The following is a 576,716-nucleotide window of genomic DNA, read 5'->3' as shown; positions in this document are numbered from 1 at the left end:
GACATGACCATATGCAAATCAGTCTGACCCTGTGCCTCATGGGAACAGTCCAGCCTGAACTGCCAAGCCATGTCTTCCCTGGACCAAAATCAAGCTTCCTAGGACCGGTTTCTGGCATTTCAGCCGTCTTCAGGCAGGCTTGCTTGAATCCAGTGGCAAAGTGAGCAAGGGACTCATGTCTGAGCATACCCTGCCAACTTATGGCGAACAAAGCAAAAACCAAAGGAAATGATGGACGGAGTGTTGAACATTGCAAGCACTCACCCCCAGTCAACTGATCTGGGTTTAATCCATCACCGTTCTTCAGCCCACTCTGCCACCCCAGTTCAGACATGGCCATATGCAAATCAGTCTAACCCTGTGCCTCATGGGAACAGTCCAGCCTGAACTGCCAAGCCATGTCTTCCCTGGACCAGAATCAAGCTTCCTAGGACCGGTTTCTGGCATTTCAGCCGTCTTCAGCCAGGCTTGTTTGAATCCAGTGGCAAAGTGAGCAAGGGACTCACGTCTGAGCATACCTTGCCAACTTATGGCAAACGAAGCAAAAACCAAAGGAAATGATGGACGGAGTGTTGAACATTGCAAGCACTCACCCCTAGTCAACTGATCTGGGTTTAATCCATCACCGTTCTTTAACCCACTCTGCCACCCCAGTTCAGACATGGCCATATGCAAATCAGTCAGACCCTGTGCCTCATGGGAACAGTCCAGCTTGAACTGCTAAGCCATGTCTTCCCTGGACCAGAATCAAGCTTCCTAGGACCGGTTTCTGGCATTTCAGCCGTCTTCAGCCAGGCTTGCTTGAATCCAGTGGCAAAGTGAGCAAGGGACTCACGTCTGAGCATACCCTGCCAACTTATGGCGAACAAAGCAAAAACCAAAGGAAATGATGGACGGAGTGTTGAACATTGCAAGCACTCACCCCCAGTCAACTGATCAGGGTTTAATCCATCACCGTTCTTTAGCCCACTCTGCCACCCCAGTTCAGACATGGCCATATGCAAATCAGTCTGACCCTGTGCCTTATGGGAACAGTCCAGCCTGAACTGCCAAGCCATGTCTTCCCTGGACCAGAATCAAGCTTCCTAGGACCGGTTTCTGGCATTTCAGCCGTCTTCAGCCAGGCTTGCTTGAATCAAGTGGCAAAGTGAGCAAGGGACTCACGTCTGAGCATACCCTGCCAACTTATGGCGAACAAAGCAAAAACCAAAGGAAATGATGGACGGAGTGTTGAACATTGCAAGCACTCACCCCCAGTCAACTGATCTGGGTTTAATCCATCACCGTTCCTTAGCCCACTCTGCCACCCCAGTTCAGACATGGCCATATGCAAATCAGTCTGACCCTGTGCCTCATGGGAACAGTCCAGCCTGAACTGCCAAGCCATGTTTTCCCTGGACCAGAATCAAGCTTCCTAGGACCGGTTTCTGGCATTTCAGCCGCCTTCAGCCAGGCTTGCTTGAATCCAGTGGCAAAGTGAGCAAGGGACTCACGTCTGAGCATACCCTGCCAACTTATGGCGAACAAAGCAAAAACCTAAGGAAATGATGGACGGAGTGTTGAACATTGCAAGCACTCACCCCCAGTCAACTGATTTGGGTTTAATCCATCACCGTTCTTTAGCCCACTCTGCCACCCCCGGTTCAGACATGTCCATATGCGAATCAGTCTGACCCTGTGCCTCATGGGAACAGTCCAGCCTGAACTGCCAAGCCATGTCTTCCCTGGACCAGAATCAAGCTTCCTAGGACCGGTTTCTGGCATTTCAGCCGTTTTCAGCCAGGCTTGCTTGAATCTAGTGGCAAAGTGAGCAAGGGACTCACGTCTGAGCATACCCTGCCAACTTATGGCGAACAAAGCAAAAACCAAAGGAAATGATGGACGGAGTGTTGAACATTGCAAGCACTCACCCCCAGTAGACTGATATGGTTTTAATCCATCACCGTTCTTTAGCCCACTCTGCCACCCCAGTTCAGACATGGCCATATGCAAATCAATCTGACCCTGTGCCTCATGGGAACAGTCCAGCCTGAACTGCCAAGCCATGTTTTCCCCGGACCAGAATCAATCTTCCTAGGACCAGTTTCTGGCATTTCAGCCGTCTTCAGCCAGGCTTGCTTGAATCCAGTGGCAAAGTGAGCAAGGGACTCACGTCTGAGCATACCCTGCCAACTTATGGCGAACAAAGCAAAAACCAAAGGAAATGATGGACGGAGTGTTGATAATTGCAAGCACTCACCCCCAGTCAACTGATCTGGGTTTAATCCATCACCGTTCTTTAGCCCACTCTGCCACCCCAGTTCAGACATAGCCATATGCAAATCAGTCTGACCCTGTGCCTCATGGGAACAGTCCAGCCTGAACTGCCAAGCCATGTCTTCCCTGGACCAAAATCAAGCTTCCTAGGACCGGTTTCTGGCATTTCAGCCGTCTTCAGGCAGGCTTGCTTGAATCCAGTGGCAAAGTGAGCAAGGGACTCACGTCTGAGCATACCCTGCCAACTTATGGCGAACAAAGCAAAAACCAAAGGAAATGATGGACGGAGTGTTGAACATTGCAAGCACTCACCCCCAGTCAACTGATCTGGGTTTAATCCATCACCGTTCTTCAGCCCACTCTGCCACCCCACTTCAGACATGGCCATATGCAAATCAGTCTAACCCTGTGCCTCGTGGGAACAGTCCAGCCTGAACTGCCAAGCCATGTCTTCCCTGGACCAGAATCAAGCTTCCTAGGACCGGTTTCTGGCATTTCAGCCGTCTTCAGCCAGGCTTGTTTGAATCCAGTGGCAAAGTGAGCAAGGGACTCACGTCTGAGCATACCTTGCCAACTTTTGGCAAACGAAGCAAAAACCAAAGGAAATGATGGACGGAGTGTTGAACATTGCAATCACTCACCCCCAGTCAACTGATCTGGGTTTAATCCATCACAGTTCTTTAACCCACTCTGCCACCCCAGTTCAGACATGGCCATATGCAAATCAGTCAGACCCTGTGCCTCATGGGAACAGTCCAGCTTGAACAGCTAAGCCATGTCTTCCCTGGACCAGAATCAAGCTTCCTAGGACCGGTTTCTGGCATTTCAGCCGTCTTCAGCCAGGCTTGCTTGAATCCAGTGGCAAAGTGAGCAAGGGACTCACGTCTGAGCATACCCTGCCAACTTATGGCGAACAAAGCAAAAACCAAAGGAAATGATGGACGGAGTGTTGAACATTGCAAGCACTCACCCCCAGTCAACTGATCAGGGTTTAATCCATCACCGTTCTTTAGCCCACTCTGCCACCCCAGTTCAGACATGGCCATATGCAAATCAGTCTGACCCTGTGCCTCATGGGAACAGTCCAGCCTGAACTGCCAAGCCATATCTTCCCTGGACCAGAATCAAGCTTCCCAGAACCGGTTTCTGGCATTTCAGCCGTCTTCAGCCAGGCTTGCTTGAATCCAGTGGCAAAGTGAGCAAGGGACTCACGTCTGAGCATACCCTGCCAACTTATGGCGAGCAAAGCAAAAACCAAAGGAAATGATGGACGGAGTGTTGAACATTGCAAGCACTCACCCCCAGTCAACTGATCTGGGTTTAATCCATCACCGTTCTTTAGCCCACTCTGCCACCCCAGTTCAGACATGGCCATATGCAAATCAGTCTGACCCTGTGCCTCATGGGAACAGTCCAGCCTGAACTGCCAAGCCATGTCTTCCCTGGACCAGAATCAAGCTTCCTAGAACCGGTTTCTGGCATTTCAGCCGTCTTCAGCCAGGCTTGCTTGAATCCAGTGGCAAAGTGAGCAAGGGACTAACGTCTGAGCATACCCTGCCAACTTATGGCGAACAAAGCAAAAACCAATGGAAATGATGGACGGAGTGTTGAACATTGCAAGCACTCACCCCCAGTCAACTGATCTGGGTTTAATCCATCACCGTTCTTTAGCCCACTCTGCCACCCCAGTTCAGACATGGCCATATGCAAATCAGTCTGACCCTGTGCCTCATGGGAACAGTCCAGCCTGAACTGCCAAGCCATGTCTTCCCTGGACCAGAATCAAGCTTCCTAGGACCGGTTTCTGGCATTTCAGCCGTCTTCAGCCAGGCTTGCTTAAATCCAGTGGCAAAGTGAGCAAGGGACTCACGTCTGAGCATACCCTGCCAACTTATGGCGAACAAAGCAAAAACCAAAGGAAATGATGGACGGAGTGTTGAACATTGCAAGCACTCACCCCCAGTCAACAGATCTGGGTTTAATCCATCACCGTTCTTTAGCCCACTCTGCCACCCCAGTTCAGACATGGCCATATGCAAATCAGTCTGACCCTGTGCCTCATGGGAACAGTCCAGCCTGAACTGCCAAGCCATGTCTTCCCTGGACCAGAATCAAGCTTCCTAGGACCGGTTTCTGGCATTTCAGCCGTCTTCAGCCAGGCTTGCTTGAATCCAGTGGCAAAGTGAGCAAGGGACTCACGTCTGAGCATACCCTGCCAACTTATGGCGAACAAAGCAAAAACCAAAGGAAATGATGGACGGAGTGTTGAACATTGCAAGCACTCACCCCCAGTCAACTGATCTGGGTTTAATCCATCACCGTTCTTTAGCCCACTCTGCCACCCCAGTTCAGACATGGCCATATGCAAATCAGTCTGACCCTGTGCCTCATGGGAACAGTCCAGCCTGAACTGCCAAGCCATGTCTTCCCTGGACCAGAATCAAGCTTCCTAGGACCAGATTCTGGCATTTCAGCCGTCTTCAGCCAGGCTTGCTTGAATCCAGTGGCAAAGTGAGCAAGGGACTCACGTCCGAGCATACCCTGCCAACTTATGGCGAACAAAGCAAAAACCAAAGGAAATGATGGACGGAGTGTTGAACATTGCAAGCACTCACCCCCAGTCAACTGATCTGGGTTTAATCCATCACCGTACTTTAGCCCACTCTGCCACCCCAGTTCAGACATGGCCATATGCAAATCAGTCTGACCCTGTGCCTCATGGGAACAGTCCAGCCTGAACTGCCAAGCCATGTCTTCCCTGGACCAGAATCAAGCTTCCTAGGACCGGTTTTTGGCATTTCAGCCGTCTTCAGCCAGGCTTGCTTGAATCCAGTGGCAAAGTGAGCAAGGGACTCACGTCTGAGCATACCCTGCCAACTTATGGCGAACAAAGCAAAAACCAAAGGAAATGATGGACGGAGTGTTGAACATTGCAAGCACTCACCCCCAGTCAACTGATCTGGGTTTAATCCATCACCGTTCTTTAGCCCACTCTGCCACCCCAGTTCAGACATGGCCATATGCAAATCAGTCTGACCCTGTGCCTCTTGGGAACAGTCCAGCCTGAACTGCCAAGCCATGTTTTCCCTGGACCAGAATCAAGCTTCCTAGGACCGGTTTCTGGCATTTCAACCGTCTTCAGCCAGGCTTGCTTGAATCCAGTGGCAAAGTGAGCAAGGGACTCACGTCTGAGCATACCCTGCCAACTTATGGCGAACAAAGCAAAAACCAAAGGAAATGATGGACGGAGTGTTGAACATCGCAAGCACTCACCCCCAGTCAACTGATCTGGATTTAATCCATCACCGTTCTTTAGCCCACTCTGCCACCCCAGTTCAGACATGGCCATATGCAAATCAGTCTGACCCTGTGCCTCATGGGAACAGTCCAGCCTGAACTGCGAAGCCATGTCTTCCCTGGACCAGAATCATGCTTCCTAGGACCGGTTTCTAGCATTTCAGCCGTTTTCAGCCAGGCTTGCTTGAATCCAGTGGCAAAGTGAGCAAGGGACTCACGTCTGAGCATACCCTGCCAACTTATGGCGAACAAAGCAAAAACCAAAGGAAATGATGGACGAAGTGTTGAACATTGCAAGCACTCACCCCCAGTCAACTGATCTGGGTTTAATCCATCACCGTTCTTTAGCCCACTCTGCCACCCCCGGTTCAGACATGTCCATATGCGAATCAGTCTGACCCTGTGCCTCATAGGAACAGTCCAGCCTGAACTGCCAAGCCATGTCTTCCCTGGACCAGAATCAAGCTTCCTAGGACCAGTTTCTGGAATTTCAGCCGTCTTCAGCCAGGCTTGCTTGAATCAAGTGGCAAAGTGAGCAAGGGACTCACGTCTGAGCATACCCTGCCAACTTATGGCGAACAAAGCAAAAACCAAAGGAAATGATGGACGGAGTGTTGAACATTGCAAGCACTCACCCCCAGTCAACTGATCTGGGTTTAATCCATCACCGTTCTTTAGTCCACTCTGCCACCCCAGTTCAGACATGGCCATATGCAAATCAGTCTGACCCTGTGCCTCATGGGAACAGTCCAGCCTGAACTGCCAAGCCATGTTTTCCCTGGACCAGAATCAAGCTTCCTAGGACCGGTTTCTGGCATTTCAGCCGCCTTCAGCCAGGCTTGCTTGAATCCAGTGGCAAAGTGAGCAAGGGACTCACGTCTGAGCATACCCTGCCAACTTATGGCGAACAAAGCAAAAACCTAAGGAAATGATGGACGGAGTGTTGAACATTGCAAGCACTCACCCCCAGTCAACTGATCTGGGTTTAATCCATCACCGTTCTTTAGCCCACTCTGCCACCCCCGGTTCAGACATGTCCATCTGCGAATCAGTCTGACCCTGTGCCTCATGGGAACAGTCCAGCCTGAACTGCCAAGCCATGTCTTCCCTGGACCAGAATCAAGCTTCCTAGGACCGGTTTCTGGCATTTCAGCCGTTTTCAGCCAGGCTTGCTTGAATCCAGTGGCAAAGTGAGCAAGGGACTCACGTCTGAGCATACCCTGCCAACTTATGGCGAACAAAGCAAAAACCAAAGGAAATGATGGACGGAGTGTTGATAATTGCAAGCACTCACCCCCAGTCAACTGATCTGGGTTTAATCCATCACCGTTCTTTAACCCACTCTGCCACCCCAGTTCAGACATGGCCATATGCAAATCAGTCTGACCCTGTGCCTCATGGGAACAGTCCAGCCTGAACTGCCAAGCCATGTCTTCCCTGGACCAAAATCAAGCTTCCTAGGACCGGTTTCTGGCATTTCAGCTGTCTTCAGGCAGGCTTGCTTGAATCCAGTGGCAAAGTGAGCAAGGGACTCATGTCTGAGCATACCCTGCCAACTTATGGCGAACAAAGCAAAAACCAAAGGAAATGATGGACGGAGTGTTGAACATTGCAAGCACTCACCCCCAGTCAACTGATCTGGGTTTAATCCATCACCGTTCTTCAGCCCACTCTGCCACCCCAGTTCAGACATGGCCATATGCAAATCAGTCTAACCCTGTGCCTCATGGGAACAGTCCAGCCTGAACTGCCAAGCCATGTCTTCCCTGGACCAGAATCAAGCTTCCTAGGACCGGTTTCTGGCATTTCAGCCGTCTTCAGCCAGGCTTGTTTGAATCCAGTGGCAAAGTGAGCAAGGGACTCACGTCTGAGCATACCTTGCCAACTTATGGCAAACGAAGCAAAAACCAAAGGAAATGATGGACGGAGTGTTGAACATTGCAAGCACTCACCCCTAGTCAACTGATCTGGGTTTACTCCATCACCGTTCTTTAACCCACTCTGCCACCCCAGTTCAGACATGGCCATATGCAAATCAGTCAGACCCTGTGCCTCATGGGAACAGTCCAGCTTGAACTGCTAAGCCATGTCTTCCCTGGACCAGAATCAAGCTTCCTAGGACCGGTTTCTGGCATTTCAGCCGTCTTCAGCCAGGCTTGCTTGAATCCAGTGGCAAAGTGAGCAAGGGACTCACGTCTGAGCATACCCTGCCAACTTATGGCGAACAAAGCAAAAACCAAAGGAAATGATGGACGGAGTGTTGAACATTGCAAGCACTCACCCCCAGTCAACTGATCAGGGTTTAATCCATCACCGTTCTTTAGCCCACTCTGCCACCCCAGTTCAGACATGGCCATATGCAAATCAGTCTGACCCTGTGCCTCATGGGAACAGTCCAGCCTGAACTGCCAAGCCATGTCTTCCCTGGACCAGAATCAAGCTTCCTAGGACCGGTTTCTGGCATTTCAGCCGTCTTCAGCCAGGCTTGCTTGAATCAAGTGGCAAAGTGAGCAAGGGACTCACGTCTGAGCATACCCTGCCAACTTATGGCGAACAAAGCAAAAACCAAAGGAAATGATGGACGGAGTGTTGAACATTGCAAGCACTCACCCCCAGTCAACTGATCTGGGTTTAATCCATCACCGTTCTTTAGCCCACTCTGCCACCCCAGTTCAGACATGGCCATATGCAAATCAGTCTGACCCTGTGCCTCATGGGAACAGTCCAGCCTGAACTGCCAAGCCATGTTTTCCCTGGACCAGAATCAAGCTTCCTAGGACCGGTTTCTGGCATTTCAGCCGCCTTCAGCCAGGCTTGCTTGAATCCAGTGGCAAAGTGAGTAAGGGACTCACGTCTGAGCATACCCTGCCAACTTATGGCGAACAAAGCAAAATCCTAAGGAAATGATGGACGGAGTGTTGAACATTGCAAGCACTCACCCCCAGTCAACTGATTTGGGTTTAATCCATCACCGTTCTTTAGCCCACTCTGCCACCCCCGGTTCAGACATGTCCATATGCGAATCAGTCTGACCCTGTGCCTCATGGGAACAGTCCAGCCTGAACTGCCAAGCCATGTCTTCCCTGGACCAGAATCAAGCTTCCTAGGACCGGTTTCTGGCATTTCAGCCGTTTTCAGCCAGGCTTGCTTGAATCCAGTGGCAAAGTGAGCAAGGGACTCACGTCTGAGCATACCCTGCCAATTTATGGCGAACAAAGCAAAAACCAAAGGAAATGATGGACGGAGTGTTGAACATTGCAAGCACTCACCCCCAGTCAACTGATATGGGTTTAATCCATCACCGTTCTTTAGCCCACTCTGCCACCCCAGTTCAGACATGGCCATATGCAAATCAATCTGACCCTGTGCCTCATGGGAACAGTCCAGCCTGAACTGCCAAGCCATGTTTTCCCCGGACCAGAATCAATCTTCCTAGGACCAGTTTCTGTCATTTCAGCCGTCTTCAGCCAGGCTTGCTTGAATCCAGTGGCAAAGTGAGCAAGGGACTCACGTCTGAGCATACCCTGCCAACTTATGGCGAACAAAGCAAAAACCAAAGGAAATGATGGACGGAGTGTTGAACATTGCAAGCACTCACCCCCAGTCAACTGATCTGGGTTTAATCCATCACCGTTCTTTAACCCACTCTGCCACCCCAGTTCAGACATGGCCATATGCAAATCAGTCAGACCCTGTGCCTCATGGGAACAGTCCAGCTTGAACAGCTAAGCCATGTCTTCCCTGGACCAGAATCAACCTTCCTAGGACCGGTTTCTGGCATTTCAGCCGTCTTCAGCCAGGCTTGCTTGAATCCAGTGGCAAAGTGAGCAAGGGACTCACATCTGAGCATACCCTGCCAACTTATGGCGAACAAAGCAAAAACCAAAAGAAATGATGGACAGAGTGTTGAACATTGCAAGCACTCACCCCCAGTCAACTGATCAGGGTTTAATCCATCACCGTTCTTTAGCCCACTCTGCCACCCCAGTTCAGACATGGCCATATGCAAATCAGTCTGACCCTGTGCCTCATGGGAACAGTCCAGCCTGAACTGCCAAGCCATATCTTCCCTGGACCAGAATCAAGCTTCCCAGAACCGGTTTCTGGCATTTCAGCCGTCTTCAGCCAGGCTTGCTTGAATCCAGTGGCAAAGTGAGCAAGGGACTCACGTCTGAGCATACCCTGCCAACTTATGGCGAGCAAAGCAAAAACCAAAGGAAATGATGGACGGTGTGTTGAACATTGCAAGCACTCACCCCCAGTCAACTGATCTGGGTTTAATCCATCACCGTTCTTTAGCCCACTCTGCCACCCCAGTTCAGACATGGCCATATGCAAATCAGTCTGACCCTGTGCCTCATGGGAACAGTCCAGCCTGAACTGCCAAGCCATGTCTTCCCTGGACCAGAATCAAGCTTCCTAGAACCGGTTTCTGGCATTTCAGCCGTCTTCAGCCAGGCTTGCTTGAATCCAGTGGCAAAGTGAGCAAGGGACTAACGTCTGAGCATACCCTGCCAACTTATGGCGAACAAAGCAAAAACCAATGGAAATGATGGACGGAGTGTTGAACATTGCAAGCACTCACCCCCAGTCAACTGATCTGGGTTTAATCCATCACCGTTCTTTAGCCCACTCTGCCACCCCAGTTCAGACATGGCCATATGCAAATCAGTCTGACCCTGTGCCTCATGGGAACAGTCCAGCCTGAACTGCCAAGCCATGTCTTCCCTGGACCAGAATCAAGCTTCCTAGGACCGGTTTCTGGCATTTCAGCCGTCTTCAGCCAGGCTTGCTTGAATCCAGTGGCAAAGTGAGCAAGGGACTCACGTCTGAGCATACCCTGCCAACTTATGGCGAACAAAGCAAAAACCAAAGGAAATGATGGACGGAGTGTTGAACATTGCAAGCACTCACCCCCAGTCAACAGATCTGGGTTTAATCCATCACCGTTCTTTAGCCCACTCTGCCACCCCAGTTCAGACATGGCCATATGCAAATCAGTCTGACCCTGTGCCTCATGGGAACAGTCCAGCCTGAACTGCCAAGCCATGTCTTCCCTGGACCAGAATCAAGCTTCCTAGGACTGGTTTCTGGCATTTCAGCCGTCTTCAGCCAGGCTTGCTTGAATCCAGTGGCAAAGTGAGCAAGGGACTCACGTCTGAGCATACCCTGCCAACTTATGGCGAACAAAGCAAAAACCAAAGGAAATGATGGACGGAGTGTTGAACATTGCAAGCACTCACCCCCAGTCAACTGATCTGGGTTTAATCCATCACCGTTCTTTAGCCCACTCTGCCACCCCAGTTCAGACATGGCCATATGCAAATCAGTCTGACCCTGTGCCTCATGGGAACAGTCCAGCCTGAACTGCCAAGCCATGTCTTCCCTGGACCAGAATCAAGCTTCCTAGGACCAGATTCTGGCATTTCAGCCGTCTTCAGCCAGGCTTGCTTGAATCCAGTGGCAAAGTGAGCAAGGGACTCACGTCCGAGCATACCCTGCCAACTTATGGCGAACAAAGCAAAAACCAAAGGAAATGATGGACGGAGTGTTGAACATTGCAAGCACTCACCCCCAGTCAACTGATCTGGGTTTAATCCATCACCGTACTTTAGCCCACTCTGCCACCCCAGTTCAGACATGGCCATATGCAAATCAGTCTGACCCTGTGCCTCATGGGAACAGTCCAGCCTGAACTGCCAAGCCATGTCTTCCCTGGACCAGAATCAAGCTTCCTAGGACCGGTTTCTGGCATTTCAGCCGTCTTCAGCCAGGCTTGCTTGAATCCAGTGGCAAAGTGAGCAAGGGACTCACGTCTGAGCATACCCTGCCAACTTATGGCGAACAAAGCAAAAACCAAAGGAAATGATGGACGGAGTGTTGAACATTGCAAGCACTCACCCCCAGTCAACTGATCTGGGTTTAATCCATCACCGTTCTTTAGCCCACTCTGCCACCCCAGTTCAGACATGGCCATATGCAAATCAGTCTGACCCTGTGCCTCTTGGGAACAGTCCAGCCTGAACTGCCAAGCCATGTTTTCCCTGGACCAGAATCAAGCTTCCCAGGACCGGTTTCTGGCATTTCAGCCGTCTTCAGCCAGGCTTGCTTGAATCCAGTGGCAAAGTGAGCAAGGGACTCACGTCTGAGCATACCCTGCCAACTTATGGCGAACAAAGCAAAAACCAAAGGAAATGATGGACGGAGTGTTGAACATCGCAAGCACTCACCCCCAGTCAACTGATCTGGATTTAATCCATCACCGTTCTTTAGCCCACTCTGCCACCCCAGTTCAGACATGGCCATATGCAAATCAGTCTGACCCTGTGCCTCATGGGAACAGTCCAGCCTGAACTGCGAAGCCATGTCTTCCCTGGACCAGAATCATGCTTCCTAGGACCGGTTTCTGGCATTTCAGCCGTTTTCAGCCAGGCTTGCTTGAATCCAGTGGCAAAGTGAGCAAGGGACTCACGTCTGAGCATACCCTGCCAACTTATGGCGAACAAAGCAAAAACCAAAGGAAATGATGGACGGAGTGTTGAACATTGCAAGCACTCACCCCCAGTCAACTGATCTGGGTTTAATCCATCACCGTTCTTTAGCCCACTCTGCCACCCCCGGTTCAGACATGTCCATATGCGAATCAGTCTGACCCTGTGCCTCATGGGAACAGTCCAGCCTGAACTGCCAAGCCATGTCTTCCGTGGACCAGAATCAAGCTTCCTAGGACCGGTTTCTGGCATTTCAGCCGTTTTCAGCCAGGCTTGCTTGAATCCAGTGGCAAAGTGAGCAAGGGACTCACGTCTGAGCATACCCTGCCAACTTATGGCGAACAAAGCAAAAACCAAAGGAAATGATGGACGGAGTGTTGATAATTGCAAGCACTCACCCCCAGTCAACTGATCTGGGTTTAATCCATCACCGTTCTTTAGCCCACTCTGCCACCCCAGTTCAGACATGGCCATATGCAAATCAGTCTGACCCTGTGCCTCATGGGAACAGTCCAGCCTGAACTGCCAAGCCATGTCTTCCCTGGACCAGAATCAAGCTTCCTAGGACCAGATTCTGGCATTTCAGCCGTCTTCAGCCAGGCTTGCTTGAATCCAGTGGCAAAGTGAGCAAGGGACTCACGTCCGAGCATACCCTGCCAACTTATGGCGAACAAAGCAAAAACCAAAGGAAATGATGGACGGAGTGTTGAACATTGCAAGCACTCACCCCCAGTCAACTGATCTGGGTTTAATCCATCACCGTACGTTAGCCCACTCTGCCACCCCAGTTCAGACATGGCCATATGCAAATCAGTCTGACCCTGTGCCTCATGGGAACAGTCCAGCCTGAACTGCCAAGCCATGTCTTCCCTGGACCAGAATCAAGCTTCCTAGGACCGGTTTCTGGCATTTCAGCCGTCTTCAGCCAGGCTTGCTTGAATCCAGTGGCAAAGTGAGCAAGGGACTCACGTCTGAGCATACCCTGCCAACTTATGGCGAACAAAGCAAAAACCAAAGGAAATGATGGACGGAGTGTTGAACATTGCAAGCACTCACCCCCAGTCAACTGATCTGGGTTTAATCCATCACCGTTCTTTAGCCCACTCTGCCACCCCAGTTCAGACATGGCCATATGCAAATCAGTCTGACCCTGTGCCTCTTGGGAACAGTCCAGCCTGAACTGCCAAGCCATGTTTTCCCTGGACCAGAATCAAGCTTCCCAGGACCGGTTTCTGGCATTTCAGCCGTCTTCAGCCAGGCTTGCTTGAATCCAGTGGCAAAGTGAGCAAGGGACTCACGTCTGAGCATACCCTGCCAACTTATGGCGAACAAAGCAAAAACCAAAGGAAATGATGGACGGAGTGTTGAACATCGCAAGCACTCACCCCCAGTCAACTGATCTGGATTTAATCCATCACCGTTCTTTAGCCCACTCTGCCACCCCAGTTCAGACATGGCCATATGCAAATCAGTCTGACCCTGTGCCTCATGGGAACAGTCCAGCCTGAACTGCGAAGCCATGTCTTCCCTGGACCAGAATCATGCTTCCTAGGACCGGTTTCTGGCATTTCAGCCGTTTTCAGCCAGGCTTGCTTGAATCCAGTGGCAAAGTGAGCAAGGGACTCACGTCTGAGCATACCCTGCCAACTTATGGCGAACAAAGCAAAAACCAAAGGAAATGATGGACGGAGTGTTGAACATTGCAAGCACTCACCCCCAGTCAACTGATCTGGGTTTAATCCATCACCGTTCTTTAGCCCACTCTGCCACCCCCGGTTCAGACATGTCCATATGCGAATCAGTCTGACCCTGTGCCTCATGGGAACAGTCCAGCCTGAACTGCCAAGCCATGTCTTCCGTGGACCAGAATCAAGCTTCCTAGGACCGGTTTCTGGCATTTCAGCCGTTTTCAGCCAGGCTTGCTTGAATCCAGTGGCAAAGTGAGCAAGGGACTCACGTCTGAGCACACCCTGCCAACTTATGGCGAACAAAGCAAAAACCAAAGGAAATGATGGACGGAGTGTTGATAATTGCAAGCACTCACCCCCAGTCAACTGATCTGGGTTTAATCCATCACCGTTCTTTAGCCCACTCTGCCACCCCAGTTCAGACATGGCCATATGCAAATCAGTCTGACCTTGTGCCTCATGGGAACAGTCCAGCCTGAACTGCCAAGCCATGTCTTCCCTGGACCAGAATCAAGCTTCCTAGGACCGGTTTCTGGCATTTCAGCCGTCTTCAGCCAGGCTTGCTTGAATCAAGTGGCAAAGTGAGCAAGGGACTCACGTCTGAGCATACCCTGCCAACTTATGGCGAACAAAGCAAAAACCAAAGGAAATGATGGACGGAGTGTTGAACATTGCAAGCACTCACTGTGAGAAAGTGGCTCTGTATATACTGTTCCCTAATAGGTACAGGGTGGACAGAGTCCACAGTCCCCCAGAGGCTGATAGAGGTCAAAGTTAGGTATGACCTTACTCTCAAAAGTGGTAGCTTGGTCGAGCAGTAAGGCAGTACCAGAGGACAGTGTAAAGCATTTATTGTACACACTCAGTCAGCAAATGGTTTCACACACCCAATAACTGAACTCTAGGCCAATGGTTTGTATATATAAAATATATGCTTGTTTTATTTTTAGAACCACAAAGGGGGTAAAAATATACTTTCTCAGAATGAGAGGTTGAATATAAATACTTTTGTTTGAAGCAATAAATTTGTGTAAACAGTCACAGTTGGATGCAATAAACAATCCTATTTCCTAAACAATGCATTGAGCTCAATGGTAAATTCAGGTTATTTGTAATAAATTACTTTTCAGATTACTTTTGGAATTCCAGGTCTGGCTCCTAGAACCAGCCTGGGGTCAGTATTCAGAATCAAGTGATGAAAGTCGACTTAATAACTGTAATGATTTTTAAATAATATTTAGCTATTTCAAAAGTTAGCAGTTAGAAAATATTTCACAGAAAACATTCAATGGATCTCTATGGCAAGAAATTCAAATTGCAGGTAGAGTACTTTATCGTTACTTTAGTAATCCAGGACTGGGTGCCTAGACCCAGGACTGGGGTCCTTATCAAAAGCAGGTAAGTAATTTCGTTTGCAGAAATGGTACGATTTTAAAAGAATATTTCAAATTTGCAAAAGTAGACACTTAGAAGAAATTTCACAGAAAAGCAGACAATGGTTTCCTATGGGAGAAAAATGAGTTAGAGGTAAGTATAGTTGTGAACACTTTTCAGAGTCAGGGCTGGGCACCAAGATCCAGCACTGGGAGCTCACCTAGGAGCAGGTGAGTAAATTCGTTTTTGTCACTTGGCTGATTTTTTGTGAATTTTTGCAGTTTTGAAAAGTTCACACTTAGAAGATTTTTGAAGAAAAAGCCAGTCAATGTTACCCTATGAGGAAAATGAAGTTAGCGGTTTAAGGGTAAGTACTCGACTGGTAGTGTTGAAATTCCGGGCATGGACTCAGGGGTCCCCCAGTGTCAGGTAGGTACAGTTGGTTCACCCTCAGCGGTTTCAGGACGGCCGGGTGCAGAGAGAGTTGGGCCCAATGTTATCCTATGAGGGATAGGGGGGCCTTGGTTGGTGGCTGCTGTCTGGCAAGCCACGCGGCTGTGGGAGCTGGGCTCCTGGTCACTTACTCAGGGCAAGTGGGGAAGTAGGTTAGTGTAGAGAGGGCACTGCCAGGGCCACTCGGGCGGCTGGGTGCAGGGTGCTTTTGAGCCTTAGGGCGCTCAATGGAAATCAATGGGAATGTTCCGGTTTGGAAAGAGGCTGCAGGCTCGGGGACGAGGATGTTTCAGGTGCCACCACCACTTCGAGAGGTAAGTTGGGTAGTTGTAGGTTAGGTGGGTACCCCGGGATTGGGCACAGGGGGTCGCAGGGCGCCGGGTGCAGGGGTGCCTTTTGACGTCGGGAATCTTACCCTCTGGTTGATCGCGGCTGGGGTGGCACTTGGTTCTGAGGCTGCAGGCTTCTTCCGGGATGTCGAGGGGGGTCCTTGGGTGCCGGACTCTGGGTCACAGTCGCCGTGGGGTCGTCCTCTGGGTCTTTGTCCACTCCGGCACTGGCCAGGCTTGGCTGGTGCAGAGTGTGTTGGGTCCGCGGTCCCGGGCTGGTGCCAGGGATAGCAAATAGGTTTCTTGAGTAGAGCCTCTACTCGTGGGAGTCCCAGGGGCTTAGAGCTAAAAGGTAGCCAGGTCCTCCGGGGTTGGTGAGGTTGCTGGCCACGTGGGATGCCGCGCTGGTGCAGGTTCGAGAGTCGACAGGCCGGTAGGGCTGGGGCCAAAGCAGTTGGTGTCTTCTTCTCTTTTTAGCAGCTGCAGGGCAGGTCTTTGTTCTTCTTGCTCTTCTTGTCGTTTTCTATCTGGAATCTAAGGAAGGAAGGTTCAGGGTGCCCCTAAATACTAGATTTAGGGGCGTTACAGGTAGGTGAAGGCCAGGGACCAATGGGTCCTTGTCCTGGGGTGGGTACACCCCCTATCCTGCCTCTCTCCTGTGGGAGGGGGGCAGTAGCCTAATCCTGATAGGGTAGGGCCTCCCATCTTCAAGATGGCGAGAGCCCGGCGATGTGCTTCACCTCGCCTCCCCCACCTGAGGGGTGGGGTGGGCAGGCTGGCACATCCCCTGTCCTTGTATGGGGTTTCCGGCCAAGCTTACCGCCAGAGTGGGGGCTTGCAGTGGCCTGGGGAAACTCCAAATGGCGGCATGCCTTTGAAGCTTCCCTTTGCTCATCCTGGGGGAGGAGATTTCTCACCTCACCCAGGATGTGCATTGTTGCAGGCCCGGGAGAGCAGGGGCTCTCCCACCCAGGGGTCCAGCAACGTGTCTGCTGTGTGGCAGCCTGGGCAGCCTCAGAGCAGACGTGGATTGTAAGTTAGCTGTAAGGGGGCATCTTCTAAGATGCCCTCTGGGGTGCTTAGTACATTAAATCCTACACTGGCATCAGTGTGGGTTCAATGTGCTGAGAAGTTTGATACCAAACTTCCCAGGCTTCAGTGTTGCCAATATGGTGCTGTGGAGCTCGTGTTTGACAAGCTCCCAGCACCATGTATTCTTAAATGACAGCACTGCACTTACAGTGCCCAGGAATGGACCCGGGTACTGTAGGGGCACAGGGCTCCTGCTCCTGTGCCCACACCATAGGCGTAATGCACCCAGCTAGAGGGGTGGCTGACATATGCCTTGGCAGTGTAGGTGATGGGCATGGTACACAGTGATGTGTGCCATGTCGACTCTTTGTTTTGTCCTGCACCCAGACACTCAGCCTGCAAGGGCAGTGTGTGTGTAAGGGTACAGGGCCTCTGAGGGTGGCACAATGAGTGCTGCAGCCCTTAGAGGCCTTCCCTGGTCACAAGGCCCTGGGTACCTAGGGTACCATTTACTAGGGGCTGACATGTGGCTAGGGTTTGCCAATTTCGAGTTTGTGTGGTTTAAGGAAGGAACATAGGCCCTGGGCACCTGATTGGCAGGAACCCAGGGTACACTCAATCGAAGTACATTCAGCAATTTAGCAAAAAGTGGGGGCATACCATGCAAGAAAGATGGCACTTTCTCACACAACCCCCCCCCCAAACGAAAGGAGATGAGACTAACCTTGTCCTATGGAGTCTTCATTGTCTAAGTGGAAGAACCTGGAAAGTCCATCTGCATTGGCATGGGCAGTCCCTGGTCTGTGTTCCACTTCAAAGTCCATTCCCTGTAGGGAGATGGACCACCTCAATAGTTTTGGATTTTCCCCTTTCATCTGCATTAGCCATCTGAGAGGTCTGTGGTCAGTTTGAACTAGGAAGTGAGTGCCAAACAAGTATGGCCTCAGCTTCTTCAGGGACCAAACCACAGCAAAGGCCTCCCTCTCAATGGCACTCCAACGCTGCTCTCTAGGGAGTAGTCTTCTGCTTATAAAAGCAACAGGTTGGTCTTGGCCTTCATCATTGGTCTGGGATAGGACCGCTCCTATCCCTAGCTCAGAGGCATCAGTCTGCACTATGAACTGCTTGGCATAATCTGGAGCTTTTAGAATTGGTGCTGAGCACATTGCTTCTTTTAGGGTGTCAAAAGCCTTTTGACAACTAACTGTCCAGTTAACTTTCTTGGGCATTTTCTTGGAGGTGAGTTCTGTGAGGGGGGTCACAATGGACCCATACCCCTTCACAAACCTCCTGTAGTACCCAGTCAAGCCAAGGAATGCCCTGACTTGGGTCTGGGTTGTTGGAGCTATCCAGTCCATGATGGCCTGGATTTTGGGTTGTAAGGGCTGTACCTGGCCTCCACCTACAAGGTGGCCCAAGTACACCACAGTGCCCTGCCCTATCTGGCATTTGGACGCCTTGATAGTGAGACCTGCACTCTGCAGAGCCTCTAAAACCTTCCCAAGGTGGATCAGGTGATCCTGCCAGGTGGAGCTAAAGACAGCAATATCATCAAGATAAGCTGCACTAAAGGACTCCAACCCAGCCAGGACATGGTTCACCAACCTCTGGAAGGTGGCAGGGGCATTCTTTAACCCAAAGGGCATCACAGTAAACTGATAATGCCCATCAGGGGTGGAGAATGCTGTTTTTTCTTTTGCTCCTGGGGCCATGCCAATCTGCCAGTACCCTGCAGTTAAGTCAAAGGTACTGAGAAATTTGGCAGCCCCCAATTTGTCTATCAGTTCATCTGCTCTTGGGATAGGGTGAGCATCTGTCTTGGTGACAGAGTTGAGCCCTCTATAGTCCACACAGAACCTCATCTCTCTCTTTTCACCCTGTTGATGAGGTTTGGGGACCAGAACCACTGGGCTAGCCCAGGGGCTCTCTGAAGGCTCAATGACCCCTAACTCCAGCATCTTGCTGACCTCAGCTTTGATGCTTTCCTTGACTTGATCTGACTGTCGATAGATTTTGTTCTTGACAGGTGCACTGTCACCAGTGTCCACATCATGGGTACACCAGCTTGTCAGACCAGGGGTCAGGGAAAAGAGGCTAGCATATTGTTGCAAGACTTGCTTGCAGTCAGTCTGCTGTTGGGCAGAGAGGGTGTCTGAGAAAATCACACCATCTACTGACCCATCTTTTGGGCTGTAGGATAGGAGGTCAGGGAGTGGCTCACTCTCTGCTTCCTGTTCTTCATCAGTCACCATCAGCATGGTGATGTCAGCCCTATCATTGTAGAGTTTAAGGCGGTTCACATGGATGACCCTTTTGGGTGTCCTGCTAGTGCCCAGGTCAACTAGATAGGTGACCTCACTCTTTCTCTCTAGGATAGGGTAAGGGCCACTCCATTTGTCTTGGAGAGCCCTTGGTGCCACTGGCTCCAAAACCCACACCTGTTGCCCTGGTTGAAATTCAACCAGTGCAGCTTTTTGGTCATACCAGTGCTTCTGGAGCTCCTGGCTGGCCTCAAGGTTCTTGGATGCCTTTTCCATATACTCAGCCATTCTGGACCTTAGGCCAAGCACATAGTCCACTATGTCCTGTTTGGGTTCCTGAAGAGGCCTCTCCCAGCCCTCTTTTACAAGACACAGTGGTCCCCTTACAGGATGACCAAACAGAAGTTCAAAGGGTGAGAAACCTACTCCCTTCTGTGGCACTTCCCTGTAAGCGAAAAGCAAGCATGGTAACAGGACATCCCACCTCCTTTTGAGTTTCTCAGGGAGTCCCATGATCATACCTTTCAATGTCTTGTTGAACCTCTCAACAAGGCCATTGGTTTGTGGGTGGTAGGGTGTAGTAAACTTGTACTGCACTCCACACTCTTTCCACATGTGTGTTAGGTAAGCAGACATGAAGTTGGAACCTCTGTCTGAAACCACCTCCTTAGGAAAACCCACCCTGGTGAAGACACCCAGGAGGGCCTTGGCTACTGCAGGAGCTGTAGTAGTCCTAAGTGGAATTGCTTCAGGGTACCTAGTAGCATGATCCACTACTACTAGAATGAATTTGTTCCCTGAGGCTGTGGGAGGTTCAAGTGGACCCACAATGTCCACACCTACCCTTTCAAAGGGGACCCCCACCACTGGTAGTGGAATGAGGGGGGCCTTTGGGTGGCCACCTGTCTTGCCACTGGCCTGACAGGTAACACAGGAGCTGACAAACTCCTTCACCTTTTGGTGCATCTGGGGCCAGTAAAAGTGACTCACTAACCTTTCCCAAGTTTTGGATTGCCCCAGATGTCCAGCTAGGGGGATGTCATGAGCCAAAGTTAGGAGGAACTCCCTGTACTTCTGTGGCACTACCACCCTCCTGGTGGCTCCAGGAGTGGGGTCTCTTGCCTCAGCATACAGTAATCCCTCTTCCCAATAAGCTCTGTGGGTACCACTGACATCTCCCCTGGCCTCTGAAGCAGCTTGTTGTCTCAGGCTTTCAAGAGTGGGACAGTCTCGCTGGCCCTGGCACAGCTCTTCCCTAGAGGGTCCCCCTGGGCCCAAGAGTTCAACCTGGTAAGGGTCAAGCTCCATGGACTCAGTTCCCTCAGGGGTATCTACATCCTCTCCAGGGGGAGAGGTGTTCTGAGTGTTTGGCTGTACAGAAGCTGGTCCCCCAGTCTCCTTGCCCTTCCTCTTGGTTGGTTGGGCCATTATTCCAGGCTCCAAACCTACTTTTTCACCCTTCTTCTTGCTCTGTGCTCTGGTTTGCACACACACCAATTCAGGGATGCCCAGCATGGCTGCATGGGCCTTTAACTCAACTTCAGCCCAGGCTGAGGTTTCCAGATCATTTCCAAGCAGGCATGCAGCTGGCAACTTTGGAGAGACCACTACCTGTTTCAGGCCAGTAACCCCCCCCAGCCTAATGTTACCATGGCCATGGGATGACTAGTGGTGACACTGTCAGCGTTGGTGACTGGGTAAGACTTCCCAATCAAGTATTGCTCAGGGGAAACCAGTGTGTCTTTCACCATAGTGACACTGGCACCTGTATCCCTCAGAGCTTCTACCCTAGTTCCATTTACCCAGGGGTACTGTAAGTATTTCTTTAAGTTGGGGGGCCACACAGCCACAGTGGCAAACTCCACTTCTCCCAAGGAGACTAAACTTGCTTCAGTGTGTTCCCAGATTTGCTCAGGGTACACCTCTGATCCCATTTGTATACTTGCTGCCCCAGGAGTGGCTGTACTGGGTGCCTTAGGGGCTTTGTTTTGGGGGCAAGATACAGTTAGGTGTCCCTGCTTCTTACAGGTATTACACCAGGCCTTTAAGGGATCAAAGTTCTTCCCCCTATATGGTTGGGGCACATAGGGAGTAGTTTGGGTCCCACCCACCTGAACAGGTTTTTGGGGCCCTTTGGAAGACTCAGACTTTTTATCTTGGGGATTCTCACCACCTTTCCCCTGGGGAGGTTTTGTGACCACCTTCTTTTGGTCACCCCCAGTGGTTGTCTTGGTCACCCTAGTCTTGACCCAGTGGTCTGCCTTCTTTCCCAATTCTGGGGGAGAAATTAGACCTAGGTCTACCAAATGCTGATGCAACTTTTCATTTGTGCAGTTACTCAAAATATGTTCCTTCATGAATAAATTGTACAATCCAGTAAAATCCTGCACACCATGTCCAGCTAACCAACCATCCAGTGTCTTCACTGAGAAATCTACAAAATCAATCCAGGACTGGGTCTGGGTTTTGTGAGCCCCCCTGAATCTAATTCTATACTCCTCAGTGGTGAATCCAAATCCCTCAATCAGAGCTTTCTTCATGAGGTCATAGGATCCTGCTTCTGGCCCAGAGAGAGTCAGAAGCCTGTCCCTGCAGTTACCAGAGAACAGTTCCCACAGGAGTGCCCCCCAGAGAGGTTTCTTTACTTTCCTGATATCACAAGCCCTCTCAAAGGCTGTGAACCATTTGGTGATATCATCACCTTCCTCAAATTTAGGGACAATCCCTTTGGGGATTTTAAGGTCAGAAGTTTCCTCCCTATCCTTGTTTTTATTATTGCTGCCACCATTGATGGGTGCTAAACCCATCTCTCTCCTTTCCTTTTCTAGAGCCAGGAGCCTGGACTCTAGATCTATTCTTTTGGCCAGCCTCACAAGGCTGTCCTCTTCACTGGGGGGTCCCCCAGTGCTGTCTCTGGGACCAGAGCCACCTGTGTGGTCTCTAGGTGCCCAGATGCTCTGTCTTGAGTTGGAGGGTATGGGTGCCATCTCCTCCCTAGGGAATAGTATGGGGAGGTTGCTGTCCTCCTCCCCTGTTTCCCTTTCCTCATCTGACTGGCCATCACCATGTTCAGATGGGTGGTCTTGAGCATACTCAGCCAGGAGCTCCTGGAGCCCTTGTTTGGTTGGATGCTGACCCATTTGTAAATTTTTGAGTTTACATAAGGACCTCAATTCCTTGAAAGACAAGTGTAAGTAAGGTGTGAGGTCGAGCTCCTCCACCAGGTCCATGTTATTATTATCACTAATAGCTGGGTTTGTTTGAGACATTCTAACCTGACAGTTCTAACCCTCTACCCTGACTATAGTGACTTTTATTTTTCTAAAATTCTAATGGGACTTAAGCAAGGCCCTAGCAAGACTTTTAGTAATTTTGGAAAAACCAATCAGAATTCTAAAGGCAATTTTTAAGAGTTCTGTCGTGTGATCAGATGGTAACCAAGTAGTCCAACAAATGCAAGTTTGTATCCCACCGCTGATCCACCAATGTGAGAAAGTGGCTCTGTATATACTGTTCCCTAATAGGTACAGGGTGTACAGAGTCCACAGTCCCCCAGAGGCTGATAGAGGTCAAAGTTAGGTATGACCTTACTCTCAAAAGTGGTAGCTTGGTCGAGCAGTAAGGCAGTACCAGAGGACAGTGTAAAACATTTATTGTACACACTCAGTCAGCAAATGGTTTCACACACCCAATAACTGAACTCTAGGCCAATGGTTTGTATATATAAAATATATGCTTGTTTTATTTTTAGAACCACAAAGGGGGTAAAAATATACTTTCTCAGAATGAGAGGTTGAATATAAATACTTTTGTTTGAAGCAATAAATTTGTGTAAACAGTCACAGTTGGTTGCAATAAACAATCCTATTTCCTAAACAATGCATTGAGCTCAATGGTAAATTCAGGTTATTTGTAATAAATTACTTTTCAGATTACTTTTGGAATTCCAGGTCTGGCTCCTAGAACCAGCCTGGGGTCAGTATTCAGAATCAAGTGATGAAAGTCGACTTAATAACTGTAATGATTTTTAAATAATATTTAGCTATTTCAAAAGTTAGCAGTTAGAAAATATTTCACAGAAAACATTCAATGGATCTCTATAGCAAGAAATTCAAATTGCAGGTAGAGTACTTTATCGTTACTTTAGTAATCCAGGACTGGGTGCCTAGACCCAGGACTGGGGTCCTTATCAAAAGCAGGTAAGTAATTTCGTTTGCAGAAATGGTACGATTTTAAAAGAATATTTCAAATTTGCAAAAGTAGACACTTAGAAGAAATTTCACAGAAAAGCAGACAATGGTTTCCTATGGGAGAAAAATGAGTTAAAGGTAAGTATAGTTGTGAACACTTTTCAGAGTCAGGGCTGGGCACCAAGATCCAGCACTGGGAGCTCACCTAGGAGCAGGTGAGTAAATTCGTTTTTGTCACTTGGCTGATTTTTTGTGAATTTTTGCAGTTTTGAAAAGTTCACACTTAGAAGATTTTTGAAGAAAAAGCCAGTCAATGTTACCCTATGAGGAAAATGAAGTTAGCGGTTTAAGGGTAAGTACTCGACTGGTAGTGTTGAAATTCCGGGCATGGACTCAGGGGTCCCCCAGTGTCAGGTAGGTACAGTTGGTTCACCCTCAGCGGTTTCAGGACGGCCGGGTGCAGAGAGAGTTGGGCCCAATGTTATCCTATGAGGGATAGGGGGGCCTTGGTTGGTGGCTGCTGTCTGGCAAGCCACGCGGCTGTGGGAGCTGGGCTCCTGGTCACTTACTCAGGGCAAGTGGGGAAGTAGGTTAGTGTAGAGAGGGCACTGCCAGGGCCACTCGGGCGGCTGGGTGCAGGGTGCTTTTGAGCCTTAGGGCGCTCAATGGAAATCAATGGGAATGTTCCGGTTTGGAAAGAGGCTGCAGGCTCGGGGACGAGGATGTTTCAGGTGCCACCACCACTTCGAGAGGTAAGTTGGGTAGTTGTAGGTTAGGTGGGTACCCCGGGATTGGGCACAGGGGGTCGCAGGGCGCCGGGTGCAGGGGTGCCTTTTGACGTCGGGAATCTTACCCTCTGGTTGATCGCGGCTGGGGTGGCACTTGGTTCTGAGGCTGCAGGCTTCTTCCGGGATGTCGAGGGGGGTCCTTGGGTGCCGGACTCTGGGTCACAGTCGCCGTGGGGTCGTCCTCTGGGTCTTTGTCCACTCCGGCACTGGCCAGGCTTGGCTGGTGCAGAGTGTGTTGGGTCCGCGGTCCCGGGCTGGTGCCAGGGATAGCAAATAGGTTTCTTGAGTAGAGCCTCTACTCGTGGGAGTCCCAGGGGCTTAGAGCTAAAAGGTAGCCAGGTCCTCCGGGGTTGGTGAGGTTGCTGGCCACGTGGGATGCCGCGCTGGTGCAGGTTCGAGAGTCGACAGGCCGGTAGGGCTGGGGCCAAAGCAGTTGGTGTCTTCTTCTCTTTTTAGCAGCTGCAGGGCAGGTCTTTGTTCTTCTTGCTCTTCTTGTCGTTTTCTATCTGGAATCTAAGGAAGGAAGGTTCAGGGTGCCCCTAAATACTAGATTTAGGGGCGTTACAGGTAGGTGAAGGCCAGGGACCAATGGGTCCTTGTCCTGGGGTGGGTACACCCCCTATCCTGCCTCTCTCCTGTGGGAGGGGGGCAGTAGCCTAATCCTGATAGGGTAGGGCCTCCCATCTTCAAGATGGCGAGAGCCCGGCGATGTGCTTCACCTCGCCTCCCCCACCTGAGGGGTGGGGTGGGCAGGCTGGCACATCCCCTGTCCTTGTATGGGGTTTCCGGCCAAGCTTACCGCCAGAGTGGGGGGTTGCAGTGGCCTGGGGAAACTCCAAATGGCGGCATGCCTTTGAAGCTTCCCTTTGCTCATCCTGGGGGAGGAGATTTCTCACCTCACCCAGGATGTGCATTGTTGCAGGCCCGGGAGAGCAGGGGCTCTCCCACCCAGGGGTCCAGCAACGTGTCTGCTGTGTGGCAGCCTGGGCAGCCTCAGAGCAGACGTGGATTGTAAGTTAGCTGTAAGGGGGCATCTTCTAAGATGCCCTCTGGGGTGCTTAGTACATTAAATCCTACACTGGCATCAGTGTGGGTTCAATGTGCTGAGAAGTTTGATACCAAACTTCTCAGGCTTCAGTGTTGCCAATATGGTGCTGTGGAGCTCGTGTTTGACAAGCTCCCAGCACCATGTATTCTTAAATGACAGCACTGCACTTACAGTGCCCAGGAATGGACCCGGGTACTGTAGGGGCACAGGGCTCCTGCTCCTGTGCCCACACCATAGGCGTAATGCACCCAGCTAGAGGGGTGGCTGACATATGCCTTGGCAGTGTAGGTGATGGGCATGGTACACAGTGATGTGTGCCATGTCGACTCTTTGTTTTGTCCTGCACCCAGACACTCAGCCTGCAAGGGCAGTGTGTGTGTAAGGGTACAGGGCCTCTGAGGGTGGCACAATGAGTGCTGCAGCCCTTAGAGGCCTTCCCTGGTCACAAGGCCCTGGGTACCTAGGGTACCATTTACTAGGGGCTGACATGTGGCTAGGGTTTGCCAATTTCGAGTTTGTGTGGTTTAAGGAAGGAACATAGGCCCTGGGCACCTGATTGGCAGGAACCCAGGGTACACTCAATCGAAGTACATTCAGCAATTTAGCAAAAAGTGGGGGCATACCATGCAAGAAAGATGGCACTTTCTCACACTCACCCCCAGTCAACTGATCTGGGTTTAATCCATCACCGTTCTTTAGCCCACTCTGCCACCCCAGTTCAGACATGGCCATATGCAAATCAGTCTGACCCTGTGCCTCATGGGAACAGTCCAGCCTGAACTGCCAAGCCATGTTTTCCCTGGACCAGAATCAAGCTTCCTAGGACCGGTTTCTGGCATTTCAGCCGTTTTCAGCGAGGCTTGCTTGAAACCAGTGGCAAAGTGAGCAAGGGACTCACGTCTGAGCATACCCTGCCAACTTATGGCGAACAAAGCAAAAACCAAAGGAAATGATGGACGGAGTGTTGAACATTGCAAGCACTCACCCCCAGTCAACTGATATGGGTTTAATCCATCACCGTTCTTTAGCCCACTCTGCCACTCCAGTTCAGACATGGCCATATGCAAATCAATCTGACCCTGTGCCTCATGGGAACAGTCCAGCCTGAACTGCCAAGCCATGTTTTCCCCGGACCAGAATCAATCTTCCTAGGACCAGTTTCTGGCATTTCAGCCGTCTTCAGCCAGGCTTGCTTGAATCCAGTGGCAAAGTGAGCAAGGGACTCACGTCTGAGCATACCCTGCCAACTTATGGCGAACAAAGCAAAAACCAAAGGAAATGATGGACGGAGTGTTGAACATTGCAAGCACACACCCCCAGTCAACTGATCTGGGTTTAATCCATCACCGTTCTTTAGCCCACTCTGCCACCCCAGTTCAGACATGGCCATATGCAAATCAGTCTGATCCTGTGCCTCATGGGAAAAGTCCAGCTTGAACTGCCAAGCCATGTCTTCCCTGGACCAGAATCAAGCTTCCTAGGACCGGTTTCTGGCATTTCAGCCGTCTTCAGCCAGGCTTGCTTGAATCCAGTGGCAAAGTGAGCAAGGGACTCACGTCTGAGCATACCCTGCCAACTTGTGGCGAACAAAGCAAAAACCAAAGGAAATGATGGATGAAGTGTTGAACATTGCAAGCACTCACCCCGAGTCAACAGATCTGGGTTTAATCCATCACCGTTCTTTAGCCCACTCTGCCACCCCAGTTCAGACATGGCCATATGCAAATCAGTCTGACCCTGTGCCTCATGGGAACAGTCCAACCTGAACTGCCAAGCCATGTCTTCCCTGGACCAGAATCAAGCTTCCTAGGACCGGTTTCTGGCATTTAAGCCGTCTTCAGCCAGGCTTGCTTGAATCCAGTGGCAAAGTGAGCAAGGGACTCACGTCTGAGCATACCCTGCCAACTTATGGCGAACAAAGCAACAACCAAAGGAAATGATGGACGGAGTGTTGAACATTGCAAGCACTCACCCCCAGTCAACTGATCTGGGTTTAATCCATCACCGTTCTTTAGCCCACTCTGCCACCCCAGTTCAGACATGGCCATATGCAAATCAGTCTGACCCTGTGCCTCATGGGAACAGTCCAGCCTGAACTGCCAAGCCATCTCTTCCCTGGACCAGAATCAAGCTTCCTAGGACCGGTTTCTGGCATTTCAGCCGTCTTCAGCCAGGCTTGCTTAAATCCAGTGGCAAAGTGAGCAAGGGACTCACGTCTGAGCTTACCCTGCCAACTTATGGCGAACAAAGCAAAAACCAAAGGAAATGATGGACGGAGTGTTGAACATTGCAAGCACTCACCCCCAGTCAACAGATCTGGGTTTAATCCATCACCGTTCTTTAGCCCACTCTGCCACCCCAGTTCAGACATGGCCATATGCAAATCAGTCTGAGCCTGTGCCTCATGGGAACAGTCCAGCCTGAACTGCCAAGCCATGTCTTCCCTGGACCAGAATCAAGCTTCCTAGGACCGGTTTCTGGCATTTCAGCCGTCTTCAGCCAGGCTTGCTTGAATCCAGTGGCAAAGTGAGCAAGGGACTCACGTCTGAGCATACCCTGCCAACTTATTGCGAACAAAGCAAAAACCAAAGGAAATGATGGACGGAGTGTTGAACATTGCAAGCACTCACCCCCAGTCAACTGATCTGGGTTTAATCCATCACCGTTCTTTAGCCCACTCTGCCACCCCAGTTCAGACATGGCCATATGCAAATCAGTCTGACCCTGTGCCTCATGGGAACAGTCCAGCCTGAACTGCCAAGCCATGTCTTCCCTGGACCAGAATCAAGCTTCCTAGGACCGGTTTCTGGCATTTCAGCCATCTTCAGCCAGGCTTGCTTGAATCCAGTGGCAAAGTGAGCAAGGGACTCACGTCTGAGCATACCCTGCCAACTTATGGCGAACAAAGCAAAAACCAAAGGAAATGATGGACGGAGTGTTGAACATTGCAAGCACTCACCCCCAGTCAACTGATCTGGGTTTAATCCATCACCGTTCTTTAGCCCACTCTGCCACCCCAGTTCAGACATGGCCATATGCAAATCAGTCTGACCCTGTGCCTCATGGGAACAGTCCAGCCTGAATTGCCAAGCCATGTCTTCCCTGGACCAGAATCAAGCTTCCTAGGACCGGTTTCTGGCATTTCAGCCATCTTCAGCCAGGCTTGCTTGAATCCAGTGGCAAAGTGAGCAAGGGACTCACGTCCGAGCATACCCTGCCAACTTATGGCGAACAAAGCAAAAACCAAAGGACATGATGGACGGAGTGTTGAACATTGCAAGCACTCACCCCCAGTCAACTGATCTGGGTTTAATCCATCACCGTACTTTAGCCCACTCTGCCACCCCAGTTCAGACATGGCCATATGCAAATCAGTCTGACCCTGTGCCTCATGGGAACAGTCCAGCCTGAACTGCCAAGCCATGTCTTCCCTGGACCAGAATCAAGCTTCCTAGGACCGGTTTCTGGCATTTCAGCCGTCTTCAGCCAGGCTTGCTTGAATCCAGTGGCAAAGTGAGCAAGGGACTCACGTCTGAGCATACCCTGCCAACTTATGGCGAACAATGCAAAAAGCAAAGGAAATGATGGACGGAGTGTTGAACATTGCAAACACTCACCCCCAGTCAACTGATCTGGGTTTAATCCATCACCGTTCTTTAGCCCACTCTGCCACCCCAGTTCAGACATGGCCATATGCAAATCAGTCTGACCCTGTGCCTCATGGGAACAGTCCAGCCTGAACTGCCAAGCCATGTCTTCCCTGGACCAGAATCAAGCTTCCTAGGACCGGTTTCTGGCATTTCAGCCGTCTTCAGCCAGGCTTGCTTGAATCCAGTGGCAAAGTGAGCAAGGGACTCACGTCTGAGCATACCCTGCCAACTTATGGCGAACAAAGCAAAAACCAAAGGAAATGATGGACGGAGTGTTGAACATTGCCAGCACTCACCCCCAGTCAACTGATCTGGGTTTAATCCATCACCGTTCTTTAGCCCACTCTGCCACCCCAGTTCAGACATGGCCATATGCAAATCAGTCTGACCCTGTGCCTCATGGGAACAGTCCAGCCTGAACTGCCAAGCCATGTCTTCCCTGGAGCAGAATCAAGCTTCCTAGGACCGGTTTCTGGCATTTCAGACGTCTTCAGCCAGGCTTGCTTGAATCCAGTGGCAAAGTGAGCAAGGGACTCACGTCTGAGCATACCCTGCCAACTTATGGCGAACAAAGCAAAAACCAAAGGAAATGATGGACGGAGTGTTGAACATTGCAACAAGCACTCAACCCCAGTCAACTGATCTGGGTTTAATCCATCACCGTTCTTTAGCCCACTCTGCCACCCCAGTTCAGACATGGCCATATGCAAATCAGTCTGACCCTGTGCCTCATGGGAACAGTCCAGCCTGAATTGCCAAGCCATGTCTTCCCTGGACCAGAATCAAGCTTCCTAGGACCGGTTTCTGGCATTTCAGCCGTCTTCAGCCAGGCTTGCTTGAATCCAGTGGCAAAGTGAGCAAGGGACTCACGTCTGAGCATACCCTGCCAACTTATGGCGAACAAAGCAAAAACCAAAGGAAATGATGGACGGAGTGTTGAACATTGCAAGCACTCATCCCCAGTCAACTGATCTGGGTTCAATCCATCACCGTTCTTTAGCCCACTCTGCCACCCCAGTTCAGACATGGCCATATGCAAATCAGTCTGACCCTGTGCCTCATGGGAACAGTCCAGCCTGAACTGCCAAGCCATGTGTTCCCTGGACCAGAATCAAGCTTCCTAGGACCGGTTTCTGGCATTTCAGCCGTCTTCAGCCAGGCTTGCTTGAATCCAGTGGCAAAGTGAGCAAGGGACTCACGTCTGAGCATACCCTGCCAACTTATGGCGAACAAAGCAAAAACCAAAGGAAATGATGGACGGAGTGTTGAACATTGCAAGCACTCACCCCCAGTCAACTGATCTGGGTTCAATCCATCACCGTTCTTTAGCCCACTCTGCCACCCCAGTTCAGACATGGCCATATGCAAATCAGTCTGACCCTGTGCCTCATGGGAACAGTCCAGCCTGAACTGCCAATCCATGTCTTCCCTGGACCAGAATCAAGCTTCCTAGGACCGGTTGCTGGCATTTCAGCCGTCTTCAGCCAGGCTTGCTTGAATCCAGTGGCAAAGTGAGCAAGGGACTCACGTCTGAGCATACCCTGCCAACTTATGGCGAACAAAGCAAAAACCAAAGGAAATGATGGACGGAGTGTTGAACATTGCAAGCACTCACCCCCAGTCAACTGATCTGGGTTTAATCCATCACCGTTCTTTAGCCCACTCTGCCACCCCAGTTCAGACATGGCCATATGCAAATCAGTCTGACCCTGTGCATCATGGGAACAGTCCAGCCTGAACTGCCAAGCCATGTCTTCCCTGGACCAGAATCAAGCTTCCTAGGACCGGTTTCTGGCATTTCAGCTGTCTTCAGCCAGGCTTGTTTGAATCCAGTGGCAAAGTGAGCAAGGGACTCACGTCTGAGCATACCCTGCCAACTTATGGCGAACAAAGCAAAACCAAAGGAAATGATGGACGGAGTGTTGAACATTGCAAGCACTCACCCCCAGTCAACTGATCTGGGTTTAATCCATCACCGTTCTTCAGCCCACTCTGCCACCCCAGTTCAGACATGGCCATATGCAAATCAGTCTGAGCCTGAGCCTCATGGGAACAGTCCAGCCTGAAATGCCAAGCCATGTCTTCCCTGGACCAGAATCAAGCTTCCTAGGACCGGTTTCTGGCATTTCAGCTGTCTTCAGCCAGGCTTGCTTGAATCCAGTGACAAAGTGAGCAAGGGACTCACATCTGAGCATACCCTGCCAACTTATGGCGAACAAAGCAAACACCAAAGGAAATGATGCACGGAGTGTTGAACATTGCAAGCACTCACCCCCAGTCAACTGATCTGGGTTTAATCCATCACCGTTCTTTAACCCACTCTGCCACCCCAGTTCAGACATGGCCATATGCTAATCAGTCTGACCCTGTGCCTCATGGGAACAGTCCAGCCTGAACTGCCAAGCCATGTCTTCCCTGGACCAGAATCAAGCTTCCTAGGACCGTTTTTTGGCATTTCAGCCGTCTTCAGCCAGGCTTGCTTGAATCCAGTGGCAAAGTGAGCAAGGGACTCACGTCTGAGCATACCCTGCCAACTTATGGCAAACAAAGCAAAAACCAAAGGAAATGATGGACGGAGTGTTGAACATTGCAAGCACTCAGCCCCAGTCAACTGATCTTGGTTAAATCCATCACCGTTCTTTAGCCCACTCTGCCACCCCAGTTCAGACATGGCCATATGCAAATCGGTCTGACCCTGTGCCTCATGGGAACAGTCCAGCCTGAACTGCCAAGCCATGTCTTCCCTGGACCAGAATCAAGCTTCCTAGGACCGGTTTCTGGCATTTCAGCCGTCTTCAGCCAGGCTTGCTTGAATCCAGTGGCAAAGTGAGCAAGGGACTCACGTCTGAGCATACCCTGCCAACTTATGGCGAACAAAGCAAACACCAAAGGAAATGATAGACGGAGTGTTGAACATTGCAAGCACTCACCCCCAGTCAACTGATCTGGGTTTAATCCATCACCGTTCTTTAACCCACTCTGCCACCCCAGTTCAGACATGGCCATATGCTAATCGGTCTGACCCTGTGCCTCATGGGAACCGTCCAGCCTGAACTGCCAAGCCATGTCTTCCCTGGACCAGAATCAAGCTTCCTAGGACCGGTTTCTGGCATTTCAGCCGTCTTCAGCCAGGCTTGCTTGAATCCAGTGGCAAAGTGAGCAAGGGACTCACGTCTGAGCATACCCTGCCAACTTATGGCGAACAAAGCAAAAACCAAAGGAAATGATGGACGGAGTGTTGAACATTGCAAGCACTCACCCCCAGTCAACTGATCAAGGTTTAATCCATCACCGTTCTTTAGCCCACTCTGCCACCCCAGTTCAGACATGGCCATATGCAAATCAGTCTGACCCTGTGCCTCATGGGAACAGTCCAGCCTGAACTGCCCAGCCATGTCTTCCCTGGACCAGAATCAAGCTTTCTAGGACCGGTTTCTAGCATTTCAGCCGGCTTCAACCAGGCTTGCTTGAATCCAGTGGCAAAGTGAGCAAGGGACTCACGTCTGAGCATACCCTGCCAACTTATGGCGAACAAAGCAAAAACCAAAGGAAATGATGGACGGAGCGTTGAACATTGCAAGCACTCAGCCCCAGTCAACTGATCGGGGTTAAATCCATCACCGTTCTTTAGCCCACTCTGCCACCCCAGTTCAGACATGGCCATATGCAAATCAGTCTGACCCTGTGCCTCATGGGAACAGTCCAGCCTGAACTGCCAAGCCATGTCTTCCCTGGACCAGAATCAAGCTTCCTAGGACCGGTTTCTGGCATTTCAGCCGTCTTCAGCCAGGCTTGCTTGAATCCAGTGGCAAAGTGAGCAAGGGACTCACGTCTGAGCATACCCTGCCAACTTATGGCGAACAAAGCAAAAACCAAAGGAAATGATGGACGGAGTGTTGAACATTGCAAGCACTCACCCCCAGTCAACAGATCTGGGTTTAATCCATCACCGTTCTTTAGCCCACTCTGCCACCCCAGTTCAGACATGGCCATATGCAAATCAGTGTGACCATGTGCCTCATGGGAACAGTCCAGCCTGAACTGCCAAGCCATGTCTTCCCTGGACCAGAATCAAGCTTCCTAGGACCGGTTTCTGGCATTTCAGCCGTCTTCAGCCAGGCTTGCTTGAATCCAGTGGCAAAGTGAGCAAGGGACTCACGTCCGAGCATACCCTGCCAACTTATGGCGAACAATGCAAAAACCAAAGGAAATGACGGACGGAGTGTTGAACATTGCAAACACTCACCCCCAGTCAACTGATCTGGGTTTAATCCATCACCATTCTTTAGCCCACTCTGCCACCCCAGTTCAGACATGGCCATATGCAAATCAGTCTGACCCTGTGCTTCATGGGAACAATCCAGCCTGAACTGCCAAGCCATGTCTTCCCTGGACCAGAATCAAGCTTCCTAGGACCGGTTTCTGGCATGTCAGCCATCTACAGCCAGGCTTGCTTGAATCCAGTGGCAAAGTGAGCAAGGGACTCACGTCTGAGCATACCCTGCCAACTTATGGCGAACAAAGCAAAAACCAAAGGAAATGATGGACGGAGAGTTGAACATTGCAAGCACTCACCCCCAGTCAACTGATCTGGGTTCAATCCATCACCGTTCTTTAGCCCACTCTGCCACCCCAGTTCAGACATGGCCATATGCAAATCAGTCTGACCCTGTGCCTCATGGGAACAGTCCAGCCTGAACTGCCAAGCCATGTTTTCCCTGGACCAGAATCAAGCTTCCCAGAACCGGTTTCTGGCATTTCAGCCGTCTTCAGCCAGGCTTGCTTGAATCCAGTGGCAAAGTGAGCAAGGGACTCACGTCTGAGCATACCCTGCCAACTTATGGCGAGCAAAGCAAAAACCAAAGGAAATGATGGACGGTGTGTTGAACATTGCAAGCACTCACCCCCAGTCAACTGATCTGGGTTTAATCCATCACCGTTCTTTAGCCCACTCTGCCACCCCAGTTCAGACATGGCCATATGCAAATCAGTCTGACCCTGTGCCTCATGGGAACAGTCCAGCCTGAACTGCCAAGCCATGTCTTCCCTGGACCAGAATCAAGCTTCCTAGGACCGGTTTCTGGCATTTCAGCCGTCTTCAGCCAGGCTTGCTTGAATCCAGTGGCAAAGTGAGCAAGGGACTCACGTCTGAGCATACCCTGCCAACTTATGGCGAACAAAGCAAAAACCAAAGGAAATGATGGACGGAGTGTTGAACATTGCAAGCACTCACCCCCAGTCAACTGATCTGGGTTTAATCCATCACCGTTCTTCAGCCCACTCTGCCACCCCAGTTCAGACATGGCCATATGCAAATCAGTCTAACCCTGTGCCTCATGGGAACAGTCCAGCCTGAACTGCCAAGCCATGTCTTCCCTGGACCAGAATCAAGCTTCCTAGGACCGGTTTCTGGCATTTCAGCCGTCTTCAGCCAGGCTTGTTTGAATCCAGTGGCAAAGTGAGCAAGGGACTCACGTCTGAGCATACCCTGCCAACTTATGGCAAACGAAGCAAAAACCAAAGGAAATGATGGACGGAGTGTTGAACATTGCAAGCACTCACCCCCAGTCAACTGATCTGGGTTTAATCCATCACCGTTCTTTAACCCACTCTGCCACCCCAGTTCAGACATGGCCATATGCAAATCAGTCAGACCCTGTGCCTCATGGGAACAGTCCAGCTTGAACTGCTAAGCCATGTCTTCCCTGGACCAGAATCAAGCTTCCTAGGACCGGTTTCTGGCATTTCAGCCGTCTTCAGCCAGGCTTGCTTGAATCCAGTGGCAAAGTGAGCAAGGGACTCACGTCTGAGCATACCCTGCCAACTTATGGCGAACAAAGCAAAAACCAAAGGAAATGATGGACGGAGTGTTGAACATTACAAGCACTCACCCCCAGTAAACTGATCAGGGTTTAATCCATCACCGTTCTTTAGCCCACTCTGCCACCCCAGTTCAGACATGGCCATATGCAAATCAGTCTGACCCTGTGCCTCATGGGAACAGTCCAGCCTGAACTGCCAAGCCATATCTTCCCTGGACCAGAATCAAGCTTCCCTGAACCGGTTTCTGGCATTTCAGCCGTCTTCAGCCAGGCTTGCTTGAATCCAGTGGCAAAGTGAGCAAGGGACTCACGTCTGAGCATACCCTGCCAACTTATGGCGAGCAAAGCAAAAACCAAAGGAAATGATGGACGGTGTGTTGAACATTGCAAGCACTCACCCCCAGTCAACTGATCTGGGTTTAATCCATCACCGTTCTTTAGCCCACTCTGCCACCCCAGTTCAGACATGGCCATATGCAAATCAGTCAGACCCTGTGCCTCATGGGAACAGTCCAGCCTGAACTGCCAAGCCATGTCTTCCCTGGACCAGAATCAAGCTTCCTAGGACCGGTTTCTGGCATTTCAGCCGTCTTCAGCCTGGCTTGCTTGAATCCAGTGGCAAAGTGAGCAAGGGACTAACGTCTGAGCATACCCTGCCAATTTATGACGAACAAAGCAAAAACCAATGGAAATGATGGACGGATTGTTGAACATTGCAAGCACTCACCCCCAGTCAACTGATCTGGGTTTAATCCATCACCGTTCTTTAGCCCACTCTGCCACCCCAGTTCAGACATGGCCATATGCAAATCAGTCTGACCCTGTGCCTCATGGGAACAGTCCAGCCTGAACTGCCAAGCCATGTCTTCCCTGGACCAGAATCAAGCTTCCTAGGACCGGTTTCTGGCATTTCAGCCGTCTTCAGCCAGGCTTGCTTGAATCCAGTGGCAAAGTGAGCAAGGGACTCACGTCTGAGCATACCCTGCCAACTTATGCGAACAAAGCAAAAACCAAAGTAAATGATGGACGGAGTGTTGAACATTGCAAGCACTCACCCCCAGTCAACAGATCTGGGTTTAATCCATCACCGTTCTTTAGCCCACTCTGCCACCCCAGATCAGACATGGCCATATGCAAATCAGTCTGACCCTGTGCCTCATGGGAACAGTCCAGCCTGAACTGCCAAGCCATGTCTTCCCTGGACCAGAATCAAGCTTCCTAGGACCGGTTTCTGGCATTTCAGCCGTCTTCAGCCAGGCTTGCTTGAATCCAGTGGCAAAGTGAGCAAGGGACTCACGTCTGAGCATACCCTGCCAACTTATGGCGAACAAAGCAAAAACCAAAGGAAATGATGGACGGAGTGTTGAACATTGCAAGCACTCACCCCCAGTCAACAGATCTGGGTTTAATCCATCACCGTCGTTTAGCCCACTCTGCCACCCCAGTTCAGACATGGCCATATGCAAATCAGTCTGACCATGTGCCTCATGGGAACAGTCCAGCCTGAACTGCCAAGCCATGTCTTCCCTGGGCCAGAATCAAGCTTCCTAGGACCGGTTTCTGGCCTTTCAGCCGTCTTCAGCCAGGCTTGCTTGAATCCAGTGGCAAAGTGAGCAAGGGACTCACGTCTGAGCATACCCTGCCAACTTATGGCGAACAAAGCAAAAACCAAAGGAAATGATGGACGGAGTGTTGAACATTGCAAGCACTCACCCCCAGTCAACAGATCTGGGTTTAATCCATCACCGTTCTTTAGCCCACTCTGCCACCCCAGTTCAGACATGACCATATGCAAATCAGTCTGACCCTGTGCCTCATGGGAACAGTCCAGCCTGAACTGCCAAGCCATGTCTTCCCTGGACCAGAATCAAGCTTCCTAGGACCGGTTTCTGGCATTTCAGCCGTCTTCAGCCAGGCTTGCTTGAATCCAGTGGCAAAGTGAGCAAGGGACTCACGTCCGAGCATACCCTGCCAACTTATGGCGAACAATGCAAAAACCAAAGGAAATGACGGACGGAGTGTTGAACATTGCAAACACTCACCCCCAGTCAACTGATCTGGGTTTAATCCATCACCGTTCTTTAGCCCACTCTGCCACCCCAGTTCAGACATGGCCATATGCAAATCAGTCTGACCCTGTGCCTCATGGGAACAATCCAGCCTGAACTGCCAAGCCATGTCTTCCCTGGACCAGAATCAAGCTTCCTAGGACCGGTTTCTGGCATGTCAGCCATCTTCAGCCAGGCTTGCTTGAATCCAGTGGCAAAGTGAGCAAGGGACTCACGTCTGAGCATACCCTGCCAACTTATGGCGAACAAAGCAAAAACCAAAGGAAATGATGGACGGAGTGTTGAACATTGCAAGCACTCACCCCCAGTCAACTGATCTGGGTTCAATCCATCACCGTTCTTTAGCCCACTCTGCCACCCCAGTTCAGACATGGCCATATGCAAATCAGTCTGACCCTGTGCCTCATGGGAACAGTCCAGCCTGAACTGCCAAGCCATGTTTTCCCTGGACCAGAATCAAGCTTCCTAGGACCGGTTTCTGGCATTTCAGCCGTCTTCAGCCAGGCTTGCTTGAATCCAGTGGCAAAGTGAGCAAGGGACTCACGTCTGAGCATACCCTGCCAACTTATGGCAAACAAAGCAAAAACCAAAGGAAATGATGGACGGAGTGTTGATAATTGCAAGCACTCACCCCCAGTCAACTGATCTGGGTTTAATCCATCACCGTTCTTTAGCCCACTCTGCCACCCCAGTTCAGACATGGCCATATGCAAATCAGTCTGACCCTGTGCCTCATGGGAACAGTCCAGCCTGAACTGCCAAGCCATGTCTTCCCTGGACCAAAATCAAGCTTCCTAGGACCGGTTTCTGGCATTTCAGCCGTCTTCAGGCAGGCTTGCTTGAATCCAGTGGCAAAGTGAGCAAGGGACTCACGTCTGAGCATACCCTGCCAACTTATGGCGAACAAAGCAAAAACCAAAGGAAATGATGGACAGAGTGTTGAACATTGCAAGCACTCACCCCCAGTCAACTGATCTGGGTTTAATCCATCACCGTTCTTCAGCCCACTCTGCCACCCCAGTTCAGACATGGCCATATGCAAATCAGTCTAACCCTGTGCCTCATGGGAACAGTCCAGCCTGAACTGCCAAGCCATGTCTTCCCTGGACCAGAATCAAGCTTCCTAGGACCGGTTTCTGGCATTTCAGCCGTCTTCAGCCAGGCTTGTTTGAATCCAGTGGCAAAGTGAGCAAGGGACTCACGTCTGAGCATACCCTGCCAACTTATGGCAAACGAAGCAAAAACCAAAGGAAATGATGGACGGAGTGTTGAACATTGCAAGCACTCACCCCCAGTCAACTGATCTGGGTTTAATCCATCACCGTTCTTTAACCCACTCTGCCACCCCAGTTCAGACATGGCCATATGCAAATCAGTCAGACCCTGTGCCTCATGGGAACAGTCCAGCTTGAACTGCTAAGCCATGTCTTCCCTGGACCAGAATCAAGCTTCCTAGGACCGGTTTCTGGCATTTCAGCCGTCTTCAGCCAGGCTTGCTTGAATCCAGTGGCAAAGTGAGCAAGGGACTCACGTCTGAGCATACCCTGCCAACTTATGGCGAACAAAGCAAAAACCAAAGGAAATGATGGACGGAGTGTTGAACATTGCAAGCACTCAACCCCAGTCAACTGATCAGGGTTTAATCCATCACCGTTCTTTAGCCCACTCTGCCACTCCAGTTCAGACATGGCCATATGCAAATCAGTCTGACCCTGTGCCTCATGGGAACAGTCCAGCCTGAACTGCCAAGCCATATCTTCCCTGGACCAGAATCAAGCTTCCCAGAACCGGTTTCTGGCATTTCAGCCGTCTTCAGCCAGGCTTGCTTGAATCCAGTGGCAAAGTGAGCAAGGGACTCACGTCTGAGCATACCCTGCCAACTTATGGCGAGCAAAGCAAAAACCAAAGGAAATGATGGACGGTGTGTTGAACATTGCAAGCACTCACCCCCAGTCAACTGATCTGGGTTTAATCCATCACCGTTCTTTAGCCCACTGAGGAAATATGAATTTTGTGATCAGTTATGTCCCCTATCGTAGACCCCAACGGCTCCATGTACATGCTACACGTACATGTATGTTCCCTCTTGCTCCAGTTTTGAAGACGCAAATATATGTGCGTCCACCGTCAACATGTCCTCTTTCAGATCCACTATGAATGGGTCAGATATTCCATTCCTAAGTATGAAAGGCCAACGGCTTTATATGGTTCATTCATGCCATTTTACAGTCCAGGCGAGTAGGCCCTGATTCTGCCATTAAGCCTTTTCCTGCCTTCTGCCTCTGAAAGCTCCAGTCTGAGCTCGCATCTGTATCCATGAACTTTGTCCTACTCCCTGCGCGGCTAACGGTGCCTGACGCCAGCCTGTTGCCTGCCAAAAACTGTATTTCACCTTCGAAATTATCTGCTCCGCTCCGCATCCAATGCATTCCTGTCTAGTAGTTTAAGTAAACATTCTTCCAGCTATCAAGCAAAGGGCCCGGCTTCTCTGTCTTTATGCAAGTAATTCATAGCCCTGTTACCATGGAATATTCCTACCCCCTCGCATCTAGTATAGACACTTAGACGCTTGTACACGCACTAGTCAGTATAGTCAGTATAGAATAAGATTCTATCCTAAGAGACCTCTCTTTTTGGATAACACAGTTCTTTAAACATAGGATATTAGATATGATTTGGGATTAGGTTGACATAACCCCAGACTTTTGTCTCCACATGTAGAGCTAAATGTCAAGTCCCTTTCTCCCTCTAGTTGCACGTCAATCACACGTCATGCAGCTGCGCACGCATCTCTGCCAAATATTTCTGCTGACATTACAGGATTCTCTTATGGATCCACCCACGTATGACCTCATGTATGATGACGTTGTCTAGTTACGCCTATTCTAGTTACGCATGCATAGTTTATTTTTTCTTATCAGTTGATACGCCTACTGCATTTGTTTCATTGTAATGTATTTTCTATAAAACTGCTTACCTGTCAATAATATATGTCCCTTCCTTCCTGAACTTTCGTGGTGATGGAATAGAAGGCCCACAATTCGAATTGTGTTCCTTTGTATAGGAATAAAGCCTTTTTAAACCCTCTAATACCACGGATTCTGCCTCTCATTTTACTGAGTTATTTTTAATAGACTTTACCGCATAAAAAATAGTACCGGTAACGAAATATTTACCACATAAATTGGCGCCCGAATAGGGACACTTTCTCATCTCACGCGCCGGCGGTGCGTTGCAGGCCCGGTCTCCTGCCACAGCTGAACGGACAACAAAAACGCGTACCCGCAGGATTTTCTGTATCTCCCTCCGGCCAAGCGGGGACGACTGAGGCTGCGATCAACACCCAGACGAGGCGGTGAGAAGTGCGAAGTATCCCGACCAGAGCCTAGCTGAGAGAGCAAGATCCGAGGTATCCAGAGACCCGCCAGGTTCCGAAGTTCCGAAGCCAGTCCGGTCCAGTCCAGTTTCAGTTCCGTTCCGAGGCCTTCCGTTCCGAGCTACCCGGTGAGTACCATTACCGGGGAGGCATTTAACGTGCACATAGTCTGTGCCGGTCAAGACGGGTTTGGGTACACAAATCCGGTCTGCACTGTTTTAGCAGTGTATCTGTACTGTTTAGCAGTATATATAGTATGTTGTGCATATAAATAAATATAAATAAGTATTATCTGGTATCAGTATAATGTCAGTAACTAGTTTTCTATTAGTTATCATTGTTCGTAAAACTGTTAAGTGTTAAATGTTTTAAATACGTTCTATATACTGTGGTGCGAATGACTGTTCATTATTGTGTTTTTGTAAAGTGTGTTCTAGTAATAAGGTCTAAAAATGCCACTCTTTTCAAAACTAAGACAGATCAAAACTAGAAAAGGTGTACTCGAAGAAGCCGTTCCTATCCCACCTAGGGACACTCCAGGGTACTTTATGTATCATAAGCATGGCCTAGATGCCGTATTATTTCTTGATTTATGGGTGGACTACACCAAAGAATTACCAGAGAGTCAGAGATGGCCCGCAGCGGGGACCTGGGATGCAGATTGCATCATGAGAGTAGAAGAAGAATTATGGAAAAAGAAAGCCAGACAGTCGCAGAAAGATGCCATTGAATTATGGCGTAAAGAATCCTATAGACGCACGGAAAAAGCACTCAGACAGGAAGATAAGAGTAAGGAGAATTCAAATAAAGTCCGAGAAAATTTATTACTTGAGGAAGGTACCCGAGTAAAATCAGAACAAGTAGACAGACAAAGAAACGCTCTTATGAATGGTATGTATCCACTTCTGGCCGAAGGGTTACCTAAGGCTACTCCGGAAATACCAAAAGACTTGCCACCTCCATTGTTTCCGATAAAAACACATCCCAAGGGGCATCCTAGAACCGCAGAAGATGTTTTCCTTTCCTCCTATTTAGATGACGCAGCTCCCGAGTATGCTAATACCGCACCACATAGACCGCTTGTCGATGATGCTCATCGCCAAGATTCTCCGTCTGTACCTCCACAACAACAAGCTCTGACACGCATTCCGACAAACACATCTGTTTCTACAGTTTTTCCCGCAACGACGGTTGCTGTCTCACCCTCAACAAATCCTTTCACGTCCAGCACCCCAGACGGTGCTATAGGAGGTACAACGGACATTTTCTCTACGCCACCCAGAGGAGATAAATTTTCCCTTAGAGAATTAGCACACCAACGTACGCCCAAACTAGCAACTCCCGACATGCTCAAGGAACTTCTAGTAGATTGTAGATATGATCCTGTGCCCGGTAAACGGGACGAAATGCTGCTGTCGTCATTACGTATTCGACGAGCTGCAATATATTTAACGAAGCTACCAGGAATGGCTACACATTTAGAAAATATATATCACTTTGTCCAGTCAGGACGAGGTCCTGAAAGTATTAGCAGAGCCATGGAGTACCAGAAAGTGGAGGTACAGGGACAACTGTTACGTTTTCTCATAAACTGTCTAATCAGAAATCAAGACCGACCAGGGGTAAATCCGGAAGAAATGCAAAAACTTGTCACTTGGGGTAAGAATATATCAGAAGGGAGACATGATAAACTGTTATGTATAATAGCTATGTACCGAAAGATCCGCAAGGAAGTAGAAAGAATACACGAAGAAAGATTAGAGGTAGACCCCACTGACCTAAACAGAGAGGAGGAGGAGCAAGAATCAGACCAAGTAGATACAATAGCTTATGTAGGTAGAGGAAGATCCCATAATAATACCAGAGGTTTTAACGACCCAATACGTCCAATACGTCCAGAATGTAATAGACATCTTCCAAACCCCATGCTAAATACGAAATCTCCTGAACACTTATTCCAAGCCGCTGATAAATTACTCAGAGATCGAAGGGGATACCACGTGCTCGATTCCATGGACGAACAAGAATTAGCCAGGTCAGCAGTACAATGGGCAGACAGTCCCGGCGAATACAATGATGATGTACTTGCACACACATTTCTGAATCTAGACCCATATGAACAGCGTTTAGCTAGTATATACATGATTCAACACCTCCTTATATTATATAAAAACCAACACTCCGATCCAGGACCCTTACCTGACATATTGACAGAACTGCTCACGAATATATGGAGAGGGTCAGGTACTGATTTGATTAAGGAAATTCTAGAATCTCGAAATCAATATTTAAATTTCGTATGCCCAGAACACGTTCCAGTTCCCATCATGGGAAGAAAAATGTATCACATAGATAGACAGAATCCGTTACGCGAAGTGCACCCAATTAGAGGTGCCGATGACAATTTTACACGCGTGTTTGTATACACGCCTATAACTAAACTAGAATTATTAGAAATGAAGAAAGTAGTACCCAGCCATGACAAGGACCCAGCAGGTTTCCACCGTGAGATAAAAGACATGTTACTCATGGGAGAGTATACCTACCCCGATATTATGAAAATATTAAAAGTCCTATTACCCGCCGGTGTTTATGAGAAACTCAAAGAAAAGGAATGGGAGGTGGGAGACCAAAAGATAGATTGGACAGCATTAGAAAATGAAGAAAAGGCCCGAGCTGCAGGAGCAGGGCTTGGGGATAAGACTACAGCATTAGCAGGATTACTAATACAGGTACTGCCACGTTTATTAACTACGAAAAAGGAAGACTGGGGTGCAATCTCAGCCTGTAAACAAAAACCAGATGAAGACACTAGTGATTTCTATTCCCGATTTGAAAAATGTTTTAGTATAAATAGTGGCATAAAAGCCAGTAGTGAGTCATATCCACATCTGTTTGTGACAAAATTAGTTGAAAATTCTCTGCTACAAGTCAAGAATAGAGTATTGAAATTCGAAAGCACCTGGCAAGGTAATACCCCATCACAGATGCTACAGATGTTACAATATCACCACAATAGAATTAGAGAAGAACAAGAACACGAACAAAGACGTATGAAAGATACAAAGATGAAAATGCTTGTTGCACAGTCAGTTACAGCCGATAATCATCAAAAGGGTGATTCCGCAGGTCCTGCGAAAGGGACATGCAACTATTGTAAACAACCAGGTCATTATATACACGATTGTCCAGTCCTGAAACATAATATTGCCACAGGTAGAACACATGAGAGACCACGTCCACCTAGACAGGATCAGAATCAACAGCAACTGCCTCAGCAGGCACAACTTAGGTTGGCTCCGCAACAAATAGCTCCGCAACAGGCAGCTCCGCAACAGATCGTAGCATCACCACAAGCGCAGCCTGTTGCTGCAACACAAGCAACAACACAACAGATGTATCAGTACGCACAAACAGATTATCCCGATTATCAACGATACTCATGAGATAGCCTAGAGAGGGAAGTTGGCTTACCCCTTATAGAGGTTCCTGTAGACCAAGAGGGACCTTATGTACATAGTGAACTATTAGGGGAAGACAGAAAATTTTTACTTGATACAGGGGCAAGCAGAACAACTATAAGACGCAGTGAAGTTCCAGGGGCACCCCTCTCAGGCTCACAAAATATTTCCCTTGGATTCTCAGGAAAACCTATAATTAATGACGTAACACAACCTCTTCCACTTACAGTCGGTCCATTAACACGTACTACAGATTTATTGCTTACTAAATCATGTCCAGAAAACTTGTTAGGTATAAAAACATTGAAAGCTCTAGGAGCCATAATATGTTGTTCTCCGGAAGGAGTGCGACTATTTTTACGTGACTTTAAAGGTCACTACGTATCCAGAGACATGGATCACCGACTGCAGAATTTACCTACACATTTATGGGCACAAGGCCCCACTGATGTTGGTTGCATGAACATTACACCATATCGAGTTACACTAAAGGCAGGAGTGGTACTACCACGAATGCGACAATACAAGTTACCACCAGATGCTGTAGTGGCTTTACTGCAAATCATTGACGAACTCATTACACAAGGAGTGGTTGTCGAAACTGACTCCAATGTATGTAATTCCCCGATAATTCCGATTCTTAAAAGAACGGATCCAAAAGCACCACCAGTATATCGATTGGTTATTGATCTGCGCGAATTAAATAAATGCATTGTACCACAATACCCTGTGGTCCCAGATATCTCCTCATTACTCACAGCTATTGACTCAGAAGCAACGTTTTTCACTGTAATCGATCTCAAGAATGCTTTCTTTAGTGTCCCAATTGATCCAGAAAGTCAATACTTATTTGGTTTTAGTTTAAATGGACGAAGTTTTAAATTCACACGCGCACCTCAAGGATTTACAGAAAGCCCCAGCATCTATAGCCAAGCACTGAAACGAGAACTTGACAGTATCCACATGCCAGTTAACACTGCCTTGCTTCAATATGTCGATGATCTGCTGATCACCGCCCGAAGCGAACATGAATGTGAAACAGCGTCACTGACGGTTTTGAAATTTCTGGCTGACAAGGGGCACAAGGTGTCCCCTTCCAAGCTGCAATTCTGTGTCCAGCGAGTTGTTTATCTTGGGCACTCGCTGTCCAAGGAGGGAAGGCAGCTTACACCCGATCGCATTCAGTTAATTGCTAACATGCCACCACCCAAGACACAAAAGGAGGTGCGTGCTTTTATAGGCCTCACTTCGTACTGTAGGCAGTGGATCCCTCAATATGCATTCCTAGCAAAACCACTCATCCAGTTGACAACACAGGAGGCAGCCACATCGACTGTCCTCCCTTGGACTCCAGAACATACACATGCCTTTGAAAGCTTAAAGAAAGCTTTATGTCAAGCACCTGTCCTAGCAACACCATGTTACAGTAAACAGTTTACACTCTTTGTTACAGAACGCGAAGGTACTGCTTTGTCAGTACTCACTCAGGAACAAGCAGGATCACACAAACCATGTGCTTATTTCTCTAGTACATTAGATCCAGTAGCGCAGGCACTTCCAGCGTGCCTAAAATCAGTGGCAGCAACAGCTTTAGCAATCCGACAAAGCGATGCCATAGTGTTAGGACATCAATTGACAGTACAAGTACCACATGCAGTAGAGGTTCTCCTGAACCGCACACAAACACAACACTTGACTATAGCAAGACTCACCGGTTACGAATTGACATTGTTTCAGCCACACATAGAAATCAGACGTTGTAATACGTTAAATCCTGCCACACTGTTACCAGTAGGCGGAACAGATCCATTGGCACATGATTGTGTCGAAGTCATTACTATCACGACGAAACCCAGACAAGACTTGACAGACATCCCTTTGACAGATCCAGACTTGACATTATATGTAGACGGGTCATGTATGAGAACAAGTACAGGAGAGTTGGTGGCCGCTTACGCAGTCACAACAGACACTGAAGTCATTGAAACAAATTGTATTAACACTTTGTCAGCTCAAGCAGCAGAGCTCACCGCTCTGACACAAGCCTGTATTCAAGCCACAAATAAAAAAGTCAACATATACACAGATTCACGTTATGCATTCGGAGTCGTCCATGACTTCGGCGTACTGTGGCGAGAGAGAGGTTATTTAACTTCTCACGGTGCCCACATCCAACACGGACCCCTCATTCAAGCCCTATTAGACGCGATTCATCTACCTACTGCAATATCGATTATGAAATGCAAAGCCCATACAAAGGTTACCGATATTATTTCTCAGGGTAATGACCTAGCTGACAGAACAGCTAAACAGACTGCTCAGAATCAGACTCACACAACTGACATGACAAAGACAATAGTCCTGACACCAACACATTGCATGACAGTTAAGGATCCCGCCCTTGATGTAATTGACATACAGACACATGCTACACCAGAAGAAATAAAGAAATGGACTGAATTAGGAGGGATCCAAACAGATCAAGGATGGATGACGAAGGAAAAATCTATATGGTTTCTTCCCGACTCAATGGTCCAAGTCATCATTAACACTATACATAGTCCAGCGCACCTAGGAGAAAAAGCTATGCTAGACAGCATTCAACACATTTGGTTCAACAAACATTTACGAGCCGCAGCTAAACAAAAAGTTCGTACCTGTATGATATGTTGTCAGTTTAATCCAGGTAAAAGCATCCCCGTAGAACAGGGTGGATTTCAAACTCCCGATCACCCTTTTGAAGTCCTCCAGATGGATTATATCCAGATGGAACGATGTCGAGGATTCAAATATGTTCTCGTAGTTGTCTGTGCTCTTTCCCGTTGGACAGAAGCATACCCGGTTTCAGATTACACTGCCCCGACTACTGCCAAACAGTTAGTTCGAGAATTCTTCCCACGGTACGGTTTACCACGTGTTGTCTACTCAGATAACGGCCAGCCGTTCTCATCCGAACTAATGAAACACGTTTCCCTTCTATTAGGATATCAATGGAAATTTCACTGTGTCCGACATCCCGAGGCAGCAGGTCTCGTGGAACGTCATAATCAAACTCTGAAAATCAGATTGTCCAAAATATGTAGAGAGAAAGGAGTCGATTGGATAATAGCCTTACCAGTTGCGCTCTTTTACATGAGAATGGTAGCACATTCTCGAACAGGGCTATCCCCGTATGAGGTGATCTTCGGTAGACCACCAAATATGTGGGGGACGCCTATACCTCGTAAAATAACTGACGTTGACTGTAATATGCTGACAGATTACCTGGCTTCCTTGATGTCTGCACTACAATCTTGTCGTTCACAGGTATCCGCAGCTTTTCCCGACAATACTGAGGCGAAGCCCCATGACGTGGTTCCCGGTGACCTGGTGCTGGTCAGGAACTTTGACCGGAAGACCCAACTGGATCCTAGGTGGAAGTCACCGAAGTTAGTTTTGCTCACCACAAGGACAGCCGTGAAAATCGAAGGAAGAAAAGGGTGGTTGCACTCGAGTCATATCAAGAAATTTTATGGACTACCATCCAATGTAGAGACTCAACCCTGTATTCCCTCTCAGACAGACTCAAAGCTCCCCTTTGTTGAGCAATCGAACTCAGAATTATATAAACTAAAATTGAGGTCCAGTAAGTCAGACAATTTGATTGTTTAAGTCCTCTCCAAGGTGAATCGGTTGAATTTGTCTCTGACATGTATCCTCTGGACCGGAATAGAGAAAGAAATAATCAAATGCTGCTCAAGAAGCATGCGTATTGTAAATCATTTCGTAGTCATTGTACAGTAACATTAATAATTTTGTTTTTTCTAAGTCTTTTGATCATCATTGTCAGCATCCTATTGCATATGTATTACCCTATTCCTAAGCATGCTTATAATATAACTGCAGAACATTCTTTTAGTGAATTACCTCCACATGAATTGTCCTATAGATTTGCGCTGCGCAATAACACTTTCATTAGTATGCTACATCATTCTCATCAAACCAGCAATGCCACAAATTGTTGGATATGTGGCCGACTCCCTCCCTATCAGAACTATAAGGGAGTTTTGCCCCTCTTTCCCTATCCGTTCACACACAATGGCTCCTGTGGAGCATGGTTTAGTTTGATCAATTCCCTAGATTCAAATTCCGCAGTTTATCAAGACAACTGGGTATGGGGAAACCTGAACTTAGTTTTGCTTAAAGTCTGCTACCCTAACAAGGAGGGACTTCCCAAAAGAACAGGAACTGATCTAGAAAATGAAGTATATGGATTAGGTAATTTTACGCTTAACCTCATGATCCTGAACGTTGAATCTGAAGCTACACCAATCTTGCCCGCCATGTCAGTATTCCCAGTAAAAGGGGAACTATGTATAAGAAAGAATGGCTCCATACACATGGGCCATAGTAAATGCACCACTGTAATAAAATTCAGTGATCAAGGCAAGTCTACATTTAGAGCTTCTCGTCATTCCTACTTTATATGTGGCCAGACCGCATATATACGCCTACCTTTAGATTGGGATGGTACCTGTTTCATAGCATTCCTCCTACCACCTGTTTTCCTAGCTCCTCCTGATTATCACAGAAATACCCATTTAGTACACAATAGACAGCAGAGAGATCTCCCAATTGTTGATTACACTGAAACAACATGGGAAAAATACACAGATTTCAATAAAGGTTTCTTTCCCTATATAGGTACAGTCACTAATAGTAAGCTGATACGTAGATTAACCAGAACCCTTGAAGCAGTAGTGAACGAAACTATTTCCGCCTTAGGCAATTTAACAGAAGAGCAGTCTGCTATGCGGATTGTTGTGCTTCAAAATCGTCTTGTCCTTGACGTCATCCTAGCTGATAGGGGCGGAGCTTGTAGGGTCATCGGATCAAGTTGTTGTATTTTCATACCAGAAAATTCGCCGTCAGTATATAAAGCTATAACCCGCCTTCATAAGATTGTAAGCCAGATACACCAGAGTCCAGGCACCTGGACTTGGTCCGATTGGTTCTGGGGCGTGTTGTCAGCCTGGGGATGGAGAATGCTCTCCTTCCTAGGTATTGGCTTTCTCATACTATTCAGTTGCTGCTTATGTTTACAATGTGGGCCAGCGATTTGTGGTCTGTGTGCCACCTCGTGTATCCCACATTCAAGTTTTCGTTCGAGATCCCGGAAGAAGAAAGAAGAACAAATGATGCTATATGAACAGATCGATGGATTGATGAAGATCGATATCTCCTAAGGGTCCGAAGGGGACAAGGAGGGAATGAGGAAATATGAATTTTGTGATCAGTTATGTCCCCTATCGTAGACCCCAACGGCTCCATGTACATGCTACACGTACATGTATGTTCCCTCTTGCTCCAGTTTTGAAGACGCAAATATATGTGCGTCCACCGTCAACATGTCCTCTTTCAGATCCACTATGAATGGGTCAGATATTCCATTCCTAAGTATGAAAGGCCAACGGCTTTATATGGTTCATTCATGCCATTTTACAGTCCAGGCGAGTAGGCCCTGATTCTGCCATTAAGCCTTTTCCTGCCTTCTGCCTCTGAAAGCTCCAGTCTGAGCTCGCATCTGTATCCATGAACTTTGTCCTACTCCCTGCGCGGCTAACGGTGCCTGACGCCAGCCTGTTGCCTGCCAAAAACTGTATTTCACCTTCGAAATTATCTGCTCCGCTCCGCATCCAATGCATTCCTGTCTAGTAGTTTAAGTAAACATTCTTCCAGCTATCAAGCAAAGGGCCCGGCTTCTCTGTCTTTATGCAAGTAATTCATAGCCCTGTTACCATGGAATATTCCTACCCCCTCGCATCTAGTATAGACACTTAGACGCTTGTACACGCACTAGTCAGTATAGTCAGTATAGAATAAGATTCTATCCTAAGAGACCTCTCTTTTTGGATAACACAGTTCTTTAAACATAGGATATTAGATATGATTTGGGATTAGGTTGACATAACCCCAGACTTTTGTCTCCACATGTAGAGCTAAATGTCAAGTCCCTTTCTCCCTCTAGTTGCACGTCAATCACACGTCATGCAGCTGCGCACGCATCTCTGCCAAATATTTCTGCTGACATTACAGGATTCTCTTATGGATCCACCCACGTATGACCTCATGTATGATGACGTTTTCTAGTTACGCCTATTCTAGTTACGCATGCATAGTTTATTTTTTCTTATCAGTTGATACGCCTACTGCATTTGTTTCATTGTAATGTATTTTCTATAAAACTGCTTACCTGTCAATAATATATGTCCCTTCCTTCCTGAACTTTCGTGGTGATGGAATAGAAGGCCCACAATTCGAATTGTGTTCCTTTGTATAGGAATAAAGCCTTTTTAAACCCTCTAATACCACGGATTCTGCCTCTCATTTTACTGAGTTATTTTTAATAGACTTTACCGCATAAAAAATAGTACCGGTAACGAAATATTTACCACACCACTCTGCCACCCCAGTTCAGACATGGCCATATGCAAATCAGTCTGACCCTGTGCCTCATGGGAACAGTCCAGCCTGAACTGCCAAGCCATGTCTTCCCTGGACCAGAATCAAGCTTCCTAGGACCGGTTTCTGGCATTTCAGCCGTCTTCAGGCAGGCTTGCTTGAATCCAGTGGCAAAGTGAGCAAGGGACTCACGTCTGAGCATACCCTGCCAACTTATGGCGAACAAAGCAAAAACCAAAGGAAATGATGGACGGAGTGTTGAACATTGCAAGAACTCACCCCCAGTCAACTGATCTGGGTTTAATCCATCACCGTTCTTCAGCCCACTCTGCCACCCCAGTTCAGACATGGCCATATGCAAATCAGTCTAACCCTGTGCCTCATGGGAACAGTCCAGCCTGAACTGCCAAGCCATGTCTTCCCTGGACCAGAATCAAGCTTCTTAGGACCGGTTTCTGGCATTTCAGCCGTCTTCAGCCAGGCTTGCTTGAATCCAGTGGCAAAGTGAGCAAGGGACTCACGTCTGAGCATACCCTGCCAACTTATGGCGAACAAAGCAAAAACCAAAGGAAATGATGGACGGAGTGTTGAACATTGCAAGCACTCACCCCCAGTCAACTGATCTGGGTTCAATCCATCACCGTTCTTTAGCCCACTCTGCCACCCCAGTTCAGACATGGCCATATGCAAATCAGTCTGACCCTGTGCCTCATGGGAACAGTCCAGCCTGAACTGCCAAGCCATGTCTTCCCTGGACCAGAATCAAGCTTCCTAGGACCGGTTTCTGGCATTTCAGCCGTCTTCAGCCAGGCTTGCTTGAATCCAGTGGCAAAGTGAGCAAGGGACTCACGTCTGAGCATACCCTGCCAAATTATGGCAAACAAAGCAAAAACCAAAGGAAATGATGGACGGAGTGTTGAACATTGCAAGCACTCACCCCCAGTCAACTGATCTGGGTTCAATCCATCACCGTTCTTTAGCCCACTCTGCCACCCCAGTTCAGACATGGCCATATGCAAATCAGTCTGACCCTGTGCCTCATGGGAACAGTCCAGCCTGAACTGCCAAGCCATGTCTTCCCTGGACCAGAATCAAGCTTCCTAGGACCGGTTTCTGGCATTTCAGCCATCTTCAGCCAGGCTTGTTTGAATCCAGTGGCAAAGTGAGCAAGGGACTCACGTCTGAGCATACCCTGCCAACTTATGGCGAACAAAGCAAAAACCAAAGGAAATGATGGACGGAGTGTTGAACATTGCAAGCACTCACCCCCAGTCAACTGATCTGGGTTTAATCCATCACCGTTCTTCAGCCCACTCTGCCACCCCAGTTCAGACATGGCCATATGCAAATCAGTCTGACCCTGTGCCTCATGGGAACAGTCCAGCCTGACCTGCCAAGCCATGTCTTCCCTGGACCAGAATCAAGCTTCCTAGGACCGGTTTCTGGCATTTCAGCTGTCTTCAGCCAGGCTTGCTTGAATCCAGTGGCAAAGTGAGCAAGGGACTCACATCTGAGCATACCCTGCCAACTTATGGCGAACAAAGCAAACACCAAAGGAAATGATGCACGGAGTGTTGAACATTGCAAGCACTCACCCCCAGTCAACTGATCTGGGTTTAATCTATCACCGTTCTTTAACCCACTCTGTCACCCCAGTTCAGACATGGCCATATGCTAATCAGTCTGACCCTGTGCCTCATGGGAACAGTCCAGCCTGAACTGCCAAGCCATGTCTTCCCTGGACCAGAATCAAGCTTCCTAGGACCGTTTTTTGGCATTTCAGCCGTCTTCAGCCAGGCTTGCTTGAATCCAGTGGCAAAGTGAGCAAGGGACTCACGTCTGAGCATACCCTGCCAACTTATGGCGAACAAAGCAAAAACCAAAGGAAATGATGGACGGAGTGTTGAACATTGCAAGCACTCAGCCCCAGTCAACTGATCTGGGTTAAATCCATCACCGTTCTTTAGCCCACTCTGCCACCCCAGTTCAGACATGGCCATATGCAAATCAGTCTGACCCTGTGCCTCATGGGAACAGTCCAGCCTGAACTGCCAAGCCATGTCTTCCCTGGACCAGAATCAAGCTTCCTAGGACCGGTTTCTGGCATTTCAGCCGTCTTCAGCCAGGCTTGCTTGAATCCAGTGGCAAAGTGAGCAAGGGACTCACGTCTGAGCATACCCTGCCAACTTATGGCGAACAAAGCAAACACCAAAGGAAATGATGGACGGAGTGTTGAACATTGCAAGCACTCACCCCCAGTCAACTGATCTGGGTTTAATCCATCACCGTTCTTTAACCCACTCTGCCACCCCAGTTCAGACATGGCCATATGCTAATCAGTCTGACCCTGTGCCTCATGGGAACAGTCCAGCCTGAACTGCCAAGCCATGTCTTCCCTGGACCAGAATCAAGCTTCCTAGGACCGGTTTCTGGCATTTCAGCCGTCTTCAGCCAGGCTTGCTTGAATCCAGTGGCAAAGTGAGCAAGGGACTCACGTCTGAGCATACCCTGCCAACTTATGGCGAACAAAGCAAAAACCAAAGGAAATGATGGACGGAGTGTTGAACATTGCAAGCACTCACCCCCAGTCAACTGATCAAGGTTTAATCCATCACCGTTCTTTAGCCCACTGTGCCACCCCAGTTCAGACATGGCCATATGCAAATCAGTCTGACCCTGTGCCTCATGGGAACAGTCCAGCCTGAACTGCCAAGCCATGTCTTCCCTGGACCAGAATCAAGCTTCCTAGGAACGGTTTCTAGCATTTCAGCCGGCTTCAACCAGGCTTGCTTGAATCCAGTGGCAAAGTGAGCAAGGGACTCACGTCTGAGCATACCCTGCCAACTTATGGCGAACAAAGCAAAAACCAAAGGAAATGATGGACGGAGTGTTGAACATTGCAAGTACTCAGCCCCAGTCAACTGATCTGGGTTAAATCCATCACCGTTCTTTAGCCCACTCTGCCACCCCAGTTCAGACATGGCCATATGCAAATCAGTCTGACCCTGTGCCTCATGGGAACAGTCGAGCCTGAACTGCCAAGCCATGTCTTCACTGGACCAGAATCAAGCTTCCTAGGACCGGTTTCTGGCATTTCAGCCGTCTTCAGCCAGGCTTGCTTGAATCCAGTGGCAAAGTGAGCAAGGGACTCACGTCTGAGCATACCCTGCCAACTTATGGCGAACAAAGCAAAAACCAAAGGAAATGATGGACGGAGTGTTGAACATTGCAAGCACTCACCCCCAGTCAACAGATCTGGGTTTAATCCATCACCGTTCTTTAGCCCACTCTGCCACCCCAGTTCAGACATGGCCATATGCAAATCAGTCTGACCATGTGCCTCATGGGAACAGTCCAGCCTGAACTGCCAAGCCATGTCTTCCCTGGGCCAGAATCAAGCTTCCTAGGACCGGTTTCTGGCATTTCAGCCGTCTTCAGCCAGGCTTGCTTGAATCCAGTGGCAAAGTGAGCAAGGGACTCACGTCTGAGCATACCCTGCCAACTTATGGCGAACAAAGCAAAAACCAAAGGAAATGATGGACGGAGTGTTGAACATTGCAAGCACTCACCCCCAGTCAACAGATCTGGGTTTAATCCATCACCGTTCTTTAGCCCACTCTGCCACCCCAGTTCAGACATGACCATCTGCAAATCAGTCTGACCCTGTGCCTCATGGGAACAGTCCAGCCTGAACTGCCAAGCCATGTCTTCCCTGGACCAGAATCAAGCTTCCTAGGACCGGTTTCTGGCATTTCAGCCGTCTTCAGCCAGGCTTGCTTGAATCCAGTGGCAAAGTGAGCAAGGGACTCACGTCCGAGCGAACCCTGCCAACTTATGGCGAACAATGCAAAAACCAAAGGAAATGACGGACGGAGTGTTGAACATTGCAAACACTCACCCCCAGTCAACTGATCTGGGTTTAATCCATCACCGTTCTTTAGCCCACTCTGCCACCCCAGTTCAGACATGGCCATATGCAAATCAGTCTGACCCTGTGCTTCATGGGAACAATCCAGCCTGAACTGCCAAGCCATGTCTTCCCTGGGCCAGAATCAAGCTTCCTAGGACCGGTTTCTGGCATGTCAGCCATTTTCAGCCAGGCTTGCTTGAATCCAGTGGCAAAGTGAGCAAGGGACTCACGTCTGAGCATACCCTGCCAACTTATGGCGAACAAAGCAAAAACCAAAGGAAATGATGGACGGAGTGTTGAACATTGCAAGCACTCACCCCCAGTCAACTGATCTGGGTTCAATCCATCACCGTTCTTTAGCCCACTCTGCCACCCCAGTTCAGACATGGCCATATGCAAATCAGTCTGACCCTGTGCCTCATGGGAACAGTCCAGCCTGAACTGCCAAGCCATGTTTTCCCTGGACCAGAATCAAGCTTCCTAGGACCGGTTTCTGGCATTTCAGCCGTCTTCAGCCAGGCTTGCTTGAATCCAGTGGCAAAGTGAGCAAGGGACTCACGTCTGAGCATACCCTGCCAACTTATGGCAAACAAAGCAAAAACCAAAGGAAATGATGGACGGAGTGTTGATAATTGCAAGCACTCACCCCCAGTCAACTGATCTGGGTTTAATCCATCACCGTTCTTTAGCCCACTCTGCCACCCCAGTTCAGACATGGCCATATGCAAATCAGTCTGACCCTGTGCCTCATGGGAACAGTCCAGCCTGAACTGCCAAGCCATGTCTTCCCTGGACCAAAATCAAGCTTCCTAGGACCGGTTTCTGGCATTTCAGCCGTCTTCAGGCAGGCTTGCTTGAATCCAGTGGCAAAGTGAGCAAGGGACTCACGTCTGAGCATACCCTGCCAACTTATGGCGAACAAAGCAAAAACCAAAGGAAATGATGGACGGAGTGTTGAACATTGCAAGCACTCACCCCCAGTCAACTGATCTGGGTTTAATCCATCACCGTTCTTCAGCCCACTCTGCCACCCCAGTTCAGACATGGCCATATGCAAATCAGTCTAACCCTGTGCCTCATGGGAACAGTCCAGCCTGAACTGCCAAGCCATGTCTTCCCTGGACCAGAATCAAGCTTCCTAGGACCGGTTTCTGGCATTTCAGCCGTCTTCAGCCAGGCTTGTTTGAATCCAGTGGCAAAGTGAGCAAGGGACTCACGTCTGAGCATACCCTGCCAACTTATGGCAAACGAAGCAAAAACCAAAGGAAATGATGGACGGAGTGTTGAACATTGCAAGCACTCACCCCCAGTCAACTGATCTGGGTTTAATCCATCACTGTTCTTTAACCCACTCTGCCACCTCAGTTCAGACATGGCCATATGCAAATCAGTCAGACCCTGTGCCTCATGGGAACAGTCCAGCTTGAACTGCTAAGCCATGTCTTCCCTGGACCAGAATCAAGCTTCCTAGGACCGGTTTCTGGCATTTCAGCCGTCTTCAGCCAGGCTTGCTTGAATCCAGTGGCAAAGTGAGCAAGGGACTCACGTCTGAGCATACCCTGCCAACTTATGGCGAACAAAGCAAAAACCAAAGGAAATGATGGACAGAAGTGTTGAACATTGCAAGCACTCACCCCCAGTCAACTGATCTGGGTTTAATCCATCACCGTTCTTTAGCCCACTCTGCCACCCCAGTTCAGACATGGCCATATGCAAATCAGTCTGACCCTGTGCCTCATGGGAACAGTCCAGCCTGAACTGCCAAGCCATGTCTTCCCTGGACCAGAATCAAGCTTCCTAGGACCGGTTTCTGGCATTTCAGCCGTCTTCAGCCAGGCTTGCTTGAATCCAGTGGCAAAGTGAGCAAGGGACTCACGTCTGAGCATACCCTGCCAACTTATGGCGAACAAAGCAAAAACCAAAGGAAATGATGGACGGAGTGTTGAACATTGCAAGCACTCACCCCCAGTCAACAGATCTGGGTTCAATCCATCACCGTTCTTTAGCCCACTCTGCCACCCCAGTTCAGACATGACCATATGCAAATCAGTCTGACCCTGTGCCTCATGGGAACAGTCCAGCCTGAACTGCCAAGCCATGTCTTCCCTGGACCAGAATCAAGCTTCCTAGGACCGGTTTCTGGCATGTCAGCCATCTTCAGCCAGGCTTGCTTGAATCCAGTGGCAAAGTGAGCAAGGGACTCACGTCTGAGCATACCCTGCCAACTTATGGCGAACAAAGCAAAAACCAAAGGAAATGATGGACGGAGTGTTGAACATTGCAAGCACTCACCCCCAGTCAACAGATCTGGGTTCAATCCATCACCGTTCTTTAGCCCACTCTGCCACCCCAGTTCAGACATGACCATATGCAAATCAGTCTGACCCTGTGCCTCATGGGAACAGTCCAGCCTGAACTGCCAAGCCATGTCTTCCCTGGGCCAGAATCAAGCTTCCTAGGACCGGTTTCTGGCATTTCAGCCGTCTTCAGCCAGGCTTGCTTGAATCCAGTGGCAAAGTGAGCAAGGGACTCACGTCTGAGCATACCCTGCCAACTTATGGCGAACAAAGCAAAAACCAAAGGAAATGATGGACGGAGTGTTGAACATTGCAAGCACTCACCCCCAGTCAACAGATCTGGGTTCAATCCATCACCGTTCTTTAGCCCACTCTGCCACCCCAGTTCAGACATGACCATATGCAAATCAGTCTGACCCTGTGCCTCATGGGAACAGTCCAGCCTGAACTGCCAAGCCATGTCTTCCCTGGACCAGAATCAAGCTTCCTAGGACCGGTTTCTGGCATGTCAGCCATCTTCAGCCAGGCTTGCTTGAATCCAGTGGCAAAGTGAGCAAGGGACTCACGTCTGAGCATACCCTGCCAACTTATGGCGAACAAAGCAAAAACCAAAGGAAATGATGGACGGAGTGTTGAACATTGCAAGCACTCAGCCCCAGTCAACTGATCTGGGTTAAATCCATCACCGTTCTTTAGCCCACTCTGCCATCCCAGTTCAGACATGGCCATATGCAAATCAGTCTGACCCTGTGCCTCATGGGAACAGTCCAGCCTGAACTGCCAAGCCATGTTTTCCCTGGACCAGAATCAAGCTTCCTAGGACCGGTTTCTGGCATTTCAGCCGTCTTCAGCCAGGCTTGCTTGAATCCAGTGGCAAAGTGAGCAAGGGACTCACGTCTGAGCATACCCTGCCAACTTATGGCAAACAAAGCAAAAACCAAAGGAAATGATGGACGGAGTGTTGATAATTGCAAGCACTCACCCCCAGTCAACTGATCTGGGTTTAATCCATCACCCTTCTTTAGCCCACTCTGCCACCCCAGTTCAGACATGGCCATATGCAAATCAGTCTGACCCTGTGCCTCATGGGAACAGTCCAGCCTGAACTGCCAATCCATGTCTTCCCTGGACCAAAATCAAGCTTCCTAGGACCGGTTTCTGGCATTTCAGCCGTCTTCAGGCAGGCTTGCTTGAATCCAGTGGCAAAGTGAGCAAGGGACTCACGTCTGAGCATACCCTGCCAACTTATGGCGAACAAAGCAAAAACCAAAGGAAATGATGGACGGAGTGTTGAACATTGCAAGCACTCACCCCCAGTCAACTGATCTGGGTTTAATCCATCACCGTTCTTCAGCCCACTCTGCCACCCCAGTTCAGACATGGCCATATGCAAATCAGTCTAACCCTGTGCCTCATGGGAACAGTCCAGCCTGAACTGCCAAGCCATGTCTTCCCTGGACCAGAATCAAGCTTCCTAGGACCGGTTTCTGGCATTTCAGCCGTCTTCAGCCAGGCTTGTTTGAATCCAGTGGCAAAGTGAGCAAGGGACTCACGTCTGAGCATACCCTGCCAACTTATGGCAAACGAAGCAAAAACCAAAGGAAATGATGGACGGAGTGTTGAACATTGCAAGCACTCACCCCCAGTCAACTGATCTGGGTTTCATCCATCACCGTTCTTTAACCCACTCTGCCACCCCAGTTCAGACATGGCCATATGCAAATCAGTCAGACCCTGTGCCTCATGGGAACAGTCCAGCTTGAACTGCTAAGCCATGTCTTCCCTGGACCAGAATCAAGCTTCCTAGGACCGGTTTCTGGCATTTCAGCCGTCTTCAGCCAGGCTTGCTTGAATCCAGTGGCAAAGTGAGCAAGGGACTCACGTCTGAGCATACCCTGCCAACTTATGGCGAGCAAAGCAAAAACCAAAGGAAATGATGGACGGTGTGTTGAACATTGCAAGCACTCACCCCCAGTCAACTGATCTGGGTTTAATCCATCACCGTTCTTTAGCCCACTCTGCCACCCCAGTTCAGACATGGCCATATGCAAATCAGTCTGACCCTGTGCCTCATGGGAACAGTCCAGCCTGAACTGCCAAGCCATGTCTTCCCTGGACCAGAATCAAGCTTCCTAGGACCGGTTTCTGGCATTTCAGCCGTCTTCAGCCAGGCTTGCTTGAATCCAGTGGCAAAGTGAGCAAGGGACTAACGTCTGAGCATACCCTGCCAACTTATGGCGAACAAAGCAAAAACCAATGGAAATGATGGACGGAGTGTTGAACATTGCAAGCACTCACCCCCAGTCAACTGATCTGGGTTTAATCCATCACCGTTCTTTAGCCCACTCTGCCACCCCAGTTCAGACATGGCCATATGCAAATCAGTCTGACCCTGTGCCTCATGGGAACAGTCCAGCCTGAACTGCCAAGCCATGTCTTCCCTGGACCAGACTCAAGCTTCCTAGGACCGGTTTCTGGCATTTCAGCCGTCTTCAGCCAGGCTTGCTTGAATCCAGTGGCAAAGTGAGCAAGGGACTCACGTCTGAGCATACCCTGCCAACTTATGGCGAACAAAGCAAAAACCAAAGGAAATGATGGACGGAGTGTTGAACATTGCAAGCACTCACCCCCAGTCAACAGATCTGGGTTTAATCCATCACCGTTCTTTAGCCCACTCTGCCACCCCAGTTCAGACATGGCCATATGCAAATCAGTCTGACCCTGTGCCTCATGGGAACAGTCCAGCCTGAACTGCCAAGCCATGTCTTCCCTGGACCAGAATCAAGCTTCCTAGGACCGGTTTCTGGCATTTCAGCCGTCTTCAGCCAGGCTTGCTTGAATCCAGTGGCAAAGTGAGCAAGGGACTCACGTCTGAGCATACCCTGCCAACTTATGGCGAACAAAGCAAAAACCAAAGGAAATGATGGACGGAGTGTTGAACATTGCAAGCACTCAGCCCCAGTCAACTGATCTGGGTTAAATCCATCACCGTTCTTTAGCCCACTCTGCCACCCCAGTTCAGACATGGCCATATGCAAATCAGTCTGACCCTGTGCCTCATGGGAACAGTCCAGCCTGAACTGCCAAGCCATGTCTTCCCTGGACCAGAATCAAGCTTCCTAGGACCGGTTTCTGGCATTTCAGCCGTCTTCAGCCAGGCTTGCTTGAATCCAGTGGCAAAGTGAGCAAGGGACTCACGTCTGAGCATACCCTGCCAACTTATGGCGAACAAAGCAAAAACCAAAGGAAATGATGGACGGACTGTTGAACATTGCAAGCACTCACCCCCAGTCAACTGATCTGGGTTTAATCCATCACCGTTCTTTAGCCCACTCTGCCACCCCAGTTCAGACATGACCATATGCAAATCAGTCTGACCCTGTGCCTCATGGGAACAGTCCAGCCTGAACTGCCAAGCCATGTCTTCCCTGGACCAGAATCAAGCTTCCTAGGACCGGTTTCTGGCATTTCAGCCGTCTTCAGCCAGGCTTGCTTGAATCCAGTGGCAAAGTGAGCAAGGGACTCACGTCCGAGCATACCCTGCCAACTTATGGCGAACAATGCAAAAACCAAAGGAAATGACGGACGGAGTGTTGAACATTGCAAACACTCACCCCCAGTCAACTGATCTGGGTTTAATCCATCACCGTTCTTTAGCCCACTCTGCCACCCCAGTTCAGACATGGCCATATGCAAATCAGTCTGACCCTGTGCCTCATGGGAACAATCCAGCCTGAACTGCCAAGCCATGTCTTCCCTGGACCAGAATCAAGCTTCCTAGGACCGGTTTCTGGCATGTCAGCCATCTTCAGCCAGGCTTGCTTGAATCCAGTGGCAAAGTGAGCAAGGGACTCACATCTGAGCATACCCTGCCAACTTATGGCGAACAAAGCAAAAACCAAAGGAAATGATGGACGGAGTGTTGAACATTGCAAGCACTCACCCCCAGTCAACTGATCTGGGTTCAATCCATCACCGTTCTTTAGCCCACTCTGCCACCCCAGTTCAAACATGGCCATATGCAAATCAGTCTGACCCTGTGCCTCATGGGAACAGTCCAGCCTGAACTGCCAAGCCATGTTTTCCCTGGACCAGAATCAAGCTTCCTAGGACCGGTTTCTGGCATTTCAGCCGTCTTCAGCCAGGCTTGCTTGAATCCAGTGGCAAAGTGAGCAAGGGACTCACGTCTGAGCATACCCTGCCAACTTATGGCGAACAAAGCAAAAACCAAAGGAAATGATGGACGGAGTGTTGAACATTGCAAGCACTCACCCCCAGTCAACAGATCTGGGTTTAATCCATCACCGTTCTTTAGCCCACTCTGCCACCCCAGTTCAGACATGGCCATATGCAAATCAGTCTGACCCTGTGCCTCATGGGAACAGTCCAGCCTGAACTGCCAAGCCATGTCTTCCCTGGACCAGAATCAAGCTTCCTAGGACCGGTTTCTGGCATTTCAGCCGTCTTCAGCCAGGCTTGCTTGAATCCAGTGGCAAAGTGAGCAAGGGACTCACGTCTGAGCATACCCTGCCAACTTATGGCGAACAAAGCAAAAACCAAAGGAAATGATGGACGGAGTGTTGAACATTGCAAGCACTCAGCCCCAGTCAACTGATCTGGGTTAAATCCATCACCGTTCTTTAGCCCACTCTGCCACCCCAGTTCAGACATGGCCATATGCAAATCAGTCTGACCCTGTGCCTCATGGGAACAGTCCAGCCTGAACTGCCAAGCCATGTCTTCCCTGGACCAGAATCAAGCTTCCTAGGACCGGTTTCTAGCATTTCAGCCGTCTTCAGCCAGGCTTGCTTGAATCCAGTGGCAAAGTGAGCAAGGGACTCACGTCTGAGCATACCCTGCCAACTTATGGCGAACAAAGCAAAAACCAAAGGAAATGATGGACGGAGTGTTGAACATTGCAAGCACTCACCCCCAGTCAACTGATCTGTGTTTAATCCATCACCGTTCTTTAGCCCACTCTGCCACCCCAGTTCAGACATGACCATATGCAAATCAGTCTGACCCTGTGCCTCATGGGAACAGTCCAGCCTGAACTGCCAAGCCATGTCTTCCCTGGACCAGAATCAAGCTTCCTAGGACCGGTTTCTGGCATTTCAGCCGTCTTCAGCCAGGCTTGCTTGAATCCAGTGGCAAAGTGAGCAAGGGACTCACGTCCGAGCATACCCTGCCAACTTATGGCGAACAATGCAAAAACCAAAGGAAATGACGGACGGAGTGTTGAACATTGCAAACACTCACCCCCAGTCAACTGATCTGGGTTTAATCCATCACCGTTCTTTAGCCCACTCTGCCACCCCAGTTCAGACATGGCCATATGCAAATCAGTCTGACCCTGTGCCTCATGGGAACAATCCAGCCTGAACTGCCAAGCCATGTCTTCCCTGGACCAGAATCAAGCTTCCTAGGACCGGTTTCTGGCATGTCAGCCATCTTCAGCCAGGCTTGCTTGAATCCAGTGGCAAAGTGAGCAAGGGACTCACATCTGAGCATACCCTGCCAACTTATGGCGAACAAAGCAAAAACCAAAGGAAATGATGGACGGAGTGTTGAACATTGCAAGCACTCACCCCCAGTCAACTGGTCTGGGTTCAATCCATCACCGTTCTTTAGCCCACTCTGCCACCCCAGTTCAAACATGGCCATATGCAAATCAGTCTGACCTTGTGCCTCATGGGAACAGTCCAGCCTGAACTGCCAAGCCATGTTTTCCATGGACCAGAATCAAGCTTCCTAGGACCGGTTTCTGGCATTTCAGCCGTCTTCAGCCAGGCTTGCTTGAATCCAGTGGCAAAGTGAGCAAGGGACTCACGTCTGAGCATACCCTGCCAACTTATGGCAAACAAAGCAAAAACCAAAGGAAATGATGGACGGAGTGTTGATAATTGCAAGCACTCACCCCCAGTCAACTGATCTGGGTTTAATCCATCACCGTTCTTTAGCCCACTCTGCCACCCCAGTTCAGACATGGCCATATGCAAATCAGTCTGACCCTGTGCCTCATGGGAACAGTCCAGCCTGAACTGCCAAGCCATGTCTTCCCTGGACCAAAATCAAGCTTCCTAGGACCGGTTTCTGGCATTTCAGCTGTCTTCAGGCAGGCTTGCTTGAATCCAGTGGCAAAGTGAGCAAGGGACTCACGTCTGAGCATACCCTGTCAACTTATGGCGAACAAAGCAAAAACCAAAGGAAATGATGGACGGAGTGTTGAACATTGCAAGCACTCACCCCCAGTCAACTGATCTGGGTTTAATCCATCACCGTTCTTCAGCCCACTCTGCCACCCCAGTTCAGACATGGCCATATGCAAATCAGTCTAACCCTGTGCCTCATGGGAACAGTCCAGCCTGAACTGCCAAGCCATGTCTTCCCTGGACCAGAATCAAGCTTCCTAGGACCGGTTTCTGGCATTTCAGCCGTCTTCAGCCAGGCTTGTTTGAATCCAGTGGCAAAGTGAGCAAGGGACTCACGTCTGAGCATACCCTGCCAACTTATGGCGAACAAAGCAAAAACCAAAGGAAATGATGGACGGAGTGTTGAACATTGCAAGCACTCATCCCCAGTCAACTGATCTGGGTTCAATCCATCACCGTTCTTTAGCCCACTCTGCCATCCCAGTTCAGACATGGCCATATGCAAATCAGTCTGACCCTGTGCCTCATGGGAACAGTCCAGCCTGAACTGCCAAGCCATGTTTTCCCTGGACCAGAATCAAGCTTCCTAGGACCGGTTTCTGGCATTTCAGCCGTCTTCAGCCAGGCTTGCTTGAATCCAGTGGCAAAGTGAGCAAGGGACTCACGTCTGAGCATACCCTGCCAACTTATGGCAAACAAAGCAAAAACCAAAGGAAATGATGGACGGAGTGTTGATAATTGCAAGCACTCACCCCCAGTCAACTGATCTGGGTTTAATCCATCACCGTTCTTTAGCCCACTCTGCCACCCCAGTTCAGACATGGCCATATGCAAATCAGTCTGACCCTGTGCCTCATGGGAACAGTCCAGCCTGAACTGCCAATCCATGTCTTCCCTGGACCAAAATCAAGCTTCCTAGGACCGGTTTCTGGCATTTCAGCCGTCTTCAGGCAGGCTTGCTTGAATCCAGTGGCAAAGTGAGCAAGGGACTCACGTCTGAGCATACCCTGCCAACTTATGGCGAACAAAGCAAAAACCAAAGGAAATGATGGACGGAGTGTTGAACATTGCAAGCACTCACCCCCAGTCAACTGATCTGGGTTTAATCCATCACCGTTCTTCAGCCCACTCTGCCACCCCAGTTCAGACATGGCCATATGCAAATCAGTCTAACCCTGTGCCTCATGGGAACAGTCCAGCCTGAACTGCCAAGCCATGTCTTCCCTGGACCAGAATCAAGCTTCCTAGGACCGGTTTCGGGCATTTCAGCCGTCTTCAGCCAGGCTTGTTTGAATCCAGTGGCAAAGTGAGCAAGGGACTCACGTCTGAGCATACCCTGCCAACTTATGGCAAACGAAGCAAAAACCAAAGGAAATGATGGACGGAGTGTTGAACATTGCAAGCACTCACCCCCAGTCAACTGATCTGGGTTTAATCCATCACCGTTCTTTAACCCACTCTGCCACCCCAGTTCAGACATGGCCATATGCAAATCAGTCAGACCCTGTGCCTCATGGGAACAGTCCAGCTTGAACTGCTAAGCCATGTCTTCCCTGGACCAGAATCAAGCTTCCTAGGACCGGTTTCTGGCATTTCAGCCGTCTTCAGCCAGGCTTGCTTGAATCCAGTGGCAAAGTGAGCAAGGGACTCACGTCTGAGCATACCCTGCCAACTTATGGCGAACAAAGCAAAAACCAAAGGAAATGATGGACGGAGTGTTGAACATTGCAAGCACTCACCCCCAGTCAACTGATCAGGGTTTAATCCATCACCGTTCTTTAGCCCACTCTGCCACCCCAGTTCAGACATGGCCATATGCAAATCAGTCTGACCCTGTGCCTCATGGGAACAGTCCAGCCTGAACTGCCAAGCCATATCTTCCCTGGACCAGAATCAAGCTTCCCAGAACCGGTTGCTGGCATTTCAGCCGTCTTCAGCCAGGCTTGCTTGAATCCAGTGGCAAAGTGAGCAAGGGACTCACGTCTGAGCATACCCTGCCAACTTATGGCGAGCAAAGCAAAAACCAAAGGAAATGATGGACGGTGTGTTGAACATTGCAAGCACTCACCCCCAGTCAACTGATCTGGGTTTAATCCATCACCGTTCTTTAGCCCACTCTGCCACCCCAGTTCAGACATGGCCATATGCAAATCAGTCTGACCCTGTGCCTCATGGGAACAGTCCAGCCTGAACTGCCAAGCCATGTCTTCCCTGGACCAGAATCAAGCTTCCTAGGACCGGTTTCTGGCATTTCAGCCGTCTTCAGCCAGGCTTGCTTGAATCCAGTGGCAAAGTGAGCAAGGCACTAACGTCTGAGCATACCCTGCCAACTTATGGCGAACAAAGCAAAAACCAATGGAAATGATGGACGAAGTGTTGAACATTGCAAGCACTCACCCCCAGTCAACTGATCTGGGTTTAATCCATCACCGTTCTTTAGCCCACTCTGCCACCCCAGTTCAGACATGGCCATATGCAAATCAGTCTGACCCTGTGCCTCATGGGAACAGGCCAGCCTGAACTGCCAAGCCATGTCTTCCCTGGACCAGAATCAAGCTTCCTAGGACCGGTTTCTGGCATTTCAGCCGTCTTCAGCCAGGCTTGCTTGAATCCAGTGGCAAAGTGAGCAAGGGACTAACGTCTGAGCATACCCTGCCAACTTATGGCGAACAAAGCAAAAACCAATGGAAATGATGGACGGAGTGTTGAACATTGCAAGCACTCACCCCCAGTCAACTGATCTGGGTTTAATCCATCACCGTTCTTTAGCCCACTCTGCCACCCCAGTTCAGACATGGCCATATGCAAATCAGTCTGACCCTGTGCCTCATGGGAACAGTCCAGCCTGAACTGCCAAGCCATGTCTTCCCTGGACCAGACTCAAGCTTCCTAGGACCGGTTTCTGGCATTTCAGCCGTCTTCAGCCAGGCTTGCTTGAATCCAGTGGCAAAGTGAGCAAGGGACTCACGTCTGAGCATACCCTGCCAACTTATGGCGAACAAAGCAAAAACCAAAGGAAATGATGGACGGAGTGTTGAACATTGCAAGCACTCACCCCCAGTCAACAGATCTGGGTTTAATCCATCACCGTTCTTTAGCCCACTCTGCCACCCCAGTTCAGACATGGCCATATGCAAATCAGTCTGACCCTGTGCCTCATGGGAACAGTCCAGCCTGAACTGCCAAGCCATGTCTTCCCTGGACCAGAATCAAGCTTCCTAGGACCGGTTTCTGGCATTTCAGCCGTCTTCAGCCAGGCTTGCTTGAATCCAGTGGCAAAGTGAGCAAGGGACTCACGTCTGAGCATACCCTGCCAACTTATGGCGAACAAAGCAAAAACCAAAGGAAATGATGGACGGAGTGTTGAACATTGCAAGCACTCAGCCCCAGTCAACTGATCTGGGTTAAATCCATCACCGTTCTTTAGCCCACTCTGCCACCCCAGTTCAGACATGGCCATATGCAAATCAGTCTGACCCTGTGCCTCATGGGAACAGTCCAGCCTGAACTGCCAAGCCATGTCTTCCCTGGACCAGAATCAAGCTTCCTAGGACCGGTTTCTGGCATTTCAGCCGTCTTCAGCCAGGCTTGCTTGAATCCAGTGGCAAAGTGAGCAAGGGACTCACGTCTGAGCATACCCTGCCAACTTATGGCGAACAAAGCAAAAACCAAAGGAAATGATGGACGGAGTGTTGAACATTGCAAGCACTCACCCCCAGTCAACTGATCTGGGTTTAATCCATCACCGTTCTTTAGCCCACTCTGCCACCCCAGTTCAGACATGACCATATGCAAATCAGTCTGACCCTGTGCCTCATGGGAACAGTCCAGCCTGAACTGCCAAGCCATGTCTTCCCTGGACCAGAATCAAGCTTCCTAGGACCGGTTTCTGGCATTTCAGCCGTCTTCAGCCAGGCTTGCTTGAATCCAGTGGCAAAGTGAGCAAGGGACTCACGTCCGAGCATACCCTGCCAACTTATGGCGAACAATGCAAAAACCAAAGGAAATGACGGACGGAGTGTTGAACATTGCAAACACTCACCCCCAGTCAACTGATCTGGGTTTAATCCATCACCGTTCTTTAGCCCACTCTGCCACCCCAGTTCAGACATGGCCATATGCAAATCAGTCTGACCCTGTGCCTCATGGGAACAATCCAGCCTGAACTGCCAAGCCATGTCTTCCCTGGACCAGAATCAAGCTTCCTAGGACCGGTTTCTGGCATGTCAGCCATCTTCAGCCAGGCTTGCTTGAATCCAGTGGCAAAGTGAGCAAGGGACTCACATCTGAGCATACCCTGCCAACTTATGGCGAACAAAGCAAAAACCAAAGGAAATGATGGACGGAGTGTTGAACATTGCAAGCACTCACCCCAGTCAACTGATCTGGGTTCAATCCATCACCGTTCTTTAGCCCACTCTGCCACCCCAGTTCAAACATGGCCATATGCAAATCAGTCTGACCCTGTGCCTCATGGGAACAGTCCAGCCTGAACTGCCAAGCCATGTTTTCCCTGGACCAGAATCAAGCTTCCTAGGACCGGTTTCTGGCATTTCAGCCGTCTTCAGCCAGGCTTGCTTGAATCCAGTGGCAAAGTGAGCAAGGGACTCACGTCTGAGCATACCCTGCCAACTTATGGCGAACAAAGCAAAAACCAAAGGAAATGATGGACGGAGTGTTGAACATTGCAAGCACTCACCCCCAGTCAACAGATCTGGGTTTAATCCATCACCGTTCTTTAGCCCACTCTGCCACCCCAGTTCAGACATGGCCATATGCAAATCAGTCTGACCCTGTGCCTCATGAGAACAGTCCAGCCTGAACTGCCAAGCCATGTCTTCCCTGGACCAGAATCAAGCTTCCTAGGACCGGTTTCTGGCATTTCAGCCGTCTTCAGCCAGGCTTGCTTGAATCCAGTGGCAAAGTGAGCAAGGGACTCACGTCCGAGCATACCCTGCCAACTTATGGCGAACAATGCAAAAACCAAAGGAAATGACGGACGGAGTGTTGAACATTGCAAACACTCACCCCCAGTCAACTGATCTGGGTTTAATCCATCACCGTTCTTTAGCCCACTCTGCCACCCCAGTTCAGACATGGCCATATGCAAATCAGTCTGACCCTGTGCCTCATGGGAACAATCCAGACTGAACTGCCAAGCCATGTCTTCCCTGGACTAGAATCAAGCTTCCTAGGACCGGTTTCTGGCATGTCAGCCATCTTCAGCCAGGCTTGCTTGAATCCAGTGGCAAAGTGAGCAAGGGACTCACATCTGAGCATACCCTGCCAACTTATGGCGAACAAAGCAAAAACCAAAGGAAATGATGGACGGAGTGTTGAACATTGCAAGCACTCACCCCCAGTCAACTGATCTGGGTTCAATCCATCACCGTTCTTTAGCCCACTCTGCCACCCCAGTTCAAACATGGCCATATGCAAATCAGTCTGACCCTGTGCCTCATGGGAACAGTCCAGCCTGAACTGCCAAGCCATGTTTTCCCTGGACCAGAATCAAGCTTCCTAGGACCGGTTTCTGGCATTTCAGCCGTCTTCAGCCAGGCTTGCTTGAATCCAGTGGCAAAGTGAGCAAGGGACTCACGTCTGAGCATACCCTGCCAACTTATGGCAAACAAAGCAAAAACCAAAGGAAATGATGGACGGAGTGTTGATAATTGCAAGCACTCACCCCCAGTCAACTGATCTGGGTTTAATCCATCACCGTTCTTTAGCCCACTCTGCCACCCCAGTTCAGACATGGCCATATGCAAATCAGTCTGACCCTGTGCCTCATGGGAACAGTCCAGCCTGAACTGCCAAGCCATGTCTTCCCTGGACCAAAATCAAGCTTCCTAGGACCGGTTTCTGGCATTTCAGCTGTCTTCAGGCAGGCTTGCTTGAATCCAGTGGCAAAGTGAGCAAGGGACTCACGTCTGAGCATACCCTGTCAACTTATGGCGAACAAAGCAAAAACCAAAGGAAATGATGGACGGAGTGTTGAACATTGCAAGCACTCACCCCCAGTCAACTGATCTGGGTTTAATCCATCACCGTTCTTCAGCCCACTCTGCCACCCCAGTTCAGACATGGCCATATGCAAATCAGTCTAACCCTGTGCCTCATGGGAACAGTCCAGCCTGAACTGCCAAGCCATGTCTTCCCTGGACCAGAATCAAGCTTCCTAGGACCGGTTTCTGGCATTTCAGCCGTCTTCAGCCAGGCTTGTTTGAATCCAGTGGCAAAGTGAGCAAGGGACTCACGTCTGAGCATACCCTGCCAACTTATGGCGAACAAAGCAAAAACCAAAGGAAATGATGGACGGAGTGTTGAACATTGCAAGCACTCATCCCCAGTCAACTGATCTGGGTTCAATCCATCACCGTTCTTTAGCCCACTCTGCCATCCCAGTTCAGACATGGCCATATGCAAATCAGTCTGACCCTGTGCCTCATGGGAACAGTCCAGCCTGAACTGCCAAGCCATGTTTTCCCTGGACCAGAATCAAGCTTCCTAGGACCGGTTTCTGGCATTTCAGCCGTCTTCAGCCAGGCTTGCTTGAATCCAGTGGCAAAGTGAGCAAGGGACTCACGTCTGAGCATACCCTGCCAACTTATGGCAAACAAAGCAAAAACCAAAAGAAATGATGGACGGAGTGTTGATAATTGCAAGCACTCACCCCCAGTCAACTGATCTGGGTTTAATCCATCACCGTTCTTTAGCCCACTCTGCCACCCCAGTTCAGACATGGCCATATGCAAATCAGTCTGACCCTGTGCCTCATGGGAACAGTCCAGCCTGAACTGCCAATCCATGTCTTCCCTGGACCAAAATCAAGCTTCCTAGGACCGGTTTCTGGCATTTCAGCCGTCTTCAGGCAGGCTTGCTTGAATCCAGTGGCAAAGTGAGCAAGGGACTCACGTCTGAGCATACCCTGCCAACTTATGGCGAACAAAGCAAAAACCAAAGGAAATGAAGGACGGAGTGTTGAACATTGCAAGCACTCACCCCCAGTCAACTGATCTGGGTTTAATCCATCACCGTTCTTCAGCCCACTCTGCCACCCCAGTTCAGACATGGCCATATGCAAATCAGTCTAACCCTGTGCCTCATGGGAACAGTCCAGCCTGAACTGCCAAGCCATGTCTTCCCTGGACCAGAATCAAGCTTCCTAGGACCGGTTTCTGGCATTTCAGCCGTCTTCAGCCAGGCTTGTTTGAATCCAGTGGCAAAGTGAGCAAGGGACTCACGTCTGAGCATACCCTGCCAACTTATGGCAAACGAAGCAAAAACCAAAGGAAATGATGGACGGAGTGTTGAACATTGCAAGCACTCACCCCCAGTCAACTGATCTGGGTTTAATCCATCACCGTTCTTTAACCCACTCTGCCACCCCAGTTCAGACATGGCCATATGCAAATCAGTCAGACCCTGTGCCTCATGGGAACAGTCCAGCTTGAACTGCTAAGCCATGTCTTCCCTGGACCAGAATCAAGCTTCCTAGGACCGGTTTCTGGCATTTCAGCCGTCTTCAGCCAGGCTTGCTTGAATCCAGTGGCAAAGTGAGCAAGGGACTCACGTCTGAGCATACCCTGCCAACTTATGGCGAACAAAGCAAAAACCAAAGGAAATGATGGACGGAGTGTTGAACATTGCAAGCACTCACCCCCAGTCAACTGATCAGGGTTTAATCCATCACCGTTCTTTAGCCCACTCTGCCACCCCAGTTCAGACATGGCCATATGCAAATCAGTCTGACCCTGTGCCTCATGGGAACAGTCCAGCCTGAACTGCCAAGCCATATCTTCCCTGGACCAGAATCAAGCTTCCCAGAACCGGTTGCTGGCATTTCAGCCGTCTTCAGCCAGGCTTGCTTGAATCCAGTGGCAAAGTGAGCAAGGGACTCACGTCTGAGCATACCCTGCCAACTTATGGCGAGCAAAGCAAAAACCAAAGGAAATGATGGACGGTGTGTTGAACATTGCAAGCACTCACCCCCAGTCAACTGATCTGGGTTTAATCCATCACCGTTCTTTAGCCCACTCTGCCACCCCAGTTCAGACATGGCCATATGCAAATCAGTCTGACCCTGTGCCTCATGGGAACAGTCCAGCCTGAACTGCCAAGCCATGTCTTCCCTGGACCAGAATCAAGCTTCCTAGGACCGGTTTCTGGCATTTCAGCCGTCTTCAGCCAGGCTTGCTTGAATCCAGTGGCAAAGTGAGCAAGGGACTAACGTCTGAGCATACCCTGCCAACTTATGGCGAACAAAGCAAAAACCAATGGAAATGATGGACGAAGTGTTGAACATTGCAAGCACTCACCCCCAGTCAACTGATCTGGGTTTAATCCATCACCGTTCTTTAGCCCACTCTGCCACCCCAGTTCAGACATGGCCATATGCAAATCAGTCTGACCCTGTGCCTCATGGGAACAGTCCAGCCTGAACTGCCAAGCCATGTCTTCCCTGGACCAGAATCAAGCTTCCTAGGACCGGTTTCTGGCATTTCAGCCGTCTTCAGCCAGGCTTGCTTGAATCCAGTGGCAAAGTGAGCAAGGGACTCACGTCTGAGCATACCCTGTGTTGGAAACAGCCCACTCCCACTCCGCAGGGTGGTGGTGTACTCCCCGAACACACTGTGGTAGCTTGGCTCGAGTGGTCAGGAAACAGGCACCGTGCTAAGCATACAATATACCCATACAATAACCATGCGTGCATCCGTTCCAAAAACGACTCTACACCGTAAAAATTATGAAAATATCTTTCTTTATCTTTTTTTCTTAGTTGCTGATTGGGAAAATAAATAAGTCAATCACAATATACAAATTTTAAATAGTGCAGGTCAAATAAATACTGTCTGGAGATTCAATAAATAGGGGTGATCATAAATATAAAGGACATAAATAACAGTGCAGGTAATACAGGCAATTAAATATTCTGAGGCAATAAATACTGTCACCAATAAATATTGTACACCAACAAGCCCTGTGGACCAATAAATATAGTGAAGCAATAAATATGTAAAAACTCAATAAATACAGTGCCCCCAATAAATAATTAAAAGTATACAGCAACACTCATGTAATCAGATCACTTTTCAATTCTTAAGGGCTGATTTGGCCCAGGCACAGTTTGTAGGGTTGTGGAAGGCTTGAGGGGTTCTACTCCCTGGCTGGGACAAGGCTGAGGCCTAAACTGAGGTAGATCAAGGGGGGAATACCAGTGCCCTGGCTTTCTCTCTCCACACAACCTCTCTAGGTTAGTCCCAATTCACCCCTGGCACAGTCAGGTGGGTTCCAGCACCTCCCTAGCCCCTTAGAGCAGTCTCTCAGGTCTCCACAGGGCCTTAGGCGCCCCCTACTCCACTTACTGCCCTTTTTCTGATGCTCCGACGCCGCTGGAGTCGTGTCGATGCCGTGAGGCGGTTCCGGTTCGATCTCGGCGGCCTCGGCACAATGTCAGTTCTTTGACGACGCCGGTAGGCGGTTCCGGTCCGATGTCGGCGGCCTCGGGCAGTCTCTACTCGATGTCGACTTCGGGCGGCTCCGGTCCGATGGCGCTCTCGGCTTCGATGACGTCGGCCGGCCTGGCCTCGATGTCGACTTCCGGCGACTCCGGGGTGCGATCCTCACCCCCGACCTCCGGTGCTCCTCCTCTCAGGTTCCGGGCGACTCCGGAGTGCGATCCTCACTCCCGACCTCCGGTACACTTCACCTCGGTCTCCGACGACTCCGGAGGGCGGACTTCACTCCTCCGATGACGCCGCTCACTCGACCTCGGTTAACTTCCTCCTCGACCTCTGGTATTCCTCACGACCTCCGTCGGCGCCCTCTCACGACCTCAGGCGGCTCCGGGTACGACGTCTGCTTCTTCAGTCAGCGCCGCTTCTCCACCTCGGGCTCCAGGTCTCAGGCTACTCGACGCCGGACTCCAGGGAAACCAGTTTCCAGGTCAGGATCTTGCTGCTTTCTGCTTCTAAGGCCTGTTCCTGCTGTCCAGGTCCTTAGGATGAGTTTTTCTGGCTTCTTCCCACACAGGGCTACAGGCTGGGATCCATCAGTAGGGACTAGTATCAAGGGTGGGTTTATGGACCCCACTCCAGGCACAAGTTTCCACCCCTGCTGCTTCTCTCCTTCCTCCTTCACTGTTGTGCTGCTCTCTCTTCACCAGTCAGGTGCCAACTGCCAGCTCCAACTGCCAACTCTCTGTCTTAGCTTCCCAACATTCTAAACCGCCTCCAACGGTCACAGAGTTCTGGAATGTTCTGGAAGGTGCTGGTAGGTTCCAGTGGATGCTGGTGATGTCACAGGTGGCCACCATTTTGTGCTTCAGGCCTCCAGACAGAAGTTTCAGGGGTAGCTAAAATGGCTCCCTGAATCTGCAGCAACACGAAAAAGTCTGGTGGTTCCCAAAAAGGAAAAATTCAAACAGGGTTTGAGGCAAAAGTGGGACAAAATAAATAATGATGAGGAGGGACCACCCAAAGGGCTGACAGGTCTAACACCCTGCCAACTTATGGCGAACAAAGCAAAAACCAAAGGAAATGATGGACGGAGTGTTGAACACTGCAAGCACTCACCCCCAGTCAACAGATCTGGGTTTAATCCATCACCGTTCTTTAGCCCACTCTGCCACCCCAGTTCAGACATGGCCATATGCAAATCAGTCTGACCCTGTGCCTCATGGGAACAGTCCAGCCTGAACTGCCAAGCCGTGTCTTCCCTGGACCAGAATCAAGCTTCCTAGGACCGGTTTCTGGCATTTCAGCCGTCTTCAGCCAGGCTTGCTTGAATCCAGTGGCAAAGTGAGCAAGGGACTCACGTCTGAGCATACCCTGCCAACTTATGGCGAACAAAGCAAAAACCAAAGGAAATGATGGACGGAGTGTTGAACATTGCAAGCACTCAGCCCCAGTCAACTGATCTGGGTTAAATCCATCACCGTTCTTTAGCCCACTCTGCCACCCCAGTTCAGACATGGCCATATGCAAATCAGTCTGACCCTGTGCTTCATGGGAACAGTCCAGCCTGAACTGCCAAGCCATGTCTTCCCTGGACCAGAATCAAGCTTCCTAGGACCGGTTTCTGGCATTTCAGCCGTCTTCAGCCAGGCTTGCTTGAATCCAGTGGCAAAGTGAGCAAGGGACTCACGTCTGAGCATACCCTGCCAACTTATGGCGAACAAAGCAAAAACCAAAGGAAATGATGGACGGAGTGTTGAACATTGCAAGCACTCACCCCCAGTCAACAGATCTGGGTTTAATCCATCACCGTTCTTTAGCCCACTCTGCCACCCCAGTTCAGACATGACCATATGCAAATCAGTCTGACCCTGTGCCTCATGGGAACAGTCCAGCCTGAACTGCCAAGCCATGTCTTCCCTGGACCAGAATCAAGCTTCCTAGGACCGGTTTCTGGCATTTCAGCCGTCTTCAGCCAGGCTTGCTTGAATCCAGTGGCAAAGTGAGCAAGGGACTCACGTCCGAGCATACCCTGCCAACTTATGGCGAACAATGCAAAAACCAAAGGAAATGACGGACGGAGTGTTGAACATTGCAAACACTCACCCCCAGTCAACTGATCTGGGTTTAATCCATCACCGTTCTTTAGCCCACTCTGCCACCCCAGTTCAGACATGGCCATATGCAAATCAGTCTGACCCTGTGCCTCATGGGAACAATCCAGCCTGAACTGCCAAGCCATGTCTTCCCTGGACCAGAATCAAGCTTCCTAGGACCGGTTTCTGGCATGTCAGCCATCTTCAGCCAGGCTTGCTTGAATCCAGTGGCAAAGTGAGCAAGGGACTCACATCTGAGCATACCCTGCCAACTTATGGCGAACAAAGCAAAAACCAAAGGAAATGATGGACGGAGTGTTGAACATTGCAAGCACTCACCCCCAGTCAACTGATCTGGGTTCAATCCATCACCGTTCTTTAGCCCACTCTGCCACCCCAGTTCAAACATGGCCATATGCAAATCAGTCTGACCCTGTGCCTCATGGGAACAGTCCAGCCTGAACTGCCAAGCCATGTTTTCCCTGGACCAGAATCAAGCTTCCTAGGACCGGTTTCTGGCATTTCAGCCGTCTTCAGCCAGGCTTGCTTGAATCCAGTGGCAAAGTGAGCAAGGGACTCACGTCTGAGCATACCCTGCCAACTTATGGCAAACAAAGCAAAAACCAAAGGAAATGATGGACGGAGTGTTGATAATTGCAAGCACTCACCCCCAGTCAACTGATCTGGGTTTAATCCATCACCGTTCTTTAGCCCACTCTGCCACCCCAGTTCAGACATGGCCATATGCAAATCAGTCTGACCCTGTGCCTCATGGGAACAGTCCAGCCTGAACTGCCAAGCCATGTCTTCCCTGGACCAAAATCAAGCTTCCTAGGACCGGTTTCTGGCATTTCAGCCGTCTTCAGGCAGGCTTGCTTGAATCCAGTGGCAAAGTGAGCAAGGGACTCACGTCTGAGCATACCCTGCCAACTTATGGCGAACAAAGCAAAAACCAAAGGAAATGATGGACGGAGTGTTGAACATTGCAAGCACTCACCCCCAGTCAACTGATCTGGGTGTAATCCATCACCGTTCTTCAGCCCACTCTGCCACCCCAGTTCAGACATGGCCATATGCAAATCAGTCTAACCCTGTGCCTCATGGGAACAGTCCAGCCTGAACTGCCAAGCCATGTCTTCCCTGGACCAGAATCAAGCTTCCTAGGACCGGTTTCTGGCATTTCAGCCGTCTTCAGCCAGGCTTGTTTGAATCCAGTGGCAAAGTGAGCAAGGGACTCACGTCTGAGCATACCCTGCCAACTTATGGCAAACGAAGCAAAAACCAAAGGAAATGATGGACGGAGTGTTGAACATTGCAAGCACTCACCCCCAGTCAACTGATCTGGGTTTAATCCATCACCGTTCTTTAACCCACTCTGCCACCCCAGTTCAGACATGGCCATATGCAAATCAGTCAGACCCTGTGCCTCATGGGAAAAGTCCAGCTTGAACTGCTAAGCCATGTCTTCCCTGGACCAGAATCAAGCTTCCTAGGACCGGTTTCTGGCATGTCAGCCATCTTCAGCCAGGCTTGCTTGAATCCAGTGGCAAAGTGAGCAAGGGACTCACATCTGAGCATACCCTGCCAACTTATGGCGAACAAAGCAAAAACCAAAGGAAATGATGGACGGAGTGTTGAACATTGCAAGCACTCACCCCCAGTCAACTGATCTGGGTTCAATCCATCACCGTTCTTTAGCCCACTCTGCCACCCCAGTTCAAACATGGCCATATGCAAATCAGTCTGACCCTGTGCCTCATGGGAACAGTCCAGCCTGAACTGCCAAGCCATGTTTTCCCTGGACCAGAATCAAGCTTCCTAGGACCGGTTTCTGGCATTTCAGCCGTCTTCAGCCAGGCTTGCTTGAATCCAGTGGCAAAGTGAGCAAGGGACTCACGTCTGAGCATACCCTGCCAACTTATGGCAAACAAAGCAAAAACCAAAGGAAATGATGGACGGAGTGTTGATAATTGCAAGCACTCACCCCCAGTCAACTGATCTGGGTTTAATCCATCACCGTTCTTTAGCCCACTCTGCCACCCCAGTTCAGACATGGCCATATGCAAATCAGTCTGACCCTGTGCCTCATGGGAACAGTCCAGCCTGAACTGCCAAGCCATGTCTTCCCTGGACCAAAATCAAGCTTCCTAGGACCGGTTTCTGGCATTTCAGCCGTCTTCAGGCAGGCTTGCTTGAATCCAGTGGCAAAGTGAGCAAGGGACTCACGTCTGAGCATACCCTGCCAACTTATGGCGAACAAAGCAAAAACCAAAGGAAATGATGGACGGAGTGTTGAACATTGCAAGCACTCACCCCCAGTCAACTGATCTGGGTGTAATCCATCACCGTTCTTCAGCCCACTCTGCCACCCCAGTTCAGACATGGCCATATGCAAATCAGTCTAACCCTGTGCCTCATGGGAACAGTCCAGCCTGAACTGCCAAGCCATGTCTTCCCTGGACCAGAATCAAGCTTCCTAGGACCGGTTTCTGGCATTTCAGCCGTCTTCAGCCAGGCTTGTTTGAATCCAGTGGCAAAGTGAGCAAGGGACTCACGTCTGAGCATACCCTGCCAACTTATGGCAAACGAAGCAAAAACCAAAGGAAATGATGGACGGAGTGTTGAACATTGCAAGCACTCACCCCCAGTCAACTGATCTGGGTTTAATCCATCACCGTTCTTTAACCCACTCTGCCACCCCAGTTCAGACATGGCCATATGCAAATCAGTCAGACCCTGTGCCTCATGGGAACAGTCCAGCTTGAACTGCTAAGCCATGTCTTCCCTGGACCAGAATCAAGCTTCCTAGGACCGGTTTCTGGCATTTCAGACGTCTTCAGCCAGGCTTGCTTGAATCCAGTGGCAAAGTGAGCAAGGGACTCACGTCTGAGCATACCCTGCCAACTTATGGCGAACAAAGCAAAAACCAAAGGAAATGATGGACGGAGTGTTGAACATTGCAAGCACTCAACCCCAGTCCACTGATCTGGGTTTAATCCATCACCGTTCTTTAGCCCACTCTGCCACCCCAGTTCAGACATGGCCATATGCAAATCAGTCTGACCCTGTGCCTCATGGGAACAGTCCAGCCTGAACTGCCAAGCCATGTCTTTCCTGGACCAGAATCAAGCTTCCTAGGACCGGTTTCTGGCATTTCAGCCGTCTTCAGGCAGGCTTGCTTGAATCCAGTGGCAAAGTGAGCAAGGGACTCACGTCTGAGCATACCCTGCCAACATATGGCGAACAAAGCAAAAACCAAAGGAAATGATGGACGGAGTGTTGAACATTGCAAGCACTCACCCCCAGTCAACTGATCTGGGTTTAATCCATCACCGTTCTTCAGCCCACTCTGCCACCCCAGTTCAGACATGGCCATATGCAAATCAGTCTAACCCTGTGCCTCATGGGAACAGTCCAGCCTGAACTGCCAAGCCATGTCTTCCCTGGACCAGAATCAAGCTTCCTAGGACCGGTTTCTGGCATTTCAGCCGTCTTCAGCCAGGCTTGTTTGAATCCAGTGGCAAAGTGAGCAAGGGACTCACGTCTGAGCATACCCTGCCAACTTATGGCAAACGAAGCAAAAACCAAAGGAAATGATGGACGGAGTGTTGAACATTGCAAGCACTCAGCCCCAGTCAACTGATCTGGGTTAAATCCATCACCGTTCTTTAGCCCACTCTGCCACCCCAGTTCAGACATGGCCATATGCAAATCAGTCTGACCCTGTGCCTCATGGGAACAGTCCAGCCTGAACTGCCATGTCTTCCCTGGACCAGAATCAAGCTTCCTAGGACCGGTTTCTGGCATTTCAGCCGTCTTCAGCCAGGCTTGGTTGAATCCAGTGGCAAAGTGAGCAAGGGACTCACGTCTGAGCATACCCTGCCAACTTATGGCGAACAAAGCAAAAACCAAAGGAAATGATGGACGGAGTGTTGAACATTGCAAGCACTCACCCCCAGTCAACAGATCTGGGTTTAATCCATCACCGTTCTTTAGCCCACTCTGCCACCCCAGTTCAGACATGGCCATATGCAAATCAGTCTGACCATGTGCCTCATGGGAACAATCCAGCCTGAACTGCCAAGCCATGTCTTCCCTGGGCCAGAATCAAGCTTCCTAGGACCGGTTTCTGGCATTTCAGCCGTCTTCAGCCAGGCTTGCTTGAATCCAGTGGCAAAGTGAGCAAGGGACTCACGTCTGAGCATACCCTGCCAACTTATGGCGAACAAAGCAAAAACCAAAGGAAATGATGGACGGAGTGTTGAACATTGCAAGCACTCACCCCCAGTCAACAGATCTGGGTTTAATCCATCACCGTTCTTTAGCCCACTCTGCCACCCCAGTTCAGACATGACCATATGCAAATCAGTCTGACCCAGTGCCTCATGGGAACAGTCCAGCCTGAACTGCCAAGCCATGTCTTCCCTGGACCAGAATCAAGCTTCCTAGGACCGGTTTCTGGCATTTCAGCCGTCTTCAGCCAGGCTTGCTTGAATCCAGTGGCAAAGTGAGCAAGGGACTCACGTCCGAGCATACCCTGCCAACTTATGGCGAACAATGCAAAAACCAAAGGAAATGATGGACGGAGTGTTGAACATTGCAAGCACTCATCCCCAGTCAACTGATCTGGGTTTAATCCATCACCGTTCTTCAGCCCACTCTGCCACCCCAGTTCAGACATGGCCATATGCAAATCAGTCTAACCCTGTTCCTCATGAGAACAGTCCAGCCTGAACTGCCAAGCCATGTCTTCCCTGGACCAGAATCAAGCTTCCTAGGACCGGTTTCTGGCATTTCAGCCGTCTTCAGCCAGGCTTGCTTGAATCCAGTGGCAAAGTGAGCAAGGGACTCACGTCTGAGCATACCCTGCCAACTTATGGCGAACAAAGCAAAAACCAAAGGAAATGATGGACGGAGTGTTGAACATTGCAAGCACTCACCGCCAGTCAACTGATCTGGGTTTAATCCATCACCGTTCTTTAGCCCACTCTGCCACCCCAGTTCAGACATGGCCATATGCAAATCAGTCTGACCCTGTGCCTCATGGGAACAGTCCAGCCTGAACTGCCAAGCCATGTCTTCCCTGGACCAGAATCAAGCTTCCTAGGACCGGTTTCTGGCATTTCAGCCGTCTTCAGCCAGGCTTGCTTGAATCCAGTGGCAAAGTGAGCAAGGGACTCACATCTGAGCATACCCTGCCAACTTATGGCGAACAAAGCAAAAACCAAAGGAAATGATGGACGAAATGATGGACGGAGTGTTGAACATTGCAAGCACTCACCCCCAGTCAACAGATCAGGGTTTAATCCATCACCGTTCTTTAGCCCACTCTGCCACCCCAGTTCAGACATGGCCATATGCAAATCAGTCTGACCCTGTGCCTCATGGGAACAGTCCAGCCTGAACTGCCAAGCCATGTCTTCCCTGGACCAGAATCAAGCTTCCTAGGACCGGTTTCTGGCATTTCAGCCGTCTTCAGCCAGGCTTGCTTGAATCCAGTGGCAAAGTGAGCAAGGGACTCACGTCTGAGCATACCCTGCCAACTTATGGCGAACAAAGCAAAAACCAAAGGAAATGATGGACGGAGTGTTGAACATTGCAAGCACTCACCCCCAGTCAACAGATCAGGGTTTAATCCATCACCGTTCTTTAGCCCACTCTGCCACCCCAGTTCAGACATGGCCATATGCAAATCAGTCTGACCCTGTGCCTCATGGGAACAGTCCAGCCTGAACTGCCAAGCCATGTCTTCCCTGGACCAGAATCAAGCTTCCTAGGACCGGTTTCTGGCATTTCAGCCGTCTTCAGCCAGGCTTGTTTGAATCCAGTGGCAAAGTGAGCAAGGGACTCACGTCTGAGCATACCCTGCCAACTTATGGCAAACGAAGCAAAAACCAAAGGAAATGATGGACGGAGTGTTGAACATTGCAAGCACTCACCCCCAGTCAACTGATCTGGGTTTAATCCATCACCGTTCTTTAACCCACTCTGCCACCCCAGTTCAGACATGGCCATATGCAAATCAGTCAGACCCTGTGCCTCATGGGAACAGTCCAGCTTGAACTGCTAAGCCATGTCTTCCCTGGACCAGAATCAAGCTTCCTAGGACCGGTTTCTGGCATTTCAGCCGTCTTCAGCCAGGCTTGCTTGATTCCAGTGGCAAAGTGAGCAAGGGACTCACATCTGAGCATACCCTGCCAACTTATGGCGAACAAAGCAAAAACCAAAGGAAATGATGGACGAAATGATGGACGGAGTGTTGAACATTGCAAGCACTCACCCCCAGTCAACAGATCAGGGTTTAATCCATCACCGTTCTTTAGCCCACTCTGCCACCCCAGTTCAGACATGGCCATATGCAAATCAGTCTGACCCTGTGCCTCATGGGAACAGTCCAGCCTGAACTGCCAAGCCATGTCTTCCCTGGACCAGAATCAAGCTTCCTAGGACCGGTTTCTGGCATTTCAGCCGTCTTCAGCCAGGCTTGCTTGAATCCAGTGGCAAAGTGAGCAAGGGACTCACGTCTGAGCATACCCTGCCAACTTATGGCGAACAAAGCAAAAACCAAAGGAAATGATGGACGGAGTGTTGAACATTGCAAGCACTCAACCCCAGTCAACTGATCTGGGTTTAATCCATCACCGTTCTTTAGCCCACTCTACCACCCCAGTTCAGACATGGCCATATGCAAATCAGTCTGACCCTGTGCCTCATGGGAACAGTCCAGCCTGAACTGCCAAGCCATGTCTTCCCTGGACCAGAATCAAGCTTCCTAGGACCGGTTTCTGGCATTTCAGCCGTCTTCAGGCAGGCTTGCTTGAATCCAGTGGCAAAGTGAGCAAGGGACTCACGTCTGAGCATACCCTGCCAACTTATGGCGAACAAAGCAAAAACCAAAGGAAATGATGGACGGAGTGTTGAACATTGCAAGCACTCACCCCCAGTCAACTGATCTGGGTTTAATCCATCACCGTTCTTCAGCCCACTCTGCCACCCCAGTTCAGACATGGCCATATGCAAATCAGTCTAACCCTGTGCCTCATGGGAACAGTCCAGCCTGAACTGCCAAGCCATGTCTTCCCTGGACCAGAATCAAGCTTCCTAGGACCGGTTTCTGGCATTTCAGCCGTCTTCAGCCAGGCTTGTTTGAATCCAGTGGCAAAGTGAGCAAGGGACTCACGTCTGAGCATACCCTGCCAACTTATGGCAAACGAAGCAAAAACCAAAGGAAATGATGGACGGAGTGTTGAACATTGCAAGCACTCAGCCCCAGTCAACTGATCTGGGTTAAATCCATCACCGTTCTTTAGCCCACTCTGCCACCCCAGTTGAGACATGGCCATATGCAAATCAGTCTGACCCTGTGCCTCATGGGAACAGTCCAGCCTGAACTGCCATGCCATGTCTTCCCTGGACCAGAATCAAGCTTCCTAGGACCGGTTTCTGGCATTTCAGCCGTCTTCAGCCAGGCTTGCTTGAATCCAGTGGCAAAGTGAGCAAGGGACTCACGTCTGAGCATACCCTGCCAACTTATGGCGAACAAAGCAAAAACCAAAGGAAATGATGGACGGAGTGTTGAACATTGCAAGCACTCACCCCCAGTCAACAGATCTGGGTTTAATCCATCACCGTTCTTTAGCCCACTCTGCCACCCCAGTTCAGACATGGCCATATGCAAATCAGTCTGACCATGTGCCTCATGGGAACAATCCAGCCTGAACTGCCAAGCCATGTCTTCCCTGGGCCAGAATCAAGCTTCCTAGGACCGGTTTCTGGCATTTCAGCCGTCTTCAGCCAGGCTTGCTTGAATCCAGTGGCAAAGTGAGCAAGGGACTCACGTCTGAGCATACCCTGCCAACTTATGGCGAACAAAGCAAAAACCAAAGGAAATGATGGACGGAGTGTTGAACATTGCAAGCACTCACCCCCAGTCAACAGATCTGGGTTTAATCCATCACCGTTCTTTAGCCCACTCTGCCACCCCAGTTCAGACATGACCATATGCAAATCAGTCTGACCCTGTGCCTCATGGGAACAGTCCAGCCTGAACTGCCAAGCCATGTCTTCCCTGGACCAGAATCAAGCTTCCTAGGACCGGTTTCTGGCATTTCAGCCGTCTTCAGCCAGGCTTGCTTGAATCCAGTGGCAAAGTGAGCAAGGGACTCACGTCCGAGCATACCCTGCCAACTTATGGCGAACAATGCAAAAACCAAAGGAAATGATGGACGGAGTGTTGAACATTGCAAGCACTCATCCCCAGTCAACTGATCTGGGTTTAATCCATCACCGTTCTTCAGCCCACTCTGCCACCCCAGTTCAGACATGGCCATATGCAAATCAGTCTAACCCTGTGCCTCATGGGAACAGTCCAGCCTGAACTGCCAAGCCATGTCTTCCCTGGACCAGAATCAAGCTTCCTAGGACCGGTTTCTGGCATTTCAGCCGTCTTCAGCCAGGCTTGCTTGAATCCAGTGGCAAAGTGAGCAAGGGACTCACGTCTGAGCATACCCTGCCAACTTATGGCGAACAAAGCAAAAACCAAAGGAAATGATGGACGGAGTGTTGAACATTGCAAGCACTCACCGCCAGTCAACTGATCTGGGTTTAATCCATCACCGTTCTTTAGCCCACTCTGCCACCCCAGTTCAGACATGGCCATATGCAAATCAGTCTGACCCTGTGCCTCATGGGAACAGTCCAGCCTGAACTGCCAAGCCATGTCTTCCCTGGACCAGAATCAAGCTTCCTAGGACCGGTTTCTGGCATTTCAGCCGTCTTCAGCCAGGCTTGCTTGAATCCAGTGGCAAAGTGAGCAAGGGACTCACATCTGAGCATACCCTGCCAACTTATGGCGATCAAAGCAAAAACCAAAGGAAATGATGGACGGAGTGTTGAACATTGCAAGCACTCACCCCCAGTCAACAGATCAGGGTTTAATCCATCACCGTTCTTTAGCCCACTCTGCCACCCCAGTTCAGACATGGCCATATGCAAATCAGTCTGACCCTGTGCCTCATGGGAACAGTCCAGCCTGAACTGCCAAGCCATGTCTTCCCTGGACCAGAATCAAGCTTCCTAGGACCGGTTTCTGGCATTTCAGCCGTCTTCAGCCAGGCTTGCTTGAATCCAGTGGCAAAGTGAGCAAGGGACTCACGTCTGAGCATACCCTGCCAACTTATGGCAAACAAAGCAAAAACCAAAGGAAATGATGGACAGAGTGTTGAACATTGCAAGCACTCACCCCCAGTCAACTGATCCAGGTTTAATCCATCACCGTTCTTTAGCCCACTCTGCCACCCCAGTTCAGACATGGCCATATGCAAATCAGTCTGACCCTGTGCCTCATGGGAACAGTCCAGCCTGAACTGCCAAGCCATGTCTTCCCTGGACCAGAATCAAGCTTCCTAGGACCGGTTTCTGGCATTTCAGCTGTCTTCAGCCAGGCTTGCTTGAATCCAGTGGCAAAGTGAGCAAGGGACTCACGTCTGAGCATACCCTGCCAACTTATGGCGAACAAAGCAAAAACCAAAGGAAATGATGGACTGAGTGTTCAACATTGCAAGCACTCACCCCCAGTCAACTGATCTGGGTTTAATCCATCACCGTTCTTTAGCCCACTCTGCCCCCCCAGTTCAGACATGGCCATATGCAAATCAGTCTGACCCTGTGCCTCATGGGAACAGTCCAGCCTGAACTGCCAAGCCATGTCTTCCCTGGACCAGAATCAAGCTTCCTAGGACCAGATTCTGGCATTTCAGCCGTCTTCAGCCAGGCTTGCTTGAATCCAGTGGCAAAGTGAGCAAGGGACTCACGTCCGAGCATACTCTGCCAACTTATGGCGAACAAAGCAAAAACCAAAGGAAATGATGGACGGAGTGTTGAACATTGCAAGCACTCACCCCGAGTCAACTGATCTGGGTTTAATCCATCACCGTACTTTAGCCCACTCTGCCACCCCAGTTCAGACATGGCCATATGCAAATCAGTCTGACCCTGTGCCTCATGGGAACAGTCCAGCCTGAACTGCCAAGCCATGTCTTCCCTGGACCAGAATCAAGCTTCCTAGGACCGGTTTCTGGCATTTCAGCCGTCTTCAGCCAGGCTTGCTTGAATCCAGTGGCAAAGTGAGCAAGGGACTCACGTCTGAGCATACCCTGCCAACTTATGGCGAACAAAGCAAAAACCAAAGGAAATGATGGACGGAGTGTTGAACATTGCAAGCACTCACCCCCAGTCAACTGATCTGGGTTTAATCCATCACCGTTCTTTAGCCCACTCTGCCACCCCAGTTCAGACATGGCCATATGCAAATCAGTCTGACCCTGTGCCTCTTGGGAACAGTCCAGCCTGAACTGCCAAGCCATGTTTTCCCTGGACCAGAATCAAGCTTCCTAGGACCGGTTTCTGGCATTTCAGCCGTCTTCAGCCAGGCTTGCTTGAATCCAGTGGCAAAGTGAGCAAGGGACTCACGTCTGAGCATACCCTGCCAACTTATGGCGAACAAAGCAAAAACCAAAGGAAATGATGGACGGAGTGTTGAACATCGCAAGCACTCACCCCCAGTCAACTGATCTGGATTTAATCCATCACCGTTCTTTAGCCCACTCTGCCACCCCAGTTCAGACATGGCCATATGCAAATCAGTCTGACCCTGTGCCTCATGGGAACAGTCCAGCCTGAACTGCGAAGCCATGTCTTCCCTGGACCAGAATCATGCTTCCTAGGACCGGTTTCTGGCATTTCAGCCGTTTTCAGCCAGGCTTGCTTGAATCCAGTGACAAAGTGAGCAAGGGACTCACGTCTGAGCATACCCTGCCAACTTATGGCGAACAAAGCAAAAACCAAAGGAAATGATGGATGGAGTGTTGAACATTGCAAGCACTCACCCCCAGTCAACTGATCTGGGTTTAATCCATCACCGTTCTTTAGCCCACTCTGCCACCCCCGGTTCAGACATGTCCATATGCGAATCAGTCTGACCCTGTGCCTCATGGGAACAGTCCAGCCTGAACTGCCAAGCCATGTCTTCCGGGGACCAGAATCAAGCTTCCTAGGACCGGTTTCTGGCATTTCAGCCGTTTTCAGCCAGGCTTGCTTGAATCCAGTGGCAAAGTGAGCAAGGGACTCACGTCTGAGCATACCCTGCCAACTTATGGCGAACAAAGCAAAAACCAAAGGAAATGATGGACGGAGTGTTGAACATTGCAAGCACTCACCCCCAGTCAACTGATCTGGGTTTAATCCATCACCGTTCTTTAGCCCACTCTGCCACCCCAGTTCAGACATGGCCATATGCAAATCAATCTGACCCTGTGCCTCATGGGAACAGTCCAGCCTGAACTGCCAAGCCATGTTTTCCCCGGACCAGAATCAAGCTTCCTAGGACCAGTTTCTGGCATTTCAGCCGTCTTCAGCCAGGCTTGCTTGAATCCAGTGGCAAAGTGAGCAAGGGACTCACGTCTGAGCATACCCTGCCAACTTATGGCGAACAAAGCAAAAACCAAAGGAAATGATGGACGGAGTGTTGAACATTGCAAGCACTCACCCCCAGTCAACTGATCTGGGTTTAATCCATCACCGTTCTTTAGCCCACTCTGCCACCCCAGTTCAGACATGGCCATATGCAAATCAGTCTGACCCTGTGCCTCATGGGAACAGTCCAGCTTGAACTGCCAAGCCATGTCTTCCCTGGACCAGAATCAAGCTTCCTAGGACCGGTTTCTGGCATTTCAGCTGTCTTCAGCCAGGCTTGCTTGAATCCAGTGGCAAAGTGAGCAAGGGACTCACGTCTGAGCATACCCTGCCAACTTATGGCGAACAAAGCAAAAACCAAAGGAAATGATGGACGGAGTGTTGAACATTGCAAACACTCACCCCCAGTCAACTGATCTGGGTTTAATCCATCACCGTTCTTCAGCCCACTCTGCCACCCCAGTTCAGACATGGCCATATGCAAATCAGTCTGACCCTGTGCCTCATGGAACCAGTCCAGCCTGAACTGCCAAGACATGTCTTCCCTGGACCAGAATCAAGCTTCCTAGGACCGTTTTTTGGCATTTCAGCCAACTTCAGCCAGGCTTGCTTGAATCCAGTGGCAAAGTGAGCAAGGGACTCACGTCTGAGCATACCCTGCCAACTTATGGCGAACAAAGCAAAAACCAAAGGAAATGATGGACGGAGTGTTGAACATTGCAAGCACTCAGCCCCAGTCAACTGATCTGGGTTAAATCCATCACCGTTCTTTAGCCCACTCTGCCACCCCAGTTCAGACATGGCCATATGCATATCAGTCTGACCCTGTGCCTCATGGGAACAGTCCAGCCTGAACTGCCAAGCCATGTCTTCCCTGGACCAGAATCAAGCTTCCTAGGACCGGTTTCTGGCATTTCAGCCATCTTCAGCCAGGCTTGCTTGAATCCAGTGGCAAAGTGAGCAAGGGACTCACGTCTGACCATACCCTGCCAACTTATGGCGAACAAAGCAAACACCAAAGGAAATGATGGACGGAGTGTTGAACATTGCAAGCACTCACCCCCAGTCAACTGATCTGGGTTTAATCCATCACCGTTCTTTAACCCACTCTGCCACCCCAGTTCAGACATGGCCATATGCTAATCAGTCTGACCCTGTGCCTCATGGGAACAGTCCAGCCTGAACTGCCAAGCCATGTCTTCCCTGGACCAGAATCAAGCTTCCTAGGACCGGTTTCTGGCATTTCAGCCGTCTTCAGCCAGGCTTGCTTGAATCCAGTGGCAAAGTGAGCAAGGGACTCACGTCTGAGCATACCCTGCCAACTTATGGCAAACAAAGCAAAAACCAAAGGAAATGATGGACGGAGTGTTGAACATTGCAAGCACTCACCCCCAGTCAACTGATCAAGGTTTAATCCATCACCGTTCTTTAGCCCACTCTGCCACCCCAGTTCAGACATGGCCATATGCAAATCAGTCTGACCCTGTGCCTCATGGGAACAGTCCAGCCTGAACTGCCAAGCCATGTCTTCCCTGGACCAGAATCAAGCTTCCTAGGACCGGTTTCTAGCATTTCAGCCGGCTTCAACCAGGCTTGCTTGAATCCAGTGGCAAAGTGAGCAAGGGACTCACGTCTGAGCATACCCTGCCAACTTATGGCGAACAAAGCAAAAACCAAAGGAAATGATGGACGGAGTGTTGAACATTGCAAGCACTCAGCCCCAGTCAACTGATCTGGGTTAAATCCATCACCGTTCTTTAGCCCACTCTGCCACCCCAGTTCAGACATGGCCATATGCAAATCAGTCTGACCCTGTGCCTCATGGGAACAGTCCAGCCTGAACTGCCAAGCCATGTCTTCCCTGGACCAGAATCAAGCTTCCTAGGACCGGTTTCTGGCATTTCAGCCGTCTTCAGCCAGGCTTGCTTGAATCCAGTGGCAAAGTGAGCAAGGGACTCACGTCTGAGCATACCCTGCCAACTTATGGCGAACAAAGCAAAAACCAAAGGAAATGATGGACGGAGTGTTGAACATTGCAAGCACTCACCCCCAGTCAACAGATCTGGGTTTAATCCATCACCGTTCTTTAGCCCACTCTGCCACCCCAGTTCAGACATGGCCATATGCAAATCAGTCTGACCATGTGCCTCATGGGAACAGTCCAGCCTGAACTGCCAAGCCATGTCTTCCCAGGGCCAGAATCAAGCTTCCTAGGACCGGTTTCTGGCATTTCAGCCGTCTTCAGCCAGGCTTGCTTGAATCCAGTGGCAAAGTGAGCAAGGGACTCACGTCCGAGCATACCCTGCCAACTTATGGCGAACAAAGCAAAAACCAAAGGAAATGATGGACGGAGTGTTGAACATTGCAAGCACTCAGCCCCAGTCAACTGATCTGGGTTAAATCCATCACCGTTCTTTAGCCCACTCTGCCACCCCAGTTCAGACATGGCCATATGCAAATCAGTCTGACCCTGTGCCTCATGGGAACAGTCCAGCCTGAACTGCCAAGCCATGTCTTCCCTGGACCAGAATCAAGCTTCCTAGGACCGGTTTCTGGCATTTCAGCCATCTTCAGCCAGGCTTGCTTGAATCCAGTGGCAAAGTGAGCAAGGGACTCACGTCTGACCATACCCTGCCAACTTATGGCGAACAAAGCAAACACCAAAGGAAATGATGGACGGAGTGTTGAACATTGCAAGCACTCACCCCCAGTCAACTGATCTGGGTTTAATCCATCACCGTTCTTTAACCCACTCTGCCACCCCAGTTCAGACATGGCCATATGCTAATCAGTCTGACCCTGTGCCTCATGGGAACAGTCCAGCCTGAACTGCCAAGCCATGTCTTCCCTGGACCAGAATCAAGCTTCCTAGGACCGGTTTCTGGCATTTCAGCCGTCTTCAGCCAGGCTTGCTTGAATCCAGTGGCAAAGTGAGCAAGGGACTCGCGTCTGAGCATACCCTGCCAACTTATGGCGAACAAAGCAAAAACCAAAGGAAATGATGGACGGAGTGTTGAACATTGCAAGCACTCACCCCCAGTCAACAGATCTGGGTTTAATCCATCACCGTTCTTTAGCCCACTCTGCCACCCCAGTTCAGACATGGCCATATGCAAATCAGTCTGACCATGTGCCTCATGGGAACAGTCCAGCCTGAACTGCCAAGCCATGTCTTCCCAGGGCCAGAATCAAGCTTCCTAGGACCGGTTTCTGGCATTTTAGCCGTCTTCAGCCAGGCTTGCTTGAATCCAGTGGCAAAGTGAGCAAGGGACTCACGTCTGAGCATACCCTGCCAACTTATGGCGAACAAAGCAAAAACCAAAGGAAATGATGGACGGAGTGTTGAACATTGCAAGCACTCAGCCCCAGTCAACTGATCTGGGTTAAATCCATCACCGTTCTTTAGCCCACTCTGCCACCCCAGTTCAGACATGGCCATATGCAAATCAGTCTGACCCTGTGCCTCATGGGAACAGTCCAGCCTGAACTGCCAAGCCATGTCTTCCCTGGACCAGAATCAAGCTTCCTAGGACCGGTTTCTGGCATTTCAGCCATCTTCAGCCAGGCTTGCTTGAATCCAGTGGCAAAGTGAGCAAGGGACTCACGTCTGACCATACCCTGCCAACTTATGGCGAACAAAGCAAACACCAAAGGAAATGATGGACGGAGTGTTGAACATTGCAAGCACTCACCCCCAGTCAACTGATCTGGGTTTAATCCATCACCGTTCTTTAACCCACTCTGCCACCCCAGTTCAGACATGGCCATATGCTAATCAGTCTGACCCTGTGCCTCATGGGAACAGTCCAGCCTGAACTGCCAAGCCATGTCTTCCCTGGACCAGAATCAAGCTTCCTAGGACCGGTTTCTGACATTTCAGCCGTCTTCAGCCAGGCTTGCTTGAATCCAGTGGCAAAGTGAGCAAGGGACTCGCGTCTGAGCATACCCTGCCAACTTATGGCGAACAAAGCAAAAACCAAAGGAAATGATGGACGGAGTGTTGAACATTGCAAGCACTCACCCCCAGTCAACTGATCAAGGTTTAATCCATCACCGTTCTTTAGCCCACTCTGCCACCCCAGTTCAGACATGGCCATATGCAAATCAGTCTGACCCTGTGCCTCATGGGAACAGTCCAGCCTGAACTTCCAAGCCATGTCTTCCCTGGACCAGAATCAAGCTTCCTAGGACCGGTTTCTAGCATTTCAGCCGGCTTCAACCAGGCTTGCTTGAATCCAGTGGCAAAGTGAGCAAGGGACTCACGTCTGAGCATACCCTGCCAACTTTTGGCGAACAAAGCAAAAACCAAAGGAAATGATGGACGGAGTGTTGAACATTGCAAGCACTCAGCCCCAGTCAACTGATCTGGGTTAAATCCATCACCGTTCTTTAGCCCACTCTGCCACCCCAGTTCAGACATGGCCATATGCAAATCAGTCTGACCCTGTGCCTCATGGGAACAGTCCAGCCTGAACTGCCAAGCCATGTCTTCCCTGGACCAGAATCAAGCTTCCTAGGACCGGTTTCTGGCATTTCAGCCGTCTTCAGCCAGGCTTGCTTGAATCCAGTGGCAAAGTGAGCAAGGGACTCACGTCTGAGCATACCCTGCCAACTTATGGCGAACAAAGCAAAAACCAAAGGAAATGATGGACGGAGTGTTGAACATTGCAAGCACTCACCCCCAGTCAACAGATCTGGGTTTAATCCATCACCGTTCTTTAGCCCACTCTGCCACCCCAGTTCAGACATGGCCATATGCAAATCAGTCTGACCATGTGCCTCATGGGAACAGTCCAGCCTGAACTGCCAAGCCATGTCTTCCCTGGGCCAGAATCAAGCTTCCTAGGACCGGTTTCTGGCATTTCAGCCGTCTTCAGCCAGGCTTGCTTGAATCCAGTGGCAAAGTGAGCAAGGGACTCACGTCTGAGCATACCCTGCCAACTTATGGCGAACAAAGCAAAAACCAAAGGAAATGATGGACGGAGTGTTGAACATTGCAAGCACTCACCCCCAGTCAACAGATCTGGGTTTAATCCATCACCGTTCTTTAGCCCACTCTGCCACCCCAGTTCAGACATGACCATATGCAAATCAGTCTGACCCTGTGCCTCATGGGAACAGTCCAGTATGAACTGCCAAGCCATGTCTTCCCTGGACCAGAATCAAGCTTCCTAGGACCGGTTTCTGGCATTTCAGCCGTCTTCAGCCAGGCTTGCTTGAATCCAGTGGCAAAGTGAGCAAGGGACTCACGTCCGAGCATACCCTGCCAACTTATGGCGAACAATGCAAAAACCAAAGGAAATGACGGACGGAGTGTTGAACATTGCAAACACTCACCCCCAGTCAACTGATCTGGGTTTAATCCATCACCGTTCTTTAGCCCACTCTGCCACCCCAGTTCAGACATGGCCATATGCAAATCAGTCTGACCCTGTGCTTCATGGGAACAATCCAGCCTGAACTGCCAAGCCATGTCTTCCCTGGACCAGAATCAAGCTTCCTAGGACCGGTTTCTGGCATGTCAGCCATCTTCAGCCAGGCTTGCTTGAATCCAGTGGCAAAGTGAGCAAGGGACTCACGTCTGAGCATACCCTGCCAACTTATGGCGAACAAAGCAAAAACCAAAGGAAATGATGGACGGAGTGTTGAACATTGCAAGCACTCACCCCCAGTCAACTGATCTGGGTTCAATCCATCACCTTTCTTTAGCCCACTCTGCCACCCCAGTTCAGACATGGCCATATGCAAATCAGTCTGACCCTGTGCCTCATGGGAACAGTCCAGCCTGAACTGCCAAGCCATGTTTTCCCTGGACCAGAATCAAGCTTCCTAGGACCGGTTTCTGGCATTTCAGCCGTCTTCAGCCAGGCTTGCTTGAATCCAGTGGCAAAGTGAGCAAGGGACTCACGTCTGAGCATACCCTGCCAACTTATGGCAAACAAAGCAACAACCAAAGGAAATGATGGACGGAGTGTTGATAATTGCAAGCACTCACCCCCAGTCAACTGATCTGGGTTTAATCCATCACCGTTCTTTAGCCCACTCTGCCACCCCAGTTCAGACATGGCCATATGCAAATCAGTCTGACCCTGTGCCTCATGGGAACAGTCCAGCCTGAACTGCCAAGCCATGTCTTCCCTGGACCAAAATCAAGCTTCCTAGGACCGGTTTCTGGCATTTCAGCCGTCTTCAGGCAGGCTTGCTTGAATCCAGTGGCAAAGTGAGCAAGGGACTCACGTCTGAGCATACCCTGCCAACTTATGGCGAACAAAGCAAAAACCAAAGGAAATGATGGACGGAGTGTTGAACATTGCAAGCACTCACCCCCAGTCAACTGATCTGGGTTTAATCCATCACCGTTCTTCAGCCCACTCTGCCACCCCAGTTCAGACATGGCCATATGCAAATCAGTCTAACCCTGTGCCTCATGGGAACAGTCCAGCCTGAACTGCCAAGCCATGTCTTCCCTGGACCAGAATCAAGCTTCCTAGGACCGGTTTCTGGCATTTCAGCCGTCTTCAGCCAGGCTTGTTTGAATCCAGTGGCAAAGTGAGCAAGGGACTCACGTCTGAGCATACCCTGCCAACTTATGGCAAACGAAGCAAAAACCAAAGGAAATGATGGACTGAGTGTTGAACATTGCAAGCACTCACCCCCAGTCAACTGATCTGGGTTTAATCCATCACCGTTCTTTAACCCACTCTGCCACCCCAGTTCAGACATGGTCATATGCAAATCAGTCAGACCCTGTGCCTCATGGGAACAGTCCAGCTTGAACTGCTAAGCCATGTCTTCCCTGGACCAGAATCAAGCTTCCTAGGACCGGTTTCTGGCATTTCAGCTTTCTTCAGCCAGGCTTGCTTGAATCCAGTGGCAAAGTGAGCAAGGGACTCATGTCTGAGCATACCCTGCCAACTTATGGCGAACAAAGCAAAAACCAAAGGAAATTATGGACGGAGTGTTGAACATTGCAAGCACTCACCCCCAGTCAACTGATCAGGGTTTAATCCATCACCGTTCTTTAGCCCACTCTGCCACCCCAGTTCAGACATGGCCATATGCAAATCAGTCTGACCCTGTGCCTCATGGGAACAGTCCAGCCTGAACTGCCAAGCCATATCTTCCCTGGACCAGAATCAAGCTTCCCAGAACCGGTTTCTGGCATTTCAACCGTCTTCAGCCAGGCTTGCTTGAATCCAGTGGCAAAGTGAGCAAGGGACTCACGTCTGAGCATACCCTGCCAACTTATGGCGAGCAAAGCAAAAACCAAAGGAAATGATGGACGGTGTGTTGAACATTGCAAGCACTCACCCCCAGTCAACTGATCTGGGTTTAATCCATCACTGTTCTTTAGCCCACTCTGCCACCCCAGTTCAGACATGGCCATATGCAAATCAGTCTGACCCTGTGCCTCATGGGAACAGTCCAGCCTGAACTGCCAAGCCATGTCTTCCCTGGACCAGAATCAAGCTTCCTAGGACCGGTTTCTGGCATTTCAGCCGTCTTCAGCCAGGCTTGCTTGAATCCAGTGGCAAAGTGAGCAAGGGACTAACGTCTGAGCATACCCTGCCAACTTATGGCGAACAAAGCAAAAACCAATGGAAATGATGGACGGAGTGTTGAACATTGCAAGCACTCACCCCCAGTCAACTGATCTGGGTTTAATCCATCACAGTTCTTTAGCCCACTCTGCCACCCCAGTTCAGACATGGCCATATGCAAATCAGTCTGACCCTGTGCCTCATGGGAACAGTCCAGCCTGAACTGCCAAGCCATGTCTTCCCTGGACCAGAATCAAGCTTCCTAGGACCGGTTTCTGGCATTTCAGCCGTCTTCAGCCAGGCTTGCTTGAATCCAGTGGCAAAGTGAGCGAGGGACTTACGTCTGAGCATACCCTGCCAACTTATGGCGAACAAAGCAAAAACCAAAGGAAATGATGGACGGAGTGTTGAACATTGCAAGCACTCACCCCCAGTCAACAGATCTGAGTTTAATCCATCACCGTTCTTTAGCCCACTCTGCCACCTCAGTTCAGACATGACCATATGCAAATCAGTCTGACCCTGTGCCTCATGGGAACAGTCCAGCCTGAACTGCCAAGCCATGTCTTCCCTGGACCAGAATCAAGCTTCCTAGGACCGGTTTCTGGCATTTCAGCCGTCTTCAGCCAGGCTTGCTTGAATCCAGTGGCAAAGTGAGCAAGGGACTCACGTCTGAGCATACCCTGCCAACTTATGGCGAACAAAGCAAAAACCAAAGGAAATGATGGACGGAGTGTTGAACATTGCAAGCACTCAGCCCCAGTCAACTGATCTGGGTTAAATACATCACCGTTCTTTAGCCCACTCTGCCACCCCAGTTCAGACATGGCCATATGCAAATCAGTCTGACCCTGTGCCTCATGGGAACAGTCCAGCCTGAACTGCCAAGCCATGTCTTCCCTGGACCAGAATCAAGCTTCCTAGGACCGGTTTCTGGCATTTCAGCCGTCTTCAGCCAGGCTTGCTTGAATCCAGTGGCAAAGTGAGCAAGGGACTCACGTCTGAGCATACCCTGCCAACTTATGGCGAACAAAGCAAAAACCAAAGGAAATGATGGACGGAGTGTTGAACATTGCAAGCACTCACCCCCAGTCAACAGATCTGGGTTTAATCCATCACCGTTCTTTAGCCCACTCTGCCACCCCAGTTCAGACATGGCCATATGCAAATCAGTCTGACCATGTGCCTCATGGGAACAGTCCAGCCTGAACTGCCAAGCCATGTCTTCCCTGGGCCAGAATCAAGCTTCCTAGGACCGGTTTCTGGCATTTCAGCCGTCTTCAGCCAGGCTTGCTTGAATCCAGTGGCAAAGTGAGCAAGGGACTCACGTCTGAGCATACCCTGCCAACTTATGGCGAACAAAGCAAAAACCAAAGGAAATGATGGACGGAGTGTTGAACATTGCAAGCACTCACCCCCAGTCAACAGATCTGGGTTTAATCCATCACCGTTCTTTAGCCCACTCTGCCACCCCAGTTCAGACATGACCATATGCAAATCAGTCTGACCCTGTGCCTCGTGGGAACAGTCCAGCCTGAACTGCCAAGCCATGTCTTCCCTGGACCAGAATCAAGCTTCCTAGGACCGGTTTCTGGCATTTCAGCCGTCTTCAGCCAGGCTTGCTTGAATCCAGTGGCAAAGTGAGCAAGGGACTCACGTCTGAGCATACCCTGCCAACTTATGGCGAACAATGCAAAAACCAAAGGAAATGACGGACGGAGTGTTGAACATTGCAAACACTCACCCCCAGTCAACTGATCTGGGTTTAATCCATCACCGTTCTTTAGCCCACTCTGCCACCCCAGTTCAGACATGGCCATATGCAAATCAGTCTGACCCTCTTCCTCATGGGAACAATCCAGCCTGAACTGCCAAGCAATGTCTTCCCTGGACCAGAATCAAGCTTCCTAGGACCGGTTTCTGGCATGTCAGCCATCTTCAGCCAGGCTTGCTTGAATCCAGTGGCAAAGTGAGCAAGGGACTCACGTCTGAGCAAGCCCTGCCAACTTATGGCGAACAAAGCAAAAACCAAAGGAAATGATGGACGGAGTGTTGAACATTGCAAGCACTCACCCCCAGTCAACTGATCTGGGTTCAATCCATCACCGTTCTTTAGCCCACTCTGCCACCCCAGTTCAGACATGGCCATATGCAAATCAGTCTGACCCTGTCCCTCATGGGAACAGTCCAGCCTGAACTGCCAAGCCATGTTTTCCCTGGACCAGAATCAAGCTTCCTAGGACCGGTTTCTGGCATTTCAGCCGTCTTCAGCCAGGCTTACTTGAATCCAGTGGCAAAGTGAGCAAGGGACTCACGTCTGAGTATACCCTGCCAACTTATAGCAAACAAAGCAAAAACCAAAGGAAATGATGGACGGAGTGTTGATAATTGCAAGCACTCACCCCCAGTCAACTGATCTGGGTTTAATCCATCACCGTTCTTTAGCCCACTCTGCCACCCCAGTTCAGACATGGCCATATGCAAATCAGTCTGACCCTGTGCCTCATGGGAACAGTCCAGCCTGAACTGCCAAGCCATGTCTTCCCTGGACCAAAATCAAGCTTCCTAGGACCGGTTTCTGGCATTTCAGCCGTCTTCAGGCAGGCTTGCTTGAAACCAGTGGCAAAGTGAGCAAGGGACTCACGTCTGAGCATACCCTGCCAACTTATGGCGAAGAAAGCAAAAACCAATGGAAATGATGGACGGAGTGTTGAACATTGCAAGCACTCAGCCCCAGTCAACTGATCTGGGTTTAATCCATCACCGTTCTTTAGCCCACTCTGCCACCCCAGTTCAGACATGGCCATATGCAAATCAGTCTGACCCTGTGCCTCATGGGAACAGTCCAGCCTGAACTGCCAAGCCATGTCTTCCCTGGACCAGAATCAAGCTTCCTAGGACCGGTTTCTGGCATTTCAGCCGTCTTCAGCCAGGCTTGCTTGAATCCAGTGGCAAAGTGAGCAAGGGACTCACGTCTGAGCATACCCTGCCAACTTATGGCGAACAAAGCAAAAACCAAAGGAAATGATGGACGGAGTGTTGAACATTGCAAGCACTCACCCCCAGTCAACAGATCTGGGTTTAATCCATCACCGTTCTTTAGCCCACTCTGCCACCCCAGTTCAGACATGGCCATATGCAAATCAGTCTGACCCTGTGCCTCATGGGAACAGTCCAGCCTGAACTGCCAAGCCATGTCTTCCCTGGACCAGAATCAAGCTTCCTAGGACCGGTTTCTGGCATTTCAGCCGTCTTCAGCCAGGCTTGCTTGAATCCAGTGGCAAAGTGAGCAAGGGACTAACGTCTGAGCATACCCTGCCAACTTATGGCGAACAAAGCAAAAACCAATGGAAATGATGGACGGAGTGTTGAACATTGCAAGCACTCAGCCCCAGTCAACTGATCTGGGTTTAATCCATCACCGTTCTTTAGCCCACTCTGCCACCCCAGTTCAGACATGGCCATATGCAAATCAGTCTGACCCTGTGCCTCATGGGAACAGTCCAGCCTGAACTGCCAAGCCATGTCTTCCCTGGACCAGAATCAAGCTTCCTAGGACCGGTTTCTGGCATTTCAGCCGTCTTCAGCCAGGCTTGCTTGAATCCAGTGGCAAAGTGAGCAAGGGACTCACGTCTGAGCATACCCTGCCAACTTATGGCGAACAAAGCAAAAACCAAAGGAAATGATGGACGGAGTGTTGAACATTGCAAGCACTCACCCCCAGTCAACAGATCTGGGTTTAATCCATCACCGTTCTTTAGCCCACTCTGCCACCCCAGTTCAGACATGGCCATATGCAAATCAGTCTGACCCTGTGCCTCATGGGAACAGTCCAGCCTGAACTGCCAAGCCATGTCTTCCCTGGACCAGAATCAAGCTTCCTAGGACCGGTTTCTGGCATTCCAGCCGTCTTCAGCCAGGCTTGCTTGAATCCAGTGGCAAAGTGAGCAAGGGACTCACGTCTGAGCATACCCTGCCAACTTATGGCGAACAAAGCAAAAACCAAAGGAAATGATGGACGGAGTGTTGAACATTGCAAGCACTCACCCCCAGTCAACTGATCCGGGTTTAATCCATCACCGTTCTTTAGCCCACTCTGCCACCCCAGTTCAGACATGGCCATATGCAAATCAGTCTGACCCTGTGCCTCATGGGAACAGTCCAGCCTGAACTGCCAAGCCATGTCTTCCCTGGACCAGAATCAAGCTTCCTAGGACCGGTTTCTGGCATTTCAGCCGTCTTCAGCCAGGCTTGCTTGAATCCAGTGGCAAAGTGAGCAAGGGACTCACGTCTGAGCATACCCTGCCAACTTATGGCGAACAAAGCAAAAACCAAAGGAAATGATGGACGGAGTGTTGAACATTGCAAGCACTCACCGCCAGTCAACTGATCTGGGTTTAATCCATCACCGTTCTTTAGCCCACTCTGCCACCCCAGTTCAGACATGGCCATATGCAAATCAGTCTGACCCTGTGCCTCATGGGAACAGTCCAGCCTGAACTGCCAAGCCATGTCTTCCCTGGACCAGAATCAAGCTTCCTAGGACCGGTTTCTGGCATTTTAGCCGTCTTCAGCCAGGCTTGCTTGAATCCAGTGGCAAAGTGAGCAAGGGACTCACATCTGAGCATACCCTGCCAACTTATGGCGAACAAAGCAAAAACCAAAGGAAATGATGGACGGAGTGTTGAACATTGCAAGCACTCACCCCCAGTCAACAGATCTGGGTTTAATCCATCACCGTTCTTTAGCCCACTCTGCCACCCCAGTTCAGACATGGCCATATGCAAATCAGTCTGACCCTGTGCCTCATGGGAACAGTCCAGCCTGAACTGCCAAGCCATGTCTTCCCTGGACCAGAATCAAGCTTCCTAGGACCGGTTTCTGGCATTTCAGCCGTCTTCAGCCAGGCTTGCTTGAATCCAGTGGCAAAGTGAGCAAGGGACTCACGTCTGAGCATACCCTGCCAACTTATGGCGAACAAAGCAAAAACCAAAGGAAATGATGGACAGAGTGTTGAACATTGCAAGCACTCACCCCCAGTCAACTGATCCAGGTTTAATCCATCACCGTTCTTTAGCCCACTCTGCCACCCCAGTTCAGACATGGCCATATGCAAATCAGTCTGACCCTGTGCCTCATGGGAACAGTCCAGCCTGAACTGCCAAGCCATGTCTTCCCTGGACCAGAATCAAGCTTCCTAGGACCGGTTTCTGGCATTTCAGCCGTCTTCAGCCAGGCTTGCTTGAATCCAGTGGCAAAGTGAGCAAGGGACTCACGTCTGAGCATACCCTGCCAACTTATGGCGAACAAAGCAAAAACCAAAGGAAATGATGGACGGAGTGTTGAACATTGCAAGCACTCACCCCCAGTCAACTGATCTGGGTTTAATCCATCACCGTTCTTTAGCCCACTCTGCCCCCCCAGTTCAGACATGGCCATATGCAAATCAGTCTGACCCTGTGCCTCATGGGAACAGTCCAGCCTGAACTGCCAAGCCATGTCGTCCCTGGACCAGAATCAAGCTTCCTAGGACCAGATTCTGGCATTTCAGCCGTCTTCAGCCAGGCTTGCTTGAATCCAGTGGCAAAGTGAGCAAGGGACTCACGTCCGAGCATACCCTGCCAACTTATGGCGAACAAAGTAAAAACCAAAGGAAATGATGGACGGAGTGTTGAACATTGCAAGCACTCACCCCGAGTCAACTGATCTGGGTTTAATCCATCACCGTACTTTAGCCCACTCTGCCACCCCAGTTCAGACATGGCCATATGCAAATCAGTCTGACCCTGTGCCTCATGGGAACAGTCCAGCCTGAACTGCCAAGCCGTGTCTTCCCTGGACCAGAATCAAGCTTCCTAGGACCGGTTTCTGGCATTTCAGCCGTCTTCAGCCAGGCTTGCTTGAATCCAGTGGCAAAGTGAGCAAGGGACTCACGTCTGAGCATACCCTGCCAACTTATGGCGAACAAAGCAAAAACCAAAGGAAATGATGGACGGAGTGTTGAACATTGCAAGCACTCACCCCCAGTCAACTGATCTGGGTTTAATCCATCACCGTTCTTTAGCCCACTCTGCCACCCCAGTTCAGACATGGCCATATGCAAATCAGTCTGACCCTGTGCCTCATGGGAACAGTCCAGCCTGAACTGCGAAGCCATGTCTTCCCTGGACCAGAATCATGCTTCCTAGGACCGGTTTCTGGCATTTCAGCCGTTTTCAGCCAGGCTTGCTTGAATCCAGTGGCAAAGTGAGCAAGGGACTCACGTCTGAGCATACCCTGCCAAGTTATGGCGAACAAAGCAAAAACCAAAGGAAATGATGGACGGAGTGTTGAACATTGCAAGCACTCACCCCCAGTCAACTGATCTGGGTTTAATCCATCACCGTTCTTTAGCCCACTCTGCCACCCCAGTTCAGACATGGCCATATGCAAATCAGTCTGACCCTGTGCCTCATGGGAACAGTCCAGCTTGAACTGCCAAGCCATGTCTTCCCTGGACCAGAATCAAGCTTCCTAGGACCGGTTTCTGGCATTTCAGCCGTCTTCAGCCAGGCTTGCTTGAATCCAGTGGCAAAGTGAGCAAGGGACTCACGTCTGAGCATACCCTGCCAACTTATGGCGAACAAAGCAAAAACCAAAGGAAATGATGGATGGAGTGTTGAACATTGCAAGCACTCACCCCCAGTCAACTGATCTGGGTTTAATCCATCACCGTTCTTTAGCCCACTCTGCCACCCCAGTTCAGACATGGCCATATGTAAATCAGTCTGACCCTGTGCCTCATGGGAACAGTCCAGCCTGAACTGCCAAGCCATGTCTTCCCTGGACCAGAATCAAGCTTCCTAGGACCGGTTTCTGGCATTTCAGCCGTCTTCAGCCAGGCTTGCTTGAATCCAGTGGCAAAGTGAGCAAGGGACTCACGTCTGAGCATACCCTGCCAACTTATGGCGAACAAAGCAAAAACCAAAGGAAATGATGGACGGAGTGTTGAACATTGCAAGCACTCACCCCCAGTCAACTGATCTGGGTTTAATCCATCACCGTTCTTTATCCCACTCTGCCACCCCAGTTCAGACATGGCCATATGCAAATCAGTCTGACCCTGTGCCTCATGGGAACAGTCCAGCCTGAACTGCCAAGCCATGTCTTCCCTGGACCAGAATCAAGCTTCCTAGGACCGGTTTCTGGCATTTCAGCCGTCTTCAGCCAGGCTTGCTTAAATCCAGTGGCAAAGTGAGCAAGGGACTCACGTCTGAGCATACCCTGCCAACTTATGGCGAACAAAGCAAAAACCAAAGGAAATGATGGACGGAGTGTTGAACATTGCAAGCACTCACCCCCAGTCAACAGATCTGGGTTTAATCCATCACCGTTCTTTAGCCCACTCTGCCACCCCAGTTCAGACATGGCCATATGCAAATCAGTCTGACCCTGTGCCTCATGGGAACAGTCCAGCCTAAACTGCCAAGCCATGTCTTCCCTGGACCAGAATCAAGCTTCCTAGGACCGGTTTCTGGCGTTTCAGCCGTCTTCAGCCAGGCTTGCTTGAATCCAGTGGCAAAGTGAGCAAGGGACTCACGTCTGAGCATACCCTGCCAACTTATGGCGAACAAAGCAAAAACCAAAGGAAATGATGGACGGAGTGTTGAACATTGCAAGCACTCACCCCCAGTCAACTGATCTGGGTTTAATCCATCACCGTTCTTTAGCCCACTCTGCCACCCCAGTTCAGACATGGCCATATGCAAATCAGTCTGACCCTGTGCCTCATGGGAACAGTCCAGCCTGAACTGCCAAGCCATGTCTTCCCTGGACCAAAATCAAGCTTCCTAGGACCGGTTTCTGGCATTTCAGCCATCTTCAGCCAGGCTTGCTTGAATCCAGTGGCAAAGTGAGCAAGGGACTCACGTCCGAGCATACCCTGCCAACTTATGGCGAACAAAGCAAAAACCAAAGGACATGATGGACGGAGTGTTGAACATTGCAAGCACTCACCCCCAGTCAACTGATCTGGGTTTAATCCATCACCGTACTTTAGCCCACTCTGCCACCGCAGTTCAGACATGGCCATATGCAAATCAGTCTGACCCTGTGCCTCATGGGAACAGTCCAGCCTGAACTGCCAAGCCATGTCTTCCCTGGACCAAAATCAAGCTTCCTAGGACCGGTTTCTGGCATTTCAGCCGTCTTCAGGCAGGCTTGCTTGAATCCAGTGGCAAAGTGAGCAAGGGACTCACGTCTGAGCATACCCTGCCAACTTATGGCGAACAAAGCAAAAACCAAAGGAAATGATGGACGGAGTGTAGAACATTGCAAGAACTCACCCCCAGTCAACTGATCTGGGTTTAATCCATCACCGTTCTTCAGCCCACTCTGCACCCCAGTTCAGACATGGCCATATGCAAATCAGTCTAACCCTGTGCCTCATGGGAACAGTCCAGCCTGAACTGCCAAGCCATGTCTTCCCTGGACCAGAATCAAGCTTCCTAGGACCGGTTTCTGGCATTTCAGCCGTCTTCAGCCAGGCTTGTTTGAATCCAGTGGCAAAGTGAGCAAGGGACTCACGTCTGAGCATACCCTGCCAACTTATGGCAAACGAAGCAAAAACCAAAGGAAATGATGGACGGAGTGTTGAACATTGCAAGCACTCACCCCCAGTCAACTGATCTGGGTTTAATCCATCACCGTTCTTTAACCCACTCTGCCACCCCAGTTCAGACATGGCCATATGCAAATCAGTCAGACCCTGTGCCTCATGGGAACAGTCCAGCTTGAACTGCTAAGCCATGTCTTCCCTGGACCAGAATCAAGCTTCCTAGGACCGGTTTCTGGCATTTCAGCCGTCTTCAGCCAGGCTTGCTTGAATCCAGTGGCAAAGTGAGCAAGGGACTCACGTCTGAGCATACCCTGCCAACTTATGGCGAACAAAGCAAAAACCAAAGGAAATTATGGACGGAGTGTTGAACATTGCAAGCACTCACCCCCAGTCAACTGATCACGGTTTAATCCATCACCGTTCTTTAGCCCACTCTGCCACCCCAGTTCAGACATGGCCATATGCAAATCAGTCTGACCCTGTGCCTCATGGGAACAGTCCAGCCTGAACTGCCAAGCCATATCTTCCCTGGACCAGAATCAAGCTTCCCAGAACCGGTTTCTGGCATTTCAGCCGTCTTCAGCCAGGCTTGCTTGAATCCAGTGGCAAAGTGAGCAAGGGACTCACGTCTGAGCATACCCTGCCAACTTATGGTGAGCAAAGCAAAAACCAAAGGAAATGATGGACGGTGTGTTGAACATTGCAAGCACTCACCCCCAGTCAACTGATCTGGGTTTAATCCATCACTGTTCTTTAGCCCACTCTGCCACCCCAGTTCAGACATGGCCATATGCAAATCAGTCTGACCCTGTGCCTCATGGGAACAGTCCAGCCTGAACTGCCAAGCCATGTCTTCCCTGGACCAGAATCAAGCTTCCTAGGACCGGTTTCTGGCATTTCAGCCGTCTTCAGCCAGGCTTGCTTGAATCCAGTGGCAAAGTGAGCAAGGGACTAACGTCTGAGCATACCCTGCCAACTTATGGCGAACAAAGCAAAAACCAATGGAAATGATGGACGGAGTGTTGAACATTGCAAGCACTGACCCCCAGTCAACTGATCTGGGTTTAATCCATCACAGTTCTTTAGCCCACTCTGCCACCCCAGTTCAGACATGGCCATATGCAAATCAGTCTGACCCTGTGCCTCATGGGAACAGTCCAGCCTGAACTGCCAAGCCATGTCTTCCCTGGACCAGAATCAAGCTTCCTAGGACCGGTTTCTGGCATTTCAGCCGTCTTCAGCCAGGCTTGCTTGAATCCAGTGGCAAAGTGAGCAAGGGACTCACGTCCGAGCATACCCTGCCAACTTATGGCGAACAAAGCAAAAACCAAAGGAAATGATGGACGGAGTGTTGAACATTGCAAGCACTCACCCCCAGTCAACAGATCTGAGTTTAATCCATCACCGTTCTTTAGCCCTCTCTGCCACCCCAGTTCAGACATGACCATGTGCAAATCAGTCTGACCCTGTGCCTCATGGGAACAGTCCAGCCTGAACTGCCAAGCCATGTCTTCCCTGGACCAGAATCAAGCTTCCTAGGACCGGTTTCTGGCATTTCAGCCGTCTTCAGCCAGGCTTGCTTGAATCCAGTGGCAAAGTGAGCAAGGGACTCACGTCTGAGCATACCCTGCCAACTTATGGCGAACAAAGCAAAAACCAAAGGAAATGATGGACGGAGTGTTGAACATTGCAAGCACTCAGCCCCAGTCAACTGATCTGGGTTAAATACATCACCGTTCTTTAGCCCACTCTGCCACCCCAGTTCAGACATGGCCATATGCAAATCAGTCTGACCCTGTGCCTCATGGGAACAGTCCAGCCTGAACTGCCAAGCCATGTCTTCCCTGGACCAGAATCAAGCTTCCTAGGACCGGTTTCTGGCATTTCAGCCGTCTTCAGCCAGGCTTGCTTGAATCCAGTGGCAAAGTGAGCAAGGGACTCACGTCTGAGCATACCCTGCCAACTTATGGCGAACAAAGCAAAAACCAAAGGAAATGATGGACGGAGTGTTGAACATTGCAAGCACTCACCCCCAGTCAACAGATCTGGGTTTAATCCATCACCGTTCTTTAGCCCACTCTGCCACCCCAGTTCAGACATGGCCATATGCAAATCAGTCTGACCATGTGCCTCATGGGAACAGTCCAGCCTGAACTGCCAAGCCATGTCTTCCCTGGGCCAGAATCAAGCTTCCTAGGACCGGTTTCTGGCATTTCAGCCGTCTTCAGCCAGGCTTGCTTGAATCCAGTGGCAAAGTGAGCAAGGGACTCACGTCTGAGCATACCCTGCCAACTTATGGCGAACAAAGCAAAAACCAAAGGAAATGATGGACGGAGTGTTGAACATTGCAAGCACTCACCCCCAGTCAACAGATCTGGGTTTAATGCATCACCGTTCTTTAGCCCACTCTGCCACCCCAGTTCAGACATGACCATATGCAAATCAGTCTGACCCTGTGCCTCGTGGGAACAGTCCAGCCTGAACTGCCAAGCCATATCTTCCCTGGACCAGAATCAAGCTTCCTAGGACCGGTTTCTGGCATTTCAGCCGTCTTCAGCCAGGCTTGCTTGAATCCAGTGGCAAAGTGAGCAAGGGACTCACGTCTGAGCATACCCTGCCAACTTATGGCGAACAATGCAAAAACCAAAGGAAATGACGGACGGAGTGTTGAACATTGCAAACACTCACCCCCAGTCAACTGATCTGGGTTTAATCCATCACCGTTCTTTAGCCCACTCTGCCACCCCAGTTCAGACATGGCCATATGCAAATCAGTCTGACCCTGTTCCTCATGGGAACAATCCAGCCTGAACTGCCAAGCCATGTCTTTCCTGGACCAGAATCAAGCTTCCTGGGACCGGTTTCTGGCATGTCAGCCATCTTCAGCCAGGCTTGCTTGAATCCAGTGCCAAAGTGAGCAAGGGACTCACGTCTGAGCATACCCTGCCAAATTATGGCGAACAAAGCAAAAACCAAAGGAAATGATGGACGGAGTGTTGAACATTGCAAGCACTCACCCCCAGTCAACTGATCTGGGTTCAATCCATCACCGTTCTTTAGCCCACTCTGCCACCCCAGTTCAGACATGGCCATATGCAAATCAGTCTGACCCTGTCCCTCATGGGAACAGTCCAGCCTGAACTGCCAAGCCATATTTTCCCTGGACCAGAATCAAGCTTCCTAGGACCGGTTTCTGGCATTTCAGCCGTCTTCAGCCAGGCTTGCTTGAATCCAGTGGCAAAGTGAGCAAGGGACTCACGTCTGAGCATACCCTGCCAACTTATGGCAAACAAGGCAAAAACCAAAGGAAATGATGGACGGAGTGTTGATAATTGCAAGCACTCACCCCCAGTCAACTGATCTGGGTTTAATCCATCACCGTTCTTTAGCCCACTCTGCCACCCCAGTTCAGACATGGCCATATGCAAATCAGTCTGACCCTGTGCCTCATGGGAACAGTCCAGCCTGAACTGCCAAGCCATGTCTTCCCTGGACCAAAATCAAGCTTCCTAGGAGCGGTTTCTGGCATTTCAGCCGTCTTCAGGCAGGCTTGCTTGAAACCAGTGGCAAAGTGAGCAAGGGACTCACGTCTGAGCATACCCTGCCAACTTTTGGCGAACAAAGCAAAAACCAAAGGAAATGATGGACGAAGTGTTGAACATTGCAAGCACTCACCCCCAGTCAACTGATCTGGGTTTAATCCATCACCGTTCTTCAGCCCACTCTGCCACCCCAGTTCAGACATGGCCATATGCAAATCAGTCTAACCCTGTGCCTCATGGGAACAGTCCAGCCTGAACTGCCAAGCCATGTCTTCCCTGGACCAGAATCAAGCTTCCTAGGACCGGTTTCTGGCATTTCAGCCGTCTTCAGCCAGGCTTGTTTGAATCCAGTGGCAAAGTGAGCAAGGGACTCACGTCTGAGCATACCCTGCCAACTTATGGCAAACGAAGCAAAAACCAAAGGAAATGATGGACGGAGTGTTGAACATTGCAAGCACTCACCCCCAGTCAACTGATCTGGGTTTAATCCATCACCGTTCTTTAACCCACTCTGCAACCCCAGTTCAGACATGGCCATATGCAAATCAGTCAGACCCTGTGCCTCATGGGAACAGTCCAGCTTGAACTGCTAAGCCATGTCTTCCCTGGACCAGAATCAAGCTTCCTAGGACCGGTTTCTGGCATTTCAGCCTTCTTCAGCCAGGCTTGCTTGAATCCAGTGGCAAAGTGAGCAAGGGACTCACGTCTGAGCATACCCTGCCAACTTATGGCGAACAAGGCAAAAACCAAAGGAAATGATGGACGGAGTGTTGAACATTGCAAGCACTCACCCCCAGTCAACTGATCAGGGTTTAATCAATCACCGTTCTTTAGCCCACTCTGCCACCCCAGTTCAGACATGGCCATATGCAAATCAGTCTGACCCTGTGCCTCATGGGAACAGTCCAGCCTGAACTGCCAAGCCATATCTTCCCTGGACCAGAATCAAGCTTCCCAGAACCGGTTTCTGGCATTTCAGCCGTCTTCAGCCAGGCTTGCTTGAATCCAGTGGCAAAGTGAGCAAGGGACTCACGTCTGAGCATACCCTGCCAACTTATGGCGAGCAAAGCAAAAACCAAAGGAAATGATGGACGGTGTGTTGAACATTGCAAGCACTCTCCCCCAGTCAACTGATCTGGGTTTAATCCATCACCGTTCTTTAGCCCACTCTGCCACCCCAGTTCAGACATGGCCATATGCAAATCAGTCTGACCCTGTGCCTCATGGGAACAGTCCAGCCTGAACTGCCAAGCCATGTCTTCCCTGGACCAGAATCAAGCTTCCTAGGACCGGTTTCTGGCATTTCAGCCGTCTTCAGCCAGGCTTGCTTGAATCCAGTGGCAAAGTGAGCAAGGGACTAACGTCTGAGCATACCCTGCCAACTTATGGCGAACAAAGCAAAAACCAATGGAAATGATGGACGGAGTGTTGAACATTGCAAGCACTCACCCCCAGTCAACTGATCTGGGTTTAATCCATCACCGTTCTTTAGCCCACTCTGCCACCCCAGTTCAGACATGGCCATATGCAAATCAGTCTGACCCTGTGCCTCATGGGAACAGTCCAGCCTGAACTGCCAAGCCATGTCTTCCCTGGACCAGAATCAAGCTTCCTAGGACCGGTTTCTGGCATTTCAGCCGTCTTCAGCCAGGCTTGCTTGAATCCAGTGGCAAAGTGAGCAAGGGACTCACGTCTGAGCATACCCTGCCAACTTATGGCGAACAAAGCAAAAACCAAAGGAAATGATGGACGGAGTGTTGAACATTGCAAGCACTCACCCCCAGTCAACAGATCTGGGTTTAATCCATCACCGTTCTTTAGCCCACTCTGCCACCCCAGTTCAGACATGGCCATATGCAAATCAGTCTGACCCTGTGCCTCATGGGAACAGTCCAGCCTGAACTGCCAAGCCATGTCTTCCCTGGACCAGAATCAAGCTTCCTAGGACCGGTTTCTGGCATTTCACCCGTCTTCAGCCAGGCTTGCTTGAATCCAGTGGCAAAGTGAGCAAGGGACTCACGTCTGAGCATACCCTGCCAACTTATGGCGAACAAAGCAAAAACCAAAGGAAATGATGGACGGAGTGTTGAACATTGCAAGCACTCACCCCCAGTCAACTGATCCGGGTTTAATCCATCACCGTTCTTTAGCCCACTCTGCCACCCCAGTTCAGACATGGCCATATGCAAATCAGTCTGACCCTGTGCCTCATGGGAACAGTCCAGCCTGAACTGCCAAGCCATGTCTTCCCTGGACCAGAATCAAGCTTCCTAGGACCGGTTTCTGGCATTTCAGCCGTCTTCAGCCAGGCTTGCTTGAATCCAGTGGCAAAGTGAGCAAGGGACTCACGTCTGAGCATACCCTGCCAACTTATGGCGAACAAAGCAAAAACCAAAGGAAATGATGGACGGAGTGTTGAACATTGCAAGCACTCACCGCCAGTCAACTGATCTGGGTTTAATCCATCACCGTTCTTTAGCCCACTCTGCCACCCCAGTTCAGACATGGCCATATGCAAATCAGTCTGACCCTGTGCCTCATGGGAACAGTCCAGCCTGAACTGCCAAGCCATGTCTTCCCTGGACCAGAATCAAGCTTCCTAGGACCGGTTTCTGGCATTTTAGCCGTCTTCAGCCAGGCTTGCTTGAATCCAGTGGCAAAGTGAGCAAGGGACTCACATCTGAGCATACCCTGCCAACTTATGGCGAACAAAGCAAAAACCAAAGGAAATGATGGACGGAGTGTTGAACATTGCAAGCACTCACCCCCAGTCAACAGATCTGGGTTTAATCCATCACCGTTCTTTAGCCCACTCTGCCACCCCAGTTCAGACATGGCCATATGCAAATCAGTCTGACCCTGTGCCTCATGGGAACAGTCCAGCCTGAACTGCCAAGCCATGTCTTCCCTGGACCAGAATCAAGCTTCCTAGGACCGGTTTCTGGCATTTCAGCCGTCTTCAGCCAGGCTTGCTTGAATCCAGTGGCAAAGTGAGCAAGGGACTCACGTCTGAGCATACCCTGCCAACTTATGGCGAACAAAGCAAAAACCAAAGGAAATGATGGACAGAGTGTTGAACATTGCAAGCACTCACCCCCAGTCAACTGATCCAGGTTTAATCCATCACCGTTCTTTAGCCCACTCTGCCACCCCAGTTCAGACATGGCCATATGCAAATCAGTCTGACCCTGTGCCTCATGGGAACAGTCCAGCCTGAACTGCCAAGCCATGTCTTCCCTGGACCAGAACCAAGCTTCCTAGGACCGGTTTCTGGCATTTCAGCCGTCTTCAGCCAGGCTTGCTTGAATCCAGTGGCAAAGTGAGCAAGGGACTCACGTCTGAGCATACCCTGCCAACTTATGGCGAACAAAGCAAAAACCAAAGGAAATGATGGACGGAGTGTTGAACATTGCAAGCACTCACCCCCAGTCAACTGATCTGGGTTTAATCCATCACCGTTCTTTAGCCCACTCTGCCCCCCCAGTTCAGACATGGCCATATGCAAATCAGTCTGACCCTGTGCCTCATGGGAACAGTCCAGCCTGAACTGCCAAGCCATGTCTTCCCTGGACCAGAATCAAGCTTCCTAGGATCAGATTCTGGCATTTCAGCCGTCTTCAGCCAGGCTTGCTTGAATCCAGTGGCAAAGTGAGCAAGGGACTCACGTCCGAGCATACCCTGCCAACTTAAGGCGAACAAAGTAAAAACCAAAGGAAATGATGGACGGAGTGTTGAACATTGCAAGCACTCACCCCGAGTCAACTGATCTGGGTTTAATCCATCACCGTACTTTAGCCCACTCTGCCACCCCAGTTCAGACATGGCCATATGCAAATCAGTCTGACCCTGTGCCTCATGGGAACAGTCCAGCCTGAACTGCCAAGCCGTGTCTTCCCTGGACCAGAATCAAGCTTCCTAGGACCGGTTTCTGGCATTTCAGCCGTCTTCAGCCAGGCTTGCTTGAATCCAGTGGCAAAGTGAGCAAGGGACTCACGTCTGAGCATACCCTGCCAACTTATGGCCAACAAAGCAAAAACCAAAGGAAATGATGGACGGAGTGTTGAACATTGCAAGCACTCACCCCCAGTCAACTGATCTGGGTTTAATCCATCACCGTTCTTTAGCCCACTCTGCCACCCCAGTTCAGACATGGCCATATGCAAATCAGTCTGACCCTGTGCCTCTTGGGAACAGTCCAGCCTGAACTGCCAAGCCATGTTTTCCCTGGACCAGAATCAAGCTTCCTAGGACCGGTTTCTGGCATTTCAGCCGTCTTCAGCCAGGCTTGCTTGAATCCAGTGGCAAAGTGAGCAAGGGACTCACGTCTGAGCATACCCTGCCAACCTATGGCGAACAAAGCAAAAACCAAAGGAAATGATGGACGGAGTGTTGAACATCGCAAGCACTCACCCCCAGTCAACTGATCTGGATTTAATCCATCACCGTTCTTTAGCCCACTCTGCTACCCCAGTTCAGACATGGCCATATGCAAATCAGTCTGACCCTGTGCCTCATGGGAACAGTCCAGCCTGAACTGCGAAGCCATGTCTTCCCTGGACCAGAATCATGCTTCCTAGGACCGGTTTCTGGCATTTCAGCCGTTTTCAGCCAGGCTTGCTTGAATCCAGTGGCAAATTGAGCAAGGCACTCACGTCTGAGCATACCCTGCCAACTTATGGCGAACAAAGCAAAAACCAAAGGAAATGATGGACGGAGTGTTGAACATTGCAAGCACTCAGCCCCAGTCAACTGATCTGGGTTAAATCCATCACCGTTCTTTAGCCCACTCTGCCACCCCAGTTCAGACATGGCCATATGCAAATCAGTCTGACCCTGTGCCTCATAGGAACAGTCCAGCCTGAACTGCCAAGCCATGTCTTCCCTGGACCAGAATCAAGCTTCCTAGGACCGGTTTCTGGCATTTCAGCCGTCTTCAGCCAGGCTTGCTTGAATCCAGTGGCAAAGTGAGCAAGGGACTCACGTCTGAGCATACCCTGCCAACTTATGGCGAACAAAGCAAAAACCAAAGGAAATGATGGACGGAGTGTTGAACATTGCAAACACTCACCCCCAGTCAACTGATCTGGGTTTAATCCATCACCGTTCTTTAGCCCACTCTGTCACCCCCGGTTCAGTCATGTCCATATGCGAATCAGTCTGACCCTGTGCCTCATGGGAACAGTCCAGCCTGAACTGCCAAGCCATGTCTTCCGTGGACCAGAATCAAGCTTCCTAGGACCGGTTTCTGGCATTTCAGCCGTTTTCAGCCAGGCTTGCTTGAATCCAGTGGCAAAGTGAGCAAGGGACTCACGTCTGAGCATACCCTGCCAACTTATGGCGAACAAAGCAAAAACCAAAGGAAATGATGGACGGAGTGTTGAACATTGCAAGCACTCACCCCCAGTCAACTGATCTGGGTTTAATCCATCACCGTTCTTTAGCCCACTCTGCCACCCCAGTTCAGACATGGCCATATGCAAATCAATCTGACCCTGTGCCTCATGGGAACAGTCCAGCCTGAACTGCCAAGCCATGTTTTCCCCGGACCAGAATCAAGCTTCCTAGGACCAGTTTCTGGCATTTCAGCCGTCTTCAGCCAGGCTTGCTTGAATCCAGTGGCAAAGTGAGCAAGGGACTCACGTGTGAGCATACCCTGCCAACTTATGGCGAACAAAGCAAAAACCAAAGGAAATTATGGCCGGAGTGTTGAACATTGCAAGCACTCACCCCCAGTCAACTGATCTGGGTTTAATCCATCACCGTTCTTTAGCCCACTCTGCCACCCCAGTTCAGACATGGCCATATGCAAATCAGTCTGACCCTGTGCCTCATGGGAACAGTCCAGCTTGAACTGCCAAGCCATGTCTTCCCTGGACCAGAATCAAGCTTCCTAGGACCGGTTTCTGGCATTTCAGCCGTCTTCAGCCAGGCTTGCTTGAATCCAGTGGCAAAGTGAGCAAGGGACTCACGTCTGAGCATACCCTGCCAACTTATGGCGAACAAAGCAAAAACCAAAGGAAATGATGGATGGAGTGTTGAACATTGCAAGCACTCACCCCCAGTCAACTGATCTGGGTTTAATCCATCACCGTTCTTTAGCCCACTCTGCCACCCCAGTTCAGACATGGCCATATGCAAATCAGTCTGACCCTGTGCCTCATGGGAACAGTCCAGCCTGAACTGCCAAGCCATGTCTTCCCTGGACCAGAATCAAGCTTCCTAGGACCGGTTTCTGGCATTTCAGCTGTCTTCAGCCAGGCTTGCTTGAATCCAGTGGCAAAGTGAGCAAGGGACTCACGTCTGAGCATACCCTGCCAACTTATGGCGAACAAAGCAAAAAACCAAAGGAAATGATGGACGGAGTGTTGAACATTGCAAGCACTCACCCCCAGTCAACAGATCTGGGTTTAATCCATCACCGTTCTTTAGCCCACTCTGCCACCCCAGTTCAGACATGGCCATATGCAAATCAGTCTGACCCTGTGCCTCATGGGAACAGTCCAGCCTGAACTGCCAAGCCATGTCTTCCCTGGACCAGAATCAAGCTTCCTAGGACCGGTTTCTGGCATTTCAGCCGTCTTCAGCCAGGCTTGCTTAAATCCAGTGGCAAAGTGAGCAAGGGACTCACGTCTGAGCATACCCAGCCAACTTATGGCGAACAAAGCAAAAACCAAAGGAAATGATGGACGGAGTGTTGAACATTGCAAGCACTCACCCCCAATCAACAGATCTGGGTTTAATCCATCACCGTTCTTTAACCCACTCTGCCACCCCAGTTCAGACATGGCCATATGTAAATCAGTCTGACCCTGTGCCTCATGGGAACAGTCCAGCCTGAACTGCCAAGCCATGTCTTCCCTGGACCAGAATCAAGCTTCCTATGACCGGTTTCTGGCATTTCAGCCGTCTTCAGCCAGGCTTGCTTGAATCCAGTGGCAAAGTGAGCAAGGGACTCACGTCTGAGCATACCCTGCCAACTTATAGCGAACAAAGCAAAAACCAAAGGAAATGATGGACGGAGTGTTGAACATTGCAAGCACTCACCCCCAGTCAACTGATCTGGGTTTAATCCATCACCGTTCTTTAGCCCACTCTGCCACCCCAGTTCAGACATGGCCATATGCAAATCAGTCTGACCCTGTGCCTCATGGGAACAGTCCAGCCTGAACTGCCAAGCCATGTCTTCCCTGGACCAGAATCAAGCTTCCTAGGACCGGTTTCTGGCATTTCAGCCGTCTTCAGCCAGGCTTGCTTAAATCCAGTGGCAAAGTGAGCAAGGGACTCACGTCTGAGCATACCCTGCCAACTTATGGCGAACAAAGCAAAAACCAAAGGAAATGATGGACGGAGTGTTGAACATTGCAAGCACTCACCCCCAGTCAACTGATCTGGGTTTAATCCATCACCGTACTTTAGCCCACTCTGCCACCCCAGTTCAGACATGGCCATATGCAAATCAGTCTGACCCTGTGCCTCATGGGAACAGTCCAGCCTGAACTGCCAAGCCATGTCTTCCCTGGACCAAAATCAAGCTTCCTAGGACCGGTTTCTGGCATTTCAGCCGTCTTCAGGCAGGCTTGCTTGAATCCAGTGGCAAAGTGAGCAAGGGACTCACGTCTGAGCATACCCTGCCAACTTATGGCGAACAAAGCAAAAACCAAAGGAAATGATGGACGGAGTGTAGAACATTGCAAGAACTCACCCCCAGTCAACTGATCTGGGTTTAATCCATCACCGTTCTTCAGCCCACTCTGCACCCCAGTTCAGACATGGCCATATGCAAATCAGTCTAACCCTGTGCCTCATGGGAACAGTCCAGCCTGAACTGCCAAGCCATGTCTTCCCTGGACCAGAATCAAGCTTCCTAGGACCGGTTTCTGGCATTTCAGCCGTCTTCAGCCAGGCTTGTTTGAATCCAGTGGCAAAGTGAGCAAGGGACTCACGTCTGAGCATACCCTGCCAACTTATGGCAAACAAAGCAAAAACCAAAGGAAATGATGGACGGAGTGTTGAACATTGCAAGCACTCACCCCCAGTCAACTGATCTGGGTTTAATCCATCACCGTTCTTTAACCCACTCTGCCACCCCAGTTCAGACATGGCCATATGCAAATCAGTCAGACCCTGTGCCTCATGGGAACAGTCCAGCTTGAACTGCTAAGCCATGTCTTCCCTGGACCAGAATCAAGCTTCCTAGGACCGGTTTCTGGCATTTCAGCCGTCTTCAGCCAGGCTTGCTTGAATCCAGTGGCAAAGTGAGCAAGGGACTCACGTCTGAGCATACCCTGCCAACTTATGGCGAACAAAGCAAAAACCAAAGGAAATTATGGACGGAGTGTTGAACATTGCAAGCACTCACCCCCAGTCAACTGATCACGGTTTAATCCATCACCGTTCTTTAGCCCACTCTGCCACCCCAGTTCAGACATGGCCATATGCAAATCAGTCTGACCCTGTGCCTCATGGGAACAGTCCAGCCTGAACTGCCAAGCCATATCTTCCCTGGACCAGAATCAAGCTTCCCAGAACCGGTTTCTGGCATTTCAGCCGTCTTCAGCCAGGCTTGCTTGAATCCAGTGGCAAAGTGAGCAAGGGACTCACGTCTGAGCATACCCTGCCAACTTATGGTGAGCAAAGCAAAAACCAAAGGAAATGATGGACGGTGTGTTGAACATTGCAAGCACTCACCCCCAGTCAACTGATCTGGGTTTAATCCATCACTGTTCTTTAGCCCACTCTGCCACCCCAGTTCAGACATGGCCATATGCAAATCAGTCTGACCCTGTGCCTCATGGGAACAGTCCAGCCTGAACTGCCAAGCCATGTCTTCCCTGGACCAGAATCAAGCTTCCTAGGACCGGTTTCTGGCATTTCAGCCGTCTTCAGCCAGGCTTGCTTGAATCCAGTGGCAAAGTGAGCAAGGGACTAACGTCTGAGCATACCCTGCCAACTTATGGCGAACAAAGCAAAAACCAATGGAAATGATGGACGGAGTGTTGAACATTGCAAGCACTGACCCCCAGTCAACTGATCTGGGTTTAATCCATCACAGTTCTTTAGCCCACTCTGCCACCCCAGTTCAGACATGGCCATATGCAAATCAGTCTGACCCTGTGCCTCATGGGAACAGTCCAGCCTGAACTGCCAAGCCATGTCTTCCCTGGACCAGAATCAAGCTTCCTAGGACCGGTTTCTGGCATTTCAGCCGTCTTCAGCCAGGCTTGCTTGAATCCAGTGGCAAAGTGAGCAAGGGACTCACGTCCGAGCATACCCTGCCAACTTATGGCGAACAAAGCAAAAACCAAAGGAAATGATGGACGGAGTGTTGAACATTGCAAGCACTCACCCCCAGTCAACAGATCTGAGTTTAATCCATCACCGTTCTTTAGCCCTCTCTGCCACCCCAGTTCAGACATGACCATGTGCAAATCAGTCTGACCCTGTGCCTCATGGGAACAGTCCAGCCTGAACTGCCAAGCCATGTCTTCCCTGGACCAGAATCAAGCTTCCTAGGACCGGTTTCTGGCATTTCAGCCGTCTTCAGCCAGGCTTGCTTGAATCCAGTGGCAAAGTGAGCAAGGGACTCACGTCTGAGCATACCCTGCCAACTTATGGCGAACAAAGCAAAAACCAAAGGAAATGATGGACGGAGTGTTGAACATTGCAAGCACTCAGCCCCAGTCAACTGATCTGGGTTAAATACATCACCGTTCTTTAGCCCACTCTGCCACCCCAGTTCAGACATGGCCATATGCAAATCAGTCTGACCCTGTGCCTCATGGGAACAGTCCAGCCTGAACTGCCAAGCCATGTCTTCCCTGGACCAGAATCAAGCTTCCTAGGACCGGTTTCTGGCATTTCAGCCGTCTTCAGCCAGGCTTGCTTGAATCCAGTGGCAAAGTGAGCAAGGGACTCACGTCTGAGCATACCCTGCCAACTTATGGCGAACAAAGCAAAAACCAAAGGAAATGATGGACGGAGTGTTGAACATTGCAAGCACTCACCCCCAGTCAACAGATCTGGGTTTAATCCATCACCGTTCTTTAGCCCACTCTGCCACCCCAGTTCAGACATGGCCATATGCAAATCAGTCTGACCATGTGCCTCATGGGAACAGTCCAGCCTGAACTGCCAAGCCATGTCTTCCCTGGGCCAGAATCAAGCTTCCTAGGACCGGTTTCTGGCATTTCAGCCGTCTTCAGCCAGGCTTGCTTGAATCCAGTGGCAAAGTGAGCAAGGGACTCACGTCTGAGCATACCCTGCCAACTTATGGCGAACAAAGCAAAAACCAAAGGAAATGATGGACGGAGTGTTGAACATTGCAAGCACTCACCCCCAGTCAACAGATCTGGGTTTAATGCATCACCGTTCTTTAGCCCACTCTGCCACCCCAGTTCAGACATGACCATATGCAAATCAGTCTGACCCTGTGCCTCGTGGGAACAGTCCAGCCTGAACTGCCAAGCCATATCTTCCCTGGACCAGAATCAAGCTTCCTAGGACCGGTTTCTGGCATTTCAGCCGTCTTCAGCCAGGCTTGCTTGAATCCAGTGGCAAAGTGAGCAAGGGACTCACGTCTGAGCATACCCTGCCAACTTATGGCGAACAATGCAAAAACCAAAGGAAATGACGGGCGGAGTGTTGAACATTGCAAACACTCACCCCCAGTCAACTGATCTGGGTTTAATCCATCACCGTTCTTTAGCCCACTCTGCCACCCCAGTTCAGACATGGCCATATGCAAATCAGTCTGACCCTGTTCCTCATGGGAACAATCCAGCCTGAACTGCCAAGCCATGTCTTTCCTGGACCAGAATCAAGCTTCCTGGGACCGGTTTCTGGCATGTCAGCCATCTTCAGCCAGGCTTGCTTGAATCCAGTGCCAAAGTGAGCAAGGGACTCACGTCTGAGCATACCCTGCCAAATTATGGCGAACAAAGCAAAAACCAAAGGAAATGATGGACGGAGTGTTGAACATTGCAAGCACTCACCCCCAGTCAACTGATCTGGGTTCAATCCATCACCGTTCTTTAGCCCACTCTGCCACCCCAGTTCAGACATGGCCATATGCAAATCAGTCTGACCCTGTCCCTCATGGGAACAGTCCAGCCTGAACTGCCAAGCCATATTTTCCCTGGACCAGAATCAAGCTTCCTAGGACCGGTTTCTGGCATTTCAGCCGTCTTCAGCCAGGCTTGCTTGAATCCAGTGGCAAAGTGAGCAAGGGACTCACGTCTGAGCATACCCTGCCAACTTATGGCAAACAAGGCAAAAACCAAAGGAAATGATGGACGGAGTGTTGATAATTGCAAGCACTCACCCCCAGTCAACTGATCTGGGTTTAATCCATCACCGTTCTTTAGCCCACTCTGCCACCCCAGTTCAGACATGGCCATATGCAAATCAGTCTGACCCTGTGCCTCATGGGAACAGTCCAGCCTGAACTGCCAAGCCATGTCTTCCCTGGACCAAAATCAAGCTTCCTAGGAGCGGTTTCTGGCATTTCAGCCGTCTTCAGGCAGGCTTGCTTGAAACCAGTGGCAAAGTGAGCAAGGGACTCACGTCTGAGCATACCCTGCCAACTTTTGGCGAACAAAGCAAAAACCAAAGGAAATGATGGACGAAGTGTTGAACATTGCAAGCACTCACCCCCAGTCAACTGATCTGGGTTTAATCCATCACCGTTCTTCAGCCCACTCTGCCACCCCAGTTCAGACATGGCCATATGCAAATCAGTCTAACCCTGTGCCTCATGGGAACAGTCCAGCCTGAACTGCCAAGCCATGTCTTCCCTGGACCAGAATCAAGCTTCCTAGGACCGGTTTCTGGCATTTCAGCCGTCTTCAGCCAGGCTTGTTTGAATCCAGTGGCAAAGTGAGCAAGGGACTCACGTCTGAGCATACCCTGCCAACTTATGGCAAACGAAGCAAAAACCAAAGGAAATGATGGACGGAGTGTTGAACATTGCAAGCACTCACCCCCAGTCAACTGATCTGGGTTTAATCCATCACCGTTCTTTAACCCACTCTGCAACCCCAGTTCAGACATGGCCATATGCAAATCAGTCAGACCCTGTGCCTCATGGGAACAGTCCAGCTTGAACTGCTAAGCCATGTCTTCCCTGGACCAGAATCAAGCTTCCTAGGACCGGTTTCTGGCATTTCAGCCTTCTTCAGCCAGGCTTGCTTGAATCCAGTGGCAAAGTGAGCAAGGGACTCACGTCTGAGCATACCCTGCCAACTTATGGCGAACAAGGCAAAAACCAAAGGAAATGATGGACGGAGTGTTGAACATTGCAAGCACTCACCCCCAGTCAACTGATCAGGGTTTAATCAATCACCGTTCTTTAGCCCACTCTGCCACCCCAGTTCAGACATGGCCATATGCAAATCAGTCTGACCCTGTGCCTCATGGGAACAGTCCAGCCTGAACTGCCAAGCCATATCTTCCCTGGACCAGAATCAAGCTTCCCAGAACCGGTTTCTGGCATTTCAGCCGTCTTCAGCCAGGCTTGCTTGAATCCAGTGGCAAAGTGAGCAAGGGACTCACGTCTGAGCATACCCTGCCAACTTATGGCGAGCAAAGCAAAAACCAAAGGAAATGATGGACGGTGTGTTGAACATTGCAAGCACTCTCCCCCAGTCAACTGATCTGGGTTTAATCCATCACCGTTCTTTAGCCCACTCTGCCACCCCAGTTCAGACATGGCCATATGCAAATCAGTCTGACCCTGTGCCTCATGGGAACAGTCCAGCCTGAACTGCCAAGCCATGTCTTCCCTGGACCAGAATCAAGCTTCCTAGGACCGGTTTCTGGCATTTCAGCCGTCTTCAGCCAGGCTTGCTTGAATCCAGTGGCAAAGTGAGCAAGGGACTAACGTCTGAGCATACCCTGCCAACTTATGGCGAACAAAGCAAAAACCAATGGAAATGATGGACGGAGTGTTGAACATTGCAAGCACTCACCCCCAGTCAACTGATCTGGGTTTAATCCATCACCGTTCTTTAGCCCACTCTGCCACCCCAGTTCAGACATGGCCATATGCAAATCAGTCTGACCCTGTGCCTCATGGGAACAGTCCAGCCTGAACTGCCAAGCCATGTCTTCCCTGGACCAGAATCAAGCTTCCTAGGACCGGTTTCTGGCATTTCAGCCGTCTTCAGCCAGGCTTGCTTGAATCCAGTGGCAAAGTGAGCAAGGGACTCACGTCTGAGCATACCCTGCCAACTTATGGCGAACAAAGCAAAAACCAAAGGAAATGATGGACGGAGTGTTGAACATTGCAAGCACTCACCCCCAGTCAACAGATCTGGGTTTAATCCATCACCGTTCTTTAGCCCACTCTGCCACCCCAGTTCAGACATGGCCATATGCAAATCAGTCTGACCCTGTGCCTCATGGGAACAGTCCAGCCTGAACTGCCAAGCCATGTCTTCCCTGGACCAGAATCAAGCTTCCTAGGACCGGTTTCTGGCATTTCAGCCGTCTTCAGCCAGGCTTGCTTGAATCCAGTGGCAAAGTGAGCAAGGGACTCACGTCTGAGCATACCCTGCCAACTTATGGCGAACAAAGCAAAAACCAAAGGAAATGATGGACGGAGTGTTGAACATTGCAAGCACTCACCCCCAGTCAACTGATCCGGGTTTAATCCATCACCGTTCTTTAGCCCACTCTGCCACCCCAGTTCAGACATGGCCATATGCAAATCAGTCTGACCCTGTGCCTCATGGGAACAGTCCAGCCTGAACTGCCAAGCCATGTCTTCCCTGGACCAGAATCAAGCTTCCTAGGACCGGTTTCTGGCATTTCAGCCGTCTTCAGCCAGGCTTGCTTGAATCCAGTGGCAAAGTGAGCAAGGGACTCACGTCTGAGCATACCCTGCCAACTTATGGCGAACAAAGCAAAAACCAAAGGAAATGATGGACGGAGTGTTGAACATTGCAAGCACTCACCGCCAGTCAACTGATCTGGGTTTAATCCATCACCGTTCTTTAGCCCACTCTGCCACCCCAGTTCAGACATGGCCATATGCAAATCAGTCTGACCCTGTGCCTCATGGGAACAGTCCAGCCTGAACTGCCAAGCCATGTCTTCCCTGGACCAGAATCAAGCTTCCTAGGACCGGTTTCTGGCATTTTAGCCGTCTTCAGCCAGGCTTGCTTGAATCCAGTGGCAAAGTGAGCAAGGGACTCACATCTGAGCATACCCTGCCAACTTATGGCGAACAAAGCAAAAACCAAAGGAAATGATGGACGGAGTGTTGAACATTGCAAGCACTCACCCCCAGTCAACAGATCTGGGTTTAATCCATCACCGTTCTTTAGCCCACTCTGCCACCCCAGTTCAGACATGGCCATATGCAAATCAGTCTGACCCTGTGCCTCATGGGAACAGTCCAGCCTGAACTGCCAAGCCATGTCTTCCCTGGACCAGAATCAAGCTTCCTAGGACCGGTTTCTGGCATTTCAGCCGTCTTCAGCCAGGCTTGCTTGAATCCAGTGGCAAAGTGAGCAAGGGACTCACGTCTGAGCATACCCTGCCAACTTATGGCGAACAAAGCAAAAACCAAAGGAAATGATGGACAGAGTGTTGAACATTGCAAGCACTCACCCCCAGTCAACTGATCCAGGTTTAATCCATCACCGTTCTTTAGCCCACTCTGCCACCCCAGTTCAGACATGGCCATATGCAAATCAGTCTGACCCTGTGCCTCATGGGAACAGTCCAGCCTGAACTGCCAAGCCATGTCTTCCCTGGACCAGAACCAAGCTTCCTAGGACCGGTTTCTGGCATTTCAGCCGTCTTCAGCCAGGCTTGCTTGAATCCAGTGGCAAAGTGAGCAAGGGACTCACGTCTGAGCATACCCTGCCAACTTATGGCGAACAAAGCAAAAACCAAAGGAAATGATGGACGGAGTGTTGAACATTGCAAGCACTCACCCCCAGTCAACTGATCTGGGTTTAATCCATCACCGTTCTTTAGCCCACTCTGCCCCCCCAGTTCAGACATGGCCATATGCAAATCAGTCTGACCCTGTGCCTCATGGGAACAGTCCAGCCTGAACTGCCAAGCCATGTCTTCCCTGGACCAGAATCAAGCTTCCTAGGATCAGATTCTGGCATTTCAGCCGTCTTCAGCCAGGCTTGCTTGAATCCAGTGGCAAAGTGAGCAAGGGACTCACGTCCGAGCATACCCTGCCAACTTAAGGCGAACAAAGTAAAAACCAAAGGAAATGATGGACGGAGTGTTGAACATTGCAAGCACTCACCCCGAGTCAACTGATCTGGGTTTAATCCATCACCGTACTTTAGCCCACTCTGCCACCCCAGTTCAGACATGGCCATATGCAAATCAGTCTGACCCTGTGCCTCATGGGAACAGTCCAGCCTGAACTGCCAAGCCGTGTCTTCCCTGGACCAGAATCAAGCTTCCTAGGACCGGTTTCTGGCATTTCAGCCGTCTTCAGCCAGGCTTGCTTGAATCCAGTGGCAAAGTGAGCAAGGGACTCACGTCTGAGCATACCCTGCCAACTTATGGCCAACAAAGCAAAAACCAAAGGAAATGATGGACGGAGTGTTGAACATTGCAAGCACTCACCCCCAGTCAACTGATCTGGGTTTAATCCATCACCGTTCTTTAGCCCACTCTGCCACCCCAGTTCAGACATGGCCATATGCAAATCAGTCTGACCCTGTGCCTCTTGGGAACAGTCCAGCCTGAACTGCCAAGCCATGTTTTCCCTGGACCAGAATCAAGCTTCCTAGGACCGGTTTCTGGCATTTCAGCCGTCTTCAGCCAGGCTTGCTTGAATCCAGTGGCAAAGTGAGCAAGGGACTCACGTCTGAGCATACCCTGCCAACCTATGGCGAACAAAGCAAAAACCAAAGGAAATGATGGACGGAGTGTTGAACATCGCAAGCACTCACCCCCAGTCAACTGATCTGGATTTAATCCATCACCGTTCTTTAGCCCACTCTGCTACCCCAGTTCAGACATGGCCATATGCAAATCAGTCTGACCCTGTGCCTCATGGGAACAGTCCAGCCTGAACTGCGAAGCCATGTCTTCCCTGGACCAGAATCATGCTTCCTAGGACCGGTTTCTGGCATTTCAGCCGTTTTCAGCCAGGCTTGCTTGAATCCAGTGGCAAAGTGAGCAAGGGACTCACGTCTGAGCATACCCTGCCAACTTATGGCGAACAAAGCAAAAACCAAAGGAAATGATGGACGGAGTGTTGAACATTGCAAACACTCACCCCCAGTCAACTGATCTGGGTTTAATCCATCACCGTTCTTTAGCCCACTCTGCCACCCCCGGTTCAGTCATGTCCATATGCGAATCAGTCTGACCCTGTGCCTCATGGGAACAGTCCAGCCTGAACTGCCAAGCCATGTCTTCCGTGGACCAGAATCAAGCTTCCTAGGACCGGTTTCTGGCATTTCAGCCGTTTTCAGCCAGGCTTGCTTGAATCCAGTGGCAAAGTGAGCAAGGGACTCACGTCTGAGCATACCCTGCCAACTTATGGCGAACAAAGCAAAAACCAAAGGAAATGATGGACGGAGTGTTGAACATTGCAAGCACTCACCCCCAGTCAACTGATCTGGGTTTAATCCATCACCGTTCTTTAGCCCACTCTGCCACCCCAGTTCAGACATGGCCATATGCAAATCAATCTGACCCTGTGCCTCATGGGAACAGTCCAGCCTGAACTGCCAAGCCATGTTTTCCCCGGACCAGAATCAAGCTTCCTAGGACCAGTTTCTGGCATTTCAGCCGTCTTCAGCCAGGCTTGCTTGAATCCAGTGGCAAAGTGAGCAAGGGACTCACGTCTGAGCATACCCTGCCAACTTATGGCGAACAAAGCAAAAACCAAAGGAAATTATGGACGGAGTGTTGAACATTGCAAGCACTCACCCCCAGTCAACTGATCTGGGTTTAATCCATCACCGTTCTTTAGCCCACTCTGCCACCCCAGTTCAGACATGGCCATATGCAAATCAGTCTGACCCTGTGCCTCATGGGAACAGTCCAGCTTGAACTGCCAAGCCATGTCTTCCCTGGACCAGAATCAAGCTTCCTAGGACCGGTTTCTGGCATTTCAGCCGTCTTCAGCCAGGCTTGCTTGAATCCAGTGGCAAAGTGAGCAAGGGACTCACGTCTGAGCATACCCTGCCAACTTATGGCGAACAAAGCAAAAACCAAAGGAAATGATGGATGGAGTGTTGAACATTGCAAGCACTCACCCCCAGTCAACTGATCTGGGTTTAATCCATCACCGTTCTTTAGCCCACTCTGCCACCCCAGTTCAGACATGGCCATATGCAAATCAGTCTGACCCTGTGCCTCATGGGAACAGTCCAGCCTGAACTGCCAAGCCATGTCTTCCCTGGACCAGAATCAAGCTTCCTAGGACCGGTTTCTGGCATTTCAGCTGTCTTCAGCCAGGCTTGCTTGAATCCAGTGGCAAAGTGAGCAAGGGACTCACGTCTGAGCATACCCTGCCAACTTATGGCGAACAAAGCAAAAAACCAAAGGAAATGATGGACGGAGTGTTGAACATTGCAAGCACTCACCCCCAGTCAACAGATCTGGGTTTAATCCATCACCGTTCTTTAGCCCACTCTGCCACCCCAGTTCAGACATGGCCATATGCAAATCAGTCTGACCCTGTGCCTCATGGGAACAGTCCAGCCTGAACTGCCAAGCCATGTCTTCCCTGGACCAGAATCAAGCTTCCTAGGACCGGTTTCTGGCATTTCAGCCGTCTTCAGCCAGGCTTGCTTAAATCCAGTGGCAAAGTGAGCAAGGGACTCACGTCTGAGCATACCCAGCCAACTTATGGCGAACAAAGCAAAAACCAAAGGAAATGATGGACGGAGTGTTGAACATTGCAAGCACTCACCCCCAATCAACAGATCTGGGTTTAATCCATCACCGTTCTTTAGCCCACTCTGCCACCCCAGTTCAGACATGGCCATATGTAAATCAGTCTGACCCTGTGCCTCATGGGAACAGTCCAGCCTGAACTGCCAAGCCATGTCTTCCCTGGACCAGAATCAAGCTTCCTATGACCGGTTTCTGGCATTTCAGCCGTCTTCAGCCAGGCTTGCTTGAATCCAGTGGCAAAGTGAGCAAGGGACTCACGTCTGAGCATACCCTGCCAACTTATGGCGAACAAAGCAAAAACCAAAGGAAATGATGGACGGAGTGTTGAACATTGCAAGCACTCACCCCCAGTCAACTGATCTGGGTTTAATCCATCACCGTTCTTTAGCCCACTCTGCCACCCCAGTTCAGACATGGCCATATGCAAATCAGTCTGACCCTGTGCCTCATGGGAACAGTCCAGCCTGAACTGCCAAGCCATGTCTTCCCTGGACCAGAATCAAGCTTCCTAGGACCGGTTTCTGGCATTTCAGCCGTCTTCAGCCAGGCTTGCTTAAATCCAGTGGCAAAGTGAGCAAGGGACTCACATCTGAGCATACCCTGCCAACTTATGGCGAACAAAGCAAAAACCAAAGGAAATGATGGACGGAGTGTTGAACATTGCAAGCACTCACCCCCAGTCAACAGATCTGGGTTTAATCCATCACCGTTCTTTAGCCCACTCTGCCACCCCAGTTCAGACATGGCCATATGCAAATCAGTCTGACCCTGTGCCTCATGGGAACAGTCCAGCCTGAACTGCCAAGCCATGTCTTCCCTGGACCAGAATCAAGCTTCCTAGGACCGGTTTCTGGCGTTTCAGCCGTCTTCAGCCAGGCTTGCTTGAATCCAGTGGCAAAGTGAGCAAGGGACTCACGTCTGAGCATACCCTGCCAACTTATGGCGAACAAAGCAAAAACCAAAGGAAATGATGGACGGAGTGTTGAACATTGCAAGCACTCACCCCCAGTCAACTGATCTGGGTTTAATCCATCACCGTTCTTTAGCCCACTCTGCCACCCCAGTTCAGACATGGCCATATGCAAATCAGTCTGACCCTGTGCCTCATGGGAACAGTCCAGCCTGAACTGCCAAGCCATGTCTTCCCTGGACCAGAATCAAGCTTCCTATGACCGGTTTCTGGCATTTCAGCCGTCTTCAGCCAGGCTTGCTTGAATCCAGTGGCAAAGTGAGCAAGGGACTCACGTCTGAGCATACCCTGCCAACTTATGGCGAACAAAGCAAAAACCAAAGGAAATGATGGACGGAGTGTTGAACATTGCAAGCACTCACCCCCAGTCAACTGATCTGGGTTTAATCCATCACCGTTCTTTAGCCCACTCTGCCACCCCAGTTCAGACATGGCCATATGCAAATCAGTCTGACCCTGTGCCTCATGGGAACAGTCCAGCCTGAACTGCCAAGCCATGTCTTCCCTGGACCAGAATCAAGCTTCCTAGGACCGGTTTCTGGCATTTCAGCCGTCTTCAGCCAGGCTTGCTTAAATCCAGTGGCAAAGTGAGCAAGGGACTCACATCTGAGCATACCCTGCCAACTTATGGCGAACAAAGCAAAAACCAAAGGAAATGATGGACGGAGTGTTGAACATTGCAAGCACTCACCCCCAGTCAACAGATCTGGGTTTAATCCATCACCGTTCTTTAGCCCACTCTGCCACCCCAGTTCAGACATGGCCATATGCAAATCAGTCTGACCCTGTGCCTCATGGGAACAGTCCAGCCTGAACTGCCAAGCCATGTCTTCCCTGGACCAGAATCAAGCTTCCTAGGACCGGTTTCTGGCGTTTCAGCCGTCTTCAGCCAGGCTTGCTTGAATCCAGTGGCAAAGTGAGCAAGGGACTCACGTCTGAGCATACCCTGCCAACTTATGGCGAACAAAGCAAAAACCAAAGGAAATGATGGACGGAGTGTTGAACATTGCAAGCACTCACCCCCAGTCAACTGATCTGGGTTTAATCCATCACCGTTCTTTAGCCCACTCTGCCACCCCAGTTCAGACATGGCCATATGCAAATCAGTCTGACCCTGTGCCTCATGGGAACAGTCCAGCCTGAACTGCCAAGCCATGTCTTCCCTGGACCAGAATCAAGCTTCCTAGGACCGGTTTCTGGCATTTCAGCCGTCTTCAGCCAGGCTTGCTTGAATCCAGTGGCAAAGTGAGCAAGGGACTCACGTCTGAGCATACCCTGCCAACTTATGGCGAACAAAGCAAAAACCAAAGGAAATGATGGACGGAGTGTTGAACATTGCAAGCACTCACCCCCAGTCAACTGATCTGGGTTTAATCCATCACCGTTCTTTAGCCCACTCTGCCACCCCAGTTCAGACATGGCCATATGCAAATCAGTCTGACCCTGTGCCTCATGGGAACAGTCCAGCCTGAACTGCCTAGCCATGTCTTCCCTGGACCAGAATCAAGCTTCCTAGGACCGGTTTCTGGCATTTCAGCCATCTTCAGCCAGGCTTGCTTGAATCCAGTGGCAAAGTGAGCAAGGGACTCACGTCTGAGCATACCCTGCCAACTTATGGCGAACAAAGCAAAAACCAAAGGACATGATGGACAGAGTGTTGAACATTGCAAGCACTCACCCCCAGTCAACTGATCTGGGTTTAATCCATCACCGTACTTTAGCCCACTCTGCCACCCCAGTTCAGACATGGCCATATGCAAATCAGTCTGACCCTGTGCCTCATGGGAACAGTCCAGCCTGAACTGCCAAGCCATGTCTTCCCTGGACCAGAATCAAGCTTCCTAGGACCGGTTTCTGGCATTTCAGCCGTTTTCAGCCAGGCTTGCTTGAATCCAGTGGCAAAGTGAGCAAGGGACTCACGTCTGAGCATACCCTGCCAACTTATGGCGAACAATGCAAAAAGCAAAGGAAATGATGGACGGAGTGTTGAACATTGCAAACACTCACCCCCAGTCAACTGATCTGGGTTTAATCCATCACCGTTCTTTAGCCCACTCTGCCACCCCAGTTCAGACATGGCCATATGCAAATCAGTCTGACCCTGTGCCTCATGGGAACAGTCCAGCCTGAACTGCCAAGCCATGTCTTCCCTGGACCAGAATCAAGCTTCCTAGGACCGGTTTCTGGCATTTCAGCCGTCTTCAGCCAGGCTTGCTTGAATCCAGTGGCAAAGTGAGCAAGGGACTCACGTCTGAGCATACCCTGCCAACTTATGGCGAACAAAGCAAAAACCAAAGGAAATGATGGACGGAGTGTTGAACATTGCAACAAGCACTCAAACCCAGTCAACTGATCTGGGTTTAATCCATCACCGTTCTTTAGCCCACTCTGCCACCCCAGTTCAGACATGGCCATATGCAAATCAGTCTGACCCTGTGCCTCATGGGAACAGTCCAGCCTGAACTGCCAAGCCATGTCTTCCCTGGACCAGAATCAAGCTTCCTAGGACCGGTTTCTGGCATTTCAGCCGTCTTCAGCCAGGCTTGTTTGAATCCAGTGGCAAAGTGAGCAAGGGACTCACGTCTGAGCATACCCTGCCAACTTATGGCGAACAAAGCAAAAACCAAAGGAAATGATGGACGGAGTGTTGAACATTGCAAGCACTCACCCCCAGTCAACTGATCTGGGTTTAATCCATCACCGTTCTTCAGCCCACTCTGCCACCCCAGTTCAGACATGGCCATATGCAAATCAGTCTGACCCTGTGCCTCATGGGAACAGTCCAGCCTGAACTGCCAAGCCATGTCTTCCCTGGACCAGAATCAAGCTTCCTAGGACCGGTTTCTGGCATTTCAGCTGTCTTCAGCCAGGCTTGCTTGAATCCAGTGGTAAAGTGAGCAAGGGACTCACGTCTGAGCATACCCTGCCAACTTATGGTGAACAAAGCAAACACCAAAGGAAATGATGGACGGAGTGTTGAACATTGCAAGCACTCACCCCCAGTCAACTGATCTGGGTTTAATCCATCACCGTTCTTTAACCCACTCTGCCACCCCAGTTCAGACATGGCCATATGCTAATTAGTCTGACCCTGTGCCTCATGGGAACAGTCCAGCCTGAACTGCCAAGCCATGTCTTCCCTGGACCAGAATCAAGCTTCCTAGGACCGTTTTTTGGCATTTCAGCCGTCTTCAGCCAGGCTTGCTTGAATCCAGTGGCAAAGTGAGCAAGGGACTCACGTCTGAGCATACCCTGCCAACTTATGGCGAACAAAGCAAAAACCAAAGGAAATGATGGACGGAGTGTTGAACATTGCAAGCACTCACCCCCAGTCAACAGATCTGGGTTTAATCCATCACCGTTCTTTAGCCCACTCTGCCACCCCAGTTCAGACATGGCCATATGCAAATCAGTCTGACCCTGTGCCTCATGGGAACAGTCCAGCCTGAACTGCCAAGCCATGTCTTCCCTGGACCAGAATCAAGCTTCCTAGGACCTGTTTCTGGCATTTCAGCCGTCTTCAGCCAGGCTTGCTTGAATCCAGTGGCAAAGTGAGCAAGGGACTCACGTCTGAGCATACCCTGCCAACTTATGGCCAACAAAGCAAAAACCAAAGGAAATGATGGACGGAGTGTTGAACATTGCAAGCACTCACCCCCAGTCAACTGATCTGGGTTTAATCCATCACCGTTCTTTAGGCCACTCTGCCACCCCAGTTCAGACATGGCCATATGCAAATCAGTCTGACCCTGTGCCTCATGGGAACAGTCCAGCCTGAACTGCCAAGCCATGTCTTCCCTGGACCAGAATCAAGCTTCCTAGGACCGGTTTCTGGCATTTCAGCCATCTTCAGCCAGGCTTGCTTGAATCCAGTGGCAAAGTGAGCAAGGGACTCACGTCCGAGCATACCCTGCCAACTTATGGCGAACAAAGCAAAAACCAAAGGACATGATGGACGGAGTGTTGAACATTGCAAGCACTCACCCCAGTCAACTGATCTGGGTTTAATCCATCACCGTACTTTAGCCCACTCTGCCACCCCAGTTCAGACATGGCCATATGCAAATCAGTCTGACCCTGTGCCTCATGGGAACAGTCCAGCCTGAACTGCCAAGCCATGTCTTCCCTGGACCAGAATCAAGCTTCCTAGGACCGGTTTCTGGCATTTCAGCCGTCTTCAGCCAGGCTTGCTTGAATCCAGTGGCAAAGTGAGCAAGGGACTCACGTCTGAGCATACCCTGCCAACTTTTGGCGAACAATGCAAAAAGCAAAGGAAATGATGGACGGAGTGTTGAACATTGCAAACACTCAACCCCAGTCAACTGATCTGGGTTTAATCCATAACCGTTCTTTAGCCCACTCTGCCACCCCAGTTCAGACATGGCCATATGCAAATCAGTCTGACCCTGTGCCTCATGGGAACAGTCCAGCCTGAACTGCCAAGCCATGTCTTCCCTGGACCAGAATCAAGCTTCCTAGGACCGGTTTCTGGCATTTCAGCCGTCTTCAGCCAAGCTTGCTTGAATCCAGTGGCAAAGTGAGCAAGGGACTAACGTCTGAGCATACCCTGCCAACTTATGGCGAACAAAGCAAAAACCAAAGGAAATGATGGACGGAGTGTTGAACATTGCAAGCACTCACCCCCAGTCAACTGATCTGGGTTTAATCCATCACCGTTCTTTAGCCCACTCTGCCACCCCAGTTCAGACATGGCCATATGCAAATCAGTCTGACCCTGTGCCTCATGGGAACAGTCCAGCCTGAACTGCCAAGCCATGTCTTCCCTGGACCAGAATCAAGCTTCCTAGGACCGGTTTCTGGCATTTCAGCCGTCTTCAGCCAGGCTTGCTTGAATCCAGTGGCAAAGTGAGCAAGGGACTCACGTCTGAGCATACCCTGCCAACTTATGGCGAACAAAGCAAAAACCAAAGGAAATGATGGACGGAGTGTTGAACATTGCAACAAGCACTCACCCCCAGTCAACTGATCTGGGTTTAATCCATCACCGTTCTTTAGCCCACTCTGCCACCCCAGTTCAGACATGGCCATATGCAAATCAGTCTGACCCTGTGCCTCATGGGAACAGTCCAGCCTGAACTGCCAAGCCATGTCTTCCCTGGACCAGAATCAAGCTTCCTAGGACCGGTTTCTGGCATTTCAGCCGTCTTCAGCCAGGCTTGCTTGAATCCAGTGGCAAAGTGAGCAAGGGACTCACGTCTGAGCATACCCTGCCAACTTATGGCGTACAAAGCAAAAACCAAAGGAAATGATGGACGGAGTGTTGAACATTGCAAGCACTCACCCCCAGTCAACTGATCTGGGTTCAATCCATCACCGTTCTTTAGCCCACTCTGCCACCCCAGTTCAGACATGGCCATATGCAAATCAGTCTGACCCTGTGCCTCATGGGAACAGTCCAGCCTGAACTGCCAAGCCATGTCTTCCCTGGACCAGAATCAAGCTTCCTAGGACCGGTTTCTGGCATTTCAGCCGTCTTCAGCCAGGCTTGCTTGAATCCAGGGGCAAAGTGAGCAAGGGACTCACGTCTGAGCATACCCTGCCAACTTATGGCGAACAAAGCAAAAACCAAAGGAAATGATGGACGGAGTGTTGAACATTGCAAGCACTCACCCCCAGTCAACTGATCTGGGTTTAATCCATCACCGTTCTTTAGCCCACTCTGCCACCCCAGTTCAGACATGGCCATATGCAAATCAGTCTGACCCTGTGCCTCATGGGAACAGTCCAGTCTGAACTGCCAAGGCATGTCTTCCCTGGACCAGAATCAAGCTTCCTAGGACCGGTTTCTGGCATTTCAGCCGTCTTCAGCCAGGCTTGTTTGAATCCAGTGGCAAAGTGAGCAAGGGACTCACGTCTGAGCATACCCTGCCAACTTATGGCGAACAAAGCAAAAACCAAAGGAAATGATGGACGGAGTGTTGAACATTGCAAGCACTCACCCCCAGTCAACTGATCTGGGTTTAATCCATCACCGTTCTAGAGCCCACTCTGCCACCCCAGTTCAGACATGGCCATATGCAAATCAGTCTGAATCTGTGCCTCATGGGAACAGTCCAGCCTGAACTGCCAAGCCATGTCTTCCCTGGACCAGAATCAAGCTTCCTAGGACCGTTTTTTGGCATTTCAGCCTTCTTCAGCCAGGCTTGCTTGAATCCAGTGGCAAAGTGAGCAAGGGACTCACGTCTGAGCATACCCTGCCAACTTATGGCGAACAAAGCAAAAACCAAAGGAAATGATGGACGGAGTGTTGAACATTGCAAGCACTCAACCCCAGTCAACTGATCAGGGTTTAATCCATCACCGTTCTTTAGCCCACTCTGCCACCCCAGTTCAGACATGGCCATATGCAAATCAGTCTGACCCTGTGCCTCATGGGAACAGTCCAGCCTGAACTGCCAAGCCATGTCTTCCCTGGACCAGAATCAAGCTTCCTAGGACCGGTTTCTGGCATTTCAGCCGTCTTCAGCCAGGCTTGCTTGAATCCAGTGGCAAAGTGAGCAAGGGACTCACGTCTGAGCATACCCTGCCAACTTATGGCGAACAAAGCAAAAACCAAAGGAAATGATGGACGGAGTGTTGAACATTGCAAGCACTCACCCCCAGTCAACTGATCTGGGTTTAATCCATCACCGTTCTTTAGCCCACTCTGCCACCCCAGTTCAGACATGGCCATATGCAAATCAGTCTGACCCTGTGCCTAATGGGAACAGTCCAGCCTGAACTGCCAAGCCATGTCTTCCCTGGACCAAAATCAAGCTTCCTAGGACCGGTTTCTGGCATTTCAGCCGTCTTCAGCCAGGCTTGCTTGAATCCAGTGGCAAAGTGAGCAAGGGACTCACGTCTGAGCATACCCTGCCAACTTATGGCGAACAAAGCAAAAACCAAAGGAAATGATGGACGGAGTGTTGAACATTGCAAGAACTCACCCCCAGTCAACTGATCTGGGTTTAATCCATCACCGTCCTTTAGCCCACTCTGCCACCCCAGTTCAGACATGGCCATATGCAAATCAGTCTGACCCTGTGCCTCATGGGAACAGTCCAGCCTGAACTGCCAAGCCATGTCTTCCCTGGACCAGAATCAAGCTTCCTAGGACCGGTTTCTGGCATTTCAGCCGTCTTCAGCCAGGCTTGCTTGAATCCAGTGGCAAAGTGAGCAAGGGACTCACGTCTGAGCATACCCTGCCAACTTATGGCGAACAAAGCAAAAACCAAAGGAAATGATGGACGGAGTGTTGAACATTGCAAGCACTCACCCCCAGTCAACTGATCTGGGTTTAATCCATCACCGTTCTTTAGCCCACTCTGCCATCCCAGTTCAGACATGGCTATATGCAAATCAGTCTGACCCTGTGCCTCATGGGAACAGTCCAGCCTGAACTGCCAAGCCATGTCTTCCCTGGACCAGAATCAAGCTTCCTAGGACCGGTTTCTGGCATTTCAGCCGTCTTCAGCCAGGCTTGCTTGAATCCAGTGGCAAAGTGAGCAAGGGACTCACGTCTGAGCATACCCTGCCAACTTATGGCGAACAAAGCAAAAACCAAAGGAAATGATGGACGGAGTGTTGAACATTGCAACAAGCACTCACCCCCATTCAACTGATCTGGGTTTAATCCATCACCGTTCTTTAGCCCACTCTGCCACCCCAGTTCAGACATGGCCATATGCAAATCAGTCTGACCCTGTGCCTCATGGGAACAGTCCAGCCTGAACTGCCAAACCATGTCTTCCCTGGACCAGAATCAAGCTTCCTAGGACCGGTTTCTGGCATTTCAGCCGTCTTCAGCCAGGCTTGCTTGAATCCAGTGGCAAAGTGAGCAAGGGACTCACGTCTGAGCATACCCTGCCAACTTATGGCGTACAAAGCAAAAACCAAAGGAAATGATGGACGGAGTGTTGAACATTGCAAGCACTCACCCCCAGTCAACTGATCTGGGTTCAATCCATCACCGTTCTTTAGCCCACTCTGCCACCCCAGTTCAGACATGGCCATATGCAAATCAGTCTGACCCTGTGCCTCATGGGAACAGTCCAGCCTGAACTGCCAAGCCATGTCTTCCCTGGACCAGAATCAAGCTTCCTAGGACCGGTTTCTGGCATTTCAGCCGTCTTCAGCCAGGCTTGCTTGAATCCAGGGGCAAAGTGAGCAAGGGACTCACGTCTGAGCATACCCTGCCAACTTATGGCGAACAAAGCAAAAACCAAAGGAAATGATGGACGGAGTGTTGAACATTGCAAGCACTCACCCCCAGTCAACTGATCTGGGTTTAATCCATCACCGTTCTTTAGCCCACTCTGCCACCCCAGTTCAGACATGGCCATATGCAAATCAGTCTGACCCTGTGCCTCATGGGAACAGTCCAGCCTGAACTGCCAAGGCATGTCTTCCCTGGACCAGAATCAAGCTTCCTAGGACCGGTTTCTGGCATTTCAGCCGTCTTCAGCCAGGCTTGTTTGAATCCAGTGGCAAAGTGAGCAAGGGACTCACGTCTGAGCATACCCTGCCAACTTATGGCGAACAAAGCAAAAACCAAAGGAAATGATGGACGGAGTGTTGAACATTGCAAGCACTCACCCCCAGTCAACTGATCTGGGTTTAATCCATCACCGTTCTAGAGCCCACTCTCCAACCCCAGTTCAGACATGGCCATATGCAAATCAGTCTGACCCTGTGCCTCATGGGAACAGTCCAGCCTGAACTGCCAAGCCATGTCTTCCCTGGACCAGAATCAAGCTTCCTAGGACCGTTTTTTGGCATTTCAGCCTTCTTCAGCCAGGCTTGCTTGAATCCAGTGGCAAAGTGAGCAAGGGACTCACGTCTGAGCATACCCTGCCAACTTATGGCGAACAAAGCAAAAACCAAAGGAAATGATGGACGGAGTGTTGAACATTGCAAGCACTCAACCCCAGTCAACTGATCAGGGTTTAATCCATCACCGTTCTTTAGCCCACTCTGCCACCCCAGTTCAGACATGGCCATATGCAAATCAGTCTGACCCTGTGCCTCATGGGAACAGTCCAGCCTGAACTGCCAAGCCATGTCTTCCCTGGACCAGAATCAAGCTTCCTAGGACCGGTTTCTGGCATTTCAGCCGTCTTCAGCCAGGCTTGCTTGAATCCAGTGGCAAAGTGAGCAAGGGACTCACGTCTGAGCATACCCTGCCAACTTATGGCGAACAAAGCAAAAACCAAAGGAAATGATGGACGGAGTGTTGAACATTGCAAGCACACACCCCCAGTCAACTGATCTGGATTGAATCCATCACCAATCTTTAGCCCACTCTGCCACCCCAGTTCAGACATGGCCATATGCTAATCAGTCTGACCCTGTGCCTCATGGGAACAGTCCAGCCTGAACTGCCAGGGCATGTCTTCCCTGGACCAGAATCAAGCTTCCTAGGACCGGTTTCTGGCATTTCAGCCGTCTTCAGCCAGGCTTGCTTGAATCCAGTGGCAAATTGAGCAAGGCACTCACGTCTGAGCATTCCCTGCCAACTTATGGCGAACAAAGCAAAAACCAAAGGAAATGATGGACGGAGTGTTGAACATTGCAAGCACTCAGACCCAGTCAACTGATCTGGGTTAAATCCATCACCGTTCTTTAGCCCACTCTGTCACCCCAGTTCAGACATGGCCATATGCAAATCAGTCTGACCCTGTGCCTCATGGGAACAGTCCAGCCTGAACTGCCAAGCCATGTCTTCCCTGGACCAGAATCAAGCTTCCTAGGACCGGTTTCTGGCATTTCAACCGTCTTCAGCCAGGCTTGCTTGAATCCAGTGGCAAAGTGAGCAAGGGACTCACGTCTGAGCATACCCTGCCAATTTTGGCGAACAAAGCAAAAACCAAAGGAAATGATGGACGGAGTGTTGAACATTGCAAGCACTCACCCCCAGTCAACAGATCTGGGTTTAATCCATCACCGTTCTTTAGCCCACTCTGCCACCCCAGTTCAGACATGGCCATATGCAAATCAGTCTGACCCTGTGCCTCATGGGAACAGTCCAGCCTGAACTGCCAAGCCATGTCTTCCCTGGACCAGAATCAAGCTTCCTAGGACCGGTTTCTGGCATTTCAGCCGTCTTCAGCCAGGCTTGCTTGAATCCAGTGGCAAATTGAGCAAGGGACTCCCGTCTGAGCATACCCTGCCAACTTATGGCGAACAAAGCAAAAACCAAAGGAAATGATGGACGGAGTGTTGAACATTGCAAGCACTCACCGCCAGTCAACAGATCTGGGTTTAATCCATCACCGTTCTTTAGCCCACTCTGCCACCCCAGTTCAGACATGACCATATGCAAATCAGTCTGACCCTGTGCCTCATGGGAACAATCCAGCCTGAACTGCCAAGCCATGTCTTCCCTGGACCAGAATCAAGCTTCCTAGGACCGGTTTCTGGCATGTAAGCCATCTTCAGCCAGGCTTGCTTGAATCCAGTGGCAAAGTGAGCAAGGGACTCACGTCTGAGCATACCCTGCCAACTTATGGCGAACAAAGCAAAAACCTAAGGAAATGATGGACGGAGTGTTGAACATTGCAAGCACTCACCCCCAGTCAACTGATCTGGGTTCAATCCATCACCGTTCTTTAGCCCACTCTGCCACCCCAGTTCAGACATGGCCATATGCAAATCAGTCTGACCCTGTGCCTCATGGGAACAGTCCAGCCTGAACTGCCAAGCCATGTCTTCCCTGGACCAGAATCAAGCTTCCTAGGACCGGTTTCTGGCATTTCAGCCTGGCTTGCTTGAATCCAGTGGCAAAGTGAGCAAGGGACTCACGTCTGAGCATACCTTGCCAACTTATGGCAAACAAAGCACAAACCAAAGGAAATTATGGACGGAGTGTTGAACATTGCAAGCACTCACCCCCAGTCAACTGATCTGGGTTTAATCCATCACCGTTCTTTAGCCCACTCTGCCACCCCAGTTCAGACATGGCCATATGCAAATCAGTCTGACCCTGTGCCTCATGGGAACAGTCCAGCCTGAACTGCCAAACCATGTCTTCCCTGGACCAGAATCAAGCTTCCTAGGACCGGTTTCTGGCATTTCAGCCGTCTTCAGCCAGGCTTGCTTGAATCCAGTGTTAAAGTGAGCAAGGGACTCACGTCTGAGCATACCCTGCCAACTTATGGCGAACAAAGCAAAAACCAAAGGAAATGATGGACGGAGTGTTGAACATTGCAAGCACTCACCCCCAGTCAACTGATCTGGGTTTAATCCATCACCGTTCTTTAGCCCACTCTGCCACCCCAGTTCAGACATGGCCATATGCAAATCAGTCTGACCCTGTGCCTCATGGGAACAGTCCAGCCTGAACTGCCAAGCCATGTCTTCCCTGGACCAGAATCAAGCTTCCTAGGACCGGTTTCTGGCATTTCAGCCGTCTTCAGCCAGGCTTGCTTGAATCCAGTGGCAAAGTGAGCAAGGGACTCACGTCTGAGCATACCCTGCCAACTTATGGCGAACAAAGCAAAAACCAAAGGAAATGATGGACGGAGTGTTGAACATTGCAACAAGCACTCACCCCCAGTCAACTGATCTGGGTTTAATCCATCACCGTTCTTTAGCCCACTCTGCCACCCCAGTTCAGACATGGCCATATGCAAATCAGTCTGACCCTGTGCCTCATGGGAACAGTCCAGCCTGAACTGCCAAGCCATGTCTTCCCTGGACCAGAATCAAGCTTCCTAGGACCGGTTTCTGGCATTTCAGCCGTCTTCAGCCAGGCTTGCTTGAATCCAGTGGCAAAGTGAGCAAGGGACTCACGTCTGAGCATACCCTGCCAACTTATGGCGAACAAAGCAAAAACCAAAGGACATGATGGACAGAGTGTTGAACATTGCAAGCACTCACCCCCAGTCAACTGATCTGGGTTTAATCCATCACCGTACTTTAGCCCACTCTGCCACCCCAGTTCAGACATGGCCATATGCAAATCAGTCTGACCCTGTGCCTCATGGGAACAGTCCAGCCTGAACTGCCAAGCCATGTCTTCCCTGGACCAGAATCAAGCTTCCTAGGACCGGTTTCTGGCATTTCAGCCGTTTTCAGCCAGGCTTGCTTGAATCCAGTGGCAAAGTGAGCAAGGGACTCACGTCTGAGCATACCCTGCCAACTTATGGCGAACAATGCAAAAAGCAAAGGAAATGATGGACGGAGTGTTGAACATTGCAAACACTCACCCCCAGTCAACTGATCTGGGTTTAATCCATCACCGTTCTTTAGCCCACTCTGCCACCCCAGTTCAGACATGGCCATATGCAAATCAGTCTGACCCTGTGCCTCATGGGAACAGTCCAGCCTGAACTGCCAAGCCATGTCTTCCCTGGACCAGAATCAAGCTTCCTAGGACCGGTTTCTGGCATTTCAGCCGTCTTCAGCCAGGCTTGCTTGAATCCAGTGGCAAAGTGAGCAAGGGACTCACGTCTGAGCATACCCTGCCAACTTATGGCGAACAAAGCAAAAACCAAAGGAAATGATGGACGGAGTGTTGAACATTGCAACAAGCACTCAAACCCAGTCAACTGATCTGGGTTTAATCCATCACCGTTCTTTAGCCCACTCTGCCACCCCAGTTCAGACATGGCCATATGCAAATCAGTCTGACCCTGTGCCTCATGGGAACAGTCCAGCCTGAACTGCCAAGCCATGTCTTCCCTGGACCAGAATCAAGCTTCCTAGGACCGGTTTCTGGCATTTCAGCCGTCTTCAGCCAGGCTTGTTTGAATCCAGTGGCAAAGTGAGCAAGGGACTCAGAGTCTGAGCATACCCTGCCAACTTATGGCGAACAAAGCAAAAACCAAAGGAAATGATGGACGGAGTGTTGAACATTGCAAGCACTCACCCCCAGTCAACTGATCTGGGTTTAATCCATCACCGTTCTTCAGCCCACTCTGCCACCCCAGTTCAGACATGGCCATATGCAAATCAGTCTGACCCTGTGCCTCATGGGAACAGTCCAGCCTGAACTGCCAAGCCATGTCTTCCCTGGACCAGAATCAAGCTTCCTAGGACCGGTTTCTGGCATTTCAGCTGTCTTCAGCCAGGCTTGCTTGAATCCAGTGGTAAAGTGAGCAAGGGACTCACGTCTGAGCATACCCTGCCAACTTATGGTGAACAAAGCAAACACCAAAGGAAATGATGGACGGAGTGTTGAACATTGCAAGCACTCACCCCCAGTCAACTGATCTGGGTTTAATCCATCACCGTTCTTTAACCCACTCTGCCACCCCAGTTCAGACATGGCCATATGCTAATTAGTCTGACCCTGTGCCTCATGGGAACAGTCCAGCCTGAACTGCCAAGCCATGTCTTCCCTGGACCAGAATCAAGCTTCCTAGGACCGTTTTTTGGCATTTCAGCCGTCTTCAGCCAGGCTTGCTTGAATCCAGTGGCAAAGTGAGCAAGGGACTCACGTCTGAGCATACCCTGCCAACTTATGGCGAACAAAGCAAAAACCAAAGGAAATGATGGACGGAGTGTTGAACATTGCAAGCACTCACCCCCAGTCAACAGATCTGGGTTTAATCCATCACCGTTCTTTAGCCCACTCTGCCACCCCAGTTCAGACATGGCCATATGCAAATCAGTCTGACCCTGTGCCTCATGGGAACAGTCCAGCCTGAACTGCCAAGCCATGTCTTCCCTGGACCAGAATCAAGCTTCCTAGGACCTGTTTCTGGCATTTCAGCCGTCTTCAGCCAGGCTTGCTTGAATCCAGTGGCAAAGTGAGCAAGGGACTCACGTCTGAGCATACCCTGCCAACTTATGGCCAACAAAGCAAAAACCAAAGGAAATGATGGACGGAGTGTTGAACATTGCAAGCACTCACCCCCAGTCAACTGATCTGGGTTTAATCCATCACCGTTCTTTAGGCCACTCTGCCACCCCAGTTCAGACATGGCCATATGCAAATCAGTCTGACCCTGTGCCTCATGGGAACAGTCCAGCCTGAACTGCCAAGCCATGTCTTCCCTGGACCAGAATCAAGCTTCCTAGGACCGGTTTCTGGCATTTCAGCCATCTTCAGCCAGGCTTGCTTGAATCCAGTGGCAAAGTGAGCAAGGGACTCACGTCCGAGCATACCCTGCCAACTTATGGCGAACAAAGCAAAAACCAAAGGACATGATGGACGGAGTGTTGAACATTGCAAGCACTCACCCCAGTCAACTGATCTGGGTTTAATCCATCACCGTACTTTAGCCCACTCTGCCACCCCAGTTCAGACATGGCCATATGCAAATCAGTCTGACCCTGTGCCTCATGGGAGCAGTCCAGCCTGAACTGCCAAGCCATGTCTTCCCTGGACCAGAATCAAGCTTCCTAGGACCGGTTTCTGGCATTTCAGCCGTCTTCAGCCAGGCTTGCTTGAATCCAGTGGCAAAGTGAGCAAGGGACTCACGTCTGAGCATACCCTGCCAACTTATGGCGAACAATGCAAAAAGCAAAGGAAATGATGGACGGAGTGTTGAACATTGCAAACACTCAACCCCAGTCAACTGATCTGGGTTTAATCCATAACCGTTCTTTAGCCCACTCTGCCACCCCAGTTCAGACATGGCCATATGCAAATCAGTCTGACCCTGTGCCTCATGGGAACAGTCCAGCCTGAACTGCCAAGCCATGTCTTCCCTGGACCAGAATCAAGCTTCCTAGGACCGGTTTCTGGCATTTCAGCCGTCTTCAGCCAAGCTTGCTTGAATCCAGTGGCAAAGTGAGCAAGGGACTAACGTCTGAGCATACCCTGCCAACTTATGGCGAACAAAGCAAAAACCAAAGGAAATGATGGACGGAGTGTTGAACATTGCAAGCACTCACCCCCAGTCAACTGATCTGGGTTTAATCCATCACCGTTCTTTAGCCCACTCTGCCACCCCAGTTCAGACATGGCCATATGCAAATCAGTCTGACCCTGTGCCTCATGGGAACAGTCCAGCCTGAACTGCCAAGCCATGTCTTCCCTGGACCAGAATCAAGCTTCCTAGGACCGGTTTCTGGCATTTCAGCCGTCTTCAGCCAGGCTTGCTTGAATCCAGTGGCAAAGTGAGCAAGGGACTCACGTCTGAGCATACCCTGCCAACTTATGGCGAACAAAGCAAAAACCAAAGGAAATGATGGACGGAGTGTTGAACATTGCAACAAGCACTCACCCCCAGTCAACTGATCTGGGTTTAATCCATCACCGTTCTTTAGCCCACTCTGCCACCCCAGTTCAGACATGGCCATATGCAAATCAGTCTGACCCTGTGCCTCATGGGAACAGTCCAGCCTGAACTGCCAAGCCATGTCTTCCCTGGACCAGAATCAAGCTTCCTAGGACCGGTTTCTGGCATTTCAGCCGTCTTCAGCCAGGCTTGCTTGAATCCAGTGGCAAAGTGAGCAAGGGACTCACGTCTGAGCATACCCTGCCAACTTATGGCGTACAAAGCAAAAACCAAAGGAAATGATGGACGGAGTGTTGAACATTGCAAGCACTCACCCCCAGTCAACTGATCTGGGTTCAATCCATCACCGTTCTTTAGCCCACTCTGCCACCCCAGTTCAGACATGGCCATATGCAAATCAGTCTGACCCTGTGCCTCATGGGAACAGTCCAGCCTGAACTGCCAAGCCATGTCTTCCCTGGACCAGAATCAAGCTTCCTAGGACCGGTTTCTGGCATTTCAGCCGTCTTCAGCCAGGCTTGCTTGAATCCAGGGGCAAAGTGAGCAAGGGACTCACGTCTGAGCATACCCTGCCAACTTATGGCGAACAAAGCAAAAACCAAAGGAAATGATGGACGGAGTGTTGAACATTGCAAGCACTCACCCCCAGTCAACTGATCTGGGTTTAATCCATCACCGTTCTTTAGCCCACTCTGCCACCCCAGTTCAGACATGGCCATATGCAAATCAGTCTGACCCTGTGCCTCATGGGAACAGTCCAGTCTGAACTGCCAAGGCATGTCTTCCCTGGACCAGAATCAAGCTTCCTAGGACCGGTTTCTGGCATTTCAGCCGTCTTCAGCCAGGCTTGTTTGAATCCAGTGGCAAAGTGAGCAAGGGACTCACGTCTGAGCATACCCTGCCAACTTATGGCGAACAAAGCAAAAACCAAAGGAAATGATGGACGGAGTGTTGAACATTGCAAGCACTCACCCCCAGTCAACTGATCTGGGTTTAATCCATCACCGTTCTAGAGCCCACTCTGCCACCCCAGTTCAGACATGGCCATATGCAAATCAGTCTGAATCTGTGCCTCATGGGAACAGTCCAGCCTGAACTGCCAAGCCATGTCTTCCCTGGACCAGAATCAAGCTTCCTAGGACCGTTTTTTGGCATTTCAGCCTTCTTCAGCCAGGCTTGCTTGAATCCAGTGGCAAAGTGAGCAAGGGACTCACGTCTGAGCATACCCTGCCAACTTATGGCGAACAAAGCAAAAACCAAAGGAAATGATGGACGGAGTGTTGAACATTGCAAGCACTCAACCCCAGTCAACTGATCAGGGTTTAATCCATCACCGTTCTTTAGCCCACTCTGCCACCCCAGTTCAGACATGGCCATATGCAAATCAGTCTGACCCTGTGCCTCATGGGAACAGTCCAGCCTGAACTGCCAAGCCATGTCTTCCCTGGACCAGAATCAAGCTTCCTAGGACCGGTTTCTGGCATTTCAGCCGTCTTCAGCCAGGCTTGCTTGAATCCAGTGGCAAAGTGAGCAAGGGACTCACGTCTGAGCATACCCTGCCAACTTATGGCGAACAAAGCAAAAACCAAAGGAAATGATGGACGGAGTGTTGAACATTGCAAGCACTCACCCCCAGTCAACTGATCTGGGTTTAATCCATCACCGTTCTTTAGCCCACTCTGCCACCCCAGTTCAGACATGGCCATATGCAAATCAGTCTGACCCTGTGCCTAATGGGAACAGTCCAGCCTGAACTGCCAAGCCATGTCTTCCCTGGACCAAAATCAAGCTTCCTAGGACCGGTTTCTGGCATTTCAGCCGTCTTCAGCCAGGCTTGCTTGAATCCAGTGGCAAAGTGAGCAAGGGACTCACGTCTGAGCATACCCTGCCAACTTATGGCGAACAAAGCAAAAACCAAAGGAAATGATGGACGGAGTGTTGAACATTGCAAGAACTCACCCCCAGTCAACTGATCTGGGTTTAATCCATCACCGTCCTTTAGCCCACTCTGCCACCCCAGTTCAGACATGGCCATATGCAAATCAGTCTGACCCTGTGCCTCATGGGAACAGTCCAGCCTGAACTGCCAAGCCATGTCTTCCCTGGACCAGAATCAAGCTTCCTAGGACCGGTTTCTGGCATTTCAGCCGTCTTCAGCCAGGCTTGCTTGAATCCAGTGGCAAAGTGAGCAAGGGACTCACGTCTGAGCATACCCTGCCAACTTATGGCGAACAAAGCAAAAACCAAAGGAAATGATGGACGGAGTGTTGAACATTGCAAGCACTCACCCCCAGTCAACTGATCTGGGTTTAATCCATCACCGTTCTTTAGCCCACTCTGCCATCCCAGTTCAGACATGGCTATATGCAAATCAGTCTGACCCTGTGCCTCATGGGAACAGTCCAGCCTGAACTGCCAAGCCATGTCTTCCCTGGACCAGAATCAAGCTTCCTAGGACCGGTTTCTGGCATTTCAGCCGTCTTCAGCCAGGCTTGCTTGAATCCAGTGGCAAAGTGAGCAAGGGACTCACGTCTGAGCATACCCTGCCAACTTATGGCGAACAAAGCAAAAACCAAAGGAAATGATGGACGGAGTGTTGAACATTGCAACAAGCACTCACCCCCATTCAACTGATCTGGGTTTAATCCATCACCGTTCTTTAGCCCACTCTGCCACCCCAGTTCAGACATGGCCATATGCAAATCAGTCTGACCCTGTGCCTCATGGGAACAGTCCAGCCTGAACTGCCAAACCATGTCTTCCCTGGACCAGAATCAAGCTTCCTAGGACCGGTTTCTGGCATTTCAGCCGTCTTCAGCCAGGCTTGCTTGAATCCAGTGGCAAAGTGAGCAAGGGACTCACGTCTGAGCATACCCTGCCAACTTATGGCGTACAAAGCAAAAACCAAAGGAAATGATGGACGGAGTGTTGAACATTGCAAGCACTCACCCCCAGTCAACTGATCTGGGTTCAATCCATCACCGTTCTTTAGCCCACTCTGCCACCCCAGTTCAGACATGGCCATATGCAAATCAGTCTGACCCTGTGCCTCATGGGAACAGTCCAGCCTGAACTGCCAAGCCATGTCTTCCCTGGACCAGAATCAAGCTTCCTAGGACCGGTTTCTGGCATTTCAGCCGTCTTCAGCCAGGCTTGCTTGAATCCAGGGGCAAAGTGAGCAAGGGACTCACGTCTGAGCATACCCTGCCAACTTATGGCGAACAAAGCAAAAACCAAAGGAAATGATGGACGGAGTGTTGAACATTGCAAGCACTCACCCCCAGTCAACTGATCTGGGTTTAATCCATCACCGTTCTTTAGCCCACTCTGCCACCCCAGTTCAGACATGGCCATATGCAAATCAGTCTGACCCTGTGCCTCATGGGAACAGTCCAGCCTGAACTGCCAAGGCATGTCTTCCCTGGACCAGAATCAAGCTTCCTAGGACCGGTTTCTGGCATTTCAGCCGTCTTCAGCCAGGCTTGTTTGAATCCAGTGGCAAAGTGAGCAAGGGACTCACGTCTGAGCATACCCTGCCAACTTATGGCGAACAAAGCAAAAACCAAAGGAAATGATGGACGGAGTGTTGAACATTGCAAGCACTCACCCCCAGTCAACTGATCTGGGTTTAATCCATCACCGTTCTAGAGCCCACTCTCCAACCCCAGTTCAGACATGGCCATATGCAAATCAGTCTGACCCTGTGCCTCATGGGAACAGTCCAGCCTGAACTGCCAAGCCATGTCTTCCCTGGACCAGAATCAAGCTTCCTAGGACCGTTTTTTGGCATTTCAGCCTTCTTCAGCCAGGCTTGCTTGAATCCAGTGGCAAAGTGAGCAAGGGACTCACGTCTGAGCATACCCTGCCAACTTATGGCGAACAAAGCAAAAACCAAAGGAAATGATGGACGGAGTGTTGAACATTGCAAGCACTCAACCCCAGTCAACTGATCAGGGTTTAATCCATCACCGTTCTTTAGCCCACTCTGCCACCCCAGTTCAGACATGGCCATATGCAAATCAGTCTGACCCTGTGCCTCATGGGAACAGTCCAGCCTGAACTGCCAAGCCATGTCTTCCCTGGACCAGAATCAAGCTTCCTAGGACCGGTTTCTGGCATTTCAGCCGTCTTCAGCCAGGCTTGCTTGAATCCAGTGGCAAAGTGAGCAAGGGACTCACGTCTGAGCATACCCTGCCAACTTATGGCGAACAAAGCAAAAACCAAAGGAAATGATGGACGGAGTGTTGAACATTGCAAGCACACACCCCCAGTCAACTGATCTGGATTGAATCCATCACCAATCTTTAGCCCACTCTGCCACCCCAGTTCAGACATGGCCATATGCTAATCAGTCTGACCCTGTGCCTCATGGGAACAGTCCAGCCTGAACTGCCAAGGCATGTCTTCCCTGGACCAGAATCAAGCTTCCTAGGACCGGTTTCTGGCATTTCAGCCGTCTTCAGCCAGGCTTGCTTGAATCCAGTGGCAAATTGAGCAAGGCACTCACGTCTGAGCATTCCCTGCCAACTTATGGCGAACAAAGCAAAAACCAAAGGAAATGATGGACGGAGTGTTGAACATTGCAAGCACTCAGACCCAGTCAACTGATCTGGGTTAAATCCATCACCGTTCTTTAGCCCACTCTGTCACCCCAGTTCAGACATGGCCATATGCAAATCAGTCTGACCCTGTGCCTCATGGGAACAGTCCAGCCTGAACTGCCAAGCCATGTCTTCCCTGGACCAGAATCAAGCTTCCTAGGACCGGTTTCTGGCATTTCAACCGTCTTCAGCCAGGCTTGCTTGAATCCAGTGGCAAAGTGAGCAAGGGACTCACGTCTGAGCATACCCTGCCAATTTTGGCGAACAAAGCAAAAACCAAAGGAAATGATGGACGGAGTGTTGAACATTGCAAGCACTCACCCCCAGTCAACAGATCTGGGTTTAATCCATCACCGTTCTTTAGCCCACTCTGCCACCCCAGTTCAGACATGGCCATATGCAAATCAGTCTGACCCTGTGCCTCATGGGAACAGTCCAGCCTGAACTGCCAAGCCATGTCTTCCCTGGACCAGAATCAAGCTTCCTAGGACCGGTTTCTGGCATTTCAGCCGTCTTCAGCCAGGCTTGCTTGAATCCAGTGGCAAAGTGAGCAAGGGACTCCCGTCTGAGCATACCCTGCCAACTTATGGCGAACAAAGCAAAAACCAAAGGAAATGATGGACGGAGTGTTGAACATTGCAAGCACTCACCGCCAGTCAACAGATCTGGGTTTAATCCATCACCGTTCTTTAGCCCACTCTGCCACCCCAGTTCAGACATGACCATATGCAAATCAGTCTGACCCTGTGCCTCATGGGAACAATCCAGCCTGAACTGCCAAGCCATGTCTTCCCTGGACCAGAATCAAGCTTCCTAGGACCGGTTTCTGGCATGTAAGCCATCTTCAGCCAGGCTTGCTTGAATCCAGTGGCAAAGTGAGCAAGGGACTCACGTCTGAGCATACCCTGCCAACTTATGGCGAACAAAGCAAAAACCTAAGGAAATGATGGACGGAGTGTTGAACATTGCAAGCACTCACCCCCAGTCAACTGATCTGGGTTCAATCCATCACCGTTCTTTAGCCCACTCTGCCACCCCAGTTCAGACATGGCCATATGCAAATCAGTCTGACCCTGTGCCTCATGGGAACAGTCCAGCCTGAACTGCCAAGCCATGTCTTCCCTGGACCAGAATCAAGCTTCCTAGGACCGGTTTCTGGCATTTCAGCCTGGCTTGCTTGAATCCAGTGGCAAAGTGAGCAAGGGACTCACGTCTGAGCATACCCTGCCAACTTATGGCAAACAAAGCACAAACCAAAGGAAATTATGGACGGAGTGTTGAACATTGCAAGCACTCACCCCCAGTCAACTGATCTGGGTTTAATCCATCACCGTTCTTTAGCCCACTCTGCCACCCCAGTTCAGACATGGCCATATGCAAATCAGTCTGACCCTGTGCCTCATGGGAACAGTCCAGCCTGAACTGCCAAACCATGTCTTCCCTGGACAAGAATCAAGCTTCCTAGGACCGGTTTCTGGCATTTCAGCCGTCTTCAGCCAGGCTTGCTTGAATCCAGTGTTAAAGTGAGCAAGGGACTCACGTCTGAGCATACCCTGCCAACTTATGGCGAACAAAGCAAAAACCAAAGGAAATGATGGACGGAGTGTTGAACATTGCAAGCACTCACCCCCAGTCAACTGATCTGGGTTTAATCCATCACCGTTCTTTAGCCCACTCTGCCACCCCAGTTCAGACATGGCCATATGCAAATCAGTCTGACCCTGTGCCTCATGGGAACAGTCCAGCCTGAACTGCCAAGCCATGTCTTCCCTGGACCAGAATCAAGCTTCCTAGGACCGGTTTCTGGCATTTCAGCCGTCTTCAGCCAGGCTTGCTTGAATCCAGTGGCAAAGTGAGCAAGGGACTCACGTCTGAGCATACCCTGCCAACTTATGGCGAACAAAGCAAAAACCAAAGGAAATGATGGACGGAGTGTTGAACATTGCAACAAGCACTCACCCCCAGTCAACTGATCTGGGTTTAATCCATCACCGTTCTTTAGCCCACTCTGCCACCCCAGTTCAGACATGGCCATATGCAAATCAGTCTGACCCTGTGCCTCATGGGAACAGTCCAGCCTGAACTGCCAAGCCATGTCTTCCCTGGACCAGAATCAAGCTTCCTAGGACCGGTTTCTGGCATTTCAGCCGTCTTCAGCCAGGCTTGCTTGAATCCAGTGGCAAAGTGAGCAAGGGACTCACGTCTGAGCATACCCTGCCAACTTATGGCGTACAAAGCAAAAACCAAAGGAAATGATGGACGGAGTGTTGAACATTGCAAGCACTCACCCCCAGTCAACTGATCTGGGTTCAATCCATCACCGTTCTTTAGCCCACTCTGCCACCCCAGTTCAGACATGGCCATATGCAAATCAGTCTGACCCTGTGCCTCATGGGAACAGTCCAGCCTGAACTGCCAAGCCATGTCTTCCCTGGACCAGAATCAAGCTTCCTAGGACCGGTTTCTGGCATTTCAGCCGTCTTCAGCCAGGCTTGCTTGAATCCAGGGGCAAAGTGAGCAAGGGACTCACGTCTGAGCATACCCTGCCAACTTATGGCGAACAAAGCAAAAACCAAAGGAAATGATGGACGGAGTGTTGAACATTGCAAGCACTCACCCCCAGTCAACTGATCTGGGTTTAATCCATCACCGTTCTTTAGCCCACTCTGCCACCCCAGTTCAGACATGGCCATATGCAAATCAGTCTGACCCTGTGCCTCATGGGAACAGTCCAGTCTGAACTGCCAAGGCATGTCTTCCCTGGACCAGAATCAAGCTTCCTAGGACCGGTTTCTGGCATTTCAGCCGTCTTCAGCCAGGCTTGTTTGAATCCAGTGGCAAAGTGAGCAAGGGACTCACGTCTGAGCATACCCTGCCAACTTATGGCGAACAAAGCAAAAACCAAAGGAAATGATGGACGGAGTGTTGAACATTGCAAGCACTCACCCCCAGTCAACTGATCTGGGTTTAATCCATCACCGTTCTAGAGCCCACTCTGCCACCCCAGTTCAGACATGGCCATATGCAAATCAGTCTGAATCTGTGCCTCATGGGAACAGTCCAGCCTGAACTGCCAAGCCATGTCTTCCCTGGACCAGAATCAAGCTTCCTAGGACCGTTTTTTGGCATTTCAGCCTTCTTCAGCCAGGCTTGCTTGAATCCAGTGGCAAAGTGAGCAAGGGACTCACGTCTGAGCATACCCTGCCAACTTATGGCGAACAAAGCAAAAACCAAAGGAAATGATGGACGGAGTGTTGAACATTGCAAGCACTCAACCCCAGTCAACTGATCAGGGTTTAATCCATCACCGTTCTTTAGCCCACTCTGCCACCCCAGTTCAGACATGGCCATATGCAAATCAGTCTGACCCTGTGCCTCATGGGAACAGTCCAGCCTGAACTGCCAAGCCATGTCTTCCCTGGACCAGAATCAAGCTTCCTAGGACCGGTTTCTGGCATTTCAGCCGTCTTCAGCCAGGCTTGCTTGAATCCAGTGGCAAAGTGAGCAAGGGACTCACGTCTGAGCATACCCTGCCAACTTATGGCGAACAAAGCAAAAACCAAAGGAAATGATGGACGGAGTGTTGAACATTGCAAGCACTCACCCCCAGTCAACTGATCTGGGTTTAATCCATCACCGTTCTTTAGCCCACTCTGCCACCCCAGTTCAGACATGGCCATATGCAAATCAGTCTGACCCTGTGCCTAATGGGAACAGTCCAGCCTGAACTGCCAAGCCATGTCTTCCCTGGACCAAAATCAAGCTTCCTAGGACCGGTTTCTGGCATTTCAGCCGTCTTCAGCCAGGCTTGCTTGAATCCAGTGGCAAAGTGAGCAAGGGACTCACGTCTGAGCATACCCTGCCAACTTATGGCGAACAAAGCAAAAACCAAAGGAAATGATGGACGGAGTGTTGAACATTGCAAGAACTCACCCCCAGTCAACTGATCTGGGTTTAATCCATCACCGTCCTTTAGCCCACTCTGCCACCCCAGTTCAGACATGGCCATATGCAAATCAGTCTAACCCTGTGCCTCATGGGAACAGTCCAGCCTGAACTGCCAAGCCATGTCTTCCCTGGACCAGAATCAAGCTTCCTAGGACCGGTTTCTGGCATTTCAGCCGTCTTCAGCCAGGCTTGCTTGAATCCAGTGGCAAAGTGAGCAAGGGACTCACGTCTGAGCATACCCTGCCAACTTATGGCGAACAAAGCAAAAACAAAAGGAAATGATGGACGGAGTGTTGAACATTGCAAGCACTCACCCCCAGTCAACTGATCTGGGTTTAATCCATCACCGTTCTTTAGCCCACTCTGCCATCCCAGTTCAGACATGGCTATATGCAAATCAGTCTGACCCTGTGCCTCATGGGAACAGTCCAGCCTGAACTGCCAAGCCATGTCTTCCCTGGACCAGAATCAAGCTTCCTAGGACCGGTTTCTGGCATTTCAGCCGTCTTCAGCCAGGCTTGCTTGAATCCAGTGGCAAAGTGAGCAAGGGACTCACGTCTGAGCATACCCTGCCAACTTATGGCGAACAAAGCAAAAACCAAAGGAAATGATGGACGGAGTGTTGAACATTGCAACAAGCACTCACCCCCATTCAACTGATCTGGGTTTAATCCATCACCGTTCTTTAGCCCACTCTGCCACCCCAGTTCAGACATGGCCATATGCAAATCAGTCTGACCCTGTGCCTCATGGGAACAGTCCAGCCTGAACTGCCAAACCATGTCTTCCCTGGACCAGAATCAAGCTTCCTAGGACCGGTTTCTGGCATTTCAGCCGTCTTCAGCCAGGCTTGCTTGAATCCAGTGGCAAAGTGAGCAAGGGACTCACGTCTGAGCATACCCTGCCAACTTATGGCGTACAAAGCAAAAACCAAAGGAAATGATGGACGGAGTGTTGAACATTGCAAGCACTCACCCCCAGTCAACTGATCTGGGTTCAATCCATCACCGTTCTTTAGCCCACTCTGCCACCCCAGTTCAGACATGGCCATATGCAAATCAGTCTGACCCTGTGCCTCATGGGAACAGTCCAGCCTGAACTGCCAAGCCATGTCTTCCCTGGACCAGAATCAAGCTTCCTAGGACCGGTTTCTGGCATTTCAGCCGTCTTCAGCCAGGCTTGCTTGAATCCAGGGGCAAAGTGAGCAAGGGACTCACGTCTGAGCATACCCTGCCAACTTATGGCGAACAAAGCAAAAACCAAAGGAAATGATGGACGGAGTGTTGAACATTGCAAGCACTCACCCCCAGTCAACTGATCTGGGTTTAATCCATCACCGTTCTTTAGCCCACTCTGCCACCCCAGTTCAGACATGGCCATATGCAAATCAGTCTGACCCTGTGCCTCATGGGAACAGTCCAGCCTGAACTGCCAAGGCATGTCTTCCCTGGACCAGAATCAAGCTTCCTAGGACCGGTTTCTGGCATTTCAGCCGTCTTCAGCCAGGCTTGTTTGAATCCAGTGGCAAAGTGAGCAAGGGACTCACGTCTGAGCATACCCTGCCAACTTATGGCGAACAAAGCAAAAACCAAAGGAAATGATGGACGGAGTGTTGAACATTGCAAGCACTCACCCCCAGTCAACTGATCTGGGTTTAATCCATCACCGTTCTAGAGCCCACTCTCCAACCCCAGTTCAGACATGGCCATATGCAAATCAGTCTGACCCTGTGCCTCATGGGAACAGTCCAGCCTGAACTGCCAAGCCATGTCTTCCCTGGACCAGAATCAAGCTTCCTAGGACCGTTTTTTGGCATTTCAGCCTTCTTCAGCCAGGCTTGCTTGAATCCAGTGGCAAAGTGAGCAAGGGACTCACGTCTGAGCATACCCTGCCAACTTATGGCGAACAAAGCAAAAACCAAAGGAAATGATGGACGGAGTGTTGAACATTGCAAGCACTCAACCCCAGTCAACTGATCAGGGTTTAATCCATCACCGTTCTTTAGCCCACTCTGCCACCCCAGTTCAGACATGGCCATATGCAAATCAGTCTGACCCTGTGCCTCATGGGAACAGTCCAGCCTGAACTGCCAAGCCATGTCTTCCCTGGACCAGAATCAAGCTTCCTAGGACCGGTTTCTGGCATTTCAGCCGTCTTCAGCCAGGCTTGCTTGAATCCAGTGGCAAAGTGAGCAAGGGACTCACGTCTGAGCATACCCTGCCAACTTATGGCGAACAAAGCAAAAACCAAAGGAAATGATGGACGGAGTGTTGAACATTGCAAGCACACACCCCCAGTCAACTGATCTGGATTGAATCCATCACCAATCTTTAGCCCACTCTGCCACCCCAGTTCAGACATGGCCATATGCTAATCAGTCTGACCCTGTGCCTCATGGGAACAGTCCAGCCTGAACTGCCAAGGCATGTCTTCCCTGGACCAGAATCAAGCTTCCTAGGACCGGTTTCTGGCATTTCAGCCGTCTTCAGCCAGGCTTGCTTGAATCCAGTGGCAAATTGAGCAAGGCACTCACGTCTGAGCATTCCCTGCCAACTTATGGCGAACAAAGCAAAAACCAAAGGAAATGATGGACGGAGTGTTGAACATTGCAAGCACTCAGACCCAGTCAACTGATCTGGGTTAAATCCATCACCGTTCTTTAGCCCACTCTGTCACCCCAGTTCAGACATGGCCATATGCAAATCAGTCTGACCCTGTGCCTCATGGGAACAGTCCAGCCTGAACTGCCAAGCCATGTCTTCCCTGGACCAGATTCAAGCTTCCTAGGACCGGTTTCTGGCATTTCAACCGTCTTCAGCCAGGCTTGCTTGAATCCAGTGGCAAAGTGAGCAAGGGACTCACGTCTGAGCATACCCTGCCAATTTTGGCGAACAAAGCAAAAACCAAAGGAAATGATGGACGGAGTGTTGAACATTGCAAGCACTCACCCCCAGTCAACAGATCTGGGTTTAATCCATCACCGTTCTTTAGCCCACTCTGCCACCCCAGTTCAGACATGGCCATATGCAAATCAGTCTGACCCTGTGCCTCATGGGAACAGTCCAGCCTGAACTGCCAAGCCATGTCTTCCCTGGACCAGAATCAAGCTTCCTAGGACCGGTTTCTGGCATTTCAGCCGTCTTCAGCCAGGCTTGCTTGAATCCAGTGGCAAAGTGAGCAAGGGACTCCCGTCTGAGCATACCCTGCCAACTTATGGCGAACAAAGCAAAAACCAAAGGAAATGATGGACGGAGTGTTGAACATTGCAAGCACTCACCGCCAGTCAACAGATCTGGGTTTAATCCATCACCGTTCTTTAGCCCACTCTGCCACCACAGTTCAGACATGACCATATGCAAATCAGTCTGACCCTGTGCCTCATGGGAACAATCCAGCCTGAACTGCCAAGCCATGTCTTCCCTGGACCAGAATCAAGCTTCCTAGGACCGGTTTCTGGCATGTAAGCCATCTTCAGCCAGGCTTGCTTGAATCCAGTGGCAAAGTGAGCAAGGGACTCACGTCTGAGCATACCCTGCCAACTTATGGCGAACAAAGCAAAAACCTAAGGAAATGATGGACGGAGTGTTGAACATTGCAAGCACTCACCCCCAGTCAACTGATCTGGGTTCAATCCATCACCGTTCTTTAGCCCACTCTGCCACCCCAGTTCAGACATGGCCATATGCAAATCAGTCTGACCCTGTGCCTCATGGGAACAGTCCAGCCTGAACTGCCAAGCCATGTCTTCCCTGGACCAGAATCAAGCTTCCTAGGACCGGTTTCTGGCATTTCAGCCGTCTTCAGCCTGGCTTGCTTGAATCCAGTGGCAAAGTGAGCAAGGGACTCACGTCTGAGCATACCCTGCCAACTTATGGCAAACAAAGCACAAACCAAAGGAAATTATGGACGGAGTGTTGAACATTGCAAGCACTCACCCCCAGTCAACTGATCTGGGTTTAATCCATCACCGTTCTTTAGCCCACTCTGCCACCCCAGTTCAGACATGGCCATATGCAAATCAGTCTGACCCTGTGCCTCATGGGAACAGTCCAGCCTGAACTGCCAAGCCATGTCTTCCCTGGACCAAAATCAAGCTTCCTAGGACTGGTTTCTGGCATTTCAGCCGTCTTCAGACAGGCTTGCTTGAATCCTGTGGCAAAGTGAGCAAGGGACTCACGTCTGAGCATACCCTGCCAACTTATGGCGAACAAAGCAAAAACCAAAGGAAATGATGGACGGAGTGTTGAACATTGCAAGCACTCACCCCCAGTCAACTGATCTGGGTTTAATCCATCACCGTTCTTCAGCCCACTCTGCCACCCCAGTTCAGAGATGGCCATATGCAAATCAGTCTGACCCTGTGCCTCATGGGAACAGTCCAGCCTGAACTGCCAAGCCATGTCTTCCCTGGACCAGAATCAAGCTTCCTAGGACCGGTTTCTGGCATTTCAGCCATCTTCAGCCAGGCTTGCTTGAATCCAGTGGCAAAGTGAGCAAGGGACTCACGTCCGAGCATACCCTGCCAACTTATGGCGAACAAAGCAAAAACCAAAGGACATGATGGACGGAGTGTTGAACATTGCAAGCACTCACCCCCAGTCAACTGATCTGGGTTTAATCCATCACCGTACTTTAGCCCACTCTGCCACCCCAGTTCAGACATGGCCATATGCAAATCAGTCTGACCCTGTGCCTCATGGGAACAGTCCAGCCTGAACTGCCAAGCCATGTCTTCCCTGGACCAGAATCAAGCTTCCTGGGACCGGTTTCTGGCATTTCAGCCGTCTTCAGCCAGGCTTGCTTGAATCCAGTGGCAAATTGAGCAAGGCACTCACGTCTGAGCATACCCTGCCAACTTATGGCGAACAAAGCAAAAACCAAAGGAAATGATGGACGGAGTGTTGAACATTGCAAGCACTCAGCCCCAGTCAACTGATCTGGGTTAAATCCATCACCGTTCTTTAGCCCACTCTGCCACCCCAGTTCAGACATGGCCATATGCAAATCAGTCTGACCCTGTGCCTCATGGGAACAGTCCAGCCTGAACTGCCAAGCCATGTCTTCCCTGGAGCAGAATCAAGCTTCCTAGGACCGGTTTCTGGCATTTCAGCCGTCTTCAGCCAGGCTTGCTTGAATCCAGTGGCAAAGTGAGCAAGGGACTCACGTCTGAGCATACCCTGCCAACTTATGGCGAACAAAGCAAAAACCAAAGGAAATGATGGACGGAGTGTTGAACATTGCAAGCACTCACCCCCAGTCAACAGATCTGGGTTTAATCCATCACTGTTCTTTAGCCCACTCTGCCACCCCAGTTCAGACATGGCCATATGCAAATCAGTCTGACCCTGTGCCTCATGGAACCAGTCCAGCCTGAACTGCCAAGCCATGTCTTCCCTGGACCAGAATCAAGCTTCCTAGGACCGGTTTCTGGCATTTCAGCCGTCTTCAGCCAGGCTTGCTTGAATCCAGTGGCAAAGTGAGCAAGGGACTCACGTCTGAGCATACCCTGCCAACTTATGGCGAACAAAGCAAAAACCAAAGGAAATGATGGACGGAGTGTTGAACATTGCAAACACTCACCCCCAGTCAACAGATCTGGGTTTAATCCATCACGCCCACTCTGCCACCCCAGTTCAGACATGACCATATGCAAATCAGTCTGACCCTGTGCCTCATGGGAACAGTCCAGCCTGAACTGCCAAGCCATGTCTTCCCTGGACCAGAATCAAGCTTCCTAGGACCGGTTTCTGGCATTTCAGCCGTCTTCAGCCAGGCTTGATTGAATCCAGTGGCAAAGTGAGCAAGGGACTCACGTCCGAGCATACCCTGCCAAATTATGGCAAACAAAGCACAAACCAAAGGAAATGATGGACGGAGTGTTGAACATTGCAAGCACTCACCCCCAGTCAACTGATCTGGGTTTAATCCATCACCGTTCTTTAGCCCACTCTGCCACCCCAGTTCAGACATGGCCATATGCAAATCAGTCTGACCCTGTGCCTCATGGGAACAGTCCAGCCTGAACTGCCAAGCCATGTCTTCCCTGGACCAAAATCAAGCTTCCTAGGACTGGTTTCTGGCATTTCAGCCATCTTCAGACAGGGTTGCTTGAATCCAGTGGCAAAGTGAGCAAGGGACTCACATCTGAGCATACCCTGCCAACTTATGGCGAACAAAGCAAAAACCAAAGGAAATGATGGACGGAGTGTTGAACATTGCAAGCACTCGCCCCCAGTCAACTGATCTGGGTTTAATCCATCACCGTTCTTCAGCCCACTCTGCCACCCCAGTTCAGAGATGGCCATATGCAAATCAGTCTGACCCTGTGCCTCATGGGAACAGTCCAGCCTGAACTGCCAAGCCATGTCTTCCCTGGACCAGAATCAAGCTTCCTAGGACCGGTTTCTGGCATTTCAACCGTCTTCAGCCAGGCTTGCTTGAATCCAGTGGCAAAGTGAGCAAGGGACTCACGTCTGAGCATACCCTGCCAACTTATGGCGAACAAAGCAAAAACCAAAGGAAATGATGGACGGAGTGTTGAACATTGCAAGCACTCACCCCCAGTCAACTGATCTGGGTTTAATCCATCACCGTTCTTTAGCCCACTCTGCCACCCCAGTTCAGACATGGCCATATGCAAATCAGTCTGACCCTGTGCCTCATGGGAACAGTCCAGCCTGAACTGCCAAGCCATGTCTTCCCTGGACCAAAATCAAGCTTCCTAGGACTGGTTTCTGGCATTTCAGCCGTCTTCAGACAGGCTTGCTTGAATCCTGTGGCAAAGTGAGTAAGGGACTCACGTCTGAGCATACCCTGCCAACTTATGGCGAACAAAGCAAAAACCAAAGGAAATGATGGACGGAGTGTTGAACATTGCAAGCACTCACCCCCAGTCAACTGATCTGGGTTTAATCCATCACCGTTCTTCAGCCCACTCTGCCACCCCAGTTCAGAGATGGCCATATGCAAATCAGTCTGACCCTGTGCCTCATGGGAACAGTCCAGCCTGAACTGCCAAGCCATGTCTTCCCTGGACCAGAATCAAGCTTCCTAGGACCGGTTTCTGGCATTTCAGCCATCTTCAGCCAGGCTTGCTTGAATCCAGCGGCAAAGTGAGCAAGGGACTCACGTCCGAGCATACCCTGCCAACTTATGGCGAACAAAGCAAAAACCAAAGGACATGATGGACGGAGTGTTGAACATTGCAAGCACTCACCCCCAGTCAACTGATCTGGGTTTAATCCATCACCGTACTTTAGCCCACTCTGCCACCCCAGTTCAGACATGGCCATATGCAAATCAGTCTGACCCTGTGCCTCATGGGAACAGTCCAGCCTGAACTGCCAAGCCATGTCTTCCCTGGACCAGAATCAAGCTTCCTAGGACCGGTTTCTGGCATTTCAGCCGTCTTCAGCCAGGCTTGCTTGAATCCAGTGGCAAATTGAGCAAGGCACTCACGTCTGAGCATACCCTGCCAACTTATGGCGAACAAAGCAAAAACCAAAGGAAATGATGGACGGAGTGTTGAACATTGCAAGCACTCAGCCCCAGTCAACTGATCTGGGTTAAATCCATCACAGTTCTTTAGCCCACTCTGCCACCCCAGTTCAGACATGGCCATATGCAAATCAGTCTGACCCTGTGCCTCATAGGAACAGTCCAGCCTGAACTGCCAAGCCATGTCTTCCCTGGACCAGAATCAAGCTTCCTAGGACCGGTTTCTGGCATTTCAGCCGTCTTCAGCCAGGCTTGCTTGAATCCAGTGGCAAAGTGAGCAAGGGACTCACGTCTGAGCATACCCTGCCAACTTATGGCGAACAAAGCAAAAACCAAAGGAAATGATGGACGGAGTGTTGAACATTGCAAGCACTCACCCCCAGTCAACAGATCTGGGTTTAATCCATCACCGTTCTTTAGCCCACTCTGCCACCCCAGTTCAGACATGGCCATATGCAAATCAGTCTGACCCTGTGCCTCATGGAACCAGTCCAGCCTGAACTGCCAAGCCATGTCTTCCCTGGACCAGAATCAAGCTTCCTAGGACCGGTTTCTGGCATTTCAGCCGTCTTCAGCTAGGCTTGCTTGAATCCAGTGGCAAAGTGAGCAAGGGACTCACGTCTGAGCATACCCTGCCAACTTTTGGCGAACAAAGCAAAAACCAAAGGAAATGATGGATGGAGTGTTGAACATTGCAAGCACTCACCCCCAGTCAACAGATCTGGGTTTAATCCATCACCGTTCTTTAGCCCACTCTGCCACCCCAGTTCAGACATGGCCATATGCAAATCAGTCTGACCCTGTGCCTCATGGGAACAGTCCAGCCTGAACTGCCAAGCCATGTCTTCCCTGGACCAGAATCAAGCTTCCTAGGACCGGTTTCTGGCATTTCAGCCGTCTTCAGCCAGGCTTGCTTGAATCCAGTGGCAAAGTGAGCAAGGGACTCACGTCTGAGCATACCCTGCCAACTTATGGCGAACAAAGCAAAAACCAAAGGAAATGATGGACGGAGTGTTGAACATTGCAAACACTCACCCCCAGTCAACAGATCTGGGTTTAATCCATCACGCCCACTCTGCCACCCCAGTTCAGACATGACCATATGCAAATCAGTCTGACCCTGTGCCTCATGGGAACAGTCCAGCCTGAACTGCCAAGCCATGTCTTCCCTGGACCAGAATCAAGCTTCCTAGGACCGGTTTCTGGCATTTCAGCCGTCTTCAGCCAGGCTTGCTTGAATCCAGTGGCAAAGTGAGCAAGGGACTCACGTCCGAGCATACCCTGCCAACTTATGGCGAACAATGCAAAAACCAAAGGAAATGACGGACGGAGTGTTGAACATTGCAAACACTCACCCCCAGTCAACTGATCTGGGTTTAATCCATCACCGTTCTTTAGCCCACTCTGCCACCCCAGTTCAGACATGGCCATATGCAAATCAGTCTGACCCTATGCCTCATGGGAACAATCCAGCCTGAACTGCCAAGCCATGTCTTCCCTGGACCAGAATCAAGCTTCCTAGGACCGGTTTCTGGCATGTCAGCCATCTTCAGCCAGGCTTGCTTGAATCCAGTGGCAAAGTGAGCAAGGGACTCACGTCTGAGCATACCCTGCCAACTTATGGCGAACAAAGCAAAAACCTAAGGAAATGATGGACGGAGTGTTGAACATTGCAAGCACTCACCCCCAGTCAACTGATCTGGGTTCAATCCATCACCGTTCTTTAGCCCACTCTGCCACCCCAGTTCAGACATGGCCACATGCAAATCAGTCTGACCCTGTGCCTCATGGGAACAGTCCAGCCTGAACTGCCAAGCCATGTCTTCCCTGGACCAGAATCAAGCTTCCTAGGACCGGTTTCTGGCATTTCAGCCGTCTTCAGCCAGGCTTGCTTGAATCCAGTGGCAAAGTGAGCAAGGGACTCACGTCTGAGCATACCCTGCCAAATTATGGCAAACAAAGCACAAACCAAAGGAAATGATGGACGGAGTGTTGAACATTGCAAGCTCTCACCCCCAGTCAACTGATCTGGGTTTAATCCATCACCGTTCTTTAGCCCACTCTGCCACCCCAGTTCAGACATGGCCATATGCAAATCAGTTTGACCCTGTGCCTCATGGGAACAGTCCAGCCTGAACTGCCAAGCCATGTCTTCCCTGGACCAAAATCAAGCTTCCTAGGACTGGTTTCTGGCATTTCAGCCATCTTCAGACAGGGTTGCTTGAATCCAGTGGCAAAGTGAGCAAGGGACTCACGTCTGAGCATACCCTGCCAACTTATGGCGAACAAAGCAAAAACCAAAGGAAATGATGGACGGAGTGTTGAACATTGCAAGCACTCGCCCCCAGTCAACTGATCTGGGTTTAATCCATCACCGTTCTTCAGCCCACTCTGCCACCCCAGTTCAGAGATGGCCATATGCAAATCAGTCTGACCCTATGCCTCATGGGAACAGTCCAGCCTGAACTGCCAAGCCATGTCTTCCCTGGACCAGAATCAAGCTTCCTAGGACCGGTTTCTGGCATTTCAGCCGTCTTCAGCCAGGCTTGCTTGAATCCAGTGGCAAAGTGAGCAAGGGACTCACGTCTGAGCATACCCTGCCAACTTATGGCGAACAAAGCAAAAACCAAAGGAAATGATGGACGGAGTGTTGAACATTGCAAGCACTCACCCTCAGTCAACAGATCTGGGTTTAATCCATCACCGTTCTTTAGCCCACTCTGCCACCCTAGTTCAGACATGGCCATATGCAAATGAGTCTGACCCTGTGCCTCATGGGAACAGTCCAGCCTGAACTGCCAAGCCATGTCTTCCCTGGACCAGAATCTAGCTTCCTACGACCGGTTTCTGGCATTTCAGCCGTCTTCAGCCAGGCTTGCTTGAATCCAGTGGCAAAGTGAGCAAGGGACTCACGTCTGAGCATACCCTGCCAACTTATGGCGAACAAAGCAAAAACCAAAGGAAATGATGGACGGAGTGTTGAACATTGCAAGCACTCACCCCCAGTCAACTGATCTGGGTTTAATCCATCACCGTTCTTTAGCCCACTCTGCCACCCCAGTTCAGACATGGCCATATGCAAATCAGTCTGACCCTGTGCCTCATGGGAACAGTCCAGCCTGAACTGCCAAGCCATGTCTTCCCTGGACCAGAATCAAGCTTCCTAGGACCGGTTTCTGGCATTTCAGCCGTCTTCAGCCAGGCTTGCTTGAATCCAGTAGCAAAGTGAGCAAGGGACTCACGTCCGAGCATACCCTGCCAACTTTTGGCGAACAAAGCAAAAACCAAAGGAAATGATGGACGGAGTGTTGAACATTGCAAGCACTCACCCCCAGTCAACAGATCTGGGTTTAATCCATCACCGTTCTTTAGCCCACTCTGCCACCCCAGTTCAGACATGGCCATATGCAAATCAGTCTGACCCTGTGCCTCATGGGAACAGTCCAGCCTGAACTGCCAAGCCATGTCTTCCCTGGACCAGAATCAAGCTTCCTAGGACCGGTTTCTGGCATTTCAGCCGTCTTCAGCCAGGCTTGCTTGAATCCAGTGGCAAAGTGAGCAAGGGACTCACGTCTGAGCATACCCTGCCAACTTATGGCGAACAAAGCAAAAACCAAAGGAAATGATGGACGGAGTGTTGAACATTGCAAACACTCACCCCCAGTCAACAGATCTGGGTTTAATCCATCACGCCCACTCTGCCACCCCAGTTCAGACATGACCATATGCAAATCAGTCTGACCCTGTGCCTCATGGGAACAGTCCAGCCTGAACTGCCAAGCCATGTCTTCTCTGGACCAGAATCAAGCTTCCTAGGACCGGTTTCTGGCATTTCAGCCGTCTTCAGCCAGGCTTGCTTGAATCCAGTGGCAAAGTGAGCAAGGGACTCACGTCCGAGCATACCCTGCCAACTTATGGCGAACAATGCAAAAACCAAAGGAAATGATGGACGGAGTGTTGAACATTGCAAACACTCACCCCCAGTCAACTGATCTGGGTTTAATCCATCACCGTTCTTTAGCCCACTCTGCCACCCCAGTTCAGACATGGCCATATGCAAATCAGTCTGACCCTATGCCTCATGGGAACAATCCAGCCTGAACTGCCAAGCCATGTCTTCCCTGGACCAGAATCAAGCTTCCTAGGACCGGTTTCTGGCATGTCAGCCATCTTCAGCCAGGCTTGCTTGAATCCAGTGGCAAAGTGAGCAAGGGACTCACGTCTGAGCATACCCTGCCAACTTATGGCGAACAAAGCAAAAACCTAAGGAAATGATGGACGGAGTGTTGAACATTGCAAGCACTCACCCCCAGTCAACTGATCTGGGTTCAATCCATCACCGTTCTTTAGCCCACTCTGCCACCCCAGTTCAGACATGGCCATATGCAAATCAGTCTGACCCTGTGCCTCATGGGAACAGTCCAGCCTGAACTGCCAAGCCATGTCTTCCCTGGACCAGAATCAAGCTTCCTAGGACCGGTTTCTGGCATTTCAGCCGTCTTCAGCCAGGCTTGCTTGAATCCAGTGGCAAAGTGAGCAAGGGACTCACGTCTGAGCATACCCTGCCAAATTATGGCAAACAAAGCACAAACCAAAGGAAATGATGGACGGAGTGTTGAACATTGCAAGCACTCACCCCCAGTCAACTGATCTGGGTTTAATCCATCACCGTTCTTTAGCCCACTCTGCCACCCCAGTTCAGACATGGCCATATGCAAATCAGTCTGACCCTGTGCCTCATGGGAACAGTCCAGCCTGAACTGCCAAGCCATGTCTTCCCTGGACCAAAATCAAGCTTCCTAGGACTGGTTTCTGGCATTTCAGCCATCTTCAGACAGGGTTGCTTGAATCCAGTGGCAAAGTGAGCAAGGGACTCACGTCTGAGCATACCCTGCCAACTTATGGCGAACAAAGCAAAAACCAAAGGAAATGATGGACGGAGTGTTGAACATTGCAAGCACTCGCCCCCAGTCAACTGATCTGGGTTTAATCCATCACCGTTCTTCAGCCCACTCTGCCACCCCAGTTCTGAGATGGCCATATGCAAATCAGTCTGACCCTGTGCCTCATGGGAACAGTCCAGCCTGAACTGCCAAGCCATGTCTTCCCTGGACCAGAATCAAGCTTCCTAGGACCGGTTTCTGGCATTTCAGCCGTCTTCAGCCAGGCTTGCTTGAATCCAGTGGCAAAGTGAGCAAGGGACTCACGTCTGAGCATACCCTGCCAACTTATGGCGAACAAAGCAAAAACCAAAGGAAATGATGGACGGAGTGTTGAACATTGCAAGCACTCACCCCCAGTCAACTGATCTGGGTTTAATCCATCACCGTTCTTTAGCCCACTCTGCCACCCCAGTTCAGACATGGCCATATGCAAATCAGTCTGACCCTGTGCCTCATGGGAACAGTCCAGCCTGAACTGCCAAGCCATGTCTTCCCTGGACCAAAATCAAGCTTCCTAGGACTGGTTTCTGGCATTTCAGCCGTCTTCAGACAGGCTTGCTTGAATCCTGTGGCAAAGTGAGTAAGGGACTCACGTCTGAGCATACCCTGCCAACTTATGGCGAACAAAGCAAAAACCAAAGGAAATGATGGACGGAGTGTTGAACATTGCAAGCACTCACCCCCAGTCAACTGATCTGGGTTTAATCCATCACCGTTCTTCAGCCCACTCTGCCACCCCAGTTCAGAGATGGCCATATGCAAATCAGTCTGACCCTGTGCCTCATGGGAACAGTCCAGCCTGAACTGCCAAGCCATGTCTTCCCTGGACCAGAATCAAGCTTCCTAGGACCGGTTTCTGGCATTTCAGCCGTCTTCAGCCAGGCTTGCTTGAATCCAGCGGCAAAGTGAGCAAGGGACTCACGTCCGAGCATACCCTGCCAACTTATGGCGAACAAAGCAAAAACCAAAGGACATGATGGACGGAGTGTTGAACATTGCAAGCACTCACCCCCAGTCAACTGATCTGGGTTTAATCCATCACCGTACTTTAGCCCACTCTGCCAACCCAGTTCAGACATGGCCATATGCAAATCAGTCTGACCCTGTGCCTCATGGGAACAGTCCAGCCTGAACTGCCAAGCCATGTCTTCCCTGGACCAGAATCAAGCTTCCTAGGACCGGTTTCTGGCATTTCAGCCGTCTTCAGCCAGGCTTGCTTGAATCCAGTGGCAAATTGAGCAAGGCACTCACGTCTGAGCATACCCTGCCAACTTATGGCGAACAAAGCAAAAACCAAAGGAAATGATGGACGGAGTGTTGAACATTGCAAGCACTCAGCCCCAGTCAACTGATCTGGGTTAAATCCATCACCGTTCTTTAGCCCACTCTGCCACCCCAGTTCAGACATGGCCATATGCAAATCAGTCTGACCCTGTGCCTCATGGGAACAGTCCAGCCTGAACTGCCAAGCCATGTCTTCCCTGGACCAGAATCAAGCTTCCTAGGACCGGTTTCTGGCATTTCAGCCGTCTTCAGCCAGGCTTGCTTGAATCCAGTGGCAAAGTGAGCAAGGGACTCACGTCTGAGCATACCCTGCCAACTTATGGCGAACAAAGCAAAAACCAAAGGAAATGATGGACGGAGTGTTGAACATTGCAAGCACTCACCCCCAGTCAACAGATCTGGGTTTAATCCATCACTGTTCTTTAGCCCACTCTGCCACCCCAGTTCAGACATGGCCATATGCAAATCAGTCTGACCCTGTGCCTCATGGAACCAGTCCAGCCTGAACTGCCAAGCCATGTCTTCCCTGGACCAGAATCAAGCTTCCTAGGACCGGTTTCTGGCATTTCAGCCGTCTTCAGCTAGGCTTGCTTGAATCCAGTGGCAAAGTGAGCAAGGGACTCACGTCTGAGCATACCCTGCCAACTTTTGGCGAACAAAGCAAAAACCAAAGGAAATGATGGACGGAGTGTTGAACATTGCAAGCACTCACCCCCAGTCAACAGATCTGGGTTTAGTCCATCACCGTTCTTTAGCCCACTCTGCCACCCCAGTTCAGACATGGCCATATGCAAATCAGTCTGACCCTGTGCCTCATGGGAACAGTCCAGCCTGAACTGCCAAGCCATGTCTTCCCTGGACCAGAATCAAGCTTCCTAGGACCGGTTTCTGGCATTTCAGCCGTCTTCAGCCAGGCTTGCTTGAATCCAGTGGCAAAGTGAGCAAGGGACTCACGTCTGAGCATACCCTGCCAACTTATGGCGAACAAAGCAAAAACCAAAGGAAATGATGGACGGAGTGTTGAACATTGCAAACACTCACCCCCAGTCAACAGATCTGGGTTTAATCCATCACGCCCACTCTGCCACCCCAGTTCAGACATGACCATATGCAAATCAGTCTGACCCTGTGCCTCATGGGAACAGTCCAGCCTGAACTGCCAAGCCATGTCTTCTCTGGACCAGAATCAAGCTTCCTAGGACCGGTTTCTGGCATTTCAGCCGTCTTCAGCCAGGCTTGCTTGAATCCAGTGGCAAAGTGAGCAAGGGACTCACGTCCGAGCATACCCTGCCAACTTATGGCGAACAATGCAAAAACCAAAGGAAATGACGGACGGAGTGTTGAACATTGCAAACACTCACCCCCAGTCAACTGATCTGGGTTTAATCCATCACCGTTCTTTAGCCCACTCTGCCACCCCAGTTCAGACATGGCCATATGCAAATCAGTCTGACCCTATGCCTCATGGGAACAATCCAGCCTGAACTGCCAAGCCATGTCTTCCCTGGACCAGAATCAAGCTTCCTAGGACCGGTTTCTGGCATGTCAGCCATCTTCAGCCAGGCTTGCTTGAATCCAGTGGCAAAGTGAGCAAGGGACTCACGTCTGAGCATACCCTGCCAACTTATGGCGAACAAAGCAAAAACCTAAGGAAATGATGGACGGAGTGTTGAACATTGCAAGCACTCACCCCCAGTCAACTGATCTGGGTTCAATCCATCACCGTTCTTTAGCCCACTCTGCCACCCCAGTTCAGACATGGCCATATGCAAATCAGTCTGACCCTGTGCCTCATGGGAACAGTCCAGCCTGAACTGCCAAGCCATGTCTTCCCTGGACCAGAATCAAGCTTCCTAGGACCGGTTTCTGGCATTTCAGCCGTCTTCAGCCAGGCTTGCTTGAATCCAGTGGCAAAGTGAGCAAGGGACTCACGTCTGAGCATACCCTGCCAAATTATGGCAAACAAAGCACAAACCAAAGGAAATGATGGACGGAGTGTTGAACATTGCAAGCACTCACCCCCAGTCAACTGATCTGGGTTTAATCCATCACCGTTCTTTAGCCCACTCTGCCACCCCAGTTCAGACATGGCCATATGCAAATCAGTCTGACCCTGTGCCTCATGGGAACAGTCCAGCCTGAACTGCCAAGCCATGTCTTCCCTGGACCAAAATCAAGCTTCCTAGGACTGGTTTCTGGCATTTCAGCCATCTTCAGACAGGGTTGCTTGAATCCAGTGGCAAAGTGAGCAAGGGACTCACGTCTGAGCATACCCTGCCAACTTATGGCGAACAAAGCAAAAACCAAAGGAAATGATGGACGGAGTGTTGAACATTGCAAGCACTCGCCCCCAGTCAACTGATCTGGGTTTAATCCATCACCGTTCTTCAGCCCACTCTGCCACCCCAGTTCAGAGATGGCCATATGCAAATCAGTCTGACCCTGTGCCTCATGGGAACAGTCCAGCCTGAACTGCCAAGCCATGTCTTCCCTGGACCAGAATCAAGCTTCCTAGGACCGGTTTCTGGCATTTCAGCCGTCTTCAGCCAGGCTTGCTTGAATCCAGTGGCAAAGTGAGCAAGGGACTCACGTCTGAGCATACCATGCCAACTTATGGCGAACAAAGCAAAAACCAAAGGAAATGATGGACGGAGTGTTGAACATTGCAAGCACTCACCCCCAGTCAACTGATCTGGGTTTAATCCATCACCGTTCTTTAGCCCACTCTGCCACCCCAGTTCAGACATGGCCATATGCAAATCAGTCTGACCCTGTGCCTCATGGGAACAGTCCAGCCTGAACTGCCAAGCCATGTCTTCCCTGGACCAAAATCAAGCTTCCTAGGACTGGTTTCTGGCATTTCAGCCGTCTTCAGACAGGCTTGCTTGAATCCTGTGGCAAAGTGAGTAAGGGACTCACGTCTGAGCATACCCTGCCAACTTATGGCGAACAAAGCAAAAACCAAAGGAAATGATGGACGGAGTGTTGAACATTGCAAGCACTCACCCCCAGTCAACTGATCTGGGTTTAATCCATCACCGTTCTTCAGCCCACTCTGCCACCCCAGTTCAGAGATGGCCATATGCAAATCAGTCTGACCCTGTGCCTCATGGGAACAGTCCAGCCTGAACTGCCAAGCCATGTCTTCCCTGGACCAGAATCAAGCTTCCTAGGACCGGTTTCTGGCATTTCAGCCATCTTCAGCCAGGCTTGCTTGAATCCAGCGGCAAAGTGAGCAAGGGACTCACGTCCGAGCATACCCTGCCAACTTATGGCGAACAAAGCAAAAACCAAAGGACATGATGGACGGAGTGTTGAACATTGCAAGCACTCACCCCCAGTCAACTGATCTGGGTTTAATCCATCACCGTACTTTAGCCCACTCTGCCACCCCAGTTCAGACATGGCCATATGCAAATCAGTCTGACCCTGTGCCTCATGGGAACAGTCCAGCCTGAACTGCCAAGCCATGTCTTCCCTGGACCAGAATCAAGCTTCCTAGGACCGGTTTCTGGCATTTCAGCCGTCTTCAGCCAGGCTTGCTTGAATCCAGTGGCAAATTGAGCAAGGCACTCACGTCTGAGCATACCCTGCCAACTTATGGCGAACAAAGCAAAAACCAAAGGAAATGATGGACGGAGTGTTGAACATTGCAAGCACTCAGCCCCAGTCAACTGATCTGGGTTAAATCCATCACCGTTCTTTAGTCCACTCTGCCACCCCAGTTCAGACATGGCCATATGCAAATCAGTCTGACCCTGTGCCTCATAGGAACAGTCCAGCCTGAACTGCCAAGCCATGTCTTCCCTGGACCAGAATCAAGCTTCCTAGGACCGGTTTCTGGCATTTCAGCCGTCTTCAGCCAGGCTTGCTTGAATCCAGTGGCAAAGTGAGCAAGGGACTCACGTCTGAGCATACCCTGCCAACTTATGGCGAACAAAGCAAAAACCAAAGGAAATGATGGACGGAGTGTTGAACATTGCAAGCACTCACCCCCAGTCAACAGATCTGGGTTTAATCCATCACCGTTCTTTAGCCCACTCTGCCACCCCAGTTCAGACATGGCCATATGCAAATCAGTCTGACCCTGTGCCTCATGGAACCAGTCCAGCCTGAACTGCCAAGCCATGTCTTCCCTGGACCAGAATCAAGCTTCCTAGGACCGGTTTCTGGCATTTCAGCCGTCTTCAGCTAGGCTTGCTTGAATCCAGTGGCAAAGTGAGCAAGGGACTCACGTCTGAGCATACCCTGCCAACTTTTGGCGAACAAAGCAAAAACCAAAGGAAATGATGGATGGAGTGTTGAACATTGCAAGCACTCACCCCCAGTCAACAGATCTGGGTTTAATCCATCACCGTTCTTTAGCCCACTCTGCCACCCCAGTTCAGACATGGCCATATGCAAATCAGTCTGACCCTGTGCCTCATGGGAACAGTCCAGCCTGAACTGCCAAGCCATGTCTTCCCTGGACCAGAATCAAGCTTCCTAGGACCGGTTTCTGGCATTTCAGCCGTCTTCAGCCAGGCTTGCTTGAATCCAGTGGCAAAGTGAGCAAGGGACTCACGTCTGAGCATACCCTGCCAACTTATGGCGAACAAAGCAAAAACCAAAGGAAATGATGGACGGAGTGTTGAACATTGCAAACACTCACCCCCAGTCAACAGATCTGGGTTTAATCCATCACGCCCACTCTGCCACCCCAGTTCAGACATGACCATATGCAAATCAGTCTGACCCTGTGCCTCATGGGAACAGTCCAGCCTGAACTGCCAAGCCATGTCTTCCCTGGACCAGAATCAAGCTTCCTAGGACCGGTTTCTGGCATTTCAGCCGTCTTCAGCCAGGCTTGCTTGAATCCAGTGGCAAAGTGAGCAAGGGACTCACGTCCGAGCATACCCTGCCAACTTATGGCGAACAATGCAAAAACCAAAGGAAATGACGGACGGAGTGTTGAACATTGCAAACACTCACCCCCAGTCAACTGATCTGGGTTTAATCCATCACCGTTCTTTAGCCCACTCTGCCACCCCAGTTCAGACAAGGCCATATGCAAATCAGTCTGACCCTATGCCTCATGGGAACAATCCAGCCTGAACTGCCAAGCCATGTCTTCCCTGGACCAGAATCAAGCTTCCTAGGACCGGTTTCTGGCATGTCAGCCATCTTCAGCCAGGCTTGCTTGAATCCAGTGGCAAAGTGAGCAAGGGACTCACGTCTGAGCATACCCTGCCAACTTATGGCGAACAAAGCAAAAACCTAAGGAAATGATGGACGGAGTGTTGAACATTGCAAGCACTCACCCCCAGTCAACTGATCTGGGTTCAATCCATCACCGTTCTTTAGCCCACTCTGCCACCCCAGTTCAGACATGGCCACATGCAAATCAGTCTGACCCTGTGCCTCATGGGAACAGTCCAGCCTGAACTGCCAAGCCATGTCTTCCCTGGACCAGAATCAAGCTTCCTAGGACCGGTTTCTGGCATTTCAGCCGTCTTCAGCCAGGCTTGCTTGAATCCAGAGGCAAAGTGAGCAAGGGACTCACGTCTGAGCATACCCTGCCAAATTATGGCAAACAAAGCACAAACCAAAGGAAATGATGGACGGAGTGTTGAACATTGCAAGCTCTCACCCCCAGTCAACTGATCTGGGTTTAATCCATCACCGTTCTTTAGCCCACTCTGCCACCCCAGTTCAGACATGGCCATATGCAAATCAGTTTGACCCTGTGCCTCATGGGAACAGTCCAGCCTGAACTGCCAAGCCATGTCTTCCCTGGACCAAAATCAAGCTTCCTAGGACTGGTTTCTGGCATTTCAGCCATCTTCAGACAGGGTTGCTTGAATCCAGTGGCAAAGTGAGCAAGGGACTCACGTCTGAGCATACCCTGCAAACTTATGGCGAACAAAGCAAAAACCAAAGGAAATGATGGACGGAGTGTTGAACATTGCAAGCACTCGCCCCCAGTCAACTGATCTGGGTTTAATCCATCACCGTTCTTCAGCCCACTCTGCCACCCCAGTTCAGAGATGGCCATATGCAAATCAGTCTGACCCTATGCCTCATGGGAACAGTCCAGCCTGAACTGCCAAGCCATGTCTTCCCTGGACCAGAATCAAGCTTCCTAGGACCGGTTTCTGGCATTTCAGCCGTCTTCAGCCAGGCTTGCTTGAATCCAGTGGCAAAGTGAGCAAGGGACTCACGTCTGAGCATACCCTGCCAACTTATGGCGAACAAAGCAAAAACCAAAGGAAATGATGGACGGAGTGTTGAACATTGCAAGCACTCACCCTCAGTCAACAGATCTGGGTTTAATCCATCACCGTTCTTTAGCCCACTCTGCCACCCTAGTTCAGACATGGCCATATGCAAATGAGTCTGACCCTGTGCCTCATGGGAACAGTCCAGCCTGAACTGCCAAGCCATGTCTTCCCTGGACCAGAATCTAGCTTCCTACGACCGGTTTCTGGCATTTCAGCCGTCTTCAGCCAGGCTTGCTTGAATCCAGTGGCAAAGTGAGCAAGGGACTCACGTCTGAGCATACCCTGCCAACTTATGGCGAACAAAGCAAAAACCAAAGGAAATGATGGACGGAGTGTTGAACATTGCAAGCACTCACCCCCAGTCAACTGATCTGGGTTTAATCCATCACCGTTCTTTAGCCCACTCTGCCACCCCAGTTCAGACATGGCCATATGCAAATCAGTCTGACCCTGTGCCTCATGGGAACAGTCCAGCCTGAACTGCCAAGCCATGTCTTCCCTGGACCAGAATCAAGCTTCCTAGGACCGGTTTCTGGCATTTCAGCCGTCTTCAGCCAGGCTTGCTTGAATCCAGTGGCAAAGTGAGCAAGGGACTCACGTCCGAGCATACCCTGCCAACTTTTGGCGAACAAAGCAAAAACCAAAGGAAATGATGGACGGAGTGTTGAACATTGCAAGCACTCACCCCCAGTCAACAGATCTGGGTTTAATCCATCACCGTTCTTTAGCCCACTCTGCCACCCCAGTTCAGACATGGCCATATGCAAATCAGTCTGACCCTGTGCCTCATGGGAACAGTCCAGCCTGAACTGCCAAGCCATGTCTTCCCTGGTCCAGAATCAAGCTTCCTAGGACCGGTTTCTGGCATTTCAGCCGTCTTCAGCCAGGCTTGCTTGAATCCAGTGGCAAAGTGAGCAAGGGACTCACGTCTGAGCATACCCTGCCAACTTATGGCGAACAAAGCAAAAACCAAAGGAAATGATGGACGGAGTGTTGAACATTGCAAACACTCACCCCCAGTCAACAGATCTGGGTTTAATCCATCACGCCCACTCTGCCACCCCAGTTCAGACATGACCATATGCAAATCAGTCTGACCCTGTGCCTCATGGGAACAGTCCAGCCTGAACTGCCAAGCCATGTCTTCTCTGGACCAGAATCAAGCTTCCTAGGATCGGTTTCTGGCATTTCAGCCGTCTTCAGCCAGGCTTGCTTGAATCCAGTGGCAAAGTGAGCAAGGGACTCACGTCCGAGCATACCCTGCCAACTTATGGCGAACAATGCAAAAACCAAAGGAAATGACGGACGGAGTGTTGAACATTGCAAACACTCACCCCCAGTCAACTGATCTGGGTTTAATCCATCACCGTTCTTTAGCCCACTCTGCCACCCCAGTTCAGACATGGCCATATGCAAATCAGTCTGACCCTATGCCTCATGGGAACAATCCAGCCTGAACTGCCAAGCCATGTCTTCCCTGGACCAGAATCAAGCTTCCTAGGACCGGTTTCTGGCATGTCAGCCATCTTCAGCCAGGCTTGCTTGAATCCAGTGGCAAAGTGAGCAAGGGACTCACGTCTGAGCATACCCTGCCAACTTATGGCGAACAAAGCAAAAACCTAAGGAAATGATGGACGGAGTGTTGAACATTGCAAGCACTCACCCCCAGTCAACTGATCTGGGTTCAATCCATCACCGTTCTTTAGCCCACTCTGCCACCCCAGTTCAGACATGGCCATATGCAAATCAGTCTGACCCTGTGCCTCATGGGAACAGTCCAGCCTGAACTGCCAAGCCATGTCTTCCCTGGACTAGAATCAAGCTTCCTAGGACCGGTTTCTGGCATTTCAGCCGTCTTCAGCCAGGCTTGCTTGAATCCAGTGGCAAAGTGAGCAAGGGACTCACGTCTGAGCATACCCTGCCAAATTATGGCAAACAAAGCACAAACCAAAGGAAATGATGGACGGAGTGTTGAACATTGCAAGCACTCACCCCCAGTCAACTGATCTGGGTTTAATCCATCACCGTTCTTTAGCCCACTCTGCCACCCCAGTTCAGAGATGGCCATATGCAAATCAGTCTGACCCTATGCCTCATGGGAACAGTCCAGCCTGAACTGCCAAGCCATGTCTTCCCTGGACCAGAATCAAGCTTCCTAGGACCGGTTTCTGGCATTTCAGCCGTCTTCAGCCAGGCTTGCTTGAATCCAGTGGCAAAGTGAGCAAGGGACTCACGTCTGAGCATACCCTGCCAACTTATGGCGAACAAAGCAAAAACCAAAGGAAATGATGGACGGAGTGTTGAACATTGCAAGCACTCACCCTCAGTCAACAGATCTGGGTTTAATCCATCACCGTTCTTTAGCCCACTCTGCCACCCTAGTTCAGACATGGCCATATGCAAATGAGTCTGACCCTGTGCCTCATGGGAACAGTCCAGCCTGAACTGCCAAGCCATGTCTTCCCTGGACCAGAATCTAGCTTCCTACGACCGGTTTCTGGCATTTCAGCCGTCTTCAGCCAGGCTTGCTTGAATCCAGTGGCAAAGTGAGCAAGGGACTCACGTCTGAGCATACCCTGCCAACTTATGGCGAACAAAGCAAAAACCAAAGGAAATGATGGACGGAGTGTTGAACATTGCAAGCACTCACCCCCAGTCAACTGATCTGGGTTTAATCCATCACCGTTCTTTAGCCCACTCTGCCACCCCAGTTCAGACATGGCCATATGCAAATCAGTCTGACCCTGTGCCTCATGGGAACAGTCCAGCCTGAACTGCCAAGCCATGTCTTCCCTGGACCAGAATCAAGCTTCCTAGGACCGGTTTCTGGCATTTCAGCCGTCTTCAGCCAGGCTTGCTTGAATCCAGTGGCAAAGTGAGCAAGGGACTCACGTCCGAGCATACCCTGCCAACTTTTGGCGAACAAAGCAAAAACCAAAGGAAATGATGGACGGAGTGTTGAACATTGCAAGCACTCACCCCCAGTCAACAGATCTGGGTTTAATCCATCACCGTTCTTTAGCCCACTCTGCCACCCCAGTTCAGACATGGCCATATGCAAATCAGTCTGACCCTGTGCCTCATGGGAACAGTCCAGCCTGAACTGCCAAGCCATGTCTTCCCTGGTCCAGAATCAAGCTTCCTAGGACCGGTTTCTGGCATTTCAGCCGTCTTCAGCCAGGCTTGCTTGAATCCAGTGGCAAAGTGAGCAAGGGACTCACGTCTGAGCATACCCTGCCAACTTATGGCGAACAAAGCAAAAACCAAAGGAAATGATGGACGGAGTGTTGAACATTGCAAACACTCACCCCCAGTCAACAGATCTGGGTTTAATCCATCACGCCCACTCTGCCACCCCAGTTCAGACATGACCATATGCAAATCAGTCTGACCCTGTGCCTCATGGGAACAGTCCAGCCTGAACTGCCAAGCCATGTCTTCTCTGGACCAGAATCAAGCTTCCTAGGATCGGTTTCTGGCATTTCAGCCGTCTTCAGCCAGGCTTGCTTGAATCCAGTGGCAAAGTGAGCAAGGGACTCACGTCCGAGCATACCCTGCCAACTTATGGCGAACAATGCAAAAACCAAAGGAAATGACGGACGGAGTGTTGAACATTGCAAACACTCACCCCCAGTCAACTGATCTGGGTTTAATCCATCACCGTTCTTTAGCCCACTCTGCCACCCCAGTTCAGACATGGCCATATGCAAATCAGTCTGACCCTATGCCTCATGGGAACAATCCAGCCTGAACTGCCAAGCCATGTCTTCCCTGGACCAGAATCAAGCTTCCTAGGACCGGTTTCTGGCATGTCAGCCATCTTCAGCCAGGCTTGCTTGAATCCAGTGGCAAAGTGAGCAAGGGACTCACGTCTGAGCATACCCTGCCAACTTATGGCGAACAAAGCAAAAACCTAAGGAAATGATGGACGGAGTGTTGAACATTGCAAGCACTCACCCCCAGTCAACTGATCTGGGTTCAATCCATCACCGTTCTTTAGCCCACTCTGCCACCCCAGTTCAGACATGGCCATATGCAAATCAGTCTGACCCTGTGCCTCATGGGAACAGTCCAGCCTGAACTGCCAAGCCATGTCTTCCCTGGACTAGAATCAAGCTTCCTAGGACCGGTTTCTGGCATTTCAGCCGTCTTCAGCCAGGCTTGCTTGAATCCAGTGGCAAAGTGAGCAAGGGACTCACGTCTGAGCATACCCTGCCAAATTATGGCAAACAAAGCACAAACCAAAGGAAATGATGGACGGAGTGTTGAACATTGCAAGCACTCACCCCCAGTCAACTGATCTGGGTTTAATCCATCACCGTTCTTTAGCCCACTCTGCCACCCCAGTTCAGACATGGCCATATGCAAATCAGTCTGACCCTGTGCCTCATGGGAACAGTCCAGCCTGAACTGCCAAGCCATGTCTTCCCTGGACCAAAATCAAGCTTCCTAGGACTGGTTTCTGGCATTTCAGCCATCTTCAGACAGGGTTGCTTGAATCCAGTGGCAAAGTGAGCAAGGGACTCACGTCTGAGCATACCCTGCCAACTTATGGCGAACAAAGCAAAAACCAAAGGAAATGATGGACGGAGTGTTGAACATTGCAAGCACTCGCCCCCAGTCAACTGATCTGGGTTTAATCCATCACCGTTCTTCAGCCCACTCTGCCACCCCAGTTCAGAGATGGCCATATGCAAATCAGTCTGACCCTGTGCCTCATGGGAACAGTCCTTTACAACAAACAAATAATGGATGGAATGCTGACAATGCAGACATTCTCCCCCAGTCAAGAGATCTGGGTTAAATCCATCGTTCTTTTGCCCACTACGCCACCCCAGTTCAGACATGGCCATATGCAAATCAGTCTTGACCCTGTTCCTCATGGGAACAGTCCAGCCCGAACTGCCAAGCCATGTCTTCCCTGGACCGGAATCAAGCATCCTAGGACCGGTTTCTGGCTATCAGCCGTCATCAGCCAGGATAGCTTGACTCCAGTGGCGTAGTGAGCACGGGACCCACGTCTGGGCATACCCATCCCACTTAGGGCGAAAAGCGTTACAACAAACAAATAATGGATGGAATGCTGACAATGCAGACATTCTCCCCCAGTCAAGAGATCTGGGTTAAATCCATCGTTCTTTTGCCCACTACGCCACCCCAGTTCAGACATGGCCATATGCAAATCAGTCTTGACCCTGTTCCTCATGGGAACAGTCCAGCCCGAACTGCCAAGCCATGTCTTCCCTGGACCGGAATCAAGCATCCTAGGACCGGTTTCTGGCTATCAGCCGTCATCAGCCAGGATAGCTTGACTCCAGTGGCGTAGTGAGCACGGGACCCACGTCTGGGCATACCCATCCCACTTAGGGCGAAAAGCGTTACAACAAACAAATAATGGATGGAATGCTGACAATGCAGACATTCTCCCCCAGTCAAGAGATCTGGGTTAAATCCATCGTTCTTTTGCCCACTACGCCACCCCAGTTCAGACATGGCCATATGCAAATCAGTCTTGACCCTGTTCCTCATGGGAACAGTCCAGCCCGAACTGCCAAGCCATGTCTTCCCTGGACCGGAATCAAGCATCCTAGGACCGGTTTCTGGCTATCAGCCGTCATCAGCCAGGATAGCTTGACTCCAGTGGCGTAGTGAGCACGGGACCCACGTCTGGGCATACCCATCCCACTTAGGGCGAAAAGCGTTACAACAAACAAATAATGGATGGAATGCTGACAATGCAGACATTCTCCCCCAGTCAAGAGATCTGGGTTAAATCCATCGTTCTTTTGCCCACTACGCCACCCCAGTTCAGACATGGCCATATGCAAATCAGTCTTGACCCTGTTCCTCATGGGAACAGTCCAGCCCGAACTGCCAAGCCATGTCTTCCCTGGACCGGAATCAAGCATCCTAGGACCGGTTTCTGGCTATCAGCCGTCATCAGCCAGGATAGCTTGACTCCAGTGGCGTAGTGAGCACGGGACCCACGTCTGGGCATACCCATCCCACTTAGGGCGAAAAGCGTTACAACAAACAAATAATGGATGGAATGCTGACAATGCAGACATTCTCCCCCAGTCAAGAGATCTGGGTTAAATCCATCGTTCTTTTGCCCACTACGCCACCCCAGTTCAGACATGGCCATATGCAAATCAGTCTTGACCCTGTTCCTCATGGGAACAGTCCAGCCCGAACTGCCAAGCCATGTCTTCCCTGGACCGGAATCAAGCATCCTAGGACCGGTTTCTGGCTATCAGCCGTCATCAGCCAGGATAGCTTGACTCCAGTGGCGTAGTGAGCACGGGACCCACGTCTGGGCATACCCATCCCACTTAGGGCGAAAAGCGTTACAACAAACAAATAATGGATGGAATGCTGACAATGCAGACATTCTCCCCCAGTCAAGAGATCTGGGTTAAATCCATCGTTCTTTTGCCCACTACGCCACCCCAGTTCAGACATGGCCATATGCAAATCAGTCTTGACCCTGTTCCTCATGGGAACAGTCCAGCCCGAACTGCCAAGCCATGTCTTCCCTGGACCGGAATCAAGCATCCTAGGACCGGTTTCTGGCTATCAGCCGTCATCAGCCAGGATAGCTTGACTCCAGTGGCGTAGTGAGCACGGGACCCACGTCTGGGCATACCCATCCCACTTAGGGCGAAAAGCGTTACAACAAACAAATAATGGATGGAATGCTGACAATGCAGACATTCTCCCCCAGTCAAGAGATCTGGGTTAAATCCATCGTTCTTTTGCCCACTACGCCACCCCAGTTCAGACATGGCCATATGCAAATCAGTCTTGACCCTGTTCCTCATGGGAACAGTCCAGCCCGAACTGCCAAGCCATGTCTTCCCTGGACCGGAATCAAGCATCCTAGGACCGGTTTCTGGCTATCAGCCGTCATCAGCCAGGATAGCTTGACTCCAGTGGCGTAGTGAGCACGGGACCCACGTCTGGGCATACCCATCCCACTTAGGGCGAAAAGCGTTACAACAAACAAATAATGGATGGAATGCTGACAATGCAGACATTCTCCCCCAGTCAAGAGATCTGGGTTAAATCCATCGTTCTTTTGCCCACTACGCCACCCCAGTTCAGACATGGCCATATGCAAATCAGTCTTGACCCTGTTCCTCATGGGAACAGTCCAGCCCGAACTGCCAAGCCATGTCTTCCCTGGACCGGAATCAAGCATCCTAGGACCGGTTTCTGGCTATCAGCCGTCATCAGCCAGGATAGCTTGACTCCAGTGGCGTAGTGAGCACGGGACCCACGTCTGGGCATACCCATCCCACTTAGGGCGAAAAGCGTTACAACAAACAAATAATGGATGGAATGCTGACAATGCAGACATTCTCCCCCAGTCAAGAGATCTGGGTTAAATCCATCGTTCTTTTGCCCACTACGCCACCCCAGTTCAGACATGGCCATATGCAAATCAGTCTTGACCCTGTTCCTCATGGGAACAGTCCAGCCTGAACTGCCAAGCCATGTCTTCCCTGGACCAGAATCAAGCTTCCTAGGACCGGTTTCTGGCATTTCAGCCGTCTTCAGCCAGGCTTGCTTGAATCCAGTGGCAAAGTGAGCAAGGGACTCACGTCTGAGCATACCCTGCCAACTTATGGCGAACAAAGCAAAAACCAAAGGAAATGATGGACGGAGTGTTGAACATTGCAAGCACTCACCCCCAGTCAACTGATCTGGGTTTAATCCATCACCGTTCTTTAGCCCACTCTGCCACCCCAGTTCAGACATGGCCATATGCAAATCAGTCTGACCCTGTGCCTCATGGGAACAGTCCAGCCTGAACTGCCAAGCCATGTCTTCCCTGGACCAAAATCAAGCTTCCTAGGACTGGTTTCTGGCATTTCAGCCGTCTTCAGACAGGCTTGCTTGAATCCTGTGGCAAAGTGAGTAAGGGACTCACGTCTGAGCATACCCTGCCAACTTATAGCGAACAAAGCAAAAACCAAAGGAAATGATGGACGGAGTGTTGAACATTGCAAGCACTCACCCCCAGTCAACTGATCTGGGTTTAATCCATCACCGTTCTTCAGCCCACTCTGCCACCCCAGTTCAGAGATGGCCATATGCAAATCAGTCTGACCCTGTGCCTCATGGGAACAGTCCAGCCTGAACTGCCAAGCCATGTCTTCCCTGGACCAGAATCAAGCTTCCTAGGACCGGTTTCTGGCATTTCAGCCATCTTCAGCCAGGCTTGCTTGAATCCAGCGGCAAAGTGAGCAAGGGACTCACGTCCGAGCATACCCTGCCAACTTATGGCGAACAAAGCAAAAACCAAAGGACATGATGGACGGAGTGTTGAACATTGCAAGCACTCACCCCCAGTCAACTGATCTGGGTTTAATCCATCACTGTACTTTAGCCCACTCTGCCACCCCAGTTCAGACATGGCCATATGCAAATCAGTCTGACCCTGTGCCTCATGGGAACAGTCCAGCCTGAACTGCCAAGCCATGTCTTCCCTGGACCAGAATCAAGCTTCCTAGGACCGGTTTCTGGCATTTCAGCCGTCTTCAGCCAGGCTTGCTTGAATCCAGTGGCAAATTGAGCAAGGCACTCACGTCTGAGCATACCCTGCCAACTTATGGCGAACAAAGCAAAAACCAAAGGAAATGATGGACGGAGTGTTGAACATTGCAAGCACTCAGCCCCAGTCAACTGATCTGGGTTAAATCCATCACCGTTCTTTAGCCCACTCTGCCACCCCAGTTCAGACATGGCCATATGCAAATCAGTCTGACCCTGTGCCTCATGGGAACAGTCCAGCCTGAACTGCCAAGCCATGTCTTCCCTGGACCAGAATCAAGCTTCCTAGGACCGGTTTCTGGCATTTCAGCCGTCTTCAGCCAGGCTTGCTTGAATCCAGTGGCAAAGTGAGCAAGGGACTCACGTCTGAGCATACCCTGCCAACTTATGGCGAACAAAGCAAAAACCAAAGGAAATGATGGACGGAGTGTTGAACATTGCAAGCACTCACCCCCAGTCAACAGATCTGGGTTTAATCCATCACCGTTCTTTAGCCCACTCTGCCACCCCAGTTCAGACATGGCCATATGCAAATCAGTCTGACCCTGTGCCTCATGGAACCAGTCCAGCCTGAACTGCCAAGCCATGTCTTCCCTGGACCAGAATCAAGCTTCCTAGGACCGGTTTCTGGCATTTCAGCCGTCTTCAGCTAGGCTTGCTTGAATCCAGTGGCAAAGTGAGCAAGGGACTCACGTCTGAGCATACCCTGCCAACTTTTGGCGAACAAAGCAAAAACCAAAGGAAATGATGGACGGAGTGTTGAACATTGCAAGCACTCACCCCCAGTCAACAGATCTGGGTTTAGTCCATCACCGTTCTTTAGCCCACTCTGCCACCCCAGTTCAGACATGGCCATATGCAAATCAGTCTGACCCTGTGCCTCATGGGAACAGTCCAGCCTGAACTGCCAAGCCATGTCTTCCCTGGACCAGAATCAAGCTTCCTAGGACCGGTTTCTGGCATTTCAGCCGTCTTCAGCCAGGCTTGCTTGAATCCAGTGGCAAAGTGAGCAAGGGACTCACGTCTGAGCATACCCTGCCAACTTATGGCGAACAAAGCAAAAACCAAAGGAAATGATGGACGGAGTGTTGAACATTGCAAACACTCACCCCCAGTCAACAGATCTGGGTTTAATCCATCACGCCCACTCTGCCACCCCAGTTCAGACATGACCATATGCAAATCAGTCTGACCCTGTGTCTCATGGGAACAGTCCAGCCTGAACTGCCAAGCCATGTCTTCCCTGGACCAGAATCAAGCTTCCTAGGACCGGTTTCTGGCATTTCAGCCGTCTTCAGCCAGGCTTGCTTGAATCCAGTGGCAAAGTGAGCAAGGGACTCACGTCCGAGCATACCCTGCCAACTTATGGCGAACAATGCAAAAACCAAAGGAAATGACGGACGGAGTGTTGAACATTGCAAACACTCACCCCCAGTCAACTGATCTGGGTTTGATCCATCACCGTTCTTTAGCCCACTCTGCCACCCCAGTTCAGACATGGCCATATGCAAATCAGTCTGACCCTATGCCTCATGGGAACAATCCAGCCTGAACTGCCAAGCCATGTCTTCCCTGGACCAGAATCAAGCTTCCTAGGACCGGTTTCTGGCATGTCAGCCATCTTCAGCCAGGCTTGCTTGAATCCAGTGGCAAAGTGAGCAAGGGACTCACGTCTGAGCATACCCTGCCAACTTATGGCGAACAAAGCAAAAACCTAAGGAAATGATGGACGGAGTGTTGAACATTGCAAGCACTCACCCCCAGTCAACTGATCTGGGTTCAATCCATCACCGTTCTTTAGCCCACTCTGCCACCCCAGTTCAGACATGGCCACATGCAAATCAGTCTGACCCTGTGCCTCATGGGAACAGTCCAGCCTGAACTGCCAAGCCATGTCTTCCCTGGACCAGAATCAAGCTTCCTAGGACCGGTTTCTGGCATTTCAGCCGTCTTCAGCCAGGCTTGCTTGAATCCAGTGGCAAAGTGAGCAAGGGACTCACGTCTGAGCATACCCTGCCAAATTATGGCAAACAAAGCACAAACCAAAGGAAATGATGGACGGAGTGTTGAACATTGCAAGCTCTCACCCCCAGTCAACTGATCTGGGTTTAATCCATCACCGTTCTTTAGCCCACTCTGCCACCCCAGTTCAGACATGGCCATATGCAAATCAGTTTGACCCTGTGCCTCATGGGAACAGTCCAGCCTGAACTGCCAAGCCATGTCTTCCCTGGACCAAAATCAAGCTTCCTAGGACTGGTTTCTGGCATTTCAGCCATCTTCAGACAGGGTTGCTTGAATCCAGTGGCAAAGTGAGCAAGGGACTCACGTCTGAGCATACCCTGCCAACTTATGGCGAACAAAGCAAAAACCAAAGGAAATGATGGACGGAGTGTTGAACATTGCAAGCACTCGCCCCCAGTCAACTGATCTGGGTTTAATCCATCACCGTTCTTCAGCCCACTCTGCCACCCCAGTTCAGAGATGGCCATATGCAAATCAGTCTGACCCTATGCCTCATGGGAACAGTCCAGCCTGAACTGCCAAGCCATGTCTTCCCTGGACCAGAATCAAGCTTCCTAGGACCGGTTTCTGGCATTTCAGCCGTCTTCAGCCAGGCTTGCTTGAATCCAGTGGCAAAGTGAGCAAGGGACTCACGTCTGAGCATACCCTGCCAACTTATGGCGAACAAAGCAAAAACCAAAGGAAATGATGGACGGAGTGTTGAACATTGCAAGCACTCACCCTCAGTCAACAGATCTGGGTTTAATCCATCACCGTTCTTTAGCCCACTCTGCCACCCTAGTTCAGACATGGCCATATGCAAATGAGTCTGACCCTGTGCCTCATGGGAACAGTCCAGCCTGAACTGCCAAGCCATGTCTTCCCTGGACCAGAATCTAGCTTCCTACGACCGGTTTCTGGCATTTCAGCCGTCTTCAGCCAGGCTTGCTTGAATCCAGTGGCAAAGTGAGCAAGGGACTCACGTCTGAGCATACCCTGCCAACTTATGGCGAACAAAGCAAAAACCAAAGGAAATGATGGACGGAGTGTTGAACATTGCAAGCACTCACCCCCAGTCAACTGATCTGGGTTTAATCCATCACCGTTCTTTAGCCCACTCTGCCACCCCAGTTCAGACATGGCCATATGCAAATCAGTCTGACCCTGTGCCTCATGGGAACAGTCCAGCCTGAACTGCCAAGCCATGTCTTCCCTGGACCAGAATCAAGCTTCCTAGGACCGGTTTCTGGCATTTCAGCCGTCTTCAGCCAGGCTTGCTTGAATCCAGTGGCAAAGTGAGCAAGGGACTCACGTCCGAGCATACCCTGCCAACTTATGGCGAACAAAGCAAAAACCAAAGGAAATGATGGACGGAGTGTTGAACATTGCAAGCACTCACCCCCAGTCAACTGATCTGGGTTTAATCCATCACCGTACTTTAGCCCACTCTGCCACCCCAGTTCAGACATGGTCATATGCAAATCAGTCTGACCCTGTGCCTCATGGGAACAGTCCAGCCTGAACTGCCAAGCCATGTCTTCCCTGGACCAGAATCAAGCTTCCTAGGACCGGTTTCTGGCATTTCAGCCGTCTTCAGCCAGGCTTGCTTGAATCCAGTGGCAAAGTGAGCAAGGGACTCACGTCTGAGCATACCCTGCCAACTTTTGGCAAACAAAGCAAAAACCAAAGGAAATGATGGACGGAGTGTTGAACATTGCAAGCACTCACCCCCAGTCAACTGATCTGGGTTTAATCCATCACCGTTCTTTAGCCCACTCTGCCACCCCAGTTCAGACATGGCCATATGCAAATCAGTCTGACCCTGTGCCTCATGGGAACAGTCCAGCCTGAACTGCCAAGCCATGTCTTCCCTGGACCAGAATCAAGCTTCCTAGGACCGGTTTCTGGCATTTCAGCCGTCTTCAGCCAGGCTTGCTTGAATCCAGTGGCAAAGTGAGCAAGGGACTCACGTCTGAGCATACCCTGCCAACTTTTGGCGAACAAAGCAAAAACCAAAGGAAATGATGGATGGAGTGTTGAACATTGCAAGCACTCACCCCCAGTCAACAGATCTGGGTTTAATCCATCACCATTCTTTAGCCCACTCTGCCACCCCAGTTCAGACATGGCCATATGCAAATCAGTCTGACCCTGTGCCTCATGGGAACAGTCCAGCCTGAACTGCCAAGCCATGTCTTCCCTGGACCAGAATCAAGCTTCCTAGGACCGGTTTCTGGCATTTCAGCTGTCTTCAGCCAGGCTTGCTTGAATCCAGTGGCAAAGTGAGCAAGGGACTCACGTCTGAGCATACCCTGCCAACTTATGGCGAACAAAGCAAAAACCAAAGGAAATGATGGACGGAGTGTTGAACATTGCAAGCACTCACCCCCAGTCAACAGATCTGGGTTTAATCCATCACCGTTCTTTAGCCCACTCTGCCACCCCAGTTCAGACATGACCATATGCAAATCAGTCTGACCCTGTGCCTCATGGGAACAATCCAGCCTGAACTGCCAAGCCATGTCTTCCCTGGACCAGAATCAAGCTTCCTAGGACTGGTTTCTGGCATGTCAGCCATCTTCAGCCAGGCTTGCTTGAATCCAGTGGCAAAGTGAGCAAAGGGACTCACGTCTGAGCATACCCTGCCAACTTATGGCAAACAAAGCACAAACCAAAGGAAATGATGGACGGAGTGTTGAACATTGCAAGCACTCACCCCCAGTCAACTGATCTGGGTTTAATCCATCATCGTTCTTTAGCCCACTCTGCCACCCCAGTTCAGACATGGCCATATGCAAATCAGTCTGACCCTGTGCCTCATGGGAACAGTCCAGCCTGAACTGCCAAGCCATGTCTTCCCTGGACCAAAATCAAGCTTCCTAGGACTGGTTTCTGGCATTTCAGCCGTCTTCAGGCAGGCTTGCTTGAATCCAGTGGCAAAGTGAGCAAGGGACTCACGTCTGAGCATACCCTGCCAACTTATGGCGAACAAAGCAAAAACCAAAGGAAATGATGGACGGAGTGTTGAACATTGCAAGCACTCACCCCCAGTCAACTGATCTGGGTTTAATCCATCACCGTTCTTCAGCCCACTCTGCCACCCCAGTTCAGAGATGGCCATATGCAAATCAGTCTGACCCTGTGCCTCATGGGAACAGTCCAGCCTGAACTGCCAAGCCATGTCTTCCCTGGACCAGAATCAAGCTTCCTAGGACCGGTTTCTGGCATTTCAGCCGTCTTCAGCCAGGCTTGCTTGAATCCAGTGGCAAAGTGAGCAAGGGACTCACGTCTGAGCATACCCTGCCAACTTATGGCGAACAAAGCAAAAACCAAAGGAAATGATGGACGGAGTGTTGAACATTGCAAGCACTCACCCCCATTCAACAGATCTGGGTTTAATCCATCACCGTTCTTTAGCCCACTCTGCCACCCTAGTTCAGACATGGCCATATGCAAATGAGTCTGACCCTGTGCCTCATGGGAACAGTCCAGCCTGAACTGCCAAGCCATGTCTTCCCTGGACCAGAATCTAGCTTCCTACGACCGGTTTCTGGCATTTCAGCCGTCTTCAGCCAGGCTTGCTTGAATCCAGTGGCAAAGTGAGCAAGGGACTCACGTCTGAGCATACCCTGCCAACTTATGGCGAACAAAGCAAAAACCAAAGGAAATGATGGACGGAGTGTTGAACATTGCAAGCACTCACCCCCAGTCAACTGATCTGGGTTTAATCCATCACCGTTCTTTAGCCCACTCTGCCACCCCAGTTCAGACATGGCCATATGCAAATCAGTCTGACCCTGTGCCTCATGGGAACAGTCCAGCCTGAACTGCCAAGCCATGTCTTCCCTGGACCAGAATCAAGCTTCCTAGGACCGGTTTCTGGCATTTTAGCCGTCTTCAGCCAGGCTTGCTTGAATCCAGTGGCAAAGTGAGCAAGGGACTCACGTCCGAGCATACCCTGCCAACTTATGGCGAACAAAGCAAAAACCAAAGGAAATGATGGACGGAGTGTTGAACATTGCAAGCACTCACCCCCAGTCAACTGATCTGGGTTTAATCCATCACCGTACTTTAGCCCACTCTGCCACCCCAGTTCAGACATGGTCATATGCAAATCAGTCTGACCCTGTGCCTCATGGGAACAGTCCAGCCTGAACTGCCAAGCCATGTCTTCCCTGGACCAGAATCAAGCTTCCTAGGACCGGTTTCTGGCATTTCAGCCGTCTTCAGCCAGGCTTGCTTGAATCCAGTGGCAAAGTGAGCAAGGGACTCACGTCTGAGCATACCCTGCCAACTTTTGGCGAACAAAGCAAAAACCAAAGGAAATGATGGACGGAGTGTTGAACATTGCAAGCACTCACCCCCAGTCAACTGATCTGGGTTTAATCCATCACCGTTCTTTAGCCCACTCTGCCACCCCAGTTCAGACATGGCCATATGCAAATCAGTCTGACCCTGTGCCTCATGGGAACAGTCCAGCCTGAACTGCCAAGCCATGTCTTCCCTGGACCAGAATCAAGCTTCCTAGGACCGGTTTCTGGCATTTCAGCCGTCTTCAGCCAGGCTTGCTTGAATCCAGTGGCAAAGTGAGCAAGGGACTCACGTCTGAGCATACCCTGCCAACTTTTGGCGAACAAAGCAAAAACCAAAGGAAATGATGGACGGAGTGTTGAACATTGCAAGCACTCACCCCCAGTCAACAGATCTGGGTTTAATCCATCACCGTTCTTTAGCCCACTCTGCCACCCCAGTTCAGACATGGCCATATGCAAATCAGTCTGACCCTGTGCCTCATGGGAACAGTCCAGCCTGAACTGCCAAGCCATGTCTTCCCTGGACCAGAATCAAGCTTCCTAGGACCGGTTTCTGGCATTTCAGCTGTCTTCAGCCAGGCTTGCTTGAATCCAGTGGCAAAGTGAGCAAGGGACTCACGTCTGAGCATACCCTGCCAACTTATGGCGAACAAAGCAAAAACCAAAGGAAATAATGGACGGAGTGTTGAACATTGCAAGCACTCACCCCCAGTCAACAGATCTGGGTTTAATCCATCACCGTTCTTTAGCCCACTCTGCCACCCCAGTTCAGACATGACCATATGCAAATCAGTCTGACCCTGTGCCTCATGGGAACAATCCAGCCTGAACTGCCAAGCCATGTCTTCCCTGGACCAGAATCAAGCTTCCTAGGACTGGTTTCTGGCATGTCAGCCATCTTCAGCCAGGCTTGCTTGAATCCAGTGGCAAAGTGAGCAAGGGACTCACGTCTGAGCATACCCTGCCAACTTATGGCGAACAAAGCAAAAACCAAAGGAAATGATGGACGGAGTGTTGAACATTGCAAGCACTCACCCCCAGTCAACAGATCTGGGTTTAATCCATCACCGTTCTTTAGCCCACTCTGCCACCCCAGTTCAGACATGACCATATGCAAATCAGTCTGACCCTGTGCCTCATGGGAACAGTCCAGCCTGAACTGCCAAGCCATGTCTTCCCTGGACCAAAATCAAGCTTCCTAGGACTGGTTTCTGGCATTTCAGCCGTCTTCAGGCAGGCTTGCTTGAATCCAGTGGCAAAGTGAGCAAGGGACTCACGTCTGAGCATACCCTGCCAACTTATGGCGAACAAAGCAAAAACCAAAGGAAATGATGGACGGAGTGTTGAACATTGCAAGCACTCACCCCCAGTCAACTGATCTGGGTTTAATCCATCACGCCCACTCTGCCACCCCAGTTCAGACATGACCATATGCAAATCAGTCTGACCCTGTGCCTCATGGGAACAGTCCAGCCTGAACTGCCAAGCCATGTCTTCCCTGGACCAGAATCAAGCTTCCTAGGACCGGTTTCTGGCATTTCAGCCATCTTCAGCCAGGCTTGCTTGAATCCAGTGGCAAAGTGAGCAAGGGACTCACGTCCGAGCATACCCTGCCAACTTATGGCGAACAAAGCAAAAACCAAAGGACATGATGGACGGAGTGTTGAACATTGCAAGCACTCACCCCCAGTCAACTGATCTGGGTTTAATCCATCACCGTACTTTAGCCCACTCTGCCACCCCAGTTCAGACATGGCCATATGCAAATCAGTCTGACCCTGTGCCTCATGGGAACAGTCCAGCCTGAACTGCCAAGCCATGTCTTCCCTGGACCAGAATCAAGCTTCCTAGGACCGGTTTCTGGCATTTCAGCCGTCTTCAGCCAGGCTTGCTTGAATCCAGTGGCAAATTGAGCAAGGCACTCACGTCTGAGCATACCCTGCCAACTTATGGCGAACAAAGCAAAAACCAAAGGAAATGATGGACGGAGTGTTGAACATTGCAAGCACTCAGCCCCAGTCAACTGATCTGGGTTAAATCCATCACCGTTCTTTAGCCCACTCTGCCACCCCAGTTCAGACATGGCCATATGCAAATCAGTCTGACCCTGTGCCTCATGGGAACAGTCCAGCCTGAACTGCCAAGCCATGTCTTCCCTGGACCAGAATCAAGCTTCCTAGGACCGGTTTCTGGCATTTCAGCCGTCTTCAGCCAGGCTTGCTTGAATCCAGTGGCAAAGTGAGCAAGGGACTCACGTCTGAGCATACCCTGCCAACTTATGGCGAACAAAGCAAAAACCAAAGGAAATGATGGACGGAGTGTTGAACATTGCAAGCACTCACCCCCAGTCAACAGATCTGGGTTTAATCCATCACCGTTCTTTAGCCCACTCTGCCACCCCAGTTCAGACATGGCCATATGCAAATCAGTCTGACCCTGTGCCTCATGGAACCAGTCCAGCCTGAACTGCCAAGCCATGTCTTCCCTGGACCAGAATCAAGCTTCCTAGGACCGGTTTCTGGCATTTCAGCCGTCTTCAGCTAGGCTTGCTTGAATCCAGTGGCAAAGTGAGCAAGGGACTCACGTCTGAGCATACCCTGCCAACTTTTGGCGAACAAAGCAAAAACCAAAGGAAATGATGGACGGAGTGTTGAACATTGCAAGCACTCACCCCCAGTCAACAGATCTGGGTTTAATCCATCACCGTTCTTTAGCCCACTCTGCCACCCCAGTTCAGACATGGCCATATGCAAATAAGTCTGACCCTGTGCCTCATGGGAACAGTCCAGCCTGAACTGCCAAGCCATGTCTTCCCTGGACCAGAATCAAGCTTCCTAGGACCGGTTTCTGGCATTTCAGCCGTCTTCAGCCAGGCTTGCTTGAATCCAGTGGCAAAGTGAGCAAGGGACTCACGTCTGAGCATACCCTGCCAACTTATGGCGAACAAAGCAAAAACCAAAGGAAATGATGGACGGAGTGTTGAACATTGCAAACACTCACCCCCAGTCAACAGATCTGGGTTTAATCCATCACGCCCACTCTACCACCCCAGTTCAGACATGACCATATGCAAATCAGTCTGACCCTGTGCCTCATGGGAACAGTCCAGCCTGAACTGCCAAGCCATGTCTTCCCTGGACCAGAATCAAGCTTCCTAGGACCGGTTTCTGGCATTTCAGCCGTCTTCAGCCAGGCTTGCTTGAATCCAGTGGCAAAGTGAGCAAGGGACTCACGTCCGAGCATACCCTGCCAACTTATGGCGAACAATGCAAAAACCAAAGGAAATGACGGACGGAGTGTTGAACATTGCAAACACTCACCCCCAGTCAACTGATCTGGGTTCAATCCATCACCGTTCTTTAGCCCACTCTGCCACCCCAGTTCAGACATGGCCATATGCAAATCAGTCTGACCCTGTGCCTCATGGGAACAGTCCAGCCTGAACTGCCAAGCCATGTCTTCCCTGGACCAGAATCAAGCTTCCTAGGACCGGTTTCTGGCATTTCAGCCGTCTTCAGCCAGGCTTGCTTGAATCCAGTGGCAAAGTGAGCAAGGGACTCACGTCTGAGCATACCCTGCCAAATTATGGCAAACAAAGCACAAACCAAAGGAAATGATGGACGGAGTGTTGAACATTGCAAGCACTCACCCCCAGTCAACTGATCTGGGTTTAATCCATCACCGTTCTTTAGCCCACTCTGCCACCCCAGTTCAGACATGGCCATATGCAAATCAGTCTGACCCTGTGCCTCATGGGAACAGTCCAGCCTGAACTGCCAAGCCATGTCTTCCCTGGACCAAAATCAAGCTTCCTAGGACTGGTTTCTGGCATTTAAGCCATCTTCAGACAGGGTTGCTTGAATCCAGTGGCAAAGTGAGCAAGGGACTCACGTCTGAGCATACCCTGCCAACTTATGGCGAACAAAGCAAAAACCAAAGGAAATGATGGACGGAGTGTTGAACATTGCAAGCACTCGCCCCCAGTCAACTGATCTGGGTTTAATCCATCACCGTTCTTCAGCCCACTCTGCCACCCCAGTTCAGAGATGGCCATATGCAAATCAGTCTGACCCTATGCCTCATGGGAACAGTCCAGCCTGAACTGCCAAGCCATGTCTTCCCTGGACCAGAATCAAGCTTCCTAGGACCGGTTTCTGGCATTTCAGCCGTCTTCAGCCAGGCTTGCTTGAATCCAGTGGCAAAGTGAGCAAGGGACTCACGTCTGAGCATACCCTGCCAACTTATGGCGAACAAAGCAAAAACCAAAGGAAATGATGGACGGAGTGTTGAACATTGCAAGCACTCACCCTCAGTCAACAGATCTGGGTTTAATCCATCACCGTTCTTTAGCCCACTCTGCCACCCTAGTTCAGACATGGCCATATGCAAATGAGTCTGACCCTGTGCCTCATGGGAACAGTCCAGCCTGAACTGCCAAGCCATGTCTTCCCTGGACCAGAATCTAGCTTCCTACGACCGGTTTCTGGCATTTCAGCCGTCTTCAGCCAGGCTTGCTTGAATCCAGTGGCAAAGTGAGCAAGGGACTCACGTCTGAGCATACCCTGCCAACTTATGGCGAACAAAGCAAAAACCAAAGGAAATGATGGACGGAGTGTTGAACATTGCAAGCACTCACCCCCAGTCAACTGATCTGGGTTTAATCCATCACCGTTCTTTAGCCCACTCTGCCACCCCAGTTCAGACATGGCCATATGCAAATCAGTCTGACCCTGTGCCTCATGGGAACAGTCCAGCCTGAACTGCCAAGCCATGTCTTCCCTGGACCAGAATCAAGCTTCCTAGGACCGGTTTCTGGCATTTCAGCCGTCTTCAGCCAGGCTTGCTTGAATCCAGTGGCAAAGTGAGCAAGGGACTCACGTCCGAGCATACCCTGCCAACTTATGGCGAACAAAGCAAAAACCAAAGGAAATGATGGACGGAGTGTTGAACATTGCAAGCACTCACCCCCAGTCAACTGATCTGGGTTTAATCCATCACCGTACTTTAGCCCACTCTGCCACCCCAGTTCAGACATGGTCATATGCAAATCAGTCTGACCCTGTGTCTCATGGGAACAGTCCAGCCTGAACTGCCAAGCCATGTCTTCCCTGGACCAGAATCAAGCTTCCTAGGACCGGTTTCTGGCATTTCAGCCGTCTTCAGCCAGGCTTGCTTGAATCCAGTGGCAAAGTGAGCAAGGGACTCACGTCTGAGCATACCCTGCCAACTTTTGGCGAACAAAGCAAAAACCAAAGGAAATGATGGACGGAGTGTTGAACATTGCAAGCACTCACCCCCAGTCAACTGATCTGGGTTTAATCCATCACCGTTCTTTAGCCCACTCTGCCACCCCAGTTCAGACATGGCCATATGCAAATCAGTCTGACCCTGTGCCTCATGGGAACAGTCCAGCCTGAACTGCCAAGCCATGTCTTCCCTGGACCAGAATCAAGCTTCCTAGGACCGGTTTCTGGCATTTCAGCCGTCTTCAGCCAGGCTTGCTTGAATCCAGTGGCAAAGTGAGCAAGGGACTCACGTCTGAGCATACCCTGCCAACTTTTGGCGAACAAAGCAAAAACCAAAGGAAATGATGGACGGAGTGTTGAACATTGCAAGCACTCACCCCCAGTCAACAGATCTGGGTTTAATCCATCACCATTCTTTAGCCCACTCTGCCACCCCAGTTCAGACATGGCCATATGCAAATCAGTCTGACCCTGTGCCTCATGGGAACAGTCCAGCCTGAACTGCCAAGCCATGTCTTCCCTGGACCAGAATCAAGCTTCCTAGGACCGGTTTCTGGCATTTCAGCTGTCTTCAGCCAGGCTTGCTTGAATCCAGTGGCAAAGTGAGCAAGGGACTCACGTCTGAGCATACCCTGCCAACTTATGGCGAACAAAGCAAAAACCAAAGGAAATGATGGACGGAGTGTTGAACATTGCAAGCACTCACCCCCAGTCAACAGATCTGGGTTTAATCCATCACCGTTCTTTAGCCCACTCTGCCACCCCAGTTCAGACATGACCATATGCAAATCAGTCTGACCCTGTGCATCATGGGAACAATCCAGCCTGAACTGCCAAGCCATGTCTTCCCTGGATCAGAATCAAGCTTCCTAGGACTGGTTTCTGGCATGTCAGCCATCTTCAGCCAGGCTTGCTTGAATCCAGTGGCAAAGTGAGCAAGGGACTCACGTCTGAGCATACCCTGCCAACTTATGGCAAACAAAGCACAAACCAAAGGAAATGATGGACGGAGTGTTGAACATTGCAAGCACTCACCCCAGTCAACTGATCTGGGTTTAATCCATCATCGTTCTTTAGCCCACTCTGCCACCCCAGTTCAGACATGGCCATATGCAAATCAGTCTGACCCTGTGCCTCATGGGAACAGTCCAGCCTGAACTGCCAAGCCATGTCTTCCCTGTACCAAAATCAAGCTTCCTAGGACTGGTTTCTGGCATTTCAGCCGTCTTCAGGCAGGCTTGCTTGAATCCAGTGGCAAAGTGAGCAAGGGACTCACGTCTGAGCATACCCTGCCAACTTATGGCGAACAAAGCAAAAACCAAAGGAAATGATGGACGGAGTGTTGAACATTGCAAGCACTCACCCCCAGTCAACTGATCTGGGTTTAATCCATCACCGTTCTTCAGCCCACTCTGCCACCCCAGTTCAGAGATGGCCATATGCAAATCAGTCTGACCCTGTGCCTCATGGGAACAGTCCAGCCTGAACTGCCAAGCCATGTCTTCCCTGGACCAGAATCAAGCTTCCTAGGACCGGTTTCTGGCATTTCAGCCGTCTTCAGCCAGGCTTGCTTGAATCCAGTGGCAAAGTGAGCAAGGGACTCACGTCTGAGCATACCCTGCCAACTTATGGCGAACAAAGCAAAAACCAAAGGAAATGATGGACGGAGTGTTGAACATTGCAAGCACTCACCCCCAGTCAACAGATCTGGGTTTAATCCATCACCGTTCTTTAGCCCACTCTGCCACCCTAGTTCAGACATGGCCATATGCAAATGAGTCTGACCCTGTGCCTCATGGAAACAGTCCAGCCTGAACTGCCAAGCCATGTCTTCCCTGGACCAGAATCTAGCTTCCTACGACCGGTTTCTGGCATTTCAGCCGTCTTCAGCCAGGCTTGCTTGAATCTTGTGGCAAAGTGAGCAAGGGACTCACGTCTGAGCATACCCTGCCAACTTATGGCGAACAAAGCAAAAACCAAAGGAAATGATGGACGGAGTGTTGAACATTGCAAGCACTCACCCCCAGTCAACTGATCTGGGTTTAATCCATCACCGTTCTTTAGCCCACTCTGCCACCCCAGTTCAGACATGGTCATATGCAAATCAGTCTAACCCTGTGCCTCATGGGAACAGTCCAGCCTGAACTGCCAAGCCATGTCTTCCCTGGACCAGAATCAAGCTTCCTAGGACCGGTTTCTGGCATTTCAGCCGTCTTCAGCCAGGCTTGCTTGAATCCAGTGGCAAAGTGAGCAAGGGACTCACGTCTGAGCATACCCTGCCAACTTTTGGCGAACAAAGCAAAAACCAAAGGAAATGATGGACGGAGTGTTGAACATTGCAAGCACTCACCCCCAGTCAACTGATCTGGGTTTAATCCATCACCGTTCTTTAGCCCACTCTGCCACCCCAGTTCAGACATGGCCATATGCAAATCAGTCTGACCCTGTGCCTCATGGGAACAGTCCAGCCTGAACTGCCAAGCCATGTCTTCCCTGGACCAGAATCAAGCTTCCTAGGACCGGTTTCTGGCATTTCAGCCGTCTTCAGCCAGGCTTGCTTGAATCCAGTGGCAAAGTGAGCAAGGGACTCACGTCTGAGCATACCCTGCCAACTTTTGGCGAACAAAGCAAAAACCAAAGGAAATGATGGACGGAGTGTTGAACATTGCAAGCACTCACCCCCAGTCAACAGATCTGGGTTTAATCCACCACCGTTCTTTAGCCCACTCTTCCACCCCAGTTCAGACATGGCCATATGCAAATCAGTCTGACCCTGTGCCTCATGGGAACAGTCCAGCCTGAACTGCCAAGCCATGTCTTCCCTGGACCAGAATCAAGCTTCCTAGGACCGGTTTCTGGCATTTCAGCTGTCTTCAGCCAGGCTTGCTTGAATCCAGTGGCAAAGTGAGCAAGGGACTCACGTCTGAGCATACCCTGCCAACTTATGGCGAACAAAGCAAAAACCAAAGGAAATGATGGACGGAGTGTTGAACATTGCAAGCACTCACCCCCAGTCAACAGATCTGGGTTTAATCCATCACCGTTCTTTAGCCCACTCTGCCACACCAGTTCAGACATGACCATATGCAAATCAGTCTGACCCTGTGCCTCATGGGAACAATCCAGCCTGAACTGCCAAGCCATGTCTTCCCTGGACCAGAATCAAGCTTCCTAGGACTGGTTTCTGGCATGTCAGCCATCTTCAGCCAGGCTTGCTTGAATCCAGTGGCAAAGTGAGCAAGGGACTCACATCTGAGCATACCCTGCCAACTTATGGCAAACAAAGCACAAACCAAAGGAAATGATGGACGGAGTGTTGAACATTGCAAGCACTCACCCCCAGTCAACTGATCTGGGTTTAATCCATCACCGTTCTTTAGCCCACTCTGCCACCCCAGTTCAGACATGGCCATATGCAAATCAGTCTGACCCTGTGCCTCATGGGAACAGTCCAGCCTGAACTGCCAAGCCATGTCTTCCCTGGACCAAAATCAAGCTTCCTAGGACTGGTTTCTGGCATTTCAGCCGTCTTCAGGCAGGCTTGCTTAAATCCAGTGGCAAAGTGAGCAAGGGACTCACGTCTGAGCATACCCTGCCAACTTATGGCGAACAAAGCAAAAACCAAAGGAAATGATGGACGGAGTGTTGAACATTGCAAGCACTCACCCCCAGTCAACCGATCTGGGTTTAATCCATCACCGTTCTTCAGCCCACTCTGCCACCCCAGTTCAGAGATGGCCATATGCAAATCAGTCTGACCCTGTGCCTCATGGGAACAGTCCAGCCTGAACTGCCAAGCCATGTCTTCCCTGGACCAGAATCAAGCTTCCTAGGACCGGTTTCTGGCATTTCAGCCGTCTTCAGCCAGGCTTGCTTGAATCCAGTGGCAAAGTGAGCAAGGGACTCACGTCTGAGCATACCCTGCCAACTTATGGCGAACAAAGCAAAAACCAAAGGAAATGATGGACGGAGTGTTGAACATTGCAAGCACTCACCCCCAGTCAACAGATCTGGGTTTAATCCATCACCGTTCTTTAGCCCACTCTGCCACCCTAGTTCAGACATGGCCATATGCAAATGAGTCTGACCCTGTGCCTCATGGGAACAGTCCAGCCTGAACTGCCAAGCCATGTCTTCCCTGGACCAGAATCAAGCTTCCTAGGACCGGTTTCTGGCATTTCAGCCGTCTTCAGCCAGGCTTGCTTGAATCCAGTGGCAAAGTGAGCAAGGGACTCACGTCTGAGCATACCCTGCCAACTTATGGCGAACAAAGCAAAAACCAAAGGAAATGATGGACGGAGTGTTGAACATTGCAAGCACTCACCCCCAGTCAACTGATCTGGGTTTAATCCATCACCGTTCTTTAGCCCACTCTGCCACCCCAGTTCAGACATGGCCATATGCAAATCAGTCTGACCCTGTGCCTCATGGGAACAGTCCAGCCTGAACTGCCAAGCCATGTCTTCCCTGGACCAGAATCAAGCTTCCTAGGACCGGTTTCTGGCATTTCAGCCGTCTTCAGCCAGGCTTGCTTGAATCCAGTGGCAAAGTGAGCAAGGGACTCACGTCCGAGCATACCCTGCCAACTTATGGCGAACAAAGCAAAAACCAAACGAAATGATGGACGGAGTGTTGAACATTGCAAGCACTCACCCCCAATCAACTGATCTGGGTTTAATCCATCACCGTACTTTAGCCCACTCTGCCACCCCAGTTCAGACATGGTCATATGCAAATCAGTCTGACCCTGTGCCTCATGGGAACAGTCCAGCCTGAACTGCCAAGCCATGTCTTCCCTAGACCAGAATCAAGCTTCCTAGGACCGGTTTCTGGCATTTCAGCCGTCTTCAGCCAGGCTTGCTTGAATCCAGTGGCAAAGTGAGCAAGGGACTCACGTCTGAGCATACCCTGCCAACTTTTGGCGAACAAAGCAAAAACCAAAGGAAATGATGGACGGAGTGTTGAACATTGCAAGCACTCACCCCCAGTCAACAGATCTGGGTTTAATCCATCACCGTTCTTTAGCCCACTCTGCCACCCCAGTTCAGACATGGCCATATGCAAATCAGTCTGACCCTGTGCCTCATGGGAACAGTCCAGCCTGAACTGCCAAGCCATGTCTTCCCTGGACCAGAATCAAGCTTCCTAGGACCGGTTTCTGGCATTTCAGCTGTCTTCAGCCAGGCTTGCTTGAATCCAGTGGCAAAGTGAGCAAGGGACTCACGTCTGAGCATACCCTGCCAACTTATGGCGAACAAAGCAAAAACCAAAGGAAATGATGGACGGAGTGTTGAACATTGCAAGCACTCACCCCCAGTCAACAGATCTGGGTTTAATCCATCACCGTTCTTTAGCCCACTCTGCCACCCCAGTTCAGACATGACCATATGCAAATCAGTCTGACCCTGTGCCTCATGGGAACAATCCAGCCTGAACTGCCAAGCCATGTCTTCCCTGGACCAGAATCAAGCTTCCTAGGACTGGTTTCTGGCATGTCAGCCATCTTCAGCCAGGCTTGCTTGAATCCAGTGGCAAAGTGAGCAAGGGACTCACGTCTGAGCATACCCTGCCAACTTATGGCAAACAAAGCACAAACCAAAGGAAATGATGGACGGAGTGTTGAACATTGCAAGCACTCACCCCCAGTCAACTGATCTGGGTTTAATCCATCACCGTTCTTTAGCCCACTCTGCCACCCCAGTTCAGACATGGCCATATGCAAATCAGTCTGACCCTGTGCCTCATGGGAACAGTCCAGCCTGAACTGCCAAGCCATGTCTTCCCTGGACCAAAATCAAGCTTCCTAGGACTGGTTTCTGGCATTTCAGCCGTCTTCAGGCAGGCTTGCTTGAATCCAGTGGCAAAGTGAGCAAGGGACTCACGTCTGAGCATACCCTGCCAACTTATGGCGAACAAAGCAAAAACCAAAGGAAATGATGGACGGAGTGTTGAACATTGCAAGCACTCACCCCCAGTCAACTGATCTGGGTTTAATCCATCACCGTTCTTCAGCCCACTCTGCCACCCCAGTTCAGAGATGGCCATATGCAAATCAGTCTGACCCTGTGCCTCATGGGGACAGTCCAGCCTGAACTGCCAAGCCATGTCTTCCCTGGACCAGAATCAAGCTTCCTAGGACCGGTTTCTGGCATTTCAGCCGTCTTCAGCCAGGCTTGCTTGAATCCAGTGGCAAAGTGAGCAAGGGACTCACGTCTGAGCATACCCTGCCAACTTATGGCGAACAAAGCAAAAACCAAAGGAAATGATGGACGGAGTGTTGAACATTGCAAGCACTCACCCCCAGTCAACAGATCTGGGTTTAATCCATCACCGTTCTTTAGCCCACTCTGCCACCCTAGTTCAGACATGGCCATATGCAAATGAGTCTGACCCTGTGCCTCATGGGAACAGTCCAGCCTGAACTGCCAAGCCATGTCTTCCCTGGACCAGAATCTAGCTTCCTACGACCGGTTTCTGGCATTTCAGCCGTCTTCAGCCAGGCTTGCTTGAATCCAGTGGCAAAGTGAGCAAGGGACTCACGTCTGAGCATACCCTGCCAACTTATGGCGAACAAAGCAAAAACCAAACGAAATGATGGACGGAGTGTTGAACATTGCAAGCACTCACCCCCAGTCAACTGATCTGGGTTTAATCCATCACCGTTCTTTAGCCCACTCTGCCACCCCAGTTCAGACATGGCCATATGCAAATCAGTCTGACCCTGTGCCTCATGGGAACAGTCCAGCCTGAACTGCCAAGCCATGTCTTCCCTGGACCAGAATCAAGCTTCCTAGGACCGGTTTCTGGCATTTCAGCCGTCTTCAGCCAGGCTTGCTTGAATCCAGTGGCAAAGTGAGCAAGGGACTCACGTCCGAGCATACCCTGCCAACTTTTGGCGAACAAAGCAAAAACCAAAGGAAATGATGGACGGAGTGTTGAACATTGCAAGCACTCACCCCCAGTCAACTGATCTGGGTTTAATCCATCACCGTACTTTAGCCCACTCTGCCACCCCAGTTCAGACATGGCCATATGCAAATCAGTCTGACCCTGTGCCTCATGGGAACAGTCCAGCCTGAACTGCCAAGCCATGTCTTCCCTGGACCAGAATCAAGCTTCCTAGGACCGGTTTCTGGCATTTCAGCCGTCTTCAGCCAGGCTTGCTTGAATCCATTGGCAAAGTGAGCAAGGGACTCACGTCTGAGCATACCCTGCCAACTTATGGCGAACAAAGCAAAAACCAAAGGAAATGATGGACGGAGTGTTGAACATTGCAAGCACTCACCCCCAGTCAACTGATCTGGGTTTAATCCATCACCGTTCTTTAGCCCACTCTGCCACCCCAGTTCAGACATGGCCATATGCAAATCAGTCTGACCCTGTGCCTCATGGGAACAGTCCAGCCTGAACTGCCAAGCCATGTCTTCCCTGGACCAGAATCAAGATTCCTAGGACCGGTTTCTGGCATTTCAGCCGTCTTCAGCCAGGCTTGCTTGAATCCAGTGGCAAAGTGAGCAAGGGACTCACGTCTGAGCATACCCTGCCAACGTATGGCGAACAAAGCAAAAACCAAAGGAAATGATGGACGGAGTGTTGAACATTGCAAGCACTCACCCCCAGTCAACTGATCTGGATTTAATCCATCACCGTTCTTTAGCCCACTCTGCCACCCCAGTTCAGACATGGCCATATGCAAATCAGTCTGACCCTCTGCCTCATGGGAACAGTCCAGCCTGAACTACGAAGCCATGTCTTCCCTGGACCAGAATCAAGCTTCCTAGGACCAGTTTCTGGCATTTCAGCCGTCTTCAGCCAGGCTTGCTTGAATCCAGTGGCAAAGTGAGCAAGGGACTCACGTCTGAGCATACCCTGCCAACTTATGGCGAACAAAGCAAAAACCAAAGGAAATGATGGACGGAGTGTTGAACATTGCAAGCACTCACCCCCAGTCAACTGATCTGGGTTTAATCCATCACCGTTCTTTAGCCCACTCTGCCACCCCAGTTCAGACATGGCCATATGCAAATCAGTCTGACCCTATGCCTCATGGGAACAGTCCAGCCTGAACTGCCAAGCCATGTCTTCCCTGGACCAGAATCAAGCTTCCTAGGACCGGTTTCTGGCATTTCAGCCGTCTTCAGCCAGGCTTGCTTGAATCCAGTGGCAAAGTGAGCAAGGGACTCACGTCCGAGCATACCCTGCCAACTTATGGCGAACAAAGCAAAAACCAAAGGAAATGATGGACGGAGTGTTGAACATTGCAAGCACTCACCCCCAATCAACTGATCTGGGTTTAATCCATCACCGTACTTTAGCCCACTCTGCCACCCCAGTTCAGACATGGTCATATGCAAATCAGTCTGACCCTGTGCCTCATGGGAACAGTCCAGCCTGAACTGCCAAGCCATGTCTTCCCTGGACCAGAATCAAGCTTCCTAGGACCGGTTTCTGGCATTTCAGCCGTCTTCAGCCAGGCTTGCTTGAATCCAGTGGCAAAGTGAGCAAGGGACTCACGTCTGAGCATACCCTGCCAACATTTGGCGAACAAAGCAAAAACCAAAGGAAATGATGGACGGAGTGTTGAACATTGCAAGCACTCACCCCCAGTCAACAGATCTGGGTTTAATCCATCACCGTTCTTTAGCCCACTCTGCCACCCCAGTTCAGACATGGCCATATGCAAATCAGTCTGACCCTGTGCCTCATGGGAACAGTCCAGCCTGAACTGCCAAGCCATGTCTTCCCTGGACCAGAATCAAGCTTCCTAGGACCGGTTTCTGGCATTTCAGCTGTCTTCAGCCAGGCTTGCTTGAATCCAGTGGCAAAGTGAGCAAGGGACTCACGTCTGAGCATACCCTGCCAACTTATGGCGAACAAAGCAAAAACCAAAGGAAATGATGGACGGAGTGTTGAACATTGCAAGCACTCACCCCCAGTCAACAGATCTGGGTTTAATCCATCACCGTTCTTTAGCCCACTCTGCCACCCCAGTTCAGACATGACCATATGCAAATCAGTCTGACCCTGTGCCTCATGGGAACAATCCAGCCTGAACTGCCAAGCCATGTCTTCCCTGGACCAGAATCAAGCTTCCTAGGACTGGTTTCTGGCATGTCAGCCATCTTCAGCCAGGCTTGCTTGAATCCAGTGGCAAAGTGAGCAAGGGACTCACGTCTGAGCATACCCTGCCAACTTATGGCAAACAAAGCACAAACCAAAGGAAATGATGGACGGAGTGTTGAACATTGCAAGCACTCACCCCCAGTCAACTGATCTGGGTTTAATCCATCACCGTTCTTTAGCCCACTCTGCCACCCCAGTTCAGACATGGCCATATGCAAATCAGTCTGACCCTGTGCCTCATGGGAACAGTCCAGCCTGAACTGCCAAGCCATGTCTTCCCTGGACCAAAATCAAGCTTCCTAGGACTGGTTTCTGGCATTTCAGCCGTCTTCAGGCAGGCTTGCTTGAATCCAGTGGCAAAGTGAGCAAGGGACTCACGTCTGAGCATACCCTGCCAACTTATGGCGAACAAAGCAAAAACCAAAGGAAATGATGGACGGAGTGTTGAACATTGCAAGCACTCACCCCCAGTCAACTGATCTGGGTTTAATCCATCACCGTTCTTCAGCCCACTCTGCCACCCCAGTTCAGAGATGGCCATATGCAAATCAGTCTGACCCTGTGCCTCATGGGAACAGTCCAGCCTGAACTGCCAAGCCATGTCTTCCCTGGACCAGAATCAAGCTTCCTAGGACCGGTTTCTGGCATTTCAGCCGTCTTCAGCCAGGCTTGCTTGAATCCAGTGGCAAAGTGAGCAAGGGACTCACGTCTGAGCATACCCTGCCAACTTATGGCGAACAAAGCAAAAACCAAAGGAAATGATGGACGGAGTGTTGAACATTGCAAGCACTCACCCCCAGTCAACAGATCTGGGTTTAATCCATCACCGTTCTTTAGCCCACTCTGCCACCCTAGTTCAGACATGGCCATATGCAAATGAGTCTGACCCTGTGCCTCATGGGAACAGTCCAGCCTGAACTGCCAAGCCATGTCTTCCCTGGACCAGAATCTAGCTTCCTACGACCGGTTTCTGGCATTTCAGCCGTCTTCAGCCAGGCTTGCTTGAATCCAGTGGCAAAGTGAGCAAGGGACTCACGTCTGAGCATACCCTGCCAACTTATGGCGAACAAAGCAAAAACCAAAGGAAATGATGGACGGAGTGTAGAACATTGCAAGCACTCACCCCCAGTCAACTGATCTGGGTTTAATCCATCACCGTTCTTTAGCCCACTCTGCCACCCCAGTTCAGACATGGCCATATGCAAATCAGTCTGACCCTGTGCCTCATGGGAACAGTCCAGCCTGAACTGCCAAGCCATGTCTTCCCTGGACCAGAATCAAGCTTCCTAGGACCGGTTTCTGGCATTTCAGCCGTCTTCAGCCAGGCTTGCTTGAATCCAGTGGCAAAGTGAGCAAGGGACTCACGTCCGAGCATACCCTGCCAACTTTTGGCGAACAAAGCAAAAACCAAAGGAAATGATGGACGGAGTGTTGAACATTGCAAGCACTCACCCCCAGTCAACTGATCTGGGTTTAATCCATCACCGTACTTTAGCCCACTCTGCCACCCCAGTTCAGACATGGCCATATGCAAATCAGTCTGACCCTGTGCCTCATGGGAACAGTCCAGCCTGAACTGCCAAGCCATGTCTTCCCTGGACCAGAATCAAGCTTCCTAGGACCGGTTTCTGGCATTTCAGCCGTCTTCAGCCAGGCTTGCTTGAATCCAGTGGCAAAGTGAGCAAGGGACTCACGTCTGAGCATACCCTGCCAACTTATGGCGAACAAAGAAAAACCAAAGGAAATGATGGACGGAGTGTTGAACATTGCAAGCACTCACCCCCAGTCAACTGATCTGGGTTTAATCCATCACCGTTCTTTAGCCCACTCTGCCACCCCAGTTCAGACATGGCCATATGCAAATCAGTCTGACCCTGTGCCTCATGGGAACAGTCCAGCCTGAACTGCCAAGCCATGTCTTCCCTGGACCAGAATCAAGATTCCTAGGACCGGTTTCTGGCATTTCAGCCGTCTTCAGCCAGGCTTGCTTGAATCCAGTGGCAAAGTGAGCAAGGGACTCACGTCTGAGCATACCCTGCCAACGTATGGCGAACAAAGCAAAAACCAAAGGAAATGATGGACGGAGTGTTGAACATTGCAAGCACTCACCCCCAGTCAACTGATCTGAATTTAATCCATCACCGTTCTTTAGCCCACTCTGCCACCCCAGTTCAGACATGGCCATATGCAAATCAGTCTGACCCTCTGCCTCATGGGAACAGTCCAGCCTGAACTACGAAGCCATGTCTTCCCTGGACCAGAATCAAGCTTCCTAGGACCGGTTTCTGGCATTTCAGCCGTCTTCAGCCAGGCTTGCTTGAATCCAGTTGCAAAGTGAGCAAGGGACTCACGTCTGAGCATACCCTGCCAACTTATGGCGAACAAAGCAAAAACCAAAGGAAATGATGGACGGAGTGTTGAACATTGCAAGCACTCACCCCCAGTCAACTGATCTGGGTTTAATCCATCACCGTTCTTTAGCCCACTCTGCCACCCCAGTTCAGACATGGCCATATGCAAATCAGTCTGACCCTGTGCCTCATGGGAACAGTCCAGCCTGAACTGCCAAGCCATGTCTTCCCTGGACCAGAATCAAGCTTCCTAGGACCGGTTTCTGGCATTTCAGCCGTCTTCAGCCAGGCTTGCTTGAATCCAGTGGCAAAGTGAGCAAGGGACTCACGTCCGAGCATACCCTGCCAACTTATGGCGAACAAAGCAAAAACCAAAGGAAATGATGGACGGAGTGTTGAACATTGCAAGCACTCACCCCCAATCAACTGATCTGGGTTTAATCCATCACCGTACTTTAGCCCACTCTGCCACCCCAGTTCAGACATGGTCATATGCAAATCAGTCTGACCCTGTGCCTCATGGGAACAGTCCAGCCTGAACTGCCAAGCCATGTCTTCCCTGGACCAGAATCAAGCTTCATAGGACCGGTTTCTGGCATTTCAGCCGTCTTCAGCCAGGCTTGCTTGAATCCAGTGGCAAAGTGAGCAAGGGACTCACGTCTGAGCATACCCTGCCAACTTTTGGCGAACAAAGCAAAAACCAAAGGAAATGATGGACGGAGTGTTGAACATTGCAAGCACTCACCCCCAGTCAACAGATCTGGGTTTAATCCATCACCGTTCTTTAGCCCACTCTGCCACCCCAGTTCAGACATGGCCATATGCAAATCAGTCTGACCCTGTGCCTCATGGGAACAGTCCAGCCTGAACTGCCAAGCCATGTCTTCCCTGGACCAGAATCAAGCTTCCTAGGACCGGTTTCTGGCATTTCAGCTGTCTTCAGCCAGGCTTGCTTGAATCCAGTGGCAAAGTGAGCAAGGGACTCACGTCTGAGCATACCCTGCCAACTTATGGCGAACAAAGCAAAAACCAAAGGAAATGATGGACGGAGTGTTGAACATTGCAAGCACTCACCCCCAGTCAACAGATCTGGGTTTAATCCATCACCGTTCTTTAGCCCACTCTGCCACCCCAGTTCAGACATGACCATATGCAAATCAGTCTGACCCTGTGCCTCATGGGAACAATCCAGCCTGAACTGCCAAGCCATGTCTTCCCTGGACCAGAATCAAGCTTCCTAGGACTGGTTTCTGGCATGTCAGCCATCTTCAGCCAGGCTTGCTTGAATCCAGTGGCAAAGTGAGCAAGGGACTCACGTCTGAGCATACCCTGCCAACTTATGGCAAACAAAGCACAAACCAAAGGAAATGATGGACGGAGTGTTGAACATTGCAAGCACTCAACCCCAGTCAACTGATCTGGGTTTAATCCATCACCGTTCTTTAGCCCACTCTGCCACCCCAGTTCAGACATGGCCATATGCAAATCAGTCTGACCCTGTGCCTCATGGGAACAGTCCAGCCTGAACTGCCAAGCCATGTCTTCCCTGGACCAAAATCAAGCTTCCTAGGACTGGTTTCTGGCATTTCAGCCGTCTTCAGGCAGGCTTGCTTGAATCCAGTGGCAAAGTGAGCAAGGGACTCACGTCTGAGCATACCCTGCCAACTTATGGCGAACAAAGCAAAAACCAAAGGAAATGATGGACGGAGTGTTGAACATTGCAAGCACTCATCCCCAGTCAACTGATCTGGGTTTAATCCATCACCGTTCTTCAGCCCACTCTGCCACCCCAGTTCAGAGATGGCCATATGCAAATCAGTCTGACCCTGTGCCTCATGGGAACAGTCCAGCCTGAACTGCCAAGCCATGTCTTCCCTGGACCAGAATCAAGCTTCCTAGGACCGGTTTCTGGCATTTCAGCCGTCTTCAGCCAGGCTTGCTTGAATCCAGTGGCAAAGTGAGCAAGGGACTCACGTCTGAGCATACCCTGCCAACTTATGGCGAACAAAGCAAAAACCAAAGGAAATGATGGACGGAGTGTTGAACATTGCAAGCACTCACCCCCAGTCAACAGATCTGGGTTTAATCCATCACCGTTCTTTAGCCCACTCTGCCACCCCAGTTCAGACATGACCATATGCAAATCAGTCTGACCCTGTGCCTCATGGGAAGAATCCAGCCTGAACTGCCAAGCCATGTCTTCCCTGGACCAGAATCTAGCTTCCTAGGACTGGTTTCTGGCATGTCAGCCATCTTCAGCCAGGCTTGCTTGAATCCAGTGGCAAAGTGAGCAAGGGACTCACGTCTGAGCATACCCTGCCAACTTATGGCAAACAAAGCACAAACCAAAGGAAATGATGGACGGAGTGTTGAACATTGCAAGCACTCACCCCCAGTCAACTGATCTGGGTTTAATCCATCACCGTTCTTTAGCCCACTCTGCCACCCCAGTTCAGACATGGCCATATGCAAATCAGTCTGACCCTCTGCCTCATGGGAACAGTCCAGCCTGAACTACGAAGCCATGTCTTCCCTGGACCAAAATCAAGCTTCCTAGGACTGGTTTCTGGCATTTCAGCCGTCTTCAGGCAGGCTTGCTTGAATCCAGTGGCAAAGTGAGCAAGGGACTCACGTCTGAGCATACCCTGCCAACTTATGGCGAACAAAGCAAAAACCAAAGGAAATGATGGACGGAGTGTTGAACATTGCAAGCACTCACCCCCAGTCAACTGATCTGGGTTTAATCCATCACCGTTCTTCAGCCCACTCTGCCACCCCAGTTCAGAGATGGCCATATGCAAATCAGTCTGACCCTGTGCCTCATGGGAACAGTCCAGCCTGAACTGCCAAGCCATGTCTTCCCTGGACCAGAATCAAGCTTCCTAGGACCGGTTTCTGGCATTTCAGCCGTCTTCAGCCAGGCTTGCTTGAATCCAGTGGCAAAGTGAGCAAGGGACTCACGTCTGAGCATACCCTGCCAACTTATGGCGAACAAAGCAAAAACCAAAGGAAATGATGGACGGAGTGTTGAACATTGCAAGCACTCACCCCCAGTCAACAGATCTGGGTTTAATCCATCACCGTTCTTTAGCCCACTCTGCCACCCTAGTTCAGACATGGCCATATGCAAATGAGTCTGACCCTGTGCCTCATGGGAACAGTCCAGCCTGAACTGCCAAGCCATGTCTTCCCTGGACCAGAATCTAGCTTCCTACGACCGGTTTCTGGCATTTCAGCCGTCTTCAGCCAGGCTTGCTTGAATCCAGTGGCAAAGTGAGCAAGGGACTCACGTCTGAGCATACCCTGCCAACTTATGGCGAACAAAGCAAAAACCAAAGGAAATGATGGACGGAGTGTAGAACATTGCAAGCACTCACCCCCAGTCAACTGATCTGGGTTTAATCCATCACCGTTCTTTAGCCCACTCTGCCACCCCAGTTCAGACATGGCCATATGCAAATCAGTCTGACCCTGTGCCTCATGGGAACAGTCCAGCCTGAACTGCCAAGCCATGTCTTCCCTGGACCAGAATCAAGCTTCCTAGGACCGGTTTCTGGCATTTCAGCCGTCTTCAGCCAGGCTTGCTTGAATCCAGTGGCAAAGTGAGCAAGGGACTCACGTCCGAGCATACCCTGCCAACTTTTGGCGAACAAAGCAAAAACCAAAGGAAATGATGGACGGAGTGTTGAACATTGCAAGCACTCACCCCCAGTCAACTGATCTGGGTTTAATCCATCACCGTACTTTAGCCCACTCTGCCACCCCAGTTCAGACATGGCCATATGCAAATCAGTCTGACCCTGTGCCTCATGGGAACAGTCCAGCCTGAACTGCCAAGCCATGTCTTCCCTGGACCAGAATCAAGCTTCCTAGGACCGGTTTCTGGCATTTCAGCCGTCTTCAGCCAGGCTTGCTTGAATCCAGTGGCAAAGTGAGCAAGGGACTCACGTCTGAGCATACCCTGCCAACTTATGGCGAACAAAGCAAAAACCAAAGGAAATGATGGACGGAGTGTTGAACATTGCAAGCACTCACCCCCAGTCAACTGATCTGGGTTTAATCCATCACCGTTCTTTAGCCCACTCTGCCACCCCAGTTCAGACATGGCCATATGCAAATCAGTCTGACCCTGTGCCTCATGGGAACAGTCCAGCCTGAACTGCCAAGCCATGTCTTCCCTGGACCAGAATCAAGATTCCTAGGACCGGTTTCTGGCATTTCAGCCGTCTTCAGCCAGGCTTGCTTGAATCCAGTGGCAAAGTGAGCAAGGGACTCACGTCTGAGCATACCCTGCCAACGTATGGCGAACAAAGCAAAAACCAAAGGAAATGATGGACGGAGTGTTGAACATTGCAAGCACTCACCCCCAGTCAACTGATCTGGATTTAATCCATCACCGTTCTTTAGCCCACTCTGCCACCCCAGTTCAGACATGGCCATATGCAAATCAGTCTGACCCTCTGCCTCATGGGAACAGTCCAGCCTGAACTACGAAGCCATGTCTTCCCTGGACCAGAATCAAGCTTCCTAGGACCGGTTTCTGGCATTTCAGCCGTCTTCAGCCAGGCTTGCTTGAATCCAGTTGCAAAGTGAGCAAGGGACTCACGTCTGAGCATACCCTGCCAACTTATGGCGAACAAAGCAAAAACCAAAGGAAATGATGGACGGAGTGTTGAACATTGCAAGCATTCACCCCCAGTCAACTGATCTGGGTTTAATCCATCACCGTTCTTTAGCCCACTCTGCCACCCCAGTTCAGACATGGCCATATGCAAATCAGTCTGACCCTGTGCCTCATGGGAACAGTCCAGCCTGAACTGCCAAGCCATGTCTTCCCTGGACCAGAATCAAGCTTCCTAGGACCGGTTTCTGGCATTTCAGCCGTCTTCAGCCAGGCTTGCTTGAATCCAGTGGCAAAGTGAGCAAGGGACTCACGTCCGAGCATACCCTGCCAACTTATGGCGAACAAAGCAAAAACCAAAGGAAATGATGGACGGAGTGTTGAACATTGCAAGCACTCACCCCCAATCAACTGATCTGGGTTTAATCCATCACCGTACTTTAGCCCACTCTGCCACCCCAGTTCAGACATGGTCATATGCAAATCAGTCCGACCCTGTGCCTCATGGGAACAGTCCAGCCTGAACTGCCAAGCCATGTCTTCCCTGGACCAGAATCAAGCTTCCTAGGACCGGTTTCTGGCATTTCAGCCGTCTTCAGCCAGGCTTGCTTGAATCCAGTGGCAAAGTGAGCAAGGGACTCACGTCTGAGCATACCCTGCCAACTTTTGGCGAACAAAGCAAAAACCAAAGGAAATGATGGACGGAGTGTTGAACATTGCAAGCACTCACCCCCAGTCAACAGATCTGGGTTTAATCCATCACCGTTCTTTAGCCCACTCTGCCACCCCAGTTCAGACATGGCCATATGCAAATCAGTCTGACCCTGTGCCTCATGGGAACAGTCCAGCCTGAACTGCCAAGCCATGTCTTCCCTGGACCAGAATCAAGCTTCCTAGGACCGGTTTCTGGCATTTCAGCTGTCTTCAGCCAGGCTTGCTTGAATCCAGTGGCAAAGTGAGCAAGGGACTCACGTCTGAGCATACCCTGCCAACTTATGGCGAACAAAGCAAAAACCAAAGGAAATGATGGACGGAGTGTTGAACATTGCAAGCACTCACCCCCAGTCAACAGATCTGGGTTTAATCCATCACCGTTCTTTAGCCCACTCTGCCACCCCAGTTCAGACATGACCATATGCAAATCAGTCTGACCCTGTGCCTCATGGGAACAATCCAGCCTGAACTGCCAAGCCATGTCTTCCCTGGACCAGAATCAAGCTTCCTAGGACTGGTTTCTGGCATGTCAGCCATCTTCAGCCAGGCTTGCTTGAATCCAGTGGCAAAGTGAGCAAGGGACTCACGTCTGAGCATACCCTGCCAACTTATGGCAAACAAAGCACAAACCAAAGGAAATGATGGACGGAGTGTTGAACATTGCAAGCACTCACCCCCAGTCAACTGATCTGGGTTTAATCCATCACCGTTCTTTAGCCCACTATGCCACCCCAGTTCAAACATGGCCATATGCAAATCAGTCTGACCCTGTGCCTCATGGGAACAGTCCAGCCTGAACTGCCAAGCCATGTCTTCCCTGGACCAGAATCAAGCTTCCTAGGACCGGTTTCTGGCATTTCAGCCGTCTTCAGCCAGGCTTGCTTGAATCCAGAGGCAAAGTGAGCAAGGGACTCACGTCTGAGCATACCCTGCCAAATTATGGCAAACAAAGCACAAACCAAAGGAAATGATGGACGGAGTGTTGAACATTGCAAGCTCTCACCCCCAGTCAACTGATCTGGGTTTAATCCATCACCGTTCTTTAGCCCACTCTGCCACCCCAGTTCAGACATGGCCATATGCAAATCAGTTTGACCCTGTGCCTCATGGGAACAGTCCAGCCTGAACTGCCAAGCCATGTCTTCCCTGGACCAGAATCAAGCTTCCTAGGACCGGTTTCTGGCATTTCAGCCGTCTTCAGCCAGGCTTGCTTGAATCCAGTGGCAAAGTGAGCAAGGGACTCACGTCTGAGCATACCCTGCCAACTTATGGCGAACAAAGCAAAAACCAAAGGAAATGATGGACGGAGTGTTGAACATTGCAAGCACTCACCCCCAGTCAACAGATCTGGGTTTAATCCATCACCGTTCTTCAGCCCACTCTGCCACCCCAGTTCAGACATGGCCATATGCAAAGAAAGTCTGACCCTGTGCCTCATGGGAACAGTCCAGCCTGAACTGCCAAGGCATGTCTTCCCTGGACCAGAATCAAGCTTCCTAGGACCGGTTTCTGGCATTTCAGCCGTCTTCAGCCAGGCTTGCTTGAATCCAGTGGCAAATTGAGCAAGGCACTCACGTCTGAGCATACCCTGCCAACTTATGACGAACAAAGCAAAAACCAAAGGAAATGATGGACGGAGTGTTGAACATTGCAAGCACTCAGCCCCAGTCAACTGATCTGGGTTAAATCCATCACCGTTCTTTAGCCCACTCTGCCACCCCAGTTCAGACATGGCCATATGCAAATCAGTCTGACCCTGTGCCTCATGGGAACAGTCCAGCCTGAACTGCCAAGCCATGTCTTCCCTGGACCAGAATCAAGCTTCCTAGGACCGGTTTCTGGCATTTCAGCCGTCTTCAGCCAGGCTTGCTTGAATCCAGTGGCAAAGTGAGCAAGGGACTCACGTCTGAGCATACCCTGCCAACTTATGGCGAACAAAGCAAAAACCAAAGGAAATGATGGACGGAGTGTTGAACATTGCAAGCACTCACCCCCAGTCAACAGATCTGGGTTTAATCCATCACCGTTCTTTAGCCCACTCTGCCACCCCAGTTCAGACATGGCCATATGCAAATCAGTCTGACCCTGTGCCTCATGGAACCAGTCCAGCCTGAACTGCCAAGCCATGTCTTCCCTGGACCAGAATCAAGCTTCCTAGGACCGGTTTCTGGCATTTCAGCCGTCTTCAGCCAGGCTTGCTTGAATCCAGTGGCAAAGTGAGCAAGGGACTCACGTCTGAGCATACCCTGCCAACTTTTGGCGAACAAAGCAAAAACCAAAGGAAATGATGGACGGAGTGTTGAACATTGCAAGCACTCACCCCCAGTCAACAGATCTGGGTTTAATCCATCACCGTTCTTTAGCCCACTCTGCCACCCCAGTTCAGACATGGCCATATGCAAATCAGTCTGACCCTGTGCCTCATGGGAACAGTCCAGCCTGAACTGCCAAGCCATGTCTTCCCTGGACCAGAATAAAGCTTCCTAGGACCGGTTTCTGGCATTTCAGCCGTCTTCAGCCAGGCTTGCTTGAATCCAGTGGCAAAGTGAGCAAGGGACTCACGTCTGAGCATACCCTGCCAACTTATGGCGAACAAAGCAAAAACCAAAGGAAATGATGGACGGAGTGTTGAACATTGCAAGCACTCACCCCCAGTCAACAGATCTGGGTTTAATCCATCACCGTTCTTTAGCCCACTCTGCCACCCCAGTTCAGACATGACCATATGCAAATCAGTCTGACCCTGTGCCTCATGGGAACAGTCCAGCCTGAACTGCCAAGCCATGTCTTCCCTGAACCAGAATCAAGCTTCCTAGGACCGGTTTCTGGCATTTCAGCCGTCTTCAGCCAGGCTTGCTTGAATCCAGTGGCAAAGTGAGCAAGGGACTCACGTCCGAGCATACCCTGCCAACTTATGGCGAACAATGCAAAAACCAAAGGAAATGACGGACGGAGTGTTGAACATTGCAAACACTCACCCCCAGTCAACTGATCTGGGTTTAATCCATCACCGTTCTTTAGCCCACTCTGCCACCCCAGTTCAGACATGGCCATATGCAAATCAGTCTGACCCTATGCCTCATGGGAACAATCCAGCCTGAACTGCCAAGCCATGTCTTCCCTGGACCAGAATCAAGCTTCCTAGGACCGGTTTCTGGCATGTCAGCCATCTTCAGCCATCTTCAGCCAGGCTTGCTTGAATCCAGTGGCAAAGTGAGCAAGGGACTCACGTCTGAGCATACCCTGCCAACTTATGGCGAACAAAGCAAAAACCTAAGGAAATGATGGACGGAGTGTTGAACATTGCAAGCACTCACCCCCAGTCAACTGATCTGGGTTCAATCCATCACCGTTCTTTAGCCCACTCTGCCACCCCAGTTCAGACATGGCCATATGCAAATCAGTCTGACCCTGTGCCTTATGGGAACAGTCCAGCCTGAACTGCCAAGCCATGTCTTCCCTGGACCAGAATCAAGCTTCCTAGGACCGGTTTCTGGCATTTCAGCCGTCTTCAGCCAGGCTTGCTTGAATCCAGTGGCAAAGTGAGCAAGGGACTCACGTCTGAGCATACCCTGCCAAATTATGGCAAACAAAGCACAAACCAAAGGAAATGATGGACGGAGTGTTGAACATTGCAAGCACTCACCCCCAGTCAACTGATCTGGGTTTAATCTATCACCGTTCTTTAGCCCACTCTGCCACCCCAGTTCAGACATGGCCATATGCAAATCAGTCTGACCCTGTGCCTCATGGGAACAGTCCAGCCTGAACTGCCAAGCCATGTCTTCCCTGGACCAAAATCAAGCTTCCTAGGACTGGTTTCTGGCATTTCAGCCGTCTTCAGACAGGGTTGCTTGAATCCAGTGGCAAAGTGAGCAAGGGACTCACGTCTGAGCATACCCTGCCAACTTATGGCGTACAAAGCAAAAACCAAAGGAAATGATGGACGGAGTGTTGAACATTGCAAGCACTCACCCCCAGTCAACTGATCTGGATTTAATCCATCACCGTTCTTTAGCCCACTCTGCCACCCCAGTTCAGACATGGCCATATGCAAATCAGTCTGACCCTGTGCCTCATGGGAACAGTCCAGCCTGAACTACGAAGCCATGTCTTCCCTGGACCAGAATCAAGCTTCCTAGGACCGGTTTCTGGCATTTCAGCCGTCTTCAGCCAGGCTTGCTTGAATCCAGTTGCAAAGTGAGCAAGGGACTCACGTCTGAGCATACCCTGCCAACTTATGGCGAACAAAGCAAAAACCAAAGGAAATGATGGACGGAGTGTTGAACATTGCAAGCACTCACCCCCAGTCAACTGATCTGGGTTTAATCCATCACCGTTCTTTAGCCCACTCTGCCACCCCAGTTCAGACATGGCCATATGCAAATCAGTCTGACCCTGTGCCTCATGGGAACAGTCCAGCCTGAACTGCCAAGCCATGTCTTCCCTGGACCAGAATCAAGCTTCCTAGGACCGGTTTCTGGCATTTCAGCCGTCTTCAGCCAGGCTTGCTTGAATCCAGTGGCAAAGTGAGCAAGGGACTCACGTCCGAGCATACCCTGCCAACTTATGGCGAACAAAGCAAAAACCAAAGGAAATGATGGACGGAGTGTTGAACATTGCAAGCACTCACCCCCAATCAACTGATCTGGGTTTAATCCATCACCGTACTTTAGCCCACTCTGCCACCCCAGTTCAGACATGGTCATATGCAAATCAGTCTGACCCTGTGCCTCATGGGAACAGTCCAGCCTGAACTGCCAAGCCATGTCTTCCCTGGACCAGAATCAAGCTTCCTAGGACCGGTTTCTGGCATTTCAGCCGTCTTCAGCCAGGCTTGCTTGAATCCAGTGGCAAAGTGAGCAAGGGACTCACGTCTGAGCATACCCTGCCAACTTTTGGCGAACAAAGCAAAAACCAAAGGAAATGATGGACGGAGTGTTGAACATTGCAAGCACTCACCCCCAGTCAACAGATCTGGGTTTAATCCATCACCGTTCTTTAGCCCACTCTGCCACCCCAGTTCAGACATGGCCATATGCAAATCAGTCTGACCCTGTGCCTCATGGGAACAGTCCAGCCTGAACTGCCAAGCCATGTCTTCCCTGGACCAGAATCAAGCTTCCTAGGACCGGTTTCTGGCATTTCAGCTGTCTTCAGCCAGGCTTGCTTGAATCCAGTGGCAAAGTGAGCAAGGGACTCACGTCTGAGCATACCCTGCCAACTTATGGCGAACAAAGCAAAAACCAAAGGAAATGATGGACGGAGTGTTGAACATTGCAAGCACTCACCCCCAGTCAACAGATCTGGGTTTAATCCATCACCGTTCTTTAGCCCACTCTGCCACCCCAGTTCAGACATGACCATATGCAAATCAGTCTGACCCTGTGCCTCATGGGAACAATCCAGCCTGAACTGCCAAGCCATGTCTTCCCTGGACCAGAATCAAGCTTCCTAGGACTGGTTTCTGGCATGTCAGCCATCTTCAGCCAGGCTTGCTTGAATCCAGTGGCAAAGTGAGCAAGGGACTCACGTCTGAGCATACCCTGCCAACTTATGGCAAACAAAGCACAAACCAAAGGAAATGATGGACGGAGTGTTGAACATTGCAAGCACTCACCCCCAGTCAACTGATCTGGGTTTAATCCATCACCGTTCTTTAGCCCACTCTGCCACCCCAGTTCAGACATGGCCATATGCAAATCAGTCTGACCCTGTGCCTCATGGGAACAGTCCAGCCTGAACTGCCAAGCCATGTCTTCCCTGGACCAAAATCAAGCTTCCTAGGACTGGTTTCTGGCATTTCAGCCGTCTTCAGGCAGGCTTGCTTGAATCCAGTGGCAAAGTGAGCAAGGGACTCACGTCTGAGCATACCCTGCCAACTTATGGCGAACAAAGCAAAAACCAAAGGAAATGATGGACGGAGTGTTGAACATTGCAAGCACTCATCCCCAGTCAACTGATCTGGGTTTAATCCATCACCGTTCTTCAGCCCACTCTGCCACCCCAGTTCAGAGATGGCCATATGCAAATCAGTCTGACCCTGTGCCTCATGGGAACAGTCCAGCCTGAACTGCCAAGCCATGTCTTCCCTGGACCAGAATCAAGCTTCCTAGGACCGGTTTCTGGCATTTCAGCCGTCTTCAGCCAGGCTTGCTTGAATCCAGTGGCAAAGTGAGCAAGGGACTCACGTCTGAGCATACCCTGCCAACTTATGGCGAACAAAGCAAAAACCAAAGGAAATGATGGACGGAGTGTTGAACATTGCAAGCACTCACCCCCAGTCAACAGCTCTGGGTTTAATCCATCACCGTTCTTTAGCCCACTCTGCCACCCCAGTTCAGACATGACCATATGCAAATCAGTCTGACCCTGTGCCTCATGGGAAGAATCCAGCCTGAACTGCCAAGCCATGTCTTCCCTGGACCAGAATCTAGCTTCCTAGGACTGGTTTCTGGCATGTCAGCCATCTTCAGCCAGGCTTGCTTGAATCCAGTGGCAAAGTGAGCAAGGGACTCACGTCTGAGCATACCCTGCCAACTTATGGCAAACAAAGCACAAACCAAAGGAAATGATGGACGGAGTGTTGAACATTGCAAGCACTCACCCCCAGTCAACTGATCTGGGTTTAATCCATCACCGTTCTTTAGCCCACTCTGCCACCCCAGTTCAGACATGGCCATATGCAAATCAGTCTGACCCTCTGCCTCATGGGAACAGTCCAGCCTGAACTGCGAAGCCATGTCTTCCCTGGACCAAAATCAAGCTTCCTAGGACTGGTTTCTGGCATTTCAGCCGTCTTCAGGCAGGCTTGCTTGAATCCAGTGGCAAAGTGAGCAAGGGACTCACGTCTGAGCATACCCTGCCAACTTATGGCGAACAAAGCAAAAACCAAAGGAAATGATGGACGGAGTGTTGAACATTGCAAGCACTCACCCCCAGTCAACTGATCTGGGTTTAATCCATCACCGTTCTTCAGCCCACTCTGCCACCCCAGTTCAGAGATGGCCATATGCAAATCAGTCTGACCCTGTGCCTCATGAGAACAGTCCAGCCTGAACTGCCAAGCCATGTCTTCCCTGGACCAGAATCAAGCTTCCTAGGACCGGTTTCTGGCATTTCAGCCGTCTTCAGCCAGGCTTGCTTGAATCCAGTGGCAAAGTGAGCAAGGGACTCACGTCTGAGCATACCCTGCCAACTTATGGCGAACAAAGCAAAAACCAAAGGAAATGATGGACGGAGTGTTGAACATTGCAAGCACTCACCCCCAGTCAACAGATCTGGGTTTAATCCATCACCGTTCTTTAGCCCACTCTGCCACCCTAGTTCAGACATGGCCATATGCAAATGAGTCTGACCCTGTGCCTCATGGGAACAGTCCAGCCTGAACTGCCAAGCCATGTCTTCCCTGGACCAGAATCTAGCTTCCTACGACCGGTTTCTGGCATTTCAGCCGTCTTCAGCCAGGCTTGCTTGAATCCAGTGGCAAAGTGAGCAAGGGACTCACGTCTGAGCATACCCTGCCAACTTATGGCGAACAAAGCAAAAACCAAAGGAAATGATGGACGGAGTGTAGAACATTGCAAGCACTCACCCCCAGTCAACTGATCTGGGTTTAATCCATCACCGTTCTTTAGCCCACTCTGCCACCCCAGTTCAGACATGGCCATATGCAAATCAGTCTGACCCTGTGCCTCATGGGAACAGTCCAGCCTGAACTGCCAAGCCATGTCTTCCCTGGACCAGAATCAAGCTTCCTAGGACCGGTTTCTGGCATTTCAGCCGTCTTCAGCCAGGCTTGCTTGAATCCAGTGGCAAAGTGAGCAAGGGACTCACGTCCGAGCATACCCTGCCAACTTTTGGCGAACAAAGCAAAAACCAAAGGAAATGATGGACGGAGTGTTGAACATTGCAAGCACTCACCCCCAGTCAACTGATCTGGGTTTAATCCATCACCGTACTTTAGCCCACTCAGCCACCCCAGTTCAGACATGGCCATATGCAAATCAGTCTGACCCTGTGCCTCATGGGAACAGTCCAGCCTGAACTGCCAAGCCATGTCTTCCCTGGACCAGAATCAAGCTTCCTAGGACCGGTTTCTGGCATTTCAGCCGTCTTCAGCCAGGCTTGCTTGAATCCAGTGGCAAAGTGAGCAAGGGACTCACGTCTGAGCATACCCTGCCAACTTATGGCGAACAAAGCAAAAACCAAAGGAAATGATGGACGGAGTGTTGAACATTGCAAGCACTCACCCCCAGTCAACTGATCTGGGTTTAATCCATCACCGTTCTTTAGCCCACTCTGCCACCCCAGTTCAGACATGGCCATATGCAAATCAGTCTGACCCTGTGCCTCATGGGAACAGTCCAGCCTGAACTGCCAAGCCATGTCTTCCCTGGACCAGAATCAAGATTCCTAGGACCGGTTTCTGGCATTTCAGCCGTCTTCAGCCAGGCTTGCTTGAATCCAGTGGCAAAGTGAGCAAGGGACTCACGTCTGAGCATACCCTGCCAACGTATGGCGAACAAAGCAAAAACCAAAGGAAATGATGGACGGAGTGTTGAACATTGCAAGCACTCACCCCCAGTCAACTGATCTGGATTTAATCCATCACCGTTCTTTAGCCCACTCTGCCACCCCAGTTCAGACATGGCCATATGCAAATCAGTCTGACCCTCTGCCTCATGGGAACAGTCCAGCCTGAACTACGAAGCCATGTCTTCCCTGGACCAGAATCAAGCTTCCTAGGACCGGTTTCTGGCATTTCAGCCGTCTTCAGCCAGGCTTGCTTGAATCCAGTTGCAAAGTGAGCAAGGGACTCACGTCTGAGCATACCCTGCCAACTTATGGCGAACAAAGCAAAAACCAAAGGAAATGATGGACGGAGTGTTGAACATTGCAAGCATTCACCCCCAGTCAACTGATCTGGGTTTAATCCATCACCGTTCTTTAGCCCACTCTGCCACCCCAGTTCAGACATGGCCATATGCAAATCAGTCTGACCCTGTGCCTCATGGGAACAGTCCAGCCTGAACTGCCAAGCCATGTCTTCCCTGGACCAGAATCAAGCTTCCTAGGACCGGTTTCTGGCATTTCAGCCGTCTTCAGCCAGGCTTGCTTGAATCCAGTGGCAAAGTGAGCAAGGGACTCACGTCCGAGCATACCCTGCCAACTTATGGCGAACAAAGCAAAAACCAAAGGAAATGATGGACGGAGTGTTGAACATTGCAAGCACTCACCCCCAATCAACTGATCTGGGTTTAATCCATCACCGTACTTTAGCCCACTCTGCCACCCCAGTTCAGACATGGTCATATGCAAATCAGTCTGACCCTGTGCCTCATGGGAACAGTCCAGCCTGAACTGCCAAGCCATGTCTTCCCTGGACCAGAATCAAGCTTCCTAGGACCGGTTTCTGGCATTTCAGCCGTCTTCAGCCAGGCTTGCTTGAATCCAGTGGCAAAGTGAGCAAGGGACTCACGTCTGAGCATACCCTGCCAACTTTTGGCGAACAAAGCAAAAACCAAAGGAAATGATGGACGGAGTGTTGAACATTGCAAGCACTCACCCCCAGTCAACAGATCTGGGTTTAATCCATCACCGTTCTTTAGCCCACTCTGCCACCCCAGTTCAGACATGGCCATATGCAAATCAGTCTGACCCTGTGCCTCATGGGAACAGTCCAGCCTGAACTGCCAAGCCATGTCTTCCCTGGACCAGAATCAAGCTTCCTAGGACCGGTTTCTGGCATTTCAGCTGTCTTCAGCCAGGCTTGCTTGAATCCAGTGGCAAAGTGAGCAAGGGACTCACGTCTGAGCATACCCTGCCAACTTATGGCGAACAAAGCAAAAACCAAAGGAAATGATGGACGGAGTGTTGAACATTGCAAGCACTCACCCCCAGTCAACAGATCTGGGTTTAATCCATCACCGTTCTTTAGCCCACTCTGCCACCCCAGTTCAGACATGACCATATGCAAATCAGTCTGACCCTGTGCCTCATGGGAACAATCCAGCCTGAACTGCCAAGCCATGTCTTCCCTGGACCAGAATCAAGCTTCCTAGGACTGGTTTCTGGCATGTCAGCCATCTTCAGCCAGGCTTGCTTGAATCCAGTGGCAAAGTGAGCAAGGGACTCACGTCTGAGCATACCCTGCCAACTTATGGCAAACAAAGCACAAACCAAAGGAAATGATGGACGGAGTGTTGAACATTGCAAGCACTCACCCCCAGTCAACTGATCTGGGTTTAATCCATCACCGTTCTTTAGCCCACTCTGCCACCCCAGTTCAAACATGGCCATATGCAAATCAGTCTGACCCTGTGCCTCATGGGAACAGTCCAGCCTGAACTGCCAAGCCATGTCTTCCCTGGACCAAAATCAAGCTTCCTAGGACTGGTTTCTGGCATTTCAGCCGTCTTCAGGCAGGCTTGCTTGAATCCAGTGGCAAAGTGAGCAAGGGACTCACGTCTGAGCATACCCTGCCAACTTATGGCGAACAAAGCAAAAACCAAAGGAAATGATGGACGGAGTGTTGAACATTGCAAGCACTCATCCCCAGTCAACTGATCTGGGTTTAATCCATCACCGTTCTTCAGCCCACTCTGCCACCCCAGTTCAGAGATGGCCATATGCAAATCAGTCTGACCCTGTGCCTCATGGGAACAGTCCAGCCTGAACTGCCAAGCCATGTCTTCCCTGGACCAGAATCAAGCTTCCTAGGACCGGTTTCTGGCATTTCAGCCGTCTTCAGCCAGGCTTGCTTGAATCCAGTGGCAAAGTGAGCAAGGGACTCACGTCTGAGCATACCCTGCCAACTTATGGCGAACAAAGCAAAAACCAAAGGAAATGATGGACGGAGTGTTGAACATTGCAAGCACTCACCCCCAGTCAACAGATCTGGGTTTAATCCATCACCGTTCTTTAGCCCACTCTGCCACCCTAGTTCAGACATGGCCATATGCAAATGAGTCTGACCCTGTGCCTCATGGGAACAGTCCAGCCTGAACTGCCAAGCCATGTCTTCCCTGGACCAGAATCTAGCTTCCTACGACCGGTTTCTGGCATTTCAGCCGTCTTCAGCCAGGCTTGCTTGAATCCAGTGGCAAAGTGAGCAAGGGACTCACGTCTGAGCATACCCTGCCAACGTATGGCGAACAAAGCAAAAACCAAAGGAAATGATGGACGGAGTGTTGAACATTGCAAGCACTCACCCCCAGTCAACTGATCTGGATTTAATCCATCGCCGTTCTTTAGCCCACTCTGCCACCCCAGTTCAGACATGGCCATATGCAAATCAGTCTGACCCTCTGCCTCATGGGAACAGTCCAGCCTGAACTGCGAAGCCATGTCTTCCCTGGACCAGAATCAAGCTTCCTAGGACCGGTTTCTGGCATTTCAGCCGTCTTCAGACAGGCTTGCTTGAATCCAGTGGCAAAGTGAGCAAGGGACTCACGTCTGAGCATACCCTGCCAACTTATGGCGAACAAAGCAAAAACCAAAGGAAATGATGGACGGAGTGTTGAACATTGCAAGCACTCACCCCCAGTCAACTGATCTGGGTTTAATCCATCACCGTTCTTTAGCCCACTCTGCCACCCCAGTTCAGACATGGCCATATGCAAATCAGTCTGACCCTGTGCCTCATGGGAACAGTCCAGCCTGAACTGCCAAGCCATGTCTTCCCTGGACCAGAATCAAGCTTCCTAGGACCAGTTTCTGGCATTTCAGCCGTCTTCAGCCAGGCTTGTTTGAATCCAGTGGCAAAGTGAGCAAGGGACTCACGTCTGAGCATACCCTGCCAACTTATGGCGAACAAAGCAAAAACCAAAGGAAATGATGGACGGAGTGTTGAACATTGCAAGCACTCACCCCCAGTCAACTGATCTGGGTTTAATCCATCACCGTTCTTCAGCCCACTCTGCCACCCCAGTTCAGACATGGCCATATGCAAAGAAAGTCTGACCCTGTGCCTCATGGGAACAGTCCAGCCTGAACTGCCAAGGCATGTCTTCCCTGGACCAGAATCAAGCTTCCTAGGACCGGTTTCTGGCATTTCAGCCGTCTTCAGCCAGGCTTGCTTGAATCCAGTGGCAAATTGAGCAAGGCACTCACGTCTGAGCATACCCTGCCAACTTATGACGAACAAAGCAAAAACCAAAGGAAATGATGGACGGAGTGTTGAACATTGCAAGCACTCAGCCCCAGTCAACTGATCTGGGTTAAATCCATCACCGTTCTTTAGCCCACTCTGCCACCCCAGTTCAGACATGGCCATATGCAAATCAGTCTGACCCTGTGCCTCATGGGAACAGTCCAGCCTGAACTGCCAAGCCATGTCTTCCCTGGACCAGAATCAAGCTTCCTAGGACCGGTTTCTGGCATTTCAGCCGTCTTCAGCCAGGCTTGCTTGAATCCAGTGGCAAAGTGAGCAAGGGACTCACGTCTGAGCATACCCTGCCAACTTATGGCGAACAAAGCAAAAACCAAAGGAAATGATGGACGGAGTGTTGAACATTGCAAGCACTCACCCCCAGTCAACAGATCTGGGTTTAATCCATCACCGTTCTTTAGCCCACTCTGCCACCCCAGTTCAGACATGGCCATATGCAAATCAGTCTGACCCTGTGCCTCATGGAACCAGTCCAGCCTGAACTGCCAAGCCATGTCTTCCCTGGACCAGAATCAAGCTTCCTAGGACCGGTTTCTGGCATTTCAGCCGTCTTCAGCCAGGCTTGCTTGAATCCAGTGGCAAAGTGAGCAAGGGACTCACGTCTGAGCATACCCTGCCAACTTTTGGCGAACAAAGCAAAAACCAAAGGAAATGATGGACGGAGTGTTGAACATTGCAAGCACTCACCCCCAGTCAACAGATCTGGGTTTAATCCATCACCGTTCTTTAGCCCACTCTGCCACCCCAGTTCAGACATGGCCATATGCAAATCAGTCTGACCCTGTGCCTCATGGGAACAGTCCAGCCTGAACTGCCAAGCCATGTCTTCCCTGGACCAGAATAAAGCTTCCTAGGACCGGTTTCTGGCATTTCAGCCGTCTTCAGCCAGGCTTGCTTGAATCCAGTGGCAAAGTGAGCAAGGGACTCACGTCTGAGCATACCCTGCCAACTTATGGCGAACAAAGCAAAAACCAAAGGAAATGATGGACGGAGTGTTGAACATTGCAAGCACTCACCCCCAGTCAACAGATCTGGGTTTAATCCATCACCGTTCTTTAGCCCACTCTGCCACCCCAGTTCAGACATGACCATATGCAAATCAGTCTGACCCTGTGCCTCATGGGAACAGTCCAGCCTGAACTGCCAAGCCATGTCTTCCCTGGACCAGAATCAAGCTTCCTAGGACCGGTTTCTGGCATTTCAGCCGTCTTCAGCCAGGCTTGCTTGAATCCAGTGGCAAAGTGAGCAAGGGACTCACGTCCGAGCATACCCTGCCAACTTATGGCGAACAATGCAAAAACCAAAGGAAATGACGGACGGAGTGTTGAACATTGCAAACACTCACCCCCAGTCAACTGATCTGGGTTTAATCCATCACCGTTCTTTAGCCCACTCTGCCACCCCAGTTCAGACATGGCCATATGCAAATCAGTCTGACCCTATGCCTCATGGGAACAATCCAGCCTGAACTGCCAAGCCATGTCTTCCCTGGACCAGAATCAAGCTTCCTAGGACCGGTTTCTGGCATGTCAGCCATCTTCAGCCATCTTCAGCCAGGCTTGCTTGAATCCAGTGGCAAAGTGAGCAAGGGACTCACGTCTGAGCATACCCTGCCAACTTATGGCGAACAAAGCAAAAACCTAAGGAAATGATGGACGGAGTGTTGAACATTGCAAGCACTCACCCCCAGTCAACTGATCTGGGTTCAATCCATCACCGTTCTTTAGCCCACTCTGCCACCCCAGTTCAGACATGGCCATATGCAAATCAGTCTGACCCTGTGCCTTATGGGAACAGTCCAGCCTGAACTGCCAAGCCATGTCTTCCCTGGACCAGAATCAAGCTTCCTAGGACCGGTTTCTGGCATTTCAGCCGTCTTCAGCCAGGCTTGCTTGAATCCAGTGGCAAAGTGAGCAAGGGACTCACGTCTGAGCATACCCTGCCAAATTATGGCAAACAAAGCACAAACCAAAGGAAATGATGGACGGAGTGTTGAACATTGCAAGCACTCACCCCCAGTCAACTGATCTGGGTTTAATCTATCACCGTTCTTTAGCCCACTCTGCCACCCCAGTTCAGACATGGCCATATGCAAATCAGTCTGACCCTGTGCCTCATGGGAACAGTCCAGCCTGAACTGCCAAGCCATGTCTTCCCTGGACCAAAATCAAGCTTCCTAGGACTGGTTTCTGGCATTTCAGCCGTCTTCAGACAGGGTTGCTTGAATCCAGTGGCAAAGTGAGCAAGGGACTCACGTCTGAGCATACCCTGCCAACTTATGGCGTACAAAGCAAAAACCAAAGAAAATGATGGACGGAGTGTTGAACATTGCAAGCACTCACCCCCAGTCAACTGATCTGGGTTTAATCCATCACCGTTCTTTAGCCCACTCTGCCACCCCAGTTCAGACATGGCCATATGCAAATCAGTCTGACCCTGTGCCTCATGGGAACAGTCCAGCCTGAACTGCCAAGCCATGTCTTCCCTGGACCAGAATCAAGCTTCCTAGGACCGGTTTCTGGCATTTCAGCCGTCTTCAGCCAGGCTTGCTTGAATCCAGTGGCAAAGTGAGCAAGGGACTCACGTCCGAGCATACCCTGCCAACTTTTGGCGAACAAAGCAAAAACCAAAGGAAATGATGGACGGAGTGTTGAACATTGCAAGCACTCACCCCCAGTCAACTGATCTGGGTTTAATCCATCACCGTACTTTAGCCCACTCTGCCACCCCAGTTCAGACATGGCCATATGCAAATCAGTCTGACCCTGTGCCTCATGGGAACAGTCCAGCCTGAACTGCCAAGCCATGTCTTCCCTGAACCAGAATCAAGCTTCCTAGGACCGGTTTCTGGCATTTCAGCCGTCTTCAGCCAGGCTTGCTTGAATCCAGTGGCAAAGTGAGCAAGGGACTCACGTCTGAGCATACCCTGCCAACTTATGGCGAACAAAGCAAAAACCAAAGGAAATGATGGACGGAGTGTTGAACATTGCAAGCACTCACCCCCAGTCAACTGATCTGGGTTTAATCCATCACCGTTCTTTAGCCCACTCTGCCACCCCAGTTCAGACATGGCCATATGCAAATCAGTCTGACCCTGTGCCTCATGGGAACAGTCCAGCCTGAACTGCCAAGCCATGTCTTCCCTGCACCAGAATCAAGCTTCCTAGGACCGGTTTCTGGCATTTCAGCCGTCTTCAGCCAGGCTTGCTTGAATCCAGTGGCAAAGTGAGCAAGGGACTCACGTCTGAGCATACCCTGCCAACTTATGGCGAACAAAGCAAAAACCAAAGGAAATGATGGACGGAGTGTTGAACATTGCAAGCACTCACCCCCAGTCAACTGATCTGGATTTAATCCATCGCCGTTCTTTAGCCCACTCTGCCACCCCAGTTCAGACATGGCCATATGCAAATCAGTCTGACCCTCTGCCTCATGGGAACAGTCCAGCCTGAACTGCGAAGCCATGTCTTCCCTGGACCAGAATCAAGCTTCCTAGGACCGGTTTCTGGCATTTCAGCCGTCTTCAGACAGGCTTGCTTGAATCCAGTGGCAAAGTGAGCAAGGGACTCACGTCTGAGCATACCCTGCCAACTTATGGCGAACAAAGCAAAAACCAAAGGAAATGATGGACGGAGTGTTGAACATTGCAAGCACTCACCCCCAGTCAACTGATCTGGGTTTAATCCATCACCGTTCTTTAGCCCACTCTGCCACCCCAGTTCAGACATGGCCATATGCAAATCAGTCTGACCCTGTGCCTCATGGGAACAGTCAAGCCTGAACTGCCAAGCCATGTCTTCCCTGGACCAGAATCAAGCTTCCTAGGACCGGTTTCTGGCATTTCAGCCGTCTTCAGCCAGGCTTGTTTGAATCCAGTGGCAAAGTGAGCAAGGGACTCACGTCTGAGCATACCCTGCCAACTTATGGCGAACAAAGCAAAAACCAAAGGAAATGATGGACGGAGTGTTGAACATTGCAAGCACTCACCCCCAGTCAACTGATCTGGGTTTAATCCATCACCGTTCTTCAGCCCACTCTGCCACCCCAGTTCAGACATGGCCATATGCAAAGAAAGTCTGACCCTGTGCCTCATGGGAACAGTCCAGCCTGAACTGCCAAGGCATGTCTTCCCTGGACCTGAATCAAGCTTCCTAGGACCGGTTTCTGGCATTTCAGCCGTCTTCAGCCAGGCTTGCTTGAATCCAGTGGCAAATTGAGCAAGGCACTCACGTCTGAGCATACCCTGCCAACTTATGACGAACAAAGCAAAAACCAAAGGAAATGATGGACAGAGTGTTGAACATTGCAAGCACTCAGCCCCAGTCAACTGATCTGGGTTAAATCCATCACCGTTCTTTAGCCCACTCTGCCACCCCAGTTCAGACATGGCCATAAGCAAATCAGTCTGACCCTGTGCCTCATGGAAACAGTCCAGCCTGAACTGCCAAGCCATGTCTTCCCTGGACCAGAATCAAGCTTCCTAGGACCGGTTTCTGGCATTTCAGCCGTCTTCAGCCAGGCTTGCTTGAATCCAGTGGCAAAGTGAGCAAGGGACTCACGTCTGAGCATACCCTGCCAACTTATGGCGAACAAAGCAAAAACCAAAGGAAATGATGGACGGAGTGTTGAACATTGCAAGCACTCACCCCCAGTCAACAGATCTGGGTTTAATCCATCACCGTTCTTTAGCCCACTCTGCCACCCCAGTTCAGACATGGCCATATGCAAATCAGTCTGACCCTGTGCCTCATGGAACCAGTCCAGCCTGAACTGCCAAGCCATGTCTTCCCTGGACCAGAATCAAGCTTCCTAGGACCGGTTTCTGGCATTTCAGCCGTCTTCAGCCAGGCTTGCTTGAATCCAGTGGCAAAGTGAGCAAGGGACTCACGTCTGAGCATACCCTGCCAACTTATGGCGAACAAAGCAAAAACCAAAGGAAATGATGGACGGAGTGTTGAACATTGCAAGCACTCACCCCCAGTCAACAGATCTGGGTTTAATCCATCACCGTTCTTTAGCCCACTCTGCCACCCCAGTTCAGACATGACCATATGCAAATCAGTCTGACCCTGTGCCTCATGGGAACAGTCCAGCCTGAACTGCCAAGCCATGTCTTCCCTGGACCAGAATCAAGCTTCCTAGGACCGGTTTCTGGCATTTCAGCCGTCTTCAGCCAGGCTTACTTGAATCCAGTGGCAAAGTGAGCAAGGGACTCACGTCCGAGCATACCCTGCCAACTTATGGCGAACAATGCAAAAACCAAAGGAAATGACGGACGGAGTGTTGAACATTGCAAACACTCACCCCCAGTCAACTGATCTGGGTTTAATCCATCACCGTTCTTTAGCCCACTCTGCCACCCCAGTTCAGACATGGCCATATGCAAATCAGTCTGACCCTATGCCTCATGGGAACAATCCAGCCTGAACTGCCAAGCCATGTATTCCCTGGACCAGAATCAAGCTTCCTAGGACCGGTTTCTGGCATGTCAGCCATCTTCAGCCATCTTCAGCCAGGCTTGCTTGAATCCAGTGGCAAAGTGAGCAAGGGACTCACGTCTGAGCATACCCTGCCAACTTATGGCGAACAAAGCAAAAACCTAAGGAAATGATGGACGGAGTGTTGAACATTGCAAGCACTCACCCCCAGTCAACTGATCTGGGTTCAATCCATCACCGTTCTTTAGCCCACTCTGCCACCCCAGTTCAGACATGGCCATATGCAAATCAGTCTGACCCTGTGCCTCATGGGAACAGTCCAGCCTGAACTGCCAAGCCATGTCTTCCCTGGACCAGAATCAAGCTTCCTAGGACCGGTTTCTGGCATTTCAGCCGTCTTCAGCCAGGCTTGCTTGAATCCAGTGGCAAAGTGAGCAAGGGACTTACGTCTGAGCATACCCTGCCAAATTATGGCAAACAAAGCACAAACCAAAGGAAATGATGGACGGAGTGTTGAACATTGCAAGCACTCACCCCCAGTCAACTGATCTGGGTTTAATCTATCACCGTTCTTTAGCCCACTCTGCCACCCCAGTTCAGAGATGGCCATATGCAAATCAGTCTGACCCTGTGCCTCATGGGAACAGACCAGCCTGAACTGCCAAGCCATGTCTTCCCTGGACCAAAATCAAGCTTCCTAGGACTGGTTTCTGGCATTTCAGCCGTCTTCAGACAGGGTTGCTTGAATCCAGTGGCAAAGTGAGCAAGGGACTCACGTCTGAGCATACCCTGCCAACTTATGGCGTACAAAGCAAAAACCAAAGGAAATGATGGACGGAGTGTTGAACATTGCAAGCACTCACCCCCAGTCAACTGATCTGGGTTTAATCCATCACCATTCTTTAGCCCACTCTGCCACCCCAGTTCAGACATGGCCATATGCAAATCAGTCTGACCCTGTGCCTCATGGGAACAGTCCAGCCTGAACTGCCAAGCCATGTCTTCCCTGGACCAGAATCAAGCTTCCTAGGACCGGTTTCTGGCATTTCAGCCGTCTTCAGCCAGGCTTGCTTGAATCCAGTGGCAAAGTGAGCAAGGGACTCACGTCCGAGCATACCCTGCCAACTTTTGGCGAACAAAGCAAAAACCAAAGGAAATGATGGACGGAGTGTTGAACATTGCAAGCACTCACCCCCAGTCAACTGATCTGGGTTTAATCCATCACCGTACTTTAGCCCACTCTGCCACCCCAGTTCAGACATGGCCATATGCAAATCAGTCTGACCCTGTGCCTCATGGGAAAGTCCAGCCTGAACTGCCAAGCCATGTCTTCCCTGGACCAGAATCAAGCTTCCTAGGACCGGTTTCTGGCATTTCAGCCGTCTTCAGCCAGGCTTGCTTGAATCCAGTGGCAAAGTGAGCAAGGGACTCACGTCTGAGCATACCCTGCCAACTTATGGCGAACAAAGCAAAAACCAAAGGAAATGATGGACGGAGTGTTGAACATTGCAAGCACTCACCCCCAGTCAACTGATCTGGGTTTAATCCATCACCGTTCTTTAGCCCACTCTGCCACCCCAGTTCAGACATGGCCATATGCAAATCAGTCTGACCCTGTGCCTCATGGGAACAGTCCAGCCTGAACTGCCAAGCCATGTCTTCCCTGGACCAGAATCAAGATTCCTAGGACCGGTTTCTGGCATTTCAGCCGTCTTCAGCCAGGCTTGCTTGAATCCAGTGGCAAAGTGAGCAAGGGACTCACGTCTGAGCATACCCTGCCAACGTATGGCGAACAAAGCAAAAACCAAAGGAAATGATGGACGGAGTGTTGAACATTGCAAGCACTCACCCCCAGTCAACTGATCTGGATTTAATCCATCGCCGTTCTTTAGCCCACTCTGCCACCCCAGTTCAGACATGGCCATATGCAAATCAGTCTGACCCTCTGCCTCATGGGAACAGTCCAGCCTGAACTGCGAAGCCATGTCTTCCCTGGACCAGAATCAAGCTTCCTAGGACCGGTTTCTGGCATTTCAGCCGTCTTCAGACAGGCTTGCTTGAATCCAGTGGCAAAGTGAGCAAGGGACTCACGTCTGAGCATACCCTGCCAACTTATGGCGAACAAAGCAAAAACCAAAGGAAATGATGGACGGAGTGTTGAACATTGCAAGCACTCACCCCCAGTCAACTGATCTGGGTTTAATCCATCACCGTTCTTTAGCCCACTCTGCCACCCCAGTTCAGACATGGCCATATGCAAATCAGTCTGACTCTGTGCCTCATGGGAACAGTCCAGCCTGAACTGCCAAGCCATGTCTTCCCTGGACCAGAATCAAGCTTCCTAGGACCGGTTTCTGGCATTTCAGCCGTCTTCAGCCAGGCTTGTTTGAATCCAGTGGCAAAGTGAGCAAGGGACTCACGTCTGAGCATACCCTGCCAACTTATGGCGAACAAAGCAAAAACCAAAGGAAATGATGGACGGAGTGTTGAACATTGCAAGCACTCACCCCCAGTCAACTGATCTGGGTTTAATCCATCACCGTTCTTCAGCCCACTCTGCCACCCCAGTTCAGACATGACCATATGCAAAGAAAGTCTGACCCTGTGCCTCATGGGAACAGTCCAGCCTGAACTGCCAAGGCATGTCTTCCCTGGACCAGAATCAAGCTTCCTAGGACCGGTTTCTGGCATTTCAGCCGTCTTCAGCCAGGCTTGCTTGAATCCAGTGGCAAATTGAGCAAGGCACTCACGTCTGAGCATACCCTGCCAACTTATGACGAACAAAGCAAAAACCAAAGGAAATGATGGACGGAGTGTTGAACATTGCAAGCACTCAGCCCCAGTCAACTGATCTGGGTTAAATCCATCACCGTTCTTTAGCCCACTCTGCCACCCCAGTTCAGACATGGCCATATGCAAATCAGTCTGACCCTGTGCCTCATGGGAACAGTCCAGCCTGAACTGCCAAGCCATGTCTTCCCTGGACCAGAATCAAGCTTCCTAGGACCGGTTTCTGGCATTTCAGCCATCTTCAGCCAGGCTTGCTTGAATCCAGTGGCAAAGTGAGCAAGGGACTCACGTCTGAGCATACCCTGCCAACTTATGGCAAACAAAGCACAAACCAAAGGAAATGATGGACGGAGTGTTGAACATTGCAAGCACTCACCCCCAGTCAACTGATCTGGGTTTAATCCATCACCGTTCTTTAGCCCACTCTGCCACCCCAGTTCAGACATGGCCATATGCAAATCAGTCTGACCCTGTGCCTCATAGGAACAGTCCAGCCTGAACTGCCAAGCCATGTCTTCCCTGGACCAAAATCAAGCTTCCTAGGACTGGTTTCTGGCATTTCAGCCATCTTCAGGCAGGCTTGCTTGAATCCAGTGGCAAAGTGAGCAAGGGACTCACGTCTGAGCATACCCTGCCAACTTATGGCGAACAAAGCAAAAACCAAAGGAAATGATGGACGGAGTGTTGAACATTGCAAGCACTCATCCCCAGTCAACTGATCTGGGTTTAATCCATCACCGTTCTTTAGCCCACTCTGCCACCCTAGTTCAGACATGGCCATATGCAAATGAGTCTGACCCTGTGCCTCATGGGAACAGTCCAGCCTGAACTGCCAAGCCATGTCTTCCCTGGACCAGAATCTAGCTTCCTACGACCGGTTTCTGGCATTTCAGCCGTCTTCAGCCAGGCTTGCTTGAATCCAGTGGCAAAGTGAGCAAGGGACTCACGTCTGAGCATACCCTGCCAACGTATGGCGAACAAAGCAAAAACCAAAGGAAATGATGGACGGAGTGTTGAACATTGCAAGCACTCACCCCCAGTCAACTGATCTGGATTTAATCCATCGCCGTTCTTTAGCCCACTCTGCCACCCCAGTTCAGACATGGCCATATGCAAATCAGTCTGACCCTCTGCCTCATGGGAACAGTCCAGCCTGAACTGCGAAGCCATGTCTTCCCTGGACCAGAATCAAGCTTCCTAGGACCGGTTTCTGGCATTTCAGCCGTCTTCAGACAGGCTTGCTTGAATCCAGTGGCAAAGTGAGCAAGGGACTCACGTCTGAGCATACCCTGCCAACTTATGGCGAACAAAGCAAAAACCAAAGGAAATGATGGACGGAGTGTTGAACATTGCAAGCACTCACCCCCAGTCAACTGATCTGGGTTTAATCCATCACCGTTCTTTAGCCCACTCTGCCACCCCAGTTCAGACATGGCCATATGCAAATCAGTCTGACCCTGTGCCTCATGGGAACAGTCCAGCCTGAACTGCCAAGCCATGTCTTCCCTGGACCAGAATCAAGCTTCCTAGGACCAGTTTCTGGCATTTCAGCCGTCTTCAGCCAGGCTTGTTTGAATCCAGTGGCAAAGTGAGCAAGGGACTCACGTCTGAGCATACCCTGCCAACTTATGGCGAACAAAGCAAAAACCAAAGGAAATGATGGACGGAGTGTTGAACATTGCAAGCACTCACCCCCAGTCAACTGATCTGGGTTTAATCCATCACCGTTCTTCAGCCCACTCTGCCACCCCAGTTCAGACATGGCCATATGCAAAGAAAGTCTGACCCTGTGCCTCATGGGAACAGTCCAGCCTGAACTGCCAAGGCATGTCTTCCCTGGACCAGAATCAAGCTTCCTAGGACCGGTTTCTGGCATTTCAGCCGTCTTCAGCCAGGCTTGCTTGAATCCAGTGGCAAATTGAGCAAGGCACTCACGTCTGAGCATACCCTGCCAACTTATGACGAACAAAGCAAAAACCAAAGGAAATGATGGACGGAGTGTTGAACATTGCAAGCACTCAGCCCCAGTCAACTGATCTGGGTTAAATCCATCACCGTTCTTTAGCCCACTCTGCCACCCCAGTTCAGACATGGCCATATGCAAATCAGTCTGACCCTGTGCCTCATGGGAACAGTCCAGCCTGAACTGCCAAGCCATGTCTTCCCTGGACCAGAATCAAGCTTCCTAGGACCGGTTTCTGGCATTTCAGCCGTCTTCAGCCAGGCTTGCTTGAATCCAGTGGCAAAGTGAGCAAGGGACTCACGTCTGAGCATACCCTGCCAACTTATGGCGAACAAAACAAAAACCAAAGGAAATGATGGACGGAGTGTTGAACATTGCAAGCACTCACCCCCAGTCAACAGATCTGGGTTTAATCCATCACCGTTCTTTAGCCCACTCTGCCACCCCAGTTCAGACATGGCCATATGCAAATCAGTCTGACCCTGTGCCTCATGGAACCAGTCCAGCCTGAACTGCCAAGCCATGTCTTCCCTGGACCAGAATCAAGCTTCCTAGGACCGGTTTCTGGCATTTCAGCCGTCTTCAGCCAGGCTTGCTTGAATCCAGTGGCAAAGTGAGCAAGGGACTCACGTCTGAGCATAGCCTGCCAACTTTTGGCGAACAAAGCAAAAACCAAAGGAAATGATGGACGGAGTGTTGAACATTGCAAGCACTCACCCCCAGTCAACAGATCTGGGTTTAATCCATCACCGTTCTTTAGCCCACTCTGCCACCCCAGTTCAGACATGGCCATATGCAAATCAGTCTGACCCTGTGCCTCATGGGAACAGTCCAGCCTGAACTGCCAAGCCATGTCTTCCCTGGACCAGAATAAAGCTTCCTAGGACCGGTTTCTGGCATTTCAGCCGTCTTCAGCCAGGCTTGCTTGAATCCAGTGGCAAAGTGAGCAAGGGACTCACGTCTGAGCATACCCTGCCAACTTATGGCGAACAAAGCAAAAACCAAAGGAAATGATGGACGGAGTGTTGAACATTGCAAGCACTCACCCCCAGTCAACAGATCTGGGTTTAATCCATCACCGTTCTTTAGCCCACTCTGCCACCCCAGTTCAGACATGACCATATGCAAATCAGTCTGACCCTGTGCCTCATGGGAACAGTCCAGCCTGAACTGCCAAGCCATGTCTTCCCTGGACCAGAATCAAGCTTCCTAGGACCGGTTTCTGGCATTTCAGCCGTCTTCAGCCAGGCTTGCTTGAATCCAGTGGCAAAGTGAGCAAGGGACTCACGTCCGAGCATACCCTGCCAACTTATGGCGAACAATGCAAAAACCAAAGGAAATGACGGACGGAGTGTTGAACATTGCAAACACTCACCCCCAGTCAACTGATCTGGGTTTAATCCATCACCGTTCTTTAGCCCACTCTGCCACCCCAGTTCAGACATGGCCATATGCAAATCAGTCTGACCCTATGCCTCATGGGAACAATCCAGCCTGAACTGCCAAGCCATGTCTTCCCTGGACCAGAATCAAGCTTCCTAGGACCGGTTTCTGGCATGTCAGCCATCTTCAGCCATCTTCAGCCAGGCTTGCTTGAATCCAGTGGCAAAGTGAGCAAGGGACTCACGTCTGAGCATACCCTGCCAACTTATGGCGAACAAAGCAAAAACCTAAGGAAATGATGGACGGAGTGTTGAACATTGCAAGCACTCACCCCCAGTCAACTGATCTGGGTTCAATCCATCACCGTTCTTTAGCCCACTCTGCCACCCCAGTTCAGACATGGCCATATGCAAATCAGTCTGACCCTGTGCCTCATGGGAACAGTCCAGCCTGAACTGCCAAGCCATGTCTTCCCTGGACCAGAATCAAGCTTCCTAGGACCGGTTTCTGGCATTTCAGCCGTCTTCAGCCAGGCTTGCTTGAATCCAGTGGCAAAGTGAGCAAGGGACTCACGTCTGAGCATACCCTGCCAAATTATGGCAAACAAAGCACAAACCAAAGGAAATGATGGACGGAGTGTTGAACATTGCAAGCACTCACCCCCAGTCAACTGATCTGGGTTTAATCTATCACCGTTCTTTAGCCCACTCTGCCACCCCAGTTCAGACATGGCCATATGCAAATCAGTCTGACCCTGTGCCTCATGGGAACAGTCCAGCCTGAACTGCCAAGCCATGTCTTCCCTGGACCAAAATCAAGCTTCCTAGGACTGGTTTCTGGCATTTCAGCCGTCTTCAGACAGGGTTGCTTGAATCCAGTGGCAAAGTGAGCAAGGGACTCACGTCTGAGCATACCCTGCCAACTTATGGCGTACAAAGCAAAAACCAAAGAAAATGATGGACGGAGTGTTGAACATTGCAAGCACTCACCCCCAGTCAACTGATCTGGGTTTAATCCATCACCGTTCTTTAGCCCACTCTGCCACCCCAGTTCAGACATGGCCATATGCAAATCAGTCTGACCCTGTGCCTCATGGGAACAGTCCAGCCTGAACTGCCAAGCCATGTCTTCCCTGGACCAGAATCAAGCTTCCTAGGACCGGTTTCTGGCATTTCAGCCGTCTTCAGCCAGGCTTGCTTGAATCCAGTGGCAAAGTGAGCAAGGGACTCACGTCCGAGCATACCCTGCCAACTTTTGGCGAACAAAGCAAAAACCAAAGGAAATGATGGACGGAGTGTTGAACATTGCAAGCACTCACCCCCAGTCAACTGATCTGGGTTTAATCCATCACCGTACTTTAGCCCACTCTGCCACCCCAGTTCAGACATGGCCATATGCAAATCAGTCTGACCCTGTGCCTCATGGGAACAGTCCAGCCTGAACTGCCAAGCCATGTCTTCCCTGAACCAGAATCAAGCTTCCTAGGACCGGTTTCTGGCATTTCAGCCGTCTTCAGCCAGGCTTGCTTGAATCCAGTGGCAAAGTGAGCAAGGGACTCACGTCTGAGCATACCCTGCCAACTTATGGCGAACAAAGCAAAAACCAAAGGAAATGATGGACGGAGTGTTGAACATTGCAAGCACTCACCCCCAGTCAACTGATCTGGGTTTAATCCATCACCGTTCTTTAGCCCACTCTGCCACCCCAGTTCAGACATGGCCATATGCAAATCAGTCTGACCCTGTGCCTCATGGGAACAGTCCAGCCTGAACTGCCAAGCCATGTCTTCCCTGGACCAGAATCAAGATTCCTAGGACCGGTTTCTGGCATTTCAGCCGTCTTCAGCCAGGCTTGCTTGAATCCAGTGGCAAAGTGAGCAAGGGACTCACGTCTGAGCATACCCTGCCAACGTATGGCGAACAAAGCAAAAACCAAAGGAAATGATGGACGGAGTGTTGAACATTGCAAGCACTCACCCCCAGTCAACTGATCTGGATTTAATCCATCGCCGTTCTTTAGCCCACTCTGCCACCCCAGTTCAGACATGGCCATATGCAAATCAGTCTGACCCTCTGCCTCATGGGAACAGTCCAGCCTGAACTGCGAAGCCATGTCTTCCCTGGACCAGAATCAAGCTTCCTAGGACCGGTTTCTGGCATTTCAGCCGTCTTCAGACAGGCTTGCTTGAATCCAGTGGCAAAGTGAGCAAGGGACTCACGTCTGAGCATACCCTGCCAACTTATGGCGAACAAAGCAAAAACCAAAGGAAATGATGGACGGAGTGTTGAACATTGCAAGCACTCACCCCCAGTCAACTGATCTGGGTTTAATCCATCACCGTTCTTTAGCCCACTCTGCCACCCCAGTTCAGACATGGCCATATGCAAATCAGTCTGACCCTGTGCCTCATGGGAACAGTCCAGCCTGAACTGCCAAGCCATGTCTTCCCTGGACCAGAATCAAGCTTCCTAGGACCGGTTTCTGGCATTTCAGCCGTCTTCAGCCAGGCTTGTTTGAATCCAGTGGCAAAGTGAGCAAGGGACTCACGTCTGAGCATACCCTGCCAACTTATGGCGAACAAAGCAAAAACCAAAGGAAATGATGGACGGAGTGTTGAACATTGCAAGCACTCACCCCCAGTCAACTGATCTGGGTTTAATCCATCACCGTTCTTCAGCCCACTCTGCCACCCCAGTTCAGACATGGCCATATGCAAAGAAAGTCTGACCCTGTGCCTCATGGGAACAGTCCAGCCTGAACTGCCAAGGCATGTCTTCCCTGGACCAGAATCAAGCTTCCTAGGACCGGTTTCTGGCATTTCAGCCGTCTTCAGCCAGGCTTGCTTGAATCCAGTGGCAAATTGAGCAAGGCACTCACGTCTGAGCATACCCTGCCAACTTATGACGAACAAAGCAAAAACCAAAGGAAATGATGGACAGAGTGTTGAACATTGCAAGCACTCAGCCCCAGTCAACTGATCTGGGTTAAATCCATCACCGTTCTTTAGCCCACTCTGCCACCCCAGTTCAGACATGGCCATAAGCAAATCAGTCTGACCCTGTGCCTCATGGAAACAGTCCAGCCTGAACTGCCAAGCCATGTCTTCCCTGGACCAGAATCAAGCTTCCTAGGACCGGTTTCTGGCATTTCAGCCGTCTTCAGCCAGGCTTGCTTGAATCCAGTGGCAAAGTGAGCAAGGGACTCACGTCTGAGCATACCCTGCCAACTTATGGCGAACAAAGCAAAAACCAAAGGAAATGATGGACGGAGTGTTGAACATTGCAAGCACTCACCCCCAGTCAACAGACCTGGGTTTAATCCATCACCGTTCTTTAGCCCACTCTGCCACCCCAGTTCAGACATGGCCATATGCAAATCAGTCTGACCCTGTGCCTCATGGAACCAGTCCAGCCTGAACTGCCAAGCCATGTCTTCCCTGGACCAGAATCAAGTTTCCTAGGACCGGTTTCTGGCATTTCAGCCGTCTTCAGCCAGGCTTGCTTGAATCCAGTGGCAAAGTGAGCAAGGGACTCACGTCTGAGCATACCCTGCCAACTTTTGGCGAACAAAGCAAAAACCAAAGGAAATGATGGACGGAGTGTTGAACATTGCAAGCACTCACCCCCAGTCAACAGATCTGGGTTTAATCCATCACCGTTCTTTAGCCCACTCTGCCACCCCAGTTCAGACATGGCCATATGCAAATCAGTCTGACCCTGTGCCTCATGGGAACAGTCCAGCCTGAACTGCCAAGCCATGTCTTCCCTGGACCAGAATCAAGCTTCCTAGGACCGGTTTCTGGCATTTCAGCCGTCTTCAGCCAGGCTTGCTTGAATCCAGTGGCAAAGTGAGCAAGGGACTCACGTCTGAGCATACCCTGCCAACTTATGGCGAACAAAGCAAAAACCAAAGGAAATGATGGACGGAGTGTTGAACATTGCAAGCACTCACCCCCAGTCAACAGATCTGGGTTTAATCCATCACCGTTCTTTAGCCCACTCTGCCACCCCAGTTCAGACATGACCATATGCAAATCAGTCTGACCCTGTGCCTCATGGGAACAGTCCAGCCTGAACTGCCAAGCCATGTCTTCCCTGGACCAGAATCAAGCTTCCTAGGACCGGTTTCTGGCATTTCAGCCGTCTTCAGCCAGGCTTGCTTGAATCCAGTGGCAAAGTGAGCAAGGGACTCACGTCCGAGCATACCCTGCCAACTTATGGCGAACAATGCAAAAACCAAAGGAAATGACGGACGGAGTGTTGAACATTGCAAACACTCACCCCCAGTCAACTGATCTGGGTTTAATCCATCACCGTTCTTTAGCCCACTCTGCCACCCCAGTTCAGACATGGCCATATTCAAATCAGTCTGACCCTATGCCTCATGGGAACAATCCAGCCTGAACTGCCAAGCCATGTATTCCCTGGACCAGAATCAAGCTTCCTAGGACCGGTTTCTGGCATGTCAGCCATCTTCAGCCATCTTCAGCCAGGCTTGCTTGAATCCAGTGGCAAAGTGAGCAAGGGACTCACGTCTGAGCATACCCTGCCAACTTATGGCGAACAAAGCAAAAACCTAAGGAAATGATGGACGGAGTGTTGAACATTGCAAGCACTCACCCCCAGTCAACTGATCTGGGTTTAATCCTTCACCGTTCTTTAGCCCACTCTGCCACCCCAGTTCAGAGATGGCCATATGCAAATCAGTCTGACCCTGTGCCTCATGGGAACAGTCCAGCCTGAACTGCCAAGCCATGTCTTCCCTGGACCAAAATCAATTTTCCTAGGACTGGTTTCTGGCATTTCAGCCGTCTTCAGACAGGGTTGCTTGAATCCAGTGGCAAAGTGAGCAAGGGACTCACGTCTGAGCATACCCTGCCAACTTATGGCGTACAAAGCAAAAACCAAAGGAAATGATGGACGGAGTGTTGAACATTGCAAGCACTCACCCCCAGTCAACTGATCTGGGTTTAATCCATCACCGTTCTTTAGCCCACTCTGCCACCCCAGTTCAGACATGGCCATATGCAAATCAGTCTGACCCTGTGCCTCATGGGAACAGTCCAGCCTGAACTGCCAAGCCATGTCTTCCCTGGACCAGAATCAAGCTTCCTAGGACCGGTTTCTGGCATTTCAGCCGTCTTCAGCCAGGCTTGCTTGAATCCAGTGGCAAAGTGAGCAAGGGACTCACGTCCGAGCATACCCTGCCAACTTTTGGCGAACAAAGCAAAAACCAAAGGAAATGATGGACGGAGTGTTGAACATTGCAAGCACTCACCCCCAGTCAACTGATCTGGGTTTAATCCATCACCGTACTTTAGCCCACTCTGCCACCCCAGTTCAGACATGGCCATATGCAAATCAGTCTGACCCTGTGCCTCATGGGAACAGTCCAGCCTGAACTGCCAAGCCATGTCTTCCCTGGACCAGAATCAAGCTTCCTAGGACCGGTTTCTGGCATTTCAGCCGTCTTCAGCCAGGCTTGCTTGAATCCAGTGGCAAAGTGAGCAAGGGACTCACGTCTGAGCATACCCTGCCAACTTATGGCGAACAAAGCAAAAACCAAAGGAAATGATGGACGGAGTGTTGAACATTGCAAGCACTCACCCCCAGTCAACTGATCTGGGTTTAATCCATCACCGTTCTTTAGCCCACTCTGCCACCCCAGTTCAGACATGGCCATATGCAAATCAGTCTGACCCTGTGCCTCATGGGAACAGTCCAAACTGAACTGCCAAGCCATGTCTTCCCTGGACCAGAATCAAGATTCCTAGGACCGGTTTCTGGCATTTCAGCCGTCTTCAGCCAGGCTTGCTTGAATCCAGTGGCAAAGTGAGCAAGGGACTCACGTCTGAGCATACCCTGCCAACGTATGGCGAACAAAGCAAAAACCAAAGGAAATGATGGACGGAGTGTTGAACATTGCAAGCACTCACCCCCAGTCAACTGATCTGGATTTAATCCATCGCCGTTCTTTAGCCCACTCTGCCACCCCAGTTCAGACATGGCCATATGCAAATCAGTCTGACCCTCTGCCTCATGGGAACAGTCCAGCCTGAACTGCGAAGCCATGTCTTCCCTGGACCAGAATCAAGCTTCCTAGGACCGGTTTCTGGCATTTCAGCCGTCTTCAGACAGGCTTGCTTGAATCCAGTGGCAAAGTGAGCAAGGGACTCACGTCTGAGCATACCCTGCCAACTTATGGCGAACAAAGCAAAAACCAAAGGAAATGATGGACGGAGTGTTGAACATTGCAAGCACTCACCCCCAGTCAACTGATCTGGGTTTAATCCATCACCGTTCTTTAGCCCACTCTGCCACCCCAGTTCAGACATGGCCATATGCAAATCAGTCTGACACTGTGCCTCATGGGAACAGTCCAGCCTGAACTGCCAAGCCATGTCTTCCCTGGACCAGAATCAAGCTTCCTAGGACCGGTTTCTGGCATTTCAGCCGTCTTCAGCCAGGCTTGTTTGAATCCAGTGGCAAAGTGAGCAAGGGACTCACGTCTGAGCATACCCTGCCAACTTATGGCGAACAAAGCAAAAACCAAAGGAAATGATGGACGGAGTGTTGAACATTGCAAGCACTCACCCCCAGTCAACTGATCTGGGTTTAATCCATCACCGTTCTTCAGCCCACTCTGCCACCCCAGTTCAGACATGGCCATATGCAAAGAAAGTCTGACCCTGTGCCTCATGGGAACAGTCCAGCCTGAACTGCCAAGGCATGTCTTCCCTGGACCAGAATCAAGCTTCCTAGGACCGGTTTCTGGCATTTCAGCCGTTTTCAGCCAGGCTTGCTTGAATCCAGTGGCAAATTGAGCAAGGCACTCACGTCTGAGCATACCCTGCCAACTTATGACGAACAAAGCAAAAACCAAAGGAAATGATGGACGGAGTGTTGAACATTGCAAGCACTCAGCCCCAGTCAACTGATCTGGGTTAAATCCATCACCGTTCTTTAGCCCACTCTGCCACCCCAGTTCAGACATGGCCATATGCAAATCAGTCTGACCCTGTGCCTCATGGGAACAGTCCAGCCTGAACTGCCAAGCCATGTCTTCCCTGGACCAGAATCAAGCTTCCTAGGACCGGTTTCTGGCATTTCAGCCGTCTTCAGCCAGGCTTGCTTGAATCCAGTGGCAAAGTGAGCAAGGGACTCACGTCTGAGCATACCCTGCCAACTTATGGCGAACAAAGCAAAAACCAAAGGAAATGATGGACGGAGTGTTGAACATTGCAAGCACTCACCCCCAGTCAACAGATCTGGGTTTAATCCATCACCGTTCTTTAGCCCACTCTGCCACCCCAGTTCAGACATGGCCATATGCAAATCAGTCTGACCCTGTGCCTCATGGAACCAGTCCAGCCTGAACTGCCAAGCCATGTCTTCCCTGGACCAGAATCAAGTTTCCTAGGACCGGTTTCTGGCATTTCAGCCGTCTTCAGCCAGGCTTGCTTGAATCCAGTGGCAAAGTGAGCAAGGGACTCACGTCTGAGCATACCCTGCCAACTTTTGGCGAACAAAGCAAAAACCAAAGGAAATGATTGACGGAGTGTTGAACATTGCAAGCACTCACCCCCAGTCAACAGATCTGGGTTTAATCCATCACCGTTCTTTAGCCCACTCTGCCACCCCAGTTCAGACATGGCCATATGCAAATCAGTCTGACCCTGTGCCTCATGGGAACAGTCCAGCCTGAACCGCCAAGCCATGTCTTCCCTGGACCAGAATCAAGCTTCCTAGGACCGGTTTCTGGCATTTCAGCCGTCTTCAGCCAGGCTTGCTTGAATCCAGTGGCAAAGTGAGCAAGGGACTCACGTCTGAGCATACCCTGCCAACTTATGGCGAACAAAGCAAAAACCAAAGGAAATGATGGACGGAGTGTTGAACATTGCAAGCACTCACCCCCAGTCAACTGATCTGGGTTTAATCCATCACCGTTCTTTAGCCCACTCTGCCACCCCAGTTCAGACATGGCCATATGCAAATCAGTCTGACCCTGTGCCTCATGGGAACAGTCCAGCCTGAACTGCCAAGCCATATCTTCCCTGGACCAGAATCAAGCTTCCTAGGACCGGTTTCTGGCATTTCAGCCGTCTTCAGCCAGGCTTGCTTGAATCCAGTGGCAAAGTGAGCAAGGGACTCACGTCCGAGCATACCCTGCCAACTTTTGGCGAACAAAGCAAAAACCAAAGGAAATGATGGACGGAGTGTTGAACATTGCAAGCACTCACCCCCAGTCAACTGATCTGGGTTTAATCCATCACCGTACTTTAGCCCACTCTGCAACCCCAGTTCAGACATGGCCATATGCAAATCAGTCTGACCCTGTGCCTCATGGGAACAGTCCAGCCTGAACTGCCAAGCCATGTCTTCCCTGGACCAGAATCAAGCTTCCTAGGACCGGTTTCTGGCATTTCAGCCGTCTTCAGCCAGGCTTGCTTGAATCCAGTGGCAAAGTGAGCAAGGGACTCACGTCTGAGCATACCCTGCCAACTTATGGCGAACAAAGCAAAAACCAAAAGAAATGATGGACGGAGTGTTGAACATTGCAAGCACTCACCCCCAGTCAACTGATCTGGGTTTAATCCATCACCGTTCTTTAGCCCACTCTGCCACCCCAGTTCAGACATGGCCATATGCAAATCAGTCTGACCCTGTGCCTCATGGGAACAGTCCAGCCTGAACTGCCAAGCCATGTCTTCCCTGGACCAGAATCAAGATTCCTAGGACCGGTTTCTGACATTTCAGCCATCTTCAGCCAGGCTTGCTTGAATCCAGTGGCAAAGTGAGCAAGGGACTCACGTCTGAGCATACCCTGCCAACGTATGGCGAACAAAGCAAAAACCAAAGGAAATGATGGACGGAGTGTTGAACATTGCAAGCACTCACCCCCAGTCAACTGATCTGGATTTAATCCATCACCGTTCTTTAGCCCACTCTGCCACCCCAGTTCAGACATGGCCATATGCAAATCAGTCTGACCCTCTGCCTCATGGGAACAGTCCAGCCTGAACTACGAAGCCATGTCTTCCCTGGACCAGAATCAAGCTTCCTAGGACCGGTTTCTGGCATTTCAGCCGTCTTCAGCCAGGCTTGCTTGAATCCAGTGGCAAAGTGAGCAAGGGACTCACGTCTGAGCATACCCTGCCAACTTATGGCGAACAAAGCAAAAACCAAAGGAAATGATGGACGGAGTGTTGAACATTGCAAGCACTCACCCCCAGTCAACTGATCTGGGTTTAATCCATCACCGTTCTTTAGCCCACTCTGCCACCCCAGTTCAGACATGGCCATAAGCAAATCAGTCTGACCCTGTGCCTCATGGGAACAGTCCAGCCTGAACTGCCAAGCCATGTCTTCCCTGGACCAGAATCAAGCTTCCTAGGACCGGTTTCTGGCATTTTAGCCGTCTTCAGCCAGGCTTGCTTGAATCCAGTGGCAAAGTGAGCAAGGGACTCACATCTGAGCATACCCTGCCAACTTATGGCGAACAAAGCAAAAACCAAAGGAAATGATGGACGGAGTGTTGAACATTGCAAGCACTCACCCCCAGTCAACAGATCTGGGTTTAATCCATCACCGTTCTTTAGCCCACTCTGCCACCCCAGTTCAGACATGGCCATATGCAAATCAGTCTGACCCTGTGCCTCATGGAACCAGTCCAGCCTGAACTGCCAAGCCATGTCTTCCCTGGACCAGAATCAAGTTTCCTAGGACCGGTTTCTGGCATTTCAGCCGTCTTCAGCCAGGCTTGCTTGAATCCAGTGGCAAAGTGAGCAAGGGACTCACGTCTGAGCATACCCTGCCAACTTTTGGCGAACAAAGCAAAAACCAAAGGAAATGATTGACGGAGTGTTGAACATTGCAAGCACTCACCCCCAGTCAACAGATCTGGGTTTAATCCATCACCGTTCTTTAGCCCACTCTGCCACCCCAGTTCAGACATGGCCATATGCAAATCAGTCTGACCCTGTGCCTCATGGGAACAGTCCAGCCTGAACCGCCAAGCCATGTCTTCCCTGGACCAGAATCAAGCTTCCTAGGACCGGTTTCTGGCATTTCAGCCGTCTTCAGCCAGGCTTGCTTGAATCCAGTGGCAAAGTGAGCAAGGGACTCACGTCTGAGCATACCCTGCCAACTTATGGCGAACAAAGTAAAAACCAAAGGAAATGATGGACGGAGTGTTGAACATTGCAAGCACTCACCCCCAGTCAACTGATCTGGGTTTAATCCATCACCGTTCTTTAGCCCACTCTGCCACCCCAGTTCAGACATGGCCATATGCAAATCAGTCTGACCCTGTGCCTCATGGGAACAGTCCAGCCTGAACTGCCAAGCCATGTCTTCCCTGGACCAGAATCAAGCTTCCTAGGACTGGTTTCTGGCATTTCAGCCGTCTTCAGCCAGGCTTGCTTGAATCCAGTGGCAAAGTGAGCAAGGGACTCACGTCTGAGCATACCCTGCCAACTTTTGGCGAACAAAGCAAAAACCAAAGGAAATGATGGACGGAGTGTTGAACATTGCAAGCACTCACCCCCAGTCAACAGATCTGGGTTTAATCCTTCACCGTTCTTTAGCCCACTCTGCCACCCCAGTTCAGACATGGTCATATGCAAATCAGTCTGACCCTGTGCCTCATGGGAACAGTCCAGCCTGAACTGCCAAGCCATGTCTTCCCTGGACCAGAATCAAGCTTCCTAGGACCGGTTTCTGGCATTTCAGCTGTCTTCAGCCAGGCTTGCTTGAATCCAGTGGCAAAGTGAGCAAGGGACTCACGTCTGAGCATACCCTGCCAACTTATGGCGAACAAAGCAAAAACCAAAGGAAATGATGGACGGAGTGTTGAACATTGCAAGCACTCGCCCCCAGTCAACTGATCTGGGTTTAATCCATCACCGTTCTTCAGCCCACTCTGCCACCCCAGTTCAGAGATGGCCATATGCAAATCAGTCTGACCCTGTGCCTCATGGGAACAGTCCAGCCTGAACTGCCAAGCCATGTCTTCCCTGGACCAGAATCAAGCTTCCTAGGACCGGTTTCTGGCATTTCAGCCGTCTTCAGCCAGGCTTGCTTGAATCCAGTGGCAAAGTGAGCAAGGGACTCACGTCTGAGCATACCCTGCCAACTTATGGCGAACAAAGCAAAAACCAAAGGAAATGATGGACGGAGTGTTGAACATTGCAAGCACTCACCCCCAGTCAACTGATCTGGGTTTAATCCATCACCGTTCTTTAGCCCACTCTGCCACCCCAGTTCAGACATGGCCATATGCAAATCAGTCTGACCCTGTGCCTCATGGGAACAGTCCAGCCTGAACTGCCAAGCCATGTCTTCCCTGGACCTGAATCAAGCTTCCTAGGACTGGTTTCTGGCATTTCAGCCGTCTTCAGCCAGGCTTGCTTGAATCCAGTGGCAAAGTGAGCAAGGGACTCACGTCTGAGCATACCCTGCCAACTTTTGGCGAACAAAGCAAAAACCAAAGGAAATGATGGACGGAGTGTTGAACATTGCAAGCACTCACCCCCAGTCAACAGATCTGGGTTTAATCCATCACCGTTCTTTAGCCCACTCTGCCACCCCAGTTCAGACATGGCCATATGCAAATCAGTCTGACCCTGTGCCTCATGGGAACAGTCCAGCCTGAACTGCCAAGCCATGTCTTCCCTGGACCAGAATCAAGCTTCCTAGGACCGGTTTCTGGCATTTCAGCTGTCTTCAGCCAGGCTTGCTTGAATCCAGTGGCAAAGTGAGCAAGGGACTCACGTCTGAGCATACCCTGCCAACTTATGGCGAACAAAGCAAAAACCAAAGGAAATGATGGACGGAGTGTTGAACATTGCAAGCACTCACCCCCAGTCAACAGATCTGGGTTTAATCCATCACCGTTCTTTAGCCCACTCTGCCACCCCAGTTCAGACATGACCATATGCAAATCAGTCTGACCCTGTGCCTCATGGGAACAGTCCAGCCTGAACTGCCAAGCCATGTCTTCCCTGGACCAGAATCAAGCTTCCTAGGACCGGTTTCTGGCATTTCAGCCGTCTTCAGCCAGGCTTGCTTGAATCCAGTGGCAAAGTGAGCAAGGGACTCACGTCCGAGCATACCCTGCCAACTTATGGCGAACAATGCAAAAACCAAAGGAAATGACGGACGGAGTGTTGAACATTGCAAACACTCACCCCCAGTCAACTGATCTGGGTTTAATCCATCACCGTTCTTTAGCCCACTCTGCCACCCCAGTTCAGACATGGCCATATGCAAATCAGTCTGACCCTGTGCCTCATGGGAACAATCCAGCCTGAACTGCCAAGCCATGTCTTCCCTGGACCAGAATCAAGCTTCCTAGGACCGGTTTCTGGCATGTCAGCCCTCTTCAGCCAGGCTTGCTTGAATCCAGTGGCAAAGTGAGCAAGGGACTCACGTCTGAGCTTACCCTGCCAACTTATGGCGAACAAAGCGAAAACCAAAGGAAATGATGGACGGAGTGTTGAACATTGCAAGCACTCACCCCCAGTCAACTGATCTGGGTTCAATCCATCACCGTTCTTTAGCCCACTCTGCCACCCCAGTTCAGACATGGCCATATGCAAATCAGTCTGACCCTGTGCCTCATGGGAACAGTCCAGCCTGAACTGCCAAGCCATGTCTTCCCTGGACCAGAATCAAGCTTCCTAGGACCGGTTTCTGGCATTTCAGCCTTCTTCAGCCAGGCTTGCTTGAATCCAGTGGCAAAGTGAGCAAGGGACTCACGTCTGAGCATACCCTGCCAACTTATGGCAAACAAAGCACAAACCAAAGGAAATGATGGACGGAGTGTTGAACATTGCAAGCACTCACCCCCAGCCAACTGATCTGCGTTTAATCCATCACCGTTCTTTAGCCCACTCTGCCACCCCAGTTCAGACATGGCCATATGCAAATCAGTCTGACCCTGTGCCTCATGGGAACAGTCCAGCCTGAACTGCCAAGCCATGTCTTCCCTGGACCAAAATCAAGCTTCCTAGGACTGGTTTCTGGCATTTCAGCCGTCTTCAGGCAGGCTTGCTTGAATCCAGTGGCAAAGTGAGCAAGGGACTCACGTCCGAGCATACCCTGCCAACTTATGGCGAACAATGCAAAAACCAAAGGAACATTGCAAGCACTCACCCCCAGTCAACTGATCTGGGTTTAATCCATCACCGTTCTTCAGGCCACTCTGCCACCCCAGTTCAGAGATGGCCATATGCAAATCAGTCTGACCCTGTGCCTCATGGGAACAGTCCAGCCTGAACTGCCAAGCCATGTCTTCCCTGGACCAGAATCAAGCTTCCTAGGACCGGTTTCTGGCATTTCAGCCGTCTTCAGCCAGGCTTGCTTGAATCCAGTGGCAAAGTGAGCAAGGGACTCACGTCTGAGCATACCCTGCCAACTTATGGCGAACAAAGCAAAAACCAAAGGAAATGATGGACGGAGTGTTGAACATTGCAAGCACTCACCCCCAGTCAACAGATCTGGGTTTAATCCATCACCGTTCTTTAGCCCACTCTGCCACCCTAGTTCAGACATGGCCATATGCAAATGAGTCTGACCCTGTGCCTCATGGGAACAGTCCAGCCTGAACTGCCAAGCCATGTCTTCCCTGGACCAGAATCTAGCTTCCTACGACCGGTTTCTGGCATTTCAGCAGTCTTCAGCCAGGCTTGCTTGAATCCAGTGGCAAAGTGAGCAAGGGACTCACGTCTGAGCATACCCTGCCAACTTATGGCGAACAAAGCAAAAACCAAAGGAAATGATGGACAGAGTGTTGAACATTGCAAGCACTCACCCCCAGTCAACTGATCTGGGTTTAATCCATCACCGTTCTTTAGCCCACTCTGCCACCCCAGTTCAGACATGGCCATATGCAAATCAGTCTGACCCTGTGCCTCATGGGAACAGTCCAGCCTGAACTGCCAAGCCATATCTTCCCTGGACCAGAATCAAGCTTCCTAGGACCGGTTTCTGGCATTTCAGCCGTCTTCAGCCAGGCTTGCTTGAATCCAGTGGCAAAGTGAGCAAGGGACTCACGTCCGAGCATACCCTGCCAACTTTTGGCGAACAAAGCAAAAACCAAAGGAAATGATGGACGGAGTGTTGAACATTGCAAGCACTCACCCCCAGTCAACTGATCTGGGTTTAATCCATCACCGTACTTTAGCCCACTCTGCCACCCCAGTTCAGACATGGCCATATGCAAATCAGTCTGACCCTGTGCCTCATGGGAACAGTCCAGCCTGAACTGCCAAGCCATGTCTTCCCTGGACCAGAATCAAGCTTCCTAGGACCGGTTTCTGGCATTTCAGCCGTCTTCAGCCAGGCTTGCTTGAATCCAGTGGCAAAGTGAGCAAGGGACTCACGTCTGAGCATACCCTGCCAACTTATGGCGAACAAAGCAAAAACCAAAAGAAATGATGGACGGAGTGTTGAACATTGCAAGCACTCACCCCCAGTCAACTGATCTGGGTTTAATCCATCACCGTTCTTTAGCCCACTCTGCCACCCCAGTTCAGACATGGCCATATGCAAATCAGTCTGACCCTGTGCCTCATGGGAACAGTCCAGCCTGAACTGCCAAGCCATGTCTTCCCTGGACCAGAATCAAGATTCCTAGGACCGGTTTCTGACATTTCAGCCATCTTCAGCCAGGCTTGCTTGAATCCAGTGGCAAAGTGAGCAAGGGACTCACGTCTGAGCATACCCTCCCAACGTATGGCGAACAAAGCAAAAACCAAAGGAAATGATGGACGGAGTGTTGAACATTGCAAGCACTCACCCCCAGTCAACTGATCTGGATTTAATCCATCACCGTTCTTTAGCCCACTCTGCCACCCCAGTTCAGACATGGCCATATGCAAATCAGTCTGACCCTCTGCCTCATGGGAACAGTCCAGCCTGAACTACGAAGCCATGTCTTCCCTGGACCAGAATCAAGCTTCCTAGGACCGGTTTCTGGCATTTCAGCCGTCTTCAGCCAGGCTTGCTTGAATCCAGTGGCAAAAAGAGCAAGGGACTCACGTCTGAGCATACCCTGCCAACTTATGGCGAACAAAGCAAAAACCAAAGGAAATGATGGACGGAGTGTTGAACATTGCAAGCACTCACCCCCAGTCAACTGATCTGGGTTTAATCCATCACCGTTCTTTAGCCCACTCTGCCACCCCAGTTCAGACATGGCCATAAGCAAATCAGTCTGACCCTGTGCCTCATGGGAACAGTCCAGCCTGAACTGCCAAGCCATGTCTTCCCTGGACCAGAATCAAGCTTCCTAGGACCGGTTTCTGGCATTTTAGCCGTCTTCAGCCAGGCTTGCTTGAATCCAGTGGCAAAGTGAGCAAGGGACTCACATCTGAGCATACCCTGCCAACTTATGGCGAACAAAGCAAAAACCAAAGGAAATGATGGACGGAGTGTTGAACATTGCAAGCACTCACCCCCAGTCAACAGATCTGGGTTTAATCCATCACCGTTCTTTAGCCCACTCTGCCACCCCAGTTCAGACATGGCCATATGCAAATCAGTCTGACCCTGTGCCTCATGGAACCAGTCCAGCCTGAACTGCCAAGCCATGTCTTCCCTGGACCAGAATCAAGTTTCCTAGGACCGGTTTCTGGCATTTCAGCCGTCTTCAGCCAGGCTTGCTTGAATCCAGTGGCAAAGTGAGCAAGGGACTCACGTCTGAGCATACCCTGCCAACTTTTGGCGAACAAAGCAAAAACCAAAGGAAATGATTGACGGAGTGTTGAACATTGCAAGCACTCACCCCCAGTCAACAGATCTGGGTTTAATCCATCACCGTTCTTTAGCCCACTCTGCCACCCCAGTTCAGACATGGCCATATGCAAATCAGTCTGACCCTGTGCCTCATGGGAACAGTCCAGCCTGAACCGCCAAGCCATGTCTTCCCTAGACCAGAATCAAGCTTCCTAGGACCGGTTTCTGGCATTTCAGCCGTCTTCAGCCAGGCTTGCTTGAATCCAGTGGCAAAGTGAGCAAGGGACTCACGTCTGAGCATACCCTGCCAACTTATGGCGAACAAAGCAAAAACCTAAGGAAATGATGGACGGAGTGTTGAACATTGCAAGCACTCACCCCCAGTCAACTGATCTGGGTTCAATCCATCACCGTTCTTTAGCCCACTCTGCCACCCCAGTTCAGACATGGCCATATGCAAATCAGTCTGACCCTGTGCCTCATGGGAACAGTCCAGCCTGAACTGCCAAGCCATGTCTTCCCTGGACCAGAATCAAGCTTCCTAGGACCGGTTTCTGGCATTTCAGCCGTCTTCAGCCAGGCTTGCTTGAATCCAGTGGCAAAGTGAGCAAGGGACTCACGTCTGAGCATACCCTGCCAAATTATGGCAAACAAAGCACAAACCAAAGGAAATGATGGACGGAGTGTTGAACATTGCAAGCACTCACCCCCAGTCAACTGATCTGGGTTTAATCCATCACCGTTCTTTAGCCCACTCTGCCACCCCAGTTCAGACATGGCCATATGCAAATCAGTCTGACCCTGTGCCTCATGGGAACAGTCCAGCCTGAACTGCCAAGCCATGTCTTCCCTGGACCAGAATCAAGCTTCCTAGGACTGGTTTCTGGCATTTCAGCCGTCTTCAGCCAGGCTTGCTTGAATCCAGTGGCAAAGTGAGCAAGGGACTCACGTCTGAGCATACCCTGCCAACTTTTGGCGAACAAAGCAAAAACCAAAGGAAATGATGGACGGAGTGTTGAACATTGCAAGCACTCACCCCCAGTCAACAGATCTGGGTTTAATCCTTCACCGTTCTTTAGCCCACTCTGCCACCCCAGTTCAGACATGGTCATATGCAAATCAGTCTGACCCTGTGCCTCATGGGAACAGTCCAGCCTGAACTGCCAAGCCATGTCTTCCCTGGACCAGAATCAAGCTTCCTAGGACCGGTTTCTGGCATTTCAGCTGTCTTCAGCCAGGCTTGCTTGAATCCAGTGGCAAAGTGAGCAAGGGACTCACGTCTGAGCATACCCTGCCAACTTATGGCGAACAAAGCAAAAACCAAAGGAAATGATGGACGGAGTGTTGAACATTGCAAGCACTCGCCCCCAGTCAACTGATCTGGGTTTAATCCATCACCGTTCTTCAGCCCACTCTGCCACCCCAGTTCAGAGATGGCCATATGCAAATCAGTCTGACCCTGTGCCTCATGGGAACAGTCCAGCCTGAACTGCCAAGCCATGTCTTCCCTGGACCAGAATCAAGCTTCCTAGGACCGGTTTCTGGCATTTCAGCCGTCTTCAGCCAGGCTTGCTTGAATCCAGTGGCAAAGTGAGCAAGGGACTCACGTCTGAGCATACCCTGCCAACTTATGGCGAACAAAGCAAAAACCAAAGGAAATGATGGACGGAGTGTTGAACATTGCAAGCACTCACCCCCAGTCAACTGATCTGGGTTTAATCCATCACCGTTCTTTAGCCCACTCTGCCACCCCAGTTCAGACATGGCCATATGCAAATCAGTCTGACCCTGTGCCTCATGGGAACAGTCCAGCCTGAACTGCCAAGCCATGTCTTCCCTGGACCTGAATCAAGCTTCCTAGGACTGGTTTCTGGCATTTCAGCCGTCTTCAGCCAGGCTTGCTTGAATCCAGTGGCAAAGTGAGCAAGGGACTCACGTCCGAGCATACCCTGCCAACTTATGGCGAACAATGCAAAAACCAAAGGAAATGACGGACGGAGTGTTGAACATTGCAAACACTCACCCCCAGTCAACTGATCTGGGTTTAATCCATCACCGTACTTTAGCCCACTCTGCCACCCTAGTTCAGACATGGCCATATGCAAATGAGTCTGACCCTGTGCCTCATGGGAACAGTCCAGCCTGAACTGCCAAGCCATGTCTTCCCTGGACCAGAATCTAGCTTCCTACGACCGGTTTCTGGCATTTCAGCCGTCTTCAGCCAGGCTTGCTTGAATCCAGTGGCAAAGTGAGCAAGGGACTCACGTCTGAGCATACCCTGCCAACTTATGGCGAACAAAGCAAAAACCAAAGGAAATGATGGACGGAGTGTTGAACATTGCAAGCACTCACCCCCAGTCAACTGATCTGGGTTTAATCCATCACCGTTCTTTAGCCCACTCTGCCACCCCAGTTCAGACATGGCCATATGCAAATCAGTCTGACCCTGTGCCTCATGGGAACAGTCCAGCCTGAACTGCCAAGCCATATCTTCCCTGGACCAGAATCAAGCTTCCTAGGACCGGTTTCTGGCATTTCAGCCGTCTTCAGCCAGGCTTGCTTGAATCCAGTGGCAAAGTGAGCAAGGGACTCACGTCCGAGCATACCCTGCCAACTTTTGGCGAACAAAGCAAAAACCAAAGGAAATGATGGACGGAGTGTTGAACATTGCAAGCACTCACCCCCAGTCAACTGATCTGGGTTTAATCCATCACCGTACTTTAGCCCACTCTGCCACCCCAGTTCAGACATGGCCATATGCAAATCAGTCTGACCCTGTGCCTCATGGGAACAGTCCAGCCTGAACTGCCAAGCCATGTCTTCCCTGGACCAGAATCAAGCTTCCTAGGACCGGTTTCTGGCATGTCAGCCCTCTTCAGCCAGGCTTGCTTGAATCCAGTGGCAAAGTGAGCAAGGGACTCACGTCTGAGCTTACCCTGCCAACTTATGGCGAACAAAGCGAAAACCAAAGGAAATGATGGACGGAGTGTTGAACATTGCAAGCACTCACCCCCAGTCAACTGATCTGGGTTCAATCCATCACCGTTCTTTAGCCCACTCTGCCACCCCAGTTCAGACATGGCCATATGCAAATCAGTCTGACCCTGTGCCTCATGGGAACAGTCCAGCCTGAACTGCCAAGCCATGTCTTCCCTGGACCAGAATCAAGCTTCCTAGGACCGGTTTCTGGCATTTCAGCCTTCTTCAGCCAGGCTTGCTTGAATCCAGTGGCAAAGTGAGCAAGGGACTCACGTCTGAGCATACCCTGCCAACTTATGGCAAACAAAGCACAAACCAAAGGAAATGATGGACGGAGTGTTGAACATTGCAAGCACTCACCCCCAGCCAACTGATCTGCGTTTAATCCATCACCGTTCTTTAGCCCACTCTGCCACCCCAGTTCAGACATGGCCATATGCAAATCAGTCTGACCCTGTGCCTCATGGGAACAGTCCAGCCTGAACTGCCAAGCCATGTCTTCCCTGGACCAAAATCAAGCTTCCTAGGACTGGTTTCTGGCATTTCAGCCGTCTTCAGGCAGGCTTGCTTGAATCCAGTGGCAAAGTGAGCAAGGGACTCACGTCCGAGCATACCCTGCCAACTTATGGCGAACAATGCAAAAACCAAAGGAACATTGCAAGCACTCACCCCCAGTCAACTGATCTGGGTTTAATCCATCACCGTTCTTCAGGCCACTCTGCCACCCCAGTTCAGAGATGGCCATATGCAAATCAGTCTGACCCTGTGCCTCATGGGAACAGTCCAGCCTGAACTGCCAAGCCATGTCTTCCCTGGACCAGAATCAAGCTTCCTAGGACCGGTTTCTGGCATTTCAGCCGTCTTCAGCCAGGCTTGCTTGAATCCAGTGGCAAAGTGAGCAAGGGACTCACGTCTGAGCATACCCTGCCAACTTATGGCGAACAAAGCAAAAACCAAAGGAAATGATGGACGGAGTGTTGAACATTGCAAGCACTCACCCCCAGTCAACAGATCTGGGTTTAATCCATCACCGTTCTTTAGCCCACTCTGCCACCCTAGTTCAGACATGGCCATATGCAAATGAGTCTGACCCTGTGCCTCATGGGAACAGTCCAGCCTGAACTGCCAAGCCATGTCTTCCCTGGACCAGAATCTAGCTTCCTACGACCGGTTTCTGGCATTTCAGCAGTCTTCAGCCAGGCTTGCTTGAATCCAGTGGCAAAGTGAGCAAGGGACTCACGTCTGAGCATACCCTGCCAACTTATGGCGAACAAAGCAAAAACCAAAGGAAATGATGGACAGAGTGTTGAACATTGCAAGCACTCACCCCCAGTCAACTGATCTGGGTTTAATCCATCACCGTTCTTTAGCCCACTCTGCCACCCCAGTTCAGACATGGCCATATGCAAATCAGTCTGACCCTGTGCCTCATGGGAACAGTCCAGCCTGAACTGCCAAGCCATATCTTCCCTGGACCAGAATCAAGCTTCCTAGGACCGGTTTCTGGCATTTCAGCCGTCTTCAGCCAGGCTTGCTTGAATCCAGTGGCAAAGTGAGCAAGGGACTCACGTCCGAGCATACCCTGCCAACTTTTGGCGAACAAAGCAAAAACCAAAGGAAATGATGGACGGAGTGTTGAACATTGCAAGCACTCACCCCCAGTCAACTGATCTGGGTTTAATCCATCACCGTACTTTAGCCCACTCTGCCACCCCAGTTCAGACATGGCCATATGCAAATCAGTCTGACCCTGTGCCTCATGGGAACAGTCCAGCCTGAACTGCCAAGCCATGTCTTCCCTGGACCAGAATCAAGCTTCCTAGGACCGGTTTCTGGCATTTCAGCCGTCTTCAGCCAGGCTTGCTTGAATCCAGTGGCAAAGTGAGCAAGGGACTCACGTCTGAGCATACCCTGCCAACTTATGGCGAACAAAGCAAAAACCAAAAGAAATGATGGACGGAGTGTTGAACATTGCAAGCACTCACCCCCAGTCAACTGATCTGGGTTTAATCCATCACCGTTCTTTAGCCCACTCTGCCACCCCAGTTCAGACATGGCCATATGCAAATCAGTCTGACCCTGTGCCTCATGGGAACAGTCCAGCCTGAACTGCCAAGCCATGTCTTCCCTGGACCAGAATCAAGATTCCTAGGACCGGTTTCTGACATTTCAGCCATCTTCAGCCAGGCTTGCTTGAATCCAGTGGCAAAGTGAGCAAGGGACTCACGTCTGAGCATACCCTCCCAACGTATGGCGAACAAAGCAAAAACCAAAGGAAATGATGGACGGAGTGTTGAACATTGCAAGCACTCACCCCCAGTCAACTGATCTGGATTTAATCCATCACCGTTCTTTAGCCCACTCTGCCACCCCAGTTCAGACATGGCCATATGCAAATCAGTCTGACCCTCTGCCTCATGGGAACAGTCCAGCCTGAACTACGAAGCCATGTCTTCCCTGGACCAGAATCAAGCTTCCTAGGACCGGTTTCTGGCATTTCAGCCGTCTTCAGCCAGGCTTGCTTGAATCCAGTGGCAAAAAGAGCAAGGGACTCACGTCTGAGCATACCCTGCCAACTTATGGCGAACAAAGCAAAAACCAAAGGAAATGATGGACGGAGTGTTGAACATTGCAAGCACTCACCCCCAGTCAACTGATCTGGGTTTAATCCATCACCGTTCTTTAGCCCACTCTGCCACCCCAGTTCAGACATGGCCATAAGCAAATCAGTCTGACCCTGTGCCTCATGGGAACAGTCCAGCCTGAACTGCCAAGCCATGTCTTCCCTGGACCAGAATCAAGCTTCCTAGGACCGGTTTCTGGCATTTTAGCCGTCTTCAGCCAGGCTTGCTTGAATCCAGTGGCAAAGTGAGCAAGGGACTCACATCTGAGCATACCCTGCCAACTTATGGCGAACAAAGCAAAAACCAAAGGAAATGATGGACGGAGTGTTGAACATTGCAAGCACTCACCCCCAGTCAACAGATCTGGGTTTAATCCATCACCGTTCTTTAGCCCACTCTGCCACCCCAGTTCAGACATGGCCATATGCAAATCAGTCTGACCCTGTGCCTCATGGAACCAGTCCAGCCTGAACTGCCAAGCCATGTCTTCCCTGGACCAGAATCAAGTTTCCTAGGACCGGTTTCTGGCATTTCAGCCGTCTTCAGCCAGGCTTGCTTGAATCCAGTGGCAAAGTGAGCAAGGGACTCACGTCTGAGCATACCCTGCCAACTTTTGGCGAACAAAGCAAAAACCAAAGGAAATGATTGACGGAGTGTTGAACATTGCAAGCACTCACCCCCAGTCAACAGATCTGGGTTTAATCCATCACCGTTCTTTAGCCCACTCTGCCACCCCAGTTCAGACATGGCCATATGCAAATCAGTCTGACCCTGTGCCTCATGGGAACAGTCCAGCCTGAACCGCCAAGCCATGTCTTCCCTAGACCAGAATCAAGCTTCCTAGGACCGGTTTCTGGCATTTCAGCCGTCTTCAGCCAGGCTTGCTTGAATCCAGTGGCAAAGTGAGCAAGGGACTCACGTCTGAGCATACCCTGCCAACTTATGGCGAACAAAGCAAAAACCTAAGGAAATGATGGACGGAGTGTTGAACATTGCAAGCACTCACCCCCAGTCAACTGATCTGGGTTCAATCCATCACCGTTCTTTAGCCCACTCTGCCACCCCAGTTCAGACATGGCCATATGCAAATCAGTCTGACCCTGTGCCTCATGGGAACAGTCCAGCCTGAACTGCCAAGCCATGTCTTCCCTGGACCAGAATCAAGCTTCCTAGGACCGGTTTCTGGCATTTCAGCCGTCTTCAGCCAGGCTTGCTTGAATCCAGTGGCAAAGTGAGCAAGGGACTCACGTCTGAGCATACCCTGCCAAATTATGGCAAACAAAGCACAAACCAAAGGAAATGATGGACGGAGTGTTGAACATTGCAAGCACTCACCCCCAGTCAACTGATCTGGGTTTAATCCATCACCGTTCTTTAGCCCACTCTGCCACCCCAGTTCAGACATGGCCATATGCAAATCAGTCTGACCCTGTGCCTCATGGGAACAGTCCAGCCTGAACTGCCAAGCCATGTCTTCCCTGGACCAGAATCAAGCTTCCTAGGACTGGTTTCTGGCATTTCAGCCGTCTTCAGCCAGGCTTGCTTGAATCCAGTGGCAAAGTGAGCAAGGGACTCACGTCTGAGCATACCCTGCCAACTTTTGGCGAACAAAGCAAAAACCAAAGGAAATGATGGACGGAGTGTTGAACATTGCAAGCACTCACCCCCAGTCAACAGATCTGGGTTTAATCCTTCACCGTTCTTTAGCCCACTCTGCCACCCCAGTTCAGACATGGTCATATGCAAATCAGTCTGACCCTGTGCCTCATGGGAACAGTCCAGCCTGAACTGCCAAGCCATGTCTTCCCTGGACCAGAATCAAGCTTCCTAGGACCGGTTTCTGGCATTTCAGCTGTCTTCAGCCAGGCTTGCTTGAATCCAGTGGCAAAGTGAGCAAGGGACTCACGTCTGAGCATACCCTGCCAACTTATGGCGAACAAAGCAAAAACCAAAGGAAATGATGGACGGAGTGTTGAACATTGCAAGCACTCGCCCCCAGTCAACTGATCTGGGTTTAATCCATCACCGTTCTTCAGCCCACTCTGCCACCCCAGTTCAGAGATGGCCATATGCAAATCAGTCTGACCCTGTGCCTCATGGGAACAGTCCAGCCTGAACTGCCAAGCCATGTCTTCCCTGGACCAGAATCAAGCTTCCTAGGACCGGTTTCTGGCATTTCAGCCGTCTTCAGCCAGGCTTGCTTGAATCCAGTGGCAAAGTGAGCAAGGGACTCACGTCTGAGCATACCCTGCCAACTTATGGCGAACAAAGCAAAAACCAAAGGAAATGATGGACGGAGTGTTGAACATTGCAAGCACTCACCCCCAGTCAACTGATCTGGGTTTAATCCATCACCGTTCTTTAGCCCACTCTGCCACCCCAGTTCAGACATGGCCATATGCAAATCAGTCTGACCCTGTGCCTCATGGGAACAGTCCAGCCTGAACTGCCAAGCCATGTCTTCCCTGGACCTGAATCAAGCTTCCTAGGACTGGTTTCTGGCATTTCAGCCGTCTTCAGCCAGGCTTGCTTGAATCCAGTGGCAAAGTGAGCAAGGGACTCACGTCTGAGCATACCCTGCCAACTTTTGGCGAACAAAGCAAAAACCAAAGGAAATGATGGACGGAGTGTTGAACATTGCAAGCACTCACCCCCAGTCAACAGATCTGGGTTTAATCCATCACCGTTCTTTAGCCCACTCTGCCACCCCAGTTCAGACAAGCCAAATATGCAAATCAGTCTGACCCTGTGCCTCATGGGAACAGTCCAGCCTGAACTGCCAAGCCATGTCTTCCCTGGACCAGAATCAAGCTTCCTAGGACCGGTTTCTGGCATTTCAGCTGTCTTCAGCCAGGCTTGCTTGAATCCAGTGGCAAAGTGAGCAAGGGACTCACGTCTGAGCATACCCTGCCAACTTATGGCGAACAAAGCAAAAACCAAAGGAAATGATGGACGGAGTGTTGAACATTGCAAGCACTCACCCCCAGTCAACAGATCTGGGTTTAATCCATCACCGTTCTTTAGCCCACTCTGCCACCCCAGTTCAGACATGACCATATGCAAATCAGTCTGACCCTGTGCCTCATGGGAACAGTCCAGCCTGAACTGCCAAGCCATGTCTTCCCTGGACCAGAATCAAGCTTCCTAGGACCGGTTTCTGGCATTTCAGCCGTTTTCAGCCAGGCTTGCTTGAATCCAGTGGCAAAGTGAGCAAGGGACTCACGTCCGAGCATACCCTGCCAACTTATGGCGAACAATGCAAAAACCAAAGGAAATGACGGACGGAGTGTTGAACATTGCAAACACTCACCCCCAGTCAACTGATCTGGGTTTAATCCATCACCGTTCTTTAGCCCACTCTGCCACCCCAGTTCAGACATGGCCATATGCAAATCAGTCTGACCCTGTGCCTCATGGGAACAATCCAGCCTGAACTGCCAAGCCATGTCTTCCCTGGACCAGAATCAAGCTTCCTAGGACCGGTTTCTGGCATGTCAGCCATCTTCAGCCAGGCTTGCTTGAATCCAGTGGCAAAGTGAGCAAGGGACTCACGTCTGAGCTTACCCTGCCAACTTATGGCGAACAAAGCAAAAACCAAAGGAAATGATGGACAGAGTGTTGAACATTGCAAGCACTCACCCCCAGTCAACTGATCTGGGTTCAATCCATCACCGTTCTTTAGCCCACTCTGCCACCCCAGTTCAGACATGGCCATATGCAAATCAGTCTGACCCTGTGCCTCATGGGAACAGTCCAGCCTGAACTGCCAAGCCATGTCTTCCCTGGACCAGAATCAAGCTTCCTAGGACCGGTTTCTGGCATTTCAGCCTTCTTCAGCCAGGCTTGCTTGAATCCAGTGGCAAAGTGAGCAAGGGACTCACGTCTGAGCATACCCTGCCAACTTATGGCAAACAAAGCACAAACCAAAGGAAATGATGGACGGAGTGTTGAACATTGCAAGCACTCACCCCCAGCCAACTGATCTGGGTTTAATCCATCACCGTTCTTTAGCCCACTCTGCCACCCCAGTTCAGACATGGCCATATGCAAATCAGTCTGACCCTGTGCCTCATGGGAACAGTCCAGCCTGAACTGCCAAGCCATGTCTTCCCTGGACCAAAATCAAGCTTCCTAGGACTGGTTTCTGGCATTTCAGCCGTCTTCAGGCAGGCTTGCTTGAATCCAGTGGCAAAGTGAGCAAGGGACTCACGTCCGAGCATACCCTGCCAACTTATGGCGAACAATGCAAAAACCAAAGGAACATTGCAAGCACTCACCCCCAGTCAACTGATCTGGGTTTAATCCATCACCGTTCTTCAGGCCACTCTGCCACCCCAGTTCAGAGATGGCCATATGCAAATCAGTCTGACCCTGTGCCTCATGGGAACAGTCCAGCCTGAACTGCCAAGCCATGTCTTCCCTGGACCAGAATCAAGCTTCCTAGGACCGGTTTCTGGCATTTCAGCCGTCTTCAGCCAGGCTTGCTTGAATCCAGTGGCAAAGTGAGCAAGGGACTCACGTCTGAGCATACCCTGCCAACTTATGGCGAACAAAGCAAAAACCAAAGGAAATGATGGACGGAGTGTTGAACATTGCAAGCACTCACCCCCAGTCAACAGATCTGGGTTTAATCCATCACCGTTCTTTAGCCCACTCTGCCACCCTAGTTCAGACATGGCCATATGCAAATGAGTCTGACCCTGTGCCTCATGGGAACAGTCCAGCCTGAACTGCCAAGCCATGTCTTCCCTGGACCAGAATCTAGCTTCCTACGACCGGTTTCTGGCATTTCAGCCGTCTTCAGCCAGGCTTGCTTGAATCCAGTGGCAAAGTGAGCAAGGGACTCACGTCTGAGCATACCCTGCCAACTTATGGCGAACAAAGCAAAAACCAAAGGAAATGATGGACGGAGTGTTGAACATTGCAAGCACTCACCCCCAGTCAACTGATCTGGGTTTAATCCATCACCGTTCTTTAGCCCACTCTGCCACCCCAGTTCAGACATGGCCATATGCAAATCAGTCTGACCCTGTGCCTCATGGGAACAGTCCAGCCTGAACTGCCAAGCCATGTCTTCCCTGGACCAGAATCAAGCTTCCTAGGACCGGTTTCTGGCATTTCGGCCGTCTTCAGCCAGGCTTGCTTGAATCCAGTGGCAAAGTGAGCAAGGGACTCACGTCCGAGCATACCCTGCCAACTTTTGGCGAACAAAGCAAAAACCAAAGGAAATGATGGACGGAGTGTTGAACATTGCAAGCACTCACCCCCAGTCAACTGATCTGGGTTTAATCCATCACCGTACTTTAGCCCACTCTGCCACCCCAGTTCAGACATGGCCATATGCAAATCAGTCTGACCCTGTGCCTCATGGGAACAGTCCAGCCTGAACTGCCAAGCCATGTCTTCCCTGGACCAGAATCAAGCTTCCTAGGACCGGTTTCTGGCATTTCAGCCGTCTTCAGCCAGGCTTGCTTGAATCCAGTGGCAAAGTGAGCAAGGGACTCACGTCTGAGCATACCCTGCCAACTTATGGCGAACAAAGCAAAAACCAAAAGAAATGATGGACGGAGTGTTGAACATTGCAAGCACTCACCCCCAGTCAACTGATCTGGGTTTAATCCATCACCGTTCTTTAGCCCACTCTGCCACCCCAGTTCAGACATGGCCATATGCAAATCAGTCTGACCCTGTGCCTCATGGGAACAGTCCAGCCTGAACTGCCAAGCCATGTCTTCCCTGGACCAGAATCAAGATTCCTAGGACCGGTTTCTGACATTTCAGCCATCTTCAGCCAGGCTTGCTTGAATCCAGTGGCAAAGTGAGCAAGGGACTCACGTCTGAGCATACCCTGCCAACGTATGGCGAACAAAGCAAAAACCAAAGGAAATGATGGACGGAGTGTTGAACATTGCAAGCACTCACCCCCAGTCAACTGATCTGGATTTAATCCATCACCGTTCTTTAGCCCACTCTGCCACCCCAGTTCAGACATGGCCATATGCAAATCAGTCTGACCCTCTGCCTCATGGGAACAGTCCAGCCTGAACTGCCAAGCCATGTCTTCCCTGGACCAGAATCAAGCTTCCTAGGACCGGTTTCTGGCATTTCAGCCGTCTTCAGCCAGGCTTGTTTGAATCCAGTGGCAAAGTGAGCAAGGGACTCACGTCTGAGCATACCCTGCCAACTTATGGCGAACAAAGCAAAAACCAAAGGAAATGATGGACGGAGTGTTGAACATTGCAAGCACTCACCCCCAGTCAACTGATCTGGGTTTAATCCATCACCGATCTTCAGCCCACTCTGCCACCCCAGTTCAGACATGGCCATATGCAAAGAAAGTCTGACCCTGTGCCTCATGGGAACAGTCCAGCCTGAACTGCCAAGGCATGTCTTCCCTGGACCAGAATCAAGCTTCCTAGGACCGGTTTCTGGCATTTCAGCCGTCTTCAGCCAGGCTTGCTTGAATCCAGTGGCAAATTGAGCAAGGCACTAACGTCTGAGCATACCCTGCCAACTTATGACGAACAAAGCAAAAACCAAAGGAAATGATGGACGGAGTGTTGAACATTGCAAGCACTCAGCCCCAGTCAACTGATCTGGGTTAAATCCATCACCGTTCTTTAGCCCACTCTGCCACCCCAGTTCAGACATGGCCATATGCAAATCAGTCTGACCCTGTGCCTCATGGGAACAGTCCAGCCTGAACTGCCAAGCCATGTCTTCCCTGGACCAGAATCAAGCTTCCTAGGACCGGTTTCTGGCATTTCAGCCGTCTTCAGCCAGGCTTGCTTGAATCCAGTGGCAAAGTGAGCAAGGGACTCACGTCTGAGCATACCCTGCCAACTTATGGCGAACAAAGCAAAAACCAAAGGAAATGATGGACGGAGTGTTGAACATTGCAAGCACTCACCCCCAGTCAACAGATCTGGGTTTAATCCATCACCGTTCTTTAGCCCACTCTGCCACCCCAGTTCAGACATGGCCATATGCAAATCAGTCTGACCCTGTGCCTCATGGAACCAGTCAAGCCTGAACTGCCAAGCCATGTCTTCCCTGGACCAGAATCAAGCTTCCTAGGACCGGTTTCTGGCATTTCAGCCGTCTTCAGCCAGGCTTGCTTGAATCCAGTGGCAAAGTGAGCAAGGGACTCACGTCTGAGCATACCCTGCCAACTTTTGGCGAACAAAGCAAAAACCAAAGGAAATGATGGACGGAGTGTTGAACATTGCAAGCACTCACCCCCAGTCAACAGATCTGGGTTTAATCCATCACCGTTCTTTAGCCCACTCTGCCACCCCAGTTCAGACATGGCCATATGCAAATCAGTCTGACCCTGTGCCTCATGGGAACAGTCCAGCCTGAACTGCCAAGCCATGTCTTCCCTGGACCAGAATCAAGCTTCCTAGGACCGGTTTCTGGCATTTCAGCCGTCTTCAGCCAGGCTTGCTTGAATCCAGTGGCAAAGTGAGCAAGGGACTCACGTCTGAGCATACCCTGCCAACTTATGGCGAACAAAGCAAAAACCAAAGGAAATGATGGACGGAGTGTTGAACATTGCAAGCACTCACCCCCAGTCAACAGATCTGGGTTTAATCCATCACCGTTCTTTAGCCCACTCTGCCACCCCAGTTCAGACATGACCATATGCAAATCAGTCTGACCCTGTGCCTCATGGGAACAGTCCAGCCTGAACTGCCAAGCCTTTTCTTCCCTGGACCAGAATCAAGCTTCCTAGGACCGGTTTCTGGCATTTCAGCCGTCTTCAGCCAGGCTTGCTTGAATCCAGTGGCAAAGTGAGCAAGGGACTCACGTCCGAGCATACCCTGCCAACTTATGGCGAACAATGCAAAAACCAAAGGAAATGACGGACGGAGTGTTGAACATTGCAAACACTCACCCCCAGTCAACTGATCTGGGTTTAATCCATCACCGTTCTTTAGCCCACTCTGCCACCCCAGTTCAGACATGGCCATATGCAAATCAGTCTGACCCTATGCCTCATGGGAACAATCCAGCCTGAACTGCCAAGCCATGTCTTCCCTGGACCAGAATCAAGCTTCCTAGGACCGGTTTCTGGCATGTCAGCCATCTTCAGCCATCTTCAGCCAGGCTTGCTTGAATCCAGTGGCAAAGTGAGCAAGGGACTCACGTCTGAGCATACCCTGCCAACTTATGGCGAACAAAGCAAAAACCTAAGGAAATGATGGACGGAGTGTTGAACATTGCAAGCACTCACCCCCAGTCAACTGATCTGGGTTCAATCCATCACCGTTCTTTAGCCCACTCTGCCACCCCAGTTCAGACATGGCCATATGCAAATCAGTCTGACCCTGTGCCTCATGGGAACAGTCCAGCCTGAACTGCCAAGCCATGTCTTCCCTGGACCAGAATCAAGCTTCCTAGGACCGGTTTCTGGCATTTCAGCCGTCTTCAGCCAGGCTTGCTTGAATCCAGTGGCAAAGTGAGCAAGGGACTCACGTCTGAGCATACCCTGCCAACTTATGGCGAACAAAGCAAAAACCAAAGGAAATGATGGACGGAGTGTTGAACATTGCAAGCACTCACCCCCAGTCAACTGATCTGGGTTTAATCCATCACCGTTCTTTAGCCCACTCTGCCACCCCAGTTCAGACATGGCCATATGCAAATCAGTCTGACCCTGTGCCTCATGGGAACAGTCCAGCCTGAACTGCCAAGCCATGTCTTCCCTGGACCAGAATCAAGATTCCTAGGACCGGTTTCTGGCATTTCAGCCGTCTTCAGCCAGGCTTGCTTGAATCCAGTGGCAAAGTGAGCAAGGGACTCACGTCTGAGCATACCCTGCCAACGTATGGCGAACAAAGCAAAAACCAAAGGAAATGATGGACGGAGTGTTGAACATTGCAAGCACTCACCCCCAGTCAACTGATCTGGATTTAATCCATCACCGTTCTTTAGCCCACTCTGCCACCCCAGTTCAGACATGGCCATATGCAAATCAGTCTGACCCTCTGCCTCATGGGAACAGTCCAGCCTGAACTGCGAAGCCATGTCTTCCCTGGACCAGAATCAAGCTTCCTAGGACCGGTTTCTGGCATTTCAGCCGTCTTCAGACAGGCTTGCTTGAATCCAGTGGCAAAGTGAGCAAGGGACTCACGTCTGAGCATACCCTGCCAACTTATGGCGAACAAAGCAAAAACCAAAGGAAATGATGGACGGAGTGTTGAACATTGCAAGCACTCACCCCCAGTCAACTGATCTGGGTTTAATCCATCACCGTTCTTTAGCCCACTCTGCCACCCCAGATCAGACATGGCCATATGCAAATCAGTCTGACCCTGTGCCTCATGGGAACAGTCCAGCCTGAACTGCCAAGCCATGTCTTCCCTGGACCAGAATCAAGCTTCCTAGGACCGGTTTCTGGCATTTCAGCCGTCTTCAGCCAGGCTTGTTTGAATCCAGTGGCAAAGTGAGCAAGGGACTCACGTCTGAGCATACCCTGCCAACTTATGGCGAACAAAGCAAAAACCAAAGGAAATGATGGACGGAGTGTTGAACATTGCAAGCACTCACCCCCAGTCAACTGATCTGGGTTTAATCCATCACCGTTCTTCAGCCCACTCTGCCACCCCAGTTCAGACATGGCCATATGCAAAGAAAGTCTGACCCTGTGCCTCATGGGAACAGTCCAGCCTGAACTGCCAAGGCATGTCTTCCCTGGACCAGAATCAAGCTTCCTAGGACCGGTTTCTGGCATTTCAGCCGTCTTCAGCCAGGCTTGCTTGAATCCAGTGGCAAATTGAGCAAGGCACTCACGTCTGAGCATACCCTGCCAACTTATGACGAACAAAGCAAAAACCAAAGGAAATGATGGACGGAGTGTTGAACATTGCAAGCACTCAGCCCCAGTCAACTGATCTGGGTTAAATCCATCACCGTTCTTTAGCCCACTCTGCCACCCCAGTTCAGACATGGCCATATGCAAATCAGTCTGACCCTGTGCCTCATGGGAACAGTCCAGCCTGAACTGCCAAGCCATGTCTTCCCTGGACCAGAATCAAGCTTCCTAGGACCGGTTTCTGGCATTTCAGCCGTCTTCAGCCAGGCTTGCTTGAATCCAGTGGCAAAGTGAGCAAGGGACTCACGTCTGAGCATACCCTGCCAACTTATGGCGAACAAAGCAAAAACCAAAGGAAATGATGGACGGAGTGTTGAACATTGCAAGCACTCACCCCCAGTCAACTGATCTGGGTTTAATCCATCACCGTTCTTTAGCCCACTCTGCCACCCCAGTTCAGACATGACCATATGCAAATCAGTCTGACCCTGTGCCTCATGGGAACAGTCCAGCCTGAACTGCCAAGCCATGTCTTCCCTGGACCAGAATCAAGCTTCCTAGGACCGGTTTCTGGCATTTCAGCCGTCTTCAGCCAGGCTTGCTTGAATCCAGTGGCAAAGTGAGCAAGGGACTCACGTCCGAGCATACCCTGCCAACTTATGGCGAACAATGCAAAAACCAAAGGAAATGACGGACGGAGTGTTGAACATTGCAAACACTCACCCCCAGTCAACTGATCTGGGTTTAATCCATCACCGTTCTTTAGCCCACTCTGCCACCCCAGTTCAGACATGGCCATATGCAAATCAGTCTGACCCTATGCCTCATGGGAACAATCCAGCCTGAACTGCCAAGCCATGTCTTCCCTGGACCAGAATCAAGCTTCCTAGGACCGGTTTCTGGCATGTCAGCCATTTTCAGCCAGGCTTGCTTGAATCCAGTGGCAAAGTGGGCAAGGGACTCACGTCTGAGCATACCCTGCCAACTTATGGCGAACAAAGCAAAAACCTAAGGAAATGATGGACGGAGTGTTGAACATTGCAAGCACTCACCCCCAGTCAACTGATCTGGGTTCAATCCATCACCGTTCTTTAGCCCACTCTGCCACCCCAGTTCAGACATGGCCATATGCAAATCAGTCTGACCCTGTGCCTCATGGGAACAGTACAGCCTGAACTGCCAAGCCATGTCTTCCCTGGACCAGAATCAAGCTTCCTAGGACTGGTTTCTGGCATTTCAGCCGTCTTCAGCCAGGCTTGCTTGAATCCAGTGGCAAAGTGAGCAAGGGACTCACGTCTGAGCATACCCTGCCAAATTATGGCAAACAAAGCACAAACCAAAGGAAATGATGGACGGAGTGTTGAACATTGCAAGCACTCACCCCCAGTCAACTGATCTGGGTTTAATCCATCACCGTTCTTTAGCCCACTCTGCCACCCCAGTTCAGACATGGCCATATGCAAATCAGTCTGACCCTGTGCCTCATGGGAACAGTCCAGCCTGAACTGCCAAGCCATGTCTTCCCTGGACCAGAATCAAGCTTCCTAGGACTGGTTTCTGGCATTTCAGCCGTCTTCAGCCAGGCTTGCTTGAATCCAGTGGCAAAGTGAGCAAGGGACTCACGTCTGAGCATACCCTGCCAACTTATGGCGAACAAAGCAAAAACCAAAGGAAATGATGGACGGAGTGTTGAACATTGCAAGCACTCAGCCCCAGTCAACTGATCTGGGTTAAATCCATCACCGTTCTTTAGCCCACTCTGCCACCCCAGTTCAGACATGGCCATATGCAAATCAGTCTGACCCTGTGCCTCATGGGAACAGTCCAGCCTGAACTGCCAAGCCATGTCTTCCCTGGACCAGAATCAAGCTTCCTAGGACCGGTTTCTGGCATTTCAGCCGTCTTCAGCCAGGCTTGCTTGAATGCAGTGGCAAAGTGAGCAAGGGACTCACGTCTGAGCATACCCTGCCAACTTATGGCGAACAAAACAAAAACCAAAGGAAATGATGGACGGAGTGTTGAACATTGCAAGCACTCACCCCCAGTCAACTGATCTGGGTTTAATCCATCACCGTTCTTTAGCCCACTCTGCCACCCCAGTTCAGACATGACCATATGCAAATCAGTCTGACCCTGTGCCTCATGGGAACAGTCCAGCCTGAACTGCCAAGCCATGTCTTCCCTGGACCAGAATCAAGCTTCCTAGGACCGGTTTCTGGCATTTCAGCCGTCTTCAGCCAGGCTTGCTTGAATCCAGTGGCAAAGTGAGCAAGGGACTCACGTCTGAGCATACCCTGCCAAATTATGGCAAACAAAGCACAAACCAAAGGAAATGATGGACGGAGTGTTGAACATTGCAAGCACTCACCCCCAGTCAACTGATCTGGGTTTAATCCATCACCGTTCTTTAGCCCACTCTGCCACCCCAGTTCAGACATGGCCATATGCAAATCAGTCTGACCCTGTGCCTCATGGGAACAGTCCAGCCTGAACTGCCAAGCCATGTCTTTCCTGGACCAGAATCAAGCTTCCTAGGACTGGTTTCTGGCATTTCAGCCGTCTTCAGCCAGGCTTGCTTGAATCCAGTGGCAAAGTGAGCAAGGGACTCACGTCTGAGCATACCCTGCCAACTTTTGGCGAACAAAGCAAAAACCAAAGGAAATGATGGACGGAGTGTTGAACATTGCAAGCACTCACCCCCAGTCAACAGATCTGGGTTTAATCCATCACCATTCTTTAACCCACTCTGCCACCCCAGTTCAGACATGGCCATATGCAAATCAGTCTGACCCTGTGCCTCATGGGAACAGTCCAGCCTGAACTGCCAAGCCATGTCTTCCCTGGACCAGAATCAAGCTTCCTAGGACCGGTTTCTGGCATTTCAACTGTCTTCAGCCAGGCTTGCTTGAATCCAGTGGCAAAGTGAGCAAGGGACTCACGTCTGAGCATACCCTGCCAACTTATGGCGAACAAAGCAAAAACCAAAGGAAATGATGGACGGAGTGTTAAACATTGCAAGCACTCGCCCCCAGTCAACTGATCTGGGTTTAATCCATCACCGTTCTTCAGCCCACTCTGCCACCCCAGTTCAGAGATGGCCGTATGCAAATCAGTCTGACCCTGTGCCTCATGGGAACAGTCCAGCCTGAACTGCCAAGCCATGTCTTCCCTGGACCAGAATCAAGCTTCCTAGGACCGGTTTCTGGCATTTCAGCCGTCTTCAGCCAGGCTTGCTTGAATCCAGTGGCAAAGTGAGCAAGGGACTCACGTCTGAGCATACCCTGCCAACTTATGGCGAACAAAGCAAAAACCAAAGGAAATGATGGACGGAGTGTTGAACATTGCAAGCACTCACCCCCAGTCAACTGATCTGGGTTTAATCCATCACCGTTCTTTAGCCCACTCTGCCACCCCAGTTCAGACATGGCCATATGCAAATCAGTCTGACCCTGTGCCTCATGGGAACAGTCCAGCCTGAACTGCCAAGCCATGTCTTCCCTGGACCTGAATCAAGCTTCCTAGGACCGGTTTCTGGCATTTCAGCCGTCTTCAGCCAGGCTTGCTTGAATCCAGTGGCAAAGTGAGCAAGGGACTCACGTCTGAGCATACCCTGCCAACTTTTGGCGAACAAAGCAAAAACCAAAGGAAATGATGGACGGAGTGTTGAACATTGCAAGCACTCACCCCCAGTCAACAGATCTGGGTTTAATCCATCACCGTTCTTTAGCCCACTCTGCCACCCCAGTTCAGACATGGCCATATGCAAATCAGTCTGACCCTGTGCCTCATGGGAACAGTCCAGCCTGAACTGCCAAGCCATGTCTTCCCTGGACCAGAATCAAGCTTCCTAGGACCGGTTTCTGGCATTTCAGCTGTCTTCAGCCAGGCTTGCTTGAATCCAGTGGCAAAGTGAGCAAGGGACTCACGTCTGAGCATACCCTGCCAACTTATGGGGAACAAAGCAAAAACCAAAGGAAATGATGGACGGAGTGTTGAACATTGCAAGCACTCACCCCCAGTCAACAGATCTGGGTTTAATCCATCACCGTTCTTTAGCCCACTCTGCCACCCCAGTTCAGACATGACTATATGCAAATCAGTCTGACCCTGTGCCTCATGGGAACAGTCCAGCCTGATCTGCCAAGCCATGTCTTCCCTGGACCAGAATCAAGCTTCCTAGGACCGGTTTCTGGCATTTCAGCCGTCTTCAGCCAGGCTTGCTTGAATCCAGTGGCAAAGTGAGCAAGGGACTCACGTCCGAGCATACCCTGCCAACTTATGGCGAACAATGCAAAAACCAAAGGAAATGACGGACGGAGTGTTGAACATTGCAAACACTCGCCCCCAGTCAACTGATCTGGGTTTAATCCATCACCGTTCTTTAGCCCACTCTGCCACCCCAGTTCAGACATGGCCATATGCAAATCAGTCTGACCCTGTGCCTCATGGGAACAATCCAGCCTGAACTGCCAAGCCATGTCTTCCCTGGACCAGAATCAAGCTTCCTAGGACCGGTTTCTGGCATGTCAGCCATCTTCAGCCAGGCTTGCTTGAATCCAGTGGCAAAGTGAGCAAGGGACTCACGTCTGAGCTTACCCTGCCAACTTATGGCGAACAAAGCACAAACCAAAGGAAATGATGGACGGAGTGTTGAACATTGCAAGCACTCACCCCCAGCCAACTGATCTGGGTTTAATCCATCACCGTTCTTTAGCCCACTCTGCCACCCCAGTTCAGACATGGCCATATGCAAATCAGTCTGACCCTGTGCCTCATGGGAACAGTCCAGCCTGAACTGCCAAGCCATGTCTTCCCTGGACCAAAATCAAGCTTCCTAGGACTGGTTTCTGGCATTTCAGCCGTCTTCAGGCAGGCTTGCTTGAATCCAGTGGCAAAGTGAGCAAGGGACTCACGTCCGAGCATACCCTGCCAACTTATGGCGAACAATGCAAAAACCAAAGGAAATGACGGACGGAGTGTTGAACATTGCAAACACTCACCCCCAGTCAACTGATCTGGGTTTAATCCATCACCGTTCTTTAGCCCACTCTGCCACCCCAGTTCAGACATGGCCATATGCAAATCAGTCTGACCCTATGCCTCATGGGAACAATCCAGCCTGAACTGCCAAGCCATGTCTTCCCTGGACCAGAATCAAGCTTCCTAGGACCGGTTTCTGGCATGTCAGCCATCTTCAGCCAGGCTTGCTTGAATCCAGTGGCAAAGTGGGCAAGGGACTCACGTCTGAGCATACCCTGCCAACTTATGGCGAACAAAGCAAAAACCTAAGGAAATGATGGACGGAGTGTTGAACATTGCAAGCACTCACCCCCAGTCAACTGATCTGGGTTCAATCCATCACCGTTCTTTAGCCCACTCTGCCACCCCAGTTCAGACATGGCCATATGCAAATCAGTCTGACCCTGTGCCTCATGGGAACAGTCCAGCCTGAACTGCCAAGCCATGTCTTCCCTGGACCAGAATCAAGCTTCCTAGGACCGGTTTCTGGCATTTCAGCCGTCTTCAGCCAGGCTTGCTTGAATCCAGTGGCAAAGTGAGCAAGGGACTCACGTCTGAGCATACCCTGCCAAATTATGGCAAACAAAGCAAAAACCAAAGGAAATGATGGACGGAGTGTTGAACATTGCAAGCACTCACCCCCAGTCAACTGATCTGGGTTTAATCCATCACCGTTCTTTAGCCCACTCTGCCACCCCAGTTCAGACATGGCCATATGCAAATCAGTCTGACCCTGTGCCTCATGGGAACAGTCCAGCCTGAACTGCCAAGCCATGTCTTTCCTGGACCAGAATCAAGCTTCCTAGGACTGGTTTCTGGCATTTCAGCCGTCTTCAGCCAGGCTTGCTTGAATCCAGTGGCAAAGTGAGCAAGGGACTCACGTCTGAGCATACCCTGCCAACTTTTGGCGAACAAAGCAAAAACCAAAGGAAATGATGGACGGAGTGTTGAACATTGCAAGCACTCACCCCCAGTCAACAGATCTGGGTTTAATCCATCACCATTCTTTAACCCACTCTGCCACCCCAGTTCAGACATGGCCATATGCAAATCAGTCTGACCCTGTGCCTCATGGGAACAGTCCAGCCTGAACTGCCAAGCCATGTCTTCCCTGGACCAGAATCAAGCTTCCTAGGACCGGTTTCTGGCATTTCAACTGTCTTCAGCCAGGCTTGCTTGAATCCAGTGGCAAAGTGAGCAAGGGACTCACGTCTGAGCATACCCTGCCAACTTATGGCGAACAAAGCAAAAACCAAAGGAAATGATGGACGGAGTGTTGAACATTGCAAGCACTCGCCCCCAGTCAACTGATCTGGGTTTAATCCATCACCGTTCTTCAGCCCACTCTGCCACCCCAGTTCAGAGATGGCCGTATGCAAATCAGTCTGACCCTGTGCCTCATGGGAACAGTCCAGCCTGAACTGCCAAGCCATGTCTTCCCTGGACCAGAATCAAGCTTCCTAGGACCGGTTTCTGGCATTTCAGCCGTCTTCAGCCAGGCTTGCTTGAATCCAGTGGCAAAGTGAGCAAGGGACTCACGTCTGAGCATACCCTGCCAACTTATGGCGAACAAAGCAAAAACCAAAGGAAATGATGGACGGAGTGTTGAACATTGCAAGCACTCACCCCCAGTCAACTGATCTGGGTTTAATCCATCACCGTTCTTTAGCCCACTCTGCCACCCCAGTTCAGACATGGCCATATGCAAATCAGTCTGACCCTGTGCCTCATGGGAACAGTCCAGCCTGAACTGCCAAGCCATGTCTTCCCTGGACCTGAATCAAGCTTCCTAGGACCGGTTTCTGGCATTTCAGCCGTCTTCAGCCAGGCTTGCTTGAATCCAGTGGCAAAGTGAGCAAGGGACTCACGTCTGAGCATACCCTGCCAACTTTTGGCGAACAAAGCAAAAACCAAAGGAAATGATGGACGGAGTGTTGAACATTGCAAGCACTCACCCCCAGTCAACAGATCTGGGTTTAATCCATCACCGTTCTTTAGCCCACTCTGCCACCCCAGTTCAGACATGGCCATATGCAAATCAGTCTGACCCTGTGCCTCATGGGAACAGTCCAGCCTGAACTGCCAAGCCATGTCTTCCCTGGACCAGAATCAAGCTTCCTAGGACCGGTTTCTGGCATTTCAGCTGTCTTCAGCCAGGCTTGCTTGAATCCAGTGGCAAAGTGAGCAAGGGACTCACGTCTGAGCATACCCTGCCAACTTATGGCGAACAAAGCAAAAACCAAAGGAAATGATGGACGGAGTGTTGAACATTGCAAGCACTCACCCCCAGTCAACAGATCTGGGTTTAATCCATCACCGTTCTTTAGCCCACTCTGCCACCCCAGTTCAGACATGACTATATGCAAATCAGTCTGACCCTGTGCCTCATGGGAACAGTCCAGCCTGATCTGCCAAGCCATGTCTTCCCTGGACCAGAATCAAGCTTCCTAGGACCGGTTTCTGGCATTTCAGCCGTCTTCAGCCAGGCTTGCTTGAATCCAGTGGCAAAGTGAGCAAGGGACTCATGTCCGAGCATACCCTGCCAACTTATGGCGAACAATGCAAAAACCAAAGGAAATGACGGACGGAGTGTTGAACATTGCAAACACTCGCCCCCAGTCAACTGATCTGGGTTTAATCCATCACCGTTCTTTAGCCCACTCTGCCACCCCAGTTCAGACATGGCCATATGCAAATCAGTCTGACCCTGTGCCTCATGGGAACAATCCAGCCTGAACTGCCAAGCCATGTCTTCCCTGGACCAGAATCAAGCTTCCTAGGACCGGTTTCTGGCATGTCAGCCATCTTCAGCCAGGCTTGCTTGAATCCAGTGGCAAAGTGAGCAAGGGACTCACGTCTGAGCTTACCCTGCCAACTTATGGCGAACAAAGCACAAACCAAAGGAAATGATGGACGGAGTGTTGAACATTGCAAGCACTCACCCCCAGCCAACTGATCTGGGTTTAATCCATCACCGTTCTTTAGCCCACTCTGCCACCCCAGTTCAGACATGGCCATATGCAAATCAGTCTGACCCTGTGCCTCATGGGAACAGTCCAGCCTGAACTGCCAAGCCATGTCTTCCCTGGACCAAAATCAAGCTTCCTAGGACTGGTTTCTGGCATTTCAGCCGTCTTCAGGCAGGCTTGCTTGAATCCAGTGGCAAAGTGAGCAAGGGACTCACGTCTGAGCATACCCTGCCAACTTATGGCGAACAAAGCAAAAACCAAAGGAAATGATGGACGGAGTGTTGAACATTGCAAGCACTCACCCCCAGTCAACTGATCTGGGTTTAATCCATCACCGTTCTTCAGGCCACTCTGCCACCCCAGTTCAGAGATGGCCATATGCAAATCAGTCTGACCCTGTGCCTCATGGGAACAGTCCAGCCTGAACTGCCAAGCCATGTCTTCCCTGGACCAGAATCAAGCTTCCTAGGACCGGTTTCTGGCATTTCAGCCGTCTTCAGCCAGGCTTGCTTGAATCCAGTGGCAAAGTGAGCAAGGGACTCACGTCTGAGCATACCCTGCCAACTTATGGCGACCAAAGCAAAAACCAAAGGAAATGATGGACGGAGTGTTGAACATTGCAAGCACTCACCCCCAGTCAACAGATCTGGGTTTAATCCATCACCGTTCTTTAGCCCACTCTGCCACCCTAGTTCAGACATGGCAATATGCAAATGAGTCTGACCCTGTGCCTCATGGGAACAGTCCAGCCTAAACTGCCAAGCCATGTCTTCCCTGGACCAGAATCTAGCTTCCTACGACCGGTTTCTGGCATTTCAGCCGTCTTCAGCCAGGCTTGCTTGAATCCAGTGGCAAAGTGAGCAAGGGACTCACGTCTGAGCATACCCTGCCAACTTATGGCGAACAAAGCAAAAACCAAAGGAAATGATGGACGGAGTGTTGAACATTGCAAGCACTCACCCCCAGTCAACTGATCTGGGTTTAATCCATCACCGTTCTTTAGCCCACTCTGCCACCCCAGTTCAGACATGGCCATATGCAAATCAGTCTGACCCTGTGCCTCATGGGAACAGTCCAGCCTGAACTGCCAAGCCATGTCTTCCCTGGACCTGAATCAAGCTTCCTAGGACCGGTTTCTGGCATTTCAGCCGTCTTCAGCCAGGCTTGCTTGAATCCAGTGGCAAAGTGAGCAAGGGACTCACGTCTGAGCATACCCTGCCAACTTTTGGCGAACAAAGCAAAAACCAAAGGAAATGATGGACGGAGTGTTGAACATTGCAAGCACTCACCCCCAGTCAACAGATCTGGGTTTAATCCATCACCGTTCTTTAGCCCACTCTGCCACCCCAGTTCAGACATGGCCATATGCAAATCAGTCTGACCCTGTGCCTCATGGGAACAGTCCAGCCTGAACTGCCAAGCCATGTCTTCCCTGGACCAGAATCAAGCTTCCTAGGACCGGTTTATGGCATTTCAGCTGTCTTCAGCCAGGCTTGCTTGAATCCAGTGGCAAAGTGAGCAAGGGACTCACGTCTGAGCATACCCTGCCAACTTATGGCGAACAAAGCAAAAACCAAAGGAAATGATGGACGGAGTGTTGAACATTGCTAGCACTCACCCCCAGTCAACAGATCTGGGTTTAATCCATCACCGTTCTTTAGCCCACTCTGCCACCCCAGTTCAGACATGACTATATGCAAATCAGTCTGACCCTGTGCCTCATGGGAACAGTCCAGCCTGATCTGCCAAGCCATGTCTTCCCTGGACCAGAATCAAGCTTCCTAGGACCGGTTTCTGGCATTTCAGCCGTCTTCAGCCAGGCTTGCTTGAATCCAGTGGCAAAGTGAGCAAGGGACTCACGTCCGAGCATACCCTGCCAACTTATGGCGAACAATGCAAAAACCAAAGGAAATGACGGACGGAGTGTTGAACATTGCAAACACTCGCCCCCAGTCAACTGATCTGGGTTTAATCCATCACCGTTCTTTAGCCCACTCTGCCACCCCAGTTCAGACATGGCCATATGCAAATCAGTCTGACCCTGTGCCTCATGGGAACAATCCAGCCTGAACTGCCAAGCCATGTCTTCCCTGGACCAGAATCAAGCTTCCTAGGACCGGTTTCTGGCATGTCAGCCATCTTCAGCCAGGCTTGCTTGAATCCAGTGGCAAAGTGAGCAAGGGACTCACGTCTGAGCTTACCCTGCCAACTTATGGCGAACAAAGCACAAACCAAAGGAAATGATGGACGGAGTGTTGAACATTGCAAGCACTCACCCCCAGCCAACTGATCTGGGTTTAATCCATCACCGTTCTTTAGCCCACTCTGCCACCCCAGTTCAGACATGGCCATATGCAAATCAGTCTGACCCTGTGCCTCATGGGAACAGTCCAGCCTGAACTGCCAAGCCATGTCTTCCCTGGACCAAAATCAAGCTTCCTAGGACTGGTTTCTGGCATTTCAGCCGTCTTCAGGCAGGCTTGCTTGAATCCAGTGGCAAAGTGAGCAAGGGACTCACGTCTGAGCATACCCTGCCAACTTATGGCGAACAAAGCAAAAACCAAAGGAAATGATGGACGGAGTGTTGAACATTGCAAGCACTCACCCCCAGTCAACTGATCTGGGTTTAATCCATCACCGTTCTTCAGGCCACTCTGCCACCCCAGTTCAGAGATGGCCATATGCAAATCAGTCTGACCCTGTGCCTCATGGGAACAGTCCAGCCTGAACTGCCAAGCCATGTCTTCCCTGGACCAGAATCAAGCTTCCTAGGACCGGTTTCTGGCATTTCAGCCGTCTTCAGCCAGGCTTGCTTGAATCCAGTGGCAAAGTGAGCAAGGGACTCACGTCTGAGCATACCCTGCCAACTTATGGCGACCAAAGCAAAAACCAAAGGAAATGATGGACGGAGTGTTGAACATTGCAAGCACTCACCCCCAGTCAACAGATCTGGGTTTAATCCATCACCGTTCTTTAGCCCACTCTGCCACCCTAGTTCAGACATGGCAATATGCAAATGAGTCTGACCCTGTGCCTCATGGGAACAGTCCAGCCTGAACTGCCAAGCCATGTCTTCCCTGGACCAGAATCTAGCTTCCTACGACCGGTTTCTGGCATTTCAGCCGTCTTCAGCCAGGCTTGCTTGAATCCAGTGGCAAAGTGAGCAAGGGACTCACGTCTGAGCATACCCTGCCAACTTATGGCGAACAAAGCAAAAACCAAAGGAAATGATGGACGGAGTGTTGAACATTGCAAGCACTCACCCCCAGTCAACTGATCTGGGTTTAATCCATCACCGTTCTTTAGCCCACTCTGCCACCCCAGTTCAGACATGGCCATATGCAAATCAGTCTGACCCTGTGCCTCATGGGAACAGTCCAGCCTGAACTGCCAAGCCATGTCTTCCCTGGACCAGAATCAAGCTTCCTAGGACCGGTTTCTGGCATTTCAGCCGTCTTCAGCCAGGCTTGCTTGAATCCAGTGGCAAAGTGAGCAAGGGACTCACGTCCGAGCATACCCTGCCAACTTTTGGCGAACAAAGCAAAAACCAAAGGAAATGATGGACGGAGTGTTGAACATTGCAAGCACTCACCCCCAGTCAACTGATCTGGGTTTAATCCATCACCGTACTTTAGCCCACTCTGCCACCCCAGTTCAGACATGGCCATATGCAAATCAGTCTGACCCTGTGCCTCATGGGAACAGTCCAGCCTGAACTGCCAAGCCATGTCTTCCCTGGACCAGAATCAAGCTTCCTAGGACCGGTTTCTGGCATTTCAGCCGTCTTCAGCCAGGCTTGCTTGAATCCAGTGGCAAAGTGAGCAAGGGACTCACGTCTGAGCATACCCTGCCAACTTATGGCGAACAAAGCAAAAACCAAAAGAAATGATGGACGGAGTGTTGAACATTGCAAGCACTCACCCCCAGTCAACTGATCTGGGTTTAATCCATCACCGTTCTTTAGCCCACTCTGCCACCCCAGTTCAGACATGGCCATATGCATATCAGTCTGACCCTGTGCCTCATGGGAACAGTCCAGCCTGAACTGCCAAGCCATGTCTTCCCTGGACCAGAATCAAGATTCCTAGGACCGGTTTCTGACATTTCAGCCATCTTCAGCCAGGCTTGCTTGAATCCAGTGGCAAAGTGAGCAAGGGACTCACGTCTGAGCATACCCTGCCAACGTATGGCGAACAAAGCAAAAACCAAAGGAAATGATGGACGGAGTGTTGAACATTGCAAGCACTCACCCCCAGTCAACTGATCTGGATTTAATCCATCACCGTTCTTTAGCCCACTCTGCCACCCCAGTTCAGACATGGCCATATGCAAATCAGTCTGACCCTCTGCCTCATGGGAACAGTCCAGCCTGAACTGCGAAGCCATGTCTTCCCTGGACCAGAATCAAGCTTCCTAGGACCGGTTTCTGGCATTTCAGCCGTTTTCAGCCAGGCTTGCTTGAATCCAGTGGCAAAGTGAGCAAGGGACTCACGTCTGAGCATACCCTGCCAACTTATGGCGAACAAAGCAAAAACCAAAGGAAATGATGGACGGAGTGTTGAACATTGCAAGCACTCACACCCAGTCAACAGATCTGGGTTTAATCCATCACCGTTCTTTAGCCCACTCTGCCACCCCAGTTCAGACATGGCCATATGCAAATCAGTCTGACCCTGTGCCTCATGGGAACAGTCCAGCCTGAACTGCCAAGCCATGTCTTCCCTGGACCAGAATCAAGCTTCCTAGGACCGGTTTCTGGCATTTCAGCCGTCTTCAGCCAGGCTTGCTTGAATCCAGTGGCAAAGTGAGCAAGGGGCTCATGTCTGAGCATACCCTGCCAACTTTTGGCGAACAAAGCAAAAACCAAAGGAAATGATGGACGGAGTGTTGAACATTGCAAGCACTCACCCCCAGTCAACAGATCTGGGTTTAATCCATCACCGTTCTTTAGCCCACTCTGCCACACCAGTTCAGACATGGCCATATGCAAATCAGTCTGACCGTGTGCCTCATGGGAACAGTCCAGCCTGAACTGCCAAGCCATGTCTTCCCTGGACCAGAATCAAGCTTCCTAGGACCGGTTTCTGGCATTTCAGCCGTCTTCAGCCAGGCTTGCTTGAATCCAGTGGCAAAGTGAGCAAGGGACTCACGTCTGAGCATACCCTGCCAACTTATGGCGAACAAAGCAAAAACCAAAGGAAATGATGGACGGAGTGTAGAACATTGCAAGCACTCACCCCCAGTCAACAGATCTGGGTTTAATCCATCACCGTTCTTTAGCCCACTCTGCCACCCCAGTTCAGACATGACCATATGCAAATCAGTCTGACCCTGTGCCTCATGGGAACAGTACAGCCTGAACTGCCAAGCCATGTCTTCCCTGGACCAGAATCAAGCTTCCTAGGACCGGTTTCTGGCATTTCAGCCGTCTTCAGCCAGGCTTGCTTGAATCCAGCGGCAAAGTGAGCAAGGGACTCACGTCCGAGCATACCCTGCTAACTTATGGCGAACAATGCAAAAACCAAAGGAAATGACGGACGGAGTGTTGAACATTGCAAACACTCACCCCCAGTCAACTGATCTGGGTTTAATCCATCACCGTTCTTTAGCCCACTCTGCCACCCCAGTTCAGACATGGCCATATGCAAATCAGTCTGACCCTGTGCCTCATGGGAACAATCCAGCCTGAACTGCCAAGCCATGTCTTCCCTGGACCAGAATCAAGCTTCCTAGGACCGGTTTCTGGCATGTCAGCCATCTTCAGCCAGGCTTGCTTGAATCCAGTGGCAAAGTGAGCAAGGGACTCACGTCTGAGCATACCCTGCCAACTTATGGCGAACAAAGCAAAAACCAGAGGAAATGATGGACGGAGTGTTGAACATTGCAAGCACTCACCCCCAGTCAACTGATCTGGGTTCAATCCATCACCGTTCTTTAGCCCACTCTGCCACCCCAGTTCAGACATGGCCATATGCAAATCAGTCTGACCCTGTGCCTCATGGGAACAATCCAGCCTGAACTGCCAAGCCATGTCTTCCCTGGACCAGAATCAAGCTTCCTAGGACCGGTTTCTGGCATGTCAGCCATCTTCAGCCAGGCTTGCTTGAATCCAGTGGCAAATGAGCAAGGGACTCACGTCTGAGCATACCCTGCCAACTTATGGCGAACAAAGCAAAAACCAAAGGAAATGATGGACGGAGTGTTGAACATTGCAAGCACTCACCCCCAGTCAACTGATCTGGGTTCAATCCATCACCGTTCTTTAGCCCACTCTGCCACCCCAGTTCAAACATGGCCATATGCAAATCAGTCTGACCCTGTGCCTCATGGGAACAGTCCAGCCTGAACTGCCAAGCCATGTCTTCCCTGGACCAGAATCAAGCTTCCTAGGACCGGTTTCTGGCATTTCAGCCGTCTTCAGCCAGGCTTGCTTGAATCCAGTGGCAAAGTGAGCAAGGGACTCACGTCTGAGCATACCCTGCCAACTTATGGCAAACAAAGCACAAACCAAAGGAAATGATGGACGGAGTGTTGAACATTGCAAGCACTCACCCCCAGTCAACTGATCTGGGTTTAATCCATCACCGTTCTTTAGCCCACTCTGCCACCCCAGTTCAGACATGGCCATATGCAAATCAGTCTGACCCTGTGCCTCATGGGAACAGTCCAGCCTGAACTGCCAAGCCATGTCTTCCCTGGACCAAAATCAAGCTTCCTAGGACTGGTTTCTGGCATTTCAGCCGTCTTCAGGCAGGCTTGCTTGAATCCAGTGGCAAAGTGAGCAAGGGACTCACGTCTGAGCATACCCTGCCAACTTATGGCGAACAAAGCAAAAACCAAAGGAAATGATGGACGGAGTGTTGAACATTGCAAGCACTCACCCCCAGTCAACAGATCTGGGTTTAATCCATCACCGTTCTTTAGCCCACTCTGCCACCCCAGTTCAGACATGACCATATGCAAATCAGTCTGACCCTGTGCCTCATGGGAACAGTCCAGCATGAACTGCCAAGCCATGTCTTCCCTGGACCAGAATCAAGCTTCCTAGGACCGGTTTCTGGCATTTCAGCCGTCTTCAGCCAGGCTTGCTTGAATCCAGTGGCAAAGTGAGCAAGGGACTCACGTCCGAGCATACCCTGCCAACTTATGGCGAACAATGCAAAAACCAAAGGAAATGACGGACGGAGTGTTGAACATTGCAAACACTCACCCCCAGTCAACTGATCTGGGTTTAATCCATCACCGTTCTTTAGCCCACTCTGCCACCCCAGTTCAGACATGGCCATATGCAAATCAGTCTGACCCTGTGCCTCATGGGAACAATCCAGCCTGAACTGCCAAGCCATGTCTTCCCTGGACCAGAATCAAGCTTCCTAGGACCGGTTTCTGGCATGTCAGCCATCTTCAGCCAGGCTTGCTTGAATCCAGTGGCAAAGTGAGCAAGGGACTCACGTCTGAGCTTACCCTGCCAACTTATGGCGAACAAAGCAAAAACCAAAGGAAATGATGGACGGAGTGTTGAACATTGCAAGCACTCACCCCCAGTCAACTGATCTGGGTTCAATCCATCACCGTTCTTTAGCCCACTCTGCCACCCAAGTTCAGACATGGCCATATGCAAATCAGTCTGACCCTGTGCCTCATGGGAACAGTCCAGCCTGAACTGCCAAGCCATGTCTTCCCTGGACCAGAATCAAGCTTCCTAGGACCGGTTTCTGGCATTTCAGCCTTCTTCAGCCAGGCTTGCTTGAATCCAGTGGCAAAGTGAGCAAGGGACTCACGTCTGAGCATACCCTGCCAACTTATGGCAAACAAAGCACAAACCAAAGGAAATGATGGACGGAGTGTTGAACATTGCAAGCACTCACCCCCAGCCAACTGATCTGGGTTTAATCCATCACCGTTCTTTAGCCCACTCTGCCACCCCAGTTCAGACATGGCCATATGCAAATCAGTCTGACCCTGTGCCTCATGGGAACAGTCCAGCCTGAACTGCCAAGCCATGTCTTCCCTGGACCAAAATCAAGCTTCCTAGGACTTGTTTCTGGCATTTCAGCCGTCTTCAGGCAGGCTTGCTTGAATCCAGTGGCAAAGTGAGCAAGGGACTCACGTCTGAGCATACCCTGCCAACTTATGGCGAACAAAGCAAAAACCAAAGGAAATGATGGACGGAGTGTTGAACATTGCAAGCACTCACCCCCAGTCAACTGATCTGGGTTTAATCCATCACCGTTCTTCAGGCCACTCTGCCACCCCAGTTCAGAGATGGCCATATGCAAATCAGTCTGACCCTGTGCCTCATGGGAACAGTCCAGCCTGAACTGCCAAGCCATGTCTTCCCTGGACCAGAATCAAGCTTCCTAGGACCGGTTTCTGGCATTTCAGCCGTCTTCAGCCAGGCTTGCTTGAATCCAGTGACAAAGTGAGCAAGGGACTCACGTCTGAGCATACCCTGCCAACTTATGGCGAACAAAGCAAAAACCAAAGGAAATGATGGACGGAGTGTTGAACATTGCAAGCACTCACCCCCAGTCAACAGATCTGGGTTTAATCCATCACCGTTCTTTAGCCCACTCTGCCACCCTAGTTCAGACATGGCCATATGCAAATGAGTCTGACCCTGTGCCTCATGGGAACAGTCCAGCCTGAACTGCCAAGCCATGTCTTCCCTGGACCAGAATCTAGCTTCCTACGACCGGTTTCTGGCATTTCAGCCGTCTTCAGCCAGGCTTGCTTGAATCCAGTGGCAAAGTGAGCAAGGGACTCACGTCTGAGCATACCCTGCCAACTTATGGCGAACAAAGCAAAAACCAAAGGAAATGATGGACGGAGTGTTGAACATTGCAAGCACTCACCCCCAGTCAACTGATCTGGGTTTAATCCATCACCGTACTTTAGCCCACTCTGCCACCCCAGTTCAGACATGGCCATATGCAAATCAGTCTGACCCTGTGCCTCATGGGAACAGTCCAGCCTGAACTGCCAAGCCATGTCTTCCCTGGACCAGAATCAAGCTTCCTAGGACCGTTTTCTGGCATTTCAGCCGTCTTCAGCCAGGCTTGCTTGAATCCAGTGGCAAAGTGAGCAAGGGACTCACGTCTGAGCATACCCTGCCAACTTATGGCGAACAAAGCAAAAACCAAAAGAAATGATGGACGGAGTGTTGAACATTGCAAGCACTCACCCCCAGTCAACTGATCTGGGTTTAATCCATCACCGTTCTTTAGCCCACTCTGCCACCCCAGTTCAGACATGGCCATATGCAAATCAGTCTGACCCTGTGCCTCATGGGAACAGTCCAGCCTGAACTGCCAAGCCATGTCTTCCCTGGACCAGAATCAAGATTCCTAGGACCGGTTTCTGACATTTCAGCCATCTTCAGCCAGGCTTGCTTGAATCCAGTGGCAAAGTGAGCAAGGGACTCACGTCTGAGCATACCCTGCCAACGTATGGCGAACAAAGCAAAAACCAAAGGAAATGATGGACGGAGTGTTGAACATTGCAAGCACTCACCCCCAGTCAACTGATCTGGATTTAATCCATCACCGTTCTTTAGCCCACTCTGCCACCCCAGTTCAGACATGGCCATATGCAAATCAGTCTGACCCTCTGCCTCATGGGAACAGTCCAGCCTGAACTGCGAAGCCATGTCTTCCCTGGACCAGAATCAAGCTTCCTAGGACCGGTTTCTGGCATTTCAGCCGTTTTCAGCCAGGCTTGCTTGAATCCAGTGGCAAAGTGAGCAAGGGACTCACGTCTGAGCATACCCTGCCAACTTATGGCGAACAAAGCAAAAAACAAAGGAAATGATGGACGGAGTGTTGAACATTGCAAGCACTCACACCCAGTCAACAGATCTGGGTTTAATCCATCACCGTTCTTTAGCCCACTCTGCCACCCCAGTTCAGACATGGCCATATGCAAATCAGTCTGACCCTGTGCCTCATGGGAACAGTCCAGCCTGAACTGCCAAGCCATGTCTTCCCTGGACCAGAATCAAGCTTCCTAGGACCGGTTTCTGGCATTTCAGCCGTCTTCAGCCAGGCTTGCTTGAATCCAGTGGCAAAGTGAGCAAGGGACTCACGTCTGAGCATACCCTGCCAACTTTTGGCGAACAAAGCAAAAACCAAAGGAAATGATGGACGGAGTGTTGAACATTGCAAGCACTCACCCCCAGTCAACAGATCTGGGTTTAATCCATCACCGTTCTTTAGCCCACTCTGCCACCCCAGTTCAGACATGGCCATATGCAAATCAGTCTGACCCTGTGCCTCATGGGAACAGTCCAGCCTGAACTGCCAAGCCATGTCTTCCCTGGACCAGAATCAAGCTTCCTAGGACCGGTTTCTGGCATTTCAGCCGTCTTCAGCCAGGCTTGCTTGAATCCAGTGGAAAAGTGAGCAAGGGACTCACGTCTGAGCATACCCTGCCAACTTATGGCGAACAAAGCAAAAACCAAAGGAAATGATGGACGGAGTGTAGAACATTGCAAGCACTCACCCCCAGTCAACAGATCTGGGTTTAATCCATCACCGTTCTTTAGCCCACTCTGCCACCCCAGTTCAGACATGACCATATGCAAATCAGTCTGACCCTGTGCCTCATGGGAACAGTACAGCCTGAACTGCCAAGCCATGTCTTCCCTGGACCAGAATCAAGCTTCCTAGGACCGGTTTCTGGCATTTCAGCCGTCTTCAGCCAGGCTTGCTTGAATCCAGTGGCAAAGTGAGCAAGGGACTCACGTCCGAGCATACCCTGCCAACTTATGGCGAACAATGCAAAAACCAAAGGAAATGACGGACGGAGTGTTGAACATTGCAAACACTCACCCCCAGTCAACTGATCTGGGTTTAATCCATCACCGTTCTTTAGCCCACTCTGCCACCCCAGTTCAGACATGGCCATATGCAAATCAGTCTGACCCTGTGCCTCATGGGAACAATCCAGCCTGAACTGCCAAGCCATGTCTTCCCTGGACCAGAATCAAGCTTCCTAGGACCGGTTTCTGGCATGTCAGCCATCTTCAGCCAGGCTTGCTTGAATCCAGTGGCAAAGTGAGCAAGGGACTCACGTCTGAGCATACCCTGCCAACTTATGGCGAACAAAGCAAAAACCAGAGGAAATGATGGACGGAGTGTTGAACATTGCAAGCACTCACCCCCAGTCAACTGATCTGGGTTCAATCCATCACCGTTCTTTAGCCCACTCTGCCACCCCAGTTCAGACATGGCCATATGCAAATCAGTCTGACCCTGTGCCTCATGGGAACAATCCAGCCTGAACTGCCAAGCCATGTCTTCCCTGGACCAGAATCAAGCTTCCTAGGACCGGTTTCTGGCATGTCAGCCATCTTCAGCCAGGCTTGCTTGAATCCAGTGGCAAATGAGCAAGGGACTCACGTCTGAGCATACCCTGCCAACTTATGGCGAACAAAGCAAAAACCAAAGGAAATGATGGACGGAGTGTTGAACATTGCAAGCACTCACCCCCAGTCAACTGATCTGGGTTCAATCCATCACCGTTCTTTAGCCCACTCTGCCACCCCAGTTCAAACATGGCCATATGCAAATCAGTCTGACCCTGTGCCTCATGGGAACAGTCCAGCCTGAACTGCCAAGCCATGTCTTCCCTGGACCAGAATCAAGCTTCCTAGGACCGGTTTCTGGCATTTCAGCCGTCTTCAGCCAGGCTTGCTTGAATCCAGTGGCAAAGTGAGCAAGGGACTCACGTCTGAGCATACCCTGCCAACTTATGGCAAACAAAGCACAAACCAAAGGAAATGATGGACGGAGTGTTGAACATTGCAAGCACTCACCCCCAGTCAACTGATCTGGGTTTAATCCATCACCGTTCTTTAGCCCACTCTGCCACCCCAGTTCAGACATGGCCATATGCAAATCAGTCTGACCCTGTGCCTCATGGGAACAGTCCAGCCTGAACTGCCAAGCCATGTCTTCCCTGGACCAAAATCAAGCTTCCTAGGACTGGTTTCTGGCATTTCAGCCGTCTTCAGGCAGGCTTGCTTGAATCCAGTGGCAAAGTGAGCAAGGGACTCACGTCTGAGCATACCCTGCCAACTTATGGCGAACAAAGCAAAAACCAAAGGAAATGATGGACGGAGTGTTGAACATTGCAAGCACTCACCCCCAGTCAACTGATCTGGGTTTAATCCATCACCGTTCTTCAGCCCACTCTGCCACCCCAGTTCAGAGATGGCCATATGCAAATCAGTCTGACCCTGTGCCTCATGGGAACAGTCCAGCCTGAACTGCCAAGCCATGTCTTCCCTGGACCAGAATCAAGCTTCCTAGGACCGGTTTCTGGCATTTCAGCCGTCTTCAGCCAGGCTTGCTTGAATCCAGTGGCAAAGTGAGCAAGGGACTCACGTATGAGCATACCCTGCCAACTTATGGCGAACAAAGCAAAAACCAAAGGAAATGATGGACGGAGTGTTGAACATTGCAAGCACTCACCCCCAATCAACAGATCTGGGTTTAATCCATCACCGTTCTTTAGCCCACTCTGCCACCCTAGTTCAGACATGGCCATATGCAAATAAGTCTGACCCTGTGCCTCATGGGAACAGTCCAGCCTGAACTGCCAAGCCATGTCTTCCCTGGACCAGAATCTAGCTTCCTACGACCGGTTTCTGGCATTTCAGCCGTCTTCAGCCAGGCTTGCTTGAATCCAGTGGCAAAGTGAGCAAGGGACTCACGTCTGAGCATACCCTGCCAACTTATGGCGAACAAAGCAAAAACCAAAGGAAATGATGGACGGAGTGTTGAACATTGCAAGCACTCACCCCCAGTCAACTGATCTGGGTTTAATCCATCACCGTTCTTTAGCCCACTCTCCCACCCCAGTTCAGACATGGCCATATGCAAATCAGTCTGACCCTGTGCCTCATGGGAACAGTCCAGCCTGAACTGCCAAGCCATGTCTTCCCTGGACCAGAATCAAGCTTCCTAGGACCGGTTTCTGGCATTTCAGCCGTCTTCAGCCAGGCTTGCTTGAATCCAGTGGCAAAGTGAGCAAGGGACTCACGTCCGAGCATACCCTGCCAACTTATGGCGAACAAAGCAAAAACCAAAGGAAATGATGGACGGAGTGTTAAACATTGCAAGCACTCACCCCCTGTCAACTGATCTGGGTTTAATCCATCACCGTACTTTAGCCCACTCTGCCACCCCAGTTCAGACATGGCCATATGCAAATCAGTCTGACCCTGTGCCTCATGGGAACAGTCCAGCCTGAACTGCCAAGCCATGTCTTCCCTGGACCAGAATCAAGCTTCCTAGGACCGGTTTCTGGCATTTCAGCCGTCTTCAGCCAGGCTTGCTTGAATCCAGTGGCAAAGTGAGCAAGGGACTCACGTCTGAGCATACCCTGCCAACTTATGGCGAACAAAGCAAAAACCAAAGGAAATGATGGACGGAGTGTTGAACATTGCAAGCACTCACCCCCAGTCAACTGATCTGGGTTTAATCCATCACCGTTCTTTAGCCCACTCTGCCACCCCAGTTCAGACATGGCCATATGCAAATCAGTCTGACCCTGTGCCTCATGGGAACAGTCCAGCCTGAACTGCCAAGCCATGTTTTCCCTGGACCAGAATCAAGATTCCTAGGACCGGTTTCTGGCATTTCAGCCGTCTTCAGCCAGGCTTGCTTGAATCCAGTGGCAAAGTGAGCAAGGGACTCACGTCTGAGCATACCCTGCCAACGTATGGCGAGCAAAGCAAAAACCAAAGGAAATGATGGACGGAGTGTTGAACATTGCAAGCACTCACCCCCAGTCAACTGATCTGGATTTAATCCATCACCGTTCTTTAGCCCACTCTGCCACCCCAGTTCAGACATGGCCATATGCAAATCAGTCTGACCCTCTGCCTCATGGGAACAGTCCAGCCTGAACTGCGAAGCCATGTCTTCCCTGGACCAGAATCAAGCTTCCTAGGACCGGTTTCTGGCATTTCAGCCGTTTTCAGCCAGGCTTGCTTGAATCCAGTGGCAAAGTGAGCAAGGGACTCACGTCTGAGCATACCCTGCCAACTTATGGCGAACAAAGCAAAAACCAAAGGAAATGATGGACGGAGTGTTGAACATTGCAAGCACTCACCCCCAGTCAACTGATCTGGGTTTAATCCATCACCGTTCTTTAGCCCACTCTGCCACCCCAGTTCAGACATGTCCATATGCGAATCAGTCTGACCCTGTGCCTCATGGGAACAGTCCAGCCTGAACTGCCAAGCCCTGTCTTCCCTGGACCAGAATCAAGCTTCCTAGGACCGGTTTCTGGCATTTCAGCCGTCTTCAGCCAGGCTTGCTTGAATCCAGTGGCAAAGTGAGCAAGGGACTCACGTCTGAGCATACCCTGCCAACTTATGGTGAACAAAGCAAAAACCAAAGGAAATGATGGACGGAGTGTTGAACATTGCAAGCACTCACCCCCAGTCAACTGATCTGGGTTTAATCCTTCACCGTTCTTTAGCCCACTCTGCCACCCCAGTTCAGACATGGCCATATGCAAATCAGTCTGACCCTGTGCCTCATGAGAACAGTCCAGCCTGAACTGCCAAGCCATGTTTTCCCTGACCAGAATCAAGCTTCCTAGGACCAGTTTCTGGCATTTCAGCCGTCTTCAGCCAGGCTTGCTTGAATCCAGTGGCAAAGTGAGCAAGGGACTCACGTCTGAGCATACCCTGCCAACTTATGGCGAACAAAGCAAAAACCAAAGGAAATGATGGACGGAGTGTTGAACATTGCAAGCACTCACCCCCAGTCAACTGATCTGGGTTTAATCCATCACCGTTCTTTAGCCCACTCTGCCACCCCAGTTCAGACATTGCCATATGCAAATCAGTCTGACCCTGTGCCTCATGGGAACATTCCAGCTTGAACTGCCAAGCCATGTCTTCCCTGGACCAGAATCAAGCTTCCTAGGATCAGTTTCTGGCATTTCAGCCGTCTTCAGCCAGGCTTGCTTGAATCCAGTGGCAAAGTGAGCAAGGGACTCACGTCTGAGCATACCCTGCAAACTTATGGCGAACAAAGCAAAAACCAAAGAAAATGATGGACGGAGTGTTGAACATTGCAAGCACTCACCCCCAGTCAACTGATCTGGGTTTAATCCATCACCGTTCTTTAGCCCACTCTGCCACCCCAGTTCAGACATGGCCATATGCAAATCAGTCTGACCCTGTGCCTCATGGGAACAGTCCAGCCTGAACTGCCAAGCCATGTCTTCCCTGGACCAGAATCAAGCTTCCTAGGACCGGTTTCTGGCATATTAAAGTTGAGGACATATTAGTGCCAGTCTCTTTGTCACTATAGTGGTGTTCCCCATTGAAAACTACTGTGTTAACAGTCCATAGGATTACATAGGCTGCCACCTGGGCAATCTCGAGCTTGGCAGCTCCATTATGGGACAACCAAAATATGCCATGTTTAGTATCAAACAACGTGCCACCCCACCTCTGACATGAATCTTGTGCCCTGGGTGACGTAGCTTGCACCCAGGTGACGACCTTGGAGGTTGCCCACCTAGTTGCCCCAGCTTTCCTGTGCTCTGGCTGCCAAGCCCACGCTTTCCAGCACCTGCTGCCTCTAAGACAGGTTTCTGACCTCATGCCAGGCAGTGTTATCACTCCCAGGAGTCAGGACAAAGGCTTGGGCAGGAAGGAGGACACACCTCCCTCCAAGCAGGCTAGTAAAGTGGCACATTAAGGTGGTGAGCTTCAAAGGCTGCACCGCCTCTGGTATGCATCACGGCTGACTACCAGTGGAGGAAATAGCCCTTCCCCTGTCCCAGGCACTTTTGCACCCAGGCAGGAGGGAAATTAGCTACACAGGGAGGTGTACACGCTCAGAAGGCGGTGAGCAGCCTGGTTTGTACACCACAATTTGATTTGTGCCATCTTTAGGAATGACAGACTTAAGAGCTCTGAGTGGAAAAGGTGAACTACACCCCCAGATGTGGTCACCTCAGGGGTGGACTAGCTGCAGGGATTAGCAGCCCATTAGCTACTAGCTCCCACACCCCTAACTCCTCTAAATGTAGGATTTAAGGGACCCCCTGAAACCAAAACCTCAGATCTGAACAACTTGCATCAAGGAAGAACCAAGAGGAACCCGTGTTGCTGACAACAGGACTTTGCCAACAGCACCAAAGCAAGAGAGGGTTTCTTTGTCCCTGTGGCAACAGATTGGAACAGAGTGAACAAGCCTCGTTCTTGGCTAAACCTTTGCACTCCCTGGAAGAGGGACCACATTTGGAAGCCAGAAGCACCCTCCAACTCCCCTGGGCTAGTGGCACTAGTTCCCTACAAGCTACAGGTTAAAACACTCACCAGATACGAAGAATCGCTGGCCATCAGACTCTCTGTAGGATTGCCCAAATCCAGGTGGTCAAGTGCATTATGGGAGTTGTAGTCCCACCTGCCACAAAGTTGCAGGCTGCTACCTCATTCCCCAGGACTCAGTAAAGTTCCATTCCTTTTTGCTGTGCTTACCAAGGCTTTTTGGTTGCCAATCCAGAAACTAACCCCAACACTCGACACAGCATGTACAGAGAACACCATGCAACCTTTATCTGATGTCAGCAGCTGTGTATCTGTGGTTTTTTTGCATCTTGTTTCTTGCAGTACCACGTAAGCGGTAAAACCAACATCCCGGCGTCTCTCGTTTGGCACCACAGACAGCCAAGACAATACTGCACCCGTACTCCATGGAGTAGGTAGAATTTACCTGACTGTCGTGCCCTGGCCCAGGGGCCAGCATAACCTTAACCCTGTAAGGGTTCCACGTAACTCGACCTTCCAGTGACAGATTGTCACTAGTGCTTTTTCCCAATGACCGCAAATATTTTTCATGTATCATTTTGCACTGAATTAATATCTATAATTCCAGTTATATATATGCTATTTTGTTGTTTTGGTGTCTAAATTAAGATAAAAAAACACTATATTTTATAAACTGGTGTTGCATTTCTCTTGAGTCTTGGCAATTACTTATCGTCCATTTGGTACTCTGAAATGCTTAACACATGTTCCTCTAGCAAATTCGGACTGCTCTTTGTCACACTACCAAGACTGAGCCAAGGATTTATTAGTGTGAATACAAGGACCATCTTTGGGGTATTGTGATAGTATTATACGGTGAAGTCAAACCCCCGAACCACATAATACGCCACATTTCTACAGTGTGTGAGTAGTTTTGTGGGTCTGTGAGTGGGTGTGTGAATGGTTGTGTGGGTGAGTAAGTGGGTGTGTGAGTGGGTGTGTCAGTGTCTGTGTGATTCTGTGAGTTGGTGGGTGCGTGAGTGGTGGTATGAGTGAGTATGTGTGTGAGTGAGTAGATGTGTGGGCCTGTGAGTGGGTGTATGTGTTTGTTTTTTTGGGGTCTGGATCCGCTGATCCAACCGAATCCAGGTGGATCCATGGATCCTCACATGCTAAAAACAACAGACATTTTTGGACAATTTTTTGCCCATGAAGGGTCCCTCACAGACCCCTCTATCCGTCCCATGGGGTCAGGGTACCTCTACCATGACCCCTTCTATCATTTTTACATTTTATTGTGACTCCTGGGAAAAGTGTCCCAATGCACAAAATGGCAGCCGCAACTTTCCTCTCAGGCTGTGCGTAGCCAATCACAGCATTGCTGTTGGCGTGTGGATCCGCGCATGATCCGTGTCTTCAGATATACATGAATATTTTATTTTAATAACCCCAAAGCTGATGAACAGATTAACACCAAATTACAAAAAAGGCACTGTTTTTGGGCCGCCAAGATCTAGCTTTCTGCCCAATCTGGTATAATTCCGTTCTGTGGTGCGACTGTAGTTGTGTCTAAAATCCCTATAAGAAATTGCATGGGGAAAATAAGTTTTGCCTTCCTCCTCTTTTGTTTTGGCTTCCGCTTGATGGATCACTCCAAAACTTTCCAGACAGCAGCTGAAGTTACTGGCAAACTAGTTTTGAAAATTTTGTGAAGATTATTTAAACAGCGCCAAAGTTATTAGGAAAACAAAAAACACTTTTTCTATGTAAACTAGCTCCTAACAAGAACTACCTATACTAACTTGTTGTTCAATATATATCAATAAATTAAACATAACTCCAAATAAAAGTACATACAGTCTATTAGTATTAGTCAACTAGTACAATTTGCCGATGTTTTGACTCTAACAGAAGCCATTTGTAAAAGGGTCATCATCAGGGCACAAAGTGGTAGCAAATTTTAATATTGCGATGAAGCACTGTAGATGAATGAGAAAATACTGATCATCGGTGTCAAGGCACTCTGGAAAAAGATCCAAATTTAAGAGTCATACAACCAATAAGCTGATAAACACCATCAGAGCGTCATATTAGAGAAGCCCGCACTCGGGTGCATGCAGATGGACAATGACTCTCGAAGAAGCTGTCTGATGACCAGACAGCACCTTCAAGAGCCACATCTGCTATATGAATGGCAGCTGCAGTGGTGGGTATCACCAGGGCAGCCATCGCTGGTGGACAGGACAACAGGTCTGGACAACTTCTTCCACCGGCACTAAAGGAAATGAAGTACCAGAACCTTTTGGACCTGGCGGCGCAGGGTACGCCTTAATCTCCTGGATTCTCCTGCTCAGCTACACAGAGACACGGGACACTCTGTTAGGCGTTAGAAGATCAGATTTATTAGCTGCAGCTAGTACAGTTATCCCAGAAGTACACAAGGTAGGTTCTCAGGAGACTGCAACTTCACTCTGTGGCGCACAATCTTTTATACCATACAGGTAACATATACATTAACCAAATATACACCCAGAACATACAAGAAAGAGCCAATAAGGAAAGTTGGAAAACAGGACAGAACCAATAGGAGAGATTGGAAAACAAAAGTGTCAGATGACTCGAAGAAACCTTTCCTCCAACTATGTTTGTCACCCCTCCCTCAAACTAATTCATTAACGGATTCGTAACTAACTTGCAGGTGGCGAGATACGTTTGTGTGTGCTGGAGGACAGTTGTGAAACGAGAGAATGCTAGCAGAGGACAGTGAAGGCCAGACGGTAAGATAAAGTCAGAAAAGAATAGTGTGAACCAACAGATAGTTGAGACGGGGATTAGAAAAACCAGAAAGGGATTAGTGTACTCGGCCAGTCCTAACACCAGCTTTGCAAATAGAGGCAGAAGGGCTATTTCAACACGAAGCTGCGGAAAAAGCAGAATAGACGTTGTTCGCCGTGCTGCCTGAGTGATGGCAACACAAAATGGCGGCGGAGCCCAAAATGGCGGGTCGATTCGATCGCGATCGGAAATCGAAGTTCCTCAGACCCTCCTTTTGCCAGAACTCAGGCAAGATAGGGTCAATGTCGATAGCCATGAGGTCATCGAGCTGTTGCTGTAACATCATTCTTATGTTTTCTGTTCTTGGTGATTTGGGTTTAGGGATGCACATAGTAGCACATAGGTCACAGATGGCGGGACCACAGTGCATACAAAGGCAACATGAGAAAATAATGGTCAAAATCATTCCAAGGAATGTCAATGCTTTCCAACCCCATTTGGACAGTAGTCCCCAAAACCACTCCGTAAGAGACCAATCTCCTTCGTCCTGGTGAATCGACTCAGAGATTATATGCAACTTGGAGATAGCTTGGTATACTGTCGGGGCGTCATTAGGTATGAAAATACAGCAACTTGACCCGATCAATTTGCACACTCCACCACGATCCGCAAGAACAAAATCTAAGGCAACTCGATTTTGTAAGGTCATAAGACGGTCCGCCTGTAGTTCTGCCGTGATATTACTTAAGGCTCCTACAGTGATGTCTATTGTGGTCTCTACGACACGGATCAGTTGCCTTATATTTCTGCTGTTGGCCATTGGACCCCAAAAAGGAAGAAATCCTTTAAGGAAATCTCCTCCCTCTTGTCCTGCTGTGTCTTTCGAATCAATAATCCCTCTGCCATATCTATTTCGATGATAGTTTGCAGAAGCGGTGTATGTAGGGGGAAGAAGGGAAGCTATATAGCAGGTACCAGAAAAACCCGTTGGTAACCATGTGTAAGCTCTATTGTGGCAGATAAAATATGTGCCCTGAGATGGCACTAGAGGAGGCGAGTTCTGAGAGGAATAAACGTATGTGTGGGAACAGTTATTTCTTTGTATGGTGTCAGAAGAGCGATTGTTAATTTGCAGACAAAAATTTTCCTGATGAGGGATCGTCCAAATTGGTGGAGCTTTTCTTTGTTTGACCTTATCACTAAGGCTAGTGACATAATGGGGGACGTTCTAGTTTGTATACGCTTTTCTTTCATCAACGGAAATCTTACTATTTTCCATGATTTTAGCCATAGCTACCATTCCCTTAATTAATGAGCTATGACTAAAATCTGGACCACCAATATGTGAATTAATGGATCGTTTGAACTTGCTTTGATAGGCATTGGAGAAAATAACGAAATAAGCCTAAGCAGAACCCTCATAAGAGAACGGAAGAACTAAATATGGCATTCCTTTCTCTGTGGTATGTGGCATAAGTCCACACACCCAACAGTCAGTCGTATTGACCACTAACTGGTGTTGATGTAACAATTGGACAAAGGAATTGTTATAATATTCAGTTCTTCTAATGAGTTCATGTTGAGGAAGGGTATGAAAAAGATGTGGAGAAACAGTAGAAGAAGACGAAGAGGAAGAAGGAGAGACAACTTTTTGCTGCAGAGCATAAATAATGCAACCTATAAACGCCAAAGCAATACACAATAATATAATAATACATAAAGTTATATTAAAACGACTGTATATTAATTTACAGGATTCTTTCTTCATTTCATCCTTTCTCTCTCTTTTGCCTAGTGTAGTTTCCATCTTTCTAATGGATGCTCACGGCAATCTTCCTCGATCACTTTAATTATGATTATCTGCCGTCCTATGACACTGCAAGTCCTGCAGGCCTGTTGCCACTACTCAGGTCACAATTAAGACTCCTACCGTGACCCTGCAACCGGGACAGAATACTACACAAGAGAGAAAAATCTTAAGTGTTCTTTGGTCTAGGTCTCAAATTATATTGTTCTTTTCCAGGTGTGGTTTGATCTTGGAACAATGTTCGTGGGTTAGTCGTATTCAAGCGACGATGTGATGGTATTGCTTCCTGAAGAATGTCGTCGTCCTCTTTCTCAGACAATGTTCCATTTAGGCGTGCATCACTGAAAGGTACAAATCGTGGAACTTTTCCACATTCTGAGTCACCAACACCTCTACGAACCCACTGATCAAAAGGTAGAGGCAAAGGCACTTTCTTACAATGCACGCCGTGAATCCAATTTTTCTTTCCTTCGACTTTAACTGCTGTTCTCGTGGTCAAAAGCACCAAACGAGGCTCCCTCCATCTGGGCTCCAGATTTCTCGTCCTTTGGAAATTCTTGGTGCAGACCCAGTCACCTGGTCGGATGGAATGACCTGGGTCTGTGGAAGCCTCTGGTAAAGCACTCTGAACCTGTTGATGGAGAACACGCAATTCAGTCGTAAGATCATGCAAGTAGTCAATCAACATTGGATATGGCAAGTCTGAGTATTTCTTAGGGCGAGGGACTCCCCATACATTAGCCGGGCGTCCAAAAACTATTTCGTAAGGGCTAAGTCCCAAACGAGAGTGTACTGCAGTTCTGGTGGACAGCAGAGCTAGTGGTAAAGCATCGGGCCAATTAAGTCCTGTACTAGCCTGAACCTTTGCCAGTTTTAACTTTAATGTACCGTTGTAGCATTCTACTAAACCCGCTGACTGTGGATGATTTGCCGCATGGAACTTTTGCTTGATACCAAGACCTGCACAAACTTTTTGCATGACTTGGCCAACAAATTTGCTCCCATTGTCACTCCAGACAATGCGCGGCAAACCAAACCTGGGGAAGAATTCTTTTAGTAAAGCTTTAGCTGTGGATAAGGCTGTGTTGTCTTTTAAAGGGTATGCTTCTATCCATCTTGAAAAGGTGCATACTACTACCAGAACGTATTTGAGATTGTTGCATCGTTCCATGTGTATGTAATCGATCTGCAACACCTCAAATGGATATGTTGGAGGAGCAAAGTGACCTGCTGGAGTTGGGGTTCCCTTTCCCGGATTGTACATCAAACAAACAATACAATGTTTCACTACATTGTCTGCACATTTTGGGATTCTGTCATTTTGCCACACTGGAGCCAGAAGTTTGCATATACCTTTTGCACTTAAGTGGGCTGGACCATGCGCCATAGTAACCACTGGGAGTACATAGGCATCTGGTAACAGCCAACGTTGGTGTTCAGATAATTCCACCCAACAACCCATCTCATCCAACATTCCTGTACTTTCTCTCCACTTGCTCAACTCTTTCTCTGAAGCCTCCTTTTGAATCGCTCTTACACTTTCCACTGTATCCTCATACATTCCTCTCTCTCTGACCCAATTCGCAGGACCCGCCACATACATTCGACTTGTAACATCTCTCGCTGTCTTTTTCGCTACTTCATCTGCAAATGCATTTCCTCGGCCAACATCATCTGTAATCTTTTTGTGTGCACTACACTTCACAATTGCTATTTGGGTGGGTAAGGCAAGTGATTCAAGAAGATCAGTCACTAACTGACCATGTTGTATTTTGGTGCCATGTGAAGTGAGAAATCCCCTTTCCTTCCAAAGACGTCCAAAGTTGAACGCTACACCAAAGGCATATTGGCTGTCGGTGTACACGTTCACTCTCTTTCCTTTTGACAACACACATGCTCTCGTTAAAGCTATCAATTCTGCTGCTTGAGCAGAATTATGTCTAATACGTTCTGTTTCCACGACTGTATGTAAAGTAGTTACAGCATAGGCTGAAACTGTATCTCCATTAGGCATTTTAAAGCAAGAACCGTCTACCCATAGAGTTCCATCCAGATTCTCTAGTGGTGTGTCTTTCAAGTCAATTCTTCCTTTTGTCTCTTCCTCAGTACGAAAGAAACAATCATGTTGCTCCTCAACACTTTTCTCATCTCGAAGAGGCAACAGAGTGGCTGGATTTAGGGTATTACATCGTTTGATGTGCACGTGACTAGACAAAAGCGTCAGCTCATATCCAGTTAGACGAGCACTCGTAAGATGCTACGTTTTCGTTCTGTTTAGTAAGGTATCCACTGCATGTGGTACCATGACAATGAGAGTGTTATCCAACACTATTCCAGCAGACTGTCGAATAGAAATTGCTGCTGCTTCTGTCGCCTTGAGGCAACTAGGCAATGCTTTAGCTACTGGGTCTAACGTAGCTGAAAAATAGGCACATGGCCGCTGTTTGTCCCCAAATTGCTGTGTTAAAACTGACAACGCACAACCTTCTCTCTCGTGAACATAGAGCGTGAAAGGCTTACTGTAATCAGGGGTGCCTAGTACAGGAGCAGAACATAGAGCAGTACGTAAGTCAGTGAAACTCCTTTGACACTCGTCAGTCCAAGGAAGGGGCTGAGGAGTATCTTTTAAAGTGAGTGTCAACAAAGGTTTGGCTATCAGAGAGAAGTTAGGGATCCACTGCCTACAATAAGAGGCGATACCCAGAAAGGCACGTACCTCCCTTTGTGTGGATGGCACAGACATTTGCGTAATCGCCTGAATTCGTTCTGGTGTTAATCGTCGTCCCTCCTTTGATAGGAGATGACCCAAATAGGTAACCTCTCTACGAACGTATTGTCATTTGGAAGGTGAAACCTTATGATTAAGATTAAACAAATGGCGTAGCAATGCAACGGTGACATTTTTGCAAATATCTTCTGAATCAGCAGCGACTAACAAGTCATCCATGTATTGGATAAGAGCAGCACCGGACGGCAAATGAAAAGTATCAAGATGACATTTTAAAGCTTGACTGTAAATAGAGGGACTTTCACAATAGTCCTGAGGTGCGCGCTTAAACCGGAAGCTTCGGCCTCCAAGAGAGAAGCCAAAAATGTCCCTACTCTCTCCTGCAATGGGAATACTAAAGAAGGCATTCTTTAGATCGATAACAGAGAACCAAGTCGCTGTGGAAGGTATCATTGTCAACAGAGCAGTGATATCTGGGACGACAGGAAATTGTGGTACAACAATTTTGTTTACCTCCCGAAGATCAATCACGAAACGATATACAGGAGGCTGAGAAGGATCAGTGCGTTTAAGAACAGGAAGAATAGGACTATTGCATGTGCTTCCTCTTTTTTCTTCAACCACACCCTTCTGAATCAAATCATGAATGATTTCCAAAAGCGCTTTTTCACCTTCAGTGGAAATTCTATACTGCGGGATGCGCGGTAATTCAACATTGTGCTTGAGAGTGACAACATAAGGTGGAATTTCGAGACAGCCCACATCATTCGGACCCGTGGCCCAAAGCGTTGCTGGAAGAGAAAGCAATTCAGGTGGAAACTGATCTTTGGACAAATACATTGGAGAAGTCAATTTCTGTCCTAGAGTGAGATGTACACCAGAAGGAGAACAATATATCGTAGCATACATTCTTTTCAATAGGTCTAAACCCAACAGATTCTCACCGCAACCATTCGTCAAAAGAAGTGGAGCTTCCAAATCATAAGGGCCAATTGAAATAGGCAAAGGGCAAGAAACTGGATTGCGAACAGGGGCGCCAGAAAATCATACAGAAACATTAGTAAAGCCAGACAAAGGTGCCCCAGGGAGTTTAGAATGAATGATAGAACTTCTCATCGCCCCAGTATCTAGAAGAAACGGCTCTAAAACACCCATTGTAGTGACGTTAACATAAGGACCACTCTGGTCTACTGGAACCGACACAACTCCCTTACTTTGTCCATGACTGTCCTAGTTGGCATGAAGACTTTCATTCCCGTTTTCAATATAATGGTCTTCATTGTAATACTGTGTAGACCTAACATTCTGCTGATCGAAGTAGTTCATGGAATTGGGAGAAGGAAGGGCACGCTGTTCTTGAGTCAACACACCTCGACCTCTACCTCTGTTTGCTGACTGGAGGTCAGCACGACCTCGTGGAGCAGATAATGCTCCATTGCGCTGCAATAAAACCGGACAACTACTTTTAAAATGACCTTCTTCTCTACAATAGGCACATTGATTAGGTCCTAACAAAGGTCGCGGAATGTATGGCTCAGGTTTTTGATACAACCTCTGAAACTGCGGAGGCTGTTGAAATTGAGGCTGAGCATGACGAGGAGGATAAGCTTGTTGCAAGAGAACCTTCGTTTTAAATTCTTTTGTCTTTTTCTCTTGCTTTTCTTTCTCTTCTTTATCCCTGTTTTCATAATATTGTGCAGTAGCCAATATCTGAGCAGAAGAATAAACAGCCCATGAACTTTCTGAATCTTTCAATTTGTGTGACAGCTCGGGAAGCAAATTAAATATGAATTTGTCCACAAATAATCGCTGTCCACCCTCTGTAGCCATATCTTGACCACTGTGATCGATAAATGTCTCCTCGAAAACGAGTAAAGAAATCAGAGACACTTTCATCTTTCTTTTGTTTGCATGCTGCTAGTTTATCCCAATTAACTCTCAATGCAGGCATCATAGTTTTCATTAATGTAATAATCCTACCAGGGAGTTCTGAAATCAATGCTTCAGGCTTTGCACCACCCACTTGGTCTCTATCTGTGGCAATTATAACATCCCAAGTAGCACCTAATTCCTGCGCATGATTCTCCTTACGAATCTTAGCCCATATTGTCTGTGGGACTACATTTCCCATTAACATATCGATATCGGCTAGGTTCATGATGCAAGCGTCAACTGTCTGTGATAGTTCTTTATAATAACCTGCAGGGTTTTTACGAGGATCCGGTAGAGTCTGCTTAAGGGCCAAAACTTCAGATCTCTTCCAAGGGACATGTACCCATATACGCTGAAAATGAGCAGGAATAAGTGGTACGTTACCTGCTGCTGGAACCTCTTCCTTCTATACCGGAGGAACCTCTCTCATGGGATAATTCTTTAGTGTCAATCTAACTGACGGATCAGAATCAAGGAAAGCCTGAGAGAACAATAAGGATCTATAAGAAATAAGTGTCCTTACAGCTTTCTCAACCTTAGAACCCACAACAAGTCCTTTATCAAAATCAGTCTGAACATCTAACAGATCTTGTGGGATCGGACACGAATTTACATCTTCCCATTCTTTAATGAGAGTATCGCACATTGCATTAAAAACATATCTTTGCGTAGGCGCATTCCATTGTGAAAAAGCAGACATGATATCTGAAAGAAACACGTTAGTTAGATTCCTCACCTTAGAATATCCCCAGGCGTCAGACTGGATCCGGAAGATTTTTGTAGCAATACCCCTTGCGCGTCGCTAGGCGTCGTCTGCAGCTCCGCGTCCGTCGGTCGCGGAGCCGCACTCGACATCGTCGCTCTTCTGGCTCGAAGTCTTCGGGTAAGTCGAAGCGCTCTAAGAAGTCCAAGAGGCGACACCGCTCTTCGGACTCCCCTCGCCGGTCGCGCGACTCGGCCGAGGGTCCGGGTGGTTCCACCCCCGCGGCTCCGCTGTAGCCGCAGGCGCCGCGCAAATCCCCATACCCGCCGGTCCCTGGGATTGACGCGACGCCGACGGAGGTCAGTGCCTTCCTCTCGGCCATGAGGAGCCTGGCCCCGCCGTCGACGCCCGCTGGCGCGCCTTCGGGCCCCGTGGACTCGACTGGGCGACCTCGCGTGCCGGCGGCTCCGGCCCCGGTGCCGTTGGAGGCTCCGGCCCCGACGCCGCAGGTCCACGAGGGGCCCGAGCCTGGGCACCCGTCGACGCCGGTCGACCTCGTCACGCCTCCTCCGCCGGCGCCGACACCGGTACCACACCCGACGCCGACTCCGGTCGACGTCGATCCCCGGTTCAGCCGCTGTCCGGTCCCGACGCCGATGCGGCGCCGCCCGACGCCGCTAGAGACACATATTGTCTATCAACCGGCTCCGATCATTCCTCCTGTTTACCAGGAATCGGATGACGGGGCGACTGGGAGGAGTCTGAGGACTTTATGGCCCTTCAAGGGCAACTTTCTCAGGACTGGGCAGATGAACTGGGGGAGGCCAGTGGATTGGATACCTCACCGGACACTGGATTCATCTCTCCTCCGACTGTGGCTTCGGAGGAGGGTGCAGCTTTTTCTGTGGTGCTGCGCAAGGCAGCCGTGGCCCTTGGGCTTGAGCTGCCTGCCGTGGCTGTGAGGACTAACATCCTCACTGAGGTGCTTCAGTCTGCCGCATGCTCCACTGAGCCTCTGCTGCAATTCAATGAGGCCCTCATTGACGTTCTGCAGGGCACCTGGTCCAAGCCCTCCACAGTCCCTCCTGTGGATAGGAACGTTGCCAGGCGCCACCACCCTGCTCCGGGCGACCCCAGTTTTCTGTCCCAACACCCCACCCCCGAGAGTCTGGTTATCCAGGCCTCTACCTCCCAATCCTCCTTCCCGTCCGCTCCTCCGGACCGGGATTCCAAGAGACTGGAACAGTTCGGTAAGAAGCTGTTCTCCTCGCTCAGTTTGGGCCTGCGGTCTTTGAACACCACCTGTCTCTTGGACCGTTATTCCCACTCTCTGTGGGATACGGTGGAGGACGTGCTACCCCTGTGCCCGGAGGAGGCCTGGGCACGGCTTTCCTCAGCTCTGGCCGATGGGAGAGATGCAGCGCGCCATGCAATCCGATGTGGACTCGACACTACGGCCTCGCTGGGTAGGGCGATTTCTACCACGGTGGCGCTTCGACGTCACGCCTGGCTGCGGTCCACGTCCTTTTCAGGGGATGTCCAGAGCACTCTCATGGACATGCCTTTTGATGGCACTCACCTTTTTGGTGAGAAGGCGGACAGTGCGCTGGCTCGCTTCAAGGACTCCCGGGCTACGGCCAAGTCCTTGGGCCTCTCGGCCCCGCGGCCACAAACTTCCGCTTTTCGCTCCTTTCGTGGCCAAGGAAGGGGCACCTCCTCACATCCGCCTAGCCACCGGCCGCAGAACCAGCCTGCACGCGGTCGCGGACGTGGTTTCCGCCGAGGCAGTACTGGAGGACAACGCGGTCAGTCCACATCCACCCCGGCAGCATCCGCCTCAAAGCCTTCCTAGTCCGAGCTTTCAGGCCCATTCCTCGCCAGTGGGAGGCCGGGTTCGCCATCACCTGCTCCACTGGCGTACCATTACTTCGGACAGGTGGGAGCTGCAAATCGTCCACAGGGGCTACTCCCTCCCCTTCGAGACGACCCCTCCAGCCATGCCACCGCAGCACCACCGTATCTCGGAGGATCATTTGAATCTTCTGCGAGAGGAAGTTTCGGCCCTCTTGGCCAAAGAGGCAGTCGAGCGCGTTCCGAGCCCAGAAGTAGGTCGTGGTTGTTATTCCCACTACTTTCTGGTTCCCAAGAAGGGCAAAGGAGGCCTACGCCCTATCTTGGACCTCAGGAACGTCAATGCCTTCCTCCGGAAGGAACGGTTCAAAATGTTGACTTTGGCTCAGGTTCTAGCTGCCCTAGACCCTGGAGACTGGATGGTAGCGTTGGACTTGCAGGACGCATATTTCCATAACCCCGTCCTGCCGGCCCACCGGCGTTACCTGCGGTTCACGGTGGGTTAGGAGCACTTTCAGTTCACCGGGCTCCCCTTCGGCCTTACCAGTGCCCCTCGGGTGTTCACGAAAGTGATGGCGGTGGTCGCAGCTCATCTGCGCAGATCAGGGGTTCCAGTCTTCCCCTATCTCGACGACTGGTCGTCTCCCACCTCCAGACTACGGCGGATCTCGTGCATTTGCTGGGTGTTTCCATCAACGTGCCGAAGTCACACCTGAGCCCCTCTCAGAAGCTCCTCTTCATCGGAGCGGTTCTCGATTCGGCGCAGTTCCGGGTCCATCCACCGGAACAGCGGGTCCGGGATATACAGGCCCTGATTCCCATCTTTCGGCCTCTATCCTGGGTTTCGGTCAGGCTAGTGTTGCGGCTTCTGGGGCTGATGGCCTCCTGCATCCTACTAGTGCATCACGCCAGGCGGCGCATGCGGGCTCTGCAGTGGGACCTGAAGTTTCAGTGGGCCCAGCATCACGGCAACCTGTCCGACCATGTCTTGATCTCGGAGGACACTGCACAGCAGTTGCAGTGGTGGCTCACGGACTGCGATTGGGTCGCAGGCAAGAGCCTCTCCCTACCCCTACCAGAGCATGTCGTCGTGACGGATGGGTTCCTCCTGGGATGGGGTGGCCATATGGGAGAGGCGGAGATCAGAGGCCTCTGGTCTCCGGCGGAGTCTCGCCTCCACATCAACCTGTTGGAGCTGAGAGCGATCCGACTTGCACTGAAAGCCTTCCTTCCCTCTGTCCGGGGAAGTGTCGTGCAGGTGTTCACGGACAACACCACCGCCATGTGGTATTGCAACAAACAGGGCGGGGTGGGGTCATGGACCCTTTGTCAGGAGGCTCTGCGCCTCTGGACATGGCTGGAACACCAGGACATCACCCTGGTGGTTCAACATCTGGCGGGCTCTCTGAACGCCAGAGCAGACGAACTCAGCCGCCGGTGCATGATGGATCACGAATGGCGTCTGAACTCCGAGGTGGCGCAAGGTCTCTTTCAGCAGTGGGGAGAGCCTTGGTTAGATCTATTCGCCACCGACGAGAACGCGCAATGTCAGTAGTTCTGCGCGTTGGAATTTCCAAGGCGGCGCTCGCTAGGCGACGCTTTTCGTCGCGAGTGGAGTTGCGGTCTGTTGTACGCCTTTCCGCCTACACCACTTCTGCCCAGAGTGCTGAAGAAGATCAGGCGCGACCGGGCCAAGTCATCTTGGTGGCTCCGGATTGGGCACAAAGGTACTGGTATCCCGAGCTACTCAGTATGTTGACCGATCCTCCGATACGTCTGCCCTTTCGGGAGGATCTTCTGTCGCAGCAGCAGGGGACGGTCCTCCACCCAAACCTGTCCAACCTCCACCTCCATGCGTGGAGATTGAGCGGCAGCAGTTGATGCCATTTGACTTGCCTCCTGAAGTCTGTGATATCATTCTGGCAGCCAGGCGTCCCTCCACAAAGACGGTATACGCCTGCCGGTGGAACAAATTTGTGGCATGGTGCACAGCAAAGGCTGTGGATCCCCTTTCCGCCCCTCTTTCTGAGGTTCTCCTCTTTCTTCTTTCTTTGGCCCAGCAGGGCTCTGCCTTGAGCACCTTGAAAGGTTATCTTGCTGCCATCTCTGCCTTCTTACGGCTTCCTGATCAGCCCTCTCTTTTCAAGTCCCCTGTAGTTTCACGCTTTCTTAAAGGCATTACTCACACGTTCCCTCCTGTCCCTTTCGTAATGCCTCAGTGAGACTTGAATCTTGTCTTAACATTTCTGATGTGCACTCCCTTTGAGCCTCTTCACAATTGTCCTCTTCGTCTTCTAACTCTTAAGACTGCTTTCCTGGTAGCCATCACCTCGGCTAGACGGGTGAGTGAGCTCCAGGCTCTATCGTCCAAGCCTCCTTTTCTATCTGTTCATCCGGACAAGGTTGTCCTTCGGCCTCGTCCTTCCTTTCTACCGAAAGTGGTGACCCCCTTTCATCTTGGGCAATCTGTCACCTTGCCCACCTTCTTTCCAACTCCGCATCCTTCCAAAGAGGAAGAGTGGCTCCACCGTCTGGACCCAAAACGTGCGCTCTCCTTTTATTTGGACCGCACGAAACAGTTCCGGGTGGACGACCAGCTTTTCGTTGGCTACGTGGGTGCTAAGAAGGGAAAAGCTGTGCACAAACGGACCATCTCCCGGTGGGTCGTTTTGTGTATAAAAACCTGTTTCCTTGGCAAAAAAGGACCCTCCTGTTGGGCTGCGAGCCCATTCTACTCGGGCCACAGTGGCTACTACTGCTTTGGGACGGGGAGTCCCCTTGCAGGACATCTGTCAGGCGGCGACGTGGGCTTCGCTGCACACGTTAGCCAGGCATTATTGCCTAGACAGCCAAGTCCGGAGGGATGGCTTCTTTGGCCGTTCTGTCCTCCAGGACTTTCTAGTGTGATCTTGGTTTGCAGACCCACCACCGGGGTTGGTATTGCTTGGGTATCTATTCTAAGGTGAGGAATCTAACTAACGTGTTTCTTTCAGATGAACAAGTTACTTACCTTCGGTAACGATGTATCTGTAAGAAACATTAGTTAGTTAGATTCCTCACCGACCCACCCATCCTCCCCGTTCTGCGAACCGACATCTAGGGTTAAGGCTATCCTTTTCAGGGCCCTAGATTTTTTGGCACCAGTGTCGGTCTCTTGCATGGCTCTGCGTTCCTGGCGCGGAAAGCTATGTACAAGAACTGACGTCAGCGCGCGAGGGCAGCGTCTAAGTACTCCGACGACGTCATTCCGGCGCACGACGCCAACGACGGACGCGGAGCCGCAGACGACGCCTAACGACGCGCAAGGGGTATTGCTACAAAAATCTTCCAGATCCAGTCTGACGCCTGGGGATATTCTAAGGTGAGGAATCTAACTAACTAATGTTTCTTACAGATACATCGTTACCGAAGGTAAGTAACTTGTTCATCAAGTACACTGTATTGAGGACCCTTTTTGATCCATTTATGTGCGAGAGAGTCCAACCTTTCTCGTTCTTCAAAATCTGGGAACTGACTACGAGACTGTCTTCGAGCAAAAGCCGGAGACACATTTAAAGCTCCAAAGAAAGGAGATAGAATACCAGTGACAGTGTCTGTGAGACGCTTACGCACAGACGGAGAATTAGACATAAGAATTGGAGACAAAGTATTAGGAGAACTGACAGGAGGAGAACCGATAATTGCAGGAGGAGCAGAAGGCAAAGGAGATCTAAGATCAGGAGATGAGGGCAAAGAAGTTGAAGTTAACGGTAAAACTGGCAGAGGCGGTAATACTGGAGGAGGCAAATGCGGAAGAGCCGGAACAGGCGGAGGTACCGCTGCGGCTGAACAGGCTGTAACAATTGGGGTGCATTGGCACTTTGTGCATAGGGCGGAGGCAACCTCAATAAATGGGACATTAGGGGATCTTCTTCTATATCTTTCTTATTATCGGAAGGGGAAACAGGCAACACCGGCTAGCATTTATCTATTGCCATACGATGCTGTCTTTCTGAAATTTCAGTCGCATTATCAATTTCATCATCCTTGAATTGTTGGGCAGCCTGTATAATTGTCATACCCTGTGCTTTTCTATCTCGTTTTGCTTGCTTAATTTCTTTCTGTTTGGCTTCCTTACGCCAAAGGCGGAAAGAGTCAAACATTGCTGGCCGGGCTTTTCTTTTGAATAGAACTGCTTCTAAATTGTCTAGCACATTGGGCTCAAAGCTACCATTTTCTGGCCATTTTAGAACACCATCTTTCTTCGTATATCGGGTCCATGCCTCGTTAAAGACAATGGGGCTAATACCATGTTTCGAATAGAGCTCATATGTGGGAGTTCCAACTGAAGGAATCGGACAAGAGTCCTCAAGCCGGGAATCCCTATTACAACCAAAGCAACAACATTTTCCAAACTTAGTCAGACCAGGCATCTCGTGATATCACCGGACTGTTCACAAACTTCAAGGGAGTAAAACTCAGTTTACGCAGCACAAATGCACTTACCCTCGGCTTCGGCTATTGCAATAGTCGAATCTAAGGACTAGAGGTACTAAGGAACAAAGGACAAAAATTGTGGGCGCGACCCACGAAAATACTTAACTAAGGACGTCTTCTTACACCAACAGAGGCCCGTCTATCGTCTCGCCTTACCATACATCATCAAAGGAAGGGCCAAGGCAGGGCGGCAGTCAGGGCAGCGGTTGTCAGTAGCCGTCAGGAAGGAGTAACCGCGCTGCAAAAGACCTTCGGACCACTTTCGACATACAGGGGTCGCTTAATGTGGCTCGCGAACCCTCCGGAATTTTCTTGCGGGGTTCCTCACGACCTTCAGGCAGAACCGGTACCACTGAAGCCGCCCCACATTGGGTGCCAGTTGAAGAACCAGAACCTTTTGGGCCTGGCGGCGCAGGGTACGCCTTAATCTTCTGGATTCTCCTGCTCAGCTACACAGAGACACGGGACACTCTGTTAGGCGTTAGAAGATCAGATTTATTAGCTGCAGCTAGTACAGTTATCCCAGAAGTACACAAGGTGGGTTCTCAGGAGACTGCCACTTCACTCTGTGGCGCACAATCTTTTATACCATATAGGTAACATATACATTAACCAAATATACACCCAGAACATACAAGAAAGAGCCAATTAGGAAAGTTGGAAAACAGGACAGAACCAATAGGAGAGATTGGAAAACAAAAGTGTCAGATGACTCGAAGAAACCTTTCCTCCAACTATGTTTGTCACCCCTCCCTCAAACTAATTCATTAACGGATTCGTAACTAACTTGCAGGTGGCGAGATACGTTTGTGTGTGCTGGAGGACAGTTGTGAAACGAGAGAATGCTAGCAGAGGACAGTGAAGGCCAGACGATAAGATAAAGTCAGAAAAGAATAGTGTGAACCAACAGATAGTTGAGACGGGGATTAGAAAAACCAGACAGGGATTAGTGTACTCGGCCAGTCCTAACACCAGCTTTGCAAATAGAGGCAGAAGGGCTATTTCAACACGAAGCTGCGGAAAAAGCAGAATAGACTTTGTTCGCCGTGCTGCCTGAGTGATGGCAACACAAAATGGCGGCGGAGCACAAAATGGCGGGTCGATTCGATCGCGATCGGAAATCGAATTTCCTCAGAAAGAATAGGGAGGAAGTAATATATCAACATTTTATCACTATTAGAAATACAGCAAGAAGGGCTTGATATAAAACATGTTGGCATGAAGGAGGAGAATAAGAAAGATAAAATATTGAAGGAGAGAAATGTTAATAATTTCCTGGGTGCATTCAGAGTACTGGCTACAATAACAGTGCAGACTTTCCCCAGTAGCACTGCAAACCTATTTCTGTATAAGCAGATGATTCATGAAGCACAGATAATATATGTGAGGAATGCCTGGCTGATGCATGGCCAAGGTTATTATCCAATTATGAAAACATGGTTGAAGATGGAATAAGATCATGAGGAAGTGTTAGGTTACATTCAGGAAATGGTAGCAACTTGCGGATTGCAAGTGAGGCATGGTTAATTCTTTAGTTTCTCAACATTTAGGCCCTCATTATGAGTGTTTCAGTGTTTTCCAACCCCTGTGTAACCTCTACTTGTACAGGGGTTGAAATTACGGGTTGGGTGGTATTTATGGCATCCAATAATTACTGGGTATGTTAAATATCTAATTCTTCATTAAATGTCGATAGGTCAAACCTGCTTGAATTTAATAGGGGAAAAGTGTTCAGTATTTAACATACTATGCAGCTTTTGGTGCACCAAGCACCAAAAGCCGCATGTTATTCTTTAGAAACTCGTAATAGATGCTGTTTATCACACCAGATATGCAATTTACCCCATGTTACTGTTCTTTATCTGGTGCGATAAATAGGACTTGGATTCAGGCAAGCTAAGAGTCAGGGCATTCATAATAAATTTAAGGCATTTACCAAATTCAGCTCCATATCTGGGCGAAATGAGATACCAGTGCACACGCGGACTGCCACAGTATGCTTGAACAGGGAGATGTTCCATGGTGCCCATGATACAAGTTCAATCACACCTGTGCTAATTGTGAGGAGTCATTCAGCAGGGCAGTGTAACAAATGGAAGGATACACTTTAAGAAAGATTACCCCACCCCCAAAAATGATGCCATTGTATGCATCCTCCTCGTGGATAAGAAGGCTCTTAGCTCTCCTAAATGACTATCAAGGGCAGATGCCATTTTGTTCATGAACACATTTGAAGACGCATTTTAGAGTATCTTACAATGGTCCGTCCCCAAGTGGTAGAAACTGCAGTCATCTGATGTCTGGGCAGGAAAGGGCAGTGACGGTAAGAGCTAAAATTGCCAATGAACAAATAGTAGTAAGAATCCAAGGTTCACTTAAAGGAGCCTGCTTCTGCATCTTGTTGTATTCCCACTAACTGTGGCACTCAAAGAAACCTGGGCAATTCAAGATAATTCATCACCTGTCTTTTCAAGAAGGGAAGTTAGTAAATAGAGAGACTGAGCAAGACCAGCGCTTAGTGTCACAGGCATTAGTAGATAATACCATCGACCTAGTGTCCTGTAGTCCCAATAGTACCCTGTCATGCAGGGCCTACGACGTTTACGGATAACATATATTGTGGGTCTGGTGGCAGACTGACTCTGTACACCCCCGCCCCATAGAATAGCCTATGGTTTGCATTAGCTAGCTCGCAGTGCCACTAGAATCTCCTGCTATCAAAGAGATTAGTTTTTGGCAACCTTAGAACACAATAACCTCAGACTCGTGGAAACAATATATTACTTTTCACCTAGTCACTCGTGCTTTCTTGCTTTTGCTCTCAGAGAGATACCGAGAAGAAACAGTTGAACGTGTTTACAATAAGAATTTATTGTACTGTAGTTCTTCTCATGTAGAATATGTGTGCTGTTACAACTGTAACACAGTAACAGAGATATAGACCCAGCAGTACAGTGAATACAAAGAAATAGTATTGTTCTACCATTTTTCAATAGTCATGAACATATACATGAATATCAAAATGCATTTATAAAATGAAGTGCGTACTCCTAAGATGCTTGACTAGATGTACCTAAGTGTCCCTAGCATGTGAGTAGGTGCTATATAGCCTAAGCCTAAGGGCCTAAGAGTCTAGGAGCCAAGAATCCCATTAGGCTTTAGACAAACCCCTATACCTGAATAGTGAGAGTGTGGGACTTCGTCCTGGACTTGAGCTGGACACCCCGCAAGGGATCGTCAGACCACTGTCAGCTGGAGCGATGGCATGCCGGAGCTGCAGCGTCTCTGGTCAGTGTGTCGGCCGTGAAGTCACGAGTCCCTCCTGCTTTCTGATAGCAAGAGGTGCTGTATTTATACAGTCTATGTATGTGTGTTACCCATTGTTCAGTATGAGGATGACGTTGGGGATTAAACCTTGTGCATCGAAGGGAGAGGTATACCTCCTGGAGAGTGTACTCATCAATTATTCATATGCGCTAAGGATGACGTCTTAGCAATATCGATTGGGAAAAACCCACCCTTGGCATGGAACTAGGTGAAAGGTTTAGTCCATAAAAGGCTGCAGTCCTTATAAATGCGTGATGTCCCTATAAGGCATTCTGTCCTTATTTGGAGTTATGTCCTTATAAGGATCGTTCATATGAAATAACGGGAGCTGATGTATGGAAAGTGTACGATGTTCCCTGGACCTATATTAGGGTACCGATATGAAATATAACACTAGTTACAGCACTAGGTAAAGAGTCACTGCAGATAGTGAAGCTCGTGCTTGTACACCCCAACAGCTTTTACCTTCTTGGTTTCCAGTCTTATGTGACATTTATAAATGCTTGCTAAAGGTTTTTTCAATTTCCTGATTTTACTTAGAAGTTTTCAGTAGTTACGTAGAGTGGGTGCTACACATGACAACTTTTTCAGTAAAAACTGGGATCTGGTAGACCGAAATTAGCTGTGCTGGTGAAACAAACGTGGGCTTCTAGAACTACAACAAACTATTAAAGGTACTTAGTGACCTTTTCAGAAGCTGCACACCTAGAAAACCTGAAGGACACAAGTGAGCTTGCAGCAGTAGTAAAGATATTTTTGCACTATGCCTACACTGCAGGTTAGACTAAGTCATGGGCTCCGGTTCACCTGGCAGTTGTAGCCCATTTCCCCAAGCAAACACAAGATGGACCTTACCAATAGCCACCACCCGAAGGCGGCCTTGACCGGCTGGGGCAGGATATGGATTCTGAAAAGAGACAGCAGGTTGCCAATCGAATTCAAGAGATTGATAGATATCGTAGTGCAGGTCGAGAGTGTCAATGGCACATATGTGGTAATACTGTATAAGGGAGCATTTGCCATGAAGTTTGTGGGACTTTTAGAAATCTGCAAATTTGAGTCACCATCCACAAGGTGTGAGCTGGGACATAGAACATGGCAAGGAAAGTGTAGGGCTTGGAGTCAGACTGTCGAAACTGATCAGAGTGGGAGAGACAAAACCATACATCTAGCCTTTGTGACTGACTTGTGGTTACAGTATGAATAGACCTTCAGGTGGTTTTGTCCTACTAAAGCAAAGAGATGCCCCCTCTGAAGTTTTTAATTTCTAGAAGTCATGCTCAAGTCATTATGAAGGGCTAGACATGAAGCCGATCGCTTTGGTATCATTAATTTAGAAATGGTGCTGCATTTACAACAGTGCAGAAAGGCATGTTAGAGGGGGACATTATGAATTTCAGCAGGTGAGAATCGAACAGCTGCCAATGGCACTCTTTTTTAATTTAGCAGGGAGCTAGAGACAAACGTTCAATGGTTCATCAAGTAATGTTGTAGTGACAGTTGCCAATAATTCAGGCTTTACTGGACAAGAAAGTCCTGCCTGATATTCTGATTGTCCACTTGGTGGGAAAGCTATAACTATTCTGGAAAAAGGTCAGCTGTTTGCCAACATGAATGCAACACTGACCTGTACTTCAAAATTGCTCGGATTTACCTTCGTAATCTGGTCAAATAAAGTTGGAACTCAGCATCTAGGTTTTAAAACCATTGTGTCTAGAGGTCTAGCGGTAGCGTCCTAAACGATTACAATCCTTTAGGTAAAAATGTCATCTTAAGGACATTACAGCGGCCGGCCAGAGAGAAGATGTAGACCATTGATTCGCCTCCGTTTTTCCTGCCTTTCCCTAAAATTGGGTCCGGATTTAGCCCAGAGGTATAAACTGCCTCGAATGAAATCCTTATCCCCAAATATATAGCGTTATCCACCCTACGATTATGTATCAGAACAACATTGTTAGTACAACTACCTGAGTTTTCCCTTTATTCAAATAGTGTCCTGATAGTAAACCAAACATCTGCCAATCTTTCAACTTCCTCCAAAGCCATCTGGTGATTGGGTGTGAGCAAAGCCACGTCATCTACGTATGCTGAAACTTGGTATCAAAGCCATTTACTGTCATTGGTGTAATCGCTGAGTTATCAAACAGCTGAATTAAAAAGGGATCAATATAGAGGGCGAACAATTTTGGGGAACAGAGACAGCCCTTCTTGTACCATGTTTTATCCGATTTTTTTCCAATTCCATGCCCATGATTTGCAGTTGGGCGTAGAGGCGGTGATACATCGCTCTAATGGCCTTCAATAAACCTGGTCCAAACCCCTTAAACCTTAGTACCCCCCAAAGGTACCATCAGGAGACTCGATCAAAGGCCTTCTCGGCGTTGAGGAGGATCATAGACAGAGGGTCACGTTTAGTTTCAGCTAGATCGCATAAAGTAATAGCTCTACGTATATGATCTGATGTTTCTCGGCCTAGGATAAAACCATGCTGCCAAGGTGTTACCATCTTCTCTATGATCTTTCCCAAATAGGTAGCAAGGATTTTCGAATAAAGTTTTGCATTCGAGTTTATCAAGGATATCTGTCTATACGACCCAGGTTTATTAGAAGGTTTTCCCTTCATTTTTAAACTACAATATTAGTGCCCCCCAAGACGCTGGGATCATCCCATCAAGCAGTACACCAAGAAACACCACTAATAAACCCTTTACTAATTGCTGTGAAAACACTGTATAAAACTCCAAGGGAATTCTATCAGGCCCTGCCGCTTTGCCTGAGCCCGGGGATTTTAGAGCATTTTCTAAGTTCTTCAAATTTTATATATGAGTCCAAAATCTCCCTATCACTAAGATCTAACCTACTACCACAAGCTGCTCCTAATTATTCCTCTAACTGCTCTGAAGTTGGACATCTATCTTGACAGTATAATCTCTTATAATAGTCTTCAAACACTTTGCCTACGCCCTCAGGTGTGTTAGCCGTGGTCCCGTCCAATCCCTCAACCGCTACAATATCCATCTCAATCTCCTGCTGGAGTATACGCAGCACCAGTAGTCTACCTACTGATTCTCCACATTCACACATCTCTTTCCTGTAAATCTGGTATTTCTCAGCCATTTTCTTGGGACGCTCGAACGGCTGCTGCTGGGCAGAATACCTTGGCCCGGGGGTGACGAGACTGCTCTTCTGCCTGTTCTGCCACCTGCTATCCCTGACATTATCGGAGCGCAATCCTTTCCCTGCTCTGTGCTGGTAACGACGCTCACATCCACACTGGTGGGACTCCAAGTCTCAGAGTGCAACGGCTGGCTGTAATCCCTCTCAGCTGAGTGGGAATTGGCATCTGAGCCCACTTAAGCGTCGCTCACGTCCCGTGGCGCGGGACGCTCAAACTGCTGCTGTTGGGTAGAATAACTTGGCCCGGGGGTGACAAGTCTGCTCTTTTTTTTTTGTAAACAGATTTTATTCAGCAAGTTTCAAGTTGCCAAGTAATACAATGGGGTTTTAGAGCATATATCATGTGTCCAAATATCAGATATCTACATTAATGGCTGCTGAACATCCATTCCTGGTGCAGGATCCCTCTATATGCGACCCAGGTACAGAATGTGAACGGAGTCTGGCGGTCGATACAGAGTTCTCAGGGTAGCTAGGCTCTGCGTCCCTACAGCAGGAGACCAATATCTCGACAGTCTTCCCCGATTCAGACTCTTTAAATAACGAAACTACCCCTCCCCCATTGTGCAACTCCCCCTACCCCCACCCCCCAGGCATGTGGGTGACGAGTCTGCTCTTCTGCCTGTTCTGCCACCTGCTATTCCTGACATCATCGGAGCGCAATCCTTTCCCTGCTCTGCGCTGGTAACGACGCTTACATTGGAGTCCCAGAGTGCAACAGCTGGCTGTAATCCCTCGCAGCTGAGTGGGAGGTGGCATCTGAGCCCACTTAAGCGTCGCCTACATCCCGCGGCACGGGACACTCGAACTGCTGCTGCTGGGCAGAATAACTTGGCCCGGGGGTGACGAGACTGCTCTTCTGCCTGATCTGCCACCTGCTATCCCTGACATCATCGGAGCGCAATCCTTTCCCTGCTCTGCGCTGGTAATGACGTTCACATCCACTCTGGTGGGACTCCAAGTCCCAGAGTGCAACGGCTAGCTGTAATCCCTCTTAGCTGAGTGGGAGGTGGCATCTGAGCCCACTTAAGCGTCGCTTACATCCCGCGACACGGGACGCTCGAACTGCTGCTGCTGGGCAGAATAACTTGGCCCGGGGGTGACGAGACTGTTCTTCTGCCTGCTCTGCCACCTGCTATCCCTGACATCATCGGAGCACAATCCTTTCACTGCTCTGTGCTGGTAACGACGCGCACATCCACTCTGGTGGGACTCCAAGTCCCAGAGTGCAACGGCTGGCTGTAATCCCTCGCAGCTGAGTGGGAGGTGGCATCTGAGCCCACTTAAGCGTCGCTCACATCCCGCGGCGCGGGCCGCGCGTGGGCCACGGGCGAGCCCATCCTGTGCCCGTCATCACCCAGAAGAGGCAGGGCAGGGCTACCCCCTTGACATCTGGGGCCAGGGTGTAGAACTGTTCCAAGGAGCGAACTTAAGGTACTGTGACACTGTTGATCGCTATGGAACTTTAAGTGCGAACAGCTCATTATTGTATTATTATATGGTTATATTCTTGATTTTAAGTCAATTCGACTGATAACATTTGTTGTTTACACCTCCTTGTGCCTGACTGGTAAAGTAGATCATGAAGTTAAGCAAATTTTTTATATTTGAACAGAAAGGCCCAGTGTAGACCAGGGCCTTGGAAGTATATCCTATTAATGGGGAAAAGAAAGCAGTTGGAAGAGTGTGGGGAGGGGGAGGAGGTTGGAGGGGCAAGAAGGACCCGGGGCAATAGGGGAAAGAAGGCTAAGAAATTTTAAAAAACAGCCGGCAGCAATTGTGTAATGGACCACATTGACAGTTTAATTAGTGAGTGCGAGGACATCCTAGAACCTATATCGATGACATCCATAACCAGTAAGGGAAAAATCCCAAAGCAGAGTCAATCTTCTAAACTGGCGATTCCAGACATGTCCCTCAAACCAAAAAAGAAAGGAGGTAAAATACATAGTAATGATGGGGAAAGGGATAATGTGGGAGTAAAGGATCTAAATACCAGCCCGAAGGAATTACCGTCAAACACTGATCATGTCCACCCTCGAGTTATCTGTACTAACAGATTTCAGCCCTTGATGGCTATTGATAATGAAGATTCTGATGGGGGTGAAAGGCCAATGAAGGACCAGTATTGACAGAAGCTACACAAAGCCAAGCTATAGCGTCAGGGTCAGATGCAGGATGTCAGAATTTGTGCCATCTAGTTAATACATTGAAAGCAGAAGTGGGAACCTTAAGAGGTATGATAGAGGAGTTATCCTTAATGGTTAAATCACTGGTATTAGATTCAACTCGAGGTGGGAAAGGGTGTGTAAATAATAATAACCATACAGTATGTCTGCAAAGTGCCATTCCAGCTATTGAAATAGGCACACGGCCCATCCTAACCTCAGCTAGCAGCGTTAACTCAAGCAGGGTATTACCTCCTCCATATAAGGCCAATTCAAACATGAAAATAGGACCTCCGTTGATGTCCAAACATACACCTCACACTGTATTAAGCAACTGTACTAGTGATATCAAGACAGCTGAAAGGATTCAATTATCTCACAGCAGAAAAACTTCAGGTTTTGAGGAGCAGCCGCAGAGAGGCATTGAGCCTGGACTCTGCCAGCCTGGACCCGGGGCAAAACACTTACCTAATATTTCACATATACATAATCCTAATAGAATTATTATGGCAAATGTACCAAAATATGATGCACGCAGAGGCATAGAGAATGGGGACTCCCTTACCAATAAGGCTATCCATTGGATAAGGCATGTTAGGGGTTGTCATTCAGTGACTAGGGAAGACATAGTAGCAGCCTGAAGGTTGTCTTCTCCTAACCATCATTTTGATTGTATTGAGCTTATTATGAAAAGCACTGGAGTTCCGTACCTCTCCACCTGGGAACTCAGCAATTCAATTTAGATGTTTCCTTCCGAGCAGTAGTAGCGATTATTTGCCCAGATATAGGCCACACTATATGCTCGGGAGCTCCATCTTAGACAACAACGATTGACTGTGTAAAGTTCAACCCCTAAATAAACGAGAATGCATAATTTCCAATTTAAAAATTGGGAATAGCCCTGTGTGCCTTAAGGATTCTACTGTAGGAGTGGCCCAATCTACTTTCACTAATATGGTCCCTAGCGCCCGGACATATGGAGTGGAGGAGGTGGGTAGTTTTCTGTGTCCTAAGGATCTTATTGTAGTAACGGCACAATCCATTATGACTAATGTGGCCTTTTCTGCACGGGTAGAGGGTGCACTGGAGGGGGTTAGTTCTTCTCCCCTTCTATCTGCTGGGTCATCGCCCTCATGCCCAGTACTATCCTAGAATGCCATATTGTCGTGGAATATTGCAGGGTTGAGCAAGAAGATGGTTTCTCCAGAATGGCATGCATTTATAAAGGGATATGATATCTGTCTTTTTCAAGAGACTTGGGCAGAGGCTCCTCTTTTTTGTGAAGGGTACTTAAACGACTTCATCCCAGCCTGTAGGGGAGAAAAGGGGAGGCCATCTGGGGGTTTGACCATCTGGGTAAGGCAAAATTTAGATCTAAATATACAGGAACTCCTAACCCAGAGTAAAGATATCCAGGCAGTTAGATTGAATATGAGTGCACGTTGAAACATAGAAATGTATAATGTCTATGTGAGGGGTACTAGAGGGAAGAAGTCAGGAGTCTTGGCGGCTCTCGACGTTCTCCTTGATTCCCACCAGGAAACCCCGAATATCCTTGTTGCAGGGGATTTCAACACGACGTTTGAGCCCCTATCAGAGGAAGGAGGTCACCACATGGAGGAAGTAGATAATTATTGGGGCATTCCTAAGTTGAAATTATGTCCTATAAGGAAGTGGACCGATGTGGTTATCCAAATTAATACTACTTGTATGGAAAAGGGTTTGAGAGCGGTCAATGGGGGCACACACTCAGATAGGTTTGGGGCTAATACTTTTAATAATGGACACAGCACCAGCAGAATAGACTATGTGCTGTTGAGTCTGGAACTATGGCACGCCCTTAATGATATGCTAGTCATAGATAGGTTGGAAAGTGACCATAACCCATTGTGTGTGACTATTGAACTAGGGGGGTACAAGGTGCTCACAGAACGAAGAAACGGTAACTCTCTAAGTGACGTCATACCATCCAATGATATGAGACGTCTTAAATGGGCACAAATTATTGAATCACCAGACCAGATAGATTGTATAAACATGGACCTGGATAGTGCTATTAGTGAGCTTGAAAACAAGGTGGCAAATCACAAGGCACTAGATCAAATAACAAACACCCATAATCATTTTTTCACTCATCTACGCACCTATTTTTATAAGCAGGGTAGGAATAAAAAGATTTTATGTCAGAAAGTTGAGCGATGGTTTGATAAAGATTGTCGAGAGGCACGGACTGCCCTAGGGGAAGCTATTAAAGCGGGAGATCCTGTAGCAGTTCGAAATGCAAGATGTACCTATAAGAGCACCCAGAAAACTGCAAAGAGAAAATGGGATGATAAAAGATGGCAGGATTTAAGGGAGGCTTGTGCCTCGAAAAATCCCAAAGCATTTTGGAATGTATAATGGGGGAGAGGAGGCCAGCCCAGCAGCCGCAAAATCATGTATCTCAAAGGGACTGGGTGACTTATTTCACACCACAATATGCTCTAAAAATAGTCGCAGAGGAGGGGGATTTTATTAGAATACCCTACCGAGATGCGGCCTTTTGCCGGGTTGACCTGGAAACGGCACTTAGATCTATCATTGTTGGTAAGGCACCAGTGCTGGATGGTATACCCGCCTTTTTGATAAAGAAAAATGGTGCCGATATATCCTCTTGCTGACTAATGCCATTGCCCAAGGAGCCCCAACACCAGACTCCTGGAAAGGGGCAGAAATTATACCTGTTTTCAAGAAAGGGGACAAGTCATGCCCAGGGAACTACAGGCAAATCAGCCTGATTGACTGTATGCAAAAGATAACGGGGAGATTGGTATTGAATAAAGTTCAGGATTGGATTGACGAATCCAATGTTTTATCTCTCCTGCAAGCAGGGTTGCGGGCTTTTGCCAGCACCATAGATCATCAGGTGTTTAGGTTTGTCCTGCTCTACTGGAAGACAGTCATTTTGGGTATCGGCAGTTTGCATGCCGCATTTTTCGATCTTAAGTCGGCATTCGATCTTGTCCCTCGTGCTAAACTCTGGAATGTTTTACAAGAGCTAGGGATGCCATCAGAATTACTGACACTCATGTTACATGAGGATAACAGTGCTAAAATAAGATGGGGGAGCCAAGGTGAAGCCACTGAATCATTCCCTGTAGAAAGAGGGGTGAGACAAGGGTGTGTGATGGCCCCAACGCTATTCTCATTATATATATTAATGGAATAGTGAACAGTATGAGTTCTACCCCCACGGATGCTCCAAAACTAGCAGGAGAAAAAAACCCTATATTGTTGTTTGCGGACGACACATTAATTATCTTCAAGACCCCAGGCGGACTACAAAAGGCCCTAAAAATATTTGAGGAGTTCTGCTTACAGCGAGGATTGGAGGTTGAGGTGTCAAAAACAAGGCTAATGGTATTTAATACACAAAGGGCCCTTAAGGGGGGGGATACAAATGAATGGTAGCCCGTTAGAACATGTTAAAGAGTTTACTTAATTGGCGGTTAACATCCAGGATAACCTGAAATGGAATCATCAGATAGAATTAGCATCCCTTAAACACAGGCAATTGGCTGGGGCGGTACAGAGGGACTATAACACCTCATACACTAAACCCATTAGCCTTGCCTTAGAGATTTATAATACAAAAGTCATCAGCTCAGCCCTTTATGGCTCTGAACTTTGGGGTTGTGAAAATGTATCGGTGCTTACATCCTCTGAAAATACGTTGCTGAGGAATATCACTAGGTTACCCCAAAGTACCCCTACGTGCCCGTTATTGTACGATTTAGGGAGGAAACCTATTGCATTAGCCAAACTGCGTCCCCTCTTGTATTGGCACAGAATATGGACTATACCTGAACTTGCAGGTTTTGCAGCAGTGTTTTTTTATATAATTAGGGCCGATACCTTTCACAGTATAAAATGGTTAAGGGCGGTCAGAGATATCCTGTCCAATATTGGTATGACTTCATTGTGGAATGACCCAATAAACTCGCTTTCCCCACTAAGAAATGTTTGAAAGATAAGTACTGGGAATGGGTTCAGTATAATGCACTAAGAAGTAGCGAGTCTTCCACTCTAACTGGTCAATTTTTGGAATTTAAAGTTACCCCGAAGATGGAGTCATATTGGGATATAATCACAAAGCCGCTCGACCAGAAATTATATTTCCAGTTTAGGGTGGGCACGCTGCCACTGAGAGCATTTACAGCTAGCTGGAACGTATCTAGTGATAAAGTGTGTCCGATATGTAAGGATTGTGTCGAATCTCTGGCACATTTACTGTTGTTTGTGCTGGATATGATGCTCCATGTCGAGTTTGGTTTTCACCAATCTGTAAGCTTTTAGGAACTAGAAGGGCCAGTGATGCTGAAAGAATTTTGCACACTGATACAACAGCGTCCATTGTTATAGCAATGGTAAAATATCTTGGGTGGTCGTGGGCGTTAAGATCCAATTCCCTACGCCAAACCCAAAAAAGTGAATTAGTTAATTACATTTTCTAATGGAGACGTTCTGGTAGATGCGTGATCGAACTTGGTGGGATGCCCGTTCTTCGCCTTGAAAATTGTCAAACTTACTGTGCCCGATAATTGGTTTTAATATATTGATTTTAGAGTAAATTGTACATATTTTACTTCTTCTCTTTTTAAAGGTCAACTTTCATTGTCATGCTGTCTTATATAGGTTATGTATTATACTGTGCTAATTGTTGTTATCTATTCTTTTATCTGTTTTTGTTAAATGCTTTTATGACTTAATTTGTCGAATAAAGCTATTTGATGATGATACCCATTAATCCTTGCTTTAAGTACTGGACGTTTTTTGCAGTATCTCCTGACCACTGACCCCCATCCTGAATAATCGGATATGTTGTGCTTCCAGATTTGCTACCTCCTCATACAGCTCCCTAGTCACATTCGCCTGTTGTTTCCAATGATGGGTGGCAAAAGTAATCATCTCCCCCCTCACTCCAGCCTTGAAGGAGTCCCGAACAACTCATCCTGAAGCACTATTCCTATTTAGTTCCAAAAAATGTAGTATCCACTTTTTCCTATGTTCTATATAGTTGGGGGTTTAGGAGCAATTTCCTTTTTAATGTCCATTTGTCCGGACATCGCACTGCCGCTACCCCTTCGAGTTCTAAGAAAAGTTAATTATGGTCGGAAAAGATTCTAGGTAACTTTTTTAATGCAGCCTTCCCAACAAGCCCAGGAGACACTAGGAAATAATCTAGTTGAACATACTTTTGTTGAGGATAGGAAAATTAGGTGTAGCCTGGAAAGCTGTATCTGAGCTTGTACCATTTATCAACCAGACCATGGCTTTCTTTAAATTGTGATAGTGCCTTGTAAACCCCAGATTCCTAACTCATATATTTAGTTGCTTTTTTCCCAATACCATCAATATCCAAATTAATATTGAAATCCCCACACACAACCAAGGGTGTAGCCCATACCGCCAACTCCATCTCCAACTCTTCCCAAACCACCGCTTCATCCAGATTTGAACCCTAAGTAGGACAAATAGTAAGCTAGCCACCCGGAGTATGACACTCCATGATGACCCAACGATCATGTTTATCAACTAATTTCCACCCCGGAGAATCAAACTCTCTTTGGGCAAATATTGCAACCTCTCTAGTGCGGACCATTTGTGAAGTGCATGCCATCAGGGTATAACCCCTAATCTGAAGATCCCTCTTATCCCAAGATATATGGGTCTCCTGCTCACATATTGTATCCGGTGCCACATTCAAAGTATTTCAGCCACTTTAAACCTTTTGTCCCGATCATTTAACCCACAAACATTTACTGAGCAAATAGGCAATTTTTTAACATACATCATGTTACATCTATGTAATGCCAGGTCATCCGATCCCTACCACATAGTTAACATCTCAACAGGCTTCATTGTTTAGCAGCAAATATTTTTTCCTGATCATGCTCCTTTTTTGATTTCCCACCTTCCTGAGCTACCCTAACCCCCTTACAACCCCAGCCCCCTCCCCACTTCCAACCTCCAGCCCCTCTCTCCCCCACACCCCTCCCACCCATGTGAAGCATGCAGACCACTGTCGGACTATGGTCTGTCTGAGATGGGTGAGCTCTCTCCGTCAAAACCTGGAGCCTCAAACTGTCCTACCCAACCTAAAGGAAAAAAGAATCCCAAGCTCCCTATAGAGAAATACACCCAGAGTAAAGAAAAGACCCAGCAATTTAAATCCCACCCAATTTCTATATTCTTTCCCTCCCCGACTATTATCCCGTGACTACAATGGCTAATAGTCTACAAACTCAGATTCTGCAGACATTCCCTTGCTTTGATTTTGACGTAAACACAGGTGTCTTATTATGCCATATAACCTTGAGTCTTGCCAGATTAATCAGGAACGCCTGGGCTCCCTGATGTTATGTTCTGTTATAAATTTTAAAAAGCGCGCAGCAGCCCCAGCATAGGGGCGTCCCAGCGCTAGACGCAACTGTCAAAGGCAGACCAGGTGACGAACCGATAGACAGATTATATAGAGAAAAGATAGGTTTTTATGACTTTGCGGAAAAATGCGTGGCTTTGAATACTTCTGATGCTCACGGGAAGGGAGTTCAACAGCTTAGGGGCAAGAGCACAGAAGGAGCGCCCTCCTTATCCTGAAATGGTCTTATTAGCTCTCCAAGCCGCCATCTCTGTTCGACTGTGATATGGCAGAAGTCTGGATGTAGAAATAATTCACATCTCTCCGCAGTCTGCTTGGAGTCCAAAGATCGCTTGCCTTAACATAAAGTTGCCGAAATACACCAAAATCACCCTGGGTTTCCCTGCCTCATTCCCCATCTGCCTCAAGACCATTGGGACTCTGTGCGCTGTTTGAATCTCCTGTGACTAGTTCCATCCCTGAAGCTCCGGAAAAGCCTTCTGAAATAAATCCATCAGAAATGCTCTCACCTCTGACCCTTCCACTCCCTCCGCGACCCCAAGAACTTGCAGGTTGTTTCTTCTTTGGTGATTTTCATGCTCCTCCAACCTCGACTCTATTAGATTTGCTTCATGAGCCTCTTAGAGGCGACAACATCAGTTTCTAGGGCTGTAGTTCTCTGCTCTTAATTAGCCATCCTGTCTTCAATTGTGGCACAAGCTTTAGCGACTTTCCACACTGATTCTTGCAGCTTGCACACAGCTACCTGGGCTTTCCTATTGGCAATTTATGCCTCGCCCCTATGTGCCTTAACTGTCTGATAGATAAGGAGCTCCAGTGTTGGAGGGTTCGTGATCAAAGATTGCCTGGGAGTATTATTCGGTAGATGTGCTGGTACACTAGAATAGTCCCAGTTCAGGTCTACTCCTGTCCAAGTCTGCTTCTTACTCCTCCTATGAGGCTTCTTAGTCATTGGCAATTCATTTGTTTCACGGAACCCACAGGATCCACTCATAATGCTGGCATTTGTGCTAGCCAAGTCCTCCTCAGACCATTCTGTGGTGTTGAATAAAAACATTCTGCAGTATCAGCGTCCAGTCCTCCAATCTTAGAACCCACCATGTCACTTATGCATTGCCTTGGTGTTTTGCAAAAGCTATTCAGTGGTCTGGAAGGCTTACGATGAATATCCTCCAAAATGAGCTCAAGAATAGGCATATTGACGTGCAACAATTGCTCCCCGTTCCCCTCTTCCTTCTCCAATATTTCTCACTGACCTCCAGACAGTGCAAGATTCCTACCTATACTCTGCTGTCCCTCTAGAGTGCATAATGCACCAGTACTCTCAGAAAGCAATGAGGTATTAGATTGATTTACCTCAGCGTCACCAGCTGCCTGATCCATAAGCTGAGCTGTTGCTGCCCCCTTTGCCATTGACCCTGCATGTTCATGCTGCACCACCTTCTTCGATTCTTGGATCACTCGAGTAACCTCCGACCACCTTAAGATCAACAATGGAGGGTCCAGACACCTGAGGGGCAGGCAGGGGGTGTGAAGTGAGGAGCAGGTCAGGCTTTCCCTTCTCACTCGCATCCGTTTTTCTTGTAGCATGGCAAGAGCTCTGTCTGGCCAAAGAACCTGTGGCATGCTCGCTCCAACCATTCCCAGAAAGGGCAGGAGCTGGCGCTCCAGCCTTTAATTTGTATCAAAGTGATACCAAAGGGGATGATGATGTTCAAACGCTCCGTCCATCATCCCCTTTGGTATCGCTTTGTTCGCCCTACGTTGGCAGGGTATGCCCAGACGTGGGTCACTTGCTCACTTTGCCACTGGATTCAAGATAGCCTGGTTGATGAGGGTTATGAACCCGAAACCGGTCCCAGGATGCTTGTTTCCGGTCCAGGGAAGACATGGCTTGGCAGTTCGGGCTGGACTGTTCCCATGAGGCACAGGGTCAGACTGATTTGCATATGACCATGTCTGAACTGGGGTGGTGGAGTGAGCTAAAGAATGATGATGGATTAAACCCAGATCAGTTGACTGGGGGTGAGTGTTTGATTTGTTCAAACGCTTCGTCCATCATCCCCTTTGGTATCGCTTTAATTTGTATCAAGCAGCCGCATCTTTGGCCCCATCCGCTTAATACTGTATCGGAAACTCCTGTTCAGCCCTAAAATCTGAGTGGTTAAATGCTCCAACACTCGAAAAACTTCTGTACTTCGGCGGTACGGCTCTTCCCCGCACCACTTTGTAGCCAAACCGGATTACATCCTACGCCAGCTGCAGCAGCACCTGGGAGCATATTTAGGAAACCGCCCAGGTTCCGGAGCTAGTAGATGGAGAAAGCTCCACGCAACCGCTACAAACGGTCGCCAGCTTACTTCTACGAGATTCCTTAGTAGGCAGATTCTCCAGCTTCTTCTGCGTGCAAGTATCATAAACTATTTTTTTTAAATGCATTTAATTTTTTTTAATTTTTTTTATTGAAATGTGATTACAGACATGGTGGTCTGCTGACCCAAGCAAGCCACTATCCCTGTGAAGGCATCCAGTCATAGGGAGTCTTAATTTGTGACCTATCTCATTATTATTCATGAGGTAAGAAGGATTCTGACTCCCTATGATTCGGATTCTTAAGCACTGACCCATTAGTACATTAAGCCAGATGTACAAATATTTGGTAGCTAACTGTGACTAGTATTTTTGCGACTAGTAAAGATTTTAAAGAACCCACCTATGTACTGATAGGAACAGATTAATCAGTGTGTCTGGGTTAGAGTCTGCGCATAGCCATAGAAACAATTAGTTCACTGAAGAGTCCTGTAAAGTACTCAAAGGAAAAAGGGGAAACGGCCAACCACATTCCTAAATATTTTTGTGGACACAGGGTCCCAAAAACCAAAGCAATAAACAGTCGTAATCCTGAGCAAAGTAATAAAAATAATGTTCAAGCGTTTGAAGAGTGTGATCGTCCAATTCTTATTCTTTATTTTCAGGTAGTCATGAAATCCAATAGAACAGATGATTTACAGTAGTTAGTACTGTGGGTTGTTACAGTCACAACCTGATGATGGTCATAATCAATAGGCGTAGCCAACACGTGTTTCGTCATGGGGTCATCATCCACCGACTTACTCAGGGCAATTTATCTACTGTATCAGTAAGTCTTCAAAGAACAGTATTCCCAATAATGTACGAGTATGACCTATATCCACTAATGTTCCAACAAATGGTACGTAGTAGGGGTATCTGGTCAAGAACGGAGAGTATGCGTTGTTTTTTGAGACTTGTGGTCATCTTTTATAATGGAATAAACAAGACAAAAAGTCCCACAATCCAAAGAAAAATAAAACTGGACTGGAGCAGAATCTCATGCATGGGCCTGGGAAATTTGGCATGGTTGCATTGCAGTGATTCCCTTTTCCTCAGAGATTCTCTTCCACAAACGGTGTCCCATAACGCTCCTGCAGAAGCCCTCGCTAAACAGGCCATGCTCTTCTTTCTATGCAGTGCTCTCTGCTGCAATACTTTCCCTATCATGTCGTTCATACCCAAATAGTAGCCTTCTTTCTCTACATTAACTCCCCTCCACCCTCTCCAATCTAGCAACCAACGGACTTGCTACAGTTTCACCCTCGATTTGTGTTCGTATGGATCGCTGCTGTGTTTGTCTCCATGGACACTGCACCCAGTCTAATGGTTGTTTAGTTGAACAGTTGCCTATCCAATCAGACCAGTTGTTGGGAGAGCAGTTTGGTAGATGCTGGAGGACTGACAACTACACAATCCAATGAGGTTCAGGGGGGTTTGTTCCACTGTAGACAGTGCGCGCCAAGCTGTCTCAGGAAAAAGTCGTGTGCCAAAAGATCGACAAGGTTAGCAATCAATCGTTCTGCAGGATCATTCGAAAGAGACCAATGGGAGCTAGCAAAGTGAGAGAGAGTGTCCAATGAGAAAACGCGAGAGGCGGGTGCGTCGGGCGGATGCTCCGGAAGCCGAGAGATGCAGGAAAAATGGCGCCCGGCTCGAAATGCGAGAAAGAGAAAGACAAGCAACGCTGGGAGAGTGGCGGGTCCAAGCGAGGACGGCGGAAGGGCAACGTCTTGCGTCAGCTGGATCGGGTCAAGGTAAGTGATGCAGTGGCAATACCAAGGGTCGCAGGGTACCTTTTGTCCAAAGTGTGCATAGATATAGTGGTTAGCATGTGAGGTGAGTAGGGAGTATTTCGAGGGCGTGAGGCAGTGGCAATACCAAGGGTCGCAGGGTACCTTTTGTCCAAAGTGTGCATAGATATAGTGGTTAGCATGTGAGGTGAGTAGGGAGTATTTCGAGGGCGTTTGAACGGGGAAATGGACATTTCCTTAGAGGTGTGCAGGGTGGTATAGAATTGAATACACAGGGTAGAGGTGCTTGTATAGTGGCAATATGGGAGGGCTTGACTTTGGGGGCAGGAGGGGATGTTAGAAATACAACTAGGCAAGGAAAGATGGGGTGATAAAGGTGCCATTGGTGATCCATTGAGTAACTGGCACTGAGATTTTTTTGGGTTGCGAAGGATGGCTGAGAGCTAAGAGAAGAGGTTGAAAGGTAGTATAGTAGAAAGGGTCACTTTGCAGCCCTAGCATGCATTTTGTGGTGAAACGGTTATACGAAATATGCTGTCTAAAGGGATGGGGTATTAGGTAAAAAGCAACCACCCCCTTTCCCTTTCAGTCAGTGCAATGTAAATGGGTTTGGTTTTCTGAGGTGGTATGTTATTGTCATTGAATTTTGATGGACAGGTAATTTTATATGGTGATAAAGTCTTGAATGAATAGTTTTATATGCGTGTTACTCAGTACAGCTGAAGCTTGTAAAACACCGTTGCCCAAAACTGTCAATACATAATGGAGAGGTGATGATACCAATAGAAATTCAGGTAATTCAATGTGGTGAAAGCGCTTCTGAGTGCTACAGTTAACAGGGCTGTAAATGTCCATTTTTAAATTCAATGTTTGTTTGAAATTAGAACTTTTCAGATTGCAAAGGTGGTGTACTTAGATGGAATGCCTTGTTCAGGGTCACACAGTAACTGAAATGCAGGGATCATGGTTGGAATCCATGTCAGTCTACAGTCACACAGGTGGAGGTTTGCTTGCTTTGTGTCAAACACTTGTTAGGTTGAAAAATGGTAGGGCTGGGAAGATTTAATGTTTGCTGCACTTCTGGATGAATTAACCCTAAACTTACTAGTGTTTCTTTATAATCAAGTTAGCCTATGCTAAAATAATTAGAACAGGGAACTTTTATGAGCATCTTGTGCTAGTGGCACTTAGCAAAAAATATAGGCTCTGAGCATTGTGCATAACGTACTACATCTTTAGCCATCTTCACCACCACCAAATGTCTTCTGAATCCGATGTTTACATGGTGCCTATACAGTGACTGCAATCCTCTAGAACTAAACTTCCGTCTCTTGATCTAAAAGACCTTACCAATAGTGCTGAATTGGAAATTATAAAAGAAACTAGCCAATGTTGGGTAGCTGAACAAAGACCTGTCAACCTGCTTGAATAAAGAACAAAAGATTCTGTGAAGTTTGGAGCAGATGTCTTGGGGAACAAACAATTCAGCAGACCTGGCGCCCCTCATCATAACCTATGAGGAGCTCGGAAGAACATCTCATCATGGATATTCTTTTAAGTATCAGCTTAAAGAACGACGCAATAACAAGTGGTCCTGGTTGGATGAAGAATGCAAAAGGGTGCTTCTTACCCTAAAGTGTAATGAATGATCCAGCAAGTATTACATCGCGAAAAAACAAGCATTGGCAAAGCCAATACGTTTTGCCTATGCCAAATCCATTAGCTTTGACAATGTTTTTTTACTTGTCGCACAGCAGTTTACAATGCTGTACATCATTGCTTAAAATAAAAAAATAAAAGCATGACAACGCAGTGAGCATTGCTGTGTTAGTGCTTTGTTTACTTTGAAATAAAATAGGAAGTGAAGTAAGGAAGTGAGTGCGGGAGCAATAGAGGCATGAGGGGAGAAGTGAGGGAAGGGAAAAGGAAGGGATGAGGTCAGTGAGGTAGGAAGGAACGAAAAGAAGGGAAGGAGAGAGAAGCAAATCGACTGGAAGGAATACCTGGTGGAAGGAAGGACATAGGGCGGTGGGAGAATGGATGAAGTGGAGAAGAATGAAAGACTAGAGGATAGAACAAACAAAGGCAGGAAGAGAAGGGCTTTAGAAGGAGCCCACTCATGCTGGGCGAAGTATGTGCCTGATAAATTCATGGGCTTGGGAGCATGGAATGGGCTGCCATCATATGGGTTCCCTCTGGATAACATAGGGTTGGCATTGGAAGCTGGATACATCCTGGGTGCAGAAGTGAAGCAAAGAGAAATACTTTGTGTTAGAGTAGCAGGTCATGGTACCTGCGGCACCTGCGGCACCTGCAGCTGGACCGAGAGATGCTGCGCCCCATCCGTACTGGAGCAGGCATAACTGCAGCCTAGGAACACGTATAGCTCTCCCACCCTTACTAGAAGCAGATGGTGGTATGGCTCTACCCACTCAGCTGACCGCAGCTTATGATTATTTGTGGCCCTTGGAGGAAATGTCAGGGGATTTGAATGACAATATAAAACAGCGATCTAAAATCAAGCAATAGTGACTGTCCAGCACTCACTAAAACAATTAAACGTCTGAAAGGTAAATAAACAAGCTATTGTAAAGGACTTTAAAGTGTGCATGCACGCCTTCAAATAGACTCCTAGAGACTAAACATGCTACCTAAACTGTCCATGGAATGAATCAGGGCAACAAACCTGAAAGTCTTGTGTAGAAGTGCCCAAAAAATGTATTGCTTTTGCTTGCAGCTGGTGTATACAGCATTGACATTTTAATACCTAATCAAATCTGCAGTCTCTGTTCAAATCGGAACGTATTTGAAACATCTGTTTTGTTAAATTTACTATGTGAGAATTCACAAGTCATCTCTTTTAAGTACATTGCTTCTTGTTCCGTGGGGGGTAAAAACTTTCTCACGAGAAGTTGCTTCAATTTGCATAAACGTCAGTCACCCTAAATGGTGGGTCATTGTGAGCAGGTTTCTCTTTGGTAGGAGTTTCAGGCTAGCTGGTACCTACTGAACAGAACAGAACATAAGTGGGGGCTGCAGTGGAGCTCTGCAGCTGTCTGGCAGCCACCCTTCCTCTGCACTGACTCTTAGTGATGCAGTTGTGGGTGTTAGCTGGTTCACTTGAGCTGTTGAATGAGTTCCCCTCCCTGCACCACTCCAATGCGTGCCTTTTTAGGTCTCACCTGAGCCAGCGCATGCGCTACTCTGGCGAGAATTTTAGTAAGTGGGCTTTAAAAAGCTCCCCACACGCTTTTGGTTATGGCCTAAAGATTGCGGTTATGCGCACAGTTACACGCAGAGGCGCCATCTGGCATTCCTCTCTCATTTGTCATGGCTCATTAAGCGCATCGCTCGCCACTCGCCAGGCGTGCCTCCTTCTTTAAACACTTTACGCCCGGGGCGCGCGCACCACTCGCGTGCTTGTTTTCTTTTTGTCCAACATAGACGGCTGCGCCTTGCTTTTCTTCTGGGCAGTTAACTGAACTGTAAGTAGTGCGCACCCTTAATTTTAAACCATGCCAAATGTTGGGAGATGTAGCAGCATCCACGCTGATCTCCTAGCTCCACTGTGTGTTAGCAGTAAGACTGCAGCTGCAGGTCTGATGAGCTCCTCCTGAAGCCGAGCACATGCACAGCAAGGGAACAGAGCAGCGCGTGTTAACCAGAGTTTGCATTTACTTAACAGTTGCTGCAAGAACAAAGCCTCGCACTGTGGGGGGGGCGCTTTCAATTCAGTGGTTGCATTTGAACGAGTACTATCAGTACAGTCGTTAGTTGCCCACACTCATACAATGATGTACATATTTAGTAAAGCTTTGAACACTCAATCGTTCACAGCCCCCATTTGTTTTCACCGCCTCGTCTGCTTGCTAAGTAAAACACAGGGCTTCTACATGGAGACAAACCCCACTCGTCCCATTGGTCCTGTAACTCGAAGCTCTGCCACACTTTTCCACCGGGCGCCTATTAGAAGCCGCACATCGTACTGTTGCCAGCCGCTGCTGAGCATGGTGACGTAGGGAGCTCATGGACTGCTGGGAGTTCTCGTTGAGTGATGTCATCGCATTCTTCTTAAAGCTGAAGGGTGCATATGATCACTGATCTGCTGTCTATCTCTCTGGATTCTTAAACCCACAATGTTGTTATGCACTTTTATGTAAAGTGTACTAATGGAGCGATTTACATGAGCTTCAAATTACATTACACAATGTCAGATATATATATTTTTTAAACATACGTGGAGATTGTGATTTGCTCAAAATCACTAGGTGATGAGCATAAGTTAAGACTCGAACCTGATTCTCTGGTAAGTCAGCAGCTCTCTTGTCCACCAGTGTTTTGCCTGCAAAATAAACGTGCAGTGCTTGCTTTCATCTGCAAAGTTTAATTCTATGCTCCAGTTTTAAAAGCCTCTGTATATTGTGTACATTGAATTGCGCGGATCAAGAATTTTCAAACTGCAACCAAGCCATTTATCAATCTGCATTTGTCGTACCACAATGCATGATGGAAGTTTGAGCTATTGTAATATTATTATTATTTGCAACGCCAATAGATTAAACTTTCAGTTATGCGAGACCTATTGCATTGTAAATGCTTGTAATGCCATGCACCCCGTGACAAGTTTGCATGCACCATTTGTTAAGCTATTCAAACTTGCTAGCACTATGGTGTAATATGTTAGAATGTTCTTTAGGTATTTGTGATGTCATGGAACATCGAGGTGGATGAGTTGTTGGGAACATTACAACAGCTTGTTTTGCCAGCAACTGCGAGTGGGCTTTTTTGTGGTTATGTTTTCCTCCCACCTGCTTCCCTCCCTCTGTGTTGCCATCCACCTGCTCCGACTGTGTTGCCTTACACCCGACAATAAACAAAACAAGCATTTTCATAGCCAATAGGTCTCGCCTTTGGGACCTTATAAGAGTTTAGCCATGCAACAGTTGATGTTGTTGCACCAAGGATATTGTTCTGTACAACTAAACACTTATAAGGTCGCAAAAGCGAGACCTATTGGCTATGCCAATGCTTGTTAATCCAGACATCACTTTGGTATATAAATAATTTTTCATGTGTATTCAAAAGAAACTGCCCTGCAAGATGGCTGTCTTAAACCACTGCCACTCACACAGCAGGCACTGCATGGCAGCCAGAGTGAAATCTTTCCATTGTGAGGCAGTTTGGTGCCCGTAGTCAGTAGGTCTCACCAACATGCTGCATTTTCTTCACTCTGTAAGCCACTGCAAGCTCCCATCATACAAAGCAAGGGACAGTTGTTCTAGAGTCCGCAGTGAGTAGTTTTTGTTATTTACCTGCATGGTGACTTCCTCAAGCTTCCTATGTGGCAGCAGCTCCTTAAGCAGCTGCATCTTTCCTTCGCGATGTGCGTCATCCTAGGCACATGGATGAGACGGGTGGGACGTGAATGTAATGGGACAAACAATAAAAACATGCAGCAGGCGGGCACTCTTGAAATGTGTGCAGTGTCAGGGAGATTAAGTAAAGGGCAGCAGGCGGGCACTCTTGAAATGTGTGCAGTGTCAGGGAGATTAAGTAAAGGGCAGCAAACAAAACAAGTACAGCTCAAACGCTGTGCAGGAAAAAACCTTAAAAAAGAAGATCCACGAAAGCGGATAAAAAGGAGTACCTGGGCCGTGGGACACTGATAAGAAAGAGCACATGAAGAGCAACAGGTAATAGTATGCTACATTCAAAAGAAATGGAGGAAAAGTAAGTGGCAAGCACGCAAACGAATGTAAAGTAAGGGCGGGATGTAAGCCCCTTTTAAGATTTATATTAAATACAATAGATTTCACAAGCGCAGCTGGCGAAACCTAAAAAAGGCTGTCCAAGGTCAATCCATCTTAAGAAAAGGGAATTTAAAAGGTGGAAAAGTCTTCTTGAAGCTGCTGCAACAGTTTGTCCTCCTAGCTTTTAGTGGTAAACAGCATAGGTAGCTCGCAGTTTAACTTCAACTCAAATATTTACCTTAAATAACGGGTAGCCCACTGCAAGAAAATCTTTGAGATAGTCTTCGAAACAGCTAAGAAGTCTCATATCAAAGGATCGCTGAAGTTACTAGGAATGGGCTGTCCAACTGATTCACATCATCAAAAATAGCCAAAACAAATAAAAGGCTAAAAACAATAAATTACCATTTCCAATATTATTCTACCAGAGTGATTTACACGCTATGTAGAGTGGTGGTCACCTATTCTAGCTGATTTAATTGACATTCTTCACCATCAAGGCACATTTCACAGAATCATGGCAAACCAGCCTTATTTTACCTCTTTACAAACAAGCATTTGCAATGCAATCAGTCTTGCTTTGGGACCTTATATGTATTTAGCTATGCAGCACATTAGCCTGGGTGCTGAAACATCTACTGTTCTTTAATATGGAGGTAAAGTAAGCACCAAACTGTGTGACACGCCAGGTATGGGAACACATGGAGAGAAATATTGCCTTTCAGCGGGAAATAGTATAGTTCAAAGCTCTATTTTTAATATAAAATCTGGTCTTTCAGTGGTCATATCACTGATAATACAAGATTTGAAAAAAATATTATTGTCTACGGGTGCTTGTGGAAGACTACTTCTATGGACTGGGATCTAGAGAATGCTAAAGTGATTCTGGTATTTTACTGACCTCTTTTGGTCGTTTTATATCAAGACAATTAAATAGAGGCATTTGAACAGAAAAAAGGCCCTAAGAGGAAGCAGACAAGTCCTAGGACCGATATCCAGAGCCCACAAAGTGTGTGTGTGTATATATATATATATCAGTGAAAAAAACATAGGTTTCACACACGTTATAGTTAGCTGGACATTTCACTCGTAAAAAACCAATGAAATTCCCCCGTTATAGTTAGTTAAGCTAACTATAACTCGCGCACCCACAATCCACTGCTGATGACGTCACATATTACATCACTCATGACATGGTCAGTGACATCACTCATGACATCACTGATGACATCATCCAGTGAATGTGTATTTTTCTGAAAATTAAATATGTTTTACATATGTATATCTCACGGACGATGGAAGAATAAATGGGTATATGTGTCTAAATGGATGATTTGTTTTTGAAAAATTGATTGTATAACTGATTAAGTATATCTTAGTGAATACATGGCTTACTGAGTAATGTTTAAATATGTAATTATCTGTATCAGTCTCTCACTTTGTGTATAAGTGGCTGCATGGGTTGGTGAGTAGCTACATGGGTGTTTATATAGGATATTAGGTGGTTTTTTGAGTATCAGTCTGAGTGTCTGCATGGTTCGGTGGGGGGTATTACGTAGTGCATAGGTGCATGAATGAGTGACTCACTGGTTGTATGTGTTGAAGACAGCATGTGTGCAGGACTGTATGGGTGTGTTAGTGAGTGAATGACTGTCTCAATAGTGTCTTTATGAGTAACTACATATGTTTTAAACTAGTATATGTGATATTGATGTATATGTATATTGAATAGTATATTGGTGTATATAAGTGAGTATATGTGAGAGTGAGAGATTGAAAGAGTTCCTGTATGAATAAGTATGTGTTTCTATAAGTGATTGTTTAAAAGACTAAGTATGTGTAAGTTTCCGTAGAAGTAAGTGTGGTGGTGTGTGTATAACTGTATATGCAAATAAATCTATGTTTGATTCTTTATTTTCATGAGTAAGTATGTGTGTCAGTAACTCTGTGGATGAGTGGCATTGTGTAGCAGGATGTATAGGTGTATGAGTACATATGATGAGTGAGTACATGTATGAGTGACTGTACAGGACTGTTTGTGAATGAGTGGATGTGTATGTGGATCTTAGAATTACTCAAGAGGTTGTTGTAACTGGTATTGGTATGTCCATTTTTTTGAAAATTTTAGTCTCTATTTTTGAATGTGTGTTTCAAAGGTTTTATTAGGGTGAGAGGAGGTCTGCCACTCTGTCACAAGGATGATGTCATTTGAGATGTCATCAGTGATGTCATGAGTGATGTCACTGACCATGTCATGAGTGATGTAATATGTGACGTCATCAGCAGTGGATTGCGGGTGCGCAAGTTATAGTTAGCTTAACTAACTATAACGGGGGAATTTCATTGGTTTTTTACGAGTGAAATTGTGGAAATGTGGATTTTCCTGATCAGTTATGTCCCCTATCTTGGACCCCAACGGTTCTATGTGCATGTCACAAGTACATGTATGTCCCCTCCAGTTCCAGTTTCCAAACGCAAACATATGTGCGTCCACCGCCAACATGTTCTCTGTCAGATCCGCCATCAATGGGCTGGATATTCGATTCCTAAGTATGAAAGGCCACCGACTTTATATGGCTAAGTTACTCCATTTTTACAGTTCAGGCAAGTAGGCCCGATTCTGTCCTCAAGCCTTTCCCTGCTCTCTGTCTCTGACAGCTTCAGCTTGAGCTCGCATCTGTATCCATGAACTTTGTCCTACTCCCTGTGCAGCTAACGGTGCCTGCCTCGGCCAGTTTTGCCTGCCTGCCAAGAAGCTGTATTTCACCTTCGAATTATCTACTTTGCTCTTCGGCCGATGCATTCCTGTCCAGTGATTTAGGTAAACATTTCCTCTAAGCTCACAAGCAAAGGACTCGGCCTTTCCGTCCTCCTGCAAGTAATTCATAGCCCTGTTGCCATGGAAAGTTTTCTGCCCCTCGCATCTCATATAGACACTTAGACGCTTGTACACGCACACACAGTCAGTATAGAATAGATTCTGTCCGAGAGTCTTTTCTTGTGGATAACATAGTTCTCTAAACATAGGATGTTAGATATGATTTGGGATTAGGTTGACTTGACCCCCCAGACTTCTCGTCTCCACATGTAGAGCTAAATGTCAAGTCCCCTTCACCCCCTAGTTGCACGTCAATCACACGTCATGCTGCTGCGCGCGCATCTATGTTAAGTATTATCTTATAGATCCACCTATGCATGATAATCAGAGCCAATCATGTTTCTTTCTGCTCCTTATTACGCCTAGTTTCGATTACGTACCACTATGTCATCTCTCTTATCAATTGTTACGCCTTTTGCATTCATTTCATTGTAATGTATGAACTATAAAAGTTACTTCTTGTCAATAAAGTATTGTACTTCACTTCCTGAACCCTCGTGGTGACGGAACCTGAAGGCCGCCACTCGAGTCGGCCATTTTGGAATAAAGCCCATTCAGAAAATCTCTTATACCACGGATTCTGCCTCTTGTTATTCTGAGCTATTTTACTTTATTTTAGATTCCGCATGAAATTCAGTCAAGGTAAAAAAGAATATTTACCACATAATGGCGCCCGAACAGGGACACTTTCTCATCTCACGCGCCGGCGGTGCGTTGCAGGCCCGGTCTCCTGCCACAGCTGGACGGACCATAAACGCGTACCAGCAGGATTTCCTGTAAGCTCCCTCCGGTCAAGCGGGGGCGACTGAGGCTGCGATCAACCCAGACGAGGCGGTGAGAAGTGCGAAGTATCCCGACCAGAGCCTAGCTGAGAGAGCAAGATCCGAGGTATACAGAGGCCCACCAGGTTTTCGAAATCCCGATGTCCAGAGGGTCCGCTGTCCGCAGTCATCGAGTCCCGTTCATTCTCTGAGGCCTTCCGTTTCAAGGAGCTACTCGGTGAGTACCATCGCCGGGGAGGCGTGTTGACAGCACATAGGTTGTGCCGGTCAAGACGGATTTGGGTACACAAATCCGGTCTGCACTGTTTAGCAGTGTATATGTACTGTTTAGCAGTATATCAAGTATTCCGAAGTATCTAGTTATTGTCAAGAATTCTGCTTGGTGATTAGTCATGCAGACTGTCATCATCGTCGGTCATTTTTTTAAATGTTTAATGTTTAAATGTTTAAAGTGTTCAAATGTCTTGCATATTGTGGTATGAATGATTGTTCATTGTTCACCGTTCATTATTGTGTTTTCCGTATTAAGTGAATTCAAGAGTAAGTATCAGATCAGTTGTCGAGATGCCGCTCTTCTCGAAGTTAAGACAGATTACTACCAGAAAAGGGGTGCTCGAAGAAGCAGTTCCTATTCCTCCTAGGGACACCCCAGGGCATTTTATGTATCACAAGCATGGCTTAGATGCCATATTGTTTCTTGATCTATGGGTAGATTATACCAAGGGATTGCCGGAAAGTCAAAGGTGGCCCGCAGCGGGAACCTGGGATGCAGAGTGCATCATGAAAGTGGAAGAAGAGTTATGGAAAAGAAAAGTCAGACAGTCACAGAAAGACGCTGTTGAGTTATGGCGTAAAGAATCTCATAGACGTACAGAAAAAGCACGTAGACAGGAAGAGAGGAGTAAAGAGAGTTCAAAGGAAGTTCAAGAAAATATATTAATTGAGGAAGGTATCCGAGTAAAATCAGAACAAGTAGATAGACAAAGAAACGCTCCTATGAGTGGTATGTATCCCCTCCTAGCCGAAGGACTACCTAAGGCTGTTCCAGAGAGGCCAAAAGACTTGCCACCCCCATTATTTCCAATTAAGGTACATCCAAAAGGGCATCCCAGAACCGCAGAAGATGTTTTTCTTTCCTCATATCTAGATGACGCAGCTCCCGAGTATGCTAACCCCACACCACATAGACCGTCTGGCGGAGGGGTTCAACGTCAGGATCAGGTATCTGTCCCCGTGCAACAGCAAGTCCCGACGCGAGCTCCGGCAAGCACGTCTGTTTCCGCATCTGTCCCCGCAGTCGATTCTACAGTGGTATCGACACCTATAGTTGCTGTGTCACGTTCGACGAATCCATTCACACCCGACGCCCCTGAAGGGGCCACGGGAGGTGCAAGCAATACTTTTACGCCACCTAGAATAAATAAACTTATTTTTCAAGAATCAGCGCATTCACGTACACCCAAATTCGTAAGTGAACGTACGCTTAAGGAACTCCTTATAGATTGTAGATATGACCCGGTGGTCGGTAAAGAGGACGAAATGGTCCTGGCATCATTACGTATCAGACGAGCCGCAGAGTATTTAGCGAGGTTACCAGGAATGACTACGCATCTAGATAACATATATCATTTTGTCCAAACAGGGCGAGACCCAGAATGTATTAACAGAGCTATGGAATTCCAGAAAGTAGAGATACAGGGGGAACTGTTACGTTTCCTCATAAACTGCGTGATCAGAAATCAAGACCGTCCGGGGGTAGACCCGAATACAATGCTTATTCTTACAAGATGGAGCCAGAATATATCAGAAGGGAGACACGATAAGAAAAACTGTATAATAGCCATGTGCCGAAAAATCCGTAGAGAAATAGAACGCATTCACGAAGAAAGATTGGAAACAGACGAGTTCGAGCAAGATGAAGTCTCCGAATCAGGGAATTCCGCAAGACAGTCAGAAACCATAGCATACGTAGGCAGAGGAAGATCCTGTGATAATACTAGATGCTTTTCTGATCCCATACACGCTGTATGTCCAAATAATAGCAGAACGTATCCGACGCCTGTAATAAATTTAAAATCTCCTGAACATCTGTTCCAAGCCGCAGATAAACTACTACGAGAACGAAGGGGTTACCACCTCCTCGATTCCATGGATGAGCAAGAATTGGCCAGATCAGCCGTTCACTGGATTGACAGTCCTGAAAAATACGGTGATGAGACCGTAGCACACACGTTTTTTAACCTTAGTGCAGATGAACAACGTTTAGCTGGAATCTATATGATTCAGCAACTCCTTATATTATATAAGAGCCAACATGCTGACCCTGGTCCTTTACCTCATATATTAACGGAACTACTCACGAACAGATGGAGAGGTTCTAGTAACAAGTTGATTAAAGAAATATTAGTGTCACGTAAACAGTATGTCCTTTTTGTAAATCCGGATTCTTTCCCGCTGCCCCGCAGAGACAGAACGCCGTATTATATGGATAGACAAAATCCCTTACGAGAAGTGCACCCAATAAAAGGCGAAGACAATGAGTTTCACCGTGTATTTGTATACACACCCATATCAAAAATTGAATTGTTAGAAATGAAGAAAATAGTACCAAGTCATGACAAAGACCCAGCGGGTTTCCACCGAGAAATTAAGGACATGTTGCTGATGGGAGAGTATACCTATCCTGATATTATGACGATATTAAAGGTGCTCTTACCTGCTGGTATTTATGAAAAACTGAAAGAAAAAGAGTGGGAAGTGGGAGACCAAAAGATAGATTGGACAGCATTAGAAACAGAAGAAAAGGCCCGAGCTGCAGGTTCAGGGCTCGGGGATAAAGTCAAAGCATTACCAGGTTTACTAGTACAAGTACTGCCACGTTTGTTAACTACGAAAAAGGAAGATTGGGGTGCAATCACGGCCTGTAAACAAAAGCATGATGAAGACACAAGTGACTATTATGCCCGATTTGAAAAATGTTTTGGAATAAATAGTGGTATAAAAACAAGTAGTGAGTCGTATCCACATTTATTTGTGACAAAATTAGTAGAAAATGCATTACCTCCAGTAAAGAATAGAATATTGAAATTCGAGAGTACCTGGCAAAGTAACACTCCGTCACAAATGCTACAAATGTTACAGTATCATCACAATAGAATTAGAGATGAACAAGAACACGAACAAAGACGTATGAAAGATACAAAAATGAAAATGCTAGTGTCTCAGACAGTACCGGCTGAAGGACATAAAAAGGGTATGACACATTCCGATTCAGCAGGACCTGTAAAAGGGACATGCAATTATTGCAAAAAGCCAGGTCATTACGTACACGATTGTCCAGTTTTAAAACACAATATCGCCATAGGTAAAACACAAGAAAGATCACGGCCACTCAGACAAGATCAGAATGAACAAGGAGCTATGCCACATTCCCAGGCCATGCCAGCCGCACAACAGCCAATACAGTTTGTGCCAGCTGCACCACCGTTGCCTGTTACTGCCACACAAACCACCACACGACAAATGTATCAGACTGCACAGTATGAATATCCTGAGTATCAGCGTTACGCATGAACCAGCCTAGAGAGGGAAGTTGACTTACCGCTTATCGAGATTCCTGTAGATCAAGAAGGACCTTATGTACATAGTGAATTATTAGGTCAAGATAGAAAATTCTTACTCGATACAGGGGCAAGTCGTACAACTATAAAACGTAGTGAAGTTCCAGGGGCACCCCTCTCAGGCTCTCAAAATGTTTCCCTTGGTTTTTCAGGAAAACCTATTGTTAACGAAGTATCTCAGCCTCTTCCACTTACGATAGGACCTTTGACACGAACTACAGATTTATTGCTTACTAAATCATGCCCGGAAAATTTGTTAGGAATTAAAACTCTGAAAGCCCTAGGAGCCATAATATGTTGTTCTCCGGGAGGAATAAGGTTGTTTTTACGTGATTTTAAAGGTCACTATGTGTCTAGAGACATGGATCCCCGACTACAGACTTTACCAGCACATCTATGGGCACAAGGCCCTACTGATGTTGGTTGCATGAACATTACACCATACCGAGTTACACTCAAGGCAGGAGTGGTATTACCACGAATGCGACAATACAAGTTACCGCAAGATGCTGTAGTGGCTTTGCTGAAAATCATTGATGAGTTAATTGCCCAAGGAGTAGTTGTAGAAACAGACTCCAATGTATGTAATTCACCGATAATTCCGATTCTTAAACGAACTGACCCTACTGCTCCGCCAGTATACCGATTGGTTATTGATTTGCGGGAACTAAACAAGTGCATTGTGCCACAATTTCCTGTGGTCCCCGATATATCATCATTATTGACAGCAATTGATTCCGAAGCAACATTCTTTACTGTAATTGATCTCAAGAATGCCTTTTTTAGCGTCCCAATAGATCCGGAAAGCCAATATTTGTTCGGATTCAGTTTAAATGGGCGCAGCTTTAAATTCTCACGCGCTCCCCAAGGATTCACAGAAAGCCCCAGCATCTACAGCCAAGCACTGAAACGAGAACTTGACAGTATCCACATGCCAGTCAATACTGCACTGCTTCAATATGTCGATGATCTGCTGATCACCGCGAGAAGCGAACCTGAATGTGAAAAGGCTTCTCTGACAGTTTTACATTTTCTAGCTGACAAGGGGCACAAAGTGTCTCCCTCTAAGCTGCAATTCTGTGCCCAGCGAGTTATTTATCTTGGTCACTCGCTGTCCAAGGAGGGAAGGCAGCTTACACCAGATCGCATCCAGTTAATTGCTAACATGTCAATACCCCAGACACAAAAGGAGGTGCGGGCTTTCATAGGCCTCACTTCATATTGTAGGCAGTGGATCCCTCAGTACGCATTTCTAGCAAAACCACTCATTCAGTTAACCACACAGGAGGCAGCCACATCGACTGTTCTCCCTTGGACTCAGGAACATACACAAGCTTTTGAAAGCTTAAAGGAAGCTTTATGTCAAGCACCTGTTTTAGCAACACCATGTTATAGCAAACATTTTACACTCTTTGTCACAGAACGCGAAGGTACTGCTTTGTCAGTACTCACACAGGAACAAGCAGGATCACGCAAGCCATGTGCTTATTTTTCCAGTACATTAGATCCCGTAGCTCAGGCTTTGCCCGCATGCCTGAAATCAGTGGCAGCAACAGCTTTAGCAATCAGACAAAGCGATGCCATAGTGTTAGGACATCCATTGACAGTACAAGTACCACATGCAGTAGAAGTTCTTGTGAACCGAACACAAACACAACACTTGACCATAGCAAGACTTACCGGTCATGAACTGACATTGTTTCAGCCACACATAGAGATCCGACGGTGTAATACATTGAATCCTGCTACACTATTACCCGTAATTGGAACAGACCCACTAGCTCATGATTGTGTTGAAATTATTGAAATAAAGACGAAACCTAGACAAGACTTGACAGACGTTCCATTGTTAGATCCAGACCTGACGTTGTATGTAGATGGATCGTGCATGAGAGCAAGTACAGGAAACTTAGTGGCCGCGTATGCAGTCACAACAGACACTGAAGTTATTGAGACAAATTGTATAGATACTTTGTCAGCCCAAGCAGCAGAACTTATTGCTCTAACACAAGCCTGTATTCAAGCCACAAATAAGAAAGTTAATGTATACACTGACTCACGTTATGCATTCGGAGTTGTACACGACTTCGGCGTGCTGTGGCGAGAGAGAGGTTATTTAACCTCCCATGGTGCCCACATTCAGCACGGAACCCTCATTCATGCCTTGTTAGACGCAATACATCTACCAACTGCCATATCGATTATGAAATGTAAAGCACACACGAAGGTTACTGATATCATTTCTCAAGGCAATGATTTAGCTGACAGAACAGCTAAACAGACTGCTCAGAATCGCACATTAGACATGACAAAGCCAATAGTTCAGACACCAACACAGTGTATGACAATTAAGGATCCCGCACTTGACGTAATTGACATACAGACACATGCTACTGCAGAGGAATTAAAGAAATGGACTGAACTAGGAGGGATCCAGACAGATCAGGGATGGATGACGAAGGAGAAATCTGTATGGTTTCTTCCTGACTCTATGGTCCAGGCCATTATAGCTACAATTCACAGCCCAGCGCATTTAGGAGAGAAAGCTATGCTAGATAGCATTCAACACATTTGGTTCAACAAACATTTACGAGCAGCAGCTAAACAAAAAGTCCGTACCTGTATGATATGTTGTCAGTTCAACCCAGGAAAAAGTGTTCCCGTAGAACAGGGTGGATTCCAGACTCCTGATCATCCTTTTGAAGTGCTCCAAATGGATTATATCCAGATGGAACGATGTCGAGGATTCAAATATGTTCTGGTAGTTGTCTGCGCTCTCTCCCGATGGACTGAGGCGTACCCAGTATCAGATTACACGGCCCCGACTACTGCCAAACAGTTAGTTCGAGAATTCTTCCCGCGGTACGGTTTACCACGTGTTGTATATTCAGATAACGGCCAGCCTTTCTCATCCGAATTAATGAAACATGTCTCACTTTTGTTGGGATATCAGTGGAAATTCCACTGTGTCCGACACCCCGAGGCAGCAGGTCTCGTGGAACGACATAATCAAATTTTGAAAATCAGATTGTCTAAAATATGTAAGGAGAAAGGTGTTGACTGGATAGTAGCATTACCAGTTGCACTATTTTACATAAGAATGGTAGCACACTCTCGAACAGGGCTATCCCCGTATGAGGTGATCTTCGGAAGACCACCAAATATGTGGGGGACGCCTATACCACGTAAAATAACTGATGTTAATTGTAATATGCTGACAGATTACTTGGCTTCCTTGATGTCTGCACTACAATCTTGTCGTTCACAGGTAACTGCAGCTTTTCCTGACAACACTGAGGTGAAACCCCATGACGTTGCTCCGGGGGATCTGGTGTTTGTGAGAAATTTTGATCGGAAGACCCAGTTGGAGCCCAGGTGGAAAGCACCGAAGCTAGTCCTGCTGACCACAAGAACAGCCGTGAAAGTTGAGGGCCGCAAGGGCTGGATACATTCCAGCAACATTAAGAAATTTCATGGACTATCCTCGGATATAGACACTGTGCCCCGCACTCCCTCACAGACTGATTCAAAACTTCCTTTTGTTGAACAGAATGACTCTCAGTGCTATAAATTAAAGCTTAGGCCCAAGCAGTCGAGCAATTTGATTGTTTAGGTCCTCTCCAAGGTGAAGCGGTTGAATTGTCTCCGACATGTATCCCTTGGACCTGAGTAGAGAAAATACCCGAGAAATGTTGAAACGACAGGCGTATTGTAAATCACTGCGTAGCTACTGTATGAGGACATTATTAATTTTGTTTTTATTGAGTGTTTTAATAATTATTACGAGTGTGATTTTGCACATATATCATCCTATTTCTAGACATGTTTATAATGTTGCTGCTGAACATTCTTTTAGCGACCTACCGCCACATGAATTATCTTATAGACTTGCGCTGCGCAATAACACTTTCATTAGTATGTTACATCATTCCCATCAGACTAGTAATGCCACCAATTGTTGGGTGTGTGGCCGACTCCCTCCCTATCAGAATAACAAAGGAGTTCTGCCTTTCTTTCCACATCCGTTCACACACAATGGCTCCTGTGGAGCATGGTTTAGTTTACTAAATTCCATAGACCCAGACACAGCAGTTTATCAACAACATTGGATATGGGGAAATCTGAATCTAGTTTTATTCAAAGTCTGTCATCCTAATAAGGAGGGTCGCCCCAGTAGAACAGGAACTGATCTAGAAAATGAAGTGTATAAATTAGGTAATTTTACACCTAATCTTATGATTCTGAATGTCAAATCCGAAGTTGAACTAATTCTGCCCACTATGTCAGTATTTTCAGTTAAGGGTGAATTATGTGTAAGAAAAGTTGGTTCCATACATATGGGCCATAGCCAATGCGTTACTACAGTAGAATATAGTGATCAAGGTAAATCTTCATTTAGAGCTTCTCGCCATTCTTACTTTATATGTGGTCAGACGGCATATATGCGTCTGCCTCTAGATTGGGATGGTACCTGTTACATAGCATTCCTTCTGCCACCTGTTTTCCTAGCTCCACCTGATTATTATCGGAATGTTCATTTAGTACACAATAGAGAGCGAAGAGATCTCCCAGTTGTCGATTATACTGAGACGGCATGGGACAAGTATGTAGATTTCAATAAAGGTATCTTTCCCTATATAGGTACAATATCTAATAGTAAGCTGATACGTAAACTAACCAAGACTCTCGAAGCTGTAGTAAACGAGACTATAGCCGCCCTAGGCAATCTGACAGAGGAACAATCAGTAATGAGAATTGTTGTTCTCCAGAATCGTCTTGTCCTTGACGTCATCCTGGCCGATAGGGGCGGAGCTTGCAGGGTCATCGGATCCAGCTGCTGCATATTCATACCAGAAAATTCGCCATCTGTATATAAAGCTATAACACGCCTTCATAAGATTGTGAGCCAGATACACGAAAATCCAGGCACTTGGACGTGGTCCGGGTGGTTTTGGAGTGTGATATCAGCCTGGGGATGGAGAGTTCTATCCTTCCTAGGTATTGGCCTTCTTATGCTCTTCAGTTGTTGTTTATGCCTGCAATGTGGACCAGCGATTTGTGGTCTGTGTGCCACATCATGCATTCCATATCAAGGTTCTCGTTCAAAATGCCGAAAGAAGAAGGAAGAAGAAATGAGGCTCCATGAGCAAATCGATGGAATGATGAAGATTGATATCTCTTGAAGGGCAAGTAGGGGACAAGGAGGGAATGTGGAAATGTGGATTTTCCTGATCAGTTATGTCCCCTATCTTGGACCCCAACGGTTCTATGTGCATGTCACAAGTACATGTATGTCCCCTCCAGTTCCAGTTTCCAAACGCAAACATATGTGCGTCCACCGCCAACATGTTCTCTGTCAGATCCGCCATCAATGGGCTGGATATTCGATTCCTAAGTATGAAAGGCCACCGACTTTATATGGCTAAGTTACTCCATTTTTACAGTTCAGGCAAGTAGGCCCGATTCTGTCCTCAAGCCTTTCCCTGCTCTCTGTCTCTGACAGCTTCAGCTTGAGCTCGCATCTGTATCCATGAACTTTGTCCTACTCCCTGTGCAGCTAACGGTGCCTGCCTCGGCCAGTTTTGCCTGCCTGCCAAGAAGCTGTATTTCACCTTCGAATTATCTACTTTGCTCTTCGGCCGATGCATTCCTGTCCAGTGATTTAGGTAAACATTTCCTCTAAGCTCACAAGCAAAGGACTCGGCCTTTCCGTCCTCCTGCAAGTAATTCATAGCCCTGTTGCCATGGAAAGTTTTCTGCCCCTCGCATCTCATATAGACACTTAGACGCTTGTACACGCACACACAGTCAGTATAGAATAGATTCTGTCCGAGAGTCTTTTCTTGTGGATAACATAGTTCTCTTAACATAGGATGTTAGATATGATTTGGGATTAGGTTGACTTGACCCCCCAGACTTCTCGTCTCCACATGTAGAGCTAAATGTCAAGTCCCCTTCACCCCCTAGTTGCACGTCAATCACACGTCATGCTGCTGCGCGCGCATCTATGTTAAGTATTATCTTATAGATCCACCTATGCATGATAATCAGAGCCAATCATGTTTCTTTCTGCTCCTTATTACGCCTAGTTTCGATTACGTACCACTATGTCATCTCTCTTATCAATTGTTACGCCTTTTGCATTCATTTCATTGTAATGTATGAACTATAAAAGTTACTTCTTGTCAATAAAGTATTGTACTTCACTTCCTGAACCCTCGTGGTGACGGAACCTGAAGGCCGCCACTCGAGTCGGCCATTTTGGAATAAAGCCCATTCAGAAAATCTCTTATACCACGGATTCTGCCTCTTGTTATTCTGAGCTATTTTACTTTATTTTAGATTCCGCATGAAATTCAGTCAAGGTAAAAAAGAATATTTACCACATATTGTCCAGCTAACTATAACGTGTGTGAAACCTATGGTTTTTTCACTGAATTTGCAAGGTTTTTTAAATGCTAATTCCTAACTATAACGTGTGTGAAACCCATGGTTTTTTCAGTGATTTTTGTATGGTTTTTTAAATGCTAATTCTTATTAAACGTGGTTTTTTTTTTTTTTGCAAGGTTTTTTACTTTTTTTTTATTTTTACTTTATATTCTCTTTAAACACTATGCTTAAATTTTAAAAATTCTGCAATATAATATTTTTTCTCATTTTTTTTTACCAAACAGGTAAGATATATTAGTATAACATAGTGATTCTTTTTTTCCAATTTTTTTTTTTTTTTTTTTTTTTACGTGCGTGTACAGTAAGCTTACGCTAAGCGTACGTTTTGCGTAATGTACGTAATATTTCTACTCTTTTTGCGTATGGTTACGCAATTTACGTAGACGTGCGTGCTGCGTACGCGGCGCGTAAGCGCATACGATACACGCGCACGTTACGCGGAAGTGTTGGGGCGTGCCTGTTGTGCGCGTGTCTTTTAAACGCGCATGCGTACTTTTACCGTAAGCGCTCCGTAAGCGTAACGTACGCGCACGGTGGGTCATGTGATCAAGAAACAAAACTTTTGATTGGTTTAAAGTACTTTCAGTTCTAGAACTCTCCTACACCACACCCATTCCCCTCATTTCTGCTTGTGATCCCTTAGGAGAAGGAGCTGAGTTGTCTTTGGGATACGATGGCAGACCAGCACTCCTCTTCTGAGAGTGAGGCTAGCAGCACCACCATCAGGCAGAGAAGGAGGAAACAGAAGAGCTCTATTATATGGGAGTATTTTACGTTTCCTGAGGGCCAGAAAAAAGTAAATGCTGCTTTAGTGACTTGCAAGCTTTGCCAGCGTGTACTTTCTAGAGGTAATCCTAACAAGAAGTATTCCTTCGGGAATCACACTATGTTAAGACACCTTGAGGATGTACACCCTAGGACACATGCTCGACATACTGGAGGAAACCCTTCAGTAAGTCGACCAAGCACATCCACAGCAGCTCAGCCGAGTCCATCTTCGGCAGCTCAGCTGAGCCCTTCATCCGTGGGGGGAGATTCACCTTTTTCTGGTCCTCTGGAAACTAACCATCGATTTGCGAGGGTTACAATGCGGTGCTCAAATTGCCATGGTCTAATTGTTCGTGGGGAGACCAGTGTTCCCCTAATTAACAACAGAATAGACCAGCACATTTGTCCTACCAGCTAATATTCCCATTCTTTCTTTCCTCTGTCCCTGCATGAACACAACGGCTCTTTTAAGAGCCAACCTTACCTCTCAACTTTTTTAAATTTTTTCTTAAAAACTTTTTTCTTTTTTTTTTTACCGTACGCGTACGGTAAGCGTATATTTTTTTTTTTTTTTTTTTTAAAACACTAAAAAACAATTACCACATTACAAGGTCCTTGAGGGATTAATAACGAAATACTGAAAATCTGTTTGAGGAGAAGTGGAAAAAAGGGACCATCAAATTTCTGACTTACCTGACCCACCCAAAAATTTTCTGACTTACCTGACCCACCCAAAAATTTAATTATCAATTTAAATTTTATTGAAATTGCTTGAAAAAATGGTTTTATTTTTCGAAAATTTTCTTTCTCAATCTGAAAAAAAAGAAAAAAGTATTAATATTTATTAAAACATTTTATAATACAGTACACGTATTTACATATTTTCCAAAAACAATTTTTTGCCATTTTTTTGCTGTTTTCAGAATATATTGCATTTCACTATAAATCGTGAAAGCAATTGCATTCATCACTTAACAGCGGGCAAAAAAAAAATAACAATCTCAAAGATTGTTTTAAAAAAGCCCAGAATCTCTTCTCACTTAAACATAACATTATAGAAATGCAAAATATTCAAAAAAAATATCATCTAATAACAATAAGTATTTCTAAAAAATACCGTCTGACAATTTTGTTACAGAAGCATAATCACAAAAATAATATATCTCAAATAACTCCACAATACATCTGGTTACCTTTCCTTTAGGCCAAATGGTAATTTTAAAAATCTTTTTATTTGAAAATTCCAATGGTAATCCAATAAAATGGTAAAATTGTTTTGTACAGATGTTGCCAATTCTCTCTAAAATTTAGGTTTCAGGAAGATTAGATAGGAATTTGCTAAATCAAAAGGCAAACGTTGCTTAAAAACCAATTGACAATCATTACACATTGTCCAGCCTTTTTTACATTTTAGATAAACTGTGTAATGACCAGAAGTTACAGTAGGTCCATCATGGAAAATTATTGCAACTGTTACAAAAGTTTTTCCTGAAATTGATAATTGCTGTCCTGTAAACTTCTTTATTAAAGTATCCAATTTTGAACCATCAGCTCTACATCGTTGCATCAGTAAAATTACATACTGTCCGTATTCCTTTAAAATTAACGTTGAAAACATGTCAGATTTACACTCACCGCATTCCATGCTATGATTAGCATCTTTAACTAATTTAGCAAAAGTGACTGTTTTACTCTCTGGCAATGTTAAATAAATAAACCTTTCAGAATCAACATTAGAGCCACATGTATTGAAACAGTTTTCACAACTATGTTCCCATTTATAAGAGAGACCAAACATATTTTCAATTTGTACCCCTTCTTCTTCCAGTACCTGAAGAAAATACATCAAGAATTCCTGTGCGTCTTGCTGTACATTTTGAGAAAACTGTGTACATCCTGAACATACATCTAAAAGTTTTCTAATTTCAGTAGCACTTTCTATTTTAGTTTTATCATTACTCAGCTTTTCAAAAAGGAGACTCAACTCAGAACAGAATCTTTTTCTCTGATTTACTATTATCTGCTCTTGCAAACTTTCAAGGTAAAATACAACATTCAGCACTACATTAGCGTAGCAGTTGACACCAGAGCTATTTTCAAAATGACAACCAACAACCTCTTCAACATTTTCCTTTTTCTTTTTGCTTGCAATTACATCACTCTTCTTTTTTTTTTTCTCCTCTCTACATCCTCATTACAGATATTCTCAATTCTCCTTTTTCGAGAAACAACACGTTTTTCCAACACAGGATACTGACCTAAATGAGGAGCATAGGTTCTTCTTAATCTATTATACTCCTTTACACAATTTGCATCAGCGCTAACATTTGAGTCATCAAAGTCTATCATAAATAAACCAGATAATGTTTTCACTCGTGACAAAGCAACATAAGCCATACCTTCTTTGAACACAGTTGAACCAATGTTCACAAAAGCACAATCTACAGTCAATCCTTGAGACTTGTGAATAGTTACAGCATATGCTAGAGAAAACGGAAACTGCTTCCTACGTACATATAAGTCTTTCACAAGCATGAAACGAACTGTACAATGACAAATGTCTATAACTTCTTCTATCTGATCAAATTTTATTTTTAAACATTCAATTCCATCTTTTTTCTGGTAATTAATAAAACCCACAACTCTTCCCATAGCTCCATTCACTAAACCTTTTTCAACATCCAAATTTCTCCTTAAAAATACTCTACAGTTCATGCAAACATATAGATTTTTTTCTAATCCAGCAGTTTTGGAAATGTTCTTCTCTAGTGAATCCAATTTATTTTTCAGTTTGCCTGTTAATGTAATAGTAATTCTTTCATGCTGAATTTTGTCCACTGCTTCCAATTTCCTAATCTCTTCCTTTTCCAATTTCAAAAGTTCCTCATTGAATATTGAGCATTCACGTAGAGTTGGCATTAAGCAGATTACACTTTTCTTTTCTGCAATGTTCTTGTATATTTTCTCTGCAACTATTTCTTCCTTTGGGAATAAATTTTGTAGCAACCGACTCTGTAATGCTTTCGTGCCAGCTTCAGTGAGTAGTCCAATTCTGATATCTTTCAGAATACTTCCATATTCTTCATCGTTTGCTTGCCTCATATTAGTAGTAAGTTCCTTGTACTCAAAGAAGGACCAAATATTTGCATTACCAATGCTTCCCAATGACTTCTTTGTGTCTTCATGTGTCACAGTATTAAACACTGGTTGTCCTTTAACTGGAGTAAGCTGTAGAAGATCCCCAAAAACTATGACATGTTTTCCACCAAATAACACGACATAGTCTCTCCTTAGAATTTGCTGCATTCTTAAATGCACAAAGGCAAGCATTAAGTTTGATACCATGCTCACCTCATCAATAATGAGAACTTGCATCTTCTTCAATGCTCTTGAAACTTCCAAGCATGCTTCTCCAGTTAGCTTGTGGTATTGTATTTTGTTCTCATGCTCCACTGGTAACATTAGCAAACGATGTAAGGTGATTCCTTTTATGTTATATGCTGCTAACCCAGTTGGAGCAGTAACCACACAAGACAAAGTTGAATCCGTTTTTTGCTGTAGGTAGCTTCTGATGACTTTTATTAAGAAACTTTTTCCAGTTCCAGCTTGTCCGCTTACATACATCTTGATTGGTTGAAATGATGTGCATGAGCACTCTTTTTTTTCATGTAGTAATCCGTGATCAATTTTGTTTCTGATCTCTTCATAAATTTGTTGCTGCTCTTCATTCAGTTGTCCTTCCAAATTTGGTAAGTCTATTAATTCTTCTTGAGCTTGATTCATAGCCGTTTCCACTTCAGTCATAGCTATTGCAGCTTCATTTTCTACGATTGGTTGTCCTAGGGGATCTTGACTGAGCGTTCCAGAACTTTGGCTGTCTTGAGAACTGTCTCTAGCTACTTCAGCTGCAATTGTAGTTTCCTGTTCAATTTCTTCATTTAACATTTGGACATAAGTTATGAAAGTACTGCATTCTATGCTGTCTTTGCAAGCATTAAAGGAATCTTCATAGCTTTGAAATTCTCCCAGTAGTTCGTCCTCTGAACGCCATGGTTTAAACAGCTGTAAAAGAGCCAAGTAGTAAAATTCCTTTTTGTCAGTAGTGTCGCAACTGAGCTTCCTGTGATTTATCAAACTTCCTTTTGTTTGATTCACCAAACATCCTTCCTCACCAATGACTTTATATTTTCCATTGTTGATGTCTTCTGTGGCTTTCCGTGAATAAATGTAGTTCTGCAGCACTTCATAGAGACACATGTTCTCAAGATGATGACTTCTCTTTGGGTAATATGTGTCCAACAGGTTTGATTTCAAAATATCTGTACTTTCTGGGTCATTCTCGGCCAAATATTCAATTTCTTCAACAGATTTCAGTACCCGATTTCTCATTGCTGCAAGGCCTAAACTTGCCCAAATTATTCTTCTTGATTTCGAGTAGAGACTTGCAGAAGATAACCTCGTAGGATCCAATTTCTCGATGCGATAACATCTTTCAACTGAAACTGTATAGCTTCTTACTGACAGTCTTCTCGTGAGAAATCTCTTCCCACATTTCTTTCAAATCAGTTTTTTCTGATTTAGTAATGTAAGACGTTACATATCGAGCAACAGCAATGGAATTGTCAGCTACATACTGTATATCCATGTTAGCATTCCACATGGATAAAATGACTGGGTTGTAGTCATTTATATTTTTTGATTCTTCTTTTCTTTTTAGGTTGTAGGTATTCTTAGGTGATTTTCTTGTAATAGTATGTCTCACAGCTGACATAAAACTGTTTACTCTTCCTTTTGAAAGAACAGGTCTAGGAAATCCAAATCGACATTTAGTGTAGAATTTATCTTTGCTCTTGTATTTCCGTCGACAGTATTTTCCACACCGATGACTTTGGAAACGTAAAACTTGCTCCTTTAACTTTTTCTCTTCTGTGCTTTTTGGTATAGCACATGTTGCATATTCTTCAATGAAAGATAACAGTGCTTCATCAGTATCTGTTCCAAACTTTGGGGCATCCTTGATCCACAACAGCATATGAATGAGGAGCACCTCTTGCTTGGTACTCTTTTCTCCATAAGAAATCCACAACTTCTCCAAGAGGTGGATTTATTTTATTGCAGATGAAGCACATCATGGCCTCAAATCTATGATTGAAATATCTGCAAACATTAACCGGATCCAATGAGCACAGTTCTCCTGCTGTCTTGTATTCGATGTTTTTAATGTTTGAATTTACCTCTCGTAGAAAATCCAGTAAATCATCCCAAGCGTACTCTGCACAGCTTAGGGTAAGGAACCATGTTGGAGTTCCTAAATTCCGTAACATGCATTTTAATTAACCATGGCGTCGGTACCAATATTCATTTGTCCCATGCTGACAAGCCATCAGATTGATCAGTTGTGTTTCAAAATGATCATCTCGGTGCTGCACTTTCTCCATAAAATCCTTAGCAGACACATTTTGTAAATGTACTCCACTTTTTAAAATGTGATTTACTGCATAAGATAATGCAGACAAGTCGCTTTCAAATAAAAGATGGAACAAATAAGGAATACTTTGTCGAAATCTTGGATCTTCTGCATATAGTCTTGTAGTCCGATACTCAGAAGCTGGAATCTGTTCTGGACGTTCATCGTATCGTCCTCCTTTTCCTGTAGGAAACAGCTGGGGAAAACATCGAGCTTCCAAGCTCTCCTCCCATACACTCACGGGAGTTCCTTTTGCCTTCTTCATCTGAAACAGATCAATAGTGTCTCCCATAACTTCTTTTGAATGAAGAGTATGTATGCTAAAATGTTCATAAATTTCTTCTTCCTTTGACTTGTCCACTTTTTCAATTTGTCCAGTTGGTGTTTCTGTGTCTTCTTGTAAATCTTCTTCTTCTTCTATATAAATTGATTCATACCATTTGTTATTCCTTTTCAAATACAAATTTGCTCTTTGTACTTTCCGTACATCTACCAGCTCCTGCCAAATCTTCTTATTCTTTGTAGGTACACCATTAACCAGAATAACTAATGGTTCAGTTTCCAAAGTATCTGCATCAATAGTTTCCATATTTTTTTTCAAATCCAAGGGCAAATACACCACTCTACCTTTTAAACCTCTCAGTAAATCTGAAGGAGGTAATTTACCAGTTTTGGGCTCCATACGTACTATGGTCTGGAACGGATGTACACATTGAATGAGTATAGACTCATATGTATTTAATTCAGAAAGTTCGGCAGGAATAGCATCCAATTCTAAATTATTATGTACAGCTCTGGTCGGCATTCTATTTTCTTCTAACTTATTATAACAGTATTTACAAATACGCTGATCTTCACCCAATTCAAAACAATTTTCAAGAAATATATATGTTGCAAAATCCTTCCACTTACAATTATCTTCATTTTCACTTTTTCTGTAGAGATCAACATTCCTGGTTTGATTTCTATAATGAGTTCTGCGGCAACAAATACAAGTAATATTTGGTCTTTCATTAGAGATTATTGCAAATTTTGTCATTTGATCATCAAATTTCTTACTTACAGAGGGTTCTACATTCTCTTCCACATCTTCCTCAATAACTGTGTCATTACCTGCACTGTCTTGTTCTGGACCAAAGTAACTAAACTGAATTTCATCAGTAACCTTCTCTACATCTGATACCGATCCACGGAACAGAGCCCTATTCAATTCATCTAACTTTATTGCTGGACTTTTAGCAAAATACAATCGTCTCACAAACTTTCTCATTTCAGTATGATGAACAGCCAGCATCCTAAAATGATAAACACTTTTACACACTTTTCTAGATAGACAAGCCAGAGAATGTCCCTGCAAACCAGTATTCTCTCTCACTCTGCATGGATCTAGACTTTGAAGCACCTTAATCTTCTGTTTAACACTTTTTTTACTATATTCTCTTAGAAAGTCACGAAATTTATCAATAGATTCCTGACGCACAGTGCAAATACTACTACAATTCCAAGTATACACTGGGGCTTTAGGACGTCTCCCCATAACCTCATCCGCCATCACTTGTTCCTCATCTCTTGGAACCATTTTCTCCTTCTCCATTATACAACCATTTTTCACTTCATAAGCACGACCTCTGGTGTCAACTGCATGCAGCAAACTATTACTTTGAAGATAACTCTCTTCATTAAAAAAAGGTTCACTACTTGAACTATGCATCCATTCTCCTAAAAACACTTTACAAAAGTTTGTTCTTTTCGCTAGTCTTTTCCTTTTGCTTTGTGATTTCAGTACATTGACCATTTTATCTAATGTACGCATCCTGTTCAAAATTAAAATGAATAGTTTCCTTTTTAATTCTAAAGCCTTTGCTACAATGGCTTCAATTTCTTTTTTTTCTTATAAAATTTTGCCTTTTGCTTATATTTCTTCACATCCTTTATCAAATTGGACATAACTCTTCTCTGAAACATTTTTCTACGAATCTCTTTAAACGCTGTTTTTCTTTTTAAGTTAATCTTGATTGTTTCTGAAGGTATATTTGCATTAACTAAATGCTCAATTTATTCCTGTTTTCTATTTAAAACATTCTTTCCAGTACAGACATTTTGTACATTTTTCCTTTTTTTTGAAGATATTTTTTATAAAATCTTTTGTCTGCTTACCAGAAGACTTTCTCTTTTTCCCAACATGAGCATCTCCAACTAACTTAGGTCCTCCAGTTGTCTTCAAATATAGATTTTTTTTCTGTTTTTTCCTTAGTCTGGATTTTGTAGGCATCTTAAATTTTGTTCACTGCTCTTCAGCAATACCTGAAAAAAACTAAAAAAAAATTCCTTTATTTTATTTAAATATATTACTATATTTTTTATGATCTTTTCAAATCTTAAAATACTATGTACCCCTTTCCTACAAGTGAAAATCACAATAAAACCATCACAAATTAAATATCTAAACAATTCCTGTGTGCACACAGTCATGGTTTGATATTAAGCAGAACACGAAATGACCAGGAACATGTGTAACCTGGGTGAATGACTACACTCCAGCAAAGGCAACCAGCCTTAGTGATGTTGAATGTATTTGCATTACTCACTGCAACCTCAAACCCCACTCGGTTGTGAATACTATGCATGATTCTACAGGGTAAGCAGCTGGGTGTGTGCTAAGAGTCTGCTTCTGCAGAAAAATAGCTGCCCCTTTCCTACTAATGCCAATCTAAAATTACCAGAGTAATACGCAATAAATCTCTTTCAACAATTCCTCTTTGCACATGGTGAAAACATAGTCCATAATATTTTACATGTTCCTTACATTTAAATTTCTCCCAAAACACAAATTGAAAAACACAACTTCAACAAAAGGAATTCCAATTCTATTATTCATTTCTAAATTTACCACATACATCCCCTCTCAAACTCTTAACTCACCTTTAAAATTAGTTAGTTGTGAAAGAAATGTGGCACTCAAACAGATTATCAGAGCCAGGATCTCTGTTCTGTACACCTCTCTCCTCTCACCAGAACCAGATAATGGCAATCTTTCCCTCTTTTTCCACACATATACATGTTAATTACAAATCTCATTGCTTCCCCCTTTTTTTCAAATGAAATCACACATTTCTATTGGTTGAAAACCAACCCTTTTCCAAAAGTACCCTTCCCCCAACTTGACTTCTGCCTGCTACCATAGCAACAGCTCATGGAACACTGCTGTGTGGAGTCAGGTCAGAAGTTCACCACACAATGTTTCATTTTCAAAGTGCAAGAGTGCTTGACTTTTCAAACCTAACAGCAAATCCATAGTAATGTTCTTTGGTAACACATTTTTCTGTACCAATACAAAACATGCTTCTATAAATTTACACATACAGCCTAGTTTTTAGTGTAGAATGGTGTGAAACAGCCAATGAGTTCTTTTTATTTAAAAAAAATATGTATGCCTCCATTTCCAAACTGTCTCATTTCTTTTTCCCATTCTACTGAAATACACCTCCTGAGTGCATCCAGATCTCCTTTGAAGATGTTCACAGTGTGGATTGTAGGGCACAGCTATGTCTTCTGGAGTGAAAAGTATGCAGAGAAAACAGGTATGGTGAGAGACCTTGCTTTGCCAAATGTAGACATTAAATGGATTGGTCAGAGAGGGTTAAAGTGGCACCAATTGATGCCATTGGTGAAATCCTTCATGCAAATCCAACACCCTGACCTCATAATAGTGCACTGTGGTAGCAATGACCTAGGCACTTTGACTTGGGTAGGTCTGGAATGGCTTATGAAGGAGACCTTTGCACAACTGTTTTCACTTTTCCCTAAAACTGCCTTTGCGTATTCTAACATATGCCAAAGGCAAAAATGGAACTGGTCCAATCATTTTTGTCCACAGATTGACAAAGCAAGAAAGCACGTCAACAAATCTGTTTCTGCTTTCCTCCGAGACTATGGTATGGGTTCCATTTACCACAACAACTTGCGTTACAACATGCAAGACATTTATAGAGGAGATGGTGTACACTTCACTGAAGAAGGGAACAGAGTCTTCCTCTTGAACCTTAGACTCTGCGTCGGTACTTACTTGTAGGTACCACTAAAAAATCACTTCATAAACACAACGGCTCTTTTTAGAGCCCCCTAATATCTAAACACTTAAATCTGAATTTTATTTTTTTTTTTATTTTTTTTTTTTACCGTATGCGTACGGTAAGCTTACCGTACGCGTACTCCGCGATTTTTTTTTAAAATTAATAAATGTTTTTTTCGTACTTTTGTGTCCTTCTTTGACCCCCTTTCAAATGTTAGGGGGTCTGTAACTCTCTTCCTTGCCCCCTTTTCACGTTATCTCCCTTTTTTTTCTGTGTGAAACACACGAAATGGTGGCCGACACTTCCTGATTTCGTCCGATTCGAATGTTTACAGTCATGTGACAACCAATCAGATTTGAGCTCGCGCACGGCACCGTACGCGTACGGTAAGCTTACCGTAAGCGCACGGAGTGCGCTTACAGATATATATATTGATTTAAATGCTATTTTCTCAGGAACTACTGAACAGATTTACACCAGACCTACAAAAGGCACATCCTTGACCTACGGACTACCTCTCTGCCAAATTACAAGTAATTCTGTTCAGCCGTTCGGGCTGTAGCTCGGACTAAAGGTCCTATGGAAAAATGCATGGGGAAAACGCGTTTTGGGACCCCCCTTTTTTCTCAGCCCCCGCTTGACGAATCACCCCGAGACTTTCAGGGTAGGAGCGGAGCGTAGCGCCCCATTAGTTTTGAAAATTTCGCGAGGATTCGTCAACCGGCGCCAAAGTTATTCAAAATAGAATTTTGAGATTTCCTATGGAAACACGGTCCTAACTATAACTACCTACTGGCGACCGCCAGTAGGTAATTATATATATATATATATATATATATATATATATATATATATATATATAATCGCTACCAAGTTGCACCAAGGGCCAAGGCACTCGTAGGCGGGTGCTGTAACGCGGTGGTGCCCGCGTTTAAGATCCACGCTACCAACGATGTCCACGCTCTCGGACAAAGCACAGCACTCCGGGAGGATTCCGTATATCAGTTTATTCGGCAACAAGCAAAAAGACAGACGCGTTTCAGGGTATCCTTCGTCAGTGTCTAATTACGCTAGCCGCGCGAGAGCTATTTTGAAATCAAAAGACCCATGACGTCACTTCCTCACCCATACGGCCAATGCAATACAGTCTATCGCATGGCAGCCATCTTAACAGGGTGAAGATAACGTACCAGCCTATAGAGTTATACACAGTTTCAGGTATTGCTCTCGACATTTAAGAATCGCATCAACAACGTTAAAACATAATTGTTACTAATCATGATTGAAAGCAATTGTTAATCAATTTAGCATATTGTAAATGTCATTTAACAATTATGTGACAGAGAGAGCTACAAATCTTAGTACAATTAAGCCGTGGATCGGCATATATATTGTAGCAAGCCTCATAATGTACATTCTGAACCTCAGTGTATTAAATAATTCATTCAATGGTTCAAACATTAAAGCCGTGAATCGGCCTAAACATTTTATAGTGAAGTAGTCCACTGAAATCCATGAGACTAAGTTCCCAACAAATGTAAGAAAGAGTCAAAACATCCTCAAGGGAAACCTAAGTAGGGGACACCAATTATCCTTACCCCTTATATTCCCTGAGTTGCATGTATAAAACGACAGAGAGGAAGAGATTACAGTTACGTCCACAAAGTCTACCAAATTACCTCCCCAGATGCACAGCTAATTCCTCTCCGCTATTCAACCCAAAGGGTGTTTTGGTGTGCAAATCAATAATGTAGCGGGACTCAAGTCTCCGCAAGCGTTGCACTCTATCCCCACCTCTTGGATTAATATATACACAGTCCAAGCCAAAGTACTGTAACCGTTCCCTGTTACTATTGTGTTTGAGGGCGAAATGTCTGGCTACAGGGTAGTTACTATCTTTATTCATGATTGCGCGTTGGTGTTCCAAGATGCGCATCTTTACACTATGAATAGTGCTGCCAATATATTTAAGTCCACAGGGACACAATAGGCAGTAGACTACATGTGTAGTAGTGCAAGTAATGAATTTGTCAATGGGTTTAGGTTTTTTTATCCCATCGATTGTGTAGCTCAAGGTTCTTTTGCTGTTACAGCAAGCTTTGCATTTCCCACAAGGGAAAAAACCCTTCATTTCTTTCAGAACACCTTTAGGTTGACTTATAGGTGATAGGTAGCTCTGAACTAGTTTATCTCTCAGAGACCGTGATTTGCGGAAGGTAATCAGTGGCACTGTCGGGATTTCTTTCCCCATTACGGAATCGGTTTGCAATATATGCCAATTCCTTTTCATTATGTTCCTCAAAGTGTTTGCATCATCCGAGAAAGTTGTTATCATCCGCAATTTGCTACCTTCAGAATTACTCTTTTTTTATGCTGTTCAGCTGGGTATCATTACGGGTCAACAAGTCCTTCCTTTTAATCTTATTGACTCTCACTAGTGCTGCATTCAGAACCTCCTGACTATAGCCCCTGTTAAGAAATCTTGTAAAACAGTTAGCAGCAGCAGATACAAAATCATTATCTCTGGTGCAGTTTCGTTTGAGCCGGAGAAGTTCCCCATAGGGTATGCTATTTATCAGCTTGGGCGGGTGGTTACTACTACCGTGTAAGATTGAATTACCGGCAGTCGGTTTCCGATATAAATCTGTACCAAGGTTGCCATCCCTCACCTGCACCTTTAGATCTAGATAATTCACTTCAGTGGTGCTAATTTCATGTGTGAACCCAAGGTTAAGGTTGTTGTTATTAAGTTCAGAGAAGAAATTTTCAGCTTGTTCAATTGAGCCTCTCCAGATTATAAAAAGATCGTCGATGTAACGATACCACACAACTATGTGTTCGGCCCATTTTTGTCTTTCGTCACTAAGGGCCACCTGCTCCTCCCACCAACCTACGAAAAGATTCGCATAGCTGGGGGCGAAGCAGGTGCCCATAGCTGTACCAGAGATTTGTTTGAATAACTGCCCCTGAAATAAGAAAATGTTATTATGAAGGCAAAATTCAATGAATTCTAACAGCATGCTACTGTGCTCTGCAAACTTAAGGGGCCTTTTATTCAGGAAGTATCGCATTGCCATTATACCCTGATGATGATCTATACAGGTGTATAGGCTAGTAATGTCCATAGCAATTAATTTGAAGGTAGATTCCCAGTGCATGTCCATCAAATGAAGAATAAAGTCTTTGGTGTCCTTAACGTATGACTTCAATTGTATGACAAAAGGATGGAGAAAACTGTCTATATAGATGGACATGTTCTCTGCTAGGCTGCCCTGTGAAGAGACTATCGGTCTCCCGGGTGGGTCAATTTTATCTTTGTGTATCTTCGGTAATTGATAGAACGTAGGTGTAACAGGTTCATTGTTCCGTAAAAAGAGAAATTCATTGATGTCAAGCAAACCTGAATTATGCCATTTGGTAATCATGGCATGATACTTTGTGATACTGGTTTGATATACATCTTTGTGGGTCCTTTCATAGAACTTGGTGTCGTTCAACTGCCGATAAGATTCTCGACAGTACTGTTCTCTAGTGAGTAACACTACGTTACCCCCTTTGTCCGAAGGTTTACAAATGATATTGTCATCCATAGCCAGGTTTTTAAGGATCACTTCTTGTTCATGGGTTAAGTTCCTCTGTTGTTTTGGTGGGTTGGAGGAAGCTTTGATTCTGAATTTCTGAAGATCGTGAAGTACGGCATCAGAGAACGAGTCTATAGCGTCGTATGGCATTTGAGGGTTGAAAATGGAAGGGGGCTTGAAAGTGGTTGAGGGTGTTTCTTGGTCAATTCCTGCCCGATCGGGCAGGAATTGACCAAGAAACACCCTCAACCACTTTCAAGCCCCCTTCCATTTTCAACCCTCAAATGCCATACGACGCTATAGACTCGTTCTCTGATGCCGTACTTCACGATCTTCAGAAATTCAGAATCAAAGCTTCCTCCAACCCACCAAAACAACAGAGGAACTTAACCCATGAACAAGAAGTGATCCTTAAAAACCTGGCTATGGATGACAATATCATTTGTAAACCTTCGGACAAAGGGGGTAACGTAGTGTTACTCACTAGAGAACAGTACTGTCGAGAATCTTATCGGCAGTTGAACGACACCAAGTTCTATGAAAGGACCCACAAAGATGTATATCAAACCAGTATCACAAAGTATCATGCCATGATTACCAAATGGCATAATTCAGGTTTGCTTGACATCAATGAATTTCTCTTTTTACGGAACAATGAACCTGTTACACCTACGTTCTATCAATTACCGAAGATACACAAAGATAAAATTGACCCACCCGGGAGACCGATAGTCTCTTCACAGGGCAGCCTAGCAGAGAACATGTCCATCTATATAGACAGTTTTCTCCATCCTTTTGTCATACAATTGAAGTCATACGTTAAGGACACCAAAGACTTTATTCTTCATTTGATGGACATGCACTGGGAATCTACCTTCAAATTAATTGCTATGGACATTACTAGCCTATACACCTGTATAGATCATCATCAGGGTATAATGGCAATGCGATACTTCCTGAATAAAAGGCCCCTTAAGTTTGCAGAGCACAGTAGCATGCTGTTAGAATTCATTGAATTTTGCCTTCATAATAACATTTTCTTATTTCAGGGGCAGTTATTCAAACAAATCTCTGGTACAGCTATGGGCACCTGCTTCGCCCCCAGCTATGCGAATCTTTTCGTAGGTTGGTGGGAGGAGCAGGTGGCCCTTAGTGACGAAAGACAAAAATGGGCCGAACACATAGTTGTGTGGTATCGTTACATCGACGATCTTTTTATAATCTGGAGAGGCTCAATTGAACAAGCTGAAAATTTCTTCTCTGAACTTAATAACAACAACCTTAACCTTGGGTTCACACATGAAATTAGCACCACTGAAGTGAATTATCTAGATCTAAAGGTGCAGGTGAGGGATGGCAACCTTGGTACAGATTTATATCGGAAACCGACTGCCGGTAATTCAATCTTACACGGTAGTAGTAACCACCCGCCCAAGCTGATAAATAGCATACCCTATGGGGAACTTCTCCGGCTCAAACGAAACTGCACCAGAGATAATGATTTTGTATCTGCTGCTGCTAACTGTTTTACAAGATTTCTTAACAGGGGCTATAGTCAGGAGGTTCTGAATGCAGCACTAGTGAGAGTCAATAAGATTAAAAGGAAGGACTTGTTGACCCGTAATGATACCCAGCTGAACAGCATAAAAAAAGAGTAATTCTGAAGGTAGCAAATTGCGGATGATAACAACTTTCTCGGATGATGCAAACACTTTGAGGAACATAATGAAAAGGAATTGGCATATATTGCAAACCGATTCCGTAATGGGGAAAGAAATCCCGACAGTGCCACTGATTACCTTCCGCAAATCACGGTCTCTGAGAGATAAACTAGTTCAGAGCTACCTATCACCTATAAGTCAACCTAAAGGTGTTCTGAAAGAAATGAAGGGTTTTTTCCCTTGTGGGAAATGCAAAGCTTGCTGTAACAGCAAAAGAACCTTGAGCTACACAATCGATGGGATAAAAAAACCTAAACCCATTGACAAATTCATTACTTGCACTACTACACATGTAGTCTACTGCCTATTGTGTCCCTGTGGACTTAAATATATTGGCAGCACTATTCATAGTGTAAAGATGCGCATCTTGGAACACCAACGCGCAATCATGAATAAAGATAGTAACTACCCTGTAGCCAGACATTTCGCCCTCAAACACAATAGTAACAGGGAACTGTTACAGTACTTTGGCTTGGACTGTGTATATATTAATCCAAGAGGTGGGGCTAGAGTGCAACGCTTGCGGAGACTTGAGTCCCGCTACATTATTGATTTGCACACCAAAACACCCTTTGGGTTGAATAGCGGAGAGGAATTAGCTGTGCATCTGGGGAGGTAATTTGGTAGACTTTGTGGACGTAACTGTAATCTCTTCCTCTCTTTGTCGTTTTATACATGCAACTCAGGGAATATAAGGGGTAAGGATAATTGGTGTCCCCTACTTAGGTTTCCCTTGAGAATGTTTTGACTCTTTCTTACATTTGTTGGGAACTTAGTCTCATGGATTTCAGTGGACTACTTCACTATAAAATGTTTAGGCCGATTCACGGCTTTAATGTTTGAACCATTGAATGAATTATTTAATACACTGAGGTTCAGAATGTACATTATGAGGCTTGCTACAATATATATGCCGATCCACGGCTTAATTGTACTAAGATTTGTAGCTCTCTCTGTCACATAATTGTTAAATGACATTTACAATATGCTAAATTGATTAACAATTGCTTTCAATCATGATTAGTAACAATTATGTTTTAACGTTGTTGATGCGATTCTTAAATGTCGAGAGCAATACCTGAAACTGTGTATAACTCTATAGGCTGGTACGTTATCTTCACCCTGTTAAGATGGCTGCCATGCGATAGACTGTATTGCATTGGCCGTATGGGTGAGGAAGTGACGTCATGGGTCTTTTGATTTCAAAATAGCTCTCGCGCGGCTAGCGTAATTAGACACTGACGAAGGATACCCTGAAACGCGTCTGTCTTTTTGCTTGTTGCCGAATAAACTGATATACGGAATCCTCCCGGAGTGCTGTGCTTTGTCCGAGAGCGTGGACATCGTTGGTAGGGTGGATATATATATATATATATATATATATATATATATATATATATATATACACACACACACACACACACACACACACACACACACACACACACACAAGAGGTCTTGGATACTCGACCTAAAAACGTAAATAAGAAGTGAATTCTCTTGACGTAAAAGGATTTACAAAAAAAAAAGCAAGAGACGTGGGCAACAAGCAATAGAGCAACGCCATCTCTTCAGCCTGAGCTTGTGCCCTCCTTGCAGGGCTGCTTTCCACCGTAAAACTGCGGGTATGCAGATATGTTTGAAGTAGGGGCGTAGTGACTCCACCCCCCCCCCCCCTTCAGCAGCTATAGCGGGGGTGGGGGGGTTTTATTGGCCTCTTATCTGCAACTTGGCAGATATGAGATCATAATTAGCTAAAAGGAAGAAAGAAAGGTGGGTTGCTGGGAAAGGGAGAGAAAGGTGTACAGTGGATGCAGGGTGAAAAGATGGATGGATGAGTGGATGAATAGGTGAAAAGGATGGTAGTGTGAAAGGGTGGATGAATGGGTGAATGGATGGGTGTGTGAAACGATGGATGGATGAGTGGGTGAACGGATGGGTGGATAGGTGGATGAAAGGATGGCAAAATAAATAGAAATCTGAACGGATAGTAGATGATGGATGGCTAAATAGATGGATAAAAGGAACACTTGATGGCTGAAAGGCATTATTGATGGATGAGTGTCATATAATGGATGGATAGTTGCATGCATAGATGGTGGATGTATGAACAGATGGATAGATGGATGGAATTGCTAATGGATGGATGGAATGGTGAAAGACTGAATGAAGGATAAAAGCATGAATGGATGATAGAATGGTGAAAATCAGCAGGTAGATGAAGGGTAAAATGATGACTGCTAGATGATTGAATAGAAGTGACGAGAGAGCTCTTCTATGGAGGTTTGGGCTCACCTGCATCGCACGCTTTGTGCCATCAGAGCTTTGGTTTTAAGTGGGGGGTATTTACATTTTCCTGCTACTCCCTTGGTTTGAAGCGTGGGGAGAAGCACACCACACTGTGTTTGGGAGTGACATGGAGCAGGGTGGAGCTGCGTAGAAGCATCTAAGGGAGACTTCTCAAGAAAACATACACTCTCCTAGAGTGCTTCAGGCAAAAGAAAAAGAGTTCCTGAAAAGCAAAGCACTCGTGGAAGAAACAAAGAAGTCAATCAGAGAGGCGGTAAAGAGGTTATACTTTATGGGAGGGACAAAGAGAAGCTGGGCGAGATAAAACAATAGCCAGCTAATAGAAAGAAAGCAACTGTGTGTGAAAAAACAAAAAGCCTGGGGTAAGCAATGGGAGGGATGCATTCTAAGGAAGCTTACCGAATGTCCCCAATATGTCTTTGTAGGAGAGTAGGGTCTGCTTTCTATGTTCACCCCCACTTTTTGCTTTTGCTTTACTGGTTTTCGACTTAGATGTGGCTGTGGGCCTGCTAATCAGACCCACAGCCCGGCTGTTCTCTCTCTAAATTAATACTATGTACTTTAGGTGCATAACCCATTTGGATAGGATCACCTTATTGGCCCCTGTACAGTGTACCTTAGGTACCCAGGGCATAGGTGTACCCTAGGCCTACCAGGGGCTGCAGCATGTATTATGCCACCCCTGGCCTGGCCTTCCATTATGACACAACTGGCTGATCACTCAGCTGGGGCAAGGTTGTGTACTCACCCCTTGCTTAGGTGTAGTATTCCTATACCTATCTTGTATATAGACACGTGTACCTATCAGCCACTCCTATGGCAGGCCTTAACAATCCTGGAGGCAGAGTGCTTGGTAACATGTGAGATGGTGCTCTAGCATGAGCTGAGCCTGTCTGCAGCTTTCGGAACCATGTCCTTATAGCTGTTCTATGATATAGCCTGAACCCAAAGGAAATGATGGACGGAGTGTTGAACATTGCAAGCACTCACCCCCAGTCAACTGATCTGGGTTTAATCTATCACCGTTCTTTAGCCCACTCTGCCACCCCAGTTCAGACATGGCCATATGCAAATCAGTCTGACCCTGTGCCTCATGGGAACAGTCCAGCCTGAACTGCCAAGCCATGTCTTCCCTGGACCAGAATCAAGCTTCCTAGGACCGGTTTCTGGCATTTCAGCCGTCTTCAGCCAGGCTTGCTTGAATCCAGTGGCAAAGTGAGCAAGGGACTCACGTCTGAGCATACCCTGCCAACTTATGGCGAACAAAGCAGAAACCAAAAGAAATGATGGACGGAGTGTTGAACATTGCAAGCACTCACCCCCAGTCAACTGATCTGGGTTTAATCCATCACCGTTCTTTAGCCCACTCTGCCACCCCAGTTCAGACATGGCCATATGCAAATCAGTCTGACCCTGCTTTGTTCGCCATAAGTAGGCGACGAGAGACGTGGGACCGGCTACCTGGGAAAAGTGGCGAGTATCTTCCAGCGCAGCTTCTGAGGTACCCTCGAAGTCGTGCACCGGGGATTGAGAAGCCCCAACCCCAAGCACCATCTGCACCGAAGATCAGCCCCCCACACTCCACGAGTCCTGCGTGGGGCCCTTCTGCATTTTCCTGCTTGCCGCGTCTGTCCGGTTGCTTGCCCGTTGGCTAGCGGCCTTTGCGACGACACACCTTTGAATCTTCACTGCTGGTTTGGCTCCTCCAGACTGGCTCCCCCTCCTCTGCAAAAGAGAAGCACCCCAGACCTTCCTGGTCTGCACCAGAAGCAAGTCCCCCATTCTTCGTGGGTTCCGCTTGCCAAGGCTTGGTGAGTCCTAGTTCGACTTCGCCGCCACCGACAGCAAGAGCCTTCGTGGGACAGCTCGCCTCCTGGTCCTGGTCGTCCTCGACGTCTCTTGGTACCCGTGGCTGCTGCGACAAGCTTCACCTCTTCGCCTGCAATCTTCACGACATCGCCTGGTTCCTTCCTGGTTCCACGTGGTCACTGGCTAGTGACCTTGACTCTGTCCCTTCTGCTTGCAGGTACCCTTCCTTCTTGATCCCGGCCTTGGGATCCACCGGACACTCTGCACTGACTGCCTGTCAGCAACTTTCCTTCAGGCATCCATAGAAGTCCACGACGAAACCCGACGCAAGGTTACACCTATGCACCCGCAGCCCGTGGGCTAGGTAACTTGGGTACTTCGGTGCTCACAAGGGTAGTGACTATCCTAGGGTCTAGTTTCCGAATCTCGACTTCCTAGTTGCTCCAGAAGTGTCCTAAAACTGCTTATTTCAGAACTGTACTATTTCTATCGACTATACGCATTACGCCTGAGTGTTTCCACTCTGCACCTGAATCCCGTGGGCCTCCCACTTCCTAACTGTTGGTAGTGTAGTGTAGCCCCAGCGATTCCCTAGGCCTATTCTATTTCCGTGACAGTGGTCCTTATACCACTTCTTTAGTATATGGTTTGCGTGGCCCCTAGGGCCTAACTGTATTACTTACCTGTGTGACTTAATGTATGCTTGAATAAGACTGTGTTGTACTTCCCTCGAATCTCATAAAGAGTGCTGAGGGTTTGACTAGAATAAATACACTTTATTTTATATATATATATCTGTTGTGGTGTCCTTTCATTTGGTATTCAAGGAATTATATATGGTATCCGAGCTGGCTTCACCTGCCATTCAGAGTTTAGCCTAAGACTGCTCTTGTCCATGCTACCACTAGGATAGCTGGTCTATAAGGTTGACTTTACAACCAATCACCATAAGGGTTGTTTGGACTGATATAAGGTGTACACTAGAACTAGTGACATCATACATCAGGCCAACTTCTCACAGTCTTTGCACCCTGACAGCTGGGCTGGCCGGCCGGCTTCAAGCTAATAAATCTGTGTAATGTATTGTCGTGCTCATGTAAAGCGCCCCAGTGCCTTTGGGCCGAGGTCGTGCTATGTAAATACTGCACTCACAAAAAAACATATAAACTATACGGAATTCAGGGTCACAGATAAGATTATTTATTTTAAAACCTGCATTCCTAAATTGGTACTACGCATTAAATTACAGTTTCAAGAGCACTTTACTGAGTTTAGAAACTATGCAATATGTACATCGTTGTGTTGATCACACCCATGCTTCAAAGCAGTGCGATAAAAGAACCTGCAAACCCGTAGCACAAAAGAAGAGCTAATGTTTCTCAGCAGGCCATGGTTGCATTTTTTAAAGCCCTCACAAAAAGTCTCGCCAGACCAGCGCATGCGGTCAGGCGAGACCTAAAAAGAAAGGCATCCACATGGTACTCCTACAGAAAAGCAAGCTTGATGGACATTGAAGAAAAAGTATTCATCAAGAGGGTTCCATTTTTTTAGCACAAATAAAAATTTCTTTACAACTTGAACTAGCTGCAGTGGAAATCTACTTTGACAAAATGCCTCTAAAATTCAAACCTTCAAAATATAAGATCATGGTCTTTATGTTATGAAGATTTGCAAAGCACACTATCACCCAGGAGTATATTTTGGTGCTGAGCTGGTGGGAGTCTAGCTAAATCCTAGGGCCTACTGGGACTGCTCGAAAAGCCAGATCTCCAGCTTCATGTGAAATTCCAGAAATGAGAACGAAGGAGCGTCTTATTCGTAGCGGCATGTTTCGCTCTTTAGGTGCGATGTAGAAGGCGGCTCGACCGCCTAATCTGTTTGTCTATATGCATGGGATGAGTGCAAGTAGGTGTCTGGAAGGTTTGTGAAAGCAGATGTTAAAGTATGCTAGGCCATTGATATGTAGTCCCTTGAAAGTGTGGATGAGGAGTCTGAATTGTGCTTGTTTGTGTATGGGGAGCGAGTGGAGGTCCTTCAGGTGTGATGTGAGTGTAACATGGAAGATGAGAGTGAATTTGCCCGCCAAATTGTGAATGGTCTGCAGCCTTCTGGTAAGAGTTTTGTTGTTTTTTTTTTTCTTTTTTTCTTTGCTTTATTCCCGGCATAGAGGGTGCTCTTGCTTGTGACTGAGGTGGTTATGATGGTTTTCTGGGGCCTGATTGGGAGGCATTTGAAAATATTCCTCTGCATCTTCAGGGTATGGAAGGGAAGCATGAGTCAGTGATGGTGTTGTCTTCGGCAGTCATTTCAAATTTGCTGTCTGATGATGACCCTGAGGATCTTAGCGCTAGTAGTGGGGGTGGGTGTTGGTCCTAGCTCTGTTGGCCACTAGGTGGAGTCCTGCAGTGAAGTGCTCTTCCCGAAGATCATGATTTTGGTCTTGGCTGTGTTCAGTTTCTTCAAGTTGAGCTCAGTCTTGTTGGTCTTTATCCAGTAGGTGATTTCATCTGAGTACTGGGCGTTTTGTCCATCAGGAAGAGAATGAGTTTTATGTCGTCGGTGTAGAAGAAGATGTACATGTTGAGAGAGCAGATGATGCTGGCTAGAGGGATTATGCTAGCGATGAAGAGGGTCAGGATTAGGAAGGATCCTTGTGAAACACTGCAGATGAGGTCACAGGGGTCGGAGATGTACTGTGCCAGGTTTGCTGATTCGGTTCTTCTAGTCGAGAAGCAGTAGATCCACCGGAGTGCGTGTCCTTGGATTCCGATTGTCGTGTAGATGTTAGATGAGGATAGGGTAGGAGACCATGTCAAAGGCTGCGGAGGGGTCTAGGAGGATGAGAGCCGCTGTGCCTCGTCATATCTAGTCATGCAGATGCCATCCATGGCAGCGATGAGGGCAGTTTCTGTGCTGTAGTTGGGTCTGAAACCAGAGTGAGTAGTGTCTGAATTGGTGGTCATTGAGGTATTCGGTGAGGTGTCAGTTTAGGATTTTCTCTAAAACCATGGCCGGGAATAGTAGCAGGGAGATTGGTCTGTAGTTGGGGAGTGTTGAATGGTCTGTGGTGGGTTTCTTCAGCAATGGAAGGTTAGATTTCAAGCATCTGGGAATATCGTGGAAGAGGTGGAGGCATTCAGAATGGGTGTCAGCATGGCGCTTAGGGTTTGCAGTCCTCTGGTGTAGGCATGGTGGGGGAAAAGGCCTGATGAGGCCCCTGAGTGATTGGACTTCATGTGGTGGAGGTTTCTTCTGGGTTGATAATGGGCCACGTGGTTAACATTGCTTCTTTGGATAAGATTAGAAAGCATTTGGCAAGGTCCATCATGTCCTGTTGTTGGTTGAAGTTGCTGTAAGGATCTGGGGCCCTAAATCAAATAAAACACAATTCAAAACACGAGCAATTAGAAACAGGCCAATCAAAACAACAAGCACCTTCAGTTACCTTGGTTTTAATACTATCCAGCTTTCCCGGCGAAACCATCTCTAGTGAGGGTACTTGGAACGGCCAAGAGGTATCATAAGGTTTACCAAACGGCATGACCATGTGGAACCAAAAACACTAAAAGCCAAATTTGGCAGACTCGTATGATATAGCATGGTGATGGGGGTGCTTCAGTTGATTTGTCTGCAGTATGCCAACTAGAAATGTGTGAAAAAAGGTGCTCTAATTTGCTCAATCGACAGACCATCTAATTGGAGAAACTGCATGTTCACAGAATTAAATCTCTCAGTCTCCGAACTTAAGCCAAAGTCAAGGTTTCATACATTGATCCAATTAATTCAAAGCAAAAATCGATCCTTATCTTCTAGCTCCAAGTGGACAGACAGTTTAAAGTGCTCCATGCTCATGATCATAAATGTCTCTAACTCAACATGCAGTGTTCTGGGGGAACAGTATCCCCTTTCATCGGGGTTTCACAGGAGCATCAGTAAAGCTCTCCATTCTTGGAATGAAAATAGCTTGAATGCTTCATTACGGCTGATTAGCAAATTAATTTTAATAGGAAGAGAGCAATACTACTTTTGGCTGGAAAATGTGAATAAATGTTTAGAGTCTGTCCATAGGTTAAGAGGTGTGTTTTGAATTAATTATCTGGGCCACACAACTGGTGACATAAATGAGTATATGCAGTGCAGGAGGAAACTGAGGTCAGGGTGAATAGATACATAATGGGCAGTAGAGGATACCCTGCATATCTGTACAACAAATAGATGACATGGAGACTTACCAGTTAATACTCAAACCGTAGTATAGGTCTGAATAGGGGCGACCACATACTTGGGATGGTAAGGGATACTAACAAAAGAAACTCTGCTATGGTATAATGATCCACTGAAGGAGGTGGGGACATTGGAAGGGTTTAGCAAATGGGACCTAATTCGTTTTTCTAATTTGGGGTATCTGTGGATGAAGGGAGGCCCTCTGTGAAAAATATCAACTTGTGGAGTCTGACCTGTATAGATACCTGCAGGTTAGTCATGCTCTGACTTCCCAGATTAAAAAAGAGAATACTGGAAGACTCGATGCTCCTGGAGGACTGACTATTGACCGAACCCTGAACCAGCAGTGCTGTATCATTGGTATTCAAAAAAATAATGAATAACTCCCCTGCTGTCCTCCAGAAATGAAAAGTGAATTGCGGGATTTAGGAGGAGGAATGAGAAAAGACATTGATGACCCCTCAAGTGATTGTGATAATATTGAGCTTCTGACTTCTACAGCTCTGCATTTTGCACAGGTCCCATTCTATATTACTCCTATACAAAATGGAAAAGAGTGTTTCAGGAATTTGTACTAGAGGCTGTAGTCGAGGCCTCTTTCTTTCATATCATCTGGGCTTGTCCAAGAATACAGTGCTAATGGAAACGGATTGAGGAATGCATGACACGAGTGACACGGGTGGCAATCAAACTTTCAGCAAAGTGGTTTGCATTTAATATATAAGGAGAATAAAAGACATCCAACTACTTGAAGCTGTGAGTGGCCTTGTGCCTCATTGTGGTGAAGCAAAACATTGCCTAATCAGTGGGGTGCTAATTATGTGCCAGTCCTCGATGAGTGAAAGAGGGACATAGATTGTTGTATGGTTGCAGAAAAAGTGGTATATGAGGGTACAGGATGACCTAAGAAATGGGAGAAAATATGGAATGCAAGGAGTTCCTTCCGAGAACTATGAACAGGTACTTAAATAGTTAAAAGGCCAATGAACAAATTTAACGACCACCCTACAGGCATTTGGAGGAACATGCTGATTTGTTGGGTTATGCAAACTAGTTGTTTGACGTTGGAAGTTCATGGTGGTTGGTGCTAAATTGTTTATTTTATGATTGTTTATAAAACGTAATAAAAATAGTTTTTAGTGGCATATTAAGTTATTTAAGGTATACAAAAAAGGACTTTCGCATCATAACAGCTGAAAGCTTGCAATCTTTTCGGCTCAGACATTGGGCGATGCTCCCAATGATAAAGAAAAGGGGCTACCAGAAATGTGTCCCCTTTCAAAAACTCGTGCTCCATTTTGCATGGTTTGGGAACTAGTTGCAATTTATTCACAACTGCGCTTCATACAAGTGTAAGTAAGCAAGTACCAACGTATAGCTATTGCTGCAAGGGGATGACCGTGCAAGAGTGGAAAAGTATGCAAAAGGAAATTTTATGGGATGTGTGTGAACAACACAGAGGTCAGATAGATGTTCTAAGAAATGAGGGTGACCTAATGTGTCTGAGTTCCCCAAAAATAAAAACTGGGGTGAAAAGTATGAAAGATATAGAACATGTTGAGTGTCATGACACAGCCAGCATTTCTGAGGAGGGGATAACTTAAGATAACTTTCCATGGAGTGGAGGAGGCATTCTGATGGTAGAGGCAGCTTATCTAATGATTGCATCATTATGGCGAAAATCTCAAGTGCTTTTTGACATAAATGTGGACTATAATATTTGAAGTATGCTCCTTGATGGAACGTTTCATGTATATTCTCAGAGAATGTGGTCGCGTATGGGTCCTTACATGGAAAACATGGCCAAAGACATTTGAAATGTGGATATACCCAGGTCACGTTTGATCTTTGCACATGTTGTTTGTCCTGCAGCCTCCGAAATATTTTGCATCCTTAGTTTTCTAGGTAGGTCTGTTTTTGGAGGAGCCTTTACTGATTGCTTGGAAAATATGTAATGTAAACTGGATTGCATTCAACCCTGAGGTGGTGTGGGAAATTGATAGCTGGTGTGATAGTGAGCCTTTTTCAAAGACCTTAATCTTGACACATAATATGTACTTTATTTTGACGATTATGTTTTTGTCCGAAAATCAAGAACGTTATGGCTGGGGGAGACCTAGAGAATGTCAAACATGTTGAGTGAAAGGCTGTTTTACAACAAGAACGAATTTACCAGCCCTGTGCACTTTCATTAAAGTTAGTAAACGCTAGGAGACACTTCACCAGGGCAAGTATCAAATGAGTAGAAACACCTAAGGAATTGTGTAGGTGACTGACAGTCATTGGGTACAGGGGATCTTCAGTTTCTATTCACCTGAAGAAGGCTTATCCTACCTGTAATGAGGCTGCCTCGATCAACTTCATCATCCATTGATTATTTCAGATGCCATTCACATTTTCGATCCTCCCTCGACAGACAGCACATGAGGGCAGTAGACCAGCCCACATCAGCTATTGGCTCCTTTCGCTGTGAGTGAGGGCTTTTTAGGTGTGCACGTACAACTAAAAAGTAACCTACTTCAGTACCAGGGCTGGTCAGCTTATCTGCTTTCATGTTTTTTGTTTTTTTGCAGTGGTTCATGTTTTACTTAATTTTCTTTGCAACGTTTGCACAGTGGCATTTTCACCTTTTACAGATTTTACACACTTTTAATGCTGGCTGTATATCTTTCACAGAAAAAAATGATCTTTTCAACAGCCAGATCGATATACTTTGATCGTTTAAAATTAGATTTTTATTATATGTTGCATGCAAAGACAGAATGTTATGCTAATAAACAGTCTTGGTGTGTATCCACCAGGTTCATTATTACACTTAATACTTCTTAAAATCAGTCATCATCTTGGTCTCTAGGTCACAATTGCTCCTAAGATGGGGTTTCCCTGCATGTCAGGAAAACAGAAGATTTCACCAACGGACTGTTAAATTCCTAGCCTTATGCAGATGGGGAAGAGCAGATGACAATCATTGCTAATTTTTCATACTGTCCTAATAATCCAATTAAGATGAAAGTGAGCCTTTGCGTAGATCAAATGTTAGATTTTTTTTTAGGTCTCGCCTGACCCAGCGCATGCGCTGGTCTTGCGAGACTTTTTGTGAGGGCTCAAAAAATGCTACCATGGCCAGCCTAGAGCTACAGTGCATGTGCGCGGGCGCGCGCTTAGGAGCAGAGGCTGGCAAACCTCGTCATGCTCATTAACCCCTTCGCTGCTAGGCCTTTTCCCCTCCTGTGCTAAGCCTTTTTTGGGCTATTTGGGGTAGTGCGCGCTTAGGCCCCTGTAACTTTTTGACCACATAAGGTATCCACGCCAAATTTGCGTCCTTTTCTTCCAACATCATGGGGATTCTAAAGGTACCCAGGGTTTGTGGATTCTCCTAGAGGGTTCCCAGAAATTAGTCAAAATACTGCAACATTTTGTTTTTTTGTGATAAATGGGAAAAACTGGCTGCAAATGAAAGCGTCAGGGTTTTTCTCTGCAAATGGTATCAAAAAAGGGTTTGTGGGGCTGAAATTACCATTTTTCCAGCTTTTAGGGAATGACAGATTTTTGTCAGAAATCCAACATTTTTTACAGTTTTGGCATTTTTCTGGGACATACCCTATTTGTGCTATTTTTTGTGCTTTCAACCTTCTTCCAGTTAATGGTAGAAATGGGTATAAAAGCAATAATGGATCCTGGAAAGCTATACATTTTTGAAAAGTAGACAATTCTGAATTCAGCAAGGGGTCATTTGTGTAGCTCCATCAAAGTTTCTTTATAGAAACGTAACAGTTAAATATAGGAAAAATTAAACATTAGTTGAAAAAAGCAGCCTTTTGTGTCAACGTTTTCACCTGTAACTTCTTCTAATTATGACATGTCTTTGAAAGCAATGTACCGTTACATCCGCTGGATCTTCCTGGTTGTGGGGATATATAGGACTTGTAGGAGAGCCCAACGAACCCAGAGTAAAAAACTGAGCAGCATTTTGTAATGATTTTTTATTATGTTCCGGGTATATAGCAATTATTGTGGGAAAATGTATGCATGGAAAAATCGGTATGAAAGACACCTATGTATTTCTGAAATGGGAACAAATTACAGAGTTTAGAAACAGTGCATATTTGCACATTTTCGAAATTGGTAATACTCATACTAGCATGAGAATTATTGGTCATTTTTCAAAATGACTTTTTTTTTTTACACAATGTCTTTCATTTGGAAGGGAGACATGCATCAAAAATCAATAGATAATAACAGTTGCTTTACAAACCTGAACTACCCCAAGTCTCCCGATAAAAATGGTACCTCACTTGTGTGGGTAGGCATAGTGCCCACGACAGGAAGTGGCTCAAAACCTAGCGTGAACACTCCACATTTTCACAATGAAAATGTACAAATTGTTTGCGAAGAGTCTAGCTGTAGTTTTTGAACCCTAGGTCTGCCGGCACCTAGGGAAACCTAGCAAACCTATACATTTTTGAAAAGTAGACACCCAGGGGAATCCAGGATGGGGTGACTTGACTGCCTCCCACCATGATCTGTTACCCAGAATCCCTTGCAAACCTAAAAATTGACCAAAAAAAACACTTTTCCCCCCACATTTCTGTGGTGGAAAGTTCTGGAATCTGCATGGATCCATAAATTTCCACCCACCCCGTGTTGTCCAAAGTCTTAGGAGAAAAATGGTACCTCACTTGTGCAGGTTGGCCTACTGCCCGCGACAGGAAACGGCGCAAAACGCAACGTGGTCACACCTCAATTTTGCAGTGAAAAATGACTCTTTTTTGGCAAAGTGCCTATCTGTAGTTTTTGAACCCTAGCCCTGCCGGCACCTAGGGAATCCTAGCAAACCTATATATTTTTGAAAACTAGACACCCAGGGGAATCCAGGATGGGGTGACTTGAGTGCCTCCCACCAGGGTCTGTTACCCAGAATCCCTTGCAAACCTTAAAAATGGACAAAAAAAACACATTTTCACCACATTTCTGTGATGGAAAGTCCTGGAATCTGCGTGGATCCACAAATTTCCACCCACCCCGCGTTCCCCAAAGTCCTACAAGAAAAATGGTACATCACTTGTGCGGGTCGGCCTAGTGCCCGCGATAGAAAACGGCACAAAACGCAACGTGGTCACACCTCAATTTTCCACAGAAAAATGACCCTTTTTTGGCAAAGTGCATAGCTGTAGTTTTTGAACCCTAACTCTGCCGGCACATAGGGAAACCTACCAAACCCATACATTTCTGAAAACTAGACACCCGGGGGCTTCCAGGGAGGTATGGCTTGCGTGGATCCCCCAACGTTTCCTTACCCAGAATCCCCTGCAAACCTCAATTTTAGCTGAAAAAAATCACTTTTTTCACACATTTTGGTGTGGGAAAGTTGTGGCATCACCGGGCTCACACAAATTTTCCACCACCCAGCGTTCCCCCAGGTCTCCCTGTACAAATGGTGCCTCACTTGTGTGGGAGGCCCAAGTACCCGCGGCAGGCAAGGGCTCAAAACGTTGAGGTGAAATCAACATTGCCTATCCAAAAAATGTTTGGGCCCTTGCCTGTCACGGGTACTTGGGCCTCCCACGCAAGTGAGGCACCATTTTTACCGGGAGACCTGGGGGAACGCTGGGTGGAAAATTTGTGTGAGCCCGGTGATGCCACAACTTTCCCACACCAAAATGTGTGAAAAAAGTGATTTTTTTTTTTCGGCTAAAATTGAGGTTTGCAGGGGATTCTGGGTAAGGAAACGTTGGGGGATGCACGCAAGCCATACCTCCCTGGAAGCCACCGGGTGTCTAGTTTTCAGAAATATATGGGTTCGGTAGGTTTCCCTAGATGGCCGCCGAGGACCGGCCCAAAAACCCAAGTGACAACCCCCCCCCCCTTGCAAAACCAGGTGGTTTTGCGATAGGCCATTTTGATGTCCCCTCACTACATTTTGGGCCCTTGCCTGCCGCGAGTACTTGGGCCTCCCACACAAGTTAGGCACCATTTTTACTGGGAGACCTGGGGGAACACTGGGTGGTGGAAAATTTGTGTGAGCCCGGTGATGCCACAACTTTCCCACACCAAAATGTGTGAAAAAAGTGATTTTTTTTTTTCCAGCTAAAATTGAGGTTTGCAGGGGATTCTGGGTAAGGAAACATTGGGGGATCCACGCAAGCCATACCTCCCTGGAAGCCGCCGGGTGTCTAGTTTTCAGAAATGTATGGGTTTGGTAGGTTTCCCTAGATGGCCGCCGAGCACCGGGCCAAAAATCCAAGGGACCCCCCCCTTGCAAAACCAGATTGTTTAGACATAATTATTGGATTGTTTCTACAGCGTGAGAATTTTGGAACAATATTGCAATGAAAATGTGGCAGACATTTTGAGGTTTGCAGGACATTGGAGATAAAAAAAAACTTTTTGAATTCACAAGAGAGACATCACCATGCACTCCCATGGATTTTCGACAATATCTACAGTTGGTGGGTTATTCTTACATGGAAAGTACACCTTGGCAGAGAAACTAAAGACAAAGATTCCTGCACAACCATCTATTCCTCAAACACACACACATACTGGTTGGATTTGGCACGAGGGTAAGTCATGGTTCAGTGTATTACATTTTATTAACAAGAGATTTCACAAAAATGAAATGCACTGTCAATAATTAAATGCACAAAAAACCAAACGACTCGCAGCTCGTGAGCTGTAAAGCCATGTCAAGGCACCAACCACTTTACAGGCCATTCACACACCTTTCATACGTGATACAAACAAGACCATTCACACCACCAGGCACAAAAGCAACACATTACAAAATTCACAAAAAGGGACAAGGTACACCCTGCTTCAGAAAGACAAATATTACTGCACAGCCATCTAATCCTCAAGCACACACACCTGCTGGTTGGATTTGGCACGAGGGTGAGTGATGGTTCAGTATATACAATTGTATTAGCAAGTGATTTCACAAAAATGAAACGCACTGTTAATAATTGAGAAACTGAACCATTGACTCACAGCTCGTGAGCTGTAAAGCCACGACAAGGCACCAACCTCTTTACAGGCCATTCATTCACCTTTCATACGTGTGAGACATACAAAACCATTCACACCGCCAGCCGCGGGCCCATCACATAACAAAACTCACACCAGCACACAGCGCCATTCAAGGGCCCATCACTTTCACACGCCCACAATCCTGACACAGCAACTACACAGGCTGATGGATTGCGTGGAGTGGTACTTAGCTAGCAGTGTGTGTAGTGACCAGCAGAAAGTCACTGCTCACACACAGCCAGCCGAGCGCCAGTCCACGCACACCGCTAGCCAAGCGCCAGTCCACGCACACCGCTAGCCAAGCGCCAGTCCACGCACACCGCTAGCCAAGCGCCAGTCCACGCACACCGCTAGCCAAGTGCCAGTCCAGGCACACCGGCAGCCAATCGCCAATCCACGCACACTGCCAGCCAAGCTCCAGTCCACGGACACCACCAGCCAAGCACCAGTCCGCACACACCACCAGTCCACGCACACCGCCAGCCAAGCACCATTCCACGCACACCGCCAGCCAAGCACCATTCCACGCACACCACCAGCCAAGCTCCAGTCCACGCACACCACCAGCCAAGCACTAGTCCACGCACACCGCCAGTCCACGCACACCGCCAGCCAAGTACCAGTCCACGCACACCGCCAGCCAAGCACCATTCTACGCACACCACCAACCAAGTGCCAGTCCACACACACACCAACAGCCAAGCGCCAGCCTACACACACCACCATCACATTTAAGATTTTTTTAGAAAAAAATAAAAACACAAACAAATTGCAAATAGATACAAATCTACAAACACAAAATCAGGAAAATAAATACATTGCACTAACGCCAACCTTGAAACAGAATCAAATTTTCCAAAGAATACAGACCAGGCAATTCACTTTACCACTCATGAATGCTCCCAAAAATTATTTTGCGTGTGGTACGCTCTAAAACAAGCAGGGACACACAGCCCAGGTTTAGAAGGACAGTCGGGGCAGTACATACGAATCTCCTTCGGCGTACCTCTTCGCCAACAGACTCTGCATCTCCTAGTGGGAAAATCTTTTGCCGGTGTGGGAGGAATGTGATCCGGAAAGTGGCGATCTCTCAATCTAGCAACATCCTCCACCACTCCTACTCTAGGAACACTTGCCTGTTCCACTACAACAAGGCTGCCTATTACAGACTCCTGAAACTTAGCAAAAGTCATCTTTGACTCAGGGCAAGAATCCTGGAACACAACAAAAGCATTAAAGATTGGCAAGTGGAAAAGATGGATAGCCAACTTCTTGTACCAAATGTAAGCCTTACGAAGAGCAGCGTAAGGTTCCAACCTCTGATCTACTCTGTCAACACCACCCATGTGTCTATTATAGTCTAAAATGCACACAGGTTTGCGCGCTTCAGCGACCTGACCCCAAACAGTCACAGGTGCAGTGCTTTCATCATGGATGGTAGTCAGCATGTAGACATCTCTCCTGTCTGAAAACTTCACAGCAAGAAGCTCCTCGCAACGCACTGCACTGTCCCCGCACAAGCTTTTGACAAACAAGTTCTTTTGGGAAACCTTTACGGTTAGAGCGGATTGTGCCACAAGCAACAGTGTCCACTTTGGCCAATTCCCTGAACAACCGCACACCAGTGTAGAAGTTATCTACATATAAACGGTGTCCTTTGTTAAAAAATCCTCTACCAAGTTCCCAAACAATTTTCTCAGTCACTCCAAAAGTGGACGGACAACCAGGGGGGTTAATCCTGGATTCCTTACCGGTGTACACCCTGATATTAGAGACTTAACCAGTCCTACTGTCACACAGCATATACAGCTTAATTCCATAGCGTGCCCTCTTACTAGGAATGTATTGCCTAAAAACCAAGCGGCCCTTGAACAACACCAAAGACTCATCCACTGCAATTTCTTTCCCAGGAGCATAGATCTCAGGAAATCGATCAACAAAGTGATCAAGGACAGGCCTAATCTTAAAAAGACGGTCACAGTCAGGGTGATCTCGTGGCAACGCTAAACCATTATCAACAAAATGCATCATCCGAAGCAGAAGCAAATACCTGTCACGACTCATGACTGCCGGAAAAATAGCAGTTGCCATCAAGGGACTAGTAGACCAATATGAAGACATTGATGGCTTCCTTAGCAAGCCCATCAAAAAAGTTAAACCCAAGAACTTCATCATCTCTTCAAGATTTGTGGGAGTCCACTGGGTAGCTCTATAGTGTGGCTTAAGACTGGCACTGTTGTCCCTCAAAAACTGTTCGGCATACAAATTAGTCTGCTCAACAATCTCTGCCAAAAACACATCGTCCATAAACAACTGAAAAAAATTTATCGGCAAAAAGTTTTCAGTATTCACGCTACACCCTGGAACACCAGTAAAGTCTGGGAATGCCGGCTGCACCATGCCAGGGGCAACCCAGAGGTCATCACTTTCAAAGAGAAAGAAGAAAAAAAAACAAATTACTGACAAGACCACAAAATACACATCGAGCACAAATGCAAACAGTTTTTGACACTCAAAAACCAAACCTACTGCTATTACACCATTTGCCAAAAAATATTCATGCAGAGAAATCAAACACCTTTACATTGTACAAAAAAAAGTCTCTTACCAAACTACACAAACAGCAGAACCACCAGTAACAAAACCACAAACTGGAAAGAGCAAAAGCCTTCACCTAGAACAAAAAAGTAAAAAAAAAAAAACATTACAATTGCAATTCACAAAAAATATAACCAATTAGAACATGCTATGTTACTACCCAAATGGTCAATCGGGTTGTGTGCCAGGTGGGGCAGGAAAAAAAAAAGCTAATCTGTCCCGGGGGGAGGGGGGGGGGGGCAAAATACATATTATAAAAAATTGCCACCTGGAAGCGACCCTTGCCCAAGGGGTCACTTCCATTTTTATTTAAACTAATTCCCTGGTGTCTAGTGGGCTTTTCTGCCCCCCCTGGGACCAGAAACGGCTACACAAAAAACCGATCTGCCCCCAGGGGGGGGGCAGAAAAGTCTTGATAAATAATTGGGACTCCAGGAAGCGACCCTTTCCCAAGGGGTCGCATCCTTTACTTAAAAAATAACATCCCTGGTAGCAGAAACTGCTACAAAAACGACCGATCTGCCCCCGGGGGGGGGGGGGGGGGGGCAGAAAAGTCTTAATTATAATTATGGCCCCCAGGAAGCGACTCTTGCCCATGGGGTTGCTTCCTTTACTCAAAATATAACATCCCTGGTGTCTAGTGGGCTTTTCTGCCCCCCCTGGGAGCAGAAACAGCTACATAATCGACCGATCTGCCCCCAGAGAGTCTTAATAATATTTTTAGCCCCCAGGAAGCGACCCTTGCCCAAGGGGTCGCTTCCTAACACTAAAAAATACATCCCTGGTGTCTAGTGGGCTTTTCTGCCCCCCCCCCCCCGGGAGCAGAAACGGCTACCAAAAAAAAACTATCTGCCCCCAGGGGGGCAGAAAAGTCTTAATTTGTTTTGCCCCCAGGAAGCGACCCTTGCCCAAGGGGTCGCTTCCTAACGCAACAAAAATAGATCCCTGGTGTCTAGTGGAGCATCCCTGCTCCACGATCGCGACGCTGTGCGCGATCGTGAAGCAGGAATGCCCAGCATTGAGACATCAGGGGAGAGGAAATGCTCTTTCCTCTCCCCTGATGCCTCAATACTTTCAAAAATCGCCCCCGCGGCCCCACCGGAGAAGGAAACTCACCTGCTGCTGCTGGGACGCCTGGAAGCAATTGGCTTCCAGGCGTCCCGGCGCTTCCTGACGACGTCGGCGCGTGCTGACGTCATGGGGAAGCGTGGGGGGGCTCGGGGGTGGCAGCGCCAACCCCCAATTGGTAAAAAAATCGAGCCCCCGGGGGGGAGCTCATGACGGAGCGGTTCCGTCATAAGCACAGCCCAACCGATGCTCATGACGGAACCGCTCCGTCATGAGCATCGAAGGGGTTAAGCGCCCGCGATCACTTTCGCCCGCGATCACTTTCGCGGCGCCCCTTTGATGGTCTTGTTCAAAGAACATGTTGTTGTGTTAATGCTTTGCTGCGCCTGTTTGACTTACAATGTGCTTTCTCTTTCCACAAACTCAATGTTTGTGTTTCTTTATTTTGAGAGGCTTTTAGTATTACTGTTTTGTGACTCAAAGAACATTAAGGAAATGTTACTGTGAAACTGGACAACGTTCACAGTGGTTATTTCTGATCGCAGCGGCTGCTTCATGTCCGTTGCACCATTCAGGGAGTCCTTTCGTTGGCGCTTTCATGAGGAACATGATGAGGAAGTTGTAAACTTTTGGCACATTCTCTTTAAAAGCACAGCATGTTGGCGACTGGTAAATCGATTAGACCTATGTAGCGCTTTAGATCTCAAAGTGCTATGGTGGGTGCAGCAGTTACAACTCATGAAGTATGGGGTGCAACTCACAAGGAGGGGGCAGGTTTGAGTGCACATTGGCTGCAATCGAACTCTTAAGATGATGGGCTGTGTGTATCCATTATCAGCACTCAGTCTTAACTAAGTGATCTTGTTTGTTTTGTTGTTGTGTTAATGCGTTGCTGCACCCGTTTGACTTACAACCTGCTTTCTCTTTCCAAAAACTCGATGTTTGTGTTCCTTTATTTTGAGATGCTTTTAGTATTACTGTCGCCACACAACCACACATACAACCATACACCCACCCACACACACCCAACCACCCACACACACCCAACCACCCACACACACCCAACCACACACACACACCCGCCCACACACCCACCCGCCCACACACCCACCCGCCCACAAACACCCCCGACCACACCCCCCACCGACCACACCCCCCACCGACCACACACACCCCCAACCCCACACACCACACACACCCACAACACCCCCAACCACACACACACACAACACCCCCAACCACACACACACACAACACCCCCAACCACACACACACACAGCACCCCCAACCACACACACACAGCACCCCCAACCCCACACACACACACACAACACCCCCAACCACACACACACAACACCCCCAACCACACACACACAACACCCCCAACCACACACACACACAACACCCCCAACCCCACACACACACACACACACACAACACCCCCAACCACACACACACAACACCCCCAACCACACACACACAACACCCCCAACCACACACAACACCCCCAACCACACACACACACAACACCCCCAACCACACACACACAACACCCCCAACCCCACACACACACACACAACACCCCCAACCCCACACACACACACACAACACCCCCAACCACACACACACAACACCCCCAACCACACACACACAACACCCCCAACCACACACACACAACACCCCCAACCACACACACACAACACCCCCAACCACACACACACAACACCCCCAACCACACACACCACCCCCAACCACACACACCACCCCCAACCACACACACCACCCCCAACCACACACACCACCCCCAACCACACACACCACCCCCAACCACACACAACACCCCCAACCACACACAACCCCCCCAATCACACACAACCCCCCCAATCACACACAACCCCCCCAATCACACACAACCCCCCCAATCACACACAACCCCCCCAATCACACACAACCCCCCCAATCACACACAACCCCCCCAATCACACACAACCCCCCCAATCACACAACCACGCGGCCACGCGCGCGCAACCACGTGCGCGCAACCACGCGGCCACGCGCGCGCAACCACACGCAGCCACGCGCACGCAACCACACGCAGCCACGCGCACACAACCACAGGCAGCCACGCGCACACGCAGCCACGCGCACACAGGCAACCACACGCACGCAACCACACGCACGCAGCCGCACGCCACCAGCCGCGCGCACACAACCACACACAGCCGCACGGTTTTTACTAACACGATTCAGGTTAAATATTTTATTTAGATTTCTAAGCTTCCCCAAGATGAATGACTGGACAAGACAACTTTATAAATGTCCATGCGATGATATGTCTAGTCAATCAGACATACACGTTTTGTTCTTCTGTAAGTTCTACTCCATACCGAGGAGAAGATGGATAGTACCAATATTTAAGTTCTACTCCATACCGAGGAGAAGATGGATAGTACCAATATTGAAGAGTATGGAACTTAGGCAATGTAGCCCTGCATTTCTGGCCATTCAAAAATTAGACAATATATTTACTGTTGCATCTGTTTCCGTGTTTTTTAAAAACGTTTTTAAATCACGGAAATCAATTAATGTATGAAATTTTATTACTTATTTTAATGAAGGTTGACTTCTTTTTTTATTTTTTTTGCATTTTTTAATATATATTGTAAATGTGTTTTAAACTGTACTTTTATGGCTACTCAGCATAATAACCGAATAAAGTTATTTTTGATTTGATTTGAAGTCACGCATTGACAAAACCAAAAGGCTGACCACCAATTTCAGACCTACTGGCTTTGCCAATGCTTGTTAATTTTTGTTTCCCACAATCATATTTAAACTGGTTACTCTGCTTTTCCATTATGAATATTTTTGGGAAATACAAGCATACATCAACATGTTACTAAATGATGCAGCAAAGATATGGTACCTAAAATATTACAGTAGTTTAGCAAAAGTTTTTTTTTTCCTACTTGCATTTTTTTGTGAACATTTTATTTTGAAAGCAAAGAATCATCACTCTTGCTTTCAAGCTTCTGCAAATATTTGAATATAATCAGAGCATTCTGGGAGCATTACACATAGCCTCATATTACTAAACTTTGAAAACTTGTGTACACATTTATATTGGAACCACCGTCAGTAGTGAAGGCCGAGCTTACAACATTTACTTTTAGCGCTCACCCTATTAATAAGGCTTTGCATTAATGAACCATAAATACAAGCTTGAACAGCATTTAACACATGGACACAAATATTACCTTAACTGCAGACATTGCCCTTTCCTGATCCATAATGTGGTACAGTAAACTGGCAGCCAAAGGGTTTGTGCTGTAGGGGGTTGGGCCTACTTGTCTCAAGGACAAAATACACATGAAAACTTGTTGCCCTTGACCCCAAACAATGTGTCCCGGGCGTCGGGCTATAGGAATTCCACATCCCTGCACACACCCGCACCCATGCACACACCCGCACCCATGCACACACGCACACCCACACGCACACCCACACCCACACGCACCCACCCACACGCACTCACACACCCGCACCCACCCACACACCCGCACCCACCCACACACCCACACACACCCACACACGTGCACCCACGCACACGCACACCCACGCACGCACACGCACCCACACACACGCACCCACACACGCAGCAACCCCCACACACACACAACCACACACAACCCCCACACACACGCAACCCCCACACACACGCAATCACACGCAACCCCCACACACACACGCAACCCCCACACACACGCAACCACACGCAACCCCCACACACACGCAACCACACGCAACCCCCACACACACGCAACCACACACAACCCCCCACACACACGCAACCACACACAACCCCCCACACACACGCAACCACACACAACCCCCCACACACACGCAACCACACACAACCCCCCACACACACGCAACCACACACAATCCCCCACACACATGCAACCACACACAACCCCCCACACACACACCCCACACACACAACCCCCCACACACACACACGCAACCACACACAACCCCCCACACACACGCAACCACACACAACCCCCCACACACATGCAACCACACACAACCCCCCACACACACGCAACCACACACAATCCCCCACACACATGCAACCACACACAACCCCCCACACACACGCAACCACACACACACGCAACCACACCAAGCATTGGCATAGCCAATAGATCTCGCCTTTGGGACCTTATAAGTGTTTAGCCACTCAACAGTTGATGTGGTTGCACCAAGGATATTGTGCGGCATAACTAAATACTTAGAAGGTCCCAAAAGCGAGACCTATTAGCTATGCCAATGCTTGTTTTGTATGATCTTGGGCCTTATTTTGTCTGCATGCATCACCACCATACTGTCTGTCGATGGTTAGTCTGTAAGATAGTTCACGTAGTTAAGCATTTAGTGGAGTTTTTGACAATCGTCTTGTTCTCGTTAAGATAATATCCTGAGATTTTACCAAAATCTTTTGCTTCCCTTTCTACCTCGTTACTAGCATGGGTTAGTTGTAATTGTAGCTAGATCATCTGCGTATGCTAAAATCTTAGTATCTCCTCCGATAGAATGGATGGCCTGTATCCTATCATTCGCCGCAATTTTTCTGATTAAAGGATCTATATAGAGTGCAAATAATAGCGGAGAGCAAGGACACCCTTGCCGCGTGCCTTGAGTAATTTTAATTAGGTCAGATGTAAAGCCCATCATAGCTATTCTAGCCACGGGCTCCTGATACATACATCTGATAGCTCCAATAAAATCCTTGCCCAAACCTTTCCTTTCCATAATTGCCCATAAAAAGGACCAGGAGACCCTATCGAATGCTTTTTCAGCATCCAGTAGTATTGCAGCCATAGGGCCTCCTGAAACCTTTGTATAATCAATTAACGTGACTATATGCCGAATGTGTTCCGTCGTGCCCCTTCCCGGGACAAACTCGTATTGGAAACGGGATACTAGCTTCTAAATAACCATGGCTAGTCTATTTGCTAGTATTTTAGAGAAAATGTTTACATCGCTATTAACCAGTGTAATTGGTCTGTACGAACCCAATTCCTTTGTGGATTTGTATTTCTTAGGGAAGACTATAATATTAGCGCTTTTCCAGAAATCGGGGGCCAGCAAATCTGATTTTGCGCTGCAAAATATCTCCAGCATAAGTGCCAAAATCTGTCTTAAACTTTTTATAAATTTCCCCTGGTATTGAATTGGTTCCCACGGCTTTACCTACCGGTATAGAATCTATTGCTGTTTTTAATTCATCCTTTGTAAATGGTGCGCCTAAGCAGTCTTTCTCTACAGGAGATACCTTATCAAAAATGTGCCCCTTTAGATAATCCTCAATTTCTTCATCCCTATCTTTAATATCCTCGGTATATAATTTTTGATAAAATGTTTGAAATGCAGAGAGGATGGCATCCGGCTCACTTACCATACCTACGCTAGGGTCCCTAATTTCACTGATCCAAGTTTGAACTATTTTCTCCCTAGTACGTGTACAGCAAGTAGGTGACCCACCCTCTCACTATTTTCATAAACCCTGCTCCGCCATGCCACATACTTCCCAGTCGATTTCCTAATAGATATCTCAGTGATGGCAGATCTAGCAATAGTAATCTTCGATTGGGCTGACCCTAAATCTCCCCTTTCAGACAATACCTGAATTAATTCTGCTTCTGCCTTACCTAATTCCTCATACAGAGTTTGTGACAAAATCTTATACTTCCTTTGTGACTCCCAGCCATACTTAGTTGTTTCTCCTCTGACCCGTGCTTTTAATGTATCCCAAACTATACTTATATTGGTGCTCCCCAAATTTTCTCCAATAAACCTAGGAATTCATTCCTCAAAGTGCTGTATGTACTCTTCTTCACTTAATAAAGCCCTATTAAATGTCCATCGTGTCTGTAAGGATTCAAGCTTGATATTTAATTCTATCACCAAAGGATTATGATCAGACATAACTTTGGGATATTTACTTATCTCGCAATCTTGTAAAAGCTCCTGTGACACAAATAAGTAATCTAATCTTGCATGCACTTAATGTGGTGCAGAAAAGTACGTGAAGCCAGGATCATTCCCCTTTTGCTCTGCCCATACATCTGATAACCCATGCAAAGATCTAAGTTGCGACAGTGATTTAAAAACCTTGTGTTTCCGACCTTGATACATCACTCCTTTGTGGATGGAAACCTGACAGCCATATTAATATTCATATCTCCGCAAAAAATCAGAGGAAGAGGCCATCCAACGAGCTCAATATTCAAACAATCAAATAATACAGGATCATCCAACACTGAGCCGTATACTGAGCAGAGAGTAAATATCTTGCTATCAAAACATTGCATAATTACCCATCTACCCATTTTATCTACGGATGAGCGCGGAAAGCTACCCATTCCCTTCCTTACCAAAACCGCCTCCCTTCCTTACCAAAACCGCCACCCCTCTTGTCCTAGTTTCTTGTGTAGTACTAGCAATAACTTGGTAACCAGCCATCTCCAGAACCCCCCCCCCCCCCCTTCTGCCTGCTTCAATGTGTGTCTCATGAAGACATATAATATCTGCCTTCAAAAATTTAACATCGAGACTAATTCTCCTTCTCTTTAGGGGGCCGTTCAGCCCACAAATATTAATGGAGGCAATTCTGAGCTTCTTCATTGGTGAAAATACAATAATTCCATAACAAATAACAATGCAATCTGTTAGAAATGGGATTTCTGGTTGACTAGGGCTTGCGCCAAAGCCAGGCAGAAACCACCACTCTAAGTCAGGGCTGGGGAGTTACACGCCAAAGATAACCCCTGCTCACCCCCTTGGTAGCTTGGCACGAGCAGTCAGGCTTATCCCGGAGGATATGTGTAAAGCGTTTGCGCGCGCACCCAGCAACCACACCCAAGGCCCACCACAAAAGAAACGCCACACAAGGTTATATATAAAAATAGCCTTTGTATTATACCAAACACATTAGATAATATTCACACACATTACACTGTGCTAACTGGCACTGGGCGGAATTTACAGGGGACTATTTACACAAGACAGGGCCACATGGACCACTTGTCAGAATCATCACAAATCACCAAATTGTAAATGTAGAACAAATAATAAATGTAGCGCACAACCAGTAACCCCTGGTAAAAAGGTAAGTACTCCCTACGCAATCCTAAACACCTTCGGCATTTATCACGCAGAGAACCATGAACACACTAGCATAACCTATACTAGGAAAACAGTCTCCTACGCATAGACACAGTTAGGAATGAAAATAAGCATGAAGGCAATGCACATTGCGCAAAAGTACACATGCAGAAATCACCATGTACCCTAGGTGAGGGCACAACACAGGAAAACTGTCCCCAGGCCAACTTGGCCTCTCCGGGGCGCAAACGCCCTTTGTCCCAAATGTCAGGGCTGGGCTGCGCAGGCAGCCAAGGCAGAAGGCACAAAGATCTGGCCTAAACGTTGCAGCTGCCCACTACTTGCTGGGCAGCTGTGTAATCACCAAGCGGGGCACAAGCACTCCGTGTGCCCTTCTGTGCCAACCTGCGCCAACCGTCGCCGCTGCCTGCGCTCTCGCAGGGCAGCTGGGGTCTGGGAAAAGCGGGCCCTGGCACGACTGTGCCCTCTGGGCCTTTCTGGGGCTTTTAAAACAATATTGCCCCCGTGGGAGCCACACGGCTCTAAAGTAATGATGCTCAAGCGTTTGAGCCTCTCTGGGCTCTAGACTAGAAATGCCCCCTTCGGGGGAGCGGACTGGAGCTCTTTACAACACATGCCCCCAAAGCGCTGCCGCTGCCCACTGTCAGGTGGGGCAGCGGGAGGGAGGAATGAGCACTGCACCCGCAGTGCCCGACTTCGTCACGGGGGCGGGCACCGAAAAACGTGCCCCGACGCACCCCCAACCATCCAGCAGCTGATCCCCACTCACCGGAGACATTCGGCGGATGGCAGTCTCTGGGACCCGCGAGGCTCCAGTCTTCTGTTATGCGCCTCCTTCTCTGGGCTGCAGGCTCAACACGGCGGGGTAGGCTCCCGCCTGTAGGTCGGCTTCTGCGGGCCGTAGCGCATTAGCGGGACTCCCAATCTTCTTTTTTTTTTTTTTTTTTTTTAAATTTTTTTTTATAAGAAACCTTTATTACACATTAAAAAGATACAAACAAGGGCCTACAACCACAAGGGCCGGCCGCTAGAAAGCTCGGGAGCCAGCAAGGCAACGCCATACATTCAAATGAGCCAGAAGCAAATGCTCCCGAAAGTTCATAAGCACATATAACAGGCCGCGGCCACAGTCCAAGGGCGATCAAAAAGGACGGTTTCATATTTTCTATTAAAAAACAAACAATAACACACAAACAAGGCAATAAGAGTCCGAAATAGCAGCGTGCACTCCCCAGGACGGGGGAAGATCCATGTTATCTGGAATAACTCTTGACAGGAGGTGGTAGTGGGGGGCGGCGGAGAAGAGGAAAAAGCATACACAATTACGTAGAATGTGCGGCTAGGGGGACAAAGCGACGTCGACCTCTCGCGGCAGAGGCGGAGCGCAGATATTTCCACGATAGGAATTCCATGGACCCCACACCTTAGTCCACCTCGCAGGCTTGCCTCTCGCCACATACACCGTCTTTTCCCTGAACATACACCAATCCATATTCTCCTTCCATACCGAAATCGTAGGCGGCCTCGGGGAACCCCACAACTGTGCGATATTGCGCTTAGCCACCATGTACCCCAAAGTCACCCACTGCGTCTGCGCCGCATTATAGTCATTTGGTTCCCAGACATTCAGCAAACACCTCCTGGCCTCTGGTAACAAAGCGACATGCGTGACCTCCTCCATTACAGTATGTACCCCGTTCCAAAATCGTACGACCGCCGAACATTCCCATAGGATATGAAGAAAGGTACCCAACAAGCCACAGCCACGCTTACATATTCCATCCCTCGAATAACCCATACGTATCAAACAAGGCCCTGTGACATACACTCTATGGAGTATCTTCAGCTGCACAAATCTAAGGCGGGCCGGGATCGCCACCTCTTTCGGGGAGGCCACCGCCGATACCCAATCCTCATCGTCCAGTTCCAATCCATCTGCCGTCCACGCCTCCCGCAGATGGGTCAGCAAGTCCGTACGATCATTAATAAGTTTTTTATAGATCAGAGAAATAGTGCTGTCGGGCACATAGCCATCTAACACCCTATCTTCCAACGGGGAATATTCTGTGATAGCAGCAACATCCGGAAAAACCGAACACAGCGCATGGTAGACCTGTGCATATCGGAAGTACTCCCTATCATTTAATTTGTATTCAGTCTTGAGCATTTCAAACGTTTTAAAGGACCCTTTCGCCCAGAGGTCACCCACCTTACTTATACCAATCATATCCCATTTCTCAAAGCCTTTCGTTTTCCACAGACAACCCAAGCGCTGGGAGGCATACAACGGCGTCGCTCGAGTCAAGCGATCCCTCCACCCCATCGCAGCATTCGCCGCATGCCACACGGGGACTCCCAATCTTGAGGGGAGGCCCGCGCCGCGGTAAGCCTAACTTCACCCGGTCCCCCTCCTCGGGACTGGGACTTCGTTTTGGAGCCCGCGAGGCTCCGGGTTTCCTCCGCCTTGTCCCGCGGTCTTCCCTGGAGCCGGGACTTCGTGCTTCCGCTCAGCGTCGTAATAACGTGGCGGTTGGGGTCCCGGTTGGTGGGCAACCCTCTGGCTTCCCTCGGGTCCGGCGTCACTTCTCGTTTCTGCGTCTCGGGCTCGCGGCGGCAATGTGCAGGGACACAGCGCTCCTCCTTGCTGGAGACTGCAGGCGGTGCGGGGTGGGCACCCGCCAACGCGTACCGTGATGCGTGGTGGGCTCCTGCTTGTGGAAACAAATCCCCAACGGTGGCAACGCGGGGTGGGCACCCGCCGCTTGTTATATCACCATAAAGCGGGGTAGACTCCCGCTGACAACCGGCCAAACGCGGGGTGGGCACCCGCTATTAATTTTAAAAAAAGCACCAAAGCGGTGGGACTCCCTATTTAAAATGCTTGCAGCCCCGTGCTGCCATTAAAAAAATAAAAATAGTCGAGGTCTGCATAAGAGCGCTTCCAGGCGCTAGGGATCCACAAGGTCTCCAGGAAGGCAAAATCAGAGGATCTATGGTGCTGGGGGACCCCAGCAAGGCGCAGCCAGCCAGGCCAGCACGCAGGGACCCACAGGAAACAGCAGCTGGGTCCCGCGGCGGTTCCTCCTGGCAGAGTGTCCCCTCAAGAACACAGGCACAACAGAACACTTTACATGGGGTCACAACCCCTTTTTATGCACAGGTTTCCTTTGTCTCAAGGTGCAGGGAAGGGGCGAACCAGATGCAACTGGTTCCTGAGCACTTTGTTTTGCTCAGCCCCTCTACCTATTCACAGGACAGGCTAGGGACATCAGTCGCACCACAGGGGGCGGAGCCAGCATTGTGTGGGGAAAACCCAGCCCTATTCAGGTCCCAGGTGTACTCCTCCCACCCATCTGGATGTAAATCTCCCTATCCACCGCTGGGGCAGACCCATCCTGACTCCTGGAGCCAGGCACACCAGCCAATCCCAAGCCAGACAGTCACTTCATATTTATGTCGGCGTCTAGAAGTGGCACTTCTACACTAGACACAGCAACGCCGCACACATCATCGCGCAGCATTCACTCTCACGAGTTCGCACATACCAAACTCGACCCTGCAATCCCCACGCATCAGGAACTATCATCGACACACACATTCCCCATGCATTCCTATGGGAGGGCAGGTCAGTCTCACTAAAGACATACACAGCGCACACGCACTCTCCACTGGGACACTGTGTAAAAGCGCCTAGAGGTTTAAAACGACTTACACGACATAGGGAAAAAGCTAGGATAATCGCAAAAAGTTTAGGGGTGAACCTGCCAGAAGGGCCAAGTCCAACACAATCCAAAAGATACCCATATACTAATCCCAGTGCAAACCTCCCCCCCCCCAACTTCTCATCCCCAAAAAAAGGCAAAAAAGGTCCAAGGACCCTTGTGATGCCTCCTGCATGTTGTTGTGCCCCTAGCCGCTTCCTACCGAGAGACCAACAGTATAGAGATAAAGGAGAAAAAAAAACGGCAAAGGAACCAAATGATTATTTGTTGACATTTACAGTTAAGCATTTACTGATGAGGTTTCTGAACTCCTTGCGGTTCGAATCTTTAAGAGGGCCAACTTCAATGTTAATGTTTGTTGATAGAAAGAGTACGTTTGAATGGATAATAGTAATGGCTACAAATTTTTGGTTTTGGTAGAAGGAAAACTCTTGTTTGCATGTAGCGGAAATGTTTGATTTGTTACGCAAAAGTTAATTTAGGTGGACACGTGGGTGCATAAAACTTAAGAATCCTAGATGTTTACCTCATTTAACGATTTTATATAGCACTATGTCACTGAAGTGGTATAGCAAACAATGCATGAGCTGCATGGAGAACATGAGTAAAAAGAGCTACAGAGAGGCATCTGGGGAAGGGAAGATGAAGGGTAGGAATGAGACGAGGGTAAGGTGGAGAAAGCAAACACTTGAAATATATAGGGTACAAAGTATCAAGTGAAGTTCCAATATTCGGTGTCCATTTACTTGTCAAACTCCTAGCATAGTCTAGATCATTCATAAATCAATTGAGGAGTCGTAAGGATAAGAACTGCCTTGGTTAGTCCTGAGTAAGTGAGTTTTGAGGCACTTTCTGAACAGCAAGATGTTAGGCTCTACCCTTAGCTGATGTGGCAGAGAATTCTGTAACGTGATGCAGTGCCAGAGAATGATTAAGAGCTTGAGTGGATCGGAATTAAGGTGATTTTTAGGGTGAAAGAGATCGTAATCGTACATTGTTTTAAACCCCCTGATAAGGATAGGAGATCTGCTAAGTAGTTGGGTCTGTCATAACGTACAGCTTTGTAGGTGAGGCAGCAAATTTTGAACTTGATCCGTGCCTCTAGTTGGTAGCCCATGTGGCTCTCTTGAGGTAGGCGAAATGTGGTCTAATCTTCTTTATTGTGCTATGTGGCATGGAGTGGGGAATAGCTTTGAGTGAGGACAGCATGTAAACTGGTAAATAAACTGATGTAATTGCCCGAGCCAATTTTGGATATGAACGCAAGGGCTACAACTCTTAATTGTATACTAGAAAGAAATTGTTTTATTTTCTTTAGTTGGTGGAGAAGAGCGTTGGCAGAGTGCACTCATTTGTTTACACAAGGCTGCATAGGGAGCAAAGAGTCAATTGTGAATCCTTGGCACTTGACTGTTGCATTGGGTGCTGGCACATAATCATCCTCTGCTAGTTCTTGAGCCAGTGATAGGTCCATTTTATTGGATCTGCTGTAGACAAGCAGCAGTCCCATAGGTCCCACATATAGATTGAATAGACATGGGGAGAGCGTGGAAACCCTAAGGGACCTACAAACTACCAGTTTTGCTCGAAATGAGCAGTTTTACTTACTGCCATAGTCTTTTCTGAACCCACTTAGCACTGAATCTCTTAAGGCCTTTTTTTGTTCAAGTCTTAAAAGCCGCTTCTAGTGTCTTAAATCTTCCTTCATGGTTAGTTTTACTTTAAATACAATTCTGAGAACAAATAACTTTTTTTAAATTTAAAGTACAGGCCTTTGAGACGGATGTAGCGCTCTTGTGTTTTTTGGTCAGTGAGTTTCATCCAGTGGCCACAGCTATATAGTATGAGGCAGTGGGTTAGCCTGCTTTTACCCAGTGGCTTCCTTCACTGTGAGTGACTGCACAAAACCTGTGCAAGTTCACATGTGTCTAAAATTAATTCCTTTTACTTCAGTTGTAAAGCTGGTTCAAAGAGTCTTGTTTATATAAACGTTAAATAGTGGCTACTTATTTTGCCTGCAGCCCTTTTTAAAGTTTTTTAATAAAGTGTTATAGTGACTTTGTGAAAGTGCAGCTGCCTACAGTTAGAGTGCTTGGCTAGGTGTTGATTTATTTTGGTCTCCTTCATAAGCCGTAATTCTGAAATCCATAACTCAGTGGAGAAGTTGTTTTTGTTCCATTTCATTGTTTTGTCATATGCTTGCAGTGGAAAAAAAACACACACAAGATTGCCAAGGCCAGGCCTTTTTGACTTTGCCAATGCTTTTTAGCGATATGGTTTTCTTGTGCAGGTTGTTTAAAATTTAATTGAACAACTGTGTCCAGTACTTACATTGTAGTTGGGATACCCAGCATTAAGTAGAAGTAATCTACCTGAGTCAGCTCCGAGTTGTTGAGTGTACGCATGACATAAAGGTGTAACAAACTATCTTTAACTAAACATCTAAAATTACAGTATTGTTGCATGAGTGTGTATATGCTGCCTTTGTAGGTGGACTATTCACAGCAGACCTGTTTATAGTAATGCTGCCTTTCTATTGTGATCTCGGTAGTTGGATTAGAGAAAGTGACTTGCTGTTGTGAAGCATTCTAGATGAAAGGGAGTTTTTACATTGCCTTATTTGCTAATATAGCTTGCATCGGTGGGACCAGTGGTGGAATAATCTCTTGCATAATTATTTTAACATTAACACCACTATCACGGTCTTTCTTTTTATTCTCAGATAAGCGGGCAGCTTTCACCTAGACTCTTTCGGAAGCTCCCGCCCAGAGTCTGTGTCTCTCTCAAGAACATTGTGGATGAAGATTTCCTGAGATCCGGGTGAGTGTAGTTGATCTTCAACTGACCGCTGCTGGAAGAAATAAGGTTGTGGTTACTGGATGTGATTTCCTTTTTCGTTTTCTTCTTTGAGGGAGGAGTGGCGTGTGTTGAGGCGTTCTTCTCTCAACAATTGTCTGACTGGAGCTTGTGGAGATGCACCCTCTGTCCCCATTTGAGGGGTCCTGTGTTATACTTGCCCTGTTATAGCTTGGAATGGGAAAGATAGACGTGGGTGATAGGACTGTTCTTACTAATCAAGTAGAGCAAGAGTAGACTTTTGAGGGAGCTGCATGTGCAAAACATCTTAGTTAAGGCAATGAGAATGCTAGTATGCCTTGGGAAAGGCAAGAAGGCAGCTGTCATCTCTTTAGGGAGCATGCGTACTGGGCTTTATTCACGTACACTGCTTCTCCTGCCTGGAGTACTGTTGGAATGTGTTTGAATCGTTCCGAAATTCAAAGCTGCCAGAACCAGTGTGGGATTCTAGGCTTAAATGTGCATATTTTGGGGTCAATTGGAGAAATGCTGGAGGAGTTATTTTCTAATGGGGTTGTGTGAGATACCTTTTACCTGTTGACTGCGTTGGTGGACTTCTTTGGTACAGACAATGCTGGACTAACAGATGCATATGTATTTTTTCTTAGTAAAGTAATATGAAAAACAGGGAGCAGTTGTAGGACGGCTGGTAATTTCTGATTCTGTGAAGAGATCCACACAGTTCTTTGATTGTATAGTGCAAGAGCAGATGTTTATCTCTCTTCTCAAGAGCCTAGAGTTGACAAATATTGGCAATACATCATTGCTGATCAGGATCTTAGTTTCTTGTAGCTCAAATTACCTTAGAAATGTAACCATGGGAAGAAGATGCAGGAAGTCATGCAGGTACTGGCAAGGTAGGAATGTAGGAACTGCATGCCCAGTAAAGTCCCTGTATCCGATCAGAAAGACACTCGTATTATTTGCAGTTGATAGATCTTCCTGCTCTTCAGTACTGTACAGATTTTTATTCAGAATGTTATTTTTTTCTAGGCACATCTTCCTGGGATTCTCAAAGTGCGGCCGTTATGTCCTCTCCTACACCAGCAAAGTTCTGGATGATGACTTTTCCTTTTCCTTTTATATCTACCATTTATACTGGTGGGAATTCAACATTCTCAGCAAACTTAGGCTGGTAAGAGCCCTTCCAAATCTATAAATTGCCTTCCAGAAAAGGGGGCATGTGTCTGCAACAAAGTGGGGTATGTCTTTGAATCCAAAGGGAGAGTTTTGGCTCTCAAGAGCTTGCCCTCTCCCGCACCGTGTTTTGTGCTTTCATCCAGTGCCTCAGACAATGTCTCCTTTATGCAATGATTTGGTGTAAAGGTTCCATAATGGGGGCACTGGTGTTTCATTTGCTGTCTTGTGGTGTCCCTTTTTACCAACTTCTTCCTCAGGAATGATCTTTTTTCCATTCACAGGTTCGCCAGGTGCGTCTCTTTCAAGATGAAGAGATCTATAGCGATTTGTACTTGACGGTGTGCGAGTGGCCGAACGACTCCTCCAAAATCATAGTGTTTGGTTTCAAGTAAGACATTTTGTTTAATACCTTGTATTCCAGTTGAGACTTTTAACTCTTTTGGTGTTACTTTGAAATGGTTAATCACATACTTCATGATGTTCTGGGGTCCCCGGGGCTGTTGTGGGGTAACAGCAATTTTATCACCGTTTTATTTAGTTTCTCAAGTCTTATGATCATAGCTCCTTTGTTTCTCAGATTTATTTAATTATGTAAATGTTTGATGGCCATGAACTTGACCTAGTCTAGAATAAGGTTTATAACAATTTTTCTAATGGCTTTTTCAGTGACTAGTAAAGTCTGTTTTCTGCAGCTTACTCTAGTTACGGTAATCCAGAAGAGGCACTTTACTAGTATGATATATCTTTAGACTTGGTAAACTGATGGGCCAGTTATTAAAGCTTTACTTCAGCGCTAGATTTCTGCGTTGCTGCATATCAGTTGAGCTTCACTACCATGGACATGTTGTAGTGTCTCTTGGGTTAAAGCCCTGTACAGTATATGCAAAGTTAGTTGCTTCCCCCGTTTACTGATTACATTTTGGGCATCTCTTTCATGGTCTGTTCTGTCCACGCTTTCCTTTCAACTGTCACTTCTCTTGTTTACAGTGACCAGCTCCCCTCTCCCAACTTCTGTATCATTTTCCTTACACTGGTCAGCGTCCCTGTGATCCCAAGCAGCTTTCTGTCTACCCCTTGAACGAGGCTGCGGAGTCACATGCTGAGTTCAGTGTAACCTCGGTAGCATATCCACCTGCTGTGCAAATTCTGCACACCAGTACTCTCTAAGGTTTCGCCCGTGTGCCTTCTGCCCACCAGCTCCATGTTGTCTTTTGTTTGATTTTCCCCACACCTTCCTGAGGTTTTCTGTCAAGTTTTCATGGTTCTCTTAGGCAGTTAGTATGGCTTTGTTGCGTCCCCCACTACATTTTATATTTTATTCAGACTTCTTTCTCATAAAAATCGGAGAACAGTTTGAGAGGAGGCCCCTATCTGATCGAGACATCTAGCCGCAGATTCCTTATCTTTGAACTTCCAGGTGTCAGACTGGATCCAGAAGATTTTTGCTAGCAGTACCCCTGCGCGCCTGTCGGTTGACTCCATGTGACGTCCGCGTTAATATAACCACCACTCCGGCGAGCGGACTTCAGTTCTTTTCTTTCTGTAGTAGGGGATCTCTGTGGATAGTCATAATGTATGAATAGTCCCGCCCATGTGCGGGGACCCCGGAGCAATCAAAATATCTCTTAAGCTGTCCTGCATTTGCAAACCTGCAAAGACACTTAAGAGACAGACAAAATAATACAGCCTAATAACAATATGGCTGCACTGGCCAGCACTTCATCTGAAGTGAACACAAAAGCCAAAATAAAGTTTAAATGTCATTTTTATTCACATCTGACATGTTCCTTTATTGTATCACACTCCCTTCACCAAAATCCCTTTAAACAATAGAGAGGAAGGGGTGGACAGACAAGCCCTATAGGCTGTCATTATGTGTCTGCTAAAAGGATACCGTGCCTTTAAGGAACTCTCCAGAGACCCCCGGTATCCCAGGATGCACAGCCAAAGCAAGTTACTTTCAGTTCTTTTTTCCGGCTCCTGCTAGGAGGACCCAGGAGCATTGAGCTCTACCCTTTTGGGTGGATATTTTGACTAAAATTGTTTTTTTGGAAATAAAAGTTTGTTCATTCGACGTCTAGAGCCTTTCTCTGCTGCATCCTGTAGTTTGGTGCAGTTTGACCCACTCTTAGCATGGCTTTATTTGATAAATGCCCTGAGTGTGGGAGGAAAATGGCCAAGACGGACCCACATGATGTCTGTATTCTCTGCTTATCATCTTCACATGTCCCTGCTACATGTGACCTCTGCAAGACCTTCTCCAAGAGGACCCTGAGGGACAGAGAGAAGATTCGCCTTCAGGGACAGGAGAAGAAGAGAACAGGTGGGACTTCTGGGCATGGAGGATCTCCTTCCCCATCCTCTGCCCATGCTTCAGCCACTGGAGGGACCTCCGGGCAGAAAAAGGAGCAGAAACGACGCCTACCGGCAGTAAGATCCCGTTCGACGTCGAGGACGTCGACGGCGAATGGTACAGCACCGGTGTGTTCGCCGTCGATCCAGGGCTCTGGATCTCGGCGTCCTCGACGTTCGACGTCGAGAGAGGGGCCGGCGAGACCTCGGACTAGGTCGCCGTTGAAGGCTTCACAGTCGACGTCGCCACACCATCGACGTCGTACTGAGCCCCGCAGACAGCGCCGCTCGCCGTCGAGGCGAGCCCGCTCGCCTCCTTCGCCGTCGACTCATGGAGCGACGTCGACTGCATCGACGCGCAGACGCCGGCGACGGACGTCGAGGCGAAGGAGATCGCCGTCGAGGCGAAGGAGATCGCCGTCGAGGCGACATCGCTCAACGTCGACGTCGAGAGGCTCGCCGTCGAGACGAAGGCGCTCGACGTCGAGAAAAGGCAGTGGACGCCGTTCGACGTCGAGGGGACGACGTTTGCGTTCAACGGCGAGGAGAAGCCGTACGAGGTCGACGCACGGTTCGACGTCGAGGACGAGATCACCTGGTAACACTTCTTCAGTGATTTCGATATCCAGTCGTGGATCTAGGAGAGGAGAACGCTCTCCCTCGTTCACTTCGGCCTCTTCACGGGGTAGACCCGCAAAGAAGAGAAGGGTGGACGGAAGTCCGGACAGGGCTAGTCCGGGTTATCCTGCAAGGAGTGATGGACGGAGAGAGTCTCCAATGGACCCCCTGCCACTGCCTCTACCGCGGCCGCAACCTCAGCCGCGGCCTCAGAAGCCTCCTCCTCCTCCTCCTCCTGACCCCCGGCTCCCAGTGGCGCCTCCTAAGCGACCTATGCCACCTCCGCTACCACCGCCTCCGGTGTCACAGCTCCCGCCTTCTCCTCGGCGACCAGTGGCTCCTAAGAGACTGAGATCACGCTCTAGATCGCGCCGGAGGTCACGGAGCAGACACAGATCGTCCACTCACACAAGGCATGGACGACTGAGGTATAGATCTCGATCCAGAGGCACGAGGTATTCGGACTCTTCTGGCACTGGACGGCTTTCCCCCACGTTATCGGAAACACCGCCTACTAGAATCTCGCCAGTGGATGATATTGCCACTTTCCAAGATGTTCTGATGAGAGGGGCGGCAAAATTGGGAATCTCAGTGACAGTACCGGTTCCCCCTACCTCTGTGATATTCGAGACATTACACAAGGCGCATCTATCACGCCCCCTCCTCCCTTTGGTTCCAGGTCTGGAGGAACCAGCCATGGAGGTCTTCTTGACACCGGCCGTGGTGAAGTCTGCTCCCTCAAGGTTGCAAAAGAAATACAGGGTCCCTGATTCGGACCCGGCGTTCCTCAGGGTGGACCCTCCCATGGACTCTGTCATTGTGGTTGCGGCGAGGAAGCAACATGCCAAGTCGCCCTCTTCAACAGCTCCTCCGGATAAGGAGAGTCGCAAGATGGACTCCTTGGGGAGGAGGATGTGCTCTACGTCGGCCTCGACTATGAAGGCTGCTAGCGCCTCCGCTCTGCTGGGTCGCTATGACCGATCATTATGGGACTCCCTGCAACAGTTTGCTGACTCCCTGCCTAGGGATAAACGGGAAGACTTCCAGGAGGTGTTGAATGAGGGCATGATGGTCTCCAACCAGATCATCTGTGCAGCGGGGGATGTGTCATTGCTGGCGGCCCATGGGTACTGTCATGGAGTACACATGAGGAGACATTCCTGGCTGAGACTTACCTCTCTCAAGCCTGAAGCGCAGCAAAAGATTGCTAACTTACCTTTCTCCGGCACGACGTTGTTCGGGTCTCATGCGGATGACGAAATGGCCCGCATGAAGGCCGAAGCAGAAACCCTGAAGGCCGTGGGGTTGGAAAAACCCAAGGAACAGAAGAGATCATTCCGTTCCTATGGCAGGCGTTATTCTAAACAACGCGGCCAAGGGCGTCAGTCTGGTCAACAACAACAACACCAGCAACAACAACAGTTCCCGAGGCAGTCCTTTCAAAAGCGCCAGAGTGGCAGAGGACAGCATCAATCCTCGTCGGGGAACAAAGGCCCGGCAGGGTCGGAGCCCTGAAAGGTCACTTCCCCCTCATCCGTTACCCGCTCCGGTGGGGGGGAAGTATTCAATACTACCTGGCAGAGTGGAGAACAATTACTCAGGACAAGTGGGTGCTGAATATTGTTTGCAATGGGTACAGTCTTTGTTTCACCAGCCCTCCTCCACAGGTCCCACCAGTGCGCTCTCCCTACATGGTGCGAGAGCTCCAGTGGGAGGCGGACATTCTGTTAAAGAAGGCGGCGATAGAGACTGTGCCTTTGAGGCAAAAAGGAAAAGGTCTTTACTCAAGGTTCTTTCTCGTCAGAAAAAAGGACAAGAACGAGTTAAGGCCTATTCTAGATCTGCGTCAAGCAAACCAGTGGATCCGCAGAGAAAAGTTCCGTATGTTGTCCCTGCATCAGATTTACCCTCCGTTGCATCGAGGAGACTGGCTGTGCGCCATAGATCTGCAGGACGCTTACTTTCATGTGCCGATCGCACAAAAGCATCGCAAGTTCCTCAGGTTTTTAGTAGGCAACAACCATTACCAGTATACAGTACTCCCGTTTGGTCTGAAGTCTGCACCAAGGACGTTCTCCAAGTGCATGGCAGTGGTGGCAGCGCACTTGCGGAAGAACAAAGTGTTTGTGTATCCCTACCTGGACGATTGGCTGATCAAAGCTTCCACGTACCAGGAAGCCCAGTGTCATTTCAACGGGACAGCTGCCTTGCTTCATCGCCTGGGACTGCACATCAACATGACGAAGTCAGTGCTGATCCCTGTGCAGTGTCTCCAGTACTTGGGGGCCTCAGTCAATACTTTGAACGCAAGCGTGTGTCCTTCGGAGGAGAGACGCTTATCTATCTGTTGGAAGGCCCTGCACCTCCTTTCAGCCCACTCTCCTGCAGTGAGGACGGTGGCCTCTTTACTGGGGTCGATGGCTTCATGCATCTTTCTCACCCCCAATGCACGTCTGCATATGAGGCCTCTGCAGGAATGTCTGGAGGATCAATGGGACCAGAGGCGGGGGCGTTGGGAGGACAAGATTCATCTGCCCCAACATGCTCTACAGTCTCTGAAATGGTGGTGCTCTTTAGAGAATGTCTGCAAGGGGACTCCCGTTCACAAGGATATTCCGGTCCAGACCATAGTGACCGATGCGTCTCTCCGGGGCTGGGGAGCGCATTCGGGCCCTCTTCAGATTCAGGGGATATGGTCACAGACGGAGATGACTTACCACATCAACTTTTTGGAACTCCGAGCAGTACACTTGGCCCTGAAGGCGTTCCATTCCTCCTTCAAGACGAACTCCCTGCTAGTTCAGACGGACAATACTACTACCATGTATTACCTCAACAAGCAGGGGGGCTCCCGTTCACGCACGCTGTCTCGGGAGGCACAGACGATCTGGAATTGGCTGGTGGCCAGGAACCTAACGATCACGGCAACCCATCTGCCGGGAGTGCAGAATGCCCAAGCCGATGCGCTCAGCAGGCTCGTTCAAGAAAATCACGAGTGGGTGCTAAACGACGACGTGCTAAGAGACGTCTTCGCAGAGTGGGGCACTCCGGATATCGATCTGTTCGCTACGGCAGAAAACGGCAAATGCCGCGACTTCGCGTCCAGGTACTACCAACCAGGGACACTGGGGAATGCACTATGGATCAGCTGGTCCAACAGCTTTCTCTACGCCTTTCCACCCATTCCCCTGATTCCGGCGGTGCTGATCAAGCTGTCGCAATCCAGAGCCAGGATGATCCTGATTGCTCCGGAGTGGCCGAGGCAATGGTGGTTCACCGACCTTCTTCACCGGTCTGTTCTACCACACCGGCGCCTGCCGTGTCGGCCGGACCTTCTCACGAAATTCGGAGGACAGATGGTTCACCCCAATCTCTCGTCCTTGAGTTTGGCAGCATGGCTCCTGAGCTAGTACAGTATGGACACTTGAACCTACCTCAGGACTGTATGGAGATCTTGAAGGAGGCGAAGAGACAGTTTACGAGGACTTCTTACGCCTATAAGTGGAAGAGATTCTGCTTATGGTGCACGGCAAAGGACATTGACCCTACATCCTGTAAAGATGTTATTCTGCCTTATCTACTGCAGTTAGCTCAATCTGGGCTTAACTTTCAGTCTGTTAACCTCTTCAATGCCCATGACGAGATAGTCTCGTCATGGAGCACGGTTGCGCTGTGCCCATGACGAGACTCTCGTCATGGACCCCGCCCGCTAATGAAAGGCCCGGCACAGGAGGGGGAAAGGGCGGGGCACTGAAGGGGTTAAAGTTCATCTCGCAGCTTTGACTGCGTATAGAAAGGGCCCTTCCCAAACCTCATTTTTTCAAATCCCTGTGATTAAAGATTTTTTGGAGGGTTTGCGTAAGGTGTTTCCCCCTGTTAGACGACCTTCTCCACCATGGGAATTAAACGTGGTGTTGTCCAGATTAATGAGGGAGCCTTTTGAGCCTATTCATAAGGCTTCTCTGCAGCATTTGTCTTGGAAGGCTGCCTTCCTTGTGGCCATTACATCGGCCAGGAGAGTAAGTGAGATTCAGGCTCTGTGTTGTCAAGAGCCGTATACGGTATTCCATGCTTCTAAAATGGTAATGCGTACTCATCCTAAGTTTTTACCTAAAGTGATATCTGATTTCCATGTAAATCAAATGATAACTTTGCCTACATTTTTTCAGCATCCCTCCTCTCCGGCGGAGAGGTATCTGCATTCACTAGATGTGCGTAGAGTGTTGAAATTCTATCTAGATAAGACAAAAGACATCCGCAGGTCGGATCGACTGTTTGTCAATTATGGTTCGGTAAGAACTGGTCTAGCTACCTCGAAACAGTCCATCTCCAGATGGATTGTGTCCTGTATTCAGCTCTGTTATCAGAAAGCTAATAAGATGTTAGGGGGTAAGCCTACAGCGCATTCGACTAGGGGCAAAGCAGCGACTACAGCTTTGCTTAGTAATGTTCCAATCGCTGACATTTGTAAGGCTGCCACCTGGAAGTCGGTCCATACGTTTACAAAGCATTTCTGCCTGGACTCTGATGCTAGGGCAGATACGCAGGTTGGACAGGCTTCGCTGAGGAATTTGTTTGCACAGTAATTTGTTGGTGTTCGGTTTTTACTCCACCGCTGTTTATTGGTTGGGATGGGCTTGCCATTCTATTCATAGATTATGACTATACACAGAGATCCCCTACTACAGAAGGAGTAGTTTCTTACCTGTAACTCCAGTTCTGTAGTAGGGGTATCTCTGTTATAGTCATAAGCGACCCTCCCTCCTCCCCGGTGGAGTAAACTGACAGTATCAGGCCTGTTGTTATACACCTTCAAAAAGAACTGAAAGTAACTTGCTTTGGCTGTGCATCCTGGGATACCGGGGGTCTCTGGAGAGTTCCTTAAAGGCACGGTATCCTTTTAGCAGACACATAATGACAGCCTATAGGGCTTGTCTGTCCACCCCTTCCTCTCTATTGTTTAAAGGGATTTTGGTGAAGGGAGTGTGATACAATAAAGGAACATGTCAGATGTGAATAAAAATGACATTTAAACTTTATTTTGGCTTTTGTGTTCACTTCAGATGAAGTGCTGGCCAGTGCAGCCATATTGTTATTAGGCTGTATTATTTTGTCTGTCTCTTAAGTGTCTTTGCAGGTTTGCAAATGCAGGACAGCTTAAGAGATATTTTGATTGCTCCGGGGTCCCCGCACATGGGCGGGACTATTCATAGATTATGACTATAACAGAGATACCCCTACTACAGAACTGGAGTTACAGGTAAGAAACTACTCCTTCCACGCCATCCAGCGCTGATCATTGAAGAGAGCTACCCCCTGTCACTTTTTGACAGTTCTTTTGACCTTTTGTCGACTCCTTTTGGTGTGTTAGGCATGTACAGTAGGAAGACTTCAGGGTTCAAGCCTTGTGGCGCCTGTCACCATGCCATGTCAGTAACGGACCCCCACCTCGTGTGTCTTGTGCCTGGAGTACAAACATGACACTAAGTCGTGCTCCGATTACCGGGTCATGGCGCCAAAGGCTTTGAGTGAGCAGTCCCTAAAACTACCCGCGGCCCAGCACACATCGTGGAGGTAGCATCGTCAGTCTCGGTCAAGAGGAAGGTCCAAGCATCGTTCTGGGGGCTTGAAGTCCTCTTCGTCGAAGTAGTCTGGTAAGAGGCACCACAAGAAGTCAAAGCATTCTTCGATTTCGCCCTGCCTGCCACACGGCGAGACGGAGGAACCTCTGTGTTCTAGACCCCTATCCGTGAAATGGGCAACTGGGTCGACTCTGCGTCTTCCTCACTTACTGGGGGCAGGTGCGACCCCCGCCCAACTTGAGGAATTTTACGATGTCATGTGGGCCATGTTTGGGCAGCCTGATCCTGCCGGCGTGCCTTCGGGCAAACAAGCCCAGGTGAAGGAGATCCCGTGGACCCCACACCTCCACAGCCACCTTCACATTTTGAGCAGGAAAAATAGTCGACTCTCTAAAATCAGCTGGATGAATTAAATGATCCTAAATATCCACCTTCCCTCTTCTCCATTGTTGTTCACTCCGTTGTTTTTCAAGGGCTCTTGTGCGCTGCTCCTCCTGCTAAACCCCCTGCCTCGTCCATGCTAAGTGTTGCTTTTATGCTCGTGAGCTTTACCCCTGTGTTGCTCTCCCTTGTATGTCATGTTTCCCTTTTCTGCCCACTCTGTAGCCCCTATGCTAACTGTCTTTAAAAAAAAATTAATATATGTTTTATTAAATGGCTCCTGCATCAGTTTGTAGGCATGCATGTGCAATGTCACTTGCATGTACATCATAGGGACATGTTGGTTCTTTTTTTGTAGATTTTCATTTTATTGTTTTTTACCTTGCTCTGTCTGGGCAGTCATGCTGTCTGGACGTGCTGCATCACTTGTCGAGTACCAGCAACTAGCCCTTTGAACAAATCCATGAAAGGTGCGCTCTCAATATCACAGTTCATTCAGAATTTGCGTTCATTACCTGTTGCTGTTTTTTATGCAATTGTTTTCCTTGACTGAACATTGTTTTAATGTGATGTGCTTACTGTCTTTTGATGGATGCATGGAATGTAATTGAAAATACGACTAATAGCTCTGCCATAAGCTATTTGCTGTGCTCTACAACTGACACACTACATAGCTTTCTTGGCTGAGGGGCGTACACCTACAAATAAGCTATTTCCTGCCTTATACAATGTTGTGTCCCTGGACAATGAAGTAATGCATAATTTGCACTCTGCCTTTCAGGAAATGTATGAAATGAGACTGGGCAAATATCTTCCTTCTTTACTGCTGTGGATGGCTCATCCACCCTACTACTTAGTCCTCCATCCCGAGTTGCTCTTTTGTTGCCAAGAATCATGATTGAATGTATTTATACAGTGTCTGCACTTGTTAATTTTAAGGCATTTGTTTCATGAGAATCACATGGAGTGAGTGTGTGTCGCATTTAAAAAATGCTGCCTTTGCCAGCATTTTATGGAAAGTTTCACTTTGGAACTACAACTTATTACTTCTATGGAAGCAACTATCTGATGGTAATGTCAGATCCTCTTTGCTTCTTGTTTCCATTTACACAAGGTGTCACTGTTTAAAATGGGAATGGTTCATGAAGTCAAAAGGGAGTTGGCTTTTTAGCCAGGCTTTGATATTGACACCAGTAGGCCTTTGTCTTCTTCTGTAGGGCACTTTCTACCGCTGAGCAAGGGAGATGGTTGGTGGCCCATATTCACATTGCTTGGAGCACTGCTTTTGAACATAAACCCGATCTGCTAGCTGTGTGTGTTATAACTCTACTGTCTTCCTACAGTACCTCTGCCAATGGCATGTTGATGAACATGATGAGTGATGAAAACCATCGAGATATCTACATCAGCATGGTTGCTATGCCACCTCCCAGACACTGTGGGTTGTGTCGTGAGGCTGCTCTAGCACATCCGAGTGAGTATTGACTGTTTGTATCCAGAGGTGTTCCATGTTCCCACACAGGCTTTCAGTTCTGTGTCATGCTACTTATGCTGTCTTGTCAGTATGCACTATTAATGTGTAAATATGGCCTTGTTCTAGCCACTGCCAGCATTCCAGGCAATACAAGCAGTAACATTACTATAAACCCCCCCCCCCTCATTTCAGTAAGTATACACTAATGTGGTGACTACATAAGTGTTCCTCATGTTTTGTCAGTTAGTGGACTGTTGTTAGGTGGCCTGCCACCTTCTGCCGTGTCCCCCTCAACCCACATGGCTGGTTATGTTGGGAGACTGCCCAGTGAGTATACACTATTTAGATCAGAAGGTGGGCTGTCATGAGGCTGACCATGATGTGTTTTGAAGCACTGCCAGTTAGCTGATCCTATTTAGGTGGCCATGTCACCAGATTCTGTGGACTGTGTTGGGAGCTACCTAGGCCTGCCGCAGTGGCTATAAGCCACCCCACGTGACTCTTCTGTGCTGGGCAGGTGCCTCTGCCCCTCAATGGCTATATATCCGGAAGCTGGCTGTTAATATTGTATATCAAAATGAGACCTATAGTGCAAAGAGTCCAGAGGTTCCCTTATAAGTGGACAGGGGCTTCCTCTAGCAATCCCAAGGTGCTCTTCTATAGGGTAGTGTGGTCGAGCAGCCTTAGGCTTATCTTAGAGGAGTGCAAGACATTCGCATATACACACAATAGTCAATAAGTAATACATACGACTCAATAAGGATATCCACACTAATTTATAAAAATAACAGGTATCTTTATATATGTTTAGGCACCAGAAGCAATTCGTTCAGGTAAGTGCGTTTTTAAATAGAAATTCTTTTCAGTTCAAAAAGTTGACACTTAGGGGTCTCAGCAGCTACAGGACAAGTTTACTTTTGGCGCTTTTGTCGAAGTCAGCAGGTAGGCCGGCAGGGTTGGCGCCAGGTCAGTTGCTGGGTCTTCAGTTCTTGCAGAATGTAACTCTTCACATCCTTCTGCTCTCAGGTCGGCAAGGTCTGTTGCTTTGGTGCCAGGGTCTCCCCTAAATCCTGAATTTAGGGGCGTTAGTGGAGTGTAAGGTAGTAGCCAATTGGCTACTGACCCTTACGGTCACTATGGCCAATATAAAATATTTTTAAAGCGCAAACTACCATTACGGGTCTCAAGGCGCTGGGGGCCGTCGTGGAAATTAAGTGTCGCATGGTGCTGGGCTGAGCTGCCGCCGGAGCTGAGGATCGAACCGTGAACCCTGTGCTCCGAAGGCAGCTGCCCTGGCCGCTGCACTACACCTCTCCACTTTAAAGTGCAACTAACACATTCAGGTTTTTAGGCGCTCAAACAGTGTCAAACGGAGCAACCAGCTTCAATATAAGTGACTTTTAAGTGATTTCTGGAGAGCCAGATAGTCTCTTACTTTTCTGATGTTAAGGGCAAGGCATTTCACAGGGTAGCAGCCAAATCTCTCGGACATCCCAAGTGGTACAGGGATAAAGATGCTGAAAATGAGCTTACAACAAGAATCATCTTGTATGGTGAAGATTTTCTTCAGAAATATTCAGCCTACACCAGAGATTGCTTTGTGCTCAGTACGAAGAACCTTAAAGAAAATGTCTTTGGACGCGCAGCCACTGCAATGAACAGCACCCTTCAGATACGTGGGTCTGGGTCTGAAATTGGTTAGCTGAACTGACCGCAAACTTTGGATCAGCTGTAGTTGTAGTTTGTTCTACGTCTTGACAGATAATCCTACACACAGTCATGTCGCAGATGGTGTCGGGCACAGTAGCAAGAGATGGTGGGGGGGGGGTCAACAGTAGCAACACTAAAATATAGAATAGAACTTACCTGAATGCCCGCCGCATCTCCGCTCCTCTGGCTTCACTGCAGCACAGGCTCTCAGACTTCCCTGCAGCCGATCTTAACGCTGATCTCATGCGGCATGTGAACAGCATCAGGATTGGCCTGCGCGCCCTCGATTTGCACTCCCAGAGAGACTGGGAGTCTGTGCCTGCTTTCTCCAACCTGACAACTCAGCTCGGGTTGGAGACAGCTCAGTGCGCATGTCGGTTTGGTCATCCTAAGACGGCTGGCAAACCCACGTGCACACTGATAACAGTGCACCTACCAGTCTTACTCCATGACGATCATGGATTAGGCCCCGCCCCCAAGACTCAGCCAGAAAGAAAAATAAAACTATAATAGACCTGCTTTATTATAGTTTTATTTTTCAAGTTTTGCAGTTGCTGCTGCTGGCAGGGGGGCAACGCGCCTCCACCATAGCGAAGGAGCCGCTGCTTGTACAAGGACTTGCCGAAGTGAAGACATGCATTAACACATGCCCTAACCACTGTTCTATTTATTTGTTTAGGAATGTATGTCATGATCCTGTGGTCCAGAGCTGAAAAGCCATGATGATGTAGTTATTTCATTTGCTTGGTTTTCCAGAGTGAGTTACTGATCTAAGAGTAGACCCAAATGTTTTACTTAAGTTACGGACTGAAGCTGGTTGTTTTTGGAGTTTGTCAAAGACTTGGGGTCTGTAGGGAACGCTTGTGGCCGATAATAAGCACCTTGTTTAATTTTTGGGTTTTAAAAGTGTAGCTCAATCCAGTGGAGTATTAAGCTTAAGCAGTGTTAAAGGTGACCAACAATAGTATAGTGTCTGTGTGCTGGTCAAGTCTTATTAATTCTAGTGATGTATCATTCTCGTAGGGTAATGCTGAAGCCTGTGGGAAGTTGCATAACCTGTCCCAGAATTCTTAAGTTTGCCATCGTAAAGATGGCTGCTTCTGAAAAGTTGTGTCCATCTCAGATTAGGGCACCTTAGAGGTGGTACTAGCCTGGGGTCAGCTTCCTCGCCTGTTAGGGTAGCCAGACTCTCATTTCAAAGGCGGTAGATTGTAATCAGCAGGTTATCCTCTGGCAGGGGGTGTAATCACCCCCTTCCTGAGCAGTCTTTGTTTCTGACATCCTGAGAGCAAAGGCTCCCACCTTAGGGGGCCAGACACTCATCTCTGGTGGCAGGCTGGCAAAAACCAGTCAGCCAACACACCAGGCACTGGTAGCTTTTCAGGGGCCACCTCTAAGGTGCTCTTTGGGTGCATTTATTAATAAATTCAACAGTGGAATCAGTGGCGGGTTATTAATACAAGGTGTTGGATACCTAACATCCCTACCTTCAGTGAAGCCTTCATGTAGCTGGGGAACTAGTTTTCACCAGTGTCCAGTACATGTCTTAAGATGGCTACCCTGGTCACTTGTACTGGCAGTAATGGAACTGACCAGCACAGCGGCATATCTGCTCATGTAGGTATTCCCTCACATGTAATTTTAAACACCTTGCCTTAGGGCTGTCAGGCCTGCTGTACGGGTGACTTACAAATATTACATGCAGTGTTAGGGGACATGGCCCACAGTGATGTCATGGCGTATTTTCACTTTTGTATGCACCAAAACATGCAGGCCTGGAATGGCAGTCGTGCATTGATTTGGTGAGGGCTCGCTTAGGGTGGCACAATTGGTGCTGCAGCCCATGGGGCTCCTCTTTAGTATCTCAGGCCATCGGTACCAGGTGTACTATTTACTAGGGATTTACAGAGAGTGCTAAAGGTATTGCCAATTGGGGTAATTAATTATACAGTTTTGGAAAAGAGATCTGGCACTGGGGACCTGGTTAGCAGGGGCCCAGTGCACTTCCAGTCAAAATCACATGAAATAACAGGCAAAAAGTGAGGGTGACCATTTCAAAACCCAATACTTTCCTATCTACCCTCTGTAGGCTGTCTCAGAAAGATTTGACCACATGATTGTTTGTATCATGAACCAGGCCCTCCCTGTCCCCACCCAAGGCATAATGCCCTTTTTCTCATTTCTATATTATACTATTAGTAAATAATGCTTGGTGCGCTGTTTTCAGGGGGTGGGGGAGGAGGGGGTTGTCCCTGACCAACCATTTTCTATTTATAGCTGTGGTTTAGTTTTTGTTGTCTGAGCAAAATAGTGTGATATAACAGTTTAGTGTTTAGTTGCATATTCCTGTTATTGAACCTTCCTAAGTTACTGCGGTCTCATTGCTTTCCTCCCCGTCACTCACTCGGATAGTTAACATCTGGGTGTAGGTTTACTCAACACAGCCATTCACAGTCTGATCTTGTGACCTACTGCCAAGCCATGCAATTTTGCAGGAATGAGGCATGGGTGTTGTGCTGTGGGCTTTCTTTAGGATACGTTGTAGTGTTGGTATCAGATTGTGTGTTTGTACTCTCTCTAAAACTTTTGGTGTTGAGAGTGAGATGCATATGCTTTCTCTGGTAATGGTTGGGACGTAAACTAGCCATACATTGTTCCCCTTTCACTGCTTCTTTAAATAGAAAAAGACCTTGTGTTTGTAAATGTTGGTCTACTGGCATAAGGATGCCAGAATGAAACCTCAGTTCACTTCAAACAGCAACCCCAGGTTACTGAAACCGGACTGAAGTAATGTTAGTTATCACAATTGTGGATACACATTGGGTTCCAGAATGACAATGTATGATGTAGGTAAACATAGATGTTGAGCCAGGCCCTAAAGTGATGACATTTGAAGGTCCTGATAAGCTTTGGTCTCACTGGATGTGTTTTGTGTTGCAGGTGATACAAACGCCCACTGCCTCCAGCATGGCTTTATGCTGCATACCAAGTACCAGGTGGTCTACCCCTTCCCCACCTTCCAGCCAGCCTTCCAACTCAAGAAGGACCAGGTGGTGCTGCTAAACACCAGCTATTCCCTGGTAGCCTGTGCAGTGTCGGTGCACTCCGCAGGTTAGATCTATGACCAGTGTATCTGACTTTATTTTTTTTTTTAAACGCATCTTTTTACATTTAAACCCAACCCACCCTGCCATGTGGCACATTGGCTTTCTCCACTGCAAAGCTGTTTCTGCTCTTCCCCTTCTGCCTAATTACTGCATAGACCACTTTCTCTCAATCAATTTTTGGGCCCTCTGGCTCTTTTTTTCTCTCTCTCGCTCACTCACCTACACACCCCTACACCTACAGACCTACATGCGCACACCTACCTACACGCACACCTCTACAGACCCTACAGACCTACACGCACACCTCTACAGACCTACACGCACACCTCTACAGACCTACACGCACACCTCTACAGACCTACACGCACACCTCTACAGACCTACACGCACACCTCTACAGACCTACACGCACACCTCTACAGACCTACACGCACCAGGCACGCGCACCTACCTACAGGCACGCGCACCTACCTACAGGCACGCGCACCTACCTACAGGCACGCGCACCTACCTACAGGCACGCGCACCTACCTACATGCACACCCACACACACACACGGCACTGCCTTCATTCCCCACTCAACTAGAGTCTGTCATAGGATTTTGTGGGATTCAGTAATATCTTTGTTGTTCTGCCAATGGGAATGCACTCTCTAATCTTACACTAACCATTCGCTGAGACTAATCTGTGATAATTCATAACATTTGGCCTGTCATCTGGCATGGGTATGTATGGCCAGTTCACTGTATTTTATCTGCACTTGCCAATGCACCACTGGTCAGCAGCGGGGCAGTTTTACGTTTGTCCCAGATCTGTAAGGGAAGCTCACCATGTCACTCACTTAATAGTGGCAGTGGTAGCTTCTTAAGTTGAAGCACTAGGCAAATGTAGGTACTAATTTGCTTGCAAATGCCTATCTTAGCAAGAACCTACTTTGAATAAGCCAGTGGATTCTGTTCCCTCCGATCATAGACCTCCTCTTTGTCCTAGAAAGTGTCCCTGCCTCTCTTTCAAACCCATTGCCAATTGAACAAAAGCCTCCGAAGTCCTCTGATTTGGTCTCTGACAAGCTGGCAATGTCTGATTTAGGACAATGCTATGCCTGGGAGCAGAACACTGCGGAGCTCTTCTAACCTCCAACCCATAGATAGAAAAATGACATTAAGTAAGCCCTACTCCTTGCCCCTGCAAAAATTAGAGTTGCAACTAATTTAAAAATGTATATATCTTTTTTTAAATGGTTGTATTTTTTTTTTTTACGTTTTTCCAGTAAGGTAGGGGTTTTTAGGCAAGAACTTCAGGGTCTCTATAACCATTTTAAAGAATTGTAGAATTCTGTCCCTCTCCACTAGACTCTATATAGTGTTGAGCTTAATTCAGTGCTTAATTTGAGCCGGTGGTTTCCGGGACTTAATTGTCAACACCAGCGCTTGTGACTATCTGCTACAAGGTGGCACTGTCTGGCTAATTTAGTATTGACCGCAACAACAGTTAATTATAAATTCAATATACATTAAAAATGACTGATGATTGGCAGACTGCATTGATGTCCCCAAGAGAAACAGCCATAAACCATTGTTTTAGGTTGATCCAACTTAAGGTGTTGCACATGACATATTTCACCGGGGTAACACTTGCAAAAATAGGATCTAGGCAGGACGCACTCTGTCTACGCCATTGTCGCCAAGTGGCGACATTTTACCATATCCTTTGGGAATGCCCCCAGATACGCCCCCTGTGGGAGAGCGTAATAGACAAACTGCAGGATGCGTTGGGGAAACAGATTACCCTGACACCACGACTGGGGATCTTGAATATTTGGGAGCCTACTGATTTAACAGAAATAGAACAGCAAATAGCCACCCTAGGATACACTCTAGTGAAGAGAGTAATAGGTATGAAATGGGCACCGGATCGACCATTGACAATAGGCTGGGTGGCAGAGATGGGCAAATGCATGGTTGCCGAAAAAGATGTTTATAAGTCCAGCGGTGGAATTGGAAATATCAAAAAGGGAGACAACGAACGAGTACGAATCGCCTACAATATTGTGCAAGATACATGTAGATATATAAATGTCTTCTCTGTAACTAAACATACGCAATCTGTGCTTCTAAAAGTGACTGGTTTGATTTCAATAAAAATGTTAAATTAAAAAATTAAATTAACTGACTATTATCTGCCACCCATGCTATTCTTATAGCTCTTTTGGGGGCCTGAAATAGTCCGAGTTGTCACACTTGTAGGAGTGTGATAGCTAGTAGTTGTTTTTGTAACTATCATTAGTAGCATGGCAGTGGCCATGTTTGGTGCAAGCTACAGTGGCCTTCTGACTAAAGTTCTGGCACTTTGTTTGTGTTTTTTGTTTTACAAATTTAGCACTGGCTTTTTAAATTTATTTTCATCTTATTAACTTGAAACCCATATTGTACTCTTAATGTAAATATGACTTTAAAATACTTCACTTGCTGGTTTGGTGTTTGTATTTGAAAACATCATACATAGTGGCTTCATACATCTAACTTCACTTAAAATCTGCACTGTGGCAAGAGAGGAATGTAAACTTCAGGTTAGTTGCTGAGATGGATAGCCTCTTTCACAGAAGGGGCTGGAATTCACAGGAAGGTGAGATACGGTGGGTGCTTTGTATAGACCACTACTTATAATTGTGCTATTTATTATTGTGTTGTGTGTGTTTGTGTGACGGAACGACAGATAAGGTTCCTGGTTCTATCTCCAGAAGTATGTTGGGGCGGCATTCAAGTAAGGCTCTACCCATTATCCCTCTGGCTGATCTTGTAACCACTTTCATGGCTGCGGTTCTACTTGACCTTTCCTCTCTCTTTCAGGGGATGGAGAAAGCTGCCAAGTCTTGTATGACCGGAAGAACAGGAAGCATTTGGTTCTGGGTGAAGAGTGGAAAGAGACTCCGACGCCAACCTCTTCATCAGACATTGGAGGGAAATTTGAAAGGGGTATCTGCCAATGCCAGGTTCCTTCAACTTGCCCTCAAACAACACAGGACACTCGGAGCTGTGAAAAGCCAGCTGAACCCTCCCTGGCTGTGACAAAGGCCAAGGAATTTGTGGCTGACATTTTCCGAAGAGCTAAAGAAGCTGCGGGCTCTTCAGTGGATAAGGAAGAGGGTGGCTGCCCTGAAGGCTCCCATCAGGGGCAGGACTCCGAGTCCAGTTCCAGCCCTGCCTGCCCTCTCTTAGCAACATCTCACTTTCTGCGTTCCTGTAGCCATTGTCATAGTGCAGGGGATTCCGATAAGAGAGCTTGTGATGGAGAGCACTTTGGTCTGGACTCCAGCCCTTTGCTGGGCAGTCAGCAAGAATCTGGCTCCTCGGGTGACTGTCATCAGGCAGAGCCAGGTTATGTGAATTATACAAGGCTGCGCTATGTAATGGAGCCAGTGGAACTGTCCGAGCAAGAGACAGGTGAGATTTTCCATGGTTTGTGAGCAGGCTGGGCTTTCTTTGTAACATTTGAAGGATGGTTGCTAGAGATGTGGCTGTGTTGCACACTGGAGCAGGCAAAGATCTCTGCTTGTAGTGAGGCAGTCGCTGATTCCGACTTTTTGGAAGAAGTTGAAACAAGTTTGTTTCGAGATTGCTATCCAGTGAATGACTAGGTAGTATTACAGTTTGTGCAGTAAACGGTCTTGTCTGCTGAACTTCCACTGTTTATGTATGAGACTTAGTATAGGTTGTGACCGAGTGGACAATTACTCTTATTCCAGAAACGAGTTTACACAAGATCATAGTAAACACCAGCAACATTTGGGAGTGTTTCTAGCACTGCATGTTGCAGATTGGATCACTTCACCTTGCTTTTGGCAGGAGTACATGTATATTTCTGCTTAGCTGTGTGCTTTGCTGGTTAACAACTTTAAGGATTTATGATTCCATTTGAATGTTTTCAGCATCAGTCGCGCAATGGTCAGAGGGTAAATAGGTCAGCGGACTCAATTAAAGTTTGAAGTGCCTAATAATCTTTTGAGGGGTGGAATGGTTTAATTCACTTTGTTGTCCTCCATCTCTGGCCGATAGCTTGCTGAGGATGGGTCCTACTTTTTTAAAAACCAGGGCAGCAAAATTTTCATGGGGTTGGGCCAGAAATCTAAACAAGATGTTTGCACTGCATTTTTATTTCCAGTGTTTTTACCTAGTGCTATATAACCAGCAAAACCGCTTTAGATTTGCTTTAATAGTGCTTGGTAAAGATTTCTGTGAGGAAGATCAAGGGGAACAGAATTAAGACAGTAGAACACCTCAAATTAATCAAAGGATATGTGTAAAACCAATACTTAGATGGATAACAGGAGTAAACTACAGCTTTTTAAAATACCCATTCCAGGTGTTACTAATCATAGCTTCTCCTTTCTTAAACCATTTTATAAATAAAGCATGTTAACATCAATTATATCCATGTCTTGAACTACTCCCCATGGTGTTGACTCAAAGCTCACGATGCCTACCACGTCTATTTCCTGACACTGGGTTTGGGAGCGTGTACATGGTGAGAAAAACTAGAAACTAGAATCATTCATCAAATGACATTACATTTCCAAAGAAAAAAAATGCATAATAGTTGCTCCCGGTTTCTTTTGCCATTTTTAGGGTACTTTTCTATGTAACAGAGTGTCATTTAGATGTTTTCCCTTGGAGATTTAGGAGACGGAGAGACTCGCACAAAATGTGTAATCATTGACGCGTAACTGGCCACAATACTGGCCAACTGCAAAACATGTCTGCATTTGCGTGAAAATTCAAAAACTTTATATTTGGGTTCTTGGGTGATGGTGTCAGAGCTATTACGATGGGGAAATGGTCTGCTGAGGTGACTCGGGCCATCGTGGTTCTTACTCCAAAGCAGAGCTGTCTAACATTAAGGTCGATGTAAGTTGGGCTTTGCACCAAAGATGATATTGAGATTTAGATTGTGCACCTTTGGTGTTCTAAACATTACCGAAGAAAAACAGATTGACTTTTTGGAAGTTGGTCACATTAAAATAAGAACAGTTGCACCTTTTAGAAAACCTTCTACACACGGGCCAGATACAGCAGGCTTGCGGTGTTGCATTTACCCAGATTTTTATTATCAAGATCTAGAAATACATTCCTTACGAGCAAGACGCAAATGAGTTTGGGAGAGCACTACAGAGTAGATTTACTCGAGTTCTTTGGTATCAATCATTTCATGAGGATCATAAGTACAGGCACAGGACTTCAACATGCTTTTCTTAAATGTAGGCCTGGGCGGTCAATTCCGTTTCCGCTTGCGGAATTTGGGTAATTTTGCGTTCGCAGAGAGCGCGGAATTGCCAAAAATTCTGCGATCCGCAGCTTTGCGGAATGTTTTGCTTGTTCGCACTTTCAAAATGCGTGTTCGCAAGATATTTCTCCCCTTGCACGCAAACAGCGTTCACGAACAAAAAAGCATCGCGAACGTTTGGAACACGCAATTACGCATGTTCGCGGAACTTTTGCGCGCTCGCAGAGATTTTTTACCATTTTGCGGAGCGTTGCATAGCATGACTACGCAAATTCCGCCCACCCCTACAAGTTAAATGGCAATGTTAGCCTATGACTGAAAAAAGACTTAAGGAAAAAATAATAGTAGTTCGTATGGCCATTTAATAGTCTCTGGCCCGAGTGGAGTGCTGAAAAGGCAGATTTCCAGGTGGGTTCCACGCTCCATACTAGAACATGAAACCAAGCCACATCACAGGCTGCTCCTTTGTGAGCTTGTTTCACCGATGCAGATGTTGATAGTACCTGCGTACTTTGGCTGACCTGGAAGTAAAACTCCAGTGTTCCATTTGTCAAAGATTGCCAGCGCTGCTTGTCTGGTGAAATATTCGGCTTGTAGTATAACATTTTCCAGGCCCACTTTTTGTTCATTGCACTGCATTTTTGAAGGCTCTACACAAATGATGATAACCTACTGCTGTGTAGGCAAACATCATAAGTAGGGTTTATGGTTTTCAATTAAAGATCATAACCAAGAATACCTTACCAGAGAATATATTTGCTTTTTAGTGGAAATGGGGAAAACGCCGTCTTTTTCTACTTTGGTGCCCTCTAATCTCAAAGCAGTACAAGCGCGGGCCCGGCCTCTAGGCTTCTTTCTATGGTAGTTGCACCCATTAGGACTCTTGAAGGCTATAATAAGCCACTTCATATGTCTGTGGGAGAGATGACTTCCATTTTGGAAGTAGGACTCGCCTCCAATGGCTTCAGCTCACTGTTCGCTGCTTTGTAGTGGTCAGCAGGTTCACAGTTTACTTTTGTGCAGGATATTTATCAAGGGAAAGAGGCACCACTATTCTGCCGCCCTGCTTAAGGAGCAGGACGGACTGAGCTTTCCTTTCTTAATGCTCGAGTATCAGGATTGTGGCAACGTAGATAACTGTGCATACAGATGCCTCAAAATCAAAAATGTTCTTTGTTTTACATTGTGAAGCTTTTACAAGCATACTGATGGAAGCCACTTCCCCTCTTAGAGAAGAATCAGGGCTGTAAAATAAACCTATTCATGCACAGGCATTTCGCAATAACTGCTTTGCTGACATCACAAACATTAACTCAAACCTGCGAGTTGGGTTATGAACAGTACAGATCATAAACATGAAAAGCAACTGCTCTGCAATTCCTAATATGTGCGTCAGCAAATTTAAAGTGCATAGGCCCCTTTTTTTTTAAACTTGTTTTTATTTTATTCATCAGCAGCAGCACAATACAGCAATCAGACACATGATTTTCCACGATGAAGAGCAATGCAGTAGCCCCTGAATGCGGCAAGTTGGCAGAAAACAGTTCAACAGCGGTACATTTCTCCAACATCCCCCATCCCGCTCCCCCATCCTAGTCTGAGTCTGAGGCATCGTCTTCAGGGTCCGAGGGCGGGTCATAGATGTCACCCCTATAGGAGTTCCACGCTCCCCATACTTTACTCCATTTGCCAGGACAGCCCTGTCTAATAAAGGCCGACTTCTCTGCAAACATGGCCTCGTCCATGTCTGTGCCCCAAGCAGTGAGGCGCGGCAGTTCCCCTGTCCCCCATTTTTGAGCTATGTTGCGTTTAGCTATCATTAATCCTAATGTGGCCCAGCCCTGCGCCAGGCGCGAGAGGTCGTTAGGCTCCCATATATTCAGCAGGCAGCGTCTGGGCTCCGGCACCAGCGTGACTCCCCCCGACTGTGACAGCATGTTCATCACCCCCCGCCAGTACTCCTGAAGCACGGGGCATTCCCATATGGTATGGAAGAAGCCTCCCACCTCCCCGCAACCACGCAGGCAGAAAGGATGTGTCGCGCTGCCGATATTATGCAGTGTGTGCCTGGTGTAATAGGAGCGGTGGAAGATGCGAAGCTGCACCAGCCTGAGCCTCAATGGTATACCCGCCTCCCGTGGCGAGGCCAGTGCCTCTCGCCACTCCGGTTCGTCGAATTCCCCCAGATCACGGGACCATTTCTCGCGGAGAGGGCCCATTGGGTCTGGCAGGTTGTTAATCAGCTTACGGTACGTAAACGATGTGGCCCTTTTCGGCATATAATCCGTTAATAACCGGTCCTCCAAGGGCGATGCCTCTGGTACCGCCACACCCGGTGTTAGCCGTGCCAGCAAGGCGTGTTTAATTTGCGTGTAGCGGAACCATTCAGAAGGCGCCAGTTCATATTGCTGTTGGAGACGGTCGAATGTGATAACGTCATTCCCATGCCACATGTCGCCAATCGTAGAGATCCCTATAGCGTCCCACTTGTCAAATCCCCTGCTGTGCCGGAGCCTCCCAAGCTGCCTGGTGTCCCACAGCGGTGTGAGCTTGGTCAGCACCCCGCGCCACCCTAACCTGGCCTGTGCTGCATGCCATATGGCCACCGTTTGTCTGAGAGGGCCGACGAGAGCCGGAGTCAGCCCACCATCCTACAGGGTTGCCAACACACCTCGCTCCCCCATTATGTCCCTATCTGCTCTGAATGCCGGGTCCGTATGCGGGACATGAAGCCACTGGTTTATTACTTTGAGCTGCGCTGCCCAATAATAGAGCTGAATGTCGGGAAGCGCTATCCCCCCCGTCGTACCAGCCGCGAGTCAATTTTGACTGCGCTATGCGCGGCGGTCTGCCACCCCACAGAAGGGTAGTCACCTGCGCTGCTATCGCGCGGAAGTAGTCTGGCGGGACGCGATACGGTGTGTTTTCCAGCACGTAGACGAACCGGGGCAGGGCCATCATTTTAAAGAGGGCCGCCTTCCCCAGCAACGTGAGCGGTAGCGTACCCCAGTGACGCACATCGTGCCTGAGACGGTCTAATGGGGGCTGCAGATTTAGTTGTAGGAAGTCCGCGGGGTTGGCCGTGATGTGGATACCCAGATACTTAAACGACTCCGTCACCGTCTGCAACGGGCAGTCCACGGGGAGCCGGGGAGCGGGGCCGCATAGCACATAAAGCACCGATTTCGACCAGTTGATAGTATAACCGGACGCTCTCCCGAAAATATCACAAATGTTGAGTAGTGCAAGGATAGAGCGTCTCGGGGAGGAGAGATAGAGTAGCACGTCATCTGCGTAGAGGGAGATACGATCCTCCCAGTCATTTGTCCATTTAAGTCCCCGTATCTGGGGTTCCCAGCGGATCCAAGCCGCCATGGGTTCTAGCACCAGAGCGAAGAGCAGGGGCGACAGGGGGCATCCCTGTCAGGTGCCACGCGTCAGGGGAAAGTCTCTCGATATGTGTCCGTTCACGGCCACATGGGCCAGTGGTTGAGCATATAAGAGCCGGACCCAGGCCCTAAATTTGGGCCCAAAGCCCAAGTGCGACAATACGGCAAAGAGGAAGGGCCATTCGACCATGTCGGATGCCATTCGCGCATCCAATGAGAGCAGCACCGCCGGTTCCCGCACCTGTCCCACACGGGCCAACACTCCGTGTAATCGCCGCAGATTAAGGGCCGTGCTCCTGCCGGGCATAAAACCCGATTGGTCTGGGTGCACAATGTCTGGCAAATGCGGCGTTAGCCTGGATGCCAAGAGTTTCGCGAGGATCTTCGCCTCTGCGTTCAGCAGAGAGATAGGGCGATAGGAAGTGCATTCTGACGCCGGCTTGCCAGGTTTTGGTATAGCCACGATAGTAGCTGTCCGTTGGTCCTGCGGGAGTACACCCGCTCGGAGACTATCCGTAAACATGTTGAGCAAATGAGGGGCGACCGCTCCGGCCATTCGCTTGTATAGCTCGACCGGTATACCGTTAGGTCCCGTCGCCTTACCAGACTGCAGCGCAAGGACTGCCATTTGCACCTCCTCCACTGTAATGTCAGCCTCCAAGACATCCGCCGCCTCAGGGGCGAGCCGGGGCATCGCCAGATCCTGCACATACGTCCCTGCCTCCTCTTCTGTCATGGAGGAGCTGGAGGAGTAGACCCGCCGAAAGTGACGCGCGAGAATGTCCGCTATCTCGCCAGGTTTTGTTAGCACCTGACCTGCCTCAGAGGTGAGCTGCGCTATCCACCTGGTTCCACCCTCCCTCCTGTCAAGCCACGCCAGGAGCTTCCCTGTCTTATCCCCCAGGTCGTATATCCTGTGCCGTGTGGCCAGCAGCTGCTGCTTCGTATGCTCCGTAAGGTGCGCCCGATACTTGGTCTGCGCAGCCCTCAGGGCTGCGGCTGACTCCAGAGTTGGGTCCCGAGCCTGCCGAGCCTCCGCCAAGCGCAGGTCCCGTTCAAGCAACTGTAGCTCCGCCAGCGTCGCACGCCTGTGCGCCGCCATGGTAGTGAGCGCCTGATCTCGGAGGACTGTTTTGTATGCCTCCCATAATATCGTCGGTGAAGCAGCAGAAGGGGCATTTTCCTTAAAGAAGAGAACCGTCGCCTTTGACAGCGCTTTATGTATCGCTGGGACCTGGAGACAACCGGGACGTATCACCGGAATACGGCGACGTGCGAGGCAGTAACAGTCATATTTCAGAAGTATAGGGGAGTGATCGGAGATACCCCTAGGTCTAATCTCAACACTATCTATATTGCGAGGACAGTTAGTGGAACCCAGGAAGTAGTCAATCCTATTAAGACTGTTATGCACCCCCGAGTGGTACGTGTATTGCTTTGTCGTTGGATGGTGCAAACGCCATAAGTCCAGCAGGCCCATGGCCTCCAGAAAACCTCCGAACCGGGACAGTCCCGCCCCACCCGCTCGCTGAGGGTGCCTATCAAGTGCTTCGTGCACTACTGCATTAAAATCACCGCCAATGAGCAGTTCCCCCTCCGGTAGGTCGAGGAGGAATTCGCTAAGCGCCGGCAGCGCGTGAAGTACTGGGTATTTTAGTCCCAGCGGTGCAGGGGCACACACCCTATGACTTCGGGGTTTCACCCTGTTCCGGACCTACAGAAACACAGAGTCTTCTGGGTGAAGTCAAAGAATCGTTTATTGGCTGCAGACCAATGACAGATATCCTAGAAGTACAACAGCGTGTATGTTCTCAGGAGACTGCTGAAAATCATAGGAACGGACTTCTCCTTAAGTACAAAATATCATGCTCCAGGCACACATTCCTTGGTTTACGATATGGTCATATAAAGGCATACATTACAAACGAAAAAGCAGAGTCATGATGACCATCCCACATTCCAGTTCGGCCAGCCCACAATGATTTACACAGGAAGGTTCAGATCCCATGTTTGAAGTAAATAGACCCCCCAATAAACATGAGCATCTCCTGTTTTGGGAAACAAGTCATAAAGCAAGAACAAGCAGGTGTGGAAGAGATTAGCCGGGGGATTGTGTAGAAGGAAAGGGTTTTATGACGGGTCAAGCCCTGATACGAATCACAGGTGGAGAGAGGAAGGGGAGCTCGTGAGACCGGTTTGACCCGGGGCAGCAGAGCCAGCTGCCCAGGTCACAGAGAAGTCAGAGGGAAAGCCCATGTACTGTGAGGCCCGTATTTACTCCATTATAGCCTATGTGAGGGCAATAACAAGATGGCCACTGCTTCCAAAATGGAACCCGCGTAGTGGAGCAGAATAACGTGTACACAGTGCATTCATAGCTAGAACGGCACATAAAGCACTCGTACGTGCCGCATTTACCATTTGCGGTTCGCTAATACCAAGATAGACAGAGGTAGGGCCCTGTCCCCTACGCGGTTCCGAATATCAAAGTACGACAGACCCTCCTTTTGCCCTTACATAGGCAATCACTATACTCATCTTAATCCGAGTCTAGGTCAATGTTCACGAAGTCATGGAGATGTTGCTGTAGCATCATCCTATTACTTAGCTCGTCCCTCGATACAGGTTTCCTTACACATAAGGTAGCACAGAGGCCACATATCGCAGGAGCACACTGTATGCATAGACAGAACAGGAAAAGAATGGCTAAGATCATTCCAATGACCATCAGAACTTTCCAACCCCAGGCAGATATCAATTCCCAGAACCATCCCATCAGTGACCAATCTCCCTTATCCACGTGTATGGCTTCAGATATTTTATGGAGTTTGGAGATGGCTTGATACACTGTTGGAGCATTATCTGGTATGAAAATGCAGCAACTGGATTGGATGACCTTGCATACCCCACCGCGGTCTGCAAGAATAACGTCTAGAACCATGCGGTTCTGCAAAGTCATAAGGCGATCCGCTTGGAGCTCAGCTGTCAAATTACTAAGGGCACCAGCCGTTACATTGACGGTGGATTCAACCACACGAGTCAGCTGTCTCAGGTTCCTACTATTGACCATAGGTCCCCAAAACGGCAGGAAACCCAAGAAGAAGTCTCCTGCTTCCTGACCGGCAGTGTCCTCCTTACTAATCACACCTCTCACAACTCTGGTCTTGTGATAGTCAGAGGCGGCAGTAAATGTCGGCGGTAGCAAGTTCGCAATATAACATGTGCCCGAGAAATCGGGGGGCAACCACGTATATGCTCGGTCATGACAGATGAAATATGTGCCCTTAGCAGCCAAAAACGCAGGGGAAAACTGTGACGGGAAAGTGTACGTTTCAGTACAGTCACTCCTTCCCAGTTGAGCCCTTGGATTCTGACCATTACCCTGTAAGCAGAACCGACCCATGTGGGGTACGACCCAGATTGGAGATGAGATTTTTCGCTGTCTTTCACCCAGACTAATACTATACCCCGTCGCGTTCCATCCTACATAAGGTCTCAGCTCTTCTTTAGGAATGGATGAGTATGCATCAATATCTCTACTCATATCGGCAACTCCTTTCATCAAAGACTTATTATTGGTGATGGGTCTGATAGAACGCGGTGGGCGAGGGGAGTATGTATCTAGAGCGTAGAGAAACATGGTTTGGAATGCCCATGACGATCCATTGTAACTGTACGGTAGCACCAGGTAGGGAATACCCTTGTTAATGGTATGGGGCATTAACCCACAGACCCAGCAATTGGTCGTATTCATTACCAGTTGGTGTTGGTGCAAGAGTTGGATAAACGAGTTATTTACGAACTCTGATCGTCTGGTCTGTTCGTGCTCAGGCAAAGGGTGAAAAGAGTGAGAGGAGGCAGTAGAAAGAGATATAGGCTGTTGAGTGGGTGCAATGGGTTTTGGAGCAGAGAAAAACACACATCCTACAATAAACATCATGATACTACACAGTGTAAAAAAGCACAAAAAGACAAAACATTTACTTTTTACAATTCTACACATCCTTGTTTGAGAGTTCATTTCCTCAATCGGTCTCTCCATCTTACAAAACTCCATCCTCTACTCGGGCCGCTCGCGGTGGATGAGTTTCTTCTGCTAAGGAGTACGCCTGTCAGTCCAGGGAAACGCCCTAGACCAACCAGAACCGTTGACCTAGCGTCTTCGGCCTGTACCCCAAAGTCTTGGCACCGCGACCCTGCGGCAGAACCCGGATGGTGGTTCGAAAAACAAAAATCAAGAAAGTCCTTCAGATGGGAGAGCAAAAAATGTCAAAAGGGAAAGAGTAAGGAAATCTTTATTTGTCCATGGGCCTAGGTCTCAAATTATAGCGGAGACGGCCAGGTGCTGTTTGGTCTTGAAACAAAAGTTCAGGCTCAGTGGTGTCCAGTCGATTTGATGGCGGCACAGCTTCCTGCAGAATATTGTCACTCTCTTGGACTGAAGCTGTGTCTCTTAGGCGTGCGTCACTGAATGGTACAAAACGAGGTACAATGTCTGTCTCTGAGTCGGCGATACCCTCTTTGACCCACTGGTCATATGGCAGAGGCAAGGGAACTACCTTGCAGTGAGTACCATGAATCCAGTGTTTCTTCCCTTTCACTCGCACTGCTGATCTTGTCGAAAGAAGAACAAGATGAGGGCCGATCCAGCGAGGCTCGTCGTTGCCCTTACGCTGGAAATTCCGGACCAGGACCCACGAGCCAGGGTTGATGGGGTGTCCAGGAGGTTCAGAGGCTTGGGGAAGAGTATCATGTACCTGTTGGTGCAAAACACGCAGTTTAACAGTCAAATCATACAGGTAATCGAGCAGTACTGGATGCTCTATTTCACTGAACTTCGTAGGCCTTGGCACACCCCATACGTTGGCCGGGCGGCCAAAGACTACTTCATAAGGACTAAGTCCCACTCGTGAGTGTATCGTCATTCTGGTGGACAAGAGTGCTAAAGGCAGAGCGTCAGGCCATTTAAGACCAGTGCTCGCCTGAATTTTGGCTAACTTGAGCTTTAAGGCTCCATTGTAGCGTTCTACTAGTCCAGCTGATTGGGGGTGATTTGCAGCGTGGAATTTCTGCCTTATGCCTAAACCTTCACATACATTCTTCATCACTTTACCCACGAACTCACTTCCATTATCACACCACACCATTCTCGGCATCCCAAACCTGGGGAAAAATTCCTTCACAAGGGCTTTGGCTGTGGATAGGGCAGTGTTATCTTTCAGAGGATAAGCCTCTACCCATTTGGAAAAAGCACAAACAACCACCAATACATATTTTAGGTTGTTGCATCTTTCCATGTGAATAAAGTCCAGCTGCAAAACTTCGAATGGACATGATGGGGGTGCAAAGTGACCGGCTGGAGTTGGGGTTCCCCTACCAGGGTTGTACTTCAAGCATACCATACAATTCTTGACCACATTCTCTGCACACTTGGGAATCCCAACATTCTGCCATACTGGAGCCAACAACTTGCATATACCTTTCGTACTGATATGTGCCATTCCATGCGCCATAGTAACCACTGGAAGCACATATGCATCAGGCAACAACCATCGCCTATGTTCTGTCAGGTCAATCCAACAACCATTCTCATCCAACTTACCCATACTCTCTCTCCACTTGCTTAACTCGTCTTCCGTAGCTTCAGCCTGAAGCGACTTCACACTCTCTATTGTGTTCTCACACATTCCCACATCATTAACCCATCTTGCGGGGCCTGCAACATACATTCTAGTCTTCACATTCTGTGCGGTTTCTCTTGCGGTCTCATCAGCAAACGCATTCCCACGTCCAACATCATCTGTGACTTTCCTGTGCGCACTGCATTTCATGATCGCAACTTGCAAAGGTAGGGTCAATGACTCAAGGAGATCATTCACCAACTTGCCATTCTGAATTTTAGCTCCATGCGACGTCAGGAACCCACGCTCTTTCCACAAACGCCCAAAATTATGAGCCACGCCAAAGGCGTACTGGCTATCTGTGTATATGTTCACTCTCATTCCTTCAGACAACACACATGCTCTCGTGAGGGCGATCAATTCCGCTGCTTGGGCCGAATTATGTGGCACTCGTGCAGTTTCCACGACCGTATGTAAAGTCGTGATAGCATATGCGGCAGTCGTGTCACCATTAGGGAGCTTGAAACATGACCCATCTACCCATAAAGTGCCATCACATTCAGTCAGGGGAGTATCTTTGAGATCTATTCTCCCTTTCGTCTCTTCTTCTGTTCTGAACAGACAGTCATGTTGCTCAATCTCATCTGAGTCTGCTGGAATCGGCAATAATGTGGCTGGATTCAGCGTATTGCATCTTTTTATGTGTATGTGATTAGCTAACAGTGTAAGTTCATAACCTGATAGCCGCGCACTAGTCAAGTGTTGTGTCTTGGTCCTATTTAATAATGTGTCTACAGCGTGTGGAACCATGACAATCAATGTGTTGTCCATTACCAAACCAGCAGATTGTCGGATAGACATCGCTGCAGCAGCTGTCGCTCTCAGACAGCTTGGCAATGCCCTCGCTACAGGGTCCAAGGTGGATGAAAAATATGCGCATGGGCGCGGTCTGTCGCCAAAAGGCTGTGTTAACACTGACAACGCACATCCATCTTTCTCGTGAACATACAATGTAAAAGGCTTGCTATAGTCAGGAGTGCCCAACACAGGAGCTGAACACAACGCATTGCGCAATTCCACAAAACTTTTCTGGCACTCTTCAGACCATGGGATAGGATTCGGTGTATCTTTGCATGTTAATGCTAATAAAGGTTTTGCCAACAAAGAAAAACTTGGGATCCAATGCCTACAGTATGAGGTAATGCCCAAGAAAGCACGCACTTCTCTCTGTGTCTTTGGCACACTCAACTGTGCAATAGCTTGAATTCTTTCTGGGGTCAGTCTCCTTCCCTCCTTCGATAAGAGATGACCTAAGTAGGTCACTTCTTGTCGACAATATTGCAGCTTAGAAAGAGACACTTTGTGATGGAATGCGGATAAATGGCGCAACAGTGACAATGTGGCTTCTTTACAGATCTTCTCAGTATCCGCGGCGATCAGTAAATCGTCCACGTACTGAATCAGGATAGCGCCACTAGGTAAAACAAGTGCATCAAGCTGCGCTTTCAGAGCTTGACTGTATATGGATGGACTCTCGCAGTAGCCTTGGGGAGCGCGTTTGAAGCGGAAGCTTCGGCCTCCCAGACTAAAACCAAAAATATCTCTGCTCTCTTCTGCAATTGGGATACTAAAGAAAGCATTCTTTAAATCGATCACTGAAAACCATGCAGCAGAGGCTGGAATCATCGTTAACAAGGCAGTTATATCGGGGACAACCGGAAACTGAGGCACAACAATCTTATTAACCTCTCTAAGATCAATCACAAATCTGTAAACAGGTGGCTGTGAAGGGTCCGTTCGTTTTAAGACAGGTAAAATCGGACTATTGCAAACGTTGCCTCTTGTCTCTTCAATCACACCCTTATGAATCAAGTCGCTGACAATGTCTAACAATGCTTTCTGCCCTTCATTAGAGATCTTGTACTGGGGAATACGTGGCAGTCTGGCATTAGCCTTTAGAGTCACCACATATGGTGGTATCTCCAAGAGGCCCACATCATTGGGACCAGTAGCCCAAAGGGCATCCGGAAGGGATGACAATTCAGGTGGCATCGTGTTTTTAGACAAATACATTGGGGAAACCACTTTCTTGCCTAATGTAAGTTGTACTCCTGAAGGAGAACAATACAGTGTAGCGTGCAATCTTTTCAACAAATCTAATCCCAGCAAATTCTCACCACAACCTGTTGTCCGGATCAGGGGCGCTTTCAGCTCGCAAGGTCCAACAGAAAGTGACATGGGACTGGAAATCGGGTTCCTAACTGGGGCGCCAGAAAAACCTACTGAAACATTCATATCGCCAGACAAAGGTGCGCCAGGGAGTTTTGAATGCATGATTGAACTCTTTGCAGCACCAGTGTCTAGCAGAAAAGGCTCCGTTACATTTGCTGTAGTCACCTCAACATACGGTCCACTCTGATCCACTGGCACTGAAACAACTCCCTCTCTCTGTCTATGGCTGTCCTAGTAACCATTATTTTCTGCATCGCCATCCTCCACATAATAATCATTATTGTAATACTGTGCCGTATTACCAGTCGCGTTAGCTTGCTGATCAAAACTATTAATGGCGCTTTGGGGCGGAAGAGGACGCGCGTTTTGGGGAACACTTCCACGCCCTCTGCCTCTAGGAGCTTGCTGACCACCTCTACCTCTGGCGCCATACGTATTACCGTTCCGTTGCATTAATTTAGGGCAACTATATTTAAAATGACCTTCCTCTTTGCAGTATGAACATTGGTTGGGACCTACAGGGACACGTGGTTGATAATACCCATTCATTTGCTGATTGTTCTGAAACTGTTGGGGTTGGTGATAGGCACCTTGGGGTTGTCCATAATTATTACCACCTCCACGTGGCGGATAGGCCTGCTGTAAAAGGACCTTTGTCTTTAGTTCCTTCGTTTTCTTCTCCGTTCTATCTTTCTCGTCTTTATCTCTGTTTTCATAATACTGTGCAGTAGCCAGTATTTGCGCTGAAGAAGAAACGGCCCAAGAACTCTCTGAATCTTTCAACTTTTTACACAGGTCAGGAAGTAAATTCTGCACAAACTTATCCACAAACAACCGTTGGCCACCCTCAGTACTCATATCTTGTCCACTGTGGTCAATAAACGTTTCCTCAAACCTAGTAAAGAAGTCTGACACTGTCTCATCTTTCTTCTGCTTGCATGCAGATAACTTGTCCCAATTTACGCGCATCGCAGGCATTAGTGTCTTCATATACGTGATGATTCTACCAGGCAATTCAGCTACTAAAGGTTCTGGTTTCGCACCACCCGTTTGTCTAGCATCAGCAGCAACAATGTTAGCCCATGTATCCCCTAGTTCTGCATTGTGATCTACATTACGAATTGATCCCCATAGAGGCTGTGGAACAACATTACCAAACAACATGTCTATGTCGGCCAGATTCATAACGCATGACCCTGCCGTCTGTGACAACTCTTTATAATAACCTGCTGGGTTTTTACGGGGATCAGGCAATGTCTGCTTAAGTGCTAACACCTCAGAGCGCTTCCATGGAACATGCACCCAAACACGTTGGAAATGCGCTGGCACAGCGGGGTTATTGCCGACAGCTGCAACTGCTTCTTTCCATACCGGGGGAACTTCTCTCATAGGGCATTGTCGCGCTTTTGCCTTTTTCCCCACAAGGACCTCTTGTTCAAACAATGACTGTTGGCAATCGTCATTCCTTAAGGACAATACAACCGCAACTGCTTTATCTACTTCGCGGTCCACAATTATACCAGTTCCAAAATTGAACCTCACTCTACACAATTCCTGCGGGTTCGGATTTCTACCACTATCCTCCAATTCTTCACAGAGAATTTCGCACATTTTCTCAAACACATATCTCTGTTTCGGGGCATCCCATTGATGGAAAGTGTTAACAACCGATTCCACATCATACAGTGAAGGAAAAACGATCCATCTACGCGCCATGTGATCTATTACCTTTTTCTCATCGGGGTTAGGCAATTGGCTGCGCAACTGCTTACGCTGTACACCAGGAGTTGCACCAGATGACCCAAAGAGAGGCGACATTAATGTAGTAACCACATTAGCTAAACGCTGTCGCGCTGAAGGAGAAGCTGAGGCGAGAACGGGGGGAAAAACAGAGGGAAGAAAAGAGGATGTAGAGACGGGTACTGGAGTGGTAGAAGGAAGAGTGTTAGGGGAGGCAGTTACTGGATTAAGCAAAGTCGCAGGAAGTGCGGGGACAGTTGGAAGCACAACTGGAGGCGCTTGAGAGGACTGCGCTACAGGAATAGGAACTGGTTGCAAAGCAACTGGCGGTTGCGGCAAGGCTTGCAGTATATGCACTGGAGGTGGCATATTTACAAGCTGGGGAGGCGCCGTGGCAGTTTGAGCATACGGGGGTGGCGAACTCAACAAATGTGACATCAGGGGATCTTTCTCCTTTTCTTCTGACTCATCCTGCTTAGAATGTGGCAAAGCTGGGTAACATTTGTCAATCCCTAACTTACGCTGCCTGTACAATTGCTCATTCATTTGCTCCTCTTCATTGTCTTTAAATTGTACAGCTGCTTGCATTACTGACATACCTCTCTCTCTCTTATTCTTTTTCGCTAGCTTAATTTCCTTCTGTTTGGCTTCCTTTCGCCATAAGCGGAAAGAGTCAAACATCGCCGGCCGGGCTTTCTTCTTAAACAATTTAATTTCCAGATTATCTAAAATATCGGTATCAAAACTACCATTTTGGGGCCATTTTAAAACACCGTCTTTCCTGGTGTAGTGGATCCACACTTCGTTATATGCAATGGGGCCTACGCCATGTTTCACATAGAGCTCATAAGTTGGAGTTCCAACCGGAGGAACCGGACATGATTCCTCTAGCTGGAAATCTTTTCCACAACCCAAACAGAATAATCTACCAAATAGTCCAGAACCAGGCATCTTCGCTCACTAGTCTAGATCCAAACGTCAAAGGATTATCGATTACGATATTCTCGTGAATACACGAGTCCTCTGGCTTTGGGGTTTGCAAACACCAAATCACCAATTACCAAATCAAACCAAACGATCCCGAGGGATACCAAAACAAATGGGAGACGCTCCACTTATACTTAACTGAATATTGCTGATCGATGACGTCACCAGAAGACTCTCTCGATTGTTTCGCTCTCTCAAACTCGTCAAGGGTCCAAAACAGGTCGATTAATCAGGGCAGCAGTCCTTCGTAGCCGTCGGGACGCGGAGAACCTCGCAGAAAAGACTTTCGGACCACGTCGACATGCAGGGGTCGATGAAGTGGCGGCCTTCCTCCGGAATTTCCACACGAAGCTCCTCACGAACCTCTGGCTTGGACTGGTACCGCTGAAATCGGCCCGAGTTGGGCGCCAAACTGAAGTACTGGGTATTTTAGTCCCAGCGGTGCAGGGGCACACACCCTATGACTTCGGGGTTTCACCCTGTTCCGGACCTACAGAAACACAGAGTCTTCTGGGTGAAGTCAAAGAATCGTTTATTGGCTGCAGACCAATGACAGATATCCTAGAAGTACAACAGCGTGTATGTTCTCAGGAGACTGCTGAAAATCATAGGAACGGACTTCTCCTTAAGTACAAAATATCATGCTCCAGGCACACATTCCTTGGTTTACGATATGGTCATATAAAGGCATACATTACAAACGAAAAAGCAGAGTCATGATGACCATCCCACATTCCAGTTCGGCCAGCCCACAATGATTTACACAGGAAGGTTCAGATCCCATGTTTGAAGTAAATAGACCCCCCAATAAACATGAGCATCTCCTGTTTTGGGAAACAAGTCATAAAGCAAGAACAAGCAGGTGTGGAAGAGATTAGCCGGGGGATTGTGTAGAAGGAAAGGGTTTTATGACGGGTCAAGCCCTGATACGAATCACAGGTGGAGAGAGGAAGGGGAGCTCGTGAGACCGGTTTGACCCGGGGCAGCAGAGCCAGCTGCCCAGGTCACAGAGAAGTCAGAGGGAAAGCCCATGTACTGTGAGGCCCGTATTTACTCCATTATAGCCTATGTGAGGGCAATAACAAGATGGCCACTGCTTCCAAAATGGAACCCGCGTAGTGGAGCAGAATAACGTGTACACAGTGCATTCATAGCTAGAACGGCACATAAAGCACTCGTACGTGCCGCATTTACCATTTGCGGTTCGCTAATACCAAGATAGACAGAGGTAGGGCCCTGTCCCCTACGCGGTTCCGAATATCAAAGTACGACACGCGGTGGCGTGCATTGCAGGAGGGATGTAAACAGAGACTATGTTAAGGGGCTGTCCCTCCCACTGGATGGCTATCGCCGCAAACCGCCCCGCTCTGTCCGTTTTATGTTTGTGTATAATAAGTGGGTAGTGCTTCCGTACTAAAATACCCACCCCTCTAGACCCGGAGGTAAACTCCGAATGTACTACCATTTTGTACCCCCACCTGTCCATCGCTTTACTGGTGGTGTCGATCAGGTGGGTTTCCTGCAGCAGGACAATCGCTGGGGCGCATCTCTTAAGACTGTGTAAAACGAGGCCTCGCTTAATTTTGTCCCCCAGGCCACGCACATTCCACGTGAGCAGGGAGAGTGGTGGTATCGGAGCGGAGGGCCCCACCTCAGGCGCCTCCTCCCAGTCCGTAGCCATCAGAACGCTTGTGTACCAGGGGGACTACCGGCGCGCAGCAAACGGCGCGCAGTGTGTGCTCTGTAGTGGTTGCATGTGCCGCACAACAAACATTACTGCCAATGTAAACCTTAACTACTAAAAAAAAAACAACAAATTACCCTCATACCCTCCAACCCTCTCCCTGCCTCCCTGCCATGCGGACTCCAAACTGCCCGCCACCCCAACTCAGCAGAGCGCTTTGACCCCATATCCCAGCACCTAACTCGTGTGCAAGGAGCGGAAGGTCCGAGGAGGACCAGTACCTTCCCCAGTTCGAGTGTCCATATGTCCTGGGCTACTTTAGGAAGCACAGCCACCTCCCCACCCCAGGGTCATCCCCCTTACCCTGCACCGTCCATTTAAGTAAGCAGTGTCCAACGCCTTCGGGTTAAGCCTCGTGCTGCAGTCGCGCCGCAGCCATCAGAGCTTCATCTCGGCCAGTGGGGTCCGGCACCTCTCCTGCCGGTCGTTTTCGCCTGTCAGAACGGCCTGACTGTTTCACTTGTTGCCACCCCTCCAGCCAGTCATGTGCTTCCTCTGGTGATTCGAAGAACCAAGTCTTTCCCTCTGCCACCACTCGCAGTCTGGCCGGAAATAACATAGAGTAGGAAAGTTCGCGGGCCCTCAGGCTCTTTTTGACTTCCAGGAAGCTCCGCCGCCGCGCCGACACCGCCGCCGTGTAGTCCGGAAAGAAGGATATTTGGGAGTTCTGGATACGCAAGGGTGGGGCCACGCGGGCCGTCTGCAAAATGGCATCGCGATCGCGGAAATTGAAAATGCGGGCCAGGACCGCCCGGGGGGGAGCCCCGACCCTCGGCCTCCCCCCCCGGGCACCCTGTGCGCCCGCTCCACGGAGAAGAAGGCAGAGAGCCCCCTGGGCTGCAGTTCAGTTTTTATAAGGTTCTCCACATAGAGGTCCATGGCTGGGCTCCCCTCACTCTCCGAAATGCCCGTGATGCGGACATTGTTGCGGCGGGAGCGCCCTTCCTGATCCTCAAGCCTCTCGACCATGCGTTTATTCTCGGCCTCCAGTCGCAACACCCTTTGAAGCAGCGTGCCAGTGTCCCTCTTCAGAGTGGTAGTCACCTGTTCAACCTCTGTGACTCTGGCGGACATTTTTTGGAAGTCCGCCCGGAGGAGCGTCACGTCCGTGGATATCGACCCCACCGTCGCTTGCACAGTGGTCAGGGCGGCCATGATGTCCTCCAGCGTTACTTTAGGCGGGCCGGCCGGGTCAGAGGCCGTGTCTGCGCGCTTGTCGTGGTCCGTCGGCGGGGATGAGCCTTTAGTAAACGCATATTTGTCCCGTTTCCCTTGGTGGTGCGCCCTACTCCCCTTACCGCTCATGGTGAGGCTGGGGACCAAACTCCGTGAAGGGCCGTCGTCCCCACGACTCCAGGGGGGATAGAAAGCCGGGGGCTGCTTCACTCCACACTGGACCCAAGGCAGTATTGCCACCCCTCAGGCGCCGGTACCTCTAGGGGGCAGGGCGATCAACGGACGGCACTTCTGCAAGCCAACACCAGCGCGCCAGGGCCGCCGCAGTCACATCTGCCCAGGGGCCGCACTCCTCCTCTCCCCCTGACCCCGGTCACCGCTTCTGCTGCTGTGCGTTGCTGGTGGCACCTTCAGGCCGTCCCAGCTCTCCCAGCGTCGCCAACGGTGCTGATCCGGGAGTGTTGTCCCGCAGAGGAATCGCCGCTGGCGCCGAGCCGCCACTGCTCCGCAGCGCCTCCACGCTCCTCACTCGGCGATGCCCCGGATGCACCGGGGGTCTGCGTGGCTAGTGGGCGCCCTCCAGGGCAGTCAGGCTCCAGGCTGCTCCCCCGTGCCGTCCGCCACTCGTTCCGGCCAATAGCAAGGCAGGGGTGGGGGGCCGCTACTCAGCGACCCCGGGGCTCGTGCACTGTACCCGGGCACACTGTCGCACTCGAGGTCCCGGCTTCCGCCGAAGGTACAGGCCCAGTTGCGCGGCGCGGCCGCGGCTGCCTTCCCGGTCACGGAGAGACCCCCGGGTGGCACAGACAGGCGCCGCTTCGTTGCGGCGCTGCAGGCGTAGTCTGGAAGCCCGCCACAGGACGCGGATCAATGCGCGGATGGCGGGGAGGACGGTCTCACCCCCGGAGCTCCTTCAGGCTGCGGCCATTGCGCTCGGCAGCTAGCCAAGCCCCCCATAGGCCCCTTTTGAGCCTGCTACTGACAGACTGTATTTATTGTGAAGCCCTACGATCACCATGTTGAACATTGGTTTTGCATCCAAGTCAAAATGAATTGTGGAGCCTTTGGTAGTACAGCAAGGCTTCACGCTTAGCTTCATTAGCAAATAGGACAAGGATTATACTATGCCTACTTCCTATTTCTGACACAAAATATGGGACTTTAAGACCTATACTGGACTTTGAGCTTTAAACCAATGTCACTGAAGCATCAGCTGTGTACAGCTCAAGTGTTTATCAAATGTCGAACATTTGCTGAAGCTCACTTCCTCAGGAAACGTTCATGTGTACCGATGGAGTAGACAGTTGACTGATTTCTCTGTGTACAATTGACAAGCAAGAGGAAATCAATTTAAATTCAACTGATGTTGTTAAGAATAATTTCTTGAGCAGTTATAGAGAAATTACGGGCCGTAGCTGATCCTATGATGAAGTGACCACATTCTCCTTTTCTACAGGTCCATCTTTGACATCTAGAATTGGGGGTGATTGCATCATATATTCAATGAGCTCATCTGACTACTTACATAAGTGGCCACATCACAGGGGTCATAATAATCACTTTGCAGAACCAAAATCAAATATTCAAAGAAAAACGGTAGTATTCGAATGTAACGCTAGATGGCAGAAGAGTACACAGAATGTGAATGTGTAACTTTACGAACTGCAAACAGTGTTCTAGGTGAGTATCTTTTTGCAGCATGAATCCTTTTCTGGATTCACATGCTGTGCAATTCTGGAATTCCCAATAACTCCATCTCCCCCCCCCCCCCTCCCCCCCCGCCACTCTGTTGGCGTCATCGAACCACTATTTGGTGGTATGTCCACCATGGTGCCAATGAAGTTCCTGTTCGTAGTTGCCATCTTCAGATTCTATTTTCCGCCGTTGGGTCTGGAAGCAACAGAAGAGCGTTGAAAGTTTTTTTTTTTTTTTCTTTTTTTTTCGAGAACTCAAAATTTAATTTTGGAAGAAAACTGACCAATTCTCCGAAGACCACAAGAGGAGTGACAATGAGGGAGACCCTTCTATTTGCCCCAACAGGTGACCCCCGCCAGTACCAGCCACTTTGTCTAAGAATAAAAGCAGACAAGGGTCATGGAAAACACCCCCTTTAAATGCTGCCCCAGCTGCCAGCCAACGTTTGCCTGGAGTGAGCCCCACAAGGTCTGCATACTCTGTCTCCCAAAAGATCAAAGACTAGGACTGTGAGGCGTGCGCTACTTTCGTACCCAAGACTCTAATGGTACGTCGAAGACAAAGGCTGGAACACTACTTCACCATGGCCAGCACTCAAGGACACCGGTTTCGCTGCAGGACCTTGACCTAACCAGCGATGACTAGGACCATGTCGAGGAAGCAGCTGATACAGAGAAAAAGCAAGCAGTGAAAAAGGCGGTGAAAGACACTGAAAAGAAGAAGCCTTAGGTAAAAAAAAACACTGAAAGGCTTGTGACCCAAAGCCCTGGGCAATAAGTCTCACAAAGCAACCTCAGCTTTGAAACTCTTGTCACTCAAAGGTCAGTCGAAACACAGGTAGCCACACTGATCTCAACCGCAGGATACCGATAGAGGCAAGGCACCGTCAACCTTCGACACCATCCACTTGTGAGAGAGAAGACCAAGGCTTCAGAGATGGGAAAGCAGTCTATGCCGAAAAAGAGGCAGACGCCGAAAAGAAAGCACTCCAGGTCGGACGTAAGAAAAGGCTCGAAGACGTAATGGCCGAACTCCTGCAAAGGAAGGAGTTCGACTCCTTTAGGGAATTTCATATTTCTGCCAAGCCTTAGACTATAGAAACCAAAGACGACCAATCGACTTTAGAGGCACCAGCAACTCCGAAACCTCACGAAGAGGACCAGAAAGAGTTCTACAGACTCTAGGAAACCGAAGAGGCAATCAGATTTTGATAAAGAATCTTGGCACAATTCTGGTGCTCAATCCGCAGAAGGTGGTGTGGACAACTACCCTTCGAGCCCATTCCCTCTAGACTACCTATCCCTGTACAACACCCTCATAAAGAGGGCTACAGAGACATGGGGTCCAGATAGAAGGAAAGAGGAGGCTCGTGCTTTCTCTTCAAAACCTTAATGCTCACACACATGGGGTACTTATATGTTCGAGGCATATGAGCTGTAGATCATATGCTATGCATAGATCGCCATCTAGTGTTGGGTCCGGAGGTTTGCACTTTGTTTTTCTTCGAAGAAGTCTTTCCAGTCACGAGGTAGGTGACTCCTCCTTTCGGTAATAGTGCGCATGTGCATAGACTCCATTGTTAGATTGTTTTTTTCCGCCATCGGGTTCGGATGTATACCGTTGTGCTCTGGTTCAACACCGTTCCTCTGGTTTTGCCTCGGCGCATAAGATACTCCCCTTTAACGGTATTGTTTTCGATCATCGCGTCTTTCTTTCGCGTATCGGAATTACTTAAAGTAATCTTTTGAACTGAAAGTTTGTGAAAGGCCTTCGTGCCTACCCACGTGGGGTCGACCTGCAGTCGATGAAACTAACTCTTTAAATTCTGCCCTCGGTGTCGCATGAAATACCCGCGCATCGACTCACGCACTGTAACCGGTGTTTGTCCCCCGAACACAGAGAACAAGACTGCGACGCGTGCCAGGCTTTCCGCTCCAAGAAAACACTTTGCGACCGTCGGGCTCGACGTCGCAACATGCAGAGCCAGCACACAAGCTCCATTCCGGACAGCTTCGGTCAACAGTCAGATGAAGAAGACAGCGAGGCCATGGGAACAGAGGAGGACCAGGAGCCAGTCGACATCGCATATTTCAAATCCGACCAAAAGGAGCACATCCCACATGGTTAACGTACCGTAAATAAAGCTTCCCCCTCATCTCAAGAGACCCCTTCAATTAAAAAGGCTTCGGTCCAACCCGTGCCCTCGTTGGCATCGAGACCATGCTTCTGACGCCCCGCCCTCTGGCTCGGCACCGAAGCTTACCAAAAAGCCTTCCAGCTCCGAAAGACTCCCTCCTAACCAAGTTCGGAGCCTAAACCTTCGGGGACGAAACACAAGTCTGGCACTGACCCACACCATTCGGCCCCGAAAAAATCATCGGATCCAAAAACACTGTTTCGACTTTTCGGTGCCGAAACAGACTGAAGTGCAGAAAACAACTATGAAGCCCAGTTTCGATGCCCCAATTGAAAAACCGGATCCAAAACAAAAGCTTTTGTATATCCATCCACAGACTGGTCATATGCCCACTAAAGTGACTCTAAAAAGAAAGGCTGATGTAGAAGAAGAATATCGCATCCCTTTAAAGAAGAGATCTGCTGGAACTAATCCTTCCCCTCCTCCTCTTCCTCCACCTATTCTGCCTTCATCACCACCTTCCCCCTCAGCTTCAACCAATTTCACCAGAACATTCACCACCACATACACCTGACAACCAGGATGATAGGGATGATGGTCAGGATAGGGATGATGATCCACCATTACAAGACCCATGGGACAATTATAACACCAATTCGCCCACAGGCAATGATCCCGACCTGTACCCCACCAAACCCTCCTTAACAGATGATATTGTAGGCTACATTGAATTACTGGGTAGAGCTGCCAACTATCATAGGGTACAGCTACATAATGACTCATTATAATAGGATTTCCTCTTTGAAACCCTCAGTACCACACAAAAGTCATCACATACACTACCCATGCTTAAAAGATTGGTCAGGCATGTAGATGACGTTTTAATGACCCAGGCAGAGCTCGTATTATTACACCTAGAGTGGACAAAAAGTACAAGCCAGCACAATCAGACCCAGTATATATAAGGGGACAATTGCCACTAGACTCTATGGTTGTATCTAATGCAAGGAAAAGAGCCAACTCAGACAACCGGAGAGGCTCCACCTCCTCATAAGGAATCAAGACAGATTGACGCTTCGGGGAAAAGGGTGGCTTCTCAAGCAACCGATTTCTGGCGTGCCTCCAACACTCGGGCACTGTTAACGCGATATGAACGTGCGCACTGGGATGAAATGGAACAACTGATCCAATATTTATCCCCGGAACACAAATCAAAAGCACAAGATCTGGTTCATGAAGGGCAACTTATTGCTAACAATCAAATAAGATGCTCTCTAAATGCTGCAGACACTGCTTTTAGAGCAATAAGCACTAGTGTCCTCTTAAGAAGGCACGCACAGCTCCGTGTATCTGGTTTTAAACCGGAGGTTCAAACCTCTATTTTAAATACCCCAATCGATAAGGAACATCTAGTTGGCCCAGCGGTAGACTCTTCACTTGAGAAAATGAAGAAAGATACTGAGGTAGCCAAATCTATAGGAGCCCTTCAGTCCACACAGGGTCTTGCTTTCTTTCAACGCTCTTTTTACCGAGGAGGCTCCAAAAACAACTCCTCAAGCCACCTCTACTTATAAGGGCAATAACTAACCCTCTCCATCTAAGGTTTATTTCAGGGGAGGTTACATGGGTAAAAACGGCAAGGGCAGGGGACAGGATTCAAACACATGCAACTCGCCCGCCAACACAAAGCATTGACTTACCTTCAACCCCCCCGGACACCTGTCGGGGGAAGACTGTCAGAATTTCTACCAATCTGGCAATCAATAACAATAGACAATTGGATACTCCAAATTATCCGTTCTAGTTACTGCCTGGAATTGATCAACACGCCTCCAAATATACCACCAATGCCTCACAAACTATCACCAGACCATCTAGACCTCCTCAAACAGGAAGTTAATTCTCTACTTCTAAAAGGGGCTATAGAGCCTGTGCCGCCCCAACATCATGGGTCGAGCGTATACTCCTTTTATTTCCTCATTCCCAAAAAAGATGGCTCTCTCAGACCAATTTCAGATCTCCGAGAACTCAACCGGTACAATTAGTCAGACCATTTCCACATAGTGACACTTCGACAGGTACTTCCACTACTACAGAGAGATGACTTTCTATCTACTCTAGATCTAAAAGACGCCTACTTTCATATACCAGCTCACCCTGCGCATCGCAAGTTCCTCAGGTTTGTGGTAGTGGGTCAACACTACCAGTTCAGGGTACTCCCATTCGGTGTCACCACCGCCCCCAGAGTTTTCACAAAGTGTCTGGTGGTGGTAGCTGCTCACCTAAGGAGACAAAGCATCCACGTCTACCCCATACTTAGACAATTGGCTCATCAAAGCCAACACGTACCAACAATGTCTGCAGCACACTTTCAAGACAATTCGGCTACTGCATCAACTAGGTGTCACAATCAATGTGCCAAAGTCACATCTCTAACCAACCAATACAAAGGACTACCTAGGAGACACAATAGATACTCCAAGAACTTTTGCTTTTTCCAGCTCAGCCAGAATTCAAAATATTCAGGCTTTAGTTCTCAGTTTCCAACCCAACCATTGGATTCCAGCTCGAACTTACATGCTGCTACTGGGAATGTCATCCTGCATCACGATTGTTCCCCATGCCAGACTGTACATGCGTCTACTTTAAGAATGCTTAGCCAGTCAGTGGAACCAGTCTCAAGGTCTAATAACTGATCTAGTGTTGGTAAGCGGCCATACTCCTCGCTCTGGCTGGAGAGCTCTTCTACAAAAGCACACAGTGCAAGGCTTGTGGAGCGAACAACAGAAGTTGCTCCACATCAATCACCAAGAGCTGCTTGCAATATTCCTAGCACTCAAGGCATTTCTAACTCACCTAGAGAGCAAATCTGTCCTAATTCGTACAGACAACATGACAGCCATGTATTACATGCAAAACAGGGGGGAGACACACTCCAACTGTTCCGCTTGGCCCAAGACATCTGGAGGTGGGCCATTCACCACAAAATGTATCTCCTAGCTGAACATCTCCCAGGAGTCCACAACCAGCTTGCATATCTCCTCAGCAGGCAGAGACAGCAAATACACAAATGGTAACTTCACCCTTAGGTCCTCCTTCCATACTTTCAACGTTGGGGAGTCCCTCGCATAGACCTGTTCGCCACATATCACAACGCAAAATGCCCAAACTTCGCATCCAGGTATCCACACCCATTGCCCAAAGGCAATGCACTATAGATGAATTGGTCAGGGATACTTGCTTACGCTTTTCCACCTCTCCCACTCATTCCATTAGTGGTTCAGATACTCAAACAAGCGTCCCTGACACTAATCCTAGTTGCTCCCACATGGGCACGGCAACCATGGTTCACAACCCTATCAGAACTCTCACTAGTTCCTCACCAAAAATGACGTCTTACACCCAATCTTCTCACACAGAACCATGGAGACATAAGACATCCGGACCCCAGTCCACTCAATCTGGCTCCTGAGCTCTTAGACTTTGGCTATCTTAATCTACCGCCAGACTGCATGAATATTATCAAAGAGGCTAGACTTCCTACTACAAGAGACTGCTAGGCAGCAAAGTGGAAGCGGTTTGTAATATACTGTAATAACCACATCAACCCGCTTGAAGCTTCTGTACAAAACATCATATGTTATGTTACATCGGCCACTGTCCAATTTAACGTACGCTCCCTTACGCTTACACCTGGCTGCAATAGCTGCATACCTCCAGGATAGGCAACATCTATCTCTTTTTATACATCCAAATCCAGGCACACATCAGAGTAAATCAACAGTATGTAAAGTCTCTACACAATTTGTACACAATCAAAAGATGATGATTTTGCTTCGTCTTTAATTCAGTATTTCATTGGACCTAAACCAAACCAGCCGACACGTGTTTCGTCGCATTTGGAAATAGTTCCGCAACTTCCTCAGGGCTGAATGGATGATTACTGTGTCCGTACCCGGAACACAGTGATCATCCGTGAGGCAGTCCTTAGCATACTCACTATAGATCTTTGCTTAGTGCGGCCACCGTCCGACGCTCTGCACCCTCACGGCACCCGCTTCAAGAAAATTATTCCAAACGGACGCGTTCGTACATATATCGTTATTACCTTGAGGGTATAGCCCAGCTGGGTAGGAATTATCACCGGCAGCCTGATTACAAAGACCGTTATCTTCTCCATTCAGCCCTGAGGAAGTCGCGGAACTATTTCCAAATGCGACGAAACACGTGTCGGCTGGTTTTGTTTTGGTCCAATGAAATACTGAATTAAAGACGAAGCAACATCTTCTTTTGATTGTGTACAAATTGTGTAGAGACTTTACATACTGTTGATTCTCTGTGTGCCTGGATTTGGATGTACATTTTGTAAGTGTGAGAACCTCTTCCCACACAATATTGAGGGGTTATAGGGCTCCTCCCCTCTCCCAGTAGCACCATCCTAATATTTTTCGAAACAACAAGTTACATTACACAGCTGAGCGGCCACATTCCCTGGCCTTCTAAAACCCTTCTCTATAGATGTATCTATCTCTTTTAGTGCCGGTTATCAAAGCATTTATGGAGAGACTCAAGAGTAATTCCCCCAAGACATCCACCTGCTCCTGTATGGAATCTCAACATTGTTCTCTCCAGACTAATGGGTCCACCCTTTGAGGCCTTGCACAAATGTGAACTGCAATTTCTCACATGGAAAACTGCTTTCCTCGTGGCTATTGCATCACTTAGAAGAGCTTCAAGCATTAACTATAGAAGAACCCTTTTTACAAATGCACCAAAATAAAGTGGTTCTTCTGACTAATCCTAAATTCCTTAATAAAGTCATTCCTGCTTTTCACTTCAATCTGTTGAGTTACCTGTGTTCTTCCCTCAACCAGATTATGTGGCAGAACGCGCCCTACACACATTAGATGTAAAGAGAGCATTGCTTTATTGCATAGACAGGACAAATCCTTTCTGTACACGTCAACTTTTTGTCGCTTTTGCTCCACCACACAAAGGCAATCCCTAATCAAAATCAGGAATTGCAAAGTGTATAGTCCAGTGCATTCAAATATGCTATGCAAAAGCAAAACGAACGCTAAAAGTTCCCCCTAGAGCACACACTACATGCAAACTGGGGGCCTCTATGGCATTCTTAGGAAATATCGAAAAGATAAATTTCAGAAGAATCTAGGCACATCTTGAATCGCGCACACACATTCTATCAAACCAAACACAGACACATACCCATACATACTCTCTCATCCCATCAAGTCGGGATTCATTGAATAAAAAATTACACCCTAGTTGGTGTTTTCTTTCACTAACCAGCTACGGTCGGGAAACGTTTTGCTTGCTCGCAGTAGACCTCATTGCACCTGTGACGCGACAATGACTATTGCGTTTCTGCTTTTGTGGAGGAGGCAGCCAGGCAGTAGGAAGAGAAGGCGGAGTCTCTTCTGAAGATCTGACTGTACTATGTTCTCAACAGGGTGGCGACCTAGGCTACGAGCATGGATTTACTCCGACTCGAAGACACACAAGGCTTCGATAAGGTAGGTTATGAACAGATACACCCTAAGCTCGACTGTTTGGCCCACAGCGCTGCTGCCAAAAGTGAGCGCAGTTAAAAACAAACACTGGTCCGGCGGCAAGCTCCTAGACCGGATGTGGGACACCCTAGGAGCTCGGCAGAAACCGACCCTTTAACGCACTTCTCACCGCCACGCCCCTTGGGAACCAGGAGCCACGCACCAGCCCGCTGAGCCTGGGAGGACGGACAAAAGAGCACAGAAAATGTTAATAGTTTAGTCGGCGGTGACGAGTGGGCTCTTCTCATGCCCCCACCACCTCCCCCCGGGGGACCTGGGATGAGGGCTGAAATATGCAACTCGCGTCCTTCAATTGTACTCCTGGCGACACTACAGCGAGTCTGTATGTCAGGTCAGAGTCAGAATAACTCCTATACTGCGAGGGGGAAAAGAACTTGCATTAAGTTTAAATCTGAGCACATCGCCGCTTCACGGACACCGCGCTCGGTTTTTTAAATATATTTTTTAACTTTAACACTGAGCGCGGTGTCCTTGAAGCAGGCGCCGCGCTCAGTTTCAAAGTTAAAATAAAACAGCAGCTCTGTCTCAGAGAGACAGAGGGAAGGGTCTGCTCGGGGAGAGAGACGGAGGGAAGGAGAAAACAAATAGTGCTCACCCAGTAATTAATGGGCATAGTCTAACGCCGCCAGTAAAGGATCCAATACCGGTGGATGGGGCCAAAAGGAGACAAGGCGGCAACAAGGAGGGACTAAGAAACCTCCTTTACAATGAGTAGCCTGAGTTTAGCCTAAGCTATGATGCAAGCCAATGGGAAGAGGGGGTGGGGCTTCAAGTCCCCTTCCTCGACCGGATTGATTTCAAGACGCTCTCGGATGCAGAGAGCAGCGCATGCACGCTGCTATCGACAGCCAAGACCTAAAAAGGGCGCAACACTTGGATTCCTAGCAAACTTACCCATGGACGCAATCTGCGTAGCAGCAACATGGCTATCACCACACACATTTGCAAAACATTATGTGAACGTTCAAATGTACAAGGAAGAACGGATGGGACAAAATGTACTATAACACCTGTTTCCAAACACTTTTCATCCCAACCAACCCAAGGGAAGGGATACCGCTACATGATCTAATGCACAGCATGTGCATCCAGAAAACGATTCATTCTGCAAAACGAAATGGTTACTTACCATTGGGAGTAGTTTTGTAGCTTGAAGAGTTTTCTAGATTCACATGCAACCCACCCGCCTCCCTGGAATTGGGAGATGATGAGATGATGCAACCAGGCGGGGGGGGGGGGGGGGGGAGGAACAAAGAGGAAGCATACAAGAAAGAATAAAGAACCAAAAGATGGTGACTGCTCACAGGAACTTCCCGGCCACTGTCTAACGTCACACTTGGTATGGACATACCACCGAAAGGTGGTTGACGATTCCCACAGAGGAAAAAAAAGACCTTTCCAGACCCAATTGCTAGATGGCGGAATAATGCACAGAATGGGATTCCAGAAAACTCTTCAAGCTGCAAAACTACTCCTACTGGTAAGTAACCATTTTGCTTTCTTTCCGTCTTGTGGGGCAGATAATTAACCTTATGTGATGGACCTGGTGACACAGGATAAGTGAGTGTTCAATACGCCACCCTACATAAGAAACGTACATATTGCTAGAAGTCAAGGACCATCTACCTAAGTTTATATACATCATGAGAACAATTGTACATAAGAAGCCCACATCAGTGACATGAGAGGGGTTAATGGGAGGTGAAGTAGGAGGGATCTGGAGAAGCGCTCAAGAGAGGCAAAGTGCAGGCAAGAGGGGCCGCGGAGAACCAGCATTGGACCGAGGCGAGGGAGTGATCCTCTATGCACCAGCAGCCGCCACGGGCGATGAGCCTGTGGGGAGTGCGGGAGAGGTCGCAGAGGGCGGGGCACCCTGGCATTGGAGGCATGAAACGAGGTGACCCCAGATGTCAAGCAGCCGGCTACGCGCCGGCATCAAGTCCCAGAATTCGGACAGAAGCGTCTGACAACGCGCAGCATCCTCGAGCCAAGCGCCGACCTTGGGCGCAGGTCTTCAGCCCCAATGCATGGCGACCCTGCGGGGCGCGAGAACAAGCAGCATGGCGACGAGTCGATAGGAGGCATCGGGACAGTGTTTCACGAAGCCCAAGAGGCATATCAGCGGGTCTGGTGTAACCGGCGCAGAGGTAATCTCAGTGATGGCGGTGCACACCTCACGCCAATATGCAGAGACCCTGGGGCACAGCCAGGCGAGATGAGAGAAATCGGCAGCGGGTCAGAGCAGCGGAGACATCGATCGCTGGGATCAAGGCCCATTCTGTACAGTTGAGCAGGAGAGCGGTTCAGTCTGTGCATATATTTAAAATGTATGAGGAGCAGGCGGTAGTTAGGGGACAGACGTTTGGTCTGCTTGCAACAATACATCCAGACCTCCTGGGGGAGGTCGGTGCCCAGGTCCACACTCCAGCCAGTACGGGCTCGGTCAGCAGAAATCGAGGAAGCTGCCAGTGTATGGGCATAAAGGCTGGAGACCAGTTTACGGGGGGAGAACGAAGTGTATGCGAGGTCAAGGGCAGCCATTCAAGGAGGGGGCTGGGGGAACGTGGGGTGCAACTTCCGGCAGGCCACTCCAAGTTGATAGTAGTGCAGGGTGTCCAAGGGGCCGGACCCAGTTGGAAGAGAAAAGAAGTTGCCTGCAGGATAGAGATCTGACAACGTGGACAACCCCAGGCGTTTCACCATCCTGGCTATCTGTAGGGAAGGAAATACCGGGTTGTATGCGATGGGCATGGTGTTGGCAGAGAGCAAGCTGGAGCCGGAGTATCTCTGAAGACCGTCCCAAGCCCAGCGCAGGGTCTCCGCCGTGTCAATCTCTCGCCACAGGGCGAAGATAGCCATCCAGAGCGGCAAGGGGGCCACAAGGTCAGCCTCCACCGCCACGTGGGGCTGAAAGGGCGTCTGATGCAGCCAGAAGTGAAAGAAGCTGGCTTGGGCACTGAGGGCGTATAATTTGAAATCTGGAGCACCCAGTCCGCAACACGTTAAGGGGAGAGTGAGAATGTCAAATGCAATTCTAGGCTGACGCCTAGCCCAGACAAGCGAGGATGAGGGAGCGAAGTGTACGAAAAAAATGAGCCGTGAGAGGAATGGGGATATTCAGGAACAGGTATAGAAACTTCGAGAGCACCACCATCTTGGCGATCGCTATGCGTCCCACCAAGGACCAAAGCAGGCGCCTCCAGAGAGGATTCTTAGTCTCCAGCCAGTAGACTGCCCGACCGAAATTTGCCCTCCAAAGTTCATCCACGTTCCTGCTGAGCAAGACACCCAGATACCTAGTGGGTCCGGAAGCCCACACAAACGGATAGTCCGGGGTGAAGGGGACAGTAGTGTCCGTTAGAGGAAAGAGAATAGATTTACCCCAGTTAACCTGGATACCAGACAAGCCCCCGATACGCACCACCTTGCGGACCATGGGGCCGAGATTTTCCTGGGGGTTGCGAAAATAGTGTGACGTCATCCGCATACATGGAGACGATCAAGGCACAAGCCGCGAAGCCGAGACTCCTCTGGGTATGATGTTGCCGGAGCCTAGCAGCAAAGGGCTCCATAGCTACAGCAAAGAGCATTGGTGAGAGTGGGCACCCCTGCCTAGTGCCCCTAGAGACTGGGATGGGCTCTGAAATCTGACCGTTTATACGGAGGTAAGCAGTAGGGAGAGAACAGAGGAGATTGACTTAGCGCAAAAAAACGGGCTGAAGCATAAGCGAGGGCGGAGGTAGAAGAGGAAGGGCCACTCGAGTGTCAAAGGCTTTGGTAGCATAAAAAAGGGCAGCCACGGCTGGGAGAGTGGGGTTAATTTGGTGAAGAACAGCAACTATAGTCCGAAGATTATACGATATGGCACGGCCAGGGATGAATCCAGACTGGTTGGGGCGAGCTATCGGGGGCATAAGAGGAAGACGGCGGGAGGCGAGTAGTTTGGCAAAACTCTTATTGTCTGTTGATGAGCGATAAGGGGCGGTAAGAGTCAAGGAGTTCTGGGGACTTGTCCGGTTTCAAGAGCAGTGTCAACAGGGCCTCGCGAAGTGACGGAGGGAAATGGCCGCACTCAAAGCAGTCCTTATACTTGGCTGCAAGGTGCAGAACGAGAAGGGGCGCATAGGCTTTGTAGAAGGAAGGATGCGGGTAGACCATCCGAGCCCGGAGCCTTATCGCCAGGGAGACTGTTAATGGCGGACAGGTTCTCCTCTTTAGAAAAAGGTTCGTCAAGGTACTCCCGATGACTATTGCCCAGCCAGAGGAGTTCAAGAGTGTCAAAGTATTGGTCCAGGATATTGTGCAAAGGAACGAACCCAGCAGTGTAGAGTTGAGAATAAAAGGAGGTGAACCTGGTTACCACCTCGTCAGGAGAGGTAGTCCGTTCAGGACCTCCGTCCTGAAGCGCGGTGATATAAGAGCCAGCGTGAGGCAGACGCAGAAGATTGGCTAGAGTCTTACCCGGGCGATCCCCTTTGCCATAGCGACGCGCCCTCGCCTCCCGGCTTAGAAAGGAAAGTTCCCTATCAGCCTCATCGTTAAAGTCGGAAAGTTTGCCCCGGAGCTGCGCGAGGGTGTCGGGAGAGGGGCTAAAAGAGTGAAGAGTCAAGAGCCTTCCAGTCGTTCCAGGGTGCCGCGGATAGAGCGCAGTACATCAGCCTGTTTGGAAATGCATTTGCCACGAATCACCACCTTGAAACCCTCCCACAGTGTGGAAGGGGAGTCCACTGAGCCGGCGTTAAGGTCAAAGTAGTTTGTGATGGCGGTTTAAATCTCATCGCGAAACACCGAATCGCGGAGCGAATTGGGAGGCAGCCGCCAGGCAAACGCACGCTGCAAGGAGTGCGGGGGGAGTACGCTAAGGCAGACGGGAGCGTGGTCAGAAAGGGTACACGCCATATGGTCTACGGAGGTAACTCATGCAAAGGCGTCCTGAGTGGTGATCCAGAGGTCCAGGCGGGACCAGCAGTCGGAGGAGCCCGTGACGCATGTGCCCTCGCGCACCTCAGGGTGGGCATGCCGCCACGCGTCAAGCAGTGAGTTGTTAGATAGAATGGAATGTAGAAGAGATGTGCGGGTGCAGGGCGCAAGGCCCAGAGCGATCAAGGGTGGTAGATGGTGTAATATTGAAGTCCTCCCCTCCCCCAACACCACAGAGTAGCACGGCAGGGCCTAAGGAGGAAATGTCGCCAGACTTGTGCAAAGAAGTCAGGGTCATCGGAGTTGGGGCCATACACACCTGCCAGGATCAGTGGTTGGGCCAGGAGAGTGCCATGCAGGATGATGGAGCGCCCCTCAGGATCTGCAATGACCTGGGATGTGTGCCAGGGAAGCCCCTTGCGCATGAAAATGGATACCCCACGAGAATAACAGGAGTAGAAGGCGGAGTGAATTTCGCCCCAATGTCGAGAGTGAAGCCTAGCGGCAGTGGCGGGTAATAGGTGGGTTTCCTGAAGGAAACAGATATCAACCTTATGTTGGATAAGGTTGGGTGTGTACTAAGCGGGCCTTCCGATGGTCATTAGGACCTCGTATGTTCCAGGTCCAGAGTGTAGTGGCAGTCATGTTGCCACATCATGTTGGTGAGTGACGGATGGGACCCGATGCAGGATAGGTATCAGATCTGATAGAGAAGGGATGTGCAGTACGAAAGACAGTGTGGCAAGTAACACAGTGCAGAAGAGGTCATGGAAGAAACATTGCATACATACCTCTGTAGCAACTAAACAGAAACCCCATCCCCTAAACCCCCCCATCTCCCACCCCAACCCCCCAATCCGGTTGTGAGAACCCCCCAATACACCCACCCCAACAATCCTGTAAACAGAGCAAAAAAAAAAGGACCATGCGAGATCTCCCAGTGGGGACATGGGTCACCGGCAAACACCCCCATTACACGACAGGGTGGCTTGGCTAAACCATAAACCGGAATCGGTTAGCAAAGACATAAAGGAAAAATCTGCACACCAGCGGTGCTAATCAGCACCACAAACATCAAAAATAGAATGCAGAGCAAACAGAAGCTACATATGTAGTGGAAATAGGGTTGTAAGATTAGATTAATAGCATGCAATCAGTCATTGTCACTGAGGTTGGCAGCATTATCCGGAGACTGTGAGGAATGTGGCGAGCGTCGCCCAGCACAAATGTGTTTAGCATATTTGTGGGCCGATTTTGCATCTGTGAAAAAGTGTGCCTGGCCATCATAAGAGATTTTAAGTTTGGCCAGGTAGAGCATGGCGTATGGGATTTCTGCTTTCTGGAGAAGGCGCTTGGTAGGGAGGAATTCCTTGCGAGCAGCCTGAACTAGTGGGGTAAAGTCAGGGAAAATAGAAATGTTATTTCCCTGATGGATAGGACCGTGAGCCGTAGCTGCTTTGAGGATAGAATCTCGGTTCTGGTAGTTTAGGATGTGTGCGATGATGAATCTTGGGGTACCTCCAACAGTTGGCCGGGGACCCAAGGATCTGTGGGCTTTTTCTACTACGAAGACAAAGGATAAGGCCGAAGGAAATAAGTCTTGCAACAGTGTCTCGACATAAAGCTCCATTTTGGGAATAGCAGTGGTCTCTGGCACACCAGAAATGCGAAGAATATTGCGTCTCGAGCGCGCTTCCAAGTCGTCATTCTTGGCTTGGATGACTGATGAAATCTTCTACACACCAAGGAGGTGCCGTTTCAATTCAGTTTGAAATTCGGTGGCCTCAGTAACATGGTTGTCTAGTACATCTAATCTGGTTTCATGAACATCAACCTGTCGCTTCACTGAGTCAAGCCTGGAAGTGAGTGCATCCAGTTTAGTGTCCATGGACCTCAGGTTGGAACATAAGTCCAGCATTATAGAGCCTTGATCTTCTTCCTGTGGATCGTTCTGTGGTTGGGACTCCGGGTCTGGCTCGGATGTAGAGTCCATGTTGCGAGTCTGGCGTTTGTTTTCAAAGTTAATTTTGGGCTGCTTTGGATCGTTCTTGCCCATATTGTTTTCGGGGACACAAAGCCTTTATCGTATAAACAGCTATGGGGCAATGTGGATGAGAGTTCCAGGCAGGATCCCTAGTGGGAATACAGTGGAACCCCTGGCAGTGTGGACGCGCGCACCGGGCTTGGGGTCCCAAGAGGCACGAACAGGCACAAACCCTGCAGCGTGGAGAATGGCAAGGGAGTGCGAGGCTTAGCCGGACCATGCACCCCACGCCCCAGGCCAGCACCCACTGTCACACCCCCCCCCCCCATGGGCCCCAAAATGTCCCCAGTACTCCGGCCCCGTCACCTCTCGTTCCATGCGATTCGCCTGGCACTCCAGCACCCAGTACAACTGAAAAGCGCAAAAGGCCTACGGGCGACCGCGCATCAGCACAAGGCGCCAAGGTCAGCAAGCCCAGGTGGGCACTCACTATGGTTATGAAAGATATCTTGGACGGTCCAGATGGCAGCAGGTTGTCCACGATGCCCTGGAACTCAGCATGCAGTTCGCAGCCAGGCAGCAGGGCCCGAACTCCGCTACCAAGGCCACGAAGAGGTCCGATGTCACACCGCACTCAAGAGTCCGCAGTCCCTTCACAAGTCCTCATGTGGTTGTGGGAAGAGGGGTGACCGAGCAAAGCACATATCGACTCCAGTGCCAGCCCGCCCTCGCGGCTCCCTCCTGGTCCCACCGCGACCGGAACGCTCCCGAAGCAGGCTCCGTTGCGCAACAAAATCCAAAGGGCCCCGATCTTAGGCCGAAACCGCGTGGGTCATTGAGGGCCGGGCCGCCGCAGCTCAAGCACTTCAGACGTACCACGCAGCCAGGGCAAGAGAGGACGGTCGGGAGCCTCCGCTGGCCGCAGGTATGAATATGGCACAGGTTTGTATGCAATAAACCTGTTGGGGGTTCTGCACGCGATCGCTCCCCCCATGCAGATGATGTGGAATCCAGGCCCTAGCGCAGATCAGTGTATCCCCTCCAGGGCAGCCGGGGTCGTCCAGAGCAGGCACTAGGCAGTCCAGGTAGCAACTAGGCCGCAGCCGTGGGGCGGGATAATGCCTCCGGGCACACCGCAGCAGCCACCAGCAACCCGGGAAGTCCGGAGAGTGTATATAAGCAGTGGTATCCCTTAATAGAGGTGAAAGTCAGTGGTGGGAGGAGGAAAGGCATGGTTATCACCATATATAAAATATCCTATTTGCAGTGGAACTTGGCCCTTGTCGGATTATATTGAGGTAGTAGGCTCTGTTTCAGGGCAACCTGGAATTCCTTGGCTTGAGCTACAAATATTTCTTTCCACAAGTCCATAGAGGCGAGGGGGTGTCAGGTCATCACCAGTTAAATGTGGTTATTAGCATAGGAGTATTCAGAGCTAGGAAGATAATCATTTGGAAGCTTGAGTGGTTTGAGCCAAAATAATTGTGGAGTTAATAATAAACTTGAAGTTGATGTGCCGCTGGGGCTCTGTATCTGAAACAAACTGCTGTGCATCATTTTGATGTTGTGTTGGGAGGCGGTAGAAATCAAACGGCAATTTGTATAGTTACAGTCTAAATTTGGAGATCACAGGAATAGAGTTCTCATTATCAAATACAAGCTCAAGGCACATGTTACTTTGTCTCTTAGACAAAGAACTCAATGGGTTTTATTTTGGGGGAAATTTGGGCACGGTGGTTTCACTAATATCAAAGGGAACTGAGCTCACATTGTAACAAATCTTTGAGTAATGCGGTCAGCTTGAAATTGTTTTAACTTCTAGTCTGCTCTCTTCTCCGAGACAGAGCAGATTTCCAGGAACATCAACCACAGTAACAATCCAGTCTCCCGACACTTGATACTAAGGAGAGCATATAGCTCTAATCTAATTATAATATGAAAGATATTCAGGGAGGTGTGAGGCTTTTACCGGGGGGGGGGGGGGGATGACTGGCTAAGAAGGGTTACTCATAGAAATTAATAGTTCTTGGACAGCAACGCCAGTCCTCGTACTTTTGAAGATTGTGGGATGGCTTTTCTTCATTTTCTAGGAGCCTTTATCATGGGAGGACACCAGAATAGTCTTTGTGACAAATGAGAATCTCCGTTCTGACTGTAGATCGGCATTTAGAAGGAAAATGAGTCAATACGGAAAGATTTATGTAAAGGTAATAGCCACCTTTTTGGACAAATATGGTTTGTTAACTCAGTCGCATAGGGTATTCTTCCTAAATGGAGAACCCGCCTTGCTTGCCAATTTTGCAGTGCTTCTTTTCAACCATTCATGTAATTACGGGAAACCATGCCCATTATTTTTTTTTAGATGCCAAAGGGGCATTTAACTGTGTGTCGGGGCCATAGCTCTGAGAAATGGTTGAAACCATGAATGTAGACGGGTGATTTAATAACATTGACTGAAGTTGCTCTATCACAACCTGTGGGCAAGAGTTGGTGCGAAAGGGATGCATTCTGAATCACCTAAAATATGCACAGGAACCCTGAAAGTCTGTACCTCTTTTTCTAAAATTGAACCTCTTCTCTTAGTTACTTTACTATGATGGAATTCCTTCATTATTTATAATCCTGACTCGGCCCAAGCTATTACACACCAAAGGATTTGCAGAAGTTTTTACTTGTTAGCGGCTATTGACTCTACCGTGAAAAGACTGCAGTTATTTTAGCTAAAGGAGCACAGTAAGCAGATAGGCAAGCTGCGAATATAGTTGGATATCTTGAGTTTTCATTGACCCAAGAGCCTCAGCTTATTAAGAATTTTAACTATGATCATCTAGCTGAATGTGATGGCTGAACCTCCCAGTTGCTATAATCAGCGGTATCAGTTGCTTAAAGATGGCGATGAGATCCTAATTCTATCATCTTTACACATTTGTATACCTGCATTCTTGTGAATAGATTGGACTCTACAATTTCCAGTTATCAACTGTGACAAAGGAAAATTAAGATAAATACAGAAGATGGGTTTGACTGATTTCCCTATTGAATGGAATGGTTGACCCACTGGAGATCAGAAGGGAATGCAAGGACCATCATCTAGTCAAGGATTCTAATGATGGGAAAGCCTTTTTGCTGAGAGGGTTAAGTTATGGCTGACCTATTGATCTGATCGACATTAGTATTTTGACAAATTAACCAAATTGGATGATGTCCTGAGGAAGGTGGATATATTTTATAAAACCACAAAACTGCATTTCAACATATCCTAAAGTTTTGACCAAGATGGAGTCCAAATATGGTATAAAATATTTGACATGGGTGTGCATGGCTTTTTTTCTTCTTGAGTGCGGCTCTGGGAGCAGCGCAGGGTTGATGGTCGATGGTCTGTGGCCTGCTTGGTTGTGGGTGTCCTACCACCCCACCCCCCCCCCCCTCGCACATTAGAATACCCCTGGGCTGCGCCGGATGCCCCAGAAGCAGCCCATTTTGGTGAAAGGGACTGGAGGCCCTAGCGCTGCTGTGGGAAATAGGGCCTGGAACTGGGGTGGCTAGAGTTCCTACCCTAGACTCCAGAACTGCCTGGGAGGCTGGAGATTTCTCTACTCGCCCTAACCGAGACTGCTGCAGGCACAACGGAGGCTGCTCTGGGCCCTCATGGTTGAGATGGGCTGAGGGCTTAGCTCCCTGGTGGCTGTAAATGGTAGCTGAAGATAGGCTCCACTGGGGAATTTGTCTCGATAGATGGGCCTTGCTTTCGTCCCCTCAGTTACCTGACCACTACACCAAGTGGTGGGGCACTAGCCCTGAGGGATAGCACCAACAGTGCTGCGGGTGGGTCCTGTAAGAGCGCTACATCACCTGGCCGCTTCTGAGGGTCACTGAAGAAAAACAGCCCCAGTTAAAAGGGATGCTTCTGAGTGGCGCGTGCCACGTACTCAGCGGGGCCCTCACACCTATCCCCTGTCCTGCTTGACGCTATCTGGGAGACTAGGTGGGGTCATCTGAATTTCCTTGCTTGAGACCTGGGATAGCCAGCATTGGTGGCAAGAGGCTGCTCCTAGAGGCGCAGACTGCACAAGCTGGGTGCCCTGAGGCAAGAAATAGCGCTGAGCATCTGAGTGGTCTTTGGCTCCTGTTTTGCGGACTGCATTCGGGTCCCTAGCAGAGCTGGGTGTCATGTGGGTTTTGCCTCTACCAAGTAAGGTGGGAGTTGGATGACACTTATTGAAGTATCGGACATTGGTGCCTCCATGGGCAAATCAAGGGCCAAACCACTGAGACCACCCTAACGTCCTCCAGGATGCAATGCAGGATGGCTGACGGCATGGGAGCTCTACCTAGTTGCTCTCGGGGTTTGGGATCTGGTTATACCCTCCCATCCATAGCAATTGTCAGCAGCTAAGAGAGGCGCTGTTGACAGTATGCAGAATTGGTAACTTACTTGACATTGACGAGCTCCGGACTGATGTTTTGAGTATCATCCTTATTTTATCTGATGTTTTTGAGTATTATTTAGAAGTGCATATTGTATATTTCCTTAACTACTCTACTCCCAGTCGACTAGCAAATATGCTATTTTCACAATTGAAGCTCCCATGCGCTTCAAATTAGGCAAACGTATTGCTCACTGTATAACGTCCCTCTTCCACAGCGCCCTTTCCCACCTTCAATGCCTTCGTCTCTGCATTCCTTTACTTTTCCTCATCTTATTGGACATCTGTAACCAGACTTTATATCTCCCACATTGTTTCTCCACAAACCCTTCGACACTGCACTCTTAGATATGTCCCCAACTCATGGAGCTTCAGGTATCCCAAAAATGTCTCCAATAATGCAAAAAAGAATTTCAAATACAGACTACTGAAACCGCTCCCGTAAACACTAATAGCCTATACCTACCACAGCGTGATCAAGGGAAAAAGAAAAACTACTTCGTCTTCTATTCCAAACGCCTTGCAAAGTGGAAAAACATCTTTCTTCTCCACTTACAAGTTGCTAAGTCAATCAAAATATCCTATGGAACGAAACTCATCACATACCCCGCCCTAACCTTTAGAGGGGAAATCACTATTCCTATTTCAGGACAGGGAACATACTTAAACAAGCTACAGACCCTCACCTCACCTTACCTTCTTTGATCAACACTTCCTGTCACTTTTCACCTCATGAACACAACCAGGCCATGTCCCCAAACTCATCTCCCCCTTACCCCTGGCCACCAATCCAGAACTGACCTGCCTTCTTTTTTCCCACTGAGTTGCTATGCACCTCTGCAACACCCTCTGGCACTCTGAGCAACCTTGCTGGCCCCATTAACGCACACCTTCAACATATATCCACTAGAAGTCCTTCTCTTGCTTCCACCCAAACCAGCAAACCCACTGTAACCAAACTCTATGATCCACACCCCGGGCCGGATGGAGCACGCTTCAACTCCAGAACATCAGCTGCTGAACCCTCTGCGGATGCACCCCTCCCTACAAATGCAGACCCTTCTTAGCTCACACAAACTGTCTACTATTCAGTCCTAATGAGACTGACCATCCCCATAGCGTAGTGCACTCTCCTTCCTTTTACTCAGGACTTGCTGCTTCTCATCCCACTCTGTGCTGAAAGCCTGATGGACACACTTATCCAGCTCCTGAACCAAGCTAATGAACTCTTACATCTAATACAGGACCTCTCAAACCATGCGAAGTTATCCCGCTCCCGCTCTCACACTCATGGTAATTATAAATTAAGTTTTCCTTCTGCCATACAATGCAGCCTCTGGCCCTCTACTCCCTTATATTGTCAGTCCCACAGACCCCACTGAGCTCTCAGCCCGATATCCACTCTGGAAGCTTATGCGATTAGCACATTTTACCTCACAAAGAACCAGAATATGGTTCACAATCCCAATAAGGGTGGGCACAAATAGAATCCCTAGAATGATCTACTCGCCCAGACCTCTTGCTCAATACACCACCATTCAAACACTACATACCACTAACAATAATCCCTGCCCTCTAACATGCATGCTCCGCAACTGTAGATCAGCCGTTTAACAAGTTACAGATATCCGAAACTATAGTCTGTGAAGAAATAGACATCGCTTTCCTCACCAAATCCTGGCTTAATGATCACTCAACCCCCATTCTAGACCTGGTCACACCACCTGGATACCCCATCATTAGAAATGACAGACTACAAAGAACAGGTAGTGTACTAGCTATCATTCACAAAGTAGGAATATATCTTTCCATCTTAAAAACCGCAGAATACTTGACTTTGGAATACCTCAGAGTTGAACTTAAGCCAAAGGCTCCTCTCCTACCAAACTACACACCATCAACCACTCTCCTGTTGATCGCACCCTCTTCGCTTAAAAGTTAACTGACCTAATAAAACAGTTCTCCCTAACTGACATGTTCTTGAGTGTGTTCAGTATTCACTGGAACAACCCAGAAGACACCACAGTCCGGAACCTCAAACCTTTTTGAAATAAACGACCTTAAACAACTCGGCAATGAGCCAACTCATAATAAAGTCTCCACTCTAGATGCGATTATCACTAAAAATGAGCTTGTCACTTAGATCCATCTCACCTGTTGACTTCCACACTGACTCCCTTCCCTCCATGGGAGCCCCAACATCAGAACAAACTAATGAGCAAATGACCCCCAAAAATCCCAATGTCAACCAGAATCTCACTCAACTGAAAAACGATGCTAAGTGGTCTTCAAACCCATGACAGAAAATGAAGTATTCTATATAATTGCAAACTTAAAGCCCACCTCCCGCATCACGGATCCCCTCCCATCCCCAATAGTTCAAAATCTCAACCACTTCATCGCCCCGTTATGGTAAAAAATCATTAATACATCTCTTGCCTCAGGCTGTGTACCAGACTCCCTCCAACTAGGACAAATCACACTCCTACTCAAAAAACCGGGGGCAGACCCCAATGATCTCAACAACCTCAGACCTAGCTCATGCAACATATAGATTAATTCAACCTCCATAACACCTTCCAATCAGGATTCAGGCAAGGCTGTAGCACAGAAACTACCATGCTCAGTATCTCCGATGACATCCATAGATCCTTAGACGAAGGTGACGCATGCCTACTTATCCTACTTGACTTAGCAGTGGCTTTTGATACCATAAATCACCCAGCATTACTTGCGACACTTAAGATCCGCTCTGGTATTAATGGCACAGTCCTAAGATGGTTTTGCATCTTACCTGCAACACCGCTCGCAACAAATTAAAATCAACACCTGTCTCTCTAAGCCCACATCAGTTACTTTTGGTGTACCCCAAGGCTCAATTTTCTCGCCTTTTCAGTCTCTTCATGGAACCCCTTACAATAATCCTGAAGCAGGCAGGGGTCAAATATCACCTATATGCTGATGACACTCAACTCTACTACAAAATCCAAGCACTCCGTGACATCCTACATCACAATGTCCTACTAATCAAGATAATCAAAGCTCACAATGACATCCTACATCTCAACGCCATACTAATCAAGATACAAACTTGGCTTAATCCCAACCACTTAATGTTGAACCCCAACCAAACTGAACTACTGCAGTTCTTCCCCCCCCCCCCCCCCCCCCTCCCAAAAAAACCTCTACCTATCCAAGACTGGCACAAAAACCTGGATGCCCTAAATTGCGCTCTCTGTCCAGCTCCGTAAAGTCCTTAGGCATTACACTGGACAAAAACATATCAATGAAGGATCACATCAAATAGTCAGCAAAAGGAGCGCATAACACACAAAAACACCAAGGAAATCAAACCGTTCATCCCCCAGGTGATTTTGAAACGATAGTATAATCTCTAGTCCTCTCCAAACTGGACTATGGAAAAGCCATCTTCAAAGGGATGCCGAAAATTCACCTCACCACCCCTTTAAGATCAGTTTTCAACATGGTGGCCGGGCCCATAACTCGTTTTAAAGAGTTTGAACACATCACACCGACCTTCAAGATACTCAACTGGCTTCCCATCGAAGAAAGATGTATTTACAAGATTGATTGCATCACCCACAAAGCCCTTAACACACATACCTCCAACTATCTAGACCACAAACCTACGAAAGCAGGAAAAACCAGAACTATGAGAACCTCCAACTCACTTCTTATCATACCTCCAAAACTGAATACTAAATCCACCCTGACTCGCTCTTTTTGTGGTAATGCACCCAGGATATAGAACTCGCTCCCTAGAGATCTCCAATGCAACCCCTCCTTCCCCTGCTTCAAAAGGGACCTGAAACCCCTTTTCCTCAACAAATACTTTAACACGCACGCTTACTGAATTGTTCCAATAGCTCAGTCTCTCCCTGACTAGACCCTTTGACAGTCTATTGTTTGATTGTTTCCGCTGTCTAATATGTAATTTACTCCTTTAACTTAATCTGTTCTAATTGTGCGCTTACTGTAACCACTCTAACTGCCTAACAATTCTCTTTGTCTCTATTTATGCATGTAGCTGAATCTAAGGGTCTCGCATTATATGTAAAGCTATTTTATGTAAAGCGCTCGAATACTTTCAGATCTAGCTAGCGCTAATCAAAATGTATAAATAGATAATTTGGGGGCTAATGTTTTAATAGTATACAAGTTAATGATATGAATGTGGGTTGAGATGAGCGGTGATATTCACATAGTATACATATAAATAAATCTTGAAGAAATTAAATTAGACTTGTATGTTCCTGTACATGTTTGTGACGTAGTAGAAAGCAAAATCAGGACTTGGGCCTTGTCTGGAAGAGTAAGTAAAGTGGTTTCAAGATTAAGCAACAAAGTAGAAGAACAAAGGCTTGATTGAAGGTATGCAGGGCATGGGCTATTTAAAAAAAAAAAATTGTTTTACTTGAAAAGAAATTGTGAACTACACAGCAATGCCTATCTTACACAGTGCCTCAAGTATCTGGTGCCATCCCATACTCCCCATAATGTGTTTGGAATGGTAACTTTGTTACCAATTTGTTGCTAATTGCAAAGCTTGGGTATTATGATATTGGGTTTAAGTACCCCAAAATCCATGAGTACTTTAGCCATAAATGTAATTTACACAGAAAAACCCATAATATTTTGCACTTCTCTTGGGACAAGTATTTTAATCAATCTGAAGCCTTTTTTTCTCTGTACGTTGGCAAATAGGAAAATGTCTGCCTGATCTGATAGCCATGTTGGACAAATGGTCCAGTTGCTTCAGAAAAACTCTTCCTTCTCAGTTGCAGAAACTGAGAAGATACTGCTTTGTTTAGATCTTGAAAGCTGCTATGGTTAATCAAAATGAGACTTATAACAAGGAATCTGAAGTTTAATTCTTGTAGTACCAATGTCGCAGCCGATGCTCAAATATGCCCTGCAGGGACTTGCCTTTTATAGGTTTTGTTTGTGACTATTACTTCAACAAGTCAGTGAATTACTCGCTCTCAACCAGAGAGCCTTTTGTACAGATGGGGAAGGACAGGCTAGTTTTTATGCCACACTTGAAACTTCTGCTGCAAACGTATTTGCATTTTTCTTTAGCAAATACTCAGTTGCCAACTGAGCACTCCAAAACTCTGCTACTTTGTATAGCATTTGTTTGTCATGTGGACCATTGTTGGTAATATATTTGGCATCATTTGATGCTTGCAGGTAGCTTCTGAGTGCCAAGTAGTAAATAGGTGTCTGGAAACAGTTTATATAAGGTGTGTGGAAAACTACTAAGAGTAGGCATAAGCAGGTGTTTTCACTTCTCCCTGCTCGTCACATTCTAGTTTCCGGTTCCCCCCCTCAGACTGTGGCTTTTTTTCTGTAAGAAAAGACAAAAAGGAAGAGTTAATTTATTTACTGTTAGATTTGGGGTCTCTAGTTGGCATAGGTAGGTACCTGTGACAAATGGGGACCCTTGCGTCTCGTCCGGGTAAGGGGCTACACTCTTAAAATAACCCCTGCTCACCCCCTTGGTAGCTTGGCACGAGCAGGCAGGCTCATCTCAGAGGCAGTGTGTAAAGCATTTGTGAACACATACAGTAATAGTGACAACACTACAAATGGACACCACACAGGTTGTATTATAAAAATAAGTATTTTTATATAGATTTAACACAAGTCTAAACTACAAAAATCCACAATACTGTACTCAAAAATAGTCTCTCAAATGTTATAAAATAGCTCAATTCTCTCAAGTTGTAAATGCAACACTTTACTCCCAATGAACCTTAGATGCGTAGCGCAAAGAAAACAAAAGGGTGGCAGGGAAGGTGATGCGCCAGTTCCTTACATGCAGGGGAGTGGATGAGTCGGTTCCTTACTGCTGCGCAGGGGAGTTGATGCTCGCTTCCTTACTGTGTGGGGAGTTGATGCGTCGGTTTCTTACTGCTCTCCGGTGCGATGCGACACGCTGGCACCTCGATGCGATACGCTTCTCCGATGCGACAAAATGGCGTCCTGGTTGCGATGCAACAACGTTGGTGTGATGTGTGCACACCCGACGGCTGTGCGGCGACTCGATCTTTGGAGCCGCGACAGGCCCTGTGATGTGCTTCTCCGGCGATGCGATAACCTCTGTGGCAGTGTCCTGCTTCTCCGGCGATGCGCTGCGCTTCGGCGATGCGATGAGGGCCGTGGCAGCTTGCTTCCTCAGCTATGCGATGACAGCGGCTGAGGCGGCGACACGCTTCTCGTTGTTGCGTCGCGCTTCCAGCTCCCAGCGACAAGCAGTCTCTCAGAAGGCCCAGCACAACAGAAGGCACTTCAATACCCAGCAAGGGAATTCAGGGGGAAGCTGGTTGGTGAAGTCTTGTATCCCTGAGACTTCAGGCAGGAGGCAAGCTCTAGTTCAAGACCTTGGAGATTCTTCTTCAAGTTGATAGAAAGCACACTGTCCTTTTCTCCTCTCTTTGGTAATGAAGCCAACCCCCAAACACACAGCACAGGGGTAGTCTCCCCCTTCAGCTTCCTGGTTCTTCTCCTCAGCAAAGGTTCGTCTTGATTCCCAGAAGTGATCTAAAGTTCTTGGGTCTGGGTCCCAATATTTGTACTTAATTTCTCTTTGTTCTCTGAAGGCAGAGAGGCCTTTGCCTAGTCCAAACCAGTTCTGGTCAGTCCTGCAGCACTTTGTTGACATGTCTCCTACTTTCCTTTCACAGTGCAGGGACATCGGACACACCACAGGAGGTCGAGCCAGCATTTTGGAGGGAAGGCCCAGCCCTATTCAGGTCCCAGGTGCAACCTCTCCCACCCGTCTAGATGCAGATCTCTATTCAGCCTTGTGGTGACTCACCCTGTCTCCTGGAATCCCCCAGCCCCTGTCACTCAAACTCCTGACAAGGAATACACAGCCTAGCAGAGGCAGGTTTGGACGGTTAGACAAGAAAATGCCTACTTTCTAAAAGTGACATTTTCAAACACAGAATGTTAAAACCAACTTCACTAAAATATGTATTTTATTATTCTGAGTTCAGGCATTCTAAACACGAATTTCTACCATGTTCCCTGAGTCAGTTAGGATTATAAAATGTAATAATCAAACTGCCCATTCTGGCCTATGGAGAACAGGTAGCCTTGCAATAGTGAAACACGAAAATGGCTGTAATTCACAATTAGGACATGCCACACACACCAGGGTATGTCCTACCTTTTACCTACAATGCACCCTGCCCATGGGCCTACCATAGGGGTGACTAATATGTATAAAAGGGAGGGTTTAGGGACTGGCAAGTGGGTGCGCTTGCCCAGTCAACATGGCAGTACCAGACTGCACACAGGCTCTGCTATGGCTGACCTGAAACACACTTTACAAGCTGCTTCGGTGGGTGGCACAATCAGTGCTACAAGCCCACCAGCAGCATTGGTTACAAGCCCTGTGCACACGCAGTGCACTGTACTAGGGTCTGACAAGTAAACCAATCAAGCCAATCATGAAGTCACTAATCCATACATCAATTTACCATAGGGAGATCAGCAGTGGTAAAGTGCCCAGAGTCCTAAAACCAACAAAAACAGGTCCGTCAAAATACAGGAGGAAGGCAAAAAGTTCAGGGATGATCCTGCAAAAAGGGCCAAGTCCAACATTTACCATATAATTCTCCAGGACATGTTACTTAGAAGGCTAGACTTGCTAGCGGGCTAATCTTTGTTATTCCCTTACTTTACTTAAAAGTTCGGGTCAGCTAAAAAGGGTGATTAAATATTGTTTGTTGATTTAATGAGCCATTAATTTGGAAAGACTAGCAGAAGAGTTTTCAACTCTTTATCTGATGGCAAGGTTGATTGTTTCAAGCTGTTGGGCCATGTATTTCTAGGGTCTCCCTGCCAATTCCCTTCTTGTTGTGATTTTTGCTGGGCTTATCCTGATGCCAGTATGTTTGTGTTTTGACTTGTACGGTTTGATTAATTAGTTACTTTGGGCCCCGACACCAGTAAGCTTTCGGAAATATGAAGTTCATTGCGAGGGCTGTATATTGTACCATTGGTAGGCAGTATATGCTGGAAAGTTAAGGAGTGATGTGGTTTATTCTTTTCCTGGCTTAGTCCTGTTTCGTCTTTACTGTATTCTTGACCCATTTATATTTTGTCATAATAGCCTACGTGTGTCAGTTGGTAAACTGACAGCGTCCGCTCTGTGATGAAAGCTGAGTGGCTTAGTGCATGAAGGGGTGTAGTTGTGCGCTGATGTCAAGGTAAATGAATGTTGGATCACATGTAATTCCTTGTTACCTTTATTTGGTTGATAGTGTTGATTGTTCAGTTAGCAATGGTTGTCACTGCAAAGGTAGCTATCTTGGCTATAGCTTCACAAAACGTATGGTTACAATTCTAGCATCCTTGAGCATAGATTGCTTTTAATCATTTATTGCGGTACATGAGGTAGATGGGTAGAGATTGCTTATCGATTTTACCTCTGATCAAGAAAACCTTTGTGGTTTCTTAATAGATTTGAAATAATGCCTTACACAGCTGCTTTGCTTCGGCTGTGGGGTTTAAATATACATTAAGTGGTGTGCACAGAAGGTGGAACTTTAGAGAAACCCCATTATATTCCATGGGTGTCAAGATTTGTTTGTTGCAATCAGGGAGTAAAGACCAGAACCATGTTAGGGTTGTCTCAGTAAAGGCCATATATTTCTTGAGGCTACGGAGTAAGATGTCGCAATAACTGCTTTGAAGGCTTCTGACCAGCTAAACATAGTTGGTTGATTAGCTCCAAGGCTTGTGTGTAGCTCCTTATTTCATATTGACATACATAGACTCTATCTACTCTGACTGTCTGTAAGAGGGATAGTTCTCTGCATTTGATGAAGCACCGTTTTTATCAAGCGGGCTAGGACATTGCCATGGTGAAGTGAGCAGTTAATGACCTCTTTCTGAGCCGGGGTAATCCTGGTAATCTGGTTCTTAACCAGACTTCCTTGGAAAGAGTACATTAAATCCAACATTGATTTCATATTTATTAGCCATTTTGGTAATTTCTTCAGCTGACTTCTGTATATAATTTGTGAATGCTCTTGTTGGTGTTTTTTCACAGATATGTAATGGAAAAGTGGTGTCCAAGATGTCCATTACTAAACGGATAGTAAAATGTATTTAATAGTTACAAATTAGCTTCTCCTCTTGGGAAAGAGCATATTCAATCTAAAAGAAAGCAACACTGAAATCTTAAACTGTTAAGCAACTCGTTTGCTACGACTCTGCCATCGCACCTATCTCCAGTTTTGGAAGTCAACCAGTGTTATAAAATCAGTGTCTGGCATGTAAATCTAGAAAAGGTTTGTGTTGTCTAAAAAATGTTTTACTTACCTGTAACTTTAGTTTTGCATCTTTATTTACATATGCGACATACTATAACTACTACTTAAGTTGGTGGTTAAACATTTATGTTAACTTTTAATATCACTACTTTTGTTAATCACACAACAAGATGGCAGGGAAGATTGCAATATGAAGGCGAAATTGAGATCTGATTGACTGCCACTACACAATGATGAATAGTTGCCCAGCATGTGAATGTGTAATCTGTAAAAGCTGAAAATGCACACTTATAGGTAGGTAACCTTTTTCTTTTCCAGTCTTTTGCTTGTTTTAACTTTGAATGAGGTGACTCCTGTGTGCTCTGCTATCTCCCCTTATTTTCCAGTTTCTTCTCAGGGGCACATTTGCCTTCATTTTGATTTGTTCTTTACTTGTATCTGTAACTCAATGGGCCGTGTTTATTTAGCTTCTTGTTCATATTTGTTCTCTCGTCCCCACTTAGAATATGAAGATGATAAAATCTCGCTGCCCTTTGTTGTCACAGACCTGAGAGGAAGGAACCTTAAACCCTTGAAAGCCAGTGCCATTGTGCCTGTGAGTATCTGCGAGGAAGGTGGTACCCAGTGCTCGCCATGCTTTGAACGTTGTATTTAACTGTAATGAACAGGGTAACCCTTAAGTATTGTGAAGGCTTGGAGACTGACTGGGCGCTGGTGCAATGGTGTGCTCTACAATGACTGAATTAGGATGCTGTCTACTATGCTGATTTTTAGATGTGGAGTGAAGTCATCTGCATAGTTCAGTGCTTACGTTTGCTCTGTGCCCAGTGGTTAGACGGGCGTGCTATGATTAAAGATTCTGACTGGGTGACCCTGAAATCTGAGATGCTTTCACCTATTACCTTAGGAGATTGGAGGCTGTTGACAGTCACTCTCCCTCCTTGCACCCTTTTGAGTCTTCACTCCACAGTCTCTTTTGGTCAAAATGTCGGGGGTGAGCAAGCCAGTATGCTTAACTCAAACACTCTGGACCTTTCAATTTGAATCATTTAAAACTGGAAGTCCACGATGGTGTAGTTTATTAAAACTTAGAGAAATGTTTGGCTCCACAATACATAAGGCTTTAAAAAAAAGTCTGTCATAAACACTCTAAAAAGGGTCCATTGTAAAACATCAGAAATAATTTTGGGTGAATGAGCTCTTGAAGCTACCGTACAAACTTCCCTTAACACTTATGTTTACAGTTGGGTGTTGTGGACTGTCATGCAGCCCAGGCTTCACTAAGGACTGAGCACTGTGCCACCCCTGCATCCTACCTCTACGAGCAAATGCATGGAGGTATCTTGCAACATATGGACTAAGTACTTGGACAAGAAAAGCAGGGATATGTGGGATTACTTATTCCTAGAAACCAAAAAAGGGCAGTGATCAAAGGGATTCTGGGACTGTGGATTCAGTCATCAGTTGAGCTGCCTGTACTGCAAATAGTGTCCCACTCAGCCATGTGCCGTGCATGTCTCTTGCACATGCAAGAGATTAGTAAAGCCCAGAGCTGCAACACACTTGCCAAACAGGAGTGTGCCTAGGATGTACACATGCTTCCTGGTTCCTTTTGCTCTTTCGTTATCTAAAGAGGTCCTACGTCCGCTCATAGAGAGGTCTCCTAATGACATTGTGGCCAGGTCTGGAATGAGAAAGAGACATCTTTACCACACAGGAAAGCAATATCCAAAGGTTAGCTAGGATTGTTAGTTTGGGGAACAACGTGATGTGAAAGTAAAGAAATTTAAAACAAATTTAACGTGAGCAAATGGTTGTTGTGAAGCTTTCCCATTATTAAAAGGTTTGCAACCAATGTGAAGACCCTCGTAACCTAGTTGGAGTTTTAGGCAGGTCTCGCATAAAGAAAATGGACACGCCTTCAAATGGTTTGTTGCAGTACTCCAGAAGAAAAAAGGTTTGTTTCGCGGTGATTAGCAATTTTGGGAATCTACACTTAAACCCTAGAAAAGTCATACCCGTGCGTATGTATGTACAGTAATTTAGATGGTGAACATCTACACCTAAAGTGTAACAAATGAGAAAAAACATCTATCTCGATTTTAAACAGTTCAATACCAGAAAAAATGATTTATAAAAGTACTTTGCAGTATACCCTCATTTTGCTGCCTTAACCCACATTTAACAACTTGTAGGAAATTAAGGGAAATGCAATCAGCTAGACTGAAACCATGTGAAACTGAAATCATTAAGGTGCAGCATCTTCCATAGCCCATCATGCAACTGCTCCAGCACTCAGCCCCGGCCGCTGCAGGTAAGAGCGGTAGGGAGGTGGGGCCGGGGAGGGTTTTGAGAGAAGACAACGAGGAAAAATTAGTTATTTATTTAATTTGCCCTCGTGGCTGTCTCTCGAAATCCCCAACCCCCCACCACCGGCCCCACCGCTCTTACCTGCAGTGGTGCAGTTGCCAGAACTACAGTTCTTGTAACTGTGAGAGACCTTACCCAATAATTCAAGCAGGGAAGGAGTGCGGGTTGTTCATAATGTCAAGGAAGATTCCTACAATGCAGAGCTAGACTTGCAGGTGAGACACACCCCTTTGCATTGTAGGATCCTCATTGGTTGTCCCAAACAGGAGTACAAAATAAAAAGCAAATCTCAAACTTCTGGAGCTTCAATAAACTTGGACTGCGGCACCCAACCAGTACAGTGGGGAGGAAACTAGCTGAACAAATGTCTCAGAAAAGCTTGACTAACTAAAGTGTCTACCTAGACATTCAAATACAGGCAATAATGCTTAATGAAGGGAAGCATAGATTTCCAACCTGCAGCCCTGCAACCCAGCAGTAGCGGCGACTGTAGAGTGGTGGTTGGGGGTGGAATTCATGAATAGTTCTAAGAATTCTTACCACACGGGGGGTGGGGGGCAACCCAGCTATTCTTGGGGTTGGGGTGGTATTCACAAATACTTCTAAGAAATCTTAACACTGGAAAAATTGATAGGTGACTTTATGTAGGAAGCAGTTGTTACCAAATGTATTGGAACATTGATCTGACCAGGTGAAAAAGTACTGGTAAACTGTTATTTCTAGGCAGGCAGAGGAGTCCCTGTTCTTTTACTAGCTACAGTAATAAAATATTTTCAATTTGAAGGAATCTGTTCTTGTTATTTTTACTCTTTAAGAATGTCCATACTGTCTTAATGAAATTTCAGGTGTTCACATTGCACAAGATGAAGGACATCTGACAGGTATGGAACACTTTCCCTGGAAGTTTTATGGAAGATTTGTTTTGCATGACAACCTTTTGTGCATTCTCCTGGAAAAGTGAAGTAATCGGTAAACCGTCATGGTCCTTGGTATTTCAGGGCAATGGTAATCATCCTGGAATATTTCAGTTTTAACAGACTCGGTGGTAGCAGGTGAATCTAAGGGAAAGCACCTAGAAAATGTGTTTACAGCTCCATCAAAAGGGCATTCCCCAGTGATTTTGGCCCTGAATACCTTTACGCAAAGCATAAGCATTTCGTCTACAGTCGTGGCAGTGTTCTATGTGTAAAAAGGCTTATTCCTTGAAAATGACTTGGAAGAACTTGTCCAACAATCATTTGTGGTTTTCTTTGCATACTCAGTTGGGAGTGCCCACTTGCATCTTTTCCACACATTACAGATGTATTGCACTGACTGAGAAAATTACACTGATTGAGAAACCTCTGTGAAAGAAACTTCTCCAGAAGGCTTGGGAGTGCTTTGAAAAAATCTGGTGCCAAGTTTTGTTAAGATGGGGGTTGTGTTATCAGTTTGGAAAATAATCTTGTCCATCGCCTGACAAGGACTGGCTAGAGGGATAATTGCACTGCCCCTAGTTATTGCATTTTGTGATTCCAGTGGATTGAGTCAGTAACTCCTGATAGACAGGAATTCTTTGCAAAAAAGTTGAAATGATTTTTACGCCAAAGCAGCGAGTGGAAATTTTCTTTAAAAAGGTGTAGTTTCTTTATGGTTATGACTCTGGCTCTATTGATCCTCTAGGCGTTGTAGATGAGGTTCTATGTGAAATGTTGTCTTGGGGATTATGGAAATGCACAAGACTGTGAAACCCAGAAAAAATTAAGCTTGTCTTGAAGGTGGACTCTGGTGTTTTTTTGGCAGTTGCAGGCATTTCATAATAAATTATGGTACACACTCCTCCAAAGAAAGCACTTTTTGCTAACTACTGATTTAGAGTGGCCCCCATATAATTGAAAGCTTAATGGGGCGGACTTTTGAAAGGTGACTGTGACTGAGTTTGCTCAGATGACTCCATGTTGGAAACCTTTGATCCGTTTTGAAGACTATCTGCGTTTGAGTCTAAATTTGATTAAGACCAAATATTCTAAACTTTTCCATTTTGTTCCACTTAGCGTTTTTTCAAATTGTGGTTTGACCTTTAACTTTTTCTCAGACCTTTCTTCGGTATGAAAGCTTTTGTGGACACCTTTTCTCCTTTGCAATTGAGGAATGTGTTTTGAGGCCAACTTAGTGATGAGATTGTGTTTCCTCTTTCAGAAATTCTAATTGGAACTTCGAAGCCACTTTCTGGTAAAGGAACAGGTGCATAACCATTTTGCACAATGTTCAGTACCCCTCTGTCTCTAGTTATGCTTCGCACTTCTTCTTAATAATCTTTGATACTTCACCCCACCTGCACCTGTATCAATGTACAGAGGCAGGGAAGTAAAGAAGAATGTGTTGGTTTTTCTGAGACTTCCTACCCTAGTCTTGCTGCTGTGAACTCCACATTCAAAGATATTCTCTGCTGCTATCTCGGTCTTCCAGACTTTTATTGCTGTTAATGAGTTTGCCGGATGAAGCGTTAAAAAGGTTGGTATGGGTGGGAATTCTCTCCTCAGACTGAACTTTCAATTAAAGTTCCTGGTTCAATCCTCAGGACCCACAGCTTACAGAGTGTCTACTTTTATCCTCTCCTCAGCATTTCTTCATTTATGCGTGGAGTGAAGAGAGCTTGACCAAAGAAAGGATTGGAAAATATTGTCAGTCTCCCAAAATGCTCTGTTGTAGCACCCTTGAAGAGCTGTTGCAGTAGCCGCTTTTAATGCTGTCCCTTCATTGCCACAAACCTTTGTATGCAAAACATCCTGGAGTTTATTTTCTGCGTTCAAGGGCATTGTTTACTGAGCTGAAGCATGGTTACTTCTGACTGCAGAAACAATGACCACATTTGGTCTGGGATCGGACTGAAAAAACACTGGATCTTGTGAGGAAGTTTGTATAATTTCAGCAAGTGTGGATGAGCTTCTTTTGTGGTTGCTAGTGTAAGGAATTTCTCTTCTGCAATCTCACTATGCCCCAAAACCATAGACTGCACTTTTTGTTGAATTTTCTCCATAATGACTGAAACCAGTGGTTGTGGCGACTCGGGGCTGGAGCATTCAATTTCTGTTCACCTCTAGTTACCCACTAAAAGATGGTAATATCAAAGGGAGGCAGACGGGATGGAAAGCCAGACAGAGACCTAGGTCAATGTATTGGAATTATTGCCCTGATCTGTATATTTAGGAGGAGACAGTAGGAGTTGTAGTTGTCTTTTTCTGAGGCACCAGAATCATCATTGGTAGGAACCAACTGTTCATTAGGCATGATGCGACCATTCAGCACCATTGGGAAGTTGATGTACCTGCTGGTGAAGACTCCATTTCCGCTAGGCTCCACTTATGGTCGAATATTTCTACTCTGATGGAAAAACCATTTTACTAAGCATTGGGAGCATTTTGTGAGGTTTTGGAGTTTGTGGAATCTGGAACTGTGTGTGTACAGGGTCATACGATTATATCCCTGACTATGACAGGAGCCTCCTCACTTTTGAAGTTTTGTGCTTCAATGTCTGAAGCCCCTGTCTCGACATTGAGTGCTCCATAGATGCGTGTCTTGAATTTGAATGATGTGACGGGGCACGCCTCCCTGTCAAAACCGTTTTAACGGAAGATGGTGCATTCACTTCAGCATTGTAATACCCTATCAGTCTTCCGCAAACTGGTTGAAAGTGCGTCCATTCTAAATATAGAATAGATGCTTTGGAGTGGCAATGCTTTGTGTGTGCCTCCTCTTTTGGATCTCCCTGTCTGAGTCCTTGGAGGTAGAAAGCTGTTAGATGGTGAAGGATTCTCTCCACTGGCTGCTCCCCTGTAGTCCTTCCCTTCTTCTCTTGAGGTCAGCCTCCATTCTTTCTCTAAGTTGAATTCTTTCACTGTCTTTGAGAGTCCTGGACGTTTTTTTGTCAATTTGAGTGTCCACCTCAAGGGGGTGTGGCTAGTATGACCAAGATTGCGAACGCACTCTAGGGAGGCCCTGCACCCCTACCACGTTATCCGTAACTAATCCTAAAAACCGTCAGGCATCTGACACCGTCATCTACCCTATTCTACTCCCCTCATTGTCCTGCACAGGGTTTCTCCTGTTGGGCTGGCCTCTCCTCACATACGTGCAGTGCTTGTGTTGGAGACATTGGGGACTGGATCAGGACTGGCTCCTGCTATCTGCTGGAACTTCCATGCAGGCATGGGCACCCACACCCCCAAACCCCCTCTCTTTGGTGGCTATGGTTGCACCCTGTGGTTGCATTCCCCCTATCCCCTCCTGGAACACAGACCTGACACCTGTACACTCCTTTCTCTGTTGCGCTATGGCCACTGGGTGTTTGGGAGACAGATTGAGCCCTGGTCTGACTACAACCACCACCATTTGTTTGCTGGCACATGCCTGTTGGATGCCGGGGCACTATGCAACAATTTAGCCCCTACCTGGGCTTCTCTGCCAATACAGGCGCGCCTTATTGCTCCCCTGCATTATCAAATTGCACGTACACGCATTAACCTTTGTGGCGCTAGGCTTCCTTTCTCCTAGCTGGGCTCTTGTTGAGGACACAGTGGCCTCTGTTCTCCTGCTCCCCTGCACTTATGTTTCTCTTTAGGACGTTAAGCGTTGCAACAGCTTTCATCCCTTCTGAGTCATTGTGTGGCCTTAGCTTCAAAGCCATGTTACGTGATGTCCCTGGGACGCGGTGATATGTCTCCCGTGATATACCTACTCACCAGGCCTGGTTCACCTGGAGTTTTTTCCCCCACCACGTTGTCCTAGATACCATACCTGGACCTGGTTTGTCTGGGGGATCGCGGTCACTCCAGACCCATCGGTTACCCATCAACAGGACCTCTGTGCGGTGGGGCCTTATGGTGTGAGGTTGTAGACTGTGCACGGCTGCTCGTACTGTGACACCACGGCGCTCACTAAGGTGTCAGCAAGTGGGCTCATCTGGAACACAACATAGAGGTGGAGACATACGAGTGCCAAGCCTCCACACCAGTCAATGAGTTAGTCCTCAAACAGCGTAGAGGGCCAGACATCAAGGGCTGTACGCAAACGGGCCCCAAGCTACGCTGCTTCCCTGCGCTTATTGATTGTAACGATTGCCTGGGGACTCCCTGGGCTGTTCGTGCTGCAGTGCCCAGTCACATGCTAACAATTGATCCTGGACCTTTCTTTTCACACAAAATACTTCCTGTAACGGTTATCATTTATATGACTTGGTGCACGCATAAAGTCAGCACATGGTTGCATAGATCCAGATAGACAATACTTTGATGTGCAACAACCATGAGTTTGACAAAGCATGTATTTATTGATCACAAAATTATTTCAACAGATGGTAGACATCCTACCATGCCTATAACTTAAAACGAAGAAGAAAGTTGCTCCAACGGAACGTGTATGAGAAAGTGCTCTGGTGTGAGGTGTAGAGATGAGAAATAGGAAAAAAGAATCTCAATGGAATCCGAAAACAAGCATCAATAAAATTGTTCTGAGTATGACGGATAACAAAAATCGGTCCAAATAGGCCTGTCCAATATTGATTATTATACAATTAGCTGGTTTAATATGATTCACAAACAATGCACAGAAATATCTGTGGCAAGGGAGGAGACATGTGGTCCAGGCCTGTTGGGGGTAAGCGTCAACATTTCGACCCGACTTGTGGGCATAGAGGGTAATTGTTGCCTCAGCCTGCGGGTCTTCTTCAGGACAAGGGGCAGGGAAGAAGCAGCCTTAGTGATAAAAATGATGGCAAGTTACTTAATAGCCTGATAATGATTAATTACAAGGAGTTGACATGCCTCTCCTACCAACCTATTCAGGATGTAGGTAGATCTGACTCCGGAGGTGACCAACTGAAAATGGGCGAGAGAACAACGGGAAGGAGTGCACATCAGTAAACTACTCTGGATTATAAAATGTATTAGAAAATAAAATCTTCAATAAGGGCTCACCCGCCTCCACGTTGCGGTTCAATAACTATTTGGCTGCATATGAGTCCATATGTAGGGAAGGTGAAGTAATCGTCATCTGAAACAAACATGAGCGTTCGATAAATAGATTGGAACAGCCCAGTCATGTTAAGCAAGGAGCCTCTCTGAAATAATATAAATCGCTTACCCGCACTAGCGTTGCGGTGTAAGAAAAGGGATTTGATCCTTGGATGTGCCTAGTATTCGAGAGATTCAATCAGTGACTACAAAACTAAAACAAAAAGGGCAAAATGAAAACCTTTCAATAACTTGAGGGAGAGGCTGTAAACGCTGTAAATGCTTCTGTAATCCAACTCACATTTACCTTAATTTATAGCAGCCCTGTACGGAGTCTTCACTACGGCGCGGCAGGGTCAGACTGACACGAGCAAGCAATGATGCTTATGGATGCTCGGTAGCGCGAGGACGTTCCTGTTTACGCGCGTGAGGCATCTGCCTGACGTTGTCTTACCGCCCAGCAGTAGCGGGTCAGTCATGTTAATTAGAGCAAGAAAAGACTACCTCCTTTTAAAAGTGTGGGCATTAATTCTCCGACCACAATGTGCTAGCTGGCAAAAACAATTGCCATTTGTATTAATAGAACATTAAAAAGACATGTGACAACAAATTATTTACATGTATACCTTTCTATATACATATATTACATCGATGGAAGAGAGTCAACCCACAATGTATACGAGTCAGATGGGTGACCTAGGCAAGAGTGAGAAGGTAAATTTACAAAAAGATTGAGAAGGTAGAATTACAGTACAACCTCTAACAGCCTTTTAAAGGTGAATTACTATACATAAAATTCATGATGGCAACCAATACTATTCAGACACAACACATTTTGTACATGTGACAGGTTAAAAATTGCGTGTAGCAGATTATATATAGGCAGCATAGTGGATGTTAGACGCATCTGTGGTCATAGGACAGCGTTACTCAACTGGTGTGACTGCGCTACCCAAGTTATTGTTCTGAAAGCATGAAGACTAGTAAGTGAAATCGTACTTGTCATTCATAATTCAGAAAGGCCACCTGTCTAGTGATTTCCTCATATTCATTGTAGCCTCTCGCCACAGTGTCAAAAAGATGAATCCACCTGCACTCATGAATATTTAGGGTGTTAGAAAAATCTCCTCCCCTCGGGTTCACTTTCCCTTTTTCTATGACCCACCACCTGAGACTTTCTGGTGTGCGTCCAAAAACTTTGAAATGTTCAACTAGATGTGCGCCCTGTACTTGTCAGCGTATGCGACTGCAGTATTGCAGAATGCGTGTTTATACTTTTTGTATGGTCTGTGTAGGAAGGTGGATATCTGACTATGGTTACCCCCAACTTTTTGCCTAGTGTCTAGCTGGTTTTTCGACTTAGTTGGCCTGAGATCCTGCCATTCAGGGTCTCAGGCTGTCTGCTCTCTCTTTAAAATGGACTCCATGTACCCTAGGTTCATTCTCAATTGGTAAGGATCACCTTATTGGACCCTGTACAGTGTACCCTAGGTACCCAGGGCATAGGTGTACCCTAGGCCTCCCAGGGGCTGCAGCATGTATTATGCCACCCCTGGTCTGGCCTTCCAATCAGACACAACTGGCTGATCACTCAGCTGGGGCAAGGTCGTGTAATCACCCCTTGCTTAGATATAGTATGCCTATATCTACCCTTATATATAGACACATGTGTACCTATCAGTCACTCCTATGGCAGGCCTTAACAATCCTGGAGGCAGAGTGCTTGGTAACATGTGAGATGGTGCTCTAGCATGAGCTGAGCCTGTCTGCAGCTTTCGGAATCATGTCCTTATAGCTGTTCTATGATATAGCCTACCATATACTCTTAAAGTGCCTTATAATCTTAAACGGTTATGGTAACTATGGTTTGGCTTTATCAAAACATGTCGTGTAAGGTGTCTAACACTTTGGAATAATACCCCCATACCATTTCTGGTGATGAGGATATTATTCCTCCCTTCTAGAGGGAGAGACATGTTAAAATCCTACTTTGCTGTTTAACTCTAACCAAAGCCTCAGCATCACAAAATGGATGCTGCTGCCACAGACACAAGTCTGACCTCCTGCTGCTGGGAGTGATCCCAGCAAGGGAGGCTTGGACAATAGGTTTCCTGCTTGGGGAGGTGCTAGCACCTCCCCAGACAGACTTTAGTGTATTGGGGCAGGGAGGGCTGAAAGGAATGAGACATGCCTGGGGCACACAAGGTGTCCCATGCATAGTCCAGTTCAAACCGGTGCTGGGGCACACCAGCCCCAGTCCTGGCGCGAAACTGGCCAAAGGGAAGGGGGTGTAACCACTCCCCTCCCAGGTCCCACCCATAAGGCGTGACCTAGCAGGTATCCCAGCCCCCCAGATTAGTATAAGAGTGGGAGTTGGGCCCCAGGACTTTGGATTATCCTGAACCTGCAACTTGAACAGAAACTCTGGACCTTCGACATTCGACGAAAGAAGAAGACTGAAGAATCTCCCTTGTGGCCAAGGAGTGGCTACCCTGTGCAATCAGGCACCATCAAGAGACTACCCTTTGCTTTGCTAAAGTTCTACGAGGGACCGACTGCAGAGCCCGACCAGAGCCTTGACTTCCAGACTTCTCCGACCCTGATCCACATCCACAGCCGAGCTGAGATCCGTGGAGGCGACGAGAGACGTGGGACCGGCTACCTGGGAAAAGTGGCTAGTATCTTCAAGCGCAGCTTCTGAGGCACCCTCGAAGTTGTGCACCGGGGATTGAGAAGCCCCAACCCCAAGCACCATCTGCACCGAAGATCAGCCCCCCACACTCCACGAGTCCTGCGTGGGGCCCTTCTGCATTTTCCTGCTTGCCGCGTCTGTCCGGTTGCTTGCCCGCTGGCTAGTGGCCTTCGTGACGACGCAGCCTGAAATCTTCACCGCTGGTTTGGCTCCTCCAGACTGGCTCCTGCTCCTTTGAAAAAGAGAAGCACCCCAGACCTTCCTGGTCTGCACCAGAAGCAAGTCCTCCGTTCTTCGTGGGTTCCGCTTGCCAAGGCTTGGTGAGTCCTAGTCCAACTTCGGCGCCGCTGACAGCAAGAGCCTTCGTGGGACAGCTCGCCTCCTGGTCCTGGTCGTCCTCGACGTTCCCTGGTCCTCGTGGCTGCAGCGACAAGCTTCACCTTCACCTGCAATCTTCACGACATCGCCTGGTTCCTTCCTGGTTCCACGTGGTCACTGGCTAGTGACCTTGACTCTGTCCCTTCTGCTTGCAGGTCTCCTCTCTTCTTGATCCCAGCCTTGGGATCCACCGGACACTCTTCACTGACTGCCTGTCAGCAACTTTCCTTCAGGCATCCATAGAAGTCCACGACGAAACCCGACGTAAGTTCACACCTATGCACCCGCAGCCTGTGGGCTAGGTAACTTGGGTACTTCGGTGCTCACAAGGGTAGTGACTATCCTAGGGTCTAGTTTCTGAGTCTCGACTCTCTAGCTGCTTCAGAAGTGTCCTTAAACTGTTAATTTCTAACTGCTAGTAATTCTATCGACTTTTACGCATTACGCGTGAGTGTTTCCACTCTGCACCTGAATCCCGTGGGCCTCCCACTTCCTAACTCTTGCTAGTGTAGTGTAGCCCCAACGATTGCCTAGGCCTATCCTATTTCCGTGACAGTGGTCCTTATACCACTTACTTAGTATATGGTTTGCGTGGCACCTAGGGCCTAACTGTATTACTTACCTGTGTGACTTAATGTATGCTTAAATAAGACTGTGTTGTACTTACCTCTAATCTCATAAAGAGTGCTGAGGGTTTGACTAGAATAAATACACTTTATTTTATATATATATCTGTTGTGGTGTCCTTTCATTTGGTATTCAAGGGATTATATATGGTATCACAGCTGGCTTCACATGCCATTCAGAGTTTAGCCTAAGACTGCTCTTGTCCATGCTACCACTAGGATAGCTGGTCTATAAGGTTGACTTTACAACCAATCACCATAAGGGTATTTGGACTGATATAAGGTGTACACTAGAACTAGTGACATCATACATCAGGCCAACTTCTCACAGTCTGACCAATATACATAGTCACATGGGCATATTATTGTGTACACTACATCTGTGGAGTTACAGTTAGTGTGGTCCTGCAATGTATGTGTATGGTTATTATGAGTAAATTGATTCACTTCTCTGACCACGGAGCAAGGGTGGGGCGATAGTCATCCAAAACACAAGGGACTACAGGAAAGAGATTGTAGCCCAATTGGGAGTGCAAGGTAACTACAACAGATTGAGATCTGACCCAACGAAAGAGATTGCGCATACCATCAGGCACATTATCCTTAAAGGATTAGAGGAGGGGTTTATAAGTAAACATGAGTTTCAGTATCTAAATAAACATCCCAGGATGCTCACTATGTATACACTCCCCAAAATCCATAAACGCATGCACGACCCACCCGGGAGACCCATCATCTCCGGTTGTGGATCAGTTTTGGAGGGACTATGTAAGTTTATAGATGTGTTTCTGAAACCTATTGCTGAAAACACAACCACATACCTGAGACACCACGCAAATCATCAAGCTGGTGGATAATCGACCATACAACCTGAGTAACAATCTTATCCAGTATTAGGGTATCTTTCATAGATTCACATGCCTGAATCATTCCCCGTCGTCGGGAATGGGAGTCACCGGTAAATAACAAAGTAATGTCCAGAAGACATAAGACAGCCATAGGCCTCAGAGGCCTTAGCTTAGTAAGCTATCAACGTCCTTATGTAAAAAGGACCAAATTTTGGCCAGAGCCAATCAGCTAACACCACCCTCTAGAACCTTCCTGGTAGGAGCTCTAGTCCCTCAGATTTTCTACCGCACGTCGTGCTAAGGGAGTCTCCACTGAGCTCTGCTCATTTCTTTGGATTTGACAGCATTTCTTCTCAACATTCTGGATTTTCAGCATGGCTGATACACCTAAGAAGGGTTTATTCAGGCCCTGCGCCTCTTGTGGAAAAAAGAGGCTACATATCGACGACCAACACAAGGACTGCTTGTATTGTCTCTATCCCAGTCACAGTTCTAAGGACTGCAAGGTATGTCGGACTTTCTCTTCTAAGACCTTGAAAGACCGAGAGGGGCGCCTTTTAATCTGGCTGCAAAGGCTAAAGGACAAGGAGGATGTGGCCTCTGAGGAGAGTGAGAGTTCTTCAGTTGCGTCTCACTCCTCATCTAAAAGACCAAGGGTGGCATCGCCGGGCCCTTCGTCGCAGCCACCTCAAAAGAAGACGCAGAAAAAGTCTTCAGAGGTCCAGGATTCGCCTGTTCCAGGGAGCTCGTCTCCTAAGGTGATGCCCCACGCCTTCAAAAAGCCTATTGCCACCTCGTCGACGACAACAATGTCGACAGTAGCGTCGACGAGAAAATCTCCTTCGACAACGATTTCAGTTACATCGTCGACGACGACTCTATCGACGATGACATCCCATTCCATGTCCTCGACGACGACAACTCCATCGTCGACGGCAGGCAAGTCAATCCCGTCGACGTTAGCCATAAAAAAGTCGTCGTCGAGTAAGCTGTCGACGGGAGGGTCGGCGACGACGACACCGTCGACGAGAGCTTCATCGTCGACGACAACACCGTCGACGAAGCTACCAACGACGAAGACACCGTCGACGACGAAGACACCGTCGACGAGAATATCACCGACGACGCCGTCGTCGACGTCATCGTCGACGTCATCGTCGACGAGGAGACCGTCTTCATCATCCTCGTCGTTGACGACGACCCCGACGACGATCCCGTCGACGGCATTGATACCTGTAACGTCGGTTACAGCTATACCATCGAGCCCCTTGAGGAGTATGGACACGGACGACCAGAGTACGTTTGTGCATGTACAAATAACCAAGCGTGCATTGACTCCGGCCCTCACTTCGCCCAGTAAGGTCTCAACCTTGCCTCCCACTCGCCTCTTTGAAGAGGAGGATTCGGACGACGCTAGTCTCTTTCCTGCGGCGACTAGTCCATCACAACTCCATGTGAAGTACCAGGATGTCTCGGATTACGAAGACAATCCCCAGGATTATGAGGAGGTTCCTCATCAAGAATACATGCCGCCTCCACCTTCCATGGTGTGTCTACCGGCAACCTTGGTCACAGACCTTCAGCTCTTAATAACGGACTATAAGCAGCGTTTTCCGACTCCGGCACCTCCACCGATGCCTGCGGGGCCTTCCAAGGAGGAGGCTACACGGCCACGACCGCCTCCGCTGCGTTTGGAGAGGACGGCACCTCCGCCTCGGCCCACCACGGACGACGAGGAGGAGGAGGAGGAGGAGGAACCTGAGGAAGGAGAACTCCAGGACGTCCAATCCCAACAAGATGAATGGGACGATTACATCCTTCCGGCTCCTGTTTCGCCTGTCCCTACCACAGCCGACTCACCGCCCGACGACATCGGCGGTTTCCACAACATCATTGAAAGGGCGGCCCAGCGCTTCCAGATCCCGATGCCTTCGCATCAACAGGACTGTTTCTTATATGACTTTAAGGAACCCTTCAAGAAGACCGTCCGGGCAATTCCGATAATAGATTACATTTGGGACCAGGGCATAAAGATAATGCAGAACCCTTCATCAATGCCACCGGTTCTACCACGCCTGGACAAGAAGTATAAAGCTCCGGACACTGCTCCGGTTTGTCTTACAGGCCATCCAAAGCCGGACTCGGTTATCACTCAGGCTGCGCAGAGGAGGTCAAACAACCCAGCTGCGCTGTTGACAGCTCCGCCGGATAAAGAAGGGCGACGTATGGATAACATAGGGAAACGTTTCTCCTCTATGTCAGCCTTGACAGTGCGTGCCTCCAACGCTACTGCACTATTGGGACGGTACAACCGACAAATGTGGGCGGACATTGCCCCATATCTAGCGGATTTGCCTTCTGACTTAAAAGAAGAGGCAAGGAAGATTCTGTTGGAGGGTGAACGATCTGCCATGGAACTGATAGACTGTGCAATGGATATTGCTTCCACAGGCTTTAGACAGCTGGCTGGTGCGGCTGCTCTCCGGCGCCAGGGTTGGCTCAAGGCAACTTCTTTCAGGCCGGAGGTCCAGACAAAAGTCCTGGACATGCCTTATGATGGCCAGTTTCTATTCGGTTCTCTTATTGACGAGGCATTGCAAGGTATCAAAAAAGATACAGATACTGCCAGAGCCCTGGGGTCTCTGCAATCTCGGAACCCTTCCTTTCGTGGGTCAAGAGGAAGAGGCCAGACTTCCTCCAGAGGAGACTTTCAACAGCGTTCCTCTTTCTCCTCTTCCCAGCAGTACCGTCCACAATCTCAGCAGCGACAACAGTCGTCTTACCACAAAACTTCCTTTCGTAACAGAGGAGGAAGACAAAAGGGTGCCGCGCGGCGGCAATGACTTCCAGATGCAGCCGGTCTCAAACTTGTCTCCACCCTACAAGATTGGCGGAAAAATCTCCCATTTTCTCAAAAATTGGCAAACGATAACTACGGACCGATGGGTCCTTCAATTAATACAATTCGGCCATTCCCTGGAATTCACACAAATTCCTCCTCAAACTCCTCCCCGCCAAAGGGCTCACAAAAACCTACGCCCATTACTCCAAGAAATAAAGATTATGCTTCTAAAGGGAGCTATAGAAAAAGTTCCCCTAAGCCAACGAGGGAGAGGGTTCTACTCCCATTTCTTTCTCATCCGAAAGAAAGAGAAGAAATGGAGACCCATATTGGACCTCAGAAATCTCAACAAATTTCTGAAAAAACAGTCGTTTCGAATGATTACCATACAGGAGGTTTTGCATTTACTCAACGCAAACGACTACATGGTGTCGGTGGACCTTCAAGACGCCTATTTTCATGTCCCAATACACCGCAACCACAAGAAGTTCCTGCGTTTCATGGTGGCGGGCAGGCATTACCAGTTTCGGGTTCTGCCATTTGGGCTCAAATCGGCGCCACGCATTTTCACCAAATGCCTAGCACCAGTGGCGGCGTACCTACGCCGGTTCCACCACCAAGTCTTCCCGTATTTAGACGACTGGCTTATCAAGTCCCCATCACAAGAAGGCGTGATAAGTTCTTCCAACGCTTGTCTGACACTCTTCGAGTCACTGGGGCTCACTCTCAACCACGACAAATCTGTCCTGCAACCATCCCAATGCATGCAATTTTTGGGGGCCACACTGGACACCATCCACAAGAAAGCATTCCCGTCACAGGAACGCCAGGACAAACTTCAATCTCTGGCACTCCAGGTAATGACAAGAAAGACACTCTCGGTGCGCCTCTTCAAATCCCTCCTCGGGATGATGTCCTCCTGCATTCTATTAATCCCACATTGCCGCTTACGGATGCGACCCCTACAAGAGGCTCTGTCGAACCAGTGGATTCAGTGTACAGGGTCTTTCGACGACGTCATCCAAGTAACCCCGGCGATCAAACAGGCTCTGCAATGGTGGGTTTGCCCCAAGAACCTTTCGCAAGGCTTGCCTTTCTTGCTTCCTGCTACTCCTCATATAATCACCACGGACGCTTCCTTAGAAGGCTGGGGAGCTTTCCTTCAGGAGCTACAGATAAGCGGAAAGTGGTCCTTTTCGGAGAAAATGCTTCATATCAACCTTTTAGAGCTCCGAGCAGTCTACCTAGCTCTAGTGGCTTTCCTCCCGAGGATAAAGAACTCAGTAGTGCTTGTCCGGACAGACAACACCACGACAATGCACTACCTGAACAAGCAGGGAGGGACTCGTTCACTGACACTTTCGCGCGAATCGCAGAAAATCTGGAACTGGCTGCTCCGCCACAACATCTCTCTCCGAGCAGATTATGTTCCAGGCACCCACAATGTGTTGGCAGATTATCTAAGCAGGAGGCAGGCAGCGTGCCACGAGTGGGAGCTGGATCAGCAGGTCCTCAACAATATCTTCGCCCAATGGGGCACACCTCAGCTGGACCTATTCGCCACCCAACGCAACGCCAAATGCCAATACTTTGCAAGCTGGCATCCCCAACCAGGATCCCTGGGGAATGCCTTTTCGATAGCATGGTGCAACGTCTTTGCATACGCCTTTCCGCCATTTCCCCTGATCCCCAGGGTACTACGGAAGATGAAGGCGGAACCTTGCACTTTGATATTGGTAGCCCCAGCTTGGCCACGCCAACACTGGTTCTCGGAACTTCACCTCCTCTCCCAGGAACCTCCGATCAGGCTGAAAACGTTTCCATCTCTTCTGACGCTCAGCGATCAGCAGATTCAACATCCGGATCTAGCCTCTCTCAGGTTATCAGCTTGGCTCCTGAGTTCAGAGAGTTTCGGGGCCTAGACATTCCTCCAGACTGCAGGCGAATTCTAGCTCGGGCTCGAGCAGATAGTACCAACAAGACCTATTCACTCAAGTGGAAAAGATTCTGTATCTGGTGTAAGACTAATAAGTTGCATCCTTTCTCTTCCACCCCAGGACAAGTCTTACCCTACCTTTTACATCTAGCAGAATCTGGTCTTGCTCATGCCTCCATTAAAGTTCACCTAGCTGCAATCTCACGTTTCAGAAGATCTTCTTCCGGCCCCTCTTTATGGTCTCATAGACTCATAAAGCAATTCATGAAAGGACTGTTTCGCACATTCCCTCCAGTAAAGCCTGTTCCACCGGCCTGGCACCTTAACATAGTTCTAGCTCAACTAATGAAGCACCCGTTTGAGCCCATCCACAGAGCTGACCTTAAATTTGTTTCCTGGAAGGTGGCACTTCTACTAGCTCTTACCTCGGCAAGGCGAGTGGGAGAGCTCCAAGCATTCTCTATCCAGGACCCATTCCTGCAATTCAAAAAGGATAGAGTCCTTCTCCGCACAAATCCAGCTTTCATTCCCAAGGTTCCATCTCACTTCCACCTCAACGAACCTATTGTTTTACAATCATTCTTCCCAAATCCACAAACAGTGGCGGAACGAACTCTACATTCACTAGACATTCAACGTTGCTTGAAATTTTACATTGAGAGAACGAAATCTTTTCGAAAATCAAATCAGCTATTCATAGCCTACAGCAGACCTCGACGAGGGCTTCCGCTCACAAAACAGAGCATTTCCCGCTGGATTTCTTCGGCCATTTCTTTCTGTCACCAACAGGCAGGACGTCCGTTGAGAACAACGGTCCGTGCCCACTCCACAAGGGCCATGTCTACTTCCATGGCTCTTTTTGCTGGGGTGCCCATTGTGGACATTTGTAGAGCGGCCACATGGAAGACGCCGCATACCTTCACCAAGCATTACTGCCTGGATGCGGAGATCATGAAGGATGCGTCAGTGGGTCAAGCGGTACTACGTCATCTTTTTAAATAGAGGTGAGCCCTTTCTTTCATCCCACCATCCTCAGTTTATGCACATTTCGCACTATAATGTATGCTTTACTTATTCATTGCTTTACAGTAGCACTGTTGCTTATCTCAGATAGATGTGGTTATCTAATACCTGTATGTTATCCATATCTTTCGAAATGTGCTTTTTTCACTGCTTGCTACTCTGATTCAGGCATGTGAATCTATGAAAGATACCCTAATACTGGATAAGGAACGCGTTACTTACCTGTAACTGCGGTTATCCAGTATTGGTATCTTTCATAGATTCACATGCAACCCACCCGCCTCCCCTGGAAGGGCTCTCTCGGATCTCTCAGTATACAGCTGCTTAGCACTGTGCTCACGAAAATCTGAGGGACTAGAGCTCCTACCAGGAAGGTTCTAGAGGGTGGTGTTAGCTGATTGGCTCTGGCCAAAATTTGGTCCTTTTTACATAAGGACGTGGATAGCTTACTAAGCTAAGGCCTCTGAGGCCTATGGCTGTCTTATGTCTTCTGGACATTACTTTGTTATTTACCGGTGACTCCCATTCCCGACGACGGGGAATGATTCAGGCATGTGAATCTATGAAAGATACCAATACTGGATAACCGCAGTTACAGGTAAGTAACGCGTTCCTTCTGGCCACTATGGACATGCATCACTATACACAAATATTCCCCAGGAGGCAGCACTTAACGATCATTAGAAAAGCTCTTGAAGACAGTCTCAAACCACACCAGGTACCTATTGATTTCATAGTGGACCTTTTGGAGGTCGCAGTGACGAAAAACTTCTTCAGTTTTCAGGGGAATTTTTACCTCCAGACCAAATGAGTAGCGATGGGCGCAAAACTAGCCCCCAATCTAGCCATCATCTACATGGACAATTATGAACATACTTATATCCTTGGTGAGGAAAACCCCTACAGCGAATGTATTGAATTGTGGCGACGTTACATAGACAACGTCTTGGTTATATGGAAAGGCAGTGAGGAACAACTGAATGACTTTCATGTCTGGCTTAATTCCTGCTCTGAGGATATCCAATTCTCATTAGAAACAAGTTGTTGGTCAATTTTTGGGATATCTCAAATGGAGCTGACCAAGATGGACTATATACATGTCTATATAGAAAAACCAGTGAAAGAAACACACTTTTACGATACTCTAGTCACCATCCTTGCAACCTCGGGGATAATTTACCATTTGGTCAATTCTTGAGGTTGCGTAGGAACTGCACTAGGAAAGAAGATTACTTTGAGGAATCTGCGGATTTGACGATATGCCTCTCTGAAAGAGGCTACCCTGTAAGACTACTGAAGAAAGCACGTAAACGTGCGTGGTTTAACCACAGGGAGTTCCTCCTTGAACTGAAACAGAAGAGTGTCAATGACCAGGAACGCTTAGTGTGTTTCTACTTTCTGTACGAAAAGTAATATGATTAAGAAGATAATAAACAGTCATTGGCATTTGATAGCAGATGAACTAGAGAATATGTCACCACCCATGCATGCTTTCAAAAAGGGTAAACATGTGAGGGACCATGTAGTCAAATCTCTACTGCCAATCGAAACGAGGGACTAACAGTCCACATTATGGGATATCCCCCCCCCCCCCCCCCCCACCCCCCCAGTGAAAGGACACCATAAGTGCGGACAATGTAGGGCTTGCACCGTGGTCAGAGAAGTGAATACATTTACTCAAAATAACCATACACATACATTGCAGGACCACAATAACTGCAACTCCACATGTGTAGTGTATGCAATAGTATGCCGATGTGACTTTATGTATATTGGTCAGACCATACAAAAAGTAAAAACGCGCATTCTGCAACACTGCAGTCGTATACGCTGCCAAGTACAGGGCACACCTCTAGTGGAACATTTCTGAGTTTTTGGACGCACACCAGAAAGTCTCAGGTGGTGGGTTATAGAAAAAGTGAAAGTTATCCTGAGGGGAGGAGATTTTTCGAACACCCTAAATATCCGTGAGTGCAGGTGGGTTCATCTTATTGACACTGTGGCGAGAGGCCTCAATGAATGAGGAGATTACATGACAGGTGGCCTTTCTGAATAATGAATGACCAGTACGATTTCACTTACTAGTCTTCATGCTTACAGAACGATAACTTGGGTAGCGCAGTCACACCAGTTGAGTAACGCTGTCCTTCTATGACCACAGATGTGTCTAACATCCACTATGCTGCCTATGCATAATCTGCTACATGCAATTTTTAACCTGTCGCTTGTACATAATGCGTTATGTCTGTCTGTGTCCTCGAATAGTATTGTTTGCCATCATCAATTTGATGTATAGTAATTCACCTTTAACGGCTGTTAGAGGTTGTACTGTAATTCTACCTTCTCAACCTTTTTGTAATTTTACCTTCTCACTCTTGTCTGTCAACCATCTGATTTGTTGTATACATTGTGGTTTGACTTTCTTCCATCGATGTCATGTATGTATATAAAATGGTATATATGTAAATAATTTGTTGTCACATGTCTTTTTAATGTTCTATTAATACAAATGGTAATTGTTTTTGACACATAGCACAAAGTTTTTCGTCAGCAGTACCTCTGCGCGTCGGAAGGTGGCGTCGGTCGGCTCCACGTCGGTCGTCTGCGTCATGGTCGCTGGGATGCCGTTGCGGTAGCTAATTAGACACGGCCCTCGCGTGCTGACTTCAGTTCTTTGTTTTTCTGCGCCAGGCAGCACAGATCCGGAGAGAGCTTTTTGACTGAACGTTTTGAGCGACTTTTGTCGACGTCTTTTTGAGTCCTACCGACTCCTGGTGCACATAGGGATGTCTGGCTTCAAGGCTTGCAGTTCCTGTACTTAACTGATGTCAGTGACTGATCCACACCGCCTGTGCCTCTTTTGCTTGGAGCGCGACTACGACCCCAAGTTGTGCTCTGACTGCCGGACCATATCTCGGAAGTCTTTGCGGGAGCGGTCCTGAAAGCTTCTTGGGCGCCGGTAGTCGGCTCTGTGCCGTTCGAGGTCCCGGTCGCGACGAAGGTTGAGGGACCGGTCTCGGAGCCATCACCGCTCTTCATCCAAGTCTTTTCACTCTGGGTGAGGTAAGTTGAAGCCCCAGAAGTCGGTGAAGAAGCATCGTCGCTCTTTGACTTTCCCCGTTGGTCGGCTGATGCGCGAGGGATACAGGCGGCGACCCTCCCGCGGAGCCTGAAGAGTCTACTCAGAGTTTCCCTCCCTGGGAACTGGAGCGACTCCTGCCCAGCTTCGTAAGTTTTACGAGGCGATGCATGCCATCTTTGGGCAGACCGACCCCTGTGCCGCGCCTTTGGGCCCCGCGGACTCGTTTGGGTGTCCTAGGCCTTCTCTGCCAGTGGCCCCGGTGCCGCAGGCCCCCATGGATCCAGGCCTAGATCCGGATCGGCATCTGTTGACCTCACTACGCCTTCCCCGGTGCCGTTTCCTGATGCCGGTTGTGCGCGCCCCCCCCCGCCGGTGTCGACCCCGGCCTCCATCCTGATGTGGTCACGGAGCAGAGTGGGGTTTTTGTGCCCCTGTTCACTCCTGGGGTCCTTTTCAGGCCAGATTGGCACCCAGAGGACGAGGAGGAGGACTGGGAGCGGTCAGGTGACCCTATGACCGACCAGTTGGATGAGGATCTGGACTGGAGGGAGGAACTGGGGGAAGCCAGTGGTCTTGTAACCTCCCCAGACCTTGACATGTTCTCCTCCTACCGTGGCTACGGAGAAGGGAGCTTCCTATGCAGTGGTCTTGCGTAGGACGGCCGAGGCTCTCCACCTCGAACTTCCTACGGTGGCAGTCAGGACTAACTCCTGACAGAGGTTCTTCAACCGCAAGCAAGCTCTTCAGAACCCATGCTGCAGTTTAATGAGGCCCTCACTGACATCCTTTTGGGCACCTGGTCCAGGCCCAACACGGGAGGCTCCCGTGGATAGGATGGTTGCCAGACGCCACCGCCCGGTTCCTGGCGACCCCACTTTCCTCTCCCAACACCCCACCTCTGAGAGCTTGGTGGTCCAAGCCTCTGCTTCCAAGAGCGCATTCCCTTCTGCACCACCGGATAGAGAATCCAGGAAGCTGGATCATCTTGGGAAGAAGGTTTTCTTCCGCCAGCTTGGGACTGTGGTCGGTAAACATTGCATGTCTATTGGGCTGTTATTTCCACTCTGTGTGGGACAAGGTTGCGCACGTGCTGCCTCGGTGTCCTGAGGAGGCTCGGACTGTACTCTTCCAGGCTGTGGCCGCAGGGAGAGACGCAGCAAAGTTTACCATCTGCTGTGGGCTGGATACCGCCGACTCTCTAGGCAGAATGATTTCCACGTCGGAAGCCCTTAGACGCTACGCCTGGATGAGATTGACTGGCTTTTCTGTGGATGTCCAGAGCACTCTTATGGACATGCCTTTTGATGGCCGTCTCCTTTTTGGCGACAAAGCAGATCACACCCTAGAGCGTTTCAAGGACTCGGGCCTCTCCAGCCACCCTGCACAGTCTGCTTTTCGCCCCTTTCGTTGCTACGGAAGGGGTGCCCCACTACGTTCTGCCCAGAGCCACAGGCCGACGCAAGTTCCCAAACATTCGCGCGGCTGGGGACGTGGGAACCACTGCCATGGTTTAGGGGGCCACCGGGCGGGCCAGTCAACCAACCCCCCCGCCCCCCCCGTGCAGCAGTCTCCAAACCGTCCTAGTCCGACTTTTCAGGCACATCAAACGCCAGTGGGCGGCAGGATCCGCCATCACCTCCCCCCACTGGCACACCATCACGTGGTGGGTTTTGCAGATAGTCCGAAGGGGTTACTCCCTCCCCTTCTAGGCTACCCCTCCAGCCATGCCACCTCCGTACCATCGTATGTCGGAGGATCATCTGGGCCTTCTCCAACAGGAAGTCACAGCTCTCTTGGCCAAGGGAGCAATCTAGCGCGTTCCTGCCCCAGATGTAGGTCGTGGCTGTTGTTCCCACTACTTTCTGGTACCCAAGAAAGACCAGGGCCTGTGTCTTGGATCTCAGGAACGTAAACCGCTTCCTCTGGAAGGAGAAGTTCAAAATGTTGATGCTCGCTTAGGTCTTGTCTGCCCTCGACTCTGGAGACTGGTTGGTAGCTTTGGACTTGCAGGATGCTTATTTTCACATCCCCATCCTGCCGGTGTGAACTGTGGTTCACCGTGCTCCCCTTTGGCCAAACCAGCACCCCTCGGGTGTTCACGAAAGTGATGGCGGTGGTCGCAGCTCATCTGCGCAGATCAGGGGTTCCAGTCTCCCCGTATCTCGACGACTGGCTGTTGAAGGCGGGCTTGCCCCAGGTTGTCGTCTCCCACCTCCATACTACGGCCGGCCTCCTGCATTCGCTGGGGTTCTCCATCAACGTGCCAAAGTCACACCTGACCCCCTCTCAGAAGCTCCTCTTCATCGGAGCGGTTCTGGACACAACGCATTTTTGAGCTTATCGTCCTGAGGAGCGAGTCCGGGATATTCGGACTATGATTGCGATCTTTCAGCCTCTATCCCGGGTTTGCCAGGATGACCCTTAGGCTGCTGGGCCTCATGGCTGTCAGCATCCTGCTGGTCGATCATGCCAGGTGGCATATGCGGGCTCTGCAATGGGACCTGAAGTTCCAGTGGGCACAGGATCAGGGGAATCTGTCCGATTACGGCCAGATCTCTGAGGGCACTGCACAACAATTGTAGTGGTGGCTCACGAACCAGGATTGGGTCAGCGGCTGATCCCTGTCCCTCCCCCAACCAGAACACACAGTGATGACAGACGCATCCCTTCTGTGATGGGGTGGCCACAAGGGAGAGGCGGAGATCAGAGGCCTCCGGTCTCCGGCGGAGTCCGGGCTCCACATCAACCTTCTGGAGCTTCGGGCGATCCGTCTTGCACTCAAAGCATTCCTTCCCTCTGTCCGCGGAAGAGTAGTGCAGGTGTTTACAGACAACTCCACCGCCATGTGGCACTGCAACAAACAAGGCGGGGTGGGGTTGTTGACCCTATGTCAGGAGGCCCTCCGCCTCTGGACATGGCTGGAACATCAGGGCATATCCCTGGTGGTTTAACACCTGGCAGGTCGGACGAACTCAGCCGCAGATGCATGATGGATCACGAATGGCGTCTTCACTCTGAGGTGGTGCAAGGTCTCTTTCGGCAGTGGGGAGAGCCTTGGTTAGATCTATTCGCCACCGAAGAGAACATGCAACGTCAGCAATTCTGCGTGTTGGAATTTCCAAGGCGGCACTCGCTAGGCGACGCTTTTCGTCGCAAGTGGAGTTGCGGTCTTCTATATGCCTTTCCACCTATACCACTTCTGCCCAGTGTGCTGAAGAAGATAAAGCGCGACCGGGCCCAAGTCATTCTTGTGGCTCTGGATTGAGCATGGAGAGTCTGGCATCCCGAGCTGCTCAACATGGCCATCGATCCTCCAATCAGACTGCCTCTTTGGGAGGATCTTCTGTCGCAGCAGCAGGGGACGATCCTCCACCCGAACCTGTCCAGTCTCCACCTCCTCGCCTGGAGATCGAGCAGCGGCAGTTGACGTCATTTGACTTGCCTCCTGAAGTGTGTGATGTAGTCTTGGCAGCCAGGCGTCCCTCCACTAAGACTGTATACACCTGCCGATGGAACAAATTTGTGGCATGGTGCACAGCAAAGGCTGTGGCTTGCCTTTCTGCCCCTCTTTCTGAGGTTCACTTGTTCCTCCTTTCACTATCTGGGCACTATCAAGGGCTATCTTTCGGCCATTTCTGCCTTTCTAACGCTTCCTGATCAGCCTTCTCCCTTCAAGTCCCCGTTTGCGAATCGTTTCTTAAAAGGCATTACTCCTCTCTTTCCTCCTTTTCCCTTTGTAATGCTTCAGTGGGACTTGAATTTGGTCTTGACCTATTTGATGTGCGCTCCTTTTGAGCTGCTTCACATCTACCCTCTGAGACTCTTAACGCTTAAGACTTCATTCCTGGTAGCCATCACATCTGCCAGAAGAGTGAGTGAGCTCCAGGCTCTTTCATCCAAGCCTCCTTTTCTGGCTGTACATCCGAACAAAGTTGTTCTACGAACTCGTCCATCCTTTCTTTCCAAGAGGGTCACCTCCTTTCACATCGGGCAAACCATCACTTTGCCCACCTTCTTTCCACCTCCACATTCTTTAAAAGAGGAAGAAAGGCTCCACCGTCTGGACCCAAAATGTGCGCTCTTTCTATCTGGATCACACCAAACCGTTCCGTGTGGTTGATCAACTCTTTGGGTACGTGGGCGCCAAGAAAGGTCGGGCTGTACACAAGCGGACCATCTCTCGAAGGGTCATTTTGTGCATTAAAGCGTGCTAATCTCTGGCTAAAAAGGAGCGCCGAGTGGGGCTACGCGCCCATTCCATTAGGGCAATGGCAGCCACTACTGCGTTGGGACGAGGGGTCCCTCTAAATGACATCTGTCAGGAAGCTACGTGGGCATCGCTGCACACGTTTATGAAACGCTACTGCCTGGACAGCCAAGAGAGACTGCTTCTTTGGCCGTTCTGTTCTCCAGGACTTTCTGGTGTGAACCGACGCCGCCACCACCACCACGCGCGGAGCCGACCGATGCCGCCACCACCACGCGCGGAGCCGACCGATGCCGCCACCACCACCACCACGCGCGGAGCCGACCGATGCCGCCGCCGCCACCACCACACGCGGAGCCGACCGATGCCGCCACCACACGCAGAGCCGACCGACACCACCACCACACGCAGAGCCAACCAACGCTTCGGCCGCCGCCGCCACCACACGCGGAGCCGACCGCCGCCACCACCACACGTGGAGCCGACCGCCGCCGCCACCACCACACACGGAGCCGACCGCCGCCGCCACCACCACACACGGAGCCGACCGCCGCCACCACCACACGGAGCCGACCGCCGCCACCACCACACGGAGCCGACCGCCGCCACCACCACACGGAGCCGACCGACACCACCACCACCACACGTGAAGCCGACCGCCGCCGCCACCACCACCACACATAGCCGACCGACACCACCACCATACGCAGAGCCGACCGACACCACCACCATACGCAGAGCCGACCGACACCACCACCACACGCGGAGCTGACCGCCACCACCACCAAATTCAGAGCCGACCAACGCCACCACCACCACACGCAGAGCCGACCGACACCACCACTCGCGGAGCCGACCAACGCCGCCACCACCACACGCGGAGCCGACCGATGCCACCTTCAGACAAGCAGAGGTACTGCTTACGAAAAACTTTCTGGATCCAGTCTGACACCTGGGGTTAATTCAAAGGTAAGGAATCTATGACTAACCTATGTTTCTTACAGATCTATCGTTACCGAAGGTAAGTAACTTGTTCTTTAATGCCTCACCATACAGCCTACACATTAAAATAAACTGTTTCGTTGGGACGACCAGCCTGCTCCCTACTATGCCGCAAATGTATTACTTGGGTCGTACGCACTCTGACCACAATCCCTTATTTCTATAGCTTACATGGGAGGAGGGTAGACCTGCCATCTGCACGTGGCGTTTCCTGCTTGCATCACATGGGGATCGCCTATTTCACTACTCTTGGCACTGCTATCGAGGATTACTTTGAGTTTAATCTCAATACTGCAACTAACTAATTGACTGAATGGGACGCCTTTAAGGTGACCATCAGAGGTCATTGCTTGGGGTTGAAATGGAATATTCCACGCAACTTGACTGCAACATCTCCCGTATTGTGTGCGCACTTATACGACACAAGACCCAGTTGGTGCATGACCCGGCACATGCCTGTCGTTTGGCCGAAGCGCTCTGCGAACATACTCCATTGCTGGAACGGCTCTGCTGTCTTAACTATACTGCGCACTACCCTTGCACTCGTGCATCTGTAGACCGCGCGGGCAGGTTACTGGCGTGGCTGATATGTCCGGATCATTCCAGGCACCCATTTATTTTATTACAATCTTCTACAGGTTGTCTCCTATATACCCAACTGGACATACACACGGAATTGATAAGCCATTCAACGTTGCTGTACCAATCAGTCACAGAAGCCAGCCAGGACGACATAGGTGCATTCTTTTCCGTGATACACCTGCCCTGCATCACACCTGAGTAGCGGGCAGAGCTCAAAGACCCATCACACTCACTGAAATCCAGGAGGCCATTGTGGCCCTAGCAACAGGCAAGACCTTGAGTGCACAGCCTGCCGGCTGAGTACTATAAAGCATATGCTCATCTACTAGCCCATTAACTACACACTTTGTGGAGAGTCCCTATGCTTCCCTAGTCCCTTTGGGAGGCCCTGCTCATCTCCTTACCAAGGCCAGACAGAGATCCCACAACTTTGGACTCCTACCAATCCTTGGCCTTACTCAATACTGACTACAAGATAGTGGCCAAGGTCTTTGCACACCGCCTAGTGCCCCTGGTCCCATCATTGGTACATCTGAACCAGAACGGGTTCGTCCTGGCTGGTAATACCTCCTTTACCTTGCAGCACTTCTGTTTTTGTCTTCAAATATTCCTCACATTGTTGGCCTCATTCCGGGTGTCTGGTACCAGACCTCGAAATCTTTTGATTCCCTGGTATAGGCCTTTTTATTTGGTGCCCTGCCCAGATTTGGTATCAGGAATTTCATTCTCTCCTTGATCCAGTTGTTCTACACCCAACCGCTCACTAGAGTCAAAACTGTTTCCTATAATCGGACCCAATTCAATTACGCAGGGGAGCCTGCCAAGGTTGCCCGCTCTCTCCGCTACTTTTTTCCTTAGGCATAGAACCACTTGCAGCCACTATCCAGACTCTGGATGCTGACTGGGGCATTCCTTTGGGAGACGATACTAATGCAATTTCTCTCTATGCTGACAATCACCTTCTGTACATATGCTTGATTCCTGCCACAATAGCTCATGCGCTTAATGACTTTGCCGCTCTTTCTGGTTTGAAGGTTAACTGGGCCAAATCATGCCTGCTTCCATTTGCCTCTGCATACCCTGAGCTGAACTTAGTCCTTAATGGAGTTTCCCTACTCTAGCAACCTGGCACATTTTGGTATTTGGGAGGGTGTTTCATCTGCCAGCTGATTTGTTTGATGCTAATCTTGCGAGCTACAATAGTCATTTGGTCCCAGATGTCCTTCTGGTGTCCAATCCCACTGTCTGGGATTGGCCAGTAAGCCCTCTTAAGATGGTGGTCCTACCCCGGTTGCTCTGTTTTACTAATTTGACCCTATATATCATCCCTCTATCCCGCTTGTTTGAGGGAACCATGAGGGTTCCTCTGGAATAAGTGACGTTGCAGGGTGGCTCTTTCAAATCTTTTTAGCCACAGACCAGGGTTGACTTGCAGTGCCGAACCTGTAACAGTGTTACCTTGCCCCCACCCCAATTGGTGGCAAGTTGGTTGCAGGGTTTACACCTGACCGACACTGTCACGCTGTCGCAGGCCTGGACACACTCAGCAATTCTTAGACTTTCACACATGCACCGCTGGAGTCACTGCTTCTTGGAGTCATGTACCGTTGTTCTAGACAATGCCTGTATCTCATGTGAACTACAATCCCATATGTGCCAGCTCTATTGCTACTCGGCACACCTAGGGGCTGCACCACCACCACTACATCTGCGGAACTCTCCGCCTGGCTGGAGACTGGCTTACACACCCTAGGCGATCTCTACCGGTATGGTGCCCTTGTGCTGTACGACTCATTGGAGGATGACAGCCTACCGCCTGGCAAATCTTTTACATAACTCAATACTCACGCCGCTGGGCAACAAAAGGGGTGACATGTATCAGGAACATTCAACACACTTCACTATACAATACCTACATGTCATGGGAACAGGCAGACATCTCGCACGTTGATTTGTGGACTGGCTACACTACCACACGGCAATACAGCTCCTACCTTTGCGGCACCACTGGGAGGGATATCTGGCCAATCCCTGCACGGACCAGGACTGGGCTGCCGTATTAGAAGGCCCGGTCAGAGTCCCTTGCACCGCTCACTTCTGTCTTATCCAGTATTACATTGTGCAAAGGGCCTACCTCACTCCTGGCAACATTAACCGCTACTTTCATTGCACCGACACCGATTGCCCTAGATGTCTTCTTCCCTTCACTGACCTCCATTTGCTGTTGCCTTGCCCACTCCTTTCTGCTTACTGGCGAGGCATCACGACTCAGTTGTCAACCTGCACAGGGCTCCCAGCTTTACGTATGTGGAAAGAATGTATTTTGGGTCTATTTCGTAGGGGTAAGAGGCAAAGGGTCATCTCCTGCTTCCTTGACTCAGGCATGCTGACCGCTAAATACCTAATTACAAAGCTTTGGAAATCATCCAAGCCAGCGGCCTGGAGGCAGTTGCTCCTGATATGGGCTCAGTTCAGGGCTGCCTAAATACCCTATAGCTGACACATGGGACACTTTACCGAGGGAAAGGTGAGGTGCAGCGCCCAGAGAGGCTGACTCTGGATCGCGGGGCTTGCAGTTCGATCCCCGGTGCCAGCTCAGCATCGTGTGACTCTGGGCAATAGCTCACTTAATCTCCCAGACAGCCCCCAGCGTCTGGATACCCTTAGGGTGGATAAGTCACGCTTTACATATCTTGGATTAGCACTTCATGGATTTCAAAATGAGTTACACCCTGATCCAGATCCACCGGGCCGTTCCCGGGGAGGGGGGGTGGGCGGCAGTGTAGGTGTGGGGGTCCTGACTTGTCATTTCACAACGGATGCACGTAGCGGTGACTTGCACATCCTTGCTCACCACACAACAGACTACAGACTGCCTGGATGTGTCTGTGGACTCGTGTGTTGGTGAAGCTTAAAGGTGATTAGGTGGGCGGAGTGTGGCGGGAGATTTAGTTTGAACTAGTTTCTTTAGTTTCTTTTTTTGCTTATGAAAACCATCTGTACCTCTGCCGACTTCATATGCCGTGGATCCTACAGCTGGTTCAGCATGAACATCTTGCCTGGACTCCATTACAAAGAGGTGCACGTACTATCTGTTCTTGTATTACCATTTGCATATTTTTCTGTTAAATACGGCCCTGTATTACGCACTCTGTAGCATGTTAAGGATGGCTAATGTTCTAAACGCTGCAATTGTGCATGAATGGAATGTATCTCATTCCCATTCTGACATGACAGCTACTTATCCTTGTTAAAAATGTAATAAAACGGATTCAACCAAATATGAGTGTTCCACCTCTGTCATTAGCAAACCGACTACACGATGTATGAGAGTTGTTGGGAGATTACTTCCTTCCACAGATGTGAAACTTGACAAACTGAGATTGCATGCCTTCTGTTGTCTGAGGAAATGAGTGGAAAGATATATTCACAAAAGATTCTCTTAAAACACTAGTCTTTTTTAAAAATGTCAGGTGAAACCAGATTATAAAAGGTGGGATAAAAAAAAATTCAAGACTTGTTCAGAGATGCCCTTCAAAGTGGACTGAAGATCTGGATCAACTTCCAGGAGAAGGCAGGATGAAATATGGAATTACTGGATCCTTAAAGGAGCCGAATCCTGGTTTAATCTTTACCTGCTTCTTGCCAATTTGGATGGGGTCTCCTTCATTTCCTGCATGTGTTCAAAGAGATGTATGGCAGCAACGTTAAGGGTATGCGGAAAGGTGGTTTACTTCTTCATTTTGTCAGCTTTTTTTGTTAAGAATTGATTGCAAAAGCATAACACTTTTGGGAAACTGGGCCTAAGGTAGGCAGAAGTTCTCGTTTCCTGCATTTAGTGTTTCAAGATCCCACACATAAGCTAGTGTAGGAAAGTAGGATCCGCTTCTTATGGTTACCCCCACTTTTTGCTGGATCGAACACTGTGTCTGACTGGGATCCTGCTAATCAGGACCCCAGTCTATCTGCTTTCTCCCTAAACTGTTATGTACTTTGGTACACTCCAAATTGGATACTGGGGTACCCTTGTCAGTCCCTAGTATATGGTACACATGTACCCAGAGCATAGGCCCCCCAGAGGCCTCCCATGGGCTGAAGCTTGAATTATGCCACCCATGAGAGGCCATGCAAAATGGAACTACAGGCACTTAAAACCTATAAGTCACCCCTGTAGCAGGCCTTTACAATCCTGAAGGCAGGGTGCTTGGTTCTAAGTGAGTGGGTGCCCCTGCAACGTACGGAATCCTTTTTCTCGGTTTGTCAGTGAAGCGGCCATATACAATATATAGAGGGGAATTACGCGACCGTGTGATGACCAACTCTAAAACGTCAAACTAACTCTGTTTGGTGTCAAACATGTTGGAATCATACCCCCACACCGGTAACCGGTGTGGTAGGTAAGATTCCACCCCTCAGAAGCGAGCTTCGTGGGGTCCCTGGTGTTCCCGGTACCAGCTTTCTAACTCCGGACAGCACAAAATGGTTACTGCCGACCAGAGAGACATTTCTGCCCGCCTGCTGCTGAGTCAAGCTCGAGCAGGGGAAGGCAGAACAATGGGCATCCTGTCACAGGGAGGTGTGACCCCCTCCCAGACAGGATTTAGTGTATTGGGGCTGGGTGGGTGCGCTTGCCAGTGACTGAAAGACTGCATGAGGGGCACATTTGGTGTCCCTGTGCATAGTCCAGTTCAAACCAGTCCTTGGAGCCGTTGGCTCCTGCTCTGGCACGAAACTGAACAAAGGACATGGGAGTAACCTCCCCCCTGGGAGGGTCGCCTCAATCTTTCCAACCCTCTCCCGTGGGTTCTCAAGGGCTTACCTGGCTGTAGGACCTTAGATCCGTCGTGGACCAGATTCTGACCAGAAACCACTGCACTTTGACCATCTGGGCACTCTGGACTTAGCTGGACTTCGTTTAGGTCGGACTCCGTCTCCCTCTGTCTGCTGCATCGTCTGTGCCTGTGCACTATACAGGATCCGTGCAGCACCTGTGGAGCATCAAAGACAACTGAAGATAATCTCCCTCAGAGTGGAGGAGTCCATCCCCTGCATTCGCAGGCACCACAACACTGCTGACCGGTCTGCTGATCCCGAGCTCCTATGGACTCCGAAGGGTCCAGCAAAACAGGAGGTGGGTTTCTACGTTCCCCGAGGCCCAAGCTGCCCTCTCACCAAGTTTTGAGGCCAGTATCCCTTGTGGTGCCTGCAAAACCTGAACCCTTGTGCACTGTGTGTATTTGCAAGTGCATGTGCTTGTTGGCAATTCCTTGACAAGTGCATTGGGCTCCAAGTTGCCCCAACCTCTGGCGACTTTCTCCACAAAGATCTTCATCCACCTTGCACTGAGTGCTCCGTGGATTGCTGTTTTGTGAAGCTGCTCGAGGTCCTCTCATGCCCCACCCCCACCCAGGGCCCGCTGTGTATTAGTGCTCTTGACTGTCATTTCTATGCTTAAGTATTGTGTGCATCTCAGTGTAGGAGATGCTGTAAAGTACTAGATAGTGTTATAAAACACTTATGTTCAAGGCATATGACCTGCAGATCTCACACTTAGCATAGATCGCCATCTGGTGTTTGCACTTGTTTTTGTCCTGGAAAAATCTTTGGAAGTCAGTTGTTAGGTGACTCCTCCTTCGGACGATAGTGCGCATGGTCATTGGCTCCATCCACAGATTGTTTTTTTTTCCGCCATCGGGCTCGGATGTGTTTGTCGCGCTCCAGTTAAGAACCGTTACCGATTCCACTTTCGACGTGCATCTCGCCAAATCGAAGTCCTCGATTCCAATCGTCGACGAAAGCCTTCGGGCCTATCTGGGCCTTGGCTTTTGGCTCATGGAAAGGATGCAGTTCAAGAAGTGTCCTCAAGGTAGATCGAAGTTTCCCCACACCGATCTGCATGAGGTGTGCAACCTCTGCCTTTCACCAGTGCACAAGGCCAGAGACTGTCCAGCTTGTGTCTCTTTCCGCTCCAAAAAGACCATTCGAGACCGATGCGCTCTAAGAACCATGGCTCGATCATCTACATCAATCCCAGACGACATCTTCCAAGAGGGCGTCGACGTGCCAGAGCGGGTCGAAGGCCTCGTACACGCCTCAGAAGCCGATGACTCCGATGTCGAAGAGATCACTCCGGCGCAGAGGGTCGTAAGTAAGAACGTTGACCTCAACACCCTCCCTACACCATCGAAAAAGGCTTCGGTCACACCTTCGCCTTCGGGCCCAGGTGCACACCGAGAGAATGCTTCCCATGCCCTGCCCTCGGGGCCGGCAAAGAAGCATACTAAGCCTTCAGTCAGCTCAGACTAGAGTCAGCCTGCCGTCGGTACTGACACACAATCACCAGCACCGAACAAGAAACAGCCCTCCTCCATGCCAACAGCTGCTTCCACATTCAAGCACACGGCACCAAAACCCACAAGCACCGATTCGTCGACACCGAAAAGACATTCGGAGCCGAACAAAAAACCACTCCCAAAGGGTTCGGATACGGAGCCAACGAAAGCCTCGGAACCGAAAAAACAAGGTCCACAGGCCAAGGAGACTGTAAAAACGCACGGCTCCAAACCAAAACAACACAGAACCACTACAGAGTCGGTGCCAAAGAAGCCTACGGAACCGAAACGCTTGGCACCGAAAGACCAACCACAAGCAGAAGAGCTGTTCGCACCAGACCCTGCTCAAAAGACTCTAATAAGGGATCCTAAAACTGGTCAATTGACTTAGTTCTAGGAAAAGACTACTAGATGCGCCTGCACTGGCTCCACCACCTAAAAAGAGCAACTTTGCCACAACTCCTCTAAGGGTCCCTTCTCCAACTCCTCCTCTACCACCTCCTCCACCTCCCCCACCACACCGTTCCCCTACACCATCTCCTACACCAGTAGGCGATGATGGCACCTTGGATGACATAGGGGAGGGTCCAGACGATGTGCCACTAGGGGATCCTAGTCCACCTTCTTCCCCAGACCCCTGGGATGATTATAACACGCCAGATGTCCCTAATGTTCCACAGGATGACATCTACCCCTCCAGGCCTTCCCCTCCAGAGGACACCATGGGCTTTAATCAGCTTGTCCACAGAGCTGCACATTACCACGGGGTTGACTTGCATACAGACCCGATTTCCTAATGGATATATTTGACACCAATCAAAGGTCCACCTCAATACGACCTATGCTTAAAGGGGTTATTAAGCATGCACCTGAAGTCTTTAAAGATCCTGTTGGGGCTCGAGTTATTAACCCCAGGATCGAGAAAAAATATAAAGCAACCCCTGCTGACCCAGCTTACATTAAAAGCCCAGTACCCTTAGACTCCCTGGTAGTTTCTAATGCTAGGAAGAGGGCCAATTCCCAGACGGGTGACGCTCCACTACCCGACAGAATCTAAACTCTTGGATGCCTCCGGCAAAAGAACAGCCTCACAGGCGGCTAACATATGGCACATCGCCAACACTCAGGCGTTGTTAGCCAGGTATGATAGGGCACATTATGATGAACTAGAGTCCATAATGCAGCACCTTCCAGATAAATTCAAAAACGGGGCCAATGAATTCATACAGGAGGGTAAGCTTATTACCAACACCTCCATCCGTTGCGCTCTTGACGTGGCAGACACCGCCTCCAGAACGGTAAACACAAGTGTCCTTTTGCGTAGGCATGCCTGGCTACGCATCTCGGGTTTTAAACCAGAAGTTCAAAGTTCCATACTCAACCAGCCATTTGATCAGGAGCACCTATTTGGCCCAAATGTTGATTCAACCCTTGAAAAAGGATATGGACACAGCTAAATCAATGGGAGCCTTGCAGTTGCAAGCTCCCAGACGTTTTTATTCGCTCGCCTTACAAGGGCACCCCCAGAGACTACACCTCAGACAACCCCTCCACCTCTTACAAGACTCCCTCCCAGTCTACGTTTACCAGAGGTTACCTGAGAGGAGGCTACAGAGGCAACAATAATAAAGGTAGAGGCAAGACCAACAACACCCGCTCTGCCTCCACCCCTACCCAATGACTTTCCTCCACTTCCCCCAGACCATTCCACTCCGGTCGGGGAAGACTAAAACAGTTCCTGCCTGTCTGGATCAACATCACTACAGACAGGTGGGTGCGACAAATAGTTCAATCAGGTTACTGTCTGGAACATACTTCTACCCTCCACACATACCACCTAAACAACGCCCAATGTTGTCAGATCACTTATCTCTGCTAAAGCACGAGGTAATCTCCCTCCTACAAAAGGGTGCAATAGAACCAATCCCCCTGCACCAACAAAAAACAGGAGTTTACTCCCTGTATTTTCTCATACCAAAGGACGGCTCTCTCAGGCCTATTCTAGACCTCAGACCTCTAAACCTGTACATACAATCGCACCACTTTCACATGGTTACACTCTAGCAGGTCCTTCCTCTTCTTTCACAAGGCGAATTCCTTGCTACTCTAGATCTCAAGGACGCCTATTTCCATATTCCCATTCACGCAGCTCACAGGAAGTATCTAAGATTTGTAGTGGATGGCCAACACTATCAATTCAAAGTACTCCCTTTCGGAGTCACAACTGCACCACGGGTATTCACCAAGTGCCTAGCGGTAGTGGCAGCCCACTTAAGACAACACATTCACGTCTTCCCATATCTGGACGACTGGCTCATAAAAGCCAGCTCGTACAGTCAGTGTGTACATCACACTCGCACCACTATCCAACTACTCCACAACTTGGGGTTCACAGTAAACTACGCAAAGTCTCGTTTACAACCGTCCCACATACAACAATACCTCGGTGCCACAATAGACACCTCAAAAGCATTAGTCTATCCCAACCCGGCCAGGATAGCAAGCATGCAAGCTCTCATAACCAAATTTCAGCCTCAACACTCTCTCCCAGCACGAGTGTTCATGCAGCGAATAGGGATGATGGCCTCTTGCATAGTTATAGTACCTCATGCAAGACTCCAGATGCGTTCTTTCCAAGAGTGCTTAGCACACCAATGGAACCAGGCTCATGGTCCGCTAACAGATCTGGTGTTGGTAGACGGTCGCACTCATCGATCTCTGCAATGGTGGAACACCAAGAACCTTTCCAAAGGGCGACCGTTCCTAGAGCCAGTTCCACAGATAGTCATAACAGCAGACGCATCGCTCTCCGGCTGTGGAGCGCACCTATTGCATCACACCATGCAAGGCAGGTGAACTCCTCAACTAAAGTTACTCCACATCAACCACCTGGAGCTACTAGCCATTTTCCTAGCCTTAAAGGCTTTCCAAAAACAAATATCAGGCAAAGCTGTCTTAGTCCCCACAGACAACATGACAGCCATGTAGTACATACAGAAACAAGGCGGGACACACTCTCTGCAGCTCTCTCAACTGGCACAGATCATATGGAGATGGGCTATACCCCAGAACATCTTTCTCCTAGCTCAACATTTTCCAAAACTCCATAGCCGATCTGTTAAGCCGTCAAATGCAACAGATTCACGAGTGAGAACTTCATCCACAAGTTCTTCAGCAATTCTTTCAAATGTGGTGGCAACCAGAAATAGACCTCTTTGCCACGCACGAAAACACCAAATGCCCCAGCTTCGCCACCAGGTATCCACACCCATTGTCCATTGGATGAATTGGTCTGGCAGATTTGCGTACACCTTTCCACCTCTCCCACTCATTCCAATGGTGGTGCGCAAACTACAGCAACATTCACTGGCTCTCATCCTAGTTGCTCCAACTTGGGCCAGACATCCGTGGTACACCACGTTACTGGAACTGTCGGTATTTCCGCACCAAAAACTATACCTGTCCCCATGCCTCCTAACCCAGAACCATGGAGAGATCCGACACCCGGACCCAGCTCAGCTCAACCTTGCGATCTGGCTCCTGAGGTCTTAGAATTTGGTTACCTTAACCTTCCTCCTGAATGCATGAACGTCATTAAAGTAGCTAGTCGTCCCACCACTAGAGCCTGCTGTGCAGCCAAGTGGAAAAGATTTGTAATATACTGTCATAACATCATCAATCTCCTAGACATGTCTATCCAACACGTCATAGGTTACCTACTACATCTCCAAAGGTGCAACTTAGCCTACACATCTATTAGGCTGCACCTCGCTGCCATAGCAGCCTATTTACAAAATAGACAACACCTATCACTTTTCAGAGTGCCTGCCATCAAAGCCTTTATGTAAGGCCTCAAAAGGATAATTCCTCCCAGGGTACCACCCTCACCTGTGTGGAATTTAAACATCGTTCTCACAAGACTAATGGATCCTCCTTTTGAACCTCTACATAAATGTGAGCTCCAGTTTCTAACATGGAAAGTTGCTTTCCTAGTAGCTATCACTTCTCTTAGAAGAGTTAGTGAACTGCAAGCGCTAACTATTCAGGAACCGTTCCTACCAATCCATCACAATAAGGTTGTTCTCAGAACCCATCCAAAATTCCTCCCTAAAGTTATTTCTCATTTCCCCCTCAATCAGTCTGTAGAGTTGCCAGTGTTGTTCTCGCAGCCACAGACAGTCGCAGAAAGAGCTCTTCATACCCTAGATGTCAAAAGAGCATTGATTCATTACATTGAAAGGACACAAATTTTTCGTAAGACCAAACAACTTTTTGTGTCATTCTCCCCACCACACAAAGGCAACCCCATATCAAAGTCTGGGATAGCTAGATGGATTGTTAAATGCATACAGATTTGCTATCACAAAGCAAAACGTACTTCACCTGTTCCTCCTAAAGCCCACTCTACACTAAAGATAGGGGCTTCAATGGCATTTTTAGGGAACATTCCCTTAGATGACATCTGCAAAGCAGCTACATGGTCTACACCGCACAAATTCACAAAACACTATTCTGTGGATGTGCAAACAAAACAACAAGCTAGTGTGGGCCAGGCTGTACTCAAAACACTATTTCAAACTACTGCAACAGGTACTGGTGGTCGCCACTAGAGATGGGTACTGCTATACAATCTATGCTAAGTGTGTGATCTGCAGCTCATATGCCTCGAACGGAAAATGCTACTTACCAGTATGCATCTGTTCTTGGCATGTAGAGCTGCAGATCCACACACGCCCACCCGCCTCCCCGGCTACCTTTATCTGTTCCAGTACTATCTTATTTAGATACAGCACACATGGCCATCTTTCCTGTTTCTTACATAACTCCATAATTACCCTGCTGGCGAAAAACAATCTGAGGATGGAGCCGATGCCCATGCGCACTATAGTCTGAAGGAGGAGTCACCTATCCCGTGACTTCCAAAGACTTTTCCAGGACAAAAACAAGAGCAAACATCCAGGCCCAACACCAGATGGCGATCTATGCTAAGTGTGTGGATCTGCAGCTCTACTTTCCAAGAACAAATGATACTGGTAAGTAGCATTTTCCTTTTTATAACTATTGTGTGGTTCTCTTTTCATTTAATCTATACTATAAGAATGTATTCTGGTAAAACAAGCTGCTTTACACTTCAAGACTTAGCCTGAAGGCTGCTTTCTACAGCTACCACTTGGATAGCTTTCTAAGGTGGTCTGAGACCTCTTAAGTCACCATAATGGTTGTCTGGATTGGTGCAGGGTGCCCACTTACATTAGTGGACAGCATATACCAGGCCAGCCTCTCACAGCTAGACTTTCCAGTAATTGAATAGCATTGAACATCCTGTGATGCAGAACACCTGCTTCTCATTATTGAAAGGGTAGTTTCAAGAAAAAGTGGAAACAACTTGCCATGTACCTCAAACCTATCTGGGTCTGGTAAGTGTTGCATTTGTGCAGGTCCCTAGCAGTAGTCATATGTAAGATTAATGTGATTGTGATTGGTCTACCTGTTTATGTATTGGACTGGAAAACGTCCTGAGTTGTCATTGTGCGTGCTACCCTTAAGACCTGGGTAGTGAAAGCCTCCTGACATGGAATGTGCAGCGCCCAAAGCATGAAAGAATAAACGCCTCTTGCATTGCTGCTAGATGTGTGGTGCTCTGAATTTGTGGAGTTGTTGAAAGCTCATGTGGTGGTGTTGGGCATGCAGCATACTTTGCTTGGTAGGGTGGGAGGTTTTTGTGGGAGCATGGAGAAAAAAATCAAACATTTACCCAATGTTCCCTGTCCACCTCACATGGCTGTTTCATTTTCCCAGGGAGAGTATCTCAGTGTGGAACAACTGACTCTGGACTTCGAGTACGTCATTAATGAGGTGATCCGGAATGATGCTGCATGGTCCAAGCAGTTCTGCTCCTTTAGTGATTATGACATAGTCATCTTAGAGGTGAGTGTGTGTTGTGAAGGAAAGGTGTTGTGTGCAGCTCTAGTCCTTTTAGCACAAAGGGAGAGACCTAGGGGGATCACCATTTGAGAGCATAGAGACTTATACTTTTTATTGTCTCACCTGAGACTATGCATTCGCTGTCTGTGAGACATTGTTAGCTTACAGTGGGATTGGAGCCCACCCATTGCTTACCATTGGTTGGCTTTGTAACACATCTGCTTGCTTCTTATAAGGCAGCTTCCATAGTCTTTCCTTCATCATCTTTGTCTCTTCCCTGGAGCATGGCCTCATCACGTGTGACCTTCCACTGCTCATTTTTTTCATGCAATACTTTTGTTTTCTTTTTGTACATGCACTCTACGAGAGTGCATGTGTTTTCCAGGTGCCCCCACCCCCTTTCTCCTGTTCTTGCTTCCCTACCACACCCTTGTTTGTTTCCCAAGATCTGGCTTTTCCAGCCTTCATTGTCTATTTTTGCCTCCTCGGCCCTCTGCTGTCCCTTTGCTTCCCCCACCCTCTGTTGTGTATTTGCTTCCCTAGCTCTTCTCACCATCCATCGTCGGTCCTCACCCCCTGCTGGCCCTCTGTCAGCTTGCTTACCCATCCCGCCCACCCATTTAATCAGCTTGCTGCCCCACCCTCTGTTGTAAGAATGCTGCTGCTCCCACTCGCTCTGTGTTGTCATTTACTTCCAAGCCCCTCCCACCCACCCTCTGTTGTCCATTTGCCTCTGCTGTGTCTGTCCTGCCACCTACATCCTCTTCTCCTGCACACCTACCAAGTCACGTCCTCTCCTTCCCACCCATGTCCTCCTTTCCTGCCTTCCCTCTCTGTTGCCTCCTACCATAATCCACTCCTCCGTTTTAAAAATAAAATAAATAAAAAGGCATTTTGGCACTTGGCACATCGTTGTTAAAAAAAAAAAAAAAAGCAAAAAAATAAAGTTTTACCACGCTGTACAGCAGCTGTGCTGCTATATAGTATGGCTGAACATCTTTGCAATACCTGTTAACTCTCATAGGCGTCACCTATTGGCTTTACCGATGCTAATTTCCACGTATGATTTAATTTGTTAATTGTACCTCTGCCATAGTTGTAGCTGTTTGACTTGTTTCTATCAAGGTCACGTTTGCGTTCTCCCTGCCCTAAATGGTTTCTCTGTCTCGATGGTCCTCTTAAATCCCTTCCCTCCCAACCATAAATACCCTTGTTTTGGTGGGAGTCCCCATTGCTCAGAACGATTAGCCACACACACGTTTTCTCTAGTCATGTGATAGGACATTCACACAGTCGTTCTGCATTTCAGGTATGTTCCGAAACGAATCAAGTTATAATCAACATTGGGCTGCTACTCTTGGCCTTCCCTGCGCCCGACGAGGAGGGCCAATTAAGGTGAGAATCTGCTCTGTTCTTTGTTACTGCATCCCATTCTGTATCTGGTCGTTTAGCCTAATGCTCTACTCTTCATCCTGGTAGCAGAGTGATCACTGTAGTTCTGTGGTGATAAGTAGTTGTTCCTAGGTGGATGTTTCACAGCATCCTTCTTGGGGTAAGAGTAAATACCACCATTGAGTTTGCTTGCTGTTTTTATTTTTTCACAGACCAAAGACTTACCACACAAGCTTAAAGGTAGCTTGGGATCTGAACACTGGCATTTTCATCACGGTCAGCGTGGGCGATCTTACAGAGGTCAAAGGGCAGACAAGGTAAGTGCTTGATACTGCTCCATATCCATACAACTGCATTGTCGAAGTGCTTCTAAGTTCCTAGCAAAGAGAGTAAAGTTGGGATTTTTTTCATTTTGTGGGTCAGCTGTGAATGGTCTATAGCTCTTTTGTAGGGTAGGAGGGGGGTGAGTGCACCCTGCCTCACACTCCAGCACTCAGTTTGCCCCGATGCATCATTATAAATGCAGTGCATGATCGCACTTTCAGGATAGTTGTCCTCCAGTAGAGAGCAACACTTTTTTGGGGGGTGCTGGAGATGCTGCCCAAAGTCTTCTCAGGTCTCAGTACCACTCGCTAGGCGCTGGTGCATCAACCAGAGCTAGTCAGCTCAACGGAGCCTTTTCAAATAGGAGGGGGGGTGGACGCACACTGCCCCACACTCCAGCACTCAGCCTGCCCCGATGAATCATAATAAATGCAGTGCATGATAGCTCTTTTGTAGGGTGCAGCTTTCTAGCCCTCCTAAGGAAGCACACTGCCACTTTTAGTTCCGTTCTTGGAATTATTTGGTTGCGTTCCCAAATATCTAATTATCCTTAAAGCTATATTGTGGTATTGAGCTGCAAAATCGTTTTGTTCCCTTTCAATCCTGGCCAAAGCATTTGAACCTGTTCAAGTCTTGATGGGAGGTAAGGGCTGGAATGACCTAATTCTTAGGCTCTGGGACCGGTATTAAGTTTTAAGTTAGTCCCAGACCATGGCGAGTTCTCCTTTTTCATGTACTTTTATAAGCAGATATCCAAATAAGTCGGTTTTTTTGTTGACACTTTGACTGTATTCAGTATCATTTTTGCTCATTTGCTATTTGACATCTTTAGTTTTTATCTAAGACTTTTATCATTGCATTTATTTATTCTTTGATAATGCATGTAACAAATTGTTTTAGGCTCCTTGGTTAATTTTGGGTCTTTTATTGTCAACGGTCAGTCCTGGCTCCACTTTTCAGACTTATCTTAGTAGCAGTGTTAGATGAATGCTCACGGTACTGCTTGCCACTTAGTCATGCCTAATCGGAATAAACATTGTAGCACGCAGATGCCTCAGTCATCCAAGACTATGGATCTAAATGGCTAGCCAATTTACGTGTGAGCTATTACACGGCCTTCCACTTATTTTGCTTCTGCACAATTTATGGACCTTGTGCTCCCAATAAATGTTGAGGGCACCCAACGAGAAGCAATTCATGGAAGTATTTCAATTAAAATTACCTGCTTTTCCACTCCATTATAGTTTTGTTCATTTGTGTGGCTACCGAAGTGTGCTAACCATATGCAAATCGGACTCTGCTTCGCCCCAGAAGGAGTAGTTCAGACTGAACTGTTGGGTTATGTCCCCGCTCAACTTGCACAAACAACCCCAGCTGTCTTTCAGCATTATTCTGCCACATCAGTGATCCACAACTGTTGCTACACACAGCCATGTATAGGGCACCAGCCGGTAACAAAGCAGTTTTTTCCCATTGAAGGTATGCTCATCGACTAAGGCTTCCTCTTTTACCATTAATTTCAAAAACATTCTTCACGTATCCCAGGACTTGGAATTGAAATCTGTCAAGTGAGACCAGTGATGTGGGAGACCCGTTAGCGTTGAGACCCAATTTTAGAAGTTGGGGCAATTTTTAGCGATCCTCTATTGAGAATAATTTCTGGTTCAAATTACCTCCACATGATTAAGTTTCCTCTTGCAGACGTTGTGCAGTGGATGTGTTGTAGTCTAAAACAAACTTCGACAGACAGAAATGCATGCATCTTATCTATTTAATTTTTATGACCCATCTTAAAGGTCAGGCATTATAGGGTAAGCCAATGCCAGATCTTAAAAAAATATAGTATAGCCTTCCCGGCAGTGCCATAGTATGATGAAATACAGGCACATTCAAAGGTGCCTGATTTGCCTTCTGCTCACCCAAGAGCAAATAGAATGTTTGACTTTGCCCACTATCTCTTTGAGGGTAGGTGTTTTCTCTTACAATCATTGGGACGTATTTGTCTGCACCTTTGGAACAAGATGATCGCCATGAAGACTTTGTGTACAAACTGAGGCCCTATTGCAGGATAGGCTTGTGCTGTTTAGTTACTTAATCGGAATGGCTGCAGATGAAGCAGACCTTGTGTTACTCCCTACTATGATAGGTAGCAGTCCTTACAATTCTTCCATGAGAGGTTGAAATGGCTGTCATTCCTTTCTTCACAGGTGACGTAAGGGGACTCTTGTCCCTGAACTACTGGAAAAAAATGCTTTTACTAGTCACGCTACAATATGTGTAAAGATTGTAAAGAGTTGAAAACCTAATTCAAAACTTTGAAATTTGAAGAGATCTGCATCCACGTATCTAACAAAGTTTATGCCAGAGAGTAATTCAGCTTTAAGAAAATATTTAGCACTTGGCACAATATATTTTGTAATCGCGTCATTCAGTGTAACTGTAGTCAGAAGAGAGACTGAGTTTAGGAGCATTGTGTTTTTTAAGCATGTCATTTGGTCAGTGTTACTACTGCAGAGTCTTGTATTTTATTACCCTAATAGTCCTCGCTCCAAGATGTCTTTTCATGGTTCTGTAATGTTTTTCTTTGAGTATTTGCCAAGACTTTGTCTTTAGGCAATTCGGGGACTAGTGAAAGAAAAATGTTTGAGTTGCAGAATTCTTAAGTTCCGTGTCTGGGATTTAGTGGTAGTTTTCAGTTAAATCTCAGAACCTCATTAAAACAGGGTTTTCTTCTCCATGGGACGATTCATATTTTAAAATAATGGTAAAAAACGTGAATGTATAGATTAACAGGACCTCATTGGCAAAACCAAATTTGTTTGTTAAAGTTCAACGTATAATTATCCCATTTATGTTACTGCTTTGTCGTTGGAGGCCTGCATTTTCTCCCCTAATTTGACTGAAAATGCATAGGATTTTAAATTTCAATGTTTATTTTTTTGCACCTTTTGGTTGTATAAATATACCATAGTTTAACATAATCCAATGCGTAGACCACCTTGTTTGTGTGAAAGTGAAGTGTAGGCCAAAGAATCGGATCTTTATTCATTCTGGCCTCCTCGTCTCGCCTCCGTCCTCTCTTTTCCCAACCTCCGTTGCGGATTGTAAGTAGTCTGTGCATGTGCGAATGGTAGTGTTGGTGTAAGAAAGTGCCCTCTTTTTGCATGGTTGCCCCCACTTTTTGCTAAACTTCTAATGTACTTTGACTGAGTGTGCCCTGGGTTCCTTCCAAACAAGTACCCAGGGCCAATGTTCTTTAACTAAAACTGCATTAAGACAAAACCCAATTGGCACTCTTTGGCCACAGGTCAGTCACTTGTAAATGGTACCACAGGTATCAAGAGCACCAGGGCCAGGGAAGGCCTCTAATGGCTGCAGCACTTATTGTGCCACCCTTAGAGGCTTTGTACCTTTACACACACACACACACTGCCTTTGCAGGCTGCGTGTTTCGGTGCAGAACTAAGTGAAGAGTCGACATGGCACACATCCCTGTGTGCCATGCCTGCAATCCACTGCCCTGGCATAGGTCAGCCACCCCTCTAGCTGGGTGCACTATACTAGTGTTGAGGGCAGAGGTGCATGAGCCCTGTACCCCTACAGTGTCTAAGCCAATTCTTAGACATTGTAAGTGCAGTAATGCCATTAAGAATATATGGTGCTGGACGTTTGTCATTACTAACTCCACAATACGATAATGGCTTTACTGAAAACTGGGAAGTTGGGTATCAAACTTCTCAGCACATTAAACCCACACTAATGCCAGTCTTGGATTTAATGAAAAATTCACGCAGAGGGCCTCTTAGAGATGCCCCCTGAGAAACAACTTAACACTAGTGTCCAGGCTGATTGGCTGCTCGCCAGCTGCCACCACCAAGCATATTTCTGGACCCCTGGGTAGAGAGCCTGCTGCTCTCGGGGGTCTGAAACAATGCACATCCTGGGACGAGGTGCCAAGCCTCCTCCCCCAAGATGGGCAGCGTCCACGAAGGGGAAGCTTCAAAGGTTTTCCACCTTTGTGACCTTCCCCAGGCCTTTGCTGCTTCCAGCAACTGGCCCCCACCAGTTCTGACCCCCACTTTGGGGGGAGAATCAGAGGGAAAACCAAGTGAGGGAGAGAGGTGTGCCCACCTTTGCCAATCCCACCCCTCAGGTGGGGGGAGGCGAGGTGATGCACAGCACAGTCCCCACCATCTTGCAGATGGGGGGAAACCCAGCCAACCAGAGTGAAGCACATGCCCACCCTCCCACTGCAGGGTGGCATAATATGGGGTGTACCCACCCCAAGGAAGGGACCCACTGGTCCCAACCTTTTACTTACCTGTAAGACCCCTAAATCTAGTATTTAGGGTCAACCCTGAACTTTGCCTCTTCAGAGAAGAACCGACCAAGAAGAGAAGGACCGAAGAGCCGTGCTGAACCTGAGAATAGAAGGACGCCCACTGGCTTGGCTCCAGCGCCATTGGCCTGTCCTCACCTCGAACCTGCCCCAGCGACATCTTGCTGTGTCCTGCAGCCAGCATTTACACTGGAATTGCTGTTAGTCCTTAAGTTATAGCTGTCTATTGCTGATGATAAATCTTTGTTTCCATACCGGTCTTCTCGGAAGCCCTTCCAGAAACAAATTGAGACCCACAGAAAATGTGTGTTTGAGGCATATGAGCTTTAGATCACACACTTGGGATAAGATCGCCATCTGGTGTTGGGCTCGGATGATTGCAGGTTGTTGTTGTCTTCGGAAGAAGCCTTTTGGTCACAAGATAGGTGACTCCTCCTCTGGACAACAGTGCGCATGGGCATCCACTCCATCCTCAGATTGTTTTTTTCCGCCATTGGGTTCGGATGAACTTTTCCACTCCGGCTGAAAACTTCTAAAAATCAAGCTTTCGAAGCGAAAAACATTTACATACTTCAACTCGACGTCGATATTCAATCGGACCGGTTCCGGACACGGCTCATGGAAAGGACACCTTTTAAAAAATGCCCCCGAAGTGGAGCAAAGTTCCCCCACAGTGACCACCACGAGGTCTGCAACCTGTGCCTCTCGCCGGAACACAACGAATCCAGCTGAGATGCATATTGGTAAGTAGCATATTCCTTTAGGAAACTTGTGGAAGTATGCTTGTTCTGATTTGTCCTCCGCATTTCCATGAGCACCATGATGCCTGTGTATTGTTTAAAAGTGACTAATGAAGATTCTGGAACCCTCCAGGCAAATCTGCAAATTCACCCTCATCAACATACATGACAAAGAATTAGTTCCCAAGCAAGGCTAGACTGTCAGCATACAAGAATACTGACCAAATGCTCTCAATAGACGTTTATCAGAGATTGAATGGGAGATTGTGTGGCTGTTCTCTGGTTACTGAACAATGCCCTTTCGATAAACTAGCAGATGAAAACGTTATGCTTTTCTGAAAGGCCAACCAGCCAGTTTAGAAATGTAGCTTTTCAGTATGACACAAGGACCTTACTCTATTATCAGTAACTCACATCAGACTTCTTACAATCCCAGTCCACTAGGGCGGATGCAATTGAAATCCGCTGGTTAATCATTCCCAACACCTCTGAGCATAGTGTCTGGAAGTGTTTAGGCTCTGCCACTGTGCACCAAGAATAATAAAATGTTGAAATGTAATGTCTGGTTTGAGGATGTTTGTGAATTCTTTTTTTCAGATCAGGAAGTTGTATCACCTTTATTTAACAGAATCAAGTATATCTGCGATTACTTTATTTCTGAATTATTATTCCAAGGTTGTTTTTTTCATATATCTATATCTTCCTCTGTGTTTGTCCCTTCCCTGGAGCATGGACACATTACTGTCGTTACACAGCTACTTATTCAAGCGCTACTTTGCCGTTTGTTTAAGCGCTACACAAGAGTGCATGTGTGTTCTAGATTTTCCACTAATGTGCTTCTCTTCCCCTCGTCACTGCTCTCTTGCTCATGTGCTCTCAATCACTCCTATCTATGATGCGCTCACCCACTTGTGCTCTCCCACCCGCAAGCATTGCTTTCTTGCCTGTCTTTCCCCTTCCCAGTTCTAAGTTGCCCTTTCCATCTCACTCCTATGTTCCCCCTTCACTGTTATGACTCCTGCACCATTCTACAATATCCATGTTGCTTCAGCCTCCACCATCCATCTGTATTGCTTTGCCCAGTATTGCTTCCTTGTCCTCATCTGCGTTATTTCCCCACACCTTCATTCCCCCCCAAAAATTGCTTTTGCTTTCATTCATTTTATTTGCCCATTCGAGTTGGATTGGCAATTAAAAAGAAAAAAGCAGCTGCGCCATTTTGTTATTGGCCACATGCTTGGTGTTCGTGCCTAAAAAAAGACACAATCGGTTTTTTTTCTTATTTAGCCCTGCTGCACCGCATCAGGAATGCGACCCAGCATGGCTAAAAGGTGTTGGCAAAGCTAAACAGTTTCAAAGGTGGACCTTTAGGCTTTGCCATTGCTTGTTTCAAATGACTTGGTAATATTTAACAGGCCTTTTGGACTCTTTTTGTTTGTATGAGAAGATCTACAGTGATGCCAGTTTTGCCTGAAACACTGTTGGCAGATCTCTTAAATCTGATTAGTGTTTTTCTGAGATTTATCCTCTGCCTGGTTTTCTGGGTACAGCTTTTTAGCAGTTGAAGGCTTCTGATTCTGGGGAGGAACAAAAACTTTCCAGGAGCTGCCTGTCCATTTAATGTATTCCATTTGAGTTGGTGCGAGTACAGCTCTGTGTATCACACTTCGGCGGTAGTTGATGTTTATGGTTGTTTGTATGCACTTTGTGCGTCACCATCAGGGGTATAATTTCTTTTTTTCAGCCTTGGGTTGATTGTAAGCATGTCTCCTTTATTACTCCCATCAGTGGCAGTGTGTGGAGCGCCTATCGGAAGAGCTGTGTGGACATGGTTATGAAATGGCTGGTTCCAGAGAGCAGTGGGCGATGTGTAAATAGGATGACCAACGAAGCCCTCCATAAAGGTAACATATGGGTATTGGACGCAGGGGTATTTATATACGGAGGACAGCTTATAATTTGTTGGAATGCAAAAAAGGGTAGATGACTCGTCAGTCAATTTGAAGTTGGGTGATTTAGAAACACTAGCATGCGTCAAGTTCTAACGCTACAGGGGGAAGCTGTTTGTGGGCTTCGGGGCAAAAAAGGTGCCCGTATGTGTGCGTGCGTGTGTATGTGTGTATTGACTATACGGATGCATAAAGTGTAAAATGCTCTTTATTCTTATTTTCGAAGGTGTGAAGGGGCCATGAGTCACAAGGCGAAGTTTTAAGTGAGTCGTGATGCTGCTCTCCACCCTCAACATTAGTAATGAATAGCATATTACACTCTGCATTTTAATATATATATATATATATATATATATATATATATCTCTATATATATATATATATCTCAGTGGGGAGTGTCCCTCGGACGAACCGCACTCGAGCAGCGAGAGGCTCCCCCAAAGCCAAATCACAGGTATGAACAGTCAAGGTCACCAATAATGTTCCAGTCGGCCGCACACCAGACGCGTTTCAAGTTCACCTCTTTATCAACAGCATGCAGCCGGAAAGCGCTAAGATGGCTCCACCTACCAATTAATTATGCGCGATCACCTGCCTAAATAGGCAACTCTGAATGAGAAGGTGTTGCATCATGGGAGATGAAGTCTTTTATTACAGCATGAATTGCAGCGCTTCGGTAATAAATGGTAAAAAGGCTCTGCATGAGCCCCGGTGCTTCCTTGCTGTTCTCATCCTCTTTTCGCTGCCCCACAATGTAGCTCTGACATCCAAGAGCTGCGTGGCCTCCCAGTTAGGGGTGGTGCAGGTTCAGCGGCAGGACGGCCGCTAGTTATATAAAGCTCGGTGGGGAGTGGGGCTTTGGGGGAGCCTCTCGCTGCTCGAGTGCGGTTCGTCCGAGGGACACTCCCCACCGAGCTTTATATATATATATATATATATATATCTACTGGCGGCCACTAGTAGATAGTTATAGTTACAACCTAGTTTCCATAGGAAATCTCAAAATTCAATTTTGAATAACTTTGGCGCCGGTTGACAAATCCATGGGGCGCTCCGTTCAGCTCCTACCCTGAAAGTCTCGGGGTGATTCGTCAAGCGGGGGCCGAGAAAAAGGGGGGGTCCCAAAACGCGTTTTCCCCATGCATTTTTCCATAGGACCTTTGGTCACAGCTACAGCCCGAACGGCTGAACAGAATTACGTGAAATTTGGCAGAGAGGTAGCCATAAGGTCAAGGAAGTGCCTTTTGCAGTTCTGGTGTAAATCTGTTCAGTATTTCCTGAGAAAATAGCATTTAAAAGCATATCAATATCTATACGCGCGCACGGTGCGCGCACCCTGCCGTGCGCGAGCGCAATTCTGATTGGTTGTTAGATGTCGGTAAACATTCGAATCGGTCGAAACCAGGAAGTGTCGGCCGCCATTTTGTCTCTCGCAGTCTGAGGGGGTGAAAAAAAAAGGTGGAGAACGTGAAAAGGGGACAGAGTGGACAGTTCCTGACCCCCTAGCCTTGGTCATGGGGTCACAAATGGACCCCCAAAAATCGCGAGGTGCGCGCACGGTGAACTGTGGGCGCACGGTGCGCGCACGGTGAAAAACCTGAAAAAAAAATAATAAATACATAACTTAGCATTTAAAAAACCGTACAAATTCAATGAAAAAACCATAGGTTTCACATACGTTATAGTTACGAATTAGCATTTAAAAAACCTTGCAAATTCACTTAAACCATAGGTTTCACACATGTTATAGTTAGCTGGACATTTCACTCGTAAAAAACCAATGAAATTCCCCCGTTAGTTAGTGCAGGCAACTATAACTCACGCGACCGCAATCCTCTGCTGATGACGTCAGATATTACATCACTGATGACATATGTGTCTTTATGAAAAATAAATATTTGTAATATATGTATAGCTAAAGATTAATGGAAGAAGACATGGGTAAATAAGTGTCTAAATACAGTGAAGTAGCAGTTTAAGATAACATTCTCACTACCACAGGAGACCAATGTAGAGATCACCAATGTTGCAGTCTAGGGCATCTGCATCATCCTGCTCACTGTTGAAGGATGGCTTAATCTCAACACCTCCACAATTAGAACATGAACTGCCATCGGCGTTCAGCAAATTAGATTGATGTTATCTTCACGGGAACTCCATCAACACAGAATGTCTACTTTAAAAAAACACCGATCGCTGTAGGCCACTTTGCCATTTGAGTTGAAGAAAAAAGTTACTAAACTGTTTAAGATGTCAAGTGTGTGGTAAGCATCACCTTTAATTGGCCACTCAATTTACTCAACAGCTTCTCAGGCTGGAATAACTTTTTTCTGTGGAGCAAGAATAACCCTCTTCCAAAGAGACAAAGAAATTGGATTATTATTTGGGGTTAGTGACTACCTACTTTAAGAAATAATCACAGCCCTTGTCAGAATGAACGCTTAGTCACTAAATTAATCTAAGCTCAACCCCTTGTTAGCTATGGCACAGAGTGCATAGGCTTAACTTGGGGTAATGTGTAAAGTATTTAATCTGAAAGAAACACGTTAGTTAGATTCCTCACCTTAGAATATCCCCAGGCGTCAGACTGGATCCGGAAGATTTTTCGTCAGCAATACCCCTTGCGCGACGCTAGGCGTCGTCTGCGGCTCCGCGTCCGTCGTCGGCGTCGTGCGCCGGAATGACGTCGTCGGAGTACTTAGTAGCCGCCCTCGCGCGCTGACGTCAGTTCTTCTTTTTTCCGCGCCAGTAAGCGCAGATCCGGGAGAGCTACCCCTTTAGTCAATTTTTGACTAACTTTTTTTATCCTTTTTGATCGTGTCTCGACACCGGTGCCGGAAGGATGCCTGGGTTTAAAGCCTGTACGGACTGTAACCGATTGATGTCGGTTACGGCCCATCACCGCCGGTGCCTTTACTGCTTGGGCCTCGATCACGACGCGGAGTCGTGCTCGGACTGCAAGGCCCTGACCTCGAAGGCTAGACGGGAGCGGTCCCGTAAGCTTCTCGAGATTCGCCACTCGGCTCCGCGCGCCTCTCGATCCCGGTCCAGGAGGAGGTCCAAGGATCGGTCGCGGAGCCGCAGCCGACATCACCATCGGTCGTCGGGATCCAAGTCTTCGGGTAAGTCGAAGCATTCCAAGAAGTCCAAGAGGCGACACCGCTCTTCGGACTCCCCTCGCCGGTCGCGCGACTCGGCCGAGGGTCAGGGTGGTTCCACTCCGGCGGAGCCGCAGGCGCCGCGCACGTCCCCATACTCTCCGGTCCCTGGGACTGATGCGACGCCGGCGGAAGTCAGTGCCTTCCTCTCGGCCATGAGGAAGCTGGCTCCGCCGTCGGCGCCCGCTGGTGCGCCTTCGGGCCCCGCGGACCCGACTGGGCTGCATTGCCTGCCGGTGGCTCCGGCCCCGGCGCCGTTGACGGCTCCGGCCTCGACGCCGCAAGCGCCCGTGGGACCCGTTCTCGAGTCCCCGTCGACGCCGGTCAACCTCGTCACGCCTCCTCCGCCGGCGTCGACACCGGAACCACCCCCGACGTCGACTCCGTTCGACGTCGAGCCCCGGTTCAGTCCCACTCCGGGCCCGGCGCCGGTACGGCATCTATGGACGCCGCGATCGGCGCCGCTAGAGACACATTTTGTCTACCGCCCGGCTCCGTTACTTTCTCCTCTACACCAGGAGTCGGATGATGGGGACTACTGGGAGGGATCCGAGGATCCTATGGCGGCTCAGGCCCAACTGTCCCAGGACTGGGCAGATGAACTGGGGGAGGCCAGTGGCCTGGATACCTCGCCAGACACTGGATTCATCTCTCCTCCGACTGTGGCTTCGGAGGAGGGTGCTGCTTTCTCTGTGGTGCTGCGCAAGGCGGCCGCAGCCCTTGGGCTCGAGCTACCTGCCGTGGCTGTGAGGACGAACGTCCTCACTGAGGTGCTTCAGTCTGCAGCAAGCTCCACTGAGCCTCTGCTGCCATTCAATGAGGCCCTCACTGACGTTCAACAGGGCACCTGGTCCAAGCCCTCCACAGTTCCCCCTGTGGACAGGAACGTCGCCAGGCGCCACCGCCCTGCTCCGGGCGACCCCAGTTTTCTGTCCCAACACCCTACCCCTGAGAGCCTGGTTATCCAGGCCTCCACCTCCCAGTCCTCTTTCCCGACCGCCCCGCCGGACTGGGATTCCAAGAGACTAAAGCAGTTTGGCAAGAAGCTGTTCTCCTCCCTTAGTTTGGGCCAGCGATCTTTGAACACCGCTTGTCTCTTGGACCGTTATTCCCACTCTCTGTGGGATGCGGTGGAGGACGCGCTGCCCCTGTGTCCGGAGGAGGTCCGGACACGACTTACCCAGGCTCTGGCCGATGGGAGGGATGCCGCGCGACATGCTATACGATGTGGGCTTGACACCACGGACTCGCTGGGTAGGGCGATTTCTAACTCAGTGGCGCTTAGACGTCACGCCTGGCTGCGGTCCACGTCATTTTCGGGTGATGTCCAGAGCTCTCTCATGGACATGCCCTTTGATGGCACTCGCCTTTTTGGCGAGAAAGCGGACAGTGCGCTGAATCGCTTTAAGGACTCCCGGGCTACGGCCAAGTCCTTGGGCCTCTCGGCCCCGCGGTCGCAAACTTCCGCCTTTCGCCCCTTTCGTGGCCAAGGAAGGGGTGCCTCCTCACGTGCGCCTAGCCACCAGCCGCAGAATCAACCTGCGCGCGGTCGCGGACGTGGTTTCCGCCGAGGCGGTTCTGGAGGACGACTAGGTCAGCCCACATCCACCCCGGCAGCATCCGCCTCAAAACCTTCCTAGTCCGAGCTTTCAGGCCCATTCCACGCCAGTGGGCGGCAGAGTTCGCCATCACCTGCTCCACTGGCGGTCCATCACATCGGACAGGTGGGTGCTGCAAATCGTCCAAAGGGGCTACTCCCTCCCCTTCGAGACGACCCCTCCAGCCATGCCACCGCAGCACCACCGTATCTCGGGGGATCATTTGAATCTTCTCCACGAGGAAGTTTCGGCCCTCTTGGCCAAGGGGGCCGTCGAGCGCGTTCCGAGCCCAGAAGTAGGTCGTGGTTGTTATTCCCACTACTTTCTGGTTCCCAAGAAGGGCAAAGGGGGCCTACGCCCTATCTTGGAACTCCGGAACGTCAATGCCTTCCTCCGGAAGGAAAGGTTCAAGATGTTAACTTTGGCTCAGGTTCTAGCTGCCCTAGACCCTGGAGACTGGATGGTAGCGTTGGACTTGCAGGACGCATATTTCCACATCCCCGTCCTGCCGGCGTTACCTGCGGTTCACGGTGGGTCAAGAGCACTTTCAGTTTACCGTGCTCCCCTTCGGCCTCACCAGTGCCCCTCGGGTGTTCACGAAAGTGATGGCGGTGGTCGCAGCTCATCTGCGCAGATCAGGGGTCCCAGTCTTCCCCTATCTCGACGACTGGTTGTTGAAGGCGGGTTCGCCCCAGACAGTCGTCTCCCACCTCCAGACTACGGCGGATCTCCTGCATTTGCTGGGATTTTCCATCAACGTGCCGAAGTCACACCTGAGCCCCTCTCAAAAGCTCCTCTTCATCGGAGCGGTTCTCGATTCGGCGCAGTTCCGGGCCCATCCACCGGAACAGCGGGTCCGGGATATACAGGCCCTGATTCCCATCTTTCGGCCTCTATCCTGGGTCTCGGTCAGGCTAGTGTTGCGGCTTCTGGGGCTGATGGCCTCCTGCATCCTACTAGTGCATCACGCCAGGCGGCGCATGCGGGCTCTGCAGTGGGACCTGAAGTTTCAGTGGGCCCAGCATCACGGCAACCTGTCCGACCATGTCTTGATCTCGGAGGGCACTGCACAGCAGTTGCAGTGGTGGCTAATGGACCGCGATTGGGTCAAGGGTAAGAGCCTCTCCCTTCCCCAACCGGAGCATGTAGTAGTGACGGATGCGTCCCTCCTGGGATGGGGTGGCCATATGGGAGAGGCGGAGATCAGAGGCCTCTGGTCTCCGGCGGAGTCTCGCCTCCACATCAACCTGTTGGAGCTGAGAGCGATCCGACTTGCACTGAAAGCCTTCCTTCCCTCTGTCAGGGGAAGTGTCGTGCAGGTGTTCACGGACAACACCACCGCCATGTGGTATTGCAACAAACAGGGCGGGGTGGGGTCGTGGACCCTTTGTCAGGAGGCTCTGCGCCTCTGGACATGGCTGGAACACCAGGGCGTAACCCTGGTGGTTCAACATCTGGCGGGCTCTCTGAACGCCAGAGCAGACGAACTCAGCCACCGGTGCATGATGGATCACGAATGGCGTCTGAACTCCGAAGTGGCGCAAGGTCTCTTTCAGCAGTGGGGAGAGCCTTGGTTAGATCTATTCGCCACCGAAGAGAACGCGCAATGTCAGCAGTTCTGCGCGTTGGAATTTCCAAGGCGGCACTCGCTCGGCGACGCTTTTCGTCACGAGTGGAGTTGCGGTCTGTTGTACGCCTTTCCGCCTATACCACTTCTGCCCAGAGTGCTGAAGAAGATCAGGCACGACCGGGCCCAAGTTATCTTGGTGGCTCCGGATTGGGCACGAAGGTACTGGTATCCCGAGCTACTCAGTATGCTGACCGATCCTCCGATACGTCTGCCCCTTCGGGAGGATCTTCTGTCGCAGCAGCAGGGGACGGTCCTCCACCCGAACCTGTCCAGCCTCCACCTCCATGCGTGGAGATTGAGCGGCGGCAGTTGATGCCATTTGACTTGCCTCCTGAAGTCTGTGATATCATTCTGGCAGCCAGGCGTCCCTCCACAAAGACGGTATACGCCTGCCGGTGGAACAAATTTGTGGCATGGTGCACAGCAAAGGCTGTGGATCCCCTTTCTGCCCCTCTTTCTGAGGTTCTCCTCTTTCTTCTTTCTTTGGCCTGGCAGGGCTCTGCCCTGGGCACTCTGAAAGGCTATCTTGCTGCCATCTGTCTTCTTGCGGCTTCCTGATCAGCCTTCTCTTTTCAAGTCCCCTGTAGTTACACGCTTTCTAAAAGGCATTACTCACACGTGTGAGAAGTTGGCCTGATGTATGATGTCACTAGTTCTAGTGTACACCTTATATCAGTCCAAATACCCTTATGGTGATTGGTTGTAAAGTCAACCTTATAGACCAGCTATCCTAGTGGTAGCATGGACAAGAGCAGTCTTAGGCTAAACTCTGAATGGCATGTGAAGCCAGCTGTGATACCATATATAATCCCTTGAATACCAAATGAAAGGACACCACAACAGATATATATATAAAATAAAGTGTATTTACTCTAGTCAAACCCTCAGCACTCTTTATGAGATTAGAGGTAAGTACAACACAGTCTTATTTAAGCATACATTAAGTCACACAGGTAAGTAATACAGTTAGGCCCTAGGGGCCACGCAAACCATATACTAAGTAAGTGGTATAAGGACCACTGTCACGGAAATAGAATAGGCCTAGGCCTAGGGAATCGCTGGGGCTACACTACACTAGCGTTAGTTAGGAAGTGGGAGGCCCACGGGATTCGTGTGCAGAGTGGAAACACTCACGCGTAATGCGTGAAAGTCACTAGCAATAGTACAGTTTAGAAAACGATAGATTTAGGACACTTCCGGAGTAGCTAGGAAGTCGAGACTGGAAAACTACACACTAGGATAGTCACTATCCTGATGAGCACCGGAGTACCCAAGTTACCTAGCCCACAGGCTGCGGGTGCATAGGGGTGAAGATGCGTCGGTTTTCGTCGTCGACTCCTATGGATGCCTGAAGAAAGATGCTGACAGGCAGTCAGTGAAGAGTGTCCGGTGGATCCCAAGGCTGGGATCAAGAAGAGAGGAGACCTGCAAGCAGAAGGGACAGAGTCAAGGTCACTAGCCAGTGACCACGTGGAACCAGGAAGGAACCAGGCGATGTCGTGAAGATTGCAGGTGAAGGTGAAGCTTGTCGCTGCAGCCAGGAGGACCAGGAAGCGTCGAGGACGACCAGGACCAGGAGGCGAGCTGTCCCACGAAGGCTCTTGCTGTCAGCGGCGTCGAAGTTGGACTAGGACTCACCAAGCCTTGGCAAGCGGAACCCACGAAGAACGGAGGAAGGTCTGGGGTGCTTCTTCTTTGCAGAGAAGCGGGAGCCAGTCTGGAGGAGCCAAACCAGCGCAGAAGATTTCAGGGTGCGTCGTCACAAAGGCCACTAGCCAGCGGGCAAGCAACCGGACAGACGCGGCAAGCAGGAAAATGCAGAAGGGCCCCACGCAGGACTCGTGGAGTGTGGGGGGCTGATCTTCGGTGCAGATGGTGCTTGGGGTTGGGGCTTCTCAATCCCCGGTGCACAACTTCGAGGGTGCCTCAGAAGCTGCGCTTGAAGTTACTAGCCACTTTTCCCAGGTAGCCGGTCCCACGTCGCTCGTCGCCTCCACGGATCTCAGCTCTGCTGTGGATGTGGATCAGGGTCGGAGAAGTCTGGAAGTCAAGGCTCTGGTCGGGCTCTGCAGTCGGTTCCTCGTAGAACGTGGGCAAAGCAAAGGGTAGTCTCTTGATGGTGCCTGTTTGCACAGGGTAGCCACTCCTTGGCCACAAGGGAGATTCTTCAGTCTTCTTTCGTCGAATGTCGAAGGTCCAGAGTTTCTGTTCAAGTTTGCAGGTTCAGGATAATCTAAAGTCTTGAGGCCCAACTCCCACTCTTATACTAATCTGGGGGGCTGGGATACCTGCTAGGTCACGCCTTATGGGTGGGACCTGGGAGGGGGTGGTTACACCCACTTCCCTTTGTCCAGTTTCGCGCCAGAGCTGGGGCTGGAGTGCCCCAGCGCCGGTTTGAACTGGACTATGCAAGGAACACCTTGTGTGCCCCAGGCATGTCTCATTCCTTTCAGCCCACCCTGCCCCAATACACTAAAGGATGTCTGGGGAGGTGCTAGCACCTCCCCAAGCAGGAAACCTATTGTCCAGGCCTCCCTGGCTGGGATCACTCCCGGCAGCAGGAGGTCAGACTTGTGTCTGTGGCAGCAGCATCCATTTTGTGATGCTGAGGCTTTGGTTAGAGTTAAACAGCAAAGTAGGATTTTAACATGTCTTTCCCTCTAGAAGGGGGGAATAATATCCTCATCACCAGAAATGGTATGGGGGTATTATTCCAAAGTGTTAGACACCTTACACGACATGTTTTGATAAAGCCAAACCGTAGTTACCATAACCGTTTAAGATTATAAGGCACTTTAAGAGTACATGGTAGGCTATATCATAGAACAGCTAAAAGGACATGGTTCCGAAAGCTGCAGACAGGCTCAGCTCATGCTAGAGCACCATCTCACATGTTACCAAGCACTCTGCCTCCAGGATTGTTAAGGCCTGCCATAGGAGTGACTGATAGGTACACATGTGTCTATATGTAAGTTAGGTATAGGAATACTACACCTAAGCAAGGGGTGATTACACGACCTTGCCCCAGCTGAGTGATCAGCCAGTTGTGTCAAAATGGAAGGCCAGGCCAGGGGTGGCATAATACATGCTGCAGCCCCTGGTAGGCCTAGGGTACACCTATGCCCTGGGTACCTAGGGTACACTTCACAGGGTCCAATAAGGTGATCCTTACCAATTGGTTATGTACCTAGGGTACATGGAGTCCATTTTAAAGAGAGAGCAGACAGCCTGAGACCCTGAATGGCAGGATCTCAGGCCAACTAAGTCGAAAAACCAGCTAGACACTAGGCAAAAAGTTGGGGGTAACCATAGTCAGATATCCACCTTCCTACAACACGTTCCCTCCTGTCCCTTTTGTAATGCCTCAGTGGGACTTGAATCTTGTCTTGACATTCCTGATGTGCGCTCCCTTCGAGCCTCTTCACAATTGTCCTCTTCGTCTTCTGACTCTTAAGACTGCTTTTCTGGTAGCCATGACCTCGGCTAGGCGGGTGAGTGAGCTCCAGGCTTTATATCTTCAAAGCCTCCTTTTCTGTCTGTTCATCCGGACAAGGTTGTACTTCGGCCTCGTCCCTCCTTTCTTCCGAAAGTGGTGACTCCATTTCATCTTGGGCAGTCTGTCACCTTGCCCACCTTCTTTCCGCATCCTTCCAAAGAGGAAGAGAGGCTCCACCGTCTGGACCCAAAACGTGCGCTCTCCTTTTATCTGGACCGCACAAAGCAGTTCCGGGTGGACGACCAACTTTTCGTTGGATACGTGGGTGCTAAGAAGGGGAAAGCTGTGCACAAACGGACCATCTCTCGGTGGGTCGTTTTGTGCATCAAAATTTGTTACTCCTTGGCAAAAAAGGACCCTCCTGTTGGGCTGCGCGCCCATTCTACTTGGGCCACAGCGGCTACTACTGCTTTGGGACAGGGTGTCCCTTTGCAGGACATCTGTCAGGCGGCGACGTGGGCTTCGCTACACACGTTTGACAGGCATTATTGCCTTGACAGCCAAGTCCGGAGGGATGGCTTCTTTGGCCGTTCTGTCCTCCAGGACTTTCTGGTGTGATCTTGGTTCGCAGACCCACCACCGGGGATGGTATTGCTTGGGTATCTATTCTAAGGTGAGGAATCTAACTAACGTGTTTCTTTCAGATGAACAAGTTACTTACCTTCGGTAACGATGTATCTGTAAGAAACATTAGTTAGTTAGATTCCTCACCGACCCACCCATCCTCCCCGTTCTGCGAACTGACATCTAGGGTTAAGGTTATCCTTTTCAGGCCCCTAGATTTTATTTTTGGCACCAGTGTCGGTCTTTGCATGGCTCTGCGTTCCTGGCGCGGAAGGCTATGTACAAGAACTGACGTCAGCGCGCGAGGGCGGCGTCTAAGTACTCCGACGTCATGCCGACGACGGACGCGGAGCCGCAGACGACGCCTAGCGACGCGCAAGGGGTATTGCTGACGAAAAATCTTCCGGATCCAGTCTGACGCCTGGGGATATTCTAAGGTGAGGAATCTAACTAACTAATGTTTCTTACAGATACATCGTTACCGAAGGTAAGTAACTTGTTCTGCAGTACCAAAACAGTAAATCTAAAAGCAAAACAATTAAAATCCCAAACCAAATTAGAAAAATAGACTCCAATTTAAGAAACAAAATTACACCAAATGACGCCAATCCGATAAGGGGAACCGGAGATTAGAATTTTTCAAGTTTCAAATAGGAATAGCTCCAAGAAGCACAAAGTGCCAATGCTAGTAAATGATTGCCGTAGACTGGAACCTGGGCTCAATTTGGCAAAGACCGCAATTGAGCATGGGTCAGATACAACAACCAGGTTTGTCCTAGTCAAAGATTTTACCTTCTGACTTTACTCCTTTAAGTCCCCTTCCACCACAGGAGCACACTTCTGAAGAGCTCAGGAGCGCACTTAGACTCACAGGATTTCATGTAGACGACAAACAGCAGGGTCCAGATTGAGTTGCCAGCGGTCTGCTGGGTTTGCAGGAAAAGGCCTCTTGTAGCTTGGTGTGTCCCTGTAGCTTGACCAGGAGGTGAGTCTTATGACCCCCTGGAGTCCACTTGTTTTGTTCTGGGCACAAGAGCAGGTCCAGGTCGTTCAGGGCTTTTCTCAGGTTGCAGATAGCAGGTTCAGTCCCCTTTTGATTTTACTCAGGCCGAAATCTGTTCTGAAGTAGGTGCCAAGAGTTGCTACGTGTATGCCTGGCTGATGCTAGTGGTGTGGAATGACTCCTGGACATGCCCTAACCAATGGGGTAAAAGTTCCCAGAGCCAACCCTACCCACTTTGGGCATTTTCAAGATGGTGAGGTCTTCAGACACACTAAACATGGGGCTTAAGGACTGGTAGTGTGTAAGGGGGTGTACTTATGGCCAGATTTAAATGTTGGTGTGTACTTCAATGCAACAGAGTATAGATACTGCCAACATGAAGTCCCGCTCGACCATTGTTTTGGCTAGGGCATAACTACTCCGTCACCACCATAGCCAAACCTCTCCGAGGGTCTGACAGAGTAAGGGCCATTGGAGAAATGGCTACAGGCCCGCCCAATCAGAATGGGCAGACATGTAGCCAATCTTTTCACTCCGTCACCACCAGTCAAACCCTAATGGTGAGGGGCAGTAAAAACCAAATCATGACCGCCAGCTTGGCAGTCCTTTATAAATTCAGCTGTAGGGACCTCCAACAGGACGACTGAGGTATTTGCTCTGTCGCCTGGTGGAACAATGGTTCGACCGTCAAAATATCAATCAGGACCTTGGTATCCTCCTACATCTAACAATAAAATCCAGTTTGGGGACAGTCACCGTATCTACAATAAACCCAGGGACTGATGTCTGGTAAAACAAGTCTGGTTTTCTAGCAACTAGACAGTGAATACACAAGTTTTAAGGCATCCTTGTAGGAAGCTGGCTCTTTATGTGATATAGCAATAAGTTGATATACTGTATAAAGAGTCTAGGGGTTCCCTTATGAGTAGACAGGGACTTGCTATGCAATCCTGAAGTGCTCTGTTAGGGGGTAGTGTGGTCAAGCAGCCTTAAGCTTAACACAGAGGAGTGCAAGACATTTTCTAATAAACAATGATAAATAAACAATGATTAATAAATGACAACACAACTCGGGAAGGATATCCACACTAATTTATAAAAATAGCAAGATCCTTATATATGTTTAGTCATCAGAGAAAGATTGTTCAGGCAAGTACGTTTTTAAATATACATTATTTTCAGTTAAAGTGGACAGAGTACAATTTTTGAGTTCTGCAATGTTATCCTATGGAATAAAGAACAAGTTCTTCAAACAGGTACAGTACATCAACTTACAGGAGCAATCTCCAGGGGTTAAGGTGAGTGGTGGGCAAGGTCCAATGCAGCACCAACAGTACACCACCAGCATCACGAGGGTGGCTGGATTCAGGGTGCAAAACCGCATTGGGAGCCCAATAGGTTTCAATGGGGATCAGTCACTGTAAGAAGAGGCTGCAGGTTCTGGCTAGGAAGCCAGTTGGGGTGAACCAACTTCAATGTGTTTGTGATCCTCTGGGACATAAGGACACCTGCGGTCCTCTTCTCGACGGCCCTGGGGCGATGGATACAGAGGTGTCTTTAGGCATCTGGTTTCTCTTACCGGGAGCAGTCACCGTCGAGGGGGGCCTGCGTGCAGAGGCTGTAGGCGATGCCGAGGAGTCCCTGAGGAGTGAAACCACAATGGACTGGAGGGCTGGGGAACCTTGTTGGCACTGGTGGCCCACTTTAACTCGGACTGGAGGCGAAGGGTGCAGTGGTGACTTACGGTGTCTGGTTTTGGCAGTTCCGGAGGCCTCCGTCTTTTTTTGGGGCGTTTCAGCAGGATACATGGAACAGTTCCTCTAACTTTGGGAGGTCTTGGTCTTTATTGAAGGCAGGCAGTCCTCCCAGGTTTTAGAGGCACACAGCTGCAGGAGTAGTCGTCTTTGATACAGGTTCGATAGAGAATGGCAGACAGGACAGCAGGGCTGGGGCCCGCTTTTGCGGCTCTTCATGTCCTTCGTAGGTCGTTGGGATCTGCTTCTCTGGTGCCAAGGACTCCCCTAAATACTGAATTTAGGGTTGTTAGGGGAGTGTAGGGTACTAGCCAATGGGCTACTTACCCTTGGGGGTCACTATGCCCTCTATATGACCACTTCCTGTAGGAAGTGAGCATAACCCTGTCCCAGAATTCCTAAGTATGCCATCACAAAGATGCCTACTTATGAAAAATCGTGTCCACCTCAAAGTAGTCCACCTTAGGGGTGGTACTAGCCTGAAGGTGGCACATCTCCCTGACTAGCTCATTTTTTCACCTTTCCAGGTGCCAAGAGTGTTCTGGTGGCTTTCTTTCCTTTGAGGGGAGCCAGATTCTCATTCCAAAGGCGGCTCATTCTTTGAAGCGCACTGGCCCACGGAGGCTAATCAGCAGGTCATCCAGTGAGAGGCGGTGTTGCACCCTCTTCCCGAACAGGCTTTTGTTCTAGGTCTGCTGAGAGCAAAGGCGCTCACCCTAGGAGGTTAGAAGAGCGTCTCAGGTGGCAGGCCAGCTGGAACCAGTCTGCAAGCACTCCAGAGGCTTGTAGGTTTTCACGGAGCATCAGTGTGGATTTACCAATTCGAGATATTTGATACCAAACATCCCTATTTTCAGTGAAGCCATCATGTAGTTGGGGGAACTCATTTTCACCAGTGTCCAGCACATGTTTTAAAACGGCTTTCCTAGTCACTTGTACTGGCAGGAAAGGGACTGACCAGCACAAGGGCAAATCTGCTTATCCAGGTATGCCCTCACATGTAATATTCAGCACCCCGTCTTAGGGCTGTTAGGCCTGCTGTATGGTTGACTTAAAAATATTACATGCAGTGGAAGGGGACATCGCACACAGGGATGTGTGACATGTTGTGTTGTCACTTTTTTTTGCACCAAGACACACAGCCTTCAATGGCAGTATTGCATGTGCTTAGTGTGGGGTCCCTTAGGGTGGCACTATTTGTGCTGCAGCCCTTAGGGGCTCTCTTCAGTAACTCAGGCCCTTGGTACCAGGGTACCATTTACTAGGGACTTACAGAGGGTGCTAAAGGTTTTTGCCAATTGTGGTAACATTTGTACAGTTTGGGGGAAAGAACACTGGTATTGGGGACCTGGTTAGCAGGAACCCAGTACACTTCAGTCAAATGTGCATCAAATCACAAATGTGTTTGTGTGTGGGGGGGGGGGTTTCCCTTCCTATTAAGTGAGACCCCAGCGTTATGTATAAAACGCCATAGACCTTTCCAGCTGGATTTTACCTTCGAGAAGGAATTGATACTCTAATGTCAAAAATGATGCTCAAAACCCTGCCCTCCATATTCTGTCAGGTTCAGAGGAGTCTTCTGTGCCCATTCAAGTCAACCTATTGTTGGCTCCTGAAACTTGTTCACACTTATTCAAGTGCTAATTACTGGGTGGCAGAAGTGGAAATGCAAATTTAGCCTCTGAAAACTTCAGGCAGAGAAAAAGTAACTCTCTTAAACTTTTCCTTAATGTTTATAAAAAAAACATACTTCACCATTGAGTTGGATTTTTGATAACTATTAAAAAATAGTTCTAGTTATTCCCATCCCAGAGATTCAGTATTCGGGTATCTGGTAGAGATGTCTAGCCACAGATTCCTTACCTTAGAATATTCCACAGAAGTTTGACTGGATCTGGAAATTTTCAAGCAGTACCTCTGAGCACCAGTAGGTGGTGTTTTTCGGCTCTGCGTCAGCTGCTCCATAAGTGATGGCACAGACCCAAAAAGTACTACCTAGGTCCACTTTTTGGGCAATTATTTTTTTATTTATTGAATCTTTTTAAAGCTTTGCCACTTTGACTCCCCACCCCAAATGGTGGGGTTCAAATCCTGTGGTTCCACCCCCATCTTGGTTGTCTCTGATGCCTGCAACCGCACTAAGACTTCAAGGCCTGTGAGGACCGTTGTGCCAGCAACACCAAGGTGCTGCTGTAGCTTTCCTCACAGCTTCTTGTCGCCCGACGCCTGTCGCCTAAATGATGATCCAGGCCCTGGTTGCGAGTAAGGTCCCGCCCTCATTCGCAGAGTCGTACTAGGTGCTTAGTAAGGTGCTTAGTATTGCGCTCAAAGTCATTGGATAAGTCCCAGAAGTCCACGAAGTCGAAGTACTTTTCAACTTCGCTGTGCTTGTCTAAGTCATCGGCCAGACACGGAAACGATGTAAATCTATGCTTCACTCCCACGAAGAGCCTGCCTCTGCGTCCACCCTTAGTCTACCCTTTGTCTCGCTGAGTTTCCTGTTGCCAGAACAACCCCCGCCCAACTCAGAATTTTGAAGCCATGCACATTTGAGGGGGGGGGGGGGCAGATCTACTCCTCTGGAACGCCTCTGGCTCCATTGGTTTGGTGGGTCACCCCCCCCCCCCCCATGGGTTCCCACTGGTGGGTACGCCCTCTGTGCCAGTTGGACCCTCTGGATCCGAAACCGCTCTAATAGCAAGACCGCAACCTTCCCCGGAGCCTGATCCAGCGACGCTCTTCCAGGCCGACCCGTCATACCCCACCCCACCCCACTCCGATCCCGATCCGAATCTGCATCACCTAATGTCGACTTCAGCTAGAACTCGACCTTCCGAGTAAGAGCCATGGCCTCCTTTCTTTGATGGGCCCTGTGAGGAGTATGATTAGAATGGATCTGAGGATCCTTATAGATACCAGAACCCCTTGGAAGAGCCAGATGATTACTGGTATGAGGAGCTGGCAGATGCTTGTGATCTGGACACCTCCCCAGACACTAGCTTAGTCCCTTCTCCTAGTGTGGCCACAGAGGGAGGGACTTCCTTTTCCCAGGTTGTGAGAAGGGCAGGTTAGCGCCTGGACCTTATGCTGCCCTCAGTGGCAGTTGAGACGAATGCTTCAGCTGAGACTCTCCCACACTGAACCTCTTCTCCCCTTTTAATGAAGCAAATGTCCTGCTTGGGCATGGGCTAAGACTTGGTTAATGATCAGCCCTGCTGTGCCACTGGGTTGTGACTCTTATCTTGGGCTCTCTCTAATATTTTAGCCCTACTTTCCAATTCTGCTGCTGTCCTCCAGTCTGCTAACACAGCTGCACTGTATAATGCCTTTTAAAAGAAAAGTTCATACCATAAAGTCAAAATCAAATTCAACACTGGTGGTGCAGACCGTGTTATTCTAACATGAGTAACGCATCAATCCCTCTTCTGTGCATACCTCTGCCTATTTACTGAAATGTTTTTACTTTGACAGTACACAGAACACAGTTTTGTTGTACATGCTAGCTTAGCAAAGAGGTTCACTTCATTTTCTTCCCAGCAAAACGATTGTTAAAATCCATAGCTGGAAATTTTTTCACATGCTGTGGAAAAAAATGAAGGACAAGCAAAAATTGGTTACGAATTTGTTGAAAGTATGCAGTTATACCAAAAACCCCAGACTATTTTCTTTACACCATTGTGACTATTTAAAAAAAAAAAGAAAAAGGTATACTAATTGAAAAGTTGTATCTAATTTTCTTTCTTAGTCTGCTGACACTGTGCCATAGGCCCTCAGAAGATCTTGTGTTCATGTTGAATGGCAGCCGGAATTCCTCACACAACTGTCCCTCACCCAAGAGGGCAGCATCATAATGAAGAAAGTACACTAAATCTTCTATATGTAGTTGATTTGCATGCTAAACTGGCAGGAAACTTAAGTACCTTATTCCATGTAAACGCAAAGCTCTCTGGCCCCTGGCAACGGAATCAATCAATCAAATACAATGCAGAACTTTATGTGGATTTTTACTTCGTAAAACAGAATGGGTCAGCCAGGACTGCACCTCCAACAGGTATGCAGTGTTGAGCAACACAGGGTGAGAGACTGAAGAGGAATGAGAGGGGAAAAAAGAACAAAGAGAAATAGTTATTTGCAATATTAATGGGAAAAGATGCAAACTTACACACTTGACAATTCAGTGATAGTGTTCTCATGAAAATATCCCTAAAATTAGGAGTTAGCAGCAACTTGCTTAAAAGCCTTTTTTTATACTGCCTCCTCTGCATAACAGGTACCAATACAAAGGAGGGGAATGTACTGCTGGACTCTTTGGGTCTGAGCTTCTTATTTTATACTGACAAGTTATTTGATGTTGTGCTGCCCTCTGTTATTCAATTTAGGTAGTTTTTGGTTTCAGCTGAAAACCCATAATTTTGTCTGGTAGATTTTTACCGGCAATATCTGATAGACTGCTAGCCGCAGATTCCTTAACGTAGAATTATCACCAGGCGTGAGACTGGACCTGGAAAACTTTCTTGCCCAGCATCTCTGTGCGCCGGGGGGCGGTACCACACGACTCCGCCCGACATAATCCGCGGGCGTGACGTCACCGAGGTCACATAAGCCCCATCCCGGCACGCTGACGTCAGTTTTCTTCTTTTCCGCGTGCAACGTGGATCCGGATCGTGTTCCTGGCCTGTTTCAGGCCTTCTTTTTCCGTGTGCGAATGCCTTCGGGCTTCAAGACGTGCTAGTCTTGCGCGCGACAGATGGCGGCGGATCCTCACCCCATCTGCATGTGGTGTTTGGGGGAGCACCACGAGTCCACGGACTGCGAGGCGCGTCAGCAAATGAAGCCGAAGTCCCAGCGGGAGCGCCGGATGAAACTCCTTTCGGCACACTTGTCCAGGTCGGTATCGTCGCCGCGCCCGACCCCCGCGGAAGGCTTCAAGACCCACCGCTTCCGTCTCCGACATAGTCCCTCTCCCAGGCCGCAAGGGCGTCGCTCACCTGTTGGTAAGTGTTGCAGTTTGTCCCCGAGGACCGGTCCCTGGCCTGTTGGGGGCGCGGGTTTTCTGCGGGTGGAGCGGCCCTGCACGTCGCCACCCTATCCGCCATTCCCCGGCGCGGGGGCGACCAGAGCCCAGATGAAGCCTATGCAGCCGCCTTGCAGGCCTCTTTGGCTCTTCCCTCTTCTCCTTCTCTACCTGGGACGTCTGCGGAGCCCTTGCCGCGTGCCGGGCCTTCTGCGGCGTCGCCAGGTTCGGCTCCAGGTTCTGAAGATGTAGTGCCATCTGGGTGCGGCCCTTTGGGGTCCCTCCTTCGGACCACGGCGCCTCTGCCTCACCGCAAACCCCGCGCGGGTCTCAGTGGTGTCGCGGGAGGTTGCCGCGGCTCGGGCGTCTCCTCGAGTCGCCCTCGGTCCTCTGGGTAGGCGCGGCCTTGGCTGAGGCGACGCTGCGCAGGTGCCGACGACTGCTGGCCCTGGCGGCGCCACAGTGGCCGGCTAGGGGTCAGGGCATATCCCCGGACCCCCCTCGTTCCTCCATGCAGGCGGCTGCCTCGTTGGAGGTTGAGTCGATGCCTTTTCGGCGCCGTTCCTTAGCCGCTCCGACCCAGCCACGGTCTCCCGCGCCGCGCATTATGGCGGAGGTCGTTCCGGCGTCCCTTTCGGAGCCGGTTGAAGTTGACCGGACGCCGGTGGCGGACTCTACTGCGCCGTGCCGGCGTCTGGTCATTGATTAGTCTTCGGACGCCCCCTCTTCTCCAGAGGTTCGGCGGTTGTTGGTTTCATCTTCTCCGGAGACGGGTCGCCGCGTCGTGGCCTTTTTCCCGGCGTCCTCTAAGGAGGGCTCTTCCCCGTCACTGCGCCTGCAGTCTTCGCCGGAGGCACCTCAAGTTCCCCAATCCTCGGTCCACCTTCCCCCTTTCCTGGCTTGGCCTTTCCTTCCTCCGGTTGGTCTGGGGGACGGCCGCCTTAGCTTGCAGCCGTCGCCCACGGAGGAACTGCTTTCCCCGCCGCGGGGCGCTACGGAGGCGAGTGCTGCCTTCGCTCAGGCTGTTTCCACGGCTGCGGGTATCTTGCGCATAGGCGATCCAGCTGCCCATTTCCCCACAGATCATCTGCTGGAGGTCCTCCATCAGGGCTCTGGTGGTTGGGAGCTGCTTCTTCCCTTCGAGGCTTCGCTCCACACTTCTCGTTTGGGCGCTTGGGGGTGTCCTGCCACGGGGGACCCGGTGCCCCAACCACTTCTGCCTTGCCACGCATGATCCGGTCTGTCTTTCCCTCCACCCCTCTACCAGGGGCCCTCTTTTACAGACTGCCTTTCCCTCCCTGCCATCGGTGTTGTCTCCTCCGTCACGGGGGCCCGCTGGTTAGATTCCTGGGGGTGCAATATCTTCGCCTCCTCCAGTGCGGCTTTGAGGGCCCTTAACACTGTGTATTGGCTAGGGCCACTTCTTGCTTATGGGATTCGGCGGAGTCTCTTACGTCTTCCGCTTCTCAGGAGGGTGCCTGTGTTGATCTGCGGCACCATGTGTTGGATGGCTGGGAGCTGGCGGCGTTTATTCTTCGCTCGGCTCTGGACATTTCGGAGGTGGCTTCGGTGGCCCTTCGTCGCCATGCTTGGCTACGGCATAGTGTATTCCCTGAGAACGTTAGAGAACAGCTGGTTGACCTTCCCTTTGATGGCGCTCTTTTGTTCCACGACCCTGCGGATTCTGCCATCCAGAGGTTTCTTGCGGGGCTTTGTCCTTCTGCCCCCCCCCCCTCAGTGACCTGTATGTGTCTGTGTTTTGGGAGGTGTTCTTCCGTTGTTTTCCTGGGGTCTTGTAACGAGTAGCCCCGGTTGCATGTTCTGTGTGGTTGATGTGCCTCAGGGTCCCCTTTTTTCTGGGACCTTGGTGCTGTTGGCTGCTGGTCCGGCCCTTTTTTGAGTTGTGGTTTTGGCTGTTGGTAAGCCTGTGTTTTCCCTGAGATTAGGCCTTCTGTGTATTTTTTATTGGCTGATTGGCAAGCCGTCTGCGATTTTCTCCGCAGGTCTTTCGGTTTTTCCTCTGCTGCGGAAACTTTTTACTAAGAGGTGTTCCCATGTTCTTGGGACGTAACGTACCCTATGTGGGGTAATGGTAGCTATTGCATAGCTCTATCGTGCTGGGGAGGTGTGGTCGGGCTTCGGGCTTCTGCTCTCCGTGGCGTTGCGGTATGTCACAGGTGCGATCTTCTTGCTGATTGTTTTGAAGCAGCTTGTGTTGCGCCCCGGTCCGTCCTTCTCCTGGTTCGCTATGTCGCTGGCCCAGTCTGCTGCTGTCTGCGGCATTGTGTTGTAGCGGCTCCACACTTCTGTCCGGTTTTCGGCTTGGTCCTCTGTCTGGTGTTCCTGGGGGACTGGCTTTCCTTGGTTTTTGTGTTCTGGTGGACGGGTTGGTCCGTCCTCCGTCTTTCTTTTCTGCCTGGTTCCACTTCTTTCGTGGGTCAGTGTGTGTTTTTTGGACCGGCCCCTCCCTTGGGGTGTGTCCTGGCCATTCTGGCTTGTCCTGGGTGCACCGTTCCGTGGTGTTGCCTGCTGTTGGCGGCGTATGCCCGTGAGGGCCTGCTTGTTCTAACCCACAATTGTGGCCTTTGATGTATTCCCTTGTGCCCTGCCTCTGGTTCTGCTGGGGCTTTGTGCAACTGTGCCTTTTCTTTTTCGTCTGAGCTTTGGCAGTGGGGCTGTTCCTGCCTGGTCCACTGCTTGTGGCTGAGGTGTGTTCAGCTTTTTCTGTCACTGTGTATGTGTTTCTTATGGTGGGCCCTGCTTCCGGTTCTACCTCTTCTTCCTGGAGGTTGAGGTGGTCCTTGTGTTCCTTGGGGCTTTCGGGTGCTGTCCGTCCCTGCCGGGTGTTGGGCAGTTCTCCCTTGGTTGGGCTTAAGATATCCTGGCCTTTCCCTTCTTGTCCCTGTGACCTGTCCTTTGCTGGGACCCTGTGTCTCTCCTGGCAGGGAGGCACTCTCGCAGGCCATCCTCCTCCCTTCTGGGTATGGCTAGGGTATCTATTCTACGTTAAGGAATCTGCAGCTAGTAGTCTCTAGCAGATGTACAAGTTACTTACCTTCGGAAACAATGTATCTGGTAGAGACGATTCTAGCCGCAGATTCCTTCACTGCCCGCCCTTCCTCCCTGTTCTGCGAGGACCCTCTGCTTGGGTTTTTGCAGTCGCCTCCCTCTGGGTGGCTTGTCTTCTGTGGGTGTCCTCTTCGTTTTCTTCTGGTCAGGCATCCCTCCAGCTGGTTTCTTTCCAGGGTGAGGGCCTACTTCTGCTCTTTCCCTCTCTTGTTGGATAGCTGACCCCCACCGATCTTCTTCATTGGGGGTTCTTTTGCCTGTCCTTTGACCTCCTACCCCTTTCAGGGGTTATGGCCCTCCTTGGCAGTGTGGTCTACGGATCGCTTGTCGTCCTCCTTTCAGGAGGTGGGCCATCCTTGGCGGTGTAGTCTGGCGATGGTTTGCTGTTGCTCTTCTCTTCCGGGCTTGTGGCCCTTCCCCTTGTGGTTGTGCTTGCAGACTCTCTTTTTGTCACTGTGCTTTCACATGCTTGTGCCTCCAGGATGGCTCTCGTGGTGCTTTGCGCTTTTCTTGCGATGGCTTCGCTTCTCTGGCCTTCTGGTGCTTTACTGCCACCTGCTGCTTTTGCCTTGGCTTGCACGGTTGTTCCTCAGAGTGGTGCTCTGTTCTTTTCCTGCTCTGGCCTGCTTTTGGTGCCTTGGTGCCACCTGGTGATGTTTCTTCCTTTTTGTTTCTCTGTTTCGCACACGGTTCCCATGCTCTCCTCAGTTTTGTTGTGATGGGTCCGCGTTGTGGCGCGGAAAAAGTTCTCCGGAACAAACTGACGTCAGCGTGCCGGGGTGAGGCTTATGTGACCTCGCTGACGTCACGCCCGCGGAACACGTCGGGCGAAGTTGCGTGGTACCGCCACCCGGCATGCAGAGATGCTGGGCAAGAGTTTTCTGGGTCCAGTCTTGCGCCTGGGGCTAATTCTACGTTAAGGAATCTGCGGCTAGAATCGTCTCTACCAGATACATCGTTACCAAAGGTAAGTAACTCGTAGAATTGGTTTAAACTGAACCGTATAGCCTAGCAACATACTTGGGACTTATATGCAAGTTAAATATATCAGTTAGAAATATGCCAATTCAATCATGTTTACAGAGGAAGCACAGGTAGTTTACTAGTGGCAAGCAGGGGTAAAGTGCATAGAGTTCTAAAACCAGCAAAAATGTAGGGTCCAGCCAGATGCAAAAAAATACAGGTGACCACCCACAAAAGGCAGATTTCTGACCGGGAAGAAACATTTACACCTTTTTGGGTGGAAAAATATTCTCTAGAAACATCCCAAAGGAGCAAAGTTGTTTCAAATCAGTTCTCCTAAATGTGGTCGCAGATCGTACACCCAGTCTTGCTTTCTGTGTTATGATTCAGATTTATCTCACTCTTCATACACTCCCAAATCTCCAGCACAAACTCCATCTGACGTGTTGCTAGCGCATGACATCCTCACCTTTCATGAGGCACTGGTGAGAGAGGCAGCCAAACTAAATATCACATCTGATAGAGACTACTAGCCGCTGATTCCTTCACGTAGAATTATCCCCAGGCGTGAGACTGGATCCGGAAAACTTTCTTGCTCAGCATCCCTGCGCGCCGGGGGACGGCATCGCGCAACTCCGCCCAGGCGTCGTCCGCGACGTCAGCGAGGTCACTTAAGTCCCACCCCGGCGCGCCTAAGTCAGTTTTTTCCTTTTCCGCGTTCAACGCGGAACCGGTTTGTGATCTGGGCCTGTTTAGGCCTTTCCCTTATGCTATTGCTGCGTGTGTGGGAACAGTGTGCGAATGCCTTCGTGCTTTAAAACTTGCTCGTCGTGTGTCCGCCTCATGTCGGCGACGGATCCTCACCCCATCTGCATGCGGTGTTTGGGGGGAGTACCACGACTCCACTGATTGTGAGGCGTGCCAACAGATGAAGCCGAAGTCCCGGCGGGAGCGCCGGATGAAACTTCTTTCGGCTCGGGTGTCAAGGTCGGCGTCTGCCTCTCGCCTGGCCCCTGTGGAGGGTTCTCGCACCCGCAGCTTCCCTCGCCGACTTCGATCTTCTCCCAGGTCGCAAGAGCGCCGCTCACCTATTGGCGAGTGTCGCAGTTTGTCCCCGAGGGTCTGGTTCCGGCCTGTCAAGGGCGTGGGCTCTCTGCGGGTGGTGCGGCTCCGCGTGTCGTCCCCTTATCCACTGTTTCCCAGCTTGGGGGTGACCAAAGCCCAGATGGAGACATATGCGGCGGCTTTGCAGGCCTTGCTGGCTTCTCCTCCTTCCCCTCCTGGGACGTCAGCGGATCCCTTGCAGTGTGCGGGGCCCTCCGCGGCGTCGCCGGCAGCTCCGGCGCCGACTGGTTCGGATCCAGGCTCGGAGAATGTGGTGCCGTTGGGGTACGGCCCTTCGGGGGTCCCTCCTTCGGACCACGGTGCCTCTGCTTCGCTGCAAACTCCCGCGGGAGTCCCTGTGGTGTCGCGGGATGTCGTCGGGGCTCGGGTCGCACCCCGCGCCCCTCTTGGTCCTCGGGACAGGCGGCAGCCTTGTCCGAGGTTACGACGCCGGCGGCTGCTGGCCCTGGCAGCGCCACAGGGGTCGACGGAGGGCCCATATGGCCCTGTCATGAGTCGCGGGGACTCCTCGTTCCTCCCCGGGCCCTTATCGTCCCTCCACGCAGGCTGCTGCCTCGTCGAAGGTCAGGTCGGCTCCATCCCATCTCCGGTCTCCTGCGCCGCGTGCTGTGTCGGAAGTCGTCCCGCGGACTCTATGGCGCCGGGCTGACGTCGGGTCGTTGACTTGTCTTCGGACGCCTCCTCTTCTCCAGAGGTTCAACGGTTGCTGGTGTCCTCCTCGCCGGAGGCTTTTTCCACGACGTCTAAAGGCGGCTCCTCGCCGTTTCCACGACCGCGGTCTTCGCCGGAGGAGCCGCAGGTCCCCCACTCGGTCCCTCTTCCTTCCTTGGCCCTTCCTTCCTCCGGTTGGCTTGGGAGATGGCCGCCTTAGCTTGCAGCCGTCACCTAATGAGGAGCTGCTTTCCCCTCCTCAGGGCCCTACGGAGGCGGGTGCGGCTTTCGCCCGCGCTTTTTCCATGGCTTTGGGAATTTTTGCACATGGGTGGTCCAGCTGCCCATTTCCCTGCAGATCATCTTCTGGAGGTTCTCCATCAGGGCTCTGGTGGTAGGGAACTGTTGCTTCCCTTCGAGGGTTCACTCCACTCTTCTCTCTTGGGGACTTGGGGCCGTCCCGCCACGGGGGACCCGGTGCCCCCAGCACCTTCTGCACCGCCACCATCCGGCACCGCGTGATCCGGTGTGCCTTTCTCTTCACCCTTCGACCAGAGGCCCCCTTTTGCAGTCTGCCTTTCCTGCTTTGCCGCTGCTGTTGTCTTCCCCCCCCCCGTCACGGGAGACCCGCTGACTGGACTCCTGGGAGCGCAATATGTTTGCCTCTGTGGGCCCTTAACAGTGTGTTTTGGCTAGGGCCACTTCTTGCTTGGGAGATTCGGCGGAGTCCCTTATGTCTGCCGCTTCTCAGGAGGGTGCCTGTGTGGATTTGAGACACCATGTCTTGGATGGTCGGGAGCTGGCGGCGTTTATCCTTCGATCCCCTCTGGACATCTCGGAGGTGCTGGGTCGTGCCATGACTTCTTCGGTTGCCCTTCGTCGCCATGCCTGGCTTCGGAACAGTGTGTTCCCGGAGAATGTTCGAGAACGGCTGGGTGACCTTCCCTTCGATGGTGCTCTTTTGTTCCATGCCCCTGCGGACTCAGCCATCCAAAGGTTCTTGGCGGGGCCTCCTCCTCCTCCTCCTCCTCCTCCTCCTCCTCCTCCTCCTCCCCCTCTCCCCCTCCTCCTCCTCCTCCTCCCTCTCCCCCTCCCCCTCCTCCTTCTCTGTGACCTGCGTGTTGATCTGGTTCTTGGAGCTGTTCTTCCGTTGGGGCGGGTCGCCCCGGTTGTCTGTTCTGTGTGCTTCATGGCCGCTCGAGTCCTCCTTGCTGAGGCTGTGTGGCCTCCTGCTGGCGGGGGTTTCCCTTTTGCCTGGGGGATGGGGCTCTTTGTCCTGTTTTCGGACTCTTCCCCCGTGCGGCCCTCTGTTGTGCCTAAGTGAGTGGGGACCTCTCACATACCCTACTTCCCCTTGGGTATGGCTAAGGTATCTATTCTACGTGAAGGAATCTGCGGCTAGTAGTCTCTATCAGATGTATGAGTTAGTTGCCTTCGGTAACGATGTATCTGGTAGAGACGATTCTAGCCGCAGATTCCTTCATGGCCCGCCCTTCCTCCCCGTTCTGCGAGGGCTTGTGATTTGGTCTTTTGCACTTGCTTCCCTGTGGGTGGCTGTGTCTTCTATGAGTACATTCTTTCCCACTTTCTGTCAGGCTGTCCTTTTTTCCTCCCCGTTGTCACATGGGAGGATAGGTTTGTTGGTACTTCTGGCTCTCTGTGATCCTTGAGGTTGGGGTCTTTTGACTGTACCTCTGCCCTTGTTCCTGATAAGGGTTGTCACACTCTGTGATGGGGATGTCTTGGAGTTTTGTCGTTCCCTGTGTTTCCCCGACTGGTTCCCCTTCCTTGTCTTTGGTTGGGGTTGTAGTCCTGCTGCATGTTGTTGTGAAATTTTTACATATGTCCCTTGTCTCCGGGGGGGGGGGGGGGGGGAGGACTCTGTCTCTGTACTGTTCTTTATTCTTTCCCTGCCTTTGGGTACTGCAGTGCCGGGCACTGCTCTTTATGGTTGTGTTCCTCACCATTCCTTTTTCTGCACTCTCACACACTGTTCCTATACTCTCACAGTTTTGTCTGCTGGCTCCGTGTTGTGGCGCGGAAAAGTTCTCCGAAGAAAACTGACATAGGCGCGCCGGGGTGGGACTTGTGTGACCTCGCTGACGTCACGTACGCGGACGAGGCCTGGGCGGAGTCGCGTGATGCCGTCCCCCCTGGCGCGCAGGGATGCTGGGCAAGAAAGTTTTCCGGATCCAGTCTCACGCCTGGGGATAATTCTACGTGAAGGAATCTGTGGCTAGAATCGTCTCTACCAGATAGATCGTTACCGAAGGTAAGTAACTCGTACTTTAGAGATGCCCCAAACAGCGTTTTCCCTAATATTTGAGACTCTACCACCAAGGGTTGCTCTTAAACCTCTGTTGCCTCCTGGTTTGTGATTTGATAGAGGTACCTGAAAAAAGTGTATGATTCTGGTCACTGAATGTAGTAACAGCACCCTGCAGAAAAAATATAGGGCCTCTCCACAACACCCTGTTCCTTGGGTAAGAACCTAGACCCCATATTCAATAATTATAACAGTGGTGAAATGAAAATGTGCATTGGCTCTAGAATCTGCAGCTCCACCTGAAAGAGTTAAAAAGGAAGAAAATAAGTTACTTACCTCTTACTACAGTTATTCAGTATTGGTATCTTTCATAGATTCACATGCCTGAATCATTCCCCGTCATCGAGATGGGAGTCCCACCGTACCATAATCAAGCAGTAATTAAATAATGCTATAGGCTATAATGGCCTATCTGTCCTTTTTGAAAAATGACTCAATGTTGAATGCAGCCAATCAGCTGCTAGCACCCTCTAGGACCTTCCCAGCAGAGGCAGTTTCTCAAGTGAGAAGTGAGTGTCTTAATGAATAGTATGGAAACAGCCTCTACGGGGAGGAGGGTGGGTGCATGGGAATCTACGAAAGATACCAATACAGGATAAGTGCAGTTACAGGTAAGTAACTTATTTTCTTATCCAGTATTGGGGATCTTTCATAGATTCACATGCCTGAATCAGAGTAGCAAGCAGTCCCATCCAGTCCTAATTTGTCTGTTTGGGATGGTGGGTGACTTCTATCACTTAGCGACCCTCAAAATTTCAAGGTTACTTGAAAAAAAGACATCTGAGAGCTATAGGTGTGCCCATTGTTATGTTTATCATTATACTCTTAAAAGAAAGGTAAAGTTCGAGGCATGTGGGCTGCTGAATTCATATCTGTGCATAGATCGCCGCCTAGTGTTGGGTCCGGATGTTTGCACGTTGTTGTCCTGGAAGAGTCTTCGAAGTATCCTGAGATAGGTGACTCCTCCCCTGGACCACAGTGCGCATGGGCATCCTCTCCATCCTCAGATTGTTTTTTTCCGCCATTGGGTTCGGATGTGCTTATCTTGACTCAAGTTAGGAAAATTTAGTTCTCAGGCCAAAAGGCCTTTAGTTTTCGACGGTACTGTTCCCGATCGGTATCGACAGTTTACAGACTAGTTTTTCACGGCTTTAACAACTTTTCGGATCCATTAAATCCGACCATCGACCGAACTTCGACGATGGAATCGAGGACCCCATTCAAGCGGTGTCCTGTTTGCCACGCCAAATACCCCCATATCGACGTCCACCCGGTGTGCAACAAATGCCTCTCACCGGATCATGACGAATCGAAATGCATGGCCTGTGCCCGATTCAGATCCAAGAAGACTCTCCGGAATCGACGCGCCGCGCGACTGGAAGCGCAGCAAGTGGCACCGGCCCCGACCAACATCTTCAGCACCGAGGACGAAGATGTGGAAAGCGTGGAAAATACACCCTCCAGCCCCACTTCCGAACACGGTTCCCGATCGGAAGATGTCGATGAAGAGCTTTTTCACAGGGAGGAAGCCGACGACGAGGTAGGAGACTACGATGAGGCCTTAGGGGCCGAAGAAGGTAGCTCCGGTGAGGAGCAAGGCCAACCCGTACAAATTGAGGTTATCCCAGTGTGTCAGTCGACGGCTCCGGTCGAGGGATCGCCTTCGGGCCTTACCCAAGACCAATCCCGCAGTTCTTCGGCCCCGCCCTCCGGCCCGGCCACGGACATACAGCAAGAGCCATTGTTACCTAAAAAGACTGGTTTCCCTACCACGAAACCGAAACCAATCATCGCACCGGTTAAATAGAAACCGAAAGTGAAACGGACACTGGTCGGCTCGAGGACCACCACACCTTCGACGCCAGCCAAACCCGTCGGCTCCGACCGCACCAAAAGGGACTTCGGTGCCGAACTCGCTGCAGCCGATGTCGGCGCCGACCCAAAAAGAAAAGCCGTCGGTACCGTCAAAGCGCCTCGGCCCCCGGCACCGAAGCAATCTGCACCAACCACCAAGGTGAAAATAGCCACTGCATCGCTATCCACCTCGAAGGCAGCGACTACGGTACACTCATCAATGCCGTCGAGGGCTCCTACCCCTCCTCGACTCGATGACCCGGTCACTTCGAAGAAGTCCACACCTGCCTCTACGGAACCACTCGGCGCCAAAGAACCGTCGGAGTTCCAGGTGCGACAAGTGGCAGCGTCCTTGCAACGCATCAGGGAAAAGGCAGCCCTCCAGACCTCGTCGGGCTCCGAACCGACACGGGCACAGAAGGCACCTTCGGCACCAGCCAACATCACCTTTGGTTTGCCGCCATCCACGGCGCCGAAAATGTTCGAAATCAGAACCCGCGTTACCCAGACAAGGTCCCCATCTACCGAACACTCGACTACTGGGACATCGCCGTCCCACTTCATCGACGCCGACACCGGCAGGCTCATGCTCCGAAAGCGGAAGATCACTTCAGGGCAAGCTTTGGACTCTTACAGGATCCCGCTAAAACAAAAAATGCCGGCGGAATCGGAACCAGTTCTTTATGAACGCATCCACACCTCTTACACAGATCCATCATTCTCTCCAACGCACTCCGACACGGATGCAGTGGAGGACTACATGGGTGATGACACCACCTACCCCGAGGACATAGACCCTGAGGGGCAGCAAGACCCTGATCAAGTCTGGGATGACCCTGTAGACCCAGGTGCCGCTCTGGATCCACCTACCCCGAGGACATAGACCCTGAGGGGCAGCAAGACCCTGATCAAGTCTGGGATGACCCTGTAGACCCAGGTGCCGCTCTGGATACACAGGACACGCAACTTTATGGCGCAAAAACGTCCCCCACAGAGGACACTGCTGCATTCAACGCCCTCATTGAACGTGCCGCAGCCAATCATGGAGTGCAACTCCACTCAGACACTATCGAGGATGATTTCTTAGTGGACACTTTCACATCCTCCGAGAGGACTGTAAAGACTCTGCCCATGTTAAAAGGTGTCCTCAAGCCAGCAAAGGACATTTTCAAGGAAACCACCAGGGCACGGGTAATAAACCCCAGGATCGAGAAAAAGTACAAGCCCGCACCTGGGGACCCCACGTACATTAGAAGCCAGTTGCCTCTGGACTCCATTGTAGTTGCCAATGCTCGCAAACGGGCACACTCTCAGACTACTGGTGATGCTCCTCCCCCGGACAAAGAGTCCAAGGTTCTAGAGACCTCCGGCAAACGGATTGCAGCCCAGGCAGCAAACATATGGCGCATCGCCAATACACAGGCCCTCCTAGCTCGCTACGACCGCTCACACTATGACACGTTAGAGACCCTACTCCAACACCTGCCAGACGAGTACAAAGAGGCAGCGGAGCTCCTCATCAGGGAGGGACAACTGCTCACAAACGCATCCATCAAGTGTGCACTGGATGCCGCAGACACTGCTGCAAGGGCAATAAACACCAGCGTCATGCTACGACGACACGCCTGGTTACGAATCTCCGGATTCAAACCTGAGGTCCAAAATAACATCCTCAATCAGCCGGTCAACCCCGACTACTTATTTGGACCGGAGGTTGACACCACCTTAGAAAAGATAAAGAAAGACACGGACACTGCGAAGTCAATGGGGGCTCTGCAAACGCAGACATTTCGTAGTGGCTTCTTTCGTCGCCCCGGAAATAGAGGTGCAGGTAGAGGACAGGGGGCACAGCAAACCTACAATAAAGGGGGCACACAGAGTTCGTACGATAAAAACACCCGAGGTGGATATCGTGGCTCCAGCACCAAGGGCAGAGGACGTGGTTACGGCAATACCAGGTCCTCCCCCAAGAACAAACAGTGACGCCCTCTCCCTTCCCCCCGCCCACATAACACCTGTCGGGGGAAGGCTCCAGCGGTTCCTGTCCACGTGGGATTCCATCACCACGGACAGGTGGGTCAAAGATGTTATCCAACACGGTTACTGTCTCGAATTAACCTCCACTCCACCCACCATACCGCCAAGGCACCGTCCTATGTCCTCAGAGCACTTAGCGTTATTACAGCAGGAGGTGCTAAGTATGCTGCAAAAAGGCGCAATAGAGGTCGTGCCCGTACACCAGCAGGGAACAGGGGTGTACTCTCTGTACTTCTTAATACCAAAAAAGGACGGGTCACTCAGACCTATCCTAGACCTGAGACCCCTCAACCACTACATTCTCTCAGAGCATTTTCACATGCTCACCCTACAGCAGGTTCTCCCGCTCCTCCGACAGGGAGATTTCCTAGCCACGCTAGACCTCAAAGATGCGTATTTCCACATACCCATACACCCGTCACACAGAAAATATCTCCGGTTCACCATTCAGGGGCAGCACTATCAATTCAAAGTCCTCCCCTTCGGAGTGACAACAGCACCCAGAGTTTTCACAAAGTGCCTAGCTACCGTGGCTGCACATCTACGAAGGCAACACATTCACGTCTACCCTTACCTGGACGACTGGCTTGTTCAGGCAAAGTCAGCCCAGCAATGTGCCAGCCACATGTCCCGCACCATTCACCTTCTTCACAGTCTGGGATTCTCACTAAATTACCCGAAATCACATCTCCAACCCGCACACGTACAACATTTTGCAGCGTGAATCTTTCTGGATTCACTATGCTGTGCATTATTCCGCGATCTTGTGGTTGGGTCCGGATTCGTAGTCTTTTCTTTGTTTTTTTTTTTTTTTTTTTTGTAGCCCAGGTGGGCGTCGACGTACACCATTTGCCTCCCGTGACGTCGTCGTGCTTCCTGCGGAAGTCCCACCTTTGGGGCGCCATCTTCAGATTCTTTTTTCCGCCGTTGGGTCTGGATCGTCATCGGGAAGCTCCAGAATTACACTCGAAGGAAGAAGGAAGAAAAGCGAGTTTCGTCGATAGAAACACTAGAAGATATCAGGAAAGGAAAAGATTTCATCAGGAGCGCGAAGAAAGGAGGACCAGCGCCCTTTTTCTTCGACGGCCTTGGAGAATGCACGCTCAGAGACCCTGAGCGCAATGGACAAGACGCCATTCAAGTTCTGCCCAAACTGCCACCACAAGTTCGCGCAGAGAGACCAGCATCCGGTCTGCAACCTCTGCCTACCGGTCGATCACCAGAGTATCGACTGCAACGCCTGCTCAGCCTTCGCGCCGAAGACACTCAGGGTGAGAGAGCGGCAGAGAAGGGCCAACGCCAGCATGGACGGCAAGGGGAAGCCCCCGACGCTCTACGCTCTGGGCCTCTCCTCAGACGACGAGGACAACGTCGCCGAGACAGCCGAAAACTTCACGGTCGTAGAGACCGACAAGAAAAAAGAAGACGAGGTAAGAGAATCGCCGAGCGCAAAACAAAAAGTACCTCGACAACACGAGGGTGACTCGAGAAAATCTGAGTCAAAGTCCACGAAGGGAGCCCCGGCGCCGAAAACTTCGACGTCCAAAGGGGGAACCACGGACAAGAGGCCGAGCGGATCCTTAGATAAGGACTCCCCGGTGCCGAAAGACGCCGAAAGGCAAGGGTCGTCGAAAGCATCCCATGAAACGGGCCGATCGACGCAGAAAGAACGTTCGACGTCGACGCAAGGTTCATCGAAAAGACCCGCGGTCGACGCCGAAAGCATCTCCGAGATGGAGAAGAAGAAGAGGCGGCTCGAGGCCGAAATGGAGAACATCCTTCAAAGAAAGGAGTTTGACGCCAGAATGAAGGAATTCAAGATTCCAACGGTTCCATCGGCGGACGTCGAGGAGGTCGAAGACGAGTTCGACGCCGAAGGGCTGACAAGGGAACTCGAAGAGGAAGAAGAGCCCTATTATGAGGAAGAAGCCGAGGAAGAAGACCAACGGTCGTTCTACGAATCGGCGGCATCTACCAGCAACGACGTCGAATGGCACGATCTCGACACCGAAAACCCGGAAGAGCCCGTGGACACGTACCCTTCGAGGCCTTCGCCACCCGACGACATCGGGGTCTACAATATGGTGGTCAGGAGCGCAGCAATGGCCTTCGGCGTCAAACTCGACGAGGAGAAACCGAAAGCCGATTTTCTCGTCGAGACACTGCTCCCCATCCAGACAAGGAGCCAGTTCCTCCCCATGCTACAAAGCGTGATGAATCAGGGGAGAGAAGCCTTCAAGGAACCTGCAACCTGCCGGTCGATCACGCCCAGGACAGAGAAGAAATGTAAGCACTCCTCCCTGGACCCCCCTTACATCAAGGGTAGCGTGACCGCGGACTCCATCATAGCCTCCACGGCCAGGAGAAGGGCCAACGTACCAGCAACTTCGGGCCCACCCCCGGATAAGGAGAGCAGGAGGATTGACCTCACAGGAAGAAAGGTCGAGAGGAACGCCGCAATGCACTGGCGCATGGCGAATTCAAATGCACTCCTCAATAGACACCAGTACCAGCACTGGGATGAGATGGGGGAGTTAGTAAAGCACCTCCCCGAAGAATTCCGGCAGAGAGCCTCTCACCTGATAGATGAAGGCAAAAACATCGCCAACTCCTGTATAAAGACGGCGTTGGATGGGGCAGAGACTTCAGCAAGACTCATGGCCATAGGGGTCACAGAGAGGAGGCATGCATGGCTAAGAATCTCGGGATTCAAGCCGGAAGTGCAGAACAACATCCTTGGCACCCCCTTCAATGGAGAGACACTGTTCGGAGCAACAGTGGACGACAAGCTCACCCAGCTGAAAAAAGAAAACGAGACGGCCAGGTCCATGGGGGCCCTACAGCTGAGGGGAATGAGGCGAGGAAATCCCTCGAGAAGACCCTACGGTAGGGGAGGAAGCCAGCAGGGGACGTCGCACCAGGCGTTCCAACAAAGTCAGCAGGGTGAAGGTCACGGACAAGGTCAACAGAAGCAAACTTGGCAATATCAACCTCGGGGCCAGTCCTTTCGCGGGAGAGGGAACGGACGTGGCCAAAGGAGGAGAGGGGGCGAACAGCCCTCGACAAAGTGACTCAGCACGCAAGAGGACGCCTACCCTCGTCAGGACCCCAAGGGTGAGGCGCAAAAAAGTGTCATCAGGGGGAAGAGAAAATTCAAGAGCCTACGAGCATACGACACCAGTAGGCGGAAGACTGAGGTTCTACCTTCAGGAGTGGCGGCGTATAACCACAGACAAGTGGATACGGAACGTTGTGCAGTACGGGTACTGCGTAGATTTGGAGAAAAGACCTCCAAACAGGAAACCAAGGGGAAGACTGAGATCGGCCCAAGAACTGGCAATACTCAGAGAAGAAACGCGGAAACTCCTGCAAAAGGGAGCCATAGAGACAGTGCCGTTCAGAGAACGCAACAAAGGGGTCTACTCAAACTACTTCGTGGTTCCGAAGGTAGACGGAGACCTCAGACCCATACTAGACCTCCGTTACCTAAACAAGTTCATCAGAACGCAAAGGTTCAAAATGACTTCACTGCAGGAGGTTCTACCACAGATAAGGGAAGGGGACTTCATGGTCACCGTGGACCTCAAGGATGCCTATCTTCACATCCCAATAAACAGAAGGCACAAGGGCCTTCTAAGATTCAACATCGAACAAGAACACTACCAGTTCACGACCCTGGCCTTCGGATTAAAATCAGCACCAAGGGTCTTTACAAAATGCCTGTCGGCGGTAGCGGCGCACCTACGAAGGCAGGGAATACATGTCTACCCCTACTTGGACGACTGGCTGGTCAAGGCAAACTCACGCGGAAAGTGCGAGAGGCACGCAAAACGCGTAACAGACACCCTCACAAAACTGGGATTCTCGATCCACTGGGGAAAATCATCGATGGAACCAGAGCAGGTGAAGATTTTCCTGGGGGCAAAGATCAACTCCCGCAAGAGTACAGTAGTGCCCAGCGAGAGTGGACAGAGGCTCTACTGAAGGAGGCGAAGCTCTACCAGAAGGGGCGAGCTCTGACAGTGAGGGCTGTGAGCAAGATGATGGGGATGATGGCGTCCTGTATCCAGCTGGTGCCGAATGTGCGCCTGCACATGAGACCATTCCAGGAATGGCTGCAACAGCAATGGTCACAAGCAAACGGAAGCTGGGAGGATCTAGTGGTTGTTACGCACGCAGTGCAGGAGGAGATAACTTGGTGGAACAGAGGCAACATAACAGCAGGGAGAAGCCTGACACCACCAATCCCAACAGTGACCATTACCACGGACGCATCGCAGAAGGGATGGGGAGCGCACATGGACAACCTCAGAGTGAGGGGTCTATGGGCCCCAGCAGATGCGGTCCGCCATATCAACTACCTCGAGTTGAAAACAATCCTGCTAGCCCTGAAGGCATTCCAGAGGCACCTGTTCAACAAGAGGGTGTTGGTCCAAACAGACAACACCACGGCGATGTTCTACATCAACAAACAAGGGGGGACACAGTCGTTCCCGCTCTCATCCCTAGCTCAGGAGATTTGGAGATGGGCCATACCTCTCAGGATAGACCTACTGGCAATTCACCTACCGGGGAAGGACAATGTGGAGGCAGACTGGCTAAGCAGGCAGACCTCAGCATCACACGAGTGGGAGCTCAATGGCCAGGAAACGGAGAAACTCTTCCGGAGATGGGGGACTCCCACAATAGACCTTTTTGCAACACGCCACAATGCAAAATGCCAAAGCTTCGCGTCCAGGCAACCAGATCAGCAATCCAAGGGAAATGCCCTATGGATAAGCTGGTCGAGGACATTTGCCTACGCCTTTCCACCGATACCCCTGTTGCACAGAGTGCTCGACAAGTGCAGAACCAGCAACATGACCCTGATCCTGGTGGCTCCGCAGTGGGCGAGGCAGACATGGTTCTCACAAATTCAAGAAATGGCACAAGGCGACCCATACAGGTTCGAGAGGAGGAAGGACCTGCTCTCAATGCAAAACGGAGAGGTCCTGCACCCAGAGCCAGAGACCCTCAACCTGGCGGCATGGCTCCTGAAGACATAGAGTTCGCGCACCTAAGATTGCCGCCGAGCACGATGCGAGTGCTACGGGAGGCGAGGAAACCAACTACACGAAAATGCTACAGCGCAAAATGGAAGAGGTTCACTGTGTGGTGCCGGAAAAAGGGCCTGCAAAACAGAATGACAAGAGACTCAACAGTACTGAGGTACCTCACACACCTTCTAAAGAGTAACCTCTGCTCGAGCTCACTAAGGGTACACCTGGCGGCCATCGTGGCCTACACCAGAGGTGAAAAAGGTGGAAGTTTCTTCAGCTCGCAGGTGGTGAGGAGATTCATGGAAGGAGCCAAAAGGATGGCCCCCCCGAAAAGGTTGCCGCCGCCGGCATGGAATCTGAATGTGGTCCTGACGGAGCTCATGAAGGCACCGTTTGAACCCATTCACAAGGCCACACTGCAGATGTTGACTATGAAAACAGCCTTTCTGGTGGCCATAACCTCACTACGCAGGGTGAGCGAGCTTCAAGCACTAACGCTGCAGGAACCCTACATTCAGATTCACAAAGATAGAATAGTCCTGAGAACGGACCCACACTTCATGCCAAAGGTAGTGTCGGCGTTCCACATAAATCAGGCTATCCAGATACCAAGTTTCTTCCAAAACCCGACTACAAACGCAGAAAAGGCACTGCACACCCTCGATGCCAGAAGAGCGGTGATGCACTACATTGAGAGAACCAAGGAACTCAGGAAGTCGAAACAGCTGTTTGTGTCCTTTGCTACTAGCTTCATGGGTAGACCAGTGACTAAGGGCACCATCGCAAGGTGGATTGCCCTCACTATTCAATTCTGCCACAAACAGGCTGGACAGGAGCTAGCGGAGGGGCCGCAGGCTCACTCCACAAGGAAGAAAGGGGCCACCGTGGCCTTCCTGGCGAACACGCCCATCCAGGACATATGCCTCGCGGCAACTTGGGCATCTGTGCACACGTTCACGAAACACTACTGTGTGGACATTCAGATGAACAAGGAGGCACAGGTTGGACAGAAGGTGCTTCAGCACATTTTCAACGACCAACGCTCATCTACCACCCAGCCGCCACAGAACTAGGAAAACCGCTACAAAATCGATGCACAGCATAGTGAATCCAGAAAGATTCACGCTGCAAAACGAATAGTTTCTTACCTGTCGGTGTAGTTTTGCAGCTTGAAGATCTTTCTGGATTCACTAGCGAACCCACCCACCTCCGCCAGGAAGATGAGGCTGGAGGAAGAGGGGGTAAAATGGAAAAGATCAAAGAAATACAAACATACAGATAAAGGAACAAGAAGGATTAATCAATCGCCTAGGGTTAAAAAAAAAAAAAAAAAAGAGGAAAGGAAAAAAGAACCCGAAGATGGCGCCCCAAAGGTGGGACTTCCGCAGGAAGCACGACGACGTCACGGGAGGTGCACCAAATGGTGTACGTCGACGCCCACCTGGGCTACAAAAAAAAAAAACAAAGAAAAGACTACGAATCCGGACCCAACCACAAGATCGCGGAATAATGCACAGCATAGTGAATCCAGAAAGATCTTCAAGCTGCAAAACTACACCGACAGGTAAGAAACTATTCGGTACCTAGGTGCGACCATAGACACTCTGGCAGCCACAGCTCAGCCAAATTTAGTGAGGATCAACAGCATGCAAATGCTGATTTCCAAGTTCAAACCCCAACACTCCCTTCCTGCGCGAGTGTTCATGCAGTTGATAGGCATGATGGCCTCCTGCATTTTCATAGTCCCACACGCGAGACTACATATGCGCCCGCTTCAGGAGTGCTTAGCACGTCAATGGAATCAGGCTCACGGGCAATTAAAAGACCTAGTGTTGGTGAGCGGTCGGGCATACAACTCTCTGCATTGGTGGAATCCACAAAACCTTTGCAAGGGCCGACCATTCCAAGAGCCTGTTCCACAAATAATACTGACAGCGGACGCGTCTCTCCAGGGATGGGGAGCCCATGTACTCAATTACACAGTGCAGGGACTATGGACTACACAACAAAAGAAGATGCACATCAACCTTCTGGAACTGATGGCAATCTTCCTGGCTATGAAAGCATTCAAAGTACACCTGTGCAACAAGGTCGTGTTGATCCGGACGGACAACATGACTGCCATGTACTACATACAGAAGCAGGGAGGAACACACTCTCCACAGTTGTCTCATCTGGCTCAGAGCATGTGGAAGTGGGCCATTCAGAGGAACATATTCCTCATGGCGGAAAACCTCCCCGGCAAGGACAACCAGATGGCGGATCTGCTCAGCAGACACAGCCACCAGATGCACGAGTGGGAGCTACATCCGTCAGTTCTCCAACCGTACTTCCAACAGTGGGGTCATCCAGAGATAGACCTATTCGCCACAAGGGAAAACGCAAAATGCCAAAGCTTTGCCGCCAGGTTCCCACATCCACAGTCGCAGGGCAATGCGATATGGATGAACTGGTCCGGCAGATTTGCGTACGCTTTTGCCCCAGCGCCGTTGATACCGCTAGTGGCACGCAAACTGCGACAGCACTCACTGACACTCATCCTGGTTGCTCCAACATGGGCACGCCAGCCATGGTACACCACCTTTCTGGAACTTTCCGTGGTGCCGCATCAAAGGCTGCGGATCAAACCCGCGCTTTTAACGCAGAACCATGGAGAAATTCAGCACCCAGATCCGCAACAGCTGAACCTGGCAATCTGGCTCCTGAAGTCCTAGAGTTTGGCTACCTAAACCTGCCACCTGACTGTATGGAGATCATTAAGGAAGCTAGGAGACCCACTACCAGAGCTTGCTATGCAGCCAAATGGAAGAGGTTTGTCATTTATTGTAATAACAATGACATTAACCCGCTAGACGCATCCACTCAAAACATAATCTGTTACCTCTTACACCTATACCGATGCAATCTGGCATACACCTCAATACGTATCCATTTAACCGCAATAGCAGCCTATCTCCAAAACAGGCAGCACCTCTCTTTATTCAGAGTGCCTGCCATCAAAGCCTTCTTGGAGGGACTTAAATGAGTAATTCCCCCAAGACACCCACCAGCACCAGTGTGGAACCTCAACTTGGTCCTCACCCGACTGATGGGTCCACCCTTCGAACCTCTCCACTCATGTGAGATTCAATTCCTCACCTGGAAGGTAGCTTTCCTAGTAGCAATCACTTCGTTGAGAAGAGTTAGTGAACTCCAGGCACTAACCATTCAAGAGCCATTCAAACAGGTTCACGCAAACAGGGTCGTACTACGTACCAACCCCAAATTCATGCCTAAAGTAATATCGCAGTTCCACATGAATCAAACCATTGAACTGCCTGTTTTCTTTCAGAATCCACAAAATGTCGCTGAAAGGATGCTCCATACACTAGACGTACACTAGAGCCCTCATGTACTATATAGACAGAACTAAAAACTTTAGGAAAACGAAACAACTTTTCGTCGCCTTTTCCCCACAACACAAAGGCAACGCAATCTCCAAAGCAGGTATAGCCAGATGGATCGTTAAATGTATTCAAATTTGCTATCAAAAGGCTAAACGCACATTAACGATTCCCCCACGGGCCCACTCAACACGTAAGTTAGGGGCCTCCATGGCTTTCCTGGGAAACATTCCTTTACATGATATATGTAGAGCAGCCACATGGTCCACTATACATACATTTACCAAACACTATTGTGTAGATGTACACTCAAAACAGCAGGCAGCTGTAGGACAGGCTGTTCTCAAAACTCTTTTTCAGACCGCTGCAGCTGGCACTGGTGGCCGCCGCTAATGGGAGGTACTGCTATGTATTCTATGCACAGATATGAATTCAGCAGCCCACATGCCTCGAACTGCTACTTACCAGTATGCATCTGTTCTTGGCATGTAGGGCTGCTGACATTCATATCGCCCACCCTCCTCCCCGGCGCCTGTAGCAGCTGCAGCTCTCAGAATTACTGTATAGCATGGTCATCACTTTCTATATCTACTCCATCACTGCCACAATGGCGAAAAACAATCTGAGGATGGAGAGGATGCCCATGCGCACTGTGGTCCAGGGGAGGAGTCACCTATCTCAGGATACTTCGAAGACTCTTCCAGGACAACAACGTGCAAACATCCGGACCCAACACTAGGCGGCGATCTATGCACAGATATGAATGTCAGCAGCCCTACATGCCAAGAACAGATGCATACTGGTAAGTAGCATATTCATTATGCCTTGTATACTAGATTTTCCTTATACACAGCATTAGCAATAGGAAAGGAAAAAGAAACCAGACTGTAGCTAGTAGTACTCTTTACTTGGTTATGCTTTACTTCTTCCAGTACATGCCAGTATTGGAAATTACCAATTGCCCTCTTTGCAGAGTTGGAACCTTCTTGATGGCTCCTTTTGCGAGCATAACTTTTGTTTCTTTCTGCAATAAGTGAAGACCAGGGGGAGGGGCTTCCCCGGGTTGTGTAGTTGGATGTTTTTGTACTAACTCCAGCGTGTGACCGAAGGCAATAAAATCCAGCATCCAACAGTCCAATGTTATACTCTTCCATTGCCAGAAGAAACTAGCCATCTTTGCACCCACGGGAGGGGAAAAAGAGGGGGAAAGCTGGTACTCTGGTGAGATCATTGTTTTCTTCCATTGTCCCTGGCTTGGATCAGTGTCGACCCCCTTGACGAGAGAACCCAGCTGTGGCTGGTTGACGGTAGGCAGCAGGTTGATAGGATTGCCTATATTGTGGTTGATAGGGCTGGTATTGTTGTGTCCTCTGGATATTTCCTCTGTAAGTGGTAAAACCACATCCTTTTGCCGCCCTGAATGGTACTTTCCTGTATTGGAGGGAACCTAAGGATTCGCTGTATTTGTGTCCTTTTTAATGGATAGAAGCGTTTCATCTATGTGTTTGCCAAACAAAGCGTCTCCATCAAACACCATATCCTGAACCTTTGACTGGACCCCTTTCAACCACCCTTGGTGCCTTAAGACTGCCGCACTTGCCAGTTGGCGGAACCCCGTGTTGGCTATGTCAAGAACTCAGTCAATTGTCTCCGAGGCCGCCCACTCTCCTTCTAAGAGGATCCTTCTGGCTTACTGTCCTCAGGAATGAGGTCAAGTAAAGAGGCCATATCGGACCACATTTGTCTATCGTAGCGGCCGATGATAGCCAAAGCGTTGGCGTCCTTGATGTTAGTTGCAGCCATGGTGGAGAAACGCTTCCCCATGATGTCTGACTTACGCCCTTCTTTGTCCGTAGGAGTTGAAATCTGGTTTGCTGGGTTCTTGGATCTCCTTTGTGCCGCCTGCGAAATAACAGAATCCGGCTTAGGGTGGCCTTTCTGGTAGGAAGGAAAATTTTCTGGGGCTCTGTACTTTTTCTCAATGCAAGAGAGCACTGGGGGTATCGTGGCTGGGGTCATCATTCTCTTTATCCCCTCTTTATCCCCTCTTGCCAGATGTAGTCTATTATTGGGATTGTGAGCATTGATTTTCTGGCTTCCTCTTTAAATTCATACAGGAATCTAGTCTGTATGTGTAACATCCATGTGGAGATGGAATCTAATAGAAGCCCTCCCCATTAAGTTGTTGTAACCCCCTATGTCTTCTGGAATCCTCGGGATAGTGTGACTGAGGGGAGGGAGTGGGAATGACGTAGTCCTCCCAAGGGTCTGTGGGCATTGGGTCTGGAATTTCGCCGCCTTCTCTCTCCTCATCCAAGGAGGAAGGGTCGACCGGATCTTGCATAAAAGGTCATGGCACTGAAGGTGTTGCTGGCGAACTCTGTTTCACAAGGGCCTGTGGTTGCACCGGCAGCTCCTTGGGAACATCTTGAGATGGAAATCTTTGTTTGTAGTCTGCCAGCATAGCTTTAAAGGTCTTGAATCAAAGTTGGCGGCAGGTGAGCCATCTCTCTAGGGCGAGGTTGGTGATATTCGTAGTGTCGATAATGACGTGGCGGTGCCAGATATGGCTGGTAGTATTGCTGCTCCTCATAGTCCTTGTCATCTTTCTGGCAGTTAACGTGCTACTCCGAAGAACTATGCGCCACTCCGTATATTCCATCATCTTCATTTGACTCCTGAAGATCCAAAAGGTGTGAAGGAGACAAAGGAGATCTTAACTGAAAGCTGACATCTCCAGATGAAAATATTTCTTCACCTTAATCATTGTCGACAGACTGCTGGCCACTGACAATGGAAACCGGTCGTCGACGGTGTCGTCAACAGATTCGCAACTGCCGATGACCTCATCGACGGTGTAGTTGTCGACGGACCTGTTGACTGTGTCGGTGACAGTAGTGATGTCGACGGTATCTTCGTCCACTTCGTCACTGCAACCCTCGCCGACTGCAAATGGGCTGGATGTCAACGATGATGGCGTCAATGATACCTCGTCGATAGTATGGGCCCATAGATTGCCGTTGTCATTGTACTGGACGTCGACGGGGCCGACAACATAATTGTGTAACTTGTCATCGACCCAGTCACTGTTGTTGATGGGGATTTTTCAGTTCTGCTCTTCCCCGGATCCGATGAGGAGGCTCTATGATGCTGCTTTTCTTTCCTCACTGGAGTAGAGGAAACAAAAGACGAAGGCTCAGAGCAATCCTTGGAATGTTTCTCCTGTTTTGAACACTTGCTTTCTGGAGAGGGTTTGAAGTGTTTCCTGCCCTCTCCAGAGTCTTTCTCTTGATCTTGCTCTCTTGTGAACCCTGGATGAGCCATCACTGTCCTCCTCTGATGACTTACTGTGCTTAGTGGACTTTAGCCACAAAAGCAGCCTCACCTCTCTCTCTTAAAGTTTTAGAAGAGAAAGTGCAACAGATCTTGCACTGTTTTACCTCATGGGCTGGGTGGAGGCAATAAATGCAGCCCTTGTGAGCATCATCAACATGGACTCTCTTCTTGCCACAGGTCTTGCAGGCCCGAAAGAGTCCTTTCTTATCAGACATGATGAAAATAATTTTTTATGAAGAAAAACCTAGAAGGTAGAAGAAAAAAACGGAGTAGAACTCTGGGAGACTCCCTTCACACAGGACGTGCAGGGAAACTGCCTCTGCTGGGAAGGTTCTAGAGGGTGCTAGCAGCTGATAAGCTGCATTCAACATTTAGTCCTTTTTAAAAAAGGACATAGGGTATGTTAGACCTACCCGATGGCCATTTTAGCCTATAGCATTATTTAAATACTGCTTGATTATGGTACCGTGGGACTCCAATCTTGACGGGGAATGATTCACACATGTGAATCTATGAAAGATGCCCCAATACTGTATAAAAAGGTGTGGCACAGTTTCAACTTATCTAAAGAAAGCCAGCAGTACAGCGCAGCTCGGAAGGTGTCTTGGATGGAATTAAAATCTTTGTGTCGGATTTCCTGAAACAGACGTGATTACTTGGATAAAGGTTTCCTGGTCTCAGACCAGGTCATTAGTGCTGCGGTGGTATCTGATGCACTTGCTGCTACAGAATACTGCCAGAATGTTAAACCCTGATGCCCAGTTCAAGATAACCAACCTACCCCTTTCAGGAACAGCACTCTTTGGGCAACAAATGGTGGAAGAGATGCTTTGTATCAAGAATGAAGCATAAACCCTGAAGGATTTGGGCTAGAGAAACAAAAGAAGATTTTCAGACAATATAGGTGCTAAAAGCACTGTTTGGTCAATCAGAGGGTTCAATCCCAGAGAGGGTGTTACGAGGCACAATATCAACAAAAACCAGGAACATCAATACCCTTGAAGATACTAAAAGAGCAAATCAACTTGCTGATGACCTCTCACTTCAGTGGGAGAAACTTCTCTAGTAATCGCCAACATCCCCATTCCCCTTTCAAGTTACTGCTCTCCTAAGGTAAGCAGTGATGTATCGCCTGGAAGAGTGGACGTCTATAACCACAACAGATCGTTATGAACATCATAAGCCGAGGCTATCTAATTTGATTTAAGGCAGTACCACTGCCTATTCTACCTAACCAACATGGAATCACCATCTTCCTGCAGTGAAAGAAGAATCTCTGCTCCTACTAGCCAAACAAACAGTAGAAAAAGGTCTGCCAGCACAGAAAACAAGGTACTTCTGGTGCATAAAAACGGGTCAGTTAACCCATTATCATCCAATATTAAATATGATTCATCAACACCTTCATTCTCAGAGAAATTCAAGATTCTGAACCTTAATCGCATTTTACAACACATCAAAAGGAACAATTGCCTATGTTACATCGATCTGCAGAGCTCCCATTTTAGTCCGAGTCTAACACAGAAAATAAATAATTACTTATTGGAGCCATTCACTATTAATACTCTCTTTCCATTCTTACTAAAGTCTGCTCGCAAGACATTGACTGCAACAACTGCCATGCACTTTAACAGTCTAAAAGGAAAGAATGTTTATTTAGCCATACTTGGAGGACTAGCTCATAAAAGCAGACTTCAAAGCCTTGGTCCAACAGCTAAAGAGGCGATGTCTGAATGTCCATGTGGAAAAGTGAACCCCAACGCCAGTCCAGTGTCGAGCATATTTATGAACAAAAAATAGATACAAAAAGAGAAGTGTATAATTTGGGGGAGAATTTCATCAAAGAGAAATGCTTGCATTAGAGGAATAATGTTAATCTTATGTTAACCAGCCCACTTCTTCAGCTGCTTTAATATTGGGCAGTAATATGTAGCCATTCTCTAGTCTATACAGTTAAAAAGAAGTGACTCTGGGCAGCAACTGCCAGCACAGTGCCCTCTGGAAAAGAGTGCTTTCCAGGTTCTTAAAGGGCCAGGCTTTTTTTCCTCATTGTTTATAATGTAAGTGTAAGAAACTGGGTTCCTGGTTGAGTGGTGTAACCCTTCTCAAACTGCAACCGCAGTTCTTCTTGAGTTTAAGTCACAAGCAAACCCTAAATTAACCTGTGCTCAGCCCTCTGGTTGCTTGGCACGGAGCAGTCTGGGTTAACTCAGAGGCAATTTGTAAAGTATTTGTGCAACATTTCAAACAGTAACTGCAAAAGGGTCCCACAATAGATTTAGAGAAATAGAGTGATGTGTAATGAATACAACAAGACTATAACAAAAATCCAGTAACCAGAACCGGAGATATGCAATTTTAAAGATTTTAGTGAAAATCATGCCAAAAAGCCAACTGTGGATATCTTGTCTTGCCATTCCAGGACAAAATCAAAAGTTCAGTCCGACTATAATAGAGCGCCAGCTGGTTGCAAGGACCGAGGCGCGCCCACTGAACAAAGTACCTTCAATCTTGGTTTGCGGAGCTGTGCAAGGATGTAAGTCAAAGATGCGTAGTGCAGCTGAGGTGATGCGTCAGTTCCAAGATGAGGAGAGGCCCTGCGTCGGCATTCAGGATCTTGTCGGTGGGGGCGTGCGATGCGAAGTCCGGCATAGAGGATGCGATGCTCAGTCTAGGTAATGCCGTCCGTACCGAAGAGCTGCGTGGCTGTGTTGCTGATGCTGCCATTGACTAGGGATGTGAGTGGCTGACAGAGGATGTGCCACACAGTTGCGGCTCCGAAGAGGTTGCGGAGGCGATGTGGGTCCTTGCGACAGTTCCAACCAATGCAGCAGCGGCAATGCATCGGTTCTCCTTGAGGTTGTGCCGTGCAGCAGAAGAGATTCATTGGTTCTGCTGGATCGACAGAGCAGCTTCGGCCCACTTCCAAGGGTCCAGGACTGGGGTGGCAGCACTTGGCAAGGTAGACTCACAGATGGCAAAGTACAAGGCTGTTGGAAGACTGCCCCTGAGGCTTCAGATCAGGAGGCCAGTCAACTAGCCCATGCAGTCAGTCTGGGGTTCTTGGTTCAAGAGATGTAGGCCCGGTCCTCATCCAGGCAAGAGGACAGCAGGTCAGCACAGCAGTCCTTCTCGGCAGAGTATACAAGGGATCAGATGTGTACTAAAGAGTTGGTGACAGAGGTCCAGTTTTTATACCCAGTTGTGCTTTTGTAGTGGGGAGAAGCTTCTAGAGGCATTCCTTTTAAAGTGCTCAGGTGCCATGCCTTCTGAACCTGACTCCAGACTAAATACTCGGGGTATGCAGCCCTTTGTCTGGCAGCAGGATACATCCTATTCAAGCTTCTCCCCACCCCCTTCCTGCCAGTGAAGGCCCATCCTGGCACCCCTAAGCTCCCTAATTTGTGTGGCTGTCTAGGTGGAATACACAAAGCCCAACTGTCAATTACACCCAGTCATGTGACCCAGAAACAGGCTACAGGCTCTAAATGGACAAGTGAGGAAGAGGCCAACTTTCTAAAAGTAGCATTTTCAAAATTGGAATTTAAAATCCTACTTCATAATAAGTTAGGATTTTTCATGACCATTCCCAAGACTCTAAACCTGAATAAGTTACCCGCTCCCATTTGAAAATTACAGTGTGTTAAATGTAACAAGGTAACTCCAATGTTAGTCTATGGAAGAGGTAAGCCTTGCATTAGTGAAATACGAATTTAAGAGTTTTTCACTTTCAGGACATATAAAACTGAAAAATATATGTTCGAGGCATATGAGCTGCAGATTATACACTGTGCATAGCTCGCCATCTGGTGTTGGGCCCGGATGTTTGCAGTTTGTTTTTCCTCTTGGAAAGTCTTTGGAAGTCACGAGGTTGGTGACTGCTCCTTTGGTTCGTATTGCGCATGGGCTTCGGCTCCATCCTCAGATTGTTTTTTTCCGCCATCGGGCTCGGATGTAATACTTCACGCTCCGGTTCCGAACTTTCCAGTTCAACGATCGACGCAAAAATCCTCGCTCATCGAGCTCCTTCAGATAATTAATCATCTTAATCACCTTCTCTTCGGCACTTCTTCGATTCCGGTCGTCGACGGCGGCCTTCGGGCCTATTCCGGCTCCGGTCTCGGCTGATGGTAAGAACTCCCTTCAAGAAGTGCCCTCGATGTGGGTCCAAGTTTCCCCACACCGATCTTCATGAGGTATGCAACCTCTGCCTCTCCCCTGAACACGAGGCCCGAGACTGTCCTGCTTGCAAGTCTTTTCACTCGAAAAAGACTATTCGAGATCGACGGGCTAGACGCAACATGGCGCACTCCTCGACCTCCAGTCGACATCTTCGGGGACGACGTCGAAGCTCCGGGACAGCAGCACATCGAAGAAGACGACGACGACCTCGTCAGTGCTTCCAAGGCCGACGACTCAGATGTGGAGGACATCACCCTGGCGCAGAGGGTCGTGAGTACAATACCCCCTCCCACACCCACGCCGATACCCAAAAAGGCTTCGGTCACACCTTCGCCTTCGGGCCTAGGCAAGACCAAGGATACTGCTTCTCACACCCCACCTTCGGGCCCGGTAAAGAAACCTATTAAGCCTTCCGGCAGCTCGGGCTCGAGCCAGCCTACCAGCGGTACCGAAAAACACCCTTCGGCACCGAAGAAAAGATCGGCCTCCATCTCCACACCGAACCCAGTACCAAAGCCTTCGGTGTCGAAACCTGCCCTTCCGGTGCCGACCAAACCTCACAAGGCCCTCGGCACTGACACTCCCGTGCCGAAGCCTTCTTCGGCACCGACCAAAAAATCGGAGGTCCCAAAGAAGCACGGCTTAGAAAGCTGTCAGCCCCGAAAACTTCGGCGCCGACCGAACAACCAGTGTCGCAGGAACTTTTCACACCGGATCCTCTGCAAAAGACACTCACCAAGGATCCAAAAACTGGACATTTGACATTGTCTTCAAAAAAGAGACACTTGGACAAACCAGCTCCACCTCCAAAGAGGAAAGACACTGCTATCTCCCCTTTCAGGGTGCCTTCCCCACCACCTCCACCCTCCCCACCTCCACCCTCTCCGCCCCTGCCTCATCGTTCCCCAACCTTGTCTCCTGTCCCAGACGATTTATGAGACCCTTATTATGATCCAGCAGACGTGCCACAAGACCCCACACCTACTGGATCTCCAGACCCATGGGACGACTATCACAATCCGGACATCCCAGATGTCCCACAGGATGACCTTTACCCATCTAGGCCATCCACACCTGAAGATTCCTTAGGTTTTCACCACCTGTTACAAAGGGCGGCACACTACCACAGGGTGGAGTTACATACTGACCCAGTGGAGGAAGATTTTCTCCTAGACACCTTCGACAATGCACATAGGTCAACTGCCATTCTACCTATGTTAAAGGGAGTAATTAAACATGCACCGGAGGTTTTTAAAGACCCAGTCAGGGCCAGGGTCCTAAACCCCCATATAGAGAAAAAATACAAAGCCGCCCCCACAGACCCTTCATACATTAAAGGCCCTGCACCATTGGATTCCCTAGTGGTATCTACAGCTAGGAAGCGCTCAAACTCTCAGGCTTCGGGCGAAGCACCACCACCTGACAGAGTCCAAGCTCCTAGACGCGTCAGGGAAGCGCACTGCGTCACAAGCCGCCAATATATGGCGTATCGCCAATACGCAAGCGCTGTTGGCCAGATACGACAGGGCGCATTATGAGTTAGAGACCATCATGCACCATCTCCCTGAAAAATACAAGAATAGGGCTAACGAATTGATCCAAGAGGGAAAAATAATAACTAATACCGCTATACGCTGTGCCCCAAATGCAGCAGATACAGCCTCCAGGGCCATAAACACCAGTGTCCTTCTCCGTCGCCATGCCTGGCTCAGAGTTTCAGGTTTTAAACCTGAGGTACAAGCCTCTATATTGAACCACCCATTCGACCAAGATCATCTATTTGGCCCCAAAGTTGATGAAGCCCTCAAAGATGAAAAAAGATACTGATACGGCGAAATCCATGGGAGCCCTACAGTCTCACACTCCTAGGCGCTCTTTTTGCCGCTCTTCCTTTCGGGGCACGGGTAGAGGCTACTCCTCGGATAGTGCATCCACGTCCTACAAATCCCCACCTCAGTCTACCTTCACAAAAGGTTATCAAAGAGGCGGATACAGAGGCAATAATAATAAGGGCAGAGGCAAGACAAATACCGCCCGCTCTGCCACACCGCCTACCCAATGACTTCCCCCCGCTCCCTCCAGACAGTTCCACTCCGGTCGGGGGCAGGATACAACATTTCCTTCACGTCTGGGAGACCATCTCAGACAGATGGGTGTTGCCTAGAATTAACATCTACCCCCCCCCAAACATTCAACCCAGGCAACGCCCAATGTCTCAAAAACATGCGACGTTACTAAAACCGGAGGTAACCTCCCTCCTGCAAAAACAAGCCATAGAGCAGGTCCCCATCAATCAACAATTTAGGGGTCTACTCCCTGTACTTTCGGATTCCAAAGAGAGACGAGACTCTACGACCTATCCTAGATCTCAGACCTCTAAATGCTTACATACATTCAGACCATTTTCACATGGTAACCCTTCAACAGGTTCTTCCGCTCCTCTCCCAGAACGACTTTCTCACCACTCTGGACTTGAAAGACGCATACTTTCACATCCCAGTACACCATGCTCACAGAAAGTGCCTCAGATTTGTAGTGGACGGGCAACACTACCAGTTCAAGGTGCTCCCGTTCGGGGTAACAACAGCACCACGGGTATTCACCAAGTGCCTAACAGTAGTGGCGGCACACCTCAGAAGACAGCACATTCACGTCTTCCCATATTTGGACGACTGGCTAATAAAAGCCACGTCCTACGAACAATGTGTGCAACACACTGCCGCTACAATCCAACTACTTCACCAGCTAGGCTTCACGGTGAACCACCAAAAGTCCCACCTGGTACCATCACACACAAAACAATACCTTGGTGCTACCATAGACACCTCAAAAGCCATAGCCTATCCCAATCCTGCCAGGATTGCAAACATACAGGCTCTGCATCAGAAATTCATATTTCAACACTCTCTCCCAGCAAGAGTGTTTATGCAACTGATAGGGATGATGGCCTCTTGCATCTTCATAGTGCCCCATGCAAGACTCCAGATGCGTCCACTCCAAGAGTGTTTGGCACGCCAGTGGAACCAGGCCCTGGGGCAACTGACAGACCTGGTGTTGGTAGACGGTCGCACCCATCGCTCTCTGCAGTGGTGGAACACCACAAACCTTTCCAGAGGTCGACCGTTCCTGGACCCGGTTCCACAAATAATACTAAGACTCATCGCTCTCCGGCTGGGGAGCTAATCTGTTACATCTCACAGTACAGGGCACATGGACTCCGCAACAGAAGTTACTCCACATCAACCATTTGGAGTTACTGGCAATCTTCCTAGTCCTAAAATCCTTCCAGACGCAGATTGCAGGCAAGGCAGTCCTCATTCGCATAGACAACATGACTGCCATGTACTACATTCAAAAACAGGGGGGCACACACACTCCACAGCTCTCTCAATTAGCACAGAGCATATGGAGATGGGCAATTCCACAGAAAATCTTTCTCCTGGCCCAACATGTCCCAGGAGTCCAAAACACCATGGCAGATCTGCTCAGCAGACAAACGCAACAGATTCACAAATGGGAACTTCACCCACAGGTTCTTCATCCGTTCTTTCAGAAGTGGGGGCATCCACACATAGATTTATTCGCCACCCACGAAAACAAAAAATGCCCAAGCTTCGCCGCCAGATATCCACACCCATTGTCCAAAGGCAATGCGATATGGATGAACTGGTCAAACAAATTTGCATACGCCTTTCCACCTCCCACTAATTTCATTAGTGGTGCGAAAGCTACAACAGCATTCCCCAACACTGATCCTAGTAGCTCCAACATGGGCCAGACAACCGTGGTACACCACACTGCTGGAACTCTCAGTAGTACCACACCAAAAGCTACACCTCTCACCATGCCTCCTAACCCAGAACCATGGAGAGATCAGGCACCCGGACCCAGCTCAGCTCAACCTTGCGATCTGGCTCCTGAGGTCCTAGAATTCGGATACCTTAACCTTCCCCCTGATTGCATGAATATTATCAGGGAAGCTAGACGCCCTACTACTATGGCATGCTATGCTGCAAAGTGGAAAAGATTTGTTGTTTACTGTCACAACAACACAATCGATCCTCTAAATGTGTCCATACAGCACATCATATGTTACTTGCTCCATCTCCAAAGGTGTAACCTAGCATATACATCCATTCGGTTACACCTCGCAGCAATTGCTGCTTACTTACAGAACAGGCAGCACCTATCACTTTTCAGGGTGCCTGCCATTAAAGCCTTTATGGAAGGCCTCAAAAGAGTAATTCCACCCAGAGTACCACCCTCACCTGTCTGGAACTTGAATATAGTTCTCACAAGGCTAATGGGACCCCCTTTCGAACCATTACATAAATGTGAGCTGCAATTTCTCACATGGAAAACAGCATTCCTAGTGGCCATCACTTCCCTTAGAAGGGTTAGTGAAATACAAGCACTCACCATTCAGGACCCTTTTCTTCAAATGCATCATAACAAGGTGGTACTCCGCACCAACCCAAAATTTCTACCCAAAGTCATTTCTCCCTTCCATCTAAACCAGTCTCTTTCTCACAACCTCAAACCATTGCGGAAAGGGCTTTACACACACTGGATGTTAAAAGGGCCTTACTTTACTATATCCAAAGAACACAACCTTTCAGAAAAACCAAACAGCTATTTGTTTCTTTCTCTCCACCACATGAAGGCAACCCTATTTCTAAATCGGGGATAGCTAGGTGGATTGTAAAATGCATACAGATTTGCTACCACAAAGCAAAACGAACGCTATCTGATCCCCCTAAAGCCCACTCTACAAGGAAGATAGGGGCTTCTATGGCTTTTCTAGGAAACCTACCACTAGATGACATCTGCAAAGCAGCGACATGGTCAACAGCGCACACTTTCACAAAACATTACTGTGTAGATGTGCAAACCAAGCAACAAGCTAGTGTGGGCCAGGCTGTACTAAAAACACTGTTCCAAACAACTGCAACGGATGCCGGTGGTCGCCGCTAGGGTTGGCTACTGCTATATAGTCTATGCACAGTGTATAATCTGCAGCTCATATGCCTCGAACGGAATATGCTACTTACCAGTATGCATCTGTTCTTGGCATGTAGAGCTGCAGATCTATACACGCCCACTCGCCTCCCCGGCTACCTGTATCCGTTCCAGTCTATCTTATTTAGATACAACACACATGGGTCTCTTTACTGTTATCAATACGATCCATCTTTCCCTGCTGGCGAAAAACAATCTGAGGATGGAGCCGAAGCCCATGCGCAATACGAACCAAAGGAGGAGTCACCAACCTCGTGACTTCCAAAGACTTTCCAAGAGGAAAAACAAACCGCAAACATCCGGGCCCAACACCATATGGCGAGCTATGCACAGTGTATAGATCTGCAGCTCTACATGCCAAGAACAGATGCATACTGGTAAGTAGCATATTCCTTCCTGTTTTTTAAATAGATTTCACCCTGCTCTCTGGGATGTCGAGGGCCTGCCCTAGGGGTGACTAATGTGTATTTAAAAGGAAGGCTTAGGCCTGCCAAAAAGTTCATTTTGTCACCAGGTCGAACTGGCCGTTTAAAAGCTGGTGACAGAAGCTGCGCAGGCAGGCCTGAGAAGTTTGAAAGGGCTACTTAACTGGGTGGCACAATAAGTGCCGCAGGCCCACATATAGTATTTCATTTACAGGTCCTGGGCACATGTAGAACAACTTTACAAGGGACTTGTAAGTAAATTAAATACGCCAATTGGGTACAAGACTAATCCCTCATGTTTTAAGTAGCGAGCACTTTAGCACTGGTTAGCATTGGTAAAGTGCATATAATCCTAAGGCCACTTATTGCGGAATTCATTTTTTGGTGGAGTGTAAAGGGTGACCCTACAGAGAGGGCTAGGTCTAACAGTAACCCTATCAGTCTGCACTTTTAACTTCGTGTTCACTGCTGAAAAGCGTTTTTTCTGCATTTGGATGCTGTAATGCCGTTCTATGACAATCTGGAGAATTATTTTTAATGTTTATGGAAAAAGTAGGATATTTTTTGAGGCTTCCATTTCATCTATCTGAATATGAAGTCATAGATGTAGACATTCTATAATGCAGTTTCCATGGAGAAAAAAATGGTTAGGGTTTTCCAGGGTCCTCGCAGACAGTAGGGAATTATTCAAGTATTTGCCTTTATTGATTCCTGCAATGCAGAACCAGGATTACTGGTAGATAACCTTTTCTTTTAACAAAAGGCATTTAACCAAAACCAGGATATAAGGTATTAAATTTGTGCAGCAACGTAAAATCACACAAAGAATTTTGTGAATACTAACAGTTGTTTGCATTTGTAACTGTTAAATACATTCTGCGAAGTAGTAAAGTGATTTTTCTCACTTTCTGTACTGTGGGAATTAACTCTTATTTCACCTTTACACTGTATTAATGTGTGAATGCATCTTTATTAGTACAGTTGCTGTAAATAACAATAGTTATTTGGACATGTTTATTTTCACTGCCATAGCATAAATATATAGGAGTATGTGTTTATATGGGTATCTGTAGATAGATGTGGATAAGGAGATGTGTGTATGTATGTATATATATATCTACGTCTGAAGTTAACATTTGATTTAAAAACAAAAACTTTGATATTGTCTGGAAAAAACAGTACTGGTGTTGCGGTTACAAAACCTAAAAACCACTTAAACTTGCCACCTATGGTTATGTAGACTAACCATAACACATACCCCTGTCATGCACTGCTTATGATCTCACAGGACATATCTGTAATATAAAGCCATCAGCTGGGCTTTTTGCTGTGAGCTAACATTGTGTAATGATCAGGAGGTGGTTAGACTTTTTTTGTTTTTGTTCCTCACGCTGCGTGTGCATGCTCTGTTCCATCATACAACCAAGAGTCTGTTACATCGCATGCCTTAACATGGTCCATACCGCGACTGCGTCTTTACCTAAAATGCATATATAACGAATTTCTTTGTAAAGGCATTGTTGGTAAAGGCATATGCATGGTAAAGGTTACACCTCAGCCTCACACCCTGAGACCTAAAACCCTTCCCTGAAAACTACCCCACCGCTTACCACATATGAGGCAAAGTTTTCTAAAATGGCTTGAGTTTGTTGATTTTGTTTGGTTTTAGTGCCTCACTACCGTGGATATTATCTGACGGCCGTACCTTGAAGCTATTGTAACCCGCTGCTGTTTTTCTTTGACATTATCCTACTAATCAAAATCTAAGGGAATCCATCTGACAGGGAAGGCCCCTCTGTTTTGGATGTTTGCTATGTCAGGTTACCTAATCCCCTTCTCTATGTAAGATGCAGATTACTTGCTTGCCCTTATCCTTTTACACCATAACAACCATGCCCTATGAGCAATAATCGCACTTTTATGATTTTCACTCCCCATCCTTAAATTGGGCCGATTTCCAGAAGAATAACATAACAAAAGGCTAACACTAGAATATGTATACAAAGAAAATCTATTTAGAGGAGCTATACACAGGACAGCATAGCGATGTAAGATTTATATATTTTTTTTTAAAGTAGACTGTGCCCAAAAGCAAGATTCCTCCGTGGTCAACCAGGGCCTTAGTTTAGCAGGTAAATATGTTCATGTCCTTTGTAGTGGGAGTGGATTCAGAAGTTTTAACATCCTTGCGATAATAAAAAGGCAGCTGAGTTTTGCATGTACACCCATGCCTAATGACCTTTTTCTGGGGATGTTGCTGCTCCAGAGTAACTGGTTAAGTAGACTTTTCTCCATTCCAAGGAAAACTACACATCTGCAGTTTAAGCAGCGTTAAGGCTGGTGGGCACTCTTGAGAAGCTGCTCTGCAGCCTATGTACCACTGGCAGTCTGTTAAAATCCACTATTAAAATAATACCTTCACCAAACAGCGGGTGCACAACTTTATACCATACTGCTCTCCTGCATAGTTGGTCCTTCAACCATTTAAGTACGAGGGCTTTAAAGCAACTTAGATACTGGTCTAACCAAAGCTTCTATAGTTATCAGGACACTCCTGGCATCTGTCTGCTCATTTGCAGTTTGACTTATTTAGCTGCCCTTGTCTCATTTCATCATGCTGCCATCTCTTTACCTAGTGCACGCTGATTCTCATGATATTATCTAAATGTCTTGTTTGTTTTCTCCTGAAGGTTGCTCCTTGAAGGTTTTGGCCGACAACGTGCGCTACACGTGGATTGTATTGTAATGTGGCACAGAGGATGCAGAGACATGGCTTTGAATTCTAGAAACTTTGACAAAGATTTCCAGCCATCTAAAAACACTACCTCCTCAAGATTTGTTTTGTTCCTTATTGCACAGCTTTTCTTCGAGTAGATCCTGTGGGTGCTCTCTGGAAATTGATAGCAATTGTAAATGCCATTTAAAAATGCATATATGTAACTTTTTGTTGGGCAATGGCTAAATATTGGAGGAGGGGGAAAGAAGGGCAGCTAGGAGACAGGCCCATGGATTAGCACTGACCTTGGTCTTTTGTGCTTTTTGGTACTTCTGGAAAGGTGCAAGATAATGTCCTTGGATGCGTCTTTCTATTTCATGTCTCCCAGGGCCTGCATGGTCACAGAGTAAGAAACTGCTCCTTCCCATGTTTTTTTTTTTGCCCATATGAAGTATGTAATTTGTTGGACAGGTTGACTGCTTTTACCACTAAAACATGGGGTTGGAGATCAGGATTCCTCCTCTGGACGTTTTCACAACCAGATGTCATGTTTTCACTCTAGAATTTGATACCTGCGATTCAGTCGTTGCCTATCCTCATGGATGGGGTAGGTGGGCAGAGTATCGATGTTCATAGAGATGCCTTAGGATCTGCTCTGGAAGAAGCCTGTAAACCCCTAAAATACCTGCACTTTGTGTCCAGTAAACAGTATATCTTATTAACCCTTTTCAATATAGCAATGATGGTGGGAGACGTCTGCTTTGGAGCTTGGTTCTTGACTTTTTGAGGCAGTTTGAAGTTCTGACCTATGACCAGGAACCCTTTATCTCCTTGTGCCATTCCAGGGATGTCTCCAAGAAGCCCTTGAGGCATTGGTCATGTACATGCCCCCGTGGATCTCTTAATCTTAGCAGAATGTTTGCGTTTGCACGACAAGTGTTTGTGTGTGTACATATATACATATAAAAAAATGTATAGAGATCCAGTTGCTATAGACCAGTATTTTTTTTTAATCTTCATAGTCATTATATTGGTGTAGAACTTAGCCTACATTGATGGTCTGTTCTAACTTTGTAGATGTAAAGCGCTTTCCTCTGTCAGTCCTGAACCATAGCCGTAGAACACATTCCTGGGCCCGGTCCCATGCTTCTCTGAGTGTATTGATATAAATAAAAAATGCCTATTGGCAAGTCCCACCAAACTCTGTCTTCATGTGGGACACATCCTTTTTGTTATACATCATCCCAACTCATTTAGTCGTTAAAGGAACATCGCCCGTCCTTCCAATTCCTATGCCATCTATCATAGTAATCCCAGCCCAGATTTTTCCATCTCCTCTTTCCATCTGTGATGTTGCTTATTTCGAGACTATTTAACAGTAGGTGGGTTGCGTAAAATTCACAGCTGATCTCGTTTGCTATGGGGTGACCCTGTACATTGCAAGATATTGGTTAACCCATTTGCTTGATCAGTCTGCTCTTGAGCTGTTTGTGCAAAACTCCCAACGTTCTGCTATCACACATAAGGCGCCACCCATCCAGAATTTTGCATGTGCGTTGCCCTTTAGTGATCTAGGTTTTCTTTTGGGGGGGGGGGGGGGCTGAGATAGTCTGGGTTTACATTGCACTTGATGAGGTTGTGGATCACTGGTTGCCACTGTCTTCTATTGGGAGCACTTTGTTAACCTTTGGGTTGGAAAGAACACTTGATGGCTTTCAGCAGTTCGAAACCATCTGTTAACTTCTGGTTATGGGGCTCCTCCTTGTTGTCTAGCACTTTGGGTTCCAATTTTGGAGTACTGTAATGACTTGTTGGGTTGGAGTGCCTTTGATGCTTTTAAGTTGGCGTTCTTCTGGTTATTTGTTTCGCTTGAATGATCCCACATTATGGGATTGCTCTCCAGTTAAGGGATGTAACTTTTGAGAGGTTCAGTTCTGAGTTGATATCTGTCCGTTAACTCTTATTTTCCTTCGGTCATTAAACAGTTTCTAAATTGGGAGTTTGAGAACGGGGCAGGGGTTGCTTGTTAGCATTGTTAATCTCTTCTACGTTTAATAAATGTTTGATTTCACAGGCTCTGTTTTCTTGCATGTTTTTTTTTTTTTGATAATCAAATGTATTGGATTTAACGGACACTTGCATGTTTTTTAATTACGTTTTTTTTTTGTAATGTCTAAGCTCAAAGAAAGCCAGGAAATTGGCGACATTTTGAATTAATACAGTTGAGCAAGCCACTAACAATAGCATTATTATTGACAAATCAGGCAGTTCACGACCAAGAAAAAAGGAACTTGAACAAGTACATTTTTAGTAAGCAGAATAGGCACATTTGTATCACTGACTTTGCTTCCTTGTTTGTCACTACCAAGAACTGCCTCCTTTCTGCATAATCTCTCTAGCTTATTTTATTGCAAACCATCCTTACCGTTCTATACATTGCATTTTAACATGTACAAACTGAAATAAGCCAAAGGCCATGTAGGTAGAAAAGGCAGCAAAACTGACTAGCGTAATTTATAACATGCAAGTACTATTAGTGGTGTTCAATTATCTACATGATTTTTCTATACTCGTCTAGTTTCTGTGCTGGAGTACTCGAACATAAATCATTTTTGACAAGCGCATAGTAGGTTCCAGTACTCCAGCCCTTTGCTCATGCAATTGTGTGCATAGGTCTTTTTGATCATTGTGTGAACTTTTCTGTACTGAAGTACTAGTACACAAGGCATTTTTCCCATAGTTATTCCTTGTCATTCGTTACTGGAGCCCTTTGGCAATGTACCTTGAGTTTTGCTCTGCTTTTTTTTTTGTGTTTTGGGTTGTTCCCCCCCCCCCACACTTTTGTAACCCTGTTGGCATGTTTGTCTGCATGCTATTTCCTAGCTGAGTGAGAATGTAGGGGTTGTGTGTCTACCTCTTCATTGGGCTTTTATGTCCAAAGTTCCATGGGCCCTGGTCCTTGATCCCAAGGTGCCCTTTTGGGCTGTGTTCTGAAATATTCCAATTCACTGTTGTGGGATCTGGCCCTATACAGTACTCTAGTGCATAATCTTCACACTCAAACTTAATCGGTTCAGCATTTAATGTGTGAACGTAGGTGCTGCTGGGAGGGACTACTACCCCATCCTATAAAATTAATATCTGAAAGAAACACGTAGTGATAGATTCCTTACCTTAGAATTACCCCCAGGCATCAGACTGGATCCCGAAAGCTTTTGTCAGCAGTACCACTGCGTGTCGGAAGGTGGCGTCGTGCGGCTCCGCGTCTGTCGTTGGCGTTGTGGTTGCCGAGAAGACGTTGCGACAGCTACTTAGACGCTGCCTTTGCGCGCTGACGTCCGTTCTTTCTTTTTCTGCGCCAGCAAGCACAGATCCGGAGAGAGCGGTACCCCCAGTCACTTTTTGACTGAGTTTTTCGAAGCTTTTTGTCTCTATTTTTCGAGTCAATCGACTCCTGGTGCCGTAGGGATGCCCGGCTTCAAATCTTGTGGGGACTGTCATCACATGATGTCGGTGACGGACCCGCACTGCGTGTGTCACTACTGCCTGGGGCACAACCACGACCCCAAGTCGTGCCCCGACTGCCAGGCCATGGTGCCAAAGACTTTGCGGGAGCGGTCCCAAGAGTTGCTTGAAGTCTGGCAGTCAGCTCCGCACCGCTCAAGGTCCCGGTCCCGTGGGAGGTCGAGGGACCGGTCGCGGAGCCACCACCATCGTTCGTTAGGGTCGAAGTCTTCGCACTCTGGGTCAGGTAAGACGAAGCATCACAAGAAGTCAAAGAAGCGCCATCGCTCTCCGGCTTCCCCTCGCCCGTCACGCGATGTGGCTGAGGGAGCGGGTGATGCCTCCCCGTGGCTCCGGCGGAGCCTATGTAGTCGCCGTCGGCCTGCCTGCCTGCCCTTCCTGGGTCTGTTGGCGACTCCGGCCCAGCTGCAGGAATTTGTCGGCCATGGCTCGCCTCCTTGGGCTGTCGGGCCCTGCCCAACTGGGGGTCCTCACCCTTTACTGTTGGTGGCTCCGGCATCGCTTTCAGTTCCAGCCTGGGCGCCGCAGGATCCCCATGGATCCCGACGTGGATCCCAGTTGACGTCGGTTGACCTCGTGAAACCTCTGACGTCGACCCCACCGGCACCACTTCCGACGTCGCCCGTGGCACCGGATATCATCATCCCTGGTCTCAGCCCCGATGTGGACACGGCGCCGGAACGGCGTCACTCTGCGCCGATGGGGCCTTTCTAACCCTATGTCCAGCCTTCTTATCTTAGGCCTGTACATCAGCCTTCAGAGGAAGGGGAGGACTGGGAGGGGTCTGATGACCCTCTCTCAGCTCAGTGTGAGTATGACCCGGACTGGGCAGAGGAGCTGGGGGTTACCAGTGGTCTTGATGCCTCTCCTGACCTTTGCATGCTAACTCCTCCTACTGTGGCTACGGAGGAGGGTGCAAGTTACGCCGTGGAGTTGCGTAGAGCGGCTACCTCTGCGGAGCCACTGCTGCCTTTTAATGATGCACTTTCAGACGTTCTTTTGGGCACCTGGTCCAGGCCCAACATAGGGGCTCCTGTGGATACGAACGTGGCCGACACCATCGCCCGGCTCCGGGCGACCCCCTTTTTCTTTCCCAACACGCCACCCCTGAGAGCTTGGTTGTCCAAGCCTCCACGTCCCAGAGCACATTCCCTACCGCACCCCCGGACAGGGAGTCCAAGAGACGAACAGTTTGGGAGGCTGATTTTTAATTCCGCCAGTTCAGGGCTGCGGTCTGTAAACACCCCATGCCTCTTGGGCTGTTATTCCCACTCTGTACGGTGGCGCAAGTGCTGCCTCAGTGTCTGGAGGAGGCCCGGACGGTGCTCTCTCAAGCTATTGCTGAAGGGAGGTATCCAGCCAAGTTCACAATCCTATTCCCTGCTGACGAGAGGTAATAACCTCGAAACACGTGTCCAGGGATGGCCAACGCGACTTTAATTTTGCTTAATACTCTGGCAGAGGCGCACTCGCTGATGGCCCATAATGCTTTGGCGTAACACGCTGGTAGGACGAGCAGTGTGCGACCAATTGGATTGTGCAAGTTCGCAATCGGTTGTGGACTTGACACCGCCGACTCACTGTGCAGGGTTATTTCCACGACAGTGGCGCTCTGCCGCCACGCCTGGCTGAGGACAACTGGCTTCTCTGGGGATGTCCAGAACACTCTCCTAGACATGCCCTTTGATGGCATTTGCCTTTTTGGCAACAAGGCAGATTGCGCTTTGGAGCGTTTTAAGGACTCGCAGGCTACGGCCAAGTCCTTGGGCCGCTCGCCCTCCTCCGCCGTCTGCTTTTCCCTCCTTTCGTGGCCACGGAAGGGGCGCCCGACACGTTCGCTTCAGAGCCACAGGCCTGCACAGCAACAGTCTCAGCGTGGCCGCAGACGTGGGACCCGCCGAGGTGGGTCAGGGGGTCTGTCCAGTCCACCTCCACCACTGCCTCCGAACCTTCCTAGTCCGGTTTTTCAGACCCATCAAACACCAGTGGGCGGCAGGATTCGCCATCACCACCCCCACTGGCGCACCATCACTACGGACAGGTGGGTTTTACAAATAGTCCGAAGGGGCTACTCCCTCCCCTTTGAGACTACCCCTCCAGCCATGCCACCCCAGTACCACCGCATGTCGGAGGATCACTTGGCACTTCAACAGAAAATTGTGGCCCTCTTGGCCCAGGGGGCGCCATCGTGCGCGTTCCTGCACCAGAAGTAGGTCGTGGTTGCAACTCCCACTACTTTCTGGTGCCCAAGAAGGACAAGGGCCTTGTTCTATTTTGGACCTCCGGAACGTAAATCGCTTTCTCTGGAATGAGAAGTTCAAGATGTTAACTCTAGCTCAGGTCTTGTCTGCCCTGGAGACTGGATGGTAGGGTTGGATCTGCAGGACGCATATTTCCATATTCCCGTCCTGCCAGCCCACCGGCGCTACCTACGGTTTACGGTAGGCCACAAGCACTTTCTGTTTACCGTGCTCCCCTTTGGCCTTACCAGCGTCCCTCGGGTGTTCACGAAAGTGATGGCGGTGGTTGCAGCTCATCTGCGCAGATCAGGGGTTCCAGTCTTCCCCTATCTCAACGATTGGCTGTTAAAGGCGGGCTCGCCCCAGGCAGTAGTTTCCCACCTCCAAACTACAGCCGACCTCCTGCATTTGCTGGGGTTCTCCATCAGTGTGCCGAAGTCGCACCTGATTCCCTCTCAGAAGCTCTTCTTCATCGGAGATTCTGGATACAGCACATTTTCGGGGCCATCCTCCCGAACGGCTAGTCCAGGATATTCAGCCTCTGATTCCGATCTTTCGGCCTCTATCCTGGGTTTCGGTCAGGATGACCCTGAGGCTGCTGGGCCTCATGGCATCTTGCATCCTGCTGGTCGATCATGCCAGACTGCATATGCGGGCTCTGCAGTGGGACCTGAAGTTCCAGTGGGCGCAGCATAAGGGAACCTGTCAGAGTCCGACCAGATCTCGGAGGGCACTACACAACAATTGTAGTGGTGGCTCACAAACCGGCATTGGGTCAATGGCAGATCCCTCTCCCTTCCCCAACAGGAGCACACAGTGGTGACGGATGCACCCCTCCTGGGATGGGGCGACCACATGGGAGAGGCGAAGATCAGGGGCCTCTGGTCTCCGGTGGAGTCCCGGCTCCATATCAACCTTCTGGAGCTCCGGGCGATTCGACTTGCACTGAATGCATCCCTTCCCTCAAGGGGAGAGTGGCGCAGGTGTTCATACAACACCACCGCCATGTGGTACTTCAACAAACAGGGCGGGGTAGTGGACCCTATGTCAGGAGGCTCTGCGCCTCTGGACATGGCTGGAACATTAGGGCATTTTCCCGTTGGTTCAACACCTGGCAGGTTCACTGACCTATAAATAACAAAAGAGGAAGTGGAGAGGGGGTGTCCTACACGAACGCCGGGGAAGATTCGACCTCCCCTTGCAATTATTTGTAAACAGTAGGATCCACCCATGTTAGATTGCGTTAGAGGATTTGAATCAAGAGTCATGTGCATTTCCTACATTGGTTGGAAGCACATAGTGTTTCTTAAATACCCCTTCTGAGAAGGTGGCCTGATATATGCTGTCCACTAGTTCTAGTGGGCACCTTGTATCAGTCCAAACAACCCCTTATGGTGAATGGTTAAAGACAACCTTATATGAAAGCTATCCTAGTGGTAGCTATGGAGAGCAGCCTTCAGGCTAAGTCTTGAAGGAATGTAAAGCAGCTTGTTTTACCAGTCTGTAATCTCTTTAATGATCAAATGAAAGGACAACCACACCAGGTATATATTTAAAATATATGTATTTAGGTTAACACACACCCCTCTAGTCTCTTTATGAGACTGGAGTTCGAAGTACTTAAGTTACAAGATAGCACTCAGAAAAAGCACAAATACACGTTTGGGCCCTAGGGGCGTACCAAACCATATACCAAAAAATTGGTACAAGAACCACGACTGGAACAGGCACTAGGCCTATTGCCCCTAGAATTGCTGGGACCCCAAGGAACCACCCAAGGTAGTGACACAGGGGACCCACGGGGACTGTATGCAGTGTGTAAACACAACCGCGGGTTCCTATTATCTTCTATGGGCAATGTTGGGGTTGGAAATTTAAAGATTAGGGACACTTCTAATCGAGTCTGGACCAAACCCTTTTGGACTTAAGAAGTTCTAGGGCTAGCACCCACGTGAGCACCGGAGTACTCGAGTTACCTCACCCAGGGAAGCCGGATGCATAGGTGTCTTTTGGTGTCGGGTCGTGTACTGCATTACCATTTTGTGCTGCTTTGACCTGTAGTTACACTTCAGCAGTAACATAAACATGTTTTTCACGTAAACCAGCACAAGCTGGTGCGAGACATATCTCGTGAGGTTATTTTGTACCTTGAGCTTGTTTTTGTGCATTCTATGCTCATCTCTTGGACAGAGGGAGGATGCACTGTGCAAGGCTCTCCAAGGCCGGAGATAGGGAAAGGAATGTCTTTTGCCTCGGCGCACCCAGACAGAATCTGGCCAGGTCTGTATGGGTGGATCTGACGCAGAGATGCGGCCAGCACCTATGATGGATATATGGGCGAGAACGCCTTCTAGAGGGTTCTTGAAAGTGTTGATTTAACTATAAAAAGCAGTGTCTGTGGGGTGGAGCTCGGGAACTCAGTCTTGGAGTGGACGCACTCGCGGGACGACTTTGGTGCCCAGAGAGATTACTTCCTGTGCCCCAGTCTCTACAGGGTTTCCCGACTTGGTGTTTTCGGTGCTTGGCCAGGGATGTTGAAGACTCCGGTGCAGACGCATCTGGTGAGGTGCTTTGTACATTAACTGTTTATGTATTTCCATATTCAAGACCTTTTATTTGTATGCATTACTGTGTGTGTGTGTGTGTGTGTGTGTGTGTGTGTGTGTGTGTGTGTGTGTGTGTGTATATATATATATCTATAGTGTGGTGTATTCATTGTTTCACTTGGTGCCTAAGAACTTACTAGCTTCAGTGACTTATTGCCCTTGTCTACGATACTAATAAAGCTAATTTTACCTCCAGAGGAGTGTTGGAGTTTCTGTGTAAGTAAGTGGTGTGTAAAAGTTTAGATTACGCAAGTGGGCAAGGCAATACATTTTGGCGTAGTCGGGCAGGATACGTAAATAACGCGGGTAGGAACATGTTTAAAAAGATGAAAGGTGGTTTTGGTTCTTTGGCACCAAGAGAAATTCCTTTTGCCCCCAGGCAAATTCCTGGATGGGAGGCGACGTCTTACTCCGCGCTGGCGCGTGAGTACTCTAACAGTACAGGATTAAGTGAGAGCTGGTTTGACCGTTTGGGCGAAGCAACGCCAGAAGATGTTTTAAATTGTTTACGGAAGGTTCCTGTGGAGAAAGGTAAAGAATTATGGACAGTGAGCCGTCGAGGTTGGGCTCTGTTGCATGTCTACAGTCAAGTTTTTGACAAATACTTATCTCTTCAGCGGGAAAAGTTGAGCTTAGAAAATCAACTCGTTGAAGCTAAGAATATGTCTACGATGCTTTCCTGTCAGAATAAGTTATTACAAGACAAATTAGAAACATATCAGACTATAGCAGAACGGGCTGCCGTCCGTGTCGCTTAATACAGATATAGGAAAAGGAGGGGTAGAGTGAGTAAGCGAAAAGTCCATTTAGCGATTGCCAAAGCAGGCTTAGATTTTGATCCATCCACCTGGGCTCTAACATCTGGGAATCATCTGAGTTCTCCTCAGAAGGAGAGCAGCCTTTACAGAGAGAGAGAGAGACCGGAGGAGGAGATAAAGAATAGTAAGAGAGTGGAAGCGCAGCCCATTCTAAGACGGAAACTTCAAACCAGTCCACATAACCCGGGTGAAGTTATGTTAAATAGTCTGGAGGATTTTACTCAACAGGAGATCAGTGATATTTTAGAGAGATTTAGACAGAAACCTGGCGAGGCACTATTAACTTGGATGGTGCGCCTTTATGATCAAGGCGCTTCTGGGGTCATGTTAGATGGAGGGGATGCTGCCAAATTTTGTACTCAGTACTGATCCCACTGTGCAGGGACACTTCCAGACTTTCCGCGGTGATGACCAAACTACCCTGTTGCAGCTAGCCGCACACGGGTGTGGTCATAAGTACCCCACAGATTCAGATTGGCCTGGGAATGAAAAACCATGGTTTACCCTAAGAGATGCCTCACAGAGAATTAAGGAGGAGGGGATGAAGCTGGCTATCCTTATAAGTGAGACGCATAATTTGATGGGTCAGATAATGACTGTGTCCATGCGAACAAAATCATTCGTTTGGCACGCCCTGCATACAAAGCGGTGATGAGACTGTTAATTAATCAAACTGGTAATACCATAGGAGAAGTAGTCGAGGTGGGCCGTGAGCTGGGAGAGCTTGGGGAATGGACCAAGCCAGACAGGACTTCGCGTTCAGAGTCCCGCACTGACAATAACCGAGTGACCCGACGTGATATGTTTTTGGCGCTGTTAAAGGATGGGGTGTCAAGGAGTGAGATTGATGGTATTGAGACCAAAAGCATGTGGGAAATGTACAGTAAGCGAGGACTGGATAGGAAGGAGGGGAGTAGGCATGTGAATAGAAAAGATAACAAGAAAGTAAGTCGCAGGGAAGCAGATCCTGAGGAGAAGCACAACAAAGCAAGTCAGGAGAGAGAGAGAGCATCTCATGTGAAAGTGACAAAAGAGAAAGGTTGGGACTGAGACTGCACAGATTCAGATGGGGACCGGGAAGAGGAGGAGTTGTTCCCTGAGGTTTACCCGACATTGTATTCAGACCTGCGCCGGGCAGATGCAGAGCTGCGCAGGAGAAAATTAATTAGGAAATGGGCCAAGCTCCGGTGCAGGGATGGGCTCGCAAAGATAATAGACCGGATGTGAGGGTTGAGATCTATCGGAAAAATAGAAACATTCAGGAGGTGCGGGCTTTAGTAGACACCGGAGTGGAGGCCACGTTGATACATGGCAATCCACGAAAATTTAAAGGACAGTATTTTACTATCACGGGTTTGGGTGGGCAGGAGACACCAGCAGTGCAAACGGTAATTCAGATGAAAATAGGCAGACTTTCCAAGAGAGCATACACTGTCTTGATTGTGCCCATTCCAGAGTACATCATTGGTATTGACATTTTGAAAGGTATGACCCTATATTTAGATGACGGATGCTATCAGTTTGGGTCAAAGCAGTACCTCTCGGTGGCTGCTGTGAGGGTGGGGCGCTTGAAGATTCCCCCAGTGAAGGTGCCCCAAACAACAAAAGTGGTTCACATGAAGCAGTACAGGATCCCAGGGGGACATAATGAGATTACCGCAGCCATTCAGGACTTGGTGGAGGCGGGGGTGGTGAGACCGGTTACCACGGCGTGGAATAACCCTGTGTGGCCCGTGCGCAAACCGGATGGAAGCTGGCGCATGACTGTTGATTACCACGAGCTGAATAAGCATACGCCCCCCTTGACGGCCGCGGTCCCAGACACCATCACTTTGATTGAGAAAATTCAGAAACGCAATGGGACATGGTATGCGGCACTTGATATTGCCAATGCTTTTTTCACGATTCCAATTGCCCCAGAGTCCCAGGAACAATTCTCCTTCTCATGGAATGGTAGGCAGTGCACATTTACGTCTTTGCCACAGGGGTACTTACATAGCCTTACAATCTGTCACCGGTTGGTGGCAGAGCACTTGGATGAGGTGTCAGTTATTCCTGGGGTACAACTTTGTCATTACATTGATGTGTTGTTTCAATGAGAGACCCACGAACAGGTGCAGGCTCAACTAGACAGAATGGTAGAGCACTTGCAAAGGGTGGGTGATTAACCCAGAGAAGGTGCAGGGACCCTCCCAGAGTGTGAAGTTTTTGGGTATTCAGTGGCATCGGGGGCATAGAGAGGTGCTGCCACAAGTAAGGCAAAAGATCAAGGAGTTTGCAGTGCCGCAAAACAGGAAGGAGGCGCAGCGTTTCATTGGATTATTTGGTTTTTGGAGACCGCACATTCACCATTTGAGTCAGATTTTGGCCCCTCTGTACAAGGTTACACGTAAGAAGCATGAGTTTGAGTGGGGGGAGGCCCAGCAACAGGCATTTGAATCAGCGAAGGAGGCTATACAGCGTATCCTGGATCTTTGGCCCATACGAGAGGGAAGCATTGATTTGAATGTAACAGTCCAGGATCAATATGCGACCTGGAGCCTGTGGCAAAAACAGGGGAGACAAAGTGCCCCTAGGGTTTTGGACAAAGAAATTACCTGATGCTGGAGAGCGCTACACTCCTTTCGAAAAGCAGTTGTTGGCATGTTATTTGGGCTCTGGTGGATACCGAGCAATTGACCTTGGGACACAATGTGTTTTTGAGACCTGAAATTCCTATCATGCAATGGGTGATGAGCTCACCCAAGACGCACAGGATTGGCCATGCACAGGAGGCTAGCGTCATAAAGTGGAAGTGGTACATACAAGACAGAGCCCGAGTGGGTCCTAAAGGTACCGCAGTGCTGCATGAGCAAGTGGTGCAGACTCCAGTAGCAGATGCAGAAATGTTGCAAGATGTACCCAAAGTACGAGAGTCCCCAGTGAAATGGGGCGGGCCATTCTCAGAGTTGTCCGCGGAGGACAAAAAGCATGAGTGGTTTACAGATGGCTCAGCCAGATATGTGGGGACCAAGAGACATTGGAAGGCAGTGTCATGCAATCCTGTCACCAAAAAGTTGCTGTCGACTACTGGAGAGGGAAGAAGTAGTCAGTTTGCAGAATTGTACGCGGTTTACCAGGCTTTAAAGCAAGAGCTCCCTGGTACATGTCACATTTATACTGATTCATGGTCTACGGCCAATGGGTTAGCCACTTGGCTTCCCACATGGCATGCTCACAATTGGATGATTCACAATAGGGAGGTTTGGGGAAAGTAGTTGTGGCAGGAGATTTGGGAATTGTGCCAGAGTACAGTCACAGTTTATCATGTTGAAGCTCATTGCCCGACTGACCCACTAGAGCATTGGTGCAATTCCTTTGTAGACCAAGAAGCGAAAATTTGTGAAGCTGAGGTGGCGACGCAGGATTCTGACTTGGAAGGCATGGCTAAATGGGCGCATCAGAAAAGCGGACATTTGGGCGAGCGAGCCACTAGCAGGTGGGCAGAAAGTAGAGGGATTTATATTCCCCCTAGATTTGATTAAAACTGTGATCATTCACTGTCCCGTTTGTCAGCATACAGCAGGTAGTGAGAGGCCACCTACGTAGAGGGAAGTTGCCAGGGCAAATATGGCAAATTGATTTCATCGGGCCAATGAGTCGAGGATGTCGGTATGCATGCACGGTGGTGGATACCTATTCTGGCTATCTCATCGCCTTTTCATGCAAGAGAGCAACCCAGTCTAACACTCTGAAAACTTTGAATTTGTTGATTTTGTATTACGGAATTCCTTCGCAGGTCCAAAGTGACAATGGGTCACACTTTAAAGGAAAGATGATGCAAGATGTTTGTGTGCAGCATAACATTGAGTGGATCTATCACATACCCTACTACCCACAGGCAGCGGGCTTGATTGAGAAAATGAATGGTTTGTTGAAAGAGCGGTTGAAAAAGTTGTCTGATGGGTCATTGAAGGGGTGGAGGGATCACTTGGCTGATGCATTGCAAATTTTGAACAACCGACCCCTTGCCAATGCAGAGACTCCTTTGATGCGCATGTTGACCCCAGCTTTGCAGATCAAGCCTCATGTGGCCACAAACACGATTCTGTATTGGGAGACAGCTCCCGGAGCTTTAGCTCCGTATCGTGCCACAGCAGACGCTGCTGGTCTTGATTTGCATGCCCTGAAACTCTATCGACTGCAACCACGAGACATTACCTTGATTGAGACAGGAATTGGAGTTCAAATTCCCCCAGAGCATTTCGGACTGATCGCTCCTCGATCTGGGCTTGCCCTTAAAGGCATCCAGGTTTTGGGAGGGGTGGTCGATGCCGATTACCAGGGGGAGATCAAAGTTATTCTATTGTACAGTGGAGACAATTATCTGATTGTGCAACCCGGTGACTGAGTTGCCCAAATGGTCATCATGCCGGTTTATGGAGGAAATGTCATGAAGGGGACAGCCCCAGCCCTTCTAACTGTGCGAGGAAAGGGCGGGTTCGGATCTACTGACAAGAACCCAGGGGCGAAAGTATGGGTAGAGTCCCCAAACAAACCTCCTGAACCTGCAGAATTAATCGCTAAGGGAAAGGATAATATCCTTGTCATCACGAGACCCGGACAGGAAAAGTGGGAAAATGTACCTGCTGAAATTTTTTTATTTACGAGAGTGATTATACCAGTTTGTTTTCTGTTTCTAGATCACAGTATGGCTTGCCGCTGCGATGCTTGCGCTGTGTGGTCTTTGTTTGGGAGTGTCCGGAGGGGTCCGGGAGAGCCCGGGGATGCCGAAGGGGATCAACCGCCCGAGTCGGATGACAGCATTGTAGCAGCAACCGGACAACATCTGGACCTACTTGGCCGGGAATTTGCTGAACCCTTCCCACTTCTGTATGAGAAATCTTCAGAGTACAGCTGATATGATATCCACTTGTCTTGTTGCCGTACCTACCCCTGCACATGTGCTTCTGCACATCTTTAACCAAACTAACTTTGATGGGGTAGTGAAGGAAACTGATGTCCAAACACATCTGAGTCTTTGAGTACTGTCGTTTTTGTCCGGAGGTTACAGATAACCTCTGGAGGAACATGACAAGTATTGTTACCTACAATATCGCTACTGGAGACGTTTGCTATCAACTAACTTGTGACCCTGCCAAAATTGGCAAGTGTGGCCAATTGAAACTAGAGAAAAGCACACAATTGACCACTGATCAACAAACATTGTCACTCACAACATGATAGTTCTTGCAGTAATGTTACTAATTATATGGTCTGTAATCATACAGTATTAACCGCTAGCCATGTTAACCATGTGAAACTATCTAAGGGATGCCTGTTCTCGTGTGGCAATATTTCATACACTTGCATACCAGCTAATATAACTGGAGGACCTTGTGCCTTATCACGTTTAAGTCTTATGCTTTTTCCCATGCATTCTGTCACACACATTCGCTCTTCTAGAGCCGCTGTTCAATTACCTGAAGATTGTGACTTCAATATTTACTTGCTTTCTAGAGCAGAGTATACCAGTTTGGCTATTTCCATTGTAGGAGTGCCAGGACTGTCCGTTTATAATGCAAGAACTATTGCTAAGCTTGCCTGTTTAATTGTGAAAAATCTCAATCATACTTCTGCAGCTTTAGCTGACTTGTTATTAGATGTTCAAGGAACGAGAAAAGATGTTTTGCAGAATAGGGCACCTGTGGACTATTTGTTGTTGAAACACAACCACGGTTGCGAGGACTTTGATGGACTCTGTTGTTTCAATTTATCTGATCATTCTACATCTATCCATGCGCATATTAATGCTTTAAAAGATTTAGTGAAAGGGGTTACCCAAAACGTTGATCAAGGATGGTGGGATTGGTTGTTTGGGTGGCTACCTAATTTTGGTCAGCTTCATTATATCTTGGGTATTATTATAGTGATTATTTGCATTTTTATCTCACTATGTTGTTGTATTCAGTGCATTCCTAATCTTCTCTCCCTTCGTCCCAGATCCATTGTATTTAGGCCAATGGGGTATGATGGGTGAATCGAGGATCAAGGGGTGGAATGTACTGCATTTCCCATTTTACACGTGCTAAACTGCATCTTGACCTAGATTCCATGTGACGCTCTGATCCTCCATTTTGTTGCACTGCATTTCCATTTTGTGCTGCTTTGACCTGTAGTTACACTTCAGCAGTAACATAAACATGTTTTTCACGTATACCAGCACAAGCAGGTGCGAGACATATCTTGTGAGGTTATTTTGTACCTTGAGCTTGTTTTTGTGCATTCTATGCTTATCTCTTGGACAGAGGGAGGATGCGCTGTGCAAGGCCGGAGATAGGGAAAGGAATGTCTTTTGCCTCGGCGCACCCAGACAGAATCTGGCCAGGTCTGTATGGGTGGATCTGACGCAGAGATGCGGCCAGCACCTGTGATGGATAGATGGGCGAGAACGCCTGCTAGTGGGTTCTCGAACGTGTTGATTTAACTATAAAAAGCGGTGTCTGTGGGGTGGAGCTCAGGAACTCAGTCTTGGAGTGGACGCACTCGTGGGACGACTTTGGTGCCCGGAGAGAGAACTTCCTGTGCCCCAGTCTCTACAGGGCTCCTGACTTGATGTTTTCGGTGCTTGGCCAGGGATATTGAAGACTCCGGTGCAGACGCATCTGGTGCTTTGTACATTAACTGTTTATATTTATCCATATTCAAGACCGTATATTTGTATGTATTACAGTATATGTATATTTATGTTCAAGGCATATGAGCTGCAGATTACACACTTGTGCATAGATCGCCATCCGGTGTTGGGCCCGGATGTTTGCAGTTTGTTTTTCCTCTTGGAAAGTCTTTGGAAGTCACGAGGTAGGTGACTCCTCCCTTGGATCGTATTGCGCATGGGCTTCGGCTCCATCCTCAGATTGTTTTTTTCCGCCATTGGGCTCGGATGTAATCTTCGTGCCTTGGTTCCGAACAGCTTCCAGTTCGACGATCAACTCGCAATCCTCACCCCAATTCGCGGTATTGTTTCGATCGCGAACTCCCCACTCGACGCGCCTCTCATCGGCAAGACCTTCGGTTCCAGACGGCGGCCTTCGGGCCTACCCAAGCTCCGATCCTGGCTAATGGAAAGGACTCCATTTAAAAAGTGCCCTCTGTGGGTCCAAATTCCCCCATACCGATCTCCACGAGGTGTGCAATCTCTGCCTCTCCCTTAAACACGAGGCTCGAGACTGTCCGGCGTGTAAATCCTTCCAGTCCCAGAAACTATTCGGGACTGAAGAGCCAGAAGAACCATGGCACACTCCTCGACGACATCTTCGGGGAAGGCGGCCATGCTCCAGAACAACACCGACGAGTGACTAGTCAGCGCCCCCGCCGACGACGATTCAGATGTGGAGGACATCACTCCGGCACAGAGGGTCGTGAGTACTAATCTACCCCTTCCCACACCCTCGCCGGCACCGAAAAAGGCTTCGGTCATGCCTTCGACTTCGGGCCTAACCAAGACCAAAGACACTGCTTCCCACACCGCACCTTCGGGACCGGTAAAGAAGCCAATTAAGCCTTCGGGCGGCTCGGGCTCGAGCCAACCCACCGTCGGAGCGGATAAACACTCTTCGGCACCGAAAAAGAAACCGGCCTCCATCTCGACACCGAAACACTCTGGGTCGAGACCCAGCTCCTTGGCACCGACCCCATCTTCGGTGCCGACAAAAGCACACAAGGCCACTGGCACCGACACTTCGAAGCCAAAATCCATCTCTGCGCCTACTAAACAATCGGAGCTTTCCAAGCATGGTTCCAAACAACGAACCAACACAGATGAACATAAGAAACTAATGGCCACGATGGACCAACCAACCTCTCCAGAACTATTTGCACCGGATCCCTTACAAAAAACACTAACTAAGGATCCTAAAACTGGACATTTGATGCTCTCTATCAAAAAGAGACAGTTAGAGAAACCTGCTCCGCCTCCACCTCCAAAAAGGAAGGACTCTGCTACCTCCCCTTTCAGACTGCCTTCCTCACCTCCACCACCTCCTCCACCTTCCCCTCCTCCACCTTCTCCACCCCACCTCCTCATTCCCCGACCCCATCCCCGGATGATGATGAAGAAGGGGATCCATACGATGACATAGGCAATGTACCTCAAGATATACCTACAGGGGACCCCACTCCCACAGGATCCCCAGACCCATGGGACGATTATAATATCCCTGATATCCCTAACGTCCCACAAAACGATCTTTACCCTTCCAGACCTTCTCCACCAGAAGACTCCTTGGGGTTTAACCATTTACTGCAAAGGGCGGCACATTACCCTCTCCCTCTCTCCCTCCCACTCTCTCTCTCTCACTCTCTCACTCTCTTTCCCTCCCACTCTCTCTCCCTCCCTCTCTCCCACTCCCACTGACAATTCATGAGGACACAGTTCCAAATTCAGCAGCTCTGGCCATAGTGCCACATCCTCTCCCCCACTGAACACCATACTGTCCCACTGAGAAAAACTCACACTGCCTTCAACTACAACCCAATTGCTGCCGGCTATAAACACCTGGATGAGACTCAATTTAAATGACGCAATAGACAAAAGCAATATGCGGCCTACAAGAAAAAGTAACATCATCCTGGAAAAAGCAAACACTCATAGGGGAATGCAAAATTTAGCAAACCATGTGAAATGCAAGCAGGAACAACATTGTTATCTTAACGCTTTTACACTCACTACTCAGAAATCAGTGAGTGCTTTTGCCTTAAAGGGGCCTTGAATGGTCCCATTTCAATGTCCATTGCTGATATCCTTACAAAATGTTAGCAGTATGGTAAAAAGACCACATCCCTGGACGCAGAGCCGCAGTACACATTTTGTTTTCCAATCCACACTTTGCAGTACCTCCAGGATTGG

The 576,716-nt window shown here is 48.9% G+C and overlaps 1 protein-coding gene across 2 annotated transcripts; it reads left to right on the top strand.

Moving 5' to 3' along the window:
• The first annotated feature begins 318,993 nt into the window (after positions 1–318,993).
• Positions 318,994–574,050, top strand: DCAF15 (DDB1 and CUL4 associated factor 15). 2 transcript variants are annotated; one of them, XM_085600481.1, is made up of 13 exons: positions 318,994–319,233; positions 386,991–387,088; positions 388,118–388,259; positions 388,546–388,652; positions 398,541–398,671; positions 403,322–403,492; positions 406,338–406,931; positions 456,223–456,314; positions 495,429–495,557; positions 496,864–496,949; positions 497,159–497,263; positions 504,138–504,253; positions 572,512–574,050. In XM_085600481.1, exons 1-13 carry the CDS (start codon positions 319,090–319,092, stop codon positions 572,727–572,729), a joined length of 2,133 nt encoding a protein of 710 aa, XP_085456607.1. In that variant the 5' UTR covers positions 318,994–319,089; the 3' UTR covers positions 572,730–574,050. The 2 variants fall into 2 exon arrangements, with proteins under 2 accessions (XP_085456607.1, XP_085456608.1); XM_085600482.1 differs by lacking the exon at positions 572,512–574,050 and adding an exon at positions 558,615–560,714 and having other exon boundaries at positions 319,001–319,233.
• The last annotated feature ends 2,666 nt before the right edge of the window (positions 574,051–576,716 follow it).

The sequence above is a fragment of the Triturus cristatus genome, chromosome 4_2, assembly GCF_964204655.1.
Source record: "Triturus cristatus chromosome 4_2, aTriCri1.1, whole genome shotgun sequence".
Lineage (NCBI taxonomy): Eukaryota > Metazoa > Chordata > Amphibia > Caudata > Salamandridae > Triturus > Triturus cristatus.
The sequence above is the reverse complement of the archived record's forward strand: the minus strand, read 5'-3'. Positions and strand labels throughout refer to the sequence as shown.

What these genes read in the sequence shown, in the direction of transcription:
- DCAF15 (XM_085600481.1), top strand. Translation starts at nt 319,090, where the DNA reads ATGCTCCGGAAGCCGAGAGATGCAGGAAAAATGGCGCCCGGCTCGAAA. An exon ending in GACGAGGAGGGCCAATTAAG is followed by an intron (nt 496,950 to 497,158) that starts GTGAGAATCTGC and finishes ATTTTTTCACAG; the next exon opens with ACCAAAGACTTACCACACAA. An exon ending in GAGGTCAAAGGGCAGACAAG is followed by an intron (nt 497,264 to 504,137) that starts GTAAGTGCTTGA and finishes TACTCCCATCAG; the next exon opens with TGGCAGTGTGTGGAGCGCCT.